General features: G+C 45.4%; 27 protein-coding genes, 135 non-coding genes and 4 pseudogenes across 163 annotated transcripts; 93 read left to right on the forward strand and 73 right to left on the reverse strand.

The window, feature by feature from the left end:
• Positions 1-6,780: 6,780 nt before the first annotated feature.
• Positions 6,781-6,862, reverse strand: trnas-uga (transfer RNA serine (anticodon UGA)). The gene has a single exon. It is a non-coding gene; the product is annotated as a tRNA-Ser (tRNA).
• Positions 6,863-9,009: 2,147 nt separating this feature from the next.
• Positions 9,010-9,092, reverse strand: trnas-uga (transfer RNA serine (anticodon UGA)). The gene has a single exon. It is a non-coding gene; the product is annotated as a tRNA-Ser (tRNA).
• Positions 9,093-9,412: 320 nt separating this feature from the next.
• On the reverse strand, positions 9,413-9,484 carry trnag-ucc (transfer RNA glycine (anticodon UCC)). The gene has a single exon. It is a non-coding gene; the product is annotated as a tRNA-Gly (tRNA).
• A 1,566-nt stretch (positions 9,485-11,050) lies between these two features.
• On the forward strand, positions 11,051-11,758 carry LOC145335882 (histone H1-like). Its single transcript, XM_080181613.1, has one exon. It carries the CDS (start codon positions 11,084-11,086, stop codon positions 11,756-11,758), a length of 675 nt encoding a protein of 224 aa, XP_080037739.1. The 5' UTR covers positions 11,051-11,083.
• A 577-nt stretch (positions 11,759-12,335) lies between these two features.
• Positions 12,336-12,418, reverse strand: trnal-cag (transfer RNA leucine (anticodon CAG)). Its single transcript has one exon. It is a non-coding gene; the product is annotated as a tRNA-Leu (tRNA).
• A 617-nt stretch (positions 12,419-13,035) lies between these two features.
• LOC145335923 (histone H4) lies at positions 13,036-13,347 on the forward strand. Its single transcript, XM_080181657.1, has one exon. It carries the CDS (start codon positions 13,036-13,038, stop codon positions 13,345-13,347), a length of 312 nt encoding a protein of 103 aa, XP_080037783.1.
• A 1,341-nt stretch (positions 13,348-14,688) lies between these two features.
• LOC145335863 (histone H3) lies at positions 14,689-15,099 on the forward strand. Its single transcript, XM_080181593.1, has one exon. It carries the CDS (start codon positions 14,689-14,691, stop codon positions 15,097-15,099), a length of 411 nt encoding a protein of 136 aa, XP_080037719.1.
• Positions 15,100-17,144: 2,045 nt separating this feature from the next.
• On the forward strand, positions 17,145-17,216 carry trnam-cau (transfer RNA methionine (anticodon CAU)). The gene has a single exon. It is a non-coding gene; the product is annotated as a tRNA-Met (tRNA).
• Positions 17,217-22,909: 5,693 nt separating this feature from the next.
• LOC145335800 (histone H2B pseudogene) lies at positions 22,910-23,441 on the reverse strand (annotated as a pseudogene).
• A 10,478-nt stretch (positions 23,442-33,919) lies between these two features.
• On the forward strand, positions 33,920-34,509 carry LOC145335799 (histone H2B type 1-M-like). The gene has a single exon (XM_080181530.1). It carries the CDS (start codon positions 34,053-34,055, stop codon positions 34,428-34,430), a length of 378 nt encoding a protein of 125 aa, XP_080037656.1. The 5' UTR covers positions 33,920-34,052; the 3' UTR covers positions 34,431-34,509.
• Positions 34,510-35,493: 984 nt separating this feature from the next.
• On the forward strand, positions 35,494-36,098 carry LOC145335830 (histone H2A.J). Its single transcript, XM_080181555.1, has one exon. The coding sequence runs from the start codon at positions 35,709-35,711 to the stop codon at positions 36,096-36,098; it is 390 nt and encodes a 129-aa protein (XP_080037681.1). The 5' UTR covers positions 35,494-35,708.
• A 1,773-nt stretch (positions 36,099-37,871) lies between these two features.
• On the forward strand, positions 37,872-37,954 carry trnal-uaa (transfer RNA leucine (anticodon UAA)). The gene has a single exon. It is a non-coding gene; the product is annotated as a tRNA-Leu (tRNA).
• A 2,937-nt stretch (positions 37,955-40,891) lies between these two features.
• trnam-cau (transfer RNA methionine (anticodon CAU)) lies at positions 40,892-40,963 on the reverse strand. The gene has a single exon. It is a non-coding gene; the product is annotated as a tRNA-Met (tRNA).
• Positions 40,964-53,979: 13,016 nt separating this feature from the next.
• On the forward strand, positions 53,980-54,554 carry LOC145335829 (histone H2A.J). Its single transcript, XM_080181554.1, has one exon. The coding sequence runs from the start codon at positions 54,082-54,084 to the stop codon at positions 54,469-54,471; it is 390 nt and encodes a 129-aa protein (XP_080037680.1). The 5' UTR covers positions 53,980-54,081; the 3' UTR covers positions 54,472-54,554.
• A 677-nt stretch (positions 54,555-55,231) lies between these two features.
• Positions 55,232-55,642, reverse strand: LOC145335862 (histone H3). Its single transcript, XM_080181592.1, has one exon. The coding sequence runs from the start codon at positions 55,640-55,642 to the stop codon at positions 55,232-55,234; it is 411 nt and encodes a 136-aa protein (XP_080037718.1).
• Positions 55,643-56,978: 1,336 nt separating this feature from the next.
• Positions 56,979-57,290, reverse strand: LOC145335922 (histone H4). Its single transcript, XM_080181656.1, has one exon. The coding sequence runs from the start codon at positions 57,288-57,290 to the stop codon at positions 56,979-56,981; it is 312 nt and encodes a 103-aa protein (XP_080037782.1).
• A 627-nt stretch (positions 57,291-57,917) lies between these two features.
• trnal-cag (transfer RNA leucine (anticodon CAG)) lies at positions 57,918-58,000 on the forward strand. The gene has a single exon. It is a non-coding gene; the product is annotated as a tRNA-Leu (tRNA).
• Positions 58,001-58,577: 577 nt separating this feature from the next.
• On the reverse strand, positions 58,578-59,285 carry LOC145335876 (histone H1-like). The gene has a single exon (XM_080181606.1). It carries the CDS (start codon positions 59,250-59,252, stop codon positions 58,578-58,580), a length of 675 nt encoding a protein of 224 aa, XP_080037732.1. The 5' UTR covers positions 59,253-59,285.
• A 1,566-nt stretch (positions 59,286-60,851) lies between these two features.
• On the forward strand, positions 60,852-60,923 carry trnag-ucc (transfer RNA glycine (anticodon UCC)). Its single transcript has one exon. It is a non-coding gene; the product is annotated as a tRNA-Gly (tRNA).
• Positions 60,924-61,260: 337 nt separating this feature from the next.
• On the forward strand, positions 61,261-61,343 carry trnas-uga (transfer RNA serine (anticodon UGA)). Its single transcript has one exon. It is a non-coding gene; the product is annotated as a tRNA-Ser (tRNA).
• Positions 61,344-62,691: 1,348 nt separating this feature from the next.
• Positions 62,692-62,763, forward strand: trnag-ucc (transfer RNA glycine (anticodon UCC)). The gene has a single exon. It is a non-coding gene; the product is annotated as a tRNA-Gly (tRNA).
• A 315-nt stretch (positions 62,764-63,078) lies between these two features.
• Positions 63,079-63,160, forward strand: trnas-uga (transfer RNA serine (anticodon UGA)). Its single transcript has one exon. It is a non-coding gene; the product is annotated as a tRNA-Ser (tRNA).
• A 12,168-nt stretch (positions 63,161-75,328) lies between these two features.
• trnar-ucu (transfer RNA arginine (anticodon UCU)) lies at positions 75,329-75,419 on the forward strand. The gene is given in 2 exon segments: positions 75,329-75,365; positions 75,384-75,419. It is a non-coding gene; the product is annotated as a tRNA-Arg (tRNA).
• A 1,851-nt stretch (positions 75,420-77,270) lies between these two features.
• On the reverse strand, positions 77,271-77,342 carry trnaw-cca (transfer RNA tryptophan (anticodon CCA)). The gene has a single exon. It is a non-coding gene; the product is annotated as a tRNA-Trp (tRNA).
• Positions 77,343-77,688: 346 nt separating this feature from the next.
• trnas-gcu (transfer RNA serine (anticodon GCU)) lies at positions 77,689-77,770 on the forward strand. Its single transcript has one exon. It is a non-coding gene; the product is annotated as a tRNA-Ser (tRNA).
• A 986-nt stretch (positions 77,771-78,756) lies between these two features.
• trnar-ucu (transfer RNA arginine (anticodon UCU)) lies at positions 78,757-78,845 on the forward strand. Its single transcript is given in 2 exon segments — positions 78,757-78,793; positions 78,810-78,845. It is a non-coding gene; the product is annotated as a tRNA-Arg (tRNA).
• A 2,742-nt stretch (positions 78,846-81,587) lies between these two features.
• trnam-cau (transfer RNA methionine (anticodon CAU)) lies at positions 81,588-81,659 on the forward strand. The gene has a single exon. It is a non-coding gene; the product is annotated as a tRNA-Met (tRNA).
• Positions 81,660-82,399: 740 nt separating this feature from the next.
• Positions 82,400-82,481, forward strand: trnas-gcu (transfer RNA serine (anticodon GCU)). Its single transcript has one exon. It is a non-coding gene; the product is annotated as a tRNA-Ser (tRNA).
• A 332-nt stretch (positions 82,482-82,813) lies between these two features.
• Positions 82,814-82,887, reverse strand: trnat-agu (transfer RNA threonine (anticodon AGU)). Its single transcript has one exon. It is a non-coding gene; the product is annotated as a tRNA-Thr (tRNA).
• A 3,854-nt stretch (positions 82,888-86,741) lies between these two features.
• On the forward strand, positions 86,742-86,833 carry trnar-ucg (transfer RNA arginine (anticodon UCG)). Its single transcript is given in 2 exon segments — positions 86,742-86,778; positions 86,798-86,833. It is a non-coding gene; the product is annotated as a tRNA-Arg (tRNA).
• Positions 86,834-88,639: 1,806 nt separating this feature from the next.
• trnai-aau (transfer RNA isoleucine (anticodon AAU)) lies at positions 88,640-88,713 on the forward strand. Its single transcript has one exon. It is a non-coding gene; the product is annotated as a tRNA-Ile (tRNA).
• A 5,415-nt stretch (positions 88,714-94,128) lies between these two features.
• Positions 94,129-94,211, forward strand: trnas-aga (transfer RNA serine (anticodon AGA)). Its single transcript has one exon. It is a non-coding gene; the product is annotated as a tRNA-Ser (tRNA).
• Positions 94,212-98,173: 3,962 nt separating this feature from the next.
• Positions 98,174-98,258, reverse strand: trnar-ucg (transfer RNA arginine (anticodon UCG)). Its single transcript is given in 2 exon segments — positions 98,174-98,209; positions 98,223-98,258. It is a non-coding gene; the product is annotated as a tRNA-Arg (tRNA).
• Positions 98,259-100,979: 2,721 nt separating this feature from the next.
• Positions 100,980-101,051, reverse strand: trnad-guc (transfer RNA aspartic acid (anticodon GUC)). Its single transcript has one exon. It is a non-coding gene; the product is annotated as a tRNA-Asp (tRNA).
• Positions 101,052-112,882: 11,831 nt separating this feature from the next.
• trnas-uga (transfer RNA serine (anticodon UGA)) lies at positions 112,883-112,964 on the reverse strand. Its single transcript has one exon. It is a non-coding gene; the product is annotated as a tRNA-Ser (tRNA).
• A 1,736-nt stretch (positions 112,965-114,700) lies between these two features.
• Positions 114,701-114,783, reverse strand: trnas-uga (transfer RNA serine (anticodon UGA)). Its single transcript has one exon. It is a non-coding gene; the product is annotated as a tRNA-Ser (tRNA).
• A 337-nt stretch (positions 114,784-115,120) lies between these two features.
• On the reverse strand, positions 115,121-115,192 carry trnag-ucc (transfer RNA glycine (anticodon UCC)). Its single transcript has one exon. It is a non-coding gene; the product is annotated as a tRNA-Gly (tRNA).
• A 1,599-nt stretch (positions 115,193-116,791) lies between these two features.
• Positions 116,792-117,466, forward strand: LOC145335891 (histone H1-like). The gene has a single exon (XM_080181624.1). It carries the CDS (start codon positions 116,792-116,794, stop codon positions 117,464-117,466), a length of 675 nt encoding a protein of 224 aa, XP_080037750.1.
• Positions 117,467-118,043: 577 nt separating this feature from the next.
• On the reverse strand, positions 118,044-118,126 carry trnal-cag (transfer RNA leucine (anticodon CAG)). Its single transcript has one exon. It is a non-coding gene; the product is annotated as a tRNA-Leu (tRNA).
• A 635-nt stretch (positions 118,127-118,761) lies between these two features.
• Positions 118,762-119,073, forward strand: LOC145335921 (histone H4). The gene has a single exon (XM_080181655.1). It carries the CDS (start codon positions 118,762-118,764, stop codon positions 119,071-119,073), a length of 312 nt encoding a protein of 103 aa, XP_080037781.1.
• A 1,335-nt stretch (positions 119,074-120,408) lies between these two features.
• On the forward strand, positions 120,409-120,819 carry LOC145335861 (histone H3). Its single transcript, XM_080181591.1, has one exon. The coding sequence runs from the start codon at positions 120,409-120,411 to the stop codon at positions 120,817-120,819; it is 411 nt and encodes a 136-aa protein (XP_080037717.1).
• Positions 120,820-122,067: 1,248 nt separating this feature from the next.
• On the forward strand, positions 122,068-122,139 carry trnam-cau (transfer RNA methionine (anticodon CAU)). Its single transcript has one exon. It is a non-coding gene; the product is annotated as a tRNA-Met (tRNA).
• A 5,770-nt stretch (positions 122,140-127,909) lies between these two features.
• LOC145335810 (histone H2B pseudogene) lies at positions 127,910-128,384 on the reverse strand (annotated as a pseudogene).
• Positions 128,385-139,549: 11,165 nt separating this feature from the next.
• Positions 139,550-140,082, forward strand: LOC145335821 (histone H2B type 1-M-like). Its single transcript, XM_080181547.1, has one exon. The coding sequence runs from the start codon at positions 139,683-139,685 to the stop codon at positions 140,058-140,060; it is 378 nt and encodes a 125-aa protein (XP_080037673.1). The 5' UTR covers positions 139,550-139,682; the 3' UTR covers positions 140,061-140,082.
• A 1,164-nt stretch (positions 140,083-141,246) lies between these two features.
• On the forward strand, positions 141,247-141,727 carry LOC145335956 (histone H2A.J). The gene has a single exon (XM_080181689.1). It carries the CDS (start codon positions 141,338-141,340, stop codon positions 141,725-141,727), a length of 390 nt encoding a protein of 129 aa, XP_080037815.1. The 5' UTR covers positions 141,247-141,337.
• Positions 141,728-143,357: 1,630 nt separating this feature from the next.
• trnal-uaa (transfer RNA leucine (anticodon UAA)) lies at positions 143,358-143,440 on the forward strand. The gene has a single exon. It is a non-coding gene; the product is annotated as a tRNA-Leu (tRNA).
• A 4,867-nt stretch (positions 143,441-148,307) lies between these two features.
• Positions 148,308-155,986, forward strand: LOC145335860 (uncharacterized). Of its 2 annotated transcripts, none has more exons than XM_080181588.1 (3): positions 148,308-148,413; positions 150,576-150,764; positions 154,762-155,986. In XM_080181588.1, the coding sequence occupies exon 3, from the start codon at positions 154,987-154,989 to the stop codon at positions 155,848-155,850; it is 864 nt and encodes a 287-aa protein (XP_080037714.1). In that variant the 5' UTR covers positions 148,308-148,413; positions 150,576-150,764; positions 154,762-154,986; the 3' UTR covers positions 155,851-155,986. The 2 variants fall into 2 exon arrangements, with proteins under 2 accessions (XP_080037714.1, XP_080037715.1); XM_080181589.1 differs by having other exon boundaries at positions 154,767-155,986.
• Positions 155,987-159,917: 3,931 nt separating this feature from the next.
• LOC145335957 (histone H2A.J) lies at positions 159,918-160,696 on the forward strand. The gene has a single exon (XM_080181690.1). It carries the CDS (start codon positions 160,225-160,227, stop codon positions 160,612-160,614), a length of 390 nt encoding a protein of 129 aa, XP_080037816.1. The 5' UTR covers positions 159,918-160,224; the 3' UTR covers positions 160,615-160,696.
• A 678-nt stretch (positions 160,697-161,374) lies between these two features.
• Positions 161,375-161,785, reverse strand: LOC145335875 (histone H3). Its single transcript, XM_080181605.1, has one exon. It carries the CDS (start codon positions 161,783-161,785, stop codon positions 161,375-161,377), a length of 411 nt encoding a protein of 136 aa, XP_080037731.1.
• A 1,335-nt stretch (positions 161,786-163,120) lies between these two features.
• Positions 163,121-163,432, reverse strand: LOC145335920 (histone H4). The gene has a single exon (XM_080181654.1). The coding sequence runs from the start codon at positions 163,430-163,432 to the stop codon at positions 163,121-163,123; it is 312 nt and encodes a 103-aa protein (XP_080037780.1).
• A 631-nt stretch (positions 163,433-164,063) lies between these two features.
• On the forward strand, positions 164,064-164,146 carry trnal-cag (transfer RNA leucine (anticodon CAG)). Its single transcript has one exon. It is a non-coding gene; the product is annotated as a tRNA-Leu (tRNA).
• Positions 164,147-164,723: 577 nt separating this feature from the next.
• Positions 164,724-165,398, reverse strand: LOC145335892 (histone H1-like). The gene has a single exon (XM_080181625.1). The coding sequence runs from the start codon at positions 165,396-165,398 to the stop codon at positions 164,724-164,726; it is 675 nt and encodes a 224-aa protein (XP_080037751.1).
• A 1,599-nt stretch (positions 165,399-166,997) lies between these two features.
• On the forward strand, positions 166,998-167,069 carry trnag-ucc (transfer RNA glycine (anticodon UCC)). Its single transcript has one exon. It is a non-coding gene; the product is annotated as a tRNA-Gly (tRNA).
• A 337-nt stretch (positions 167,070-167,406) lies between these two features.
• trnas-uga (transfer RNA serine (anticodon UGA)) lies at positions 167,407-167,490 on the forward strand. The gene has a single exon. It is a non-coding gene; the product is annotated as a tRNA-Ser (tRNA).
• A 1,734-nt stretch (positions 167,491-169,224) lies between these two features.
• On the forward strand, positions 169,225-169,306 carry trnas-uga (transfer RNA serine (anticodon UGA)). Its single transcript has one exon. It is a non-coding gene; the product is annotated as a tRNA-Ser (tRNA).
• Positions 169,307-182,810: 13,504 nt separating this feature from the next.
• On the forward strand, positions 182,811-182,901 carry trnar-ucu (transfer RNA arginine (anticodon UCU)). Its single transcript is given in 2 exon segments — positions 182,811-182,847; positions 182,866-182,901. It is a non-coding gene; the product is annotated as a tRNA-Arg (tRNA).
• Positions 182,902-184,085: 1,184 nt separating this feature from the next.
• trnas-uga (transfer RNA serine (anticodon UGA)) lies at positions 184,086-184,167 on the reverse strand. The gene has a single exon. It is a non-coding gene; the product is annotated as a tRNA-Ser (tRNA).
• A 600-nt stretch (positions 184,168-184,767) lies between these two features.
• On the reverse strand, positions 184,768-184,839 carry trnaw-cca (transfer RNA tryptophan (anticodon CCA)). The gene has a single exon. It is a non-coding gene; the product is annotated as a tRNA-Trp (tRNA).
• A 345-nt stretch (positions 184,840-185,184) lies between these two features.
• Positions 185,185-185,266, forward strand: trnas-gcu (transfer RNA serine (anticodon GCU)). The gene has a single exon. It is a non-coding gene; the product is annotated as a tRNA-Ser (tRNA).
• A 992-nt stretch (positions 185,267-186,258) lies between these two features.
• Positions 186,259-186,347, forward strand: trnar-ucu (transfer RNA arginine (anticodon UCU)). Its single transcript is given in 2 exon segments — positions 186,259-186,295; positions 186,312-186,347. It is a non-coding gene; the product is annotated as a tRNA-Arg (tRNA).
• Positions 186,348-189,095: 2,748 nt separating this feature from the next.
• On the forward strand, positions 189,096-189,167 carry trnam-cau (transfer RNA methionine (anticodon CAU)). Its single transcript has one exon. It is a non-coding gene; the product is annotated as a tRNA-Met (tRNA).
• A 740-nt stretch (positions 189,168-189,907) lies between these two features.
• trnas-gcu (transfer RNA serine (anticodon GCU)) lies at positions 189,908-189,989 on the forward strand. The gene has a single exon. It is a non-coding gene; the product is annotated as a tRNA-Ser (tRNA).
• A 1,676-nt stretch (positions 189,990-191,665) lies between these two features.
• trnas-aga (transfer RNA serine (anticodon AGA)) lies at positions 191,666-191,747 on the forward strand. Its single transcript has one exon. It is a non-coding gene; the product is annotated as a tRNA-Ser (tRNA).
• Positions 191,748-200,360: 8,613 nt separating this feature from the next.
• trnam-cau (transfer RNA methionine (anticodon CAU)) lies at positions 200,361-200,432 on the reverse strand. Its single transcript has one exon. It is a non-coding gene; the product is annotated as a tRNA-Met (tRNA).
• A 1,940-nt stretch (positions 200,433-202,372) lies between these two features.
• Positions 202,373-202,454, reverse strand: trnas-gcu (transfer RNA serine (anticodon GCU)). Its single transcript has one exon. It is a non-coding gene; the product is annotated as a tRNA-Ser (tRNA).
• Positions 202,455-202,663: 209 nt separating this feature from the next.
• Positions 202,664-202,735, forward strand: trnaw-cca (transfer RNA tryptophan (anticodon CCA)). The gene has a single exon. It is a non-coding gene; the product is annotated as a tRNA-Trp (tRNA).
• A 2,757-nt stretch (positions 202,736-205,492) lies between these two features.
• Positions 205,493-205,577, forward strand: trnap-ugg (transfer RNA proline (anticodon UGG)). Its single transcript is given in 2 exon segments — positions 205,493-205,528; positions 205,542-205,577. It is a non-coding gene; the product is annotated as a tRNA-Pro (tRNA).
• A 5,557-nt stretch (positions 205,578-211,134) lies between these two features.
• On the forward strand, positions 211,135-211,208 carry trnat-agu (transfer RNA threonine (anticodon AGU)). Its single transcript has one exon. It is a non-coding gene; the product is annotated as a tRNA-Thr (tRNA).
• Positions 211,209-218,914: 7,706 nt separating this feature from the next.
• On the forward strand, positions 218,915-218,997 carry trnas-aga (transfer RNA serine (anticodon AGA)). Its single transcript has one exon. It is a non-coding gene; the product is annotated as a tRNA-Ser (tRNA).
• An 8,638-nt stretch (positions 218,998-227,635) lies between these two features.
• trnar-ucg (transfer RNA arginine (anticodon UCG)) lies at positions 227,636-227,727 on the forward strand. The gene is given in 2 exon segments: positions 227,636-227,672; positions 227,692-227,727. It is a non-coding gene; the product is annotated as a tRNA-Arg (tRNA).
• A 558-nt stretch (positions 227,728-228,285) lies between these two features.
• trnap-ugg (transfer RNA proline (anticodon UGG)) lies at positions 228,286-228,370 on the reverse strand. The gene is given in 2 exon segments: positions 228,286-228,321; positions 228,335-228,370. It is a non-coding gene; the product is annotated as a tRNA-Pro (tRNA).
• Positions 228,371-231,092: 2,722 nt separating this feature from the next.
• trnad-guc (transfer RNA aspartic acid (anticodon GUC)) lies at positions 231,093-231,164 on the reverse strand. Its single transcript has one exon. It is a non-coding gene; the product is annotated as a tRNA-Asp (tRNA).
• Positions 231,165-231,799: 635 nt separating this feature from the next.
• On the reverse strand, positions 231,800-231,871 carry trnaw-cca (transfer RNA tryptophan (anticodon CCA)). The gene has a single exon. It is a non-coding gene; the product is annotated as a tRNA-Trp (tRNA).
• A 5,657-nt stretch (positions 231,872-237,528) lies between these two features.
• Positions 237,529-237,603, forward strand: trnai-aau (transfer RNA isoleucine (anticodon AAU)). Its single transcript has one exon. It is a non-coding gene; the product is annotated as a tRNA-Ile (tRNA).
• Positions 237,604-243,225: 5,622 nt separating this feature from the next.
• trnap-agg (transfer RNA proline (anticodon AGG)) lies at positions 243,226-243,311 on the forward strand. The gene is given in 2 exon segments: positions 243,226-243,261; positions 243,276-243,311. It is a non-coding gene; the product is annotated as a tRNA-Pro (tRNA).
• A 2,942-nt stretch (positions 243,312-246,253) lies between these two features.
• Positions 246,254-246,325, forward strand: trnad-guc (transfer RNA aspartic acid (anticodon GUC)). The gene has a single exon. It is a non-coding gene; the product is annotated as a tRNA-Asp (tRNA).
• Positions 246,326-256,029: 9,704 nt separating this feature from the next.
• Positions 256,030-256,111, reverse strand: trnas-aga (transfer RNA serine (anticodon AGA)). The gene has a single exon. It is a non-coding gene; the product is annotated as a tRNA-Ser (tRNA).
• A 6,835-nt stretch (positions 256,112-262,946) lies between these two features.
• Positions 262,947-263,028, reverse strand: trnas-gcu (transfer RNA serine (anticodon GCU)). Its single transcript has one exon. It is a non-coding gene; the product is annotated as a tRNA-Ser (tRNA).
• Positions 263,029-265,136: 2,108 nt separating this feature from the next.
• trnal-aag (transfer RNA leucine (anticodon AAG)) lies at positions 265,137-265,219 on the forward strand. The gene has a single exon. It is a non-coding gene; the product is annotated as a tRNA-Leu (tRNA).
• A 2,085-nt stretch (positions 265,220-267,304) lies between these two features.
• trnar-ucu (transfer RNA arginine (anticodon UCU)) lies at positions 267,305-267,395 on the reverse strand. Its single transcript is given in 2 exon segments — positions 267,305-267,340; positions 267,359-267,395. It is a non-coding gene; the product is annotated as a tRNA-Arg (tRNA).
• A 2,324-nt stretch (positions 267,396-269,719) lies between these two features.
• trnap-agg (transfer RNA proline (anticodon AGG)) lies at positions 269,720-269,805 on the reverse strand. The gene is given in 2 exon segments: positions 269,720-269,755; positions 269,770-269,805. It is a non-coding gene; the product is annotated as a tRNA-Pro (tRNA).
• A 9,887-nt stretch (positions 269,806-279,692) lies between these two features.
• Positions 279,693-279,775, forward strand: trnal-uag (transfer RNA leucine (anticodon UAG)). The gene has a single exon. It is a non-coding gene; the product is annotated as a tRNA-Leu (tRNA).
• Positions 279,776-282,125: 2,350 nt separating this feature from the next.
• On the forward strand, positions 282,126-282,200 carry trnat-agu (transfer RNA threonine (anticodon AGU)). The gene has a single exon. It is a non-coding gene; the product is annotated as a tRNA-Thr (tRNA).
• A 4,121-nt stretch (positions 282,201-286,321) lies between these two features.
• On the reverse strand, positions 286,322-286,402 carry trnas-aga (transfer RNA serine (anticodon AGA)). Its single transcript has one exon. It is a non-coding gene; the product is annotated as a tRNA-Ser (tRNA).
• A 2,338-nt stretch (positions 286,403-288,740) lies between these two features.
• On the reverse strand, positions 288,741-288,814 carry trnai-aau (transfer RNA isoleucine (anticodon AAU)). The gene has a single exon. It is a non-coding gene; the product is annotated as a tRNA-Ile (tRNA).
• A 5,485-nt stretch (positions 288,815-294,299) lies between these two features.
• trnat-agu (transfer RNA threonine (anticodon AGU)) lies at positions 294,300-294,373 on the reverse strand. The gene has a single exon. It is a non-coding gene; the product is annotated as a tRNA-Thr (tRNA).
• A 4,283-nt stretch (positions 294,374-298,656) lies between these two features.
• On the reverse strand, positions 298,657-298,738 carry trnas-cga (transfer RNA serine (anticodon CGA)). Its single transcript has one exon. It is a non-coding gene; the product is annotated as a tRNA-Ser (tRNA).
• Positions 298,739-303,602: 4,864 nt separating this feature from the next.
• On the reverse strand, positions 303,603-303,684 carry trnas-aga (transfer RNA serine (anticodon AGA)). Its single transcript has one exon. It is a non-coding gene; the product is annotated as a tRNA-Ser (tRNA).
• Positions 303,685-305,109: 1,425 nt separating this feature from the next.
• Positions 305,110-305,189, reverse strand: trnas-gcu (transfer RNA serine (anticodon GCU)). The gene has a single exon. It is a non-coding gene; the product is annotated as a tRNA-Ser (tRNA).
• Positions 305,190-308,739: 3,550 nt separating this feature from the next.
• trnar-ucu (transfer RNA arginine (anticodon UCU)) lies at positions 308,740-308,828 on the reverse strand. The gene is given in 2 exon segments: positions 308,740-308,775; positions 308,792-308,828. It is a non-coding gene; the product is annotated as a tRNA-Arg (tRNA).
• A 989-nt stretch (positions 308,829-309,817) lies between these two features.
• trnas-gcu (transfer RNA serine (anticodon GCU)) lies at positions 309,818-309,899 on the reverse strand. Its single transcript has one exon. It is a non-coding gene; the product is annotated as a tRNA-Ser (tRNA).
• A 345-nt stretch (positions 309,900-310,244) lies between these two features.
• Positions 310,245-310,316, forward strand: trnaw-cca (transfer RNA tryptophan (anticodon CCA)). The gene has a single exon. It is a non-coding gene; the product is annotated as a tRNA-Trp (tRNA).
• A 601-nt stretch (positions 310,317-310,917) lies between these two features.
• trnas-uga (transfer RNA serine (anticodon UGA)) lies at positions 310,918-310,999 on the forward strand. The gene has a single exon. It is a non-coding gene; the product is annotated as a tRNA-Ser (tRNA).
• A 1,185-nt stretch (positions 311,000-312,184) lies between these two features.
• On the reverse strand, positions 312,185-312,276 carry trnar-ucu (transfer RNA arginine (anticodon UCU)). Its single transcript is given in 2 exon segments — positions 312,185-312,220; positions 312,240-312,276. It is a non-coding gene; the product is annotated as a tRNA-Arg (tRNA).
• Positions 312,277-323,989: 11,713 nt separating this feature from the next.
• trnac-gca (transfer RNA cysteine (anticodon GCA)) lies at positions 323,990-324,061 on the reverse strand. Its single transcript has one exon. It is a non-coding gene; the product is annotated as a tRNA-Cys (tRNA).
• A 210-nt stretch (positions 324,062-324,271) lies between these two features.
• trnas-gcu (transfer RNA serine (anticodon GCU)) lies at positions 324,272-324,353 on the forward strand. The gene has a single exon. It is a non-coding gene; the product is annotated as a tRNA-Ser (tRNA).
• Positions 324,354-329,507: 5,154 nt separating this feature from the next.
• trnad-guc (transfer RNA aspartic acid (anticodon GUC)) lies at positions 329,508-329,579 on the forward strand. The gene has a single exon. It is a non-coding gene; the product is annotated as a tRNA-Asp (tRNA).
• Positions 329,580-332,056: 2,477 nt separating this feature from the next.
• trnai-aau (transfer RNA isoleucine (anticodon AAU)) lies at positions 332,057-332,130 on the reverse strand. The gene has a single exon. It is a non-coding gene; the product is annotated as a tRNA-Ile (tRNA).
• Positions 332,131-334,902: 2,772 nt separating this feature from the next.
• On the forward strand, positions 334,903-334,992 carry trnap-cgg (transfer RNA proline (anticodon CGG)). Its single transcript is given in 2 exon segments — positions 334,903-334,938; positions 334,957-334,992. It is a non-coding gene; the product is annotated as a tRNA-Pro (tRNA).
• Positions 334,993-338,154: 3,162 nt separating this feature from the next.
• Positions 338,155-338,237, forward strand: trnal-uag (transfer RNA leucine (anticodon UAG)). Its single transcript has one exon. It is a non-coding gene; the product is annotated as a tRNA-Leu (tRNA).
• Positions 338,238-340,656: 2,419 nt separating this feature from the next.
• trnat-agu (transfer RNA threonine (anticodon AGU)) lies at positions 340,657-340,730 on the forward strand. The gene has a single exon. It is a non-coding gene; the product is annotated as a tRNA-Thr (tRNA).
• A 2,622-nt stretch (positions 340,731-343,352) lies between these two features.
• On the reverse strand, positions 343,353-343,434 carry trnas-aga (transfer RNA serine (anticodon AGA)). The gene has a single exon. It is a non-coding gene; the product is annotated as a tRNA-Ser (tRNA).
• Positions 343,435-347,087: 3,653 nt separating this feature from the next.
• Positions 347,088-347,169, reverse strand: trnas-gcu (transfer RNA serine (anticodon GCU)). The gene has a single exon. It is a non-coding gene; the product is annotated as a tRNA-Ser (tRNA).
• A 3,633-nt stretch (positions 347,170-350,802) lies between these two features.
• trnal-cag (transfer RNA leucine (anticodon CAG)) lies at positions 350,803-350,885 on the forward strand. The gene has a single exon. It is a non-coding gene; the product is annotated as a tRNA-Leu (tRNA).
• A 5,999-nt stretch (positions 350,886-356,884) lies between these two features.
• On the reverse strand, positions 356,885-356,970 carry trnap-agg (transfer RNA proline (anticodon AGG)). The gene is given in 2 exon segments: positions 356,885-356,920; positions 356,935-356,970. It is a non-coding gene; the product is annotated as a tRNA-Pro (tRNA).
• A 3,194-nt stretch (positions 356,971-360,164) lies between these two features.
• trnad-guc (transfer RNA aspartic acid (anticodon GUC)) lies at positions 360,165-360,236 on the reverse strand. Its single transcript has one exon. It is a non-coding gene; the product is annotated as a tRNA-Asp (tRNA).
• A 4,063-nt stretch (positions 360,237-364,299) lies between these two features.
• trnai-aau (transfer RNA isoleucine (anticodon AAU)) lies at positions 364,300-364,374 on the forward strand. The gene has a single exon. It is a non-coding gene; the product is annotated as a tRNA-Ile (tRNA).
• Positions 364,375-365,131: 757 nt separating this feature from the next.
• trnat-agu (transfer RNA threonine (anticodon AGU)) lies at positions 365,132-365,205 on the reverse strand. Its single transcript has one exon. It is a non-coding gene; the product is annotated as a tRNA-Thr (tRNA).
• A 3,937-nt stretch (positions 365,206-369,142) lies between these two features.
• trnas-cga (transfer RNA serine (anticodon CGA)) lies at positions 369,143-369,224 on the reverse strand. The gene has a single exon. It is a non-coding gene; the product is annotated as a tRNA-Ser (tRNA).
• A 4,886-nt stretch (positions 369,225-374,110) lies between these two features.
• Positions 374,111-374,192, reverse strand: trnas-aga (transfer RNA serine (anticodon AGA)). The gene has a single exon. It is a non-coding gene; the product is annotated as a tRNA-Ser (tRNA).
• Positions 374,193-377,862: 3,670 nt separating this feature from the next.
• Positions 377,863-377,944, reverse strand: trnas-gcu (transfer RNA serine (anticodon GCU)). Its single transcript has one exon. It is a non-coding gene; the product is annotated as a tRNA-Ser (tRNA).
• A 5,761-nt stretch (positions 377,945-383,705) lies between these two features.
• Positions 383,706-383,796, reverse strand: trnar-ucu (transfer RNA arginine (anticodon UCU)). The gene is given in 2 exon segments: positions 383,706-383,741; positions 383,760-383,796. It is a non-coding gene; the product is annotated as a tRNA-Arg (tRNA).
• Positions 383,797-389,503: 5,707 nt separating this feature from the next.
• On the forward strand, positions 389,504-389,575 carry trnad-guc (transfer RNA aspartic acid (anticodon GUC)). Its single transcript has one exon. It is a non-coding gene; the product is annotated as a tRNA-Asp (tRNA).
• Positions 389,576-392,054: 2,479 nt separating this feature from the next.
• On the reverse strand, positions 392,055-392,128 carry trnai-aau (transfer RNA isoleucine (anticodon AAU)). Its single transcript has one exon. It is a non-coding gene; the product is annotated as a tRNA-Ile (tRNA).
• A 6,002-nt stretch (positions 392,129-398,130) lies between these two features.
• On the forward strand, positions 398,131-398,213 carry trnal-uag (transfer RNA leucine (anticodon UAG)). Its single transcript has one exon. It is a non-coding gene; the product is annotated as a tRNA-Leu (tRNA).
• A 2,215-nt stretch (positions 398,214-400,428) lies between these two features.
• trnat-agu (transfer RNA threonine (anticodon AGU)) lies at positions 400,429-400,503 on the forward strand. Its single transcript has one exon. It is a non-coding gene; the product is annotated as a tRNA-Thr (tRNA).
• Positions 400,504-403,618: 3,115 nt separating this feature from the next.
• trnas-aga (transfer RNA serine (anticodon AGA)) lies at positions 403,619-403,700 on the reverse strand. The gene has a single exon. It is a non-coding gene; the product is annotated as a tRNA-Ser (tRNA).
• A 1,694-nt stretch (positions 403,701-405,394) lies between these two features.
• trnas-gcu (transfer RNA serine (anticodon GCU)) lies at positions 405,395-405,476 on the reverse strand. Its single transcript has one exon. It is a non-coding gene; the product is annotated as a tRNA-Ser (tRNA).
• A 740-nt stretch (positions 405,477-406,216) lies between these two features.
• On the reverse strand, positions 406,217-406,288 carry trnai-aau (transfer RNA isoleucine (anticodon AAU)). The gene has a single exon. It is a non-coding gene; the product is annotated as a tRNA-Ile (tRNA).
• A 7,908-nt stretch (positions 406,289-414,196) lies between these two features.
• trnar-ucu (transfer RNA arginine (anticodon UCU)) lies at positions 414,197-414,285 on the reverse strand. The gene is given in 2 exon segments: positions 414,197-414,232; positions 414,249-414,285. It is a non-coding gene; the product is annotated as a tRNA-Arg (tRNA).
• Positions 414,286-415,277: 992 nt separating this feature from the next.
• Positions 415,278-415,359, reverse strand: trnas-gcu (transfer RNA serine (anticodon GCU)). The gene has a single exon. It is a non-coding gene; the product is annotated as a tRNA-Ser (tRNA).
• Positions 415,360-415,704: 345 nt separating this feature from the next.
• On the forward strand, positions 415,705-415,776 carry trnaw-cca (transfer RNA tryptophan (anticodon CCA)). The gene has a single exon. It is a non-coding gene; the product is annotated as a tRNA-Trp (tRNA).
• A 601-nt stretch (positions 415,777-416,377) lies between these two features.
• On the forward strand, positions 416,378-416,459 carry trnas-uga (transfer RNA serine (anticodon UGA)). Its single transcript has one exon. It is a non-coding gene; the product is annotated as a tRNA-Ser (tRNA).
• Positions 416,460-417,647: 1,188 nt separating this feature from the next.
• Positions 417,648-417,738, reverse strand: trnar-ucu (transfer RNA arginine (anticodon UCU)). The gene is given in 2 exon segments: positions 417,648-417,683; positions 417,702-417,738. It is a non-coding gene; the product is annotated as a tRNA-Arg (tRNA).
• Positions 417,739-432,206: 14,468 nt separating this feature from the next.
• trnas-uga (transfer RNA serine (anticodon UGA)) lies at positions 432,207-432,288 on the reverse strand. Its single transcript has one exon. It is a non-coding gene; the product is annotated as a tRNA-Ser (tRNA).
• A 1,735-nt stretch (positions 432,289-434,023) lies between these two features.
• On the reverse strand, positions 434,024-434,107 carry trnas-uga (transfer RNA serine (anticodon UGA)). Its single transcript has one exon. It is a non-coding gene; the product is annotated as a tRNA-Ser (tRNA).
• Positions 434,108-434,444: 337 nt separating this feature from the next.
• Positions 434,445-434,516, reverse strand: trnag-ucc (transfer RNA glycine (anticodon UCC)). The gene has a single exon. It is a non-coding gene; the product is annotated as a tRNA-Gly (tRNA).
• A 1,591-nt stretch (positions 434,517-436,107) lies between these two features.
• LOC145335888 (histone H1-like) lies at positions 436,108-436,790 on the forward strand. Its single transcript, XM_080181618.1, has one exon. It carries the CDS (start codon positions 436,116-436,118, stop codon positions 436,788-436,790), a length of 675 nt encoding a protein of 224 aa, XP_080037744.1. The 5' UTR covers positions 436,108-436,115.
• Positions 436,791-437,366: 576 nt separating this feature from the next.
• On the reverse strand, positions 437,367-437,449 carry trnal-cag (transfer RNA leucine (anticodon CAG)). Its single transcript has one exon. It is a non-coding gene; the product is annotated as a tRNA-Leu (tRNA).
• A 633-nt stretch (positions 437,450-438,082) lies between these two features.
• LOC145335919 (histone H4) lies at positions 438,083-438,394 on the forward strand. Its single transcript, XM_080181653.1, has one exon. It carries the CDS (start codon positions 438,083-438,085, stop codon positions 438,392-438,394), a length of 312 nt encoding a protein of 103 aa, XP_080037779.1.
• Positions 438,395-439,730: 1,336 nt separating this feature from the next.
• On the forward strand, positions 439,731-440,141 carry LOC145335873 (histone H3). The gene has a single exon (XM_080181603.1). It carries the CDS (start codon positions 439,731-439,733, stop codon positions 440,139-440,141), a length of 411 nt encoding a protein of 136 aa, XP_080037729.1.
• Positions 440,142-441,691: 1,550 nt separating this feature from the next.
• On the forward strand, positions 441,692-441,763 carry trnam-cau (transfer RNA methionine (anticodon CAU)). The gene has a single exon. It is a non-coding gene; the product is annotated as a tRNA-Met (tRNA).
• A 5,800-nt stretch (positions 441,764-447,563) lies between these two features.
• LOC145335803 (histone H2B pseudogene) lies at positions 447,564-448,014 on the reverse strand (annotated as a pseudogene).
• Positions 448,015-458,226: 10,212 nt separating this feature from the next.
• On the forward strand, positions 458,227-458,737 carry LOC145335913 (histone H2B type 1-M-like; annotated as a pseudogene).
• Positions 458,738-459,741: 1,004 nt separating this feature from the next.
• LOC145335857 (histone H2A.J) lies at positions 459,742-460,461 on the forward strand. The gene has a single exon (XM_080181586.1). It carries the CDS (start codon positions 460,012-460,014, stop codon positions 460,399-460,401), a length of 390 nt encoding a protein of 129 aa, XP_080037712.1. The 5' UTR covers positions 459,742-460,011; the 3' UTR covers positions 460,402-460,461.
• A 1,562-nt stretch (positions 460,462-462,023) lies between these two features.
• On the forward strand, positions 462,024-462,106 carry trnal-uaa (transfer RNA leucine (anticodon UAA)). The gene has a single exon. It is a non-coding gene; the product is annotated as a tRNA-Leu (tRNA).
• A 2,951-nt stretch (positions 462,107-465,057) lies between these two features.
• trnam-cau (transfer RNA methionine (anticodon CAU)) lies at positions 465,058-465,129 on the reverse strand. The gene has a single exon. It is a non-coding gene; the product is annotated as a tRNA-Met (tRNA).
• Positions 465,130-477,584: 12,455 nt separating this feature from the next.
• LOC145335856 (histone H2A.J) lies at positions 477,585-478,514 on the forward strand. Its single transcript, XM_080181585.1, has one exon. The coding sequence runs from the start codon at positions 478,042-478,044 to the stop codon at positions 478,429-478,431; it is 390 nt and encodes a 129-aa protein (XP_080037711.1). The 5' UTR covers positions 477,585-478,041; the 3' UTR covers positions 478,432-478,514.
• A 678-nt stretch (positions 478,515-479,192) lies between these two features.
• LOC145335874 (histone H3) lies at positions 479,193-479,603 on the reverse strand. Its single transcript, XM_080181604.1, has one exon. It carries the CDS (start codon positions 479,601-479,603, stop codon positions 479,193-479,195), a length of 411 nt encoding a protein of 136 aa, XP_080037730.1.
• A 1,336-nt stretch (positions 479,604-480,939) lies between these two features.
• Positions 480,940-481,251, reverse strand: LOC145335918 (histone H4). Its single transcript, XM_080181650.1, has one exon. It carries the CDS (start codon positions 481,249-481,251, stop codon positions 480,940-480,942), a length of 312 nt encoding a protein of 103 aa, XP_080037776.1.
• Positions 481,252-481,880: 629 nt separating this feature from the next.
• On the forward strand, positions 481,881-481,963 carry trnal-cag (transfer RNA leucine (anticodon CAG)). Its single transcript has one exon. It is a non-coding gene; the product is annotated as a tRNA-Leu (tRNA).
• A 577-nt stretch (positions 481,964-482,540) lies between these two features.
• LOC145335905 (histone H1.3-like) lies at positions 482,541-483,278 on the reverse strand. The gene has a single exon (XM_080181639.1). The coding sequence runs from the start codon at positions 483,243-483,245 to the stop codon at positions 482,541-482,543; it is 705 nt and encodes a 234-aa protein (XP_080037765.1). The 5' UTR covers positions 483,246-483,278.
• A 1,566-nt stretch (positions 483,279-484,844) lies between these two features.
• trnag-ucc (transfer RNA glycine (anticodon UCC)) lies at positions 484,845-484,916 on the forward strand. Its single transcript has one exon. It is a non-coding gene; the product is annotated as a tRNA-Gly (tRNA).
• A 335-nt stretch (positions 484,917-485,251) lies between these two features.
• trnas-uga (transfer RNA serine (anticodon UGA)) lies at positions 485,252-485,334 on the forward strand. The gene has a single exon. It is a non-coding gene; the product is annotated as a tRNA-Ser (tRNA).
• A 15,369-nt stretch (positions 485,335-500,703) lies between these two features.
• Positions 500,704-500,794, forward strand: trnak-uuu (transfer RNA lysine (anticodon UUU)). Its single transcript is given in 2 exon segments — positions 500,704-500,740; positions 500,759-500,794. It is a non-coding gene; the product is annotated as a tRNA-Lys (tRNA).
• Positions 500,795-501,982: 1,188 nt separating this feature from the next.
• Positions 501,983-502,064, reverse strand: trnal-uaa (transfer RNA leucine (anticodon UAA)). The gene has a single exon. It is a non-coding gene; the product is annotated as a tRNA-Leu (tRNA).
• A 600-nt stretch (positions 502,065-502,664) lies between these two features.
• Positions 502,665-502,736, reverse strand: trnaw-cca (transfer RNA tryptophan (anticodon CCA)). Its single transcript has one exon. It is a non-coding gene; the product is annotated as a tRNA-Trp (tRNA).
• Positions 502,737-503,081: 345 nt separating this feature from the next.
• trnas-gcu (transfer RNA serine (anticodon GCU)) lies at positions 503,082-503,163 on the forward strand. Its single transcript has one exon. It is a non-coding gene; the product is annotated as a tRNA-Ser (tRNA).
• Positions 503,164-507,792: 4,629 nt separating this feature from the next.
• On the forward strand, positions 507,793-507,874 carry trnas-gcu (transfer RNA serine (anticodon GCU)). The gene has a single exon. It is a non-coding gene; the product is annotated as a tRNA-Ser (tRNA).
• Positions 507,875-509,557: 1,683 nt separating this feature from the next.
• Positions 509,558-509,639, forward strand: trnas-aga (transfer RNA serine (anticodon AGA)). The gene has a single exon. It is a non-coding gene; the product is annotated as a tRNA-Ser (tRNA).
• Positions 509,640-514,503: 4,864 nt separating this feature from the next.
• Positions 514,504-514,585, forward strand: trnas-cga (transfer RNA serine (anticodon CGA)). The gene has a single exon. It is a non-coding gene; the product is annotated as a tRNA-Ser (tRNA).
• A 2,069-nt stretch (positions 514,586-516,654) lies between these two features.
• Positions 516,655-516,726, forward strand: trnam-cau (transfer RNA methionine (anticodon CAU)). Its single transcript has one exon. It is a non-coding gene; the product is annotated as a tRNA-Met (tRNA).
• Positions 516,727-518,515: 1,789 nt separating this feature from the next.
• On the forward strand, positions 518,516-518,590 carry trnat-agu (transfer RNA threonine (anticodon AGU)). The gene has a single exon. It is a non-coding gene; the product is annotated as a tRNA-Thr (tRNA).
• A 770-nt stretch (positions 518,591-519,360) lies between these two features.
• On the reverse strand, positions 519,361-519,434 carry trnat-agu (transfer RNA threonine (anticodon AGU)). The gene has a single exon. It is a non-coding gene; the product is annotated as a tRNA-Thr (tRNA).
• A 2,303-nt stretch (positions 519,435-521,737) lies between these two features.
• trnal-uag (transfer RNA leucine (anticodon UAG)) lies at positions 521,738-521,820 on the reverse strand. Its single transcript has one exon. It is a non-coding gene; the product is annotated as a tRNA-Leu (tRNA).
• A 6,146-nt stretch (positions 521,821-527,966) lies between these two features.
• On the forward strand, positions 527,967-528,040 carry trnai-aau (transfer RNA isoleucine (anticodon AAU)). The gene has a single exon. It is a non-coding gene; the product is annotated as a tRNA-Ile (tRNA).
• Positions 528,041-531,780: 3,740 nt separating this feature from the next.
• On the reverse strand, positions 531,781-531,852 carry trnad-guc (transfer RNA aspartic acid (anticodon GUC)). The gene has a single exon. It is a non-coding gene; the product is annotated as a tRNA-Asp (tRNA).
• Positions 531,853-534,927: 3,075 nt separating this feature from the next.
• trnap-agg (transfer RNA proline (anticodon AGG)) lies at positions 534,928-535,013 on the forward strand. The gene is given in 2 exon segments: positions 534,928-534,963; positions 534,978-535,013. It is a non-coding gene; the product is annotated as a tRNA-Pro (tRNA).
• A 9,290-nt stretch (positions 535,014-544,303) lies between these two features.
• trnaw-cca (transfer RNA tryptophan (anticodon CCA)) lies at positions 544,304-544,375 on the forward strand. The gene has a single exon. It is a non-coding gene; the product is annotated as a tRNA-Trp (tRNA).
• Positions 544,376-545,000: 625 nt separating this feature from the next.
• Positions 545,001-545,072, forward strand: trnad-guc (transfer RNA aspartic acid (anticodon GUC)). The gene has a single exon. It is a non-coding gene; the product is annotated as a tRNA-Asp (tRNA).
• A 2,187-nt stretch (positions 545,073-547,259) lies between these two features.
• trnap-ugg (transfer RNA proline (anticodon UGG)) lies at positions 547,260-547,345 on the forward strand. Its single transcript is given in 2 exon segments — positions 547,260-547,295; positions 547,310-547,345. It is a non-coding gene; the product is annotated as a tRNA-Pro (tRNA).
• Positions 547,346-554,392: 7,047 nt separating this feature from the next.
• trnam-cau (transfer RNA methionine (anticodon CAU)) lies at positions 554,393-554,464 on the forward strand. The gene has a single exon. It is a non-coding gene; the product is annotated as a tRNA-Met (tRNA).
• Positions 554,465-556,273: 1,809 nt separating this feature from the next.
• On the forward strand, positions 556,274-556,347 carry trnat-agu (transfer RNA threonine (anticodon AGU)). Its single transcript has one exon. It is a non-coding gene; the product is annotated as a tRNA-Thr (tRNA).
• A 3,396-nt stretch (positions 556,348-559,743) lies between these two features.
• On the forward strand, positions 559,744-559,844 carry trnaq-uug (transfer RNA glutamine (anticodon UUG)). Its single transcript has 2 exons — positions 559,744-559,780; positions 559,809-559,844. It is a non-coding gene; the product is annotated as a tRNA-Gln (tRNA).
• Positions 559,845-560,202: 358 nt separating this feature from the next.
• trnag-ucc (transfer RNA glycine (anticodon UCC)) lies at positions 560,203-560,273 on the forward strand. The gene has a single exon. It is a non-coding gene; the product is annotated as a tRNA-Gly (tRNA).
• Positions 560,274-562,192: 1,919 nt separating this feature from the next.
• trnas-aga (transfer RNA serine (anticodon AGA)) lies at positions 562,193-562,274 on the forward strand. The gene has a single exon. It is a non-coding gene; the product is annotated as a tRNA-Ser (tRNA).
• Positions 562,275-563,870: the final 1,596 nt, after the last annotated feature.

Consider the following 563,870-nt stretch of genomic DNA (forward strand, 5'->3'; position numbering starts at 1 on the left):
CATGACTTCAACATGATGTCCCAACTCCTATGTGAGGATAAATGGGCCAATACATTCCATTGCTATTCCTCCAGTTGTTAATGAAGTGAAAAAGTTGGTGTTTAATGAAATCTGCTGGAATGTAACAACACGGCAAAATCCTCAATTCTTGTTGTTTCAGCTCAACCAGCCCCTAGAAGCTTGGAAGATGGAAGTTCCTGATTGGTCTGAGGTTGGAGATGAAGAGGAGCCAATTCCCAACAACTTGCTGACAGACATCAACAGTCATCAGCTTTAGAGCGAGGAAATCCTGGAACAGGGCATTCCGAGTAACCAAGACCCTGGAACATCCCCGCTGCTGGAGAACAGAGAAGGTGTGAGGCAAGGCAGGATGTTCAAATGGTGGAAGATGGGACTGAATCATTGGTGGAGTCTCCTACTCTGGTTCTGACTCCTTCTGACATTGATGGACGGTTTGAAGTGGAGGAAATTAGTCAGGATGGAAGTGGTGACGAGATTCACAGTCACTCCCTCAGCTTAGAGACCATTTTTAAGGCGATCTGTGCAGCGACTCCACTCTGGGGTGGATGTCAGATCAGCTCACCAGACAGCAGGAGGATTAAAGCACAGATGAGGCCATTCAGCCCCAACACTTCCTTAAACGCTCCGCTGTGCAGTTCAAAAACTGAAGGCTGGGATTCGAGCCACGTTACACAGGCGACTGGGAAAAGCACCATCGGATTAATCAGACCACTGGCCCACACTGGAAAGACTAAAAGCCCCGCAGAGGGACATCAACATGAATTTTCACTTTTAATGTTTCTTCTTTACTCTAAACAATATATTGTGTTTGTATAATTATCTTAAATGTTTCACATTGAAACAAATACTGGGAATATTTAGCATTGCTGGAGAAGTGTAACCGGGAACGATGTCCTGTTCATTCAGTTTGGGGAACACTTCCTGACAGAGGAAGATTGGGACATGACAGCTTCTCCCTATCAGCTCCTTCCAATTCCCTCCACAATCCTGAACACCTCGATCAAATCTCCTCTCAACCTTCTCTTCACCAAAGACCCAAATTCTCCAATCTACCGATTAAACTGAACTTCCCCATCCCTGGACCCGTGCCCAGAGATTTATTGCACCCTCTCTAATGCCTTCACACCCTTTCTAAACACTGCTGTCCAGATCAGAGTGCGACACTCCAACTGAGGCCAAACCAGGGTTTTATACAGGTTCCCCATAACTTGTTTGCTCTTGTAAGCTCTGTCCCTACGTATAAAGCTCACAATCCCAAATACCTTAGTAACCACACTCTCAACCTGCCACCTAAACAGCAATTATTAGTGTCACATTTAACCACAGGTCCCTTGTTCCTGCATGCCTTTACAATTGTATCATTTCTTTCATATTGTCTCTCCCTTTTCTTCCCACTGAAATAAATCATTTAACACTTCTCTACTTTAAATTTGTCTTGTTTGACCAATCCACAAGCTGTCTCAGAAACTGTGAGTTTCAGCACTCCCCCCTCACAGTTCACAATGCTGCCATGTATTGTGTAATTCCCACAGTTTGAGTGTGTGCTCTGTACAGCATTGCCGATGTCTCTAATATGGATCAGGAAGAGCAGGATTCCGAACACCAACCCTCCTGGAATCCCACTTTAACCGAGCTCCATTCCAAATAAAAACATTTCCCACTGCTGTGTTTCCTGTCACTCAGTCAGCTTCCTATCCATGTTCTGCTGTCCCTTTTATTCTCTCAGCTCCAAATGTTCCCACAAGTTTGCTGTGTGGCCCTTTATTTATAAAATGCTTTTTGACAGTCCATGTTCACATTAACCACATTACCCTCATCAACCTTTTCTGTTAGCTAAATCTCGAGCAAATTCATTAAACATAATTCACCTTTATGAATTACATGAGTGGTTTCCTTAATTAATGCACATTAGCACAAGCGAGAGTTAATTTTATCTGCAGTTATTGTTTGGAGAATATTCCACATTGCTGAGGTTAAATTTATTGGACTTTTATTGGGTTCTCCTCACAGCCTTTTCTGAAGAAGAGTGTTTACCATTTGCAGTTCTCCGGTTCTTTGGCATCATGAGCTCGGATAGGGAAGTTTTGCCAAAAGCCCCTGCAATTTCCACCCATATTTCCCTCAGTATCCATGGATCTGTCTCCTCCAGTCACAAGAACACAGTAAATAAGAGCAGACATTGACCACGTGGCTCATCAATAATGTTCCCCCATTCAAGGGTGACACAGTGGTTAGCACTGCTCCTTCAGTGTCAGAGACCCGGGTTCAACTGCAGCCTCAGATCACTATCTGTGTGGAGTTTGCACATTCTCCCCTTGTCTGTGGAGATTAGGTTGATTGCCCAGACTAAATTGACTCTTAGCGTCAGGGGATTTGCAGGGTAAATATGTGGGGTTATGGGAATAGGGTTTGGTGGGCCAAATGGCCTCCTTCTGCACTGTAGGGATTGTATGATTAATACAATTATGATTTATGTATCTTCATTGTCATACAGTGCAAAGCACAGAGGCACAGCATTAAAACAGCAAAACAACAAAACACAGAACAGCAACAGCATCAGACAATACAAAGATAGAAATCACATTATATTTCTGACAAGTTTTCTGAAGGTCACTACATTTTCAGCATCAAAATCAGGTAAAACATTTGAAATATCAACAATTCTATGTGGGGAGAACAAATTGTGAATATCATCACATGAACCAGATTTCTGTACTTTGTACTGACACCCACCCAAAATACAATCGCTGTGAATAAAGCTTTTGAAGCTTAGGCAATAAGGCCATGTATCAATTTGATAATATTGAACTAAACCATAAATCAGCCTTCTCTACAGATTGCAATTCAAGAATCCTTAATCCCTCATAAGCTATTCCTCTCATGCCTTTCATTTTCCAGTTTTCATGTCTTTGCACTCTCTCTATGAGCTGAATATCTCTTTGAACGTATGGGTTCCAAAGTATGGGTGCAGTATTGAGATGTGGGCATACTCGCTTCTTATAGAGTTTCAGATCTTGGGTTGAACTCCAGTTTACTCATCACTCCTTCGATTCCCTAAGAATCCAAAATTTGTCTATCTCAGCCTTAACTGCAATAGAATCCCTCCAGTGCAGATGGAGGCCATTTGGTCCATTGAGTCTGAACCAACTCTCTGAGATACCATCCCACCTAGAACCTGTCTCAGTAACCCCACATATTTATCCTGCTAATCCCCTTAACTGATACATTTTGGAAACAAAAGGCACTGTGCAATACTCTGACAAGATACCACAAGGTAGGTTGTTGCATAAAGATTAAATCTCATGGGATCCAGGGTGAGGCATCTTAATGGATACAAAATTGACTTCTTGACAGAAGCCAGGGGATGGTTGTAGAGGATTGTTTTTCAAACTGGAATCCTGTTACCAGTGGTGTGCCTCAGGGATCAGTGCTGGTCCGCTGTTATTTGTCATTTGTATTAATGATTTGGAAGAGAATATAGGAGGCACAGTTAGTAAGTTTGCAGATGACACCAAGATTGGTGGCATAGTGGACAGTGAAGAAAGTTATCGCCAATTGCAATGGGATCTTGATCAATTGGGCCAGTGGGCCGATGAATGACAGATGGACTTTTATTTAAATAAATGTGAGGTGATGCATTTTGGTAGATTGAACCAGGGCAGGACTTACTCAGTTAATGGTAGGGCGTTGGGGAGAGTTACAGAACAAAGAGATCTAGGGGTACAGGTTCATAGCTCCTTGAAAGTGGAGTCACAGGTGGACAGAGTGGTGAAGAAGGCATTCGGCATGCTTGGTTTCATCGGTCAGAACATTGATTACAGGAGTTGGGACGTCTTGTTGAAGTCATGAAAAACATTGGCAAGGCCACACTTGGAATACTGTGTACAGTTCTGTTCACTCTATTACAGAAAGGCTATTACTAAAGTAGAAAGCGATAGAAAAGATTTACCAGGATGCCAGCAGGACTTGATGGTTTGAGTTATAGGGAGAGGCTGGATAGACTATTTTTTTTTCTCTGGAGGTAGGAGGCTGAGAGTTGGTCTTATAGAGATCTATAATATAGTGAGGGGCGCAGATCAGCTAGATAGTCAATATATTTTCACAAAGGTAGAGGAGTCTAAAGGTAGAGGGCACAGATTTAAGGTGAGAGGGGAGAGATAGAAAAGTGTCCAGAAGGGCATTTTTTTTCACAGAGTGGTGACTGTCTGGAACAAGCTGCCAGATGTGGTAGTAGAGGCGGGTACAATTTTGTCTTTTAAAATGCATTTCGACAGTTACATGGGTAAGATGGGTTTAGAGGGATATGGGCTAAATGTGGGCAATTGGGATTAGCTTAGTGGTTTAAAAAAAACAGGGCGGCATGGGCAAGTTGGGCCGAAGGGCCTGTTTCCATGTTGTAAACCTTTCTGACTCAGAGCCCATTCGGCCTAACTTGTCCATGCTAGCCCACGGACACACATGAGTTTCCAAGCTCACCTTCCCGCACCCGGCCTGGAGCCATGCAGCTGAAAGATTGATCGTGATCGAAATACTTCATACTGAAAGATAAGGTTTTTTTTGGTTGTCTGAAATATCGGAAGTAAACACTTCCTGATCATATAATGTGTTGGAAGGTAGGTCTGCTGAGGAGCAGTGGAGGATCTTTAAGGAGATCTTTCTTGGTGCTCAGCAGAAATTTATTCCGATGGTTAAAAAGGACAGTAGGAAGAGAGGTAATAAGCCGTGGATAACGAAGGAGGTGAAGGAAAGTGTTAAATTAAAAGCGGAGGAATTTAGAGTAGCTAAGAGCAGTGGGCGAGAAGAGGATTGGGAAAGGTTTAAATGTCAACAAAGATTGACAAAGAAGTTGATAAAGGAGGGTAGGAGAAGCTATGAGGCTGGGCTAGCACTTAATATAAAAAAGGATAGCAAGAGTTTTTATAAATATATAAAAAGGAAGAGGCTGGCTAGGGTGAACGTTGGTCCTTTAGAGGATGAGAAAGGGGAGCTAGTGGTAGGGGATGGGGATATGGCGAAGGTCTTGAATAACTTTTTTGTTTCTGTCTTCACGGAGGAGGACGTGAATAATTTGCCGGGTGTTAGCGATGGAAAGGTGGTAGGAATGGAGGGTCTTAATGACATTACTGTTACTAGAGAGGTGGTGCTCGACAGACTGGAGGGGCTGATTGTGGACAAGTCCCCAGGACCGGATGGAATGCATCCGAGGGTTCTGAAAGAAATGGCGGAGGTGATAGTGGATGCCTTGGTGGTTATTTTCCAGACGTCGCTGGATTCCGGGGAAGTGCCGGAAGATTGGAAAACGGCTAATGTTACGCCGTTGTTTAAGAAGGGTGCCAGGCAAAAGGCGGGGAATTATAGGCCGGTTAGTTTAACGTCTGTGGTAGGTAAAATGTTAGAATCCATCATTAAGCAGGAAATTGCGAGGCATCTTGAAGGGAATTGCTTGATAGGGCGGACGCAACACGGTTTCATTAAAGGGAAGTCGCGTCTGACAAATTTAATGGAGTTCTATGAGGATGTGTCTAGGGCAGTGGATAGAGGAGAGCCGGTGGATGTGGTCTTTCTGGATTTTCAGAAGGCGTTTGACAAGGTACCTCACAAGAGGTTATTGCAGAAGGTCAGGGGACATGGAGTTGGGGGTAGGGTGTTAGCGTGGATAGAGGATTGGTTGTCAAATAGGAGGCAGAGAGTGGGGGTCAATGGGTGCTATTCGGATTGGCGGATGGTGACTAGTGGGGTGCCCCAGGGGTCGGTGCTGGGGCCTCAGCTATTTACCATTTATATAGATGATCTGGAGGAGGGAACCGAGTGCAGGGTGTCGAAATTTGCTGATGACACCAAGATTGGGGGAACGGCAAATTGTGCGGAGGGTGTGGAGAGTCTGCGGAAGGATCTAGATAGTCTGGGCGAATGGGCCAGGAAATGGCAAATGGAATTTAATGTTGGCAAGTGTGAGGTGGTCCACTTTGGTAGGAAGAATGGTAGGAAGGACTATTACTTACGTGGCGAAAAACTGCAGCAGGCGACGGTGCAGAGGGACCTCGGGGTCCTTGTGCATGAATCGCAAAAACCCAGCTTGCAGGTGCAGCAGGTGGTCAGGAAGGCGAATGGGATGCTGGCCTTCATAGCGAGGGGGATTGAATATAAAAGTAGGGAGGTCTTGCTGCAGCTGTATAGGGCATTGGTGAGGCCGCAGCTGGAGTACTGTGTGCAGTTTTGGGCGCCGCACCTGCGCAAGGATATTTTGGCCCTGGAGGGAGTGCAGAGGAGGTTTACTAGGCTGATAGCGGAGTTGAGGGGATTGAGCTATGAGGAGAGGCTGAATAAACTAGGCTTGTACTCGTTAGAGTTTAGAAGAATGAGGGGAGATCTCATTGAGACGTATAAGATGATGAATGGGATGGATAGGATAGAGGTGGAGAGACTCTTCCCGCTCAAAAAAGACAGTAGGACTAGGGGGCACAGCCTCAAGATAAAGGGGAGGCGGTTTAGAACGGAGTTGAGGAGGAACTTCTTCACTCAAAGGGTGGTGAATCTCTGGAATTCTCTGCCCGTTGAAGTGGTGGAGGCTGCCTCGCTAAATATTTTTAAGAAGCGGGTTGATGGGTTTTTGATAAGGGAAGGGATTAAGGGTTATGGGGAGAGGGCGGGAAAGTGGAACTGAGCCACGACAGATCAGCCATGATCTTATTGAATGGCGGGGCAGGCTCGAAGGGCAAGATGGCCTACTCCTGCTCCTATTTCTTATGTTCTTATAACCGCTGCGAGCAGGGCTCGATCCTGCGCGGGGAAACCCCATTGGATTTCAAGTCCAACGCCTTAACCACTCGGCCATCGCAGCTGCACATTTATAATCTGAGTAATGTTGATATTAACTTCATCAGGCACCGGGATTGTGCAGAGCACAGTGTGTGAGCTGAAATGTGTTTCTCCACTTTTACTTTGTATCTTTGTCTCTGGCGGAGAACTCATTTATCAGGTCAGAGACTTGTTTTCCTATTTCAATATTCCTTCATTGGAAACGAATTACGTCCGAACAATAAATAATAACACCTCTATTTTATTTCTTAATTGTCAAATGTTGCGTTCCCTCTGTTCTTGTCCACTTGGTTTAAAACACAAGAGGCCGCGGATAAGAATCTAAATAAATTACCAATGCGACGGCCGGGAATCGGACCCGCATCAACTGCTTGGAAGGCAGCTCTGCTCACCACTATACCACCATCGCTCACACCCCTCAAACAGCAGCTATTTCAATCAGTTATAATTATGGAAGCAGATTAGTTGCTGATTTCATCACACACCAGATATATCCGCAGCACAGTTTGTAAACTGAACCTGTTTTGTATGTTTTTTTTCCGGACAGTTTAAACCACCTGTTTTATTATTGTTTCTGACTGGGAAATCATTGTTTAGTTTTGAGGCCTGTTCTTTCATTTAAACAACTAAAAGCAAATTGAAGCTGGATTTTCCATTAGAAACACGGTGATGATGAGAATCTTAGGTGAATTTTATTTTCGGAGTCGCATTTAATTAGCAATCGCATGTCACTTCTTACAATCTGTGATAACCAGGAGTTCCTAACGCCCAATAATGACCAGCTTGCAGCAATGTGTTTGAATGAACATGATGCCACATCATCTAAGCAGCATTTTGAAATTCTCATTCATTGTATTCTGATGAAATGTATTTGTTATGTTGCGTCTGTCATTCCATAAGAATCTTACTCTGACCTCAGACCTTGTTTTGTCCTGGTGCACCTGATGCCTGTTTGTTTCCATTCTGCGCACCCTCTGGTTTTCCTCATGGAACCACAGAAAGGACCAGAGAAGGGAACAGCACAGAAGGAAGCCATTCGGCCTGTCTTGTCTGTGCCAGCCCGAGGACACCCAGGTGTCATTTCCAAGCTGACCTTCCTGCACCCGGCTCGGGGCCATGCAGCTGAGAAAGGAATATGGTGATCCAAATACTTCATAGCAAAAAATTAGCACTTTTCTTTGGCTCTGTGGCTGCCTAAAGCAACCGTAACAAACACTTCATCATCAGGATTCAAACCTGCACAGATATGATGGAAATTGGATTTCAAGTCTAACGCCTTAACCACTTGCCATTGAACATAAGAACATAAGAAATAGGAGCAGGAGTAGGCCATCTAGCCCCTCGAGCCTGCCCCGCCATTCAATAAGATCATGGCTGATCTGTTGTGGCTCAGTTCCACATTCCCGCCCTCTCCCCATAACCCTTAATCCCCTCGCTTATCAAAAACCCATCAACCCGCGTCTTAAAAATATTTAGCGAGGCAGCCTCCACCACTTCAACGGGCAGAGAATTCCAGAGATTCACCACCCTTTGAGTGAAGAAGTTCCTCCTCAACTCCGTTCTAAATCGCACCTCCCCCCGCCCCCCCACTCCCCTTTATCCTGAGGCTGTGCCCTCTCGTCCTACTGCCCTTTCTGAGCGGGAAGAGCCTCTCCACCTCTATCCTATCCATCCCATTCAACATCTTATACGTCTCAGTTGTACATTTACCTGAGTAACATAACCATCTCAGTAACATTCATATTAACTTCATCGGGCACCGGGATTGTGCAGAGCGCAGTGTGTGAGCTGAAATTTGTTCCTCCACATTTATTTTGTATCTTCATCTCTGATTGTCTCTGATAACTCATTTATCAGGTCAGAGACTTGTTTTCCTATTTCAATAGTTTTTCATCAGAAACGAACTACGTCCGAATAAAAAAACACTCGAATTTGTTAGTGGCAAATTCGCCCTGTTTTACGAACTTGATTGAAACGTGGATACATTTTCTCAATAGGATGGCCAGGAATCGAGCCTGGTTCAACTGCTTGGAAGGCAGAAAGTTCTGCTCACCACTATTGCTCAAACAGTCATTATAATTAGTTATAATAACAGAATTATCTACGTTGCCGATTTTTCAGGCCTGTTGCTGCGTAAAGCAGCGGAAGTAAACACTTCATAACCACAACCGCTGCGAGCAGGGCTCGAACCAGCGCGGGGAAACCCCCATGGGATTTCAAGTCCAACGCCTTAACCACTCAGCCATCGCAGCTACGCACTCACCGCGCTAATGTGGCCACCTTAGGATGTTCATATTAACTTCATCAGGCACCGGGACAGTGCAGAGCACAGTGTGTGAGCTGAAATGTGTTCCTCGACTTTTACTTTGTATCTTTGTCTCTGAGGGAGAACTCATTAATCAGGTCAGAGACTTGTTTTCCTGTTTCAATATTTTTTTCATTAGAAACGAATTACGCCCGACCAATGAAAAAAGAGAAATCTCTATTTTATTTCATTCCTGGCAAATACTGTTTTTCTCCACTTGGGTTAAAACACAAGAGGCCGCGGATAAGAATCTAAATAAAACGTTAATGCGATAGCCGGGAATCGAACCCGGGTCAACTGCTTGGAAGGCAGCTACGCTCACCACTATACCACCATCGCACCGGCTGTTAAAATACACCTTATTTTTATCAATTATAATTACGAAAATACCTTATTTGTTGATTTCCTCAAGCTTGAGGTGTGTCCACAGCACAGTTTGGAAACTGAACCTGTCTTATCTCGTTTTTCTGGACAGTTTAAATCACCTGTTTTACTATTGTTTCTGACTGGGAAATCATTGTTTAGTTTTGGGGCCTGTTCTTTCATTTAAACAACTGAAAGCAAATTGAAGCTGGATTTTCCATTAGAAACACACTGTTGATGAGAATCTTTAGTGAATTTTATTTCAGGAATGTCCACCTACTGTTGGGACCTGCGATAACTAATTAAATAAATCACCACTCTGATGGTCAGGAACTGACCCTTGGTCAAATGCTCTCACAGTCACCACTCCATCACCATCGCTCACCTGGCTCTGTCACCCACTCTGTAAGAAAGTCCAGCTCTGACAGTGAATCTGGTTCCCTCCAGGTCCAATCGGAGGATGGTCAGAAACTGTCACTGTCAGAAACTCCATTATCAGCGAGTGTGGGATGGTTATTTAACTGGCTGTCACTGGTTGGTGAGGTTGTGATTTACTGTTACCTGTCAGTGCCGGAGAAACAAATAAAACAGGAAATCTAGACACTCCGAGAGCAGATAATTTGTATTTTCACCCTAAACAAACACAGTGATGTCTGTAATCACTATAATAACTGAAAATAAAAATAGAATTGGTTCTTGCCGCGGAATCTGGTTAACAGATGTGGTTCTTCACCACATGGACTGCAGCGGTTCCAGAAGGCAGCTCACCCCCACCTTCCCAAGGGTAATTAGGGATGGGTAATAAATGCTGACCCAGACAGAGACACCCACATTCCATGAATGAATTGAAAGACAATCTGCGGGGAGCGGCCCTCAGAGTCTTTAACAGTTACTGAGGTGAAAAACTCTAACTAACCCCCTGGAATCCGGAGCAAAGGCCGGAAGGAGGAGAAATTCCGTCCTGGGACCTTCCATTGGGTGAAAGTTTTGTCCTGTGAATGTGTCGATGTGAATATTGAGGAAGAGAGAGTGTATGAAAGGAGCGGGCGGGTCAGACTAATCCAACTGTGTTTGTGTGTCTGTTCTGATCATGAGATCTCCGAGTCTCTCTTGGGGAAAATAAAACCATTTTTCAATCAAAGATTCCCCCTAATCCCCCTGCTGAGCCCCAGAGTGAGATTTCAAGGCAATTGTTTCGCTAAATGGAAGATTTGAGTGGAAAAGTAGAGAACATGTCAGCTATCGCGTGTGAGAGCGGGATCAGTGCAGCAGGAAAACGGGTTTCAGTGGAAAACGGAGTCCTCAGTTCGAGTGAAACCTTTTCAACAGCAAACATTGGAGTGTCAGAGACATGAAGGGTGTGAGCTGGATGTGTGGAGAGGCGGAATTTGATTGGAATGGGAGAGTTTGTGAGGAGAGAGAAACACAGAGAGGCTGGAGGAGCCGGGAGCTGACAGCAGCTTGTCTCTGCTCCGTCCGCTCTCTGCCTTTAAGTTGCTCTGTGCCGCCACCACTGGTTTCATTCCGGATCCAGTTCTGACTCTCCTGGCCCAGATTTTCCAGCCACTCTCGGATATGACTGAAACTGCAGCCGCCCAAACGGCTCCTCCAGCCGCTCCCGCTCAGGTGAAGTCTCCCAGGAAGAAGAAGGCGGCTCCCCGATCTGCCGCTCCCAAGTTAGGCGAGCAGATCCTCAAGGTGGTGGCGGCTTGCAGCGATCGCAAGGGGATGTCCCTGGCCGCCATCAAGAAAGCTTTGGCCGGCAGCGGAGTGGATGTGGGGAAGCGCGGCTCCCAGATCAGGTTAACTATCAAGAGGAAGGTGGAGAAAGGCTCTCTGGTGCAGACAAAGGGACAGGGCGCCTCCGGCTCCTTCAAACTGGCTAAGAGGGAAAGGCCGGGCAAAATGGGAAAGAAGGTGAAGAAAGCCACAGGCAAGAAATCTTTCGTGAAGAAAACAGCGGCCAAGAAGGTGACAAGAAAGAAAGCCGCCGCCAAGAAACCCGCAGCCAAGAAAACTCCAGTGAAGAAAACTCCAGTGAAGAAAACTCCAGTGAAGAAAACTCCAGTGAAGAAAACAAGCAGCAAGAAGGCGGCAACTCCAAAAAAGGCGCTGAAGAAAGCAGCCCTGAAGAAAAAGTCTCCTGTGAAGAAGGTCACGGGCGGAAAGTCGGTCAAAAAAGTGACGAAAGCGAAGGCCAATCCCAAAGGGAAAGCAGCAAAAGCGAAGAAAGCCTCAGGAAAGAAGTGAAACAACCCGAGAGCAAATTGGAAACCTCTGAAACCCCCCAAAGGCTCTTCTCAGAGCCACCCACATCTCTCAGGAAAGAGCTGACCCCGCAAGAAAATGATTCCTGTCCCGCGGGGCCCGGCTCATTCTCAATAGAGATCATTTCAAATTCAGACTAAAGCAAAACAACTGCAGATGCTGAATTTCATTGAGAATTTCACATTTGTTCAATCGCCACTTTCTCTCAGAATAAAGCTGTCTGGTAGATTCAGTGTGAGACAGGAACACTGGCGGCGAAACACCGCATTCCCCACTCATTTTTAATCCAATCCCTGCAGGGAGGCCAATCGGCCCATCGAGTCTGCACCGACCCACAATCCGGATCCCCCATTCCCCTATTTATTGACCCTACTTCCCCCCTGACACTCCGGGACAATTTAGCATGGGCCAATCAACCTCACACACACCGGGGGGAAACCGGAGCACCCGGAGGGAGCCCAGGGAGAATGTGGAAACTCCACACAGACAGTGACCTCAGCAGGGAATCGAACCCAGGTTCCTGGCGCTGGGAGACGGCAGTTCTCAGCCCAAAAGTCAGTGTCAGGAGTGGGATTCGAACCCACGCCTCCAGAGGAGACTGCGACCTGAACGCAGCGCCTTAGACCGCTCGGCCATCCAGACGCCCTTCACTTTAACACAGGGAGATTTCCCCCAAACAGCTTCAATAAAGTGTTTGGAAACAGCTGGAAGCGGATGTGGGGGAGGATGTTACTGAGGGAGATTCTTGCTATAGAATAGTGTTTGGGTGGGAATATTACTGACTGGGAATTATAACAGGAGCAGGTTTAAAAACACAAAAGGACAAAGTCACCACCCGAAACCTTAACTCTGTCTCTCTCTCTCTCTTCACAAAAGCTGCCGGATTATTTGCAGCATTTTCTGTTTCGATTCCAGATTTCAAAGCTCCGGGTTTGTGGAAACTCTTGAGTGTGAAGGGCGGCTCTGGAAGGGTTTGTGTGGGGAGCTGGCTTTCGTTTCCATTCTTAATAAACGGGTTGAAATTGGCGGTTGCAGAAACTGGAGGTGGAGCTGAAAGATCAGGGGCCGTTCTGTGTGTGTGTGTGTGTCAGGCCGGCTCTCTCCTCCCTCCCGCTCTGGGTTGAATCTTCACTCTGTCTCCTCCCCCCTCTCTGCTCTCACTCCGCCTTTCTCAGTCAGGTCGGGGCGGCCTGTATAAAAGGAGCCTGAAAGAGTTCCTCTCTCTCAGATTGGGCAGTGATCGGAGTGAAGAATCCATCATGTCTGGCAGAGGGAAAGGAGGCAAAGGACTGGGGAAAGGCGGAGCCAAGCGGCACCGCAAAGTGCTCCGTGATAATATCCAGGGCATCACCAAACCAGCAATCCGCCGCCTGGCTCGCCGTGGCGGGGTCAAGCGGATCTCGGGCTTGATCTATGAGGAGACTCGCGGGGTGCTGAAGGTTTTCCTGGAGAATGTGATCAGGGATGCGGTCACCTACACTGAACACGCCAAGCGCAAGACGGTCACTGCCATGGATGTGGTGTACGCTCTGAAACGCCAGGGCCGCACTCTCTATGGATTCGGCGGCTGAACAACTCGACCCTTTTCCAGCCAACACACAACAAAGGCTCTTTTCAGAGCCACTCACCGCCTCACAGAGAGAGCAGTGACCTGGGGACGGGGGGGGAGCTGGGACAGGCTGCTCAGTGTTTGAGATGCAGCTTTGCTTTGTTTAGGTTCCGGTGCCGGGAAATCACCCAATTGAACATTTCATTTGGAGCAGGATTGTTGTTGAAATGTTTCAGTGGATTGTCTCAGCAGCCCCCAGTTGACATGTGCCCTGAGTGAAAGGCCACCTCACTCCCTGTCTAATCACTCAGTGTTTGGATAGAGTTTCTAAAAGCTTTCTCTGGAATAGCGGGAGTTTAGGAGCAGCAGCCGGTGAATCGTTCACTGGAACCAGTGCCAGTTGTGATGCTATTTGCCCCCCAGACGGTTGTTTCCTGCACTGAAGCTGACAGGCTTTGGGAAACTGCTGAGTTTCCGCTCAGTCATTCACAAAACCCGCAATTCCCGCAGTTTGAGCCGCTCCAACCCCCAGCCTGCTTCTGATTGGCCATCCTCTCCGCATCGGAACCAATCGCACAGCATCGAATGTGAACATTGAGCCAATCATTGGCTTCGACTCTCAACCGGCAGGAATTTTGAATGGGGGGAAATGGCGCCAATTTCAGCGCGGGAAAGGGAATGGAGACAAATTCTTAACTTCTCAACAAGAATAACATCTCTATTAATATTCTGCTGTAAGATTATTTTACAAAGAGCTTTCATTTGTGAACATTTGTCCGCGGCAAACGGCTCCATTCGGGAATGTCAAACGGGACAAATATGAATTCACTCTCTGTAACAAACAACAGACTCAATCCCTTTCACACCGGCTTCAGGGGGACACAGAGAAGACACAGATTTCTCATCCTTTCCCCTGAAAGCGGCACAAGCCACAGGCGGAGGGGAAATCTGAATGGGCTGGAGAGGGAAGGGACAGGGATCGAGTGGAACAGCGGGAGATTCTGGGAATGAACAGCCCAGAGAGCGGGGAAAGGGTCTCAAACACCAAGTGGAGGGAGATGGATTTCAAATCTTCAATGTTTCTGGTAATTAAGGACGGAATGAAGTCTTATTTGATACAAACGGTTATTTCCTGCACAGAAAATGGAGTAATTTCTGGAAGGGGCGGTGAAGAAAACAAGTGAGGCGATCAGAACCTGAGTTCCAGACATTCATTCCCTGCTCAGAGTTTGATTGAAACTTCCTGGGCCAATTCCCGCTGGGGGGGTGGGGCGGTTCCTCACAGAGTTTAAAAAGGCGGCTGCAGCGCAGACTCTGGGTTAACAGTCTGTGTGTCTCAGATTGTGCTGAATCCGCTCAGAAAATGGCCAGGACCAAGCAGACAGCGCGCAAATCGACCGGAGGGAAAGCTCCTCGCAAACAGCTGGCTACCAAAGCGGCCCGGAAGAGCGCTCCAGCCACGGGCGGAGTGAAGAAGCCTCATCGCTACAGACCCGGCACTGTGGCTCTGAGGGAGATCCGCCGCTACCAGAAATCCACCGAGCTGCTGATCCGCAAACTGCCCTTCCAGCGCCTGGTGCGAGAGATCGCTCAGGACTTCAAGACAGACCTGCGCTTCCAGAGCTCGGCCGTCATGGCCCTGCAGGAGGCCAGCGAGGCTTACCTGGTGGGGCTCTTTGAGGACACCAACCTGTGCGCCATCCACGCCAAGCGAGTCACCATCATGCCCAAAGACATCCAGCTGGCCCGCCGCATCCGCGGGGAACGCGCCTAAAACCCCGGCTTCAGCACCAAGAACAACAACGGCTCTTTTCAGAGCCACCAACTCGACACATGAAAGAGCTGCCATCTCCTGTTAACCAATCTAGTCTTTCAATTCCCGGCACAGAATCTTCCCAGGACTCTGAAACCTCTCCATCTTACAATTAACTCTCCGTTACATTGAGCTCTCTCCAATCCTTTGATGGTACAGTCAAAACCATCCCGTTAACAATTCTACCGCAATTTAATTTTAAAGTGGTTTTATTAAACCTGCCATCATTTCAGTTTCCGAGGAATAATTCCGCAAATCCACTTTCTCCGCACAGGTTTGGAGTGAGGATTGAGAATTGTGTCAGTCAGGGTCAGAATATGAACCATGTCTCAAACAGTAACCCCCTCACACCGATATCACCATTACAGAAACACTTGTACATTCGGACAGACAATAATTAACACTTTTCCAGATACAATGACTGGCTTTGAAAACTGTTGGGCTGCAGATGACTGTCCTCACAGACTGTCACACTTTAAACAATTATATTTGAAATCGGATCATTTCAGTTCACTGGGACGGTTCCCCCAATAAACAGCAGAAACATACTAAAGTATTTTGTCCACAGCAGGGATCACAGTTCCACAGCAGAGAGCACAGTTCCACAGCAGAGAGCACAGTTCCACAGCAGAGAGCACAGTTCCACAGCAGAGAGCTCAGTTCCACAGCAGGGAGCACAGTTCCACAGTAGAGAGCACAGTTCCACAGCAGAGAGCACAGTTCCACAGCAGAGAGCACAGTTCCACAGCAGAGAGCACAGTTCCACAGCAGGGAGCTCAGTTCCACAGCAGAGAGCACAGTTCCACAGCAGAGAGTACAGTTCCACAGCAGAGAGCTCAGTTCCACAGCAGGGATCACAGTTCCACAGCAGAGAGCACAGTTCCACAGCAGAGAGCACAGTTCCACAGCAGAGAGCACAGTTCCACAGCAGAGCACAGTTCCACAGCAGAGAGCTCAGTTCCACAGCAGGGAGCACAGTTCCACAGTAGAGAGCACAGTTCCACAGCAGAGATCACAGTTCCACAGCAGAGATCACAGTTCCACAGCAGGGAGCTCAGTTCCACAGCAGGGAGCACAGTTCCACAGCAGAGAGTACAGTTCCACAGCAGAGAGCTCAGTTCCACAGCAGGGATCACAGTTCCACAGCAGGGATCACAGTTCCACAGCAGAGAGCACAGTTCCACAGCAGAGAGCACAGTTCCACAGCAGGGATCACAGTTCCACAGCAGGGATCACAGTTCCACAGCAGGGATCACAGTTCCACAGCAGAGAGCACAGTTCCACAGCAGGGAGCACAGTTCCACAGCAGAGATCACAGTTCCACAGCAGGGATCACAGTTCCACAGCAGGGATCACAGTTCCACAGCAGGGATCACAGTTCCACAGCAGAGAGCACAGTTCCACAGCAGAGAGCACAGTTCCACAGCAGGGATCACAGTTCCACAGCAGGGATCACAGTTCCACAGCAGAGAGCACAGTTCCACAGCAGGGATCACAGTTCCACAGCAGGGAGCACAGTTCCACAGCAGAGATCACAGTTCCACAGCAGGGATCACAGTTCCACAGCAGGGATCACAGTTCCACAGCAGGGAGCACAGTTCCACAGCAGGGAGCACAGTTCCACAGCAGAGAGCACAGTTCCACAGCAGGGATCACAGTTCCACAGCAGGGAGCACAGTTCCACAGCAGAGATCACAGTTCCACAGCAGAGGATCTATTTCGAAACAAGGAAGGAAAATTAAACAAGAAGAAGTAGGTTAGAAACAGGAGATATCCTGGGATTGACATGAATGATCAGTCAGTCCATTCTCCTTTGCCTGTGTGCGATCTTGTGTATCCTGACTGTCTCTCGCTTCATCTCTCTGTCTTTCTGTGTGTTTTCTATTCTTGGTGACAGTGGAATTGTGGGGCCGGGGGAGCAGCCGAGCGCATGCGCTCCAATGATGAATGCGGAAGTGAATCTCTGTGACGCATTAATACCAGCTGGCAGGTGATTGGGATTGTGGAGCAGAGTGGCGCAGCGGAAGCGTGCTGGGCCCATAACCCAGAGGTCGATGGATCGAAACCATTCTCTGCTAGTAGCTTCTTAGCAACAGCAAAAATTATTCCTTAGCGGCTCCTTGAAAATGATTTGACATTTCTGTCCAGGGTGCAGTAATTTTCTTCCGCTTCTCGCTACTAGTTAACATTTGAATGAGTAACAGATCGCTGAAATGTCATTTACTCACAAACACACACAAGCTGTAAATGTTGCAAAGATACACAAGCCGAGGGCTTTCCCTTTCAGCCCGTTTCTCCCAAACAGCTGACACAGGCGTGATGATCCGAATGATCTTGAATTATTCACTATCACTCTCTGATTGTCCAAATTGAAAAAAAAATCTACTTTTTTAAAAACGAAAACAATCTAGTGAAGTTTAGACATATTAGCTGCACTATTTCTGATCTACAGGGCACCCGGCAGTCAGTCACCATGCTGAGATGGACAGCAGCGTCCTCCCTGTGACATCTACTATCGAGAAGGACCAGAATATCAGCACAGCAGAAACAGCATCAGGTTAAAGACATAATTAATCATTATTTGGACAGAAAACACTATTTTTTTTTCTAAATTACTGATTTAAAACATGAAATTCAGCTCCCACAATCACCATAAGCTGAGGAAGTGAAGTTTCAGGCTTGCATTAGACACACATTGTATGAAATACTTTTTTCAGTCTCCCTCTGATTGTTTCTTTGATTCGCCTGTTCATAGTTGAAGGATTTTAACGTGTTCAGTTTAGAACACATTTCATCTTTCTCGGCCTTACTTAAGGTTAAAACTGTAACCTGTGTGTGTCCTTTCTCCTCACACTGAGTGCCTGCCTCTAACATGTTGTGGTCACTCAGTACTTGATGTTCATTTACTGTCAGATTATTAATTAATCCTGCTCTCTCCTCATTACTGAAATTAGTGGAATCTTTTGTCTTGTGCTTTCCAAAGCAGGGTGGAGGGCAGGAGCGATTCAGTAATAAAAAATTTTTTGCTGCAAGGCTAAAGGGAGTGGGAAAGGATTAAGTAACAACACACAGAGATGTGTCTGAAGGAGGTGTGAATGGAAGAATGATAAAGAGCTGGCAGCTGAAAGCAAAATCAAGAGAAAATATAGATTAAAACCAAAAACCAAAACAAAATGGAATCAATTATGACAGTTACTGTCATATTAGAAATACGGAGAGGAGTCAGGCCATTCAGCCCCTCAGTCCTACACCATCGTTCAAGAAGGGGAGGCAATGGTCTAGTGGTATTATAGCTAGACTATTAATCTGGGAACTCAGCGAATGTTTTGGGAGCCCAGGTTTGAAACTCTCCACAGCAGGTGGTGGAATTTGATTTCAATAAAAAGTAATTTGAAAATAAGAATCCAGTTTTGATGATGGAACCATTGTTGGAAAACCCCATCTCATTCACGGATGTGCTTTAGGGAAGGAAATATGTTGAATTTACCGTGTGTGGCCTTCATGTGGCTCCAAAGCGACAACAATGTGTTGGCTCGATATGTGGATGGGCAATAAGTGCAGGCCAGTAATACCCATGTCCAACAAATGGGTTAAAAAGATCATAACTAAGGTAATTGTGGCTGCAATCCTACTTTTCAAACTTTTGCAGCAACCCTTGACTCCCTTGTACAATCTGTCTAATTCAGCCTAGAACATATTCAATGATCCAGCCTCAACTGTTGTCTGGGAAAGGGAATCCACTGACTAACGATCCTCTGAGGTGAGATGAGAGTGATTACCCTTGACATCAAAACAGGATTTGACTGAGTTAAACATCAAAGATCCTCAGCAAAAGGAAAGTCGATGGGAACCTTGGAAACCTCTCCACTGGTTGGAACTTTATCCAGCATAAAGCAAGATGGTTGTGGTGGTCAGTCATTTCATCCTCAGGAGATCATTTCCCCAGTTTGTCAAGTTACTGTCCCAGACCCTTCCACCATAAGGTCAGAACTGGAGATGCTGACTGATGACTGTGGAATGTTTAGCACCATTCAGGACTCTTCAGTTACTGAAGTCGCCCATTCCCAAATGCAGCAACAACTGGAGAGTATCCAGGCTTGGGCACGGAATGGCAAATAACAATCACACCACACATGTCCCGGACAAAGACCATTTCCAGCAAGAGAGAACCTAACCATTGTCCCTTGACATTAATTGAAAATATATCGCTGAATCATCAACTATCAATATCTTAGTGATTACCTTTAACCAGTAACTGAACTGGGCTAGCAATGTAATACAATGGCTACAAGGCAGCTCAGAGACACATGATCCCATGGTGAGTAACAAAGATCCTGACTGCCAAACACTGTTCACCATTTACCAGGCACAAATCAGGAGTGTGATGGATTAATCTCCACTTGCCAAGTGGTTTGACACCATCCCAGACAAAGCATCCCTCATGATTGACACCCCATCTGCAAACACACATGCCCTCGACCACTGACATACAGTGGCAGCTGTACTTACTAGCTCCAAGATGAGCTACTGGAACTCACAAAGGTTCCTTCGGTAGCACATTTCAAACAAACGAACACTACTGTCTAGAGAAAGACAAGAGCCATTGACTCAGAGGAACACCATTAAATGGACCTTCCCCTCCAAGACACTTACCATCTTCACTTGGAAATATATTGTTCTTGCTTCACTGTGACTGGATTCATTCTGTATCTGTCATTCTCTGGTGCAATATATCTGTATCATATACCATATGTATCTTACATTTTCTGCTGCAGGGTGTATGTTGTGTCTTTGTTTGAGCCTGTGTTTGGACAGGAGTTGAGGAAGGGATTTTGTCTATCAGTTACTTTCTGATATTGCAAGTGAATTTGGGACTCATTCAGAATCTCTTAAGAATAGTGTGTGTGAACATTCAAATTCTGAGCAGGAATAGACCACTCAAGTCTGCTCTGTGATTCTATAACATCATGGCTGATCTGATTTGAACATCAACTCCACACTCCTGTCTAACCTTAATACATTTTACCTCTTTGATTATCAACAATCTATCTCCAACAAATGGGTCCATTAAAGAGTCCATTTCAGTTACTGTGTGTGTGACTATCAGTCAGTGCTGTTGTATATGAATTTAAACACAATTCTGAATAGGAATATTTCTGGAATCACATGGGAGTGCAGTTCTCAGTATTCTCTGAAATGAGTTTGGCAGATATTCCGATCTGTCACAAAGATAGAATATTAGGGTAGGATTCATGTTTCTGTCTCTGGTACCATACACAATTTGGGGTTCATTCAGCACCTGATTATTTCTGCTGTTGTTTCTAAGGGTGCAAATGATGTGTATTGGTCAGACTGTCATAATGTGTGTGAGTATGGGATCATTCTGAATCTGTTACTGGTACTCAAAGTCTGGGATCCTGCTATGCAAGCGTGGTAATCAGATGTAACTTTCAGTGGTTGGTGCTGTATGTGCAGCATGACATTCATTCATCTAACACTGAGCGCGTGTTTGAAAATTATCGTGTATCTGTCAGACTCTATGACACAGTGTGAGTATAGGATTCATCATATGATCTTCATTTTATTTATAAGTTTGGATTCATTCCATATACATTTCCAGCAAAGCAACAACCCACTGATGTGTAAGTTTGAAGCAAACAATGTGAGTGAGTTTCTACCCAGCATTAAATCTCTGTCAGTGTGAACACAATTGTGAAAGATAATGTAGTCCTCAATCTGATACTGGATTGCTTTGCAAGTTGCACTCAGGTTATTCACATTGATTTTGTCTGTGACACTCAGTCTGATTCTGAGTAAGAATTTTGACATGAATGTGAAATGGAACTCAGTATATGAATTTCAGACTATCTTCCATCTAGCTCTGCATGAATGGGGAGTTCAGATTAGTTAATAACCTGAAGTTCAACTCATAGTTATCAAATTGATATTGTAGCTTTTAATTTCATAATCTGGGTGAACTTTCAACTGGAATCTGAATTTGTATCTCAGGTTATACTCGCTCTCATAATATCTCAATCTGAGAATGTATTTGAGATTAGGCTTTGTATCTAATGTATTTGAGAGTTCACAAACTGGGACTTAATACAGCCACTGTAAACCTCTGATGTGGATGGTATTTAACTTGAATCTCAGTACAATATTAAGGTGCATTGTGTAACTTTACCAAAAACCATTTGTGAGTTTTATCAGATATTTAATTTGGAGCAACAGCTGCCCTATTGTTGGACTGACACAGGGATGATCCAATAGTAGGTGAGAATTTGGACTGGGATTTTTGGATCCTCTTCTTAATGGTACTGAGTTTGATTTGATCTGTTGGGATACACTGAAAGGTATTGCTTCTTGCGTTGTAAAGATAAAGCATACCGTTCATACAGTACATAAGGGAGAAGGTACAGACTGTAAACGTTAAAAACCAATTCAGCAGCAGTGGGGTTTGAACTCGACTATCCGGGGTATTGATTCTTATGTCCATTGGATCTGGAGTCCAATATCTTCACCACTCGGCCATCCTGGTATGAAAACTGGTCATGGTTTCGGCACAACATCTGTCTGTCCTGCTGTCTGGGTGTGTGGAACTGATGAGCTGTCTGTGTCTCTGAGCTGTCAGTGACAATGTCCGGACTGTGTGTGAGAAGGAGTTGGCGACACTCTCCCCTGGAACTTGTGTGGAGGAAACATCACGTTTGTTTTGGGTCTGTCAGATATTTATCTGTGAAAACAAAGTCCATTGAATAACTCCAATCCAGACTGGGTCAGTTTCATCTCTATTAATAATCATTGGGAGCGGTTTGTGAGGCTGCAGCCAGACTCCAGCTCTGATTGGTCACTCTTGTTTCTATCCAATTCTTAACCAATCACAAAGCGAGGGAGTAGAAATGGGAGGTTTTGATTGGTTTACATTTTCAAATGGGAAAAACCCGCCAATTTCAGTGCAGGAAAAATACAAAATAACCGAACGCCTTAATGTTCAGGAAACTATTTCAATCTCACACTTTCATCTGTTTATTGTATTTTCCCCTCACTGAATCCTGCCGCTATTTTAGGAACAGTTTGAATTTCTCAATCTCTTATCTGGAACCGGCGGGAATCAGACCCCGCTCAGCAATTTAAAACCGAGCAAATCTCAGCTCAGTGGAAAAGCAGAAACAGAGAGATTCCCAACCAACCCCCTTCACACAGGCTTCACAGGGACAGAGAGAAACGGCTGATTTCTGATCCTCTCCCCTGAAAGCGGCCGGGAATGTTCCAATGGGAAGTGTGGAGAGAATCCCCGGCCCTATCCCGCCGGTGGGACAGGCAGCTTTGTGTCCGGAGAATAGGGAGGGCCCGGGGGGGAAGCGGATCTTAAAGCGCTGCAATGGACTCAGGTCCTGTGTGTGTACAAATCTCACTGATTCCGTCCTCTGGGAAAACTGTGGAATAAACAGATCAGCCCGAGAATAACCTCCTCATTCCCGCCTTTACTCTGTTCCCGGAGCGGCTCCCAGGTCACCCGAAATAACGATTAAACAATTTTATAATGAATTTAATTCCGCTGCTGCCAAACTGTGAATATAGTTATCAGTGAATCTAAAGAATTACCTTCCGATGTGGTGTTTCTCCTCATTGTCCGTGACAAATCCCAGACTGGGGTTTATAATCCGCTCTCAGTTCAGTTTGATTGTCCCTTCAATGTGAAAGTGTGTGTAAGGGGCGGGTATGAAGTCCCATTCACAGCATTCTGTAACGGGACAAATCTCTATCCTCCAGAAAGAGATTTCTCATTAACTCAATAAGGGAAAAGATGGTGCAGCTTTTTCACAGAGATTGTGGGTGGCTCTGAAAAGAGCCGTTGTGTTTTGGGGGGTTTCTCAGTCCATTGGGGAGTTTTACTTGGAGCTGGTGTACTTGGTCACCGCCTTTGTCCCTTCCGACACGGCGTGCTTGGCCAGTTCCCCGGGCAGCAGCAGGCGCACGGCGGTCTGGATCTCCCGGGAGCTGATGGTGCTGCGCTTGTTGTAATGGGCCAGGCGGGAAGCCTCACCCGCGATGCGCTCGAAAATATCGTTGACGAACGAGTTCATGATGCTCATGGCCTTGGAGGAGATGCCGGTGTCGGGGTGAACCTGCTTCATCACTTTGTAGATGTAGATGGAGTAACTCTCCTTCCGGGATCTTTTCCTCTTCTTGCCGCCCTTTGTTACCGGTTTCTTCATCACTTTCTTCGCTCCCTTCTTGGGAGCTGGTTTCGAGGTTGGTTTCTTCTCATCAGCCATCTTCAGTTTCACACAGAAATAAAGCAAACCCCTTCCGAGCGCTGATTAAATAGACAGTCCCACAGATCTATGTTAATGAGGAATTGGGAAAGCAATGATTGTGATTGGACATTTTAAAAGTTATTCCACTCACTTCTCAGGGGTTCATTTGAGTGGATACGGAAACAGACCAATCAGATTGAGGGGTTTCCGCCAATCACAAACCTCCTTACTACAATCAGGAAGTACATTTTCCAAAGAATCTCCAGGCCCAGTTTCTCAGTGTGGAAAGATCCACCGGGAAATGTCCCCTGGCTGTCGGTGTGAGGGACCCTTCTCCACAGAGGGACTGTGCGGGAGTGTGGGATTCCTTCAGGAACTGTGAATCTCTGGTAATGTGTGTGAGTGTGGGATTGACTCACTCTCTGATACAGTGTGTGAGTGTGGGATTTACTCACTCTCTGATACAGTGTGTGAGTGTGGGATTTACTCACTCTCTGATACAGTGTGTGACTGTGGGATTGACTCACTCTCTGATACAGTGTGTGAGTGTGGGATTTACTCACTCTCTGATACAGTGTGTGAGTGTGGGATTGACTCACTCTCTGATACAGTGTGTGAGTGTGGGATTGACTCACTCTCTGATACAGTGTGTGAGTGTGGGATTTACTCACTCTCTGATACAGTGTGTGAGTGTGCGATTTACTCACTCTCTGATACAGTGTGTGAGTGTGGGATTGACTCACTCTCTGATACAGTGTGTGAGTGTGGGATTGACTCACTCTCTGATACAGTGTGTGAGTGTGGGATTGACTCACTCTCTGATACAGTGTGTGAGTGTGGGATTTACTCACTCTCTGATACAGTGTGTGAGTGTGGGATTTACTTACGCTCTGATGCAGTGTGTGAGTGTGGGATTTACTCACTCTCTGCTACAGTGTGGGATTTACTCACTCTCTGATACAGTGTGTGAGTGTGGGATTTAATCACCATTTGTAAGGATCGACTACGTAATGTGAGTTTGGAAATCATGGATCTGATTTGATGCGACCATATCTGAGTGTTGGATTCATTCTGTATTTGAGTGTTGGACTCACTGTTTATCTGTTGGATGGTGAGGCATGTGAGTGAGTGTATTGATTCTTTCCCTGGGAATATAAGGCAGTGCTGATTTAACTGTGCATGTGTCACATACACCATGCTGGATTTATTCTGTACTTGTCACTTTCTGGAACTGTATGTAAAAGAGATTCATCCTGTCTCTGTCATTCTCTAACACTGTACATCAGTGTGAAATTGATTGTGTGGTTTCTTTCAGTCTGGGCTTCTTTGTCTGAGTGTGAACTTTTCATTCTCTGTCAGTGCCTGGTACTGTGTGGGAATGTGAGTTTAACTCTGTGCCTGTTAACATCTGCTGCTGTAAGGGTACACGGATCTCAATCTGTATCTGTCAGTCTCTGGTGCTAAATGGATGTGTGGAATTCATTCTGTATCTGTCAGTCTCTGGTGCTGAATGGATGTGTGGAATTCATTCTGTATCTGTCAGTCTCTGGTGCTGAATGGATGTGTGGAATTCATTCTGTATCTGTCAGTCTCTGGTAACCAAAAGAAAATATGTGGAAAATCTCAGCAGGTCTGGCAGCATCTGGAAAGAGAGAAAAGAGCTGATGTTTTGAGTTCAGGTGACTCTTTGTCAAAGCTTTGACCTGGAGAGAAGGCGGGGGGTGGGGGGGGGGGGGCGGCAGTGGTGGAGAGAAGTGGGGGAGGCGGACAGAAAGGAGAGGCAATATCAAAACCAGGTTCTTAACGGGGGAGGCAATTCATAGACAGGTTCTGAACAAGGCCAGGGGGACACAATGGCAAGAACTCATTATTCAACATCATTGCTGTTTTCACTCCCAAACCGCCGGGAAGGGGCCTCATTTAGTTCCTATCTCCAAGTGTTTGTTATTATTATTATAGAATGAACAGCAGAAATGTAACTGCACAATAACCATGAGAGCAGCTGTACAAACAAGATCTCCTGCGGGCAGCAGGTGGGGAGTGGGATGGAGAGGCTTTACACGGTGGCTGCTTGTTTATTTTTCGATATTTGGTTAAAGTGGGAGCTGGAAATAGATATCTGACCCGTGCAAAAGTTACTGCTGCTTCACACAGCTCAACTCAATCAGCAGTGCACGGATTGGGCTGTTTCTGAATGTCACAAAATTGTTTTAAACTCGCCCCAAACTCCCAGTGAGTAAAAGCAGTTTGGTATATTACTGAAATGATCTCAAATATTGTCTGTGCTGAAGGTTTATCCTTTTACCCTGGTTCCTAATAATTGTTATTTGTGAAGTTATATCAACAACTTTTGTATCTTTTATTTCATCTGTTCCTCAGTTTAGTTAGTTATTTTTCTTGTTACGGGCAGATATTTGAAAGATTCTGATGGTTCCTCAGAACAAGCACAATTTCATCAAGCCAGTTCCAACACAAAGCAGTTCCAGGATCATTCACAGAGCACAGAGATACTGCCAACTCATTGGGTTCACTGTCACAAAGAGAAGGATTCAGCCCCACACTGTTTGCAAAGTAAGAGACAACTTTTCAATCCAAGAGTTGAACAGGAAAAGAGGATTTATTTTTAATTTCCTTCCCTGCCAATGTGGGACATAGGATCAGGAGTGGGCCATTCAGCCCATTGAGCCTGTACTACCATTCAATCTGATTATGGCTGACCATCTCCTTCAATGCCCTTTCCCCACTCTATCCCCAATTTCCCTTTATGACAGTGAGATTTAGAAATCTGTCAATGTCTATATTAATGTTCACCCTGTGTGTGAACTTCTGTAGCCCTCTGAGCTACAGAATTCCAAAGGGTCACAAAGTTGAGTTAAAAAAGTGCAGATCTCAGTCCAAAGAGGATTTGCCCTTATTTTAAAATTGTATCTAGGCTCCCAACCAGGGGAAACATCTCACCTACATCTACCATGTTTACCCTTTTAAGTACTTTGTTGTTTTCAGTGAAATACAGGCCCTGTTTCCCCAGGTTTTCTTCATAAGACAGTCCTGCCGTTCCTGGAACAAATCTGCTGAATGGTCACTACACTCCCTCTGAGGCAATAATAACCCAAACTGCACACAGTATTCCAGACACAATCTAATAACACTGCTGTCCAGTTAAACCAAGGCTTCACTACTCCTGTACTCAGAACCTCCTACAATAAAGACCAACGTACCATGAACCTTCCAAATTACCAGCTTCATTTCCTTGTTCGCCTCCAGTGACTTCTGAATGAGAATAGTCATGTCCCCTAGTACATCAACACTTTCTAATCTCTTAGCATTGAATTAAACTCTGAATATCTGTTCCTTCTACGGAAATGGAAAATCTCACACTTTCTACATGATGTCCCATTCGCAATGTTCTGAGAAGTAATGAGAGGTTCAGAACATTGCAGCTGGAATATCATCCACCTGAAGCTGCTTTGTATCTTTCTCCCAACACACATTTACACTGAGCTTTGTGTCAAGTGCAAACTTCTCAATATTACATTTGACTGACAGGTAGATACATTAATCATAGAATTTTAACAAAACACACCCACTCACAGATATAAAACATGTTGGTCACAAATTGAATAAGAATTCATAACCAGAATAGACAAAAAATGTTGTTGTGAATCTAAAAAATTGCAATTAATTACCTCAGAATATAGCCATTGATACATTTTGTAAATCAATCCAAAAATCTCAGTGAGTCAAGCTGAAAGATGTAATGACAATTCTGTTACTACAAACTGCAGTAATTAATTCATAGGCTGTGTATCCAAATGTTACCATTCACAGAGCTCAAAATTGAATACCATTGCACAACTTACAAACAGCTACTGAATATAAACCATGACTGGGAAATGTACCCTAATCCATATGATAAATTAAATCAAATGACAAACAAATATCAATGCATTATAATTTAAATAAATGGTTTCTAATACAGTGCCTGAAATGCATGTAAATTTAATGCGGAGAAGTGTGAGGTAATTCACTTTGGTAGGAATAACAGATGTGTCGAGTATAGGGCTAACGGGAGGACTTTGAATAGTGTGGATGAGCAGAGGGATCTAGGTGTATGTGTACATAGATCCCTGAAAGTTGGGAATCAAGTAGATAAGGTTGTTAAGAAGGCATACGGTGTCTTGGCGTTTATTGGTAGGGGGATTGAATTTAGGAGTCGCCGCGTTATGTTGCAACTGTACACAACTCTGGTGCGGCCGCACTTGGAGTACTGTGTGCAGTTCTGGTCCCCACATTACAGGAAGGATGTAGAGGCTTTGGAGAGGGTGCAGAGGAGGTTTACCAGGATGTTGCCTGGTATGGAGGGGAGGTCCTATGAGGAGAGGCTGAGGGATTTGGGGTTGTTTTCGCTGGAAAGAAGGAGGCTAAGAGGGGATCTTATTGAAACATATAAGATGATTAGAGGTTTAGATAGGGTGGATAGTGATAGCCTTTTTCCTCTGATGGAGAAATCTAGCACGAGGGGGCATGGCTTTAAATTGAGGGGGGGTAGTTATAGGACGGATGTCAGGGGTAGGTTCTTTACCCAGAGGGTGGTGAGGGATTGGAATGCCCTGCCTGCTGCAGTTGTAAATGCGCCTAGTTTGGGGGCGTTTAAAAGATCCGTGGATAGGTTTATGGATGAAAAGGGATTGGTTTAGGTTAGTGGGTCATTGTTTTGTAACTGGTCGGTGCAACATCGTGGGCCGAAGGGCCTGTTCTGCGCTGTAATGTTCTATGTTCTATTTAAAGTGCAAAAGTATCCCACATTTCAATACGTCACAATGAACAACTGTATGAGGATTGATTCTTACACTCGCATAGATAACAAGAGAATCACAGATGTAAAATTAATCTGACATTCACAAACTCCCAAGAGACAGATGGGAAGAACAAGGAATTCCATAACATACTTGGGAATGACAACTACAGAATGATTCTTACACCCAAACATTCATCAGAGGAAAAGTGAAACAAATTGAACTCCACACTCACACAGTATCAGCAAGTAACATTTACAGAATGAGTCCTGTCGTCATACACAACACCACAAGGACAGAGATACAGAAGGAAAATAACTCTGAGCTGCTGTACCCGGGATGGATACAAACAGTATAAATCACACACTCATGTAGTTACTCAAATCCGAAGACTGCAAAACTGAAATCAAACTCATGTTGACTTCATGGCAAACTCAGGAACAGAATTAACCCCATATAAACATACAACAGTGGAGACTGACATCGTGCCTGAGTCACAAATTCATGTTCAACTAATCTCACACATGCAGACTGACAACAGACAGACAAATACATGATAAAAATGTCTTTTGTATACAGTGTCCAATACTTACAGGCACAAAATTAATCTCCTTGTTTACAAGAGATGGAGTGATGAGATTGAGTCCCACACTCAGCCTCACTGAGTAGTTGCAGTGTATCTCACAGATGGTACACATTGTGCTCCAGTGGCTGAGGGAGTAAATGCTGAAGCTGGTGTGCAAGTGAAACCCAAAATATTATTTTGTTTTTGAGATTCTTTTATGTTATTGGAGATGCATTTTCCCAGTGAGTGGAGAGTACTGCATCTCTGACCTGACATGTGGCTTTTCAATTGTGGAAAGTCTTTGAGGAAATAAGGGGTCAGTCACTGGCTGTGAACCTGCTCTGCTCTATTTTTAAAGCTCAGTAAGAAGTCTGACAACACCAGGTTAAAGTTCAACAGGATTATTTGGTGGTAAACACCGCTAGCTAGTGGCTTTGTTACCAAACAAACCTGTTGGACTTTAACCTGGTGTTGTCAGACTTCTTACTGTGTTTACCCCGGTCCAACGCTGGCATCTCCACATCACTGATCATTCCAAAGAATCACCCACTCAGTGAAATAATTCCTCCCCATCTCAGTCCTAATGAGCTGCCCCTTATTCTGAGTCTGTGTCCTTTGGTTCCAAACACACCAGCCAGGGAAAACGTACTTTCTGCTTCTACCCTATCGAGCCGTGTAAGATTGTTGTATGTTTGAATGTCAGCACCTCTCATTCTTTTAAATGCCAGGAAATAAACGCCTGGTGTTTCTTGTTTTTACTCAGCCAATAATCCCTCCACCCAAGGAATCCATTTAGTGAACCTTCATTCCACTTCCTCTATGGCAATCATGTTTTTCTTTGGGTCAGGAGAACAATACTGCACACAATAGTCCAGGTGCTGTCTCAGCAAGACTCTATATAATTACAGTAAAATATCTTTACCCCTGTATTCAAACATCTTGTAATAAAGGCAAACATTCCATTCCCCTTCTTAATTGCTTGCTCGAGCTGCAGATTAGTTTTCTGTAACTCATGAACAGGAACAGTCAAGTGTTTTTGAATTTTGACACTTTCAAGCCTCTCATCATTTAAGGAATATTCTGCACATTACATTCCATCTGTGAAATTGTTGCCCACTCTCTGAGCCACTTCAAATCCCCTTGAGGAGATTTTGTCTCTTCCTCACAACTCACACTTCCACCTTACTTTGTGCATTCTCCAAAGTTGCAACTGTTGTCTTCAATCACTGCATCCCAATGATTGATATAGGTTGTGAATGTTGGGGCCCGAGCACTGATCCTTGTTGTACCCTACTTGTCATTGTCTGCTAACTTGATATGACCTATTTATTCTTATTCTCTGTTTCCTTTCCTGTAACCAGTTCTCAATCCAGGCCAGTATTCCCCATGTGCTCTGATTGTGTTTATTGACCTCTTGTGTGGAAACTAATTTCTGAAATTGTAAATATACCACATCAGCTGGTTACTCTTGATCTCGTTGCTGAAAATGCTAATTGCATCTTCAGATTTCCAACAGGTTTGCTAATCCTCATTTCACTTTCATAAGACCATCAGGAATTGTTATAGTAGAATCATAGAAGATACAAGCAGCAGTAGATCATTTGGCCCTTGGAGCTGCTCCAGCATTCGTTTTGATTATGGCTGATCATCAGAATCAGTATTCTGATCCCTCCTTCCCCCGATATCCCTTGTCCCTCGAGTCCAAACAGCTAGATTGAATTTATTCTTGAACTTGCCTGAACTACTTTCTCTGGTAGTGAATTCCACAGATTGACCAAGCTCTCAGTGAAGAAGTTTCTCCTCGCATTTTGCCTCAACTCAGGTCATGTTTCCTGGATTTGTTGTCACCTAATATAGAAACAAAGAACCAAGAGGTAGGAAACAGAATACTGTATTTGCAATCTGCAGATTGACAAGAACAACATAAAACATTGCTACTCATAAAATACAACAGCTACAGAATACAATCCACATCTTCCTCACACTGACAGCAAAAAATAATACTCACATTGCAACAATTACCAGATTCTGCAATAAAGACACACAGACCTACCACACACACTGACAGCAGGAAACTGAAATCCTTCCATGCCAGAAACAGAGAGGGACAGAATAAAACCCTTTGTCGTAAAGCAGAAAATGACTGACATAGACTGAAATCCAGATTTATGTTTCAGGAACTTGATTGGAAAACGGCTAAGGTTACGCCGTTGTTTAAGAAGGGTGCCAGGCAAAAGGCAGGGAATTATAGGCCGGTTAGTTTAACGTCTGTTGTAGGTAATATGTTAGAATCTGTCATCAAGGAGGAAATAGCGAGCCATCTTGAGGGGAACTGCTTGATAGAGCAGACGCAGCACGGTTTCGTTAAAGGGAAGTCGTGTCTGACAAATTTACTGGCGTTCTATGAGGATGTGTCTAGGGCGGTGGATAGAGGAGAGCCGGTGGATGTGGTCTTTCTTGATTTTCAGAAGGCGTTTGACAAGGTACCTCACAAGAGGTTATTGCAGAAGGTCAGGGGACATGGAGTTGGGGGTAGGGTGTTAGTGTGGATAGAGGATTGGTTGTCAAATAGGAGGCAGAGAGTGGGGGTCAATGGGTGTTATTCGGATTGGCGGATGGTGACTAGTGGAGTGCCCCAGGGGTCGGTGCTGGGGCCTCAGCTATTTACCATTTATATAGATGATCTGGAGGAGGGAACCGAGTGTAGGGTGTCGAAATTTGCTGATGACACCAAGATTGGTGGAATGGCAAATTGTGCGGAGGGTGTGGAGAGTCTACAAAAGGATCTAGATATGGGCGAATGGGCCAGGAAATGGCAAATGGAATTTAATGTTGGCAAGTGTGAGGTGGTCCACTTTGGTAGGAATAATGGTAGGAAGGATTATTACTTCCGTGGCGAAAAACTGCAGCAGGTGACGGTGCAGAGGGACGTCGGGGTCCTTGTGCATGAGTCGTAAAAACCCAGCTTGCAGGTGCAGCAGGTGGTCAGGAAGGCGAATGGAATGCTGGCCTTCATAGCGAGGGGGATTGAATATAAAAGTAGGGAGGTCTTGCTGCAGCTGTATAGGGCATTGGTGAGGCCGCAGCTGGAGTACTGTGTGCAGTTTTGGGCGCCGTACTTACGCAAGGATATTTTGGCCTTGGAGGGAGTGCAGAGGAGGTTTACTAGGCTGATGCCGGAGTTGAGGGGGTTGAGCTATGAGGAGAGGCTGAATAAATTAGGCTTGTACTCGTTAGAGTTTAGAAGAATGAGGGGAGATCTCATTGAGACGTATAAGATGATGAATGGGATGGATAGGATAGAGGTGGAGAGACTCTTCCCGCTCAGAAAGGATAGTAGGACTAGGGGGCACAGCCTAAAGATAAAGCGGGGGGGGGCGGTTTAGAACGGAGTTGAGGAGGAACTTCTTCACTCAAAGGGTGGTGAATCTCTGGAATTCTCTGCCCGTTGAAGTGGTGGAGGCTGCCTCGCTAAATATTTTTAAGACGTGGGTTGATGGGTTTTTGATAAGAGAGGGGATTAAGGGTTATGGGGAGAGGGCGGGAATGTGGAACTGAGCCACGACAGATCAGCCATGATCTTATTGAATGGCGGGGCAGGCTCGAAGGGCTAGATGGCCTACTCCTGCTCCTATTTCTTATGTTCTTATGTTCTTATGAACTTATAAACAATCCACACATCACTAGCAGTGTGTACTAGATGTTGAATAACGAACATACACAAGTTAATAGTCATGATAGGTAGGCTGGTGTCTCATCTCTATTTAGTGTTTGAGTGACTAAGTGCCGTTCCATAGAATCCCTACAGTTCAGAAGGAGGCCATTCAGCCCATCGAGTCTGCATTGACCACAGTCCAAACCAGGCTCTTTCCCCGTAACCCTTCTAATCCCCTGACGCTCAGGGGCAAGTGTTGATTCGTTGGTTAGTGTCGAATTTAATTTGTTACAGTCCAAGTTGTGAACCTTTGTCATGTGATCCTTTAAGATGGTCACTGGGAAATATCAACCTCAATGGGAACTGTAACATCACAAATAACTGAGACCTTGAGAATTAGTGGGAAAGACACACTCCAAATAATAGAACAGCATGATGGGAAAATACCAACACCCTTATACCAAAGACTGATATACACAGATTAAAAACCTACCCACGTGTCAGAAATAAAAGTGTGCAGTGAAATCACACACACAAATCCCAAAACTGAAGCGCAGCTAGAAAAAACATCACAAGATTTTCCATTTCAGAAACCACCAGGTGCCAAATGAAATACAGAATAACATCCCAGGACCAACATACTGAAAAGCCCACACTCTCTAAAATACTGAATGTTAGAGAGAAAATAAAACACACGGGCATATATCAGAGATTGCAATTTCTGGATTAAATCTTAATATCACTGACCACAGACTGACAGAGATAGAAGCAACATTGAAATATCAGATACTAATTGACACAGCATGAATCCCACTCGCACAGGGCTGACAGAGAAGCATTTGGAAATAGAATGTGTGTATCCTGTTGTGGAGTCGCTCTCGCATTGTTCATTAACTGGCACCGATCCCTCAATGCTATCCCTCAATGCTATCCCCACCCCATCCCACCCCACCCCATCCCACCCCATCCCATTCCCAAGCACTCGAATTGTGTTGAACAGTAAATCACCCTCCGGGATTGTTTCTCTAATCCTCTCTGAACACCTTGTAGTCAGTAATGTCCAATTCTCATTCCACTCCTTCTCTCAGTCAGTTTTCTGTTTTAGCCACACTGTTAGTGTCACATGTGGGACTTGTGGCTGCTGCTCATCAAACTTATTCCCCTTTAACCCGCACAGTAACTCTCGCAATAACCCCTGTCTGAGCCCAGATACTCTGTCCTGCCAGCTCCCGGTGATGGGCGGGGAAGTAAAGCGGAGCAGTTGGTGCTGGTGAGGAAGGGGAAATGTATGAAGAGTATCAGCAGTCTGATAGAGTGATGTGGGATTAGCAGCAGAGAGAATGTGCTGGTGTGGCAGAGGGAGTGAGAGAGTCAGGGGGGTTTGGGTGGATGGGGCCGGACAAGGGGAAAGGACGGATTGAAAACTGAGAGAGTTTGTGGGTTTGAGCAGCAACCAATGTGATTGGGTATCTACACTAACCAATCAGAGACAGGATGACGAATTGCCATCAGTGTGAATGAACCAATGGGAACAGGGCTTGCAGCCATCCTTCATTAGCATAGGCCTGTGCTTTGGTCTATAAAAGAGGAGTTCCGGGCCCCATTCAGTGATTGTGTGTCTGAAATTCAGTGGGAGGATGGTGGATGAGAAGAAAGCGCCGGTTTCCAAGAAGGGAGCCAAGAAAGCGCAGAAAAAGCTGCCGGCAAAGGGCGGCAAGAAGAGGAAAAGATCCCGGAAGGAGAGTTACTCCATCTACATCTACAAAGTGATGAAGCAGGTTCACCCCGACACCGGCATCTCCTCCAAGGCCATGAGCATCATGAACTCGTTCGTCAACGATATTTTCGAGCGCATCGCGGGTGAGGCTTCCCGCCTGGCCCATTACAACAAGCGCAGCACCATCAGCTCCCGGGAGATCCAGACTGCCGTGCGCCTGCTGCTGCCCGGGGAACTGGCCAAGCACGCCGTGTCGGAAGGGACAAAGGCGGTGACCAAGTACACCAGCTCCAAGTAAAACTCCCCAATGGACTGAGAAACCCCCCAAAACACAACGGCTCTTTTCAGAGCCCCCCACAATCTCTGTGAAAAAGCTGTATCATTAATTTAGTTTCAATGATTACAACGCAGCGTCTTGCACAATAATAATTGTTATATTTTCCGATTATCAATGATAGACACGGAGTTATGTAAATCAAACGCCCGGTGGATCATTGGGTCTGAGTAATAATGTTTAAAATTAATTAACTGCTACCTGCCCTTCTCTGGGTTTAGATCTTAGACGCGTTGATATTCGATCCCTTTCTCCGGCTTTAGAGAGAGAGTTAATGGAACAAATGTGTCAGAATCATCGAATCCCTACAGTGCAGGAGGCCATTCGGCCCATCGAGTTTGTACCGACATCAATCCCTCACCCATCCTCATAACCCGACATATTTCCCCTGTTCATCCCTCTGATACTGGGGGGGGGCAAATCCAATCGACTCAAACCCGCATGTCTTTGGGCTGTGGGAAGAAAGCGGAGCGCCCGCAGGAAAACCCAGGCAGACACGGGGAGAATGTGCAGACTCCACTCAGTTTCCAGTTCTGTTTCAGTTTGGTCTCAATAATCGTCAGTTTATTCCCTATAAACCCCAGTTGTGCAGGAACTCTCAGTCTGGAGGAATATGGGGAACAGTCCGTCCGTTTGCAGAACGATGAAACTTCCTGGCGGCTGGTTGGAGAGTTTTAAAAAGGGCCGAGATGAACCCCGAATGGATCCCGGATTCTAAAAGCAACTCGGGATAAAATGGTGCAAACAGACTGATGTTTCAAAAAGGTTTGTTTTTAGTTAATTATTGATGGGATTTTGTATTTCTTGATTGAGAAATATATTTGCGAACTTTCCAAAAATAAATTTATTTTCGGCTCGTTTTCAGATAAACCCAGAGTGAAAATGAGAAACTGCCGGATCCAGGTTAACTCTAGACTGGGGAAGGAGAGAAAGGGAGATTCCCCATTCCCGATCAGAATAATTTCCCAAAGGGATTTGTTCTTTTCCCCTTTGGGGACTTTTCCAATTTGAAATGAAATCGGTGGGAAGCTGAGAATTTGGGCTTTTCCGCCCTCACTCCGTGGAGGCTCCGGATTGGTCAGTTCAGCAGATTTCTGATTGGTCATATGGACAAGATGCTGAGAGGTAGCAACAAAGTGACCAATCAGCAATGTGGGCCCTCCATTCCTCCCGGAGCTAGAAGAGAAGCGAAAGGGAGTGGATTTCAGCATTCTTTGTGAAAGGCTTTGGGAGATTGGGGAAATGTCTGGAAGAGGAAAGAGCAGCGGGAAAGTTCGGGCCAAGGCCAAGTCTCGCTCCTCCCGGGCTGGACTGCAGTTCCCGGTGGGCCGTGTTCACAGGCTCCTGAGAAAGGGCAACTATGCTGAGCGTGTGGGTGCCGGAGCCCCGGTCTATCTGGCTGCTGTGCTCGAGTATCTGACCGCTGAAATCCTGGAGCTGGCCGGGAACGCGGCCCGGGACAACAAGAAGACCCGCATCATCCCCAGACACCTGCAGCTGGCCGTCCGCAACGACGAGGAGCTCAACAAGCTGCTGGGAGGGGTGACCATCGCTCAGGGCGGGGTGCTGCCTAATATCCAGGCTGTGCTGCTGCCCAAGAAAACCTCCGCCGTCTCCAGCAAGAGCAAGTGAAGCGGCCATTCTTTCATCTGATAACCCAAAGGCTCTTTTCAGAGCCACTCACTTTATCTGGAAAAGGGCGGCCTGGTGTCTATCGGTCAGATTCTGCACTGCTATTCACAGTCCAGCTGTTTCCCGCTTTGTTTTATCAATCCCTGTACCCATTATTGATACAGGTGTTTTAATACATGTAAGTTTATGCTATTTATTGGAGAAACTTTTGCACATGTTGCAACACCATGTCGGAGGGAATTATTTAGAAACAAGTACACAATTACCCCAGAGTGAGAAACAGCATCAAGGATTGATGGCTGAAAAACACCCCAAACACAACGGCTCTTTTCAGAGCCCCCCACAATCTCTGTGAAAAAGCTGCGCCGTCTTTTCCCTTATTGAGTTAATGAGAAATCTCTTTCTGGAGGATAGAGATTTGTCCCGTTACAGAATGCTGTGAATGGGACTTCATACCCGCCCCTTACACACACTTTCACACTGAAGGGACAATCAAACTGAACTGAGAGCGGATTATAAACCCCAGTCTGGGATTTGTCACGGACAATGAGGAGAAACACCACATCGGAAGGTAATTCTTTAGATTCACTGATAACTATATTCACAGTTTGGCAGCAGCGGAATTAAATTCAATATAAAATTATTTGTTCGTTATTTCGGGTGATCTGGGAGCCGCTCCGGGAACAGAGTAAAGGCGGGAATGAAGAGGTTATTCTCGGGCTGATCTGTTTATTCCACAGTTTTCCCAGAGGACGGAATCAGTGAGATTTGTACACACACAGGACCTGAGTCCATTGCAGCGCTTTAAGATCCGCTTCCCCCCCGGGCCCTCCCTATTCTCCGGACACAAAGCTGCCTGTCCCACCGGCGGGATAGGGCCGGGGATTCTCTCCACACTTCCCATTGGAACATTCCCGGCCGCTTTCAGGGGAGAGGATCAGAAATCAGCCGTTTCTCTCTGTCCCTGTGAAGCCTGTGTGAAGGGGGTTGGTTGGGAATCTCTCTGTTTCTGCTTTTCCACTGAGCTGAGATTTGCTCGGTTTTAAATTGCTGAGCGGGGTCTGATTCCCGCCGGTTCCAGATAAGAGATTGAGACATTCAAACTGTTCCTAAAATAGCGGCAGGATTCAGTGAGGGGAAAATACAATAAACAGATGAGAAAGTGTGAGATTGAAATAGTTTCCTGAACATTAAGGCGTTCGGTTATTTTGTATTTTTCCTGCACTGAAATTGGCGGGTTTTTCCCATTTGAAAATGTAAACCAATCAAAACCTCCCATTTCTACTCCCTCGCTTTGTGATTGGTCACTCTTGTTTCTATCCAATTCTTAACCAATCAGAGCTGGAGTCTGGCTGCAGCCTCACAAACCGCTCCCAATGATTATTAATAGAGATGAAACTGCCCCAATCTGGATTGGAGTTATTCAATGGACTTTGTTTTCACAGAGAAATATTTGAAGAAATCAGATGTTTCCTCCACACAAGTTCCAGGGGAGAGTGTCGCCAGCTCCTTCTCACACACAGTCCGAGCTCAGAGACACAGACAGCTCATCAGTTCCACAGTCTCCGAGAACACAAGTTTCTCCAATAAATAGTATAAACTTACATGTATTAAAACACCTGTATCAATAATGGGTACAGGGATTGATAAAACAAAGCGGGAAACAGCTGGACTGTGAATAGCAGTGCAGAATCTGACCGATAGGCAACAGAGGCACATTTTCAATCCAACAGGAATGACAGCCGCTGTGTCCCGATCATGTCCAGTTCTCGTACCAGGGTGGCCGAGTGGTTAAGGCGTTGGACTTAAGATCCAATGGACGTATGTCCGCGTGGGTTCGAACCCCACTCCTGGTAGAAGGATTTTTACCACTGCATTCTGCACCCTCTCCCCTCCTTCTCCCCGAGATATTGTGTGAATGGGATGCTTGATCTGTACAGCACGCAGGAAACCAGAGTTTTCACAGCTTAATACTGCATGTCCCAATAAGAAATCAAATCAAAATCAGTACCGCTGATTGGGGGATCCATCAATCCCAGTCCAAACTATTATCAGATCATCACTGTGTCAATCCCACAATAGAACAGTTTTAACTCCAAATTAAATATCTGATGATTAATTACACAATTAACCTTCATAAGGAACTTTGAGATTCGAGTTAAATCCCAGTCATATCACCCACATCAGCGGTTTGGAAGTGGCTGTACTAATCCCCATAGTGTATTCTCACAAATACATTAGATACAAATGTGAAATACAATCTCAGATTGAGATATTCTGACAGTGAGTCTAACCTGAGATACAAACTCAGATTCCAGTTGAAAACTCACTCTGATTATGAAACTAAAAGTTACAATTTCAATTTGATGACTATGAAATGACCCATAAATTATAAACTAATCCTAACCCCTCACTCACACTGAGCCTGATGGAAGACACTGTACCAATTCCAGACTGAGTTCCATTTTACATTCATGTCAAAATTCTTACTCAGAATCAGACTGAGTGTCACAGACCAAATCAATGTGAATAACCTGAGTGAAACTTGTATAACAATCCAGTATCAGATTGAAGGATGCATTATCTTTCACAATTGTGTTCAGATTTAATGCTGGGCTGAAACTCACTCACATTGTTTGCTGAAAACATACTGCATCAGTGGCCTGTTTCTGTGTTGGAAAATGATTTGGAATTAATCCAAATTGATAACTTGTCCCAGAGATTGAAGGTTATTTAATTAATCCCATACTCACACTAAATCCCAAAGACAGATAAATAAGAGAATAGTTCTGAATCACATATTCAGCATCAACAGCTGAAAAATCCAGGTTGCTTCCTGCTCTCACTCACAGGAGCTGAGTCTGAGTGATATGAAATAAATCACACACACCAAATGTATCACTGAGAGATTTGGAAACAACCAAAGACTGACACAGACTAATGGATACAAATGGAAGATTAGATAGAGAGAGACGTGGGTGAAAAATCCCAAATGAAACTCGCAGTTTTAGCAGCATCATAGACTTATACACAGAATTAATTCCACTGATAGCTACAGCATGAAGCTGATGTTCTACAAACAGGGAAATTAAAGCACATGTTCCACAAACAGCCCCAGGGGATTTAATGTTACGGATGGTTCCCACAGTTACATAAAATGCTCACAGACAAAGAAGCCATTGGCAGATCTAGACTCATCCAACCCACACACTTTATAAGAGTCTGACAGATACATATAACTGACCCCCTCAGAAACAACACCAGACAAATTCAAATACAGAATGGAACCAGATACTTAAACGTGTGAATTGATTGCAAAACCAATTGTGTGTCTTGGACAGCCCAAAGCTACGGGGATGTGGTGAAACATGAGGACAAATCCTATCATATCCACCACCAGGCAGGTCGCAACTGCACAAATAATAGCAAATTACTGCAGATGCTGGAATCTGAAACTAAAAGAGAAAATGCTGGAAAATCTCAGCAGGTCTGGCAGCATCTGTAAGATGTCAAAGGACTTTGACAAAGGGTCATCTGGACTCGAAATGTCAGCTCTTTTCTCTCCTTATAGATGCTGCCAAACCTACAGAGATTTTCTCATTTTGTCGTTACTGCACAATGTGATTCTGCAATGGGGCAACACTTACTAAATAATCCTGATTCTGCTCAGAATTACATTGACAATATGATCAGAAGAGCAGAGTTTTTTTTTAAAGTGACCTCCTCTTTAAGACAGAGGTGAGGAGGAACCTTTTTGATCAGTTGATTTTTTTTTACTTTCTGCATTCATGGGATTAGGGCATCACAGGCTCGGCCGGGATTTATTGCCCGTCCATAATTGCCCTGGGATAGGCAGCGCTGAACTGCAATCTTCAACTGCTGTCACCAATGTCATGTAGGTACACACACAGTGCGGTTTGGAGGTGGTTGGGGGAGAGGAGGGGGGTGGTGGGGGGCTGTTGGGGAGTGAGAAGACCTACTGGCACTGAAGGAATGGCAATATATTTCCAAGTCCTGATGGTGAGTGGTTTCGAGGGAGATTTCTAATTGGTGTTGTTCTGATGTGTCTGCTGCCCTTTTCCTCGAGGCCACAGTCATGGTGGGTTTGGAAGATGTTGTCAAATGAGCCTTTGTGAATTCAGGCAATGCATTTTGTGGAAGGTACACACTGCTGCCCCTGTCTGTCAGTGGTAATATAAGCAGACTTGTGACTAATAAATATTCTTTAATTTTAACTTTTGGTGGAGGCAGCGACTCTTTGTGGATGGGAAGCGAATGAAATCAGATACTTTGTACTGGATGGTGTCAAACTTCTAGTGTTGTTGGAGCTGCATTCACCCAGGCAATTTACATCTGGAAAACAGGTACTCCGGGTTCCTTCCACAGTCCAAAGACGTGCAGGCCGGGCGGATTGGCCATGCTAGATTACCCTTTGTGTGGTTAAAAAAAAGTGAAGGTTAGGTAGATTAGCGGGGTGGGTGTGTGGGACTCTCACTATAGGGCATGGATGGGATGCTCTGTCGGAGATTCGGTGCAATTTAAATGGGCCGAATGGCCTCCTTCAGAATTGTAGGGGTTATGTGATTTTGGTCTTTTGACTGTGTCAGAACTGCCCTGATAATAAAAGGGGGAAAGACGTGTTTGTAGCCTTTACATCAGTGAGCTTTTGGCAGATTAGATTGTGTATTGTCAGCGTGAGTTGATGAAGATAACTGTGTCCTGGAAAAAAAATAGCAGAGTTACTTTTGGGGAACAGAGAAATGATCTTTTTAAACTGATCCTGAAAATGTAAATAGCAGAGAATGGTTTCGATCCATCGACCTCTGGGTTATGGGCCCAGCACGCTTCCGCTGCGCCACTCTGCTACAAGCTAATAAGTTCCTCGTTATTATTGTTGTGCAGTATCAGGACAAAATCTCACTGTCGTATTGCAGTTTAATGACGGCAAATATGCTCCGCCTGGCGGCACAATTCCACTGTCTAACACACAAAGAATGGAACACACACAAAAGCAGCGCCAGATTGTCAGGAGACAGAAGATCAGACACAGGCAAAGCAGAATGGACCGATTGCTCATTTGTGTAAACTGTTCATGAAAAGTTCAGGCATGATTTTATTGAATGGAGGAACAGGCTCGAGAGGACAAATGGCCGACTCCTGCTCCAAGCTTTTATGTTCTTAGATTCTTCTCTGGATCCAATACTATTTAATTTATTTTGTTACCCATGATTGGGCCACTTTTCCAGTTATGTTTACGTGCCAGAAAGGAATGTATAACTCTTTAATTGCAGACACCTCTGCCTTAAATATTAGCCATTTCTTATCCACCGTCATGCCATTGAATGGATCTATTAATCCATAATCTATTTTAGCAAACACACCTCTCATACCTTCCTAGTTTACTTTATTAAGATTTAGGATGTTATTTCAGGATTGGACTTGTGTCACGTTTATGGACTGATGGTAGCTGTTCCACAAAGCAGTCAGTTAATCCGTCACATTGTTAGTAGTGAAATTTTGCAAAAAATATAATGTTGAAAAAGCTATTTCTGCTGCTTGTAGACACTGAACTGTAAGGAGAGATAATGCAATATTCCATTCAAAAACTTATGATATTTCTTCCCTTTCCTTAGCCAATCCTCTCACTGTTCTGTGGCCAGCAGGACTCTCAAGTGTGTCGCTCCCCTGTCCCACACTTGGAACATTTTCAATCACTCCACAAGGATGAGTAATTTCTGATAAGAGTTTCTAGTCAGCTGCCATTTTCATTCTGCACCTTACTTTCACACGGATCATTCTGTCCTCGGTCTTTCCTGGTATTCAGAGCTCCTCTCCTCCATTCAGGTTTTTCTACCTTTATACATCTGGTAATTGTCCCTTTCAACTGTGTGACTAAATCTTATTATTTAATGCATGTGTGGTCCAATTGGTCACAGACATTCTATTTCCTTTGTTTTTTTTCACATGAGTCCCTCTCCTCTCCATTTGCCTATAATGCATTACATTTATAACTTCCACCATTCTGATGAAAAGATGTTGATCTGAAATCTTTGCCATTAACTTTGTTCGTCTCAGCAGCAGCTCACTTGTTACATAATTGCAGAACTTTGAAATTAAATTCACACTTCCTGCATTCATACTGTCTGAACTCGGGGATCAGGTTGAGAGGAGTTTGGAGAGAATGGATTAAAATCATGATTGGTTTCAATAGAGTAAATGTAAATAAAATGTTTCTATGAAACAACGGCACAAATTTGTTGCGAATGGGATAAAATAAGAAATAAGAACATCAGGGAACACATTTGTGGTTGGGCAGCAAAGTTGCTGTGATCCTGAACATGATGCCTGTAATCGAAGCCAATTGGGACAAAAAGTAAAAGTTAAAATACCATTGGACAAATAAGGATAGAAATACATTTTGAGGCTGTAATTTAGATAAGAGGAAGTATTGCAGTGAACGGAGGGGAAATCTCGTTCAGAGTTTAAACATATTTTATGTTCTGTTTTATTCAACGTAATGGAGGCCTGGAGGACCCAGGATTCAGCGCGCGAGGGAATACGGTCTATCTCATTCAGATTGGTCCGCACGGCGCAGGCGCCATTAGGCCGCGTCCCCGAGTCCCGTCTGTCCGCGCGGAGCATGCGCGGTGCGGCTCCCCAAAGCTGAACGGGGCTGCGCGCAGCCGCAGTAACACCGAGTCAGAGGCGCCCGGGGCCCGGCGGAGGTGCGGGGAGGGAGCCGGGGGAGCGGCACCATGAAGCGGATGGTGCAGCGAGGCCATCCTCACCGCCCCATATGGAACAGTGTGAGTGAGAGGAAACAGAGAGGAGTGGGTAATGGGTGTGTTTCAGACTGGAGGAAGGTTTCCAGTGGAGTTCCCCAGGGCTCGGTGTTAGGAGCCCTGCTCTTCCTGATATATATTAATGACACACACCTTGGTGTACAGGACACAAGCTCAACATTTCCACACGCCCCCAAACCTGGAGGCATTGGCAACTGTGAGGAGGAAAGTGGGAAACTCCCAAAGGACACAGGCAGCTTGGTGGAATGGGAGACAAGTGGCAGTGGGGAAAGTTCCAGCACCGATTGCCCCGCGGCTGCCCCTGGGGATCATGCCCACTCTCAGTGCCCGGGCAAGGCAGTGTGTTGGATAGAGCGCTTTCTGGGGCGCGGAGAATTGTTTTCATTCATGTGATATGTGTGTCACTGGCTTGGCCAACATTTATTACACTAATTACCCTTGAACTGAGTGCTTGTTAGGCCGTTTCAGAGGGGATTTAAGAGTCAAAAACATACTGTGGGTCTCGAGTCACAGGTAACGACAGTTAATGTGGGTGTATTTCCTTCCCTAAAGGGGTATCAGTAAACCAAATGGGTTTTTTACAACATTGCCATCATTAGATCTTTAACTCGAAAGCGCTTGATAGAGCAGAAACAGCACGGTTTTGTTAAAGGGAAGTCGTGTCTGACAAATTTACTGGAGTTCTATGAGGATGTGTCTAGGGCGGTGGATAGAGGAGAACCGGTGAATGTGGTCTTTCTTGATTTTCAGAAGGCGTTTGACAAGGTACCTCACAAGAGGTTATTACAGAGGGTCAGGGGACATGGAGTTGGGGGTAGGGTGTTAGCGTGGATAGAGGATTGGTTGTCAAATAGGAGGCAGAGAGTGGGGGTCAATAGGTGCTATTCGGATTGGCGGATGGTTACTAGTGGAGTGCCCCAGGGGTCGGTGCTGGGGCCTCAGCTATTTACCATTTATATAGATGATCTGGAGAAGGGAACCAAGTGTAGGGTGTCGAAAGTTGCTGATGACACCAAGATTGGTGGAATGGCAAATTGTGCAGAGGGTGTGGAGAGTCTGCAGAAGGATCTAGATAGGCTGGGCGAAGGGGCCAGGAAATGGCAAATGGAATTTAATGTTGGCAAGTGCGAGGTGGTCCACTTTGGTAGGAATAATGGTAGGAAGGGTTATTACTTAAGTGGCGAAAAACTGCAGCAGGCGACAGTGCAGAGGGACCTCGGGGTCCTTGTGCATGAGTCGCAAAAACCCAGCTTGCAGGTGCAGCAGGTGGTCAGGAAGGCGAATGGGATGCTGGCCTTCATAGCGAGGGGGATTGAATATAAAAGTAGGGAGGTCTTGCTGTGGCTGTATAGGGCATTGGTGAGGCCGCAGCTGGAGCACTGTGTGCAGTTTTGGGCGCCGTACTTACGCAAGGATATTTTGGCCTTGGAGGGAGTGCAGAGGAGGTTTACTAGGCTGATGCTGGAGTTGAGGGGGTTGAGCTATGAGGAGAGGCTGAACAAATTAGGCTTGTACTCGTTAGAGTTTAGAAGAATGAGGGGAGATCTCATTGAGACGTATAAGATGATGAATGGGATGGATAGGATAGAGGTGGAGAGACTCTTTCCGCTCAGAAAGGACAGTAGGATTAGGGGGCACAGCCTCAAGATAAAAGGGGGGGGGGGGGGGGGTGGCGGTTTAGAACAGAGTTGAGGAGGAACTTCTTCACTCAAAGGGTGGTGAATCTCTGGAATTCTCTGCTCGTTGAAGTGGTGGAGGCTGCCTCGCTAAATATTTTTAAGAGGCGGGTTGATGGGTTTTTGATAAGAGAGGGGATTAAGGGTTATGGGGAGAGGGCGGGAATGTGGAACTGAGCCACAACAGATCAGCCATGATCTTATTGAATGGTGGGGCAGGCTCGAAGGGCTAGATGGCCTACTCCTGCTCCTATTTCCTATTTCTTATGTTCTTATTCCAGATTTTAATTGATCTCAAATTACACTATCTGCTGTGATGATATTCAGGTCCCATTGAATTGCCCCTGGATCTCTGGGTCATTAGACCAGTGCCAATATCACTAGGACATTACCTCCTCACATGGGAACTGCAGCCGCCATTGACAGATATCAGCAAGTAGTTTATTGTGGGTTGATTGTCAGTGAGCTGAAACATGAACTCTGTTTCTCTCTCCACAGATGCTGCCTGACCTGTTGTATATTCCAGAATGTTCTCCTTGTTTCAGATGTCCAGTGTCCACATGATTTCCCCTGTGAATTATTGCAGCTGTTGCTCAGAAAACTGAGGCCTGATATAGACAAATTAAGAGCCATTTTGAATCAGGCTGGATGTTGGTTTTGGAATTCAGTCCCTCAGTTTCTGTGAAGGTAAGTTTTTTGTTTGGGTGACTTTGGTTTGTAGAAGCAGGAGAAATGGATGGCTTTAATTCTGGGTACATTTGAGAGCATCAGGTCCAAACACTTCTGATCAAAGATCATTAACTGTGATCATTCTGTATAATTACAGAAACATTGCAAACTTGCACACAATAAGTGCTAGACAGAGAATCAATTCCACATTCATATCCAGTATCAGACTGAATTAATTCCACACTGAAAAAACTGTAACAGAGACTGACAGAAAAAGGGTTAGTTCCACACACAATACCAGAATATAAGGAGAAGGAGCAGGAGAAGGCCATTCAGCCCATCAGGCCTGTTCTGCCATTCAGTAAGATCATGGCTGGTCTGATTGTGGCCTCAAGTCCACTTCAGTGCCTGTCCCCAAAACCCTTGATTCTCTTGTGTCTCAAAAATCTATCGAACTCTAGACTGAATCTATTGAATGACAACAATTAAGGGTCCCTTAAAAGAAGTAATTCCTCCTAATCGCCATCTTAAATTGGAGATGCTTTATCTTTAACCTGTGCCTCCAGTTCTAGTTTCCCCCTATAAATGGCAACATCCCCCTCAGCATCTACACTGTCAAGCCCCTGAGAATCTTATATGTTTTAGTACAATCCTCTCTCATTCTTCTCCACTGAAAATTGGCCAGACTTGTTTAATTTTTCCTCATAAAATAACTCCTTCATCTCAGGAATCAGGCTCCACTCGCTACTGTTTGCTAAGCTGATCGTGACCCACTTCCATACACTAACAGACCCTGACACAGTCATTATTCTCGGATGATTGAGTCAATTCCACACCTACATACGGTAACAGAGATTGACAGAGTTAATGTCACACTGCAGTAAAGGATAGAGAACACTTAATTTCAGTGTCACATACAAATCAGAGATGAACAGAGAGTTAATGCCCCATTCACACACAGTAATAGAGAATTACAGATACAGAAGTAAGTCTATATGCACACATACTAACAGAGATGGACAGAAAGGTAAAGGCTAAATTCAGCCCAGTCCCAGATGGCCATAGGCTGTTCTCCCCTTTCATGAATAACCCCAGCTGGTACAGGAATTGAACCCACGCTGTTGGAGTTACTCTGCGTCACTGTCCAGCCAACTGAGCCAATCAACCCCCAGAATAGGACAGAGAGGTAATTGCACATTGAAACACAGGAACAGAGACTGGCTAATCGAGTTAACTCCACACTCACTTGCACTAATAGAGGCTGACACATCAGAGAATTAATTCCATCCTCAAATAAACTGACAGGAAGAAATTTACTGTAATTCCAATGAAACACAGTAACAGAGGCTGACAGAGAGTGAATGGTGCTCTCGTACAGATTGACAGCAGGAATGAGTTAACTCCACATACAGTAACAGAGATGGACAGATACAGAGTTAATTTCACACACTCACACTATAACTCACACACACACTTGAAGAATTCTTCTGACCTGAATCATACGGCCTCTTCATTGTTTCATTATATTTTCTATCATCCTCATCATCCAAGGAGCCCGGGCTTTGGTTCCCCTCCCTTTCACCCTGATCAGAATGTACTGAGTCTATACCTGAAATATCTCCTGAAAGATCACCCATCACTGTTGCAGTTTTTCCTGTCAGATTTTGGCTCCATTTGACTCTGACTCAATCCCAGCTCCTCCCATTGAAGTTAGGCCTCTTCCAATTCAAAAGTGTTACTTTAGATTGTTCCTTGCTAATATCAAGCTTGTGTTACAATGATCACTGTTACTCAAGTGACCACCCACTAATACGTGGATCATGTGGCAACATTCCTGTCAGTCTGTGTGAAAATGCAGTTAATTCTATATCTGCAATGCATGATCTGCCTGCAGATTTGCTGCTCTATTTCTTTCTCACCACACCTCCCTTTTTCCTATGTGGCTATTTGTGCTTCTAACTCATCAACCTTATTCACCACACTGTCCCATGTGCCACCAAGGTTGCTGGCATAGTGGACAGTAAAGAAGGTTATCTAGGATTGCAACGGGGCTGATGAATGACAGATAGAGTTTAATTTAGATAAATGCGAGGCGATGTATTTTGGTAGATCAAACCAAGGCAGGACTTGGTCAGTTAATGGTAGGTACTGGGGAGAGTTATAGAACAGAGATTAAAGGGTACAGGTTCATAGTTCCTTGAAAGTGGAGTCACAGGTGGACTGAATGATGAAGAAGGCATTCAGCATGCCTGGTTTCATTGGTCAGAACATTGAATACAGGATTTGGGACGTCTTGTTGAAGTTGTTACAAAACGTTGATCAGGCCACACTTGGAATACTGTGTACAGTTTTGGTCACCCAATTATAGAAAGGGTATTATTAAACAAGACAGAGTCTAGAAAAGATTTACTGGGATGCTACTGGGACTGGATGGTTTGAGTTATAAGGAGAGATATACGGGGATATTTTTCTCTGGAAGGCTTAGGGGTGATGTTATAGAGGTCTATAAAATAATGAGGGGCATAGAGCAGCTGGATAGTCAATATATTTTCCCAAAGGTCGGGGAGTCTAAAACGAGAGGGCATAGGTTTAGGATGAGAGGGGAGAGATCCAAAAGGGTCTGGAGGAGCAATTTTTAATACAGTGTGGTGAGTGTCTGGAACAAGCTGCCAGAGGTAGTAGCAGAGGAGGTTGCCCATCCAGGCAAGTCGCTCTCCTTGGGTTGGCCTTTGAGAACGCTGCTCTGACATCTGCAATGGTGACCTTAGATACAAGTTCATCCGAGGCTTCCAGAGCGGAGGGCGTACTCTCACTGAGCTCTTTCTCAAAACGGGCACAGAATGCATTCAACTCAATTGCAATGCATTGAGCATTGAGCCGGTGATTTTATTTCCTTCTCTAGATATTCCCATAAGAACATAAGAAATAGGAGCAGGAGTAGGCCATCTAGCCCCTCGACCTGCCCCGCCATTCAATAAGATCATGGCTGATCTGTCGTGGCTCAGTTCCACATTCCCGCCCTCTCCCCATAACCCTTAATCCCCTCTCTTATCAAAAACCCATCAACCCGCGTCTTAAATATATTTAGCGAGGCAGCCTCCACCACTTCAACGGGCAGAGAATTCCAGAGATTCACCACCCTTTGAGTGAAGAAGTTCCTCCTCAACTCCAATCTAAACCCTTTATCTTGAGGCTGTGCCCCCTCGTCCTACTGTCCTTTCTGAGCGGGAAGAGTCTCTCCACCTCTATCCTATCCATCCCATTCATCATCTTATCCGTCTCAATGAGATCTCCCCTCATTCTTCTAAACTCGAACGAGTACAAGCCTAGTTTATTCAGCCTCTCGTAGTTCAACCCCCTCAACTCCGGCATCAGCCTAGTAAACCTCCTCTGCACTCCCTCCAAGGCCAAAATATCCTTGGGTAAGTGCGGCGCCCAAAACTGCACACAGTACTCCAGCTGCGGCCTCACCAGTGCCCTATACAGCTGCAGCAAGACCTCCCTACTTTTATATTCAACCCCCCTCGCTATGAAGGCCAGCATCCCATTCGCCTTCCTGACCACCTGCTGCACCTGCAGGCTGGGTTTTTGCGACTCATGCACAAGGACCCCGAGGTCCCTCTGCACCGTCGCCTGCTGCAGTTTTTCGCCCCGTAAGTAATAGTCCTTCCTACCATTATTCCTACCAAAGTGCACAACTTCACATTTGCCAACATTAAATTCCATTTGCCAGTTCCTGGCCCATTTGCCCAGCCTATCTAGAACCTTCTGCAGACTCTCCACACCCTCCCCTTTTCTACTTCTATATAGTGGTGCCCATCCCCCTGCCAGGTTAGTGCAGACCCTCCCCATCCACACGAGTGACCCTCCCCATGAGGACACAGGGGCATTGAGAACAGAATCATACAAGTTACACTGAGCCTTTAGAAAGCTCTGATTGGATCACAGCTGGAGTATTGAGTCCAGTTCTGCTCAGCACACTTGAGGAAACGTGTGAGGATCATTCAGTGGGTGCAGAGGAGATTGACCAGAATGGTTTCAGCAATGAAGGGTTTTAGCCACAAAGTTGTGTTGGAGAAGCTGGGGTTGATCTTTTTGGAGTAAAGCAGATTGAGGGGGAGATCTGATCGAGGTGGACAGGATTATGGCAGGTGTGGATCAGGTAGACAAAGAAAACTGATGCCATTCACTGATAGTACACGGACTAGGGGACACAGGGTGAAGGTTTTGGGAAGAGACAGAGAGAGGATGTGTGGGAGAACTTTTCATGCAGCGAATAACAACCTGGAAGTTGCTGCCTCTGAGGGTGGAAGCAGAGACAATGAATCATTTCAAAGAGGTATTTGGATGGACATTTGAGGGAAATAAACTTGTAGGGCTATGGGGATAGAGCAGGGGAATGGGACTGACTGGATTGTTGTATGGAGAAGCCAGCATGGACTGGATGTGGTGAACTGTCTCCTTGTGCACTGTAATGATTCTAGTTCCAGTCTCCCCTGGTTTGTTGTAATTGGACAGTGAAGATTGGAAACAGAGGCAGACAGTCAGGATGTGGGGAGTTAGACAAAGAGCAGCTCTCGCAGGGACCGGGTGTGAACGAGGATGGACACGTTTTAAACAGAGACTGTTTGGTTTTGATTACTATCTGGTTAATCACACCGGAGCAATGAATGGAAATTCGAACGTTAACCCATTCATGGAGCAGTGCGGGGTTTCAGTTCTATCTGAATGTCATTGAATTGTCATAGCGCCTACCACCACTGATCATACTTCTCATACAGACACTGAGGACTGCAGTCACACATTGACAATGTTTGTATCACTGGGTTTCCTTTGTGACTGTTCATTATGATTATGTACTGAGATTTATAAATTACTGAAACTGCTCTTTTAAATTTATTTGCGAGATTAGAGATCCTCTGACCTCGGAAGGAAGACCCTGACCTGCAGTGACCCGGAGAACCCGAACACGTGGACCCAGCCGTGACCCCAGAGACCCCGTCCGCCAACCGGCCTTCAACCTGTCCACACCGGAGTGTGGTGTGAACACCCTCCGAACTGGAACCGCAGCCCGACAGTGACCCGGAACTCCCCCCCACTCAGACCCGACTGCCGAGGCAGGACCCGTGACCATGGCAACAAATCCTCCACCCACACACCAACCAAAGCGCAAACAGGACCCAGCTACACCCTCGATACCACAGACTAAACACCGTCTGGCAGGCAGGACAGGGAGCAGCCACCCCAGGAAGCGGGGGAAACGCGCAGGCCTGCAGGTGAGACTCAAACAATGTGGTTCCAAGACCCCCCTCCCCAGCTCACTCCTGGCAAATGTTCAATCTCTGCAAAACAATCTCGATGAACTGAAAACCAGACTCACTTTTCAAAGGGAACTGAGAGACTGCTGTGTGCTGTGTTTCACAGAGACACAGATCACACCTGCTTCACCGGGCAGTGTCGTACAACCACAGGGCTTCTCCGTCCACCGAATGGACCTTACAGCAGCCTCAGATCAGGCTCGCGCAGGTAGCGTCTGCCTTCTAATCAACACCTCTTGGTGCTCCGATGTCACAACACTGGCGAGTTTCTGCTCCCCGGACCTAGAATATCTGACGCTGAAATGCTGCCCCGATAACCTTCCACAGGAGTTCACCTCTGTTATCCTGACAGCAGTTTACATTCCACCCCAGGCAGATGTGAAGGTCGCGCTGGATGAAATATCTACCGCCACAAACGGCCTTGAGACAAAATATCCCGAGGCCTTGTTCATCCAGGCCGGGGACTTCAACCAGACCAATCTCAAGAGTGTCCTACCAAAGTACTACCAACATGTCACCTGTCCCACCAGAGGCACAAACATCCTCGAGCACTGCTACACAAAAATCAAACATGCCGACCGTTCTATCGCCCGCCCAAACTTTGGCGAATCAGATCACAAGGCCGTGCTCCTGCTCCCAGCTTCCAGGGAAAAAACTGAAGCAGGAGAATCCGATTAAAGAAAGTCCGGCATTGTTGGTCTACGGAATGGGATGATCTCCTACATGACTGCTTCGAGTCAATGGCTGGTCAATATTTAAAAACTCAGCAAGCACCCTGAATGTTTACTTCACCACAATAACTGACTTCATTAGTATTGCATAGAAGACTGAGCCAAAGGAGCAAATCCATGTGTTTCCCGACCGGAAAGTGTGGATGAACAGGGATATTCACTGCTTCCTGAAGTCCAGCTCCAAAGCATTTCCAGTCAGGGGACCCTGAACTGGAACAAATCCAGATGTGATCTACAGAGAACCATCACAGCTGCCAAGTGCCAGTACCGGACCAAGCTCGAGTCCCAGGCTCGCCACATGGACTCCCACCGTTTGTGGGAAGGTCGGAAAGACACAACAGGTTACCAGATGAAGGCGTGTAGAATTGCCAGTGACGATGCCCCCCTCCCTGATGAGCTCAATGCATTCTATGCCTGTTTTGAGGATGCCCTCCACTCTGAAAGCCTTGGCTGAACCTGTATCCGAGGTCACCATCACAGACTTCAGATCAGCCGCATTGAAAGTCATCCTGCGGAAAGCGACTGGCCCGGATGGGGTACAGGGACAGGCACTCAGATCCTGCGTGGAGCAGCTGGCGGGGGTATTCACAGACATCTTTAACCTCTCCTCACACCAATCTGAGGTCCCTACAGGCTTCAAGAAGATGACCATCATCCCTGTAGCAAAGATAAGCCAGGCAGCGAGCCTCCATGACTATTGCCTGGTAACTCTGACATCCATCATTATGAGGTGATTCGAAAGGTTAGTCATGGCACGGATCAACTCCAGCCTCCCAGATTGCCTGGATCCACTACAGTTCACCTACTGCCGCAACAGATCCACAGTAGGTGCCGTCTCCCTGACCATATACTCAACCCTGGAACACCTGGATAACAAAGACACATGTCAGATTCCCATTTATTGATTCCAGCTCAGCCTTCAACACCATTATTCCTACAAACCCCATCTTCAAACTCCATGGCCGAGGGCTTGGCTCCTCCCTCTGTGACGGCATCCTAGATTTCCTAACCCACAGACCACAATGAGTAAAGATTGGCAACGACACCGCCTCCACGATTATCCTCAACACCAGTGCCTCACAAGGCTGTGTCCTCAACCCCTTACGATGCTCCTTATACACTTCTGACTGTGTGGCCAAATTCTGCTTCAACTCTATTTTCAAGTTTGCTGATGATACCACCATCGTGGATTGGATCTCAAAAAATGATGAGACGGACTACAGGAATGAGATAGAGAATCGGGTAAATTAGTGTGATGACAATAATCTCTCTCTCAATGTCACCCAAACAAAGGGGATTGTCATTAACTTCAGGAAGTACAGTGGGGGACTTGCCCCTGTCTACATCAATGGGGATGAAATGGAAATTGTTGAGAGCTTCAGGTTTCTATGTGTCGAGATCATCAATGACATATCCTGGTCCTTCCACGCTGACTCTATAGTTAAGTAAGACCGCTAAGTTCACAGGAGGCTAAGGAAATTCAGCATTTCTGCTGTTACTCTCACCAAGTTTTACAGATGCACTGTAGATAATACCCTTTCCAGATATATCACAGCTCGGTCTGGCTTCTGCTCTTACCAAGACCACCTTAAACTACAAACAGTTCTTATAGTAGCCCAGTCCATCACAGAAAGCAGCCTCCCATCCATTGCCTCTATCTGCACTTCCCATCACATCAGAAAAGCAGCAGCAGAATCAAAGCCCCCACACACACCCCGGACATTCTCTCTTCCACCTTCTTCCAACAGGAATAAGATACAAAAGTCTGAGATCATGTACCAACCAACTCAATCTTCTCTGCCGCCATCAGACTTTTGAATGGACCTACTTTATATTGATCTTTCACTACAGATGAGTTATGAATGTAACACTACATTCTGCACTCTGTCATTCCTCTCTCCCCATGTACTCTCTGAATGGTATGCTTTGCTTGTATAAGGCACAAGAAACAATACTTTTCACTGTATACCAATACATGTGACAACAGTAAATCAAATTGAAAACGGGCCTGTGTATTATTCCCTCACCTGTAATTGGGTTACAATGAGTCAATTATTCCTGACAGGCAAATCATTGAATCAATCCAGGTTAGTTTGAAGTTTCCTCCCCGAGTTACAATGAACAGTGAGCTCCTCACACACAGTATGTATGTTCTCTATCAGAGTGCATCAGTTTCACAGTCTCAGGCAGCAGAACTGGTGCTGAAACATTTTCAATCCCACAATCAGAGCAGAACAGACAGACTTTGTTTCCTTGTCACCCCCAACTCAGTCCCACTGACAGGAAGATGCATAAATCCCAGTCCAATTTCCCAGCCCCTATCTGGGACACACACTGATTATTATAAGGATCTGTAGAAATTGGTACAAACTGAGTCTGAGGGACTGGATCGGGCTCCCTGTTTCCAGTGAAGGACACTGGGTTCTGATTGAAGACTAAACGGGGAGTGTTTTCCTTCTGGGAATGCTGTGAACAGGGATGGATTCCCGCCCGGGACAGTTAGAAAGCGCTAGGAGGATGTGTTCTTTTCCCCTTTGGGGACTTTTCCAATTTGAAATGAAATCGGTGGGAAGCTGAGAATTTGGGCTTTTCCGCCCTCACTCCGTGGAGGCTCCGGATTGGTCAGTTCAGCAGATTTCTGATTGATCATATGGACAAGATGCTGAGAGGTAGCAACAAAGTGACCAATCAGCAATGTGGGCCCTCCATTCCTCCCGGAGCTAGAAGAGAAGCGAAAGGGAGTGGATTTCAGCATTCTTTGTGAAAGGCTTTGGGAGATTGGGGAAATGTCTGGAAGAGGAAAGAGCAGCGGGAAAGTTCGGGCCAAGGCCAAGTCTCGCTCCTCCCGGGCTGGACTGCAGTTCCCGGTGGGCCGTGTTCACAGGCTCCTGAGAAAGGGCAACTATGCTGAGCGTGTGGGTGCCGGAGCCCCGGTCTATCTGGCTGCTGTGCTCGAGTATCTGACCGCTGAAATCCTGGAGCTGGCCGGGAACGCGGCCCGGGACAACAAGAAGACCCGCATCATCCCCAGACACCTGCAGCTGGCCGTCCGCAACGACGAGGAGCTCAACAAGCTGCTGGGAGGGGTGACCATCGCTCAGGGCGGGGTGCTGCCTAATATCCAGGCCGTGCTGCTGCCCAAGAAAACCTCCGCCGTCTCCAGCAAGAGCAAGTGAAGCGGCCATTCTTTCATCTGATAACCCAAAGGCTCTTTTCAGAGCCACTCACTTTATCTGGAAAAGGGCGGCCTGGTGTCTATCGGTCAGATTCTGCACTGCTATGCACAGTCCAGCTGTTTCCCGCTTTGTTCTATCAATCCCTCCTATTGACACATAGAATATTTTAATACAAGTTTCTGCTGTTTATTGGGGGAACCGTCCCAGTGAACTGAAATGATCCGATTTCCAATAGAATTGTTGAAAGTGTGACAGTCTGTGAGGACAGTCATCTGCAGCCCATCAGTTTTCAAAGCCAGTCATTGTATCTGGAAAAGTGTTAATTATTGTCTGTCCGAATGTACAAGTGTTTCTGTAATGGTGATATCGGTGTGAGGGGGTTACTGTTTGAGACATGGTTCATATTCTGACCCTGACGGACACAATTCTCAATCCTCACTCCAAACATGTGCGGAGAAAGTGGATTTGCGGAATTATTCCTCGGAAACTGAAATGATGGCAGGTTTAATAAAACCACTTTAAAATTAAATTGCGGTAGAATTGTTAACGGGATGGTTTTGACTGTAACCATCAAAGGATTGGAGAGAGCTCAATGTAACGGAGAGTTAATTGTAAGATGGAGAGGTTTCAGAGTCCTGGGAAGATTCTGTGCCGGGAATTGAAAGACTAGATTGGTTAACAGGAGATGGCAGCTCTTTCATGTGTCGAGTTGGTGGCTCTGAAAAGAGCCGTTGTTGTTCTTGGTGCTGAAGCCGGGGTTTTAGGCGCGTTCCCCGCGGATGCGGCGGGCCAGCTGGATGTCTTTGGGCATGATGGTGACTCGCTTGGCGTGGATGGCGCACAGGTTGGTGTCCTCAAAGAGCCCCACCAGGTAAGCCTCGCTGGCCTCCTGCAGGGCCATGACGGCCGAGCTCTGGAAGCGCAGGTCTGTCTTGAAGTCCTGAGCGATCTCTCGCACCAGGCGCTGGAAGGGCAGTTTGCGGATCAGCAGCTCGGTGGATTTCTGGTAGCGGCGGATCTCCCTCAGAGCCACAGTGCCGGGTCTGTAGCGATGAGGCTTCTTCACTCCGCCCGTGGCTGGAGCGCTCTTCCGGGCCGCTTTGGTAGCCAGCTGTTTGCGAGGAGCTTTCCCTCCGGTCGATTTGCGCGCTGTCTGCTTGGTCCTGGCCATTTTCTGAGCGGATTCAGCACAATCTGAGACACACAGACTGTTAATCCAGAGTCTGCGCTGCAGCCGCCTTTTTAAACTCTGTGAGGAACCGCCCCCCCAGCGGGAATTGGCCCAGGAAGTTTCAATCAAACTCTGAGCAGGGAATGAATGTCTGGAACTCAGGTTCTGATCGCCTCACTTGTTTTCTTCACCGCCCCTTCCAGAAATTACTCCATTTTCTGTGCAGGAAATAACCGTTTGTATAAAATAAGACTTCATTCCGTCCTTAATTACCAGAAACATTGAAGATTTGAAATCCATCTCCCTCCACTTGGTGTTTGAGACCCTTTCCCCGCTCTCTGGGCTGTTCATTCCCAGAATCTCCCGCTGTTCCACTCGATCCCTGTCCCTTCCCTCTCCAGCCCATTCAGATTTCCCCTCCGCCTGTGGCTTGTGCCGCTTTCAGGGGAAAGGATGAGAAATCTGTGTCTTCTCTGTGTGCCCCTGAAGCCGGTGTGAAAGGGATTGAGTCTGTTGTTTGTTACAGAGAGTGAATTCATATTTGTCCCGTTTGACATTCCTGAATAGAGCCGTTTGCCGCGGACAAATGTTCACAAATGAAACCTCTTTGTAAAATAATCTTACAGCAGAATATTAATAGAGATGTTATTCTTGTTGAGAAGTTAAGAATTTGTCTCCATTCCCTTTCCCGCGCTGAAATTGGCGCCATTTCCCCCCATTCAAAATTCCTGCCGGTTGACAGTCGAAGCCAATGATTGGCTCAATGTTCACATTCGATGCTGTGCGATTGGTTCAGATGCGGAGAGGATGGCCAATCAGAAGCAGGCTGGGGGTTGGAGCGGCTCAAACTGCGGGAATTGCGGGTTTTGTGAATGACTGAGCGGAAACTCAGCAGTTTCCCAAAGCCTGTCAGCTTCAGTGCAGGAAACAACCGTCTGGGGGGCAAATAGCATCACAACTGGCACTGGTTCCAGTGAACGATTCACCGGCTGCTGCTCCTAAACTCCCGCTATTCCAGAGAAAGCTTTTAGAAACTCTATCCAAACACTGAGTGATTAGACAGGGAGTGAGGTGGCCTTTCACTCAGGGCACATGTCAACTGGGGGCTGCTGAGACAATCCACTGAAACATTTCAACAACAATCCTGCTCCAAATGAAATGTTCAATTGGGTGATTTCCCGGCACCGGAACCTAAACAAAGCAAAGCTGCATCTCAAACACTGAGCAGCCTGTCCCAGCTCCCCCCCCGTCCCCAGGTCACTGCTCTCTCTGTGAGGCGGTGAGTGGCTCTGAAAAGAGCCTTTGTTGTGTGTTGGCTGGAAAAGGGTCGAGTTGTTCAGCCGCCGAATCCATAGAGAGTGCGGCCCTGGCGTTTCAGAGCGTACACCACATCCATGGCAGTGACCGTCTTGCGCTTGGCGTGTTCAGTGTAGGTGACCGCATCCCTGATCACATTCTCCAGGAAAACCTTCAGCACCCCGCGAGTCTCCTCATAGATCAAGCCCGAGATCCGCTTGACCCCGCCACGGCGAGCCAGGCGGCGGATTGCTGGTTTGGTGATGCCCTGGATATTATCACGGAGCACTTTGCGGTGCCGCTTGGCTCCGCCTTTCCCCAGTCCTTTGCCTCCTTTCCCTCTGCCAGACATGATGGATTCTTCACTCCGATCACTGCCCAATCTGAGAGAGAGGAACTCTTTCAGGCTCCTTTTATACAGGCCGCCCCGACCTGACTGAGAAAGGCGGAGTGAGAGCAGAGAGGGGGGAGGAGACAGAGTGAAGATTCAACCCAGAGCGGGAGGGAGGAGAGAGCCGGCCTGACACACACACACACACACACACACAGAACGGCCCCTGATCTTTCAGCTCCACCTCCAGTTTCTGCAGCCGCCAATTTCAACCCGTTTATTAAGAATGGAAACGAAAGCCAGCTCCCCACACAAACCCTTCCAGAGCCGCCCTTCACACTCAAGAGTTTCCACAAACCCGGAGCTTTGAAATCTGGAATCGAAACAGAAAATGCTGCAAATAATCCGGCAGCTTTTGTGAAGAGAGAGAGAGACAGAGTTAAGGTTTCGGGTGGTGACTTTGTCCTTTTGTGTTTTTAAACCTGCTCCTGTTATAATTCCCAGTCAGTAATATTCCCACCGAAACACAGTCTATTCTATAGCAAGAATCTCCCTCAGTAACATCCTCCCCCACATCCGCTTCCAGCTGTTTCCAAACACTTTATTGAAGCTGTTTGGGGGAAATCTCCCTGTGCTACAGTGAAGGGCGTCAGGATGGCCGAGCGGCCTAAGGCGCTGCGTTCAGGTCGCAGTCTCCTCTGGAGGCGTGGGTTCGAATCCCACTCCTGACACTGACTTTTGGGCTGCGAACTGCCGTCTCCCAGCGCCAGGAACCTGGGTTCGATTCCCGGCTGAGGTCACTGTCTGTGTGGAGTTTCCACATTCTCCCTGGGCTCCCTCCGGGTGCTCCGGTTTCCCCCCGGTGTGTGTGAGGTTGATTGGCCCATGCTAAATTGTCCCGGAGTGTCAGGGGGGAAGTAGGGTCAATAAATAGGGGAATGGGGGATCCGGATTGTGGGTCAGTGCAGACTCGATGGGCCGATTGGCCTCCCTGCGGGGATTGGATTAAAAATGAGTGGGGAATGCGGTGTTTCGCCGCCAGTGTTCCTGTCTCACACTGAATCTACCAGACAGCTTTATTCTGAGAGAAAGTGGCGATTGAACAAATATGAAATTCTCAATGAAATTCAGCATCTGCAGTTGTTTTGCTTCAGTCTGAATTTGAAATGATCTCTATTGAGAATGAGCCGGGCCCCGCGGGACAGGAATCATTTTCTTGCGGGATCAGCTCTTTCCTGAGAGATGTGGGTGGCTCTGAGAAGAGCCTTTGGGGGGTTTCAGAGGTTTCCAATTTGCTCTCGGGTTGTTTCACTTCTTTCCTGAGGCTTTCTTCGCTTTTGCTGCTTTCCCTTTGGGATTGGCCTTCGCTTTAGTCACTTTTTTGACCGACTTTCCGCCCGTGACCTTCTTCACAGGAGATTTTTTCTTCAGGGCTGCTTTCTTCAGCGCCTTTTTTGGAGTTGCCGCCTTCTTGCTGCTTGTTTTCTTCACTGGAGTTTTCTTCACTGGAGTTTTCTTCACTGGAGTTTTCTTCACTGGAGTTTTCTTGGCGGCGGGTTTCTTGGCGGCGGCTTTCTTTCTTGTCACCTTCTTGGCCGCTGTTTTCTTCACTAAAGATTTCTTGCCTGTTGCTTTCTTCACCTTCTTTCCCATTTTGCCCGGCCTTTCCCTCTTAGCCAGTTTGAAGGAGCCGGAGGCGCCCTGTCCCTTTGTCTGCACCAGAGAGCCTTTCTCCACCTTCCTCTTGATAGTTAACCTGATCTGGGAGCCGCGCTTCCCCACATCCACTCCGCTGCCGGCCAAAGCTTTCTTGATGGCGGCCAGGGACATCCCCTTGCGATCGCTGCAAGCCGCCACCACCTTGAGGATCTGCTCGCCTAACTTGGGAGCGGCAGATCGGGGAGCCGCCTTCTTCTTCCTGGGAGACTTCACCTGAGCGGGAGCGGCTGGAGGAGCCGTTTGGGCGGCTGCAGTTTCAGTCATATCCGAGAGTGGCTGGAAAATCTGGGCCAGGAGAGTCAGAACTGGATCCGGAATGAAACCAGTGGTGGCGGCACAGAGCAACTTAAAGGCAGAGAGCGGACGGAGCAGAGACAAGCTGCTGTCAGCTCCCGGCTCCTCCAGCCTCTCTGTGTTTCTCTCTCCTCACAAACTCTCCCATTCCAATCAAATTCCGCCTCTCCACACATCCAGCTCACACCCTTCATGTCTCTGACACTCCAATGTTTGCTGTTGAAAAGGTTTCACTCGAACTGAGGACTCCGTTTTCCACTGAAACCCGTTTTCCTGCTGCACTGATCCCGCTCTCACACGCGATAGCTGACATGTTCTCTACTTTTCCACTCAAATCTTCCAATTAGCGAAACAATTGCCTTGAAATCTCACTCTGGGGCTCAGCAGGGGGATTAGGGGGAATCTTTGATTGAAAAATGGTTTTATTTTCCACAAGAGAGACTCGGAGATCTCATGGTCAGAACAGACACACAAACACAGTTGGATTAGTCTGACCCGCCCGCTCCTTTCATACACTCTCTCTTCCACAATATTCACATCGACACATTCACAGGACAAAACTTTCACCCAATGGAAGGTCCCAGGACGGAATTTCTCCTCCTTCCGGCCTTTGCTCCGGATTCCAGGGGTTTAGTTAGAGTTTTTCACCTCAGTAACTGTTAAACACACTGAGGGCCGCTCCCCGCAGATTGTCTTTCAATTCATTCATGGAATGTGGGTGTCTCTGTCTGGGTCAGCATTTATTACCCATCCCTAATTACCCTTGGGAAGGTGGGGGTGAGCTGCCTTCTGGAACCGCTGCAGTCCATGTGGTGAAGAACCACATCTGTGAACCAGATTCCGCGGCAAGAACCAATTCTATTTTTATTTTCAGTTATTATAGTGATTACAGACATCACTGTGTTTGTTTCGGGTGAAAATACAAATTATCTGCTCTCGGAGTCTCTAGATTTCCTGTTTTATTTGTTTCTCCGGCACTGACAGGTAACAGTAAATCACAACCTCACCAACCAGTGACAGCCAGTTAAATAACCATCCCACACTCGCTGATAATGGAGTTTCTGACAGTGACAGTTTCTGACCATCCTCCGATTGGACCTGGAGGGAACCAGATTCACTGTCAGAGCTGGACTTTCTTACAGAGTGGGTGACAGAGCCAGGTGAGCGATGGTGATGGAGTGGTGACTGTGAGAGCATTTGACCAAGGGTCAGTTCCTGACCATCAGAGTGGTGATTTATTTAATTAGTTATCGCAGGTCCCAACAGTAGGTGGACATTCCTGAAATAAAATTCACTAAAGATTCTCATCATCAGTGTGTTTCTAATGGAAAATCCAGCTTCAATTTGCTTTCAGTTATTTAAATGAAAGAACAGGCCTCTAAACTAAACAATGATTTCCCAGTCAGAAACAATAGTAAAACAGGTGGTTTAAACTGTCCAGAAAAACGAGATAAGACAGGTTCAGTTTACAAACTGTGCTGTGGATGTGTCTGGTGTGTGATGAAATCAGCAACTAATCTGTTTCCATAATTACAACTGATTTAAATAACTGCTGTTTAACCTGCGTCAGCGATGGTGGTATAGTGGTGAGCATAGCTGCCTTCCAAGCAGTTGACCCGGGTTCGATTCCCGGCCATCGCATTGATAATTTGTTTAGATTCTTTTCCGCGGCATCTTGTGTTTTAAACCAAGTGGACAAAAACAGGGCGAACGCAATATTCGACAGGAATGAAACAAAATAAAGATTTCTATTTTTTCATTTTTTTTGTTCGGACATAATTCGTTTCTAATGAAAAAAATATTGAAATAGGAGAACACGTCTCTGACCTGATAATTGAGTTCTCCGCCAGACACAAAGATACAAAGTAAAAGTAGAGGAACACATTTCAGCTCACACACTGTGCTCTGCACAATCCTAGTGCCTGATGAAGTTAATATGAACATCCTAAGGTGGCTACATTACAGTGTTAAGTGTGTAGCTGCCGTGGCCGAGTGGTGAAGGCGTTGGATTTGAAATTCAATGGGGGTTTTCCTGCGCAGGTTCGAGCCCTGCTCGCAGCGGATATGATTGTGGAGTGTTTACTTCCGCTGCATTAAGCAGCAACGTATATAGTTCTGCAATTCTAACTAATTGTAATGTCTGTTTGAGCGATACTGATGAGAAGAACTTTCCTGCCTTCCAAGCAGTTGAACCAGGTTCGATTCCCGGTATTCGTATTGAGAAATGTGTCCACGTTTCAATCAATTATCATAAAAAAGGGAGAATTTGCCAGTAATAAATTCGGGATTTTTTTTTATGCGGACGTAATTCGTTTGTAATGAAAAACTATTGAAATAGGAAAACAAGTCTCTGACCTGATAAATGAGTTATCATTTATCAGAGACAATCAGAGATAAAGATACAAAATAAAAGTAGAGGAACAAATTTCAGCTCACACACTGTGCTCTGCACAATCCCGGTGCCCGATGAAGTTAATATGAATGTTACTGAGATGGTTATATTACTCAGGTAAATACACAACTGCAATGGCAAGTGGTTAAGGCGTTCGACTTGAAATCCAATTTCCATCATATCTGTGCAGGTTTGAATCCTGATGATGAAGTGTTTGTTACGGTTGCTTTCGGCAGCCACAGAGCCAAAGAAAAGTGCTAATTTTTTGGTATGAAGTATTTGGATCACCATATTCCTTTCTCAGCTGCATGGCCCCGAGCCGGGTGCAGGAAGGTCAGCTTGGAAATGACACCTGGGTGTCCTCGGGCTGGCACAGACAAGACAGGCCGAATGGCTTCCTTCTGTGCTGTTCCCTTCTCTGGTTCTTTCTGTGGTTCCATGAGGAAAACCAGAGGGTGCGCAGAATGGAAACAAACAGGCATCAGGTGCACCAGGACAAAACAAGGTCTCAGGTCAGAGTAAGATTCTTATGGAATGACAGACGCAACATAACAAATACATTTCATCAGAATACAATAAATGAGAATTTCAAAATGCTGCTTCGATGATGTGACATCGTGTTCATTCAAACACATTGCTGCAAGCTGGTCATTATTGGGCGTTAGGAACTCCTGATTATCACAGATTGTAAGAAGTGACATGCGATAGCTAATTAAATGCGAATCCGAAAATAAAATTCACCAAAGATTCTCATCATCACCGTGTTTCTAATGGAAAATCCAGCTTCAATTTGCTTTCAGTCGTTTAACTGAAAGAACAGGCCTCAAAACTAAACAATGATTTCCCAGTCAGAAACAATAGTAAAACAGGTGGTTTAAACTGTCCAGAAAAAAACCAGACAAAACAGGTTCAGTTTACAAACTGTGCTGTGGATATAGCTGGTGTGTGATGAAATCAGCAACGAATCTGCTTCCATAATTACAACTGATTGAAATAGTTGCTGTTTGAGGGGTGTGAGCGATGGTGGTATAGTCGTGAGCATAGCTGCCTTCCAAGCAGTTGATCCGGGTTCGATTCCCGGCCGTCGCATTGATAATTTATTTAGATTCTTACCCGCAGCATCTTGTGTTTTAAACCAAGTGGACAAAAACAGAGGGAACGCAACATTTGACAATTAAGAAATAAAATAGAGGTGTTATTATTTATTGTTCGGACGTAATTCGTTTCTAATGAAGAAATATTGAATCAGGAAAACAAGTCTCTGACCTGATAAATGAGTTCTCCGCCAGAGACAAAGATACAAAGTAAAAGTCGAGAAACACATTTCAGCTCACACACTGTGCTCTGCACAATCCCGGTGCCTGATGAAGTTAATATCAACATTACTCAGGTTATAAATGTATGGCTGCGATGGCCGAGTGGTGAAGGCGTTGGACTTGAAATATACTGGGGTCTCCCCGCGCAGGTTCGAGCCCTGCTCGCAGCGGTTATGATCAGGAAGTGTTTACTTCCGATATTTCAGACAACCAAAAAACACACTCATCTTTCGGTATGAAGGATTTCGATCACGATCAATCTTTCAGCTGCATGACTCCAGGCCGGGTGCAGGAAGGTGAGCTTGGAAACACATGTGTGTCCGTGGGCTAGCATGGACAAGTTAGGCCGAATGGGTTCTGAGTCAGAAAGGTTTACAACATGGAAACAGGCCCTTCGGCCCAACTTGCCCATGCCGCCCTGTTTTTTTAAACCACTAAGCTAATCCCAATTGCCCACATTTGGCCCATATCCTTCTAAACCCATCTTACCCATGTAACTGTCGAAATGCATTTTAAAAGAGAAAATTGCACCCGCCTCTACTACCACATCTGGCAGCTTGTTCCAGATACTCACCACTCTGTGAAAAAAAATGCTCTTCTGAACACTTTTCTATCTCTCCCCTCTCACCTTAAATCTGTGCCCTCTACCTTTAGACTCCCCTACCTTTGGGAAAATATATTGACTATCTAGCTGATCTGCACCCCTCATTATTTTATAGATCTCTATAAGACCAACTCTCAGCCTCCTACCTCCAGAGACAAAAAAGAGACTATCCAGCCTCTCCCTATAACTCAAACCATCAAGTCCTGCTGGCATCCTGGTAAATCTTTTCTGCTCGCTTTCTAGTTTAATAATATCCTTTCTGTAATACAGGGAACAGAATTGTACACAGTATTCCAAGTGTGGCCTTACCAATGTTTTTCATGACTTCAACAAGACGTCCCAACTCCTGTATTCAATGTTCTGACCGATGAAACCAAGCATGCCGAATGCCTTCTTCACCACTCTGTCCACCTGTGAATTCACTTTCAAGGAGCTATGAACCTGTACCCCTAGATCTCTTTGTTCTGTAACTCTCCCCAACGCCCTACCATTAACTGAGCAAGTCCTGCCCTGGTTCAATCTACCAAAATGTATCACCTCACATTTATCTAAATAAAAGTCCATCTGTCATTCGTCAGCCCACTGGCCCAATCGATCAAGATCCCGTTGCAATTGGCGATAACTTTCTTCACTGTCCACTATGCCACCAATCTTGGTGTCATCTGCAAACTTACTAATTGTGCCTCCTCTTTTCTCTTCCAAGTCATTAATACAAATGACAAGTAACAGCGGACCAGCACTGATCCCTGAGGCACACCACTGGTCACAGGATTCCAGTTTGAAAAACAATCCTCCACAACCATCCCCTGGCTTCTGTCAAGAACCCAATTTTGTATCCATTAAGATGCCTCACCTGGATCCCATGAGATTTAATGTTTATGCAACAACCTACCTTGTGGTATCTTGTCAGAGTATTGCATGGTGCCTTTTGTTTCCAAAATGTATCAGTTAAGGGGATTAGCAGGATGAATATGTGGGGTTACTGAGACAGGTTCTGGGTGGGATGGTATCTCAGAGAGTTGGTTCAGACTCAATGGACCAAATGGCCTCCATCTGCACTGGAGGGATTCTATTGCAGTTAAGGCTGAGAGAGGCAAATTTTGGATTCTTAGGGAATCGAGGGAGTGAGGAGTAAACTGGAGTTCAACCCAAGATCTGAAACTCTATAAGAAGCGAGTATGCCCACATCTCAATACTGCACCCATACTTTGGAACCTATACGTTCAAAGAGATATTCAGCTCATAGAGAGAGTGCAAAGACATGAAAACTGGAAAATGAAAGGCATGAGAGAAATAGCTTATGAGGGATTAAGGATTCTTGAATTGCAATCTGTAGAGAGGGCTGATTTATGGTTTAGTTCAATATTATCAAATTGATACATGGCCTTATTGCCTAAGCTTCAAAAGCTTTATTCACAGCGATTGTATTTTGGTGGATGTCAGTACAAAGTACAGAAATCTGGTTCATGTGATGATATTCACAATTTGTTCTCCCCACATAGAATTGTTGATATTTCAAAAGTTTTACCTGATTTTGATGCTGAAAATGTAGTGACCTTTAGAAAACTTGTCAGAAATATCGTGTGATTTCTCTCTTTGTATTGTCTGATGCTGTTGCTGTTCTGTGTTTTGTTGTTCTGTTGTTTTAATGCTGTGCCTCTGTGCTTTGCACTGTATAAAGATACATAAATCATAATTGTATTAATCATACAATCCCTACAGTGCAGAAAGAGGCCATTTGGCCCACCAAACCCTACTCCCATAACCTCATATATTTACCCTGCAAATCCCCTGACACTAAGAGTCAATTTAGCATGGCCAATAAATCTAATCTCCACAGACAAGGGGAGAATGTGCAAACTCCACACAGATAGTGACCTGAGGCTGCAATTGAACCCGGGTCCCTGACACTGGAGGAGCAGTGCTAACCACTGTGTCACCCTTGAATGGGGGAACATTATCGATGAGCCACGTGGTCAATGTCTGCTCTTATTTACTGTGTTCTTGTGACTGGAGGAGACGGATCCATGGATACTGAGGGAAATATGGGTGGAAATTACAGAGGCTTTGGGCAAAACTTCCCTATCCGAGCTCATGATGCCAGAGAACCGGAGAACTGCAAATGGTAAACACTCTTCTTCAGAAAAAGCTGTGAGGAGAAGCCAATTAAAGTCCAATAAATTTAACTTCAGCAATGTGGAATATTCTCCAAACAATAACTGCAGATAAAATTAACTCTCGCTTGTGCTAATGTGCATTAATTAAGGAAACCACTCATGTAATTCATAAAGGTGAATTATGTTTAATGAATTTGCTCGAGATTTAGGTAACAGAAAAGGTTGATGTGGTTAATGTGAACATGGACTGTCAAAAAGCATTTTATAAATAAAGGGCCACACAGCAAACTTGTGGGAACATTTGGAGCTGAGAGAATAAAAGGGACAGCAGAACATGGATAGGAACCTGACTGAGTGACAGGAAACACAGCAGTGGGAAATGTTTTTATTTGGAATGGAGCTCGGTTAAAGTGGGATTCCAGGAGGGTTGGTGTTCGGAATCCTGCTCTTCCTGATCCATATTAGAGACATCGGCAATGCTGTACAGAGCACACACTCAAACTGTGGGAATTACACAATACATGGCAGCATTGTGAACTGTGAGGGGGGAGTGCTGAAACTCACAGTTTCTGAGACAGCTTGTGGATTGGTCAAACAAGACCAATTTAAAGTAGAGAAGTGTGAAATGATTTATTTCAGTGGGAAGAAAAGGGAGAGACAATATGAAAGAAATGATACAATTGTAAAGGCATGCGGGAACAAGGGACCTGTGGTTAAATGTGACACTAATAATTGCTGTTTAGGTGGCAGCTTGAGAGTGTGGTTACTAAGGTATTGGGATTGTGAGTTTTATACGTAGGGACAGAGCTTACAAGAGCAAACAAGTTATGGGAAACCTGTACAAAACCCTGGTTTGGCCTCAGTTGGAATATTACACTCTGATCTGGACAGCAGTGTTTAGAAAGGGTGTGAAGGCATTAGAGAGGGTGCAATAAATCTCTGGGCACGGGTCCAGGGATGGGGAAGTTCAGTTTAATTGGTAGATTGGAGAATTTGGGTCTTTGGTGAAGAGAAGGTTGAGAGGAGATTTGATCGAGGTGTTCAGGATTGTGGAGGGAATTGGAAGGAGCTGATAGGGAGAAGCTGTCATGTCCCAATCTTCCTCTGTCAGGAAGTGTTCCCCAAACTGAATGAACAGGACATCGTTCCCGGTTACACTTCTCCAGCAATGCTAAATATTCCCAGTATTTGTTTCAATGTGAAACATTTAAGATAATTATACAAACACAATATATTGTTTAGAGTAAAGAAGAAACATTAAAAGTGAAAATTCATGTTGATGTCCCTCTGCGGGGCTTTTAGTCTTTCCAGTGTGGGCCAGTGGTCTGATTAATCCGATGATGCTTTTCCCAGTCGCCTGTGTAACATGGCTCGAATCCCAGCCTTCAGTTTTTGAACAGCACAGCGGAGCGTTTAAGGAAGTGTTGGGGCTGAATGGCCTCATCTGTGCTTTAATCCTCCTGCTGTCTGGTGAGCTGATCTGACATCCACCCCAGAGTGGAGTCGCTGCACAGATCGCCTTAAAAATGCTCTCTAAGCTGAGGGAGTGACTGTGAATCTCGTCACCACTTCCATCCTGACTAATTTCCTCCACTTCAAACCGTCCATCAATGTCAGAAGGAGTCAGAACCAGAGTAGGAGACTCCACCAATGATTCAGTCCCATCTTCCACCATTTGAACATCCTGCCTTGCCTCACACCTTCTCTGTTCTCCAGCAGCGGGGATGTTCCAGGGTCTTGGTTACTCGGAATGCCCTGTTCGAGGATTTCCTCGCTCTAAAGCTGATGACTGTTGATGTCTGTCAGCAAGTTGTTGGGAATTGGCTCCTCTTCATCTCCAACCTCAGACCAATCAGGAACTTCCATCTTCCAAGCTTCTAGGGGCTGGTTGAGCTGAAACAACAAGAATTGAGGATTTTGCAGTGTTGTTACATTCCAGCAGATTTCATTAAACACCAACTTTTTCACTTCATTAACAACTGGAGGAATAGCAATGGAATGTATTGGCCCATTTATCCTCACATCGGAGTGGGAACATCATGTTGAAGTCATGTTAAGGCCCCACTAGGAATACTGTGTGCAGTTCTGGTCACCCTATTATAGAGAGAATATTATTAAACTAGAAAGAGTTCAGAAAAGATTTACTCGGATACGACTGGGACTTGATGGTTTAAGTTATAAGGAGAAACTGAATAGACTGGGATTTTTTTCCCTGGAGTGTAGGAGGCTTAGGGGTAATCTTATAGAGGTCTATAAAAGAATGAGGGCCATAGATGAGATAGATAGTCAACATCTTTTCCCAATTTCAGGGAGTCTGAAAGTGGAGGGTGTAGGTTTAAGGTGAGAGGAGAGAAACACAAAAGGGTCCAGAGGAGGTGAGTGTTTGGAACGAGCTGTCTGAGGTAGCAGTAGAGGCAGTTACAATATTGTCTTTTCAAAAGCATTTAGATAGTTACATTGGGTAAGATTGGTATAAGGGGTATTGGGGAAAACTGAGAATATGGAATTGAGATAGAGGATCAGCCATGATCACACTGAATGATGGAACAAGCACGATGGGCTGAGTGGCCTCCTCCTCTTCCGAGTTTCTATGTTTTCAGGTTCTGATAAAAGGTCACAGACCTGAAACACTAACTCTGTGCAGCATCTGTTTGCAGAGAGAAACAATCTGCTGAGCTTTCTTTTGTGTTTCATTTCTGATTTCCAGTGTCTGAACTGAACCCAGCCAGAGTCAGCACCTTCAGGAGAGAGAGAGAGGAACCAGTGAGTGTGGAACTGAACCCAGCCAGAGTCAGCACCTTCAGGAGAGAGAGGAACCAGTGAGTGTGGAACTGAACCCAGCCAGAGTCAGCACCTTCAGGAGAGAGAGAGAGGAACCAGTGAGTGTGGAACTGAACCCAGCCAGAGTCAGCACCTTCAGGAGAGAGAGGAACCAGTGAGTGTGGAACTGAACCCAGCCAGAGTCAGCACCTTCAGGAGAGAGAGAGAGGAACCAGTGAGTGTGGAACTGAACCCAGCCAGAGTCAGCACCTTCAGGAGAGAGAGGTAACTAATCTAAACCCTGTATCTAAAAACAGAGGTAGAGAGGAAAGAGGGAACCAATGAGCAGCGAGCCGAATGTCAGTCGTAGGGCAGTTGCTGGAGTCCATTATCAAGTATTTGGAAAGCAGTGTTATAATCAGATAAAGTCAGCATGGATTTACAAAAGGGAAATCATGCTTGAGAAAACTACTGGAATTCTTTGAGGATATAACTACTAGAGATGACCAGGGAGAACCTGTGGATATGTTTTTTGAGACTTTCAGAAGGCTTTCAACAAGATCTCACATAATGTTTTAAAGGTTAAAGTTTGATTATTAGTGTCACAAGTAGGTTTACATTAACACTGCAATGAAGTTATTGTGAAAATCCCCCAGTAGCCACACTCTGCCGCGTGTCCGGGTAGACTGAGGGAGAATTTAGTATGGCCAGTGCACCGAAGCAGCACATCTTTTCAGATTGTGGGAGGAAATCGGAGAGAAAACCCACGCAGACACGGGGGAATGTGCAGACTCCACACAGACAGTGACCCAAGCCGGGAATCGAACCCAGGTCCCCGGTGCTATGACAGAACAGTGATAACCAGTGTGCTGCCCTTCTACTCTGTAAAGTTAAAGTACATGGGATTGTGTGTAGCATCTTGAGATGGATAGAAAGCTGGTTAGCAGACAGGAAAGAAAGAGATGACATAAATGGGTCTTTTTCCAATTGGAAGGCAGTGATTAGTGGGGTACCACAGGGATCTGTGCTAGGACCCCAACTGTTCATATTATATATTAATGGTTTGGACACGGGAACTAAATGTTTAATCTCCCAATATGGAGATGATACAATATTGGGTGGGAGGGTGAGCTGTGAGGGGGATGCAGAGATCCTTCAGTCTGTTTTGGACAGGCTGAGTGTGTGGGATCTGCATGGCAGATGCAGTATAATGTGGATAAATATGCAGTGATCACTTCATTATCCACTTCAGTAGCAAAAATAGGAAGGCAGATTATTATTTGAATGGGTGTAAATTAAGAGAGCTGGATACTCAGCAAGATCTAGATGTTCTTGTGCATCAGTCAGTAAAATCATGTTGAAGCTGTATAAGACTTTGGTTAGGCTGCATTTGGAGTGTTGTGTATAATTCTGGGTGCCACACTTCCGGAAGGATGTTGATGCATTGGAAAGGGTGCAGAAGAGATTTTCCAGGATGTTGCCTGGTTTGGAGGATATGGACTAGAAAGAAAGGTTGAACAAATTTGGATTGTTTTCTTTGGAGCCTCGGAGGAGCAGGGGGGACCTGAGAGAGGTTTTCAAGATTATGACAGGCTTGGATAGAGCGGATTGTCACAGTCTTTTCCCGAGGGTCAAAGGATCAAATACTCGGGACAAAGGTGAGAGTGAGAGAGGGAAAGTTTAAAGGAGATGTAAGGGGTAAGTTTTTCAGACAGAGAGTGGGGAATGCCTGGAACGTACTGCCGGAGGAAATAGTGGAAGCAGATTCTGTAACAACGTTCAAGAGGCATCTGGATAGATCCATGAATCAGCAGGAACACAGGGATATGGACCACATCGAGGCAAGAAAATATTAGATTAGAGAGCTGTAATAAGTCTGCAGAGGGAGAAGTTCCTTCACCAAATGCCCTTTATTTACACCTCTAACAGCAGTACACAGAGTGCTAACAGTTTATCTCCGGGGGTGTCAGAGGAACTGGCACTCCCGATTCAGTACAAGGCAAAGACTCCCTGATTGGCCCATCAATTGGATCCTTAATCAGGGAGTTCCTGCTCCAATCGGCCAACCTCAATGGCCTGATTGAAGTTATTACAAGAGGCATCTGCGTCGGCACAGACTGGGTGGGAAGAGGGTCTGTTCCTAGGCTGTACTGTTCTTTGTTCAGTCCCTGAAAGTAAGTGCAGAGATACAGCAGACAAAAAGATGGCAAATGGTATGTTGGCCTTGGGAGCGAGAGGATTTCTGTCTAGGAATAGGGATGTTTTACTGCTGTTGTATAGGGCAATGATGAGGCCACACCTGGAGTATTGTGTGTAGTATTGGTGTCCTTATCTGAGGAAGGATGTCCTTGCTGCAGGGGGAGTGCAGTGAAGGTTCACCAGGTTAATTCCTGGGATGGCCAGTGTGTCGTATGAGGAAAGATGAAGTCAGTTAGGATTATGTTCACTGGAGTTTAGAAGATTGAGAGGGGGCTCATAGGAAGTTATAAAATTCTAACAGGACTGGAAAGGGGAGATTCAGGAAGAATGTTACTGATATCCTTTGTGTAAGGATAAGGGATGAATGTTTAGGACTGAGGTGAGGAGAAATTTCTTCACCAGAGAGGGGTGAATCTGTGGAAATCGCGAATGCAGAAAGAAGTTGAGGCCAAAATGTGTGATGTCATTGATTAGGGGAGGCAGTGGTGTCATGGGCTCGTAACCCAGAGACTCTGGTAATGCTCTAGGAACCTGGGTTCAAAACCCAACAGGGCAGATGATGAAATGTGAATTCAATATGAATCTGCAATGAAAAATCTATTTGTTGCTTGTGATAAAACCCTATCTGGTTTACTAATGCCCTTTAGGGAAGGAAATCTGCTGGGCAGGAGTGTGTTTGAATTGTCAAGTCTAGAGATAACAAAAGTGTGGATGAGGGTTTCAGGTACGGGTGAGTTGAGGTATTACAAACAATGTGTGATGTTACACAGCTGGAAATCGGTGATCTTGGTGAAGGAACAGATATGTGGTCAGAAACTCATTTCCGAGCCTGATGAGGTGCCAAGAATGAGGGTTTGTTTCAACCTCGGACAGTAACCAGTGGGAGAGATGGAGTCAGTGACTGGGAACAGAATTTGTGGTGGGAACATTGGTCTTCTAAATATTTAATTGGGGGAATTCTCTGCTGAACCAGTGTTAGAAGTTGGAGAAGGAGTTTAATAATTTAATAACAGGGGATTGGTTGTGAGAGGTGGGGTTGAGCTGGGTGTTATCAGCATACATGTGAGAACTAACACTGTGCTTTCAGATAATGTCACTGAGGGGTAAGGTGTAGATGAAAAATAGGAGGGAGCCAAAGATAGATCCCAGGGCAATTTGGGTGGTAACAGATCAGGAGTGGGAAGAGAAACCATTGCAGGTGATATTCTGTGTATGATCAGAAAGATAAGAATGGAACCAGGTGAGTGCAGTCTTACCCAGCTGAATGTCCACACCTTTGACATGGTTGACTGCACCATCCTGCTCCAATACCTTCCCACTGTCAGGTCAGTGTGCACAGCAGATGAAGATGTTAATGTACCTGACATCCGGGGAGAACTGATGATGAATAAAGGGCTGGGCCTCAGTAAATGAGTGTAGAGAAGGCTGGAATTCTCAATCATCTTCATCTCCAGCAGCAGCTCCTCCATCTCAATGTGTGTGGTGAGATCAGGCCATTCTGCTCAGTCAGGAACACCCAGACTGACTGTAAGAGAGAGAGAGGCTGTAATTAGAACCAAACCATAAGGGAGATCCACTTAGAGTAACCAAGGCCCACCCCCAAAAGACAGGAAGATCACAGCATCTAACCACAGCCTCTGCAAAGTGAGGTGCTGTAAAACCCGGTGTGACACTGAGCCCCACCCAAAGCACAGGAAGATCCCAGTTTCTGTGCTGATTTGGTCTGATTCCACCAGGTTTGCAGCAGGAAGACTGGGGAACTGCAGCAATACATGTTTACACAGGAAGCTGCCATTGGAAAGACTAAGCTGCGGATTTATAGAATCCACAGGGCAGAAGGCGATCATTCGGCCCATCGAGTCTGCACCAACCACAATCCCACCCAAGTCCTATCTCCATAATCCCATGCATTTACCCTGGCTGGTGCCGCTGGAAACGACAAGGGGCAATTTAGCCCGGCCAATCCACCCAACCCGCACATCTTTGGGCTGTGGGAGGATCCCGGAGGAAACCCACGGGGAGACCGTGCAAACTCCCCACAGTCAGTGACCCAAACCGGGAATCGAACCCGGCTCCCTGGCGCTGTGAGGCAGCGGTGAGAACCACTGTGCCACCGGGCCGCCCCATTTCCAGCCGGGCGGGACGGGATTCCCGCTCCCAAAACCCTTCCCCCATCCGGAGCCCCGCCGCGGGCTCAGGATCCGGGCCCGGGGACTGAAGCCACTGGCGGGACATTCGCTGCCGCTCCGCGCGGTGTCTGATTGGCCCAGGGGAAATCCCCGCCCACGGCCTGTGACCGGCAGCTGGGAAACCAATCGGGAATCGCCGCATCACCGTTATCCAATGGCCGCTCGGCGCATGTTGAGTGACAGCTACTTGATCCAATCCGAGAGCTCCAAAGTCTGAAGGGCGAGACCATTGAAAATGATGCTGCCAATTGTAACCAATCGCAGACCGCGTTGCTACACATGTGATTGACAATTTCTTCAGCCAATCGAAACGCACTGACCGTTCGGAATGCGCCGCGACTGCGCGACTGGCGCAGCGTCACTGCGCAGCGTCATTGCGTCATTCAATTCGATCCCGAGCTGAAACCAATGAGAAATCAAAGCGTTGGAGACGGGGGAATCCTTAAAGTGGAACCGCACAGATAATTATAGTTGTACAATTATAATTCGTTGATGGCAGTTAAAGCGGACAAAGGACTGCCGAAAGTCACAGAATGCAAAATGTGAAACCCGCGGCATAGGAATTAGGAATTAAATTAAGCGGACAGGCGACAAAAATGAACGAGAGGAAAGTAAGCTGGAATCAAGGGAGTTCAGAGAGTGAATTCCAGAGCTGAGACCCAGAGAGCTGAAAGAACTGTAATCACTGCTGGAGTGAACCAAATCAGAGATGCTCACGAAAGCAGAATCAGAGGAGCTCAGATATCTCAGAGAATTGTTAGGCTGGAGATGACGAAAGGCAGGAAGAGCTGAGGACATGGAGGGATTTGGAAACATGGATAAGAATATTAAAACTGAGGCATTGCTTAACCACGAGTCAGTGTTTGTCACTGAGCACAGGGTTGATGCATTAAGGGTATTTGGAGTGAACTCTGATTTAATGACGAGAAATGTATTAGCAGCTTCCTGGACACAGCAGCACAATAAATCGGATCAGAAGTGAACGACATGGCCCCTCAAGCCTGCTGCTTCATTCAATGGGATCATGCTTTCGATTCCCAAACCACAGAATCGTTACAATGCAGTAACAGTCCATTCGGCCCATCAGGTTTGCACTGCATTATTGAAGCTGCACGCTATCTAATCCCACTCTCCCGCCTCATCACCCCAGAGACCCGGGTTTGGTCCTGGCCATTGCTGACTGTGCTGATTTTGCACATTCTCCCCCAAATATTCCTCTAGTTGATCTGGTTTGTTTCCATGGTTCAAAGATGTGAAGGTTAGATGGATTGGCCATGTTAAATGTTCCTTTAGTTTCCAAAGATGTGTACAATAGGCACTGAATCGGTTCAATATCGGTTCAATTCACTGAATCGGTGGCGACTAGAATAACAATGCAGATTATCAATTTGAATTATTCAAAATCATAGAATGGAGCATCCATTGTGAATGAAAGGAAACTTTAAACTGTGCAGCTGTGCTGTGCTTCAGGAGCTGGTTTTACACAAATCTCCATTATTCAAAAATGTTGCCTCACCTGCTGAGCATTTCCAGCATTTTCTGTTTGTGTTTCAGGTTTGCAGCTTCCAGCTTTGTGTTGTGTTCTGTGCAAATGTTTTACAGGGAACAGGTTCTGATCAGCCCTGTGACAGATGGAGTACATAAGAACATAAGAAATAGGAGCAGGAGTAGGCCATCTAGCCCTTCGAGCCTGCCCCGCCATTCAATAAGATCATGGCTGATCTGTCGCTGCTCGGTTCCACTTTCCCGGCCTCTCCCCATAACCCTTAATCCCCTCTCTTATCAAAAACCCATCAACCCGCGTCTTAAAAATATTTACCGAGGCAGCCTCCACCACTTCAACGGGCAGAGAATTCCAGAGATTCACCACCCTTTGAGTAAAGAAGTTCCTCCTCAACTCCGTTCTAAACCGCCCCCCTTTTATCTTGAGGTTGTGCCCCCTAGTCCTACTGTCTTTTTTGAGTGGGAAGAGTCTCTCCACCTCTATCCTATCCATCCCATTCATCATCTTATACGTCTCAATGAGATCTCCCCTCATTCTTCTAAACTCTAACGAGTACAAGCCCAGTTTATTCAGCCTCTCCTCATAGCTCAACCCCCTCAACTCCGGTATCAGCCGAGTAAACCTCCTCTGCACTCCCTCCGAGGCCAAAATATCTTTGCGCAGGTGCGGCGCCCAAAGAATGTGTCTCCCGGCTTATCAAGCCTTTGAGATTTGACTCCAAGCTATACAGGAGAATGAGGAAGAGAGAGAGGGAGGGTCATTCTGTGATGGACACATTTCCTGTATAAAGGTGTGTATTTCCACAGCTCTCTCAACAGAAATAAGATGTTCCTACACGAGTTGCAATCAGTGAAGTTCTTCTTAACAGTTCTTGACGTTTAAACTATGAGATTGTTGAATTGACCAATAGTTTCTACATTGTCAAAAATCCATATATGGACAAGTAAAGAAAGTACCTAGCGCGTGTCTCTGTGGCGCAATGGAAAGCGCGTTGGACTTCTAAATAATGGCAAGTTAGCCATTCAAAGGTTGTGGGTTCGAGTCCCACCAGAGTCGGATTTTTGATCAGATTCGCAGCAAACAGTTTGCTGCTTCATTGATGTGATTCACCTTCGGCACCGACATTTCCTGCTCTGCCATCTCTCCATGCTGTTTCTGTTAACCCGGCTCCCAGGGAAACCACTGACTCGAGAATAAATCACAAACACCGGGAGCTTTCTTAAAGTTTGATACAACATTCACTGTTTGTGTTAGAAATAGTAACATCTTTCTCAATTCGATATTTCACTTCTTTTGGAAGATAAAAAAAGGTTAAGGAACATGCAACAGCAATTTATAAATCAATAAATAAATATCAGTGCCCTGAAATGTAGGGGTGTTATCCTGACGTGTCTGCTGCGCTTGTCCTTCCAGGCTGTCGTAGTCATGGGTTTGGAAGCTGCTGGAAAAGTAGCCTTGCTGAGTTGCTGCATCGTGTAGATGGTGCACACTGCTGTCATTGTGTGTCGGGAGGGGAGGGAGTGAATTTTTATGCGTGGGACGCGAATAAAGTGGGATGCTTTGTCCTGGATGGTGCTAACCTTCTATCGCTCTGTGTGTGTCCTGATCATCTCTTACTACTTTTCTGTGTGTTTTTCTCTGCCTGTTACATTCGAGCTGATGTTAAGTGTTACTGTCCAGCCAGGGTGAGCTTCCCAACACGTGGGTTTGGTTTGAAATAAAAATACAATGAATAGTTTCTTCTCTCCCGCGCAACAGGGATAGGCAGGAAGTGGTAACCTTGGGGGCAGAGTGGCGCAGCAGAAGCTGGACCCATAACCCAGAGGTCGATGGATCAAAACCATCATCTGTTACCATGTTCTCATAGAAATCCTATAGTACAGAAAGAGGCCATTCGGTTCATCGAGTCTGCACCGACCACAATCCCACCCAGGCCCTACCCCCATATCCCTACATATTTTACCCACTAATCCCTCTAACCTGCTCATCTCTGGACAATTTTTAGCATAGCCAATCAACCGAACCCGCGTGGGAGGAAACCCACGCAGACACGAGGAGAATGTGCATACTCCACACTGACAGTGACCCAAGCTGGGAATCAAGCCCAGGTCCCTGGAGCTGTGAAGCAGCAGTAATAACCACTGCGCTACCCCAAAACTAACAGTTACAATTTTTGTTTAGTGGTTCCCCCAGTAAACAAATTGCAACTTCTAAACGCACTACTCGCTGCGCGCAGGGTTCGAACCTGCGCGGAAAAACTCCATTAGGTTTCAAGTACCAACGCCTTAACCACTCGGCCATCGCAGCTGTTTAGTGCGGTCCCACTAAAATCAAATAGTAACATTCGGCTGCTGCCCAAAGGCAAGTCTGAGTTTTCTCGACAGTAAATTTGTTTCATCATCTTGATTTTCATTAACGGGGAACACAGCACATTTATCCCAGGTTCACAGTAAGTAATCTCACCAAAACAGGTTAAAGCCCAGCAGGTTTATTTGGCAGCATGAACTTTCGGAGAGTTCCCCTTTTATCAAATAAGTGTTTAGCTCAGTTGGCTGGGCAGTTTATTCAGCCAAAAGCTCGGGATTAATTCCTGTATCGTCTGAGGTTGTTTTTAGCCTTGTTCCTCTCCTGAGGTGTGAATTATCCTGTTAAATCACCACCAGTCAGCTCTCTCTCCTTTGATGACCCACAGAAACATCTGAGAGTGTGGGCCTTGCTTTAAATTTGCAAGAAATGAAAACCTCACAATTCTGACACATTGTTTCAGATATAAAACTGTGCAAAAATAACCTGAGCATGCGAACCGGAAGCATCCCTAAAATATCATTTCTACCATCGTTTTGAAATTTGTCATTTCGGGGACAATTAACTTTACCCAGATACAAAACCCGACCCAGAAAAGTTTCATGAGCCTGACGTGATTTGAACACGCAACCTTCTGATCTGGAGTCAGACGCGCTACCGTTGCGCCACAAGCTCCCACTGCTTCATGTTTTTTTACATCCGGGTTACGTTCGGCCAATTCAAAACCAGACAGGGCCCAGGGGATGGAACTGTGTCCCTCTTTACTTTCTGTGGTTAGACATGGAATGGAAGAGTAACAGCGAACCGAGATTAAGGAGTAAACAGCAACACAACATTATCCTGCGGGAGAAACATGTTGTTTGTTACGGGTGTTAAAGCACAAGAGCTGGTTTGGTGAGAAGTCAAATGAGAAAACGCTGGAAAATCTCAGCGGGTCTGGCAGCATCCGCAAGGAGAGAAAAGAGCTGACATTTCGAGTCCAGATGACCCTTTGTCAAAGTTTGGTGCCGAACTATTCCATGACGAGGTGGCCGAGTGGTTATGGCGATGGACTGCTAATCCATTGTGCTCTGCACGCGTGGGTTCAAATCCCATCCTCGTCGGTGATGTATTTACTCTGACCTTTAGACTGACGGCTTGTTTAAGTGTTTTAAGGTTCGCAGAACCGAGATGAAGTTTGGACACACAGGCTTGAGGGGTGAATGCTCCAGAACAATTCCACATTCCCAGAATTCTTATCCTCAGAGAAACTCGAATCAAGTCAGGTTCCCAGCTTTGGACAGGAGTTCACCGCCCTGCAAAAATGTGATTTCGGAATCTCCAAAGCAGACGCCAGTGGCAAGATTTTATCTTTCCAGAATCGGCAGGTCAGCCATGAAAATTAGTGCTGTATTAGCGGGATTGGCCATGCTAAATAGCCCCTTAGTGTCAGGGGGATTAGCATGGTAAACATGTGGGGTCACGGGGATACAGCCTGGATGGGATTGTTGTCGGTGCAGGCTTGATGGGCCGAATGTCGTCCTTTTACACTGAGGGCCCTCTCTGAAGTTCCAGGCGGCAGTTTTATTTCTCTGAGAAGATTGACACACCAGTTCCTAATTTCTTCACATTTTATCCCAAAAGCGGCTCAGATGAGATTCGGACCCACAACCTTTGACCATCTCACAAGACAATGACTTGCTGTCTAACATGCCAGTACCAACTGCCACAAAAGGTCCACAGCAGACACCATTTCCCTGGCCCTGCACTGAATCCTGGAACACCTAGATAACAAGGACACCTAAGTCAGACTCCTATTTATTGACTACAGCTCAGCCTTCAACACTATTATTCCCACAAAACTCCTCTCCAAACTCTGTGGCTTGGGCCTCGGCACCTCCCTCTGTGACTGGATCCTGAACATCTGAATTCACAGACTTACCTTGAATGGATTATCTTATGTTGATCTTTCTCTACGCGCTAGATATGTCTGTTACACCATATTCTTAACAGTTCTTGATGTTTAAACTATGAGATTGTTCAACTTACGAATAGTTTCTACATTGTCAAAAATCCATATATGGACAAGGAAAGTAAACTCCCAGCACCTGGCTCTGTGGCGCAACGGAAAGCGCGTTGGACTTCTAAATAATTAAATTAGCCATTCAAAGGTTGTGGGTTCAAATCCCACCAGAGTCGGATTTTGGATCAGATTCGTAGTAAACAGTTTGCTGCCTCATTGATGTGATTCACCTTCGGCACCGACATTTCCTGCTCTGCCATCTCTCCATGCTGTTTCTGTTAACCCGGCTCCCAGGGAAACCACTGACTCGAGAATAAATCACAAACCCCGGTTTAATACAACATTGACTGTTTGGGTTAGAAATAGTAACATCTTTTTCAACTCGAGATTTCACTCCTTTTGGAAGATAAAAAAAAGGTTAAAGAACACACACACAACAACAGCAATTTATAAATCAATAAATAAATATCAGTGCCCTGCAATGTAGGGGTGTTATTCTGATGTGTCTGCTGCGCTTGTCCTTCCAGGCTGTCGTAGTCATGGGTTTGGAAGGTGCTGGAAAAGTAGCCTTGCTAAGTTGCTGCATCGTGTAGATGGTGCACACTGCTGTCATTGTGTGGAGGAAGTGATTTTTTATGTGTGGGAAGCGAATGAAGTGGGATGCTTTGTCCTGGATAGTGCTAAACTTCTGCAGTTCTGTTCAGTCTATATTGATCCAGGCAAATTAACGCAGGAAACCAAGTGATCTGGTTTACTCCCACAGTCCAAAGATGAGCAAGTTGGGTGGATTGGCCATGCTGGATTGTCCCTTGGTCCCCAAGGTGTTTGTATAGGGAGATTACCGGGGTGGATGTGTGGCACCGCGGGGATAGGTCCAGTGTGCGATTCTCTGTTGAAGAGTCGGTACAAACTCGATGGGCAGAATGGTTTCCTTCAGCACTGTTGGGATTGTGTGACTCTAAGGCCATTCGACTGTGTTAGAAATTCCCTGAGGAAAAAAAATGGAAAGCTGTATTTATGAATTTACAGCATTAGATTTATTGCAGATTTTTTTTCTGCAAATGGTGAAAATACCCGGATCGTGTAAATAGTAGAGATATTTGTGGGGAGTCTCGAAATATATTTTATCTCTGTAGATCATCCACTGTAAAGGGAAAGCCGATACTGATTAGCAAGGATGGGATATTGTGACTTGTACAATTGCACTGATCACTTGAAAGGCCTCAAAGTTCTCGCTGGGATTTGAAATCGGGATCTCCTGTTTACTGGGTTTGTGCATTGCTCTGTTTGCTCAAGTCAACACAGACCCAATTCCCGCTCTACCTGTTCCTTACCCGAAGGTGCTAAGATTGAGAGATCTGAGCAATGTGAACACTGCAATTGAAGGGTTACATCCTGGCGATAGGGATATTTCTCCACAGCTGCTTTCGGAGCTGCTGAATATTTCCAGCATTTCCTCTTTCTGATTTTGTGCTTTCATTGCAGGAGTTCATTTACCGACAACCCAAAACTTGTCTCTCGGACGCAGCACCAGACAGAGCTTTTCTGTGATCTTCACACAGACAAGTTCACTTTTCACTTCCCTGCTTTAAAACCGTCTGTTTTCACACTGAGCACCCTGCGGCATTGCCTTCAAACCTCACCCCACCCTCCACCCGCATATCAGAGTCTCAGTGGTACAAGTGCAACTGAGGAATTCACAAAGACAAGGGATCACAGTGTTTATGAGGGAACATAAAGGACTAATTCATAATCAGTCAAACAGATTGATCTTGTGAGAGTCTCTCTCTCTCTCTCTCTCTCTCTCTCACACACACACACACACACCCCACCACCACCACCGCCATGGCAGATGGCGAAACTTGACATCAATAAAGACATTTGGAATTAAAAGTCCAATTCCCTCGCCCGTTAACTGAAATCCACTATTTCTTCCAAACAGCTTTCTCAGAATTACTTTCCTTGTAACTTTGTTCATTTAATTCTCACTTATCTCATTTTTTTCGCTCAGAACTGTTCCACAATGTATTTTTGATCTGGATAAATTGTTAATGTTCCAAACGAGGACAAAATGCTTTGCATCAATCGGCTAATTGAAATTCTGCGGCAGGAATTCTAATCTCCTCAGGAAGAGGTTTAATGCTGAGCTGAATGAACTGTTTTTGTTTACAGGGATGAAAGGTGATGTCACGGGGCTGGTAATCCAGAGGCCCGCGCTAATCTTTGGCGACACGGAGTAAATCCCACCACGGCAGCTGGTGAAATTCAAATTCACTGATTTAACCCATCGGCCCATGGATAGAAAACAGAAACGGGAGGAGGCCATTCTGCCCAAACAATGCTGGAATTGAAAGCAAGCCTCAGAAATGGCGGCCTTGAAATTTCCGTTGATTCTTTTCCACAGAAAACATCTTCACAGAACAACAGAGAACATTTCACTCAAAAGAAAAAAAAACTTCTGCTCATGACGGATGATATTTACAAACCGGGAACACATTTACACAACAGGGAAGAATTTGTCAGAACCACAGTGAAGATCTGTCAACGGGAGAGTCACAGTTCCAAACAGAGAGAACAGTTACACAGCAGAGAGCACAGTTACACAACACAACATACATTTCAAAACAGGGCCTATCTTTGTGTAACAGAAAATCCCTTTTCATACTCAATCAGTTTCTCCATCTCAGTGTCTTGCCGGTTTGCTCGAATATTTTCTGTCTCTCATTGTGAGTGTCTCCTAATAGTTTTTTACTGCTTTTCTGTGTGTTTGTTCTCTGTCTGTTACATTCGGGGTGATGTTAAGTGTTATTATCCAGCCAGGGTGAGCTTCCCAGGGTTTTGTTTGTAATGAAAAGAGACAGTGAATAGATTCCTGGCTCGCGGGCAGCAGTAATAAGCAGGGAGGGGCTGACTTTGAGAGCAGAGTGGCGCAGCGGAAGCGTGCTGGGCCCATAACCCAGAGGTCGATGGATCGAAACCATCCTCTGCTATCACCTACTCTCTCCATCAAATAGAAACAGTGATGGTCTTAGTTTTCATTAATGAGTAGCCCAGAGCATTTGTCTTCATTGACTGGACAGTTTATTCAGCCAACAGCGCGGGATCAATTCCCGGTTCAGTTGAGATTGATCATGAAGTCTCCGCCTTCTCAGTCTTGCTCCTCTCCTGAGGTGTGAATCCTCTGGTTAAATCACAGCCAGTCAGCTCTCCCCATTGATGGCTCCCAGAAACAACTTGGACTGTGAACCTTGCTCGAACTTTACCGACACTGGACAAATCATATTCCTCACACATTGTTCAAATAGAGAAGTTTATTAAAAATAACTAAGCATGAGAATCGGGTCATCCCTAAAATTTCATTTCTATCCCAGATTTGGAATTTGTCATTTCAGGAACAATCGCAAACAACCAAAATCCAAAGACCGACACAGAAAAGCTCCGTGATTGGGACACACAGCCCTCTACTGGGGGGTCAGACTCTCTCCTGTTGCTCCACGAACTCACAGCACTTGCTCTGTTTTACATCAGGGTCATGTTCGGTGAATTCAAAACCAAACCGGGAGCAGAGAGGTGAACTGTCTCTCTCTTTACTTTCTCTGGATTTACATCAAATGGAAAAGTAACAACGAATCAAGAGAAAGCAGAAAGGCAGCGTTATCCTGCGGGAGAAATGTGTTCTTTGTTACGGATGTTAAAACACAAGAGGTGGTTTGGGGAGCAGCTGCTGCATGACGAGGTGGCCGAGTGGTTAAGGCGATGGACTGCTAATCCATTGTGCCCTGCACGCGTGGGTTCGAATCCCACCCTCGTCGGTGGTGTATTTGTTCTGTCTCCTTATTGCCGGTGAACTGATGATTCGCTCAGTGTTTTGAGTTTCACGGAACCAAGATGAAGTTTGGACACACAGGCTTGAGGGGTGAATGTTCCAGAACAATTCCACATTCCCATATTTCTAATCCCATGAGAAACTGGAGCTGACGATCGATTTAAGTCAGGACCCCAGTTTTGGACAGGAGTTTGCCACCAGGTAAACATGTGGGGAATATCGAACTGTTTCCATCTTTGGAGATTATCCACTGTGAAGGGAAAGGCAAAAATGGATTTTGTCACTGGCACAATTGCAAACATCATTGGAAAAGAACCAAGGCTCCGCTGGGATTTGAACCCAGGATCTCCTGCTTACTAGGCAGGCGCTTTAACCAACTAAGCCACAGAGCCTGTCACTGCTGAGGGTGGGCTCAGCGGAATGCTGGAAATATGTTCCAGATCTGGTGGAATTTGTGAAAAAGGAGATACTGCCAGAATTGGAACGTACCTGTGAACTATCCGACTAAATATTGAACGGTTTAACGTGAGCTGGATCCACTTATTGTTTTCAGACACACATTTGGTGTAAAATTAGAGATGTGATTCACACACACAGTTTTCTGCTCTGAAGGCAGCTGTGCTCCTTCTGTCGCACGAAGTGATTTAAAAAAGAAAATACTTTGTTCATACGGGGTATGTGTGTCACTGGCCCGGGAAGCATTTATTGTCCAAATTAATTGTCTTTGAGTAATTGGCGATGAATTTATTCTGGAGACACTGCAGTCCATGTGATGTATGTACACATAGACTGCTGTTAGGGAGGGAGTTCCGGGATTGTGAGCCAGCCATGGGAACGGTGATATGTTTCCAAGTCCGGGTGATGTGTGTCTCGGAGTGGAACTTACAGGTGGTCATTGTTCCTCTGCATCTGCTGCCCTTGTGCTGAGAGATTTCCGGGGTTTGGATGGTGCCTCGCGAAGGGAAAAAAAAACAGTTTCTGAAGTGGGATTTGAGCCCAGGCCCCGAAAGAAGACTGCGACCTGAACACAGCACCTCAAACAGATCGGTTATCCTGACTATATCCGCCAAAGATTGACAAAGAAGTTGATAAAGGAGGGTAGGAGAAGCTATGAGGCTGGGCTAGCACTTAATATAAAAAAGGATAGCAAGAGTTTTTATAAATATATAAAAAGGAAGAGGCTGGCTAGGGTGAACGTTGGTCCTTTAGAGGATGAGAAAGGGGAGCTAGTGGTAGGGGATGGGGATATGGCGAAGGTCTTGAATAACTTTTTTGTTTCTGTCTTCACGGAGGAGGACGTGAATAATTTGCCGGGTGTTAGCGATGGAAAGGTGGTAGGAATGGAGGGTCTTAATGACATTACTGTTACTAGAGAGGTGGTGCTCGACAGACTGGAGGGGCTGATTGTGGACAAGTCCCCAGGACCGGATGGAATGCATCCGAGGGTTCTGAAAGAAATGGCGGAGGTGATAGTGGATGCCTTGGTGGTTATTTTCCAGACGTCGCTGGATTCCGGGGAAGTGCCGGAAGATTGGAAAACGGCTAATGTTACGCCGTTGTTTAAGAAGGGTGCCAGGCAAAAGGCAGGGAATTATAGGCCGGTTAGTTTAACGTTTGTGGTAGGTAAAATGTTAGAATCCATCATTAAGCAGGAAATTGCGAGGCATCTTGAAGGGAATTGCTTGATAGGGCGGACGCAACACGGTTTCATTAAAGGGAAGTCGTGTCTGACAAATTTACTGGAGTTCTATGAGGATGTGTCTAGGGCAGTGGATAGAGGAGAGCCGGTGGATGTGGTCTTTCTGGATTTTCAGAAGGCGTTTGACAAGGTACCTCACAAGAGGTTATTGCAGAAGGTCAGGGGACATGGAGTTGGGGGTAGGGTGTTAGCGTGGATAGAGGATTGGTTGTCAAATAGGAGGCAGAGAGTGGGGGTCAATGGGTGCTATTCGGATTGGCGGATGGTGACTAGTGGGGTGCCCCAGGGGTCGGTGCTGGGGCCTCAGCTATTTACCATTTATATAGATGATCTGGAGGAGGGAACCGAGTGCAGGGTGTCGAAATTTGCTGATGACACCAAGATTGGGGGAACGGCAAATTGTGCGGAGGGTGTGGAGAGTCTGCAGAAGGATCTAGATAGGCTGGGCGAATGGGCCAGGAAATGGCAAATGGAATTTAATGTTGGCAAGTGTGAGGTGGTCCACTTTGGTAGGAAGAATGGTAGGAAGGACTATTACTTACGTGGCGAAAAACTGCAGCAGGCGACGGTGCAGAGGGACCTCGGGGTCCTTGTGCATGAATCGCAAAAACCCAGCTTGCAGGTGCAGCAGGTGGTCAGGAAGGCGAATGGGATGCTGGCCTTCATAGCGAGGGGGATTGAATATAAAAGTAGGGAGGTCTTGCTGCAGCTGTATAGGGCATTGGTGAGGCCGCAGCTGGAGTACTGTGTGCAGTTTTGGGCGCCGCACCTGCGCAAGGATATTTTGGCCCTGGAGGGAGTGCAGAGGAGGTTTACTAGGCTGATACCGGAGTTGAGGGGATTGAGCTATGAGGAGAGGCTGAATAAACTAGGCTTGTACTCGTTAGAGTTTAGAAGAATGAGGGGAGATCTCATTGAGACGTATAAGATGATGAATGGGATGGATAGGATAGAGGTGGAGAGACTCTTCCCGCTCAAAAAAGACAGTAGGACTAGGGGGCACAGCCTCAAGATAAAGGGGAGGCGGTTTAGAACGGAGTTGAGGAGGAACTTCTTCACTCAAAGGGTGGTGAATCTCTGGAATTCTCTGCCCGTTGAAGTGGTGGAGGCTGCCTCGCTAAATATTTTTAAGAAGCGGGTTGATGGGTTTTTGATAAGAGAAGGGATTAAGGGTTATGGGGAGAGGGCGGGAAAGTGGAACTGAGCCACGACAGATCAGCCATGATCTTATTGAATGGCGGGGCAGGCTCGAAGGGCTAGATGGCCTACTCCTGCTCCTATTTCTTATGTTCTTATGTTCTTATGTTCTAAATCGAATTGAATTCCATTTTTGTGGCATTTACATTTCAAACTCGATACGTTTTTTATTCTATTTTGAACCCCAGCCAGAGGCCTGTATCTGAGTCCCATCCTTCCCCAAGCCGCCGGGGGGTGAGGAGCTTCTCATTGCTGCATTGCTCTGTTTGCTCAAATCAACAAAGACCCAATTCCCGCCCTTCCTGTTCCTTACAGGAAGGTGTTGAGAGTGTCAGATCTGAGCAATGTGAAGTATCCAATTGGAGAGTTACATCCTGGCCACAGGAATATCTCTCCACAGCTGCTTTCGGAGCTGCTGAATATTTCCAGCATTTCCTCTTTCTGATTTTGTGTCTTCATTACAGGAGTTCATTTACTGACAACCCAAAACTTGTCTCTCGGGCCCAGCTCCAGACACAGCCTTTCTGTGATCTTCAAACGGACAAGTTCACTCTTCACTTTCCTACACACATGCTTTAAAATCGGCTGGTCTCACACTCAGCACCCTGCGGCATCGCCTTCAAACCTCACCCCACCCTTCAACCGTCCACCAGGGCCTCAGAGGTACAAGTACTTCTTAGGAATTGACAAAGGCAAGATTACAGAGTTTGTGAGGGCATATAAAAGGTTAATCCATACTCACAAAGAGACTTTGAAAATCTCTCTCCCTCTCTATTTGATCAGCAGAAGATACAGATTGTCTGCAGTCAGTCATTATCCAACAATATTCCCCCTTCCTATACAGTTACTGAGTGGGGGTGGAGGGATAGACACCGATAGAGTGAGTGAGGGCGGTGATAATTTATCAGATAATGTATCAGTTACAGAAATCCTTGTAAATTCCGGCTTTATCCAGAAAGATTCTCTTGGAGAAACAGAAGCTGCAGTCTCAGCTCTCACTGATGTTGTACTAGAGACATATTATTAATCCCACACTCAGGAACAGTGCTGCATTTTGACAGAAGAGATGGAGAGAGGCAATAGAAACTGAATGGTCCAGTTCTAAACAGTGTGCAGGCTCAGAGGGAGCTGAAGTTCAGAGAGATCTTTGAAGGAGAGAGGCCATTTTGAGAGAGTTGTCAGGAAGGCGGATTGGATGTTTGGCTTCAAAACTGAAGATACTGAGTATAAGAACTGGGAAGTTCTGCTCAATCTTTATAAAGTGAAACATCCAAAAATAGAACTGAGAATAAATATAATCTCGGTAGGTATTCACATGGTTCTGACATTCCGGCGGAGTAAATATGTGTCGACCGCGTGGCCTAATGGATAAGGCGTCTGACTTCGGTCAATATGACAGTGATGGTATCAGAAGATTGCAGGTTCGAGTCCTGTCGCGGTCGTTTTATGCAGAAATCTGGCCGAAGTTTCAAAATAAACGAGATTTCCTTCTTCAGCGGAAAGCTCTGCATTTTCTTGCAAACATTGCAGGACTCTTTCTCAGAATGCATTTCCTTGTTGTTTTGTTCATTCAATTTTTTAATCTGATTATTTTATCCTCCGCCCAAGAAATCAATCTTATCTTTGAGATCTTAATAAATTGTTGATGCTCCCGAATGGAGCAACAGGCTTTGATGCAATCTGTTCAATAGAATTCTGTGGAGGGAATTCTAATCTCCTCAGGAAGAGGTTTAATAATGAGCTGAATGAACTGTTTCTGTTTTCAGGGATGAAAGGTGATGTCACTGGGCTGGTAATCCGGAGACCCGCACTAGTATTTGGGAACACGGAGTAAATCCCACTGCGGCAGCTGGTGGAATTTCAATTCATTGATGAAGTCAATCTGGAATTGAAAGCTAGTCTCAGTAATGGTGGCCTTGGAACTACTGTCAATTGGAGTAAAATATGATCTGGTTCATCGGTGCACATTAGATGAAGACGTTTGCCCTCCTTACCTGGTCTGGCTGACATCTGACTCCAGACCCAGAGCAATGAGGGTGACTCTTAACTGCCCTCTGAAATGGCCGAACAAGGCACTTTCATTTGAAGGGCAATTAGAGGAGGGCAACAAATGCTGGTCCTGCAGGCGACACCCACAGCCCATAAAAAAAGAACCATGAAGGAGAAAGAGAATGCTCTGCCGGTAACAAATGCTGACATTCGGTACCGTGTTTTGTTGCTCGACCGCCTGGCCTAATGGCTAAGGCGTTTAATTGTTCCCATGAGAGGTGGAGATAGTAACAGAAGATTGCAGGTTCGAGTCCTAGCATCTTTCTGCAGAAATCTGGTCGAAGTTCCAGAAAAACGAGATGGTCGAGTGACGGATGGAGAATCTGGAGCCTTTTCTCCAAAACAACGAGGCTGAGGGTGGCCTGATGTTGGGCTTTAAATTAATGAAAGATTTTGTCAAAAATCATTTCGACAAAATGGATCAGAGAAGGGGAGATAGGAAAGTACCTCACTCTCTCACACATGCCATTGATAGTTGATGGTTTTAGGACAATGATGTACATGTGACCAGTGTATCAGCGAATCCTCAGAGTGTGAGAGACATCCCATCAGTAATGTTTCCCCAACACCCTCCACATTGAAGGGAGGCAGCATTCATGCTGATGACTGGGAGAGTTTGTTCCAAATCGTTGAAGATGGCCAAAACCTGTCCCCCAATCGGCAGCAGGCTTTTATGAGGCAGAATGGAGGCAGAGAAGACAGTAACAGGGAAGAAAGCTCTGTGGGCTGAGAACGGGCCTGTTCACTCACATGAAGACCCATAGCAGAAACTCATGGCCCTGAATGGATGTCATCCTCGAATCGAGGGACCGACAACGATAACAAAAAACAAAGAACAAAGAACAACACAGCACAGGAAACGGGCCCTTCGGCCCTGCAAAAGCACGCGCCGCCCATTTTAACCTCAGTGAGTGCCTCATTCCAATCCTTCTTCTACCTTCGACCTTTGTCTACATCTCCTGGACTCCACAATAAAGGGGTGCAAATTTTGGGAATGATATGCGCGCTAGATTAAGGGAGATCCAATTTAGGGACGATTTATTAACACCAATCAGCCCAAAAGCACGTTTTTGGGGTGTGGGAAGAAACCGGAGCCCCCGGAGAAAACCCACGCAAACACGGGGATAATGTGTGCAAACTCCCACAGACATTGACCCAAGCCGCCCTGATAACTGTCCCTGGGCTGCGCGGACTTTCGTGGCCGGTTAGCTCAGCTGGTTAGAGCGTGGTGCTAATAACGCCAAGGTCGCGGGTTCGATCCCCGTACCGGCCAATTTGTTTTTTTCCCCCTCAAACTGCTGCTTCACATCTCCAGGGACATTGGCTCGATTCCCGGCTGAGGTCAATGTCTGTGTGGAGTTTGCACATTCTCCTCGTATCTGCGTGGGTTTCCTCCGGGTACTCCGGTTTCCTCCCATCGTCCAAAGATGTGCGGGTCAGTTGTGCACTCAGTCACTAAACAACATCCTGCCTTCATATCGAGTGGATCAGAGAGGGTAGAGGGATAGACAGAGATAGAGTGAGTCAGGACAGTGAGATACAGACGGCCAGATAATGTCTCAGTGATAAAAATCCTTATAAATTCCGGCTTTATCCAGAACTTTTCTCCTGGAGAACCAGAAGCTGCAGCCTTAGCTCTCACTGATATTGTAGCAGAGGCACATTATTAATCCCACACTCAGGAACAGTGCTGCATTCTGACAGCAAAGATGGGGAGAGGCAATAGAAACAGAATGGTCCCGTTCTATACAGTGTGCAGGCTCAGAGGGAACTGAGGTTCAGAGAGATATTTGAAGGTGAAGGGAAATTTTAAAAGAGTCGTTAGGAAAATGGATGGGATTCTTGGTTTCATAAATGGAGACACTGTGTATGCAGAGAATCCCTGCATTGCAGAAGGAAACCAGTCAGCCCAAGGAGTCTGAACCGATTCTCTGAAAGAACATATTTCGCGCAATTTTACCATGGCTAATCCCCCGAACCTCCACATCCTGGGAACCTAAGGACCAATTTAGCATGGCCAATGCACCTAGCCAGTCTTTGGAGTGAGGGAGGAAACTGGAGCACCCAGAGGAAACCCACGCAGACACGAGGAGGACGTGCAAACTCCATGCAGTCACCCAAGGCCCGAATCAAACATGGACAGCAGTGTGAATTACTGTACCACTTTACCGCGCTCTTTAATTTATCAAATCAGAGAAGATATGCTTCATTTCTATATTTTATCTTGCATTAATTACGAGTAGCGGATTCAGTGACATAAAGTGAGGATTGGAGGTAAGATATGCAGACACGGGGTAGCTGACATGTTCTCTAACTTCCAACTCAAATCTTGAATTTAATGAAACAGTGCCTTGAAATCTAACTTTGGGGCTCAGCAGGGGGATTAGTGGGAACTTTGTGATTGGAAAATCGTTTTATTTTACACGAGAGAGACTCGGAGATCTCACAGACACCAAACACAGTTGGATAAGTTTGACTCGGCACGGTAACACAGTGGTTAGCATTGCTGCTTCACAGCTCCAGAGACCTGGATTCGATTCGGGGCTTGGGTCACTGCCTGTGTGGAGTTTGCATGTTCTCCCAATGTTTGCATGGGTTTTCTCCCACAGTCCAAAGAACATCCTTCCTCAGATATGAAGACAAAACTGCAGCTGTGGCCTCACCAAGACCCTGCATAATTGCATCAAGACATCCCTGCTCCTGTACTCGAAGCCTCTCGCTATGAAGGCCACCATGCCGTTTGCATTTTTTACTGCCTGCTACAGCGGCATCTTTCCCTTCAGTGACTGGTGCATGAGGACACTCTGTTCTGGTTGCACATTCTCTTCTCCTAACTTATGACCATTCAGACCATAATCTGTCTTCCCGTGTTTGCTAACGAATTGGATCACTTCACATTTATTCAAAATATACTGCACCTGCCAATCATTGAGCCATTCGCTCAACTTGGCCAAATCAGGCTGCAGGATATGGTGTAAGGTGACTCTGAGATAAAGGGATGGCGAGAGAAACGAGGTGACTGCAGTCTGACTCTGACTCTTCAAACCAGTCATTGCGGCCTTGTTGAAAGTGAATGTGCCTGAGAACAGGAGGAAAGCAGATCATGGGCCAGGGATTTATTTTCTGTCAAAAGTAAAATAAACTTGTCATCAGCCAGTGTCTGGCTGAGAACTGGCGAGGGGAGGGGAGAGGGAGGGGAGGGGAGGGGGAGGGGAGGGGGTCTGCTTAAATAACATTCACATAAATATTTTCATGATCCATCTGTGTCTAATGGAAAATCTAGTTTGAAATTGTTGTCAGTGGAAAATTTGTTTAAATGAAAAAAAGGTGCCTGAAAACTAATCAATGAATTCTCAGTCAGAAACAATAGTAAAAAGGTGACTTCAAACTGTCCCGAAAAACGAGAGAAGCCAAGTTCAGTTTACAAACTGTCCGATGGACAGACCTGATGTCCGGTAACATCAGCAACGGAGGTAGTTCCGTAATTATAAGTGATTAAAATAACGGTTGTTGATCTTCCTGAGCGATGGTGGTATAGTGGTGAGTATAGCTACTTCCCAAGCAGTTGACCCGCGTTCTATTCCCAGCCATCGCATTGGTAATTTATTTATAACTTTATCCACTTCCTCCTGTGTTTTCAACCGAGTGGACAAAAACAGGGTGAACGCAACTTTTGACTATAATGAAAGACAATAGAGATTTTTCTTTTTCCTTTTTTTATAAAGAACAAAGAACAAAAACAACCCGGGAAACAGGCCCTTCGGCCCAACGAGCCCGCGCCGCCATCGCAACACCACCAGTCCCCCTCTCCACCCATGACCCTTCTCTATCGTTTTATGGCCATCCACCTTGAGGGAAACTAATTTAGGGACAATTTATTCCTGCCAATCAGCCTAACAGCACATCTTTGGGGTGTGGGAGGAAACCGGAGCACCCGGAGAAAACCCACGCAAGCACGGGGAGAATGCGCAAACTCCCACAGACACCACCCCAAATCCATGTATCTGCACAGCAATCAGTGATAGTCACTGAGATGTCGTCTTGCCCAGTTTCTGGTCCGGTTTAGGCACACACTAACGACATGAAGCACGAGGCCAATCTCGAACAACCAAGCAGCCCCAGTATGACCCATCGCGTGTATGCCCCTCGTTGGACACAAGGCGGACCGACTTAAAACCTGTGAATGAAAAGAAAAAAAAATGTTTTTGTACCATATCCATTTACCTTACCAGGGACGCCCCAATGCTAATGACCCTTGTTTAAAACAATCTCCTATATCCACCCATCTCCAACCCACTCATGTGCCTGTCTAAGTTACTCTTAAATGACTCTAGCGTGTTTGCCTCCACCACCTTACTTGGCAGAGCATTCCATACCCCCACTACCCTCTGTGTGAAAAACCTCCCTCTATTATCTGTGTTATACCTCTCCTCCCTCAATGGCCCCTGGTCCTATGTGTCTCTATTATAGGAAATAGCTTACCACTGTTTACTCTATCTATACCCTTCATAATCTTATATACCTCTATGAGATCCCCCCTCAGTTGGCGTCTTTCAAGGGAAAAGAGCCCCAATTTATTCAAACTTTCCTCATACCCCAGTCCTTCCATACCAGGCAACATCCTGGTAAACCTCCTCTGCACTCACTCCAGAGTATTCTGACGTGGAGACTCTCCACAGTCTCCACGTCCTTCCGGTAGTAAGGCGACCAGAACTGGACGCATTACTCTAAATGCGGCCTAACCAACGTTCCGTACAACTGCAACATTAGACTCCAGCTCTTATATTCTATACCCCTTCATATAAAGACTAACATACCATAGGCTTTCTTCACCACACTCTCCACTTGCACTGCCACCTTCAAAGACATGTGCACTTCCACCCCCAGGTCTCGTTGCGATTCTACACTCCTTACGGCCTTACCCTTTATCATATAACTCCCCCCTACATTATTCAGGCCAAAATGCATCACTTCACATTTACCTCGATTAAACTCCATGTATCTGCCCAATACACCAGCCTGTCAATATCCCGCTCCTCACTGCCCGCCAATCCAGCCATCTTGGTGTCATCAGCAAATTTGCTGATCACACCACCTCCTCCCTCTTCCAAATCATTTATACACACTACAAAGAGAAGAGGTCCCAGTACTGAGCCCTGCGACACACCACTAGTGACAGACCTCCAGCTAGAAAAGGACCCTTCCACTACTACTCTCTGACCCCTCTTTGCAAGCCAGTTCTCTAGCCATCTAGATACCTGGCCACGTCTCCCATGAGCTTTAATCTTCTCTACCAACCTACCATGAGGGACTTTGTCAAACGCCTTACTGAAATCCATCTCGACGACATCAACGGCTCGTCCTTTGTCGACCGTTTTTGTCATCTCCTCAAAAAATTCTACCAGATTTGTAAGGCAAGACTTCCCATTTACAAAGCCATGCTGCGTATCCCTAATCAGATCACAACGCTCTAAGTGCTCATACATCCTATCCCTAAGAATCCTTTCCATCAACTTGCCCACCACTGACGTTAAACTCACTGGCCTATAGTTACCCGGGCTATCCCTCCTACCCTTTTTAAACAACGGTACCACGTTCGCTATCCTCCAGTCCTCTGGGACCTCACCTGTGTCCAAAGAAGAGACAAAGATTCGCGTCAGAGGCCCAGCAATCTCATCCCTCGCCTCCCTAAGCAGCCTAGGATAAATGCAATCAGGCCCAGGAGATTTATCGGTTTTAATGCTACCTAAACACTTCTTCCCTCGTAATCGATAGATCTTTCAATTGGTCTACCTGTGAGGGATGGTAGCGGTAGTGTAATTTTTGAGTCAAGCCATCTGGGGCGGAAACCATGACAGAACCGTTAGTGTAACCTGAGGGGTTAAACGCTAAGACCAGCAGATGATGAAACACGCAGAAAAAGAAGAAAAAAAACATGAGACTGGCAGGCGCCCGGGGTCTTCAGCATAGCCTAAAAGAGATTTACACCATATAAAATAAATGTGTAAGCAATTTACGGGACAATGAAAAAGAGTTAGCTGAATTGATGAGAGGTAAAACGATTTAAGCCTTAAAAGGGGTGATTGGATTAGAGTTAATGGGATGTCAACAAGGGAGGAGATCACTCAGTAAAGAGATTAAGAAGTGGTAACCAATAAAGAAAGGAGGGCTGTCCTATTGTTATCTAGAAAAATGTATATAAACTATGATTGTGTAAAGCAAGGTGTGTGTACCCACGGGACGGCACCCTTTCTTGCAAGATCGAATAAACCGACAGTTAGCTGAACTCATCCGTGTATTTGATTCAAGGGGGGGAATCATAAAGTGAGTATCTGACCGTTTCTCACATACCGCTCCCTCGATGACCGGGCCAGACATCAATCCCCTCCCCTTCGTGAATACTGACGCAAAGTATTCATTCAGGATCTCCCCCATTCCCCCTGGCTCTCAGCACAATTCCCCTCATCTGTCCCTGAGGGGACCTATTCCCTAATTCGTTTCTAATGAAACATTACTGAGCTACAAAAACATGTCTTTGGCCTAGTAAGTGAGTTCTCCGTCAGAGACAAAGATACAAAAGTAGAGGAACAAATTTCAGCTCACACACTGAGCTCTGTACAATAACGGTGCCTGATGAAGTCAGTATGAACGCTACTGAGGTAATTCTATCAGCACAGCAAATTGCGGAGCTGCGGTGGCCGAGTGGTTAAGGCGTTGGATTAGAAAATCCAACGGGGTTTCCGCGCTCAGGTTCGAGTCCTGCTCGCGGCGATTATCTTGGAAACTGTTTGCTTCCGGCTGAGCCGGAGCTCCTTCTGGTATTTTGGTGCAAAGTATGTGGATCACCATCATGCTTTCAGCTCCATAGCCCCGGGCCGAGTGCAGGAAGGTGAGCTTGAAGAGGACACCTGGGTGCCCTCGGGCTGGCATGGACAAGATAAGCCGAATGATTCAGTGCTGTTCCCTTTCTCTGGTTCCATGAGGGAATCGATAGTAGTCATGATGTGGGTAAGCTTGCGAGTATATTATCAAATAAATAGGTTGGACTAAAACCTGGTGTTGTCAGACTTTTTACTGTTTTTCCATGAGGGAAATCAGAATGTGAGCAGATTGAAAAACAACAGCATCAGGAGCGCAAGGACAAAACAAGGTCTCATTTCAGAGGAAGATTCTTATGGAATGACACACAGAACATAAGAAATAAATTTCATCAGAATGCACTGAATGATCATTTCAAAATGCTGCTTGGATGATATGACATCGTGTTCATTCAAACACATTGCTGCAAGCTGGTCATTATTGGGCGTTAGGAACTCCTGGTTATAGCAGATTGGGAATGGAAGGAGCAGCTTCACATCTGCACATTGACAGGTCAAACTGTGTCTCAGATTGACAGCTCCCAGGACAGGTTTTCCTCTCCTCTCGCTCTGTGCTGTGGATTCTCGGGGATTAGTTGGAGTTTCCCAGCTCAGTAACTGTGAAAGCCTCTGAGGCCGGCGATGCTCACAGTGTCTGTTCCCCAGATTCAGGGGGCTGCAGCCAATCAGAGCCGTGCCTGGGTTAACCGAGAGCTGGTTGAAATGGTGATATTGTTCACAAGCTGAATTCTATTTGATCAGATGTAGATACAGATTGTGTGCACACAGTCACTAAACAACAAGATCCCGCCTTCATATAGAGTTGATGAGAGGGGATGGAGGGATAGAGTGAGTTAGAGCAGTGAGACACAGACCGCCAGATAATGTCTCAGTGACAGAAATCCTTGTAAATTCCGGCTTTATCCAGAGAGATTCTCTTGGAGAAACAGAAGCTGGAGTCTCAGTTCTCAGAAAAACATCAGGTAAGGCGATAAAGGAGCAGCGCTCCGAAAGCTACTGGTTTTGCTAACAAATATATCTGTTGGACTTTAACCTGGTGTTGTGAGACTTCTTATCACGAGGGCAGAATCAGTGGAGTTGAGATATCTCAGAGGATTGTTCGGCTGGAGATGACGAAAGGCAGGAAGAGCTGAGGACATGGAGGGATTTGGAAACACGGATAAGAATATTCAAACTGAGACATTGCTTAACCACGAGTCAGTGTTTGTCACTGAGCACAGGGTTGATGCATTTATATATTTGGAGTAAATTCTGTTTTAATGATGAGAAATCAGTTAGCAGCTTCCTGGACACAGCAGCAAAATAAATCGGATCAGAAGTGGATCACATGGTCCCTCAAGCCTGCTGCTCCATTCAATAGGGTTATACTATAGACTCATAAACCACAGAATCTTTACAATGCAGTAACAGCCCATTTGGTGTTACTGAAAGAACATTCTATCTAATCCCGCTCCCCCGCCTCACAGCCCCGAGACCTGACTTTGGTTCTGACTTTTGCTGATTTTGCACATTCTCCCCCGTGGGTTTCCTCTGGGTTCCCTGGTTTGCTCCCTGGTTGAAACATGTGCAGGTGAGGTGGATTGGCCATGTTAAATGTTGCTTTAGTTTCCAAAGATATGTACATTAGGCACTGAATCGCTGCAGTTTTGATACTTATCTTGAATATTTTCCCCTGGTTCTTGATGAACTCTTGACTGGAATATGAAAACCTCTATCTACCCTACAGTGCAGAATGTGGCCATTCGGCCCATTGCGTGTGCATTGATTCTCTGACCTATCCACACAACCTCACATATTTACCCTGTTAATCTTCCTAATCTAAACATACTGGGAGACATTCGGGGAAATTTAGCATGGTAAGTCCATCTCCCCTATCAATGGAGTGTGGGGGCAACCAGAGCACCCGGAGGAAAGCCAAGTGGGCGTAGAGAAAATGTGGAAAATACACACAGTCACTGAAGGCCAGAATTGAACCCGGCCCTTTTACTTTTCATTGTCTCTCTATAATCTTCCTACCAGAATGAATCACTTCACAATTCTCAGCTTTGAATTTCAGCTGCAACTTGTCCACTCATTCCGTCAACTTGTCTCTGTCCTTTTTACAGTTTTACACTATCCTCCTCAGAGTTCACAATGCTCCCAACTTTCACATCATCCACAAATTCTGAAATTGTGCCCTGCACACCATGATCTCGGTCACTAATATATCCTGGTGCATGTTCACAGTATCTACAGCTTGTGTGCAGATCAATGTGATTTACTGCAGTTTGAGGGTGAAAACAGAAAAGCGGAGCCAATGCAAATGCTTGTATATTCCACGGAAATGTTGCAGAATTGTTGTCAAGTCGTTTTGTTATCATCCTTAACAGAAAATAGCAGAGAATGGTTTCGATGCATCAACCTCTGAATGATCAGTCCAGCACAATTCCGCGGCGTCACTTTGCTCTGGTAAATCCAGCTCCCCGCTGCTGCCTATCAATGTAGCCATTCAGATATTCACTTCCACATTGTTGTTTAACTCCAGCACGAGTGTGAGGGAGCTTCAGTCTGGCCACACAATTCCACTGCAGAACACCAAGAATGCAATGGACAGAAAAGACACGCACAAAAGCAGCAAAAGCGACTGTTTGTAAATGAGTGACGACAGACAAAGGTTCCGGGAAACCAGCAGGACCCGGAATTGATCACTCACATGTTAAATTAGTTTCCTGTTGCAAATATATTCTTGTAAGCATATTTCCTGCTGTACAGCTGTCCTGCTTTGAACTATTTCCCAAAGATGTTCACTGTTGTTGTGTAAAGTGTTTCAGTGTTTGTAAATATATTTCCTGCTGTGCTTTATGATATAGAGGGTTACAGCATGGAAACAGGCCCTTCGGCCCAAAGTGTTCATGCTGCCCATTGTCTTTTTACCTCGGAGTTATTCCCAATTATCCGTGTTTTGCCAATATCTCTCCAGACCAATCTTACCCAGGTAACTGTCTCAAATGTTGGTGAGTGTTTTTTTTCTTTCTGCTGTTGTGAAATATGCTGCCCTGTTGTTGTGTTTCCGGCTCTGGAAATATTTTTTCTTCTTTTCTGTTCACATATCGCCTTCCCTTGCAAACGTGTTCCCTGTTGTGTAAAAAAGATTCTCCGTGAGGACTTCTTTTGTCTGTAAATTGTTGCATGTTGTGTTGAGATGTTCCCTCTTCTTGCGTAAGTTGACCGCGTGGCCTAATGGATAAGGCGTCTGACTTCAGTAATCCTGGTGATGATGGTATCAGAAGATTACAGGTTCGAGTCCTGTCGCGGTCGTTTTATGCAGAAATCTGGTAAAACTTCCGGCAAACTGAGATTTCCTTCTTCAGCTGAAAGGTCTGCATTTTCTTGCAAACATTGCGGGGCGCTTTCTCAGAATGTATTTCCTTGTTGTTTTGTCCATTACATTTTCTCACCTCATTATTTTAGCCTCCTCCGAGGAAATCTATCTTTTTTGCGTGATCTTAATAAATTATTGATGCCCCCGAATGGAGCAACAGGCTTTGTAGCAAATAGTTTAATAAAATTCTGTGGAGGAAGAGGTTTAATAACGAGCTGAGTGAAGTGTTTCTGATTACAGGGATGAAAGGTGATGTCACTGGGCTGGTGATCCAGAGGCCCGCGCTAATCTTTGGGGACACCGGAATTAAAGGAATACATGGAAAAATTAAAATCTGACTGGGATTCCCAGTCCTGTCAGACTGTATGGTTGCTTTCCGAGTTCTCAGAGATATTTTCTCTGCAATGAGTTCGCGGGAGGTAAACATTGCTTCGTCTTTCACTCGTTGTCGCCACCTTCATTGCAAAGAATTATCTTTAGGAAAAAAAAATGCAGGGCTCGTCCGGGATTTGAACCCGGGACCTCTCGCATTCTAATACAGCGCCGAAAGCGAGAATCATACCCCTAGACCAACGAGCCACCCACGGCAATACCTCCCCTGAACTTTTCAAAGTGTCCCAAAGTTAGGCAATTTTTTTGACCACTGAGAGATTTATTGAACAATGTTCCATTTCACTGTCTGTTTTGATGAAGTCATGATGTAGAGATGCCGGCGTTGGTTTGCGGTAAACACAGTAAGAAGTCTCACAACACCAGGTTAATGTCCAATCGGTTTATTTGATCGTAAACCCACAAGCTTTCGGGGTTTGCCCATTCATAAGAACATAAGAACATACGAAATCGGAGCAGGAGTAGGCCACCTAGCCCCTTGAGCCTGTCCCGCCATTCAATAAGATCATGGCTGACCTGTCGTGTCTCAGTTCCACATTCCCGCCCTCTCCACATAACCCTTAATCCCCTTGCCTATCAAAAACCTATCCACCCGCGTCTTAAATATATCTAGCGAGGCAGCCTCCACCACTTCAACGGGCAGAGAATTCCAGAGATTCACCACCCTTTGAGTGAAGAAGTTCCTCTTCAACTCCGTTCTAAACCGCCCCACTTTATCTTGAGGCTGTGGCCTTTAGTCTTACTGTCCTTTCTGAGCGGGAAGAGCCTCTCCACCTCTATTCTATCCATCCCATTCATCATCTTATACGTCTCAATGACATGTCCCCTCATTCTTCTAAACTCTAACGGGTACAAGCCTAGTTTATTCAGCCTCTCCTCATAGTTCAACCCCCTCAACTGCGGCATCAGCCTACTAAACCTCCTCTGCACTCCCTCCAAGGCTAAAATATCCTTGCGTCATCACCCGACAAAGGGGCAAACCCCGGAAGCATGTGAGTTTACGATCAAATAAATTGATTGGACTCTTACCTGGTGTTGTGAGACTTCTTACCGAGTCAAAGAAGGCAGAGGATCACACTGGAAGGATTTGTTTCTGAATAGAGGGCTGTGCCAAGTGGTGTTCCTCAGGGTTCAGTGCTGGGACCTTTGCTGTTTGTAATATATAAATTATTTGGCGGAAAATGTAACTGATTTGATTAGTAAGTTTGCAGACAACACAAACGATGGTGGATTTGTGGGTAGTGATGAGGGCCATCAGAGGATACAGCAGAATATAAATCAGTTGGAGACTTGGGCAGAGAGCTGGCCGATGGTATTTAATCCGGACAATGTGGGTTAATTCATTTTGGAATGTCTAATACAGATAGGAAATACATAGTAAATGACAGAACCCATAAGAGTATTGATAGCCAAAGGGATCTGAGTGGACAGGTCCACAGGTCTTTGAAATTGGCAATGCTGGTGGAGAAGGTAGTCAAGGAGGCACACGGCATTCTTGCATTCGTCGGCTGAGACATTGAGTTTAAAAATTGGCAAGTCATGTTGCTGCTTTATAGAACCTTACTGAGGCTGCACTTGGAATTTAGTGTTCAGTTCCGTCCGCCAAACTACCAGAAGAACGTGGAGGCTTTGGAGAGGGTGCAGAAAAGATTTACTAGGATGTTGCCTGCTAAGGATGGCATTAGCTATGAGGAGGGGTTCGAGAAACTTGTTTTGTCCTCACTGGAACGAAGGAGGTTGAGGGGCGACTTGCGAGAAGTCCACAAGATTACGAGAGGCATGGACAGAGTGGATAGTCAGAAGCTTTTTTTTTCCCCCTGGGTGAAAGAATCAGTCTCTAGGAGGCAAAGGTTTAAGGTGTGAGGGACAAGGTTTAAAGGAGATGTATGAGGGAAGGAGCGGTGGGTGCCTGGAACTCTTTGCCACGGATGTAGTGGAAATGGATACGGTAGTGACTTCTTAGCGGTGTATTGACAAATTCATGAATAAGATGGAAATAGAGGGATCTGGTCGCGGAATGGAAGGAGGGTTTAGATAAGTCGGGTAGCATGATCGATGCAGGCTTGGAAGGCCGAAGGGCCTGTTTCTGTGCTGTAATTTTCTTTGATCTTTGCTCACCCAGAGAAAATCTACGCAAACACGGGGAAACATGGAGACTCCACACAGACACTGAGTCAAACCGGGAATCAAACCCGGGTCCCTGGTGCTGTGAGGCAGCAGCAGCTTCCTATCCACCCTGTCCGTTTCTTATACACCTCAATCAGGTCTCCTCCCAGCCTTCACTGCTCTAAATAAAATAATCTGATCCAATCCAATCTCTCTTCATAGCTCAAATTCTCCATCCCAGTCTACGATCTGGTCCCTGGTAAATGGACACTGCACCCTCCACAGTGCAATCAAATCCTTACAGTAGTGATTTGACCAGAACTGCACACTGTCCTCCAGCGGTGGCCTCACCAAAATGTTGTCCAGCTCGAACTGAACCTTCCTGCTCTTACAATCATGCATTAATATTCCATTCCTCACGCTGCATGAATCTTCACAACTCACAAACTCAAAGGGATTTCCAATATTGGAAAACATTGGAGGTTTCCTTCGTATTTTCAGGGATTTGGAATCAGTGGATCATCCAAAAATAGAACTGAAAAATATGAAATCACAGCATTTATTGACATTGTGCTAATGTCAGGGTAATATTCAAGGTGTTGACTCCGTGGCGTCGCCACGTCAAAGGTGAGCCAAAATGCTGATGAATTGAACGAACGTTGATCTCGGGTCACGAAAAGTGTCGGTACAAATGTAAAGATTTCCATTTTCGAAAGTTTCAATTCTTGACAGTCTTTTATTTTTGCCGTTTTCAAAATGAGAGAACAACACAAGTACAATTTTACATAATAAAATTGCGATGAACTCCCCGTCGGGGAATTGAACCCCGGTCTCCCGCGTGACAGGCGGGGATACTAACCACTATACTAACGAGGAACTGACCCTGTAATTGACGAAACGAATTGTACACTTGCCATTTACACTTCCGGAACGACAACTCACTTCTGACGAGATCAGTTATTTTCCCCAATACGGAGAACCATTTAATGCAGCAAACAGCGGCTTCAACGCATTAATTAAGACTTTTGGATTAGCAGGAAAGAGAATGAGATGGATGCATGAAGAAAAAAAACACAAATCAGGTGGAGACAGAAAGGTGCGTTTCCCGTTCATATCAAACCGCATGTTCTTTTTAATTTTGGAGGAAAGACGGGGTGTCTTGAAGTCTGAACATTCTGGGCAATCTCAGCTGGTCTCTCGCCACAGATGATGTCAGACCTGCTGAGTTTTTCCAGCATTTTCATTTGTTGTTTCAGATTCCAGCATTGGCAGTATTTTGCTTTTATCTTGTCTCGAAATGTGTTTTTTTTCCCAAACGGCTGGAAGTTTCAAAGTGCTTTACAGCTGAGATACATTTCTTTCATTATATTGTCTTTTTATTGCCCGAGGTACAGGCGCAGATTGAGCAAATACATAAAGTACTGTATCTCTCATCGTTGTGAAATTCGTCATTTCAGGAACAATAAACTTTATCCACATCCAAGGACGGATGAATAATTGTTGCTTGAATCTGACGTGATTTGAACACAGAATCTTCTAATCTGGAGTCACAGGCCGTGGGCGGGGATTTCCCCTGGGCCAATCAGACACCGCGCGGAGCGGCAGCGAATGTCCCGCCAGTGGCTTCAGTCCCCGGGCCCGGATCCTGAGCCCGCGGCGGGGCTCCGGATGGGGGAAGGGTTTTGGGAGCGGGAATCCCGTCCCGCCCGGCTGGAAATGGGGCGGCCCGGTGGCACAGTGGTTCTCACCGCTGCCTCACAGCGCCAGGGAGCCGGGTTCGATTCCCGGTTTGGGTCACTGACTGTGGGGAGTTTGCACGGTCTCCCCGTGGGTTTCCTCCGGGATCCTCCCACAGCCCAAAGATGTGCGGGTTGGGTGGATTGGCCGGGCTAAATTGCCCCTTGTCGTTTCCAGGGGCACCAGCCAGGGTAAATGCATGGGATTATGGAGATAGGACTTGGGTGGGATTGTGGTTGGTGCAGACTCGATGGGCCGAATGATCGCCTTCTGCCCTGTGGATTCTATAAATCCGCAGCTTAGTCTTTCCAATGGCAGCTTCCTGTGTAAACATGTATTGCTGCAGTTCCCCAGTCTTTGTGCTGCAAACCTGGTGGAATCAGACCAAATCAGCACAGAAACTGGGATCTTCCTGTGCTTTGGGTGGGGCTCAGTGTCACACCGGGTTTTACAGCACCTCACTTTGCAGAGGCTGTGGTTAGATGCTGTGATCTTCCTGTCTTTTGGGGGTGGGCCTTGGTTACTCTAAGTGGATCTCCCTTATTGTTTGGTTCTAATTACAGCCTCTCTCTCTCTCACAGTCAGTCTGGGTGTTCCTGACTGAGCAGAATGGCCTGATCTCACCACACACATTGAGATGGAGGAGCTGCTGCTCGAGATGAAGATGATTGAGAATTCCAGCCTTCTCTACACTCATTTACTGAGGCCCAGCCCTTTATTCATCATCAGTTTTCCCCGGATGTCAGGGACATGAACATCTTCATCTGCTGTGTACACTGACCTGACAGTGGGAAGGTATTGGAGCAGGATGGTGCAGTCAACCATGTCAAAGGTGTGGACATTCAGCTGGGTAAGACTGCACTCACCTGGTTCCATTCTTATCTTTCTGATCATATACAGAATATCACCTGCAATGGTTTCTCTTCCCACTCCTGATCTGTTACCACCCAAATCGCCCTGGGATCTATCTTTGGCTCCCTCCTATTTTTCATCTACACCTTACCCTCAGTGACATTATCTGAAAGCACAGTGTTAGTTTTCACATGTATGCTGATAACACCCAGCTCAACCCCACCTCTCACAACCAATCCCCTGTTATTAAATTATTAAACTCCTTCTCCAACTTCTAACACTGGTTCAGCAGAGAATTCCCCCAATTAAAGATTTAGAAGACCAATGTTCCCTCAACAAATTCTGTTCCCAGTCACTGACTCCATCTCTCCCACTGGTTACTGTCCGAGGTTGAAACAAACCCTCATTCTTGGCACCTCATCAGACTCGGAAATGAGTTTCTGACCACATATCTGTTCCTTCACCAAGATCACCGATTTCCAGCTGTGTAACATCACACATTGTTTGTAATACCTCAACTCACCCGTACCTGAAACCCTCATCCACACTTTTGTTATCTCTAGACTTGACAATTCAAACACACTCCTGCCCAGCAGATTTCCTTCCCTAAAGGGCATTAGTAAACCAGATAGGGTTTTATCACAAGCAACAAATAGATTTTTCATTGCAGATTCATATTGAATTCACATTTCATCATCTGCCCTGTTGGGTTTTGAACCCAGGTTCCTAGAGCATTTCCAGAGTCTCTGGGTTACGAGCCCATGACACCACTGCCTCCCCTAATCAATGACATCACACATTTTGGCCTCAACTTCTTTCTGCATTCGCGATTTCCACAGATTCACCCCTCTCTGGTGAAGAAATTTCTCCTCACCTCAGTCCTAAACATTCATCCCTTATCCTTACACAAAGGATATCAGTAACATTCTTCCTGAATCTACCCTTTCCAGTCCTGTTAGAATTTTATAACTTCCTATGAGCCCCCTCTCAATCTTCTAAACTCCAGTGAACATAATCCTAACTGACTTCATCTTTCCTCATACGACACACTGGCCATCCCAGGAATTAACCTGGTGAACCTTCACTGCCCTCCCCCTGCAGCAAGGACATCCTTCCTCAGATAAGGACACCAATACTACACACAATACTCCAGGTGTGGCCTCATCATTGCCCTATACAACAGCAGTAAAACATCCCTATTCCTAGACAGAAATCCTCTCTCTCCCAAGGCCAACATACCATTTGCCATCTTTTTGTCTGCTGTATCTCTGCACTTACTTTCAGGGACTGAACAAAGAACAGTACAGCCCAGGAACAGACCCTCTTCCCACCCAGTCTGTGCTGACACAGATGCCTCTTGTAATGACTTCAATCAGGCCATTGAGGTTGGCCGATTGGAGCCGGAACTCCCTGATTAAGGATCCAATTGATGGCCCAATCAGGGAGTCTTTGCCTTGTACTTAATCGGGAGTGCCCGTTCCTCTGACACCCCCGGAGATAAACTGTTAGCGCTCTGTGTACTGCTGTTAGAGGTGTAAATAAAGGGGTTTTGGTGAAGGAACTTCTCCCTCTGCAGACTTATTACACCTCTCCAATCTAATATTTTCTTGCCTCGATGTGGTCCATATCCCTGGGTTCCTGCTGATTCATGGATCTATCCAGATGCCGCTTGAACGTTGTTACAGAATCTGCTCCCACTATTTCCTCCGGCAGTACGTTCCAGGCATTCCCCACTCTCTGTCTGAAAAACTTACCCCTTACATCTCCTTTAAACTTTCCCTCTCTCACTCTCACCTTTGTCCCGAGTATTTGATCCTTTGACCCTCGGGAAAAGACTCTGACAATCCGCTCTATCCAAGCCTGTCATAATCTTGTAAACCTCTCTCAGGTCCCCCCTGCTCCTCCGATGCTCCAAAGAAAACAATCCAAGTTTGTTCAACCTTTCTTTCTCGTCCATATCCTCCAAACCAGGCAACATCCTGGAAAATCTCTTCTGCACCCTTTCCAATGCATCAACATCCTTCTGGAAGTGTGGCACCCAGAATTATACACAACACTCCAAATGCACGCGAACCAAAGTCTTATACAGCTTCAACATGATTTTACTGACTGATGCACAAGAACATCTAGATCTTGCTGAGTATCCAGCTCTCTTAATTTACACCCATTCAAATAATAATCTGCCTTCCTATTTTTGCTACTGAAGTGGATAATGAAGTGATCACTGCATATTTATCCACATTATACTGCATCTGCCATGCAGATCCCACACACTCAGCCTGTCCAAATCAGACTGAAGGATCTCTGCATCCCCCTCACAGCTCACCCTCCCACCCAATATTGTATCATCTCCATATTTGGAGATTAAACATTTAGTTCCCGTGTCCAAACCATTAATATATAATATGAACAGTTGGGGTCCCAGCACAGATCCCTGTGGTACCCCACTAATCACTGCCTTCCAATTGGAAAAAGACCCATTTATGTCATCTCTTTCTTTCCTATCTGCTAACCAGCTTTCTATCCATCTCAAGATGCTACACACAATCCCATGTACTTTAACTTTACACAGTAGAAGGGCAGCACACTGGTTATCACTGCTGTGTCACAGCACCAGGGACCTGGGTTCGATTCCCGGCTTGGGTCACTGTCTGTGTGGAGCCTGCACATTCCCCCCGTGTCTGCATGGGTTTTCTCTCCGATTTCCTCCCACAATCTGAAAAGATGTGCTGCTTAGGTGCACTGGCCGTACTAAATTCTCCCTCAGTCTACCCGGACACACGGCAGAGTGTGGCTACTGGGGGATTTTCACAATAACTTCATTGCAGTGTTAATGTAAACCTACTTGTGACACTAATAATCAAACTTTAACCTTTAAAACATTATGTGAGATCCTGTCGAAAGCCTTCCGAAAGACTAAAAACAAATCCACAGGTTCTCCCTGGTCAACTCTAGTAGTTATATCCTCAAAGAATTCCAGTAGTTTTCTCAAGCATGATTTCCCTTTTGTAAATCCATGCTGACTTTATCTGATTATAACACTGCTTTCCAAACACTTGATAATGGACTCCAGCAACTGCCCTACGACTGACATTCGGCTCACTGCTCATTGGTTCCCTCTTTCCTCTCTACCTCTGTTTTTAGATACAGGGTTTAGATTAGTTACCTCTCTCTCCTGAAGGTGCTGACTCTGGCTGGGTTCAGTTCCACACTCACTGGTTCCTCTCTCTCTCTCCTGAAGGTGCTGACTCTGGCTGGGTTCAGTTCCACACTCACTGGTTCCTCTCTCTCTCTCCTGAAGGTGCTGACTCTGGCTGGGTTCAGTTCCACACTCACTGGTTCCTCACTCTCTCTCCTGAAGGTGCTGACTCTGGCTGGGTTCAGTTCCACACTCACTGGTTCCTCTCTCTCTCTCCTGAAGGTGCTGACTCTGGCTGGGTTCAGTTCCACACTCATTGGTTCCTCTCTCTCTCTCCTGAAGGTGCTGACTCTGGCTGGGTTCAGTTCCACACTCACTGGATCCTCTCTCTCCTGAAGGTGCTGACTCTGGCTGGGTTCAGTTCCACACTCACTGGTTCCTCTCTCTCTCTCTCCTGAAGGTGCTGACTCTGGCTGGGTTCAGTTCCACACTCACTGGTTCCTCTCTCTCTCTCTCTCCTGAAGGTGCTGACTCTGGCTGGGTTCAGTTCCACACTCACTGGTTCCTTTCTCTCTCTCCTGAAGGTGCTGACTCTGGCTGGGTTCAGTTCCACACTCACTGGTTCCTCTCTCTCTCTCCTGAAGGTGCTGACTCTGGCTGGGTTCAGTTCCACACTCACTGGTTCCTTTCCCTCTCTCCTGAAGGTGCTGACTCTGGCTGGGTTCAGTTCCACACTCACTGGTTCCTCTCTCTCTCCTGAAGGTGCTGACTCTGGCTGGGTTCAGTTCCACACTCACTGGTTCCTCTCTCTCTCTCCTGAAGGTGCTGACTCTGGCTGGGTTCAGTTCCACACTCACTGGTTCCTCTCTCTCTCTCTCCTGAAGGTGCTGACTCTGGCTGGGTTCAGTTCCACACTCACTGGTTCCTCTCCCTCTCTCCAGAAGGTGCTGACTCTGGCTGGGTTCAGTTCCACACTCACTGGTTCCTCTCTCTCTCTCCTGAAGGTGCTGACTCTGGCTGGGTTCAGTTCCACACTCACTGGTTCCTCTCTCTCTCCTGAAGGTGCTGACTCTGGCTGGGTTCAGTTCCACACTCACTGGTTCCTCTCTCTCTCCTGAAGGTGCTGACTCTGGCTGGGTTCAGTTCCACACTCACTGGTTCCTCTCTCTCTCTCCGGAAGGTGCTGACTCTGGCTGGGTTCAGTTCCACACTCACTGGTTCCTCTCTCTCTCTCCTGAAGGTGCTGACTCTGGCTGGGTTCAGTTCCACACTCACTGGTTCCTCTCTCTCTCCTGAAGGTGCTGACTCTGGCTGGGTTCAGTTCCACACTCACTGGTTCCTCTCTCTCTCCTGAAGGTGCTGACTCTGGCTGGGTTCAGTTCCACACTCACTGGTTCCCCTCTCTCTCCTGAAGGTGCTGACTCTGGCTGGGTTCAGTTCCACACTCACTGGTTCCTCTCTCTCTCCTGAAGGTGCTGACTCTGGCTGGGTTCAGTTCCACACTCACTGGTTCCCCTCTCTCTCCTGAAGGTGCTGACTCTGGCTGGGTTCAGTTCCACACTCACTGGTTCCTCTCTCTCTCTCCTGAAGGTGCTGACTCTGGCTGGGTTCAGTTCCACACTCACTGGTTCCTCTCTCTCTCCTGAAGGTGCTGACTCTGGCTGGGTTCAGTTCCACACTCACTGGTTCCTCTCTCTCTCTCCTGAAGGTGCTGACTCTGGCTGGGTTCAGTTCAGACACTGGAAATCAGAAATGAAACAGAAAAGAAAGCTCAGCAGATTGTTTCTCTCTGCAAACAGATGCTGCACAGAGTTAGTGTTTCAGGTCTGTGACCTTTCATCAGAACCTGAAAACATAGAAACTCGGAAGAGGAGGAGGCCACTCAGCCCATCGTGCTTGTTCCATCATTCAGTGTGATCATGGCTGATCCTCTATCTCAATTCCATATTCTCAGTTTTTCCCAATACCCCTTATACCAATCTTACCCAATGTAACTATCTAAATGCTTTTGAAAAGACAATATTGTAACCGCCTCTACTGCTACCTCAGACAGCTCGTTCCAAACACTCACCTCCTCTGGACCCTTTTGTGTTTCTCTCCTCTCACCTTAAACCTACACCCTCCACTTTAAGACTCCCTGAAATTGGGAAAAGATATTGACTATCTATCTCATCTATGGCCCTCATTCTTTTATAGACCTCTATAAGATTACCCCTAAGCCTCCTACACTCCAGGGAAAAAATCCCAGTCTATTCAGTTTCTCCTTATAACTTAAACCATCAAGTCCCAGTAGTATCCTAGTAAATCTTTTCTGAACTCTTTCTAGTTTAATAATATTCTGTCTATAATAGCGTGACCAGAACTGCACCAGGTATTCCTAGTGGGGCCTTAACATGACTTCAACATGATGTCCCAACTCCTATGTGAGGATAAATGGGCCAATACATTCCATTGCTATTCCTCCAGTTGTTAATGAAGTGAAAAAGTTGGTGTTTAATGAAATCTGCTGGAATGTAACAACACTGCAAAATCCTCAATTCTTGTTGTTTCAGCTCAACCAGCCCCTAGAAGCTTGGTAGATGGAAGTTCCTGATTGGTCTGAGGTTGGAGATGAAGAGGAGCCAATTCCCAACAACTTGCTGACAGACATCAACAGTCATCAGCTTTAGAGCGAGGAAATCCTGGAACAGGGCATTCCGAGTAACCAAGACCCTGGAACATCCCCGCTGCTGGAGAACAGAGAAGGTGTGAGGCAAGGCAGGATGTTCAAATGGTGGAAGATGGGACTGAATCATTGGTGGAGTCTCCTACTCTGGTTCTGACTCCTTCTGACATTGATGGACGGTTTGAAGTGGAGGAAATTAGTCAGGATGGAAGTGGTGACGAGATTCACAGTCACTCCCTCAGCTTAGAGAGCATTTTTAAGGCGATCTGTGCAGCGACTCCACTCTGGGGTGGATGTCAGATCAGCTCACCAGACAGCAGGAGGATTAAAGCACAGATGAGGCCATTCAGCCCCAACACTTCCTTAAACGCTCCGCTGTGCAGTTCAAAAACTGAAGGCTGGGATTCGAGCCACGTTACACAGGCGACTGGGAAAAGCACCATCGGATTAATCAGACCACTGGCCCACACTGGAAAGACTAAAAGCCCCGCAGAGGGACATCAACATGAATTTTCACTTTTAATGTTTCTTCTTTACTCTAAACAATATATTGTGTTTGTATAATTATCTTAAATGTTTCACATTAAAACAAATACTGGGAATATTTAGCATTGCTGGAGAAGTGTAACCGGGAACGATGTCCTGTTCATTCAGTTTGGGGAACACTTCCTGACAGAGGAAGATTGGGACATGACAGCTTCTCCCTATCAGCTCCTTCCAATTCCCTCCACAATCCTGAACACCTCGATCAAATCTCCTCTCAACCTTCTCTTCACCAAAGACCCAAATTCTCCAATCCACAGATTAAACTGAACTTCCCCATCCCTGCACCCGTGCCCAGAGATTTATTGCACCCTCTCTAATGCCTTCTCACACCTTCTAAACACTGCTGTCCAGATCAGAGTGCAATACTCCAACTGAGGCCAAACCAGGGTTTTATACAGGTTTCCCATAACTTGTTTGCTCTTGTAAGCTCTGTCACTACGTATAAAGCTCACAATCCCAAATACCTTAGTAACCACACTCTCAACCTGCCACCTAAACAGCAATTATTAGTGTCACATTTAACCACAGGTCCCTTGTTCCCGCATGCCTTTACAATTGTATCATTTCTTTCATATTGTCTCTCCCTTTTCTTCCCACTGAAATAAATCATTTCACACTTCTCTAAATTGGTCTTGTTTGACCAATCCACAAGCTGTCTCAGAAACTGTGAGTTTCAGCACTCCCCCCTCACAGTTCACAATGCTGCCATGTATTGTGTAATTCCCACAGTTTGAGTGTGTGCTCTGTACAGCATTGCCGATGTCTCTAATATGGATCAGGAAGAGCAGGATTCCGAACACCAACCCTCCTGGAATCCCACTTTAACCGAGCTCCATTCCAAATAAAAACATTTCCCACTGCTGTGTTTCCTGTCACTCAGTCAGCTTCCTATCCATGTTCTGCTGTCCCTTTTATTCTCTCAGCTCCAAATGTTCCCACAAGTTTGCTGTGTGTCCCTTTATTTATAAAATGCTTTTTGACAGTCCATGTTCACATTAACCACATTATCCTCATCAACCTTTTCTGTTACCTAAATCTCGAGCAAATTCATTAAACATAATTCACCTTTATGAATTACGAGTGGTTTCCTTAATTAATGCACATTAGCACAAGCGAGAGTTAATTTTATCTGCAGTTATTGTTTGGAGAATATTCCACATTGCTGAGGTTAAATTTATTGGACTTTAATTGGGTTCTCCTTTTCTGAAGAAGAGTGTTTACCATTTGCAGTTCTCCGGTTCTCTGGCATCATGAGCTCAGATAGGGAAGCCCCTGCAATTTCCACCCATATTTCCCTCAGTATCCATGGATCCGTCTCCTCCAGTCACAAGAACACAGTAAATAAGAGCAGACATTGACCACGAGGCTCATCAATAATATTCCCCCATTCAAGGGTGACACAGTGGTTAGCACTGCTCCTTCAGTGTCAGGGACCCGGGTTCAACTGCAGCCTCAGGTCACTATCTGTGTGGAGTTTGCACGTTCTCCCCTTGTCTGTGGAGATTAGATTTATTGGCCATGCTAAATTGACTCTTAGTGTCAGGGGATTTGCAGGGTAAATATGTGAGGTTATGGGAATAGGGCTTGGTGGGCCAAATGGCCTCTTTCTGCACTGTAGGGATTGTATGATTAATACAATTATGATTTATGTATCTTTATACAGTGCAAAGCACAGAGGCACAGCATTAAAACAACAGAACAACAAAACACAGAACAGCAACAGCATCAGACAATACAAAGAGAGAAATCACACAATATTTCTGACAAGTTTTCTAAAGGTCACTACATTTTCAGCATCAAAATCAGATAAAACATTTGAAATATCAACAATTCTATGTGGGGAGAACAAATTGTGAATATCATCACATGAACCAGATTTCTGTACTTTGTACTGACATCCACCAAAATACAATCGCTGTGAATAAAGCTTTTGAAGCTTAGGCAATAAGGCCATGTATCAATTTGATAATATTGAACTAAACCATAAATCAGCCTTCTCTACAGATTGCAATTCAAGAATCCTTAATCCCTCATAAGCTATTCCTCTCATGCCTTTCATTTTCCTGGTTACATATCTTTGCACTCTCTCTATGAGCTGAATATCTCTTTGAATGTATGGGTTCCAAAGTATGGGTGCAGTATTGAGATGTGGGCATACTCGCTTCTTATAGAGTTTCAGATCTTGGGTTGAACTCCAGTTTACTCCTCACTCCTTCGATTCCCTAAGAATCCAAAATTTGCCTATCTCAGCCTTAACTGCAATAGAATCCCTCCAGTGCAGATGGAGGCCATTTGGTCCATTGAGTCTGAACCAACTCTCTGAGATACCATCCCACCCAGAACCTGTCTCAGTAACCCCACATATTCATCCTGCTAATCCCCTTAACTGATACATTTTGGAAACAAAAGGCACCATGCAATACTCTGACAAGATACCACAAGGTAGGTTGTTGCATAAAGATTAAATCTCATGGGATCCAGGTGAGGCATCTTAATGGATACAAAATTGGGTTCTTGACAGAAGCCAGGGGATGGTTGTAGAGGATTGTTTTTCAAACTGGAATCCTGTGACCAGTGGTGTGCCTCAGGGATCAGTGCTGGTCCACTGTTATTTGTCATTTGTATTAATGATTTGGATGAGAATATAGGAGACATGGTTAGTAAGTTTGCAGATGACACCAAGGTTGGTGGCATAGTGGACAGTGAAGAAAGTTATCGCCAATTGCAACAGGATCTTGATCAATTGGGACAATGGGCTGATGAATGACAGATGGACTTTTATTTAAATAAATGTGAGGTGATGCATTTTGGTAGATTGAACCAGGGCAGGACTTACTCAGTTAATGGTAGGGCGTTGGGGAGAGTTACAGAACAAAGAGATCTAGGGGTACAGGTTCATAGCTCCTTGAAAGTGGAGTCACAGGTGGACAGAGTGGTGAAGAAGGCATTCGGCATGCTTGGTTTCATCGGTCAGAACATTGAATACAGGAGTTGGGACGTCTTGTTGAAGTCATGAAAAACATTGGTAAGGCCACACTTGGAATACTGTGTACAATTCTGTTCACTCTATTACAGAAAGGATATTATTAAACTAGAAAGCGAGCAGAAAAGATTTACCAGGATGCTACCAGGACTTGATGGTTTGAGTTATAGGGAGAGGCTGGATAGTCTCATTTTTGTCTCTGGAGGTAGGAGGCTGAGAGTTGGTCTTATAGAGATCTATAAAATAATGAGGGACGCAGATCAGCTAGATAGACAATATATTTTCCCAAAGGTAGGGGAGTCTAAAGGTAGAGGGCACAGATTTAAGGTGAGAGGGGAGAGAGAGAAAAGTGTCAGAAGGGCATTTTTTTTTCACGGAGTGGTGAGTGTCTGGAACAAGCTGCCAGATGTGGTAGTAGAGGCCGGTACAATTTTCTCTTTTAAAATGCATTTCGACAGTTACATGGGTAAGATGGGTTTAGAGGGATATGGGCCAAATGTGGGCAATTGGGATTAGCTTAGTGGTTTAAAAAGAAAGGGCGGCATGGACAAGTTGGGCCGAAGGGCCTGTTTCCATGTTGTAAACCTTTCTGACTCAGAGCCCATTCGGCCTAACTTGTCCATGCTAGCCCACGGACACACATGTGTTTCCAAGCTCACCTTCCTGCACCCGGCCTGGAGCCCTGCAGCTGAAAGATTGATCGTGATCGAAATACTTCATACCGGAAAATGAGTGTGTTTTTTGGTTGTCTGAAATATCGGAAGTAAACACTTCCTGATCATAACTGCTGCGAGCAGGGCTCGAACCTGCGCGGGAAAACCCCATTGGATTTCAAGTCCAACGCCTTAACCACTCGGCCATCGCAGCTGCACATTTATAAAACTGAGTAATGTTGATATTAACTTCATCAGGCACCGGGATTGTGCAGAGCACAGTGTGTGAGCTGAAATGTGTTTCTCTCCTTTTACTTTGTATCTTTGTCTCTGGCGGAGAACTCATTTATCAGGTCAGAGACTTGTTTTCCTGATTCAATATTTCTTCATTAGAAACGAATTACGTCCGAACAATAAATAATAACACGTCTATTTTATTTCTTAATTGTCAAATGTTGCGTTCCGTCTGTTTTTGTCCACTTGGTTTAAAACACAAGATGCTGCGGGTAAGAATCTAAATAAATTATCAATGCGACGGCCGGGAATCGAACACGGGTCAACTGCTTGGAAGGTAGCTATGCTCACCACTATACCACCATCGCTCACACCCCTCAAACAGCAACTATTTCAATCAGTTGTAATTATGGAAGCAGATTAGTTGTTGATTTCATCACACACCAGCTATATCCACAGCACAGTTTGTAAACTGAATCTGTTTTGTCTGTTTTTTTCTGGACAGTTTAAACCACCTGTTTTACTATTGTTTCTGACTGGGAAATCATTGTTTAGTTTTGAGGCCTGTTCTTTCAGTTAAACGACTGAAAGCAAATTGAAGCTGGATTTTCCATTAGAAACACGGTGATGATGAGAATCTTTGGTGAATTTTATTTTCGGATTCACATTTAATTAGCTATCGCATGTCACTTCTTACAATCTGTGATAATCAGGAGTTCCTAACGCCAAATAATGACCAGCTTGCAGCAGTGTGTTTGAATGAACACGATGTCACATCATCGAAGCAGCATTTTGAAATTCTCATTCATTGTATTCTGATGAAATGTATTTGTTATGTTGCGTCTGTCATTCCATAAGAATCTTACTCTGACCTCAGACCTTGTTTTGTCCTGGTGCACCTGATGCCTGTTTGTTTCCATTCTGCGCACCCTCTGGTTTTCCTCATGGAACCACAGAAAGGACCAGAGAAGGGAACAGCACAGAAGGAGCCCATTCGGCCTGTCTTGTCTGTGCCAGCCCGAGGACACCCAGGTGTCATTTCCAAGCTGACCTTCCTGCACCCGGCTCGGGGCCATGCAGCTGAGAAAGGAATATGGTGATCCAAATACTTCATAGCAAAAAATTAGCACTTTTCTTTGGCTCTGTGGCTGCCTAAAGCAACCGTAACAAACACTTCATCATCAGGATTCAAACCTGCACAGATATGATGGAAATTGGATTTCAAGTCTAACGCCTTAACCACTTGCCATTGCAGTTGTGTATTTACCTGAGTAATATAACCATCTCAGTAACATTCATATTAACTTCATCGGGCACCGGGATTGTGCAGAGCACAGTGTGTGAGCTGAAATTTGTTCCTCTACTTTTATTTTGTATCTTTATCTCTGATTGTCTCTGATAAATGATAACTCATTTATCAGGTCAGAGACTTGTTTTCCTATTTCAATAGTTTTTCATTACAAACGAATTACGTCCGAATAAAAAAAAATCCCGAATTTATTACTGGCAAATTCTCCCTGTTTTATGATAATTGATTGAAACGTGGACGCATTTCTCAATACGAATACCGGGAATCGAACCTGGTTCAACTGCTTGGAAGGCAGGAAAGTTCAACTCATCTATTATCGCTCAAACAGACATTACAATTAGTTAGAATTACAGAACTATATACGTTGCTGCTTAAGGCAGCGGAAGTAAACACTTCACAATCATATCGGCTGCGAGCAGGGCTCGAACCTGCGCAGGAAAATCCCCATTGAATTTCAAATCCAACGCCTTCACCACTCAGCCACAGCAGCTACACACTTATTACTGTAATGTAGCCACCTTAGGATGTTCATATTAATTTCATCAGGCACTAGGATTGTGCAGAGCACAGTGTGTGAGCTGAAATGTGTTTCTCTACTTTTACTTTGTACCTTTGTGTCTGGCGGAGAACTCATTTATCAGGTCAGAGACGTGTTCTCCTGTTTCAATATTTTTTTCATTAGAAACGAATTATGTCCGAACAAAGAAAATGAAAAAATAGAAATCTTTATTTTATTTCATTCCTGTCGAATATACCGTTCGCCCTGTTTTTGTCCACTTGGTTTAAAACACAAGATGCCGCGGAAAAGAATCTAAATAAATTATCAATGCGATGGCCGGGAATCGAACCCGGGTCAACTGCTTGGAAGGCAGCTATGCTCACCACTATACCACCATCGCTGACGCCAGCTAAACTGCAGTTATTTAAATCAGTTATAATTATGGAAACAGATTAGTTGCTGATTTCATCACACACCAGATATGCTCACAGCACAGTTAGTAAACTGAACCTGTCTTATCTCGTTTTTCTGGACGGTTTCAACCACCTGTTTTATTATTGTTTCTGACTGGGAAATCATTGTTTAGTTTTCAGGCCTGTTCTTTCATTTAAATAACTGAAAGCAAATTGAAGCTGGATTTCCCATTAGAAACACACTGATGATGAAAATCTTTAGTGAATTTTATTTCAGGAATGTCCACCTACTGTTGGGACCTGCGATAACTAATTAAATAAATCACCACTCTGATGGCCAGGAACTGACCCTTGGTCAAATGCTCTCACAGTCACCACTCCATCACCATCGCTCACCTGGCTCTGTCACCCACTCTGTAAGAAAGTCCAGCTCTGACAGTGAATCTGGTTCCCTCCAGGTCCAATCGGAGGATGGTCAGAAACTGTCGCTGTCAGAAACTCCATTATCAGCGAGTGTGGGATGGTTATTTAACTGGCTGTCACTGGTTGGTGAGGTTGAGATTTACTGTTACCTGTCAGTGCCGGAGAAACAAATAAAACAGGAAATCTAGACACTCCAAGAGCAGATAATTTGTATTTTCACCCTAAACAAACACAGTGATGTCTGGAATCACTATAATAACTGAAAATAAAAATAGAATTGGCTCTTGCCGCGGAATCTGGTTAACAGATGTGGTTCTTCACCACATGGACTGCAGCGGTTCCAGAAGGCAGCTCACCCCCACCTTCCCAAGGGTAATTAGGGATGGGTAATAAATGCTGACCCAGACAGAGACACCCACATTCCATGAATGAATTGAAAGACAATCTGCGGGGAGCGGCCCTCAGAGTGTTTAACAGTTACTGAGGTGAAAAACTCTAACTAACCCCCTGGAATCCGGAGCAAAGGCCGGAAGGAGGAGAAATTCCGTCCTGGGACCTTCTATTGGGTGAAAGTTTTGTACTGTGAATGTGTAGATGTGAATATTGTGGAAGAGAGAGTGTATGGAAGGAGCGGGCGGGTCAGACTAATCCAACTGTGTTTGTGTGTCTGTTCTGACCATGAGATCTCCGAGTCTCTCTTGTGGAAAATAAAACCGTTTTTCAATCAAAGATTCCCCCTAATCCCCCTGCTGAGCGCCAGAGTGAGATTTCAAGGCAATTATTTCGCTAAATGGAAGATTTGAGTGGAAAAGTAGAGAACATGTCAGCTATCGCGTGTGAGAGCGGGATCAGTGCAGCAGGAAAACGGGTTTCAGTGGAAAACGGAGTCCTCAGTTCGAGTGAAACCTTTTCAACAGCAAACATTGGAGTGTCAGAGACATGAAGGGTGTGAGCTGGATGTGTGGAGAGGCGGAATTTGATTGGAATGGGAGAGTTTGTGAGGAGAGAGAAACACAGAGAGGCTGGAGGAGCCGGGAGCTGACAGCAGCTTGTCTCTGCTCCGTCCGCTCTCTGCCTTTAAGTTGCTCTGTGCCGCCACCACTGGTTTCATTCCGGATCCAGTTCTGACTCTCCTGGCCCAGATTTTCCATCCACTCTCGGATATGACTGAAACTGCAGCCGCCCAAACGGCTCCTCCAGCCGCTCCCGCTCAGGTGAAGTCTCCCAGGAAGAAGAAGGCGGCTCCCCGATCTGCCGCTCCCAAGTTAGGCGAGCAGATCCTCAAGGTGGTGGCGGCTTGCAGCGATCGCAAGGGGATGTCCCTGGCCGCCATCAAGAAAGCTTTGGCCGGCAGCGGAGTGGATGTGGGGAAGCGCGGCTCCCAGATCAGGTTAACTATCAAGAGGAAGGTGGAGAAAGGCTCTCTGGTGCAGACAAAGGGACAGGGCGCCTCCGGCTCCTTCAAACTGGCTAAGAGGGAAAGGCCGGGCAAAATGGGAAAGAAGGTGAAGAAAGCCACAGGCAAGAAATCTTTCGTGAAGAAAACAGCGGCCAAGAAGGTGACAAGAAAGAAAGCCGCCGCCAAGAAACCCGCAGCCAAGAAAACTCCAGTGAAGAAAACTCCAGTGAAGAAAACTCCAGTGAAGAAAACTCCAGTGAACAAAACAAGCAGCAAGAAGGCGGCAACTCCAAAAAAGGCGCTGAAGAAAGCAGCCCTGAAGAAAAAGTCTCCTGTGAAGAAGGTCACGGGCGGAAAGTCGGCCAAAAAAGTGACTAAAGCGAAGGCCAATCCCAAAGGGAAAGCAGCAAAAGCGAAGAAAGCCTCAGGAAAGAAGTGAAACAACCCGAGAGCAAATTGGAAACCTCTGAAACCCCCCAAAGGCTCTTCTCAGAGCCACCCACATCTCTCAGGAAAGAGCTGATCCCGCAAGAAAATGATTCCTGTCCCGCGGGGCCCGGCTCATTCTCAATAGAGATCATTTCAAATTCAGACTAAAGCAAAACAACTGCAGATGCTGAATTTCATTGAGAATTTCACATTTGTTCAATCGCCACTTTCTCTCAGAATAAAGCTGTCTGGTAGATTCAGTGTGAGACAGGAACACTGGCGGCGAAACACCGCATTCCCCACTCATTTTTAATCCAATCCCTGCAGGGAGGCCAATCGGCCCATCGAGCCTGCACCGACCCACAATCCGGATCCCCCATTCCCCTATTTATTGACCCTACTTCCCCCCTGACACTCCGGGACAATTTAGCATGGGCCAATCAACCTCACACACACCGGGGAGAAACCGGAGCACCCGGAGGGAGCCCAGGGAGAATGTGGAAACTCCACACAGACAGTGACCTCAGCCGGGAATTGAACCCAGGTTCCTGGCGCTGGGAGACGGCAGTTCTCAGCCCAAAAGTCAGTGTCAGGAGTGGGATTCGAACCCACGCCTCCAGAGGAGACTGCGACCTGAACGCAGCGCCTTAGACCGCTCGGCCATCCTGACTCCCTTCACTTTAACACAGGGAGATTTCCCCCAAACAGCTTCAATAAAGTGTTTGGAAACAGCTGGAAGCGGATGTGGGGGAGGATGTTACTGAGGGAGATTCTTGCTATAGAATAGACTGTGTTTGGGTGGGAATATTACTGACTGGGAATTATAACAGGAGCAGGTTTAAAAACACAAAAGGACAAAGTCACCACCCGAAACCTTAACTCTGTCTCTCTCTCTCTTCACAAAAGCTGCCGGATTATTTGCAGCATTTTCTGTTTCGATTCCAGATTTCAAAGCTCCGGGTTTGTGGAAACTCTTGAGTGTGAAGGGCGGCTCTGGAAGGGTTTGTGTGGGGAGCTGGCTTTCGTTTCCATTCTTAATAAACGGGTTGAAATTGGCGGTTGCAGAAACTGGAGGTGGGGCTGAAAGATCAGGGGCCGTTCTGTGTGTGTGTGTGTGTGTGTGTGTGTGTGTGTCAGGCCGGCTCTCTCCTCCCTCCCGCTCTGGGTTGAATCTTCACTCTGTCTCCTCCCCCCTCTCTGCTCTCACTCCGCCTTTCTCAGTCAGGTCGGGGCCGCCTGTATAAAAGGAGGCTGAAAGAGTTCCTCTCTCTCAGATTGGGCAGTGATCGGAGTGAAGAATCCATCATGTCTGGCAGAGGGAAAGGAGGCAAAGGACTGGGGAAAGGCGGAGCCAAGCGGCACCGCAAAGTGCTCCGTGATAATATCCAGGGCATCACCAAACCAGCAATCCGCCGCCTGGCTCGCCGTGGCGGGGTCAAGCGGATCTCGGGCTTGATCTATGAGGAGACTCGCGGGGTGCTGAAGGTTTTCCTGGAGAATGTGATCAGGGATGCGGTCACCTACACTGAACACGCCAAGCGCAAGACGGTCACTGCCATGGATGTGGTGTACGCTCTGAAACGCCAGGGCCGCACTCTCTATGGATTCGGCGGCTGAACAACTCGACCCTTTTCCAGCCAACACACAACAAAGGCTCTTTTCAGAGCCACTCACCGCCTCACAGAGAGAGCAGTGACCTGGGGACGGGGGGGAGCTGGGACAGGCTGCTCAGTGTTTGAGATGCAGCTTTGCTTTGTTTAGGTTCCGGTTCCGGGAAATCACCCAATGGAACATTTCATTTGGAGCAGGATTGTTGTTGAAATGTTTCAGTGGATTGTCTCAGCAGCCCCCAGTTGACATGTGCCCTGAGTGAAAGGCCACCTCACTCCCTGTCTAATCACTCAGTGTTTGGATAGAGTTTCTAAAAGCTTTCTCTGGAATAGCGGGAGTTTAGGAGCAGCAGCCGGTGAATCGTTCACTGGAACCAGTGCCAGTTGTGATGCTATTTGCCCCCCAGACGGTTGTTTCCTGCACTGAAGCTGACAGGCTTTGGGAAACTGCTGAGTTTCCGCTCAGTCATTCACAAAACCCGCAATTCCCGCAGTTTGAGCCGCTCCAACCCCCAGCTTGCTTCTGATTGGCCATCCTCCCCGCATCGGAACCAATCGCACAGCATCGAATGTGAACATTGAGCCAATCATTGGCTTCGACTGTCAACCGGCAGGAATTTTGAATGGGGGGAAATGGCGCCAATTTCAGCGCGGGAAAGGGAATGGAGACAAATTCTTAACTTCTCAACAAGAATAACATCTCTATTAATATTCTGCTGTAAGATTATTTTACAAAGAGCTTTCATTTGTGAATATTTGTCCGCGGCAAACGGCTCTATTCAGGAATGTCAAACGGGACAAATATGAATTCACTCTCTGTAACAAACAACAGACTCAATCCCTTTCACACCGGCTTCAGGGGGACACAGAGAAGACACAGATTTCTCATCCTTTCCCCTGAAAGCGGCACAAGCCACAGGCGGAGGGGAAATCTGAATGGGCTGGAGAGGGAAGGGACAGGGATCGAGTGGAACAGCGGGAGATTCTGGGAATGAACAGCCCAGAGAGCGGGGAAAGGGTCTCAAACACCAAGTGGAGGGAGATGGATTTCAAATCTTCAATGTTTCTGGTAATTAAGGACGGAATGAAGTCTTATTTTATACAAACGGTTATTTCCTGCACAGAAAATGGAGTAATTTCTGGAAGGGGCGGTGAAGTAAACAAGTGAGGCGAACAGAACCTCAGTTCCAGACATTCATTCACTGCTCAGAGTTTGATTGAAACTTCCTGGGCCAATTCCCGCTGGGGGGGCGGTTCCTCACAGAGTTTAAAAAGGCGGCTGCAGCGCAGACTCTGGATTAACAGTCTGTGTGTCTCAGATTGTGCTGAATCCGCTCAGAAAATGGCCAGGACCAAGCAGACAGCGCGCAAATCGACCGGAGGGAAAGCTCCTCGCAAACAGCTGGCTACCAAAGCGGCCCGGAAGAGCGCTCCAGCCACGGGCGGAGTGAAGAAGCCTCATCGCTACAGACCCGGCACTGTGGCTCTGAGGGAGATCCGCCGCTACCAGAAATCCACCGAGCTGCTGATCCGCAAACTGCCCTTCCAGCGCCTGGTGCGAGAGATCGCTCAGGACTTCAAGACAGACCTGCGCTTCCAGAGCTCGGCCGTCATGGCCCTGCAGGAGGCCAGCGAGGCTTACCTGGTGGGGCTCTTTGAGGACACCAACCTGTGCGCCATCCACGCCAAGCGAGTCACCATCATGCCCAAAGACATCCAGCTGGCCCGCCGCATCCGCGGGGAACGCGCCTAAAACCCCGGCTTCAGCACCAAGAACAACAACGGCTCTTTTCAGAGCCACCAACTCGACACATGAAAGAGCTGCCATCTCCTGTTAACCAATCTAGTCTTTCAATTCCCGGCACAGAATCTTCCCAGGACTCTGGAACCTCTCCATCTTACAATTAACTCTCCGTTACATTGAGCTCTCTCCAATCCTTTGATGGTTACAGTCAAAACCATCCCGTTAACAATTCTACCGCAATTTAATTTTAAAGTGGTTTTATTAAACCTGCCATCATTTCAGTTTCCGAGGAATAATTCCGCAAATCCACCTTCTCCGCACATGTTTGGAGTGAGGATTGAGAATTGTGTCCGTCAGGGTCAGAATATGAACCATGTCTCAAACAGTAACCCCCTCACACCGATATCACCATTACAGAAACACTTGTACATTCGGACAGACAATAATTAACACTTTTCCAGATACAATGACTGGCTTTGAAAACTGATGGGCTGCAGATGACTGTCCTCACAGACTGTCACACTTTCAACAATTATATTGGAAATCGGATCATTTCAGTTCACTGGGACGGTTCCCACAATAAACAGCAGAAACATACTAAAGTATTTTGTCCACAGCAGAGATCACAGTTCCACAGCAGAGATCACAGTTCCACAGCAGGGATCACAGTTCCACAGCAGAGAGCACAGTTCCACAGCAGGGATCACAGTTCCACAGCAGAGAGCACAGTTCCACAGCAGAGAGCACAGTTCCACAGCAGGGAGCACAGTTCCACAGCAGAGAGCACAGTTCCACAGCAGGGCGCACAGTTCCACAGCAGGGCGCACAGTTCCACAGCAGAGAGCACAGTTCCACAGCAGGGAGCACAGTTCCACAGCAGGGAGCACAGTTCCACAGCAGGGCGCACAGTTCCACAGCAGGGAGCACAGTTCCACAGCAGAGAGCACAGTTCCACAGCAGAGGATCTATTTAGAAACAAGGAAGGAAAATTAAACAAGAAGAAGTAGGTTAGAAACAGGAGATATCCTGGGATTGACTTGAATGATCAGTCAGTCCATTCTCCTTTGCCTGTGTGTGATCTTGTGTATCCTGACTGTCTCTCGCTTCATCTCTCTGTCTTTCTGTGTGTTTTCTATTCTTGGTGACAGTGGAATTGTGGGGCCGGGGGAGCAGCCTAGCGCATGCGCTCCAATGATGAATGCGGAAGTGAATCTCTGTGACGCATTAATACCAGCTGGCAGGTGATTGGGATTGTGGAGCAGAGTGGCGCAGCGGAAGCGTGCTGGGCCCATAACCCAGAGGTCGATGGATCGAAACCATTCTCTGCTAGTAGCTTTTTAGCAAAAGCAAAAATTATTACTTAGCGGCTCCTTCAAAATGATTTGACATTCCCGTCCAGGGTGCAGTAATTTTCTTCCGCTTCTCGCTACTAGTTAACATTTGAATGAGTAACAGATCGCTGAAATGCCATTTACTCACAAACAGACACAAGCTGTAAATGTTGCAAAGATACACAAGCCGAGGGCTTTCCCTTTCAGCCCGTTTCTCCCAAAGAGCTGACACAGGCGTGATGATCCGAATGATCTTGAATTATTCACTATCACTCTCTGATTGTCCGAATTGAAAAAATAGCTACTTTTTTTAAAAATGAAAACAATCTAGTGAAGTTTAGACATATTAGCTGCACTATTTCTGATCTACAGGGCACCCTGCAGTCAGTCACCATGCTGAGATGGACAGCAGCGTCCTCCCTGTGACATGTACTATCGAGAAGGACCAGAATGTCAGCACAGCAGAAACAGCATTAGGTTAAAGACATGATTAATCATTATTTAGACAGAAATCACTATTTTTTTTTCTAAATTACTGATTTAAAACATGAAATTCAGCTCCCACAATCACCATAAGCTCAGGAAGTGAAGTTTCCTTTCTTTCGGCTTGCATTAGACACACATAGTATGAAATACTTTTTTCAGTCTCTGATTGTTTCCTTGATTCGCCTGTTCACAGCTGAACGGATTTTAACGTGTTCAGTTTAGAACACATTTCACCTTTCTCGGCCTTACTTAAGGTTAAAACTGTAACCTGTGAGTGTCCTTTCTCCTCACACTGAGTGCCTGCCTCTAACATGTTGTGGTCACTCAGTACTTGATGTTCATTTCCTGTCAGATTATTAATTAATCCTGCTCTCTCCTCATTACTGAAATTAGTGGAACCTTTTGTCTTGTGCTTTCCAAAGCAGGGTGGAGGGCAGGAGCGATTCAGTAATAAAAGAATTTTTGCTGCAAGGCTAAAGGGAGTGGGAAAGGATTAAGTAACAACACACAGAGATGTGTCTGAAGGAAGTGTGAATGGAAGAATGATGAAGAGCTGCCAGCTGAAAGCAAAATCAAGAGAAAATATAGATTAAAACCAAAAACCAAAACAAAATGGAATCAATTATGACAGTTACTGTCATATTAGAAATACGGAGAGGAGTCAGGCCATTCAGCCCCTCAGTCCTACACCATCGTTCAAGAAGGGGAGGCGATGGTCTAGTGGTATTATAGCTAGACTATTAATCTGGAAACTCAGCTAATGTTTTGGGGGCCCAGGTTTGAAACTCTCCACAGCAGGTGGTGGAATTTGATTTCAATAAAAAGTAATTTGAAAATAAGAATCCAGTTTTGATGATGGAACCATTGTTGGAAAACCCCATCTCATTCACGAATGTGCTTTAGGGAAGGACATCTGTTGAATTTACCGTGTGTGGCCTTCATGTGGCTCCAAAGCGACAACAATGTGTTGACTCGATATGTGGATGGGCAATAAGTGCAGGCCAGTGATGCCCATGTCCAACAAATGGGTTCAAAAAGATCATAACTAAGGTAATTGTGGCTGCAATTCTACTTTTCAACTTTCGCAGCAACCCTTGACTCCCTTGTATAATCTGTCTAATTCAGCCTAGAACATATTCAATGATCCAGCCTCAACTGTTGTCTGGGAAAGGGATTCGACTGACTAATGATCCTCTGAGGTGAGATGAGAGTGACTGCCCTTGACATCAGAACAGGATTTGACTGAGTTAAACATCAAAGATCCTCAGCAAAAGGAAAGTCGATGGGAACCATGGAAACCTCTCCACTGGTTGGAACTTTATCCAGCATAAAGCAAGATGGTTGTGGTGGTCAGTCATTACATCCTCAGGAGATCATTTCCCCAGTTTGTCAAGTTACTGTCCCAGACCCTTCCACCATAAGGTCAGAACTGGAGATGCTGACTGATGACTGTGGAATGTTTAGCACCATTCAGGACTCTTCAGTTACTGAAGTCGCCCATTCCCAAATGCAGCAACAACTGGAGAGTATCCAGGCTTGGGCACGGAATGGCAAATAACAATCACACCACACATGTCCCGGACAAAGACCGTTTCCAGCAAGAGAGAACCTAACCATTGTCCCTTGACATTAATTGAAAATATATCGCTGAATCATCAACTATCAATATCTTAGTGATTACCTTTAACCAGTAACTGAACTGGGCTAGCAATGTAATACAATGGCTACAAGGCAGCTCAGAGACACATGATCCCATGGTGAGTAACAAAGATCCTGACTGCCAAACACTGTTCACCATCTACCAGGCACAAATCAGGAGTGTGATGGATTAATCTCCACTTGTCTGGGTTAATGCAGCACCAGCAACAAGCAAGAGGTTTGACACCATCCCACACAAAGCATCCCTCATGATTGACACCCCATCTGCAAACACACATGCCCTCGACCACTGACACACAGTGGCAGCAGTACTTACTAGCTCCAAGATGAGCTACTGGAACTCACAAAGGTTCCTTCAGTAGCACATTCCAAACAAACGAACACTACTGTCTGGAGAAAGACAAGAGCAGTTGACTCAGAGGAACACCATTAAATGGACCTTCCCCTCCAAGACACTCACCATCCTCACTTGGAAATATATTGCTCTTCCTTCACTGTGACTGGATTCATTCTGTATCTGTCATTCTCTGGTGCAATATATCTGTATCATATACCATATGTATCTTACATTTTCTGCTGCAGGGTGTACGTTGTGTCTTTGTTTGAGCCTGTGTTTGGACAGGAGTTGAGGAAGGGATTTTGTCTATCAGTTACTTTCTGATACTGCAAGTGAATTTGGGACTTATTCAGAATCTCTTAAGAATAGTGTGTGTGAACATTCAAATTCTGAGCAGGAATAGACCACTCAAGTCTGCTCTGCGATTCTGTAACAACATGGCTGATCTGATTTGAACATCAACTCCACACTCCTGTCTAGCCTTAATACATTTTACCTCTTTGATTATCAACAATCTATCTCCCACTGCCTTAAAGACTCCATTTCAGTTACTGACTATCAGTCAGTGCTATTGGATATGAATTTAAACACAATTCTGAATAGGAATATTTCTGTTATCACATGGGAGTGCAGTTCTCAGTATTCTCTGAAATGAGTTTGGCAGATATTCTGATCTGTCACAAAGATAGAATATTCGGGTTGGATTCATGTTTCTGTCTCTGGTACCATACACAATTTGGGGTTCATTCAGCATCTGAGTATTTCTGCTGTTGTTTCTAAGGGTGCAAATGATGTGTTTCGGTCGGACTGTCATAATGTGTGTGAGTATGGGATCATTCTGAATCTGTTATTGGTACTCAAAGTCTGGGATCCTGCTATGTAAGTGTTTTAATCAGATGTAACTTTCAGTGGCTGGTGCTGTATGTGCAGCATGACATTCATTAATCTAACACTGAGCGTGTGTTTGAGAATTATCGTGTATCTGTCAGACTCTATGACACAGTGTGAGTCTCGGATTCATCGTATGATCTTCAATTTATTTATAAGTTTGAATTCATTCCATATACATTTCCAGCAAAGCAACAGGTGTGTAGGTTTGAAGCAAACAATGTGAGTGAGTTTCAGCCCAGCATTAAATCTCTGTCAGTGTGAACACAATTGTGAAAGATAATGTATCCTTCAATCTGATACTGGATTGTTTTGCAAGTTTCACTTAGGTTATTCACATTGATTTGATCGGTAACACTCAGTCTGATTCTGAGTAAGAATTTTGACATGAATGTAAACTGGAACTCGGTCTGAAATTCAGATACTATCTTCCATCTGGCTCTGCGTGAACGGGGTGTTTGGATTAGTTAATAATCTAAAGTTCAACTCAGTCATCAAATTGATATTGTAACTTTTAATTTCATAATCTGGGTGAACTTTCAACTGGAATCTGAATTTGTATCTCAGGTTATACTCGTTCTCATACTATCTCAATCTGAGAATGTATTTGAGATTAAGCTTTGCATCTAATGTATTTGTGAGTTCACAAACTGGGGCTTAATACAGCCACTGTAAACCCCTGATGTGGATGGTATGTAACTCGAATCTCAGAGTACAATATTAAGGTGCATTGTGTAACTTTTAACCAAAAAAAATTTGTGAGTTTTATCAGATATTTAATTTGGAGCAACAGCTGCCCTATTGTTGGACTGACACAGGCATGATCCAATAGTAGGTGAGAATTTGGACTGGGATTTTTGGATCCCCTTCTTAATGGTACTGAGTTTGATTTGATCTGTTGGGATACAGTGAAAGGTATTGCTTCTTGCGTTGCAAAGATAAAGAATACCGTTCATAGAGTACATAAGTGAGAAGGAAAGGAGAGGGTACAGACTGTAACGTTAAAAACCAATTCAGCAGCAGTGGGGTTTGAACTCGACTATCCGGGGTATTGATTCTTATGTCCATTGGATCTGGAGTCCAATATCTTCACCACTCGGCCATCCTGGTACGAAAACTGGTCATGGTTTCGGCACAACATCTGTCTGTCCTGCTGTCTGGGTGTGTGGAACTGATGAGCTGTCTGTGTCTCTGAGCTGTCAGTGACAATGTCCGGACTGTGTGTGAGAAGGAGTTGGCGACACTCTCCCCTGGAACTTGTGTGGAGGAAACATCGCGTTTGTTTTGGGTCTGTCAGATATTTCTCTGTGGAAATAAAGTCCATTGAATAACTCCAATCCAGATTGGGGCAGTTTCATCTCTATTAATAATCATTGGGAGCGGTTTGTGAGGCTGCAGCCAGACTCCAGCTCTGATTGGTCACTCTTGTTTCTATCCAATTCTTAACCAATCACAAAGCGAGGTAGTAGAAATGGGAGGTTTTGATTGGTTTACATTTTCAAATGGGAAAAACCCGCCAATTTCAGTGCAGGAAAAATACAAAATAACCGAACGCCTTAATGTTCAGGAAAGTATTTCAATCTCACACTTTCTCATCTGTTTATTGTATTTTCCCCTCACTGAATCCTGCCGCTATTTTAGGAACAGTTTGAATTTCTCAATCTCTTATCTGGAACCGGCGGGAATCAGACCCCGCTCAGCAATTTAAAACCGAGCAAATCTCAGCTCAGTGGAAAAGCAGAAACAGAGAGATTCCCAACCAACCCCCTTCACACAGGCTTCACAGGGACAGAGAGAAACGGCTGATTTCTGATCCTCTCCCCTGAAAGCGGCCGGGAATGTTCCAATGGGAAGTGTGGAGAGAATCCCCGGCCCTATCCCGCCGGTGGGACAGGCAGCTTTGTGTCCGGAGAATAGGGAGGGCCCGGGGGGGAAGCGGATCTTAAAGCGCTGCAATGGACTCAGGTCCTGTGTGTGTACAAATCTCACTGATTCCGTCCTCTGGGAAAACTGTGGAATAAACAGATCAGCCCGAGAATAACCTCTTCATTCCCGCCTTTACTCTGTTCCCGGAGCGGCTCCCAGATCACCCGAAATAACGAACAAATAATTTTCTAATGAATTTAATTCCGCTGCTGCCAAACTGTGAATATAGTTATCACTGAACCTAAAGAATTACCTTCCGATGTGGTGTTTCTCCTCATTGTCCGTGACAAATCCCAGACTGGGGTTTATAATCCGCTCTCAGTTCAGTTTGATTGTCCCTTCAATGTGAAAGTGTGTGTAAGGGGCGGGTATGAAGTCCCATTCACAGCATTCTGTAACGGGACAAATCTCTATCCTCCAGAAAGAGATTTCTCATTAACTCAATAAGGGAAAAGATGGTGCAGCTTTTTCAGAGATTGTGGGTGGCTCTGAAAAGAGCCGTTGTGTTTTGGGGGGTTTCTCAGTCCATTGGGGAGTTTTACTTGGAGCTGGTGTACTTGGTCACCGCCTTTGTCCCTTCCGACACGGCGTGCTTGGCCAGTTCCCCGGGCAGCAGCAGGCGCACGGCGGTCTGGATCTCCCGGGAGCTGATGGTGCTGCGCTTGTTGTAATGGGCCAGGCGGGAAGCCTCACCCGCGATGCGCTCGAAAATATCGTTGACGAACGAGTTCATGATGCTCATGGCCTTGGAGGAGATGCCGGTGTCGGGGTGAACCTGCTTCATCACTTTGTAGATGTAGATGGAGTAACTCTCCTTCCGGGATCTTTTCCTCTTCTTGCCGCCCTTTGTTACCGGTTTCTTCATCACTTTCTTCGCTCCCTTCTTGGGAGCTGGTTTCGAGGTTGGTTTCTTCTCATCAGCCATCTTCAGTTTCACATAGAAATAAAGCAAACCCCTTCCGAGCGCTGATTAAATAGACAGTCCCACAGATCTATGTTAATGAGGAATTGGGAAAGCAATGATTGTGATTGGACATTTTAAAAGTTATTCCACTCACTTCTCAGGGGTTTATTTGAGTGGATACGGAAACAGACCAATCAGATTGAGGGGTTTCCGCCAGTCACAAACCTCCTTACTACAATCAGGAAGTACATTTTCCAAAGAATCTCCAGGCCCAGTTTCTCAGTGTGGAAAGATCCACCGGGAAATGTCCCCTGGCTGTCGGTGTGAGGGACCCTTCTCCACAGAAGGACTGTGCGGGAGTGTGGGATTCCTTCAGGAACTGTGAATCTCTGGTAATGTGTGTGAGTGTGGGATTTACTCACTCTCTGATACAGTGTGTGAGTGTGGGATTTACTCACTCTCTGATACAGTGTGTGAGTGTGGGATTGACTCACTCTGATACAGTGTGTGAGTGTGGGATTTACTCACTCTCTGATACAGTGTGTGAGTGTGGGATTTACTCACTCTCTGATACAGTGTGTGAGTGTGGGATTGACTCACTCTCTGATACAGTGTGTGAGTGTGGGATTGACTCACTCTCTGATACAGTGTGTGAGTGTGGGATTTACTCACTCTCTGATACAGTGTGTGAGTGTGGGATTTACTCACTCTCTGATACAGTGTGTGAGTGTGGGATTGACTCACTCTCTGATACAGTGTGCGAGTGTGGGATTGACTCACTATTTGTAAGTATGGACTACATTATGTGAGTTTGGAAATCATGCATCTGATTTGATGCGACCATATCTGAGTGTTGGATTCATTCTATATTTGAGTGTTGGACTCACTGTTTATCTGTTGGATAGTGAGGTATGTGAGTGACTGTATTGATTCTTTCCCTGGGAATATAAGGCAGTGCTGATTTAACTGTGCATATGTCACATACACCATGCTGGATTTATTCTGTACTTGTCACTTCCTGGAACTGGATGTAAAAGAGATTCATCCTGTCACTGTCATTCTCTAACACTGTACATCAGTGTGAAATTGATTGTGTGGTGTCTTTCAGTCTGGGCTTCTTTGTCTGAGTGTGAACTTTTCATTCATTGTCAGTGCCTGGTACTGTGTGGGAATGTGAGTTTAACTCTGTACCTGTTAACATCTGCTGCTGTAAGGGTACACGGATCTCATTCTGTATCTGTCAGTCTCTGGTGCTGAATGGATGTGTGGAATTCATTCTGTATCTGTCAGTCTCTGGTAACCGAAAGGAAATATGTGGACAATTTCAGCAGGTCTGGCAGCATCTCTAAAGGGAGACAAGAGCTGATGTTTTGAGTCCAGGTGACCCTTTGTCAAAGCTTTGACCTGGAGAGAAGGCAGGGGGGGCAGTGGTGGAGAGAAGTGGGGGAGGCAGACAGAAAGGAGAGGCAATATCAAAACCAGGTTCTTAACGGAGAAGGCAATTCATAGACAGGTTGTGAACACGGCCAGGGGGACACAATGGCAAGAACTCATTATTCAACATCATTGCTATTTTCACTCCCAAACCGCTGGGAAGGGGCCTCATTTAGTTCCTATCTCCCAGTGTTTGTTATTATTATTATACAGTGAACAGCAGAAATATAACTGCACAATAACCATGAGAGCAGCTGTACAAACAAGATCTACTGCAGGCAACAGGTGGGGAGTGGGATGGAGAGGCTTTAAACAGTGGCTACTTGTTTATTTTTCGATATTTGGTTAAAGTGGGAGCTGGAAATAGATAACTGACCCGTGCAGAAGTTACTGCTGCTTCACACAGCTCAACTCAATCAGCAGTGCACGGATTGGGCTGTTTCTGAATGTCACACAATTGTTTTAAACTCGCCCCAAACTCCCAGTGAGTAAAAGCAGTTTGGTATATTACTGAAATGATCTCAAATATTGTCTGTGCTGAAGGTTTATCCTTTTACCCTGGTTCCTAATAATTGTTATTTGTGAAGTTATATCAACAACTTTTGTATCTTTTATTTCATCTGTTCCTCAGTTTAGTTAGTTATTTTTCTTGTTGCAGGCAGATATTTGAAGGATTCTGATGATTCCTCAGAACAAGCACAATTTCATCAAGCCAGTTCCAACACAAAGCAGTTCCAGGATCATTCACAGAGCATAGAGATACTGCCAACTCATTGGGTTCACTGTCACAAAGAGAAGGATTCAGCCCCACACTGTTTGCAAGGTAAGAGACAACTTTTCAATCCAAGAGTTGAACAGGAAAAGAGGATTTATTTTTAATTTCCTTCCCTGCCAATGTGGGACATAGGATCAGGAGTGGGCCATTCAGCCCATTGAGCCTGTACTACCATTCAATCTGATTATGGCTGACCATCTCCTTCCATGCCCTTTCCCCACTCTATCCCCAATTTCCCTTTATGACAGTGAGATTTAGAAATCTGTCAATGTCTATAAGGACATAAGAACATAAGAAATAGGAGCAGGAGTAGGCCAACTAGCCCTTCGAGCCTGCCCCGCCATTCAATAAGATCATGGCTGATCTGTCGTGGCTCAGTTCCACATTCCCACCCTCTCCCCATAACCCTTAATCCCCTCTCTTATCAAAAACCCATCAACCCGCGTCTTAAAAATATTTAGCGAGGCAGCCTCCACCACTTCAACGGGCAGAGAATTCCAGAGATTCACCACCCTTTGAGTGAAGAAGTTCGTCCTCAACTCCGTTCTAAACCGCCCCCCCCCTTTATCTTGAGGCTATGCCCCCTAATCCTACTGTCCTTTCTGAGCGGGAAGAGTCTCTCCACCTCTATCCTATCCCTCCCATTCATCACCTTATATGTCTCAATGAGATCTCCCCTCATTCTTCTAAACTCTAACGAGTACAAGCCAAGTTTATTCAGCCTCTCCTCATAGCTCAACCCCCTCAACTCCGGCATCAGCCTAGTAAACCTCCTCTGCACTCCCTCCAAGGCTAAAATATCCTTGCGTAAGTACGGCGCCCAAAACTGCACACAGTACTCCAGCTGCGGCCTCACCAATGCCCTATACAGCCGCAGCAAGACCTCCCTACTTTTATATTCAATCCCCCTCGCGATGAAGGCCAGCATCCCATTCGCCTTCCTGACCACCTGCTGCACCTGCAAGCTGGGTTTTTGCGACTCATGCACAAGGACCCCGAGGTCCCTCTGCACCGTCGCCTGCTGCAGTTTTTCTCCACGTAAGTAATAATCCTTCCTACCATTATTCCTACCAAAGCGGACCACCTCACACTTGCCAACATTAAATTCCATTTGCCATTTCCTGGCCCATTCGCCCAGCCTATCTAGATCCTTCTGTAGACTCTCCACACCCTCCGCACAATTTGCCTTTCCACCAATTTTGGTGTCATTAGCAAATTTTGACACCCTACACTCGGTTCCCTCCTTCAGATCATCTATATAAATGGTAAATAGCTGAGGCCCCAGCACCGATCCCTGGCGCACCCCACTAGTCACCAACCGCCAATCCGAATAGCACCCATTGAGCCCCACTCTCTGCCTCCTATTTGACAACCAGTCCTCTATCCAAGCTAACACCCTACCCCCAACTCCATGCCCCCTGACCTTCTGCAATAACCTCTTGTGAGGTACCTTGTCAAACGCCTTAAGAAAACCCAGAAAGACCACATCCACGGGCTCTCCTCTATCCACCGCCATAGACACATCCTCATAGAACTCCAGTAAATTTGTCAGACACAACTTCCCTTTAAGGAAACCGTGCTGCGTCTGCTCTATCAAGCAGCTCCCCTCAAGATGTCTCGCTATTTCCTCCTTGATGACGGATTCTAACATCTTACCTACAACAGACGTTAAACTAACAGGCCTATAATTCCCCGCCTTTTGCCTGGCACCCTTCTTAAACAACGGCCGTTTTAATCATTAGCCATTTTCCAATCTTCCGGCACTTCCCCGGAATCCAGTCTACATTAATGTTCACACTTTGTGTGAACTTCTGCAGCCCTCTGAGCTACAGAATTCCAAAGGTTCACAAAGTTAAGTCAAAAAAGTGCAGATCTCAGTCCAAAGAGGATCTACCCTTATTTTAAAATTGTATCTAGGCTCCCAACCAGGGGAAACATCTCGCCTACATCTACCATGTTTACCCTTTTAAGTACTTTGTTGTTTTCAGTGAAATACAGGCCCTGTTTCCTCAGGTTTTCTTCATAAGACAGTCCTGCCATTCCTGGGACAAATCTGCTGAATGGTCACTACACTCCCTCTGAGGCAATAATAACCCAAACTGCACACAGTATTCCAGATACAATCTAATAACACTGCTGTCCAGTCAACCCAAGGCTTCACTACTCCTGTACTCAGAACCTCCTACAATAAAAACTAACGTACCATGAACCTTCCAAATTACCAGCTTCATTTCCTTGTTAGCCTCCAGTGACTTACTAATGAGGATAGACATGTCCCCTAGTACATCAACACTTTCTAATCTCTTAGCATTGAATTAAACTCTGAATATCTGTTCCTTCTACGGAAATGGAAAATCTCACATTTTCTACGTGATGTCCCATCCACAATGTTCTGAGAGGTAATGAGAGGTTCAGAACATTGCAGCTGGAATATCATCCACCTGAAGCTGCTTTGTATCTTTCTCCCAACACACATTTACACTGAGCTTTGTGTCAAGTGCAAACTTCTCAATATTACATTTGACTGACAGGTAGATACATTAATCATAGAATTTGAACAAAACACACCCACTCACAGATATAAAACACGTTGGTCACAAATTGAATAAGAATTCATAACCAGAATAGACAAAAAATGTTGTTGTGAATCTAAAAAATTGCAATTAATTACCTCAGAATATAGCCATTGATACATTTTGTAAATCAATCCAAAAATCTCAGTGAGTCAAACTGAAAGATGTAATGACAATTCTGTTACTGCAAGCTGCAGTAATTAATTCCCAGGCTGTGTATCCAAATCTTACCATTCACAGAGCTCGAAATTGAATACCATTGCACAACTTACAAACAGCTACTGAATATAAACCATGACTGGGAAATGTACCCAAATCCATCTGATAAATTAAATCAAATGGCAAACAAATATCAATGCATTATAATTTAAATAAATAGTTTCTAATACAGTGCCTGAAATGCATGTAAATTTAAAGTGCAAAAGTATCCCACATTTCAATACATCACAATGAACAACTGTATGAGGATTGATTCTTACACTCGCATAGATAACAAGAGAATCACAGATGTAAAATTAATCCTATATTCACAAACTCCCAAGAGACAGATGGGAAGAACAAGGAATTCCATAACATACTTGGGAATGACAACTACAGAATGATTCTTACACCCAAACATTCATCAGAGGAAAAGTGAAACAAAATGAACTCCACACTCACACAGTATCAGCAAGTAACATTTACAGAATGAGTCCTGTCGTCATACACAGCACCACAAGGACAGAGATACAGAAGGAAAATAACTTTGAGCTGCTGTACCTGGGATGGATACAAACAGTATAAATCACACACTCATGTAGTTACTCAAAGTCTGAAGACTGCAAAACTGAAATCAAACTCATGTTGACTTCATGGCAAACTCAGGAACAGATTTAACCCCATATAAACATACAGCAGTGGAGACTGACATCGTGCCTGAGTCACAAATTCATGTTCAGCTAACCTCACACATGCAGACTGACAACAGACAGACAAATACATGATAAAAATGTCTTTTGTATACAGTGTCCAATACTTACAGGCACAAAATTAATCTCCTTCTCTACAAGAGATGGAGTGATGAGATTGAGTCCCACACTCAGCCTCACTGAGTAGTTGCAGTGTATCTCACAGATGGTACACATTGTGCTCCAGTGGCTGAGGGAGTAAATGCTGAAGCTGGTGTGCAAGTGAAACCCAAAATATTATTTTGTATTTGAGATTCTTTTATGTTATTGGAGATGGATTTTCCCAGTGAGTGGAGAGTAATGTATCTCTGACCTGACATGTGGCTTTTCAATTGTGGAAAGTCTTTGGGGAAATAAGGGGTCAGTCACTGGCTGTGAACCTGCTCTGCTCTATTTTTAAAGCTCAGTAAGAAGTCTTACAACACCAGGTTAAAGACCAACAGGTTTATTTGGTGGTAAACACTGCTAGCTAGTGGCTTTGTTACCAAATAAACCTGTTGGACTTTAACCTGGTGTTGTCAGACTTCTCACTGTGTTTACCCCGGTCCAACGCTGGTGTCTCCACATCATGACTATTTTTAAAGCCACAGTCACATTGTGACAGGATAAAGGAAGAACCTTGTGCTCATTTCTCATTAATTACAGTCACAAAATGATGACCATCCTGAAACATAATGAAAGATGTGAATTATGAGCAAGAGTCGGCCATTCAGCTCTTTGAGCCCATATCGTCACACAATGAGGTCATGGCTGATTTTCCATTTCAACACCATTTCCCTGCTCTATCCCCATATCCATTAATGTTACTAATATGTAGAAACTGATCCATCTCACTCATGAACTTAATCAACAAGTAAGACTCCACAGCCCATTGGACTGATCATTCCAAAGAATCACCCACTCAGTGAAATAATTCCTCCCCATCTCAGTCCTAATGAGCTGCCCCTTATTCTGAGTCTGTGTCCTTTGGTTCCAAACACACCAGCCAGGGAAAACATACTTCCTGCTTCTACCCTATCGAGCCGTGTAAGATTGTTGTATGTTTGAATGTCAGCACCTCTCATTCTTTTAAATGCCAGGAAATAAACGCCTGGTGTTTCTTGTTTTTACTCAGACAATAATCCCTCCACCCAAGGAATTCATTTAGTGAACCTTTATTCCACTTCCTCTATGGCAATCATGTTTTTCTTTGGGTCAGGAGAACAATACTGCACACAATAGTCCAGGTGCTGTCTCAGCAAGACTCTATACAATTACAGTAAAATATCTTTACCCCTGTATTCAAACATCTTGTAATAAAGGCAAACATTCCATTCTCCTTCTTAATTGCTTGCTCGAGCTGCAGATTAGTTTTCTGTAACTCATGAACAGGAACAGTCAAGTGCTTTTGAATTTCGACACTTTCAAGCCTCTCATCATTTAAGGAATATTCTGCACATTACATTCCATCTGTGAAATTGTTGCCCACTCTCTGAGCCACTTCAAATCCCCTTGAGGAGATTTTGTCTCTTCCTCACAACTCACACTTCCACCTTACTTTGTGCATTCTCCAAAGTTGCAACTGTTGTCTTCAATCACTGCATCCCAATGATTGATATAGGTTGTGAATGTTGGGGCCCGAGCACTGATCCTTGTTGTACCCTACTTGTCATTGTCTGTTAACTTGATATGACCTATTTATTCCTATTCTCTGTTTCCTTTCCTGTAACCAGTTCTCAATCCAGGCCAGTATTCCCCATGTGCTCTGATTATATTTATTGACCTCTTGTGTGGAAACTAATTTCTGAAAATGTAAATATACCACATCAGCTGGTTACTCTTGATCTCGTTGCTGAAAATGCTAGTTGCATCTTCAGATTTCCAACAGGTTTGCTAATCCTCATTTCACTTTCATAAGACCACCAGGAATTGTTATAGTAGAATCATAGAAGATACAAGCAGCAGTAGATCATTTGGCCCTTGGAGCTGCTCCAGCATTCGTTTTGATTATGGCTGATCATCAGAATCAATATTCTGATCCCTCCTTCCCCCGATATCCCTTATCCCTCGAGACCAAACAGCTATATTGAATTTATTCTTGAACTTGCCTGAACTACTTTCTCTGGTAGTGAATTCCACAGATTGACCAAGCTCTCAGTGAAGAAGTTTCTCCTCGTGTTTTGCCTCAACTCAGGTCATGTTTCCTGGATTTGTTGTCACCTAATATAGAAACAAAGAACCAAGAGGTAGGAAACAGAATACTGTATTTGCAATCTGCAGATTGACAAGAACAACATAAAACATTGCTACTCATAAAATACAACAGCTACAGAGTACAATCCACATCTTCCTCACACTGACAGCAAAAAATAATACTCACATTGCAACAATTAACAGATTCTGCAATAAAGACACACAGACCTACCACACACACTGACAGCAGGAAACATGCCAGAAACAGAGAGGGACAGAATAAAACCCTTTGTCGTAAAGCAGAAAATGACTGACATAGACTGAAATCCAGATTTATGTTTCAGGAACTTGATTGGAAAACGGCTAAGGTTACGCCGTTGTTTAAGAAGGATGCCAGGCAAAAGGCAGGGAATTATAGGCCGGTTAGTTTAACGTCTGCTGTAGGTAAAATGTTAGAATCTGTCATTAAGGAGGAAATTGCGAGGCATCTTGAGGGGAATTGCTTGATAGAGCAGACGCAGCACGGTTTCGTTAAAGGGAAGTCGTGTCTGACAAATTTACTGGAGTTCTATGAGGATGTGTCGAGGGCGGTGGATAGAGGAGAGCCGGTGGATGTGGTCTTTCTGGATTTTCAGAAGGCGTTTGACAAAGTACCTTACAAGAGGTTATTGCAGAAGGTCAGGGGACATGGAGTTGGGGGTAGGGTGTTAGCATGGATAGAGGACTGGTTGTCAAATAGGCAGAGAGTGGGGGTCAATGGGTGGTATTCGGATTGGCGGATGGTGACTAGTGGAGTGCCCCAGGGGTCGGTGCTGGGGCCTCAGCTATTTACCATTTATATAGATGATCTGGAGGAGGGAACCGAGTGTAGGGTGTCGAAATTTGCTGATGGCACCAAGATTGGTGGAATGGCAAATTGTGTGGAGAGTGTACAGAAGGATCTAGATAGGCTGGGCGAATGGGCCAGGAAATGGCAAATGGAATTTAATGTTGGCAAGTGTGAGGTGGTCCACTTTGGTAGGAATAATGGTAGGAAGGGTTATTACTTCCGTGGCGAAAAACTGCAGCAGGCGACGGTGCAGAGGGACCGCGTGGTCCTTGTGCATGAGTCGCAAAAACCCAGCTTGCAGGTGCAGCAGGTGGTCAGGAAGGCGAATGGGATGCTGGCCTTCATAGTGAGGGGGATTGAATATAAAAGTAGGGAGGTCTTCCTGCGGCTGTATAGGGCATTGGTGAGGCTGCAGCTGGAGTACTGTGTGCAGTTTTGGGCGCCGTACTTACGCAAAGATATTTTGGCCTTGGAGGGATTGCAGAGGAGGTTTACTAGGCTGATGCCGGAGTTGAGGGGGTTGAGCTATGAGGAGAGGCTGAATAAATTAGGCTTGTACTCATTAGAGTTTAGAAGAATGAGGGGCGATCTCATTGAGACGTATAAGATGATGAATGGGATGGATAGGATAGAGGTGGAGAGACTCTTCCCACTCAGGAAGGACAGTAGGACAAGGGGGCACAGCCTCAAGATAAAGGGCGGGGGTGGGTTTAGAATGGAGTTGCGGAGGAACTTCTTCACTCAAGGGGTGGTGAATCTCTGGAATTCTCTGCCCGTTGAAGTGGTGGAGGCTACCTCGCTAAATATTTTTAAGACGCGGGTTGATGGGTTTTTTGATAAGCAAGGGGATTAAGGGTTATGGGGAGAGGGCGGGAATGTGGAACTCAGCCACGACAGATCAGCCATGATCTTATTGAATGGCGGGGCAGGCTCGAAGGGCTAGATGGCCTACTCCTGCTCCTATTTCTTATGTTCTTATGAACTTATAAACAATCCACACATCACTAGCAGTGTGTACTAGATATTGAATAACGAACATGCACAAGTTAATAGTCATGATAGGTAGGCTGGTATCTCATCTCTATTCAGTGTTTGAGTGACTAAGTGACGTTTCATAGAATCCCTACGGTTCAGAAGGAGGCCATTCAGCCCATCGAGTCTGCATTGACCACAGTCCAAACCAGGCTCTTTCCCCGTAACCCTTCTAATCCCCTGACGCTCAGGGGCAAGTGTTGATTCGTTGGTTAGTGTTGACTTTAATTTGTTACAGTCCAAGTTGTGAACCTTTGTCATGTGATCCTTTAAGATGGTCACTGGGAAATATCAACCTCAATGGGAACTGTAATATCGCAAATAACTGAGACCTTGAGAATTAGTGGGAAAGACACACTCCAAATAATAGAACAGCATGATGGGAAAATACCAACACCCTTATACCAAAGACTGATATACACAGATTAAAAACCTACCCACGTGTCAGAAATAAAAGTGTGCAGTGAAATCACACACACAAATCCCAAAACTGAAGCGCAGCTAGAAAAAACATCACAAGATTTTCCATTTCAGAAACCATCAGGTGCCAAATGAAATACAGAATAACATCCCAGGACCAACATACTGAAAAGCCCACACTCTCTAAAATACTGAATGTTAGAGAGAAAATAAAACACACGGGCATATATCAGAGATTGCAATTTCTGGATTAAATCTTAATATCACTGACCACAGACTGACAGAGATAGAAGCAACATTGAAATATCAGATACTAATTGACACAGCATGAATCCCACTCGCACAGGGCTGACAGAGAAGCATTGGGAAATAGAATGTGTGTATCCTGTTGTGGAATCGCTCTCGCATTGTTCATTAACTGGCACCGATCCCTCAATGCCATCCCACCCCCACCCCCACCCCCACCCCCGTCCCCACCCCCACCCCCGCCCCATTCCCAAGCACTCGAATTGTGTTGAACAGTAAATCACCCTCCGGGATTGTTTCTCTAATCCTCTCTGAACACCTTGTAGTCAGTAATGTCCAATTCTTATTCCACTCCTTCTCTCAGTCAGTTTTCTGTTTTAGCCACACTGTTAGTGTCACATGTGGGACTTGTGGCTGCTGCTCATCAAACTTATTCCCCTTTAACCCGCCCAGTAACTCTCGCAATAACCCCTGTCTGAGCCCAGATACTCTGTCCTGCCAGCTCCCGGTGATGGGCGGGGAAGTAAAGCGGAGCAGTTGGTGCTGGTGAGGAAGGGGAAATGTATGAAGAGTATCAGCAGTCTGATAGAGTGATGTGGGATTAGCAGCAGACAGAATGTGCTGGTGTGGCAGAGGGAGTGAGAGAGTCAGGGGGGTTTGGGTGGATGGGGCCGGACAAGGGGAAAGGACGGATTGAAAACTGAGAGAGTTTGTGGGTTTGAGCAGCAACCAATGTGATTGGGTATCTACACTAACCAATCAGAGACAGGATGACGAATTGCCATCAGTGTGAATGAACCAATGGGAACAGGGCTTCCAGCCATCCTTCATTAGCATAGGCCTGTGCTTTGGTCTATAAAAGAGGAGTTCCGGGCCCCATTCAGTGATTGTGTGTCTGAAATTCAGTGGGAGGATGGTGGATGAGAAGAAAGCGCCGGTTTCCAAGAAGGGAGCCAAGAAAGCGCAGAAAAAGCTGCCGGCAAAGGGCGGCAAGAAGAGGAAAAGATCCCGGAAGGAGAGTTACTCCATCTACATCTACAAAGTGATGAAGCAGGTTCACCCCGACACCGGCATCTCATCCAAGGCCATGAGCATCATGAACTCGTTCGTCAACGATATTTTCGAGCGCATCGCGGGTGAGGCTTCCCGCCTGGCCCATTACAACAAGCGCAGCACCATCAGCTCCCGGGAGATCCAGACCGCCGTGCGCCTGCTGCTGCCCGGGGAACTGGCCAAGCACGCCGTGTCGGAAGGGACAAAGGCGGTGACCAAGTACACCAGCTCCAAGTAAAACTCCCCAATGGACTGAGAAACCCCCCCAAAACACAACGGCTCTTTTCAGAGCCCCCCACAATCTCTGTGAAAAAGCTGTATCATTAATTTAGTTTCAATGATTACAACGCAGCGTCTTGCACAATAATAATTGTTATATTTTCCGATTATCAATGATAGACACGGAGTTATGTAAATCAAACGCCCGGTGGATCATTGGGTCTGAGTAATAATGTTTAAAATTAATTAACTGCTACCTGCCCTTCTCTGGGTTTAGATCTTAGACGCGTTGATATTCGGTCCCTTTCTCCGGCTTTAGAGAGAGAGTTAATGGAACAAATGTGTCAGAATCATCGAATCCCTACAGTGCAGGAGGCCATTCGGCCCATCGAGTTTGTACCGACATCAATCCCTCACCCATCCTCATAACCCGACATATTTCCCCTGTTCATCCCTCTGATACTGGGGGGCAAATCCAATCGACTCAAACCCGCATGTCTTTGGGCTGTGGGAAGAAGGCGGAGCGCCCGCAGGAAAATCCAGGCAGACACGGGGAGAATGTGCAGACTCCACTCAGTTTCCAGTTCTGTTTCAGTTTGGTCTCAATAATCGATCAGTTTATTCCCTATAAACCCCAGTTGTGCAGGAATCCTCAGTCTGGAGGAATATGGGGAACAGTCCGTCCGTTTGCAGAACGATGAAACTTCCTGGCGGCTGGTTGGAGAGTTTTAAAAAGGGCCGAGATGAACCCCGAATGGATCCCGGATTCTAAAAGCAACTCGGGACAAAATGGTGCAAACAGACTGATGTTTCAAAAAGGTTTGTTTTTAGTTAATTATTGATGGGATTTTGTAGTTCTTGATGGAGAAATATATTTGCGAACTTTCCAAAAATAAATTTATTTTCGGCTTGTTTTCAGATAAACCCAGAGTGAAAATGAGAAACTGCCGGATCCAGGTTAACTCTAGACTGGGGAAGGAGAGAAAGGGAGATTCTCCATTCCCGATCAGAATAATTTCCCAAAGGGATTTGTTCTTTTCCCCTTTGGGGACTTTTCCAATTTGAAATGAAATCGGTGGGAAGCTGAGAATTTGGGCTTTTCCGCCCTCACTCCGTGGAGGCTCCGGATTGGTCAGTTCAGCAGATTTCTGATTGGTCATATGGACAAGATGCTGCGAGGTAGCAACAAAGTGACCAATCAGCAATGTGGGCCCTCCATTCCTCCCGGAGCTAGAAGAGAAGCGAAAGGGAGTGGATTTCAGCATTCTTTGTGAAAGGCTTTGGGAGATTGGGGAAATGTCTGGAAGAGGAAAGAGCAGCGGGAAAGTTCGGGCCAAGGCCAAGTCTCGCTCCTCCCGGGCTGGACTGCAGTTCCCGGTGGGCCGTGTTCACAGGCTCCTGAGAAAGGGCAACTATGCTGAGCGTGTGGGTGCCGGAGCCCCGGTCTATCTGGCTGCTGTGCTCGAGTATCTGACCGCTGAAATCCTGGAGCTGGCTGGGAACGCGGCCCGGGACAACAAGAAGACCCGCATCATCCCCAGACACCTGCAGCTGGCCGTCCGCAACGACGAGGAGCTCAACAAGCTGCTGGGAGGGGTGACCATCGCTCAGGGCGGGGTGCTGCCTAATATCCAGGCCGTGCTGCTGCCCAAGAAAACCTCTGCCGTCTCCAGCAAGAGCAAGTGAAGCGGCCATTCTTTCATCTGATAACCCAAAGGCTCTTTTCAGAGCCACTCACTTTATCTGGAAAAGGGCGGCCTGGTGCTTATCGGTCAGTTTCTGCACTGCTATTCACAGTCCAGCTGTTTCCCGCTTTGTTTTATCAATCCCTGTACCCATTATTGATACAGGTGTTTTAATGCATGTAAATGTATGCTATTTATTGGAAAAAACTTTTACACATGTTAGAAACATCATTTCCAGCACCATGTCTGAGGTAATTATTTAAATACAAGTACACAATTACCCCAGAGTGAGAAACAGCATCAAAGATTGTCTGAAAAACATCCCAAACACAACGGCTCTTTTCAGAGCCCCCCACAATCTCTGTGAAAAAGCTGCAGCATCTTTTCCCTTATTGAGTTAATGAGAAATCTCTTTCTGGAGGATAGAGATTTGTCCCGTTACAGAATGCTGTGAATGGGACTTCATACCCACCCCTCACACACACTTTCACACTGAAGGGACAATCAAACTGAACTGAGAGCGGATTATAAACCCCAGTCTGGGATTTGTCACGGACAATGAGGCGCAGAACAATATCAGGATGTAATTATTTACATTTAACGATAACTATCTTCAGTTTCAGAATGAGGTTCTTTTTTCACTCGAGTTACCTGGGTACCGCTCGGGAACAGAGTAAAGGCGGGAATGAAGAGGTTATTCTCGGGCTGATCTGTTTATTCCAGTTTTCCCAGAGGACGGAATCAGTGAGATTTGTACACACACAGGACCTGAGTCCATTGCAGCGCTTTTAGATCCGCTTCCCCCCGGGCCCTCCCTATTCTCCGGACACAAAGCTGCCTGTCCCACCGGCGGGATAGGGCCGGGGATTCTCTCCACACTTCCCCTTGGAACGTTCCCGGCCGCTTTCAGGGGAGAGGATCAGAAATCAGCCGTTTCTCTCTGTCCCTGTGAAGCCTGTGTGAAGGGGGTTGGTTGGGAATCTCTCTGTTTCTGCTTTTCCACTGAGCTGAGATTTGCTCGGTTTTAAATTGCTGAGCGGGGTCTGATTCCCGCCGGTTCCAGATAAGAGATTGAGAAATTCAAACTGTTCCTAAAATAGCGGCAGGATTCAGTGAGGGGAAAATACAATAAACAGATGAGAAAGTGTGAGATTGAAATAGTTTCCTGAACATTAAGGCGTTCGGTTATTTTGTATTTTTCCTGCACTGAAATTGGCGGGTTTTTCCCATTTGAAAATGTAAACCAATCAAAACCTCCCATTTCTACTCCCTCGCTTTGTGATTGGTTAAGAATTGGATAGAAACAAGAGTGACCAATCAGAGCTGGAGTCTGGCTGCAGCCTCACAAACCGCTCCCAATGATTATTAATAGAGATGAAACTGCCCCAATCTGGATTGGAGTTATTCAATGGACTTTGTTTCCACAGAGAAATATTTGAAGAAATCAGATGTTTCCTCCACACAAGTTCCAGGGGAGAGTGTCGCCAGCTCCTTCTCACACACAGTCCGAGCTCAGAGACACAGACAGCTCATCAGTTCCACAGTCTCCGAGAACACAAATCATTTCAGGGGCACATTTTCAATCCAACAGGAATGACAGCCGCTGTGTCCCGATCATGTCCAGTTCTCGTACCAGGGTGGCCGAGTGGTTAAGGCGTTGGATTTAAGATCCAATGGACATATGTCCGCGTGGGTTCGAACCCCACTCCTGGTAGAAGGATTTTTAACACTGCATTCTGCACCCTCTCCCCTCCTTCTCCCCTATATATTGTGTGAATGGTTTGCTTGGTCTGTATAGCACGCAAAAAAAACAGAGTTTTCACAGCTTAATACTGCATGTCACAGTAAGAAATCAAATCAAAATCAGTACCGCTGATCGGGGGATCCATCAATCTGAGTCCAAACTATTATCAGACCATCACTGTGTCAATCCCACAATAGAGCAGTTTTAACTCCAAATTAAATATCTGATGAAACGGAATTTCGGTTAAATGTTACACAATTAACCTTCATAAGGTACTTTGAGATTCGAGTTAAATCCCAGTCATATCAGCCACATCAGGGGTTTGGAAGTGGCTGTACTAATCCCCATAGTGTATTCTCACAAATACATTAGATACAAATGTGAAATACAATCTCAGATTGAGATATTCTGACAGTGAGTATAACCTGAGATACAAACTCAGATTCCAGTTGAAAACTCACTCTGATTATGAAACTAAAAGTTACAATTTCAATTTGATGACTATGAAATGACCCATAAATTATAAACTAATCCTAACCCCTCACTCACACTGAGTCAGATGAAAGACACTGTACTAATTCCAGACTGAGTTCCATTTTACATTCATGTCAAAATTCTTACTCAGAATCAGACTGAGTGTCACAGACCAAATCAATGTGAATAACCTGAGTGAAACTAGTATAACAATCCAGTATCAGGTTGAAGGATACATTATCTTTCACAATTGTGTTCACACTGACAGAGATTTAATGCTGGGCTGAAACTCACTCACATTGTTTGCTGAAAACATACTGCATCAGTGGCCTGTTTCTGTGTTGGAAAATGATTTGGAATTAATCCAAATTGATAACTTGTCCCTGAGATTGAAGGTTATTTAATTAATCCCATACTCACACTAAATCCCAAAGACAGATAAATAAGAGAATAGTTCTGAATCACATATTCAGCGTCAACAGCTGAAAAATCCAGGTTGCTTCCTGCTCTCACTCACAGGAGCTGAGTCTGAGTGATATGAAATAAATCACACACACCAAATGTATCACTGAGAGATTTGGAAACAACCAAAGTCTCACACAGACTAATGGATACAAATGGAAGATTAGATAGAGAGAGACGTGGGTGAAAAATCCCAAATGAAACTCGCAGTTTTAGCAGCATCATAGACTTATACACAAAATTAATTCCACTGATAGCTACAGCATGAAGCTGATGTTCTACAAACAGGGAAATTAAAGCACATGTTCCACAAACAGCCCCAGGGGATTTAATGTTACGGATGGTTCCCACAGTTACATAAAATGCTCACAGACAAAGAAGCCATTGGCAGATCTAGGCTCATCCAACCCACACACTTTATAAGAGTCTGACAGACACATATAACTGACCCCCTCAGAAACAATACCAGACAAATTCAAATACAGAATGGAAACAGATATTGCAACATGTGAATTGATTGCAAAACCAATTGTGTGTCTTGGACAGCCCATAGCTACGGGGATGTGGTGAAACATAAGGACAAATCCTATCATATCCACCACCAGGCAGGTCGCAACTGCACAAATAATAGCAAATTACTGCAGATGCTGGAATCTGAAACTAAAAGAGAGAATGCTGGAAAATCTCAGCAGGTGTGGCAGCATCTGTAAGATGTCAAAGGACTTTGACAAAGGGTCACCTGGACTCGAAATGTCAGCTCTTTTCTCTCCTTATAGATGCTGCCAAACCTACAGATTTTCTCATTTCATCGTTACTGCACAATGTGATTCTGCAATGGGGCAACACTTACTAAATAATCCTGATTGTGCTCAGAATTACACTGACAATATGATCAGAAGAGCAGAGGTTTTTTTTAAGGCGACCTCCTCTTTAAGACAGAGGTGAGGAGGAACCTTTTTCATCAGTTGATTTTTTTTACTTTCTTCATTCATGGGATTAGGGCATCACAGGCTCGGCCGGGATTTATTGCCCGTCCATAATTGCCCTGGGATAGGCAGCGCTGAACTGCAATCTTCAACTGCTGTCACCAATGTCATATGGGTACACACACAGTGCGGTTTGGAGGTGGTTGGGGGAGAGGAGGGGGGTGGTGGGTGGCTGTTGGGGAGTGAGAAGACCTACTGGCACTGAAGGAATGGCAATATATTTCCAAGTCCTGATGGTGAGTGGTTTGGAGGGAGATTTCTTATTGGTGTTGTTCTGATGTGTCTGCTGCCCTTTTCCTCTAGGCCACAGTCATGGTGGGTTTGGAAGATGTTGTCAAATGAGCCTTTGTGAATTCAGGCAATGCATTTTGTAGAAGGTACACACTGCTGCCCCTGTCTGTCAGTGGTAATATAAGCAGACTTGTGGCTAATAAATAATCTTTAATTTTAACTTTTGGTGGAGGGAGCGACTCTTTGTGGATAGGAAGCGAATGAAATCAGATACTTTGTACTGGATGGTGTCAAACTTCTAGTGTTGTTGGAGCTGCATTCACCCAGGCAAGTTACATCTGGAAAACAGGTACTCCGGATTCCTTCCACAGTCCAAAGACGTGCAGGCCGGGCGGATTGGCCATGCTAGATTACCCTTTGTGTGGTTAAAAAAAAAGTGAAGGTTAGGTAGATTAGCGGAGTGCGTGTGTGGGACTCTGACTATAGGGCATGGATGGGATGCTCTGTCGGATTTCGGTACAATTTAAATGGGCCGAATGGCCTCCTTCAAAATTGTAGGGGTTATGTGATTTTGGTCTTTTGACTGTGTCAGAACTGCCCTGATAATAAAAGGGGGAAAGACGTGTTTGTAGCCTTTACATCAGTGAGCTATTGGCAGATTAGATTGTCTATTGTCAGCGAGAGTTGATGAAGATAACTGTGTCCTGGAAAAAAATAGCAGAGTTACTTTTGGGGAACAGAGAAATGATTTTTTTAAACTGACCCTGAAAATGTAAATAGCAGAGAATGGTTTCGATCCATCGACCTCTGGGTTATGGGCCCAGCACGCTTCCGCTGCGCCACTCTACTACAAGCTAATAAACTCCTGTTTATTATTGTTGCGCAGTATCAGGACAAAATTTTACTGTCGTATTGCAGTTTAATGACGGCGAATATGCTCCGACTGGCGGCACAATTCCACTGTCTAACACACAAAGAATGGAACACACACAAAAGCAGCGCGGGTTTGTCAGGAGACAGAAGATCATACACAGGCAAAGCAGAATGGACCGATTGCTCATCTGTGTAAGCTGTTCATGAAAAGTTCAGGCGTGATTTTATTGAATGGAGGAACAGGCTCGAGAGGACAAATGGCCGACTCCTGCTCCAAGCTTTTATGCTCTTAGATTCTTCTCTGGATCCAATACTATTTAATTTATTTTGTTATCCATGATTGGGCCACTTTTCCAGTTATGTTTACGTGCCAGAAAAGAATGTATAACTCTTTAATTGCAGACACCTCTGCCTTAAATATTAGTCATTTCTTATCCACCGCCATGCCATTGAATGAATCTATTAATCCATAATCTATTTTTGCAAACACACCACTCATACCTTCCTAGTTTACTTTATTAAGATTTAGGATGCTATTTCAAGATTGGACTTGTTTCACGTTTATGGACTGATGGTAGCTGTTCCACAAAGCAGTCAGTTAATCAGTCACATTGTTAGTAGTGAAATTTTGCAAAAAATATAATGTTGAAAAAGCTATTTCTGCTGCTTGTAGACACTGAACTGTAAGGAGAGATAATGCAATATTCCATTCAAAAACTTATGATATTTCTTCCCTTTCCTTAGCCAATCCTCTCACTGTTCTGTGGCTGGCAGGGCTCTCAAGTGTGTCGCTCCCCTGTCCCACACTTGGAACATTTTCAATCACTCCACAAGGATGAGTAATTTCTGATAAGAGTTTCTAGTCACCTGCCATTTTCATTCTGCATCTTACTTTCACACGGATCATTCTGTCCTCGGTCTTTCCTGGTATTCAGAGGTCCTCTCCTCCATTCAGGTTTTTCTACCTTTATACATCTGGTAATTGTCCCTTTCAGCTGTGTGACTAAATCTTATTATTTAATGCATGTGTGGTCCAATTGGTCACAGACATTCTATTTCCTTTGTTTTTTTTTCACATGAGTCCCTCTCCTCTCCATTTGCCTATAATGCATTACATTTATAACTTCCACCATTCTGATGAAAAGATGTTGATCTGAAATCTTTGCCATTAACTTTGTTCGTCTCAGCAGCAGCTCACTTGTTACATAATTGCAGAACTTTGAAATTAAATTCATACTTCCTGCATTCATATTGTCTGAACTCGGGAATCAGGTTGAGAGGAGTTTGGAGAGAATGGATTAAAATCATGATTGGTTTCAATAGAGTAAATGTAAATAAAATGTTTCTGTGAAACAACGGCACAAGTTTGTTGTGAATGGTATAAAATAATTAATAAGAACATCAGGGAACACATTTGTCGTTGGGCAGCAAAGTTGTTGTGATCCTGAACATGATGCCTGTAATCGAAGCCAATTGGGACAAAAAGTAAAAGTTAAAATACCATTGGACAAATAAGGATAGAAATACATTTTGAGGCTGTAATTTAGATAAGAGGAAGTATTGCAGTGAACGGAGGGGAAATCTCGTTCAGAGTTTAAATATATTTTATGTTCTGTTTTATTCAATGTAATGGAGGCCTGGAGAACCCAGGATTCAGCGCGCGAGTGAATACGGTCTATCTCATTCAGATGGTCCGCACCGCGCAGGCGCCATTAGGCCGCGTCCCCGGGTCCCGTCTGTCAGCGCGGAGCATGCGCGGTGCGGCTCCCGAAAGCTGAACGGGGCCGCGCGCAGCCGCAGTAACACCGAGTCAGAGGCGCCCGGGGCCCGGCGGAGGTGCGGGGAGGGAGCCGGGGGAGCGGCACCATGAAGCGGATGGTGCAGCGAGGCCATCCTCACCGCCCCATATGGAACAGTGTGAGTGAGAGGAAACAGAGAGGAGTGGGTAATGGGTGTGTTTCAGACTGGAGGAAGGTTTCCAGTGGAGTGCCCCAGGGCTCGGTGTTAGGAGCCCTGCTCTTCCTGATATATATTAATGACACACACCTTGGTGTACAGGACACAAGCTCAACATTTCCACACGCCCCCAAACCTGGAGGCATTGGCAACTGTGAGGAGGAAAGTGGGAAACTCCCAAAGGACACAGGCAGCTTGGTGGAATGGGAGACAAGTGGCAGTGGGGAAAGTTCCAGCACCGATTGCCCTGCGGCTGCCCCTGGGGATCATGCCCACTCTCAGTGCCCGGGCAAGGCAGTGTGTTGGATAGAGCACTTTCTGGGGCGCGGAGAATTGTTTTCATTCATGTGATATGTGTGTCACTGGCTTGGCTAACATTTATTACACTAATTACCCTTGAACTGAGTGGCTTGTTAGGCCGTTTCAGAGGGGATTTAAGAGTCAAAAACATACTGTGGGTCTCGAGTCACAGGTAACGACAGTTAATGTGGGTGTATTTCCGTCCCTAAAGGGGTATCAGTAAACCAAATGGGTTTTTTACAACATTGCCATCATTAGATCTTTAATTCGAAAGTGCTTGATAGAGCAGACACAGCACGGTTTTGTTAAAGGGAAGTCGTGTCTGACAAATTTACTGGAGTTCTATGAGGATGTGTCGAGGGCGGTGGATAGAGGAGAGCCGGTGGATGTGGTCTTTCTTGATTTTCAGAAGGCGTTTGACAAGGTACCTCACAAGAGGTTATTACAGAAGGTCAGGGGACATGGACTTGGGGGTAGGGTGTTAGCGTGGATAGAGGAGTGGTTGTCAAATAGGAGGCAGAGACTGGGGGTCAATAGGTGCTATTCGGATTGGCGGATGGTGACTAGTGGAGTGCCCCAGGGGTCGGTGCTGGGGCCTCAGCTATTTACCATTTATATAGATGATCTGGAGAAGGGAACTGAGTGTCGGGTGTCGAAATTTGCTGATGACACCAAGATTGGTGGAACGGCAAATTGTGCGGAGGGTGTGGAGAGTCTGCAGAAGGATCTAGGTAGGCTGGGCGAATGGGCCAGGAAATGGCAAATGGAATTTAATGTTGGCAAATCGAGGTGGTCCACTGTGGTAGGAATATTGGTAGGAAGGGTTATTACTTAAGTGGCGAAAAACTGCAGCAGGCGACGGTGCAGAGGGACCTCGGGGTCCTTGTGCATGAGTCGCAAAAACCCAGCTTGCAGGTGCAGCAGGTGGTCAGGAAGGCGAATGGGATGCTGGCCTTCATAGCGAGGGGGATTGAATATAAAAGTAGGGAGGTCTTGCTGCGGCTGTATAGGGCATTGGTGAGGCCGCAGCTGGAGTACTGTGTGCAGTTTTGGGCGCCGTACTTACGCAAGAATATTTTGGCCTTGGAGGGAGTGCAGAGGAGGTTTACTAGGCTGATGCCGGAGTTGAGGGGGTTGAGCTATGAGGAGAGGCTGAATAAATTAGGCTTGTACTCGTTAGAGTTTAGAAGAATGAGGGGAGATCTCATTGAGACGTATAAGATGATGAATGGGATGGATAGCGTAGAGGTGGAGAGACTCTTCCCGCTCAGAAAGGATAGTAGGACTAGGGGGCACAGCCTCAAGATAAAGGGGGGGGGGGGCGGTTTAGAACAGAGTTGAGGAGGAACTTCTTCACTCAAAGGGTGGTGAATCTCTGGAATTCTCTGCCCGTTGAAGTGGTGGAGGCTACCTTGCTAAATATTTTCAAGACGCGGGTTGATGGGTTTTTGATAAGAGAGGGGATTAAGGGTTATGGGGAGAGGGCGGGAATGTGGAACTGAGCCACAACAGATCAGCCATGATCTTATTGAATGGCGGGGCAGGCTCGAAGGGCTAGATGGCCTACTCCTGCTCCTATTTCCTATTTCTTATGTTCTTATTCCAAATTTTAATTGAGCTCAAATTACACTATCTGCTGTGGTGATATTCAGGTCCCATTGAATTTCCCCTGGATCTCTGGGTCATTAGACCAGTGACAATATCACTAGGACATTACCTCCTCACATGGGAACTGCAGCCGCCATTGACAGATATCAGCAAGTAGTTTATTGTGGGTTGATTGTCAGTGAGCTGAAACATGAACTCTGTTTCTCTCTCCACAGATGCTGCCTGACCTGTTGTATATTCCAGAATGTTCTCCTTGTTTCAGATGTCCAGTGTCCACATGATTTCACCTGTGAATTATTGCAGCTGTTGCTCAGAAAACTGAGGCCTGATATAGACAAATTAAGAGCCATTTTGAATCAGGCTGGATGTTGGTTTTGGAATTCAGTCCCTCAGTTTCTGTGAAGGTAAGTTTTTTGTTTGGGTGACTTTGGTTTGTAGAAGCAGGAGAAATGGATGGCTTTAATTCTGGGTACATTTGAGAGCATCAGGTCCAAACACTTCTGATCAAAGATCATTAACTGTGATCATTCTGTACAATTACAGAAACATTGCAAACTTGCACACAGTAAGTGCTGGACAGAGAATCAATTCCACATTCATATCCAGTATCAGACTGAATTAATTCCACACTGAAAAAACTGTAACAGAGACTGACAGAAAAAGGGTTAGTTCCACACACACAATACCAGAATATAAGGAGAAGGAGCAGGAGAAGGCCATTCAGCCCATCAGGCCTGTTCTGCCATTCAGTAAGATCATGGCTGATCTGATTGTGGCCTCAACTCCACTTCAGTACCTGTCCCCGAAACCCTTGATTCTTTGTGTCTCAAAAATCTATCGAACTCTAGACTGAATCTATTGAATGACTAAAATTAAGGGTCCCTTTAGAGAAGTAATTCCTCCTAATCGCCATCTTAAATTGGAGATGCTTTATCTTTAACCTGTGCCTCCAGTTCTAGTTTCCCCCTATAAATGGCAACATCATCCTCAGCATCTACACTGTCAAGCCCCTGAGAATCTTATATGTTTTAGTACAATCCTCTCTCATTCTTCTCCACTGAAAATTGGCCAGACTTGTTTAATTTTGCCTCATAAAATAACTCCTTCATCTCAGGAATCAGGCTCCACTCGCTACTGTTTGCTAAGCTGATCGTGACCCACTTCCATACACTAACAGACCCTGACACAGTCATTATTCTCGGATGATTGAGTCAATTCCACACCTACATACGGTAACAGAGATTGACAGAGTTAATGTCACACTGCAGTAAAGGATAGAGAACACTTAATTTCAGTGTCACATACAAATCAGAGATGAATGGAGAGTTAATGCCCCATTCACACACAGTAATAGAGAATTACAGATACAGAAGTAAGTCTATATGCACACATACTAACAGAGATGGACAGAAAGGTAAAGGCTAAATTCAGCCCAGTCCCAGATGGCCATAGGCTGTTCTCCCCTTTCATGAATAACCCCAGCTGGTACAGGAATTGAACCCACACTGTTGGAGTTACTCTGCGTCACAGCCCCACTGTCCAGCCAACTGAGCCAATCAACCCCCAGAATAGGACAGAGAGGTAATTGCACATTGAAACACAGGAACAGAGACTGGCTAATCGAGTTAACTCCACACTCACTTGCACTAATAGAGGCTGAGACATCAGAGAATTAATTCCATCCTCAAATAAACTGACAGGAAGAAATTTACTGTAATTCCAATGAAACACAGTAACAGAGGCTGACAGAGAGTGGATGGTGCTCTCGTACAGATTGACAGCAGGAATGAGTTAACTCCACATACAGTAACAGAGATGGACAGATACAGAGTTAATTTCACACATTCACACTATAACTCACACACTCACTTGAAGAATTCTTCTGACCTGAATCATACGGCCTCTTCATTGTTTCATTATATTTTCTATCATCCTCATCATCCAAGGAGCCCGGGCTTTGGTTCCCCTCCCTTTCACCCTGATCAGAATGTACTGAGTCTATACCTGAAATATCTCCTGAAAGATCACGCATCACTGTTACAGTTTTTCCTGTCAGATTTTGGCTCCATTTGACCCTGGCTCAATCCCAGCTCCTCCCATTGAAGTTAGTCCTCTTCCAACTCAAAAGTGTTACTTTAGATTGTTCCTTGCTAATATCAAGCTTGTGTTACAATGATCACTGTTAGTCAAGTGACCACCCACTAATACGTGGATCATGTGGCAACATTCCTGTCAGTCTGTGTGAAAATGCAGTTAATTCTATATCTGCAATGCATGATCTGCCTGCAGATTTGCTGCTCTATTTCTTTCTCACCACACCTCCCTTTTTCCTATCTGGCTATTTGTGTTTCTAACTCATCAACCTTATTCACCACACTGTCCCATGTGCCACCAAGTTTGCTGGCATAGTGGACAGTAAAGAAGGTTATCTAGGATTGCAACAGGGCTGATGAATGACAGATAGAGTTTAATTTAGATAAATGCGAGGCGATGCATTTTGGTAGATCAAACCAAGGCAGGACTTGGTCAGTTAATGGTAGGTACTGGGGAGAGTTATAGAACAGAGATTAAAGGGTACAGGTTCATAGTTCCTTGAAAGTGGAGTCCCAGGTGGACAGAATGATGAAGAAGGCATTCAGCATGCCTGGTTTCATTGGTCAGAACATTGAATACAGGATTTGGGACGTCTTGTTGAAGTTGTTACAAAACGTTGATCAGGCTACACTTGGAATACTGTGTACAGTTTTGGTCACCCAATTATAGAAAGGGTATTATTAAACAAGACAGAGTCCAGAAAAGATTTACTGGGATGCTACTGGGACTTGATGGTTTGAGTTATAAGGAGAGATATAAGCGGACATTTTTCTCTGGAAGGCTTAGGGGTGATGTTATAGAGGTCTATAAAATAACGAGGGGCATAGAGCAGGTGGATAGTCAATATATTTTCCCAAAGGCAGAGGTTTAAGGTGAGAGGGGAGAGATCCAAAAGGGTCTAGAGGAGCAATTTTTTCACACAGTGTGGTGAGTGTCTGGAACAAGCTGCCAGAGGTAGTAGCAGAGGAGGTTGCCCATCCAGGCAAGTCGCTCTCCTTGGGTTGGCCTTTGAGAACGCTGCTCTGACATCTGCAATGGTGACCTTAGATACAAGTTCATCCGAGGCTTCCAGAGCAGAGGGCGTACTCTCGCTGAGCTCTTTCTCAAAATGGGCACAGAATGCATTGAGCTCAATTGCAATGCATTGAGCATTGAGCCGGTGATTTTATTTCCTTCTCTAGATATTCCCCTTTTCTACTTCTATATAGTGGTGCCCATCCCCCTGCCAGGTTAGTGCAGACCCTCCCCATCCACACGAGTGACCCTCCCCATGAGGACACAGGGGCATTGAGAACAGAATCATACAAGTTACACTGAGCCTTTAGAAAGCTCTGATTGGATCACAGCTGGAGGATTGAGTCCAGTTCTGCTCAGCACACTTGAGGAAACGTGTGAGGATCATTCAGTGGGTGCAGAGGAGATTGACCAGAATGGTTTCAGCAATGAGGGGGTTTTAGCCACAAAGTTGTGTTGGAGAAGCTGAGGTTGATCTTTTTTGGAGCAAAGCAGATTGAGGGGGAGATCTGATCGAGGTGGACAGGATTATGGCAGGTGTGGATCAGGTAGACAAAGAAAACTGATCCCATTCACTGATAGTACACGGACTAGGGGACACAGGGTGAAGGTTTTGGGAAGAGACAGAGAGAGGATGTGTGGGAGAACTTTTCATGCAGCGAGTAACAGCCTGGAAGTTGCTGCCTCTGAGGGTGGAAGCAGAGACAATGAATCATTTCAAAGAGGAATTTGGATGGACATTTGAGGGAAATAAACTTGTCAGGCTATGGGGATAGAGCAGGGGAATGGGACTGACTGGATTGTTGTATGGAGAAGCCAGCATGGACTGGATGTGGTGAACTGTCTCCTTGTGCACTGTAATGATTCTAGTTCCAGTCTCCCCTGGTTTGTTGTAATTGGACAGTGAAGATTGGAAACAGAGGCAGACAGTCAGGATGTGGGGAGTTATACAAAGAGCAGCTCTCGCAGGGACCGGGTGTGAACGAGGATGGACACATTTTAAACAGAGACTGTTTGGTTTTGATTACTATCTGGTTAATCACACCGGAGCAATAAATGGAAATTCAAACGTTATCCCATTCATGGAGCAGTGCAGGGTTTCAGTTCTATCTGAATGTCATTGAATTGTCATAGCGCCTACCACCACTGATCATACTTCTCGTACAGACACTGAGGACTGCAGTCACACATTGACAATGTTTGTATCACTGGGTTTCCTTTGTGACTGTTCATTATGATTATGTACTGAGATTTATAAATTACTGAAACTGCTCTTTTAAATTTATTTGCGAGATTAGAGATCCTCTGACCTCGGAAGGAAGACCCTGACCTGCAGTGACCCGGAGAACCCGAACACGTGGACCCAGCCGTGACCCCAGAGACCCCGTCCGCCAACCGGCCTTCAACCTGTCCACACCGGAGTGTGGTGTGAACACCCTCCGAACTGGAACCGGAGCCCGACAGTGACCCGGAACTCCCCCCCACTCAGACCCGACTGCCGAGGCAGGACCCGTGACCATGGCAACAAATCCTCCACCCACACACCAACCAAAGCGCAAACAGGACCCAGCTACACCCTCGATACCACAGACTAAACACCGTCTGGCAGGCAGGACAGGGAGCAGCCACCCCAGGAAGCGGGGGAAACGCGCAGGCCTGCAGGTGAGACTCAAACAATGTGGTTCCAAGACCCCCCTCCCCAGCTCACTCCTGGCAAATGTTCAATCTCTGCAAAACAATCTCGATGAACTGAAAACCAGACTCACTTTTCAAAGGGAACTGAGAGACTGCTGTGTGCTGTGTTTCACAGAGACACAGATCACACCTGCTTCACCGGGCAGTGTCGTACAACCACAGGGCTTCTCCGTCCACCGAATGGACCTTACAGCAGCCTCAGATCAGGGTCGCGCAGGTAGCGTCTGCCTTCTAATCAACACCTCTTGGTGCTCCGATGTCACAACACTGGCGAGTTTCTGCTCCCCGGACCTAGAATATCTGACGCTGAAATGCTGCCCCGATAACCTTCCGCAGGAGTTCACCTCTGTTATCCTGACAGCAGTTTACATTCCACCCCAGGCAGATGTGAAGGTCGCGCTGGATGAAATATCTACCGCCACAAACGGCCTTGAGACAAAATATCCCGAGGCCTTGTTCATCCAGGCCGGGGACTTCAACCAGACCAATCTCAAGAGTGTCCTACCAAAGTACTACCAACATGTCACCTGTCCCACCAGAGGCACAAACATCCTCGAGCACTGCTACACAAAAATCAAACATGCCGACCGTTCTATCGCCCGCCCAAACTTTGGCAAATCAGATCACAAGGCCGTGCTCCTGCTCCCAGCTTCCAGGCAAAAAACTGAAGCAGGAGAATCCGATTAAAGAAAGTCCGGCATTGTTGGTCTGCGGAATGGGATGATCTCCTACATGACTGCTTCGAGTCAATGGCTGGTCAATATTTAAAAACTCAGCAAGCACCCTGAATGTTTACTTCACCACAATAACTGACTTCATTAGTATTGCATACAAGACTAAGTCAAAGGAGCAAATCCATGTGTTTCCCGACCGGAAAGTGTGGATGAACAGGGATATTCACTGCTTCCTGAAGTCCAGCTCCAAAGCATTTCCAGTCAGGGGACCCTGAACTGGAACAAATCCAGATGTGATCTACAGAGAACCATCACAGCTGCCAAGTGCCAGTACCGGACCAAGCTCGAGTCCCAGGCTCGCCACATGGACTCCCACCGTTTGTGGGAAGGTCTGAAAGACACAACAGGTTAGCAGATGAAGGCGTGTAGAATTGCCAGTGACGATGCCCCCCTCCCTGATGAGCTCAATGCATTCTATGCCTGTTTTGAGGATGCCCTCCACTCTGAAAGCCTTGGCTGAACCTGTATCCGAGGTCACCATCACAGACTTCAGATCAGCCGCATTGAAAGTCATCCTGCGGAAAGCAACTGGCCCGGATGGGGTACAGGGACAGGCACTCAGATCCTGCGTGGAGCAGCTGGCGGGGGTATTCACAGACATCTTTAACCTCTCCTCACACCAATCTGAGGTCCCTACAGGCTTCAAGAAGATGGCCATCATCCCTGTAGCAAAGATAAGCCAGGCAGCGAGCCTCCATGACTATTGCCTGGTAGCTCTGACATCCATCATTATGAGGTGCTTCGAAAGGTTAGTCATGGCACGGATCAACTCCAGCCTCCCAGATTGCCTGGATCCACTACAGTTCACCTACTGCCGCAACAGATCCACAGTAGATGCCATCTCCCTGACCGTATACTCAACCCTGGAACACCTGGATAACAAAGACACACGTCAGATTCCCATTTATTGATTCCAGCTCAGCCTTCAACACCATTATTCCTACAAAACCCATCTTCAAACTCCATGGCCGAGGGCTTGGCTCCTCCCTCTGTGACGGCATCCTAGATTTCCTAACCCACAGACCACAATGAGTAAAGATTGGCAACGACACCGCCTCCACGATTATCCTCAACACCAGTGCCTCACAAGGCTGTGTCCTCAACCCCTTACGATGCTCCTTATACACTTCTGACTGTGTGGCCAAATTCTGCTTCAACTCTATTTTCAAGTTTGCTGATGATACATAAGAACATCAGAACATAAGAAATAGGAGCAGGAGTAGGCCATCTAGCCCTTCGAGCCTGCCCCGCCATTCAATAAGATCATGGCTGATCTGTTGTGGCTCAGTTCCACTTTCCCGCCCTCTCCCCATAACCCTTAATCCCCTCTCTTATCAAGAACCCATCAACCCGCTTCTTAAAAATATTTAGCGAGGCAGCCTCCACCACTTCAACGGGCAGAGAATTCCAGAGATTCACCACCCTTTGAGTGAAGAAGTTCCTCCTCAACTCCGTTCTAAACCGCCTCCCCTTTATCTTGAGGCTGTGCCCCCTAGTCCTACTGTCTTTTTTGAGCAGGAAGAGTCTCTCCACCTCTATCCTATCCATCCCATTCATCATCTTATACGTCTCAATGAGATCTCCCCTCATTCTTCTAAACTCTAACGAGTACAAGCCTAGTTTATTCAGCCTCTCCTCATAGCTCAATCCCCTCAACTCCGGTATCAGCCTAGTAAACCTCCTCTGCACTCCCTCCAGGGCCAAAATATCCTTGTGCAGGTGCGGCGCCCAAAACTGCACACAGTACTCCAGCTGCGGCCTCACCAATGCCCTATACAGCTGCAGCAAGACCTCCCTACTTTTATATTCAATCCCCCTCGCTATGAAGGCCAGCATCCCATTCGCCTTCCTGACCACCTGCTGCACCTGCAAGCTGGGTTTTTGCGACTCATGCACAAGGACCCCGAGGTCCCTCTGCACCGTCGCCTGCTGCAGTTTTTCGCCACGTAAGTAATAGTCCTTCCTACCATTCTTCCTACCAAAGTGGACCACCTCACACTTGCCAACATTAAATTCCATTTGCCATTTCCTGGCCCATTCGCCCAGCCTATCTAGATCCTTCTGCAGACTCTCCACACCCTCCGCACAATTTGCCTTTCCCTTGGTGTCATCAGCAAATTTCGACACCCTGCACTCGGTTCCCTCCTCCAGATCATCTATATAAATGGTAAATAGCTGAGGCCCCAGCACCGACCCCTGGGGCACCCCACTAGTCACCAACCGCCAATCCGAATAGCACCCATTGACCCCCACTCTCTGCCTCCTATTTGACAACCAATCCTCTATCCACGCTAACACCCTACCCCCAACTCCATGTCCCCTGACCTTCTGCAATAACCTCTTGTGAGGTACCTTGTCAAACGCCTTCTGAAAATCCAGAAAGACCACATCCACCGGCTCTCCTCTATCCACTGCCCTAGACACATCCTCATAGAACTCCAGTAAATTTGTCAGACACGACTTCCCTTTAATGAAACCGTGTTGCGTCCGCCCTATCAAGCAATTCCCTTCAAGATGCCTCGCAATTTCCTCCTTAATGACGGATTCTAACATTTTACCTACCACAGACGTTAAACTAACCGGCCTATAATTCCCCGCCTTTTGCCTGGCACCCTTCTTACCACCATCGTGGATTGGATCTCGACAAATGATGAGACGGACTACAGGAATGAGATAGAGAATCTGGTAAATTAGTGTGACGACAATAATCTCTCTCTCAATGTCACCCAAACAAAGGGGATTGTCATTAACTTCAGGAAGTACAGTGGAGGACTTGCCCCTGTCTACATCAATGGGGATGAAATGGAAATTGTTGAGAGCTTCAGGTTTCTATGTGTCGAGATCATCAATGACTTATCCTGGTCCTTCCACGCTGACTCTATAGTTAAGTAAGACTGCTAAGTTCACAGGAGGCTAAGGAAATTCAGCATTTCTGCTATGACTCACAAAGTTTTACAGATGCACTGTAGATAATACCCTTTCCAGATATATCACAGCTCGGTATGGCTCCTGCTCTTACCAAGACCACCTTAAACTACAAACAGTTCTTATAGTAGCCCAGTCCATCACAGAAAGCAGCCTCCCATCCATTGCCTCCATCTGCACTTCCCATCACATCAGAAAAGCAGCAGCAGCAGAATCAAAGCCCCCCACCGCCCCCCCCGCCTCCCCTCCCCTCCCCTCCCCCCCTCCCCTCCCCCCCTCCCCTCCTCCCCCCACACCCCTCCTCCCCCCACACCCCTCCTCCCCCCACACCCCGGACATTCTCTCTTCCACCTTCTTCCAACAGGAATAAGATACAAAAGTCTGAGATCATGTACCAACCAACTCAATCCTCTCTGCTGCCATCAGACTTTTGAATGGACCTACTTTATATTGATCTTTCACTACAGATGAGTTATGAATGTAACACTACATTCTGCACTCTGTCATTCCTCTCTCCCCATGTACTCTCTGAATGGTATGCTTTGCTTGTATAACGCACAAGAAACAATACTTTTCACTGTATACCAATACATGTGACAACAGTAAATCACATTGAAAACGGGCCTGTGTATTATTCCCTCACCTGTAATTGGGTTACAATGAGTCAATTATTCCTGACAGGCAAATCATTGAATCGATCCAGGTTAGTTTGAAGTTTCCTCCCCTGAGTTACAATGAACAGTGAGCTCCTCACACACAGTATGTATGTTCTCTATCAGAGTGCATCAGTTTCACAGTCTCAGGCAGCAGAACTGGTGCAGAAACATTTTCAATCCCACAATCAGAGCAGAACAGACAGACTTTGTTTCCTTGTCACTCCCAACTCAGTCCCACTGACAGGAAGATGCATAAATCCCAGTCCAATTTCCCAGCCCCTATCTGGGACACACACTGATTATTATAAGGATCTGTAGAAATTGGTACAAACTGAGTCTGAGGGACTGGATCGGGCTCCCTGTTTCCAGTGAAGGACACTGGGTTCTGATTGAAGACTAAACGGGAGTGTTTTGCTTCTGGGAATGCTGTGAACAGGGATGGATTCCCGCCCGGGACAGTTAGAAAGCGCTAGGAGGATTTGTTCTTTTCCCCTTTGGGGACTTTTCCAATTTGAAATGAAATCGGTGGGAAGCTGAGAATTTGGGCTTTTCCGCCCTCACTCCGTGGAGGCTCCGGATTGGTCAGTTCAGCAGATTTCTGATTGGTCATATGGACAAGATGCTGAGAGGTAGCAACAAAGTGACCAATCAGCAATGTGGGCCCTCCATTCCTCCCGGAGCTAGAAGAGAAGCGAAAGGGAGTGGATTTCAGCATTCTTTGTGAAAGGCTTTGGGAGATTGGGGAAATGTCTGGAAGAGGAAAGAGCAGCGGGAAAGTTCGGGCCAAGGCCAAGTCTCGCTCCTCCCGGGCTGGACTGCAGTTCCCGGTGGGCCGTGTTCACAGGCTCCTGAGAAAGGGCAACTATGCTGAGCGTGTGGGTGCCGGAGCCCCGGTCTATCTGGCTGCTGTGCTCGAGTATCTGACCGCTGAAATCCTGGAGCTGGCCGGGAACGCGGCCCGGGACAACAAGAAGACCCGCATCATCCCCAGACACCTGCAGCTGGCCGTCCGCAACGACGAGGAGCTCAACAAGCTGCTGGGAGGGGTGACCATCGCTCAGGGCGGGGTGCTGCCTAATATCCAGGCCGTGCTGCTGCCCAAGAAAACCTCCGCCGTCTCCAGCAAGAGCAAGTGAAGCGGCCATTCTTTCATCTGATAACCCAAAGGCTCTTTTCAGAGCCACTCACTTTATCTGGAAAAGGGCGGCCTGGTGTCTATCGGTCAGATTCTGCACTGCTGTTCACAGTCCAGCTGTTTCCCGCTTTGTTCTATCAATCCCTACTATTGACACATAGAATATTTTAATACAAGTTTCTGCTGTTAATTGGGGGAACCGTCCCAGTGAACTGAAATGATCCGATTTCCAATATAATTGTTGAAAGTGTGACAGTCTGTGAGGACAGTCATCTGCAGCCCATCAGTTTTCAAAGCCAGTCATTGTATCTGGAAAAGTGTTAATTATTGTCTGTCCGAATGTACAAGTGTTTCTGTAATGGTGATATCGGTGTGAGGGGGTTAGTGTTTGAGACATGGTTCATATTCTGACCCTGACTGACACAATTCTCAATCCTCACTCCAAACATGTGCGGAGAAAGTGGGTTTGCGGAATTATTCCTCGGAAACTGAAATGATGGCAGGTTTAATAAAAGCACTTTAAAATTAAATTGCGGTAGAATTGTTAACGGGATGGTTTTGACTGTAATCATCAAAGGATTGGAGAGAGCTCAATGTAACGGAGAGTTTATTGTAAGATGGAGAGGTTTCAGAGTCCTGGGAAGATTCTGTGCCGGGAATTGAAAGACTAGATTGGTTAACAGGAGATGGCAGCTCTTTCATTTGTCGAGTTGGTGGCTCCGAAAAGAGCCGTTGTTGTTCTTGGTGCTGAAGCCGGGGTTTTAGGCGCGTTCCCCGCGGATGCGGCGGGCCAGCTGGATGTCTTTGGGCATGATGGTGACTCGCTTGGCGTGGATGGCGCACAGGTTGGTGTCCTCAAAGAGCCCCACCAGGTAAGCCTCGCTGGCCTCCTGCAGGGCCATGACGGCCGAGCTCTGGAAGCGCAGGTCTGTCTTGAAGTCCTGAGCGATCTCTCGCACCAGGCGCTGGAAGGGCAGTTTGCGGATCAGCAGCTCGGTGGATTTCTGGTAGCGGCGGATCTCCCTCAGAGCCACAGTGCCGGGTCTGTAGCGATGAGGCTTCTTCACTCCGCCCGTGGCTGGAGCGCTCTTCCGGGCCGCTTTGGTAGCCAGCTGTTTGCGAGGAGCTTTCCCTCCGGTCGATTTGCGCGCTGTCTGCTTGGTCCTGGCCATTTTCTGAGCGGATTCAGCACAATCTGAGACACACAGACTCTTAATCCAGAGTCTGCGCTGCAGCCGCCTTTTTAAACTGTGTAAGGAACCGCCCCCCCAGCGGGAATTGGCCCAGGAAGTTTCAATCAAACTCTGAGCAGGGAATGAATGTCTGGAACTCAGGTTCTGATCGCCTCACTTGTTTTCTTCACCGCCCCTTCCAGAAATTACTCCATTTTCTGTGCAGGAAATAACGGTTTGTATAAAATAAGACTTCATTCCGTCCTTAATTACCAGAAACATTGAAGATTTGAAATCCATCTCCCTCCACTTGGTGTTTTAGACCCTTTCCCCGCTCTCTGGGCTGTTCATTCCCAGAATCTCCCGCTGTTCCACTCGATCCCTGTCCCTTCCCTCTCCAGCCCATTCAGATTTCCCCTCCGCCTGTGGCTTGTGCCGCTTTCAGGGGAAAGGATGCGAAATCTGTGTCTTCTCTGTGTCCCCCTGAAGCCGGTGTGAAAGGGATTGAGTCTGTTGTTTGTTACAGAGAGTGAATTCATATTTGTCCCGTTTGACATTCCTGAATGGAGCCGTTTGCCGCGGACAAATGTTCACAAATGAAAGCTCTTTGTAAAATAATCTTACAGCAGAATATTAATAGAGATGTTATTCTTGTTGAGAAGTTAAGAATTTGTCTCCATTCCCTTTCCCGCGCTGAAATTGGCGCCATTTCCCCCCATTCAAAATTCCTGCCGGTTGACAGTCGAAGCCAATGATTGGCTCAATGTTCACATTCGATGCTGTGCGATTGGTTCCGATGCGGAGAGGATGGCCAATCAGAAGCAGGCTGGGGGTTGGAGTGGCTCAAACTGCGGGAATTGCGGGTTTTGTGAATGACTGAGCGGAAACTCAGCAGTTTCCCAAAGCCTGTCAGCTTCAGTGCAGGAAACAACCGTCTGGGGGGCAAATAGCATCACAACTGGCACTGGTTCCAGTGAACGATTCACCGGCTACTGCTCCTAAACTCCCGCTATTCCAGAGAAAGCTTTTAGAAACTCTATCCAAACACTGAGTGATTAGACAGGGAGTGAGGTGGCCTTTCACTCAGGGTACATGTCAACTGGGGGCTGCTGAGACAATCCACTGAAACATTTCAACAACAATCCTGCTCCAAATGAAATGTTCAATTGGGTGATTTCCCGGCACCGGAACCCAAACAAAGCAAAGCTGCATCTCAAACACTGAGCAGCCTGTCCCAGCTCCCCCCCGTCCCCAGGTCACTGCTCTCTCTGTGAGGCGGTGAGTGGCTCTGAAAAGAGCCTTTGTTGTGTGTTGGCTGGAAAAGGGTCGAGTTGTTCAGCCGCCGAATCCATAGAGAGTGCGGCCCTGGCGTTTCAGAGCGTACACCACATCCATGGCAGTGACCGTCTTGCGCTTGGCGTGTTCAGTGTAGGTGACCGCATCCCTGATCACATTCTCCAGGAAAACCTTCAGCACCCCGCGAGTCTCCTCATAGATCAAGCCCGAGATCCGCTTGACCCCGCCACGGCGAGCCAGGCGGCGGATTGCTGGTTTGGTGATGCCCTGGATATTATCACGGAGCACTTTGCGGTGCCGCTTGGCTCCGCCTTTCCCCAGTCCTTTGCCTCCTTTCCCTCTGCCAGACATGATGGATTCTTCACTCCGATCACTGCCCAATCTGAGAGAGAGGAACTCTTTCAGGCTCCTTTTATACAGGCCGCCCCGACCTGACTGAGAAAGGCGGAGTGAGAGCAGAGAGGGGGGAGGAGACAGAGTGAAGATTCAACCCAGAGCGGGAGGGAGGAGAGAGCCGGCCTGACACACACACACACACACACACACACACAGAACGGCCCCTGATCTTTCAGCTCCACCTCCAGTTTCTGCAACCGCCAATTTCAACCCGTTTATTAAGAATGGAAACGAAAGCCAGCTCCCCACACAAACCCTTCCAGAGCCGCCCTTCACACTCAAGAGTTTCCACAAACCCGGAGCTTTGAAATCTGGAATCGAAACAGAAAATGCTGCAAATAATCCGGCAGCTTTTGTGAAGAGAGAGAGAGACAGAGTTAAGGTTTCGGGTGGTGACTTTGTCCTTTTGTGTTTTTAAACCTGCTCCTGTTATAATTCCCAGTCAGTAATATTCCCACCGAAACACAGTCTATTCTATAGCAAGAATCTCCCTCAGTAACATCCTCCCCCACATCCGCTTCCAGCTGTTTCCAAACACTTTATTGAAGGTGTTTGGGGGAAATCTCCCTGTGTTAAAGTGAAGGGAGTCAGGATGGCCGAGCGGTCTAAGGCGCTTCGTTCAGGTCGCAGTCTCCTCTGGAGGCGTGGGTTCGAATCCCACTCCTGACACTGACTTTTGGGCTGAGAACTGTCGTCTCCCAGCGCCAGGAACCTGGGTTCGATTCCCGGCTGAGGTCACTGTCTGTGTGGAGTTTCCACATTCTCCCTGGGCTCCCTCCGGGTGCTCCGGTTTCCTCCCGGTGTGTGTGAGGTTGATTGGCCCATGCTAAATTGTCCCGGAGTGTCAGGGGGGAAGTAGGGTCAATAAATAGGGGAATGGGGGATCCGGATTGTGGGTCGGTGCAGACTCGATGGGCCGATTGGCCTCCCTGCAGGGATTGGATTAAAAATGAGTGGGGAATGCGGTGTTTCGCCGCCAGTGTTCCTGTCTCACACTGAATCTACCAGACAGCTTTATTCTGAGAGAAAGTGGCGATTGAACAAATGTGAAATTCTCAATGAAATTCAGCATCTGCAGTTGTTTTGCTTTAGTCTGAATTTGAAATGATCTCTATTGAGAATGAGCCGGGCCCCGCGGGACAGGAATCATTTTCTTGCGGGATCAGCTCTTTCCTGAGAGATGTGGGTGGCTCTGAGAAGAGCCTTTGGGGGGTTTCAGAGGTTTCCAATTTGCTCTCGGGTTGTTTCACTTCTTTCCTGAGGCTTTCTTCGCTTTTGCTGCTTTCCCTTTGGGATTGGCCTTCGCTTTAGTCACTTTTTTGGCCGACTTTCCGCCCGTGACCTTCTTCACAGGAGACTTTTTCTTCAGGGCTGCTTTCTTCAGCGCCTTTTTTGGAGTTGCCGCCTTCTTGCTGCTTGTTTTCTTCACTGGAGTTTTCTTCACTGGAGTTTTCTTCACTGGAGTTTTCTTCACTGGAGTTTTCTTGGCTGCGGCTTTCTTGGCGGCGGCTTTCTTTCTTGTCACCTTCTTGGCCGCTGTTTTCTTCACTAAAGATTTCTTGCCTGTGGCTTTCTTCACCTTCTTTCCCATTTTGCCCGGCCTTTCCCTCTTAGCCAGTTTGAAGGAGCCGGAGGCGCCCTGTCCCTTTGTCTGCACCAGAGAGCCTTTCTCCACCTTCCTCTTGATAGTTAACCTGATCTGGGAGCCGCGCTTCCCCACATCCACTCCGCTGCCGGCCAAAGCTTTCTTGATGGCGGCCAGGGACATCCCCTTGCGATCGCTGCAAGCCGCCACCACCTTGAGGATCTGCTCGCCTAACTTGGGAGCGGCAGATCGGGGAGCCGCCTTCTTCTTCCTGGGAGACTTCACCTGAGCGGGAGCAGCTGGAGGAGCCGTTTGGGCGGCTGCAGTTTCAGTCATATCCGAGAGTGGCTGGAAAATCTGGGCCAGGAGAGTCAGAACTGGATCCGGAATGAAACCAGTGGTGGCGGCACAGAGCAACTTAAAGGCAGAGAGCGGACGGAGCAGAGACAAGCTGCTGTCAGCTCCCGGCTCCTCCAGCCTCTCTGTGTTTCTCTCTCCTCACAAACTCTCCCATTCCAATCAAATTCCGCCTCTCCACACATCCAGCTCACACCCTTCATGTCTCTGACACTCCAATGTTTGCTGTTGAAAAGGTTTCACTCGAACTGAGGACTCCGTTTTCCACTGAAACCCGTTTTCCTGCTGCACTGATTCCGCTCTCACACGCGATAGCTGACATGTTCTCTACTTTTCCACTCAAATCTTCCACTTAGCGAAACAATTGCCTTGAAATCTCCCTCTGGGGCTCAGCAAGGGGATTAGGGGGAATCTTTGATTGAAAAATGGTTTTATTTTCCACAAGAGAGACTCGGAGATCTCATGATCAGAACAGACACGCAAACACAGTTGGATTAGTCTGACCCGCCCGCTCCTTTCATACACTCTCTCTTCCACAATATTCACATCGACACATTCACAGGACAAAACTTTCACCCAATGGAAGGTCCCAGGAGGGAATTTCTCCTCCTTTCGGCCTTTGCTCCGGATTCCAGGGGGTTAGTTAGAGTTTTTCACCTCAGTAACTGTTAAACACTCTGAGGGCCGCTCCCCGCAGATTGTCTTTCAATTCATTCATGGAATGTGGGTGTCTCTGTCTGGGTCAGCATTTATTACCCATCCCTAATTACCCTTGGGAAGGTCGGGGTGAGCTGCCTTCTGGAACCGCTGCAGTCCATGTGGTGAAGAACCACATCTGTTAACCAGATTCCGCGGCAAGAACCAATTCTATTTTTATTTTCAGTTATTATAGTGATTACAGACATCACTGTGTTTGTTTAGGGTGAAAATACAAATTATCTGCTCTCGGAGTCTCTAGATTTCCTGTTTTATTTGTTTCTCCGGCACTGACAGGTAACAGTAAATCACAACCTCACCAACCAGTGACAGCCAGTTAAATAACCATCCCACACTCGCTGATAATGGAGTTTCTGACAGTGACAGTTTCTGACCATCCTCCGATTGGACCTGGAGGGAACCAGATTCACTGTCAGAGCTGGACTTTCTTACAGAGTGGGTGACAGAGCCAGGTGAGCGATGGTGATGGAGTGGTGACTGTGAGAGCATTTGACCCAGGGTCAGTTCCTGACCATCAGAGTGGTGATTTATTTAATTAGTTATCGCAGGTCCCAACAGTAGTTGGACATTCCTGAAATAAAATTCACTAAAGATTCTCATCATTAGTGTGTTTCTAATGGGAAATCCAGCTTCCATTTGCTTTCAGTTATTTAAATGAAAGAACAGGCCTGAAAACTAAACAATGATTTCCCAGTCAGAAACAATAATAAAACAGGTGGTTTAAACCGTCCAGAAAAACGAGATAAGACAGGTTCAGTTTACAAACTGTGCTGTGGATGTATCTGGTGTGTGATGAAATGAGCAACTAATCTGTTTCCATAATTATAACTGATTTAAATAACTGCTGTTTAACCAGCGTCAGCGATGGTGGTATAGTGGTGAGCATAGCTGCCTTCCAAGCAGTTGACCCGGGTTCGATTCCCGGCCATCGCATTGATAATTTGTTTAGATTCTTTTCCGCGGCATCTTGTGTTTTAAACCAAGAGGACAAAAACAGGGCGAACGCAATATTCGACAGGAATGAAATAAAATAAAGATTTCTATTTTTTCATTTTTTTTGTTCGGACATAATTCGTTTCTAATGAAAAAAATATTGAAATCGGAGAACACGTCTCTGACCTGATAAATGAGTTCTCCGCCAGACACAAAGATACAAAGTAAAAGTAGAGAAACACATTTCAGCTCACACACTGTGCTCTGCACAATCCTAGTGCCTGATGAAGTTAATATGAACATCCTAAGGTGGCTACATTACACTTATAAGTGTGTAGCTGCCGTGGCCGAGTGGTGAAGGCGTTGGATTTGAAATTTAATGGGGGGTTTTCCTGCGCAGGTTCGAGCCCTGCTCGCAGCGGTTGTGATTGTGAAGTGTTTACTTCCGCTGCCTTAAGCAGCAACGTGTATAGTTCTGTTTTTCTAACTAATTGTAATGTCTGTTTCAGCGATACTGATGAGTTGAACTTTCTGCCTTCCAAGCAGTTGAACCAGGTTCGATTCCCGGTCATCGTATTGAGAAATGTGTCCACGTTTCAATCAAGTATCATAAAACAGGGAGAATTTGCCAGTAATAAATTCGGGATTTTTTTTTTATTCGGACGTAATTCGTTTGTAATGAAAAACTATTGAAATAGGAAAACAAGTCTCTGACCTGATAAATGAGTTATCATTTATCAGAGACAATCAGAGATAAAGATACAAAATAAAAGTAGAGGAACAAATTTCAGCTCACACACTGCGCTCTGCACAATCCCGGTGCCCGATGAAGTTAATATGAATGTTACTGAGATGGTTATATTACTCAGGTAAATACACAACTGCAATGGCAAATGGTTAAGGCGTTAGACTTGAAATCCAATTTCCATCATATCTGTGCAGGTTTGAATCCTGATGATAAAGTGTTTGTTACGGTTGCTTTCGGCAGCGACAGAGCCAAAGAAAAGTGCTAATTTTTTGCTATGAAGTATTTGGATCACCATATTCCTTTCTCAGCTGCATTGCCCCGAGCCGGGTGCAGGAAGGTCAGCTTGGAAATGACACCTGGGTGTCCTCGGGCTGGCACAGACAAGACAGGCCGAATGGCTTCCTTCTGTGCTGTTCCCTTCTCTGGTCCTTTCTGTGGTTCCATGAGGAAAATCAGAGGGTGCGCAGAATGGAAACAAACAGGCATCAGGTGCACCAGGACAAAACAAGGTCTCAGGTCAGAGTAAGATTCTTATGGAATGACAGACGCAACATAACAAATACATTTCATCAGAATACAATGAATGAGAATTTCAAAATGCTGCTTAGATGATGTGGCATCATGTTCATTCAAACACATTGCTGCAAGCTGGTCATTATTGGGCGTTAGGAACTCCTGATTATCACAGATTGTAAGAAGAGACATGCGATAGCTAATTAAATGCGAATCCGAAAACAAAATTCACCAAAGATTCTCATCATCACCGTGTTTTTAATGGAAAATCCAGCTTCAATTTGCTTTCAGTCGTTTAACTGAAAGAACAGGCCTCAAAACTAAACAACGATTTCCCAGTCGGAAACAATAATAAAACAGGCGGTTTAAACTGTCCAGAAAAAAACAGACAAAACAGGTTCAGTTTACAAACTGTGCTGTGGATATATCTGGTGTGTGATGAAATCAGCAACTAATCTGCTTCCATAATTATAACTGATTGAAATAGTTGCTATTTGGGAGGTGTGAGTGATGGTGGTATAGTGGTGAGCAGAGCTGCCTTCCAAACAGTTGACGCGGGTTCGATTCCCGGCCATCGCATTGATAATTTACGTAGATTCTTATCCGCGGCCTCTTGTGTTTTAAACCAAGTGGACAAAAACAGAGGGAACGCAACATTTGACAATTAAGAAATAAAATAGAGGTGTTATTATTTATTGTTCGGACGTAATTCGTTTCCAATGAAGGAATATTGAAATAGGAAAACAAGTCTCTGACCTGATAAATGAGTTCTCCGCCAGAGACAAAGATACAAAGTAGAAGTAGAGGAACACATTTCAGCTCACACACTGTGCTCTGCGCAATCCCGGTGCCTGATGAAGTTAATATCAACATTACTCAGATTATAAATGTGCAGCTGCGATAGCCGAGTGGTTAAGGCGTTGGACTTGAAATCCAATGGGGTTTCCCCGCGCAGATTCGAGCCCTGCTCGCAGCGGTTATGATTAGGAAGTGTTTACTTCTGATATTTCAGGCCTCCAAAACAAAACTCATCTTTCGGTAAGAAGTACTTCGATCACGATCAATCTTTCAGCTGCAGGGCTCCAGGCCGGGTGCAGGAAGGTGAACTTGGAAACACATGTGTGTCCGTGGGCTAGCATGGACAAGTTAGGCTGAATGGGCTCTGAGTCAGAAAGGTTTACAATATGGAAACAGGCCCTTCGGCCCAACTTGCCCATGCCGCCCTGTTCTTTTAAACCACTAAGCTAATCCCAATTGCCCACATTTAGCCCATATCCCTCTGAACCCATCTTACCCATGTAACTGTCGAAATGCATTTTAAAAGACAAAATTGTACCCGCCTCTACTACCACATCTGGCAGCTTGTTCCAGACACTCACCACTCTGTGAAAAAAAATGCCCTTCTGACACTTTTCTATCTCTCCCCTCTCACCTTAAATCTGTGCCCTCTACCTTTAGACTCCCCTACCTTTGGGAAAATATATTGACTATCTAGCTGATCTGCGCTCCTCATTGTTTTATAGATCTCTATAAGACCAAATCTCAGCCCCCTACGTCCAGAGAAAAAAAATAGTCTATCCAGCCTCTCCCTATAACTCAAACCATCAAGTCCTGCTGGCATCCTGGTAAATCTTTTCTGCTCGCTTTCTAGTTTAGTAATAGCCTTTCTGTAATAGAGTGAACAGAACTATACACAGTATTCCAAGTGTGGCCTTACCAATGTTTTTCATGACTTCAACAAGACGTCCCAACTCCTGTATTCAATGTTCTGACCGATGAAACCAAGCATGCCGAATGCCTTCTTCACCACTCTGTCCACCTGTGACTTCACTTTCAAGGAGCTATGAACCTGTACCCCCAGATCTCTTTGTTCTGTAACTCTCCCCAACGCCCTACCATAAACTGAGTAAGTCCTGCCCTGGTTCAATCTACCAAAATGTATCACGTCACATTTATCCAAATAAAAGTCCATCTGTCATTCGTCAGCCCACTGGCCCAATTGATCAAGATCCCATTGCAATTGGCGATAACTTTCTTCACTGTCCACTATGCCACCAATCTTGGTGTCATCTGCAAACTTACTAACCATGTCTCCTATATTCTCATCCAAATCATTAATACAAATGACAAGTAACAGCGGACCAGCACTGATCCCTGAGGCACACCACTGGTCACAGGATTCCAGTTTGAAAAACAACCCTCTACAACCATCCCCTGGCTTCTGTCAAAAACCCAATTTTGTATCCATTAAGATGCCTCACCCTGGATCCCATGAGATTTAATCTTTATGCAACAACCTACCTTGTGGTATCTTGTCAGAGTATTGCATGGTGCCTTTTGTTTCCAAAATGTATCAGTAAAGGGGATTAGCAGGATGAATATGTGGGGTTACTGAGACAGGTTCTGGGTGGGATGGTATCTCAGAGAGTTGGTTCAGACTCAATGGACCAAGTGGCCTCCATCTGCACTGGAGGGATTCTATTGCAGTTAAGGCTGAGATAGGCAAATTTTGGATTCTTAGGGAATTGAGGGAGTGATGAGTAAACTGGAGTTCAATCCAAGATCTGAAACTCTATAAGAAGCGAGTATGCCCACATCTCAATACTGCACCCATACTTTGGAACCCATATGTTCAAAGAGATATTCAGCTCATAGAGAGAGTGCAAAGACATGAAAACTGGAAAATGAAAGGCATGAAAGGAATAGCTTATGAGGGATTAAGGATTCTTGAATTGCAATCTGTAGAGAAGGCTGATTTATGGTTTAGTTCAATATTATCAAATTGATACATGGCCGTATCTCCTAAGCTTCAAAAGCTTTATTCACAGCGATTGTATTTTGGTTGATGTCAGTACAAAGTACAGAAATCTGGTTCATGTGATGATAATCACAATTTGTTCTCCCCACATAGAATTCTTGATATTTCAAATGTTTTACCTGATTTTGATGCTGAAAATGTAGTGACCTTTAGAAAACTTGTCAGAAATATCGTGTGATTTCTCTCTTTGTATTGTCTGATGCTGTTGCTGTTCTGTGTTTTGTTGTTCTGTTGTTTTAATGCTGTGCCTCTGTGCTTTGCACTGTATAAAGACACATAAATCATAATTGTATTAATCATACAATCCCTACAGTGCAGAAAGAGGCCATTTGGCCCACCAAGCCCTATTCCCATAACCTCACATATTTACCCTGCAAATCCCCTGACACTAAGAGTCAATTTAGCATGGCCAATCAACCTAATCTCCACAGACAAGGGGAGAATGTGCAAACTCCACACAGATAGTGACCTGAGGCTGCAATTGAACCCGGGTCCCTGACACTGAAGGAGCAGTGCTAACCACTGTGTCACCCTTGAATGGGGGAATATTATCAATGAGCCACGTGGTCAATGTCTGCTCTTATTTACTGTGTTCTTGTGACTGGAGGAGACGGATCCATGGATACTGAGGGAAATATGGGTGGAAATTGCAGGGGCTTTGGGCAAAACTTCCCTATCCGAGCTCATGATGCCAGAGCACCGGAGAATTGCAAATGGTAAACACTCTTCTTCAGAAAAGGCTGTGAGGAGAACCCAATAAAAGTCCAATAAATTTAACCTCAGCAATGTGGAATATTCTCCAAACAATAACTGCAGATAAAATTAACTCTCGCTTGTGCTAATGTGCATTAATTAAGGAAACCACTCGTAATTCATAAAGGTGAATTATGTTTAATGAATTTGCTCGAGATTTAGGTAACAGAAAAGGTTGATGAGGGTAATGTGGTTAATGTGAACATGGACTGTCAAAAAGCATTTTATAAATAAAGGGCCGCACAGCAAACTTGTGGGAACATTTGGAGCTGAGAGAATAAAAGGGACAGCAGAACATGGATAGGAACCTGACTGAGTGACAGGAAACACAGCAGTGGGAAATGTTTTTATTTGGAATGGAGCTCGGTTAAAGTGGGATTCCAGGAGGGTTGGTGTTCGGAATCCTGCTCTTCCTGATCCATATTAGAGACATCGGCAATGCTGTACAGAGCACACACTCAAACTGTGGGAATTACACAATACATGGCAGCATTGTGAACTGTGAGGGGGGAGTGCTGAAACTCACAGTTTCTGAGACAGCTTGTGGATTGGTCAAACAAGACCAATTTAAAGTAGAGAAGTGTGAAATGATTTATTTCAGTGGGAAGAAAAGGGAGAGACAATATGAAAGAAATGGTACAATTGTAAAGGCATGCAGGAACAAGGGACCAGTGGTTAAATGTGACACTAATAATTGCTGTTTAGGTGGCAGGTTGAGAGTGTGGTTACTAAGGTATTTGGGATTGTGAGCTTTATACGTAGGGACAGAGCTTACAAGAGCAAACAAGTTATGGGAAACCTGTATAAAACCCTGGTTTGGCCTCAGTTGGAGTATTGCACTCTGATCTGGACAACAGTGTTTAGAAAGGGTGTGAAGGCATTAGAGAAGGTGCAATAAATCTCTGGGCATGGGTCCAGGGATGGGGAAGTTCAGTTTAATCGGTAGATTGGAGAATTTGGGTCTTTGGTGAAGAGAAGGTTGAGAGGAGATTTGATCGAGGTGTTCAGGATTGTGGAGGGAATTGGAAGGAGCTGATAGGGAGAAGCTGTCATGTCCCAATCTTCCTCTGTCAGGAAGTGTTCCCCAAACTGAATGAACAGGACATTGTTCCCGGTTACACTTCTCCAGCAATGCTAAATATTCCCAGCATTTGTTTCAATGTGAAACATTTAAGATAATTATACAAACACAATAAATTGTTTAGAGTAAAGAAGAAACATTAAAAGTGAAAATTCATGTTGATGTCCCTCTGCGGGGCTTTTAGTCTTTCCAGTGTGGGCCAGTGGTCTGATTAATCCGATGGTGCTTTTCCCAGTCGCCTGTGTAACGTGGCTCGAATCCCAGCCTTCAGTTTTTGAACTGCACAGCGGAGCGTTTAAGGAAGTGTTGGGGCTGAATGGCCTCATCTGTGCTTTAATCCTCCTGCTGTCTGGTGAGCTGATCTGACATCCACCCCAGAGTGGAGTCGCTGCACAGATCGCCTTAAAAATGGTCTCTAAGCTGAGGGAGTGACTGTGAATCTCGTCACCACTTCCATCCTGACTAATTTCCTCCACTTCAAACCGTCCATCAATGTCAGAAGGAGTCAGAACCAGAGTAGGAGGCTCCACCAATGATTCAGTCCCATCTTCCACCATTTGAACATCCTGCCTTGCCTCACACCTTCTCTGTTCTCCAGCAGCGGGGATGTTCCAGGGTCTTGGTTACTCGGAATGCCCTGTTCCAGGATTTCCTGGCTCTAAAGCTGATGACTGTTGATGTCTGTCAGCAAGTTGTTGGGAATTGGCTCCTCTTCATCTCCAACCTCAGACCAATCAGGAACTTCCATCTTCCAAGCTTCTAGGGGCTGGTTGAGCTGAAACAACAAGAATTGAGGATTTTGCAGTGTTGTTACATTCCAGCAGATTTCATTAAACACCAACTTTTTCACTTCATTAACAACTGGAGGAATAGCAATGGAATGTATTGGCCCATTTATCCTCACATAGGAGTTGGGACATCATGTTGAAGTCATGTTAAGGCCCCACTAGGAATACTGTGTACAGTTCTGGTCACCCTATTATAGACAGAATATTATTAAACTAGAAAGAGTTCAGAAAAGATTTACTAGGATACTACTGGGACTTGATGGTTTAAGCTATAAGGAGAAACTGAATAGACTGGGATTTTTTTCCTTGGAGTGTAGGAGGCTTAGGGGTAATCTTATAGGGGTCTATAAAAGAATGAGGGCCATAGATGAGATAGATAGTCAATATCTTTTCCCAAAGGTCAGGGAGTCTGAAAGTGGAGGGTGTAGGTTTAAGGTGAGAGGAGAGAAACACAAAAGGGTCCAGAGGAGGTGAGTGTTTGGAACGAGCTGTCTGAGGTAGCAGTAGAGGCAGTTACTATATTGTCTTTTCAAAAGCATTTAGATAGTTACATTGGGTAAGATTGGTATAAGGGGTATTGGGAAAAACTGAGAATATGGAATTGAGATAGAGGATCAGCCATGATCACACTGAATGATGGAACAAGCACGATGGGCTGAGTGGCCTCCTCCTCTTCCGAGTTTCTATGTTTTCAGGTTCTGATGAAAGGTCACAGACCTGAAACACTAACTCTGTGCAGCATCTGTTTGCAGAGAGAAACAATCTGCTGAGCTTTCTTTTCTGTTTCATTTCTGATTTCCAGTGTCTGAACTGAACCCAGCCAGAGTCAGCACCTTCAGGAGAGAGAGAGAGGAACCAGTGAGTGTGGAACTGAACCCAGCCAGAGTCAGCACCTTCAGGAGAGAGAGAGGAACCAGTGAGTGTGGAACTGAACCCAGCCAGAGTCAGCACCTTCAGGAGAGAGAGGTAACTAATCTAAACCCTGTGTCTAAAAACAGAGGTAGAGAGGAAAGAGGGAACCAATGAGCAGTGAGCCGAATGTCAGTCGTAGGGCAGTTGCTGGAGTCCATTATCAAGTATTTGGAAAGCAGTGTTATAATCAGATAAAGTCAGCATGGATTTACAAAAGGGAAATCATGCTTGAGAAAACTACTGGAATTCTTTGAGGATATAACTACTAGAGTTGACCAGGGGGAACCTGTGGATATGTTTTTTTTAGACTTTCAGAAGGCTTTCAACAAGATCTCACTTCGTGTTTTAAAGGTTAAAGTTTGATTATTAGTGTCACAAGTAGGTTTACATTAACACTGCAATGAAGTTATTGTGAAAATCCCCCAGTAGCCACACTCTGCCACGTGTCCGGGTAGACTGAGGGAGAATTTAGTACGGCCAGTGCACCTAAGCAGCACATCTTTTCAGACTGTGGGAGGAAATCGGAGAGAAAACCCACGCAGACACGGGGGGAATGTGCAGACTCCACACAGACAGTGACCCAAGCCGGGAATCGAACCCAGGTCCCTGGTGCTGTGACACAGCAGTGATAACCAGTGTGCTGCCCTTCTACTGTGTAAAGTTAAAGTACATGGGATTGTGTGTAGCATCTTGAGATGGATAGAAAGCTGGTTAGCAGACAGGAAAGAAAGAGATGACATAAATGGGTCTTTTTCCAATTGGAAGGCAGTGATTAGTGGGGTACCACAGGGATCTGTGCTAGGACCCCAACTGTTCCTATTATATATTAATGGTTTGGACACAGGAACTAAATGTTCAATCTCCAAATACGTAGATGATACAATATTGGGTGGGAGGGTGAGCTGTGAGGGGGATGCAGAGATCCTTCAGTCTGATTTGGACAGGCTGAGTGTGTGGGATCTGCATGGCAGATGCAGTATAATGTGGATAAATATGCAGTGATCACTTCATTATCCACTTCAGTAGCAAAAATAGGAAGGCAGATTATTATTTGAATGGGTGTAAATTAAGAGAGCTGGATACTCAGCAAGATCTAGATGTTCTTGTGCATCAGTCAGTAAAATCATGTTGAAGCTGTATAACACTTTGGTTAGGCTGCATTTGGAGTGTTGTGTATAATTCTGGGTGCCACACTTCTGGAAGGATGTTGATGCATTGGAAAGGGTGCAGAAGAGATTTTCCAGGATGTTGCCTGGTTTGGAGGATATGGACGAGAAAGAAAGGTTGAACAAACTTGGATTGTTTTCTTTGGAGCCTCGGAGGAGCAGGAGGGACCTGAGAGAGGTTTACAAGATTATGACAGGCTTGGATAGAGTGGATTGTCCGAGTCTTTCCCTGAGGGTCAAAGGATCAAATACTCGGGACAAAGGTGAGAGTGAGAGAGGGAAAGTTTAAAGGAGATGTAAGGGGTAAGTTTTTCAGACAGAGAGTGGGGAATGCCTGGAACGTTCTGCCGGAGGAAATAGTGGAAGCAGATTCTGTAACAACGTTCAAGAGGCATCTGGATAGATCCATGAATCAGCAGGAACACAGGGATATGGACCACATCGAGGCAAGAAAATATTAGATTAGAGAGGCGTAATAAGTCTGCAGAGGGAGAAGTTCCTTCACCAAAACCCCTTTATTTACACCTCTAACAGCAGTACACAGAGCACTAACAGTTTATCTCCGGGGGTGTCAGAGGAACTGGCACTCCCAATTAAGTACAAGGCAAAGACTCCCTGATTGGCCCATCAATTGGATCCTTAATCAGGGAGTTCCTGCTCCAATAGGCCAACCTCAATGGCCTGATTGAAGTCATTACAAGAGGCATCTGCGTCGGCACAGACTGGGTGGGAAGAGGGTCTGTTCCTGGGCTGTACTGTTCTTTGTTCAGTCCCTGAAAGTAAGTGTGGAGATACAGCAGACAAAAAGATGGCAAATGGTATGTTGGCCTTGGGAGCGAGAGGATTTCTGTCTAGGAATAGGGATGTTTTACTGCTGTTGTATAGGGCAATGATGAGGCCACACCTGGAGTATTGTGTGTAGTATTGGTGTCCTTATCTGAGGAAGGATGTCCTTGCTGCAGGGGGAGTGCAGTGAAGGTTCACCAGGTTAATTCCTGGGATGGCCAGTGTGTCGTATGAGGAAAGATGAAGTCAGTTAGGATTATGTTCACTGGAGTTTAGAAGATTGAGAGGGGGCTCATAGGAAGTTATAAAATTCTAACAGGACTGGAAAGGGGAGATTCAGGAAGAATGTTACTGATATCCTTTGTGTAAGGATAAGGGATGAATGTTTAGGACTGAGGTGAGGAGAAATTTCTTCACCAGAGAGGGGTGAATCTGTGGAAATCGCGAATGCAGAAAGAAGTTGAGGCCAAAATGTGTGATGTCATTGATTAGGGGAGGCAGTGGTGTCATGGGCTCATAACCCAGAGACTCTGGTAATGCTCTAGGAACCTGGGTTCAAAACCCAACAGGGCAGATGATGAAATGTGAATTCAATATGAATCTGCAATGAAAAATCTATTTGTTGCTTGTGATAAAACCCTATCTGGTTTACTAATGCCCTTTAGGGAAGGAAATCTGCTGGGCAGGAGTGTGTTTGAATTGTCAAGTCTAGAGGTGACAAAAGTGTGGATGAGGGTTTCAGGTACGGGTGAGTTGAGGTATTACAAACAATGTGTGATGTTACACAGCTGGAAATCGGTGATCTTGGTGAAGGAACAGATATGTGGTCAGAAACTCATTTCCGAGTCTGATGAGGTGCCAAGAATGAGGGTTTGTTTCAACCTTGGACAGTAACCAGTGGGAGAGATGGAGTCAGTGACTGGGAACAGAATTTGTGGTGGGAACATTGGTCTTCTAAATATTTAATTGGGGGAATTCTCTGCTTAACCAGTGTTAGAAGTTGGAGAAGGAGTCTAATAATTTAATGACAGTGGAGAGAGTGCAGAGGAGGTTTACTAGGCTGATGCCGGAGTTGAGGGGGTTGAACTATGAGGAGAGGCTGAATAAACTAGGCTTGTACTCGTTAGAGTTTATAAGAATGAGGGGAGATCTCATTGAGACGTATAAGATGATGAATGGGATGGATCGGATTGAGGTGGAGAGACTCTTCCCGCTCAGAAAGGACAGTAGGACTAGGGGGCACAGCCTCAAGATAAAGAGGGGGGGGGGGGGGGGCGCAGTTTAGAATGGAGTTGAGGAGGAACTTCTTCATTCAAAGGGTGGTGAACCTCTGGAATTCTCTGCCCGTAGAAGTGTTGGAGGCTGCCTCGCTAAATATTTTTAAGACGCGGGTTGATGGGTTTTTGATAAGCGAAGGGATTAAGGGTCATGGGGAGAGGGCAGGAATGTGGAACTGAGCCACGACAGATCAGCCATGATCTTATTGAATGGCGGGGCAGGCTCGAAGGGCTAGGTGGCCTACTCCTGCTCCTATTTCTTATGTTCTTATGATTGGTTGTGAGAGATGGGGTGGAGCTGGGTGTTATCATAGAACATAGAACATAGAACATTACAGCGCGGAACAGGCCCTTCGGCCCACAATGTTGCGCCGACCAGTCTTATTTTTAAAAAAAAACATTGACCCACTAATCTAAACCACTCCTTTTTCGTCCATAAACCTATCCACCAATCTCTTAAACGCCCCCAAACTAGGCGCATTTACAACTGCAGCAGGCAGGGCATTCCAGTCCCTCACCACCCTCTGGGTAAAGAACCTGCCCCTGACATCCGTCCTATAACTACCCCCCCTTAATTTAAAGCCATGCCCCCTCGTGCTAGATTTCTCCATCCGAGGAAACAGGCTATCACCATCCACCCTATCTAAACCTCTAATCATCTTATATGTTTCTATAAGATCCCCTCTTAGCCGCCTTCTTTCCAGTGAAAACAACCCCAAATCCCTCAGTCTCTCCTCATAGGACCTCCCCTGCATACCAGGCAACATCCTGGTAAACCTCCTCTGCACCCTCTCCAAAGCCTCCACATCCTTCCTGTAATGTGGGGACCAGAACTGCACACAGTACTCCAAGTGCGGCCGCACCAGAGTTGTGTACAGTTGCAACATGATGCTGCGACTCCTAAATTCAATCCCCCTACCAATAAACGCCAAGACACCGTATGCCTTCTTAACAACCTTATCTACTTGATTCCCAACTTTCAGGGATCTATGTACACATACACCTAGATCCCTCTGCTCCTCCACTCTATTCAAAGTCCTCCCGTTAGCCCTATACTCAACACATCTGTTATTCCTACCGAAATGGATTACCTCACACTTCTCCGCATTAAACTCCATCCGCCACCTCGCGGCCCAGCTCTGCAACCTGTCCAAGTCACCCTGCAAACTTCGACACCCTTCCTCACAATCTACCACACCTCCGACTTTGGTGTCATCAGCAAACTTACTAATCCACCCAACTATACCCTCATCCAGATCATTAATAAAGATTACGAACAGCAGTTATCAGCATACATGTGAAAACTAACACTGTGCTTTCAGATACTGTCACTGAGGGGTAAGGTGTAGATGAAAAATAGGAGGGAGCCAAAGATAGATCCCAGGGCGATTTGGGTGGTAACAGATCAGGAGTGGGAAGAGAAACCATTGCAGGTGATATTCTGTATATGATCAGAAAGATAAGAATGGAACCAGGTGAGTGCAGTCTTACCCAGCTGAATGTCCACGCCTTTGACATGGTTGACTGCACCATCCTGCTCCAATACCTTCCCACTGTCAGGTCAGTGTGCACAGCAGATGAAGATGTTAATGTACCTGACATCCGGGGAAAACTGATGATGAATAAAGGGCTGGGCCTCAGTAAATGAGTGTAGAGAAGGCTGGAATTCTCAATCATCTTCATCTCCAGCAGCAGCTCCTCCATCTCAATGTGTGTGGTGAGATCAGGCCATTCTGCTCAGTCAGGAACACCCAGACTGACTGTAAGAGAGAGAGAGGCTGGAATTAGAACCAAACCATAAGGGAGATCCACTTAGAGTAACCAAGGCCCACCCCCAAAAGACAGGAAGATCACAATATCTAACCACAGCCTCTGCAAAGTGAGGTGCTGTAAAACCCGGTGTGACACTGAGCCCCACCCAAAGCACAGGAAGATCCCAGTTTCTGGGCTGATTTGGTCTGATTCCACCAGGTTTGCAGCACAAAGACTGGGGAACTGCAGCAATACATGTTTACACAGGAAGCTGCCATTGGAAAGACTAAGCTGCGGATTTATAGAATCCACAGGGCAGAAGGCGATCATTCGGCCCATCGAGTCTGCACCAACCACAATCCCACCCAAGTCCTATCTCCATAATCCCATGCATTTACCCTGGCTGGTGCCCCTGGAAACGACAAGGGGCAATTTAGCCCGGCCAATCCACCCAACCCGCACATCTTTGGGCTGTGGGAGGATCCCGGAGGAAACCCACGGGGAGACCGTGCAAACTCCCCACAGTCAGTGACCCAAACCGGGAATCGAACCCGGCTCCCTGGCGCTGTGAGGCAGCGGTGAGAACCATTGTGCCACCGGGCCGCCCCATTTCCAGCCGGGCGGGACGGGATTCCCGCTCCCAAAACCCTTCCCCCATCCGGAGCCCCGCCGCGGGCTCAGGATCCGGGCCCGGGGACTGAAGCCACTGGCGGGACATTCGCTGCCGCTCCGCGCGTGTCTGATTGGCCCAGGGGAAATCCCCGCCCATGACCGGCAGCTGGGAAACCAATCGGGAATCGCCGCATCACCGTTATCCAATGGCCGCTCGGCGCAGGTTGAGTGACAGCTACTTCACCCAATCCGAGAGCTCCATAGTCTGAAGGGCGAGACCATTGAAAATGACGCTGCCAATTGTAACCAATCGCAGACCGTGTTGCTACACACGCCCTCTAAGTGATTGACATCTTCTTTAGCCAATCGAAACGCACTGACCATTTGGAATGTGCCGCGACTGCGCGACTGGCGCAACGTCACTCCCAGCCCAGCGTCATTTCGTCATTCAATTCGATCCGGAGCTGGAACCAATGAGAAATCCAAGCGCTGGAGACGGAAAGAATCCTTAAAGTGGAACCGCACAGATAATTATAATTGTACAATTATAATTCGTTGATGGCAGTTAAAGCGGACAAAGGACTGCCGAAAGGATATTTTAGCCTTGGAGGGAGTGCAGAGGAGGTTTACTAGGCTGATGCCAGAGGTGAGGGGGTTGAGCTATGAGGAGAGGCTGAATAGATTAGGCTTGTACTCGTTCGAGTTTAGAAGAATGAGGGGAGATCTCATTGAGACTTGTAAGATGATGAATGGGATGGATAGGATAGCGGTGGAGAGACTCTTCCCGCTCAGAAAGGATAGTAGGACTAGGGGGCACAGCCTCAAGATAAAGGGGAGGGGGGGGGCGGTTTAGAACGGAGTTGAGGAGGAACTTCTTCACTCAAAGGGTGGTGAATCTCTGGAATTCTCTGCCCGTTGAAGTGGTGGAGGCTGCCTCGCTAAATATTTTTAAGACGCGGGTTGATGGGTTTTTGATGAGAGAGGGGATTAAGGGTTATGGGGAGAGGGCGGGAAAGTGGAACTGAGCCACGACAGATCAGCCATGATCTTATTGAATGGCGGGGCAGGCTCGAAGGGCTAGTTGGCCTACTCCTGCTCCTATTTCTTATGTTCTTATGTTCTTATGAAAGTCACAGAATTCAAAATGTGAAACCCGCGGGATAGGAATTAGGAATTAATTTAAGCGGACAGGCAACAAAAATGAACGAGAGGAAAGTAAGCTGGAATCAGGGGAGATTAGAGAGGGAATTCCAGAGCTGAGACCCAGAGAGCTGAAAGAACTATAATCACTGCTGGAGTGAACCAAATCAGAGATGCTCACGAAGGCAGAATCAGAGGAGCTCAGATATCTCAGAGAATTGTTAGGCTGGAGATGACGAAAGGCAGGAAGAGCTGAGGACATGGAGGGATTTGGAAACACGGATAAGAATATTAAAATTGAGAAATTGCTTAACCACGAGTCAGTGTTTGTCACTGACAATGCATTAAGTTGATGCATTAAGTGTATTTGGAGTGAATTCTGATTTAATGACGAGAAATCAATTAGCAGCTTCCTGGACACAGCAGCACAATAAATCTGATCAGAACTGAACTACATGGCCCCTCAAGCCTGCTGCTCCATTCAATGCGATCATGCTTTCGATTCCCAAACCACAGAATCGTTAAAATGCAGTAACAGTCCATTCGGCCCATCAGCTTTGCACTGCACGATTGAAGCTGCACGCTATCTAATCCCACTCTCCCGCCTCATCACCCCAGAGACCCGGGTTTGGTCCTGGCCTTTGCTGACTGTGCAGATTTTGCATATTCTCCCCCAGAGGTTCCTCTAGTTGCCCTGGTTTGTTTCCATGGTTCAAAGGTGTGAAGGTTAGGTGGATTGGCCATGTTAAATATTCCTTCAGTTTCCAAAGATGTGTACAATAGACACTGAATCGGTTCAATATCGGTTCAATTCACTGAATCGGTGGCGACTAGAATAACAATGCAGATTATCAACTTGAATTATTCAAAATCATAGAATGGAGCATCCATTGTGAATGAAAGGAAACTTTAAACTGTGCAGCTGTGCTGTGTTTCAGGAGCTGGTTTTACAGAAATCTCCATTCTTCAAAAATGTTGCCTCACCTGCTGAGCATTTCCAGCATTTTCTGTTTGTGTTTCAGGTTTGCAGCTTCCAGCTTTGTGTTGTGTTCTGTGCAAATGTTTTACAGGGAACAGGTTCTGATCAGCCCTGTGACAGATGGAGTAGAATGTGTCTCCCGGCTTATCAAACCTTTGAGATTTGACTCCAAGCTGTACAGAAGAATGAGGAAGAGAGGGAGGGAGGGTCATTCTGTGATGGACACATTTCCTGTATAAAGGTGTGTATTTCCACAGCTCACTCAACAGAAATAAGATGTTCCAACACGAGTTGCAATCAGTGAAGTTCTTCTTAACAGTTCTTGACGTTTAAACTATGAGATTGTTGAACTTACCAATAGTTTCTACAGTGTCAAAAATCCATATATGGACAAGTAAAGTACATACTTTCCGCGTGGCTCTGTGGCGCAATGGAAAGCGCGTTGGACTTCTAAATAATAACAAATTAGCTATTCAAAGGTTGTGGGTTCGAGTCCCACCAGAGTCGGATTTTTGATCAGATTCGTCGCAGTTTGCTGCTTCATTGATGTGATTCAGCTTCGGCACCGACATTTCCTGCTCTGCCATCTCTCCATGCTGTTTCTGTTAACCCGGCTCCCAGGGAAACCACTGACTCGAGAATAAATGGCCAACCCCGGGGGCTATCTTAAAGTTTGATACAACATTCACTGTTTGTGTTAGAAACAGTAACATCTTTCTCAATTCGATATTTCACTTCTTTTGGAAGATAAAAAAAGGTTAAAGAACATGCAACAGCAATTTATAAATCAATAAATAAATATCAGTGCCCTGCAATGTAGGGGTGTTATTCTGATGTGTCTGCTGCGCTTGTCCTTCCAGGCTGTCGTAGTCATGGGTTTGGAAGCTGCTGGAAAAGGAGCCTTGCTGAGTTGCTGCATCGTGTAGATGGTGCACACTGCTGTCATTGTGTGTCGGGAGGGGAGGGAGTGAATTTTTATGCGTGGGACGCGAATGAAGTGGGATGCTTTGTCCTGGATGGTGCTACCCTTCTATCGCTCTGTGTGTGTCCTGATCATCTCTTACTACTTTTCTGTGTGTTTTTCTCTGCCTGTTACATTCGGGTTGCTGTTAAGTGTTACTGTCCAGCCAGGGTGCGCTTCCCAACACGTGGGTTTGGTTTGAAATAAAAATACAATGAATAGTTTCTTCTCTCCCGCGCAGCAGGGATAGGCAGGAAGTGGTAACGTTCGGGGCAGAGTGGCGCAGCAGAAGCTGGACCCATAACCCAGAGGTCGATGGATCAAAACCATCATCGGTTACCATGTTCTCTTAGAAATCCTATAGTACAGAAAGAGGCCATTCGGTCCATCGAGTCTGCACCGACCACAATCCCACCCAGGCCCTACCCCCATATTCCTACATATTTTACCCACTAATCCCTCTAACCTACTCATCTCAGGACAATTTTTAGCACAGCCAATCAACCGAACCCGCGCATCTTTGGACTGTGGGAGGAAACTCACGCAGACACGAGGAGAATGTGCAAGCTCCACACAGACAGTGACCCAAGCCGGGAATCGAGCCCAGGTCGCTGGAGCTGTGACACAGCAGTAATAACCACTGCGCTACCCGAAAATTAACAGTTACAATTTTTGTTTAGCGGTTCCCCCAGTAAACAAATTGCAACTTCTAAACACTGCACATCAGACTCGCTGCGAGCAGGGCTCGAACCTGCGCGGGGAAACCCCATTGGATTTCAAGTCCAACGCCTTAACCACTCGGCCATCGCAGCTGCTTGGGGTGGTTTCACTAACATTAAATAGTAACATTCGGCTGCTGCCCAAAGGCAACTCTGAGTTTTCTCGACAGTAAATTTGTTTCATCGTCTTGATTTTCATTAACGGGGAACACAGCACATTTATCCCAGGCTCACAGTAAGTAATCTCACTAAAACAGGTTAAAGCCCAGCAGGTTTATTTGGCAGCATGAACTTTCGGAGAGTTCCCCTTTTATCAAATAAGTGTTTAGCTCAGTTGGCTGGGCAGTTTATTCAGCCAGAAGCTCGGGATTAATTCCTGTATCGTCTGAGATTGTTTTTATCCTTGCTCCTCTCCTGAGGTGTGAATTATCCTGTTAAATCACCACCGGTCAGCTCTCTCTCCTTTGATGACCCACAGAAACATCTGAGAGTGTGGACCTTGCTTTAACTTTGCAAGAAATGAACACCTCACAATTCTGACACATTGTTTCAGATATAAAACTGTGCAATAATAATCTGAGCATGCGAAGCGGAAGTATCCCTAAAATATCATTTCTACCATCGTTTTGAAATCTGTCATTTCGGGGACAATTAACTTTACCCAGATACAAAATCCGACCCAGAAAAGTTTCATGAGCCTGACGTGATTTGAACACGCAACCTTCTAATCTGGAGTCAGACGCGCTACCGTTGCGCCACAGGCTCCCACTGCTTCCTGCTTTTAACATCCGGGTTACGTTCGGCCAATTCAAAACCAGACAGGGCCCAGGGAATGGAACTGTCTCCCTCTTTACTTTCTGTGGTTAGACATGGAATGGAAGAGTAACAGCGAACCGAGATTAAGGAGTAAACAGCAACACAACATTATCCTGCGGGAGAAACATGTTGTTTGTTACGGGTGTTAAAACACAAGAGCTGGTTTGGTGAGAAGTCAAAAGAGAAAACGCTGGAAAATCTCAGCGGGTCTGGCAGCATCCGCAAGGAGAGAAAAGAGCTGACATTTCGAGTCCAGATGACCCTTTGTCAAAGTTTGGTGCCAAATTATTCCATGACGAGGTGGCCGAGTGGTTAAGGCGATGGACTGCTAATCCATTGTGCTCTGCACGCGTGGGTTCAAATCCCATCCTCGTCGGTGATGTATTTACTCTGACCCTTAAACTGATGGCTTGTTTAAGTGTTTTAAGGTTCGCAGAACCGAGATGAAGTTTGGACACACAGGCTTGAGGGGTGAATGCTCCAGAACAATTCCACATTCTCAGAATTCTCATCCTCGGAGAAACTCGAATCAAGTCAGGTTACCAGCTTTGGACAGGAGTTCACCACCCTGCAAAAACGTGGTTTCGGAATCTCCAAAGCAGACGCCAGTGGCAAGATTTTATCTTTCCAGAATCGGCAGGTCAGCCCTGAAAATTAGTGCTGTATTAGCGGGATTGGCCATGCTAAATAGCCCCTTAGTGTCAGGGGGATTAGCATGGTAAACATGTGGGGTCACGGGGATACAGCCTGGATGGGATTGTTGTCGGTGCAGGTTTGATGGGCCGAATGCCGTCCTTTTACACTGAGGGCCCTCTCTGAAGTTCCAGGCGGCAGTTTTATTTCTCTGAGAAGATTGACACACCAGTTCCTAATTTCTTCACATTTTATCCCAAAAGCGGACTCAGATGAGATTCGGACCCACAACCTTTGACCATCTCACAAGACAATGACTTGCTGTCTAACAGGCCAGTACCAACTGCCACAAAAGGTCCACAGCAGACACCATTTCCCTGGCCTTGCACTGAATCCTGGAACACCTAGATAACAAGGACACCTAAGTCAGACTCCTATTTATTGACTACAGCTCAGCCTTCAACACTACTATTCCCACAAAACTCCTCTCCAAACTCTGTGGCCTGGGCCTCGGCACCTCCCTCTGTGACTGGATCCTGAACATCTGAATTCACAGACTTACCTTGAATGGATTATCTCGCATTAAGTTGATCTTTCTCTACGCCCTAGTTATGTCTGTTACACCATATTCTTAACAGTTCTTGATGTTTAAACTATGAGATTGTTCAACTTACGAATAGTTTCTACATTGTCAAAAATCCATATATGGACAAGGAAAGTAAACTCCCAGCACGTGGCTCTGTGGCGCAACGGAAAGCGCATTGGACTTCTAAATAATTAAATTAACCATTCAAAGGTTGTGGGTTCGAATCCCACCAGAGTCGGATTTTGGATCAGATTCGTAGTAAACAGTTTGCTGCCTCATTGATGTGATTCACCTTCAGCACCGACATTTCCTGCTCTGCCATCTCTCCATGCTGTTTCTGTTAACCCGGCTCCCAGGGAAACCACTGACTCGAGAATAAATCACAAACCCCGGTTTAATACAACATTGACTGTTTGGGTTAGAAATAGTAACATCATTTTCAATTCGAGATTTCACTCCTTTTGGAAGATAAAAAAAGGTTTAAGAACACACACACAACAACAGCAATTTATAAATCAATAAATAAATATCAGTGCCCTGCAATGTAGGGGTGTTATTCTGATGTGTCTGCTGCGCTTGTCCTTCCAGGCTGTCGTAGTCATGGGTTTGGAAGCTGCTGGAAAAGTAGCCTTGCTGAGTTGCTGCATCGTGTAGATGGTGCACACTGCTGTCATTGTGTGGAGGAAGTGATTTTTTATGTGTGGGAAGCGAATGAAGTGGGGTGCTTTGTCCTGGATGGTGCTAACCTTCTGCAGTTCTGTTCAATCTATACTGATCCAGGCAAATTAACGCAGGAAACCAAGTGATCTGGTTTACTCCCACAGTCCAAAGATGAGCAAGTTGGGTGGATTGGCCATGCTGGATTGTCCCTTGGTCCCCAAGGTGTTTGTATAGGGAGATTACCGGGGTGGATGTGTGGCACCGCGGGGATAGGTCCAGTGTGCGATTCTCTGTTGGAGAGTCGGTACAAACTCGATGGTCAGAATGGTTTCCTTCAGCACTGTTGGGATTGTGTGACTCTAAGGCCATTCGACTGTGTTAGAAATTCCCTGAGGAAAAAAATGGAAAGCTGTATTTATGCATTTACAGCATTAGATTTATTGCAGATTTTGTTTTTTTCTGCAAATGGTGAAAATACCCGGATCGTGTAAATAGTAGAGATATTTGTGGGGAGTCTCGAAATATATTTTATCTCTGTAGATCATCCACTGTAAAGGGAAAGCCAATACTGATTAGCAAGGATGGGATATTGTGACTTGTACAATTGCACTGATCACTTGAAAGGCCTCAAAGTTCTCGCTTGGATTTGAAACCGGGATCTCCTGTTTACTGCGTTTGTGCATTGCTCGGTTTGCTCAAGTCAACACAGACCCAATTCCCGCTCTACCTGTTCCTTACCCGAAGGTGCTAAGATTGAGAGATCTGAGAAATGTGAACTCTGCAATTGAAGAGTTACATCCTGGCGATAGGGATATTTCTCCACAGCTGCTTTCGGAGCTGCTGAATATTTCCAGCATTTCCACTTTCTGATTTTGTGCTTTCATTGCAGGAGTTCATTTACCGACAAACCAAAACTTGTCTCTTGGACGCAGCACCAGACAGAGCTTTTCTGTGATCTTCACACAGACAAGTTCACTTTTCACTTCCCGGCTTTAAAACCGTCTGTTTTCACACTGAGCACCCTGCGGCATCGCCTTCAAACCTCACCCCACCCTCCACCCCCACACCAGAGTCTCAGTGGTACAAGTGTATCTGAGGAATTCACAAAGACAAGGGATCACAGTGTTTATGAGGGAACATGAAGGACTAATTCATAATCAGTCAAACAGATTGATCATGTGAGAGTCTCTCTCTCTCTCTCTCTCTCACACACACACACACACACACACACCACCACCACCACCACCACCAAGGCAGATGGCGAAATTTGACATCAATAAAGACATTTGGAATTAAAAGTCCAATTCCCTCGCCCGTTAACTGAAATCCACTATTTCTTCCAAACAGCTTTCTCAGAATTACTTTCCTTGTAACTTTGTTCATTTAATTCTCACTTATCTCATTTTTTTTCGGTCAGAACTGTTCCACAATGTATGTTTGATCTGGATAAATTGTTAATGTTCCAAACGAGGACAAAATGCTTTGCATCAATCGGCTAATTGAAATTCTGTGGCAGGAATTCTAATCTCCTCAGGAAGAGGTTTAATGCTGAGCTGAATGAACTGTTTTTGTTTACAGGGATGAAAGGTGATGTCACTGGGCTGGTAATCCAGAGGCCCGCGCTAATCTTTGGGGACACGGAGTAAATCCCACCACGGCAGCTGGTGAAATTCAAATTCACTGATTTAACACATAGGCACATGGATAGAAAACAGAAACAGGAGGAGGCCATTCGGCCCAAACAATGCTGGAATTGAAAGCAAGCCTCAGAAATGGCGGCCTTCAAATTTCCGTCGATTTTTTCCCACAGAAAACATCTTCACAGAACAACAGGGAACATTTCACACAAAAAAAGTAAAAACTTCTGCTCAAGACGGATGATATTTACAAACCGGGAACACATTTACACAACAGGGAAGAATTTGTCAGAACCACAGTGAAGATCTGTCAACGGGAGAGTCACAGTTCCAAACAGAGAGAACAGTTACACAGCAGAGAGCACAGTTACACAACAGAACATACATTTCAAAACAGGGCCTATCTTTGTGGAACAGAAAATCCCTTTTCATACTTAATCAGTTTCTCCATCTCAGTGTTTTGCCGGTTTGCTCGAATATTTTCTGTCTCTCATTGTGAGTGTCTCCTAATAGTTTTTTTTATTGTTTTTCTGTGTGTTTGTTCTCTGTCTGTTACATTCGGAGTGATGTTAAGTGTTATTATCCAGCCAGGGTGAGCTTCCCAGGGTTTTGTTTGTAATAAAAAGAGACAGTGAATAGATTCCTGGCTCGCGAGCAGCAGTAATAAGCAGGGAGGGGTTGACTTTGGGAGCAGAGTGGCGCAGCGGAAGCGTGCTGGGCCCATAACCCAGAGATCGATGGATCGAAACCATCCTCTGCTATCACCTACTCACTCCATCAAATAGAAACAGTGATGGTCTTAGTTTTCATTAATGAGTAGCCCAGAGCATTTGTCTCGATTGACTGGACAGTTTATTCAGCCAACAGCGCGGGATCAGTTCCCGGTTCAGTTGAGATTGATCATGAAGGCTCCGCCTTCTCAGTCTTGCTCCTCTCCTGAGGTGTGAATCCTCTGGTTAAATCACAGCCAGTCAGCTCTCCCCATTGATGGCTCCCAGAAACAACTGGGACTGTGAACCTTGCTCGAACTTTCCCGACACTGGACAAATCATATCCCTCACACATTGTTCAAATAGAGAAGTTTATTAAAAATAACTAAGCATGAGAATCGGATCATCCCTAAAATTTCATTTCTATCCCAGATTTGGAATTTGTCATTTCAGGAACAATCGCAAACAACCAAAATCCAAAGACCGACACAGAAAAGCTCCGTGATTCGGACACACAGCCCTCTACTGGGAGGTCAGACTCTCTCCTGTTGCTCCACAAACTCACAGCACTTGCTCTGTTTTACATCAGGGTCATGTTCGGTGAATTCAAAACCGAACCGGGAGCAGAGAGGTGAACTGTCTCTCTCTTTACTTTCTCTGGATTTACATCAAATGGAAAAGTAACAACGAATCAAGAGAAAGCAGAAAGGCAGCGTTATCCTGCGGGAGAAATGTGTTCTTTGTTACGGATGTTAAAACACAAGAGGTGGTTTGGGGAGCAGCTGCTGCATGACGAGGTGGCCGAGTGGTTAAGGCGATGGATTGCTAATCCATTGTGCTCTGCACGCGTGGGTTCGAATCCCACTCTCGTCGGTGGTGTATTTGTTCTGTCTCCTTATTGCCGGAGAACTGATGATTCGCTCAGTGTTTTGAGTTTCACGGAACCAAGATGAAGTTTGGACACACAGGCTGGAGGGGTGAATGTTCCAGAACAATTCCACATTCCCATATTTCTAATCCCATGAGAAACTGGAGCTGACGATCGATTCAAGTCAGGACCCCAGTTTTGGACAGGAGTTTGCCACCAGGTAAACATGTGGTTTCACAAGATCCAAAGCAGACTCCAGCTTCATTTGCGGCCCGAATGGCACATTTTGTCTTTCCAGAATCGGCAGCTCAGCCATGAAAATTAGTGCCGTATTAGCGGGATTGGCCACGCTAAATAGTCCCTCAGTGTCAGGGGGATTAGCACGGTAAATATGTGGGGTTATGAGGATACAGGCTGGGTGGGATTGTTATCGGTGCAGGACCGACGGAAGTTCCGTAATTAAAACCAATGCAAATAACGATTATTTACTCAGAGCGGGCGATGGTGGTATTGTGGTGAGTGTACCTGCCTTCTAAACTGTTGACTCGGGCTCGATTCCCGGCTATTGCATTGATAATTTATTTAGAACCTGATCGCGGCCTCTCGGACTTTAAACGGAGTGAACAAAAAACAGAGGCAGGCGCGCTGGAGTTGGTTCAGAGTAACTGAGACAGGCACATGAGTGGGTTGGAGATGGGAGGATATAGGAAATTGTTTTAAATAAGGTTCATTAGCATTGGGGCGTCCCTGGTAATGGAAAAGGATATGGGATGATAATAATGTTTTTTCTCTTTTCATTCACAGGTTTACGTCGGTCCGCCTCGTGTCCAACGAGGGGCATACACGCGATGGGTCGTACTGGGGCTGCTCTTGGTTGTTCGAGATTGGCCTAGTGCTTCATGTCGTTAGTGTGTGCCTAAACTGGACCAGATACTGGGCAAGACGACAGCTCAGTGACTATCACTGATTGCTGTGCAGACACATGGATTTGGGCCGGTGTCTGTGGGAGTTTCCACATTCTCCCCGTGCTTGAGTGGGTTTTCTCCGGGTGCTCCGGTTTCCTCCCAGACCCCAAAGATGTGCTGTTAGGCTGATTGGAGGTAATAAATTCTCCCTAAGTTAGTTTCCCTCAATGTGGATGGCCATAAAAACAATAGATAAGGGTCATGGGTAGAGGGGGGAACTGGTAGTATTAAAATGGCGGCGCGGGCTCGTTGGGCCGAAGGGCCTGTTTCCGGGGCTGTTTTTGTTCTTAAAATAAGGGTAGCTGTCGTGTTGTGAGCGATGGTGGTATAGTGGTGAGTATAGCTGCCTTCCAAGCAGTTGACCCGGATTCGATTCCCAGCCGTCGCATTGATAATTTACTTACAACTTTATCCACTTCCTCCTGTGTTTTCAACCGAATGGACAAAACCAGGGCGAGCGCAACAGTTTACGATAATGAAACACAATAGAGATTTGTCTTTTTCTTTTTATTCGGAACTAATTTGTTTGTAATGAAAAATGACTGAGATACAAAAACAAGTCTCTGACCCAGTAAGTGAGTTCTCCGTCAGAGACAAAGATACAAAAGTAGAGGAACAACTTTCAGCTCACACACTGAGCTTTGTACAATAACGGTGCCTGATGAAGTTAGTATGAACGCTACTGAGGTGATTATATTAGCAGAATCACCCGTGGAGCTGCGATGGCCGAGTGGTTAAGGCGTTGGATTAGAAATCCAATGGGGTTTCCCCACGCAGGTTCGAGTCCTGCTCGCAGCGATTATCACTGAAAGTGTTTGATTCCGGCAGCCCCAGAGCCGGAACTCCTACTCCATTTTTTGGTGCCAAGTATGTGGATCACCATCATGCTTTCAGCTCCATGGCTCCGGGCCGAGTACAGGAAGGTGAGCTTGAAGAGGACACCTGGGTGCCCTCGGGCTGGCATGGACAAGATAAGCCGAATGATTCAGTGCTGTTCCCTTTCTCTGGTTCCAGGAGGGAAATCAGAATGTGAGCAGATTGAAAAACAACAGCATCAGGAGCGCAAGGACAAAACAAGGTCTCATTTCAGGGGAAGATTCTTATGGAATGACACACAGAACATAAGAAATAAATTTCATCAGAACACACTGAATGATCATTTCAAAATGCTGCTTGGATGATATGACATCGTGTTCATTCAAACACATTGCTGCAAGCTGGTCATTATTGGGCGTTAGGAACTCCTGGTTATAGCAGATTGGGAATGGAAGGAGCAGCTTCACATCTGCACATTGACAGGTCAAACTGTGTCTCAGATTGACAGCTCCCAGGACAGGTTTTCCTCTCCTCTCGCTCTGTGCTGTGGATTCTCGGGGATGAGTTGGAGTTTCCCAGCTCAGTAACTGTGAAAGCCTCTGAGGCCGGCGATGCTCACAGTGTCTGTTCCCCAGATTCAGGGGGCTGCAGCCAATCAGAGCTGTGCCTGGGTTAACCCAGAACTGGTTGAAACGATGATATTGTTCACAAGCTGAATTCTATTTAATCAGATGTAGATACAGATTGTGTGCACTCAGTCACTAAACAACAAGATCCCACCTTCATATAGAGTTGATGAGAGGGGATGGAGGGATAGAGTGAGTTAGAGCAGTGAGACACAGACCGCCAGACAATGCCCCAGTGACAGAAATCCTTGTAAATTCCGGCTTTATCCAGAGAGATTCTCTTGGAGAAACAGAAGCTGCAGTCTCAGCTCTCAGAAGAACATAAGAACTAGGAGCAGGAATAGGGTCCCCCTTCAAAACTATCATGGCTGATCTTTTTGTGGTCTCAGTTCCATTTACCCACCCGCTCACCCTTAATTCCGTTTTTGTTCAAAAATTTATCTATTCTTGCCTTAAAAACATTTAGTGAGGTAGCCTCAACTGCTTCACTGGATACAGAATTCCTCAGATTCACAACCCTTTGTGTAAAGAAGTTCCTCCTCAGCTCAGTCCTAAATCCACTTCCCCTTATTTTGAGGCTACCCTGCACCACCTCCCCCCTCCTTCACCGCCCCCACCCGCCCAGTTCTAGTTTCACCCGCCAATGGAAACAACTTCCCTGCTTCTATCTTATGTATTCCCTTCATAATTTTATATGGTTCGATAAGATTTCCCCTCATTCTTCTGAACTCCATTGAGTATACCGCCAGTCTATTCAGTTTCTCCTCATACGCCAACACTCTCATCTATGGAATCAACCTTGTGAGTCCCCTCTGCACTCCCTCCAGTGCAAGTATATCCTTTCTCAAGTACACGTTACCCCACAGCACCTGCAAACCAACTCCTTGAGATTCCTGCACAAGGACACCCAGGTCCCTTTGCAGAGCAGCATGCTGCAATGTTTTCCTATTTAAATAATAGTCCATTTTGCTGTTATTCCTACCAAAATGGATGATATCAGATTTACCAACATCGTACTCCATGTGCCAGACCCTTGCCCACTCACTTAGATTATCTATATCTCTTTGCAGACTTTCAGCATCCTCTGCACACTTTGCTCTTCCACCCATCTTAGTGTCATCTGTGAATTTTGACACATTCACAGTACTCCGACTCATATTGTAGCAGAGACACATTATTAATCCCACACTCAGAAACAATGCTGCATTTTGACAGAAGAGATGGGGAGAGGCAAGAAAAAAAAATGGTCCAGTTCTAAACAGTGTGCAAGCTCAGAGGGGCCTGAGGTTCAGCGAGATTTTTGAGAGTGAGATGACATTTTGAACATGTCGTTCGGAAAGCGGATTGGATCCTTGGCTTCATAAGTGGAGGCGATGTTTATGCATAGAATCTCTGCATTGGAAAAGGAAGCCATTTGGCCCATCGAGTCTGCAATAACTTTCTGAAAGAACATCTTTGGTACAATTTTACCTGGCTAATCCCCAGAACCTATACATCCTGGGACACTGAGGGACAATTTAACATGGCCAGTGCACCTAACCAGCATGCGATTGGAATGTGGGAGGAAACTGGAGCACCCAGAGGAAACACATGTAGGCACAAGGAGAACGGGCAAACTCCACACACCCAAGGCCCGAATCAAACACGGGCACCAGTGCTAACCACTGTGCCGCTTTGCCACCCTATTTGATAAAAATATGCTTCATTGTTTTATATTTTGTTTTGCCTTAATTGCTCGTGGCTGGATTCAGGGACAGATCTTGAGGATTTGAGGTAAGATGTGGAGGCACGCGATCGCTGACAGACTTTCCGACTGAAATCTTGTATTTAAAGAAACCGTTATCTTGAAATCTAACTTTGGGACTCAGCAGGGGAATTGGGTGTGTTCTTTGATTGAAAAATCGTTTCATTTTATACAAGAGAGACTCGGAGATCTCATGATCAGAACAGACACACAAACACAGTTGGATTAGTCTGACCCGCCCGCTCCTTTCATACACTCTCTCTTCCACAATATTCACATCTACACATTCACAGCACAAAACTTTCACCAAATGGAAGGTCCGAGGACGGAAATTGTCCTTCTCCCGGCCTTTGCTCCGGATTCCAGGGGGTTAGTTAGAGTTTTTCAGCTCAGTAACTGTTAAACACTCCGAGGGCCTCTCCCCGCAGATTGTCTTTCAATTCATTCATGGAATGTGGGTGTCTCTGTCTGGGTCAGCATTTATTACCCATCCCTAATTACCCTTGGGAAGGTTGTGGTGAGCTGCCTTTTTGAACTGCTGAAGTATATGTGATGTAGGATCACACCTGTTAACCAGATTCTGTGGCAATTGGACAGTGAGCCACAGATGCTGCATCCAGGGGCTGTTGGTCAGATTCCGTGGCAAGACCCAATCATGTCTGTCCACCACCGCATCCCCCCCCCCCCCACCTTCCCCCCAACCGCCCTCCAATTATTATAGTGATTGCAAATATCATTGTGTTTCTTTAGGGTCAATATACAAAGTATTTGTCCTCAGAATCTCTAAATTCTCCAAAACCAACATGCTTAGCAAATCAAAAACATAAAGTAACTTGGGAGTCCTTGTTCAAGATTCTCTTAAGGTTAACGAGCAAATTCAGTCGGCAGTTAGGAAGGCAAATACAATGTTAGCATTCATGTCGAGAGGGCTCGAACACAAGAGCGGGGATGTACTTCTGAGGCTGGATAAGGGTCTGGTCAGACCCCACCTGCAGTTTGTTTGAAGTTTTTGGCCACATATCTAAGGAAGGATCTGCTGGCATTGAAAAGGATGCAGAGGAGGTTCACGAGAATGATCCCTGGAATAAAGAAACTGTCGTATGAGGAACGGTTGAGGACTCTGTGTCTGCACTAGTTGGAGTTTAGAAGCATGGGGAGGGGGGTGGGTTGGAGTGGGAGATCTTATTGAAACGTACAGGATACTGCGAGGCCTGGATAGAGTAGACACGGAGAGGATGTTTCCACTAGTAGGAGATACCAGAACCAGAGAGGGCACAACCTCAGGCTAAAGGGACGATACTTTCAAACAGGGATGAGGAGGAATTTTTTCAGCCAGAGAGTTGTTCATCTGTGGAACTGTTTGCCACTGAAGGCTGTGGAGGCCAGGTCACTGAGTGTCATTAAGACAGAGACAGATCAGTTTTTGATTAATAAAGAGATCAGGGTTAATGAGAAAAGGAGAATGGGGATGAGAAAACTATCAGCATGATTGAATGGCGGAGCAGACTCAATGGACCGAGTGGGATAATTCTGATCCTGCGTCTTATGGTCTTATGGTGATTCACTCAACTTTTCCAAATCACTCTGTCGGATATGGTGTAAGGTGGCACTGAGAGAATGGGATGGAGAGAGAATGCGGTGACTGCAGTTTGACTCTGATTCTTCAAACCAGTTAGTGCCCCCTTGTAGAAAGTGAATGTGTCTGAGAACAGGAGAAAAGCAGGTCGTGAGACAGGGATTTATTTTCTATAAAAAGTAAAACAAACTTCGAACCTGTCAGTGTCTGTCTGAGAACTGGAGGGGAGGGGAGGGGGTCTGCTCAAATAAAATTCACATCAATATTCTCATCATCCAAGTGTGTCTGACGGAAAATCTAGTTTAAAATTGCTGTCCGTGGAAACTTTGTTCATATTTTTTCTAAAAGTTCTCAAAACTAATCAATGAATTCTCAGTCAGAAACAGTGGTAAAGAGGAAGCTGAACCTCTCCAGACAAGCCAAGTTCAGTTTACAAACTGCGTTATGGACACATCACGTGTCTGGTGAAATCAGCAACTAAGTTAGTTCCGCAATTATAACGAATGAAAATAACGACTCTTTAAACCAAGCGAGTGTTGGTGATATCGCGGTGGGCAGAACTGCCTTTCAAGCAGCTGGCACGGGTTCAATTCCCGGCGTCGCAATGGGAATTTATTGAGAAACTTATCCTCCTGTGTCTCGAAACAAATGGACATAAAGTTCAAACGCAACATTTGATGGTAATGAAATGAAAATAAATGTTTTATATATTTCCCCTAAAATTCGGAATCTATTTGCTTTTAATGAACATTTTTTCGAAACACAGAAACAAGTCTCTGAACTAATAAATGAGTTCTCATTCAGAGAGAAAGATACAAAATAAAAGATGAACAAATTCAGCTCACACGCTGCTCTCTGCATCATTGCTGTGTCTGATAAAGTTAGTAGAAATGTTTCTGAGCGGGAGTGAATAAGTAGCTGCGATGGCCGAGTGGTTAAGTCGTTGGACTCGAAACCCCATGGGGTTTTCACCACGCCGGTTCGAATCCTGCTCGCAGTGAGTCTGGTATGAAATGTTTAAAAGTTACAATTTGTTTACAGGGACAACCGCTAAAAAAAATGTAAATTTCTGAGTTCCTCTTTTCAAGAAGTGGATTTGTTCTGTGGGCCGGGATGTACTCAGCTGGCGAACTGGGCCGAGTGTGCTGGAAATTCCATGAGAAAGATCATGACGAGAGAAGAAAGAGAAATAAAGCAGCATCAGGGGAACAAGTACATAAACGAGGTCTCAGATCAGAGGAAGATTCTTATGTAATTACTCACAGAACATAAAGATCATATTTCACCAGAATACAGTGAATGAATGAGAACTTCAAAATGCTGCTTCGATGATTGTGTTCATTCAAACACATTGCAAAAGCTGCTCATTACTGGGCGTAAGATATTCCTGGTTGTAACAGCTTGAGAAAGGAGATTTCAGGTGGGAAAATAGGGAGGGACAATCGTTTTGGAAAACTAGGAAACAAGGACTATATAGAATCATAAGAAATCAGTGAAAATTTCCTGTTTAGAATCGTGTTAACAATCTTGGTGCTATATTTCATTTCTTCCTGAAATCACACACAATTTTTGGCTTCAACTACTTCCTGTGGCAGTGAATTCCACACATTCTGGAGGACGCTTAGTTCTGGAGTCCCCCATCATCGGGAACATTCTTTCTGAATCTACCTTGTCTAATCCTGACAAAATTTTATCAGTTTCCATGAGATCCCCTCTCACTCTTCTAAACTCCAATGAACACATTTCTAGTCGAGTGGCCGTTCTAGGAGATTCTATAATTAGGGCATTGATAACATCCTTTGTATCGAGAGTCCCACACAGTATGTTGCCTGCTCGGTGCCATGGTGAGGGACATCTCTGATTGGCTTGAAAGGATATTGAAGTAGGAGTGGGGGCGGGATCCAGTTGTTGTGATCCATATTGTGATAAGCAACCTTATCTCTGTGAAATCGATTCTAAACATGAAATGTTCACTGATTTCTCATGATTATTTAGAGTCCTTTTTGAGTAACGGTGGAAGACCGGGTAAAAGGACCTGTTTGGGGTTCATCAGCAACGAGGAAATACATTAAAGAACAGGTCCTCAGGGGTTACAATCTCTGGATTATTACCCGAGCCACATACAAATTGGCATTGGGGTGATTGACATAATGTAACGTTCACTAGACTGAAGTCTGGAGCTGGGAGTGAAGTTACGAGGAGTGATTAGAAAAATGAGGGCCTTTTTCTCTGGGGTTTAATTACATTTTTCAGGATGTGATGGTGGGGGTAAAGAGAGCCGAATGATTTCTGCTGGCGGAGGCTGGGGGAACCCTGAGACCTGGTTTCGGGGGGAGGATGGGTAGAGAGAAAGAGGGACAGAGTTTAACTCCCAGGAGAGAAGCTGAGTAACACTTGAGGCCCCTCCTAGTTTTGGAATCTTGCCCTCACCCAAAAGGGAATCAGTGAATTGTTAACCCGGGATCGATATCTTCTTGTTAACAGTGGTTATTAAGGGTGACGGGGTAAAGGGGTGAAGGTGGAGATTGGAAACAAAGCCGCCTTCACCTTCCCGAATAACAGGGCAGGCTCGAGGGACTGAATGGACTCGTCCTACTCCCACACCCTGTGAGCAGATATCTCAGAGCATTTTAGTGATTGCAGAAGGTTACAGAGATAGGGAGGGTTGTAGTGGCTGGTGGTGGTAGGAGAGGGAAAATAGTTGTAATTGCTGGAGGAGGTTACAGGGAGAGGGAGGGGTGTAGGAGCCGGAGGTAATTATAGAGATAAGTAGGGTTGTAGTGAGTGGAAGGCTTTACAGAGATAGGGAGATCCGTAGATGCTGGAGGAGGCTACACAGATAGGGAGGGGCATAGGAACCGGGGGTGGTTACAGATACAGGGTGGGATGTTGGGGACTGAAGGAAATTTCCGTAATAGGAAGGGTGTAGGAGCTGGAGGAGGTTCCCCAGATAGGGAGGGTGAAGAATGTGGAGGAGGTTACACAGATCGTGAGAGCTGTCGGCAGCTGGAGGAACTAAAAAAAGTGAATTGCTCTAACCCGGTGTGGCACTGAGCCCCACACACACAGCACAAGATGATTCCAATTTCTGTGCTGATTGGCCTGACTCCAGAGAGTTTGCAACACCACCATTGCTGAGACTGGGGAACTGCTGCTTGACAGGAAGGTGGCCATTCGGCCCATTGAGTGTGCACTGATCCTCTGATTTACCCACACAACCTCACATATTTACCCTGTTAATCCTCCTAATTTAAACATACTGGGGGACATTCGGGGAAATTTAGCATGGTAAGTCCATTTCCCCTATCAATGGAGTGTGGAGGCAACCAGAGCACCCGGAGGAAAGCCAAGTGGGCACAGAGAAAATGTGGAAAATACACACAGTCACTGAAGGCCAGAATTGAACCCGGCCCTTTTACTTTTCATTGCCTCTCTATAATCTTCCTACCTGAATGAATCACCTCACAATTCTCAGCTTTGAATTTCAGCTGTAACTTGTCCACTCATTCCGTCAACTTGTCTCTGTCCTTTTTGCAGTTTTACACTATCCTCCTCAGAGTTCACAATGCTTCCAACTTTCACATCATCCACAAATTCTGAAATTGTGCCCTGCACACCATGACCTGGGTCACTAATATATCCTGGTGCATGTTCACAGTATCTGCAGCTTGTGTGCAGATCAATGTGATTTACTGCAGTTTGAGGGTGAAAACAGAAAAGCGGAGCCAATGGAAATGTTTGCATATTCCATGGAAATGTTGCAGAATTGTTGTCAAGTAGTTTTGTTATCATCGTTATCTTCCACATTGTTGTTTAACTCCAGCACGAGTGTGAGGGAGCTTCAGTCTGGCCACACAATTCCACTGCAAAACACCAAGAATGCAATGGACGGAAAAGACACGCACAAAAGCAGCAAAAGAGACTGTTTGTAAATGAGTGACGACAGACAAAGGTTCCGAGAAACCGGCAGGACCCGGAATTGATCACTCACATGTTAAATTAGTTTTCTGTTGTAAACATATTCTTGTAAGCATATTTCCTGCTGTACAGCTGTCCTGCTTTGAACTATTGCTCAAAGATGTTCACTGTTGTTGTGTAAAGTGTTTCACTGTTTGTAAATATATTTCATGCTGTGCTCTATGATATAGAGGGTTACAGCATGGAAACAGGCCCTTCGGCCCAAAGTGTTCATGCTGCCAATTGTCTTTTTCCCTCGGAGTTATTTCCAATTATCCGTGTTTTGCCAATATCTCTCCAGACCAATCTTACCCAGGGAACTGTCTCAAATGTTGGTGAGTGTTTTTTTTTCTTTCTGCTGTTGTGAAATATGCTGCCCTGTTGTTGTGTTTCTGGCTCTGGAAATATTTTTTCTTCTTTTCTGTTCACATATCGCCTTCCCTTGCAAACGTGTTCCCTGTTGTGTAAAAAAGATTCTCCGTGAGGACTTTTCTTGTCTGTAAATTGTTGCATGTTGTGTTAAGATGTTCCCTCTTCTTGTGTAAGGCTCTGGTTGCAGAAAAAGCCATTTACTACAGATCGAGGTTTTTCGGGGAAAAAGGAAGCCAAATAACAGTTTGTGTTCTCCACGGAAAAGTCACGACTGCTTCACAGTTACCATTAAGGTGTTTTATTATCACTGTGAACAGGAATAGCAGAGGATGGTTTCGATCCATCGACCTCTGGGTTATGGGCCCAGCACGCTTCCGCTGCGCCACTCTGCTACGATGAAAGTTCCACTCTGCTGCCCATCAATGTCGTCAGACAAATGGTCACTCCTCTATCGTTGAATAGGAACACCAGTGTGAGGAGGCATCACTGCATCACACCGAGAATACAATAGACAGAGAAAAACACACAATAGCAGCATGAGAGACTGCTTGGACACATGGAACGACGGACAGAGTGTTGGGAAACCGGCAAGACACGGAACTGGAGAATCCATCACTATTTTAAAAGGAATTTTCTGTTGCATTACATGTTTGTAAATATATTTCCTGCTGTGTAACTGTGCTCTCTGTTGTTGAGAAATGTTTTCTGCTGTTGTGTAAAATGCCTCCCTGATGCTGTGAATGTGTTTCCGGCTGTGTAAATATGATCCATCTTGTATCAATATTTTTATAATATTCTGTTAATAAATGCCCTGCCCTGTAAACGTGTTCCCTGTTGTGTCAAAATATTCCCCGTGAAGATGTTTTCTGTTCAGCTAATGACTCGTGGTGTGCCACAGGGGTCAGTGCTGGGTCCATTGTTATTTGTCATCTAGATCAATGATCTGGATGATAATGAGGTAAATTGGATCAATAAATTTCCTGATGATACAAAGATTGGAGGAGCAGTGGACAATGAGGAACATTTTCAAAGCTTGCAGAGGGATTTTGACCAGCCAGAAAAATGGGCTGAAAAATGGCAGATGGAGTTTAATGCAGACAGGTGTGAGGTACTGCACTTTGGAAGGACAAACCAAGGTAGAACGTACAAGGTTAATGGCAGGACACTGAAGAGTGTAAATAGAACAGAAGGACCTGGGAATACAGATACATAATTCCCTAAAAGTGGCGTCACAGGTCGATAGCGTCGTAAAGAGTACTTTTGAACATTGGCCTTTATAAATCAAAGTATTGAGTCCAAGAGTTGGAATGTTATGGTGAAGTTGTACAAGGCATTGCTGAGGCCGAATTTAGAGAATTGTGTGCAGTTTTAGAAAATACAACAGCGCAGTACAGGCCCTTCGGCTTTCGATGTTGCTCCAACCAGTGGAACCAATCTAATGACCCTCTAACCTAAACTATTCCAATGTTATCCATATGCCTATCCACTGACCATTTGAACGCCCTTTTGGTCACCTAATTACAGGAAGGATATTAATAAGGTTGAGAGAGTGCAGAGAAGGTTTACAAGGATGTTGCCGGGACTTGAGAAACAGAATACAGAGAAAGGTTGAATAGGTTCGGACTTGATTCCCTGGAAGGGAGAAAAATGAGGGGAGATTTGATAGAGGTGTATAAAATCATGATGGGTATAGATGGAGTGAATGCAAGCACACTTTTCCAACTGAGGCTCGGGGAGAAACAAAAATAGAGGACATGGGTTAAGGGTGAAGGAGGAAAAGTTAAAAGGAAATAATAGGTGGGGCTTCTTCACACAGAGAGTGGTGGGAGTGTGGAATGAGCTGCCGGATGAAGTGGTAAATGCGGGCTCATTTTTAACATTGAAGAAAAGCTTGGACAGGTACATGGATGAGAGGGGTGTGGAAGGATATGGTTCAGGTACAGGTAAGTGGGACTCGGTAGAAAAATGGTTCGGCGCAGCCAGGGAAGGCCAAAAGGCCTGTTTCTGTGCTGTAATGTTCTATAGGATAGGGAATAAATGCTGTAGCTGCGGCGCAAAGAATGACATGTTGGACTTCTCATCGTTGTTTGGTGAGATATTCAAAGATTGTGGTCAGGAACTCATCAGAGTCGGCTTTTTAGGTCAGGAACTGGTGTATCGATGCTTTTAGAGAAGTGAAACGGCCGCCGCGAAATTCATAGAATCCCCACAGTACAGAAGAAGAACATTCGGCCCATCGAGCCTGCACTAACAGCAGTCCGACCCAGGCCGCATCCCCAGAACCTCATGTATTGAGTCCACCCTCAATAACGAGGCGGAAAAGACGCATTCCCGACGAGGATGGGATTCGAACCCACACGTCCAGAGCACAATGGATTAGCAATCCATCACCTGAACCACTCGGCCACCTCGTCACACAATGGCGGCCTTTCTAATCACCTCTTGAACAAAGAACACATTTCTCCTGTAGGATAATGTTGTGTTTCTACTTCCTCGTTAATTTTGGTTCGCTGTGACTCTTCCATTCGATTTAAATCCCGAGAAGGTAAAGAGGGAGACAATTCCCTGTTTGAGTTTTGAATTCACCAAACATAACACAGACGTAAAAATAAGCAAGCAGTGTGAGCTTGTGGCGCAACGGTAGCGCGTCTGACTCCAGATCAGAAGGCTGCGTGTTCAAATCACGTCAGGCTCAAAGAACAGTTGCCCCTCGGTGTTTGGATTTTGTATCTGGATAAAGTTGATTGTTCCCGAAACAACAAATCTCCAAACATTGATAGATGCAATATTTTAACATCCTTTATGTATTTGCTCAATCTACGCCTGTACCTCGGGCAAGTAAAAGACAATATAATGAAAGAAATGAATCTCAGCTGTAAAGCACTTTGAAACTTCCAGCCGTTTGAAAAAAAAAACACATTGCGAGACAAGCTATAAGCAAAATACTGCCGATGCCGGAATCTGGAACAACAAATGAAAATGCTGGAAAAACTCAGCAGGTCTGACATCATCTGTGGAGAGAGACCAGCTGAGATTGTCCAGAATGTTCAGACTTCAAGACACCCCGTCTTTCCTCCAAAATTAAAAAGAACATGCGGTTTGATATGTACGGCAAACGCACCTTTCTGTCTCCACCTGATTTGTGTTTTTTCTTCATGCACCCATCTCATTCTCTTTCCTGCTAATCCAAAAGTCTTAATAAGTTAGTTAAAGCCGCTGTTTGCTGCATTAAATGGTTCTCCGTATTGGGGAAAATAACTGATCTCGTCAGAACTGAGTTGTCGCTCCGGAAGTGTAAGTGGCAAGTGTACAATGTGTATTGCCGCTTCAAGTGCCCGTTCCTCGTTAGTATAGTGGTTCGTATCCCCGCTTGTCACGCGGGAGACCGGGATTCAATTCCCCGACGGGGAGTTCGTCGTATTCTTATTACTTCAAATTAAACTTGTGCTGTTCTCGAACTTTTAAAACAGAAACAAAGACTATCAAGGAATGATACTTTCAAAAATGCAAATCTTTACATTTGTACCGACACTTTTCGTGACCTGAGATCAACGTTCGTTCAATTCATCAGCATTTTGGCTCACCTTTGATGTGGCGACGCCACGTAGTCAACACGTCGACTATTACCCTGATAATAGCACAATGTCAATAAATGCTGTGATTTCATATTTTTCAGTTCTATTTTTGGATGATCCACTGACTCCCAGATCCCCGAAAATACAAAGGAAACCTCCAATGTTTTTCAATATTGGAAATCCCTTTGAGTCTGTGAGTTGTGAAGATTCATGTAGCGTGAGGAATGGAAAATTAATGCATGATTGTAAGAGCAGAAAGGTTCAGATTCGGATTGGACAAAAGTTTGGTGAAGCCACCGCTGGAGGACAGTGTGCAGTTCCAGTCAAATTACTACAGTAAGGATATGATTCCACTGGAGAGGGTGCAGTGTCCAATTACCAGTGACCAGATCGTAGACTGGGATGGAGAATTTGAGCTATGAAGAGAGATTGGATTGGATCAGGTTGTTTTATTTAGAGCAGTGAAGGCTGAGAGGAGACCTGATTGAGGTGTAGAAGAAATGGACAGGATGGATCGGAAGCTGCTGCTGCCTCACAGCACCAGGGACCCGGGTTTGATTCCCGGCTTGGGTCACTGTCTGTGTGGAGTGTCCATGTTTCCCCCCATTTGCATGGATTTTCTCTGGGTGAACAAAGAAAATTACAGCACAGAAACAGGCCCTTCGGCCCTCCAAGCCTGCATCGACCATGCTGCCCGACTGAACGAACATCCCGCCCACCGTTCCGGGCAACATATCCCTCTATTTCCATCTTATTCATGTATTTGTCAAGACGCCTCTGAGAAGTCAATGCCGTATCCCCGGCAAAGAGTTCCAGGCACCCACCACTCTCTGCCTCATACATCTCTTTTAAACCTTGCCCCTCACACCTCAAACCTTTGCCTCCGAGAAAAAGACTCTTTCACCCAGGGAAATAAAGCTTCTGACTATCCATTCTGTCCGTGCCTCTTGTAATCTTGTGGATGTCAGCAAGTCGCCCCTCAAACTCCGTCGTTCCAGTGAGAACAAATCAAGTTCCTCCACTTCTCCTCATAGCTAATGCTCTCCTTACCAGGCAACATCCTGGTAAATCTTTCCTGTACCCTCTCCAAAGCCTCCACATCCTTCTGGTAGTTTGGCGGTCAGAATTGAACACTAAATTCCAAGTGCAGCCTATGTAAGGTTTTATAAAACTGCAACATCACTTGCCAATTTTTAAACTCAGTGCCCCAGCCGATGAAGGCAAGTACGCCGTGTGCCTTCTTAACTACCTTCTCCACCTGCATTGCCACTTTCAGTGACCTGTGTACTTGTCCACTCAGATCCCTTTGGCTATCAATACGCTTGTGGGTTCTGTCATTTACTGTATATTTCCTATCTGTATTAGACCTTCCAAAATGCATTAACCCACATTTGTCCGGATTAAATACCATCGGCCATCTCTCTGCCCAAGTCGCCAACTCATCGATATTCTGCTGTATCCCCTGATGGCCCTCATCGTTATCCGCAAATCCACCATCGTTTGTGTTGTCTGCTAACTTACTAATCAAATCAGTTACATTTTCCTCCAAGTAATTTATATATTACAAACAGCAAAGGTCCCAGCACTGATCCCTGAGGAACACCACTTGCCCCAGCCCTCTATTCATCACCCGTCAAAGGGGAAAACCCCGAAAGCCTGTGGGTGCTACTGTCAAATAAACTGGCTGTACTTTAACCTGGTGTTGTGAGACTTCTTACTGTGTTTACCCCAATCCAACGCCGGCATCTCCACATCATGACTTCATCAAAACAGACAGTGAAATGGAACATTGTTCAATAAATCGCTGATGAGTTGTCAAAAAAAGTTGCCTAACTTTGAGATACTTTGAAAGGTTCAGGGGTCAGTGAACAGTGGGTGGCTCGTTGGTCTAGGGGTATGATTCTCGCTTTGGGCGTAGCGTTAGAATGCGAGAGGTCCCGGGTTCAAATCCCGGACGAGCCCTGCATCTTTTTTTCTAAAGAAAATTCTTTGCAATGAAGGTGGCGACAATGAGTGAAAGCCGAAGCAGTGTTTACCTCCCGAGAACTCCCGAGACAGATAGGTTCTTGATTAATAAGGGGATCGGGGTGAATGAGAAAAGGCAGGAGAATGGGTATGAGAAAACTATCAGCATGATTGAATGGCGGAGCAGACTCAATGGACCGAGTGGGATAATTCTGATCCTGCGTCTTATGGTCTTATGGTGATTCACTCAACTTTTCCAAATCACTCTGTCGGATATGGTGTAAGGTGGCACTGAGAGAATGGGATGGAGAGAGAATGCGGTGACTGCAGTCTGACTCTGATTCTTCAAACCAGTTAGTGCCCCCTTGTAGAAAGTGAATGTGTCTGAGAACAGGAGAAAAGCAGGTCGTGAGACAGGGATTTATTTTCTATAAAAAGTAAAACAAACTTCGAACCAGTCAGTGTCTGTCTGAGAACTGGAGGGGAGGGGAGGGGGTCTGCTCAAATAAAATTCACATCAATATTCTCATCATCCATGTGTGTCTGACGGAAAATCTAGTTTAAAATTGCTGTCCGTGGAAACTATGTTCATTTTTAAAAAATAACGTCCTCAAAACTATTCAATGAATTCTCAGTCAGAAACAGTGGTAAAGAGGAAGCTGAACCTGTCCAGACAAGCCAAGTTCAGTTTACAAACTGCGTTATGGACACATCTCGTGTCTGATGAAATCAGCAACTAAGTTAGTTCCGTAATTATAACGAATGAAAATAACGACCCTTTAAACCAAGCGAGTGTTGGTGATATCGCGGTGGGCAGAACTGCCTTTCAAGCAGCTGGCACGGGTTCAATTCCCGGCGTCGCAATGAGAATTTATTTAGAAACTTCTCCTCTTGTGTCTCGAAACAAATGGACACAAAGTTCAAACGCAACATTTGATGGGAATGAAATAAAAATAAATGTTTTATATTTTTCCCTAAATTTCGGAATCTATTTGCTTTTAATGAACATTTTTTTCGAAGCATAGAAACAAGCCTCTGAACTAATAAATGAGTTCTCATTCAGAGAGAAAGGCACAAAATAAAAGATGAACAAAATCAGCTCACACACTGCTCTCTGCAGCATTGCTGTGTCTCATAAAGTTAGTGGAAATGTTACTGAGCTCCGGCTCATAAACAGCTGCGATGGCTGAGTGGTTGGGGCGTTAGACTCGAAGCCCCATGGGGTTTCCCCGCGCGGGTTCGAGCCCTGCTCGCGGCGATTCTGATATAAAATGTTTAAAAGTCACAATTTGTTTAGTGGAGCAACCGCGTAAAAAAAAAACTTCCGGTGTTCCTCTTTTCAAGAAGTGGATTTGTGCTGTGGGCCGGGATGTACTCAGCTGGCGAACTGGGCCGAGTGTGCTGGAAATTCCATGAGAAAGATCATGACGTGAAAAGAGAGAGAAATAAAGCAGCATCAGGGCAACAAGGACAAAACGGCGTCTCATATCAAAGGAAGATTCTTATGTAATTACTCACAGAAGATAAAGATCACATTTCACCAGAATACAGTGAATGAATGAGAACTTCAAAATGCTGCTCTGATGATATGAAATTGTGTTCATTCAAACACATTGCAAAAGCTGCTCATTACTGGGCGTAAGACATTCCTGGTTATAACAGCTTGAGAAAGGAGGTTTCAGGTGGGAAAACAGGGAGGGAGAATCGTTTTGGAAAACTAGGAAAGGAGGTTTATATGTAATCATAAGAAATAAGTGAAAATTTCCTGTTTAGAAACGTGTTAACAATCTTGTTGCTTCATTTCATTTCTTCCTGAAATCACACAATTTTTGGCTTCAACTACTTCCTGTGGCAGTGAATTCCACACATTCTGGAGGACGTTTAGTTCTGGAGTCCCCCATCATCGGGAACATTCTTTCTGAATCTACTTTGTCTAATCCTGTCAGAATTTTATCAGTTTCCATGAGATCCCCTCTCACTCTTCTAAACTCCAATGAACACATTTCTAGTCGAGTGGCCGTTCTAGGGGATTCTATAATTAGGGGATTGATAACATCCTTTGTATCGAGAGTCCCACACAGTATGTTGCCTGTTCAGTGCCATGGTGAGGGACATCTCTGATTGGCTTGAAAGGATATTGAAGTAGGAGTAGGGGTGGGATCCAGTTGTTGTGATCCATAATGTGATAAACAACCTTATCTCTGTGAAATCGATTCTAAACATGAAATGTTCACTGATTTCTCATGATTATTTACAGTCCTTTTTGAGTAACGGTGGAAGACCGTGTAAAAGGACCTGTTTGGGGTTCATCAGCAACGAGGAAATACATTAAAGAACAGGTCCTCAGGGGTTACAATCTCTGGATTATTACCCGAGCCACATACAAATTGGCATTGGGGTGATTGACATAATGTAAAGTTCACTAGACTGAAGTCTGGAGCTGGGACTGAAGTTACGAGGAGTGATTAGAAAAATGAGGGCCTTTTTCTCTGGGGTTTAATTACATTTTTCAGGATGTGATGGTGGGGGTAAAGAGAGCCGAATGATTTCTGCTGGTGGAGGCTGGGGGAACCCTGAGACCTGGTTTCGGGGGAGGATGGGTAGAGAGAAAGAGGGACAGAGTTTAACTCCCAGGAGAGAAGCTGAGTAACACTTGAGGCCACTCCAAGTTTTGGAATCTTGCCCTCACCCAAAAGGGAATCAGTGAATTGTTAACCCGGGATCGATATCTTCTTGTTAACAGTGGTTATTAAGGGTGACGGGGTAAAGGGGTGAAGGTGGAGATTGGAAACAAAGCCGCCTTCACCTTCCCGAATAACAGAGCAGGCTCGAGGGACTGAATGGACTCGTCCTACTCCCACGCCCTGTGAGCAGATATCTCAGAGCATTTTAGTGAGTGCAGAAGTTTACAGAGATAGGGAGGGTTGTAGTGGCTGGTGGTGGTAGGAGAGGGAAAATAGTTGTAATTGCTGGAGGAGGTTACAGGGAGAGGGAGGGGTGTAGGAGCTGGAGATAATTATAGAGATAAGTAGGGTTGTAGTGAGTGGAAGGCTTTACAGAGATAGGGAGGTCCGTAGATGCTGGAGGAGGCTACTGACCTATATGTGGGTGTACAGGTTTCAATATCAAAATTTGCCAAAGGTGCAAAACTTGAAAATATTCTGAACTTTAATAAGAAGGATATTGATAATCTTCAAGAAGATGTAGACAGCCTGGTGGAATGGACAGACACGTGACAGATACAACTTAATTAACGTAAGGAAGTGTGAAGTGAGACATTTTGGTCCGAAGATCAAGGAGAGACGATACAAAATAAAGCGTACACCTTTACCCTTCCTAATCCCCATTGCACCTTTACTGCGCTGAGATGCCACAGTCTCTTCACCCATCTCAGAACTCATGAATATCCAACCTGAAGTCTGCATTTCACCGTCTACTTGTACAGTGATCATAAAACATTTGGCACTCCAACTTTCGTTGGCATCTTCTGACACGATTTCCGGCTCCGTCTGACAACTCAGTCAATGTCTCATCTGCACTTAGTGCCCTGTCCATGGTAGGATTATCCTGCCCGGTCCCCATAGTGTTTCACCTTGCTCAGTTGTATTGCCCAGATTGCATCGTTCCAACTTTTCGATTCTCCATTAATAAAAAATGAATAACGGTCTTTTCCGTAGTAGAGTGGCGCAGCGGAAGCGTGCTGGGCCCATAACCCAGAGGTCGATGGATCGAAGCCATTCTCTGCTATTTCGCTTTTTGCAACAGCAAAAATAATTCCATGGCGGCTCCTTCAAAATGATTTGACATTTCCGTCCAGGGTGCAGTAACTTTCTCCCGCTTCTCGTTACTAGTTAACATTTGAATGAGTAACAGATCGCTGAAATGTCATTTACTCACAGACACAAGCTGTAAATGTTGCAAAGATACACAAGCCGAGGTCTTTTTTTCCCTTGGAGCATAACTATAAGGTTCATGGTGGGAGATACGGGAGGGATGTCCGAGGTAGATTCTTCACTCAGAGAGTGGTTGGGGTGTGGAATACACTGCTGCTGTGATAGTGGAGTCCGACACTTCAGGAACTTTCAAGCGGTTATTGGATAGGCACATGGAGCACTCCAGAATGATAGGGAGTGGGAGAGCTTGATCTTGGGTTTGAACATAACTCGGCACAACATTGAGGGCCGAAGGGCCTGTACTGTTCTATGTTCTATGTTCAAGAATCATCCCTTGAATAAACACTGCCACCTTTCAATGTTTAGCGGGTGAGTTTCATGAAGAGCTGACTGTGATTCCCGCCTTTCTGCTTCTGTACAAGTTTAGTCAAAGGAAAATTACACAAATATATCTTCAATTCTCCTCGTCTTTCACAAAGAACTGAGTGTGTGTTGGGTACAGTTTCAACAGTAGCTTTAAAAAGATAGAGAATGGATTTACAAATTTAAAATCCAAGGGTGACATCAATGCCTGAAGTGGTTTTCAGGCTGTGGCGACTAGAATAACAATGCACATTCTCAATTTGAATTGTTCAAAATCATAGAATGGAGCATCCATTGTGGATGAAAGGAAACTTTAAACTGTGCCGCTGTGCTGTGCTTCAGGAGCTGGTTTTACACAAATCTCCGTTAATGAGATGTTGTCTCACCTGCTGAGCATTTCCAGCATTTTTTGTTTTTTTTTTGTTAGATTTCCAGCTCCCAGCTTTGCGTTGTGTTCTGTGCAGGTGTTTAACTGGAACAGGGAACAGGTTCTGATCAGTCCCGTGACAGATAGAGTAGAATGTATCTCCCAACTATCAGGCCTGCGAGATGAGACTTCAAGCTGTACAGGGGAGTGAGGAAGAAAGATAAGGGAGCATCATTCTGTGAGGGACAGATTTCCTGTATAGAGGAGGAACAGGTCTGTATTTCCACAACTGTTTTAACAGACATCAGATGTCCCAACATGACTTGCGATCAATGAAGTCTTTCTGAACAGTCCTTAGCCTTTTAACTATGAGATTATTGAATTTATCAATAGTTTCCACATTGTCAAAAATCCATCTAAGGATAAGTAAAGTGAAGTTTCAGCCTGTGTCTCTGTGGCGCGTTGGTCTTCCAAATGATGGTAATTCAGTCACTTAAAGGTTGTGAGTTTGAGTCCCACCACAATCGGATTATGGATCAGGTTAGTAACAAACCAGTTGCTGCTTCATTGATGTGATTCACGTTCGGCACCGACATTTCCTGCTCTGCCATCTCTCCATGCTGTTTCTGTTAACCCGGCTCCCAGGGAAACCACTGACTCGAGAATAAATCACAAACCTTTTTTAAAGTTTGACACAACGTTCGCTGGATGGGTGAGAAATAGTAACATTTTTTTTCAATTAGATATTTCATTTCTTTTGGAAGATAAATAAGATTAAGGAACGGACACACGCAACAACAACTTATAAATAACTACAATCAATAAATAAATATCAGTGTCCGACAGCCTGGCAGTATCTCCTTTTTCACAAATACCACCAGATCTGGAACGTATTTCCAGCATTCCGCTGACCCCACCCACAGTCCTGACAGGCTCTGTGGCTTAGTTGGTTAAAGCGCCTGCCTAGTAAGTAGGAGATCCTGGGTTCAAATCCCAGCGCACCCTGGTCTCTTTTTCAATGTTATTCTGATGTTTCTGCTGCGCTTGTCCTTCTCGGTCCCAATGGTCGTGGGTTTGGAAGGTGCTGCCAAAGGAGCTTTACTGAGTTGCGGCAGTGCATCGTGTGGATGGTGCACACTGCTGTCATTGTGTGTCGGTAGTGGAGGGAGTGAATTTTTATACATAGGAAGCGAATGGAGCGGGATGCTCTGTCCTGGATGGTGCCAAACTTTTGCCGTTCTGTTCAAGTTGAATTCACCCAGACAAATGATCTTAGGAAATAAGGTGATTCGATTTCCTCCCACATTCCAAAGGTGAGCAGGTTGAATGGATTTGGCCATGTTAGATTGTCCCTTCGTCCCCAAGGTATTTCTATCAGTAGATTAGCGGAGCGGGTGTGTGGCACTGCGGGGATAGATCCTATGTGCAACCTCTGTCGGAGAGTCGGTACAGATTCGACGGGCAGAATGGTCTCCTTCAGCACTGTCGGGATTGTGTGGTTCTCAGGCCATTTGACTGTGTTCGGAATTCCCTGAGAAAATAATGGAAATCTGTGCTGGTAGAAGATTGAGTATATTTAGATGATTTTTTTACTGCAAGATGATGAAAATACATGGATCTTCTCAACAAATAGTCGAGATAGTTGTGGAGAATCTCGAAATGTTTCAATCGTTGGAGATTATCCACTGTGAAGGGAAAGACAAAGCTGACAAGCAAAATGGATTTTGTGACTGGCATAACTGCAAAAATCATTGGAAAAAGAATCAAGGGTTTGAACGCAGGATTATCCTGCTTACTAAGCGGGCGCTTTAACCAACTAAGCCACAGAGCCTGTCGCTGCTATGGGTGGGTTCAGCGGAATGCTGGAAATACGTTCCAGATCTGGTGGTATTTGTGAAAAAGAAACTGCCAGAATTGGAAGGTACCTGTGAACTATCCGACTAAATATTGAACGGTTTAACGTGAGTTGGTTCCACTTACTGTTTTCAGACACACATTTGGAATAAAAATAGAGATGTGATTCACACACACAGTTTTCGGCTCTGAAGGCAGCTGTGTTCCTTCTGTCGCACGAATTGATTTAAAAAAGAAAATACTTTATTCATACGGGGTATGTGTGTCACTGGCCCGGGAAGCATTTATGGTCCAAATTAATTGTCTTTGAGTAATAGGCGATGAATTCATTCTGGAGACACTGCAGTCCATGTGGTGTATGTACCCATAGACTGCTGTTAGGGAGGGAGTTCCGGGATTGTGAGCCAGCCATGGGAACGGTGATATGTTTCCAAGTCCGGATGATGTGTGTCTCGGAGTGGAACTTACAGGTGGTCATTGTTCCTCTGCATCTGCTGCCCTTGTGCTGAGAGATTTCCGGGGTTTGGATGGTGCCTCGCGAAGGAGAAAAAAAACAGTGTCTGAAGTGGGATTTGAGCCCAGGCCCCGAAAGAAGACTGCGACCTGAACACAGCATCTTCAACAGATCGGTTATCCTGACGACATTAGCCAAGGTTCAAAATGTGTGCACAAATCGAATTGAATTCCATCTTTGTAGCATTTACATTTCAAACTCGATGCGTTTTTTCCCCAATTCTTGAACCCCAGCCAGAGGCCTGTATCTGAGTGCCATCCTCCCCCAAGCCGCCGGGGGGTGAGGAGCTTCTCATTGCTGCATTGCTCTGTTTGCTCAAATCAACAAAGACCCAATTCCCGCCCTTCCTGTTCCTTACAGGAAGGTGTTGAGAGTGTCAGATCTGAGCAATGTGAAGTATCCAATTGGAGAGTTACATCCTGGCGACAGGAATATCTCTCCGCAGCTGCTTTCGGAGCTGCTGAATATTTCCAGCATTTCCTCTTTCTGATTTTGTGTCTTCATTACAGGAGTTCATTTACTGACAACACAAAACTTGTCTCTCGGGCCCAGCTCCAGACACAGCTTTTCTGTGATCTTCAAACGGACAAGTTCACTCTTCACTTTCCTACACACATGCTTTAAAATCGGCTGGTCTCACACTCAGCACCCTGCGGCATCGCCTTCAAACCTCACTCCACCCTTCAACCGCCCACAGGGCCTCAGAGGTGCAAGTACTTCTTAGGAATTGACAAAAGCAAGAAGATTACAGTGTTTGTGAGGGCACATAAAAGGTTAATCCACACTCACAAAGAGACTGTGAGAATCTCTCTCCCTCTCTATTTGATCAGCAGAAGATACAGATTGTCTGCAGTCAGTCATTGTCCAACAATATTCCCCCTTCCTATACAGTTACTGAGTGGGGGTGGAGGGATAGACACCGATAGAGTGAGTGAGGGCGGTGATAATTTATCAGATAATATATCAGTAACAGAAATCCTTGTAAATTCCGGCTTTATCCAGAAAGATTCTCTTGGAGAAACAGAAGCTGCAGTTTCAGCTCTCACTGATATTGTAGTAGAGACATATTATTAATCCCACACTCAGGAACAGTGCTGCATTTGGACAGAAGAGATGGGGAGAGGCAACAGAAACTGAATGGTCCAGTTCTAAACAGTGTGCAGGCTCAGAGGGAGCTGAGGTTCAGAGAGATCTTTAAAGGAGAGAGGCGATTTTAAGAGAGTCGTCAGTAAGGCGGATTGGATGCTTGGCTTCAGAACTGGAGATACTGAATATAAAAACTGGGAAGTTCTGCTCAATCTTTATTAAGCTCTGATTATCTGCGGCTGTTTTAGGATTGTACCCAGACCCCGTAATCACACTTTAGAAAGTGTGGGACAGTCCTGACGTGGGTGAAGATGAGATTTACTGCTTTGGATCGGTCGATGATGGATTTTAGCTCAAAGGTTTGACTGGATAATTCGGATTTTCACTCTTTACAGCTAACGGGATTGAGTGGTGATGTAAGAGAGGTGTAAAATAAAATAACATATTGAACTAAGGTACACAGGGGGAAGTTGCTGCATTAGCTGCTGGCAGAAGGATTCAGGGACCGGCATTGAAGATTGAAGACAGGATGTGTAGGAGGCAGAGGATCCCCACAGTGCGGAATGAGGCCGCACCGACCATTCTGCACCAACTCTCCGACAGAGAATCCCTCTCTGTAACCCCACCTAATTACCCTACTAATCCCCCTGACAATAAGGGGGAATTTAGCCTGGCTAATCCGCCTATTCTGCACTTCATTAAAGATGGGAGGAAACCGGAACACCCGATGTAAACATACATACACACGGGGGGACCGTGCAAACTCCACACAGACAGGCAGCCAAGAATGTTGGAAATGATCTTCAGTTTTCTGCCGGTTACAAACACTGGGGATTCCCCTTCAGTTTGTGGCATCTGGGAATCAGGGAAACATCCAAAAATAGAACTGACAATTAATATAACCACGGCAGATATTCACACGGTACTGACATTCGGTAGGCAGTAATGTGTATCGACCACGTGGCCTAATGGATAAGGAGTCTGACTTCGGTTAATATGACAGTGATGGTATCAGAAGATTGCAGGTTCGAGTCCTGTCGCGGTTGTTTTATGCAGAAATCTGGTCGTAGTTCCAAAACAAAACGGGATGTCCTTCTACAGCTGAAAGCTCTGCATTTCCTTGCTAACATTGCAGGGATCTTTCTCAGAACGTATTTCCTTGTTGTTTTGTTCATTCAATTTTCTAATCTCATTATTTTAATCTCGTCCCAAGAAATCAATCTTTTCTTTGCGATCTTAATAAATTGTTGATGCTCCCGAATGGAGCAACAGGCTTTGATGCAATCTGTTCAATAGAATTCTGTGGAGGGAATTCTAATCTCCTCAGGAAGGGGTTTAATAATGAGCTGAATGAACTGTTTCTGTTTTCAGGGATGAAAGGTGATGTCACTGGGCTGGTAATCCGGAGACCCGCACTAGTATTTGGGAACACGGAGTAAATCCCACTGCGGCAGCTGGTGGAATTTCAATTCATTGATGAAGTCAATCTGGAATTGAAAGCTAGTCTCAGTAATGGTGGCCTTGGAACTACTGTCAATTGGAGTAAAATACGATCTGGTTCATCGGTGCACATTAGATGAAGACGTTTGCCCTCCTTACCTGGTCTGGCTGACATCTGACACCAGACCCAGAGCAATGAGGGTGACTCTTAACTGCCCTCTGAAATGGCCGAACAAGGCACTTTCATTTGAAGGGCAATTAGAGGAGGGCAACAAATGCTGGTCCTGCAGGCGACACCCACAGCCCATAAAAAAGAACCATGAAGGAGAAAGAGAATGCTCTGCCGGTAACAAATGCTGACATTCGGTACCGTGTTTTATCGTTTGACCGCCTGGCCTCATGCCTAAGGCGTCCGGCTACTCTAATAGTCGTGGAAATAGTATCAGAAGATTGCAGGTCCGAGTCCGATCGTTTTTCTGTAGAAATTTGGTCGAAGCTCCAGAAAAACGAGATGGCCTAGTGACGGATTGAGAATCTGGATCCTTTTCTCCAAAAACAACAAGGCTGAGGGTGGCCTGATGTTGGGCTTTCAATTAATGAAAGATTTTGTGAAAAATCATTTCGATAAACTGGATCAGAGAAGGGCGGATAGGAATGTATCTCACTCTTTCATACATGCCATTGATAGTTGATGGTTTTAGCACAATGATGTAGATGTGACCAGTGTATCAGCGAATCCTCAGAGTGTGAGAAACATCCTATCAGTAATGTTTCCCCAACACCCTCCAGATTGAAGGGAGGCAGCATTCATGCTGATGACTGGGAGAGTTTGTTACAAATCGTTGAAGATGGTCAAAACCTGTCCCCCAATCGGCAGCAGGCTTTTATGAGGCAGAATGGAGGCAGAGAAGACAGTAACAGAGAAGAAAGCTCTGTGGGCTGAGAATGGTCCTGTTCACTCAAATGAAGACCCATAGCAGAAACTAATGGTCCTGAATGGATGTCATCCTCGAATCGAGGGACCGACAACAAAAAACAAAGAACAAGGAACAACACAGCACCGGAAACAGGCCCTTCGGCCCTGCAAAAGCCCGCGCCGCCCATTTTAACACTCAGTGAGTGCCTCATTCCAATCCTTCTTCTACCTACGACTTTTGTCTACATCTCCTGGACTCCACAATAAAGGGGTGCAAATTTTGGGAATGATATGTGCGCCAGATTAAGGGAGATCCAATTTAGGGACGATTTATTAACACCAATCAGCCAAAAAGCACGTTTTTGGGGTGTGGGAGGAAACCGGAGCCCCCGGAGAAAACCCACGCAAACACGGGGATAATGTGCAAACTCTCACAGACATTGACCCAAGCCGCCCTGATAACTGTCCCTGGCCAACAAACTGGTATATTGTAGACGGCGCGGTTGCACAGTGATTCGCACTGCTGCTTCATATCTCCAGGGACATTGGCTCGATTCCCGGCTGAGGTCAATGTCTGTGTGGAGTTTGCACATTCTCCTCGTATCTGCGTGGGTTTCCTCCGGGTACTCCGGTTTCGTCCCATAGTCCAAAGATGTGCGGGTTAGGTGTGCACTCAGTCACTAAACAACATCCTGCCTTCATGTCGAGTGGATCAGAGAGGGTAGAGGGACAGATAGAGACAGAGTGAGTCAGGACAGTGAGATACAGACGGCCAGATAATGTCTCCGTGATAAAAATCCTTATAAGTTCCGGCTTTATCCCGAACGTTCCTCCTGGAGAAACAGAAGCTGCAGCCTTAGCTCTCACTGATATTGTAGCAGAGACACATTATTAATCCCACACTCAGGAACAGTGCTGAATTCTGACAGCAAAGATGGGGAGAGGCAATAGAAACAGAATGGTCCAGTTCTAAACAGTGTGCAGGCTCAGAGGGAACTGAGGTTCAGAGAGATATTTGAATGTGGGAGGAAATTTTGAAAGAGTCGTTAGGGAAACGGACGGGATTCTTGATTTCATAAATGGAGACACTGTGTATGCAGAGAATCCCTGCATTGCAGAAGGACACCAGTCAGCCCAAGGAGTCTGAACCGATTCTCTGAAAGAACATATTTCGCGCAATTTTACCATGGCTAATCCCCCGAACCTCCACATCCTGGGAACCTAAGGACCAATTTAGCATGGCCAATGCACCTAGCCAGTCTTTGGAGTGAGGGAGGAAACTGGAGCACCCCGAGGAAACCCACGCAGACACGAGGAGGACGTGTAAACTCCATGCAGTCACCCAAGACCCGAATCAAACATGGGCAGCAGTGCGAATTACTGTACCACTTTACCGCGCTCTTTAATATATCAAATCAGAGAAGATATGCTTCATTTCTATATTTTATCTTGCATTAATTACTAGTAGCGGATTCAGTGACATAAAGTGAGGATTGGAGGTAAGATATGCAGGCACGGGGTAGCTGACATGTTCTCTAACTTCCAACTCAAATCTTGAATTTAATGAAACAGTGCCTTGAAATCTAACTTTGGGGCTCAGCAGGGGGATTAGTGGGAACTTCGTGATTGGATAATCGTTTTATTTTACACGAGAGAGACTCGGAGATCTCACAGACACCAAACGCAGTTGGATAAGTTTGACTCGGCATGGTAACACAATGGTTAGCATTGCTGCTTCACAGCTCCAGAGACCTGGATTCGATTCGGGGCTTGGGTCACTGCCTGTGTGGAGTTTGCATGTTCTCCCAATGTTTGCATGGGTTTTCTCCCACAGTCCAAAGAACATCCTTCCTCAGATAAGAAGACAAAACTGCAGCTGTGGCCTCACCAAGACCCTGTATAATTGCATCAAGACATCCCTGCTCCTGTACTCGAAGCCTCTCGCTATGAAGGCCACCATGCCATTTGCATTTTTTACTGCCTGCTACAGCGGCATGTTTCCCTTCAGTGACTGGTGCATGAGGACACTCTGTTCTGGTTGCACATTCTCTTCTCCTAATTTATGACCAAACAGAACATTATCTGTCTTCCCGTGTTTGCTAACAAATTGGACCACTTCACATTTATTCAAAATATGCTGCATCTGCCAATCATTGAGCCATTCGCTCAACTTGGCCAAATCAGGCTGCAGGATATGGTGTAAGGTGACTCTGAGATAAAGGGATGGAGAGAGAAACGAGGTGACTGCAGTCTGACTCTGACTCTTCAAACCAGTTATTGCGCCCTTGTTGAAAGTGAATGTGCCTGAGAACAGGAGAAAAGCAGATCATGGGCCAGGGATTTATTTTCTGTAAAAAGTAAAATAAACTTGTAACCAGTCAGTGTCTGGCTGAGAACTGGCGAGGGGAGGGGGAGGGGAGGGGGGAGGGGAGGGGAGGGGAGGGGGTGGTTGGGGGGAGGGGAGGGGCGTGGAGGAGGGGAAGGGGAGGGGAGGGGAGGGGAGGGGGCCTGCTTAAAGAACATTCACATAAATATTTTCTTGATCCATCTGTGTCTAATGGAAAATCGAGTTTGAAATTGTTGTCAGTGGAAAATTTGTTTAAATGAAAAAAAGGGCCTGAAAACGAATCAATGAATTCTCAGTCAGAAACAATAGTATAATGAAATACAATTGAGGGTTTTCTTTTTTTTAATTCGGAACTAATTCGTTTCTCATGAAAAATTACTGAGATACAAAAACATGTCTTTGACCTAGTAAATGACTTCTCCGTCAGAGACAAAGATACAAAAGTAGAGGAACAAATTTCAGCTCACACACTGAGCTTTGGACAATAACGGTGCCTGATGAAGTTAGTGTGAACGCTACTGAGGTGATTATATGAGGGGGAGGCGAACGGTGGTGCTGCGATGGCCGAGTGGTGAAGGTGTTGGATTAGAAATCCAATGGGGTTTCCTCGCTGCAGGTTCGAGTCCTGCTTGCAGCGACTATCGCTGAAAGCGTTTGCTTCCGGCAGCCCCAGAGCCGGACCTTTTTCTGGTGCCAAGTATGTGGATCACCATCATGCTTTCAGCTCCATGGCTCCGGGCCGAGTGCAGGAAGGTGAGCTTGAAGAGGACACCTGGGTGCCCTCGGGCTGGCATGGACAAGATAAGCCGAATGATTCAGTGCTGTTCCCTTTCTCTGGTTCCATGAGGGAAATCAGAATGTGAGCAGATTGAAAAACAACAGCATCAGGAGCGCAAGGACAAAACAAGGTCTCATGTCAGAGGAAGATTCTTATGGAATGACACACAGAACATAAGAAATACATTTCATCAGAATACACTGAATGATCATTTCAAAATGCTGCTTGGATGATATGACATCGTGTTCATTCAAACACATTGCTGCAAGCTGGTCATTATTGGGCGTTAGGAACTCCTGGTTATAGCAGATTGGGAATGGAAGGAGCAGCTTCACATCTGCACATTGACAGGTCAAACTGTGTCTCAGATTGACAGCTCCCAGGACAGGTTTTCCTCTCCTCTCGCTCTGTGCTGTGGATTCTCGGGGATGAGTTGGAGTTTCCCAGCTCAGTAACTGTGAAAGCCTCTGAGGCCGGCGATGCTCACAGTGTCTGTTCCCCAGATTCAGGGGGCTGCAGCCAATCAGAGCTGTGCCTAGGTTAACCCAGAGCTGGTTCAAATGGTGATATTGTTCACAAGCTGAATTCTATTCGATCAGATGTAGATACAGATTGTGTGCACTCAGTCACTAAACAACAAGATCCCGCCTTCATATAGAGTTGATGAGAGGGGATGGAGGGATAGAGTGAGTTGGAGCAGTGAGACACAGACCGCCAGACATTGCCTCAGTGACAGAAATCCCTGTAAATTCCGGCTTTATCCAGAGAGATTCTCTTGGAGAAACAGAAGCTGTAGTCTCAGTTCTCAGAAAAAAACATCAGGTAAGGCGATAAAGGAGTAGCGCTCCGAAAGCTAGTGGTTTTGCTAACAAATATATCTGTTGGACTTTAACCTGGTGTTGTGAGACTTCTTATCACGAGGGCAGAATCAGTGGCGTTCAGATATCTCAGAGGATTGTTCGGCTGGAGATGACGAAAGGCAGGAAGAGCTGAGGACATGGAGGGATTTGGAAACACGGATAAGAATATTAAAACTGAGACATTGCTTAACCACGAACATAGAACATAGAACAATACAGCGCAGAACAGGCCCTTCGGCCCACGATGTTGTGCCGAGCAGTTACAAAACAATGACCCACTAACCTAAACCAATCCCTTCTCGTCCATAAACCTATCCACGGATCTCTTAAGCGCCCCCAAACTAGGCGCATTTACAACTGCAGCAGGCAGGGCATTCCAATCCCTCACCACCCTCTGGGTAAAGAACCTACCCCTGACATCCGTCCTATAACTACCACCCCTTAATTTAAAGCCATGCCCCCTCCTGCTAGATTTCTCCATCAGAGGAAAAAGGCTATTACTATCCACCCTATCTAAACCTCTAATCATCTTATATGTTTCAATAAGATCCCCTCTTAGCCGCCTTCTTTCCAGTGAAAACAACCCCAAATCCCTCAGCCTCTCCTCATAGGACCTCCCCTCCATACCAGGCAACATCCTGGTAAACCTCCTCTGCACCCTCTCCAAAGCCTCCACATCCTTCCTGTAATGTGGGGACCAGAACTGCACACAGTACTCCAAGTGCGGCCGCACCAGAGTTGTGTACAGTTGCAACATGACGCTGCGACTCCTAAATTCAATCCCCCTACCAATAAACGCCAAGACACCGTATGCCTTCTTAACAACCTTATCTACTTGACTCCCAACTTTCAGGGATCTATGTACACATACACCTAGATCCCTCTGCTCATCCACACTATTCAAAGTCCTCCCGTTAGCCCGATACTCGACACATCTGTTATTCCTACCAAAGTGAATTACCTCAAACTTCTCCGCATTAAACTCCATCCGCCACCTCTCGGCCCAGCTCTGCAACCTGTCTAAGTCTTCCTGCAAACTATGACACCCTTCATCACTATCTACCACACCTCCGACTTTGGTGTCATCAGCAAACTTACTAATCCACCCAACTATACCCTCATCCAGATCATTAATAAAAATTACAAACAGCAGTGGCCCCAAAACAGATCCCTGAGGCACACCACTCGAAACCGAACTCCATGATGAATATTTACCATCAACCACCACCCTCTGTCTCCTATCCGCTAGCCAATTCCTGATCCAATTCCCTAGATCACCCCCAATCCCATACATCTGCATTTTCTGCAGAAGCCTACCATGGTGAACCTTATCAAACGCCTTACTAAAATCCATATACACCACGTCCACTGCCTTACCCCCATCCACCTCTTTGGTCACTTTCTCAAAAAACTCAATAAGGTTAGTAAGGCACGACCTACCCGCCACAAAACCATGCTGACTATCTCCAATCAATTCTTTACACTCCAAATAACTATAAATCCTATCCCGAATAATTTTTTCCAAAACCTTGCCCACAACAGAAGTGAGACTCACCGGTCTATAATTCCCGGGGAAGTCTCTGTTCCCCTTCTTAAACAATGGGACAACATTCGCTAACCTCCAATCCTCCGGCACTACACCAGAGGCCAACGACGACCTGAAGATCAGAGCCAGAGGCTCCGCAATCACTTCTCTTGCCTCCCAGAGAATCCTGGGGTAAATCCCATCCGGACCAGGGGACTTATCTATTTTCAGGCCCTCCAGAATATCTAGCACATCCTCCTTATCAACTGCAACACTGTCAATTCTACTCCCCTGCAATCCAGTGTCCTCCTCAGCTATATCCATGTCCCCTTGCGTGAACACCGAAGAGAAATATTGGTTCAATGCCTCTCCAATCTCCTCCGGTTCCACACATAACTTCCCTCTGCTGTCCATAACTGGCCCTAATCTTGCCCTAACCAACCTTCTGTTCTTGCCATACCTATAGAACGCCTTAGGATTCTCCTTAATCCTATCAGCCAAAGTCTTCTCATGTCCTCTTTTAGCCCTTCTTAGCTCACTCTTCAACTCCCTCCTAGCCAATCTAAAGTTTTCTAGTGCACTACCCGAGCCCTCACGTCTCATCCGAACATAAGCCTCCTTTTTCCTCTTAACCAACGAAGAAACTTTTTTAGTGCACCACGGTTCCCTAGCCCTACCAATTCCTCCTTGCCTGACAGGGACATACCTATCACGGACTCGCAGTAGCTGCTCCTTGAAAAAAACTCCACATTTCAGACGTTCCCAGTCCCTGTAATCTCCTAGTCCAACCTATGCTTCCTAATTCTCTCCTAATAGCCTCATAATTACCCTTCCCCCAGCTAAAACCACTAGCCCGAGGTTCATTCCTATCCCTTTCCATCATTAAGGTGAACGTAACCGAATTGTGGTCACTATCACCAAAATGCACACCAACTTCCAAGTCTAGCACCTGGTCTGGCTCATTACCCAGCACCAAATCCAATATAGCCTCACCTTTAGTTGGCCTATCTACATACTGAGTCAAAAAACCTTCCTGCACGCTTTGAACAAAAACTGACCCCTCTAACGAGCTAGAGCTATAACAATTGCAATCAATACTAGTAAAGTTAAAATCCCCCATAACAATTACCCTATTACTTTCACTCCTAACCAGGATCGTCTCCGCAATCCTTTCCTCAACCTCTCTAGAACTTTTAGGAGGTCTATAAAAGACTCCCAACAGGGTGACCTCTCCTCTCCTATTTCTAATCTCCGCCCATACTACCTCAACAGACAAGTCCTCATCAAACTTCCTCTCTGACACTGTGATACAATCCCTGACCAATAAAGCTACCCCTCCCCCCCTCCTACCTCCTTCTCTACTCCGACTAAAACATTTGAACCCCGGGACCTGCAGCAACCATTCCTGCCCCTGCTCTATCCATGTCTCTGAAATGGCCACAACATCGAAGTCCCAGGTACTGATCCACGAGTCAGTGTTTGTCACTGAGCACAGGGTTGCTACATTTATATATTTGGAGTAAATTCTGATTTAATGATGAGAAATCAATTAGCAGCTTCCTGGACACAGCAGCACAATAAATCGGATCAGAAGTGGATCACATGGTCCCTCAAGCCTGCTGCTCCATTCAGTAGGATTATATTGTAGATTCACAAACCACAGAATCTTTACAATGCAGTAACAACCCATTTGGTGTTATTGAAACAACATTCTATCTAATCCCGCTCCCCCGCCTCACAGCCCCGAGACCTGACTTTGGTTCTGACCTTTGCTGATTTTGCACATTCTCCCCCGTGGGTTTCCTCTGGGTGCTCTGGTTTGCTCCCTGGTTGAAAGATGTGCAGGTGAGGTGGATTGGCCATGTTAAATGTTGCTTTAGTTTCCAAAGATATGCACATTAGGCACTGAATCGCTGCAGTTTTGATACTTATCTTGAATATTTTTCCCTGGTTCTTGATGAACTCTTGACTGGAATATGACAACTTCTATCATTGAATCCCTACAGTGCAGAATGTGGCCATTCGGCCCATTGCGTGTGCACTGATTTTCTGACCTATCCACTCAACCTCACATATTTACCCTGTTAGTTCTCCTAATCTAAACATACTGGGGGACATTCGGGGAAATTTAGCATGGTAAGTCCATTTCCCCTATCAGTGGAGTGTGGGGGCAACCAGAGCACCCGGAGGAAAGCCAAGTGGGCACAGAGAAAATGTGGAAAATACACACAGTCACTGAAGGCCAGAATTGAACCCGGCCCTTTTACTTTTCATTGTGTCTCTATAATCTTCCTACCAGAATGAATCACTTCACAATTCTCAGCTTTGAATTTCAGCTGTAACTTGTCCACTCATTCCGTCAACTTGTCTCTGTCCTTTTTACAGTTTTACACTATCCTCCTCAGAGTTCAGAATGCTCCCAACTTTCACATCATCCACAAATTCTGAAATTGTGCCCTGCGCACCATGACCTCGGTCACTAATATATCCTGGTGCATCTTCACAGTATCTACAGTTTATGTGCAGATCAAAGTGATTTACTGCAGTTTGAGGATGAAAACAGAAAAGCGGAGCCAATGCAAATGCTTGCATATTCCACGGAAAGATTGCAGAATTGTTGTCAAGTAGTTTTGTTCTCATCGTTAACAGGAAATAGCAGAGAATGGTTTCGACGCATCAACCTCTGAATGATCAGTCCAGCACACTTCCGCTGCGTCACTTTGCTCTGGTAAATCCAGCTCCCCCTGCTGCCTATCAATGTAGCCATTCAGATATTCACTTCCACATTGTTGTTTAACTCCAGCACGAGTGTGAGGGAGCTTCAGTCTGGCCACGCAATTCCACTGCAGAACACCAAGAATGCAACGGACAGAGAAAGACACGCACAAAAACAGCAGAAGAGAATGTTTGTAAATGAGTGACGAAAGACAAAGGTTCCGGGAAACCGGCAGGACCCGGAATTGATCACTCACATGTTAAATTAGTTTCCTGTTGCAAATATATTCTTGTAAGCATATTTCCTGCTGTACAGCTGTCCTGCTTTGAACTATTGCTCAAAGGTGTTCACTGTTGTTGTGTAAAGTGTTTCACTGTTTGTAAATATATTTCCTGCTGTGCTCTATGATATAGAGGGTTACAGCATGGAAACAGGCCCTTCGGCCCAAAGTGTTCATGCTGCCCATTGTCTTTTTCCCTCGGAGTTATTCCCAATTATCCGTGTTTTGCCAATATTTCTCCAGACCAATCTTACCCAGGTAACTGTCTCAAATGTTGGTGAGTGTTTTTTTCTTTCTGCTGTTGTGAAATATGCTGCCCTGTTGTTGTGTTTCCGGCTCTGGAAATATTTTTTCTTCTTTTCTGTTCACAAATCGCCTTCCCTTGCAAACGTGTTCCCTGTTGTGTAAAAAAGATTCTCCGTGAGGACCTTTTTTGTCTGTAAATTGTTGCATGTTGTGTTAAGATGTTCCCTCTTCTTGTGTCAGGCTCTGGTTGCAGAAAAAGCCATTTAGTCCAGATCGAGGTTTTTCGGGGAAAAGGGAAGCCAAATAACAGTTGGTGTTCTCCAGGTAAAAGCCACAACTGCTTCACAGTTACCGTTAAGTTGTTTTATCATCAGTATGAGCAGGAATAGCAGAGGATGGTTTCGATCCATCGACCTCTGGGTTATGGGCACAGCACGCTTCCGCTGCGCCACTCTGCTACGGCAAAAATCTTACCCTGCTGCCCATCAATGTAGTCAGACAGATGGTCACTTCTCCATCGTTTAATAGGAACACCAGTGTGAGGAGACATCACTGCATCTCACCGAGAATACAATAGACAGAGAAAAACACACAATAGCAGCATGAGAGACTGCTTGGACACATGGAACGACAGACAAAGTGTTGGGAAACCGGCAAGATACGGAATTGGAGAGTCGATCACTATTTTAAAAGGAATGTTCTGTTGCAAATAGGTGTTTATAAATATATTTCCTGCTGTGTAACTGTGCTCTCTGTTGTTGAGAAATGTTTTCTGCTGTTGTCTAAAATGCCTTCCCGGCTGTGTAAATATGATCCATCTTGTGTCAATATTTTAAAAATACTCTCTTAATATATGCCCTGTCCTGTAAACGTGTTCCCTGTTACACAAGAACATAAGAAATAGGAGCAGGAGTAGGCCATCTCGCCCTTCGAGCCTGCCCCGCCATTCAATAAGATCATAGCTGATCTGATAGTGGATCAGTTCCACTTTCCCGCTTTCTCCCCATAACCCTTAATTCCCTTGTCTATCAAAAACCTATCTACCCGTGACTTAAATATATTTAGCGAGGGAGCCTCCACCACTTCAATGGGCAGTGAATTCCAGAGATTCACCTCCCTTTGAGTGAAGAAGTTCCTCCTCAAATCCGATCTAAACTGCCCCCCACCCCTTATCTTGAGGCTGTGTCCTCTAGTCTTGCTATCCTTTCTGAGCGGGAAGAATCTCTCTACCTCTATCCTATCTATCATCTTCATTATCTTATATGTCTCTCTAAGATCCCCCTGTCATCCTTCTAAACTCCAACGAGTAGAGACCCAGTCTATCCAGTCTCTCTTCATAGGCTAACCTCCTCATCTCAGGTCTCAGCCCAGTGAACCTCCTCTGAACTGCTCTGTTGTGTCAAAATATTCTCCGTGAAGATGTTTTCCGTTTTGCTAATGTTAATTATCTGATCTCATGATGTTCCATGATGGGTTAAAAGGTTGTCTGTTGTGTTAAGACCTTCTCTGTTCTTGTATAAAACTCTGGTTAAACTGGAAGTGGATAACGATCGCTCAATTTCGACTGCCTTTTACCCTCTGTTCGGGAATGTGATTGGGTGATTCATATTGTATCCAACACATGCATGTGAGTGAGATTTGTTCTGTGTCTCTCCGTCTCCAGTTGGAGTTGCGAGTTTTTATTTGTTTTATTCATTTCGAGACGTGGGTACCACTGACTAGGCCAACGTTCATTGCCAATCCCTAACCGGCCTTAAGTAGGTGGTGGTTTGCTGCTTTCTTAAACTGCTGCTGTCCCTGAGGTGAGGGAACAACCACGGTGCTGTCAGCCTAACAGTGGAGAAACAGAAGCTGCAGTCTCAACTCTCACTGATTTTGTAGCAGAGACAAATTAATAATCCCACACTCAGGAACAGTGCTGCATTTTGACAGAAGAGATGGGGAGAGGCAATAGAAACTGAATGGTCCGGTTCTGAGCAGTGTGCAGGCTCAGGGGGACCTGAGGGTCAGAGAGATCTTTGAAGGAGAGAGACGATTTTAAGAGAGTCGTCAGGAAGGCGGATTGGATGTTTGGCTTCATAACTGGAGATACTGAGTATAAAAACTGGGAAGTTCTGCTCAATCTTTATGAAGCCCTGATTAACTGTAGCTGTTTTAGGATTGCCCCCAGACCCGGTAACCAGACTTTACAAAGTGTGTGAGAGTCCTTATGAAGGGGGAAAGGAGATTTACTGTTTTGGATCCAGCAGTGAGGGATTTTAGCTCCAAGGTATGGCTGGATAACTCGGAGTTTCTCTCTGTGCAGCAAAAGGGATTGAGTGGCGCTGGAAGAGAGGTGTAAAAGAGGAGAACATATTGAACTAAGGTTCACAGGGGGAATTTCCTGCATTAGCTGCTAGCAGAAGGATTTGAGGACAGGCATTGAAGATTGAAGACAGGAAGTGCAAGAGGCAAAGCATCCCGACAGTGCGGAAGGAGGCCATTCGGCCCAGATATTCTGCACCGACTCTCCGACAGTGAATCCCTCCCTGTCACTCTACGTAATTAATCTGCTAATCCGCCTAACAGTAAGGGTCAATTTAGCCTGGCCAATCTACCAAATTTGCTCGTCGTTGGAGATGGGAGGAAACCGGAGCATCCGAAGGAAACCCACGCAGAGACGGGGAGAGCGTGCAATCTCCACACAGACAGGCACCAAAAGAATGTTAGAAGTGGACGTTAGATTTCTGCTGTTGACAAACTCTGGGGATTCCACTTAATTTTTTTGGCATCTGGGAATCAGAGAAGTAACTAAAAACAAAACTGAAAATAAATATGATCACGGCAGTTATTCACATGGCGCTAACATTTGGGGATGACTTACATCTGTTGACCGCGTGGCCTAATGGATAAGGCGTCTGACTTCGGTAATCCTGGTGATGATGGTATCAGAAGATTACAGGTTCGAGTCCTGTCGCGGTCGTTTTACGCAGAAATCTGGTAAAACTTCCGGCAAACTGAGATTTCCTTCTTCAGCTGAAAGCTCTGCATTTTCTTGCAAACATTGCGGGGCGCTTTCTCAGAATGTATTTCCTTGTTGTTTTGGCCATTACATTTTCTCACCTCATTATTTTAGCCTCCTCCGAAGAAATCTATCTTTTTTGCGTGATCTTAATAAATTATTGATGCCCCCGAATGGAGCAACAGGCTTTGTAGCAAATAGTTTAATAAAATTCTGTGGAGGAAGAGGTTTAATAACGAGCTGAGTGAAGTGTTTCTGATTACAGGGATGAAAGGTGATGTCACTGGGCTGGTAATCCAGAGGCCCGCGCTAATCTTTGGGGACACCGGAATTAAAGGAAAACATGGAAAAATTAAAATCTGACTGGGATTCCCAGTCCTGTCAGACTGTATGGTTGCTTTCCGAGTTCTGCAGAGATATTTTCTCTGCAATGAGTTCCCGGGAGGTAAACACTGCTTCGTCTTTCATTCGTTGTCGCCACCTTCATTGCAAAGAATTATCTTTAGGAAAAAAATTTCAGGGCTCGTCCGGGATTTGAACCCGGGACCTCTCGCACTCTAATACTGAGCCCAAAGCGAGAATCATACCCCTAGACCAACGAGCCACCCACGACAACCTATCCCCTAAACTTTTCAAAGTGTCCCAAAGTTAGGCAATTTTTTTTGACCACTGAGAGATTTATTGAACAATGTTCCATTTCACTGTCTGTTTTGATGAAGTCATGATGTAGAGATGCCGGCGTTGGTTTGGGGTAAACACAGTAAGAAGTCTCACAACACCAGGTTAATGTCCAATCGGTTTATTTGATCGTAAACCCACAAGCTTTCGGGGTTTGCCCATTCATAAGAACATAAGAACATACGAAATCGGAGCAGGAGTAGGCCACCTAGCCCTTTGAGCCTGCCCCGCCATTCAACAAGATCATGGCTGACCTGTCGTGTCTCAGTTCCACATTCCCGCCCTCTCCACATAACCCTTAATCCCCTTGCCTATCAAAAACCTATCCACCCGCGTCTTAAATATATCTAGCGAGGCAGCCTCCACCACTTCAACGGGCAGAGAATTCCAGAGATTCACCACCCTTTGAGTGAAGAAGTTCCTCTTCAACTCCGTTCTAAACCGCCCCACTTTATCTTGAGGCTGTGGCCTTTAGTCTTACTGTCCTTTCTGAGCGGGAAGAGCCTCTCCACCTCTATCCAATCCATCCCATTCATCATCTTATACGTCTCAATGAGATGTCCCCTCATTCTTCGAAACTCTAACGGGTACAAGCCTAGTTTATTCAGCCTCTCCTCATAGTTCAACCCCCTCAACTGCGGCATCAGCCTACTAAACCTCCTCTGCACTCCCTCCAAGGCTAAAATATCCTTGCGTCATCACCCGACAAAGGGGCAAACCCCGGAAGCATGTGAGTTTACGATCAAATAAATTGATTGGACTCTTACCTGGTGTTGTGAGACTTCTTACCGAGTCAAAGAAGGCAGAGGATCACAATGGAAGGATTTGTTTCTGAATAGAGGGCTGTGCCAAGTGGTGTTCCTCAGGGTTCAGTGCTGGGACCTTTGCTGTTTGTAATATATAAATTATTTGGCGGAAAATGTAACTGATTTGATTAGTAAGTTTGCAGACAACACAAACGATGGTGGATTTGTGGGTAGTGATGAGGGCCATCAGAGGATACAGCAGAATATAGATCAGTTGGAGACTTGGGCAGAGAGATGGCCGATGGAATTTAATCCGGACAATGTGGGTTAATTCATTTTGGAAGGTCTAATACAGATAGGAAATATACAGTAAATGGCAGAACCCATAAGAGTATTGATAGCCAAAGGGATCTGAGTGGACAGGTCCACAGGTCTTTGAAATTGGCAATGCTGGTGGAGAAGGTAGTCAAGGAGGCATATAGGATTCTTGCATTCGTCGGCTGAGACATTGAGTTTAAAAATTGGCAAGTCATGTTGCTGCTTTATAGAACCTTACTGAGGCTGCACTTGGAATTTAGTGTTCAGTTCCGTCCGCCAAACTACCAGAAGAACGTGGAGGCTTTGGAGAGGGTGCAGAAAAGATTTACTAGGATGTTGCCTGCTAAGGATGGCATTAGCTATGAGGAGGGGTTCGAGAAACTTGTTTTGTCCTCACTGGAACGAAGGAGGTTGAGGGGCGACTTGCGAGAAGTCCACAAGATTACGAGAGGCATGGACAGAGTGGATAGTCAGAAGCTTTTTTTTTGCCCCCTGGGTGAAAGAATCAGTCTCTCGGAGGCAAAGGTTTAAGGTGTGAGGGACAAGGTTTAAAGGAGATGTATGAGGGAAGGAGTGGTGGGTGCCTGGAACTCTTTGCCACGGATGTAGTGGAAATGGATACGGTAGTGACTTCTTAGCGGTGTATTGACAAATTCATGAATAAGATGGAAATAGAGGGATCTGGTCGCGGAATGGAAGGAGGGTTTTCATAAGTCGGGTAGCATGATCGATGCAGGCTTGGAAGGCCGAAGGGCCTGTTTCTGTGCTGTAATTTTCTTTGATCTTTGCTCACCCAGAGAAAATCTACGCAAACACGGGGAAACATGGAGACTCCACACAGACACTGAGTCAAACCGGGAATCAAACCCGGGTCCCTGGTGCTGTGAGGCAGCAGCAGCTTCCTATCCACCCTGTCCGTTTCTTATACACCTCAATCAGGTTTCCTCCCAGCCTTCACTGCTCTAAATAAAATAATCTGATCCAATCCAATCTCTCTTCATAGCTCAAATTCTCCAATCCAGTCTACGATCTGGTCCCTGGTAAATGGACACTGCACCCTCCCCAGTGCAATCAAATCCTTACTGTAGTGATTACCAGAACTGCGCACTGTCCTCCAGCGGTGGCCTCACCAAAATGTTGTCCAGCTCGAACTGAACCTTCCTGCTCTTACAATCATGCATTAATATTCCATTCCTCACGCTGCATGAATCTTCACAACTCACAAACTCAAAGGGATTTCCAATATTGGAAAACATTGGAGGTTTCCTTTGGATTTTCAGGGATTTGGGAATCAGTGGATCATCCAAAAATAGAACTGAAAAATATGAAATCACAGCATTTATTGACATTGTGCTAATGTCAGGGTAATATTCGACGTGTTGACTACGTGGCGTCGCCGCGTCAAAGGTGAGCCAAAATGCTGATGAATTGAACGAACGTTGATCTCGGGTCACGAAAAGTTTCCGTACAAATGTAAAGATTTCCATTTTCGAAAGTTTCAATTCTTGACAGTCTTTTATTTTTGCCGTTTTCAAAATTAGAGAACAACACACGTACAATTTTACATAATAAAATTGCGATGAACTCCCCGTCGGGGAATTGAACCCCGGTCTCCCGCGTGACAGGCGGGGATACTAACCACTATACTAACGAGGAACTGACCCAGTAATTGACGAAACGCATTGTACACTTGCCATTTACACTTCCGGAACGACAACTCACTTCTGACGAGATCAGTTCTTTTCCCCAATACGGAGAACCATTTAATGCAGCAAACAGCGGCTTCAACGCATTAATTAAGACTTTTGGATTAGCAGGAAAGAGAATGAGATGGATGCATGAAGAAAAAACACAGATCAGGTGGAGACAGAAAGGTGCGTTTGCCGTTCATATCAAACCGCGTGTTCTTTTTAATTTTGGAGGAAAGACGGGGTGTCTTCAAGTCTGAACATGCTGGACAATCTCAGCTGGTCTCTCGCCACAGATGATGTCAGACCTGCTGAGTTTTTCCAGCATTTTCATTTGTTGTTTCAGATTCCAGCATTGGCAGTATTTTGCTTTTATCTTGTCTCGAAATGTGTTTTTTTTTCCCAAACGGCTGGAAGTTTCAAAGTGCTTTACAGCTGAGATACATTTCTTTCATTATATTGTCTTTTTATTGCCCGAGGTACAGGCGCAGATTGAGCAAATACATAAAGTACTGTATCTCTCATCGTTTTGAAATTCGTCATTTCAGGAACAATAAACTTTATCCAGATCCAAAATCCGAGGACGGATGAATAATCGTTCCTTGAATCTGACGTGATTTGAACACACAACCTTCTGATCTGGAGTCAGACGCGCTACCGTTGCGCCACAAGGTCACAGATCTGCGCACCTTTTTACATCTGTGTTGTGTTTGGTGAATTCAAAAACCAAACAGGGAATTGTCTCCCTCTTTATTTTCTCGGGATTTAAATAGATTGGAAGGGTAACAACGAAGCAAAATTAACGAGAAAGTAGAAACACAACATTATCCTACAGGAGGAATGTGTTCTTTGTTCAAGAGGTGATTAGAAAGGGCATTTTTGTATGACGAGGTGGCCCAGTGGTGAAGGCGATGGATTGCTACTTCATTGCGTTCTACACATTTGGGTTTGCATCCCATCCTCGTCGGAAATACGTCTTCACTGCCCCTTTATTGGGGGTAAACTCAGTATGTGGGGATGCGGCCTGGGTCGGATTGCTGTTGGTGTAGACTCGATGGGCCGAATGCCCTTCTTCTGCACTGTGGGGATTGTTTGACTTTCGGGGCGGCAGTTTCACTTCTCTGAAAGCATTGATCCACCAGTTCCTTATCTAAAAAGCCGACTCAAATGAGTTCCTGACCACAATCTTTGAATATCTCACCAGATAACGATGAAAAGTCCAACATGTCATTCTTTGCGCCGCAGCTGCAGCATTTATTCCCCATTCCCATAGAACATTACAGCACAGAAACAGGCCTTTTGGCCTTCCCTGGCTGTGCCGAACCATTTTTCTACCTAGTCCCACTTACCTGCACCTGAACCATATCCTTCCGCACCCCTCTCATCCATGTACCTGTCCAAGCTTTTCTTCAATGTTAAAAATGAGCCCGCATTTACCACTTCATCCGGCAGCTCATTCCACACTCCCACCGCTCTCTGTGTGAAGAAGCCCTCCCCCCCCCCCCCCAATATTCCCTTTAACCTTTCCCCTTCACCCTTAACCCATGTCCTCTACTTTTTTTTCCTCCCCTCGCCTCCGTTGAAAAAGTCTATTTGCATTCACTCTATCTATACCCATTATAATTTTGTACGCCTCTATCAAATCTCCCCCCATTCTTCTAAGATCCAGGGAATAAAGTCCTAACCTATTCAACCTTTCTCTGTAACTCAGTTTCTCAAATCCCGGCAACATCCTTGTAAACCTTCTCTGCACTCTTTCAACCTTATTAATATCCTTCTTGTAATTAGGTGACCAAAACTGCATGCAGTACTCTAAATTCGGCCTCACCAATGTCTTATACAGCCTCACCATAACATTCCAACTCTTATACTCAATACTTTGATTTATAAAGGCCAATTTTCAAAAGCACTCTTTACGACCCTATCTACCTGTGACGCCACTTTTAGGGAATTCTGTATCTGTATTCCCAGATCCTTCTGTTCTACTGCACTCTTCAGTGTCCTACCGTTAACTTTGTATGTTCTAGCTTGGTTTGCCCTTCCAAAGTGCAACACCTCACACTTGCCTGCATTAAACTCCATCTGCCATTTTTCTGCCCATTTTTCTAGCTGACTCAAATCCCTCTGTAAGCTTTGAAAACCTTCCTCACTGTCCACTACTCCTCCAATCTTTATATCGTCAGCAAATTTACTGAACCAATTTACCACATTATCATCCAGATCATTGATGAGCTTTTGGGGTTTGCCCTTCGTCAGGTGAATGGAGAGTTCTGGCCTCAGACAGAGCATATAACAGCATAGACAGTTTACAGATTACTGATTAGAATGCGAATCTTTACACCTAACCTGCAATTCAAGTCTTAAAGATGACGAAAATGTGAGTGGAAAGAGCATTATGCATAGGTTAAAGAGATGTGTATTGTCTCCAGACAGTACAGTAATTGAGGGTTTGCAAACCCAGACAAGTCACGGGGGGTTACAGATAGGGCGACATGAACCCAAGATCCCGGTTGAGACCCTTCCACATGTGTGCGGAACTTGGCTATCAGTCTCTGCTCAGCGACTCTGCGCTGTCGTGTGTCGTGAAGGCCGCCTTGGAGAACGCTTACCCGAAGGTCAGAGGTCGAATGCCCGTGCTATAAGGCAGCAGCAGCTTCCGATCCACCCTGTCCATTCCTTATATACCGCAATCAGGTCTCCTCTCAGCCTTCACTGCTCGAAATAAAACAGTCTGATCCAATCCAGTCTCTCTTCACAGCTCAAATTCTCCATCCCAGACAACGATCTGGTCACTGGTAAATGGATCATGTTCTGCAGTAATATATTCTCTGCAATGATTTCTCGGGAACTCTAATCTGCTCCTGATTTTAATCATTTTCGGAATCTACTTTGGAAAAAAATAAAAATAATTCCCGGGCTCGTCCGGGACTTGAACCCGGGACCTCTCGCATTTTAATACCGTAACCCTAAGCGAGAATCATACCCCTAGACCAATCAGCCAACCGCCAAAGCCGGTTAAATGGACATATTTTTTCAATATCTCCCACAGATTATTAACCATTTCTTTCGTAACAACATTGTAAAATCAGGAATGTTCCCGAACAATGTTCCATTTCACTGTCTGTTCTGGTGAAGATCAGAAGCAGTGATATCTGTTTTCACCACTCGCCAAGTCGACCTGTGGTTGTAACTCGCCAGTCGCGTCGGTAATCTCATTCTGACAGCCGGATTTGATTGGATTTGATTTGATTTATTTTTGTCACATGAAATAGTATACAGTGAAAGGTATGGTTTCTTGCAGACAAAGCATACCGCACATAGAGAAGGAAGGGAAAAAGTGCTGGATGTAATACCACCTCATCTTTCCCCAAATAAGGGGACCAAAACTGGACACAATATTCCAGTTGTGACTTCATCAACACATTGAAACAATATTTCTCTACTTTCTTACTCCAGTTTTTTTGCAATATATGCTTACATTCAAATTCCCTTTTAAATTATACATTTTACCCGCATACTGACTTTACTGACCGGATACCACTAGACCAACGAGCCTTCGGCGCACTATTTTTTTTTCAGCGAATAAACTTCTGTTAACTAGCTATCCTTTCAGGCTGTCATTCGAATGGAACATTGAAGAAAAACACAGCAGATTCAGGGGGAAATGCGATCCTCTTTGTCTTAGACCCTGACTATTCAACAGGATGTTCAGTGTTGGGATTGTAGCTTCTCTCAGCGAAAGAAATTCCCATCACATCAGTTCAAGGATTGTTGTGAAGAATAGATTGAGCAAAGTGTAGAAGATCAATGCGGAAAAGTGTGAGGTGATTCACTTTGGTAAGAGGAACAGGAGTACAGAATATAGGGCTAATGGAAGGACTCTTGGTCGTGTCGACGAGCAGAGAGATCTCGCTGTACGTGTGCATAGATCCCTGAAAGTTGGCATCCAGGTTGATAAGGTTGTTAAGAAGGCGTACGGTGTGTTCGCTTTTATTAGTAGAGGTATTGAATTTCGGAGCCGTGAGGTCATGTTACAAGTGTACAAAACTCTGGTGCGGCCGCACTTGGAGTATTGCGTACAGCTCTGGTCGCCGCATTATAAGAAAGATGTGGAAGCATTGGAAAGGGTGCAGAGGAGATTTACCAGGATGTTGCCTGGTATGGTGAGAAGGCCTTATGAGGAAAGGCTGTGGGACTTGACGTTGTTTTCGTTGGAGAGAAGAAGGTTAAGAGGTGACCTAATTGAGGCACACAAGATGATCAGAGGATTGCATAGGGTGGACAGTGAGAGCCCTTTTCCCTCGGATGGTGATGGCTAATACGAGGGGACAAGGCTTTAAATTGAGGGGTGAGGATTGTAGAACAGATGTCAGAGGTAGGTTCTTTACTCAGAGGGTAGTAAGGGTGTGGAATGCCCTGCCTGCAGCAGCTGTGGACTCGCCAACTTTAAGGGCGTTCAAATGGTCAGTGGATAGGCATATGGATAATATTGGAAGAGTTTAGGTTAGAGGGTCATTAGATTGGTTCCACCGGTCGGCACACCATCGAGGGCCGAAGGGCCTGTACTGCGCTGTAATGTTCTATACTCTATGGTTTTCCAGCTGGGGAAGACTGCACTGGCCTCGTTCCATTCTTACCTTTCTGGTCAGTGGCACAATATCACCCGCAATGGTCACTCTTCTCCCTCCTGTGTTGTTACCTCCCGAATCTTTGAAGGATTTATCCTTGGCTCCCTCCTATTTCTAGACCTCACCTCTCGGTCTCATAATCTTAAGATCAGTGTTAGTTTTCACACGTAAGCTGATAATACCCAGTTCCAGCTCACCATCAGCTCTCAGAACCAATCCCTCTTATTAAATTATTAGATTGCTTATCCAGCAGCTTGTACTCGATAAGCAGATAATTCCCCATGAAACATCTGGAGGGCCAAAGGTCCCACCACAAATTCCATTCCCAGTCAATGACTCCATCACTCTCCCTGGTCACTGTCGAGGCCGAAACAAACTCATATAACCTTGGCACATCATTCCACCTGGAAATGAGATTCTGACCACACATCTGTTCCTGCACCAAGGCCACCTGTTTCCAGCTGTGTAACTTCACACATTGTTGATAATACCTGATCTCAACTGTACCTGAAACCCTCATCCATGTTTTTGTTAACTCTGGACTTGTTGATTCAAATACCCTCCTCCTACAGATTTTGTTCCCTGAAGGACATTAGTAAACTGCATGGGGTTTTATAAAAATGGATAATTAATTCCAGGTTTGTCTTGTATTAAAATTTCACCATCTGTCCTTCTGGGATTTGAACCCAGCTTCCCAGAGTATTACCCAGGATCTCTGGATTACTTGTCCACTGCCTCCCCCAAACACTGCCGGGAATGGGATTTGAATCCTCGCCTTTTCCATTACCCTCATGAACATCTCGATCAAGTTCATTAACTATGGGATTACTGAGGGGCTTTCCTTAATTATTGTGCATCAGCACAGGTGGGATTTTTTTTTGTCCTCCGGTTATTATTTGGAGAATATTACACATTGAACAACAAAGAAGAACACAGCAAAGGAAACAGGCCCTTCGGCCTAACAATTAAACCGATATTAAACTGATTGGACTGATTCTTACAGCCATTTCTGAAGAGGTGTCTACCGTTTGCAATTCTCCACTCATTTGGCACCGCCCATATAACGAGCTGGGTTAGAAATTGCTTCCATTACCACTGCAATTTCTACCCTTATTTCCCTCAGTATCCATCGTTCCGTCTCTTCCAGTCACTAGAACACAGCAATTAAGAACAGACATTGCACATGGCACGTTGACTCTGTTCTACCATTCAATTCGATCATGAGACATTTATTTATTTGTCTTCATTGCCAGTCAGTGAAAACACAGTCCCAGTATGAATAAAAACAAGAACAGCAACAACAACATCAGGCAACACACATATAGAAATCACACTATGTTTCTGATAAGTGTTTTTCTTTAACCCTACAGTGCAGAAAGAGGCCCTTCAGCCCATCCAGTCTGCACCGACCACAATCCTACCCAGGTCCTACCCCCATATCCCTACATTTTTTACCCGCTAATTCCTCGAACCTTCGCATCTCAGGACACTGAGGGCAAATTTTAGCACAGCCAATCAACCTAACCCACACGTCTTTGGACTGTTGGAGGAAACCGGCGAATCCGGAGGAAACCCACACAGAGACGTGGAGAATGTGCAAACTCCTCTAATTGAAGCCAGGTCCCTGAAGCTGTGCAGCAGCTGTGCTCACCATTATGCTACCGTGCTGCCGCGATAACCGTCCGTGGACAGCAATCGGTACGTGGCCGGTCAGCTCAGTTGGTTAGAGCGTGGTGCTAATAACGCCAAGGCTCGCGGGTTCGATCCCCGTACGGGCCAGTTTACCTCTTCCCTCAAACTGAACGGTATTGGGTGGCACGGTAGTCCATGCTGAAATTGTCTCTGAATGTCCTGAGATGAGGGGCAAATACGGAGGGATATAGGGGTAGGGCTTGTGTGGAATTGTGGTCGGTGCGGACTCGATGGGCCAAATGGCATCTTTCTGCACTGTAGGGTTTCTATAATTCGATGAAGTGTTCTAAAAGTCGCTACATTTTCAGCATTCACAACAAATTCAGACAAAGTGTTTGAAATATCAACAATTCTATGCGGGGAAAACAAACTGTGAGTTTTAAGACATGAACCAAATTTCTGCAGTTTATACTGACACCCACCCAAAATACATTATCTGTGAATACATAATTTTCCAAGCTTAGGTTGTAAGGCCATGTATCAGAGAATAGGATAGTGTAGAAGAGGCCCTTTGGCCCATCGAATCTACAGTGATGCATGAAATGCCCTGGCCTGCCCAACTAATTCCACTTGCCAACACTCGGCCCATTGAGCAGAAAGCAGGCTCAGTGCCACAGACTGAAAGGAGGTTTTAGTTCACATGGGCAGCATGGTCGGCGGAGGCTCAGAGGGCTGAAGGGCTGCTCCTGTGCTGTAATTTTCTCTCTTCTCTGATATTTAAAGAGTACACATTGATTTACACAGCCAGAGACTGACAATTAGAGGATGAATCCCACAGGCAGGTGCAGAGACTGATTGGTAAAAGTAAACCCAGTCCCCCTCATATAGTGACCGAGAAGGACAGTTACAACATTAATCCCAAAATGACAGAGCATCGCAGGGAGGGAATGAACCCCGCAGTCACTCTCAGCTCCCACTAACTGGCAAATACACATTGAGTCCCCAACAGTACCACGGACAGAGTGACTCCATCAGTCACATAGAACACCAGGCAATTACTATTCAATACAATGTGAACAGAAGTGATAGAGAAGGAAAAAGGGAAGTGTGGTGAGGAAGAGATAGAGGAGCAAATCTGTCTGCAGATCATGGATGACAGATACAGTATTAATTCCATTCTCTCACAGACAGACGCGGAGTTGCTGACGTTGGACTGGGGGAGGCACATTAAGTAGCAGCAGGACACCAGGTTAAAGTCCAACAGATTTATTTGGTAAGATGAGCTTTTGGAGCGTCGCTCCTTAACCTGATGTGGAAGATGAAAAATATAATGAAACAATTGACTAAGTGGTCACAAAAATACACTGGCCAGCAGGATTAAGGAAAATCCCAGGGCTGTTTATACATACATAATGAGCAAGAGGGTAGCCAGGGAGAGGGTTGGCCCACTCAAGGGCGAGGGAGAGAATCTATGCGTGGAGCTAGAGTAAATGGGTGAAGTATTAAATGAGAACTTTGCGTCATGTTGACCGAAAATGACGTGTATGATGATGAGTCTGGGGAAGGATGTGCAGGTGGTTTGAGTCATGTTGAGATCAACACGGAGAAGGTATTGGTGCCCTGAAGAAATATTAGGGTCGACAAGATAGGTCTGATGGGATATACCCCAAATACTGAGAGAGACAAGGAGGAAATTGTTGGAGCCTTGAGAGGAATCTTTGTATTCTGACTGGCTGCAGAGGAGGTCCCAGATGATCGGAGAATCGCCTATGTTGTTCCTTTGTTGAAGAAGGGTAACACCAACAATCCAGGTAATTACAGGCCGGTGAGCCCGACATCAATGGTCGGGGAATTATTGGAGAGGATTCTTCGAGACAGGATATTTTCCCACTTGGACATGAGTGGACATATTAGTGAGAAACAACATGTTTTTGTAAAGGGGAGCTCTTGTCTCACGAACATGATCGAGTGTTTCAAGGAAGTGACGAAGATGGTTGATGAGAATAGGACCGTGAATGGTGTCTGCACGGACTCTCTTCATAGCTCAAATTCTCCACCCCAGGCAACGATCTGGTCCCTGGTAAATGGACACTGCACCCTCTCCAGTGGAATCATATCCTTACAGTAGTGATTTGACCGGAACTGCACACTGTCCTCCAGCGGTGGCTTCACCAAAATATTTTCCAGCTCGAAATGAACCTTCCTGCTCTTACAATCATGCATTAATATTCCATTCCTCACACTGCATGAATCTTCACAACTCACAGACTCAAAGGGATTTCCAATATTGGAAAACATTGGAGGTTTCCTTTGTATTTTCAGGGATCTGGGAATCAGTGGATCATCCAAAAATAGAACTGAAAAATATGGAATCACAGCATTTATTGGCATTGTGCTAATATCAGGGTAATATTCAACGTGTTGGCTCCGTGGCACCGCCACATCAAAGGTGAGCGAAAATGCTGATGAATTGAACGAACGTTGATCTCGGGTTACCAAAAGTGTCCGTACAAATGTAAAGATTTTAACTTTCGAAAGTTTCAATTCTTCACAGTCTTTTATTTTTGCCGTTTTCAAAGTTGCAGAACGACACAAGTACAATTTGACATAATAAAGTTATAATAAACTCCCCAGCGGCGAATTGAATCCCGGTCTCCCGCGTGACAGGCGGGGATACTAACCACTATACTAACGAGGAGCTGCCTCACGAAACGACGAAACGCATTCTACACTTGCCACTTACGCTTCCGGAGCGATAACTCAGTTCTGACGAGATCAGTTATTTTCCCCAATACGGAGAACCATTTCATGCAGCAAACAGCTAATTAAGACTTTTGGATTAGCAGGAAAGAGAATGAGATGGATGCATGAAGAAAAAGCACAAATCAGGCGGAGACAGAAAGGTGCGTTTGCCGTTCATATCAAACTGCATGTTCTTTTTAGTTTTGGAGGAAAGGCGGGGTCTTGAAGTCTGAACATGCTGGACAATCTCAGCTGCTCTCTCTCCACAGATGATGTCAGACACACATCTGGTATAAAGTATCCGCCTTCAGGATTTAATTGACACCCATAGTTTTCTAATCTGAAGTCAAATGTTCCCCGACTCCGACACAGATGATTTTTCAAAATGTTATTTTCACGGGATGTTGCTGTCGCGGACTGGGCCAGCATTCCTTATCTAGTATTAATTGGGTGGTAAGTTCTATCTTGAGCCACTGCAGTCCATATGGTGTATGTACACACACTGTGCTGTTTGGGAGGGTGTTCCAGGATTGTGAGACAGCCACAGAAACGGCGATATATTTCCAAGTCAGGATGGTGTGTGTCTCTCGGAGTGGAACTTGCAGGTGGTCCTTGTTTCTCTGCATCTGCTGCCCTTGTGCTTCCAGCTGAAAGATTTCGCGGGTTTGGATGGTGCCTCGATACGGAAAAATCACCGTCAGGATTGGGATTTCAGAGAAATGTGATGCCTGAAAACAGCGTCTTAAACTTTCCGGCCATTCTGATCCACTCACTCAACGAATACCCGGCCTGCGCAAATCGATTTGAATTCCATCTCCATCCTCATTATATTTAAAACGTGTCTCTATCCATTTTCCAACCGCAGCTAGAGTCCTGAACCTGAGTCCCATCCTACAACCCCAGAGCTGGACAAATACAGACAGAATTCCAAACTCAGAGACAGTTCTGACAACGGCCGAGTTTCCCTACCCTTGTGTTCTTGATAAAAGGCAGAAAGCAAGTGTGTGCAGAGCAGAGTGGCGCAGCAGAAGCGTGCTGGGCCCATAACCCCGAAGATGATGGATCAAAGCCACCCTTTGCTATGATATTCGCATTCACATCCAAGTGGGGCACTTGGCTGCTGCCCCAGGGGTTATCCTGGTTTTGTTGGCACTAAATTTGCACCCTTCTTGTTGATTTGTGTCACCTTGGGCGGCAGGTTTCTCTCAGTTGGTCGGGCATCTTATTCAGCACGGGTTTCATTCCCGTCTTAGGACGGAGATGAGGAGACATTTCTTCACGCAAAGAGCCTGTGGAGTTCATTCGCACAGGAAGTAGTTGATGCCAAAACATTGAATGGATTCAAGAAGCGGTTAGATTTAGCACTTGTGACGAATGGGGTCAAAGGATATGGGGAGAAAGCAGGATTAGACTGCTGATTGGACGATCAGCCATGATTGTGATGAATAGCAGAGAAGGATCGAAGGGCCAAATGGCCTCCTCCCGCTCCTGTCTTCTATGTTTCTATGCAATATCGCGGTTATTTATGAAGGCCGCGTTCTCAGCCTTGCTCCTGGCCTGAGGTGTGAATCCTCGGTTAAATCACCGCCAGTCAGTTCTCCTCTTTGATGACATCGAGATTTATCTGGGACTGTGGGGTTTGCTTTGATTTTATAAGCAATGGACACATCACATCCCTGACACATTGCTCCGATATAAAACTGTGTAAAGAAATATAAACTGAGCTTGTAAACCGGGAGTATTCCTAAAATATCATTTCAATCTTAGTTTTGACATTGATCATTTCGGGAACATTATCCAGAAATAAAATCCAGGAACCAACTGCACAAAGGCTCCAGACGCTTGACGTGATTTGAACACGAAACTTTCATAATATGGGAGTAAGTCCCGCTATAGTTACCTCAGAAGCACATGCCGTGTCGCTGCTATACAGACCTGATTTTCCCCATTAAACTGAATCATTGCAGTTCATTCTTTTTGGGGCTGTTTCTGGAGGTGTTACTGAGTCAGGAATGTAGGAACTGGGCCGTAGTTTTTTTTTGTAGGTAACAGCAGTTAGAGTTTTCCCATGAAATGTTCTGGTGCCTGGGAGTCAGCGGAGAGAACTGGATTGGATTGAGGATTGGCTGACTGACAGGGAGCAGAGGGTCGGGATAAATGGGGGAAAAATGGATCCTTCTTAGGCTGGCGAACTGTAACAAGCGGGGTGCCACAGGGGCCAGTCCTCGGATCTCAACTCTTTCCAATCTATATAAATGATCTGCAAGCAGGGTCAGAGTGTAACAGGGCAACATTTGTGAATAATACACAATTTGTGGGAAAGCAGGCGGTGAAGAGGATGTAAAAATATTCCAGATGGATCTAGATATACTCGGAGAATTGGATAGCTTTTGGCAGATGGAGTTCAATGTGGATAAATGCGAAAGGCAAATTATTATCCTTCTGGAAAGCAGTTTCAAAATCTGTCTGGGCAGAGGGATCTGGCTGTCTCTGTCCAGAATCACAGAAAGTCAGTATGCGGGTAAAATGTATAATTTAAAAGGCAATTTGAATGTAAGCATATATTGCAAAAGAACTGGAGTAAGAAAGTAGAGAAATATTGTTTCAATTGTGTTGATGAAGCCACAACTGGAATATTGTGTCCAGTTTTGGTCCCCTTATTTGTAGAAAGATGAGGTGGTATTACATCCAGCACTTTTTCCCTTCCTTCTCTATGTGCGGTATGCTTTGTCTGCAAGAAACCATACCTTTCACTGTGTACTATTTCATGTGACAAAAATAAATCAAATCCAATCAAACCCGGCTGTCAGAATGAGATTACCGACGCGACTGACGAGTTACAACCACAGGTCGACTTGGCGAGTGGTGAAAACTGATATCACTGCTTCTGATCTTCACCAGAACAGACAGTGAAATGGAACATTGTTCGGGAACGTTCCTGATTTTACAATGTTGTTACGAAAGAAATGGTTAATAATCTGTGGGAGATATTGAAAAAATATGTCCGTTTGACCGGCTTTGGTGGTTGGCTCGTTGGTCTAGGGGTATGATTCTCGCTTAGGGTTACGGTATTAAAATGCGAGAGGTCCCGGGTTCAAATCCCGGACGAGCCCCGGAATTATTTTTATTTTTTTTCCAAAGTAGATTCCGAAAATGATTAAAATCAGGAGCAGATTCAAGTTCCCGAGAAATCATTGCAGAGAATATAATACTGCAGAACATGGTCCATTTACCAGTAACCAGATCGTTGTCTGGGATGGAGAATTTGAGCTGTGAAGAGAGACTGGATTGGATCAGACTGTTTTCTTCAGAGCAGTGAAGGCTGAGAGGAGACCTGATTGCGGCATATAAGGAATGGACAGGGTGGATCGGAAGCTGCTGCTGCCTTATAGCACGGGCATTCGACCTCTGACCTTCGGGTAAGCGTTCTCCAAGGCGGCCTTCACGACACACGACAGCGCAGAGTCGCTGAGCAGAGACTGATAGCCAAGTTCCGCACACATGTGGAAGGGTCTCAACCGGGATCTTGGGTTCATGTCGCCCTATCTGTAACCTCCCGTGACTTGTCTGGGTTTGCAAACCCTCAATTACTGTACTGTCTGGAGACAATACACATCTCTTTAACCTATGCATAATGCTCTTTCCACTCACATTTTCGTCATTTTTAAGACTTGAATTGCAGGTTAGGTGTAAAGATTCGCATTCTAATCAGTAATCTGTAAACTGTCTATGCTGTTATATGCTCTGTCTGAGGCCAGAACTCTCCATTCACCTGGCGAAGGGCAAACCCTAAAAGCTCGTCAATGATCTGGATGATAATGTGGTAAATTGGTTCAGTAAATTTGCTGACGATATAAAGATGGAAGGAGTAGTGGACAGTGAGGAAGGTTTTCAAAGGTTACAGAGGGATTTGAGTCAGCTAGAAAAATGGGCAGAAGAATGGCAGATGGAGTTTAATGCAGGCAAGTGTGAGGTGTTGCACTTTGGAAGGACAAACCAAGCTAGAACATACAAAGTTAACGGTAGGACACTGAAGAGTGCAGTAGAACAGAAGGATCTGGGAATACAGATACAGAATTCCCTAAAAGTGGCGTCACAGGTAGACAGGGTCGTAAAGAGTGCTTTTGAAAATTGGCCTTTATAAATCAAAGTATTGAGTATAAGAGTTGGAATGTTATGGTGAGGCTGTATAAGACATTGGTGAGGCCGAATTTAGAGTACTGCATGCAGTTTTGGTCACCTAATTACAAGAAGGATATTAATAAGGTTGAAAGAGTGCAGAGAAGGTTTACAAGGATGTTGCCGGGATTTGAGAAACTGAGTTACAGAGAAAGGTTGAATAGGTTAGGACTTTATTCCCTGGATCTTAGAAGAATGGGGGGAGATTTGATAGACGCGTACAAAATTATAATGGGTATAGATAGAGTGAATGCAAATAGACTTTTTCAACGGAGGCGAGGGGAGGAAAAAAAAGTAGAGGACATGGGTTAAGGGTGAAGGGGAAAGGTTAACGGGAATATTGGGGGGGGGAGGGCTTCTTCACACAGAGAGCGGTGGGAGTGTGGAATGAGCTGCCGGATGAAGTGGTAAATGCGGGCTCATTTTTAACATTGAAGAAAAGCTTGGACAGGTACATGGATGAGAGGGGTGCGGAAGGGTAAGGTTCAAGTGCAGGTAAGTGGGACTAGGTAGAAAAATGGTTCGGCACAGCCAGGGAAGGCTAAAAGGCCTGTTTCTGTGCTGTAATGTTCTATGGGAATGGGGAATAAATGCTGCAGCTGCGGCGGAAAGAATGACATGTTGGACTTTTCATCGTTGTCTGGTGAGATATTCAAAGATTGTGGTCAGGAACTCATTGGAGTCGGATTTTTAGATAAGGAACTGGTGGATCAATGCTTTCAGAGAAGTGAAACTGCCGCCCCGAAAGTCAAACAATCCCCACAGTGCAGAAGAAGGGGATTCGGCCCATCGAGACTACACCAACAGCAATCCGACCCAGGCCGCATCCCCACACACTGAGTTTACCCCCAATAAAGGGCAGTGAAGACGTATTTCCGACGAGGATGGGATGCAAACCCAAATGTGTAGAACGCAATGAAGTAGCAATCCATCGCCTTCACCACTGGGCCACCTCGTCATACAAAAATGCCCTTTCTAATCATCTCTTGAACAAAGAACACATTTCTCCTGTAGGATAATGTTGTGTTTCTACTTTCTCGTTAATTTTGCTTCGTTGTTACCCTTCCATTCTATTTAAATCCCGAGAAAATAAAGAGGGAGACAATTCCCTGTTTGGTTTTTGAATTCACCAAACACAACACAGATGTAAAAGGCCCGAAAGGTCTGTGAGCTTGTGGTGCAACGGTAGCGCCTCTGACTCCAGATCAGAAGAATGTGTGTTCAAATCACGTCAGATTCACGGAACAATTATTCATCCGTCCTCGGATTTTGGATCTGGATAAAGTTTATTGCTCCTGAAATGACGAATTTCAAAACGATGAGAGATACAGGACTTTATGTATTTGCTCAATCTGCGCCTGTACCTCGGGCAATAAAAAGACAATATAATGAAAGAAATGTATCTCAGCTGTAAAGCACTTTGAAACTTCCAGCCGTTTAGGAAAAAAAACACATTTCGAGACACGATAAAAGCAAAATCCTGCCGATGCTGGAATCTGAAACAACAAATGAAAATGCTGGAAAAACTCAGCAGGCCTGACATCATCTGTGGAGAGAGCCCAGCTGAGATTGTCCAGCATGTTCAGACTTCAAGACACCCCGTCTTTCCTCCAAAATTAAAAAGAACATGCGGTTTGATATGAACGGGAAACGCACCTTTCTGTCTCCACCTGATTTGTGTTTTTTTTCTTCATGCACCCATCTCATTCTCTTTCCTGCTAATCCAAAAGTCTTAATTAATGCGTTGAAGCCGCTGTTTGCTGCATTAAATGGTTCTCCGTATTGGGGAAAATAACTGATCTCGTCAGAAGTGAGTTGTCGTTCCGGAAGTGTAAATGGCAAGTGTACAATGCGTTTCGTCAACCGCAGAGTCAGTTCCTCGTTAGTATAGTGGTTAGTATCCCCGCCTGTCACGCGGGAGACTGGGGTTCAATTCCCCGACGGGGAGTTTATCGCAATTTTATTACGTAAAATTGTACTTGTGTTGTTCTCTAATTTTGAAAACGGCAAAAATAAAAGACTGTCAAGAATTGAAACTTTCGAAAATGGAAATCTTTACATTTGTACGGAAACTTTTCGTGACCCGAGATCAACGTTCGTTCAATTCATCAGCATTTTGACTCACCTTTGACGTGGCGACGCCACGGAGTCAACACCTTGAATATTACCCTGACATTAGCACAATGTCAATAAATGCTGTGATTTCATATTTTTCAGTTCTATTTTTGGATGATCCACTGATTCCAAATCCCTGAAAATGCAAAGGAAACCTCCAATGTTTTCCAATATTGGAAATCCCTTTGAGTTTGTGAGTTGTGAAGATTCATGCAGCGTGAGGAATGGAATATTAATGCATGATTGTAAGAGCAGGAAGGTTCACTTCGAGCTGGACAACATTTTGGTGAGGCCACCGCTGGAGGACAGTGTGCAGTTCCGGTCAAATCACGACAGTAGGGATTTGATTGCACTGGGGAGGGTGCAGTGTCCATTTACCAGGGACCAGGTCGTAGACTGGGATGGAGAATTTGAGCTATGAAGAGAGATTGGATTGGATCAGATTATTTTATTTAGAGCAGTGAAGGCTGAGAGGAGACCTGATTGAGGTGTATAAGAAACGGACAGGGTGGATAGGAAGCTGCTGCTGCCTCACAGCACCAGGGACCCGGGTTTGATTCCCGGTTTGACTCAGTGTCTGTGTGGAGTCTCCATGTTTCCCCGTGTTTGCGTAGATTTTCTCTGGGTGAGCAAAGATCAAAGAAAATTACAGCACAGAAACAGGCCCTTCGGCCTTCCAAGCCTGCATCGATCATGCTACCCGACTTATCTAAACCCTCCTTCCATTCCGCGACCAGATCCCTCTATTTCCATCTTATTCATGAATTTGTCAATACACCTCTAAGAAGTCATTACCGTATCCATTTCCACTACATCCGTGGCAAAGAGTTCCAGGCACCCACCGCTCCTTCCCTCATACATCTCCTTTAAACCTTGTCCCTCACACCTTAAACCTTTGCCTCCGAGAGACTGATTCTTTCACCCAGGGGAAAAAAAAAACCTTCTGACTGTCCACTCTGTCCACGCCTCTCGTAATCTTGTGGACTTCTCGCAAGTCGCCCCTCAACCTCCTTCGTTCTAGTGAGGACAAAACAAGTTTCTCGAACCTCTCCTCATAGCTAATGCCATCCTTAGCAGGCAACATCCTAGTAAATCTTTTCTGCACCCTCTCCAAAGCCTCCACATTCTTCTGGTAGTTTGGCGGTCGGAACTGAACACTAAATTCCAAGTGCAGCCTCAGTAAGACAGTAGGACTAGGGGGCACAGCCTCAAGATAAAGGGGAGGCGGTTTAGAACGGAGTTGAGGAGGAACTTCTTCACTCAAAGGGTGGTGAATCTCTGGAATTCTCTGCCCGTTGAAGTGGTGGAGGCTGCCTCGCTAAATATTTTTAAGAAGCAGGTTGATGGGTTCTTGATAAGAGAGGGGATTAAGGGTTATGGGGAGAGGGCGGGAAAGTGGAACTGAGCCACGACAGATCAGCCATGATCTTATTGAATGGCGGGGCAGGCTCGAAGGGCTAGATGGCCTACTCCTGCTCCTATTTCTTATGTTCTTATGTTCTTATGTAAGGTTCTATAAAGCAGCAACATGACTTGCCAATTTTTAAACTCAAGGTCTCAGCCGACGAATGCAAGAATGTTATGTGCCTCCTTGACTACCTTCTCCACCAGCATTGCCAATTTCAAAGACCTGTGGACCTGTCCACTCAGATCCCTTTGGCTATCAATACTCTTATGGGTTCTGCCATTTACTGTATATTTCCTATCTGTATTAGACCTTCCAAAATGAATGAACCCACATTTGTCCGGATTAAATACCATCGGCCATCTCTCTGCCCAAGTCTCCAATTGATCTATATTCTGCTGTATCCTCTGATGGCCCTCATCACTACCCAGAAATCCACCATTGTTTGTGTTGTCTGCAAACTTACTAATCAAATCAGTTACATTTTCCGCCAAATAATTTATATGTTACAAACAGCAAAGGTCCCAGCACTGAACCCTGAGGAACACCACTTGCCACAGCCCTCTATTCAGAAACAAATCCTTCCACTGTGATCCTCTGCCTTCTTTGACTGGGTAAGAAGTCTCACAACACCAGGTAAGAGTCCAATCAATTTATTTGATCGTAAACTCACATGCTTCCGGGGTTTGCCCCTTTGTCGGGTGATGACGCAAGGATATTTTGGCCTTGGAGGGAGTGCAGAGGAGGTTTACTAGGCTGATGCCGCAGTTGAGGGGGTTGAACTATGAGGAGAGGCTGAATAAACTAGGCTTGTACCCGTTAGAGTTTAGAAGAATGAGGGGAGATCTCATTGAGACGTATAAGATGATGAATGGGATGGATAGGATAGAGGCGGAGAGGCTCTTCCCGCTCAGAAAGGACAGTAAGACTAAAGGCCACAGACTCAAGATAAAGTGGGGCGGTTTAGAACGGAGTTGAAGAGGAACTTCTTCACTCAAAGGGTGGTGAATCTCTGGAATTCTCTGCCCGTTGAAGTGGTGGAGGCTGCCTCGCTAAATATATTTAAGACGCGGGTGGATAGGTTTTTGATAGGCAAGGGGATTAAGGGTTATGTGGAGAGGGCGGGAATGTGGAACTGAGACACGACAGGTCAGCCATGATCTTATTGAATGGCGGGGCAGGCTCAAGGGGCTAGGTGGCCTACTCCTGCTCCGATTTCTTATGTTCTTATGAATGGGCAAACCCCGAAAGCTTGTGGGTTTACGATCAAATAAACCGATTGGACATTAACCTGGTGTTGTGAGACTTCTTACTCTGTTTACCCCAAACCAACGCCGGCATCTCTACATCATGACTTCATCAAAACAGACAGTGAAATGGAACATTGTTCAATAAATCTCTCAGTGGTCAAAAAAAATTGTCTAACTTTGGGACACTTTGAAAAGTTCAGGGGATAGATTGCCGTGGGTGGCTCGTTGGTCTAGGGGTATGATTCTCATTTTGGGCACAGTATTAGAATGCGAGAGGTCCCGGGTTCACAATCCCGGACGAGCCCTGCAATTTTTTTTTTCTAAAGATAATTCTTTGCAATGAAGGTGGAGACAACGAGTGAAAGACGAAGCAGTGTTTACCTCCCGGGAACTCATTGCAGAGAAAATATCTCTGCAGAACTCGGAAAGCAACCATACAGTCTGACAGGACTGGGAATCCCAGTCAGATTTTAATTGTTCCATGTTTTCCTTTAATTCCGGTGTCCCCAAAGATTAGCGCGGGCCTCTGGATTACCAGCCCAGTGACATCACCTTTCATCCCTGTAATCAGAAACACTTCACTCAGCTCGTTATTAAACCCCTTCCTCCACAGAATTTTATGAAACTATTTGCTACAAAGCCTGTTGCTCCATTCGGGGGCATCAATAATTTATTAAGATCACGCAAAAAAGATAGATTTCCTCGGAGGAGGCTAAAATAATGAGGTGAGAAAATGTAATGGACAAAACAACAAGGAAATACATTCTGAGAAAGCGCCCCGCAATGTTTGCAAGAAAATGCAGAGCTTTCAGCTGAAGAAGGAAATCTCAGTTTGCCGGAAGTTTTACCAGATTTCTGCATAAAACAACCGCAACAGGACTCGAACCTGCAAACGTCTGATACCATCATCACCAGGATTATCGAATTCAGGCGCCTTATCCATTAGGTCACGCGGTCAACAGATGGAAGCCATCCCCAAATGTTAGCGCCATGTGAATAACTGCCGTGATCATATTTATTTTCAGTTTTGTTTTTAGTTACTTCTCTGATTCCCAGATGCCAAAAAAATTAAGTGGAATCCCCAGAGTTTGTCAACAGCAGAAACCTAACGTCCACTTCTAACATTCTTTTGGTGCCTGTCTGTGTGGAGATTGCACGCTCTCCCCGTGTCTGCGTGGGTTTCCTTCGGATGCTCCGGTTTCCTCCCATCTCCAACGACGAGCAAATTTGGTGGATTGGCCAGGCTAAATTGACCCTTACTGTTAGGCGGATTAGCAGAGTAATTACGTGGGGTGACAGGGAGGGATTCACTGTCGGAGAGTCGGTGCAGAATATCTAGGCCGAATGGCCTCCTTCCGCACTGTCGGGATGCTTTGCCTCCTGCACTTCCTGTCTTCAATCTTCAATGCCTGTCCCCGAATCCTTCTGCTAGCAGCTAATGCAGCAACTTCCCCCTGTGTACCTTAGTTCAATATGTTCTACTCTTTTACACCTCTCTTCCAGCGCCACTCAATCCCTTTTGCTGCACAGAGAGAAACTCCGAGTTATCCAGCCATACCTTGGAGCTAAAATCCCTCACCGCTGGATCCAAAACAGTAAATCCCCTTTCCCCCTTCATAAGGACTCTCACACACTTTGTAAAGTCTGGTTACCGGATCTGGGGGCAATCCTAAAACAGCTACAGTTAATCAGGGCTTCATAAAGATTGAGCAGAACTTCCCAGTTTTTATACTCAGTATCTCCAGTTATGAAGCCAAACATCCAATCCGCCTTCCTGACAACTCTCTTAAAATCGTCTCTCTCCTTCAAAGATCTCTCTGACCCTCAGGTCCCCCTGAGCCTGCACACTGCTCAGAACTGGACCATTCAGTTTCTATTGCCTTTCCCCATCTCTTCTGTCAAAATGCAACACTGTTCCTGAGTGTGGGATTATTAATTTGTCTCTGCTACAAAATCAGTGAGAGTTGAGACTGCAGCTTCTGTTTCTCCACTGTTAGGCTGACAGCACCGTGGTTGTTCCCTCACCTCAGGGACAGCAGCAGTTTAAGAAAGCAGCAAACCACCACATACTTAAGGCCGGTTAGGGATTGGCAATGAACGTTGGCCTAGTCAGTGGTACCCACCTCTCGAAATGAATAAAACAAATAAAAACTGGCAACTCCAACCGGAGACGGAGAGACACAGAATAAATCTCACTCACATGCATGTGTTGGATACAATATGAATCACCCAATCACATTCCCGAACAGAGGGTAAAAGGCAGTCGAAATTGAGCGATCGTAATCCACTTCCAGTTTAACCAGAGTTTTATACAAGAACAGAGAAGATCTTAACACAACAGACAACATTTTAACCCAACATGGAACATCATGAGATCAGATAATTAACATTAGCAAAACGGAAAACATCTTCACGGAGAGTATTTTGACACAACAGAGCAGTGCAGAGGAGGTTCACTGGGCTGAGACCTGAGATGAGGAGGTTAGCCTATGAAGAGAGACTGGATAGACTGGGTCTGTACTCGTTGGAGTTTAGAAGGATGACGGGGGGATCTTAGAGAGACATATAAGATAATGAAGATGATAGATAGGATAGAGGTAGAGAGATTCTTCCCGCTCAGAAAGGATAGCAAGACTAGAGGACACAGCCTCAAGATAAGGGGTGGGGGGTAGTTTAGATCGGATTTGAGGAGGAACTTCTTCACTCAAAGGGAGGTGAATCTCTGGAATTCACTGCCCATTGAAGTGGTGGAGGCTCCCTCGCTAAATATATTTAAGTCACGGGTAGATAGGTTTTTGATAGATAAAGGAATTAAGGGTTATGGGGAGAAAGCGGGAAAGTGGAACTGATCCACTATCAGATCAGCTATGATCTTATTGAATGGCGGGGCAGGCTCGAAGGGCGAGATGGCCTACTCCTGCTCCTATTTCTTATGTTCTTGTGTAACAGGGAACACGTTTACAGGACAGGGCATATATTAAGAGAGTATTTTTAAAATATTGACACAAGATGGATCATATTTACACAGCCGGGAAGGCATTTTAGACAACAGCAGAAAACATTTCTCAACAACAGAGAGCACAGTTACACAGCAGGAAATATATTTATAAACACCTATTTGCAACAGAACATTCCTTTTAAAATAGTGATCGACTCTCCAATTCCGTATCTTGCCGGTTTCCCAACACTTTGTCTGTCGTTCCATGTGTCCAAACAGTCTCTCATGCTGCTATTGTATTCTCGGTGAGATGCAGTGATGTCTCCTCACACTGGTGTTCCTATTAAACGATGGAGAAGTGACCATCTGTCTGACTACATTGATGGGCAGCAGGGTAAGATTTTTGCCGTAGCAGAGTGGCGCAGCGGAAGCGTGCTGGGCCCATAACCCAGAAGTCGATGGATCGAAACCATCCTCTGCTATTCCTGCTCATACTGATGATGAAACAACTTAACGGTAACTGTGAAGCAGTTGTGCCTTTTACCTGGAGAACACCAACTGTTATTTGGCTTCCCTTTTCCCCGAAAAACCTCGATCTGGAGTAAATGGCTTTTTCTGCAACCAGAGCCTGACACAAGAAGAGGGAACATCTTAACACAACATGCAACAATTTACAGACAAAAAAAGTCCTCACGGAGAATCTTTTTTACACAACAGGGAACACGTTTGCAAGGGAAGGCGATATGTGAACAGAAAAGAAGAAAAAATATTTACAGAGCCGGAAACACAACAACAGGGCAGCATATTTCACAACAGCAGAAAGAAAAAAAACACTCACCAACATTTGAGACAGTTACCTGGGTAAGATTGGTCTGGAGAGATATTGGCAAAACACGGATAATTGGGAATAACTCCGAGGGAAAAAGACAATGGGCAGCATGAACACTTTGGGCCGAAGGGCCTGTTTCCATGCTGTAACCCTCTATATCATAGAGCACAGCAGGAAATATATTTACAAACAGTGAAACACTTTACACAACAACAGTGAACATCTTTGAGCAATAGTTCAAAGCAGGACAGCTGTATAGCAGGAAATATGCTGACAAGAATATATTTACAACAGGAAACTAATTTAACATGTGAGTGATCAATTCCGGGTCCTGCCGGTTTCCCGGAACCTTTGTCTTTCGTCACTCATTTACAAACAGTCTCTTTTGCTGCTTTTGTGCGTGTCTTTTCCGTCCATTGCATTCTTGGTGTTCTGCAGTGGAATTGTGTGGCCAGACTGAAGCTCCCTCACACTCGTGCTGGAGTTAAGCAACAATGTGGAAGTGAATATCTGAATGGCTGCATTGATAGGCAGCAGGGGGGAGCTGGATTTACCAGAGCAAAGTGACGCAGCGGAAGTGTGCTGGACTGATCATTCAGAGGTTGATGCATCGAAACCATTCTCAGTTATTTTCTGTTAACGATGATAACAAAACGACTTGACAACAATTCTGCAACATTTCCGTGGAATATGCAAGCATTTGCATTGGCTCCGCTTTTCTGTTTTCACCCTCAAACTGCAGTCAATCACATTGATCTGCACACAAGCTGTAGATACTGTGAACATGCACCAGGATATATTAGTGACCGAGGTCATGGTGTGCAGGGCACAATTTCAGAATTTGTGGATGATGTGAAAGTTGGGAGCATTGTGAACTCTGAGGAGGATAGTGTAAAACTGTAAAAAGGACAGAGACAAGTTAACGGAATGAGTGGACAAGTTACAGCTGAAATTCAAAGCTGAGAATTGTGAAGTGATTCACTCTGGTAGGAAGATTATAGAGAGACAATGAAAAGTAAATGGGCCGGGTTCAATTCTGGCCTTCAGTGACTGTGTGTATTTTCCACATTTTCTCTGTGCCCACTTGGCTTTCCCCCGGGTGCTCTGGTTGCCCCCACACTCCATTGATAGGGGAAATGGACTTACCATGCTAAATTTCCCCGAATGTCTCCCAGTATGTTTAGATTAGGAGGATTAACAGGGTAAATATGTGAGGTTGTGTGGATAGGTCAGAGAATCAATGCACACGCAATGGGCCGAATGGCCACATTCTGCACTGTAGGGTAGATAGAGGTTTTCATATTCCAGTCAAGAGTTCATCAAGAACCAGGGGAAAATATTCAAGGTAAGTATCAAAACTGCAGCGATTCAGTGCCTAATGTACATATCTTTGGAAACTAAAGCAACATTTAACATGGCCAATCCACCTCACCTGCACATGTTTCAACCAGGGAGCAAACCAGAGAACCCAGAGGAAACCCACGGGGGAGAATGTGCAAAATCAGCAAAAGTCAGAACCAAAGTCAGGTCTCGGGGCTGTGAGGCGGGGGAGCGGGATTAGATAGAATGTAGTTTCAATAACACCAAATGGGCTGTTACTGCATTGTAAAGATTCTGTGGTTTGTGAATCTATAATATAATCCTATTGAATGGAGCAGCAGGCTTGAGGGACCATGTGATCCACTTCTGATCCGATTTATTGTGCTGCTGTGTCCAGGAAGCTGCTAACTGATTTCTCATCATTAAAACAGAATTTACTCCAAATATATAAATGCATCAACCCTGTGCTCAGTGACAAACACTGACTCGTGGTTAAGCAATGTCTCAGTTTTAATATTCTTATCCGTGTTTCCAAATCCTTCCATGTCCTCAGTTCTTCCTGCCTTTCGTCATCTCCAGCCCAACAATCCTCTGAGATATCTGAACTCCACTGATTCTGCCCTCGTGATAAGAAGTCTCACAACACCAGGTTAAAGTCCAACAGATATATTTGTTAGCAAAACCAATAGCTTTCGGAGCGCTGCTCCTTTATCGCCTTACCCGATGTTTTTCTGAGAGCTGAGACTGCAGCTTCTGTTTCTCCAAGAGAATCTCTCTGGATAAAGCCGGAATTTACAAGGATTTCTGTCACTGAGGCATTGCCTGGCGGTCTGTGTCTCACTGCTCTAACTCACTCTATCCCTCCATCCCCTCTCATCAACTCTATATGAAGGTGGGATCTTGTTGTTTAGTGACTGAGTGCACACAATCTGTATCTACATCTGATTAAATAGAATTCAGCTTCTGAACAATATCATCATTTCAACCAGCTCTGGGTTAACCCAGGCACAGCTCTGATTGGCTGCAGCCCCCTGAATCTGGGGAACAGACACTGTGAGCATCGCCGGCCTCAGAGGCTTTCACAGTTACTGAGCTGGGAAACTCCAACTAATCCCCGAGAATCCACAGCACAGAGCGAGAGGAGAGGAAAACCTGTCCTGGGAGCTGTCAATCTGAGACACAGTTTGACCTGTCATTGTGCAGATGTGAAGCTGCTCCTTCCATTCCCAATCTGCTATAACCAGGAGTTCCTAACGCCCAATAATGACCAGCTTGCAGCAATGTGTTTGAATGAACACGATGTCATATCATCCAAGCAGCATTTTGAAAAGATCATTCAGTGCATTCTGATGAAATTTATTTCTTATGTTCTGTGTGTCATTCCATAAGAATCTTCATCTGAAATGAGACCTTGTTTTGTCCTTGCGCTCCTGATGCTGTTGTTTTTCAATCTGCTCACATTCTGATTTCCCTCATGGAAAAACAGTAAAAAGTCTGACAACACCAGGTTTTAGTCCAGCCTATTTATTTGATAATATACTCGCAAGCTTACCCACATCATGACTACTATCGATTCCCTCATGGAACCAGAGAAAGGGAACAGCACTGAATCATTCGGCTTATCTTGTCCATGCCAGCCCGAGGGCACCCAGGTGTCCTCTTCAAGCTCACCTTCCTGCACTCGGCCCGGAGCCATGGAGCTGAAAGCATGATGGTGATCCACATACTTGGCACCAAAATACCAGGAGGAGTTCCGGCTCTCGGGCTGCCGGAAGCAAACACTTTCACTGATAATCGCTGCGAGCAGGATTCGAACCTGCGTGGGGAAACCCCATTGGATTTCTAATCCAACGCCTTAACCACTCGGCCATCGCAGCTCTGCAACTTGCTGTGCTGATAGAATTACCTCAGTAGCGTTCATACTGACTTCATCAGGCACCGTTATTGTACAGAGCTCAGTGTGTGAGCTGAAATTTGTTCCTCTACTTTTGTATCTTTGTCTCTGACGGAGAACTCACTTACTAGGCCAAAGACATGTTTTGTAGCTCAGTAATGTTTCATTAGAAACGAATTAGGGAATAGGTCCCCTCAGGGACAGACGAGGGGAATTGTGCTGAGAGCCAGGGGGAATGGGGGAGATCCTGAATGAATACTTTGCGTCAGTATTCACGAAGGGGAGGGGGTTGATGTCTGGCCCGGTCATCGAGGGAGCGGTAGACCAATTGAAAGATCTATCGATTACGAGGGAAGAAGTGTTTAGGTAGCATTAAAACCGATAAATCTCCTGGGCCTGATTGCATTTATCCTAGGCTGCTTAGGGAGGCGAGGGATGAGATTGCTGGGCCTCTGACGCGAATCTTTGTCTCTTCTTTGGACACAGGTGAGGTCCCTGAGGACTGGAGGATAGCGAACGTGGTACCGTTGTTTAAAAAGGGTAGGAGGGATAGCCCGGGTAACTATAGGCCAGTGAGTTTAACGTCAGTGGTGGGCAAGTTGATGGAAAGGATTCTTAGGGATAGGATGTATGAGCACTTAGAGCGTTGTGATCTGATTAGGGATACGCAGCATGGCTTTGTAAAGGGGAAGTCTTGCCTTACAAATCTGGTAGAATTTTTTGAGGAGGTGACAAAAACGGTCGACAAAGGACGAGCCGTTGATGTCGTCGAGAAGGATTTCAGTAAGGCGTTTGACAAAGTCCCTCATGGTAGGTTGGTAGAGAAGATTAAAGCTCATGGGAGACGTGGCCAGGTATCTAGATGGGTAGAGAACTGGCTTGCAAAGAGGAGTCAGAGAGTAGTAGTGGAAGGGTCCTTTTCTAGCTGGAGGTCTGTCACTAGTGGTGTGTCGCAGGGCTCAGTACTGGGACCTCTTCTCTTTGTAGTGTGTATAAATGATTTGGAAGAGGGAGGAGGTGGTGTGATCAGCAAATTTGCTGATGACACCAAGATGGCTGGATTGGCGGGCAGTGAGGAGCGGGATATTGACAGGCTGGTGTATCGGGCAGATACATGGAGTTTAATCCAGATAAATGTGAAGTGATGCATTTTGGCCAGAATAATGTAGGGGGGAGTTATATGATAAAGGGTAAGCCCGTAAGGAGTGTAGAATCGCAACGAGGCCTGGGGGTGGAAGTGCACAAGTCTTTGAAGGTGGCAGTGCAAGTGGAGAGTGTGGTGAAGAAAGCCTATGGTATGTTAGTCTTTATATGAAGGGGTATAGAATATAAGAGCTGGAGTCTAATGTTGCAGTTGTACGGAACGTTGGTTAGGCCGCATTTAGAGTAATGCGTCCAGTTCTGGTCGCCTTACTACCGGAAGGACGTGGAGACTGTGGAGAGTCTCCACGTCAGAATACTCTGGAGTGAGTGCAGAGGAGGTTTACCAGGATGTTGCCTGGTATGGAAGGACTGGGGTATAAGGAAAGTTTGAATAAATTGGGGCTCTTTTCCCTTGAAAGACGCCAACTGAGGGGGGATCTCATAGAGGTATATAAGATTATGAAGGGTATAGATAGAGTAAACAGTGGTAAGCTATTTCCTATGATCGAGACACTTAGGACAAGGGGCCATTGAGGGGGGAGAGGTATAACACAGATATTAGAGGGAGGTTTTTCACACAGAGTGTAGTGGGGGTATGGAATGCTCTGCCAAGTAAGGTGGTGGAGGTAAACACGCTAGAGTCATTTTAGAGTAACTTAGACAGGCACATGAGTGGGTTGGAGATGGGTGGATATAGGAGATTGTTTTAAATAAGGGTCATTAGCATTGGGGCGTCCCTGGTAGGGTAAATGGATATGGTACAATAACATTTTTTTTTCTTTTCATTCACAGGTTTTAAGTTGGTCCACCTTGAGTCCAACGAGGGGCAGACACGCGATGGGTCATACTGGGGCTGCTCTTGGTTGTTCGAGATTGGCCTAGTGCTTCATGTCGTTAGTGTGTGCCTAAACTGGACCAGATACTGGGCAAGACGACAGATCAGTGACTATCACTGTTTGCTGTGCAGACACATGGATTTGGGCCGGTGTCTGTGGGAGTTTGCGCATTCTCCCCGTGCTTGCGTGGGTTTTCTCCGGGTGCTCCGGTTTCCTCCCACACCCCAAAGATGTGCTGTTAGGCTGATTGGCAGTAATCAATTGCCCCTAAATTAGTTTCCCTCAATGTGGATGGCCATAAAACATTAGACAAAGGTCATGGGTGGAGAGGGGGACTGGTGGTGTTGAGATGGCGGCGCGGGCTCGTTGGGCCGAAGGGCCTGTTTCCCGGGCTGATTTTGTTCTTTGTTCTTTATAAAAAAAAGAAAAAATAAAAATCTCTATTGTCTTTCATTACAGTCAAATGTTGCGTTCACCCTGGTTTTGTCCACTCTGTTGAAAACACAGGAGGAAGTGGATAAAGTTATAAATAAATTATCAGTGCGATGGCCGGGAATCGAACATGGGTCAACTGCTTGGGAAGTAGCTATACTCACCACTATACCCCCATCGCTCAGGTAGCTCAACATCCGTTATTTTAATCACTTATAATTACGGAACTACCTCCGTTACTGATGTTACCGGACATCAGGTTTGTCCATCGGACAGTTTGGAAACTGAACTTGGCTTCTCTCGTTTTTCGGGACAGTTTGAAGCCACCTTTTCACTATTGTTTCTGACTGAGAATTCATTGATTAGTTTTCAGGCCCTTTTTTTTTCATTTCAGCAGATTTTCCACTGACAACAATTTCAAACTAGATTTTCCATTAGACACAGATGGATCATGAAAATATTTATGTGAATGTTATTTAAGCAGACCTCTCCCTCCCCTCCCCTCCCCTCCCCTCCCCTCCACGCCCCTCCCCTCGCCAGTTCTCAGCCAGACACTGACTGGTTACAAGTTTATTTTACTTTTTACAGAAAATAAACCCCTGGCCCATGATCTGCTTTTCTCCTGTTCTCAGGCACATTCACTTTCAACAAGGGCGCAATAACTGGTTTGAAGAGTCAGAGTCAGACTGCAGTCACCTCGTTTCTCTCTCCATCCCTTTATCTCAGAGTCACCTTACGCCATATCCTGCAGCCTGATTTGGCCAAGTTGAGCGAATGGGTCAATGACCCAAGGTAGGTTGAGGGAGCTGGGACTCTTTTCCCTGGAGAGACGAAGGTTGAGAGGCGACCTGATCGAAGTTTATAAAATGTTGAGTGGAATGGATAGGGTGGATTCTCGGAGGCTATTTCCCCGGGTTGAAATGGTCGCTACAAGAGGGCACAGATTGAAGGTGCGGGGAGGCAAGTACAGAAGTGATGTTAGGGGTAAGTTTTTCACTCAGAGGGTGGTGAGTGAATGGAATCGGCTGCCGTCAGTGGTGGTGGAGGCGAACTCGCTGGGGTCTTTTAAAAGACTTCTGGATGAGTGTATGGAATTTAATGGGATTGGGGGTTATAGACAGGTCTATTGATTGGTAGGTGTTGATGTGATCGGCGCAACTTGTGGGCCGAAGGGCCTGTTTGTGCTGTAGTGTTCTATGTTCTATGTTCAATGATTGGCAGATGCAGTATATTTCGAATAAATGTGAAGTGATCTAATTTGTTAGCAAACACGGGAAGACAGATTATGTTCTGTTTGGTCATAAATTAGGAGAAGAGAATGTGCAACCAGAACAGAGTGTCCTCATGCACCAGTCACTGAAGGGAAACATGCCGCTGTAGCAGGCAGTAAAAAATGCAAATGGCATGGTGGCCTTCATAGCGAGAGGCTTCGAGTACAGGAGCAGGGATGTCTTGATGCAATTATGCAGGGTCTTGGTGAGGCCACAGCTGCAGTTTTGTCTTCATATCTGAGGAAGGATGTTCTTTGGACTGTGGGAGAAAACCCATGCAAACACTGGGAGAATATGCAAACTCCACACAGGCAGTGACCCAAGCCCCGAATCGAATCCAGGTGCCAGGAGCTGTGAAGCAGCAATGCTAACCATTGTGTTACCGTGCCGAGTCAAACTTGTCCAACTGTGTTCGGTGTCTGTGAGACCTCCGAGTCTCTCTCGTGTAAAATAAAACGATTTTCCAATCACAAAGTTCCCACTAATCCCCCTGCTGAGCCCCAAAGTTAGATTTCAAGGCACTGTTTCATTAAATTCAAGATTTGAGTTGAAAGTTAGAGAACATGTCAGCTACCCCGTGTCTGCATATCTTACCTCCAATCGTCACTTTATGTCACTGAATCCGCTACTAGTAATTAATGCAAGATAAAATATAGAAATGAAGCATATCTTCTCTGATTTGATGCATTAAAGAGCGCGGTAAAGTGGTACAGTAATTCGCACTGCTGCCTATGTTTGATTCGGGCCTTGGGTGACTGCATGGAGTTTGCACGTCCTCCTCGTGTCTGCGTGAGTTTCCTCTGGGTGCTCCAGTTTCCTCCCTCACTCCAAAGACTGGCTAGGTGCATTGGCCATGCTAAATTGGTCCTTAGGTTCCCAGGATGTGGAGGCTCGGGGGATTAGCCATGGTAACATTGCGCGAAATATGTTCTTTCAGACTCCTTGGGCTGACTGGTTTCCTTCTGCAATGCAGGGATTCTCTGCATACACAGTGTCTCCATTTATGAAATCAAGAATCCCGTCCGTTTTCCTAACAACTCTTTTAAAATTTCCCCTCACCTTCAACTATCTGTCTGAACCTCACTTCCCTCTGAGCCTGCACACTGTTTAGAACTGGACCATTCTGTTTCTATTGCCTCTCCCCATCTTTGCTGTCAAAATGCAGCACTGTTCCTGAGTGTGGGATTAATAATGTGTCTCTGCTACAATATCAGTGAGAGCTAAGGCTGCAGCTTCTGTTTCTCCAGGAGAATCGTTCTGGATAAAGCCGGAATTTATAAGGATTTTTATCACTGAGGCATTATCTGGCCATCTGTGTCTCACTGACTTCACTCACTCTGTCTCTGTCTATCCCTCTACCCTCACTGATCCACTCTATATGAAAGCAGGATGTTAAGAACATAAGAACATAATAAGAACATAAGAACATAAGAAATAGGAGCAGGAGTAGGCCATCTAGCCCTTCGAGCCTGCCCCGCCATTCAATAAGATCATGGCTGATCTGTCGTGGCTCAGTTCCACTTTCCCACCCTCTCCCCATAACCCTTAATCCCCTCTCTTATCAAGAACCCATCAACCCGCTTCTTAAAAATATTTAGCGAGGCAGCCTCCACCACTTCAACGGGCAGAGAATTCCAGAGATTCACCACCTTTGAGTGAAGAAGTTCCTCCTCAACTCCGTTCTAAACCGCCTCCCCTTTATCTTGAGGCTGTGCCCCCTAGTCCTACTGTCTTTTTTGAGCGGGAAGAGTCTCTCCACCTCTATCCTATCCATCCCATTCATCATCTTATACGTCTCAATAGGATCTCCCCTCATTCTTCTAAACTCTAACGAGTACAAGCCTAGTTTATTCAGCCTCTCCTCATAGCTCAATCCCCTCAACTCCGGTATCAGCCTAGTAAACCTCCTCTGCACTCCCTCCAGGGCTAAAATATCCTTGCGCAGGTGCGGCGCCCAAAACTGCACACAGTACTCCAGCTGCGGCCTCACCAATGCCCTATACAGCTGCAGCAAGACCTCCCTACTTTTTTATTCAATCCCCCTCGCTATGAAGGCCAGCATCCCATTCGCCTTCCTGACCACCTGCTGCACCTGCAAGCTGGGTTTTTGCGACTCATGCACAAGGACCCCGAGGTCCCTCTGCACCGTCGCCTGCTGCAGTTTTTAGTGACTGAGTGCACACAATCTGTATCTTCAACTCATTCAATAGAATTCAGCTTGTGAACAATATCATTATTTCAACCAGCTCTGGGTTAACCCAGGCACAGCTCTGATTGGCTGCAACCCCCTGAATCTGTGAAAGAAACTGCGAGAATCTCCGGCCGCAGAGGCTTTAACAGTTACTGAGCTGGGAAACTCCAACTAATCCCCGAGATTCCAGAGCACAGAGCGAGAGGAGAGGAAAACCTCTCTTGGGAGCTGTCAATCTGAGACACAGTTTGACCTGACAATGTGCAGATGTGAACCTGTTCCTTCCATTCCCAATCCGTTATTGCCAGGAACACCTAACGCCCAGTAATGACCAGCTTGTAGCAATGTGTTTGAATGAACACGATGACATCTCATCTAAGCAGCATTTTGAAATTCTCATCCATTCAATGTATTCTGATGAAATGTATTTCTTATGCTCTGTGTGTCATTACATAAGAATCTTCCTCTGACATCAGACCTTGTTTTGTCCTTGTGATCCTGATGCTGATTTTTTCCTTCTGCTCACGTTACGATTTTGCTCATGGAACCATCGAAAGAACCGAAGTGACAGTCCCGAAGGAAGCCATTCGGCCCATCTTGTCCATACCAACCCGACGATACCCAGGTGTCCTTTCCAAACTCAGCTGCCTGGATCCTCATAACCCCACATATTTACCGTGCTAATCCCCCTGACACTGAGGGACTATTTAGCATGGCCAATCCCGCTAATACGGCGCTAATTTTCATGGCTGAGCTGCCGAATCTGGAAAGACAAAATCTGCCATTCGGGCCGCAAATGAAGCTGGAGTCTGCTTTGGATCTTCTGAAACCACATGTTTACCTGGTGGCAAACTCCTGTCCAAAACTGGGGTCCTGACTTGAACCTCAAAACACTGAGTGAATCATCAGCTCTCCAGCAATAAGGAGACAGAACAAACACACCACCGACGAGAATGGGATTCGAACCCACGCGTGCAGAGCACCATAGATTAGCAGTCCATCGCCTTAACCACTCGGCCACCGCATCATGCGGCGTCAGCTCCCCAAACCACCTCTTGTGCTTTAACATCCGTAACAAAGAACACCTTTCTCCCGCAGGATAACGCTGCTTTTCTGCTTTCTCTTGATTCGTTGTTACTTTTCCATTTGATGTAAATCCAGAGAAAGTAAAGAGAGAGACAGTTCACCTCTCTGCTCCCGGTTTGGTTTTGAATTCACCGAACATGACCCTGATGTAAAACAGAGCAAGTGCGGTGAGTTTGTGGAGAAACAGGAGAGAGTCTGACGTCCCAGTAGAGGGCTGTGTGTCCCAATCACGGAGCTTTTCTGTGTCGCTCTTTGGATTTTGGTTGTTTGCGATTGTTCCTGAAATGACAAATTCCAAAACTGGGATAGAAATGAAATTTTAGGGATGATCCGATTCTCATGCTTAGTTATTTTTTTATAAACTTATTTATTTGAACAATGTGTGAGGAATATGATTTGTCCATTGTCGGTAAAGTTAGAGGAAGGTTCACAGTCCCAGTTGTTTCTGGGAGTCATCAATGGGGAGAGCTGACTGGCTGTGATTTAACCAGAGGATTCACACCTCAGGAGAGGAGCAAGACTGAGAAGGCGGAGCCTTCATGATCAATCTCAACTGAACCGGGAATTGATCCCGCGCTGTTAGCTGAATAAACTGTCCAACCAATGGAAACAAATGCTCTGGGCTACTCATTAATGAAAACTGCGACCATCATTGTTTCTATTTGATGGAGTGAGTAGGTGATAGCAGAGGATGGTTTCAGATCCATCGATCTCTGGGTTATGGGCCCAGCACGCTCCCGCTGAGCCACTCTGCTCTCAAAGTCAAACATTCCCGGCTTATTACTGCTGCCCGCGAGCCAGGAATCTATTCACTGTCGCTTTTTATTACAAACAAAACCCTGGGAAGCTCACCCTGGCTGGATAATAACACGTAACATCACCCCGAATGTAACAGACAGAGAAAAAACACACAGAAAACCAGTAAAAGACTATTAGGACACACTCACAATGAGAGGCAGAAAATATTCGAACAAATCAGCAAGATACTGAGATGGAGAAACTGATTAAGAATGAAAAGGGATTTTCTGTTCGACAAAGATAGGCCCTGTTTTGAAATGCATGTTGTGTTGTGGAACTGTGCTCTCTGCTGTGTAACTGTTCTCTCTGTTTGGAACTGTGACTCTCCCGTTGACAGATCTTCACTGTGGTTCTGACAAATTCTTCCCTGTTGTGTAAATGTGTTCCCCGTTTGTAAATGTCATCTGTCTTGAGCAGAAGTTTTTTTTGTGTGAAATGTACTCTGTTGTTCTGTGAAAGTATTTTTCAGTGGAAAAGAATCAATGGAAATTTGAAGGCCGCCATTTCTGAGGCTTGCTTTCAATTCCAGCATTGTTTGGGCCGAATGGCCTCCTCCTGTTTCTGTTTTCTATCCATGTGCCTATGTGTTAAATCGGTGAATTTGAATTTCACCAGCTGCCGTGGTGGGATTTACTCCGTGTCCCCAAAGATTAGCGCGGGCCTCTGGATTACCAGCCCAGTGACATCACCTTTCATCCCTGTAAACAAAAACAGTTCATTCAGCTCAGCATTAAACCTCTTCCTGAGGAGATTAGAATTCCTGCCACAGAATTTCAATTAGCCGATTGATACAAAGCATTTTGTTCTAGTTTGGAATGTTAACAATTTATCCACATGAAACATACATTGTGGAATATCTGATCTAAAAACACTAAGACGAGTGAGAATTAAATGAATAAAGTTACAAGGAATGTAATTCTGAAAAAGCTGTTTGGAACTAACGGTGGATATCAGTTAAGAGGCGAGAGCTCAGTTTTCAGGAGATTCCACCAGATTTCAATAGACATTTATAAATTTATAAGGGACCGGACTCGAACCTAATTTGGATGAAGAATATGGAAAGGTGTTGGACTATTCACCCCTCAAACCTGTGGAACTCTGAGTCTTACCTTCACCTTGGTCCGTGAACCTCGAAATAAGCGATCAGTTCACCCTCAATCAGTCAATGCGGAGACAGAGTTTGAAATGGAATAACAAGAAAGATGGAACTCTAATCGATTTGTGCAGAGGTTTTAGACTGTGTCGCCGGCAGTCAGGATGGCCGAGCGGTCTAAGGCGCTGCGTTAAGGCCGCAGTCTCCTCTGGAGGCGTGGGTTCAAATCCCCTTCCTGATATTGATTATATTTTCCTTCGCGCGGCTCCATCCAAACGCAAGAAATCTCTCACCTGGCACCACAAGGGCAGCAGATGCAGAGAAACAACGACCATCTCTACGTTCCACTCCGAGACACACATCATCCTGACTTGGAAACATATTCCCGTTCCGATGGTTCACAATCCTGGAAATTCCTCCCGAATGGCAGTGTGTGTGTGCACAGACACCACATGAACTGCACTGGCTCCAGAATGAATTCATCGCCAATTACTCAAAGATAATTAATTTGGAGAATACAGGCTTCCCGGGTCAGTGACACACACTTCCCGGATGAATCAATTTTTTTAAAAAATCTCGCGCCACAGAAGGGGCGCGCCTGCCTTCAAAGCAGGAAACTGTGTGTATGAATCACACCCTGAACACAGCTACTTTTATACCAGATTTGAGTCTGAAAACAGTAAATGGAACCAACTCACGATAAACCTTTCATCGTTTAACGGAAGAGTTTCACTGAGTGATGTGTGTGATTCCCTCTGATGTTTTTGTTCAATATCGGGGGAAAGGGGGATTTGAAATCGGTGCAGTCATAGCCCACTGTCAGATCCAATTATTTTTCTTTCATGAATCTATCCGGGATCCCATTGCATCTGTGGAGAGAGAAACAGTCGTTCCAGTGTAAGGTCTGCATCTGAAATGTGAACTATCTCTATTTTCACAGATCCTTTCCAGTACTGGTCGCAAATCTGTTTTCACAAACACGACCAGATCTGGAACGTATTTCCAGCATTCCGCTGTACCAAAGTTAGCAATGTCAGGCTCTGTGGCTAATTTGGTTAAAGTGCCTGTGTAACGGCAGGCATATCCTTGTTTCCAATCAGTGTGCACGGACACTGTTAGTATCACTTATTTCCACAAATACGCAATATCCGGAACGACTTTCCAGCATTCGACCGTACAGAAAGTCTGTGTGGTTTAGTTGTTGAAATCGCCTTTCTGGTAAACAGGTGATGTGGGGTTTGAATCTCAGTCCAGCCTGGATTCCTTTCACGTGATCTTTGCAATTGTGCAAGTCACAATGTCCCTTCCTTGCTAGTCAATATTATCTATCCCTTCACAATTGATCATCTACAAAGATGAAACAAAAACACATTTCGAGACTCCCCACGAATATTCCGACTGTTTATTTACACGATCGAGGTATTTTCATCACCTTGCATTGAAGAAAACATTTAATTTGCAACAAACCCAACGGTGTAAGTTCTACAAACAGAGTTTTTTTTTCCCCCCTCAGGGAATTTCTAACCCTGTCAAATGACCTTAGAATCATACAATCCGGACAGTGCTGAAGGAGACCATTCTGCCCATCGAGTCTGTAGCGACTCTCCGACAGAGAATCGCACATAGACCCTATGCCCGCTAATCTACCTGTACAAACACCTTGGGGACCGAGGGGCAATCGAGCATGGCCAATCCGCCCAAACTGCTCATCTTTGTGGGAGGAAACCGGAACACCTGGTTTCCTGGGATAACTTGCCTGGGTGAATGCAAACTGAACAGCTCTACAAACATTTCCCACCATCCAGGAGAAAGCATCCCACTTCATTCTCTTCTCATGTATAAAAGTTCACTCCCTCCACTACAGACACACAATGGCAGCAGTGTGCACCATCTACAAGATGCACTGCAGCAACACAGCAAGACTCCCTTTCCAGCACCTTCCAAACCCATGGCCACTACAGCCTAGAAGGACAAGCGCAGCAGATACATCAGGATAACACCACCGCGCTGCAGGGCACTGATATTTATTGATTGATTTTTAGTTGTTTATAAGTTGTTGTTGTTGCGTGTGAGTTTTTACTCTTCTTTATCTTCCAAAAGAAGCAGAAGAATTATTGAAAAATATGTTCCTACTTCCAACGCAATCAGCGAACGCAATATCAAACGTTAAGAAAGCCACTGGCGTTTGCGTTTTCTTCTGTGGTTTCCCTGAGAACCGAGTAAACAAACACAGCGTGGAAAGATGGCAGAGCAGGAAATATCTGTGTCAAAGCTGAATCGCGTCAATGAAGCAGCAAACCGTTTGCTACTAATCTAATCCAAAACCCAACTCTGATGGGATTTGAACCCACAGCCTTTGAATGGCTAACCTGCCTGTAATTAGAAGTCCAACGCGCTATCCATTGCGCCACACAGTCACACACCCAATGCTTCCTTTACAGGGTCTTATATGGATTCTTGACAATGTAACAGCTGCTGGTAAGTTCAACAATCTTGTATTTAAAACGTCGGGAACTTCATTGATTGCAAGCCATGTTGAACATCTTATGCCTGTTAAAACAGCGTTGGAAAGGCAAACCTTTATGTCCTTTTTATTGGAAATCTGTCCAGAATGATCCTCCCTCTCCTCCTCCTCATTCTCTTGCACAACTTGGAGTCTAATCTGGCAGGCTTCATAGTCGGGAGATATATTCTACTCCCTCTGTCACAGGGCGGATCAGTTGCAGTAAAACCCCTGAACAGAACACAACACAAAGCTGGAAGCTGGAAATCTGAAACAAAACAGGAAATGCTCAGCAGGAGAGGCGACACTTTGATGAATGGAGATTTGTGTAAAACCAGCTCCTGAAGCACAGCACAGCTGCACAGTTTAAAGTTTCCTTTAAATTAAAATTAAAATTAAATATTAAAAATTAAAATAAAAAAATTAAAAATAAATTAAAATTAAAATTAAAATTAAATTAAATAGGGATTGGAATGCCCTGCCTGCTGCAGTTGTAAATACGCCTAGTTTGGGGGCGTTTAAGAGATCCGTAGATAGGTTTATGAGTGGAAAGGGATTGGTTTAGGTTAGAGGGCCATTGCTTTTTAATTGGTCGGCTGTCCTGCGCTTTAATGTTCTGTGTTCTATATATCCACAATGGATCCTCCATCCTATGATTTTGAACAATTCAAATTGAGAATGTGCATTGTTATTCTAGTCGCCACAGCCTGAAAACCACTTCAGGCATTGATGTCACCCTTGGATTTTAAATTTGTAAATCCATTCTCTATCTGTTTGAAGCGAATATTGAAACATTATCCATCACCCGCTCAGTTCTTTTTGAACGAGAAGGAGAATTGAGGATATATTTGGATAACTCTCTTTGACGAAATTTGTACAGAAGCATAAAGGCGAGAATCACACACAGCGCTTCATTAAACTCATCCGCTAAACATTGAAAGGTGACAGTTATTCATCAAGGGGTGGAAATCCATTTATTCGTTTATTCTTTGTGGAGAATAGGAAAGTTGGAACAGTATGCAATCTGGACAATATAACTGAGCAGAGTGAAACACAATGGGGACTGGGTAAGATGAGCCGACCATGAGCAGTGAACAAAGTGGAGGTGCAATGTTGTCAGGCGGAGCAGGGAGTCGTTGCAGAGTGAAGGTACACCGGAACGTGGGAGTGTTAAATGTTTAATGATCTCTGTACAAGTAGACGGTGAAATACAGACCTAAGGCTGGATATTCAATGTGTTCTGAGATGGGTGAATAGACTGTGGCATCTTGGCATGGTAAAGGTGCAATGGGGACGAGGAACACTAAAGGTATACACTTTAATTTATATCACCTCTCCTAGAGCTTCGGACCGAAATATAACACTTCACACTTTCTTACATTAATTAAATTGCATCTTTCGCATGTCTGCCCATTCCACCAGCCGGTCTGTATCTTCTTGAAGATGTTCAATATCCTTCTCACTAAAGTTTCTCGCTATTTTCAAGTTTTGTACTGCTGGTAAATTTTGAGTTTGAAACCTGTACACCCAGATATCGATCAGTAATATATGTGGAGAAAAGCACGTTTCTCTCTATATACCAACCCCAACCGGAAATAGGTAATTTTTTGTGTAATATATGCTTTAATATGTTTGTACCAATAATTAAACTATTGCATAGTGAAATTCTGACTATTCTAAACAACAATGATTCAACATGCCACTTGGTTCAAAAGGAAATACATACCGGTACTAACACACTTACTTAAAAAGCATAGCCTTGCTGATTTACCTGTATTTATATGATGAATAAACTCAGCACAACATGGGTAGGCGGGCCGAATGGAGTACTTCTGCTCTTATTCCCTATCTTCGTGTGTCTGTATCCTGGTTGTTAATTTCCCCTCAACTGGATTGCTGAAACACACGGTTCACTGGGAATACCAGAATAAAACTAAAATATGAGAGAAAAATCAAACTGTGGGATTCTCAGCTCTGTCAGACTGTCTGGTCTTCAGACAAGATGACAACTGACGGCATTCAGCCAGTTTCCTGAATCCACAGCACGCGGTTATTTATCCGGTGTATCGGATCCCAGAGACCCACAACACGGTTAAATGACCTTAAATCGAGTGATTGTGTTTTTTTCTCGTGTTCTGCACTAATATATTCTCTGCAATGACTTCTCGGGAACACGAAACTGCACCTGATTTCACTCATTCTCAGAATCTACTCTGGAGAAAAATGAAAGCAAACCCCGGGCTCGTCCGGGATTTGAACCCGGGACCTCTCGCATTTTCGTGTCGTGACCCTAAGCGAGAATCATACCCCTAGACCAACGAGCCAACTGCCAAACGCTGTGCGATGGAAGCATCTTTTCAATGTCTCCTTTAGCTTTTTAACCATCTTTTCGGAACAACATTGTAAAATCAGGAATGTTCCCGAACAATGTTCCATTTCACTGTCTGTTCTGGTGAAGATCAGAAGCAGTGATATCAGTTTTCACCACTCGCCAAGTCGACCTGTGGTTGTAACTCGCCAGTCGCGCCGGTAATCTCATTCTGACAGCCGGATTTGATTGGATTTGATTTATTTTTGTCACATGAAATAGTACACAGTGAAAGGTATGGTTTCTTGCAGACAAAGCATACCGCACATAGAGAAGGAAGGGAAAAAGTGCTGGATGTAATACCACCTCATCTTTCCACAAATAAGGGGACCAAAACTGGACACAATATTCCAGTTGTGGCTTCATCAACACAATTGAAACAGTATTTCTCTACTTTCTTACTCCAGTTTTTTTGCAATATATGCTTACATTCAAATTGCCATTTTAAAATTATACATTTTACCCGCATAGTGACTTTCTGTGATTCTGGACAGAGACAGCCAGATCCCTCTGCCCAGACAGATTTTGAAACTGCTTCCCAGAAGGATAATAATTTGCCTCTCGCATTTATCCACATTGAACTCCATCTGCCAAAAGCTATCCAATTCTCCGAGTATATCGAGATCCATCTGTAATATTTTTACATCTTTTTCCCCGCCTGCTTTCCCACAAATTGTGTATTATTCGCAAATTTTGTCCTGTTACACTCGACAAAAGAAAAACAACGTATTTCTTGACAAGATAAAAGTAAAATCCTGCCGATGCTGGAATCTGAAACAACAAATGAAAATGCTGGAAAAAATCAACAGGTCTGATCTCATCTGTGGAGAGAGACCAGCTGAGATTGTCCAGCATGTTCAGACTTCAACACACCCCGTCTTTCCTCCAAAATTAAAAAAAGAACATGCGGTTTGATATGAACGGCAAACGCACCTTTCTGTCTCCACCTGATTTGTGTTTTTTCTTCATGCATCCATCCCATTCTCTTTCCTGCTAATCCAAAAGTCGTACTGAGTTAGTTAAAGCCGCTGTTTGCTGCATTGAATGGTTCTCCGTATTGGGGAAAATAACTGATCTCGTCAGAACTGAGTTGTCGCTCCGGAAGTGTAAGTGACAAGTGTGTAATGCGTGTGGTCACTTCATGAGTCAGTTCCTCGTTTGTATAGTGATCAGTATCCCCGCCTGTCACGCGGGAGACCGGGGTTCAATTCCCCGATGGGGCGGTCATCGCAACTTTATTACTTCAAATTGTACTTGTGTTGTTCTCGAACTTTCAAAATAGAAACGAAAAACACTGTCAAGAAATGAAACTTTCAAAAATGCAAATCTTTACATTTGCACCGACACTTTTCGTGACCTGAGATCGACGTTCGTTTAATTCATCAGCATTTTGGCTCACCTGTGATCTGGCGATGTCACGTAGTCAACACGTCGAATATTTCCCTGATATTAGCACAATGTCAATAAATGCTGTGATTTCATATTTTTCAGTTCTATTTTTGGATAATCCACTGATTCCCAAATCCCTGAAAATAGAAAGGAATCCTCCAATGTTTTTCAACATTGGAAATCCCTTTGAGTCTGTGAGTTGTGAAGATTCATGCAGCGTGAGGAATGGAATATTAATGCATGATTGTCAGAGCAGGAAGGTTCAGTTCGAGCTGGACAAAATTTTGATGAGGCCACCGCTGGAGGACAGTGCGCAGTTCCGGTCAAATCACTACAGTTAAGATTTCATTCCGTTGGAGAGTGTGCAGTTTCCATTTACCAGGGACCAGATCGTTGCCTGGGATGGAGAATTTGAGCAATGAAGAGAGTCCATGTAGACATCATTCACTGTCCGATTCTCATCAACCACATTTGTCACTTCCTTGAAACACTCCGTGATGTTCGTGAGACACGGCCTCCCCTTTACAAAACCATATTGTTTCTCACTAATATGTCCACTCATTTCCAAGTGGGAAAAGATCCTATCTCGAAGAATCCTCTCCAATAATTCCCCGGCCATTGATGTAAGGCTCACCGGCCTGTAATTACCTGGATTGTTGCTGTTATCCTTCTTCAACAAAGGAACAACATAGGCGATTCTCCAATCATCTGGGACCTCCTCTGTCGCCAGTCAGAATACAAAGATTTCTCTCAAGGCTCCAACAATTTCCTCCCTTGTCTCTCTCAGTATTTGGGGTATATTCCATCGGACCTATCTTGTCGACCTTAATATTTCTCAAAGGCACCAATACCTTCTCCGTTTTGATCTCAACATGACTCAAACCACCTGCACATCCTTCCCCAGACTCATAGTCATACACGTCGTTTTCGGTCAACATGACGCAAAGTGCTCATTTAATACTTCGCCCATTTACTCTAGCTCCACGCATAGATTCTCTCCCTTGCCCTTGAGTGGGCCAACCCTCTCCCTGGCTACCCTCTTGCTCGGTATGTATGTATAAACAGCCTTGGGATTTTCCTTAATCCTGCTGGCCAGTGTATTTTTCGTGGCCACTTTTAGTCAATTGTTTCATTATATTTTTCATCTTCCTCATCAGGTTAAGGAGCGACACTCCAAAAGCTCATCTTACCAAATAAATCTGTTGGACTTTAACCTGGTGTCCTGCTGCTACTTAATGTGCCTCCCCCAGTCCAACATCAGCAACTCCGCGTCTGTCTGTGAGAGAATGGAATTAATACTGTATCTGTTATCCATGATCTGCATACAGATTTGCTCCTCTATCTCTTTCTCACCACACTTCCCTTTTTCCTTCTCTATCACTTCTGTTCACTTTGTATTGAATAGTAATTGCCTGGTGTTCTATGTGACTGATGGAGTCACTCTGTCCGTGGTACTGTTGGGGACTCAATGTGTATTTGCCAGTTAGTGGGAGCTGAGAGTGACTGCGGGGTTCATTCCCTCCCTGCGATGCTCTGCCATTTTGGGATTAATGTTGTAACTGTCCTTCTCGTTCACTATATGAGGGACTGGGTTTACTTTTACCTATCAGTCTCTGCAACTGCCTGTGGGATTCATCCTCTAATTGTCAGTCTCTGGCTGTGTAAATCAATGTGTACTCTTTAAATCTCAGAGAAGAGAGAAAATTACAGCACAGGAGCAGCCCTTCAGCCCTCTGAGCCTCCGCCGACCATGCTGCCCATGTGAACTAAAACCTCCTTTCAGTCTGTGGCACTGAGCCTGCTTTCTGCTCAATGGGCCGACTGTTGGCGAGTGGGATTAGTTGGGCAGGCCAGGGCATTTCATACATCACTGTAGATTCGATGGGCCAAAGGGCCTCTTCTACACTATCCTATTCTCTGATACATGACCTTACAACCCAAGCTTGGAAAATTATGTATTCATAGATAATGTATTTTGGGTGGGTGTCAGTATAAACTGCAGAAATTTGGTTCATGTCTTAAAACTCACAGTTTGTTTTCCCCGTTTAGAATTGTTGATATTTCAAACACTTTGTCTGAATTTGTTGTGAATGCTGAAAATGTAGCGACTTTTCGAACACTTCATCGAATCGTAGAAACCCGACAGTGCATAAAGAGGCCATTTGGCCCATCGAGTCCGCACTGACCACAATTCCACCCAAGCCCTACCCCTATACCCCTACGTATTTGTCCCTCATCCCACGACATCTCAGGACATTCAGAGACAATTTCAGCATGGACTACCGTGCCTCCCAATATCGTTCAGTTTGAGGGAAAAGGTAAACTGGCCCGTACGGGGATCGAACCCGCGACCATGGCGTTATGGGCACCACACTCTAATCAACTGACCTTACCGACCACATGCAACTGGACGTCCACGGACGGTTATCGGGGCAGCACGCTAGCATAATGGTCAGCACTGCTGCCGCACAGCTTCAGGGACCTGGCTTCAATTAGAGGAGTTTGCACATTCTCCACGTGTCTGCGTGGGTTTCCTACGGATTCTCCGGTTTCCTCCAACAGTCCAAAGATGTGTGGGTTAGGTTGATTGGCTGTGCTAAAATTTCCCCATAGTGGCCTGAGATGCGAAGGCTCGAGGGATTAGCGGGTAAAAAATGTAGGGATATGGGGGTAGGACCTGGGTAGGATTGTGGTCGGTGCAGACTGGATGGGCTGAAGGGCCTCTTTCTGCACTGTAGGGTTAAAGAAAAACACTTATCAGAAACATAGTGTGATTTCTATATGTGTGTTGCTTGATGTTGTTGTTGCTGTTCTTGTTTTTTTTCACTGTGACTGTGTTTTCACTGTCTGGCAATGAAGATAAATAAATAAATGCCTCATGATCGAATTGAATGGTGGAACAGAGTCAACGTGCCATGCGCAATGTCTGTTCTTAATTGCTGTGTTCTGGTGACTGGAAGAGACGGATCGATGGATACTGAGGGAAATAAGGGTGGAAATTGCAGTGGCAATGGAGGCAATTTCTAACCCAGCTCGTTATATGGGTGGTGCCCAATGAGTGGAGAATTGTAAGCGGTAAAGACACCTCTTCAGAAATGGCTGTAAGAATGAGTCCAATGAGTTTAATATCAGTTTAATTGTTGGGCCGAAGAGCCTGTTTCCTCTGCTGTGTTCTTCTTTGTTGTTCAATATGTAATATTCTCCAAATAATTACCCGAGGGGGAAAAAAAAACACCCACCTGTGCTGATGCACAACAATTAAGGAAAGGCCCTCAGTAATCCCATAGTTAATCAACTTGATCGAGATTTTCATGAGGGTAATGGAAAAGGCAAAGATTCAAATCCCATTCCTGGCAGTGTTTGGGGGAGGCAGTGGCAGTGGACAAGTAATCCAGAGATCCTGGGTAATACTCTGGGAAGCTGGGTTCAAAACCCAAAAGGACAGATGGTGAAATTTTAATTCAAGACAAACCCTGAATTAATTATCCATTTTTATAAAACCACATGCAGTTTACTAATGTCCTTCAGGGAACAAAATCTGCAGGAGGAGGGTATTTGAATCAGCAAGTCCAGAGGTAACAAAAACATGGATGAGGGTTTCAGGTACAGTTGAGATCAGGTATTATCAACAATGTGTGAAGTTACACAGCTGGAAACAGGTGGCCTTGGTGCAGGAACAGATGTGTGGTCAGAATCTCATTTCCAGGTGGAATGATGTGCCAAGGTTATATGAGTTTTTTTCGGCATCGACAGTGACCAGGGAGAGTGATGGAGTCATTGACTGGGAATGGAATTTGTGGTGGGACCTTTGGCCTTCCAGATGTTTAATGGGGAATTATCTGCTTATCGAGTACAAGCTGCTGGATAAGCAATCTAATAATTTAATAAGAGGGATTGGTTCTGAGAGCTGACGGTGAGCTGGAACTGGGTATTATCAGCTTACGTGTGAAAACTAACACTTCTTCAGATTATAACACCGAGAGGTGAGGTCTAGAAATAGGAGGGGGCCAAGGTTAGATCTTTCAAAGGTTCGGGAGGTAACAACACAGGAGGGAGAAGAGTGACCATTGCGGGAGATATTGTGCCACTGACCAGAAAGGTAAGAATGGAACGAGGCGAGTGCAGTCTTCCCCAGCTGGACAACCATAGAACATAGAACATTACAGGGCAATACAGGCCCTTCGGCCCTCGATGTTGTGCCGACCGGTGGAACTAATCTAATGACCCTCTAACCTAAACTATTCCAATATTATCCATATGCCTATCCAACTGACCATTTGAACGCCCTTAAAGTTGGCGAGTCCACAACTGCTGCAGGCAGGGCATTCCACGCCCTTACTACCCTCTGAGTAAAGAACCTACCTCTGACATCCGTCCTATAATTATCACCCCTCAATTTAAAGCTATGTCCCCTCGTGTTAGCCACCACCATCCGAGGAAAAAGGCTCTCACATGTCCACCCTATCTAACCCTCTGATCATCTTGTATGTCTCAATTACGTCACCTCTTAACCTTCTTCTCTCTAAGGAAAACAACCTCAAGTCCCTCAGCCTTTCCTCATAAGACCTTCCCACCATACCAGGCAAAATCGTGGTCAACCCCCTCTGCAGCCTTTCCAATGCTTCCACATCTTTCTTATAATGCGGCGACAAAAACTGTACGCAATACTCCAAGTGCGGCTGCAACAGAGTTTTGTACAGTTGTAACATGACCTCACGGCTCCGAAATTCAATCCCTCTACCAGTAAAAGCTAACACACCGTACGGCTTCTTAACAACCTTTTCAACCTGGGTGCCAAATTTCAGGGATCTATGCACACGTACAGCGAGATCTCTCTGCTCGTCGACACTACCAAGAGTCCTTCCATTCGCCCTATATTCTGTACTCCTGTTCCTCTTACCAAAGTGAATCACCTCACACTTTTCCGCATTGGTCTTCTACACTTTGCTCAATCTGTTCTTCACAACAATCCTTGAACTGATGTGATGGGAATTTCTTTCGCTGAGAGAAGCTACAATCCCAACATTGAACATCCTGTTGAATATTCAGGGTCTAAGACAAAGAGGATCGCATTTCCCCCTGAATCTGCTGTGTTTTTCTTCAATGTTCCATTCTAATGACAGTCTGAAAGGATAGCTAGTTAACAGAAGTTTATCCGCTAAATTATTCGAACGCCGATGGCTCGTTAGTCTAGTGGTATGATTCTCGCTTCGGGGATTTCGCTGTCTGAATTTGTGGAAGGTCCCGGGTTCAAATCCCGGACGAGCCCTCAGCTGTTGCCAGTTTTGTTTCCAAATGTTGGTTGTTTATTTCGAAAAAAAAACACGTTTCGTTTTCGATGGCGGGATTTACATGTCTCCAGATCAGGTTTGAAATCCAGCAACACATCGCGACAATTTTCTCAATGCTGCAAACCAAAAGTTTTCAAGAATGTTCACCCACGGAACCAGACTGTAAACTTATCCCAATGAATCAATCAGGGCTGTCCATTGCTTGTCGCGTCAGGGATTCTTGCATCGTGCATTCAGTTGTATTTTGGTCAGAAAGAAATTGCAGTCTGACAATGCTGTGGCGGGGGGGGGGGGGGGGGGGGGGGGGGGCAGGCGGGGGATGTTGGGTGCGGTGGGGGGGGGCGGGAGGCGGGCAGGAGGGGGAGGGGGGGTCACAGTTTGGTTTTGAATTGATTATATTTTCACTATGTCTCGGGCGTTTCACTGAGCAGGAAGTGAATCTTTGTGAAACTGTTCGGTATTCCACTCCAGAGGTAATTAACTCAATGAAGAGGAGGTTTGAAGAGTCTGTCCATATTTGATTAGACACGAGCACCGGGTGATATGCATCTGAGGATACTGAAAGACATGATCAGTGTAATTGCGAAGAGACTGGAAATAACTTTCCAACTTCCGAGTTATTAAGGTAACAATGTTTCTTGAACTGTTTTGAGTATTTTGAAATTGTAACCGAGAGTGTTGGCGAAGGTAATACTGTTCATGCGGTTTACATAAACATCCAAAAGCACGGACATTTTTAATAAGGCAGATGAAAGTAAACGCATCAAAATGTGAATTGATTCGTTTTGAAGGAAGAACCCAGATTCAGAACATAAACTACATGGTACAGTTCTAAAGAGGCAAATATGTACATATATCTTCCAAGTTGACAGGGATGATCCTAGAGGTTTCCAGCATGAAAAAAGGCCCTTCAGCCCAACTTGTCCTTTTTTACCCACCAAGCTAGTCCCAATTGCCCGCGTTTGGTCCATATCCCTCGGTAGTCATCTTACTCATGTAACTGTCCAAACGCTTTGAAAAAATAAAGTTATACTCACTTCTACTACTACCTCTGGCAGCTTGTTCCAGACATTCACCATCCGTAAAAAACAAAAATGTCCCTCTGCACCCTTTTGTATCTCTCCCCTCTCAGCTTAAACGTATGCCCTCCAGTTTTAGACTCCCCTACAATTTCGAGAAGATATGGACTATCTCGCTGATCAATGACCCTTATTATTTTGTAGACCTCAGGAAGGTCACCCCCAACCCCAGAGACAAAAGGCCCAGCCTATCCAGTCTCTTCTTGTAACTCAAACCATCAAGTCTTGGTAGCATTCTAGACAATCTTTTCTGCACTCTTTCTAGTTTAATAATATCCTTTCTCTAATAGGGTGACCAGAACTGTACACAGGATGGTGAGGAGAGTGATCATAATAAATCAAACAGTGCCCTGTGTGTTTTTTTAATCAATGGGGTACTGAGTACAAAAGAACAGAAGCTATGTTAAACCTGCATTTAAATTGGGTTCAGTTTCAAGTGGAAATTGGTTCCATTTTCTACAGAGCAATTTATAAGAACATTATAAAAGATTTCAGAAGGTGGCAGAAATGTTTCACCAGAATAGTTCAATTGATGAAGAATTTTATTTATTGAGAATGGTTTGACACACTGCGACTGATCTACTTGGAGCAGAGAAGGTTCTGAGGAACAAAGAACAAAGGACAACACAGCACGGAAAACAGGCCCTTCGGCCCAACGAGCCCGCGCCACCATTTTAACATTATGAGTCTCCTCTCCACCCATGACCCTTGTATTGGAGGTAATCGCTAAAAGAAGCAACAGCAGCATAAAGGAAATGCTGCCTCAGAGAGGGGTCACGGCAGGTTCACTTGAATTTGATTATTATTCCAAAAATAAAATATGCAGGTTAATACGCAATCATATAATTTTTTGTATTCATTTATGGGCGTCACTGGCTGGCCAGCATTTATTGCCCAATCATAGTTGCCCGAGTGCAGTTTAGAGTCAACCACATTGCTATTACTCTGGAGTCACACGGAGGCCAAACCGGAAAGGACGTCAAATTTCGTTCCACAAAGGGCTTGGGTGAACCAGATGGTTATGCCGGTAATTGACAATGGATGAAAGCATAAATAGGATCTTCACTCCACATATTTTGTATTGAATTCAAACCCCACCAGCTGCTGTGTTGGGATTCGAACAAGAGTCCCCAGAGACCCGGACTTTGAGGGCATCTCAGAATCAAACACATTGCTGTTGATCCGGAATAACATCCAGAACAGACAGGGTAAGAATTCCCTCCGCAAAATAAATCAGTTAATCGGCTGTTTCTTTTTTCTCCGACAATTGACTCAAGATCATTAATTCCAGGCATTTTTATTGATCCCGAATTTCAGCATCTGCTGTGTGGTGGGTGTGTGAGGATGCATGTGAGAGTGTGTGTAAGAGAGAGATTAAGTCATTTTCAGTCTGTTTGTGATTGTGAATTAATCCCTTCTATTCCCTCACAAACACAGTGATCCCCTTGCACCTCTGAACTCTAATTGAAAAAAAATACTTGTACCCCTGTGACCCTGGGAGTAGGGCGGGGGGAGGGGGGGAGGTGCAGTAATGGGTGGGTGATGATTGAAGCCAATGCCTCAGGATGCTGAGTGTGAAAAAGTCGATTTTAAACAATGCGTGTCGGAAACTGAAGAGTGAACTTGTCTGTGAGAAGATCACAGAAAAGCTGTGTCTGGCGCTGCGCACTGGAGACAAGTTTTGGGTTGTCAGTAAATGAACTCCTGTAATGAAGGAGCACAATCAGAAACAGAAAATCCTGCAAATATTCAGCAGCTCCGGAAGCAGCTGTGGAGAGATATTCCTGTCGCCAGGATGTAACTCTCCAATTGGATACTTCACATTGCTCAGATCTGACACTCTCAACACCTTCCTGTAAGGAACAGGAAGGGCGGGAATTGGGTCTTTGTTGATTTGAGCGAACAGAGCAATGCAGCAATGAGAAGCTCCTCACCCCCCGGCGGCTTGGGGAAGGATGGGTCAGAGAGACAGGACTCCAGGTTGGGTTCAAAAATGGGGGAAAGAGCACATCGAGTTTTTATTGTAATGACAATGAAGATGGAATTCAAATCGACTTGTGCGGATTCATACACTGCTGCAGGTCGTTGGGATGGTCGAGCGGTCTAAGGTGCTGCGTTTAGGTCGCAGTCTTCTCTGGAGGCGTGGGTTCAAGTCCCACTCCTGACATTGTTTTTTTTCCCCTCCCTGTTCCAGACACAATCCAAACCCGCGAAATATCTCCCCCGGAATGACAATGGTTGCAGGGGCTCAGGAACAGCGACCTCCGGCAAGTTCCATTCCGAGACACATCCCATCCTGTCTTTGAAATATATCGCCGTTTCTGCGGCTGGCTGACAATCCTGGAACTCCTTCCCGAAAAGCAGTGTATCAGTACAGACACCACATGGACTGCAGTGGCTCAAGAATGAATTCCCTGAAAAAGTTCTCGGAAATAATTAATTTTGGGCAACAAATGCTTTCCGGGCCAGCGACACGCAGGAATTCTTTCTCGGGTGCATCTGTCTGTATTCAGACTGTGTTTTGCATTATCTGCCGTTCAATAAGAATTGGGACCTTTCTGATTCTATCAGTTAAACTGTGCCTGTACAAGTTAACTTCCGGAACTAAAACATCGTTTCAAAATTCATCCTGTATCTGACAATCTTTGGAAATGCAACTGACTTTCTATATCCCCTCATTTGAAATCTCCGATTAATTTCTTCATTCATTCCTGAGATGTGGGTGTCGCTGGCTGAGCCCGCAATTATTGTCCATCCTAAATTGCCCTTGAACTGAGCGGATGACAGGTCACGTCAGGGGGCAGCTTAGAGTCACCAAAGTTGCTGTGTGTCGGGGGCCACATTTAGATCCAGACCAGGGAAAAAATCACTCCTTAAAGGACATTAGTGAACCAGCTGTGTTATTTTAAGACACTCGATTCATGGTCATTAGACTTTTAATTCCAGATTTTTTGTTTTATTGATGAGACGTTTCACCATTTACCATGGTGGTGGCTGTGTGTGTGTGTGTGTGTGTGTGTGTGTGTGTGTGTGTGTGTGTGTGTGTGTGTGTGTGTGTGTGTGTGTGTGTGTGTGTGTGTGTGTGTGTGTGTGTGTGTGTGTGAGAGAGAGAGAGAGAGAGAGAGAGAGAGAGAGAAAAAGAGACAGATAGAGGGAGAAAGAGATTCTCACATTATCAGTCTCTTTGTGAGTGTGGATTAACCTTTTATATGCCCTCACAAACATAGTAATCCCTTTGCCTTTGTCAATTCCTAAGTAGTACTTGTACCTCTGAGACCCTGGTGGATGGTTGAAGGGTGGGGTGAGGTTTGAAGGCGATGCCGCAGGGTGCTGAGTGTGAGACCAGCCGATTTTAAAGCATATGTGTCGGAAAGTGAAGAGTGAACTTGTCCGTTTGAAGATCACAGAAAAGCTGTGTCTGGAGCTGGGCCCGAGAGACAAGTTTTGTGTTGTCAGTAAATGAACACCTGTAATGAAGACAGAAAATCAGAAAGAGGAAATGCTGGAAATATTCAGCAGCTCCGAAAGCAGCTGTGGAGAGATATTCCTGTGGCCAGGATGTAACTCTCCAATTGGATACTTCACATTGCTCAGATCTGACACTCTCAACACCTTCCTGTAAGGAACAGGTAGGGCGGAAATTGGGTCTTTGTTGATTTGAGCAAACAGAGCAATGCAGCAATGAGAAGCTCCTCACCCCCCGGCGGCTTGGGGAAGGATGGGACTCAGATACAGGCCTCTGGCTGGGGTTCAAAAATGGGGAAAAAACGTATCGAGTTTGAAATGTAAATGTTACAAAAATGGAATTCAATTCGATTCGTACACAGATTTTGCAGTTTGGGTCAAGTAGTCAGGATCACTGATCTGCCTGAGGTGCTCTGTTTCGGTCACAGTCTTCTCGTGAGCCCTCGGTTCAAACCCCAATTCTGATGCTGATTTTTTTTTCTCCTTCGCGAGGAACCATCCAAACCCAAGAAATCTCTCAGCACAAGGGCAGCAGATGCAGAGGAACAATGACCACCTGTAAGTTCCACTCCGAGACACACATCATCCTGACTTGGAAACATATCACCGTTCCCATGGCTGGCTCACAATCCCGGAACTCCCTCCCTAACTGCAGCCTATGTGTACATACATCACATGGACTGCAGTGTCTCCAGAATGAATTCATCGCCAATTACTCAAAGAAAATTAATTTGGACAATAAATGCTTCCCGGGCCAGTGACACACATATCCCGTATGAATAAAGTATTTTCCTTTTTAAATCACTTCGTGCGACAGAAGGAACACAGCTGCCTTCAGAGCAGAAAACTGTGTGTGTGAATCACATCTCTATTTTTACACCAAATGTGTGTCTGAAAACAGTAAGTGGACCCAGCTCACGTTAAACCGTTCAATATTTAGTCGGATAGTTCACAGGTACGTTCCAATTCTGGCAGTATCTCCTTTTTCACAAATGCCACCAGATCTGGAACATATTTCCAGCATTCCGCTGAGGCCATACACAGCAGTGACAGGCTCTGTGGCTTAGTTGGTTAAAGCGCCTGCCTAGTAAGCAGGAGATCCTGGGTTCATAATCCCAGCGGAGCCTTGGTTCTTTTCCAATGATGTCTGCGATTGTGCCAGTCACGTAATCCGTTTTTGCCTTTCCCTTCACAGTGGATGATCTCCAAAGATGGAAACATTTCGAGACTCCCCACAAATGTCTCGACTATTTGTTGAGAAAACCCAGGTATTTTCATCATCTTGCAGTTAAAAAAAAATCATCTGTAATAAACCCAATGCTGTAAGTTCATCAAACACAGATTTCCATTATTTTCTCAGGGAATTCCGAACACAGTCAAATGGCTTAAATCGTTCCATGTGTCCAAGCAGTCTCTCAAAAAAAAAACAAAACAAAGAACAAAATCAGCCCGGGAAACAGGCCTTTCGGCCCAACGAGCCCGCGCCGCCATCTCAACACCACCAGTCCCCCTCTCTACCCATGACCCCTATCTAATGATTTATGGCCATCCAGATCCCACTGCCATCTGTGCGAAATACCGCCCTCTAATATCTGTGTTGTACCGCTCCCCCCTCACCTTAATTCCATGGCCCCTGGTCCTACGTGTCTCTATTATAGGAAATAGCTTACCTCTGTTTACTCTATCTATACCCTTCATAATCTTATATACCTCTATTAGATCCCCCCTCAGTCGGCGTCTTTCAAGGGAAAAGAGCCCCAATTTCTTCAATCTTTCCTCATACCCCAGTCCTTCCATACCAGGCAACATCCTGGTAAACCTCCTTTGCGCTCTCTCCAGAGTCTCCACGTCCTTCCGGTAGTAAGGCGACCAGAACTGTACGCAGTACTCCAAATGCGGCCGAACCAACTCTCGTGCTGCTATTGTGTGTTTTTCTCTGTCTATTGTAATCTCGGTGTGAGGCAGTGATACCTCCTCACACTGATGTTCCGATTAAACGATACAGGAGTGAAAATCTGCCTGACTACATTCATTGGGAGCAGGCAGGTCCTTTGCCGTAGCAGACTGGTGCAGCAGAAGCGTGCTGGGCCCATAACCCAGAAATCGATGGATCGAAAGCGTTCTCTACTACTCCTGTTCACAGTGATGATGAAACAACTAAACGGTAACTATGAAGCAGTTGTGACTTTTACCTGGACTACACAAACTGTTATTTGGCTTCCCTTTTCCCCCAAAAACTGTTCTCGGACCCTTGCTGTTTGTCATTTTCATAAATGACCTGGATGAGGAAGTGGAGGGATGGGTTAGTAAGTTCGCCGACGATACGAAGGCTGGTGGTGTTGTGGACAGTCTGGAGGGATGTCAGAAGTTGCAGCGAGACATAGATAGGATGCAAGACTGGGCGGAGAAGTGGCAGATGGACTTCAACGCGGATAAATATGTAGTGGTCCATTTTGGCAGGACCAATGGGATGCAGGAGTACAATATCAATAGTAAATAATAAATAATAAATACAATAGTACAATGTTGCCTGGTATGCAGGGGAGGTCCTATGAGGAGAGACTGAGGGATTTGGGGTTGTTTTCACTGGAAAGAAGGCGGCTAAGAGGGGATCTTATAGAAACATATAAGATGATTAGAGGTTTAGATAGGGTGGATGGTGATAGCCTGTTTCCTCGGATGGAGAAATCTAGCACGAGGGGGCATGGCTTTAAATTAAGGGGGGGTAGTTATAGGACGGATGTCAGGGGCAGGTTCTTTACCCAGAGGGTGGTGAGGGACTGGAATGCCCTGCCTGCTGCAGTTGTAAATGCGCCTAGTTTGGGGGCGTTTAAGAGATTGGTGGATAGGTTTATGGACGAAAAAGGAGTGGTTTAGATTAGTGGGTCAATGTTTTTTTTAAAAAATAAGACTGGTCGGCGCAACATTGTGGGCCGAAGGGCCTGTTCCGCGCTGTAATGTTCTATGTTCTATGTTCTATGTTCTATAAGATGATTAGAGGTTTAGATAGGGTGGATAGTAATAGCCTTTTTCCTCTGATGGAGAAATCTAGCACGAGGGGGCATGGCTTTAAATTAAGGGGTGGTAGTTATAGGACGGATGTCAGGGGTAGGTTCTTTACCCAGAGGGTGGTGAGGGATTGGAATGCCCTGCCTGCTGCAGTTGTAAATGCGCCTAGTTTGGGGGCGTTTAAGAGATCCGTGGATAGGTTTATGGATGAGAAGGGATTGGTTTAGGTTAGTGGGTCATTGTTTTGTAACTGGTCGGCGCAACATCGTGGGCCGAAGGGCCTGTTCTGCGCTGTAATGTTCTATGTTCTATGTTCTATGTTCTATCAAGGGTAGGAGTCTTAGCTGAGTTGAAGAGCAGAAGGATCTTGTGGTCCGGGTCCATAGGACTCTTAAATCGGCCTGGCAGGTGGAGGATGTGGTTAAGAAGGTGTATGGTGCACTGGCCTTCATCAATCGAGGAATTGAGTTTAGGAGTCTGGAGATAATGCTGCAACTTGACAGACCCCACTTGGAGTACTGGGCGCAGTTCTGGTCCCCACATTACAGGAAGGATGTGGAGGCTTTGGAGAGGGTGCAGAGGAGGTTTACCAGGATGTTGCCTGGTATGGAGGGGAGGTCCTATGAGGAGAGGCTGAGGGATTTGGGGTTGTTTTCGCTGGAAAGAAGGCGGCTAAGAGGGGATCTTATTGAAACATATAAGATGATTAGAGGTTTAGATAGGGTGGATAGTAATAGCCTTTTTCCTCTGATGGAGAAATCTAGCAGGAGGGGGCATGGCTTTAAATTAAGGGGTGGTAGTTATAGGACGGATGTCAGGGGTAGGTTCTTTACCCAGAGGGTGGTGAGGGATTGGAATGCCCTGCCTGCTGCAGTTGTAAATGCGCCTAGTTTGGGGGCGTTTAAGAGATCCGTGGATAGGTTTATGGACGAGAAGGGATTGGTTTAGGTTAGTGGGTCATTGTTTTGTAACTGCTCGGCACAACATCGTGGGCCGAAGGGCCTGTTCTGCGCTGTATTGTTCTATGTTCTATGTTCTATGTTCGTGGTTAAGCAATGTCTCAGTTTTAATATTCTTATCCGTGTTTCCAAATCCCTCCATGTCCTCAGCTCTTCCTGCCTTTCGTCATCTCCAGCCGAACAATCCTCTGAGATATCTGAACGCCACTGATTCTGCCCTCGTGATAAGAAGTCTCACGACACCAGGTTAAAGTCCAACAGATATATTTGTTAGCAAAACCACTAGCTTTCGGAGCGCTGCTCCTTTATCGCCTTACCTGATGTTTTTTTCTGAGAACTGAGACTGCAGCTTCTGTTTCTCCAAGAGAATCTCTCTGGATAAAGCCGGAATTTACAGGGATTTCTGTCACTGAGGCAATGTCTGGCGGTCTGTGTCTCACTGCTCCAACTCACTCTATCCCTCCATCCCCTCTCATCAACTCTATATGAAGGCGGGATCTTGTTGTTTAGTGACTGAGTGCACACAATCTGTATCTACATCTGATCAAATAGAATTCAGCTTGTGAACAATATCACCATTTGAACCAGCTCTGGGTTAACCTAGGCACAGCTCTGATTGGCTGCAGCCCCCTGAATCTGGGGAACAGACACTGTGAGCATCGCCGGCCTCAGAGGCTTTCACAGTTACTGAGCTGGGAAACTCCAACTCATCCCCGAGAATCCACAGCACAGAGCGAGAGGAGAGGAAAACCTGTCCTGGGAGCTGTCAATCTGAGACACAGTTTGACCTGTCAATGTGCAGATGTGAAGCTGCTCCTTCCATTCCCAATCTGCTATAACCAGGAGTTCCTAACGCCCAATAATGACCAGCTTGCAGCAATGTGTTTGAATGAACACGATGTCATATCATCCAAGCAGCATTTTGAAATGATCATTCAGTGTATTCTGATGAAATGTATTTCTTATGTTCTGTGCGTCATTCCATAAGAATCTTCCTCTGAAATGAGACCTTGTTTTTGTCTTGCGCTCCTGATGCTGTTGTTTTTCAATCTGCTCACATTCTGATTTCCCTCATGGAACCAGAGAAAGGGAACAGCACAGAATCATTCGGCTTATCTTGTCCATGCCAGCCCGAGGGCACCCAGGTGTCCTCTTCAAGCTCACCTTCCTGCACTCGGCCTGGAGCCATGGAGCTAAAAGCATGATGGTGATCCACATACTTAGCACCAGAAAAAGGTCCGGCTCTGGGGCTGCTGAAAGCAAACGCTTTCAGTGTTAATCGCTGCGAGCAGGACTCGAACCTGCGCGGGAAATCCCATTGGATTTCTAATCCAACGCCTTAACCACTCGGCCATCGCAGCACCGCCGTTCACCACCCCCTCATATAATCACCTCAGTAGCGTTCACACTAACTTCATCAGGCACCGTTATTGTACAGAGCTCAGTGTGTGAGCTGAAATTTGTTCCTCTACTTTTGTATCTTTGTCTCTGACGGAGAAGTCATTTACTAGGTCAAAGACATGTTTTTATATCTCAGTAATTTTTCATGAGAAACGAATTAGTTCCGAATAAAAAAAAAAGAAAAACCTCAATTGTATTTCATTATACTATTGTTCTTGACTGAGAATTCATTGATTAGTTTTCAGGCCTCTTTTTAATTTAAGCAAATTTTCCACTGACAACAATTTCAAACTCGATTTTCCATTAGACACAGATGGATCATGAAAATATTTATGTGAATGTTCTTTAAGCAGGCCCCCTCCCCTCCCCTCCCCCCTCCCCTCCCCCTCCCCTCGCCAGTTCTCAGCCAGACACTGACTGGTTACAAGTTTATTTTACTTTTTACAGAAAATAAATCCCTGGCCCATGATCTGCTTTTCTCCTGTTCTCAGGCACATTCACTTTCAACAAGGGCGCAATAACTGGCTTGAAGAGTCAGAGTCAGACTGCAGTCACCTCGTTTCTCTCTCCATCCCTTTATCTCAGAGTCACCTTACACCATATCCTGCAGCCTGATTTGGCCAAGTTGAGCGAATGGCTCAATGATTGGCAGATGCAGTATATTTTGAATAAATGTGAAGTGGTCCAATTTGTTAGCAAACACGAGAAGACAGATAATGTTCTGTTTGGTCATAAATTAGGAGAAGAGAATGTGCAACCAGAACAGAGTGTCCTCATGCACCAATCACTGAAGGGAAACATGCCGCTGTAGCAGGCAGTAAAAAATGCAAATGGCATGGTGGCCTTCATAGCGAGAGGCTTCGAGTACAGGAGCGGGGATGTCTTGATGCAATTATGCAGGGTCTTGGTGAGGCCACAGCTGCAGTTTTGTCTTCTTATCTGAGGAAGGATGTTCTTTGGACTGTGGGAGAAAACCCATGCAAACATTGGGAGAACATGCAAACTCCACACAGGCAGTGACCCAAGCCCCGAATCGAATCCAGGTGCCAGGAGCTGTGAAGCAGCAATGCTAACCACTGTGTTACCGTGCCGAGTCAATCTTATCCAACTGTGTTTGGTGTCTGTGAGATCTCCGAGTCTCTCTCGTGTAAAATAAAACGATTTTCCAATCACAAAGTTCCCACTAATCCCCCTGCTGAGCCCCAAAGTTAGATTTCAAGGCACTGTTTCATTAAATTCAAGATTTGAGTTGGAAGTTAGAGAACATGTCAGCTACCCCGTGTCTGCACATCTTACCTCCAATCCTCACTTTATGTCACTGAATCCGCTACTCGTAATTAATGCAAGATAAAATATAGAAATGAAGCATATCTTCTCTGATTTGATATATTAAAGAGCGCGATAAAGTGGTACAGTAATTCGCACTGCTGCCCATGTTTGATTCGGGCCTTGGGTGACTGCATGGAGTTTGCACGTCCTCCTTGTGTCTGCGTGGGTTTCCTCTGGGTGCTCCAGTTTCCTCCCTCACTCCAAAGACTGGCTAGGTGCATTGGCCATGATAAATTGACCCTTAGTGTCCCAGGATGTGGAGGTTCGGGGGATTAGCCATGGTAAAATTGCGCGAAATATGTTCTTTCAGAGAATCTGTTCAGACTCCTTGGGCTGACTGGTTTCCTTCTGCAATGCAGGGATTCTCTGCATACACAGTGTCTCCATTTCTGAAACCAAGAATCCCGTCCGTTTTCCTAACAACACTTTTAAAATTTCCTCCCACCTTCAAATATCTCTCTGAACCTCAGCTCCCTCTGAGCCTGCACACTGTTTAGAACTGGACCATTCTGTTTCTATTGCCTCTCCCCATCTTTGCTGTCAGAATGCAGCACTGTTCCTGAGTGTGGGATTAATAATGTGTCTCTGCTACAATATCAGTGAGAGCTAAGGCTGCAGCTTCTGTTTCTCCAGGAGGAAAGTTCTGGATAAAGCCGGAATTTATAAGGATTTTTATCACTGAGACATTATCTGGCCGTCTGTATCTCACCGTCCTGACTCAGTCTGTCTCTGTCTATCCCTCTACCCTCTCTGATCCACTCGATATGAAGGCAGGATGTTGTTTAGTGACTGAGTGCACAACTGACCCGCACATCTTTGGACTATGGGAGGAAACCGGAGTACCCGGAGGAAACCCACGCAGATACGAGGAGAATGTGCAAACTCCACACAGACATTGACCTCAGCCGGGAATCGAGCCAATGTCCCTGGAGATGTGAAGCAGCAGTTTGAGGGGGAAAAAAAACAAATTGGGCGGTACGGGGATCGAACCCGCGACCTTGGCGTTATTAGCACCACGCTCTAACCAGCTGAGCTAACCGGCCACAAAGCTCCGCGCCGCCCAGGGACAGTTATCAGGGCGGCTTGGGTCAATGTCTGTGGGAGTTTGCACATTATCCCCATGTTTGCGTGGGTTTTCTCCGGGGGCTCCGGTTTCCTCCCACACCCCAAAAACGTGCTTTTTGGCTGATTGGTGTTAATAAATCGTCCCTAAATTGGATCTCCCTTAATCTGGCGCGCATATCATTCCCAAAATTTGCACCCCTTTATTGTGGAGTCCAGGAGATGCAGACAAAAGTCGTAGGTAGAAGAAGGATTGGAATGATGCACTCACTGAGGTTAAAATGGGCGGCGCGGGCTTTTGCAGGGCCGAAGGGCCCGTTTCCTGTGCTGTGTTGTTCTTTGTTCTTTGTATTTTGTTATCGTTGTCGGTCCCTCGATTCGAGGATGACATCCATTCAGGGCCATGAGTTTCTGCTATGGGTCTTCATGTGAGTGAACAGGCCCATTCTCGGCCCACAGAGCTTTCTCCTCTGTTACTGTCTTCTCTGCCTCCATTCTGCCTCATAAAAGCCTGCTGCCGATTGGGGGACAGGTTTTGACCATCTTCAACGATTTGTAACAAACTCTCCCAGTCATCAGCGTGAATGCTGCCTCCCTTCAATCTGGAGGATGTTGGGGAAACATTACTGATAGGATGTCTCTCACACTCTGAGGATTCGCTGATACACCGGTCACATGTACATCATTGTGCTAAAACCATCAACTATCAATGGCATGTATGAGCGAGTGAGATACATTCCTATCCGCCCTTCTCTGGTCCATTTTGTCGAAATGATTTTTGAGAAAACCTTTCGTTAATTTAAAGCCCAACATCAGGCCACCCTCAGCCTTGTTGTTTTTGGAGAAAAGGCTCCAGATTCTCAATCCGTCACTCGACCATCTCGTTTTTCTGGAACTTCGACCAGATTTCTGCAGAAAAGTAATAGGACTCGAACCTGCAATCTTCTGATACTATCCCCACTTATCATGGGAGCAATTAGACGCCTTAGCCATTAGGCCAGGCGGTCGAACAACAAAACACAGTACCGAATGTCAGCATTTGTTACCGGCAGAGCATTCTCTTTCTCCTTCATGGTTCTTTTTATGGGCTGTGGGTGTCGCCTGCAGGACCAGCATTTGTTGCCCTCCTCTAATTGCCCTTCAAATGAAAGTGCCTTGTTCGGCCATTTCAGAGGGCAGTTAAGAGTCACCCTCATTGCTCTGGGTCTGGAGTCAGATGTCAGCCAGACCAGGTAAGGAGGGCAAACGGCTTCATCTAATGTGCACCGATGAACCAGATCATATTTTACTCCAATTGACAGTGGTTCCAAGGCCACCATTACTGAGACTAGCTTTCAATTCCAGATTGACTTCATCAATGAATTGAAATTCCACCAGCTGCCGCAGTGGGATTTACTCCGTGTTCCCAAACACTAGTGCGGGTCTCCGGATTACCAGCCCAGTGACATCACCTTTCATCCCTGAAAACAGAAACAGTTCATTCAGCTCATTATTAAACCCCTTCCTGAGGAGATTAGAATTCCCTCCACAGAATTCTATTGAACAGATTGTATCAAAGCCTGTTGCTCCATTCGGGAGCATCAACAATTTATTAAGATATCAAAGATAAGATTGATTTCTGGGGCGGAGGATAAAATAATGAGATTCAAAAATTGAATGAACAAAACAACAAGGAAATACATTCTGAGAAAGAGCCCTGCAATGTTTGCAAGAAAATGCAGAGCTTTCAGCTGAAGAAGGGCATCTCTTTTTTTTTGGAACTTCGACCAGATTTCTGCATAAAACGACCACGACAGGACTCGAACCTACAATCTTCTGATACCATCACTGTCATATTGACCAAAGCCAGACGCCTTATCCATTACACCACACGGTCGACACATAACGACTCCGATCGAATGTCAGTACCATGTGAATACCTACCGAGGTTATATTTATTGTCAGTTCTATTTTTGGATGCTTCGCTGATTCCCAGATGCCACAAACTGAAGGGGAATCCCCAGTGTTTGTAACCGGCAGAAAACTGAAGATCATTTCCTACATTCTTGTCTGTCTGTCTGTGTGGAGTTTGCACGGTCCCCCCCCGTGTGTGTGTTTACTTCGAGTGTTCCGGTTTCCTCCCACCTGTAACGAAGTGCAGATTAGGCGGATTGGCCAGGCTAAATTCCCCCTTATTGTCAGGGGGATTAGTAGGGTAATTAGGTGGGGTTACAGAGAGGGATTCTCTGTCGGAGATTTGGTGCAGAATGGTCGGTGCGGCCTCATTCCGCACTGTGGGGATCCTCTGCCTCCTACACATCCTCTCTTCAATCTTCAATGCCTGTTCCTGAGTACTTCTGCCAGCAGCTAATGCAGCAACTTTCCCCTGTGTACCTTGGTTCAATATGTTATTTATTTTACACGTCTCTTACATCACCACTCAATCCCGTTAGCTGTAAAGAGTTAAAATCCGAATTATCCAGTCAAACCTTTGAGCGAAAATCCATCATCGATGGATCCAAAGCAGTAAATCCCATCTTCACCCTCGTCAGGACTCTCATACACGTTCTAAAGTGTGATTACCGGATCTGGGTACAATCCTAAAACATACGCAGTTAATCAGAGCTTCAAAAATATTGAGCAGAACTTCCCAGTTTTTATACTCAGTATCTCCAGTTATGAAGCCAAACACCCAATCCGCCTTCCTGACAACTCTCTCAAAATGGCCTCTCTCCTTCAAAGATCTCTCTGAACCTTAGCTCCCTCTGAGCCTGCACACTGGTTAGAACTGAACCATTCCGTTTTTATTCCCTTTCCCCATCTCTCCTGTCCAAATGCAGCACTGTTCCTGAGTGTGGGATTAATAATATGTCTCTACTACAATATCTGTGAGAGCTGAGACTGCAGCTTCTGTTTCTCCAAGAGAATCTTTCTGGTTAAAGCCGGAATTTACAAGGATTTCTGTAACTGATATATTATCTGATAAATTATCACCGCCCTCACTCACTCTATCGGTGTCTATCCCTCCACCCCCACTCAGTAACTGTATAGGAAGGGGGAATATTGTTGGATAATGACTGACTGCAGACAATCTGTATCTTCTTTTGATCAAATAGAGAGGGAGAGAGATTCTCACAGTCTCTTTGTGAGTATGGATTAACCTTTTATATGCCCTCACAAACACTGTAATCTTCTTGCTTTTGTCAATTCCTAAGAAGTACTTGCACCTCTGAGACCCCGGTGGGCGGTTGAAGGGTGGAGTGAGGTTTGAAGGCGATGCCGCAGGGTGCTGAGTGTGAGACCAGCCGATTTTAAAGCATGTGTGTAGGAAAGTGAAGAGTGAACTTGTCTGTGTGAAGATCACAGAAAAGCTGTGTCTGGAGCTGGGCCCGAGAGACAAGTTTTGTGTTGTCAGTAAATGAACTCCTGTAATGAAGACACAAAATCAGAAAGAGGAAATGCTGGAAATATTCAGCAGCTCCGAAAGCAGCTGTGGAGAGATATTCCTGTCGCCAGGATGTAACTCTCCAATTGGATACTTCACATTGCTCAGATCTGACACTCTCAACACCTTCCTGTAAGGAACAGGAAGGGCGGGAATTGGGTCTTTGTTGATTTGAGCAAACAGAGCAATGCAGCAATGAGAAGCTCCTCACCCCCCGGCGGCTTGGGGAAGGATGGGACTCACATAGAACATAGAACATTACAGCGCAGAACAGGCCCTTCGGCCCACGATGTTGCGCCGACCAGTTAAAAAACAGTGACCCTCTAACCTAAACCAAACCCTTTCCATCCATAAACCTATCCACACATCTCTTAAACGCCCCCAAACTAGGCGCATCCACAACTGCAGCAGGCAGGGCATTCCAAGCCCTCACCACAGGCCTCTGGCTGGGGTTCAAAAATTGGGGGAAAAAAATGTATCGAGTTTGAAACGTAAATGCTGCAAAGATGGAATTCAATTCGATTTGTGCACAGATTTTGAACCTTGGCGGATGTGGTCAGGATAACCGATCTGCTTAAGGTGCTGTGTTCAGGTCGCAATTTTCTTTAGGGGCCTGGGCTCAAATCCCACTTCAGACACTTTTTTTTGCCTTCGCAAGGCACCTTCCAAACCCAGGAAATCTCTCAGCACAAGGACAGCAGATGCAGAGGGACAATGACCACCGGTTAGTTCTACTCTGAGACACACATCATCCTGACTTGGAAACATATCACCGTTCCCATGGCTGGCTCACAATCCCGGAACTCCCTCCCTAACAGCAGCCTATGTGTACATACACCACATGGACTGCAGTGTCTCCAGAATGAATTCATCGCCAATTACTCAAAGAAAATTAATTTGGACAATAAATGCTTCCCGGGCCAGTGACACACATACCCCGTATGAATAAAGTATTTTCTTTTTTAAATCAATTCGTGCGACAGAAGGAGCACAGCTGCCTTCAGGGCAGAAAACTGTGTGTGTGAAGCACATCTCTAATTTTACACCAAATGTGTGTCTGAAAACAGTAAGTGGACCCAGCTCACGTTAAACCGTTCAATATTTAGTCGGATAGTTCACAGGTACCTTCCAATTCTGGCAGTTTCTCGGTTTTTCACAATTACCACCAGATCTGGAACGTATTTCCAGCATTCCACTGAACCCACCCGCAGGTGAGACAGGCTGTGTGGCTTAGTTGGTTAAAGCGCCTGTCTCGTAAGCAGGTGAGTCTCGGTTCAAATCCTCTGCGCAGCCTTGGTTCTTTTCCACTGATGTTTGCAGTTGTGCCAGTCAAATTTCAGTTTTGTCTTTCCCTTCACAGTGGATAATCTCCAACGATGGACAAATTTCGAGACTCCCCACAAATATCTCGACTATTTGTTTGAGATGATCCAGGTATTTTCATCATCTTGCAGTAAAAAAAATCTAAATATACTCAATGTTCTCCCAACACAGGTTTTCATTATTTTCTCAGGGAATTCCGAACACTGTCAAATGGCCTGAGAAACACACAAACCCTCCAGTGCTGAAGGAGACCATTCTGCCCATCGAGTCTGTACCGACCCTCCGACAGAGAATTGCACTTAGGATCTATCCCCGCAGTGCCACACACCCACTCCGCTAATCTACTGATACAAATACCTTGGCGATGAAGGGACAATCTAACATGGCCAAATCCATTCAACCTGCTCATCTTTGGAATGTGGGAGGACATCGGAATCACCTTGTTTCCTGAGATAATTTGTCTGGGTGAATTCAACTTGAACAGAACGACAGAAGTTTGGCACCATCCAGGACAGAGCATCCCGCTTCATTCGCTTCCCATGTATAAAAACCTCACTCCCTCCACTACCGACACACAATGGCAGCAGTGTGCACCATCCACACGATGCACGACAGCAACTCAGTAAAGCTCCTTTGCCAGCACCTTCCAAACCCACGACCATTGGGATCGAGAAGGACAAGCGCAGCAGAAACATAAGAACAACATTGAAATAGAACCAAGGCTCCGCTGGGATTTGAATTCAGGATCTCCTATTTACTAAACAGGTGCTTTAACCAACTAAGCCACAGAGCCCCTGACTGTGGTGGGAGGGTTCAGCGGAATGCTGGAAATACGTTCCAGATCTGGTGGTATTTGTGAAAAAGAAGACACTGCCAGGTTGTCGGACACTGATATTTATTTATTGATTGTAGTTATTTATAAGTTGTTGTTGCGTGTTTGCGTTCCTTAATCTTATTTATCTTCCAAAATAAATGAAATATATAATGGATAAAGATGTTACTATTTCTCACCCAACCAGCGAACGTTGTGTCAAACTTTAAGAAAGGTTTCGTGATTTATTCTCGAGTCAGTGGTTTCCCTGGGAGCCGGGCTAACAGAAACAGCATGGAGAGATGGCAGAGCAGGAAATGTCGGTGCCGAAAGTGAATCACATCAATGAAGCAGCAACTGGTTTGTTACTAACCTGATCCATAATCCGATTGTGGTGGGACTCAAACTCACAACCTTTAAGTGACTGAATTATCATCATTTGGAAGTCCAACGCGACACAGAGACACATGCTGAAATTTTACTTTACTTGTCCTTAGATGGATTTTTGACAATGTGGAAACTATTGATAAGTTCAATAATCTCATAGTTAAAAGGTTAAGAGGGATTTCATTGATCGCAAGTCATGTTGGGACATCTGATGTCTGTTAAAACAGTGGTGGAAATACAGACCTGTTCCTCCTCTATAAAGGAAATCTGTCCCTCACAGAATGATGCTCCCTTATCTTTCTTCCTCACTCCCCTGTACAGCTTGAAGTCTCATCTCGCAGGCCTGATATTTGGGAGATACATTCTACTCTATATGTCACGGGGCTGATCAGAACCTGTTTCCTGTTCCAGTTAAACACCTGCACAGAACACAACGCAAAGCTGGAAGCTGGAAATCTGACAAAAAAAAAACCAAAAAATGCCAGAAATGCTCAGCAGGTGAGGCAACATCTCATTAACGGAGATTTGTGTAAAACCAGCTCCTGAAGCACAGCACAGCGGCACAGTTTAAAGTTTCCTTTCATCCACAATGGATGCCCCATTCTATGATTTTGAACAATTCAAATTGAGGCATTGATGCCAAGGGTGACATCAATGCCTGAATTCACTTCAGGCATTGATGTCACCCTTGGATTTTAAATTTGTAAATCCATTCTCTATCTTTTTAAAGCTACTGTTGAAACTGTATCCAACACACGCTCAGTTCTTTGTGAAAGACAAGGAGAATTGAAGATATATTTGTGTAATTTTCCTTTGACTAAATTTGTACAGAAGCAGAAAAGCGGGAATCAGACTCAGCTCTTCATGAAACTCACCCGCTAAACATTGAAAGGTGGCAGTGTTTATTCAAGGGATGATTCTTGAACATAGAACATAGAACAGTACAGGCCCTTCGGCCCTCAATGTTGTGCCGAGTTATGTTCAAACCCAAGATCAAGCTATCCCACTCCCTATCATTCTGGAGTGCTCCATGTGCCTATCCAATAACCGCTTGAAAGTTCCTATAGTGTCCGACTCCACTATCACAGCAGCAGTGTATTCCACACCCCAACCACTCTCTGAGTGAAGAATCTACCTCGGACATCCCTCCCGTATCTCCCACCATGAACCTTATAGTTATGCTCCAAGGGAAAAAAAAACCTCGGCTTGTGTATCTTTGCAACATTTACAGCTTGTGTCTGTGAGTAAATGACATTTCAGCGATCTGTTACTCATTCAAATGTTAACTAGTAACGAGAAGCGGAAGAAAGTTACTGCACCCTGGACGGAAATATCAAATCATTTTGAAGGAGCCGCCATGGAATTATTTTTGCTGTTGCAAAAAGCGAAATAGCAGAGAATGGTTTCCATCCATCGACCTCTGGGGTATGGGCCCAGTACGCTTCCGCTGCGCCACTCTGCTACGGAAAGTCCCGTTATTTATTTTTTATTAATGGAGAATCGAAAAGTTGGAACAGTATGCAATCTGGGCAATACAATTGAGCAAGGTGAAACACTATGGGGACTGGACAGGATAATCCTACCATGGGCAGGGCACTAAGTGAAGATGCGACATTGACTGAGTTGTCAGACGGAGCAGGGAATCGTTTCAGAAGATGCCAAGGAAAGTTGGAGTGCCAAATGTTTAATGATCACTGTTCAAGTAGACGGTGAAATGCAGACTTCAGGCTGGATATTCATGAGTTCTGAGATGGGTGAAGAGACTGTGGCATCTCAGCGTAGTAAAGGTGCAATAGGGATTAGGAAGGGTAAAGGTGTACGCTTTATTTTATATCGTCTTCCTTGATCTTCGGACCAAAATGTCTCACTTCACACTTCCTTACGTTAATTAAGTTGTATCTGTCAAGTGTCTGTCCATTCCACCAGCCTGTCTACATCTTCTTGAAGATTATCAATATCCTTCTTATTAAAGTTCAGAATATTTTCAAGTTTTGCACCTTTGGCAAATTTTGAGATTGAAACCTGTCCACCCAGATATAGGTCAGTCGCCTCCTCCAGCATCTACGGACCTCCCTATCTCTGTAAAGCCTTCCACTCACTACAACCCTACTTATCTCTATAATTATCTCCGGCTCCTACACCCCTCCCTCTCCCTGTAACCTCCTCCAGCAATTACAACTATTTTCCTTCTCCTACCACCACCAGCCACTACAACCCTCCCTATCTCTGTAACCTTCTGCACTCACTAAAATGCTCGGAGATATCTGCTCACAGGGGGTGGGAGTAGGACGAGTCCATTCAGTCCCTCGAGCCTGCCCTGTTATTCGGGAAGGTGAAGGCGGCTTTGTTTCCAATCTCCACCTTCACCCCTTTACCCCGTCACCCTTAATAACCACTGTTAACAAGAAGATATCGATCCCGGGTTAACAATTCACTGATTCCCTTTTGGGTGAGGGCAAGATTCCAAAACTTGGAGTGGCTTCAAGTGTTACTCAGCTTCTCTCCTGGGAGTTAAACTCTGTCCCTCTTTCTCTCTACCCATCCTCCCCCGAAACCAGGTCTCAGGGTTCCCCCAGCCTCCACCAGCAGAAATGATTCGGCTCTCTTTACCCCCACCATCACATCCTGAAAACTGTAAATAAACCCCAGAGAAAAAGGCCCTCATTTTTCTAATCACTCCTCGTAACTTCACTCCCAGCTCCAGACTTCAGTCTAGTGAACTTTACATTATGTCAATCACCCCAATGCCAATTTGTATGTGGCTCGGGTAATAATCCAGAGATTGTAACCCCTGAGGATCTGTTCTTTAATATATTTCCTCGTTGCTGATGAACCCCAAACAGGTCCTTTTACCCGGTCTTCCACCGTTACTCAAAAAGGACTCTAAATAACCATGAGAAATCAGTGAACATTTCATGTTTAGAATCCATTTCACAGAGATAAGGTTGTTTATCACAATATGGATCACAACAACTGGATCCCACCCCCACTCCTACTTCAATATCCTTTCAAGCCAATCAGAGATGTCCCTCACCATGGCACCGAGCAGGCAACATACTGTGTGGGACTCTCGATACAAAGGATGTTATCAATCCCCTAATTATAGAATCTCCTAGAACGGCCACTCGACCAGAAATGTGTTCATTGGTGTTTAGAAGAGTGAGAGGGATCTCATGGAAACGGATAAAATTCTGACAGGATTAGACAAGGTAGATTCAGAAAGAATGTTCCCGATGATGGGGGACTCCAGAACTAGGCGTTCTCCAGAGAATGGTGAAGGTGTGGAATTCACTGCCACAGGAAGTAGTTGAGGCCAAAACCTGTGTTTGATTTCAGGAAGTAATGAAATATAGCAACAAGATTGTTAACACGATTCTAAACAGGAATTTTTCACTGATTTCTTAAAATTATGTATGATCCTCGTTTCCTAGCTTTCCAAAACGATTCTCCCTCCCTATTTTCCTACCTGAAATCTCCTTTCTCAAGCTGTTATAACCAGGAATGTCTTACGCTTGAGCAATGTGTTTGAATGAACACAATTTCATATCATCAGAGCAGCATTTTGAAGTTCTCATTCATTCATTGTATTCTGGTGAAATATGATCTTTATCTTCTGTGAGTAATTACATAAGAATCTTCCTCTGATCAGAGACCTCGTTTTGTCCTTGTTCCCCTGATGCTGCTTTATTTCTCTTTCTTCTCTCGTCATGATCTTTCTCATGGAATTTCCAGCACACTCGGCCCAGTTCGCCAGCTGAGTACATCCCGGCCCACAGAACAAATCCACTTCTTGAAAAGAGAAACACCGAAAGTTACATTTTAATTTAGCAGCTGCCCCTCTGGGCAAATTGTAACTATTAAACATTTTATACCAGAAACGCTGCGAGTAGGGTTCGAACCTGCGCGGGGAAACCCCATTGGATTTCGAGTCCAACGCCTTAACCACTCGGCCATCGCAGCTACGGCTACGGTTAAATTCAGTAACATTTCTACTAACTTTATCAGACACAGCAATGATGCAGAGAGCAGTGTGTGAACTGAATGTGTTTATCTTTTATTTTGTATCTTTCTCTCTGAATGAGAACTCAAATATTTGTTCAGAGACTTGTTTTTATGTTTCCAAAAAATGTACGTTAAAAGCAAATAGATTCCGAATTTTAGGGGAATAATATAAAACATTTATTTTCATTTCATTACCATCAAATGTTGCGTTTGAACTTTATGTCCATTTGTTTCGAGACACAAGAGGATAAGTTTCTAAACAAATTCCCATTGCGACGCCGGGAACTGAACCCGTGCCAGCTGCTTGAAAGGCAGTTATGCCCACCGCGATATCACCAACACTCGCTTGGTTTAAAGGGTCGTTATTTTCATTCGTTATAATTACGGAACTAACTTAGTTGCTGATTTCACCAGACACGAGATGTGTCCATAACGCAGTTTGTAAACTGAACTTGGCTTGTCTGGACAGGTTCAGCTTCCTCTTTACCACTGTTTCTGACTGAGAATTCATTGATTAGTTTTGAGAACTTTTAAAAAAAAAATGAACAAAGTTTCCACGGACAGCAATTTTAAACTAGATTTTCCGTCAGACACACATGGATGATGAGAATATTGATGAGAATTTTATTTGAGCAGACCCCCTCCCCTCCCCTCCAGTTCTCAGACAGACACTGACTGGTTCGAAGTTTGTTTTACTTTTTATGGAAAATAAATCCCTGTCTCACGACCTGCTTTTCTCCTGTTCTCAGACACATTCACTTTCTACAAGGGGGCACTAACTGGTTTGAAGAATCAGAGTCAGACTGCAGTCACCGCATTCTCTCTCCATCCCATTCTCTCAGTGCCACCTTACACCATATCAGACAGAGTGATTTGGAAAAGTTGAGTGAATCACCATAAGACCATAAGACGCAGGATCAGAATTATCCCACTCGGTCCATTGAGTCTGCTCCGCCATTCAATCATGCTGATAGTTTTCTCATCCCCATTCTCCTTTTCTCATTAACCCTGATCTCTTTATTAATCAAAAACTGATCTGTCTCTGTCTTAATGACACTCAGTGACCTGGCCTCCACAGCCTTCAGTGGCAAACAGTTCCACAGATGAACAACTCTCTGGCTGAAGAAATTCCTCCTCATCCCTGTTTGAAAGTATCGTCCCTTTAGCCTGAGGTTGTGCCCTCTCTGGTTCTGGTATCTCCTACTAGTGGAAACATCCTCTCCGTGTCTACTCTATCCAGGCCTCGCAGTATCCTGTACGTTTCAATAAGATCCCCCACTCCAACCCACCCCCCTCCCCATGCTTCTAAACTCCAACTAGTGCAGACACAGAGTCCTCAACCGTTCCTCATACGACAGTTTCTTTATTCCAGGGATCATTCTCGTGAACCTCCTCTGCATCCTTTTCAATGCCAGCAGATCCTTCCTTAGATATGTGGCCAACAACTTCAAACAAACTGCAGGTGGGTTCTGACCAGGCCCTTATCCAGCCTCAGAAGTACATCCCCGCTCTTGTATTCGAGCCCTCTCGACATGAATACTAACATTGTATTTGCCTTCCTAACTGCCGACTGAATCTGCTCGTTAACCTTAAGAGAATCTTGAACAAGGACTCCCAAGTTCCTTTATGTTTTTGATTTGCTAAGCATGTTGGTTTTGGAGAATTTAGAGATTCTGAGAACAAATACTTTGTATATTGACCCTAAAGAAACACAATGATATTTGCAATCACTATAATAATTGGAGGGCGGTTGGGGGGAAGAGCGGGGGGGGGGGGGGGATGCGGAGGTGGGCAGACATGATTGGGTCTTGCCACGGAATCTGTCCAACAACCCCTGAATGCAGCATCTGTGGCTCACTGTCCAATTGCCACAGAATCTGGTTAACAGGTGTGATCCTACATCACATATACTTCAGCATTTCAAAAAGGCAGCTCACCACAATCTTCCAAAGGGTAATTAGGGATGGGTAATAAATGCTGACCCAGACAGAGACACCCACATTCCATGAAAATTGAAAGACAATCTGCAGGGAGCGGCCCTCAGAGTGTTTAACAGTTACTGAGCTGAAAAACTCTAACTAACCCCCTGGAATCCGGAGCAAAGGCCGGGAGAAGGACAATTTCCGTCCTCGGACCTTCCATTTGGTGAAAGTTTTGTCCTGTGAATGTGTAGATGTGAATATTGTGGAAGAGAGAGTGTATGAAAGGAGCGGGCGGGTCAGACTAATCCAACTGTGTTTGTGTGTCTGTTCTGATCATGAGATCTCCGAGTCTCTCTTGTATAAAATGAAACGATTTTTCAATCAAAGAACACACCCAATTCCCCTGCTGAGTCCCAAAGTTAGATTTCAAGATAACGGTTTCTTTAAATACAAGATTTCAGTCGGAAAGTCTGTCAGCGATCGCGTGCCTCCACATCTTACCTCAAATCCTCAATATCTGTCCCTGAATCCAGCCACGAGCAATTAAGGCAAAACAAAATATAAGACAATGAAGCATATTTTTATCAAATAGGGTGGCAAAGCGGCACAGTGGTTAGCACTGGTGCCCGTGTTTGATTCGGGCCTTGGATGTGTGGAGTTTGCCCGTTCTCCTTGTGCCTACATGTGTTTCCTCTGGGTGCTCCAGTTTCCTCCCACATTCCAATCGCATGCTGGTTAGGTGCATTGGCCATGTTAAATTGTCCCTCAGTGTCCCAGGATGTATAGGTTCTGGGGATTAGCCAGGTAAAATTGTACCAAAGATGTTCTTTCAGAAAGTTATTGCAGACTCGATGGACCAAATGGCTTCCTTTTCCAATGCAGAGATTCTATGCATAAACATCGCCTCCACTTATGAAGCCAAGGATCCAATCCGCTTTCCGAACGACATGTTCAAAATGTCATCTCACTCTCAAAGATCTCTCTGAACCTCAGGTCCCTCTGAGCTTGCACACTGTTTAGAACTCGACCTTTTTTTTTCTTGCCTCTCCCCATCTCTTCTGCCAAAATGCAGCATTATTTCTGAGTGTGGGATTAATAATGTGTCGCTGCTACAATGTGAGTCGGAGTAATGTGAATATGTCAAAATTCACAGATGACACTAAGATGGGTGGAAGAGCAAAGTGTGCAGAGGATGCTGAAAGTCTGCAAAGAGATATAGATAATCTAAGTGAGTGGGCAAGGGTCTGGCAGATGGAGTACGATGTTGGTAAATCTGATATCATCCATTTTGGTAGGAATAACAGCAAAATGGACTATTATTTAAATAGGAAAACACCGCAGCATGCTGCTCCGCAAAGGGACCTGGGTGTCCTTGTGCAGGAATCTCAAGGAGTTGGTTTGCAGGTGCTGTGGGGTAACGTGTACTTGAGAAAGGATATACTTGCACTGGAGGGAGTGCAGAGGAGACTCAGTAGGTTGATTCCATAGATGAGAGTGTTGGCATATGAGGAGAAACTGAATAGACTGGAGGTATACTCATTGGAGTTCAGAAGAATGAGGGGAAATCTTATCGAACCACATAAAATTATGAAGGGGATAGATAAGATAGAAGCAGGGAAGTTGTTTCCATTGGCGGATGAAACTAGAACTGGGCCGGCGGGGGCGGTGGAGAAGGGGGGAGGTGGTGCAGGGTAGCCTCAAAATAAGGGGAAGCAGAGGAGGAACTTCTTTACACAAAGGGTTGTGAATCTGAGGAATTCTGTATCCAGTGAAGCAGTTGAGGCTACCTCAAAAAATGTTTTTAAGGCAAGAATAGATAAATTTTTGAACAAAAACGGAATTAAGGGTGAGCGGGTGGGTAAATGGAGCTGAGTCCACAAAAAGATCAGCCATGATTGTTTTGAAGGGGGAGCCTATTCCTGCTCCTAGTTCTTATGTTCTTATCAGAGCTGAGACTGCAGCTTCTGTTTCTCCAAGAGAATCTCCCTGGATAAAGCCGGAATTTACAAGGATTTCTGTCACTGAGGCATTGTCTGGCGGTCTGTGTCTCACTGCTCCAACTCACTCTATCCCCCCATCCCCTCTCATCAACTCTATATGAAGGCGGGATCTTGTTGTTTAGTGACTGAGTGCACACAATCTGTATCTACATCTGATCAAATAGAATTCAGCTTGTGAACAATATCATCGTTTCAACCAGCTCTGGGTTAACCCAGGCACAGCTCTGATTGGCTGCAGCCCTCTGAATCTGGGGAACAGACACTGTGAGCATCGCCGGCCTCAGAGGCTTTCACAGTTACTGAGCTGGGAAACTCCAACTCATCCCCGAGAATCCACAGCACAGAGCGAGAGGAGAGGAAAACCTGTCCTGGGAGCTGTCAATCTGAGACACAGTTTGACCTGTCAATGTGCAGATGTGAAGCTGCTCCTTCCATTCCCAATCTGCTATAACCAGGAGTTCCTAACGCCCAATAATGACCAGCTTGCAGCAATGTGTTTGAATGAACACGATGTCATATCATCCAAGCAGCATTTTGAAATGATCATTCAGTGTATTCTGATGAAATTTATTTCTCATGTTCTGTGTGTCATTCCATAAGAATCTTCCTCTGAAATGAGACCTTGTTTTGTCCTTGCGCTCCTGATGCTGTTGTTTTTCAATCTGCTCACATTCTGATTTCCCTCATGGAACCAGAGAAAGGGAACAGCACTGAATCATTCGGCTTATCTTGTCCATGCCAGCCCGAGGGCATCCAGGTGTCCTCTTCAAGCTCACCTTCCTGCACTCGGCCCGGAGCCATGGAGCTGAAAGCATGATGGTGATCCACATACTTGGCACCAAAATACCAGAAGGAGTTCCGGCTCTGGGGCTGCCGGAAGCAAACACTTCCAGTGATAATCGCTGCGAGCAGGACTCGAACCTGCGCGGGGAAACCCCATTGGATTTCTAATCCAACGCCTTGACCACTCGGCCATCGCAGCTCCACGGGGTGGTCAGCTAATATAATCACCTCAGTAGCGTTCATACTAACTCCATCAGGCACCGTTATTGTACAAAGTGCAGTGTGTGAGCTGAAATTTGTTCCTTTACTTTTGTATCTTTGTCTCTGACGGAGAACTCACTTACTGGGGCAGAGACTTGTTTTTGTATCACAGTAATTTTTCATTACAAACAAATTAGTTCCGAATAAAAAGAAAAAGACACATCTCGATTGTATTTCATTATCGTAAACTGTTGCGCTCGCCCTGGTTTTGTCCACTCGGCTGAAAACACAGGAGGGAGTGGATAAAGTTGTAAATAAATTATCAATGCGATGACCGGGAATATGAACCTGGGTCAACTGCTTGGAAGGCAGCTATACTCACCACTATACCACCATCGCTCGCAACGCTTAAGCAGGTCTTATTTTAAGAACAAAGAACAAAAACAGCCCCGGAAACAGGCCCTTCGGCCCAACGAGCCCGCGCCGCCATTTTAATACTACCAGCCCACCTCTCTACCCATGACCCTTATCTATTGTTTTTATGCCCATCCACATTGAGGGAAACTAATTTAGGGATAATTTATTACTGCCAATCAGCCTAACAGCACATCTTTGGGGTGTGGGAGGAAACCGGAGCACCCGGAGAAAACCCACGCAAGCACGGGGAGAATGTGCAAACTCCCACAGACACCGGCCCAAATCCATGTGTCTGCCCAGCAATCAGCGATAGTCACTGAGCTGTCGTCTTGCCCAGTATCTTGTCCAGTTTAGGCACACCCGAACAACATGAAGCACTAGGCCAATCTCGAACAACCAAGAGCAGCCCCAGTACGACCCATCGCGTGTATGCCCCTCGTTGGACACAAGGCGGACCGACTTAAACCTGTGAATGAAAAGAGAAAAAACATTATTATCATCCCATATCCTTTTCCATTACCAGGGTCGTCCCAGTGCTAATGAACCTTATTTAAAACAATTTCCTATATCCTCCCATCTCCAACCCACTCATGTGCCTGTCTCAGTTACTCTGAAACAACTCCAGTGCGCCTGCCTCTGTTTTTTGTTCACTCCGTTTAAAGTCCGAGAGGCCGAGATCAGGTTCTAAATAAATTATCAATGCAATAGCCGGGAATCGAACCCGAGTCAACAGTTTGGAAGGCAGGTAAACTCACCACAATACCACCATCGCCCGCTCTGAGTAAGTAATCGTTATTTGCATTGGTTTTAATTACGGAACTTCCGTCGGTCCTGCACCGACAACAATCCCACCCAGCCTGTATCCTCATAACCCCACATATTTACCGTGCTAATCCCCCTGACACTGAGGGACTATTTAGCATGGCCAATCCCGCTAATACGGCGTTAGTTTTCATGGCTGAGCTGCCGATTCTGGAAAGATAAAATCTGCCATTCGGGCCGCAAATGAAGCTGGGTGGGATTCGAACCCACGCGTGCAGAGTACAATGGATTAGCAATCCATCGCCTTAACCACTCAGCCACCTCGTCATGCAGCAGCTGCTCCCCAAACCACCTCTTGTGTTTTAACATCCGTAACAAAGAACACATTTCTCCCGCAGGATAACGTTGCCTTTCTGCTTTCTCTTGATTCGTTGTTACTTTTCCATTTGATGTAAATCCAGAGAAAGTAAAGAGAGAGACAGTTCACCTCTCTGCTCCCGGTTCGGTTTTGAATTCACCGAACATGACCCTGATGTAAAACAGAGCAAGTGCTGTGAGTTTGTGGAGCAACAGGAGAGAGTCTGACCTCCCAGTAGAGGGCTGTGTGTCCCAACCACGGAGCTTTTCTGTGTCGCTCTTTGGATTTTGGTTGTTTGCGATTGTTCCTGAAATGACAAATTCCAAATCTGGGATAGAAATGAAATTTTAGGGATGATCCGATTCGCATGTTTAGTTATTTTTAATAAACTTCTCTATTTGAACAATGTGTGAGGAATATGATTTGTCCAGTGTCGGTAAAGTTCGAGCAAGGTTCACAGTCCCAGTTGTTTCTGGGAGCCATCAATGGGGAGAGCTGACTGGCTGTGATTTAACCAGAGGATTCACACCTCAGGAGAGGAGCAAAACTGAGAATGCGGAGCCTTCATGATCAATCTCAACTGAACCGGGAATTGATCCCGCGCTGTTGGCTGAATAAACTGTCCAGCCAATGGAGACAAATGTTCTGGGCTACTCATTAATGAAAACTAAGAACATCGCTGTTTCTATTTGATAGAGTGAGTAGGTGATAGGAGAAGATGGTTTCGATCCATCGATCTCTGGGTTATGGGCCCAGCACGCTTCCGCTGCGCCACTCTGCTCCCAGAGTCCACCCCTCCCTGCTTATTCCTGCTGCCCGCGAGCCAGGAATCTATTCACTGTCTCTTTTTGTTACAAACAAAACCCTGGGAAGCTCACCCTGGCTGGATAATAACACTTAACATCACCCCGAATGTAACAGACAGAGAAAAAACACACAGAAAAGCAGTAAAAAACTATTAGGAGACACTCACAATAAGAGACAGAAAATATTCGAGCAAACCGGCATGACACTGAGATGGAGATACTGATTAAGTATGAAAAGGGATTTTCTGTTACACAAAGATAGGCCCTGTTTTGAAATGTATGTTCTGTTGTGTAACTGTGCTCTCTGCTGTGTAACTGTTCTCTCTGTTTGGAACTGTGACTCTCCCGTTGACAGATCTTCACTGTGGTTCTGACAAATTCTTCCCTGTTGTGTAAATGTGTTCCCGGTTTGTAAATATCATCCGTCATGAGCAGAAGTTTTTTTTTTCTTTTGTGTGAAATGTTCTCTGTTGTTCTGTGAAGATGTTTTCTGTGGAAAAGAATCAACGGAAATTTCAAGGCCGCCATTTCTGAGGCTTGCTTTCAATTCCAGCATTGTTTGGGCCGAACGGCCTCCTCCTGTTTCTGTTTGCTATCCATGTGTCTATGTGTTAAATCAGTGAATTTGAATTTCACCAGCTGCCGTGGTGGGATTTACTCCGTGTCCCCAAAGATTAGCGCGGGCCTCTGGATTACCAGCCCAGTGACATCACCTTTCATCCCTGTAAACAAAAACAGTTCATTCAGCTCAGCATTAAACCTCTTCCTGAGGAGATTAGAATTCCTGCCACAGAATTTCAATTAGCCGATTGATGCAAAGCATTTTGTCCTCGTTTGGAACATTAACAATTTATCCAGATCAAACATACATTGTGGAACAGTTCCGACCGAAAAAAATGAGGTAAGTGAGAATTAAATGAACAAAGTTACAAGGAAAGTAATTCTGAGAAAGCTGTTTGGAAGAAATAGTGGATTTCAGTTAACGGGCGAGGGAATTGGACTTTTAATTCCAAATGTCTTTATTGATGTCAAATTTCGCCATCTGCCATGGCGGTGGTGGTGGTGGTGGGGTGTGTGTGTGTGTGTGAGAGAGAGAGAGAGACACTCTCACATGATCAATCTGTTTGACTGATCATGAATTAGTCCTTTATGTTCCCTCATAAACACTGTGATCCCTTGTCTTTGTGAATTCCTCAGATACACTTGTACCACTGAGACTCTGGTGTGGGGGTGGAGGGTGGGGTGAGGTTTGAAGGCGATGCCGCAGGGTGCTCAGTGTGAAAACAGACGGTTTTAAAGCCGGGAAGTGAAAAGTGAACTTGTCCGTGTGAAGATCACAGAAAAGCTCTGTCTGGTGCTGCGTCCAAGAGACAAGTTTTGGGTTGTCGGCAAATGAACTCCTGTAATGAAAGCACACAATCAGAAAGTGGAAATGCTGGAAATATTCAGCAGCTCCGAAAGCAGCTGTGGAGAAATATCCCTATCGCCAGGATGTAACCCTTCAATTGCAGAGTTCACATTGCTCAGATCTCTCAATCTTAGCACCTTCGGGTAAGGAACAGGTAGAGCGGGAATTGGGTCTGTGTTGACTTGAGCAAACAGAGCACTGCACAAACCCAGTAAACAGGAGATCCCGATTTCAAATCCCAGCGAGAACTTTGAGGCCTTTCAAGTGATCAGTGCAATTGTACAAGTCACAATATCCCATCCTTGCTAATCAGTATTGGCTTTCCCTTTACAGTGGATGATCTACAGAGATAAAATATATTTCGAGACTCCCCACAAATATGTCTACTATTTACACGATCCGGGTATTTTCACCATTTGCAGGGAAAAAAATCTGCAATAAATCTAATGCTGTAAATTCATAAATACAGCTTTCCGTTTTTTTTCCTCAGGGAATTTCTAACACAGTCGAACGGCCTTAGAGTCACACAACCCCAACAGTGCTGAAGGAAACCATTCTGCCCATCGAGTTTGTACCGACTCTTCAACAGAGAATCGCACACTGGACCTGTCCCCGCGGCGCCACACATCCACCCCGGTAATCTCCCTATACAAACACCTTGGGGAACCAAGGGACAATCCAGCATGGCCAATCCACCCAACTTGCTCATCTTTGGACTGTGGGAGTAAACCAGATCACTTGGTTTCCTGAGTTAATTTGCCTGGATCAATATAGATTGAACAGAACTGCAGAAGGTTAGCACCATCCAGGACAAAGCATCCCACTTCATTCGCTTCCCACACATAAAAAATCACTCCCTCCACACAATGACAGCAGTGTGCACCATCTACACGATGCAGCAACTCAGCAAGGCTACTTTTCCAGCAGCTTCCAAACCCATGACTACGACAGCCTGGAAGGACAAGCGCAGCAGACACATCAGAATAACACCCCTACATTGCAGGGCACTGATATTTATTTATTGATTTATAAATTGCTGTTGTTGTGTTTGTGTTCTTTAACCTTTTTTTATCTTCCAAAAGGAATGAAATCTCGAATTGAAAATGATGTTACTATTTCTAACCCAAACAGTCAATGTTGTATTAAACCGGGGTTTGTGATTTATTCTCGAGTCAGTGGTTTCCCTGGGAGCCGGGTTAACAGAAACAGCATGGAGAGATGGCAGAGCAGGAAATGTCGGTGCCGAAGGTGAATCACATCAATGAGGCATCAAACTGTTTACTACGAATCTGATCCAAAATCCGACTCTGGTGGGATTCGAACCCACACCCTTTGAATGGCTAATTTAATTATTTAGAAGTCCAACGCGATTTCCGTTGCACCACAGAGCCACGTGCCGAGAGTTTACTTTCCTTGTCCATCTATGGATTTCTAACAATGTGGAAACTATTCGTAAGTTGAACAATCTCATAGTTTAAACATCAAGAACTGTTAAGAATATGGTGTAACAGACATAACTAGGGCGTAGAGAAATATCAACTTAATGCGAGATAATCCATTCAAGGTAAGTCTGTGAATTCAGATGTTCAGGATCCAGTCACAGAGGGAGGTGCCGAGGCCCAGGCCACAGAGTTTGGAGAGGAGTTTTGTGGGAATAGTAGTGTTGAAGGCTGAGCTGTAGTCAATAAATAGGAGTCTGACTTAGGTGTCCTTGTTATCTAGGTGTTCCAGGATTCAGTGCAAGGCCAGGGAAATGGTGTCTGCTGTGGCCCTTTTGTGGCAATTGGTACTGCATGTTAGACAGCAAGTCATTGTCTTGTGAGATGGTCAAAGGTTGTGGGTCCGAATCTCATCTGAGTCCGCTTTTGGGATAAAATGTGAAGAAATTAGGAACTGGTGTGTCAATCTTCTCAGAGAAATAAAACTGCCGCCTGGAACTTCAGAGAGGGCCCTCAGTGTAAAAGGACGACATTCGGCCCATCAAACCTGCACCGACAACAATCCCATCCAGGCTGTATCCCCGTGACCCCACATGTTTACCATGCTAATCCCCCTGACACTAAGGGGCTATTTAGCATGGCCAATCCCGCTAATACAGCACTAATTTTCATGGCTGACCTGCCGATTCTGGAAAGATAAAATCTTGCCACTGGCGTCTGCTTTGGAGATTCCGAAACCACATTTTTGCCGGGTGGTGAACTCCTGTCCAAAGCTGGTAACCTGACTTGATTCGAGTTTCTCCGAGGATGAGAATTCTGGGAATGTGGAATTGTTCTGGAGCATTCACCCCTCAAGCCTGTGTCCAAACTTCATCTCGGTTCTGCGAACCTTAAAATGTTTAAACAAGCTATCAGTTGGGGGGTCAGAGTAAATACATCATCGACGAGGGTGGGATTCGAACCCACGCGTGCAGAGCACAATGGATTAGCAGTCCATCGCCTTAACCACTCGGCCACCTCGTCATGGAATAATTAGGCACCAAACTTTGACAAAGGGTCATCTGGACTCGAAATGTCAGCTCTTTTCTCTCCTTGCGGATGCTGCCAGACCCGCTGAGATTTTCCAGCGTTTTCTCATTTGACTTCTCACCAAACCAGCTCTTGTGTTTTAACACCCGTAACAAACAACATGTTTCTCCCGCAGGATAATGTTGTGTTGCTGTTTACTCCTTAATCTCGGTTCGCTGTTTCTCTTCCATTCCATGTCTAACCACAGAAAGTAAAGAGGGAGACAGTTCCATTCCCTGGGCCCTGTCTGGTTTTGAATTGACCGAACGTAACCCGGATGTAAAAAGCAGAAAGCACTGGGAGCCTGTGGCGCAACGGTAGCGCGTCTGACTCCAGATCAGAAGGTTGCGTGTTCAAATCACGTCAGGCTCATGAAACTTTTCTGGGTCGGATTTTGTTTCTGGGTAAAGTTAATTGTCCCCGAAATGACACATTTCAAAACGATGGTAGAAATGATATTTTAGGGATGCTTCCGGTTCGCATGCTCAGATTATTTTGGCACAGTTTTATATCTGAAACAATGTGTCAGAATTGTGAGGTGTTCATTTCTTGCAAAGTTAAAGCAAGGTCCACAGACTCAGGTGTTTCTGTGGGTCATCAAAGGAGAGAGAGCTGACTGGTGGTGATTTAACAGGATAATTCACACCTCAGGAGAGGAGCAAGGCTAAAAACAATCTCAGACGATACAGGAATTAATCCCGAGCTTCTGGCTGAATAAACTGCCCAGCCAACTGAGCTAAACACTTATTTGATAAAAGGGGAACTCTCCAAAAGTTCATGCTGCCAAATAAACCTGCTGGGCTTTAACCTGTTTTAGTGAGATTACTTACTGTGAACCTGGGGATAAATGTGCTGTGTTCCCCGTTAATGAAAATCAAGATGATGAAACAAATTTACTGTCGAGAAAACTCAGAGTTGCCTTTCGGCAGCAGCCGAATGTTACTATTTGATGTTAGTGAGAGCTCCCCAAGCAGCTGCGATGGCCGAGTGGTTAAGGTGTTGGACTTGAAATCCAATGGGGTTTCCCCGCGCAGGTTCGAACCCTGCTCGCAGCGAGTCTGATGTGCAGTGTTTAGAGGTTCCAATTTGTTTCGTCGGGGAACCGCTAAACAAAAATTGTAACTGTCAGTTTTGGGGTAGCGCAGTGGTTATTACTGCTGCTTCACAGCTTCAGGGACCTGGGCTCGATTCCCGGCTTGGGTCACTGTCTGTGTGGATTTTGCACATTCTCCTCGTGTCTGCGTGAGTTTCCTCCCACAGTCCAAAGATGCGCGGGTTCGGTTGATTGGCTGTGCTAAAAATTGTCCTGAGATGAGTAGGTTGGAGGGATTAGTGGGTAAAATATGTAGGGATATGGGGGTAGGGCCTGGGTGGGATTGTGGTCGGTGCAGACTCGATGGACCGAATGGCCTCTTTCTGTACTATAGGATTTCTATGAGAACATGATAACAGATGATGGTTTTGATCCATCGACCTCTGGGTTATGGGTCCAGCTTCTGCTGCGTCACTCTGCCCCGAACGTTACCACTTCCTGCCTATCCCTGTTGCGCGGGAGAGAAGAAACTATTCATTGTATTTTTATTTCAAACCAAACCCACGAGTTGGGAAGCGCACCCTGGCTGGACCGTAACACTTAACATCAACCCGAATGTAACAGGCAGAGAAAAACACACAGAAAAGCAGTAAGAGATGATCAGGACACACACAGGGCGATAGAAGGGTAACACCATCCAGGACAAAGCATCCCACTTCATTCGCGTCCCACGCATAAAAATTCACTCCCTCCACTCCCGACACACAATGACAGCAGTGTGCACCATCTACACGATGCAGCAACTCAGCAAGGCTCCTTCTCCAGCACCTTCCAAACCCATGACTACGACAGCCTGGAAGGACAAGCGCAGCAGACACATCAGAATAACACCCCTACATTGCAGGGCACTGATATTTATTTATTGATTTATAAATTGCTGTTGCATGTTCTTTAACCTTTTTTTTATCTTCCAAAAGAAGGGAAATATCGAATTGAGAAAGATGTTACTGTTTCTCACCCAAACAGTGAATGTTGTATCAAACTTTAAGAAAGCCCCCGGGGTTTGCGATTTATTCTCGAGTCAGTGGTTTCCCTGGGAGCCGGGTTAACAGAAACAGCATGGAGAGATGGCAGAGCAGGAAATGTCGGTGCCGAAGCTGAATCACATCAATGAAGCAGCAAACTGCTTCGAATCTGATCAAAAATCCGACTCTGGTGGGACTCGAACCCACAACCTTTGAATGGCTAATTTGCCATTGATGTAGAAGTCCAACGCGCTTTCCATTGCGCCACAGAGCCACGCCCACGGTACGTACTTTACTTGTCCATATATGGATTTTTGACAATGCAGAAACTTTTGGTAAGTTCAACAATCTCATAGTTTAAACGTCAAGAACTGTAAAGAAGAACTTCATTGATTGCAACTCGTGTTGGAACATCTTATTTCTGTTGAGTGAGCTGTGGAAATACACACCTTTATACAGGAAATGTGTCCATCACAGAATGACCCTCCCTCCCTTCCCCCCGCCCCCCTCTCTCTCTCTCTCTCTCTCTTCCTCATTCTCCTGTATCGCTTGGAGTCAAATCTCAAAGGCTTGATAAGCCGGGAGACACATTCTACTCCATCTGTCACAGGGCTGATCAGAACCTGTTCCCTGTAAGACATTTGCACAGAACACAACACAAAGCTGGAAGCTGCAAACCTGAAACACAAACAGAAAATGCTGGAAATGCTCAGCTGGTGAGGCAACATTTTTGAAGAATGGAGATTTGTGTAAAACCAGCTCCTGAAGCACAGCACAGCTGCACAGTTTAAAGTTTCCTTTCATTCACAATGGATGCTCCATTCTATGATTTTGAATAATTCAAATTGATACTCTGCATTGTTATTCTAGTCGCCAACGATTCAGTGAATTGAATCGATATTGAACCGATTCAGTGCCTATTGTACACATCTTTGAAACTGAAGGAACATTTAACAAGGCCAATCCATCTAACCTTCACATCTTTGAACCATGGAAACAAACCAGAGCAACTAGAGGAACCTCTGGGGGAGAATGTGCAAAATCTGCACAGTCAGCAAAGGCCAGGACCAAACCCGGGTCTCTGGGGTGATGAGGCGGGAGATTGGGATTAGATAGCGTGCAGCTTCAATAATGCAGTGCAAACCTGATGGGCCGAATGGACTGTTACTGCATTGTAACGATTCTGTGGTTTGGGAATCGAAAGCATGATCCCATTGAATGGAGCAGCAGGCTTGAGGGGCCATGTAGTTCACTTCTGATCCGATTTATTGTGCTGCTGTGTCCAGGAAGCTGCTAATTGATTTCTCGTCATTAAATCAGAATTCAGTCCAAATACACTTAATGCATCAACCCTGTGCTCAGTGACAAACACTGACTCGTGGTTAAGCAATTTCTCAATTTTAATATTCTTATCCGTGTTTCCAAATCCCTCCATGTCCTCAGCTCATCCTGCCTTTCGTCATCTCCAGCCTAACAATTCTCTGAGATATCTGAGCTCCTCTGATTCTGCCTTCGTGAGCATCTCTGATTTGGTTCACTCCAGCAGTGATTATAGTTCTTTCAGCTCTCTGGGTCTCAGCTCTGGAATTCCCTCTCTGAACTCCCCTGATTCCAGCTTACTTTCCTCTCGTTCATTTTTGTTGCCTGTCTGCTAAAATTAATTCCTAATTCCTATCCCGCGGGTTTCACATTTTGCATTCTGTGACTTTCATAAGAACATAAGAAATAGGAGCAGGAGTAGGCCAACTAGCCCTTCGAGCCTGCCCCGCCATTCAATAAGATCATGGCTGATCTGTCTTGGCTCAGTTCCACATTCCCGCCCTCTCCCCATAACCCTTAATCCCCTCGCTTATCAAAAACCCATCAACCCGCGTCTTAAATATATTTAGCGAGGCAGCCTCCGCCACTTCAACGGGCAGAGAATTCCAGAGATTCACCACCCTTTGAGTGAAGAAGTTCCTCCTCAACTCCGTTCTAAACCGCCCCCCGCCCTTTATCTTGAGGCTATGCCCCCTAGTCCTACTGTCCTTTCTGAGCGGGAAGAGTCTCTCCACCTCTATCCTATCCATCCCATTCATCATCTTATACGTCTCAATGAGATCTCCCCTCATTCTTCTAAACTCGAACGAGTACAAGCCTAATCTATTCAGCCTCTCCTCATAGCTCAACCCCCTCAACTCTGGCATCAGCCTAGTAAACCTCCTCTGCACTCCCCCCAAGGCCAAAATATCCTTTCGGCAGTCCTTTGTCCGCTTTAACTGCCATCAAGGAATTATAATTGTGCAATTATAATTATCTGTGCGGTTCCGCTTTAAGGATTCTTTCCGTCCCCAGTGGTTTGATTTCTCATTGGTTTCAGCTCCGGATCGAATTGAATGACGCAATGACGCTGGGCTGGGAGAGACGCTGCGCGAGTCGCGCAGTCGCGGCGCATTCCGAATGGTCAGTGCGTTTCGATTGGCTAAAGAAGATGCCAATCACTTAGAGGGCGTGTGTAGCAACGCGGTCTGCGATTGGTTACGATTGGCAGCATCAGTTTCAATGGTCTCGCCCTTCAGACTATGGAGCTCTCGGATTGGATCAAGTAGTTGTCACTCAACCTGAGCAGAGCGGCCATTGGATAACGGTGATGCGGCGATTCCCGATTGGTTTCCCAGCTGCCGGTCACAGGCCGTGGGCGGGGATTTCCCCTGGGCCAATCAGACACCGCGCGGAGCGGCAGCGAATGTCCCGCCAGTGGCTTCAGTCCCTGGGCCCGGATCCTGAGCCCGCGGCGGGGCTCCGGATGGGGGAAGGGTTTTGGGAGCGGGAATCCCGTCCCGCCCGGCTGGAAATGGGGCGGCCCGGTGGCACAGTGGTTCTCACCGCTGCCTCACAGCGCCAGGGAGCCGGGTTCGATTCCCGGTTTGGGTCACTGACTGTGGGGAGTTTGCACGGTCTCCCCGTGGGTTTCCTCCGGGATCCTCCCAGAGCCCAAAGATGTGCGGGTTGGGTGGATTGGCCGGGCTAAATTGCCCCTTGTCGTTTCCAGGGGCACCAGCCAGGGTAAATGCATGGGATTATGGAGATTGGACTTGGGTGGGATTGTGGTTGGTGCAGACTCGATGGGCCGAATGATCGCCTTCTGCCCTGTGGATTCTATAAATCCGCAGCTTAGTCTTTCCAATGGCAGCTTCCTGTGTAAACATGTATTGCTGCAGTTCCCCAGTCTTCATGCTGCAAACCTGGTGGAATCAGACCAAATCAGCCCAGAAACTGGGATCTTCCTGTGCTTTGGGTGGGGCTCAGTGTCACGCCGGGTTTTACAGCACCTCACTTTGCAGAGGCTGTGGTTAGATGCTGTGATCTTCCTGTCTTTTGTGGGTGGGCCTTGGTTACTCTAAGTGGATCTCCCTTATTGTTTGGTTCTAATTACAGCCTCTCTCTCTCTCTCTTACAGTCAGTCTGGGTGTTCCTGACTGAGCAGAATGGCCTGATCTCACCACACACATTGAGATGGAGGAGCTGCTGCTCGAGATGAAGATGATTGAGAATTCCGGCCTTCTCGACACTCATTTACTGAGGCCCAGCCCTTTATTCATCATCAGTTTTCCCCGGATGTCAGGTACATTAACATCTTCATCTGCTGTGCACACTGACCTGACAGTGGGAAGGTATTGGAGCAGGATGGTGCAGTCAACCATGTCAAAGGTGTGGACATTCAGCTGGGTAAGACTGCACTCACCTGGTTCCATTCTTATCTTTCTGATCATATACAGAATATCACCTGCAATGGTTTCTCTTCCCACTCCTGATCTGTTACCACCCAAATCGCCCTGGGATCATTCTTTGGCTCCCTCCTATTTTTCATCTACACCTTACCCCTCAGTGACATTATCTGAAAGCACAGTGTTAGTTTTCACATGTATGCTGATAACACCCAGCTCAACCCCACCTCTCACAACCAATCCCCTGTTATTAAATTATTAAACTCCTTCTCCAACTTCTAACACTGGTTCAGCAGAGAATTCCCCCAATTAAATATTTAGAAGACCAATGTTCCCACCACAAATTCTGTTCCCAGTCACTGACTCCATCTCTCCCACTGGTTACTGTCCAAGGTTGAAACAAACCCTCATTCTTGGCACCTCATCAGACTCAGAAATGAGTTTCTGACCACATATCTGTTCCTTCACCAAGATCACCGATTTCCAGCTGTGTAACATCACACATTGTTTGTAATACCTCAACTCACCCGTACCTGAAACCCTCATCCACACTTTTGTTATCTCTAGACTTGACAATTCAAACACACTCCTGCCCAGCAGATTTCCTTCCCTAAAGGACATTAGTAAACCAGATAGGGTTTTATCACAAGCAACAAATAGATTTTTCATTGCAGATTCATATTGAATTCACATTTCATCATCTGCCCTGTTGGGTTTTGAACCCAGGTTCCTAGAGCATTTCCAGAGTCTCTGGGTTACGAGCCCATGACACCACTGCCTCCCCTAATCAATGACATCACACATTTTGGCCTCAACTTCTTTCTGCATTCGCGATTTCCACAGATTCACCCCTCTCTGGTGAAGAAATTTCTCCTCACCTCAGTCCTAAACATTCATCCCTTATCCTTACACAAAGGATATCAGTAACATTCTTCCTGAATCTACCCTTTCCAGTCCTGTTAGAATTTTATAACTTCCTATGAGCCCCCTCTCAATCTTCTAAACTCCAGTGAACATAATCCTAACTGACTTCATCTTTCCTCATACGACACACTGGCCATCCCAGGAATTAACCTGGTGAACCTTCACTGCCCTCCCCCTGCAGCAAGGACATCCTTCCTCAGATAAGGACACCAATACTACACACAATACTCCAGGTGTGGCCTCATCATTGCCCTATACAACAGCAGTAAAACATCCCTATTCCGAGACAGAAATCCTCTCGCTCCCAAGGCCAACATACCATTTCCCATCTTTTTGTCAGCTGTATCTCTGCACTTACTTTCAGGGACTGAACAAAGAACAGTACAGCCCAGGAACAGACCCTCTTCCCACCCAGTCTGTGCCGACGCAGATGGCTCTTGTAATGACTTCAATCAGGCCATTGAGGTTGGCCGATTGGAGCCGAAACTCCCTGATTCAGGATCCAATTGATGGGCCAATCAGGGAGTCTTTGCCTTGTACTTAATCGGGAGTGCCCGTTCCTCTGACACCCCCGGAGATAAACTGTTAGCGCTCTGTGTACTGCTGTTAGAGGTGTAAATAAAGGGGTTTTGGTGAAGGAACTTCTCCCTCTGCAGACTTATTACACCTCTCTAATCTAATATTTTCTTGCCTCGATGTGGTCCATATCCCTGTGTTCCTGCTGATTCATGGATCTATCCAGATGCCGCTTGAACGTTGTTACAGAATCTGCTTCCACTATTTCCTCCGGCAGTACGTTCCAGGCATTCCCCACTCTCTGTCTGAAAAACTTACCCCTTACATCTCTTTTAAACTTTCCCTCTCTCACTCTCACCTTTGTCCCGAGTATTTGATCCTTTGACCCTCGGGAAAAGACTCGGACAATCCACTCTATCCAAGGCTGTCATAATCTTGTAAACCTCTCTCAGGTCCCCCCTGCTCCTCCGATGCTCCAAAGAAAACAATCCAAGTTTGTTCAACCTTTCTTTCTAGTCCATATCCTCCAAACCAGGCAACATCCTGGAAAATCTCTTCTGCACCCTTTCCAATGCATCAACATTCTTCCGGAAGTGTGGCACCCAGAATTATACACAACACTCCAAATGCAGCCTAACCAAAGTCTTATACAGCTTCAACATGATTTTACTGACTGATGCACAAGAACATCTAGATCTTGCTGAGTATCCAGCTCTCTTAATTTACACCCATTCAAATAATAATCTGCCTTCCTATTTTTGCTACTGAAGTGGATAATGAAGTGATCACTGCATATTTATCCACATTAGACTGCATCTGCCATGCAGATCCCACACACTCAGCCTGTCCAAAACAGACTGAAGGATCTCTGCATCTCCCTCACAGCTCACCCTCCCACCCAATATTGTATCATCTCCATATTTGGAGATTAAACATTTAGTTCCCGTGTCCAAACCATTAATATATAATATGAACAGTTGGGGTCCCAGCACAGATCCCTGTGGTACCCCACTAATCACTGCCTTCCAATTGGAAAAAGACCCATTTATGTCATCTCTTTCTTTCCTATCTGCTAACCAGCTTTCTATCCATCTCAAGATGCTACACACAATCCCATGTACTTTAACTTTACACAGTAGAAGGGCAGCACACTGGTTATCACTGCTGTGTCACAGCACCAGGGACCTGGGTTCGATTCCCGGCTTGGGTCACTGTCTGTGTGGAGTCTGCACATTCCCCCCGTGTCTGCGTGGGTTTTCTCTCCGATTTCCTCCCACAATCTGAAAAGATGTGCTGCTTAGGTGCACTGGCCGTACTAAATTCTCCCTCAGTCTACCCGGACACGCGGCAGAGTGTGGCTACTGGGGGATTTTCACAATAACTTCATTGCAGTGTTAATGTAAACCTACTTGTGACACAAATAATCAAACTTTAACCTTTAAAACATTACGTGAGATCCTGTCGAAAGCCTTCCGAAAGACTGAAAACAAATCCACAGGTTCTCCCTCGTCAACTCTAGTAGTTATATCCTCAACGAATTCCAGTAGTTTTCTCAAGCATGATTTCCCTTTTGTAAATCCATGCTGACTTTATCTGATTATAACACTGCTTTCCAAATACTTGATAATGGAATCCAGCAACTGCCCTACGACTGACATTCGGCTCACTGCTCATTGGTTCCCTCTTTCCTCTCTGCCTCTGTTTTTAGACACAGGGTTTAGATTATTTACCTCTCTCTCCTGAAGGTGCTGACTCTGGCTGGGTTCAGTTCCACACTCACTGGTTCCTCTCTCTCTCTCTCCTGAAGGTGCTGACTCTGGCTGGGTTCAGTTCCACACTCACTGGTTCCTCTCTCTCTCTCCTGAAGGTGCTGACTCTGGCTGGGTTCAGTTCCACACTCACTGGTTCCTCTCTCTCTCTCCTGAAGGTGCTGACTCTGGCTGGGTTCAGTTCCACACTCACTGGTTCCTCTCTCTCTCTCCTGAAGGTGCTGACTCTGGCTGGGTTCAGTTCCACACTCACTGGTTCCTCTCTCTCTCTCCTGAAGGTGCTGACTCTGGCTGGGTTCAGTTCAGACACTGGAAATCAGAAATGAAACAGAAAAGAAAGCTCAGCAGATTGTTTCTCTCTGCAAACAGATGCTGCACAGAGTTAGTGTTTCAGGTCTGTGACCTTTCATCAGAACCTGAAAACATAGAAACTCGGAAGAGGAGGAGGCCACTCAGCCCATCATGCTTGTTCCATCATTCAGTGTGATCATGGCTGATCCTCTATCTCAATTCCATATTCTCAGTTTTTCCCAATACCCCTTATACCAATCTTACCCAATGTAACTATCTAAATGCTTTTGAAAAGACAATATTGTAACCGCCTCTACTGCTACCTCAGACAGCTCGTTCCAAACACTCACCTCCTCTGGACCCTTTTGTGTTTCTCTCCTCTCACCTTAAACCTACACCCTCCACTTTAAGACTCCCTGAAATTGGGAAAAGATATTGACTATCTATCTCATCTATGGCCCTCATTCTTTTATAGACCTCTATAAGATTACCCCTAAGCCTCCTACACTCCAGGGAAAAAAATCCCAGTCTATTCAGTTTCTCCTAATAACTTAAACCATCAAGTCCCAGTAGTATCTGAGTAAATCTTTTCTGAACTCTTTCTAGTTTAATAATATTCTCTCTATAACAGGGTGACCAGAACTGCACCAGGTATTCCTAGTGGGGCCTTAACATGACTTCAACATGATGTCCCAACTCCTATGTGAGGATAAATGGGCCAATACATTCCATTGCTATTCCTCCAGTTGTTAATGAAGTGAAAAAGTTGGTGTTTAATGAAATCTGCTGGAATGTAACAACACGGCAAAATCCTCAATTCTTGTTGTTTCAGCTCAACCAGCCCCTAGAAGCTTGGAAGATGGAAGTTCCTGATTGGTCTGAGGTTAGAGATGAAGAGGAGCCAATTCCCAACAACTTGCTGACAGACATCAACAGTCATCAGCTTTAGAGCGAGGAAATCCTCGAACAGGGCATTCCGAGTAACCAAGACCCTGGAACATCCCCGCTGCTGGAGAACAGAGAAGGTGTGAGGCAAGGCAGGATGTTCAAATGGTGGAAGATGGGACTGAATCATTGGTGGAGTCTCCTACTCTGGTTCTGACTCCTTCTGACATTGATGGACGGTTTGAAGTGGAGGAAATTAGTCAGGATGGAAGTGGTGACGAGATTCACAGTCACTCCCTCAGCTTAGAGACCATTTTTAAGACGATCTGTGCAGCGACTCCACTCTGGGGTGGATGTCAGATCAGCTCACCAGACAGCAGGAGGATTAAAGCACAGATGAGGCCATTCAGCCCCAACACTTCCTTCAACGCTCCGCTGTGCAGTTCAAAAACTGAAGGCTGGGATTCGAGCCACGTTACACAGGCGACTGGGAAAAGCACCATCGGATTAATCAGACCACTGGCCCACACTGGAAAGACTAAAAGCCCCGCAGAGGGACATCAACATGAATTTTCACTTTTAATGTTTCTTCTTTACTCTAAACAATATATTGTGTTTGTATAATTATCTTAAATGTTTCACATTCAAACAAATACTGGGAATATTTAGCATTGCTGGAGAAGTGTAACCGGGAACGATGTCCTGTTCATTCAGTTTGGGGAACACTTCCTGACAGAGGAAGATTGGGACATGACAGCTTCTCCCTATCAGCTCCTTCCAATTCCCTCCACAATCCTGAACACCTCGATCAAATCTCCTCTCAACCTTCTCTTCACCAAAGACCCAAATTCTCCAATCTACCGATGTAACTGAACCTCCTCATCCCTGGACCCATGCCCAGAGATTTATTGCACCCTCTCTAATGCCTTCACACCCTTTCTAAACACTGCTGTCCAGATCAGAGTGCAATACTCCAACTGAGGCCAAACCAGGGTTTTAAACAGGTTTCCCATAACTTGTTTGCTCTTGTAAGCTCTGTCCTTACGTATAAAGCTCACAATCCCAAATACCTTAGTAACCACACTCTCAAGCTGCCACCTAAACAGCAATTATTAGTGTCACATTTAACCACAGGTCCCTTGTTCCCGCATGCCTTTACAATTGTATCATTTCTTTCATATTGTCTCTCCCTTTTCTTCCCACTGAAATAAATCATTTCACACTTCTCTACTTTAAATTGGTCTTGTTTGACCAATCCACAAGCTGTCTCAGAAACTGTGAGTTTCAGCACTCCCCCCTCACAGTTCACAATGCTGCCATGTATTGTGTAATTCCCACAGTTTGAGTGTGTGCTCTGTACAGCATTGCCGATGTCTCTAATATGGATCAGGAAGAGCAGGATTCCGAACACCAACCCTCCTGGAATCCCACTTTAACCGAGCTCCATTCCAAATAAAAACATTTCCCACTGCTGTGTTTCCTGTCACTCAGTCAGCTTCCTATCCATGTTCTGCTGTCCCTTTTATTCTCTCAGCTCCAAATGTTCCCACAAGTTTGCTGTGTGGCCCTTTATTTATAAAATGCTTTTTGACAGTCCATGTTCACATTAACCACATCAACCTTTTCTGTTCCCTAAATCTCGAGCAAATTCATTAAACATAATTCACCTTTATGAATTACAAGTGGTTTCCTTAATTAATGCACATTAGCACAAGGGAGAGTTAATGTTATCTGCAGTTATTGTTTGGAGAATATTCCACATTGCTGAAGTTAAATTTATTGGACTTTTATTGGGTTCTCCTCACAGCCTTTTCTGAAGAAGAGTGTTTACCATTTGCAGTTCTCCGGTTCTCTGGCACCATGAGCTCGGATAGGGAAGTTTTGGCCAAAGCCCCTGCAATTTCCACCCATATTTCCCTCAGTATCCATGGATCTGTCTCCTCCAGTCACAAGAACACAGTAAATAAGAGCAGACATTGACCACGTGGCTCATCAATAATGTTCCCCCATTCAAGGGTGACACAGTGGTTAGCACTGCTCCTTCAGTGTCAGGGACCTGGGTTCCACTGCAGCCTCAGGTCACTATCTGTGTGGAGTTTGCACATTCTCCCCTTGTCTGTGGAGATTAGGTTTATTGGCCAGACTAAATTGACTCTGAGTGTCAGGGGATTGGCAGGGTAAATATGTGAGGTTATGGGAATAGGGTTTGGTGGGCCAAATGGCCTCTTTCTGTACTGTAGGGATTGTATGATTAATACAATTATGATTTATGTATCTTTATACAGTGCAAAGCACAGAGGCACAGCATTAAAACAACAGAACAACAAAACTCAGAACAGCAACAGCATCAGACAATACAAAGAGAGAAATCACACGGTATTTCTGACAAGTTTTTTAAAGGTCACTACATTTTCAGTATCAAAATCAGGTAAAACTTTTGAAATATCAACAATTCTATGTGGGGAGAACAAATTGTGAATATCATCACATGAACCAGATTTCTGTACTTTGTACTGACATCCACCAAAATACATTCGCTGTGAATAAAGCTTTTGAAGCTTAGGCAATAAGACCATGTATCAATTTGATAATATTGAACTAAACCATAAATCAGCCTTCTCTACAGATTGCAATTCAAGAATCCTTAATCGCTCATAAGCTATTCCCCTCATGCCTTTCATTTTCCAGGTTTCATGTCTTTGCACTCTCTCTATGAGCTGAATATCTCTTTGAATGTATGGGTTCCAAAGTATGGCTGCAGTATTGAGATGTGGGCATACTCGCTTCTTATACAGTTTCAGATCTTGGGTTGAACTCCAGTTTACTCATCACTCCCTCAATTCCCCAAGAATCCAAAATTTGCCTATCTCAGCCTTAACTGCAATAGAATCCCTCCAGTGCAGATGGAGGCCACTTGGTCCATTGAGTCTGAACCAACTCTCTGAGATACCATCCCACCCAGAACCTGTCTCAGTAACCCCACATATTCATCCTGCTAATCCCCTTAACTGATACATTTTGGAAACGAAAGGCACCGTGCAATACTCTGACAAGATACCACAAGGTAGGTTGTTGCATAAAGATTAAATCTCATGGGATCCAGGGTGAGGCATCTTAATGGATACAAAATTGGGTTCTTGACAGAAGCCAGGGGATGGTTGTAGAGGATTGTTTTTCAAACTGGAATCCTGTGACCAGTGGTGTGCCTCAGGGATCAGTGCTGGTCCGCTGTTACTTGTCATTTGTATTAATGATTTGGAAGAGAATATAGGAGGCACAGTTAGTAAGTTTGCAGATGACACCAAGATTGGTGGCATAGTGGACAGTGAAGAAAGTTTAATGCAGCAAACAGCGGCTTTAACTGACGAATTAAGACTTTTGGATTAGCGGGAAAGAGAATGAGATGGATGCATGAAGGAAAAACACAAATCAGGTGGAGACAGAAAGGTGCGTTTGCCGTTCATATCAAACTACATGTTCTTTTTAATTTTGTAGGAAAGACTTGAAGTCTGAACATGCTGGGCAATCTCAGCTGGTCTCTCTCCACAGATCATGTCAGACCTGCTGAGTTTTTCCAGTATTTTGATTTGTTGTTTCAGATTCCAGCTTCGGCAGGATTTTGCTTTTATCTTGTCTCGAAATGTGTTTTTTTTTTCCAAACGGCTGGAAGTTTCAAAGTGCTTTACAGCTGAGATGCTTTTTTTTAATTATATTGTCTTTTTATTGCCCGAGGTACAGGCGTAGATTGAGCAAATATATAAAGTATTGTATCTCTCATCGTTTTGAGATTCGTCATGAACTTTATCCAGATACAAAATCTGGATAAAGATTTGGATTCATGAACAATGAACTTTGACCAGATACAAAATCCGAGGACGGGTGAATAATTATTCTTTGAGCCTGACGTGATTTGAACACGCAACCTTCTAATGTGCAGTCAGACGCGCTACCGTTGCGCCACAAGCTCACAACTGTAAACTAATTTTTACGCCTGTGTTATGTTTGGTGAATTCAAAACTCAAACAGGGAATTGTTTCCCTCTTTCCCTTCTCGGGATTTAAATCGAATGGAAGAGTAACAGCGAACCAAAATTAACCAGAAAGTGGAAACACAACATTATCCTACAGGAGAAATGTGTTCTTTGTTCAAGAGGTGATTAGAAAGGGCATTTTTGTATGACGAGGTGGCCTAGTGGTGAAGGCGATGGATTGCTACTTCATTGTGTTCTACACGTGTGGGTTTACATCCCATCCTCGTCGGAAATACGTCTTCACTGCCCCTTTATTGGGGGTAAACTCAGCATGTGGGGATGCGGCCTGGGTCGGATTGCTGTTGGTGTAGTCTCGATGGGCCGAATGCCCTTCTTCTGCACTGTGGGGATTGTTTGATTTTCGGGGTGGCAGTTTCACCTCTCTGAAAGCATTAATCCACCAGTTCCTTATCTAAAAAGACGACTCCAATGAGTTCCTGACCACAATCTTTGAATATCTCACCAGATAACGATGAAAAGTCCAATATGTCATTCTTTGCGCAGCAGCTTTACATTACAGCACAGAAACAGGCCTTTTGGCCTTCCCTGGCTGTGCCAAACCATTTTTCTACCTAGTCCCACTTACCTGTACCTGAACCATATCCTTCCGCACCCCTCTCATCCATGTACCTGTCCAAGCTTTTCTTAAATGTTAAAAATGAGCCCGCATTTACCATTTCATCCGGCAGCTCATTCCACACTCCCACCACTCTCTGTGTGAAGAAGCCCTCCCCCCCAATATTCCCTTTAACCTTTCCCCTTCACCCTTAACCCATGTCCTCTACTTTTTTTCCCTCCCCTCGCCTCCGTTGAAAAAGTCTATTTGCATTCACTCTATCTATACCCATCATAATTTTATACACCTGTATCAAATCTCCCCTAATTCTTCTAAGATCCAGGGAATAAAGTCCTAACCTATTCAACCTTTCTCTGTAACTCTGTTCCTCAAATCCCTGCAACATCCTTGTAAACCTTCTCTGCACTCTTTCAACCTTATTAATATCCTTCCTGTAATTAGGTGACCAAAACTGCACACGATACTCTAAGTTCGGCCTCACCAATGTCTTATACAACCTCACCATAACATTCCAACTCTTATACTCAATACTTTGATTTATAAAGGCCAATGTTCAAAAGCGCTCTTTACGACCCTATCTACCTGTGAAGTCACTTTTAGGGAATTATGTATCTGTATTCCCAGGTCCTTCTGTTCTACTGCACTCTTCAGTGTCCTACCATTAACTTTGTATGTTCTAGCTTGGTTTGTCCTTCCAAAGTGCAACACCTCACACTTGTCTGCATTAAACTCCATCTGCCATTTTTCAGCCCATTTTTCTAGCTGACTCAAATCCCTCTGCAAGCTTTGAAAACCTTCCTCACTGTCCACTACACCTCCAATTTGGTATCATCAGCACATTTACTGATCCAATTTACCACATTATCATCCAGATCATTGATATAGATGACAATCAATAATGGACCCAGCACTGATCCCTTGGCACACCACTAGTAAGAAGTCTCACAACACCAGGTTAAAGTCCAACCGATTTATTTGATAGTAAACTCACAAGCTTTCGGGGTTTGCCCCTCCGTCAGGTGAATGGAGAGTTCTGACCTCAGACAGAGAATACGACAGCGCACAGTTTACAGATTACTAATTAGAATGCGAGTCTTTCCAACAAAGCTGCTATTCAAGTCTTTAAGATGCAGACAATCTAAGTGGAAGCAGCGTTAGGCACAAGTTAAAGAGATGTGTATTGTCTCCAGACAGTACAGTAAGTGAGGGTTTGCAAACCCAGGCAAGTCATGGGGGTTACAGATAGGGCGACATGAACCCAAGATCCCGGTTGAGACCCTTCCACATGTGTGCGGAACTTGGCTATCAGTCTCTGCTCAGCGACTCTGCGCTGTCGTGTGTCGTGAAGGCCGCCTTGGAGAACGCTTACCCGAAGGTCAGAGGTCGAATGCCCGTGCTATAAGGCAGCAGCAGCTTCCGATCCACCCTGTCCATTCCTTATATGCCTCAATCAGGTCTCCTCTCAGTCTTCACTGCTCTAAATAAAACAGTCTGATCCAATCCAGTCTCTCTTCACAGCTCAAATTCTCCATCCCAGAGAACGATCTGGTTACTGGTAAATGGACCATGTTCTGCAGTAATATATTCTCTGCAATGATTTCTCGGGAACTTGAATCTGCTCCTGACTTTAATCACTTTCGGAATCTACTTTGGAAAAAAATAAAAATAATTCCGGGGCTCGTCCGGGATCTCTCGCATTTTAATGCCGCAACCCTAAGCGAGAATCATACCCCTAGACCAACGAGCCAACCGCCAAAGCCTGTCAAATGGACATATTTTTTCAATATCTCCCACAGATTATTAACCATTTCTTTCGTAACAACATTGTAAAATCAGGAATGTTCCCGAACAATGTTCCATTTCACTGTCTGTTCTGGTGAAGATCAGAAGCAGTGATATCAGTTTTCACCACTCGCCAAGTCGACCTGTGGTTGTAACTCGCCAGTCGCGTCGGTAATCTCATTCTGACAGCCGGATTTGATTGGATTTGAATTGATTTATTTTTGTCACATGAAATAGTATACAGTGAAAGGTATGGTTTCTTGCAGACAAAGCATACCGCACATAGAGAAGGAAAGGAAAAAGTGCTGGATGTAATACCACCTCATCTTTCCACAAATAAGGGGACCAAAACTGGACACAACATTCCAGTTGTGACTTCATCCATACAATTGAAACAATATTTCTCTACTTTCTTACTCCAGTTTTTTTGCAATATATGCTTACATTCAAATTGCCTTTTAAATTATACATTTTAACCGCATACTGACTTTCTGTGATTCTGGAGAGAGACAGCCAGATCCCTCTGTCCAGACAGATTTGAAACTGCTTTCCAGAAGGATAATAATTTGCCTTTCGCATTTATCCACATTGAACTCCATCTGCCAAAAGCTATCCAATTCTCCGAGTATATCTAGATCCATCTGGAATATTTTTACATCCTCTTCACCGCCTGCTTTCCCACAAATTGTGTATTATTCACAAATTTTGTCGTGTTACACTCTGTCCCTGCTTGCAGATCATTGATATAGATTGGAAAGAGTTGAGATCCGAGGCCTGGCCCCTGTGGCACCCCGCTTGTTACAGTTCGCCAGCCTAAGAAGCATCATTTTTCCCCCATTTACCCCGACCCTCTGCTCCCTGTCAGTCAGCCAATCCTCAATCCAATCCAGTTCTCTCCGCTGACTCACAGACACCAGAACATTTCATGGGAAAACTCGAACTGCTGTTACCTAAAAAAAAACTACGGTCCAGTTCCTACATTCCTGACTCAGTAACACCTCCAGAAACAGCCCCAAAAAGAATGAACTGAAATGATTCAGTTTAATGGGCAAAATCAGGTCTGTATAGCAGCGACACGGCATGTGCTTGTGGGGTAACGATAGCAGGACTTACTCCCATATTATGAAAGTTTCCTGTTCAAATCACGTCAAGCGTCTGGAGCCTTTGTGCAGTTGGTTCCTGGATTTTATTTCTGGATAATATTCCCGAAATGATCAATTTCAAAAGCATGATTTAAATGATATTTTAGGAATACTCCCGGTTTACAGGCTCAGTTTATATTTCTTTCCACAGTTTTATATCGGAGCAATGTGTCAGGGATGTGATGTGTCCATTGCTTATAAAATCAAAGCAAAGTCCACAGTTTTAGATAAATCTCGGTGTCATCAAAGAGGAGAACTGACTGGTGGTGATTTAACCGAGGATTCACACCTCAGGCCAGGAGCAAGGCTGAGAACGCGGCCTTCATAAATAACCTCGATATTACATAGAAACATAGAAGACAGGAGCGGGAGGAGGCCATTTGGCCCTTCGAACCTTCTCTGCTATTCATCACGGTCATGGCTGATCGTCCAATCAGCAGTCTAATCCTGCTTTCTCCCCATATCCTTCGACCCCATTCGTCACAAGTGCTAAATCTAACCGCTTCCTGAATACATTCAATGTTCTGGCATCAACTACTTCCTGTGCGAATGAACTCCACAGGCTCTTTGGGTGAAGAAATGTCTCCTCATCTCCGTCCAAAGACGGGAATGAAACCCGTGCTGAATAAGATGCCCGACCAACTGAGAGAAACCTGCCGCCCAAGGTGACACAAATCAACAAGAGGGTACAAATTTACTGCCAACGAAACCAGGATAACCCCTGGGGCAGCAGCCAAGTGCCCCACTTGGATGTGAATGCGAATATCAGAGCAAAGGGTGGCTTTGATACATCATCTTCGGGGTTATGGGCCCAGCACGCTTCTGCTGCGCCACTCTGCTCTGCACACACTTGCTTTCTGCCTTTTATCAAGAACACAAGGGTAGGGAAACTCGGCCGTTGTCAGAACTGTCTCTGAGTTTGGAATTCTGTCTGTATTTGTCCAGCTCTGGGGTTGTAGGATGGGACTCAGGTCCAGCACTCTGGCTGCGGTTGAAAAATGGGTAGAGACACGTTTTAAATATAATGAGGATGAAGATGGAATTCAGATCGATTTGCGCAGGGCGGGTGTTCGTTGAGTGAGTGGATCAAAATGGCCGGAAAGTTTAAGACGCTGTTTTCAGGCATCACATTTCTCTGAAATCCCAATCCTGACGGTGATTTTTCCGTATCGAGGCACCATCCAAACCCGCGAAATCTTTCAGCTGGAAGCACAAGGGCAGCAGATGCAGAGAAACAAGGACCACCTGCAAGTTCCACTCCGAGAGACACACACCATCCTGACTTGGAAATATATCGCCGTTTCTGTGGCTGTCTCACAATCCTGGAACACCCTCCCTAACAGCACAGTGTGTGTACATACACCATATGGACTGCAGTGGCTCAAGAAAGAACTTAACACCAAATTAATACTAGATAAGGAATGCTGGCCCAGTCCGCGACAGCAACATCCCGTGAAAATAACATTTTGAAAAATCATCTGTGTCGGAGTCGGGGAACATCTGACTTCAGGTTAGAAAACTATGGGTGTCAATTAAATCCTGAAGGCGGATACTTTATACCAGATGTGTGTCTGACACCATCTGTGGAGAGAGACCAGCTGAGATTGTCCAGCATGTTCAGATTTCAAGACCCCGCCTTTCCTCCAAAATTAAAAAGAACATGCGGTTTCTCTATCACTTTCTGTCTCCACCTGATTTGTGTTTTTTCTTCATGCATCCATCTCATTCTCTTTCCTGCTAATCCAAAAGTCTTAATTAGCTGTTTGCTGCATGAAATGGTTCTTCGTATTGGGGAAAATAACTGATCTCGTCACTACTGAGTTATCGCTCTGGAAGTGTAAATTGCAAGTGTACAATGCGTTTCGTCGTTTCGTGGGGGAGCTCCTCGTTAGTATAGTGGTTAGTATCCCCGCCTGTCACGCGGGAGACCGGGGTTCAATTCCCCGACGGGGAGTTCATTATAATTTTATTATGTCAAATTGTACTTGTGTCGTTCTGCAACTTTGAAAACGGCAAAAATAAAAGACTGTGAAGAATTGAAACTTTCGAAAATGGAAATCTTTACATTTGTACGGAAACTTTTGGTAACCTGAGATCAACGTTCGTTCAATTCATCAGCATTTTCGCTCACCTTTGATGTGGCGATGCCACGGAGCCAACACGTTGAATATTACCCTGATATTAGCACAATGCCAATAAATGCTGTGATTTCATATTTTTCAGTTCTATTTTTGGATGATCCACTGATTCCCAGATCCCTGAAAATACAAAGGAAACCTCCAATGTTTTCAATATTGGAAATCCCTTTGAGTCTGTGAGTTGTGAAGATTCATGCAGCGTGAGGAATGGAATATTAATGCATGATTGTAAGAGCAGGAAGGTTCATTTCCAGTTGGAAAAAAATTTTGTTGAAGCCACCGCTGGAGGACAGTGCGCAGTTCCGGTCAAATCACTACAGTAAGGATATGATTCCACGGGAGAGGGTGCAGTGTCCATTTACCAGGGACCACATCGTTGCCTGGGATGGAGAATTTGAGCTATGAAGAGAGTCCATGAAGACACCATTCACTGTCCTATTCTCATCAACCATCTTCGTCACTTCCTTGAAACACTCGATCATGTTCGTGAGACAAAAGCTCCCCTTTACAAAACCATGTTGTTTCTCACTGATATGTCCACTCATTTCCAAGTGGGAAATACCCTGTCTCGACGAATTCTCTCCAATAATTCCCCGACCATTGATGGAAGGCTCACCGGCCCGTAATTACCTGGATTGTTGGTGTTATCCTTCTTCAACAAAGGAATAACATAGGCGATTCTCCAATCATCTGGGACCTCCTCTGTACCCAGGCAGATTGCAATGATTTCTCTCAGGCTCCAACAATTCCTCCCTTGTCTCTCTCAGTTTTTGGGGTATATCCCATCAGACCTATCTTACCGACCTTAATATTTCTCAAGGGCACCAATACCTTCTCCGTGTTGATCTCAACATGACTCAAACCACCTGCACATCCTTCCCCAGACTCATCATCATACACGTCATTTTCAGTCAACACTGACGCAAAGTTCTCATTTAATACTTCACCCATTTACTCTAGCTCCACGCATAGATTCTCTTCGTTGCCTTTGAGTGGGCCAACCCTCTCCCTGGCTGCCCTCTTGCTCGTTATGTATGTACAATCAGCCCTGGGATTTTCCTTAATCCTGCTGGCCAGTGTATTTTTCGTGGCCACTTTTAGCCTATTGTTTCATTATGTTTTCATCTTCCTCATCAGGTTAAGGAGCGGCGCTCCAAAAGCTCATCTTACCAAATAAATCTGTTGGACTTTAACCTGGTGTCCTGCTGCTACTTAATGTGCCTCCCCCAGTCCCACGTCGGCAACTCCACATCTGTCTGTGAGAGAATGGAATTAATACTGTATCTGTCATCCATGATCTGCATACAGATTTGCTCCTCTATCTCTTTCTCACCACACTTCCCTTTTTCCTTCTCTATCACTTCTGTTCACGTTCTATGGAATAGTAATTGCCTGGTGTTCTATGTGACTGATGGAGTCACTCTGTCCGTGGTACTGTTGGGCACTCGATGTGTATTTGCCAGTTAGTGGGAGCTGAGAGTGACTGCGGGGTTCATTCCCTCCCTGCGATGCTCTGTCATTTTGGGATTAATGTTGTAACTGTCCTTCTCGGTCACTACATGAGGGGGACTGGGTTTACTTTTACCAATCAGTCTCTGCAACTGCCTGTGGGATTCATCCTCTAATTGTCAGTCTCTGGCTGTGTAAATCAATGTGTACTCTTTAAATATCAGAGAAGAGAGAAAATTACAGCATAGGAGCAGCCCTTCAGCCCTCTGAGCCTCCGCCGACCATGCTGCCCATGTGAACTAAAACCTCCTTTCAGTCTGTGGCACTGCTTTCTGCTCAATGGGCCGAGTGTTGGCGAGTGGAATTAGTTGGGCAGGCCAGGGCATTTCATGCATCACTGTAGATTCGTTGGGCCAAAGGGCCTCTTCTACACTATCCTATTCTCTGATACAGGGCCTTACGACCCAAGCTTGGAAAATTATGTATTCATAGATAATGTATTTTGGGTGGATGTCAGTATAAACTGCAGAAATTTGGTTCATGTCTTAAAACTCACAGTTTGTTTTCCCCGCATAGAATTGTTGATATTTCAAACATTTGAATTTGTTGTGAATGCTGAAAATGTAGTGACTTTTAGAACACTTCATAGAATCATAGAAAACCTACAGTGCATAAAAAGGCCATTTGGCCCATCGAGTCCGCACTGACCACAATTCCACCCAAGCCCTACCCCCATATCCCTACGTATTTGCCCCTAATCAAAAAATCTCAGGACATTCAGAGGCAATTTCAGCATCGACTGCCGTGCCGCCTAATATCGTTCAGTTTGAGGGAAAAGGTAAACTGGCCCGTACGGGGATCGAACCCGCGACCTTGGCGTTATTAGCACCACGCTCTAACCAACTGAGCTAACCGGCAACATCCAAACATGCCTCCACGGATGGTTATCGGGGCAGCACGGTAGCATAATGGTCAGCACTGCTGCTGCACAGCTCCAGGGACCTGGCTTCAATTAGAGAAGTTTGCACATTCTCCACGTGTCTGCGTGGGTTTCCTTCGGATGCTCCAGTTTCCTCCCACAGACCAAAGACGTGTGGGTTAGGTTGATTGGCTGTGCTAAAATTTGCCCTTAGTGTCCTGAGATGCGAAGGTTCGAGGAATTAGCGTGTAAAAAAATGTAGGAATCAGGGGGTCGGGCCTGGATAGGATTGTGGTCCGTGCAGACTCGATGGGCTGAAGGGCCTCTTTCTGCACTGTAGGGTTAAAGAAAAACACTTACCAGAAACATAGTGTGATTTCTATATGTGTGTTGCCTGATGTTGTTGTTGCTGCTCTTGTTTTTTTTTACTGTGACTGTGTTTTCACTGTCTGGCAATGAAGACAAATAAATAAATGTCTCATGATCGATTGGAATGGTAGAACAGAGTCAAAGTGCCATGTGCAATGTCTGTTCTTAATTGCTGTGTTCTGGTGACTGGAAGAGACGGATCGATGGATACTGAGGGAAATAAGGGTGGAAATTGCAGTGGCAATGGAGGCAATTTCTAACCCAGCTCGTTATATGGGTGGTGCCAAATGAGTGGAGAATTGCAAAGGGTAAAGACACCTCTTCAGAAATAGCTGTAAGAATGAGTCCAATCAGTTTCATATCAGTTTAATTGTTGGGCCGAAGGGCCTGTTTCCTGTGCTGTGTTCTTCTTTGTTGTTCAATATGTAATATTCTCCAAATAATAACCGGAGAGGTAAAAAAATAACACCCACCTGTGCTGATGCACAATAATTAAGGAAAGCCCCTCAGTAATCCCATAGTTAATGAACTTGATCGAGATTTTCATGAGGGTAATGGAAAAGGCGAGGATTCAAATCCCAGTCCTGATCATGCTTGGGGGAGGCAGTGGCAGTGGACAAGTAATCCAGAGATCCTGGGTAATACTCTGGGAAGCTGGGTTCAAAACCCAAAAGGGCAGATGGTGAAATTTTAATTCAAGACAAACCCTGAATTAATTGTCCATTTTTATAAAACCTCATACCGTTTACTAATGTCCTTCAGGGAACAAAATCTGCAGGAGGAGTGTATTTGAGTCAGCAAGTCCAGAGGTAACAAAAACATGGATGAGGGTTTCAGGTACAGTTGAGATCAGGTATTATCCACAATGTGTGAAGTTACACAGCTGGAAACAGGTGGCCTTGGTGCAGGAACAGATGTGTGGTCACAATCTCATTTCCAGGTGTAATGATGTGCCCAGGTTATATGAGTTTATTTCGGCCTCGACAGTGACCACGGAGAGTGATGGAGTCATTGACTGGGAATGGAATTTGTGGTGGGACCTTTGGCCTTCCAGATGTTTAATGGGGAATTATCTGCTTATCGAGTACAAGCTGCTGGATAAGCAATCTAATAATTTAATAAGAGGGATTGGTTCTGAGAGCTGATGGTGAGCTGGAACTGGGTATTATCAGCTTACGTGTGAAAACTAACACTGTTCTTCAGATTATAACACCGAGAGGTGAGGTCTAGAAATAGAAGGGAGCCAAGGTTAGATCCTTCAAAGATTCGGGAGGTAACAACACAGGAGGGAGAAGAGTGACCATTGCGGGTGATATTGTGCCACTGACCAGAAGGGTAAGAATGGAACGAGGCGAGTGCAGTCTTCCCCAGCTGGACAACCATAGAGTGTAGAACATTACAGCGCAGTACAGGCCCTTCGGCCCTCGATGTTGTGCCGACCGGGGGAACGAATCTAATGACCCTCCAACCTAAACTATTCCAATATTATCCATATGCCTATCCAACTGACCATTTGAACGCCCTTAAAGTTGAAGAGTCCACAACTGCTGCAGGCAGGGCATTCCACGCCCTTACTACCCTCTGAGTAAAGAACCTACCTCTGACATCTGCCCTATAATTATCACCCCTCAATTTAAAGCTATGTCCCCTCATATTAGCCATCACCATCCGAGGAAAAAGGCTCTCACTGTCCACTCTATCCAATCCTCTGATCATCTTGTATGCCTCAATCAGGTCACCTCTTAACCTTCTTTTCTCTAACGAAAACAACCTCAAGTCCCTCAGCCTTTCCGCATAAGACCTTCCCACCATACCAGGCAACATCCTGGTAAACCTCCTCTGCACCTTTTCCAATGCCTCCGCATCCTTCTTATAATGCGGCGACCAGAACTGTACGCAATACTCCAAGTGCGGCTGCAACAGAGTTTTGTACAGTTGCAACATGACCTCACGGCTCCGAAATTCAATCCCTCTACCAATAAAAGCTAACACACCGTACGCCTTCTTAACAACCATGTCAACCTGGGTGCCAACTTTCAGGGATCTATGCACATGTACACCGAGATCTCTCTGCTTGTCGACACTTCCATTAGCCCTATCTTCTGTAGTCCTGTTACTCTTACCAACGTGAATCACCTCACACTTTTCCGCATTGGTCTTCTACACTTTGCTCAATCTGTTCTTCACAACAATCCTTGAACTGATGTGATGGGAATTTCTTTCGCTGAGAGAAGCTACAATCCCAACATTGAACATCCTGTTGAATATTCAGGGTCTAAGACAAAGAGGATCGCATTTCCCCCTGAATCTGCTGTGTTTTTCTTCAATGTTCCTTTCAAATGACAGCCTGAAAGGATAGCTAGTTAATAGAAGTTTATTCGCTGAACAATTAGCGCGCCGACGGCTCGTTGGTCTAGTGGTATGATTCTCGCTTCGGGGGTTGCCCTGTATGGAATTGCGAGATGTCCCGGGTTCAAATCCCGGACGAGCCCTCACTTGTTGCCAGTTTTGGTTCCAAATGTTGGTTGTTTATTTGGAAAAAAAAACAGGTTGCGTTTTCGATGGCGGTATATACATGCCTCCAGATCAGGTTTGAAATCCAGCAACACATCCCGACAATTTTCTTAATGCTGCAAATCAAAAGTTTTCAAGAATGTTCACCCACGGAACCAGAAAGTAAACTTATCCCAATGAATCAATCAGGGCTGTCCATTGCTTGTTGCGTCAGGGATTCTTGCATCGTGTGTTCAGTTGTGTTTTGGTCAGAAAGAAATTGAGGTCTGACAATGCTGTGGGTGGGGGGGGGGGGGGGGGGGGGGGGGGGTGGTGGTGGAGGAGGTGCGGGGGCGGTGGGGGAGGTGGGCGGGAGGGGGAGGAGGGGTCACAGTTTGGTTTTGAATTGATTATATTTTCACTATGTCTCGGGCGTTCCACTGAGCAGGAAGTGAATCTTTGTGAAGCTGTTCGGTATTCCACTCCAGAGGTAATTAACTCAATGAAGAGGAGGTATGGAGAGGCTACCCGTGTTTGATTCCACGCTAGGACTGGGTGCCATGCATCTAAGGATACTGAAAGACATGATCAGTGTAATTGCGAAGAGACTGGAAATAACTTTCCAACTTCCGATTTATTAAGGTAACAATGTTTTTTGAACTGTCTTGGGTATTTTGAAATTGTAACCGAGAGTGTTGATAAAGATAATACTGTTCATGCGGTTTACATAAACTTCCAAAAGCACGGAAATTTTTAATCAGGCAGGTTAAAGTAAATGCATCAAAATGTGAATTGATTCGTTTTGAAGGAAGAACCCAGATTCAAAACATAAACTACATGGTACAGTTCTAAAGAGGCAAATATGTACATATCTCTTCCAAGTTGACAGGGATGATCATAGAGGTTTACAGCATGAAAAAAGGCCCTTCAGCCCAACTTGTCCTTTTTTACCCACTGAGCTAGTCCCAATTTCCCGCGTTTGGCCCATATCCCTCGATAGCCATCTTACACATGTAACTGTCCAAACGCTTTTAAAAAATAAAGTCATACTCACTTCTACTGCTACCTCTGACAGCTTGTTCCAGACAATCACCATCCGTAAAAAATAAAAATGCCCCTCTGCACCCTTTTGTATCTCTCCCCTCTCAGCTTAAACGTATGCCCTCCAGTTTCAGACTCCCCAACAATTTCGAAAAGATATGGACTATCTCGCTGATCAATGACCCTTATTATTTTGTAGGCCTCAAGAAGATCACCCCTAAGTCCAGAGAAAAATTCCTTGCCTTTCCAGTCTCTTCTTGTAACTCAAACCATCTCGTCAATTTTTTCTGCGCTCTTTCTAGTTGAATAATATCCTTTCTCTAATAGGGTGACCAGAACTGTACACAGGACGGTGAGGAGAGTGATCATAACAAATCAGACGGCGCTCTGCGTCTTTTTTTTTAATCAATGGGGTACTGAGGACAAAATAACAGAAGCTGTGTTAAACCTGCATTTAAATTGGGTTCAGTTTCAAGTGGATACTGTTTCCATTTTCTACAGAGCAATTTATAAGAATATTATAAAAGAATTCAGAAGGTGGCAGAAATGTTTCACCAGAATGGTTCGATTGATGAAGAATTTTATTTATTGAGAATGGTTTGACACACTGCGACTGATCTACTTGGAGCAGAGAAGGTTCTGAGGAACAAAGAACAAAGGACAACACAGCACGGGAAACAGGCCCTTCGGCCCAACGAGCCCGCGCCGCCATTTTAACATTATGAGTCCCCTCTCCACCCATGACCCTTGTATTGGAGATAATCGCTAAAAGAAGCAACAGCAGCATAAAGGAAATGCTGCCTCAGAGAGGGGTCACGGCAGGTTCACTTGAATTCGATTATTATTCCAAAAATAAAATATGCAGGTTAATACGCAATTATATAATTTTTGTATTCATTTATGGGCGTCACTGGCTGGCCAGCATTTATTGCCCAATCATAGTGGCCCGAGTGCAGTTGAGAGTCAACCACATTGCTATTACTCTGGAGTCACACGTAGGCCAAACCGGAAAGGACGTCAAATTTCGTTCCACAAAGGGCTTTGGTGAACCAGATGGTTATGCCGGTAATTGACAATGGATGAAAACATAAATAGGATCTTCATTCCACATACTTTGTATTGAATTCAAACCCCACCAGCTGCTGTGTTGGGACTCGAACAAGAGTCCCCAGAGACCCGTGCTTTGAGGGTAGCTCAGAATCAAACACATTGCTGTTGATCCGGAACAACATCCAGGCCAGACAGGGTAAGAATTCCGTCCGCAAAAAAAAACAGTTATTCAGCTGTTTCTTTTTTCTCCGACAATCGACTCAAGATCATTAATTCCAGGCATTTTTATTGATCCCGAATTTCAGCATCTGCCGTGTGGTGGATGTGTGAGGATGCATGTGAGTGTGTGTGTAAGAGAGAGATGAAGTCACTTTCAGTCTGTTTGTGATTGTGGATTAATCCCTTCTATTCCCTCACAAGCACAGTGAGCCCCTTGCACCTCTGAACTCTAATTGAAAAACCCTTGTACCCCTGTGACCCTGGGAGTGGGGGGGGGGGGTGGGGGGTTTGCGCAGTAATGGGTGGGTGATGTTTGAAGCCAATGCCTCAGGATGCTGAGTGTGAAACAGTCGATTTTAAAGAATGCGTGTCGGAAACTGAAGAGTGAACTTGTCTGTGAGAAGATCACAGAAAAGCTGTGTCTGGCGCTGCGCACTGGAGACAAGTTTTGGGTTGTCAGTAAATGAACTCCTGTAATGAAGGAATAAAATCAGAAACAGAAAATCCTGCAAATATTCAGCAGCCCCGAAAGCAGCTGTGGAGAGATATTCCTGTCGCCAGGATGTAACTCTCCAATTGGATACTTCACATTGCTCAGATCTGACACTCTCAACACCTTCCTGTAAGGAACAGGTAGGGCGGGAATTGGGTCTTTGTTGATTTGAGCAAACAGAGCAATGCAGCAATGAGAAGCTCCTCACCCCCCGGCGGCTTGGGGAAGGATGGGTCAGAGAGTCAGGACTCCAGGTTGGGTTCAAAAATGGGGGAAAGAGCACATCGAGTTTTTATTGCAATGACAATGAAGATGGAATTCAAATCGACTTGTGCCGATTCATACCACTTCTCCGGTCGTCAGGGTGGCCGAGCGGTCTAAGGCGCTGCGTTTAGGTCGCAGTCTCCTCTGGAAGCGTGGGTTCAAATCCCCCTCCTGACATTGTTTTTTTTTCCCTCCCTGTTCCAGACACCATCCACACCCGCGAAATATCTCCCCCGGAATGACAATGGTTGCAGGGGCTCAGGAACAGCGACCTCCGGCAAGTTCCATTCCGAGACACATCCCATCCTGTCTCTGAAATATATCCTGGAACTCATTCCCGAAAAGCAATGTATCAGTACAGACACCACATGGACTGCAGTGGCTCAAGAATGAATTCCCTGAAAAAAATCTCGAAAATAATTAGTTTTGGGCAACAAATGCTTTCCGGGCCAGCGACACACAGGAATCCTTTCTCGGGTGCATCTGTCTGTATTCAGACTGTGTTTTGCATTATCTGCCCTTCAATAAGAATTGGGATCTTTCTGATTCGATCAGTTAAACTGTGCCTGTACAAGTCAACTTCCGGAACTAAAACATAGGTTCAAAATTCATTCTGTATCTGACAATCTTTGGAAATGCAACTGACTTTCTATATCCCCTCATTTGAAACCTCCGATTAATTTCTTCATTCATTCCTGAGATGTGGGTGTCGCTGGCTGGGCCCGCAATTTTTGTCCATCCTAAATTGCCCTTGAACTGAGCGGATGACAGGTCACCTCAGAGAGCAGCTTAGAGTCACCAAAGTTGCTGTGTGTCGGGGGTCACATTTAGATCCAGACCAGGGAAAAAATCATTCCTTAAAGGATATTAGTGAACCAGCTGTGTTATTTTAAGACACTCGATTCATGGTCATTAGACTTTTAATTCAAGATATCTTTTTTTATTGATGAGACATTTCACCATTTACCATGGTGGTGGTGGTATGTGTGTGTGTGTGTGTGTGTGTGTGTGTGTGTGTGTGTCTGTGTCTGTGTGGGTGTGTGTGTGGGTGTGTGTCTGTGTGTGTGTCTGTGTCTGTGTCTGTGTGGGTGTGTGTGTGTGTGTGTGTGTCTCTGTGTCTGTGTGGGTGTGTGTGTGTGTGTGTGTGTCTGTGTCTGTGTGTGTGTGTGTGTGTGTGGGTGTGTGTGTGTCTGTGTGTGTGTGTGGGTGAGAGAGAGAGAGAAAAAAGAGAGATAGAGGGAGAGAGAGATTCTCACAGTCTCTTTGTGAGTGTGGATTAACCTTTTATCTGCCCTCACAAACACAGTAATCCCCTTGCTTTTGTCAATTCCTAAGAAGTACTTGCACCTCTGAGACCCTGGTGGGCGGTTGAAGGGTGGGGTGAGGTTTGAAGGCGATGCCGCAGGGTGCTGAGTGTGAGACCAGCCGATTTTAAAGCATGTGTGTAGGAAAGTGAAGAGTGAACTTGTCCGTTTGAAGGTCACAGAAAAGCTGTGCCTGGAGGTGGGCCCGAGAGACAAGTTTTGGGTTGTCAGTAAATGAACTCCTGTAATGAAGACACAAAATCAGAAAGAGGAAATGCTGGAAATATTCAGCAGCTCCGAAAGCAGCTGTGGAGAGATATTCCTGTGGCCAGGATGTAACTCTCCAATTGGATACTTCACATTGCTCAGATCTGACACTCTCAACACCTTCCTGTAAGGAACAGGAAGGGCGGGAATTGGGTCTTTGTTGATTTGAGCAAACAGAGCAATGCAGCAATGAGAAGCTCCTCACCCCCCGGCGGCTTGGGGAAGGATGGGACTCAGATACAGGCCTCTGGCTGGGGTTCAAAAATGGGGAAAAAACGCATCGAGTTTGAAATGTAAATGCCACAAAAATGGAATTCAATTCGATTTGTGCACAGATTTTGCACTTTGGGTCAAGTAGTTAGGATCACTGATCTGTCTGAGGCGCTTTGTTTCGGTCACAGTCTTCTCTCGAGCCCTCAGTTCAAATTCCAATTCTGATGCTGATTTTTTTTTCTCCTTCGCGAGGCACCATCCAAACCCAAGAAATCTCTCAGCACAAGGGCAGCAGATGCAGAGGAACAATGACCACCTGTAAGTTCCACCCGGAGACACACATCAACCTGACTTGGAACCATATCACCGTTCCCATGGCTGGCTCACAATCCCGGAACTCCCTCCCTAACAGCAGTCTATGTGTACATACACCACATGGACTGCAGTGTCTCCAGAATGAATTCATCGCTAATTACCCAAAGACAATTAATTTGGACAATAAATGCTTCCCGGGCCAGTGACACACATACCCCGTATGAATAAAGTATTTTCTTTTTTAAATCACTTCGTCCGACAGAAGGAACACAGCTGCCTTCAGAGCAGAAAACTGTGTGTGTGAATCACATCTCTATTTTTACACCAAATGTGTGTCTGAAAACAGTAAGTGGACCCAGGTCACGTTAAACCGTTCAATATTTAGTCGCATAGTTCACAGGTACCTTCCAATTCTGGCAGTATCTCCTTTTTCACAAATACCACCAGATCTGGAACGTATTTCCAGCATTTCGCTGAGCCCACCTTCCGTAGGTATAGGCTCTGTGGCTTAGTTGGTTAAAGCGCTTGTCTAGTAAACAGGAGATCCTGGGTTCAATTCCCAGCGGAGTCTTGGTTCTTTTCCACTGGTGTTTGCAATTGTGCCCGTCGCAAGATCCAGTTTTGCCTTTCCCTTCACAGTGGATAATCTCCAAAGATGGAAACATTTCGAGACTCCCCACAAATATCTCGACTATTTGTTGAGATGATCCAGGTATTTTCATCATCGTGCAGTTAAAGAAAAAACATCTGTAATAAACCCAATGCTGTAATTTCATCAAACACAGATTTCCATTATTTTCTCAGGGAATTCCGAACACAGTCAAATGGCTTAAATCGTTCCATGTGTCCAAGCAGTCTCTCACGCTGCTATTGTGTGTTTTTCTCTGTCTATTGTAATCTCGGTGTGATGCAGTGATACCTCCTCACACTGATGTTCCGATTAAACCATACAGGAGTGAAAATCTGCCTGACTACATTCATTGGGAGCAAGTCGAACATTTGCCGTAGCAGACTGGTGCAGCAGAAGCATGCTGGGCCTATAACCCAGAGATCGATGGATCGAAAGCGTTCTTTGCTACTCCTGTTCACAGTGATGATAAAACAACTAAACGGTAACTATGAAGCAGTTGTGACTTTTACCTGGAGTACACAAACTGTGATTTGGCTTCCCTTTTCCCCCAAAAACTGTTCTAGGACCCTTGCTGTTTGTCATTTTCATAAATGACATGGATGAGGAAGTGGAGGGATGGGTTAGTAAGTTCGCCGACGATACAAAGGTTGGTGGTGTTGTGGATAGTCTGGAGGGATGTCAGAAGTTGCAGCGGGACATAGATAGGATGCAGGACTGGGCGGAGAAATGGCAGATGGACTTCAACACGGATAAATATGTAGTGGTCCATTTTGGCAAGACCAATGGGATGCAGGAGTACAATATCAAGGGTAGGAGTCTTGGCTGAGTTGAAGAGCAGAAGGATCTTGGGGTCCGGGTCCACAGGACTCTTAAATCGACCTCGCAGGTGGAGGATGTGGTCAAGAAGGCGTATGGTGTACTGGCCTTCATCAATCGAGGGATTGAGTTTAGGACTCGGGAGGTAATGCTGCAAATTTATAAAACCCTAGTCAGACCCCACTTGGAGTACTGTGCGCAGTTCGGGTCGCCTCACTACAGGAAGGATGTGCAAGCTATTGAGAGGGTGCAGAGGAGATTTACAAGGATGTTGCCTGGATTGGGAGGCATGCCTTATGAAGATAGGTTGAGGGAGCTAGGTCTCTTCTCCCTGGAGGGACAAAGGTTGAGAGGCGACCTGATAGACGTTTATAAAATGCTGAGAGGAATAGATTGGGTGGATTCTCGTGGGCTATTTCCCAGGGCTGAAATGGTCGCTACGAGCGGACACAGGTTTAAGGTGCTGGGAAGCAAATACAGAGGAGATGCTGGGGGAAAGTTTTTCACTCAGAGGGTGGAGAGTGAGTGGAATCGGCTGCCGGCGGCGGTGGTAGAGGCGAACTCCCTGGGGTCTTTTAAATGACTTCTAGATGAGTATACGGTATCTAATGTGTTTGGAAGTTACAGAAAGTTCTATGGCTTGGTAGATGTAGATGTGATTTGCGCAACTTGTGGGCCGAAGGGCCTGTTTGTGCTGCAGTGTTCTACGTTCTAGGTATAAAACCTCGATCTGTACTAAATGGATTTTGTATGCAACCGGAGTATTACACCAGAAGAGGGAACATCTTAACACAACATGCAAAAATTTACAGACAAAAAAAAATCCTCACGGAGAATCTCTTCTACACAACAGGGAACAAGTTTGCAACAGAAAGGGGCATATTAATAGAACAGATCTGTGTCTCACTGCTCTAACTCACTCTATCCCTCCATCCCCTCTCATCAACTCTATATGAAGGTGGGATCTTGTTGTTCAGTGACTGAGTGCACACAATCTGTATCTATATCTGATCGAAAAGAATTCAGCTTGTGAACAATATCATCGTTTCAACCAGCTCTGGGTTAACCCAGGCACAGCTCTGATTGGCTGCAGCCCCCTGAATCTGGGGAACAGACACTGTGAGCATCGCCGGCCTCAGAGGCTTTCACAGTTACTGAGCTGGGAAACTCCAACTCATCCCCGAGAATCCACAGCACAGAGCGAGAGGAGAGGAAAACCTGTCCTGGGAGCTGTCAATCTGAGACACAGTTTGACCTGTCAATGTGCAGATGTGAAGCTGCTCCTTCCATTCCCAATCTGCTATAACCAGGAGTTCCTAACGCCCACTAATGACCAGCTTGCAGCAATGTGTTTGAATGAACACGATGTCATATCATCCAAGCAGCATTTTGAAATTATCGTTCAGTGTATTCTGATGAAATTTATTTCTTATGTTCTGTGTGTCATTCCATAAGAATCTTCCTCTGAAATGAGACCTTTTTTGTCCTTGCGCTCATGATGCTTTTGTTTTCAATCTGCTCACATTATGATTTCCCTCATGGAACCAGAGAAAGGGAACAGCACTGAATCATTCGGCTTATCTTGTCCATGTCAGCCCGAGGGGCACCCAGGTGTCCTCTTCAAGCTCACCTTCCTGCACTCGGCCCGGAGCCATGGAGCTGAAAGCATGTTGGTGATCCACATACTCGGCACCAAAATAAGTTCCGGCTCTGGGGCTGCCAGAAGCAAACACTTTCAGTGATAATCGCTGCGAGCAGGACTCGAACCTGCGCGGGGAAACCCCATTGGATTTCTAATCCAACACCTTAACCACTCGGCCACCGCAGCTCCACGACATTGCTGCCTAATAATCACCTCAGTAGCGTTCATGCTAACTTCATCAGGCACCGTTATTGTACAGAGCTCAGTGTGTGAGCTGAAATTTGTTCCTCTACTTTTGTATCTTTGTCTCTGACGGAGAACTCACTTACCAGGTCAGAGACTTGTTTTTGTATCTCAGTAATTTTTCATTACAAACAAATTAGGTCCGAATAAAAAGAAAAAGAGAAATCTCTATTGTATTTCATTATCATAAAATGTTGCGCTCGCCCTGGTTTTGTCCACTCGGTTGAAAACACAGGAGGAAGTGGATAAAGTTCGCAGCAAATTGCGACTGCGATGGCTGGGAATCAAACGCGGAGTTAGCTGCTTGGAAGGCAGCTATACTCACCACTATACCACCATCCCTCACTGCGCTTAAGCAGCCCTTATTTTAAGAACAAAGAACAAAAACAGCCCCGGAAACAGGCCCTTCGGCCCAACGAGCCCGCGCCGCCATTTTAATACTACCAGTTCCCCCCTCCACCCATGACCCCTATCTATTGTTTTTATAGCCATCCACATTGAGGGAAACTAACTTAGGGACAATTTATTACTTCTAATCAGCCTAACAGCACATTTTTCGGGTGTGGGAGGAAACCGGAGCACCCGGAGAAAACCCACTCAAGCACGGGGAGAATCTGCAAACTCCCACAGACACCGTCCCAAATCCATGTGTCTGCACAGCAATCAGCGATAGTCACTGAGCTGTCGTCTTGCCCAGTATCTGGTCCAGTTTAAGCACACACTAACGACATGAAGCACTGGGCCAATCTCGAACATTCAAGAGCAGCTCAAGTACAACCCATCGCGTGTATGCCCCTCGTTAGACAACAAGGCGGACCGACTTAAACCTGTGAATGAAAAGAGAAAAAACATTATTATCATACCATATCCTTTTACATTACCAGGGACGTCCCAATGCTAATGAACCTTATTTAATACAATCTCCTACACCCCCCCATTTCCAACCCACTGCTGTGCCTGTCTCAGTTACTCTTAAACAACTCCAGCGTGCCTGCCTCCACCTTACTTGGCAGAGCATTCCATATCCCCACTACCCTCTGTGTGAAAAACCTCCCTCTAATATCCGTGGAATCAGTTATAATTACGGAACTACCTCCGTTGCTGATTTCATCAGACACCAGGTCTGTCCATCGGACTGTTTGCAAACTGAACTTGGCTCGTCTTGTTTTTCTGGACAGTTTAAGGCCACCTTTTTACAATTCTTTCTAACTGAGAATTCAATGATTTGTTTTTGCTCATGGAACACGTTATGATTTTGCTGATGGAACCATCGAAAGAACCAAAGTGACAGCACCGAAGGAAGCCATTCGGCCCATCTTGTCCATACCAACCCGAGGATACCCAGGTGTCCTTTCCAAACTCAGCTGCCTGCACCTGGCCCAGAACCATGCAGCTGAATGCATGATGGAGATCCAAATACTTCATAGCAAAAACTCCCCAGGATGGCTGCCCGAAGCAAACATTTCTAACCATAAGCGCTATGAGCAGTGTTGGAATCTGTGTGGGGAAACCCCACTGGATTTCAAATCCAGCGCCTCAACCGCTCAGCCATCGCAGCTGCTTATTTACCAGAATAATGTAACCACCTCAGTAATGTGCATATATTAACTTCATCAGGAACCAGGATTGTGCAGAGCACAGAGTGTGAGCTGAAATTTGTTCCTCAACTTATATTTTGTATCTCTGTCTCTGAATTCATTTATTAGGTCGGAGACTTGTTTTTCTATTTAAATATTTTTCCATTGAAATCTAATTACGTCGGAAGAGAAAAAAAAAACCTCCATTACTGTCGAATATTGTGTTCACCCTGTGTTTGTTCACTCTGTTTCAAGTCGCAGAGGCCGCGGATAAGATTCTAAATAAATTATCAATGCGATGCCCGGGAATCGAACCCGGGTCAATAGCTTGGAAGGCAGCTATGCTCACCACTATACCACCATCACTCACGCTACACACACCCTTGATATTTGTGTTAGTTTTAATTACGGAACTTCCTCAGTTGCTGATTTTATCAGGCACCAGGAGAGCCCGGAGACCAGTTTGGAAACTAAACTTGGCTTGTCTGGTTGAAGCCACCTTTTTACAATTGTTCCTTACTGGGAACTCATTGATCAATTCTGAGGCCTGTTCTTTCATTTCACAAAGTTTCCACTCAAAGCAAATTGAAGCTGAATTTTCCATTAGAAAGATCGTGATGGTGAGGATTTTTACTGAATTTCATTTTAAGAGTGTCCACCTACTGTTGTGATGTGCGATAACTAATTAAATAAATCAGAACAGTGATGGTCAGAAACTGACCCTTGGTCAAATGCTCTCACAGTCACCACTCCATCACCATCGCTCACCTGGCTCTGTCACCCACTCTGTAAGAAAGTCCAGCTCTGACAGTGAATCTGGTTCCCTCCAGGTCCAATCGGAGGATGGTCAGAAACTGTCACTGTCAGAAACTCCATTATCAGCGAGTGTGGGATGGTTATTTAACTGGCTGTCACTGGTTGGTGAGGTTGTGATTTACTGTTACCTGTCAGTGCAAGAGCAACAAATAAAACTATACAAACACTTAGTTGGGGAAAGAGTTTCTCCTGAGGCACTGGGAGTATTTGCATAATAGATATCTGCTTCTGTTCAGTTTGACGGCTGTCACGTCTGATACACTTTGATTCTTGTATTTTTCCCCCACCATACCCTTTCCCTATCGCGATGTGTCATTTTTAGATGTTCGTTTGCATAAATGTTGAACGGAAACCAATTGGAATTGGCCGATTATTTCACCAAGATGCCCTTTCTGCTCTGAACACTTTTTGTTGCAGTGTGAGAGCTGCAGCTGGGGATCTGCGGCACAAAGAATGACATGTAGGACTTCTCATCATTGTTTTATTTCATTTGAATTGATTTATTATTGTCACATGTACTAGCATGCAGTGAAAGGTTTTATTTCTTGTGTGCTTTGGAGACAAAGCATACCCTTCATAGAGAAGGAAAGGAGACACTGCAGAATGTAGTGTCACAATCATAGCTAGGGTGTTGAGAAAAGCCAACTCAATGTAAGGAAGGTTCATTCAGAGGTCTGATGGCAGCAGGGCAGAAACTGTTCTTGAGTCGGTTGGTAGGTGACCCCAGACTGTTGTATACATTCTTCCCGATGGAAGAAGATGGAAGAGAGAAGATTGTCTGGTGAAACATTCAAACTTTGCCTGTATCCTCATAACCCCACATATTTACCGTGCTAGTCCCCCTGACACTGAGGGACTATTTAGCATGGCTGTTCCCCCGTTACTACGGCGCTAATTTTCATGGCTAAGCTGCCGATTCTGGAAAGACAAAATCTGCCATTCGGGCCGCAAATGAAGCTGGAGTCTGCTTTGGATCTTCTGAAACCACATGTTTACCTGGTGGCAAACTCCTGTCCAAAACTGGGGTGCTGATTTCAATCGATAGTCAGCTCGAGTTCCTCATGGGATTCGAGATATGGAATTGTTCTGGAACATTCACCCCTCAATCCTGTGTGTCCAAACTTCATCTTGGTTCCGTGAACCTCAAAACACTGAGCGAATCATCAGTTCCCCGGCAATAAGGAGACAGAATAAATACACCACCGACGAGGATGGGACTCGAACCCACGCATGCACAGCACAATGGATTAGCAGCCCATCGCCTTAACCACTCGGCCACCTCGTCATGCAGCAGCTGCTCCCCAAACCACCTCTTGTGTTTTAACATCCGTAACAAAGAACACATTTCTCCCGCAGGATAACGCTGCCTTTCTGCTTTCTCTTGATTCGTTGTTATTTTTCCATTTGATGTAAATCCAGAGAAAGTAAAGAGAGAGACAGTTCACCTCTCTGCTCCCGGTTTGGTTTTGAATTCACCGAACATGACCCTGATGTAAAACAGAGCAAGTGCTGTGAGCTTGTGGAGCAACAGGAGAGAGTCTGACCTCCCAGTAGAGGGCTGTGTGTCCCAATCACGGAGCTTTTCTGTGTCGCTCTTTGGATTTTGGTTGTTCCTGAAATGACAAATTCAAAAACTGGGATAGAAATGAAATTTTAGGGATGATCCGATTCTCATGTTTAGTTAATTTTTTATGCACTTTTATATTTGAACAATGTGTGAGGAATATGATTTGTCCATTGTCGGTAAAGTTAAAGCAAGGTTCACAGTCCCAGTTGTTTCCGGGAGCCATCAATGGGGAGAGCTGACTGGCTGTGATTGAACCAGAGGATTCACACCTCAGGAGAGGAGCAAGACTGAGAAGGCGGAGCCTTCATGATCAATCTCAAGTGAACCGGGAATTGATCCCGCGCTGTTGGCTGAATAAACTGTCCAGCCAATGGCGACAAATGCTCTGGGCTACTCATTAATGAAAACTAAGACCATCACTGTTTCTATTTGATGGAGTGAGTAGGTGATAGCAGAGGATGGTTTCAATCCATCGATCTCTGGGTTGTGGGGCCAGCACGCTTCCGCTGCGCCACTCTGCTCCCAAAGTCAGCCCCTCCCTGCTTATTACTGCTGCCCGCGAGCCAGGAATCTATTCACTGTCTCTTTTCATTACAAACAAGGTCCTGGGAAGCTCACCCTGGCTGTATAATAACACGTAACATCATCCCGAATGTAACAGAGTAAAACAAACAGAAAACCAGTAAAAAACTATTAGGTCACACTCACAATGAGAGACAGAAAATATTCGAACAAATCAGCAAGATACTGAGATGGAAAAACTGATTAAGTATGAAAAGGGATTTTCTGTTACACAAAGATAGGCCTTGTTTTGAAATGTATGTTCTGTTGTGTAACTGTGCTCTCTGCTGTGTAACTGTTCTCTCTGTTTGGAACTGTGACTCTCCCGTTGACAGATCTTCACTGTGGTTCTGACAAATTCTTCCCTGTTGTGTAAATGTGTTCCCGGTTTGTAAATATCATCCGTCTTGAGCAGAAGTTTTTTCTTCTTTTGTGTGAAATGTTCCCTGTTGTTCTGTGAAGGTGTTTTCTGTGGAAAAGAATCGATGGAAATTTCAAGGCCGCCATTTCTGAGGCTTGCTTTCAATTCCAGCGTTGTTTGGGCCGAATGGCCTCCTCCTGTTTCTGTTTTCTATCCATGTGCCTATGTGTTAAATCAGTGAATTTGAATTTCACCAGCTGCCGTGGTGGAATTTACTCCGTGTTCCCAAAGATTAGCGCGGGCCTCTGGATTACCAGCCCAGTGACATCACCTTTCATCCCTGTAAACGAAAACAGTTCATTCAGCTCAGCATTAACCCTCTTCCTGAGGAGATTAGAATTCCTGCCACAGAATTTCAATTAGCCGATTGATGCAAAGCATTTTGTTCTAGTTTTGGAACATTAACAATTTATCCTGATCAATCATACATTGTGGAATATCTGATCTAAAAACACTCAGACGAGTGAGAATTAAATGAACAAAGCTACAAGGAATTTAATTCTGAGAAAGTTGTTTGGAAATAACGGTGGATGTCAGTTAACGGGCGAGAGCTCGGTTTTCAGGAGGTTCCACCAGATTTCTGTAGAAAGAGACCAGACTCGAACCTGTAATCGTTAGAGAGCAGCATGGAAAGAAGCGAAATTAAACGTTTCACCCACTAGGCTCTGTTAGGCTGCCTGTTTGTGGAATATTCCTTGTTCAATCCTGTTCCCTCTCTGCGCCACCAGCCCCCACCCCCACCCCGCCCCCGCCCCAGCCCCAGCCCCATCACACACACACACACACACACACACACACACACACACACACACACACACACACACACACACACACACACACACACACACACACACACACACATTTTTTTTTGCTGCATCGCTGACTGTATCGGTGCCGCGTCCTGTTCTCTTCTGCACCTGGACAAAAAAATAGCTACTTTCCTTCCAATTTCCACTCTCGCACCTTCACATGGTCCATCTCTGATACTTCCCTATCCTTCCTTGACCTCTCTGTCTCCAATTCTACACAGACTGACCACCTGTAATTAAAACCCCACCGACTCACAAATCGAGTACAGATCCTCATTCCCCACTCCCTTTAAGGGCGCCATCCCCATTCTCCGAGCTTCTGCACCTCAGTCGAACTGCTCCCCTGTTGCCTCTTTCCAAGATGTAGAAATACCGGCTTTGGACTGAGGTAAACACAGTAAGAAGTCTCACAACACCAGGTTAAAGTCCAACAGGTTTATTTGTTAACAAACGCCACTAGCTTACGGAGAGCTGCTCCTTTGTCAGGTGAGTGGGAGTTCTGATCACAAACAGGGCAGATAAAGACTCAGTTTACAGAATACTGATCAGAATGCGAGTCTTTACAGCTAATCAAGTCTTAAAGGCGCAGACAATATGAGTGGAGATAGCATTAAGCATAGGTTAAAGAGATGTGTATTGTCTCCAGACAGGACAGTAAGTGAGATGAATACACAAGCGGTATGCGCCGTGGCGCCTTTTTTATGTGTTCGCCCTCTCTAACTTTAGAACCTGGCTCCGCCCCTGCAAACTGACCAACTGCAGCCGCTCCAAATAGATTCACAAAATTAATGAACAAACGAAAAACAAGGGCAACTGATCTTTTAAGAAACTGTGACAGTCTCTGAAAGGATTATATTAACATCTCTTCAAGAACCAATTTGCTGGAACTAATTCAATATGAACCGTTTCAGTGTCAGCTCTATTCATGGCCAGTTCTCAAACAGACATTGACTGGTTAGAAGTTTTACTGTTATCAGGGAACAGTCATCAATATTCTCAGGGAAGTGAAACTGCCGCCCCGAACTTCATAGAATCCCGACAGTAACAAGGAGGCCATTCGGCCCATCGAGCCTGTGCCAACAACAACCACACACAGGCCCTATCCTAATCACCCCACGTATTTAACACGCTAATACTCCTAAGGGGAAATTTTACGTGACCAATCCACCTAACCCGGCATTAATTTTCATGGCGGAACGGCCGATTCTGGAAAGACAATATCTGCCATTAGTGCTGCAAATGAAACTGAGGCCTGTTTTGGAGCTTCTGAAACCACATGTCTTCATGGTGGCAAACCTCTGCCCAAAGCTGGTGTCCTGATTTGAATCGATTGCCAGCTGGAGTTTCTCATTTGGATGAAGAATATGGAATGGTGCTGGACTATTCACCCCTCAAACCGGTGGAACTCTGAGCCTTACCTTCACCTTGGTCCGTGAACCTCAAAATAAGTGATCAGTTCACCCTCAATCAGTCAATGCGGAGACAGAGTTTGAAATGGAATCACAAGGAAGATGGAACTCTAATCGATTTGGGCAGAGGTTTTACACTGTACGGCAGGTAGTCAAGATGGCCGAGCGGTCTAAGGCGCTGCGTTCAGGTCGCAGTCTCTTCTAGAGGCGTGGGTTCAAATCCCACTCCTGACATTAGTTACATTTTCCTTCGCGCGGCACCATCCAAACCCAATAAATCTCTCACGTGACACCACAAGGGCAGCAGATGCAGAGAAACAACGACCATCTCTGAGTTCCACTCCGAGACACACACCATCCTGACTTGGAAACATATTCCCGTTCCGATGGTTCACAATCCTGGAAATTCCTCCCGAATGGCAGTGTGTGTGTGTGGACAGACACCACATGAACTGCACTGGCTCCAGAATGAATTCATCGCCAATTACTCAAAGATAATTAATTTGGAGAATACAGGCTTCCCGGGTCAGTGACACACATTTCCCGGATGAATGAATCATTAAAAAAAAATCTCGCGCCACAGAAGGGACACGCCTGCCTTCAGAGCAGAAAACTGTGTGTATGAATCACACCCTGAACACAGCTACTTTTATACCAGATTTGTGTCTGAAAACAGTAAATGGAACCAACTCACGATAAACCGCTCAATGTTGAACAGAAGAGTTTCACTGAGTGATGTGCCTGATGTTTTTGTTCAATATCGGGGGAAAGGGGGATTTGAAATCGGTGCAGTCATGGGGGAAAGGGGGATTTGAATTCGGTGCAGTCATAGCCCACTGTAGGATCCAATTATTTTTCTTTCATGAATGTATCCGGGATCCCATAGCATCTGTGGAGAGAGAAACAGTCGTTCCAGTGTAAGGTCTGCATCTGAAATGTGAACTATCTCTATTTTCACAGATCCTTTCCAGTACTGATCGGAACTTTTTTTTTCACAAACACTACCAGATCTGGAACGTATTTCCAGCATTCCGCTGTACCAAAGTTAGCAATGTCAGGCTCTGTGGCTAATTTGGTTAAAGTGCCTGTGTAACAGCAGGCATATCCTTCTTTCCAATCAGTGTGCACGGACACTGTTAGTATCACTTATTTCCACAAATACACAATATCCGGAACGACTTTCCAGCATTCGACCTTACAGAAAGTCTGTGTGGTTTAGTTGTTGAAATCGCCTTTCTGGTAAACAGGTGATGTGGGGTTTGAATCTCAGTCCAACCTGGATTCCTATCACGTGATCTTTGCAATTGTGCAAGTCACAATGTCCCTTCCTTGCTAGTCAATATTATCTATCCCTTCACAGTTGATCATCTACAAAGATGAAACAAAAATACATTTCGAGACTCCCCACGATTATTCCGACTGTTTATTTACGCGATCGAGGTATTTTCATCATCTTGATGTGAAAAAAAACATTTAATTTGCAACAAATCCAACGGTGTAAGTTCTACAAACACAGTTTTCTTTTTTTTGTCCCCTCAGGGAATTTCTAACACTGTCAAATGACCTTAGAATCATACAATCCGGACAGTGCTGCAGGAGACCATTCTGCCCATCGAGTCTGTAGCGACTCTCCGACAGAGAATCGCACATAGGCCCTATGCCCGCTAATCTACCTGTACAAACACTTTGGGGACCGAGGGGCAATCGAGTATGGCCAATCCGCCCAAACTGCTCATCTTTGTGGGAGGAAACCGGAGCACCTGGTTTCCTGGGATAACTTGCCTGGGTGAATGCAAACTGAACAGCGCTACAAACATTTCTCACCATCCAGGAGAAAGCATCCCATTTCATTCTCTTCTCATGCATAAAAGTTCACTCCCTCCACTACAGACACACAATGGCAGCAGTGTGCACCATCTACAAGATGCACTGCAGCAACTCAGCAAGACTCCTTTTCCAGCACCTTCCAAACCCACGGCCACTACAGCCTAGAAGGACAAGCGCAGCAGATACATCAGGATAACACCACCACGCTGCAGGGCACTGATATTTATTTATTGATTTTTAGTTATTTATAAGTTGTTGTTGTTGCGTGTGAGTTTTTAATCTTCTTTATCTTCCAAAAGAAGCAGAAGAATTCTTGAAAAATATGTTCCTACTTCCAACGCAATCAGCGAACGCAGTATCAAACGTTAAGAAAGCCACTGGCGTTTGTGTTTTCTCTGAGAACCGAGTAAACAAACACAGAGTGGAAAGATGGCAGAGCAGGAAATATCTGTGTCAAAGCTGAATCGCGTCAATGAAGCAGCAAACCGTTTGCTGCTAATCTAATCCAAAACACAACTCTGATGGGATTTGAACCCACAACCTTTGAATGGCTAACCTGCCTGTAATTAGAAGTCCAACGCGCTATCCATTGCACCACATAGTCACATGCCCAATGCTTCCTTTACAGGGTCTTATATGGATTCTTGACAATGTAACAGCTGCTGGTAAGTTCAACAATCTTGTATTTAAAACGGCGGAAACTTCATTGATTGCAAACCATGTTGAACATCTTATGTCTGTTAAAACAGCGTTGGAAATGCAGACCTTTATGTCCTTTTTATAGGAAATCTGTCCAGAATGATCCTCCCTCTCCTCCTCCTCATTCGCTTGCACAACTTGGAGTCTAATCTGGCAGGCTTCATAGTCGGGAGACACTTTCTACTCCCTCTGTCACAGGGCGGATCAGTTGCAGTAAAACCCCTAAACAGAACACAACACAAAGCTGGAAGCTGGAAATCTGAAACAAAACAGGAAATGCTCAGCAGGAGAGGCGACACTTTGATGAATGGAGATTTGTGTAAAACCAGCTCCTGAAGCACAGCACAGCTGCACAGTTTAAAGTTTCCTTTAAATTTAAATTAAAATTAAAGATTAAAAATTAAAATAAAAAAAATAAATTAAAATTAAAACAAAATTAAATAGGGATTGGAATGCCCTGCCTGCTGCAGTTGTAAATGCGCCTAGTTTGGGGGCGTTTAAGAGATCCGTAGATAGGTTTATGGATGGAAAGGGATTGGTTTAGGTTAGAGGGTCATTGCTTTTTAATTGGTCGGCTGTTCTGCGCTGTAATGTTCTGTGTTCTATATATCCACAATGGATGCTCCATTCTATAATTTTGAACAATTCAAATTGAGAATGTGCATTGTTATTCTAGTCGCCACAGCCTGAAAACCACTTCAGGCATTGATGTCACCCTTGGATTTTAAATTTGTAAATCCATTCTCTATCTTTTTGAAGCGAATATTGAAACATTATCCATCACCCGCTCAGTTCTTTTTGAACGAGAAGGAGAATTGAGGATATATTTGGATAACTTTCTTTGACGAAATTTGTACAGAAGCATAAAGGCGAGAATCACACACAGCGCTTCATTAAACTCACCCGCTAAACATTGAAAGGTGACAGTTATTCATCAAGGGATGGAAATCCATTTATTCGTTTATTTTCCAGACGTCGCTGGATTCCGGGGAAGTGCCGGATGATTGGAAAACGGCTAATGTTACGCCGTTGTTTAAGAAGGGTGCCAGGCAAAAGGCGGGGAATTATAGGCCGGTTAGTTTAACGTCTGTGGTAGGTAAAATGTTAGAATCTGTCATTAAGGAGGAAATTGCGAGGCATCTTGAAGGGAATTGCTTGATAGAGCAGACGCAGCACGGTTTCGTTAAAGGGAAGTCGTGTCCGATAAATTTACTGGAGTTCTATGAGGATGTGTCTAGGGCGGTGGATAGAGGAGAGCCGGTGGATGTGGTCTTTCTAGATTTTCAGAAGGCGTTTGACAAAGTACCTCACAAGAGGTTATTGCAGAAGGTCGAGGGACATGGAGTTGGGGGTAGGGTGTTAGCGTGGATAGAGGATTGGTTGTCAAATAGGAGGCAGAGAGTGGGGGTCAATGGGTGCTATTCGGATTGGCGGATGGTGACTAGTGGAGTGCCCCAGGGGTCGGTGCTGGGGCCTCAGCTATTTACCATTTATATAGATGATCTGGAGGAGGGAACCGAGTGTAGGGTGTCGAAATTTGCTGATGACACCAAGATTGGGGGAACGGCAAATTGTGCGGAGGGTGTGGAGAGTCTGCAGAAGGATCTAGATAGGCTGGGCGAATGGGCCAGGAAATGGCAAATGGAATTTAATGTTGGCGAGTGTGAGGTGGTCCACTTTGGTAGGAAGAATGGTAGGAAGGACTATTACTTACGGGGCGAAAAACTGCAGCAGGCAACGGTGCAGAGGGACCTCGGGGTCCTTGTGCATGAGTCGCAAAAACTCAGCTTGCAGGTGCAGCAGGTGGTCAGGAAGGCAAATGGGATGCTGGCCTTCATAGCGAGGGGGATTGAATATAAAAGTAGGGAGGTCTTGCTGCAGCTGTATAGGGCATTGGTGAGGCCGCAGCTGGAGTGCTGTGTGCTGTTTTGGGCGCCGCACCTGCGCAAAGATATTTTGGCCTTGGAGGGAGCGCAGAGGAGGTTTACTAGGCTGATACCGGAGTTGAGGGGGTTGAGCTATGAGGAGAGGCTCAATAAACTGGGCTTGTACTCGTTAGAGTTTAGAAGAATGAGGGGGGATTTCATTGAGACGTACAAGATGATGAATGGGATGGATAGGATAGAGGTGGAGAGACTCTTCCCGCTCAAAAAAGACAGTAGGACTAGGGGGCACAGCCTCAAGATAAAAGGGAGGCGGTTTAGAACGGAGTTGAGGAGGAGCTTCTTCACTCAAAGAGTGGTGAATCTCTGGAATTCTCTGCCCGTTGAAGTGGTTGAGGCTGCCTCGCGAAATATTTTTAAGACGCGGGTTGATGGGTTTTTGATAAGAGAGGGGATTAAGGGTTATGGGGAGAAAGCGGGAAAGTGGAACTGAGCAGCGACAGATCAGCCATGATCTTATTGAATGGCGGGGCAGGCTCGAAGGGCTAGACGGCCTACTCCTGCTCCTATTTCTTATGTTCTTATGACAATAGGAAAGTTGGAACAGTATGCAATCTGGACAATATAACTGAGCAGAGTGTAACACAGTGGGGTCTGGGTAAGATGAGCCGACCATGGGCAGTGAACAAAGTGGAGGTGCAATGTTGTCAGACGGAGCAGGGAGTCGTTGCAGAGTGAAGGTACATCGGAACGTGGGAGTGTTAAATGTTTAATGATCTCTGTACAAGTAGACGGTGAAATACAGACCTATGGCTGGATATTCAATGTGTTCTGAGATGGGTGAATAGACTGTGGCATCTTGGCATGGTAAAGGTGCAATAGGGACGAAGAACACTAAAGGTATACACTTTAATTTATATCACCTCTCCTCGAGCTTCGGACCGAAATATAACACTTCACACTTTCTTACATTAATTAAATTGCATCTTTCGCATGTCTGCCCATTCCACCAGCCGGTCTGTATCTTCTTGAAGATGTTCAGTATCCTTCTCACTAAAGTTTCTCACTATTTTCAAGTTTTGTACTGCTGGTAAATTTTGAGTTTGAAACCTGTACACCCAGGTATCGATCAGTAATATACGTGGAGAAAAGCACGTTTCTCTCTATATACCATCCCCAATCAGAAATAGGTAAATTTTTGTGTAATATATGCTTTAATATGTTTGTACCAATAATTAAACTATTGCATAGTGAAATTCTGACTATTCTAAACAACAATGATTCAACATGCCACTTGGTTCAAAAGGAAATACATACCAGTACTAACACCTTTACTTAAAAAGCATAGCCTTGCTGATTTACCTGTATTTATATGATGAATAAACTCAGCACAACATGGGCAGGCGGGCCGAATGGAGTACTTCTGCTCTTATTCCCTATCTTCGTGTGTCTGTATCCTGGTTGTTAATTTCCCCTCAACTGGATTGCTGAAACACACAGTTCACTGGGAATACCAGAATAAAACTAAAATATGAGAGAAAAATCAAACTGGGATTCTCAGCTCTGTCAGACTGTCTGATCTTCAGACAAGATGACAACTGATGGCATTCAGCCAGTTTCCTGAATCCACAGCATGCGGTTATTTATCCGGTGTATCCGATCCCAGATACCCACAACACGGTTAAATGACCTTAAATCGAGTGATTTTTTTTTCCCGTGTTCTGCAGTAATATATTCTCTACAATGACTTCTCGGGAACACGAAACTGCTCCTGATTTCACTCATTCTCAGAATCTACTCTGGAGAAAAATGAAAGCCAACCCTGGGCTCGTCCGGGATTTGAACCCGGGACTTCTCGCATTTTCATGTCGTGACCCTAAGCGAGAATCATACCCCTAGACCAACGAGCCAACTGCCAAACACTGTGCAATGAAAGCATCTTTTCAATGTTTCCTTTAGCTTTTTAACCATCTTTTCGGAACAACATTGTAAAATCAGGAATGTTCCCGAACAATGTTCCATTTCACTGTCTGTTCTGGTGAAGATCAGAAGCAGTGATATCAGTTTTCACCACTCGCCAAGTCGACCTGTGGTTGCAACTCGCCAGTCGCGCCGGTAATCTCATTCTGACAGCCGGATTTGATTTGATTTGATTTGATTTATTTTTCTCACATGAAATAGTATACAGTGAAAGGTATGGTTTCTTGCAGACAAAGCATACCGCACATAGAGAAGGAAGGGAAAAAGTGCTGGATGTAATGCCACCTCATCTTTCCACAAATAAGGGGACGAAAACTGGACACAATATTCCAGTTGTGACTTCATCAACACAATTGAAACAATATTTCTCTACTTTCTTACTCCAGTTCTTTTGCAATATATGCTTACATTCAACTTGCCTTTTTAAAATTAGACATTTTACCCGCATACTGACTTTCTGTGATTCTGGACAGAGACAGCCAGATCCCTCTGCCCAGACAGATTTTGAAACTGCTTTCCAGAAGGATAATAATTTGCCTTTCGCATTTATCCACATTGAACTCCATCTGCCAAAAGCTATCCAATTCTCCGAGTATATCTGGATCCATCTGTAATATTTTTACATCCTCTTCACCGCCTGCTTTCCCACAAATTGTGCATTATTCGCAAATTTTGTCCTGTTACACTCGACAAAAGAAAAACAACGCATTTCTTGACAAGATAAAAGTAAAATCCTGCCGATGCTGGAATCTGAAACAACAAATGAAAATGCTGGAAAAAATCAACAGTTCCGACCTCATCTGTGGAGAGAGACCAGCTGAGATTGTCCAGCATGTTCAGACTTCAATACGCCCCGTCTTTCCTCCAAAATTAAAAAAAAAGAACATGCGGTTTGATATGAACGGCAAACGCACCTTTCTGTCTCCACCTGATTTGTGTTTTTTCTTCATGCATCCATCTCATTCTCTTTCCTGCTAATTCAAAAGTCTTAATTAGTTAGTTAAAGCCGCTGTTTGCTGCATTAAATGGTTCTCCGTATTGGGGAAAATAACTGATCTCGTCAGAACTGAGTTGTCGCTCCGGAAGTGTAAGTGACAAGTGTACAATGCGTATGGTCTCTTCATATACCAGTTCCTCGTTAGTATAGTGGTCAGTATCCCCACCTGTCACGCGGGAGACCGGGTTTCAATTCCCAGACGGGGAGGTCACCGCAATTTTATTACTTCAAATTGTACTTGTGTTGTTCTCTCACTTTCAAAATAGAAACGAAAAAGACTGTCAAGAAATGAAACTTTCAAGAATGCAAATCTTTACATTTGCACCGACACTTTTTCTGACCTGAGATCAACGTTCGTTCAATTCATCAGCATTTTGGCTCACCTTTGATCTGGCGATGTCACGTAGTCAACACGTCGAATATTACCCTGATATTAGCACAATGTCAATAAATGCTGTGATTTCATATTTTTCAGTTCTATTTTTGGATGATCCACTGACTCCCAGATCTTTGTTATTGTTTGTTGTTCGTCCATCGTCATTGATTTCCATTAGTCATTTCGAAGCTGGTTGCGGTGTGTCCGAAGGTGACTGGTCAGGGCCAATTCGGGCACGGAATGTCCTGACACATATTGGACAGACTTGTGTAGACACTGTAGTTGTTGCGCTGGTGGCTCTGGACTTGCGCAGCTCGCGCTTAAATTGTGCTTCAGTAATACACCTTGCTTCGTGAGCTTGACAGCCTTTGTGGGTGAGGCAGTGCCAGTTAGGGCGGTTTTGTGCCAGCCTTTCCCAGGTTGTTGTGTCAATGTCAAGCGACTTTAGGAAAGCTTTGATTGTGTCTTTGGAAGGTTTCTTCTGTCCTCCATGCGAGCGCCTTCCAGCAGAGAGTTCCCCGAAAAGGAGCTGCTTGAGTTTGCGCTCGTCTGACATACGGATGGCATGACCTGCCCACCGGGTCTGCGCTCTCATCAGCAGTGTGTGGACTGATGGTAGCCTTGCCCTAGAGAGAACTTCAGTGTCGGGTACTTTGTCTTGCCATCGGACGCGTAATATTCTGCAAAGACAAGTCATGTGGAAATGATTGAGCTGTCTTGCATGCCTTCGATACACAGTCCACGTTTCACAGGCATACAGGAGGGTAGTGAGTACCACGGCGCTGTAGACCTTCAGTTTTGTTGCTGGGCTGATTCCTCGACGTTCCCATACAGTGGAGCGCAGTCTACCGAAAGCAGAACTTGCCTTTGCTATTCTGCAGTTAACTTCTGTATCAATAGTCACTGCTTGGGAGAGGGAGCTGCCAAGATAAGTGAACTGGTCCACTGCCTGTAGTTTCTGTCCTTTGATTGTGATTATGGGTTCTGCGTACGGTGCATGAGGAGCAGGCTGGTGCCTGACTTCAGTCTTTTTAATGTTGATGGTGAGTCCAAAGTTGTCACAAGCCGTGGAAAATGTGTCCCCACTGACTTGAATCTCTGGCTCTGAGCCAGCGTACAGGGCGCAGTCATCGGCAAAGAGGAAATCTCTCAGAACAGTCTCCTTCACTTTGGTAATAGCTTGAAGTCTCCTCAGGTTGAAAAGCTTCCCATCCACTCTGTACTTGAGGCTGATTCCAGCAACACTGTCCTGGAAGGCATCATTCAGCATGGCAGTAAACATCATGCTGAACAGTCTGGGTGAGAGCACACAGCCCTGTTTGACTCCACTGGTGACTGGGAATGCCTCACAGGATTCTCCGCCATCCAGTACTCTGGCCATCGTGGGACTGGCGTACCATCTGAATGCATTCGGGGGGCAGCCGAACTTTGACATGATCCTCCACAGGCCTTGTCGGCTGACAGTATCGAAGGCTTTCGCGAGGTCAACAAAGTTTGTGTCGAGCTCGCGATTCTGCTCCTGACACTTCTCAGGGTAATATTCCACGTGTTGACTGCGTGGCATCGCCAGATCAAAGGTGAGCCAAAATGCTGATGAATTGAACGAACGTTGACCTCAGATCAGGAAAATTGTCGGTACAAATGTAAAGATTTGCATTTTTGAAAGTTTCATTTCTTGACAGTCGTTTTTTTCTGTTTTCGAAGTTGAAAAACAACATAAGTACAATTTAGCATAATGGCATTCTGATAAACTCCCCGTCGGGGAACTGAACCCCGGTCTCCCGCGTGACAGGCGGGGATACTAACCACTATACTAACGAGGAGCTGACACGTGAAACGGCCATACACATTGTACACTTGTCACTTTCACTTCCGGAGCGACAACTCGGTTCTGACGAGATCAGTTATTTTCCCCAATACGGAGAACCATTTAATGCCGCAAACAGCGGCTTTAACTAACTCATGAAGACTTTCGGATTAGCAGGAAAGAGAATGAGATGGAAGAAAAAACAGAAATCAGGTGGGGACAGAAAAGTGTGTTTGCCGTTCACATCAAACCGCATGTTCTTTTTAATTTTGGAGGAAAGACGGGGTCTTCAAGTCTGAACATGCTGGACAATCTCAGCTGGTCTCTCTCCACAGATGATGTCAGACCTGCTGAGTTTTTCCAGTATTTTTATTTGTTGTTTCAGATTCCAGCATCGGCAGGATTTTGCTTTTAACTTTTCAAGAAATGTGTTTTTTTTTTCTCCAAACCGCTGGAAGTTTCAAAGTGCTTTACAGCGGAGATGCTTTTCTTTAATTATATTGTCTTTTTATTGCCTGAGGTACAGGTCCTGATTCAGCAACAAACAGTATCTCTCATAGTTTGGAGATTTGCCATTTCGGGAACAATCAACTTTATCCAGATACAAAATCCGAGAATGGATGAATAATTATTCCTTGAGCCTGGCGTGATTTGAACACGCAACCTTCTGATCTAGAGTCAGACGCGCTACTGTTGCGCCACAAGCTCACAGCTCTTTTACATCTGTGTTATGTTCGGTAAATTCAAAACTCAAACAGGGAATTCTCTCCCTCTTTACTTTCTCGGGATTTAAATCGAATGGAAGAATAACAACGCACCAAAATTAACGAGAAAGTAGAAACACAACATTATCCTGCAGGAGAAATGTGTTTTGTTCAAGAGGTGATTAGAAAGACATACATTGCATGACGAGGTGGCCGAGTGGTTAAGGCGATGGATTGCTAAAATATTGTGTTTTGCACGCGTGGGTTTGAATGCCATCCTCGTCGGTGTTGCGTCTTCTGTGCCTCTTTAGTAAGGTTGAACTCAATATGTGAGATATGTGAAAAGTGTGAGGTAATCCACTTTGTTAGGAATAACAGATGTGTTGAGTGTAGGGCTAACGGGAGGACTTTGAATAGTGTGGATGAACAGAGGGATCTAGGTGTATGTGTACATAGATCCCTGAAAGTTGGGAATCAAGTAGATAGGGTTGTTAAGAAGGCATACGGTGTCTTGGCGTTTATTGGTAGGGGGATTGAATTTAGGAGTCGCAGCGTCATGTTGCAACTGTACACAACTCTGGTGCGGCCGCACTTGGAGTACTGCGTGCAGTTCTGGTCCCCACATTACAGGAAGGATGTGGAGGCTTTGGAGAGGGTGCAGAGGAGGTTTACCAGGATGTTGTCTGGTATGGAGGGGAGGTCCTATGAGGAGAGACTGAGGGATTTGGGGTTGTTTTCGCTGGAAAGAAGGCGGCTAAGAGGGGATCTTATTGAAACATATAAGATGATTAGAGGTTTAGATAGGGTGAACAGTGATAGCCTTTTTCCTCGGATGGAGAAAGATAGCACGAGGGGGCATGGCTTTGAATTAAGGGGGGGGGGGGGTAGTTATAGGACGGATGTCAGGGGTAGGTTCTTTACCCAGAGGGTGGTGAGGGTTTGGAATGCCCTGCCTGCTGCGGTTGTAAATGCGCCTAGTTTGGGGGCATTTAAGAGATCCGTGGATAGGTTTATGGACGAAAAGGGATTGGTTTAGGTTAGTGGGTCATTGTTTTTTAACTGGTCGGCGCAACATCGTGGGCCGAAGGGCCTGTTCTGTGCTGTAATGTTCTATGTTCTGTGTTCTATTCCGGGAATGTGGCCTGGGTCGGATTGCCCTTAGTGCAGGCTCGATGGGTCGAATATCTTTCTTCTGCCCTGTGGGGATTCTATGATTTCCGGAACGGCAGTTTCACTTCTCTGAGAGTATTGATACACCAGTTCCTTATCTAAAAAGCCGACTCCGATGAGTTCGGAACCACAATCTTTGAATACCTCACCAGACAATGATGAGAAGTCCAACATGTCATTCTTTGCGCCGCAGAGCCGCAGCTGCAGCATTTATTCCCCATTCCTACATGGGAATTTCTGACTTGGTCGAACAGGCAGATGAAAAGTTGAGCAATTGGACAGTGATTACATTTCAAAAATATTTCATTCTCATTAAAATATTTTGGGGCGTCCTGTGGTTGTGAAAAGAGCTACAGAAATTTCAGTAGAACTCCGATAGGACACAGACAGTTTGGTCCAATGGGAGGACAGGTGGCAGATGAAGAATGAAGTGATTCCTTTTGGTGGGAAGAACACAGAGAGACAATATAAAATCCAGGGTATAATTACAAACCGGGGCACAGGAACCGCGGGAAATGGGTGGGCATTGGTAGAAATCATTGAAAAAACCACGTGCTGGGTGATCTGGCGAGATCAGCGAAGGGAATGACTTGTCTGCCTAAAAAGCAGGAGAGCGGATGGGCTGCGAACCGGATAAATAACAACCCCGCAGGCGACTCTGTAACCGCTCTCTGTGAAAAATTCAAATAGCTAGGTTACATAATAACTAACTGGAAAGAGTTAGTAATAAGATCAGTCTTGACCCAAACGGAAGACATGATCTTGAGACTGAACCAAACCGCTGGGCTCTATTGGGTGGTAGACTCGGGTCCCAGGCCAGAGGAAATTATCACCCCCAATATGCCAATATGGGCAGACAAACAGCCCGCTGTAGAAGAGCCGGTCTGGACGGCCCATCCAGCCGAGGAGGTAGAGATAACTACTTATCCCTTCTACAACAAGGCATACCCAGCCCAGAATATGGGAACGGGAACTATGGCAAACATCGGCAATCCCGCAAACGATGCGGGTGCCCATGATGAGGGTACCTTCATCGAGACTGTCTGGGATGACTCTAGATAGCTGGTTATACCATCTCTAGCTCGGACATCAGCTCACGTTCCTCAATCAATATCAGAGGGCCCTTGACTGTGGTTCCACTCGAGATCGTCAGAACCGTCGACGAGCGACGTAAAGACTCGAACAAGGCACTCAATGAGTGTGTTAAAATAGCAGGACAGGTTGGAAGTGCCATAAATAAAACATACAGTATCCCGGGCTTTATAACCGAAAGTAAGGATCTGGTACAACCTTACTGCAATGGAAATGCTGATGAGCGAATTAGAAAGCACTTTAGATATTCTCAGCCTTGCCCCTCGGCTGAGGTGTGGTAATCCTTAGACTAAATCATCACCAGTAAACCCTCCCTGATAAGATGGGGATCAGTGGATGGTCATTTGGGAATATGCAAACTTCGCCTTGAGATATATTCAAACTGTGTTTCTTTTTTTCATTATCTGCTGCAGTGTGAGAATTGGGATCTTTCTGATTCTGTCTGTGGAACTGTGCGTACAAAAGCGATTTGTTCTGACAGTCAGCTCCCGGAACTGTAAATTAGCTTGGAATCCATTCTGTATTTGCGATCTCTGGGATTGTAAACGAGTTGATGGATTTCCTCATTTTGAATCTCCAATGGACTTTTTTCAGCGTCGCTGACTGGGCCATTGGACAGTGATTACATTTCAAAAAGACTTCATTGTCATTAACATATTTTGGGACGTCCTGTGGTTTTGAAAGAGCGACAGAAATTTCAGTAGAACTCCAATAGGACACAGACACTTTCTTATTCATTCATGGAGCCTGGGTGTCACTGGCTGGGCAGCATTTATTGCCCAAACCTCGCAGCCCGAGGGCAGCTGAGAGTCAACTACATTGCTGTGGATCTGGAGTCACATGTGGGCCAGACCGGGCAAGGACGGTAGGTTTTGTCCCCTAAAGGACATCAGTTTACCATATAAGTTTTTCCGATGATGGTGAGGAATTTCATGGTCAGCAGTAGATTATTGATTACAGACTTCTTTTTATTAAATTCAAATTTCACCAACTGAAATGGCAAGATTCGAGATCTAGAGTATTAGCTGAGTTTCTGGATTCATATTCCAGCGAGAATACCACAAAGCCATCGCCTCCAACTTTCGCTGAAGCCGAATGACCTGCTAGGTGACAGGCTCTGTGACTCAGTTGGTTAAAGCGCCTGCCCAATAAGCAGGAGATTCTTGGGTTCAAATCCCAGTGGAGCCTTGTTTCTTTTCCAATGATATTTGCAGTTGTGCCAGTCACAAATTTGCTTGTCAGATTTGTCTTTCCCTTCACAGTGGATAATCTCCAACAATGGAAAAATCTCGAGAACCCCCACAAATATCTCGACTATTTGTTGAGATGATCCAGGTGTTTTCATCATCTTGCAGTAAAAAAAAATCTTCTAAATATACTCAATGTTCCACCAACACAGATTTCCATTATTTTCTCAGGGAATTCCGAACACAGTCAAATGGCCTGAGAAACACACAAACCCTACAGTGCTGAAGGAGACCATTCTGCCCATCGAGCCTGTACCGACCCTCCGACAGCGGATTGCACATAGGATCTATCTTCGCAGTGCCGCACACCCACTCCGCTAATCTACTGATACAAATACCTTGGGGACGAAGGGACAATCTAACATGGCCAAATCCATTCAACCTGCTCATCTTTGGAATGTGAGAGGAAATCGAATCACCTTGTTTCCTGAGATCATTTGTCTGGGTGAATTCAACTTGAACAGAACGACAGAAGTTTGGCACCATCCAAGACAGAGCATCCCGCTTCATTCGCTTCCCATGTATAAAAACTCACTCCCTCCACTACCGACACACAATGACAGCAGTGTGCACCATCCACACGATGCACTGCAGCAACTCAGTAAAGCTTCTTTGGCAGCACCTTCCAAACCCACACCCATTGGGACCAAGAAGGACAAGCGCAGCAGAAAGATCAGAATAACATTGAAAAAGAGGCAAGGCTCTGCTGGGATTTGAACCCAGGATCTCCTACTTACTAGGCAGGCGCTTTAACCAACTAAGCCACAGAGCCTGTCGCTGTTGCGGGTGGGTTCAGCGGAATGCTGGAAATACGTTGCAGATCTGGTGGTATTTGTGAAAAAGGAGACACTGCCAGGTTGTAGGACACTGGTATTTATTCATTGATTGTAGTTATTTATAAGTTGTTGTTGCGTGTCTGCGTTCCTTAATCTTATTTATCTTCCAAAAGAAATGAAATATCTAATTGATGAAGATGTTAATATTTCTCACCCAACCAGTGAACTTTGTGTCAAACTTTAAGAAAGGTTTGTGATTTATTCTCGAGTCAGTGGTTTCCCTGGGAGCCGGGTTAACAGAAACAGCATGGAGAGATGGCAGAGCAGGAAATGTCGGTGCCGAAGGTGAATCACATCAATGAAGCAGCAACTGGTTTGTTACTAACCTGATCCATAATCCGATTGTGGTGGGACTCAAACTCACAACCTTTAAGTGACTGAATTACCATCATTTGGAAGACCAACGCGACACAGAGACACAGGCTGAAACTTTACATTCCTTGTCCTCAGATGGATTTTTGACAACGTGGAAACTATTGATAAATTCAATAATCTCATAGTTAAAAGGTCAAGAAGGACTTCATTGATCGCAAGTCATGTTGGGACATCTGATGCCTGTTAAAACAGTTGTGAAAAAACAAGCCTGTTCCTCCTCTATACAGGAAATCTGTCCCTCACAGAATGATGCTCCCTCTCTCTCTTCCTCACTCCCCTGTACAGCTTGAAGTCTCATCTCGGAGGCCTGATAGTTGGGAGATACTTTCTACTCTATCTGTCACGGGGCTGATCAGAACCTGTTCCCTGTTCCAGTTAAACACCTGCACAGAACACAACGCAAAGCTGGAAGCTGGAAATCTGACAAAAAAAAACAAAAAGTGCTGGAAATGCTCAGCAGGTGAGGCAACATCTCATTAACGGAGATTTGTGTAAAACCAGCTCCTGAAGCACAGCACAGCGGCACAGTTTAAAGTTTCCTTTCATCCACAATGGATGCTCCATTCTATGATTTTGAACAATTCAAATTGAGAATGTGCATTGTTATTCTAGTCGCCACAGCCTGAAAACCACTTCAGGCATTGATGTCACCCTTGGATTTTAAATTTGTAAATCCATTCTCTATCTTTTTAAAGCTACTGTTGAAACTGTATCCAACACACGCTCAGTTCTTTGTGAAAGACAAGGAGAATTGAAGATATATTTGTATAATTTCCCTTTGACTAAACTTGTACAGAAGCAGAAAGGCGGGAATCACACTCAGCTCTTCATGAAACTCACCCGCTAAACATTGAAAGGTGGCAGTGTTTATTCAAGGGATGATTCTTGAACATAGAACATAGAACAGTACAGGCCCTTCGGCCCTCAATGTTGTGTCGAGTTATGTTCAAACCCAAGATCAAGCTATCCCACTCCCTATCATTCTGGAGTGCTCCATGTGCCTATCAATAACCGCTTGAATGTTCCTAAAGTGTCCGACTCCACTATCACAGCAGCAGTGTATTCCACACCCCAACCACTCTCTGAGTGAAGAATCTACCTCGGACATCCCTCCTATATCTCCCACCATGAACCTTATAGTTATGCTCCAAGGGTAAGAAAACCTCGGCTTGTGTGTCTTTGCAACATTTACAGCTTGTGTCTGTTTGTGAGTAAATGGCATTTCAGCGATCTGTTACTCATTCAAATGCTAACCAGTAACGAGAAGCGGAAGAAAGTTACTGCACCCTGGACGGAAATGTCAAATCATTTTGAAGGAGCCGCCATGGAATTATTTTTGCTGTTGCTAAAAGCGAAATAGCAGAGAATGGTTTCGACCCATCGACTGCTGGGTTATGAGCCCAGCACGCTTCCGCTGCGCCACTCAGTTACGGAAAGTTTCGCTATTCATTTTTTATTAATGGAGAATCGAAAAGTTGGAACGATGCAATCTGGGCAATACAACTGAGCAAGGTGAAACACTTTGGGGACTGGACAGGATAATCCTACCATGGACAGGGCACTAAGTGAAGATGCGACATTGACTGAGTTGTCAGACGGAGCAGGAAATCGTGTCAGAAGATGCCAAGGAAAGTTGGAGTGCCAAATGTTTAATGATCACTGTACAAGTAGATGGTGAAATGCAGACTTCAGGCTGGATATTCATGAGTTCTGAGATGGGTGAAGAGACTGTGGCATCTCAGCGCAGTAAAGGTGCAATGGGGATTAGGAAGGGTAAAGGTGTACGCTTTATTTTATATCGTCTTCCTTGATCTTCGGACCAAAATGTCTCACTTCACACTTCCTTACGTTAATTAAGTTGTATCTGTCACGTGTCTGTCCATTCCACCAGCCTGTCTACATCTTCTTGAAGATTATCAATATCCTTCTTATTAAAGTTCAGAATATTTTCAAGTTTTGCACCTTTGGCAAAGTTTGAGATTGAAACCTGTCCACCCAGATATAGGTCAGTAGCCTCCTCCAGCATCTACAGACCTCCCTATCTCTGTAAAGCCTTCCACTCACTACAACCCTACTTATCTCTATAATTACCTCCAGCTCCTACACCCCTCCCTCTCCCTGTAACCTCCTCCAGCAATTACAACTATTTTCCCTCTCCTGCCACCACCAGCCACTACAACCCTCCCTATCTCTGTAACCTTCTGCAATCACTAAAATGCTCTGAGAAATCTGCTCACAGGGCGTGGGAGTAGGACGAGTCCATTCAGTCCCTCGAGCCTGCCCTGTTATTCGGGAAGGTGAAGGCGGCTTTGTTTCCAATCTCCACCTTCACCCCTTTACCCCGTCACCCTTAATAACCACTGTTAACAAGAAGATATCGATCCCGGGTTAGCAATTCACTGATTCCCTTTTGGGTGAGGGCAAGATTCCAAAACTTGGAGTGGCCTCAAGTGTTACTCAGCTTCATTCCTGGGAGTTAAACTCTGTCCCTCTTTCTCTCTACCCATCCTCCCCAAAACCAGGTCTCAGGGTTCCCACAGCCTCCGCCAGCAGAAATCATTCGGCTTTCTTTACCCCCACCATCACATCCTGAAAAATGTAATTAAACCCCAGAGAAAAAGGCCCTCATTTTTCTAATCACTCCTCGTAACTTCACTCCCAGCTCCAGACTTCAGTCTAGTGAACTTTACATTCTGTCAATCACCCCAATGCCCATTTGTATGTGGCTCGGGTAATAATCCAGAGATTGTAACCCCTGAGGACCTGTTCTTTAATGTATTTCCTCGTTGCTGATGAACCCCAAACAGGTCCTTTTACCCGGTCTTCCACCGTTACTCAAAAAGGACTCTAAATAATCAGGAGAAATCAGTGAACATTTCATGTTTAGAATCGATTTCACAGAGATAAGGTTGTTTATCACAATATGGATCACAACAACTGGATCCCGTCCCCACTCCGACTTCAAAGCAACAAGAATGTTAACGCGGTTCTAAACAGGAATTTTTCCTGCTTCCTTATGATTACACATAAACCTCCTTTCCCAAAACGATTATCCCTCCCTATTTTCCCACCTGAAATCTCCTTTCTCAAGCTGTTATAACCAGGAATGTCTTACGCCCAGTAATGAGCAGCTTTTGCAATGTGTTTGAATGAACACCATTTCATATCATCGAAGCAGCATTTTGAAGTTCTCATTCATTCACTGTATTCTGGTGAAATATGATCTTTATGTTCTGTGAGTAATTACATAAGAATCTTCCTCTGATATGAGACCTCCTTTTGCCCTTGTTCCCCTGATGCTGCTTTATTTCTCTTTCTTCTCTCGTCATGATCTTTCTCATGGAATTTCCAGCACACTCGGCCCAGTTCGCCAGCTGAGTACATCCCGGCCCTCAGCACAAATCCACTTCTTGAAAAGAGAAACACCGACAGTTACATTTTATTTTAGCGGCTGCCCCTCTAGATAAATTGTGACTATTAAACATTTTATACCAGATTCGCCGCGAGCAGGGTTCCAACCTGCGCGGGGAAACCCCATTGAATTTCGAGTCCAACGCCTTAACCACTCGGCCACCGCAGCTACTTATTTACCCCAGCTCGGTAACATTTCTACTAACTTTATCAGACATAGCAATGATGCAGAGAGCAGTGTGTGAGCTGAATTTGTTCATCTTTTATTTTGTATCTTTCTCTCTGAATGAGAACTCATTTATTAGTTCAGAGACTTGTTTCTATGTTTCGAAAAAATGTTCATTAAAAGCAAATAGATTCCGAAATTTAGGGAAAAAATAAAAGATTTATTTTTATTTCATTCCCATCAAATGTTGCGTTTGAACTTTATGTCCATTTGTTTCGAGACACAAGAGGATAAGTTTCTAAATAAATTCCCATTGCGACGCCGGGAATTGAACCCGTGCCAGCTGCTTGAAAGGCAGTTCTGCCCACCGCGATATCACCAACACTCGCTTGGTTTAAAAGGTCGTTATTTTCATTAGTTATAATTACGGAACTAACTTAGTTGCTGATTTCATCAGACACGAGATGTGTCCATAACGCAGTTTGTAAACTGAACTTGGCTTGTCTGGACAGGTACAGCTTCCTCTTTACCACTGTTTCTGACTGAGAATTCATTGATTAGTTTCGAGGGCTTTAAAAAAATCTCAACAACGTTTCCACTTTAAACTAGATTTTCCGTCAGACACACATGGATGATGAGAATATTGATGTGAATTTTATTTGAGCAGACCCCCTCCCCTCCCCTCCAGTTCTCAGACAGACACTGACTGGTTCGAAGTTTGTTTTACTTTTTATAGAAAATAAATCCCTGTCTCACGACCTGCTTTTCTCCTGTTCTCAGACACATTCACTTTCTACAAGGGGGCACTAACTGGTTTGAAGAATCAGAGTCAGACTGCAGTCACCGCATTCTCTCCCCATCCCATTCTCTCAGTGCCACCTTACACCATATCCGGCAGAGTGATTTGGAAAAGTTGAGTGAATCACCATAAGACCATAAGACGCAGGATCAGAATTATCCCACTCGGTCCATTGAGTCTGCTCCGCCATTCAATCATGCTGATAGTTTTCTCATCCCCATTCTCCTGCCTTTTCTCATTCACCCCTGAATCCTTTATTAATAAAGGACTATCTGCCTCTCTCTTAAAGACACTCAATAACCTGCCGCCCAAAGTCTTCTGTGGCAAATAGTTCCACAGATGAATCAATCTCTGGCTGAAGAAATTCCTCCTCATCTCTGTTTGAAAGGACCGTCCCGTTAGCCTGAGGTTGTTCCCTCTGGTTCTAGTTTCTCTTACTAGTGGAAACATCCTCTCCACGTTCACTCTATCCAGGCCTCGCCTGTATCCTGTAGGTTTCAATAAGATAGCCCACTCCACCGCACCGCCGCCCCCACCCGCCCCCATGCTTCTAAACTCCAACGAGTACAGGCCCAGTATCCTGAACCGTTCCTCGTGCAACAGGCTCTTTATTCCAGGAATCATTCTCGTGAACCTCCTCTGGATCCTTTCCAATGCCAGCACATCCTTCCTTAAATATGTGGCCAAAAAGTGCTCACAAACTGCAGATGGCGTTTGACCAGACCCTTATCCAGCCTCAGAAGTACATCCCCGCTCTTGTATTCGAGCTCTCTCGACATGAATGTTAACATTGTATTTGCCTTCCTAACTGCCGACTGAACCTGCTCGTTAACCTTAAGAGAATCTTGAACAAGGACTGCTAAGTCCCTTTGTGTTTTTCATTTGCTAAGCATGTTGGTTTTGGAGAATTTAGAGATTCTGAGAGAAAATAATTTGTATATTGACCCTAAAGAAACACAATGATATTTGCAATCACTATAATAATTGGAGGGCGGTTGGGGGGAAGGGGGGGGGGGGTGGATGCGGTGGTGGACAGACATGATTGGGTCTTGCCACGGAATCTGATCAACAGCCCCTGAATGCAGCATCTGTGGCTCACTGTCCAATTGCCACAGAATCTGGTTAACAGGTGTGATCCTACATCACATATACTTCAGCAGTTCAAAAAGGCAGCTCACCACAACCTTCCCAAGGGTAATTAGGGCTGGGTAATAAATGCTGACCCAGACAGGGACACCCACATTCCATGAATGAATTGAAAGACAATCTGCGGGGAGCGGCCCTCAGAGTGTTTAACAGTTACTGAGGTGAAAAACTCTAACTAACCCCCTGGAATCCGGAGCAAAGGCCGGAAGGAGGAGAAATTCCGTCCTGGGACCTTCCATTGGGTGAAAGTTTTGTCCTGTGAATGTGTCGATGTGAGTATTGTGGAAGAGAGAGTGTCTGAAAGGAGCGGGCGGGTCAGACGAATCCAACTGTGTTTGTGTGTCTGTTCTGATCATGAGATCTCCGTCTCTCCTGTGTAAAATAAAACGATTTTCAATCAAAGATTCCCCCTAATACCCCTGCTGAGCCCCAGAGTGAGATTTCAATACAACGGTCTTTTTTCAAACACAAAATTTTCGTCGTAAAGTTAATAATATGTCAGCGATCGCGCGCCTCCACATCTTACCTCAAATCCTCAATATCTGTCCCGTCATTAGCAATTAAGGCAAAACAAAATGTAAAACAATGAAGCATATTTTCCCTGTTTTGAAAAAGGCGGCAAACCGGCACAGTGGTTAGCCCTGGTGTCCGTGTTTGAATCGGGCCTTGGGTGTGTGGAGTTTGCACGTTCTCCTTGTGCCGACATGTGTTTCTTCTGGGTGCTCCAGTTTCCTCCCACATTCCAAACACATGCTGGTTAGGTACATTGGCCATGTTAAATTGTCCCTCAGTGTCCCAGGATGTATAGGTTCTGGGGATTCGCCAGGTAAAAATTGTGTAAAAGACGTTCTTTCAGAAAGTTGTTGTAGACTCAATGGGCCAAATCGCTTCCTTTTCCAATGCAGAGATTCTATGCAGAAACATTGCCTCCACTTATGAAGCCAAGGTTCCAATCCGCTTTCCGAATGACATGTTCAAAATTTCCTCTCACTCTCAAAGATCTCTCTGAATCTCAGGTCCCTCTGAGCTTGCACACAGTTTAGAACTGGACCAATTTTTTTTTTCTTTCCTTTCCCCATCTCGTCTGTCAAAATGCAGAACTGTTTCTGGGTGTGGGATTAATAATGTGTCTCTGCTACAATATGATTGAGAGCTATATGAATATGTCGAAATTCACAGATGACACTCAGATGGATGGAAGAGCGAAATGTGCAGAGGATGCTGAAAGTCTGCAAAGAGATATAGATAATCTAAGTGAGTGGGCAAGGGTCTGGCAGATGGAGTACAATGTTGGTAAATCTGATATCATCCATTTTGGTAGAAATAACAGCAAAATAGACTATTATTTAAATAGGAAAACATTGCAGCATGCTGCTCTGCAAAGGGACCTGGGTATCCTTGTGCAGGAATCTCAAGGAGTTGGTTTGCAGGTGCTATGGGGTAACGTGTACTTGAGAAAGGATATACTTGCACTGGAGGGAGTGCAGAGGAGACTCACTAGGTTGATTCCATAGATGAGAGTGTTGGTGTATGAGGAGAGGCTGAGTAGACTGGAGTTATACTCATTGGAGTTCAGAAGAATGAGGGGAAATCTTATCGAACCATATAAAATTATGAAGGGAATAGATAAGATAGAAGCAGGGAAGTTGTTTCCATTGGCTGGTGAAACTAGAACTGGGCGGGTGGGGCCGGTGGAGGAGGGGGGAGGTGGTGCAGGGTAGCCTCAAAATAAGGGGAAGCGGATTTAGGACTGAGCAGAGGAGGAACTTCTTTACACAAAGGGCTTTGAATCTGAGGAATTCTGTATCCAGTGAAGCAGTTGAGGCTACCTCACTAAATGTTTTTAAGGCAAGAATAGATAAATTTTTGAACAAAAACGGAATTAAGGGTGAGCGGGTGGGTAAATGGAACTGAGACCACAAAAAGATCAGCCATGATGGTTTTGAAGGGGGAGCCTATTCCTGCTCCTAGTTCTTATGTTCTTATGAGAGCTGAGACTGAAGCTTCTGTTTCTCCAAGAGAATCTCTCTGGATAAAGCCGGAATTTACAAGGATTTCTGTCACTGAGGCACTGTCTGGCGGTCTGTGTCTCACTGCTCTAACTCACTCTATCCCTCCAAACCCCTTCACATCAACTCTATATGAAGGTGGGATCTTGTTGTTTAGTGACTGAGTGCACACAATCTGTATCTACATCTGATCAAATAGAATTCAGCTTGTGAACAATATCACCATTTGAGCCAGTTCTGGGTTAACCGAGGCACAGCTCTGATTGGCTGCAGCCCCCTGAATCTGGGGAACAGACACTGTGACATTCGCCGGCATCAGAGGCTTTCACAGTTACTGAGCTGGGAAACTCCAACTAATCCCCGAGAATCCACAGCACAGAGCGAGAGGAGAGGAAAACCTCTCCTGGGAGCTGTCAATCTGAGACACAGTTTGACCTGTCAATGTGCAGATGTGAAGCTGCTCCTTCCATTCCCAATCTGCTATAACCAGGAGTTCCTAACGCCCAATAATGACCAGCTTGCAGCAATGTGTTTGAATGAACACGATGTCACATCATCCAAGCAGCATTTTGAAATGATCATTCAGTGCATTCTGATGAAATGTATTTCTTATGTTCTGTGTGTCATTCCATAAGAATCTTCCTCTGAAATGAGACCTTGTTTTGTCCTTGCGCTCCTGATGCTGTTGTTTTTCAATCTGCTCACATTATAATTTCCCTCATGGAACCAGAGAAAGGGAACAGCACTGAATCATTCGGCTTATCTTGTCCATGTCAGCCCGAGGGCACCCAGGTGTCCTCTTCAAGCTCACCTTCCTGCACTCGGCCCGGAGCCATGGAGCTGAAAGCATGATGGTGATCCACATACTTGGCACCAAAATACCAGAAGGAGTTCCGGCTCTGGGGCTGCCGGAAGCAAACACTTTCAATGATAATCGCTGCGAGCAGGACTCGAACCTGCGCGGGGAAACGCCATGGGATTTCTAATCCAACGCCTTAACCACTCGGCCATCGTAGCTCCACGGGCTGTTCAGCTAATATAATCACCTCAGTAGCGTTCATACGAACTTCATCAGGCACCGTTATTGTACAGAGCTCAGTGTGTGAGCTGAAATTTGTTCCTCTACTTTTGTATCTTTGTCTCTGACGGAGAACTCACTTACTGGGTCAGAGACTTGTTTTTTGTATCTCAGTAATTTTTCATTACAAACAAATTAGTTCCGAATAAAAAGAAAAAGACAAATCTCTATTGTATTTCATTACCGTAAAATGTTGCGCTCGCCCTGGTTTTGTCCACTCGGTTGAAAACACAGGAGGAAGTGGATAAAGTTGTAAGTAAATCATCAATGCGATGGCCGGGAGTCCAACGCAGATCAACTGCGTGGAAGGCAGCTATGCTCACCACTATACCACCATCCCTCACAACACAACAGCCACCCTTATTTTAAGAACAAAGAACAAAAACAGCCCCGGAAACAGGCCCTTCGGCCCAACGAGCCCGCGCCGCCATTTTAATACTACCAGCCCACCTCTCTACCCATGACCCCTATCTATTGTTTTTATGGCCATCCACATTGAGGCAAACTAATTTAGGGACAATTTATTACTTCCAATCAGCCTAACAGCACATCTTTGGGGTGTGGGAGGAAACCGGAGCACCCGGAGAAAACCCACGCAAGCACGGGGAGAATGCGCAAACTCCCACAGACACCGGCCCAAATCCATGTATCTGCACAGCAATCAGTGATAGTCACTGAGCTGTCGTGTGGCCAGTATCTGGTCCAGTTTAAGCACACACTAACGACATGAAGCACTCGGCCAATCTCGAACATTCAAGAGCAGCCCAAGTACGACCCATCGCGTGTATGCCCCTCGTTGGACACAAGGCGGACTGACTTAAACTTGTGAATGAAAAGAGAAAAAACATTATTTTCAGACCATATCCATTTACATTACCAGGGACGTCCCAATGCTAATGAACCTTATTTAAAACAATCTCCTATATCCACCCATCTCCAACCCACTCATGTGCCTGTCTCAGTTACTCTTAAACAACTCCAGCGTGCCTGCCTCCACCACCTTACTTGGCAGAGCATTCCATACCCCCACTACCCTCTGTATGAAAAACCTCCCTCTAATATCCGTGGAATCAGGTATAATTACGGAACTACCTCCGTTGCTGATTTCATCAGACACCAGGTCTGTCCATCGGACAGTTTGTAAACTGAACTTGACTCGTCTCGTTTTTCTGGACAGTTTGAAGCCACCTTTTTACTATTCTTTCTAACTGAAAATTCATTGATTTGTTTTTGCTCATGGAACACGTTATGATTTTGCTGATGGAACCATCGAAAGAACCAAAGTGACAGTCCCGAAGGAAGCCATTCGGCCCATCTTGTCCATACCAACCCGAGGATACCCAGGTGTCCTTTCCAAACTCAGCTGCCTGCACCTGGCCCAGAACCATGCAGCTGAATGCATGATGGAGATCCAAATACTTCATATCAAAAACTCCCCAGGATGGCTGCCTGAAGCAAACATTTCCAACCATAAGCGCTATGAGCAGTGTTGGAATCTACGCGGGGAAACCCCATTGGATTTCAAATCCAGCGCCTCAACCACTCAGCTATCGCAGCTGCTTATTTACCAGAATAATGTAACCACCTCAGTAATGTGCACATATTAACTTCATCAGGAACCAGGATTGTGCAGAGCACAGAGTGTGAGCTGAAATTTGTTCCTCACCTTATACTTTGTATCTCTGTCTCTGAATTCATTTATTAGGTCGGAGACTTGTTTTTCTATTTAAATATTTTTCCATTGAAATCTAATTACGTCGGAAGAGAAAATGAAAATAAAACCTCCATTACTGCCGAATTTTGTGTTCACCCTGTGTTTGTTCACTCTGTTTAAAGTCCAAGAGGCCGCGGATAAGATTCTAAATAAATTATCAATAAGATGGCTGGGAATCGAACGCGGGTCAACTGCTTGGAAAGCAGCTATGCTCACCACTATAATACCATCGCTCACGCCGCTCACGCCGCACACGCCCTTGATATTTGTGTTCGTTTCAATTACGGAGCTTCCTCAGTTGCTGATTTTATCAGGCACCAGGAGACCCCGGAGCGCAGTTTGGAAACTGAACTTGGCTTGTCTGGTTGAAGCCACCTTTTTACAATTGTTCCTTACTGGGAACTCATTGATCAATTCTGAGGCCTGTTCTTTCATTTCACAAAGTTTCCACTCAAAGCAAATTGAAGCTGAATTTTCCATTAGAAAGATCGTGATGGTGAGGATTTTTAGTGAATTTCATTTTAAGAGTGTCCACCTACTGTTATGACCTGCGATCACTAATTAAATAAATCAGAACAGTGATGGTCAGGAACTGACCCTTGGTCAAATGCTCTCACAGTCACCACTCCATCACCATCTCTCACCTGGCTCTGTCACCCACTCTGTAAGAAAGTCCAGCTCTGACAGTGAATCTGGTTCCCTCCAGGTCCAATCGGAGGATGGTCAGAAACTGTCACTGTCAGAAACTCCATTATCAGCGAGTGTGGGATGGTTATTTAACTGGCTGTCACTGGTTGGTGAGGTTGTGATTTATTGTTACCTGTCAATGCAAGAGCAACAAATAAAACTGTACAAACACTTAGTTGGGGAAAGGGTTTCTCTTGAGGCTCTGGGAGTATTTGCATAATGGATATCTGCTTCTGTTCAGTTTGACGGCTGTCACGTCTGACACACTTTGATTCGTGTATTTTTTCCCCACGATACCCTTTCCCTATCGCGATGTGTCATTCTTAGATGTTCGTTTGCTTAAATGTTGAACGGAAACCAATTGGAATTGGCCGATTATTTCACCAAGATGCACTTTCTGCTCTGAACACTTTTTGTTGCAGTGTGAGCGCTGCAGCTGGGGGTCTGTGGCACAAAGAATGACATGTAGGACTTCTCATCATTGTTTTATTTCATTTGAATTGATTTATTATTGTCACATGTACTAGTATGCAGTGAAAGGTTTTATTTCTTGTGTGCCTTGGAGACAAAGCATACCCTTCATAGAGAAGGAAAGGAGATACTGCAGAACGTAGTGTCACAATCATAGCTAGGGTGTTGAGAAATGCCAACTCAATGTAAGGAAGGTTCATTCAGAGGTCTGATGGCAGCAGGGCAGAAACTGTTCTTGAGTCGGTTGGTAGGTGACCCCAGACTGTTGTATACATTCTTCCCGATGGAAGAAGATGGAAGAGAGAAGATTGTCTGGTGAAACATTCAAACTTTGCCTGTATCCTCATAACCCCACATCTTTACCGTGCTAGTCCCCCTGACACTGAGGGACTATTTAGCATGGCCGATCCCCCGTTACTCCGGCGCTAATTTTCATGGCTAAGCTGCCGATTCTGGAAAGACAAAATCTGCCATTCGGGCCGCAAATGAAGCTGGAGTCTGCTTTGGATCTTCTGAAACCACATGTTTACCTGGTGGCAAACTCCTGTCCAAAACTGGGGTGCTGATTTCAATCGATAGTCAGCTCGAGTTCCTCATGGGATTCGAGATATGGAATTGTTCTGGAACATTCACCCCTCAATCCTGTGTGTCCAAACTTCATCTTGGTTCCGTGAACCTCAAAACACTGAGCGAATCATCAGTTCAGCGGCAGTAAGGAGACAGAACAAGTACACCACCGACGCGGATAGGATTCGAAGCCACGCATGCACAGCACAATGGATTAGCAGTCCATCGCCTTAACCACTCGGCCACCTCGTCATGCAGGGACTGCTCCCCAAACCACCTCTTGTGTTTTAACATCCGTAACAAAGAACACATTTCTCCCGCAGGATAACGCTGCCTTCCTGCTTTCTCTTGATTCGTTGTTACTTTTCCATTTGATGTAAATCCAGAGAAAGTAAAGAGAGAGACAGTTCACCTCTCTGCTCCCGGTTTGGTTTTGAATTCACCGAACATGACCTTGATGTAAAACAGAGCAAGTGCTGTGAGTTTGTGGAGCAACAGGAGAGAGTCTGACCTCCCAGTAGAGGGCTGTGTGTCCCAATCACGGAGCTTTTCTGTGTCGGTCTTTGGATTTTGGTTGTTCCTGAAATGACAAATTCAAAAACTGGGATAGAAATGAAATTTTAGGGATGATCCGATTCTCATGTTTAGTTAATTTTTTATGCACTTTTATATTTGAACAATGTGTGAGGAATATGATTTGTCCAGTGTCGGTAAAGTTAAAGCAAGGTTCACAGTCCCAGTTGTTTCTGGGAGCCATCAATGGGGAGAGCTGACTGGCTGTGATTTAACCAGAGGATTCACACCTCAGGAGAGGAGCAAGACTGAGAAGGCGGAGCCTTCATGATCAATCTCAACTGAACCGGGAATTGATCCCGCGCTGTTGGCTGAATAAACTGTCCAGCCAATGGCGACAAGTGCTCTGGGCTACTCATTAATGAAAACTAAGACCATCACTGTTTATATTTGATGGAGTGAGTAGGTGATAGCAGAGGATGGTTTCAATCCATCGATCTCTGGGTTGTGGGGCCAGCACGCTTCCGCTGCGCCACTCTGCTCCCAAAGTCAGCCCCTCCCTGCTTATTACTGCTGCCCGCGAGCCAGGAATCTATTCACTGTCTCTTTTCATTACAAACGAGGCCCTGGGAAGCTCACCCTGGCTGTATAATAACACGTAACATCATCCCGAATGTAACAGACAGAGTAAAACAAACAGAAAACCAGTAAAAAACTATTAGGTCACACTCACAATGAGAGACAGAAAATATTCGAACAAATCAGCAAGATACTGAGATGGAAAAACTGATTAAGTATGAAAAGGGATTTTCTGTTACACAAAGATAGGCCTTGTTTTGAAATGTATGTTCTGTTGTGTAACTGTGCTCTCTGCTGTGTAACTGTTCTCTCTGTTTGGAACTGTGACTCTCCCGTTGACAGATCTTCACTGTGGTTCTGACAAATTCTTCCCTGTTGTGTAGATGTGTTCCCGGTTTGTAAATATCATCCGTCTTGAGCAGAAGTTTTTTCTTCTTTTGTGTGAAATGTTCCCTGTTGTTCTGTGAAGGTGTTTTCTGTGGAAAAGAATCGATGGAAATTTCAAGGCCGCCATTTCTGAGGCTTGCTTTCAATTCCAGCGTTGTTTGGGCCGAATGGCCTCCTCCTGTTTCTGTTTTCTATCCATGTGCCTATGTGTTAAATCAGTGAATTTGAATTTCACCAGCTGCCGTGGTGGGATTTACTCCGTGTCCCCAAAGATTAGCGCGGGCCCCTGGATTACCAGCCCATTGACATCACCTTTCATCCCTGTAAACAAAAACAGTTCATTCAGCTCAGCATTAACCCTCTTCCTGAGGAGATTAGATTTCCTGCCACAGAATTTCAATTAGCCGATTGATGCAAAGCATTTTGTTCTAGTTTTGGAACATTAACAATTTATCCTGATCAAACATACATTGTGGAATATCTGATCTAAAAACATTCAGACGAGTGAGAATTAAATGAACAAAGTTACAAGGAATTTAATTCTGAGAAAGTTGTTTGGGAATAACGGTGGATGTCAGTTAACGGGCGAGAGCTCGGTTTTCAGGAGGTTCCACCAGATTTCTGTAGAAAGAGACCGGACTCGAACCTGTAATCGTTAGATAGCAGCATGGAAAGAAGCAAAGTTAATCGTTTCACCCACTAGGCTCTGTTAAACTGCCGGTTTGTGGAATGTTCCTTGTTCAATCCTGTTCCATCTCTGCGCCACCAGCCCCCACCCCCACCCCGCCCCATAACACACACACACACACACACACACACACACACACACACACACACACACACACACACACACACACACACACACAATTTTTTTTGCTGCATCGCTGACTGTATCGGTGCCGCGTCTTGCTCTCTTCTGCACCTGGACAAAAAAAAGCTACTTTCCTTCCACTTTTCACTCTCGCACCTTCACATGGTCCATCTCTGATACTGCCCTATCCTTCCTTGACCTCTCTGTCTCCAATTCTACACAGACTGACCACCTGTAATTAAAACCCCACCGACTCACAAGTCGAGTACAGATCCTCATTCCCCACTCCCTTTAAGGACGCCATCCTCATTCTCCGAGCTTCTGCACCTCAGTCGAACTGCTCCCCTGTTGCCTCTTTCCAAGGTGTAGAAATACCGGCTTTGGACTGAGGTAAACACAGTAAGAAGTCTCACAACACCAGGTTAAAGTCCAACAGGTTTATTTGTTAACAAACGCCACTAGCTTACGGAGAGCTGCTCCTTTGTCAGGTGAGTGGGAGTTCTGATCACAAACAGGGCAGATAAAGACTCAGTTTACAGAATACTGATCAGAATGCGAGTCTTTACAGCTAATCAAATCTTAAAGGCGCAGACAATATGAGTGGAGATAGCATTAAGCATAGGTTAAAGAGATGTGTATTGTCTCCAGACAGGACAGTAAGTGAGATGAATACACAAGCGGTATGCGCCGTGGCGCCTTTTTTATGTGTTCGCCCTCTCTAACTTTAGAACCTGGCTCCGCCCCTGCAAACTGACCAACTGCAGCCGCTTCAAATAGATTCACAAAATTAATGAACAAACGAAAAACAAGCGCAACTGATCCTTTAAGAAGCTGTGACATTCTCTGAAAGCATTATATTAACACCGCTTCAAGAACCAATTTGCTGGAACTAATTCAATATGAACCGTTTCAGTGTCAGCTCTATTCATGGCCAGTTCTCAAACAGACATTGACTGGTTAGAAGTTTTAATGTTATCAGAGAACAGTCATCAATATTCTCCGGGAAGTGAAACTGCCGCCCCGAACTTCATAGAATCTCGACAGTAAGAAGGAGGCCATTCGGCCCACCGAGCCTGTGCCAACAACAACCTCACACAGGCCCTATCCTAATCACCCCACGTATTTAACACGCTAATACTCCTAAGGGGAAATTTAACGTGACCATTCCACCTAACCCGGCATTAATTTTCATGGCGGAACGGCCGATTCTGGAAAGACAATATCTGCCATTAGTGCTGCAAATGAAACTGATGCCTGTTTTGGAGCTTCTGAAACCACCTGTCTTCATGGTGGCAAACCTCTACCTAAAGCTGGTGTCCTGATTTGAATCGATTGCCAGCTGGAGTTTCTCATTTGGATGAAGAATATGGAATGGTGCTGGACTATTCACCCCTCAAACCTGTGGGACTCTGAGTCTTACCTTCACCTTGGTCCGTGAACCTCAAAATAAGTGATCAGTTCACCCTCAATCAGTCAATGCGGAGACAGTGTTTGAAATGGAATAACAAGAAAGATGGAACTCTAATCGATTTGGGCAGAGGTTTTACCCTTTCCGGCAGGCAGTCAGGGTGGTCGTGCGGTCTAAGGCGCTGCGTTCAGGTTGTAGTCTCCTCTGGAGGCGTGGGTTCAAATCCCACTCCTGACATTAATTACATTTTCCTTCGCGCGGCACCATCCAAACCCAAGAAATCTCTCACCTGGCACCACAAGGGCAGCAGATGCAGAGAAACAACGACCATCTCTGAGTTCCACTCCGAGACACATCATCCTGACTTGGAAACATATTCCCGTTCCGATGGTTCACAATCCTGGAAATTCCTCCCGAACGGCAGTGTGTGTGTGCACAGACACCACATGAACTGCACTGGCTCCAGAATGAATTCATCGCCAATTACTCAAAGATAATTAATTTGGAGAATACAGGCTTCCCGGGTCAGTGACACACATTTCCCGGATGAATGAATCATTAAAAAAAATCTCGCGCCACACAAGGGGCACGCCTGCCTTCAGAGCAGAAAACTGTGTGTATGAATCACACCCTGAACACAGCTACTTTTATACCAGATTTGTGTCTGAAAACAGTATTTGCAACCAACTCACGATAAACCGCTCAATGTTGAACGGAAGAGTTTCACTGAGTGATGTGCCTGATGTTTTTGTTCAACATCGGGGGAAAGGGGGATTTGAAATCGGTGCAGTCATAGCCCACTGTAGGATCCAATTATTTTTCTTTCATGAATCTATCCGGGATCCCATAGCATCTGTGGAGAGAGAAACAGTCGTTCCAGTGTAAGGTCTGCATCTGAAATGTGAACTATCTCTATTTTCACAGATCCTTTCCAGTACTGATCGTAAATCTGTTTTCACAAACACGACCAGATCTGGAACGTATTTCCAGCATTCCGCTGTACCAAAGTTAGCAATGTCAGGCTCTGTGGCTAATTTGGTTAAAGTGCCTGTGTAACAGCAGGCATATCCTTGTTTCCAATCAGTGTGCACGGACACTGTTAGTATCACTTATTTCCACAAATACACAGTATCCGGAACGACTTTCCAGCATTCGACCCCACAGGAAGTCTGTGTGGTTTAGTTGTTGAAATCGCCTTTCTGGTAAACAGGTGATGTGGGGTTTGAATCTCAGTCCAGCCTGGATTCCTATCAAGTGATCTTTGCAATTGTGCAAGTCACAATGTCCCTTCCTTGCTAGTCAATATTATCTATCCCTTCACAGTTGATCATCTACAAAGATGAAACAAAAATACATTTCGAGACTCCCCACGATTATTCCGACTGTTTATTTACACGATCGAGGTATTTTCATCATCTTGATGTGAAAAAAAACATTTAATTTGCAACAAACCCAACGGTGTAAGTTCTACAAACACAGTTTTCTTTTTTTTGTCCCCTCAGGGAATTTCTAACACTGTCAAATGACCTTAGAATCATACAATCCGGACAGTGCTGAAGGAGACCATTCTGCCCATCGAGTCTGTAGCGACTCTCCGTCAGAGAATCGCACATAGGCCCTATGCCCGCTAATCTACCTGTACAAACACTTTGGGGACCGAGGGGCAATCGAGCATGGCCAATCCGCCCAAACTGCTCATCTTTGTGGGAGGAAACCGGAACACCTGTTTTCCTGGGATAACTTGCCTGGTTGAATGCAACCTGAACAGCTCTACAAACATTTCCCACCATCCAGGAGAAAGCATCCCACTTCATTCTCTTCTCATGTATAAAAGTTCACTCCCTCCACTACAGACACACAATGGCAGCAGTGTGCACCATCTACAGGATGCACTGCAGCAACACAGCAAGACTCCTTTTCCAGCACCTTCCAAACCCACGGCCACTACAGCCTAGAAGGACAAGTGCAGCAGATACATCAGGATAACACCACCGCGCTGCAGGGCACTGATATTTATTGACTGATTTTTAGTTATTTATAAGTTGTTGTTGTTGCGTGTGAGTTTTTAATCTTCTTTATCTTCCAAAAGAAGCAGAAGAATTATTGAAAAATAAGTTCCTACTTCCAACGCAATCAGCGAACGCAATATCAAACGTTAAGAAAGCCACTGGGGTTTGTGTTTTCTTCTGTGGTTTCCCTGAGAACCGAGTAAACAAACACAGCGTGGAAAGATGGCAGAGCAGGAAATATCTATGTCAAAGCTGAATCGCGTCAATGAAGCAGCAAACCGTTTGCTACTAATCTGATCCAAAACACAACTCTGATGTGATTTGAACCCACAACCTTTGAATGGCTAACCGATCTGTATTTAGAAGTCCAACGCGCTATCCATTGCGCCACAGAGTCACATGTCCAATGTACCCTTTACAGGGTCTTATATGGATTCTTGACAATGTTAACAGCTGCTGGTAAGTTCAACAATCTTGTATTTAAAACGTCGGGAACTTCACTGATTGCAAACCATGTTGAACATCTTATGCCTGTTAAAACAGCGTTGGAATTGCAGACCTTTATGTCCTTTTTATAGGAAATCTGTCCAGAATGATCCTCCCTCTCTTTCCTCCTCATTCTCTTGCACATCTTGGAGTCTAATCTGGCAGGCTTCATCGTCGGGAGACACATTCTACTCCCTCTGTCACAGGGCGGATCAGTTGCAGTAAAACCCCTGAACAGAACACAACACAAAGCTGGAAGCTGGAAATCTGAAACAAAAACAGGAAATGCTCAGCAGGAGAGGCAACACTTTGATGAATGGAGATTTGTGTAAAACCAGCTCCTGAAGCACAGCACAGCTGCACAGTTTAAAGTTTCCTTTAAATTTAAATTGAAATTAAATATTAAAAATTAAAATAAAAAAAATAAATTAAAATTAAAACAAAATTAAATAGGGATTGGAATGCCCTGCCTGCTGCAGTTGTAAATGCGCCTAATTTGGGGGCGTTTAAGAGATCCGTGGACAGGTTTATGGGTGGAAAGGGATTGGTTTAGGTTAGAGGGTCATTGCTTTTTAATCGGTCGGCTGTTCTGCGCTGTAATGTTCTATGTTCTATATATCCACAATGGATGCTCCATTCTATGATTTTGAACAATTCAAATTGAGAATGTGCATTGTTATTCTAGTCGCCACAGCCTGAAAACCACTTCAGGCATTGATGTCACCCTTGGATTTTAAATTTGTAAATCCATTCTCTATCTTTTTGAAGCGAATATTGAAACATTATCCATCACCCGCTCAGTTCTTTTTGAACGAGAAGGAGAATTGAGGATATATTTGGATAACTTTCTTTGACGAAATTTGTACAGAAGCATAAAGGCGAGAATCACACACAGCGCTTCATTAAACTCACCCGCTAAACATTGAAAGGTGACAGTTATTAATCAAGGGATGGAAATGCATTTATTCGTTTATTTTCCAGACGTCGCTGGATTCCGGGGAAGTGCCGGATGATTGGAAAACGGCTAATGTTACGCCGTTGTTTAAGAAGGGTGCCAGGCAAAAGGCGGGGAATTATAGGCCGGTTAGTTTAACGTCTGTGGTAGGTAAAATGTTAGAATCTGTCATTAAGGAGGAAATTGCGAGGCATCTTGAAGGGAATTGCTTGATAGAGCAGAAGCGGCACGGTTTCATTAAAGGGAAGTCGTGTCTGATAAATTTACTGGAGTTCTATGAGGATGTGTCTAGGGCGGTGGATAGAGGAGAGCCGGTGGATGTGGTCTTTCCAGATTTTCAGAAGGCGTTTGACAAAGTACCTCACAAGAGGTTATTGCAGAAGGTCGAGGGACATGGAGTTGGGGGTAGGGTGTTAGCGTGGATAGAGGATTGGTTGTCAAATAGGAGGCAGAGAGTGGGGGTCAATGGGTGCTATTCGGATTGGCGGATGGTGACTAGTGGAGTGCCCCAAGGGTCGGTGCTGGGGCCTCAGCTTTTTACCATTTATATAGATGATCTGGAGGAGGGAACCGAGTGTAGGGTGTCGAAATTTGCTGATGACACCAAGATTGGGGGAACGGCAAATTGTGCGGAGGGTGTGGAGAGTGTGCAGAAGGATCTAGATAGGCTGGGCGAATGGGCCAGGAAATGGCAAATGGAATTTAATGTTGGCAAGTGTGAGGTGGTCCACTTTGGTGGGAAGAATGGTAGGAAGGACAATTACTTACGGGGCGAAAAACTGCAGCAGGCGACGGTGCAGAGGGACCTCGGGGTCCTTGTGCATGAGTCGCAAAAACCCAGCTTGCAGGTGCAGCAGGTGGTCAGGAAGGCAAATGGGATGCTGGCCTTCATAGCGAGGGGGATTCAATATAAAAGTAGGGAGGTCTTGCTGCGGCTGTATAGGGCATTGGTGAGGCCGCAGCTGGAGTACTGTGCGCAGTTTTGGGCGCCGCACCTGCGCAAAGATATTTTGGCCTTGGAGGGAGTGCAGAGGAGGTTTACATAAGAACATAAGAACATAAGAACATAAGAAATAGGAGCAGGAGTAGGCCATCTGGCCCTTCGAGCCTGCCCCGCCATTCAATAAGATCATGGCTGATCTGTCGTGGCTCAGTTCCACTTTCCCGCCCTCTCCCCATAACCCTTAATCCCCTCTCTTATCAAAAACCCATCAACCCGCTTCTTAAAAATATTTAGCGAGGCAGCCTCCACCACTTCAACGGGCAGAGAATTCCAGAGATTCACCACCCTTTGAGTGAAGAAGTTCCTCCTCAACTCCGTTCTGAACCGCCCCCCCTTTATCTTGAGGCTGTGCCCCCTAGTCCTACTGTCTTTTTTGAGCGGGAAGAGTCTTTCCACCTCTATCCTATCCATCCCATTCATCATCTTATACGTCTCAATGAGATCTCCCCTCATTCTTCTAAACTCTAACGAGTACAAGCCTAGTTTATTCAGCCTCTCCTCATAGCTCAACCCCCTCAACTCCGGTATCAGCCTAGTAAACCTCCTCTGCACTCCCTCCAAGGCCAAAATATCCTTGCGCAGGTGCGGCGCCCAAAACTGCACACAGTACTCCAGCTGCGGCCTCACCAATGCCCTATACAGCTGTTTACTAGGCTGATACCAGAGTTGAGGGGGTTGAGCTATGAGGAGAGGCTGAATAAACTGGGCTTGTACTCGTTGGGGTTTAGAAGAATGAGGGGAGATTTCATTGAGACGTATAAGATGATGAATGGGATGGATAGGATAGAGGTGGAAAGACTCTTCCCGCTCAAAAAAGACAGTAGGATTAGGGGGCACAGCCTCAAGATAAAAGGGAGGCGGTTCAGAACGGAGTTGAGGAGGAACTTCTTCACTCAAAGGGTGGTGAATATGTGGAATTCTCTGCCCGTTGAAGTGGTGGAGGCTGCCTCGCTAAATATTTTTAAGACGCGGGTTGATGGGTTTTTGATAAGAGAGGGGATTAAGGATTATGGGGAGAGGGCGGGAAAGTGGAACTAAGCCACGACAGATCAGCCATGATCTTATTGAATGGCGGGGCAGGCTCGAAGGGCTAGACGGCCTACTCCTGCTCCTATTTCTTATGTTCTTATGTTCTTATGACAATAGGAAAGTTGGAACAGTATGCAATCTGGACAATATACCTGAGCAGAGTGTAACACAGTGGAGACTGGGTAAGATGAGCCGACCATGGGCAGTGAACAAAGTGGAGGTGCAATGTTGTCAGACGGAGCAGGGAGTCGTTGCAGAGTTAAGGAACATCGGAACGTGGGAGTGTTAAATGTTTAATAATCACTGTACAAGTAGACGGTGAAATACAGACCTAAGGCTGGATATTCAATGTGTTCTGAGATGGGTGAATAGACTGTGGCATCTTGGCATGGTAAAGGTGCAATAGGGACGAGGAACACTAAAGGTATACACTTTAATTTATATCACCTCTCCTCGAGCTTCGGACCGAAATATAACACTTCACACTTTCTTACATTAATTAAGTTGCATCTTTCGCATGTCTGCCCATTCCACCAGCCGGTCTGTATCTTCTTGAAGATGTTCAATATCCTTCTCACTAAAGTTTCTCACTATTTTCAAGTTTTGTACTGCTGGTAAATTTTGAGTTTGAAACCTGTACACCCAGGTATCGATCAGTAATATACGTGGAGAAAAGCACATTTCTCTCTATATACCATCCCCAATCAGAAATAGGTAAATTTTTGTGTAATATATGCTTTAATATGTTTGTACCAATAATTAAACTATTGCATAGTGAAATTCTGACTATTCTAAACAACAATGATTCAACATGCCACTTGGTTCAAAAGGAAATACATACCGGTACGAACACCCTTACTTAAAAAGCATAGCCTTGCTGATTTATCTGTATTTATATGATGAATAAACTCAGCACAACATGGGCAGGTGGGTCGAATGGAGTACTTCTGCTCTTATTCCCTATCTTCGTGTGTCTGTATCCTGGTTGTTAAATTCCCCTCAACTGGATTGCTGAAACACACGGTTCACTGGGAATACCAGAATAAAACTAAAATATGAGAGAAAAATCAAACTGTGGGATTCTCAGCTCTGTCAGACTGTCTGGTCTTCAGACAAGATGACAACTGACGGCATTCAGCCAGTTTCCTGAATCCACAGCATGCGGTTATTTATCCGATGTATCCGATCCCAGAGACCCACAACACGGTTAAATGACCTTAAATCGAGTGATTTTTTTTTCCCGTGTTCTGCAGTAAATTATTCTCTACAATGACTTCTCGGGATCACGAAACTGCTCCTGATTTCACTCATTCTCAGAATCTACTCTGGAGAAAAATGTAAGCAAACCCCGGGCTCATCCGGGATTTGAACTCGGGATCTCTCGCATTTTCATGTCGCGACCGTAAGCGAGAAACATACCCCTAGACCAACGAGCCAACTGCCAAACGCTGTGTGATGGAAGCATCTTTTCAATGTCTCCTTTAGCTTTTCAACCATCTTTTCGGAACAACATTGTAAAGTCAGGAATGTTCCCGAACAATGTTCCATTTCACTGTCTGTTCTGGTGAAGATCAGAAGCAGTGATATCAGTTTTCACCACTCGCCATGTCGACCTGTGGTTGTAACTCGCCAGTCGCGCCGGTAATCTCATTCTGACAGCCGGATTTGATTGGATTTGATTTATTTTTGTCACATGAAATAGTATACAGTGAAAGGTATGGTTTCTTGCAGACAAAGCATACCGCACATAGAGAAGGAAAGGAAAAAGTGCTGGATGTAATACCACCTCATCTTTCCACAAGTAAGGGGACCAAAACTGGACACAATATTCTAGTTGTGACTTCATCCACACAATTGAAACAATATTTCTCTACTTTCTTGCTCCAGTTCTTTTGCAATATATGCTTACATTCAACTTGCCTTTTTAAAATTATACATTTTACCCGCATACTGACTTTCTGTGATTCTGGACAGAGACATCCAGATCCCTCTGCCCAGACAGATTTTGAAACTGCTTTCCAGAAGGATAATACTTTGCCTTTCGCATTTATCCACATTGAACTCCATCTGCCAAAAGCTATCCAATTCTCCGACTATATCTAGATCCATCTGGAATATTTTTACATCCTCTTCACCGCCTGCTTTCCCACAAATTGTGCATTATTCGCAAATTTTGTCCTGTTACACTCGACAAAAGAAAAACAAATTATTTCTTGACAAGATAAAAGTAAAATCCTGCCGATGCTGGAATCTGAAACAACAAATGAAAATGCTGGAAAAACTCAGCAGGTCTGAACTCATCTGTGGAGAGAGACCGGCTGAGATTGTCCAGCATGTTCAGACTTCAATACACCCCGTCTTTCCTCCAAAATTAAAAAAAGAACATGCGGTTTGATATGAACGGCAATCGCACCTTTCTGTCTCCAACTGATTTGTGTTTTTTCTTCATGCATCCATCTCATTCTCTTTCCTGCTAATCCAAAAGTCTTAATTAGTTAGTTAAATCCGCTGTTTGCTGCATTAAATGGTTCTCCGTATTGGGGGAAATAACTGATCTCGTCAGAACTGAGTTGTCGCTCCGGAAGTGCAAGTGACAAGTGTGCAATGCGTATGATCACTTCATGTGTCAGCTCCTCGTTAGTATAGTGGTTAGTATCCCCGCCTGTCACGCGGGAGACCGGGGTTCAATTCCCCGACGGGGAGTTTATCGCAATTTTACTACTTCAAATTGTACTTGTGTTGTTCTCTCACTTTCAAAATAGAAACGAAAAAGACTGTCAAGAAATGAAACTTTCAAAAATGCAAATCTTAACATTTGTACCGACACTTTTCGTGACCTGAGATCAACGTTCCTTCAATTCATCAGCATTTTGGCTCACCTTTGATTTGGCGATGTCACGTCGTCAACACGTGGAATATTAGCCTGATATCAGCACAATGTCAATAAATGTTGTGATTTCATGTTTTTCTGTTCTATTTTTGGATGATCCACTGATTCCCAAATCCCTGAAAATAGAAAGGAAACCTCCAATGTTTTTCAAAATTGGAAATCCCTTTGAGTCTGTGAATTGTGAAGTTTCATGCAGCGTGAGGAATGGAATATTAATGCATGATTGTAAGAGCAGAAAGGTTCAGTTCGAGCTGGACAAAATTTTGCTGAGGCCACCGCTGGAGGACAGTGCGCAGTTCCGGTCAAATCACTACAGTTAGGATTTCATTCCGTTGGAGAGTGTGCAGTTTCCATTTACCAGGGACCAGATCGTTGCCTGGGATGGAGAATTTGAGCGATGAAGAGAGTCCATGTACACAACATTCACTGTCCTATTCTCATCAACCACATTTGTCTCTTCCTTGAAACACTCCGTCATGTTCGTGAGACACGACCTCCCCTTTACAAAACCATATTGTTTCTCACAAATATGTCCACTCATTTCCAAGTGGGAAAAGATCCTATCTCGAAGAATCCTCTCCAATAATTCCCCGGCCATTGATGTAAGGCTCACCGGCCTGTAATTACCTGGATTGTTGCTGTTATCCTTCTTCAACAAAGGAACAACATAGGCGATTCACCAATCATCTGGGACCTCCTCTGTCGCCAGTCAGAATACAAAGATTTCTCTCAGGCTGCAACAATTTCCTCCTTGTCTCTCTCAGTATTTGGGGTATATTCCATCAGACCTATCTTGTCGACCTTAATATTTCTCAAAGGCACCAATACCTTCTCCGTTTTGATCTCAACATGACTCAAACCACCTGCACATCCTTCCCCAGACTCATCATCATACACGCCGTTTCCGGTCAACACTGACGCAGAGTAATCATTTAATACTTCACCCATTTACTCTAGCTCCACGCATAGATTCTCCCCCTTGCCCTTGAGTGGGCCAACCCTCTCCCTGGCTACCCTCTTGCTCGTTATGTATGTATAAACAGCCTTGGGATTTACCTTAATCCTGCTGGCCAGTGTATTTTTCGTGGCCACTTTTAGTCTATTGTTTCATTATATTTTTCATCTTCCTCATCAGGTTAAGGAGCGACACTCCAAAAGCTCGTGTTACCAAATAAATCTGTTGGACTTTAACCTGGTGTCCTGCTGCTACTTAATGTGCCGACCCCAGTCCAACGTCAGCAACTCCGCGTCTGTCTGTGAGAGAATGGAATTAATACTGTATCTGTCATCCATGATCTGCATACAGATTTGTTCCTCTATCTCTTTCTCACTACACTTCCCTTTTTCCTTCTCGATCACTTCTGTTCACATTGTATTGAATAGTAATTGCCTGGTGTTCTATGTGACTGATGGAGTCACTCTGTCCGTGGTACTGTTGGGGACTCAATGTGTATTTGCCAGTTAGTGGGAGCTGAGAGTGACTGCGGGGTTCATTCCCTCCCTGCGATGCTCTGCCATTTTGGGATTAATGTTGTAACTGTCCTTCTCAGTCACTATATGAGGGGACTGGGTTTACTTTTACCTATCAGTCTCTGCAACTGCCTGTGGGATTCATCCTCTAATTGTCAGTCTCTGGCTGTGTAAATCAATGTGTACTCTTTAAATATCAGGGAAGAGAGAAAATTACAGCACAGGAGCTGCCCTTCAGCTCTCTGAGCCTCCGCCGACCATGCTGCCCATGTGAACTAAAACCTCCTTTCAGTCTGTGGCACTGAGCCTGCTTTCTGCTCAATGGGCCGAGTGTTGGCAAGTGGAATTAGTTGGGCAGGCCAGGGCATTTCATGCATCACTGTAGATTCGATGGGCCAAAGGGCCTCTTCTACACTATCCTATTATCTGATACATGGCCTTACAACCCAAGCTTGGAAAATGATGTATTCGTAGATAATGTATTTTGGGTGGATGTCAGTATAAACTGCAGAAATTTGGGTCATGTCTTAAAACTCACAGTTTGTTTCCCCGCATAGAATTGTTGATATTTCAAACACTTTGTCTGAATTTGTTCTGAATGCTGAAAATGTAGTGACTTTTGGAACACTTCATAGAATCAGAGAAACCCGACAGTGAATAAAGAGGCCATTTGGCCCATCGAGTCCGCAGTGACCACAATTCCACCCAAGCCCAACCCCAACATCCCTACGTATTTACCCCTCATCCCACGACATTCAGAGACAATTTCAGCATGGACTCGCGTGCTGCCCAATCCCGTTCAGTTTGAGGGAAAAGAAAAACTGGCCCGTACGGGGATCGAACCCGCGACCTTGGCGTTATTAGCACCACGCTCTAACCAACTGAGATAACCGGCCACGTGCAAGTAGGCGGCCACGGACGTTTATCAGGGCAGCACGGTAGCATAATGGTCAGCACTGCTGCTGCACAGCTTCAGGGACCTGGGTTCCATTAGAGGAGTTTGCACATTCTCCACGTGTCTGCGTGGGTTTCCTCCGGATTCGTCGGTTTCCTGCAACAGTCCAAAGATGTGTGGGTTAGGTTGATTGGCTGTGCTAAAATTTCCCATAGTGTCCTGAGATGCGAAGGTTCGATGGATTAGCGGGTAAAAAAATGTAGGGATATGGGGGTAGGACCTGGGTAGGATTGTGGTCGGTGCAGACTGGATGGGCTGAAGGGTCTCTTTCTGCACTGTAGGGTTAAAGAAAAACACTTATCAGAAACATAGTGTGATTTCTATATGTGTGTTGCCTGATGTTGTTGTTGCTGTTCTTGTTTTTTTTTTCATATTGTGACTGTGTTTTCACTGACTGGCAATGAAGACAAATAAATAAATGTCTCATGATCGAATTGAATGGTAGAACAGAGTCAACGTGCCATGTGCAATGTCTGTTCTTAATTGCTGTGTTCTGGTGACTGGAAGAGACGGATCGATGGATACTGAGGGAAATAAGGGTGGAAATTGCAGTGGCAATGGAGGCAATTTCTAACCCAGCTCGTTATATGGGTGGTGCCCAATGAGTGGAGAATTGCAAACGGTAAAGACACCTCTTCAGAAACGGCTGTAAGAATGAGTCCAATCAGTTTAATATCAGTTTAATTGTTGGGCCGAAGGGCCTGTTTCCTGTGCTGTGTTGTTCTTTGCTGTTCAATGTGTAATATTCTCCAAATAATTACCCGAGGGGAAAAAAATAACACCCACCTGTGCTAATGCACAATAATTAAGGAAAGCCCCTCAGTAATCCCATAGTTAATGAACTTGATCGAGATCTTCATGACGGTAATGGAAAAGGCAAGTATTCAAATCCCAGTTCTGAAAGTGTTTGGGGGAGGCAGTGGCAATGGACAAGTAATCCAGAGATCCTGGGTAATACTCTGGTGAAGCTGGGTTCAAAACCCAAAAGGGCAAATGGTGAAATTTTAATTCAAGACAAACCTGGAATTAATTGTCCATTTTTATAAAACCTCATGCAGTTTACTAATGTCCTTCAGGGAACAAAATCTGCAGGAGGAGGGTATTTGAATCAGCAAGTCGAGAGGTAACAAAAACATGGATGAGGGTTTCAGGTACAGTTGAGATCAGGTATTATCAACAATGTGTGAAGTCACACAGCTGGAAACAGGTGGCCTTGGTGCAGAAACAGATGTGTGGTCAGAATCTCATTTCCAGGTGCAATGGTGTGCCAAGGTTACATGAGTTTGTTTCGGCCTCGACAGTGACCAGGGAGAGTGATGGAGTCATTGACTGGGAATGGAATTTGTGGTGGGACCTTTGGCCTTCCAGATGTTTAATGGGGAATTATCTGCTTATCGAGTACAAGCTGCTGGATAAGCAATCTAATAATTTAATAAGAGGGATTGGTTCTGAGAGCTGATGGTGAGCTGGAACTGGGTATTATCAGCTTACGTGTGAAAACTAACACTGTTCTTCAGATTATGACACCGAGAGGTGAGGTCTAGAAATAGGAGGGAGCCAAGGATAAATCCTTCAAAGATTCGGGAAGTAACAACACAGGAGGGAGAAGAGAAACCATTGCGGGTGATATTGTGCCACTGACCAGAAAGGTAAGAATGGAACGAGGCGAGTGCAGTCTTCCCCAGCTGGACAACCAGAGAATATAGAACATTACAGCGCAGTACAGGCCCTTCGGCCCTCGATGTTGTGCCGACCAGTGGAACGAATCTCATGACCCTCCAACCTAAACTATTCCAATATTATCCATATGCCTATCCAACTGACCATTTGAACGCCCTTAAAGTTGAAGAGTCCACAACTGCTGCAGGCAGGGCATTCCATGCCCTTACTACCCTCTGAGCAATGAACCTACCTCTGACATCTGTCCTATAATTATCACCCCTCAATTTAAAGCTATGTCCCCTTGTGTTAGCCATCACCATCCGAGGAAAAAGGCTCTCACTGTCCACCCTATCCAATCCTCTGATCATCTTGTATGCCTCAATCAGGTCACCTCTTAACCTTCTTCCCTCTAACGAAAACAACCTCAAGTCCCTCAGCCTTTCCGCATAAGACCTTCCCACCATACCAGGCAACATCCTGGTAAACTTCCTCTGCACCTTTTCCAATGCTTCCACATCTTTCTTATAATGCGGCGACCAGAACTGTACGCAATACTCCTAGTGCGGCCGCACCAGAGTTTTGTACAGTTGCAACATGACCTCACGGCTCCGAAATTCAATCCCTCTACCAATAAAAGCTAACACACCGTACGCCTTCTTAACAACCATGTCAACCTGGGTGCCAACATTCAGGGATCTATGCACATGTACATCGAGACCTCTCTGCTTGTCGACACTTCCATTAGCCCTATATTCTGTACTCCTGTTACTCTTACCAACGTGAATCACCTCACACTTTTCCGCATTGGTCTTCTATACTTTGCTCAATCTGTTCTTCACAACAATCCTTGAACTGATGTGATGGGAATTTCTTTCGCTGAGAGAAGCGACAATCCCAACAGTGAACAGCCTGTTGAATATTCAGGGTCTAAGACAAAAAGGATCGCATTTCCCCCTGAATCTGCTGTGTTTTTCTTCAATGTTCCTTTCAAATGACAGCCTGAAAGGATAGCTAGCTAATAAAAGTTTATTCGCTGAAGAATTTACGCACCGATGGCTCGTTAGTCTAGTGGTATGATTCTCGCTTCGGCGGTTGCACTGCTTGGAATTGCGAGAGGTCCCAGGTTCAAATCCCAGACGGAGCCCTCACTTGTTGCCAGTTCTGGTTCCAAATGTTGGTTGTTTATTTGGGAAAAAAAACAGGTTGCGTTTTCGATGGCGGTATATGCATGTCTTCAGATCAGGTTTGAAATCCAGCAACACATCCCGACAATTTTCTTAATGCTGCAAATCAAAAGTTTTCAAGAATGTTCACCCACGGAACCAGACTGGAAACTTATCCCAATGAATCAATCAGGGCTGTCCATTGCTTGTTGCGTCAGGGATTCTTGCATCGTGTGTTCAGTTGTGTTTTGGTCAGAAAGAAATTGAGGTCTGACAATGCTGTGGGGGGAGGAGGTGCGGGGGCGGTGGGGGAGGTGGGCGGGAGGGGGAGGAGGGGTCACAGTTTGGTTTTGAATTGATTATATTTTCACTATGTCTCGGGCGTTCCACTGAGCAGGAAGTGAATCTTTGTGAAACTGTTCGTTATTCCACTCCAGAGGTAATTAACTCAATGAAGAGGAGGTATGGAGAGGCTACCCGTGTTTGATTCCACGCTAGGACTGGGTCCCATGCATCTGAGGATACTGAAAGACATGATCAGTGTAATTGCGAAGAGACTGGAAATAACTTTCCAACTTCCGATTTATTAAGGTAACAATGTTTTTTGAACTGTCTTGGGTATTTTGAAATTGTAACCGAGAGTGTTGATAAAGATAATACTGTTCATGCGGTTTACACAAACTTCCAAAAGCACGGAAATTTTTAATCAGGCAGATTAAAGTAAATGCATCAAAATGTGAATTGATTCGTTTTGAAGGAAGAACCCAGATTCAAAACATAAACAACATGGTACAGTTCTAAAGAGGCAAATATGTACATATATCTTCCAAGTTGGCAGGGATGATCATAGAGGTTTACAGCATGAAAAAAGGCCCTTCAGCCCAACTCGTCCTTTTTCACCCACTAAGCTAGTCCCAATTGTCCGCGTTTGGCCCATATCCCTCGATAGTCATCTTGCACATGTAACTGTCCAAACGCTTTTAAAAACTAAAGTTATACTCACTTCTACTACTACCTCTGGCAGCTTGTTCCAGACAATCACCACCCGTAAAAAATAAAAATGTCCCTCTACACCCTTTTGTATCTCACCCCTCTCAGCTTAAACGTATGCCCTCCAGTTTTAGACTCCCCTACAATTTCGAAAACATATGGACTACCTCGCTGATCAATGACCCTTATTATTTTGTAGACCTCAAGAAGATCACCCCTAAGTCCAGAGAAAAATTCCTTGCCTTTCCAGTCTCTTCTTGTAACTCAAACCATCAAGTCTTGGTAGCATTCTCGTCAATTTTTTCTGCGCTCTTTCCAGTTGAATAATATCCTTTCTCTAATAGGGTGACCAGAACTGTACACAGGGCGGTGAGGAGAGTGATCATAATAAATCAGACGGCGCTCTGCGTCTTTTTATTTAATCAATGGGGTACTGAGGACAAAATAACAGAAGCTATGTTAAACCTGCATTTAAATTGGGTTCAGTTTCAAGTGGATACTCTTTCCATTTTCTACAGAGCAATTTATAAGAATATTATAAAAGAATTCAGAAGGTGGCAGAAATGTTTCACCAGAATGGTTCAATTGATGAAGAATTTTATTTATTGAGAATGGTTTGACACACTGCGACTGATCTACTTGGAGCAGAGAAGGTTCTGAGGAACAAAGAACAAAGGACAACACAGCACGGGAAACAGGCTCTTCGGCCCAACGAGCCCGCGCCGCCATTTTAACATTATGAGTCTCCTCTCCACCCATGACCCTTGTATTGGAGGTAATCGCTAAAAGAAGCAACAGCAGTATAAAGGAAATGCTGCCTCAGAGAGGGGTCACGGCAGGTTCACTTGAATTCGATTATTATTCCAAAAATAAAATATGCAGGTTAATCCGCAATTATATAATTTTTTGTATTCATTTATGGGCGTCACTGGCTGGCCAGAATTTATTGCCCAATCACAGTGGCCCGAGTGCAGTTGAGAGTCAACCACATTGCTATTGCTCTTGAGTCACACGGAGGCCAAACCGGAAAGGACGTCAAATTTCGTTGCACAAAGGGCTTTGGTGAACCAGATGGTTATGCCGGTAATTGACAATGGATGAAAGCATAAATAGGATCTTCATTCCACATATTTTGTATTGAATTCAAACTCCACCAGCTGCTGTGTTGGGATTCGAACAAGAGTCCCCAGAGACCCGTGCTTTGAGGGCAGCTCGGAGTCAAACACATTGCTGTTGATCCGGAACAACATCCAGGCCAGACTGGGTAAGAATTCCGTCCGCAAAAAAAATCAGTTAATCAGCTGTTTCTTTTTTCTCCGACAATCGACTCAAGATCATTAATTCCAGGCATTCTTATTGATCCCGAATTTCAGCATCTGCCGTGTGGTGGATGTGTGAGGATGCATGTGAGTGTGTGTGTAAGAGAGAGATGAAGTCATTTTCAGTCTGTTTGTGATTGTGGATTAATCCCTTCTATTCCCTCACAAACACTATGATCCCCTCACACTTCTGAACTCTAATTAAAAAACACTTGTACCCCTGTGACCCTGGGAGTGCCGGGGGGGAGGTGCAGTAATGGGTGGGTGATGATTGAAGCCAATGCCTCAGGATGCTGAGTGTGAAAAAGTCGATTTTAAACAATGCGTGTCGGAAACTGAAGAGTGAACTTGTCTGTGAGAAGGTCACAGAAAAGCTGTGTCTGGCGCTGCGCACTGGAGACAAGTTTTGGGTTGTCAGTAAATGAACTCCTGTAATGAAGGAGCACAATCAGAAACAGAAAATCCTGCAAATATTCAGCAGCTCCGGAAGCAGCTGTGGAGAGATATTCCTGTCGCCAGGATGTAACTCTCCAATTGGATACTTCACATTGCTCAGATCTGACACTCTCAACACCTTCCTGTAAGGAACAGGAAGGGCGGGAATTGGGTCTTTGTTGATTTGAGCAAACAGAGCAATGCAGCAATGAGAAGCTCCTCACCCCCCGGCGGCTTGGGGAAGGATGGGTCAGAGAGACAGGACTCCAGGTTGGGTTCAAAAATGGGGGAAAGAGCACATCGAGTTTTTATTGTAATGACAATGAAGATGGAATTCAAATCGACTTGTGCGGATTCATACACGGATGCAGGTCGTTGGGATGGTCGAGCGGTCTAAGGTGCTGCGTTTAGGTTGCAGTCTCCTTTGGAGGCGTGGGTTCAAATCCCACTCCTGACTTTGTTTTTTTTTTCCTTCCCTGTTCCAGACACAATCCAAACCCGCGAAATATCTCCCCCGGAATGACAATGGTTGCAGGGGCTCAGGAACAGCGACCTCCGGCAAGTTCCATTCCGAGACACATCCCATCCTGTCTCTGAAATATATCACCGTTTCTGCGGCTGGCTGACAATCCTGGAACTCCTTCCCGAAAAGCAATACATCAGTACAGACACCACATGGACTGCAGTGGCTCAAGAATGAATTCCCTGAAAAAAATTCTCGAAAAATAATTAATTTTGGGCAACAAATGCTTTCCGGGCCAGCGACACACAGGAATTCTTTCTCGGGTGCATCTGTCTGTATTCAGACTGTGTTTTGCATTATCTGCCGTTCAATAAGAATTGGGATCTTTCTGATTCTATCAGTTAAACTGTGCCTGTACAAGTCAACTTCCGGAACTAAAACATAGTTTCAAAATTCATTCCGTATCTGACAATCTTTGGAAATGCAACTGACTTTCTATATCCCCTCATTTGAAATCTCCGATTAATTTCTTCATTCATTCCTGAGATGTGGGTGTCGCTAGCTGGGCCCGCAATTATTGCCCATCCTAAATTGTCCTTGGACTGAGCGGATGACACGTCACCTCAGTGGGAAGCTTAGAGTCACCAAAGTTGCAGTGTGTCGGGGGTCACATTTAGATCCAGACCAGGGAAAAAATCATTCCTTAAAGGACATTAGTGAACCAGCTGTGTTATTTTAAGACACTCGATTCATGGTCATTAGACTTTTAATTCCAGATATCTTTTTTTATTGATGAGACATTTCACCATTTACCGTGGTGGTGGTGGTGGTGGTGGTGGTGGTGGGTGTGCGAGAGAGAGAGATTCTCACAGTCTCTTTGTGAGTATGGATTAACCTTTTAAATGCCCTCACAAACACAGTAATCCCCTTGTCTTTGTCAATTCCTAAGAAGTACTTGCACCTCTGAGGCCCTGGTGGGCGGTTGAAGGGTGGGGTGAGGTTTGAAGGCGATGCCGCAGGCTGCTGAGTGTGAGACCAGCCGATTTTAAAGCATGTGTGTAGGAAAGTGAAGAGTGAACTTGTCCGTTTGGAGATCACAGAAAAGCTGTGTCTGGAGCTGGGCCCGAGAGACAAGTTTTGTGTTGTCAGTAAATGAACTCCTGCAATGAAGACACAAAATCAGAAAGAGGAAATGCTGGAAATATTCAGCAGCTCCGAAAGCAGCTGTGGAGAGATATTCCTGTCGCCAGGATGTAACTCTCCAATTGGATACTTCACATTGCTCACATCTGACACTCTCAACACCTTCCTGTAAGGAACAGGAAGGGTGGGAATTGGGTCTTTGTTGATTTGAGCAAACAGAGCAATGCAGCAATGAGAAGCTCCTCACCCCCCGGCGGCTTGGGGACGGATAGGACTCAGATACAGGCCTCTGGCTGAGGTTCAAAAATTGGGGAAAAAAACGCATCGAGTTTGAAATATAAATGCTGCAAAGATGGAATTCAATTCGATTTGTGCACAGATTTTGAACCTTGGCTAATGTCGTCAGGATAACCGATCTGTTTAAGGTGCTGTGTTCCGGTCGCAGTTTTCTTTCGGGGCCTGGGCTCAAATCCCACTTCAGACACTGTTTTTATTTCCTTCGCGAGGAACCATCCAAACCCAAGAAATCCCTCAGCACAAGGGCAGCAGATGCAGAGGAACAATGACCACCTGTAAGTTCCACTCCGAGACACACATCATCCGGACTTGGAAACATATCACCGTTCCCATGGCGGGCTCACAATCCCGGAACTCCCTCCCTAACAGCAGTCTATGTGTACATACATCACATGGACTGCAGTGTCTCCAGAATGAATTCATCGCCAATTACTCAAAGACAATTAATTTGGACAATAAATGCTTCCCGGGCCAGTGACACACATATCCCGTATGAATAAAGTATTTTCTTTTTTAAATCACTTCGTGCGACAGAAGGAACACAGCTGCCTTCAGAGCAGAAAACTGTGTGTGTGAATCACATCTCTAATTTTACACCAAATGTGTATCTGAAAACAGTAAGTGGACCCAGCTCACGTTAAACCGTTCAATATTTAGTCGGATAGTTCACAGGTACGTTCCAATTCTGGCAGTTTCTCCTTTTTCACAAATGCCACCAGATCTGGAACATATTTCCAGCATTCCGCTGATCCCACCCACAGCAATGACAGGCTCTGTGGCTTAGTTGGTTAAAGCGCCTGCCTAGTAAGCAGGAGTTCCTGGGTTCATAATCCCAGCGGAGCCTTGGTTCTTTTCCAATGATGTCTGCGATTGTGCCAGTCACCTAATCCATTTTTGCCTTTCCCTTCACAGTGGATAATCTCCAAAGATGGAAACATTTCGAGACTCCCCACAAATATCTCGACTATTTGTTGAGAAAACCTAGGTATTTTCATCATCTTGCAGTTAGAAAAAAAATCATCTGTAATAAACCCAATGCAGTAAGTTCATCAAACACAGATTTCCATTATTTTCTTAGGGAATTCCGAACACAGTCAAATGGCTTAAATCGTTCCATGTGTCCAAGCAGTCTCTCAAAAAAAAACAAAACAAAGAACAAAATCAGCCCGGGAAACAGGTCTTTCGGCCCAACGAGCCCGCGCCGCCATCTCAACACCACCAGTCCACCTCTCTACCCATGACCCCTATCTAATGATTTATGGTCATCCAGATCCCACTACCATCTGTGCGAAAAACCGCCCTCTAATATCTGTGTTGTACCGCTCCCCCCTCACCTTAAGTCCATGGCCCCTGGACCTACGTGTCTCTATTATAGGAAATAGCTTACCTCTGTTTACTCTATCTATACCCTTCATAATCTTATATACCACTATTAGATCCCCCCTCAGTCGGCGTCTTTCAAGGGAAAAGAGCCCCAATTTCTTCAATCTTTCCTCATACCCCAGTCCTTCCATACCAGGCAACATCCTGGTAAACCTCCTCTGCGCTCTCTCCAGAGTCTCCACGTCCTTCTGGTAGTAAGGCGACCAGAACTGTACGCAGTACTCCAAATGCGGCCGAACCAACTCTCGTGCTGCTATTGTGTGTTTTTCTCTGTCTATTGTAATCTCGGTGTGATGCAGTGATACCTCCTCACACTGATGTTCCGATTAAACGTTACAGGAGTGAAAATCTGCCTGACTACATTCATTGGGAGCAGGCAGGTCCTTTACCGCAGCAGACTGGTGCAGCAGAAGCGTGCTGGGCCCATAACCCAGAAATCGATGGATCGAAAGCGTTCTCTGCTACTCCTGTTCACAGTGATGATGAAACAACTAAACGGGAGCTGTGAAGCAGTTGTGACTTTTACCTGGACTACACAAACTGTTATTTGGCTTCCCTTTTCCCCCAAAAACTGTTCTCGGACCCTTGCTGTTTGTCATTTTCATAAATGACATGGATGAGGAAGTGGAGGGATGGCTTAGTAAGTTCGCCGACGATACGAAGGCTGGTGGTGTTGTCGATGGTCTGGAGGGATGTCAGAAGTTGCAGCGGGACATAGATAGGATGCAAGACAGGGCGGAGAAGTGGCAGATGGACTTCAACGCGGATAAATATGTAGTGGTCCATTCTGGTAGGACCAACGGGATGCAGGAGTACAATATCAAGGGTAGGAGTCTTAGCTGAGTTGAAGAGCAGAAGGATCTTGTGGTCCGGGTCCATAGGACTCTTAAATCGGCCTGGCAGGTGGAGGATGTGGTCAAGTAGGCGTATGGTGCACTGGCCTTCATCAATCGAGGAACTGAGTTTAGGAGTCGGGAGATAATGCTGCAACTTGACAGACCCCACTTGGAGTACTGGGCGCAGTTCTGGTCGCCTCACTACAGGAAGGATGTGGAAGCTATTGAGAGGGTGCAGAGGAGATTTACAAGGATGTTGCCTGGATTGGGAGGCATGCCTTATGAAGATAGGCTGAGGGAGCTAGGTCTCTTCTCCCTGGAGAGACGAAGGTTGAGAGGCGACCTGATAGACGTTTATAAAATGCTGAGAGGAATAGATAGGGTGGATTCTCGGGGGCTATTTCCCAGGGCTGAAATGGTCGCTACGAGCGAACACAGGCTTAAGGTGCTGGGAAGCAAGTACAGAGGAGATGCTAGGGGAAAGTTTTTCACTCAGAGGGTGGAGAGTGAGTGGAATCGGCTGCCGTCGGTGGTGGCAGAGGCGAACTCACTGGGGTCTTTTAAAAGACTTCTGGATCAGTATACGGGGTCGAACGGGATTGGAAGTTACAGATAGTTCTATGGCTTGGTCGATGTAGGTGTGATTTGCGCAACTTCTGGGCCAAAGGGCCTGTTTGTGCTGCAGAGTTCTATGTTCTAGGTATAAAACCTCGATCTGTACTAAATGGATTTTAATTGCAACCGGAGAATGACACCAGAAGAGGGAACATCTTAACACAACATGTAACAATTTACAGACCAAAAAAAATCCTCACGGAGAATCTCTTTTACACAAAAGGGAACAAGTTTGCAACAGAAAGGGACATATTAACAGAACAGATCTGTGTCTCACTGCTCTAACTCACTCTATCCCTCCATCCCCTCTCATCAACTCTATATGAAGGCGGGATCTTGTTGTTTAGTGACTGAGTGCACACAATCTGTATCTACATCTGATCAAATAGAATTCAGCTTGTGAACAATATCATCGTTTCAACCAGTTCTGGGTTAACCCAGGCACAGCTCTGATTGGCTGCAGCTCCCTGAATCTGGGGAACAGACACTGTGAGCATCGCCGGCCTCAGAGGCTTTCACAGTTACTGAGCTGGGAAACTCCAACTAATCCCCGAGAATCCACAGCACAGAGCGAGAGGAGAGGAAAACCTGTCCTGGGAGCTGTCAATCTGAGACACAGTTTGACCTGTCAATGTGCAGATGTGAAGCTGCTCCTTCCATTCCCAATCTGCTATAACCAGGAGTTCCTAACGCCCAATAATGACCAGCTTGCAGCAATGTGTTTGAATGAACACGATGTCATATCATCCAAGCAGCATTTTGAAATGATCATTCAGTGTATTCTGATGAAATTTATTTCTTATGTTCTGTGTGTCATTCCATAAGAATCTTTCTCTGAAATGAGACCTTGTTTTGTCCTTGTGCTCCTGATGCTGTTGTTTTTCAATCTGCTCACATTATGATTTCCCTCCTGGAACCAGAGAAAGGGAACAGCACTGAATCATTCGGCTTATCTTGTCCATGCCAGCCCGAGGGCACCCAGGTGTCCTCTTGAAGCTCACCTTCCTGCACTCGGCCCGGAGTCATGGAGCTGAAAGCATGATGGTGATCCACATACTTGGCACCAAAAACCCGACAGGAGTCCCGGCTCTGGGGCTGCCGGAAGCAAACACTTTCACTGATAATCGCTGCGAGCAGGACTCGAACCTGCGCGGGGAAACCCCATTGGATTTCTAATCCAACGCCTTAACCACTCGGCCATCACAGCTCCACGGGTTATTGGGCTAATATAATCACCTCAGTAGCGTTCATACTAACTTCATCAGGCACCGTTATTGTACAGAGCTCAGTCATTGTACAGTGTGTGAGCTGAAATTTGTTCCTTTACTTTTGTATCTTTGTCTCTGACGGAGAACTCACTTACTGGGTCAGAGACTTGTTTTTGTATCTCAGTAATTTTTCATTACAAACAAATTAGTTCCGAATAAAAAGAAAAAAACAAATCTCTATTGTATTTCATTGTCGTAAACTGTTGCGCTCGCCCTGGTTTTGTCCACTCGGTTGAAAACACAGGAGGAAGTGGATAAAGTTGTAAATAAATTATCAATGCGATGGCTGGGAATCAAACCCGGGTCAACTGCTTGGAAGGCAGCTATACTCAACACTATACCACCATCGCTCACAACACTACAGCCACCCTTATTTTAAGAACAAAGAACAAAAACAGCCCCGGAAACAGGCCCTTCGGCCCAACGAGTCCGCGCCGCCATTTGAATACTACCAGCCCACCTCTCCACCCATGACCCTTATCTATTGTTTTTATGGCCATCCACATTGAGGGAAACTAATTTAGGGATAGTTTATTACTGCCAATCAGCCTAACAGCACATCTTTGGGGTGTGGGAGGAAACCGGAGCACCCGGAGAAAACCCACGCAAGCACGGGGAGAATGTGCAAACTCCCACAGACACCGGCCCAAATCCATGTGTCTGCACAGCAAACAGCGATAGTCACTGAGCTGCCGTCTTGCCCAGTATCTTGTCCAGTTTAGGCACACACTAACGACATGAAGCACTGGGCCAATCTGGAACAACCAAGAGCAGCCCCAGTACGACCCATCGCGTGTATGTCCCTCGTTGGACACAAGGCGGACCGACTTAAACCTGTGAATGAAAAGAGAAAAAACATTATTATCATCCCCTATCCTTTTCCATTACCAGGGACGTCCCAATGCTAATGAACCTTATTTAAAACAATTTCCTATATCCTCCCATCTCCAACCCACTCATGTGCCTGTCTCAGTTACTCTGAAACAACTCCAGCGCGTCTGCCTCTGTTTTTTGTTCACTCCGTTTAAAGTCCAAGAGGCCGCGATCAGGTTCTAAATAAATTATCAGTGCAACAGCCGGGAATCGAACCCGAGTCAACAGTTTAGAAGGCAGGTACACTCACCACAACACCACCATCGCCCGCTCTGAATAAGTAATCGTTATTTGCGTTAGTTTTAATTACGGAACTTCCGTTGGTCCTGCACCGACAACAATCCCACCCAGCCTGTATCCTCATAACCCCACATATTTACCGTGCTAATCCCCCTGACACTGAGGGACTATTTAGCATGGCCAATCCCGCTAATACGGCGCTAATTTTCATGGCTGAGCTGCCGATTCTGGAAAGACAAAATCTGCCATTCGGGCCGCAAATGAAGCTGGAGTCTGCTTTGGATCTTCTGAAACCACATGTTTACCTGGTGGCAAACTCCTGTCCAAAACTGGGGTCCTGACTTGAATCGATCGTCAGCTCCAGTTTCTCATGGGATTAGAAATATGGGAATGTGGAATTGTTCTGGAACATTCACCCCTCCAGCCTGTGTGTCCAAACTTCATCTTGGTTCTGTGAAACTGAAAACACTGAGCGAATCATCAGTTCCCCTGTAATAAGAGGACAGAACAAACACACCACCGACGAGGATGGGATTCGAACCCACGCGTGCAGAGCACAATGGATTAGCAGTCCATCGCCTTAACCACTCGGCCACCTCATCATGCAGCCACAACTCCCTAAACCACTTCTTGTGTTTTAACATCCGTAACAAAGAACACATTTCTCCCGCAGGATAACGCTGCCTTTCTGCTTTCTCTTGATTCGTTGTTACTTTTCCATTTGATGTAAATCCAGAGAAAGTAAAGAGAGAGACAGTTCACCTCTCTGCTCCCGGTTTGGTTTTGAATTCTCCGAACATGACCCTGATGTAAAACACAGCAAGTGCTGTGAGTTTGTGGAGCAACAGGAGAGAGTCTGACCTCCCAGTAGAGGGCTGTGTGTCCCAATCACGGAGCTTTTCTGTGTCGCTCTTTGGATTTTGGTTGTTTGCGATTGTTCCTGAAATGACAAATTCCAAATCTGGGATAGAAATGAAATTTTAGGGATGACCCGATTCTCATGCTGAGTTATTTTTAATAAACTTCTCTATTTGAACAATGTGTGAGGGATATGATTTGTCCATTGTCGGTACAGTTAGAGCAAGGTTCGCAGTCCCAGTTGTTTCTGGGAGCCATCAATGGGGAGAGCTGACTGGCTGTGATTTAACCAGAGGATTCACACCTCAGGAGAGGAGCAAGACTGAGAAGGCGGAGACTTCATGATCAATCTCAACTGAACCGGGAATTGATCCCGCGCTGTTGGCTGAATAAACTGTCCAGCCAATGGAGACAAATGCTCTGGGCTACTCATTAATGAAAACTAAGACCATCACTGTTTCTATTTGATGGAGTGAGTAAGTGATAGCAGAGGATGGTTTCGATCCATCGACCTCTGGGTTATTGGCCCAGCACGCTTCCGCTGCGCCACTCTGCTTCCCAAAGGCAAAGCCTCCCTGCTTATGACTGCTGCCCGCGAGCCAGAAATCTATTCACTGTCTCTTTTTGTTACAAATAAAACCCTGGGAAGCTCACCCTGGCTGGATAATAACACTTAACATCACCCCGAATGTAACAGACAGAGAAAAAACACACAGAAGAGCAGTAAAAAAACTATTAGGAGACACTCACAATGAGAGACAGAAAATATTCGAGCAAACCGGCAAGACACTGAGATGGAGAAACTGATTAAGTATGAAAAGGGATTTTCTGTTCCACGAAGATAGGCCCTGTTTTGAAATGTATGTTGTGTTGTGTAACTGTGCTCTCTGCTGTGTAACTGTTCTCTCTGTTTGGAACTGTGACTCTCCAGTTGACAGATCTTCATTGTGGTTCTGACAAATTCTTCCCTGTTGTGTAAATGTGTTCCCGGTTTGTAAATATCAACCGTCTTGAGCAGAAGTTTTTTCTTCTTTTGTGTGAAATGTTCTCTGTTGTTCTGTGAAGAAGTTTTCTGTGGGAAAAAAATCGACGGAAATTTGAAGGCCGCCATTTCTGAGGCTTGCTTTCAATTCCAGCATTGTTTGGGCCGAATGGCCTCCTCCTGTTTCTGTTTTCTATCCATGGGCCTATGTGTTAAATCAGTGAATTTGAATTTCACCAGCTGCCGTGGTGGGATTTACTCCGTGTCCCCAAAGATTAGCGCGGGCCTCTGGATTACCAGCCCAGTGACATCACCTTTCATCCCTGTAAACAAAAACAGTTCATTCAGCTCAGCATTAACCCTCTTCCTGAGGAGATTAGAATTCCTGCTGCAGGATTTCAATTAGCCGATTGATGCAAAGCATTTTGTCCTCGTTTGGAACATTAACAATTTATCCAGATCAAACATACATTGTGGAACAGTTCTGACCGAAAAAAATGAGATAAGTGAGAATTAAATGAACAAAGTTACAAGGAAAGTAATTCTGAGAAAGCTGTTTGGAAGAAATAGTGGATTTCAGTTAACGGGCGAGGGAATTGGACTTTTAATTCCAAATGTCTTTATTGATGTCAAATTTCGCCACCTGCCTTGGTGGTGGTGGTCGTGGTGGTGTGTGTGTGTGTGTGTGTGTGTGTGAGAGAGAGACTCTCACATGATCAATCTGTTTGACTGATTATGAATTAGTCCTTTATGTTCCCTCATAAACACTGTGATCCCTTGTCTTTGTGAATTCCTCAGATACACTTGTACCACTGAGACTCTGGCGTGGGGGTGGAGGGTGGGGTGAGGTTTGAAGGCGATGCCGCAGGGTGCTCAGTGTGAAAACAGACGGTTTTAAAGCCGGGAAGTGAAAAGTGAACTTGTCTGTGTGAAGATCACAGAAAAGCTCTGTCTGGTGCTGCGTCCAAGAGGCAAGTTTTGGGTTGTCGGTAAATGAACTCCTGTAATGAAAGCACAAAATCAGAAAGAAGAAATGCTGGAAATATTCAGCAGCTCCGAAAGCAGCTGTGAGAAATATCCCTATCGCCAGGATGTAACCCTTCAATTGCAGAGTTCACATTGCTCACTTCTCTCAATCTCAGCACCTTCGGGCAAGGAACAGGTAGAGCGGGAATTGGGCCTGTGTTGACTTGAGCAAACCGAGCAATGCACAAACCCAGTAAACAGGAGATCCCGATTTCAAATCCCAGCGAGAACTTTGAGGCCTTTCAAGTGATCAGTGCAATTGTACAAGTCACAATATCCCATCCTTGCTAATCAGTATTGGCTTTCCCTTTACAGTGGATGATCTACAGAGATAAAATATATTTCGAGACTCCCCACAAATATCTCTACTATTTACACGATCCGGGTATTTTCACCATTTGCAGGGAAAAAAAGAATCTGCAAAAAAACTAATGCTGTAAATGCATAAATACAGCTTTCCATTTTTTTCCTCAGGGAATTTCTAACACAGTCGAATGGTCTTAGAGTCACACAATCCCAACAGTGCTGAAGGAGACCATTCTGCCCATCGAGTTTGTACCGACTCTCCAACAGAGAATCGCACACTGGACCTATCCCCGCGGCGCCACACATCCACCCCGGTAATCTCCCTATACAAACACCTTGGGGAACCAAGGGGCAATCCAGCATGGCCAATCCACCCAACTTGCTCATCTTTGGACTGTGGGAGTAAACCAGATCACTTGGTTGCTGAAGCAGAGAGAAAGAGCTAAGATTTTACCTGTTAAAAACCTGTTTAAAATAAGTTTAAAGCACTTTACTCTTTGTAGAACTGTTTAAAGCATTTATTTATTGTATTTACTGCTTTAAGAATTCTGAAGGAGTGGTTAAAAGGCATTTGTGGACCAGCCTGCTTTAAATCAGCGCCAGGTTTAAAAGGAGGCCTGGTGTAGACAGCGGGCAGCGTCTGAGCGGGCAGCGGAGTGAGTGGGAAGCAGAGTGAGTTAATAGGGCTTAATATCAAAAAGGGCTTGGAGGAAAAAAGGCCAGGTGAGTTTGTTTGAAAAAACAAGGAAAAAAAATTTTTTTTCAAAACTACTACAGCAGGAAACAAGGAAAAAAAAAATTTTCCCCATAAAAAATTACAGTGAATAATGGAGGGGCATGTGATGTGTGGTTTCTGTATGATGTGGGAACTGGTGGACCCCAGGGTCCTTCCCAGTGACCATGTCTGTAGTAAGTGCAGGTTGCTGGAGGAGCTCCAGCTCAAGGTGGATGAGCTGGCCTCTGAGCTACAGACACTGAGGCTCATCAGGGGGAGAGAGGGTGCCATTGTCAATGGGGTGCAAGTGACATCCACCCCTGCTAGACTGGCTAAATCTAAGGGTCAGGGACAAAAGGGGGCTGCTGGGAGGAGGAAGGGGGGTGAGGAGCGGAGGCCTCAGCCTCTTAATCTGCATAACAGGTTTGAGGTTCTTGCTTCCAGTCTGGAAGAGGACGAGGCAGGTGAGGTTGGTGAGCAAACTGCACACGGTACAGTGATGCAGCAGGACATAGGCAAAGAGAAGGTGAAAAGGAACGTAGTAGTGATTGGAGATAGTGGGGTGAAGGGTATTGACACTGTCCTTTGTCACAATGACAAAGTGCACAGAAGGGTGTGTTGTCTGCCTGGTGCTCGGGTACAGGATGTCGCAGCTGGGCTGCAGAGGAATCTGGAGTGGAAGGGTGAGAACCCGGTCGTTGTAGTACATGTGGGTGCCGGCGACGTAGGCAAAGTGCGGACTGAGGATCTGGGGAGGGAGTATGAAAAGCTGGGAATGGAATTAAAAAGTAGAACCGACAAGGTGGTCGTCTCTGGGCTACTGCCTGAACTGAGTGCAGACGGGCGTAGGGTTGACAGGATTAAGGAAGTGAATGGGTGGCTCAGGGATTGGTGTGGGAGGAATGGGTTCGAATTTATGGGGCATTGGCACCAGTATTGGGGTAGGTGGGACTTGTTCGGGCGGGATGGGGTGGGTCTGAACCGTGCTGGGACCAGAGTGTTGGCGAATCGAGTAAAGAGGACTGTAGACAGGGCTTTAAACTAATTAGGGGGGGGGGGGGGAGGGTGCGAGGGTAGGTGACGCTACGAGGTCTAAAGTTAAGGATAGGGTACAGGTAAGGGAAGAGGCCGAGGATGTCCCAATTGGTGGCGTTACGGCAAATAGGGTCCAGGTGAAGGCTGGGATGAAAGCGCTTTATCTGAATGCACGAAGCATTCGGAATAAAGTGGATGAGCTGGTGGCGCAGATCGACACAAATGGATACGATCTGGTGGCCATTACAGAGACGTGGCTGCAAGGTGACAGGGACTGGGAGATGAATGTACAGGGCTATCAAGTGTTTAGGAAGGATAGGCAGGAGGAAAGAGGGGGTGGCGTAGCTCTGCTGATTAAGGATAGTATCAAGGTGGTAGCAAGGGATGATATCGGAGCCAAAGAGCAGAACGTGGAATCGTTGTGGGTGGAGATTAGGAACAGCAAAGGGAGGAAGACGCTGCTGGGTGTCGTCTATAGGCCCCCAAATAATGATCTGGAGGTGGGGCGGGCTGTTAACGCGCAAATAAGTGCGGCGTGCAGGAATGGGACGGCAGTAGTTATGGGAGATTTCAATCTGCATATTGATTGGTCGACCCATGTTGGACACGGTGGGCTCGAGGAGGAGTTCTTGGAATGCTGCCGGGATAGTTTCCTGGAACAGTGTGTGTTGGAGCCGACGAGGGAGCGAGCTATCTTGGATCTGGTGTTATGTAATGAGGCGGGTAGAATTAGGGACCTTGTGGTGAAGGATCCTCTTGGAGAGAGTGATCATTGTATGGTGGAGTTTCTGGTGCAGATGGAGGAGGAGAAAGTGAGTTCCCGGACGCGTGTCCTTTGTTTGAATAGAGGGGAGTATGGTAGGATGAGAGAAGAATTGGCGAATGTGGACTGGGGGAGCGCGTTGGAAGGTAGGTCTGCTGAGGAGCAGTGGAGGATCTTTAAGGAGATCTTTCTTGGTGCTCAGCAGAAATTTATTCCGATGGTCAAAAAGGACAGTAGGAGGAGAGGTAATAAGCCGTGGATAACGAAGGAGGTGAAGGAAAGTGTTAAATTAAAAGCGGAGGAATTTAGAGTAGCTAAGAGTAGTGGGCGAGAAGAGGATTGGGAAAGGTTTAAATGTCAACAAAGATTGACAAAGAAGTTGATAAAGGAGGGTAGGAGAAGCTATGAAGCTGGGCTAGCGCTTAATATAAAAAAGGATAGCAAGAGTTTTTATAAATATATAAAAAGGAAGAGGCTGGCTAGGGTGAACGTTGGTCCTTTAGAGGATGAGAAAGGGGACCTAGTGGTAGGGGATGGGGATATGGCTAAGGTATTGAATAACTTTTTTGTTTCTGTCTTCACGGAGGAGGACGTGAATAATTTGCCGGGTGTTAGCGATGGAAAGGTGGTAGGACTGGAGGGTCTTAATGACATTACTGTTACTAGAGAGGTGGTGCTCGACAGACTGGAGGGGCTGATTGTGGACAAGTCCCCAGGACCGGATGGAATGCATCCGAGGGTTCTGAAAGAAATGGCGGAGGTTATAGTGGATGCCTTGGTGGTTATTTTCCAGACGTCGCTGGATTCCGGGGAAGTGCCGGAAGATTGGAAAACGGCTAATGATACGCCGTTGTTTAAGAAGGGTGCCAGGCAAAAGGCGGGGAATTATAGGCCGGTTAGTTTAACGTCTGTGGTAGGTAAAATGTTGGAATCCGTCATTAAGGAGGAAATTGCGAGGCATCTTGAAGGGAATTGCTTGATAGGGCAGACGCAGCACGGTTTCATTAAAGGGAAGTCGTGTCTGACAAATTTACTGAAGTTCTATGAGGATGTGTCTAGGGCAGTGGATAGAGGAGAGCCGGTGGATGTGGTCTTTCTGGATTTTCAGAAGGCGTTTGACAAGGTACCTCACAAGAGGTTATTGCAGAAGGTCAGGGGACATGGAGTTGGGGGTAGGGTGTTAGCGTGGATAGAGGATTGGTTGTCAAATAGGAGGCAGAGAGTGGGGGTCAATGGGTGCTATTCGGTTTGGCGGTTGGTGACTAGTGGGGTGCCCCAGGGGTCGGTGCTGGGGCCTCAGCTATTTACCATTTATATAGATGATCTGGAGGAGGGAACCGAGTGCAGGGTGTCGAAATTTGCTGATGACACCAAGATTGGGGGAAAGGCAAATTGTGCGGAGGGTGTGGAGAGTCTGCAGAAGGATCTAGATAGGCTGGGCGAATGGGCCAGGAAATGGCAAATGGAATTTAATGTTGGCAAGTGTGAGGTGGTCCACTTTGGTAGGAAGAATGGTAGGAAAGACTATTACTTACGTGGCGAAAAACTGCAGCAGGCGACGGTGCAGAGGGACCTCGGGGTCCTTGTGCATGAGTCGCAAAAACCCAGCTTGCAGGTGCAGCAGGTGGTCAGGAAGGCGAATGGGATGCTGGCCTTCATAGCGAGGGGGATTGAATATAAAAGTAGGGAGGTCTTGCTGCAGCTGTATAGGGCATTGGTGAGGCCGCAGCTGGAGTACTGTGTGCAATTTTGGGCGCCGCACCTGCGCAAGGATATTTTGGCCCTGGAGGGAGTGCAGAGGAGGTTTACTAGGCTGATACCGGAGTTGAGGGGATTGAGCTATGAGGAGAGGCTGAATAAACTAGGCTTGTACTCGTTAGAGTTTAGAAGAATGAGGGGAGATCTCATTGAGACGTATAAGATGATGAATGGGATGGATAGGATAGAGGTGGAGAGACTCTTCCCGCTCAAAAAAGACAGTAGGACTAGGGGGCACAGCCTCAAGATAAAGGGGAGGCGGTTTAGAACGGAGTTGAGGAGGAACTTCTTCACTCAAAGGGTGGTGAATCTCTGGAATTCTCTGCCCGTTGAAGTGGTGGAGGCTGCCTCGCTAAATATTTTTAAGAAGCGGGTTGATGGGTTCTTGATAAGAGAGGGGATTAAGGGTTATGGGGAGACGGCGGGAAAGTGGAACTGAGCCACGACAGATCAGCCATGATCTTATTGAATGGCGGGGCAGGCTCGAAGGGCTAGATGGCCTACTCCTGCTCCTATTTCTTATGTTCTTATGTTCTTATGTTCTTGGTTTCCTGAGTTAATTTGCCTGGATCAATATAGATTGAACAGAACTGCAGAAGGTTAGCACCATCCAGGACAAAGCATCCCACTTCATTCGCTTCCCACACATAAAAAATCACTTCCTCCACAGAATGACAGCAGTGTGCACCATCTACACGATGCAGCAACTCAGCAAGGCAACTTTTCCAGCACCTTCCAAACCCATGACTACGACAGCCTGGAAGGACAAGCGCAGCAGACACATCAGAATAACACCCCTCCATTGCAGGGCACTGATATTTATTTATTGATTTATAAATTGCTGTTGTTGTGTTTGTGTTTTTTAACCTTTTTTTATAAGAACATAAGAACATAAGAAATAGGAGCAGGAGTAGGCCATCTAGCCCTTCGAGCCTGCCCCGCCATTCAATAAGATCATGGCTGATCTGTCGTGGCTCAGTTCCACTTTCCCGCCCTCTCCCCATAACCCTTAATCCCCTCTCTTATCAAGAACCCATCAACCCGCTTCTTAAAAATATTTAGCGAGGCAGCCTCCACCACTTCAACAGGCAGAGAATCCATAGATTCACCACCCTTTGAGTGAAGAAGTTCCTCCTCAACTCCGTTCTAAACCGCCTCCCCCTTATCTTGAGGCTGTGCCCCCTAGTCCTACTGTCTTTTTTGAGCGGGAAGAGTCTCTCCACCTCTATCCTATCCATCCCATTCATCATCTTATACGTCTCAATGAGATCTCCCCTCATTCTTCTAAACTCTAACGAGTACAAGCCTAGTTTATTCAGCCTCTCCTCATAGCTCAACCCCCTCAACTCCGGTATCAGCCTAGTAAACCTCCTCTGCACTCCCTCCAGGGCCAAAATATCCTTGCGCAGGTGCGGCGCCCAAAACTGCACACAGTACTCCAGCTGCGGCCTCACCAATGCCCTATACAGCTGCAGCAAGACCTCCCTACTTTTATATTCAATCCCCCTCGCTATGAAGGCCAGCATCCCATTCGCCTTCCTGACCACCTGCTGCACCTGCAAGCTGGGTTTTTGCGACTCATGCACAAGGACCCCGAGGTCCCTCTGCACCGTCGCCTGCTGCAGTTTTTCGCCACGTAAGTAATAGATCTTCCAAAAGGAGTGAAATCTCGAATTGAAAAAGATGTTACGATTTCTAACCCAAACAGTCAATGTTGTATTAAACCGGGGTTTGTGATTTATTCCCGAGTCAGCGGTTTCCCTGGGAGCCGGGTTAACAGAAACAGCATGGAGAGATGGCAGAGCAGGAAATGTCGGTGCCGAAGGTGAATCACATCAATGAAGCAGCAAACTGTTTACTACGAATCTGATTCAAAATCCGACTCTGGTGGGATTCGAACCCACAACCTTTGAATGGCTAATTTAATTATTTAGAAGTCCAACGCGCTTTCCGTTGCGCCACAGAGCCACGTGCTGGGAATTTACTTTCCTTGTCCATATATGGATTTTTGACACTGTAGAAACTATTCGTAAGTTGAACAATCTCATAGTTTATACATCAAGAACTGTTAAGAATATGGTGTAACAGACATAACTAGGGCGTAGAGAAAGATCAACTTAATGCGAGATAATCCATTCAAGGTAAGTCTGTGAATTCAGATGTTCAGGATCCAGTCACAGAGGGAGGTGCCGAGGCCCAGGCCACAGAGTTTGGAGAGGAGTTTTGTGGGAATAATAGTGTTGAAGGCTGAGCTGTAGTCAATAAATAGGAGTCTGACTTAGGTGTCCTTGTTATCTAGGTGTTCCAGGATTCAGTGCAGGGCCAGGGAAATGGTGTCTGCTGTGGACCTTTTGTGGCAGTTGGTACTGGCATGTTAGACAGCAAGTCATTGTCTTGTGAGATGTTCAAAGGTTGTGGGTCCGAATCTCATCTGAGTCCGCTTTTGGGATAAAATGTGAAGAAATTAGGAACTGGTGTGTCAATCTTCTCAGAGAAATAAAACTGCCGCCTGGAACTTCAGAGAGGGCCCTCAGTGTAAAAGGACGGCATTCGGCCCATCAAGCCTGCACCGACAACAATCCCATCCAGGCTGTATCCCCGTGACCCCACATGTTTACCATGTTAATCCCCCTGACACTAAGGGGCTATTTAGCATGGCCAATCCCGCTAATACAGCACTAATTTTCATGGCTGACCTGCCGATTCTGGAAAGATAAAATCTTGCCACTGGCGTCTGCTTTGGAGATTCCGAAACCACATTTTTGCAGGGTGGTGAACTCCTGTCCAAAGCTGGTAACCTGACTTGATTCAAGTCTCTCCGAGGATGAGAATTCTGGGAATGTGGAATTGTTCTGGAGCATTCACCCCTCAAGACTGTGTGTCCAAACTTCATCTCGGTTCTGCGAACCTTAAAACACTTAAACAAGCCATCAGTTGGGGGGTCAGAATAAACGCATCACCGACGAGGATGGGATTCGTACCCACGCGTGCAGAGCACAATGGATTAGCAGTCCATCGCCTTAACCACTCGGCCACCTCGTCACGGAATAATTTAGCACCAAACTTTGACAAAGGGTCATCTGGACTCGAAGTGTCAGCTCTTTTCTCTCCTTGCGGATGCTGCCAGACCCGCTGAGATTTTCCAGCGTTTTCTCATTTGACTTCTCACCAAACCAGCTCTTGTGTTTTAACACCCGTAACAAACAACATGTTTCTCCCGCAGGATAATGTCGTGTTGCTGTTTACTCCTTAATCTCGGTTCGCTGTTACTCTTCCATTCCATGTCTAACCACAGAAAGTAAAGAGGGAGACAGTTCCATTCCCTGGGCGCTGTCTGGTTTTGAATTGGCCGAACGTAACCCGGATGTAAAAAGCAGGAAGCAGTGGGAGCCTGTGGCGCAACGGTAGCGCGTCTGACTCCAGATCAGAAGGTTGCGTGTTCAAATCACGTCAGGCTCATGAAGCTTTTCTGGGTCGGATTTTGTATCTGGGTAAAGTTAATTGTCCCCGAAATGACAGATTTCAAAACGATGGTAGAAATGATATTTTAGGGATGCTTCCGGTTCGCATGCTCAGATTATTATTGCACAGTTTTATATCTGAAACAATATGTCAGAATTGTGAGGTGTTCATTTCTTGCAAAGTTAAAGCAAGGCCCACACTCTCAGATGTTTCTGTGGGTCATTAAAGGAGAGAGAGCTGACTGGTGGTGATTTAACAGGATAGTTCATACCTTAGGAGAGGAGCAAGGATAAAAACAATCTCAGACGATACAGGAATTAATCCCGAGCTTCTGGCTGAATAAACAGCCCAGCCAACTGAGCTAAACACTTATTTGATAAAAGGGGAACTCTCCGAAAGTTCATGCTGCCAAATAAACCTGCTGGACTTTAACCTGTTTTGGTGAGATTACTTACTGTGAACCTGGGATAAATGTGCTGTGTTCCCCGTTAATGAAAATCAAGATGATGAAACAAATTTACTGTCGAGAAAACTCAGAGTTGCCTTTCGGCAGCAGCCGAATGTTACTATTTGATGTTAGTGAGACCTCCCCCAAGCAGCTGCGATGGCCGAGTGGTTAAGGTGTTGGACTTGAAATCCAATGGGGTTTCCCCGCGCAGGTTCGAGCCCTGCTCGTAGCGGGTCTGGTATACAGTCTTTAGAAGTTCCAATTTGTTTCGTCGGGGAACCGCTAAACAAAAATTGTAACTGTTAGTTTTGGGGTAGCGCAGTGGTTATTACTGCTGCTTCACAGCTTCAGGGACCTGGGCTCGATTCCCGGCTTGGGTCACTGTCTGTGTGGAGTTTGCACATTCTCCTCGTGTCTGCGTGAGTTTCCTCCCACAGTCCAAAGATGTGCGGGTTCGGTTGATTGGCTGTGCTAAAAATTGTCCTGAGATGAGTAGGTTGGAGGGATTAGTGGGTAAAATATGTAAGGATATGGGGGTAGGGCCTGGGTGGGATTGTGGTCGGTGCAGACTCGATGGACCGAATGGCCTCTTTCTGTACTATAGGATTTCTATGAGAACATGATAACAGATGATGGTTTTGATCCATCGACCTCTGGGTTATGGGTCCAGCTTCTGCTGCGTCACTCTGCCCCGAACGTTACCACTTCCTGCCTATCCCTGTTGCGCGGGAGAGAAGAAACTATTCATTGTATTTTTATTTCAAACCAAACCCACGAGTTGGGAAGCGCACCCTGGCTGGACAGTAACACTTAACATCAACCCGAACGTAACAGGCAGAGAAAAACACACAGAAAAGCAGTAAGAGATGATCAGGACACACACAGGGCGATAGAAGGGTAACACCATCCAGGACAAAACATCCCAATTCATTCGCGCCCCACGCATAAAAATTCACTCCCTCCCCTCCCGACACACAATGACAGCAGTGTGCACCATCTACACGATGCAGCAACTCAGCAAGGCTCCTTCTCCAGCACCTTCCAAACCCATGACTACGACAGCCTGGAAGGACAAGCGCAGCAGACACATCAGAATAACACCCCTACATTGCAGGGCACTGATATTTATTTATTGATTTATAATTTGCTGTTGCATGTTCTTTAACCTTTTTTTATCTTCCAAAAGAAGTGAAATATCGAATTGAGAAAGATGTTACTGTTTCTCACCCAAACAGTGAATGTTGTATCAAACTTTAAGAAAGCCCCCGGGGTTTGCGATTTATTCTCGAGTCAGTGGTTTCCCTGGGAGCCGGGTTAACAGAAACAGCATGGAGAGATGGCAGAGCAGGAAATGTCGGTGCCGAAGCTGAATCACATCAATGAAGCAGCGAACTGTTTGCTCCGAATCTGATCGAAAATCCAACTGTGGTGGGACTCGAACCCACAACCTTTGAATGGCTAATTTGCCATTATTTAGAAGTCCAACGCGCTTTCCATTGCGCCACAGAGCCACGCCCAAGGTACGTACTTTACTTGTCCATATATGGATTTTTGACAATGCAGAAACTATTGGTAAGTTCAACAATCTCATAGTTTAAACGTCAAGAACTGTTAAGAAGAACTTCATTGATTGCAACTCGTGTTGGAACATCTTATTTTTGTTGAGTGAGCTGTGGAAATACACACCTTTATACAGGAAATGTGTCCATCACAGACTGATCCTCCCTCTCTCTCTTCCTCATTCTCCTGTGTAGCTTGGAGTCAAATCTCAAAGGCTTGATAAGCCGGGAGATACATTCTACTCCATCTGTCACAGGGCTGATCAGAACCTGTTCCCTGTAAAACATTTGCACAGAACACAACACAAAGCTGGAAGCTGCAAACCTGAAACACAAACAGAAAATACTGGAAATGCTCAGCAGGTGAGGCAACATTTTTGAAGAATGGAGATTTCTGTAAAACCAGCTCCTGAAGCACAGCACAGCTGCACAGTTTAAAGTTTCCTTTCATTCACAATGGATGCTCCATTCTATGATTTTGAATAATTCAAATTGATAATCTGCATTGTTATTCTAGTCGCCAACGATTCAGTGAATTGAATCGATATTGAACCGATTCAGTGCCTATTGTACACATCTTTGAAACTGAAGGAACATTTATCATGGCCAATCCACCTAACCTTCACATCTTTCAACCATGGAAACAAACCAGAGCAACTAGAGGAACCTCTGGGAGAGAATGTGCAAAATCAGCACAGTCAGCAAAGGCCAGGACCAAACCCGGGTCTCTGGGGTGATGAGGCGGGAGAGTGGGATTAGATAGCGTGCAGCTTCAATAATGCAGTGCAAACCTGATGGGCCGAATGGACTGTTACTGCATTGTAACGATTCTGTGGTTTGGGAATCGAAAGCATGATCCCATTGAATGGAGCAGCAGGCTTGAGGGGCCATGTAGTTCACTTCTGATCCGATTTATTGTGTTGCTGCGTCCAGGAAGCTGCTAATTGATTTCTAATCATTAAATCAGAGCTCACTCCAAATACCCTTAATGCATCAACCCTGTGCTCAGTGACAAACACTGACTCGTGGTTAATTAATGTCTCAATTTTAATATTCACATACATGATTCCAAATCCCTCCATGTCCTCAGCTCTTCCTGCCTTTCGTCATCTCCAGCCTAACAATTCTCTGAGATATCTGAATTCCTCTGATTCTGCCTTCGTGAGCATCTCTGATTTGGTTCACTTCAGCAGCGATTATAGTTCCTTCAGCTCTCTGGGTCTCAGCTCTGGAATTCCCTCTCTAATCTCCCCTGATTCCAGCTTACTTTCCCCTCTGTCATTTTTGTCGCCTGTCCGCTTAATTTAATTCCTAATTCCCATCCCGCGGGTTTCACATTTTGCATTCTGTGACTTTCGGCAGTCCTTTTTCCGCTTTAACTGCCATCAACGAATTATAATTGTACAATTATAATTATCTGTGCGGTTCCACTTTAAGGATTCTGTGCGTCTCCAGCGCTTTGATTTCTCATTGGTTTCAGCTCCGGATCGAATTGAATGACGCAATGACGCTGGGCTGGGAGTGACGCTGCGCCAGTCGCGCAGTCGCGGCCCATTCAGAATGGTCACTGCGTTCCGATTGGCTAAAGAAGATGTCAATCACATAGAGGGCGTGTGTAGCAACGCGGTCTGCGATTGGTTACAATTGGCAGCATCATTTTCAATGGTCTCGCACTTTCGACTATGGAGCTCTCGGATTGGGTCAAGTTGCTGTCACTCAACGTGCGCAGAGCGGCCATTGGATAACGGTGATGCGGCGATTCCCGATTGGTTTCCCAGCTGCCGGTCACAGGCCGTGGGCGGGGATTTCCCCTGGGCCAATCAGACACCGCGCGGAGCGGCAGCGAATGTCCCGCCAGTGGCTTCAGTCCCCGGGCCCGGATCCTGAGCCCGCGGCGGGGCTCCGGATGGGGGAAGGGTTTTGGGAGCGGGAATCCCGTCCCGCCCGGCTGGAAATGGGGCGGCCCGGTGGCACAGTGGTTCTCACCGCTGCCTCACAGCGCCAGGGAGCCGGGTTCGATTCCCGGTTTGGGTCACTGACTGTGGGGAGTTTGCACGGTCTCCCCGTGGGTTTCCTCCGGGATCCTCCCACAGCCCAAAGATGTGCGGGTTGGGTGGATTGGCCGGGCTAAATTGCCCCTTGTCGTTTCCAGGGGCACCAGCCAGGGTAAATGCATGGGATTATGGAGATAGGACTTGGGTGGGATTGTGGTTGGTGCAGACTCGATGGGCCGAATGATCGCCTTCTGCCCTGTGGATTCTATAAATCCGCAGCTTAGTCTTTCCAATGGCAGCTTCCTGTGTAAACATGTATTGCTGCAGTTCCCCAGTCTTCATGCTGCAAACCTGGTGGAATCAGACCAAATCAGCCCAGAAACTGGGATCTTCCTGTGCTTTGGGTGGGGCTCAGTGTCACACCGGGTTTTACAGCACCTCACTTTGCAGAGGCCATGGTTAGATGGTGTGATCTTCCTGTCTTTTGGGGGTGGGCCTTGGTAACTCTAAGTGGATCTCCCTTATGGTTTGGTTCTAATTACAGCCTCTCTCTCTCTTACAGTCAGTCTGGGTGTTCCTGACTGAGCAGAATGGCCTGATCTCACCACACACATTGAGATGGAGGAGCTGCTGCTCGAGATGAAGATGATTGAGAATTCCAGCCTTCTCTACACTCATTTACTGAGGCCCAGCCCTTTATGCATCATCAGTTTTCCCCGGATGTCAGGTACATTAACATCTTCATCTGCTGTGCACACTGACCTGACAGTGGGAAGGTATTGGAGCAGGATGGTGCAGTCAACCATGTCAAAGGTGTGGACATTCAGCTGGGTAAGACTGCACTCACCTGGTTCCATTCTTATCTTTCTGATCATATACAGAATATCACCTGCAATGGTTTCTCTTCCCACTCCTGATCTGTTACCACCCAAATCGCCCTGGGATCTATCTTTGGCTCCCTCCTATTTTTCATCTACACCTTACCCCTCAGTGACATTATCTGAAAGCACAGTGTTAGTTTTCACATGTATGCTGATAACACCCAGCTCCACCCCATCTCTCACAACCAATCATAAGAACACAAGAAATAGGAGCAGGAGTAGGCCACCTAGCCCTTCGAGCCTGCCCCGCCATTCAATAAGATCATGGCTGATCTGTTGTGGCTCAGTTCCACATTCCTGCCCTCTCCCCATGACCCTTAATCCCTTCGCTTATCAAAAACCCATCAACCCGCGTCTTAAAAATATTTAGCGAGGCAGCCTCCAACACTTCTACAGGCAGAGAATTCCAGAGGTTCACCACCCTTTGAATGAAGAAGTTCCTCCTCAACTCCATTCTAAACTGCGCCCCCCCCCCCCTTTATCTTGAGGCTGTGCCCCCTAGTCCTACTGTCCTTTCTGAGCGGGAAGAGTCTCTCCACCTCTATCCGATCCATCCCATTCATCATCTTATACGTCTCAATGAGATCTCCCCTCATTCTTATAAACTCAAACGAGTACAAGCCTAGTTTATTCAGCCTCTCCTCATAGTTCAACCCCCTCAACTCCGGCATCAGCCTAGTAAACCTCCTCTGCACTCTCTCCACTGTCATTAAATTATTAGACTCCTTCTCCAACTTCTAACACTGGTTAAGCAGAGAATTCCCCCAGTTAAATATTTAGAAGACCAATGTTCCCACCACAAATTCTGTTCCCAGTCACTGACTCCATCTCTCCCACTGGTTACTGTCCAAGGTTGAAACAAACCCTCATTCTTGGCACCTCATCAGACTCGGAAATGAGTTTCTGACCACATATCTGTTCCTTCACCAAGATCACCGATTTCCAGCTGTGTAACATCACACATTGTTTGTAATACCTCAACTCACCCGTACCTGAAACCCTCACCCACACTTTTGTTATCTCTAGACTTGACAATTCAAACACACTCCTGCCCAGCAGATTTCCTTCCCTAAAGGGCATTAGTAAACCAGATAGGGTTTTATCACAAGCAACAAATAGATTTTTCATTGCAGATTCATATTGAATTCACATTTCATCATCTGCCCTGTTGGGTTTTGAACCCAGGTTCCTAGAGCATTTCCAGAGTCTCTGGGTTACGAGCCCGGGACACCACTGCCTCCCCTAATCAATGACATCACACATTTTGGCCTCAACTTCTTTCTGCATTCGCGATTTCCACAGATTCACCCCTCTCTGGTGAAGAAATTTCTCCTCACCTCAGTCCTAAACATTCATCCCTTATCCTTACAAAAAGGATATCAGTAACATTCTTCCTGAATCTCCCCTTTCCAGTCCTGTTAGAATTTTATAACTTCCTATGAGCCCCCTCTCAATCTTCTAAACTCCAGTGAACATAATCCTAACTGACTTCATCTTTCCTCATACGACACACTGGCCATCCCAGGAATTAACCTGGTGAACCTTCACTGCACTCACCCTGCAGCAAGGACATCCTTCCTCAGATAAGGACACCAATACTACACACAATACTCCAGGTGTGGCCTCATCATTGCCCTATGCAACAGCAGTAAAACATCCCTATTGCTGGACAGAAATCCTCTCGCTCCCAAGGCCAACATACCATTTGCCATCTTTTTGTCTGCTGTATCTCTGCACTTACTTTCAGGGACTGAACAAAGAACAGTACAGCCCAGGAACAGACCCTCTTCCCACCCAGTCTGTGCCGACGCAGATGCCTCTTGTAATAACTTCAATCAGGCCATTGAGGTTGGCGATTGGAGCAGGAACTCCCTGATTAAGGATCCAATTGATGGGCCAATCAGGGAGTCTTTGCCTTGTACTTAATCGGGAGTGCCCGTTCCTCTGACACCCCCGGAGATAAACTGTTAGCACTCTGTGTACTGCTGTTAGAGGTGTAAATAAAGGGGTTTTGGTGAAGGAACTCCTCCCTCTGCAGACTTATTACACCTCTCTAATCTAATATTTTCTTGCCTCGATGTGGTCCATATCCCTGTGTTCCTGCTGATTCATGGATCTATCCAGATGCCTCTTGAACGTTGTTACAGAATCTGCTTCCACTATTTCCTCCGGCAGTACGTTCCAGGCATTCCCCACTCTCTGTCTGAAAAACTAACCCCTTACATCTCTTTTAAACTTTCCCTCTCTCACTCTCACCTTTGTCCCGAGTATTTGATCCTTTGACCCTCGGGAAAAGACTGTGACAATCCACTCTATCCAAACCTGTCATAATCTTGTAAACTCTCTCAGGTCCCCCCTGCTCTTCCGATGCTCCAAAGAAAACAATCCAAGTTTGTTCAACCTTTCTTTCTAGTCCATATCCTCCAAACGTTGGAAAGAAGGCGGCTAAGAGGAGACCTTATTGAAACATATAAGATGATTAGAGGTTTAGATAGGGTGGACAGTGATAGCCTTTTTCCTCGGATGGAGAAAGCTAGCACGAGGGAACACAGCTTTAAATTAAGGGGTGGTAGTTATAGGACGGATGTCAGAGGTAGGTTCTTTACCCAGAGGGTGGTGAGGGATTGGAATGCCCTGCCTGCTGCAGTTGTAGATGCGCCAAGTTTGGGGGCGTTTTAGAGCTCTGTGGATAGGTTTATGGATGGAAAGGGATTGGTTTAGGTTAGAGGGTCATTGTTTTTTTCTTAATTGGTCGGCGCAACATCGTGGGCCGAAGGGCCTGTTCTGCGCTGTAATGTTCTATGTTCTAAACCAGGCAACATCCTGGAAAATCTCTTCTGCACCCTTTCCAATGCATCAACATCCTTCCGGAAGTGTGGCACCCAGAATTATACACAACACTCCAAATGCAGCCTAACCAAAGTCTTATACAGCTTCAACATGATTTTACTGACTGATGCACAAGAACATCTAGATCTTGCTGAGTATCCAGCTCTCTTAATTTACACCCATTCAAATAATAATCTGCCTTCCTATTTTTGCTACTGAAGTGGATAATGAAGTGATCACTGCATATTTATCCACATTATACTGCATCTGCCATGCAGATCCCACACACTCAGCCTGTCCAAATCAGACTGAAGGATCTCTGCATCCCCCTCACAGCTCACCCTCCCACCCAGTATTGTATCGTCTACATATTTGGAGATTAAACATTTAGTTCCCGTGTCCAAACCATTAATATATAATATGAACAGTTGGGGTCCCAGCACAGATCCCTGTGGTACCCCACTAATCACTGCCTTCCAATTGGAAAAAGACCCATTTATGTCATCTCTTTCTTTCCTGTCTGCTAACCAGCTTTCTATCCATCTCAAGATGCTACACACAATCCCATGTACTTTAACTTTACACAGTAGAAGGGCAGCACACTGGTTATCACTGCTGTGTCACAGCACCAGGGACCTCGGTTCGATTCCCGGCTTGGGTCACTGTCTGTGTGGAGTCTGTACATTTCCCCCGTGTCTGCGTGGGTTTTCTCTCCGATTTCCTCCCACAATCTGAAAAGATGTGCTGCTTCGGTGCACTGGCCGTACTAAATTCTCCCTCAATCTACCCGGACACGCGGCAGAGTGTGGCTACTGGGGGATTTTCACAATAACTTCATTGCAGTGTTAATGTAAACCTACTTGTGACACTAATAATCAAACTTTAACCTTTAAAACATTATGTGAGATCTTGTTGAAAGCCTTCTGAAAGTCTCAAAAAACATATCCACAGGTTCTCCCTGGTCAACTCTAGTAGTTATATCCTCAAAGAATTCCAGTAATTTTCTCAAGCATGATTTCCCTTTTGTAAATCCATGCTGACTTTATCTGATTATAACACTGCTTTCCAAATACTTGATAATGGACTCCAGCAACTGCCCTACGACTGACATTCGGCTCACTGCTCATTGGTTCCCTCTTTCCTCTCTACCTCTGTTTTTAGACACAGGGTTTAGATTAGTTACCTCTCTCTCCTGAAGGTGCTGACTCTGGCTGGGTTCAGTTCCACACTCACTGGTTCCTCTCTCTCTCCTGAAGGTGCTGACTCTGGCTGGGTTCAGTTCCACACTCACTGGTTCCTCTCTCTCTCTCCTGAAGGTGCTGACTCTGGCTGGGTTCAGTTCCACACTCACTGGTTCCTCTCTCTCTCTCCTGAAGGTGCTGACTCTGGCTGGGTTCAGTTCCACACTCACTGGTTCCTCTCTCTCTCTCCTGAAGGTGCTGACTCTGGCTGGGTTCAGTTCCACACTCACTGGTTCCTCTCTCTCTCTCTCCTGAAGGTGCTGACTCTGGCTGGGTTCAGTTCCACACTCACTGGTTCCTCTCTCTCCTGAAGGTGCTGACTCTGGCTGGGTTCAGTTCCACACTCACTGGCTCCTCTCTCTCTCTCCTGAAGGTGCTGACTCTGGCTGGGTTCAGTTCCACACTCACTGGTTCCTCTCTCTCTCTCCTGAAGGTGCTGACTCTGGCTGGGTTCAGTTCAGACACTGGAAATCAGAAATGAAACAGAAAAGAAAGCTCAGCAGATTGTGCAGCATCTGTTTGCAGAGAGAAACAGAGTTAGTGTTTCAGGTCTGTGACCTTTCATCAGAACCTGAAAACATAGAAACTCGGAAGAGGAGGAGGCCACTCAGCCCATCGTGCTTGTTCCATCATTCAGTGTGATCATGGCTGATCCTCTATCTCAATTCCATATTCTCAGTTTTTCCCAATACCCCTTATACCAATCTTACCCAATGTAACTATCTAAATGCTTTTGAAAAGACAATATTGTAACCGCCTCTACTGCTACCTCAGACAGCTCGTTCCAAACACTCACCTCCTCTGGACCCTTTTGTGTTTCTATCCTCTCACCTTAAACCTACACCCTCCACTTCCACACTCCCTGAAATTGGGAAAAGATGTTGACTATCTATCTCATCTATGGCCCTCATTCTTTTATAGACCTCAATAAGATTACCCCTAAGCTTCCTACACTCCAGGGAAAAAATCCCAATCTATTCAGTTTCTCCTTATAACTTAAACCATCAAGTCCCAGTAGTATCCAAGTAAATCTTTTCTGCACTCTTTCTAGTTTAATAATATTGTCTCTATAATAGGGTGACCAGAACTGCACACAGTATTCCTAGTGGGGCCTTAACATGACTTCAACATGATGTCCCAACTCCGATGTGAGGATAAATGGGCCAATACATTCCATTGCTATTCCTCCAGTTGTTAATGAAGTGAAAAAGTTGGTGTTTAATGAAATCTGCTGGAATGTAACAACACTGCAAAATCCTCAATTCTTGTTGTTTCAGCTCAACCAGCCCCTAGAAGCTTGGAAGATGGAAGTTCCTGATTGGTCTGAAGTTGGAGATGAAGAGGAGCCAATTCCCAACAACTTGCTGACAGACATCAACAGTCATCAGCTTTAGAGCGAGGAAATCCTCAAACAGGGCATTCCGAGTAACCAAGACCCTGGAACATCCCCGCTGCTGGAGAACAGAGAAGGTGTGAGGCAAGGCAGGATGTTCAAATGGTGGAAGATGGGACTGAATCATTGGTGGAGTCTCCTACTCTGGTTCTGACTCCTTCTGACATTGATGGACGGTTTGAAGTGGAGGAAATTAGTCAGGATGGAAGTGGTGACGAGATTCACAGTCACTCCCTCAGCTTAGAGACCATTTTTAAGGCGATCTGTGCAGCGACTCCACTCTGGGGTGGATGTCAGATCAGCTCACCAGACAGCAGGAGGATTAAAGCACAGATGAGGCCATTCAGCCCCAACACTTCCTTAAACGCTGCGCTGTGCAGTTCAAAAACTGAAGGCTGGGATTCGAGCCACGTTACACAGGCGACTGGGAAAAGCACCATCGGATTAATCAGACCACTGGCCCACACTGGAAAGACTAAAAGCCCCGCAGAGGGACATCAACATGAATTTTCACTTTTAATGTTTCTTCTTTACTCTAAACAATATATTGTGTTTGTATAATTATCTTAAATGTTTCACATTAAAACAAATACTGGGAATATTTAGCATTGCTGGAGAAGTGTAACCGGGAACGATGCCCTGTTCATTCAGTTTGGGGAACACTTCCTGACAGAGGAAGATTGGGACATGACAGCTTCTCCCTATCAGCTCCTTCCAATTCCCTCCACAATCCTGAACACCTCTACCAAATCTCCTCTCAACCTTCTCTTCACCAAAGACCCAAATTCTCCAATCTACCGATGTAACTGAACTTCCCCATCCCTGCACCCGTGCCCAGAGATTTATTGCACCCTCTCTAATGCCTTCACACCCTTTCTAAACACTGCTGTCCTGATCAGAGTGCAATACTCCAACTGAGGCCAAACCAGGGTTTTATACAGGTTTCCCATAACTTGTTTGCTCTTGTAAACTCTGTCCCTACGTATAAAGCTCACAATCCCAAATACCTTAGTAACCACACTCTCAACCTGCCACCTAAACAGCAATTATTAGTGTCACATTTAACCACAGGTCCCTTGTTCCCGCATGCCTTTACAATTGTATCATTTCTTTCATATTGTCTCTCCCTTTTCTTCCCACTGAATTAAATCATTTCACACTTCTCTAAATTGGTCTTGTTTGACCAATCCACAAGCTGTCTCAGAAACTGTGAGTTTCAGCACTCCCCCCTCACAGTTCACAATGCTGCCATGTATTGTGTAATTCCCACAGTTTGAGTGTGTGCTCTGTACAGCATTGCCGATGTCTCTAATATGGATCAGGAAGAGCAGGATTCCGAACACCAACCCTCCTGGAATCCCACTTCAACCGAGCTCCATTCCAAATAAAAACATTTCCCACTGCTGTGTTTCCTGTCACTCAGTCAGGTTCCTATCCATGTTCTGCTGTCCCTTTTATTCTCTCAGCTCCAAATGTTCCCACAAGTTTGCTGTGTGTCCCTTTATTTATAAAATGCTTTTTGACAGTCCATGTTCACATTAACCACATTATCCTCATCAACCTTTTCTGTTACCTAAATCTCGAGCAAATTCATTAAACATAATTCACCTTTATGAATTACGAGTGGTTTCCTTAATTAATGCACGTTAGTACAAGCGAGAGTTAATTTTATCTGCAGTTATTGTTTGGAGAATATTCCACATTGCTGAGGTTAAATTTATTGGACTTTAATTGGCTTCTCCTCACAGCCTTTTCTGAAGAAGAGTGTCTACCATTTGCAATTCTCCGGTTCTCTGGCATCATGAGCTCGGATCGGGAAGTTTTGGCCAAAGCCTCTGCAATTTCCACCCATATTTCCCTCAGTATCCATGGATCCGTCTCCTCCAGTCACAAGAACACAGTAAGTAAGAGCAGACATTGACCACGTGGCTCATCGATAATGTTCCCCCATTCAAGGGTGACACAGTGGTTAGCACTGCTCCTTCAGTGTCAGGGACCTGGGTTCAACTGCAGCCTCAGGTCACTATCTGTGTGGAGTTTGCACATTCTCCCCTTGTCTGTGGAGATTAGATTTATTGGCCATGCTAAATTGACTCTTAGTGTCAGGGGATTTGCAGGGTAAATATGTAGGGTTATGGGAGTAGGGTTTGGTGGGCCAAATGGCCTCTTTCTGCACTGTAGGGATTGTATGATTAATACAATTATGATTTATGTGTCTTTATACAGTGCAAAGCACAGAGGCACAGCATTAAAACAACAGAACAACAAAACACAGAACAGCAACAGCATCAGACAATACAAAGAGAGAAATCACACGATATTTCTGACAAGTTTTCTAAAGGTCACGACATTTTCAGCATCAAAATCAGGTAAAACTTTTGAAATATCAACAATTCTATGTGGGGAGAACAAATTGTGAATATCATCACATGAACCAGATTTCTGTACTTTGTACTGACATCCACCAAAATACAATCGCTGTGAATAAAGCTTTTGAAGCTTAGGCAATAAGGCCATGTATCAATTTGATAATATTGAACTGAACCATAAATCAGCCTTCTCTACAGATTGCAATTCAAGAATCCTTAATCCCTCATAAGCTATTCCTCTCATGCCTTTCATTTTCCAGTTTTCATGTCTTTGCACTCTCTCTATGAGCTGAATATCTCTTTGAACGTATGGGTTCCAAAGTATGGGTGCAGTATTGAGATGTGGGCATACTCGCTTCTTATAGAGTTTCAGATCTTGGGTTGAACTCCAGTTTACTCCTCACTCCCTCGATTCCCTAAGAATCCAAAATTTGCCTCTCTCAGCCTTAACTGCAATAGAATCCCTCCAGTGCAGATGGAGGCCATTTGGTCCATTGAGTCTGAACCAACTCTCTGAGATACCATCCCACCCAGAACCTGTCTCAGTAACCCCACATATTCATCCTGCTAATCCCCTTAACTGATACATTTTGGAAACAAAAGGCACCGTGCAATACTCTGACAAGATACCACAAGGTAGGTTGTTGCATAAAGATTACATCTCATGGGATCCAGGGTGAGGCATCTTAATGGATACAAAATTGGGTTCTTGACAGAAGCCAGGGGATGGTTGTAGAGGATTGTTTTTCAAACTGGAATCCTGTGACCAGTGGTGTGCCTCAGGGATCAGTGCTGGTCCGCTGTTATTTGTCATTTGTATTAATGATTTGGATGAGAATATAGGAGGCATGGTTAGTAAGTTTGCAGATGACACCAAGGTTGGTGGCATAGTGGACAGTGAAGAAAGTTATCGCCAATTGCAACGGGATCTTGATCAATTGGGACAGTGGGCTGATGAATGACAGATGGACTTTTATTTAAATAAATGTGAGTTGATGCATTTTGGTAGAATGAACCAGGGCAGGACTTACTCAGTTAATGGTAGGGCGTTGGGGAGAGTTACAGAGCAAAGAGATCTAGGGGTACAGGTTCATAGCTCCTTGAAAGTGAAGTCACAGGTGGACAGAGTGGTGAAGAAGGCATTCGGCATGCTTGGTTTCATCAGTCAGAACATTGAATACAGGAGTTGGGACGTCTTGTTGAAGTCATGAAAAACATTGGCAAGGCCACACTTGGAATACTGTGTACAATTCTGTTCACTCTATTACAGAAAGGATATTATTAAACTAGAAAGCGAGCAGAAAAGATTTACCAGGATGCCAGCAGGACTTGATGGTTTGAGTTATAGGGAGAGGCTGGATAGTCTCTTTTTTGTCTCTGGAGGTGGGAGGCTGAGAGTTGGTCTTATAGAGCTCTATAAAATAATGAGGGGCGCAGATCAGCTAGATAGAACATAGAACATAGAACATTACAGCGCAGTACAGGCCCTTCGGCCCTCGATGTTGCGCTGACCAGTGGAACCAATCTAATGACCCTCTAACCTAAACTATTCCAAAGTTATCCATATGCCTATCCACTGACCATTTGAACACCCTTAAAATTGGCGAGTCTACAACTGCTGCAGACAGGGCATTCCACACCCTTACTACCCTCTGAGTAAAGAACCTACCTCTGACATCCCTTAATTTAAAGCTATGTCGCCTCGTGTTAGCCATCACCATCCGAGGTAAAAGGCTCTCACTGTCCACCCTATCCAATCCTCTGATCATCTTGTATGCCTCAATCAGGTCACCTCGTAACCTTCTCTCTAATGAAAATAACCTCAAGTCCCTCAGCCTTTCCTCATAAGACCTTCCCACCATACCAGGCAACATTATGGTAAACCTCCTCTGCACCCTTTCCAATGCCTCCACATCTTTCTTATAATGCGGCGACCAGAACTGTACGCAATACTCCAAGTGCGGCTGCACCAGAGTTTTGTACAGTTGTAACATGACCTCACGGCTCCGAAATTCAATCCCTCTACCAATAAAAGCTGGAACAGAAAACTAGTGGGGTGTGAAAACCTGAGTTTTTTTCTTTCTCTAGACTGCAAAGTGTAAGGTTTGATACAAGACTGAACATCCACTGCGACCCTGACTGATGTCACCGGTGATCACATGAATTATAAAGGGACACTGTCCCGATATAATGCACACCAACTATAATCGATAACAGAGACAGCATATAGGAAAATAATCCTGATAATAATTAGCCACAAACTATAAGCTGTACCGAACACAAGAGGAAAAAAAATCCTTTCTAGTATCATACATAATCAGATGTTTCTGTTGGGAGAGTGAAATATCCTTTTTTTAAATTTTTGTAGGGAGCCCTTATTCACTGAAGAATGTGACATTCACTGATTATGCCAACATTTACTGCCCATGCCCATTTGCCATGAAAATCTGCATTCTCAAACTGCTGTAGTTTTATCAGAGAATCACAGATTTATTACAGGTTCAGAATGAGGCCAATCGGCCCATCATGTCTGCAGCTGCTCTGAAATGAACATTATTACTTTGTGCCATTCTCCCACACTTTCTCTGTGACCATTGGACATTATTTACCTCTCGACTTCCTCAACTGAACATGCCTCTGTTTTGTTTGGAACAAAGGAAATGGCTTCTCAATGAAAATATCCGCTATGAGACCAAACAAACAGTTACCTCAACTCCTGACACTTGTGCAGAACGGGTCCCAGCCGCTGGATCCCTTCACACTGAATGGAGCATTGCTCCAGATCGAGGTGTTTTATTGTATCACAGAGTCCAATGACATGAGACAGGACTGCACATTCAATCGGGGTCAGTCGCAATCCACTAAATGAAAGTGTTTTCACAGATCCCACTGTGTTCTGAGCCAGTGCTTTATTCTGAAACTCAAACAGGTAGTGGAATGTGTTCAGGAGGTTCCTTTTCCCAGTTTCAGTCTGTGTGACTCCAATCTGTCCTTCAACCTTCTCCTTCACCCAGTCAATCACTCGGCAGGTTGTCTGATGAAGAAATGGACCCAGAAACTCCTCCAGGGGTCGAGCTGACTGTGAGGAGGAGAGACCAGCAACAAAACGGAGAAATATCTCAAATCGCCCATCTTTCTCGCTGTGGGCTTCACTGAGGAGTTTCCCAATCTCCCTGGGATCTGGAGTCAGGAATTGTGTGAGTGCAGCTGTCAATATATTTTCCCAAAGGTAGGGGAGTCTAAAGGTAGAGGGCACAGATTTAAGGTGAGAGGGGAGAGAGAGAAAAGTGTCAGAAGGGCATTTTTTTTCACAGAGTGGTGAGTGTCTGGAACAAGCTGCCAGATGTGGTAGTAGAGGCGGGTGCAATTTTCTGTTTTAAAATGCATTTCGACAGTTACATGGGTAAGATGGGTTTAAAGGGATATGGGCTAAATGTGGGCAATTGGGATTAGCTTAGTGGTTTAAAAAAACAGGGCGGCATGGGAAAGTTCGGCCTGTTTCCAAGTTGTAAACCTTTCTGACTCAGAGCCCATTCGGCCTAACTTGTCCATGCTAGCCCACGGACACACATGTGTTTCCAAGCTCACCTTCCTACACCCGGCCTGGAGTCATGCAGCTGAAAGATTGATCGTGATCGAAATACTTCATACCGAAAGATGAGTTTTGTTTTGGATGCCTGAAATATCGGAAGTAAACGCTTCCTAATCATAACCGCTGCGAGCAGGGCTCGAACCTGCGCGGGGAAACCCCATTGGATTTCAAGTCCAACGCCTTAACCACTCGGCCATCGCAGCTGCACATTTATAATTTGAGTAATATTGATCTTAACTTCATCAGGCACCGGGATTGTGCAGAGCACAGTGTGTGAGCTGAAATGTGTTTCTCTAATTTTACTTTGTATCTTTGTCTCTGGCGGAGAACTCATTTATCAGGTCAGAGACTTGTTTTCCTGATTCAATATTTCTTCATTAGAAACGAAATACGTCCGAACAATAAATAATAACACCTTTATTTTATTTCTTAGTTGTCAAATGTTGCGTTCCGTCTGTTTTTGTCCACTAGGTTTAAAACACAAGATGCTGCGGGTAAGAATCTAAATGAATTATCAATGCGACGGCTGGGAATCGAACCTGAGTCAACTGCTTGGAAGGCAGCTACGCTCACCACTATACCACCATCGCTCACACCCCTCAAACAGCAACTATTTCAATCAGTTGTAATTATGGAAGCAGATTAGTTGCTGATTTCATCACACACCAGATACATCCACAGCACAGTTTGTAAACTGAACCTGTTTTGTCTGGTTTTTTTCTGGACAGTTTAAACCACCTGTTTTATTATTGTTTCTGACTGGGAAATCATTGTTTAGTTTTGAGGACTGTTCTTTCAGTTAAACGACTGAAAGCAAATTGAAGCTGGATTTTCCATTAGAAACACGGTGATGATGAGAATCTTTGGTGAATTTTATTTTCGGATTCGCATTTAATTAGCAATCGCATGTCACATCTTACAATCTGTGATAATCAGGAGTTCCTAACGCCCAATAATGACCAGCTTGCAGCAATGTGTTTGAATGAACACGATGTCACATCATCGAAGCAGCATTTTGAAATTCTCATTCATTGTATTCTGATGAAATGTATTTGTTATGTTGCGTCTGTCATTCCATAAGAATCTTACTCTGACCTGAGACCTTGTTTTGTCCTGGTGCACCTGATGCCTGTTTGTTTCCATTCTGCGCACCCTCTGATTTTCCTCATGGAACCACAGAAAGGACCAGAGAAGGGAACAGCACAGAAGGAACCCATTCGGCCTGTCTTGTCTGTGCCAGCCCGAGGACACCCAGGTGTCATTTCCAAGCTGACCTTCCTGCACCCGGCTCGGGGCCATGCAGCTGAGAAAGGAATATGGTGATCCAAATACTTCATACCAAAAAATTAACACTTTTCTTTGGCTCTGTGGCTGCCGAAAGCAACCGTAACAAACACTTCATCATCAGGATTCAAACCTGCACAGATATGATGGAAATTGGATTTCAAGTCTAACGCCTTAACCACTTGCCATTGCAGTTGTGTATTTACCTGAGTAATATAACCATCTCAGTAACATTCATATTAACTTCATCGGGCACCGGGATTGTGCAGAGCACAGTGTGTGATCTGAAATTTGTTCCTCTACTTTTATTTTGTATCTTTATCTCTGATTGTCTCTGATAAATGATAATTCATTTATCAGGTCAGAGACTTGTTTTCCTATTTCAATAGTTTTTCATTGCAAACGAATTACGTCCGAATTAAAAAAAAATCCCGAATTTATTACTGGCAAATTCTGCCTGTTTTATGATACTTGATTGAAACGTGGACACATTTCTCAATATGATGACCGGGAATCGAACCTGGTTCAACTGCTTGCAAGGCAGAAAGTTCTACTCATCAGTGTCGCTCAAACAGACATTACAATTAGTTAGAATTACAGAACTATATACGTTGCTGCTTACGGCAGCGGAAGTAAACACTCCACAATCACATCCGCTAGCGAGCAGGGCTCGAACCTGCGCAGGAAAACCCCCATTGAATTTCAAATCCAACGCCTTCACCACTCGGCCACGGCACCTACACACTTATTATTGTAATGTAGCCACTTTAGGATGTTCATATTAACTTCATCAGGCACTAGGATTGTGCAGAGCACAGTGTGTGAGCTGAAATGTGTTTCTCCACTTTTACTTTGTACCTTTGTGTCTGACGGAGAACTCATTTATCAGGTCAGAGACGTGTTCTCCTGTTTCAATATTTTTTTCATTAGAAACGAATTATGTCCGAACAAAAAAAATGAAAAAATAGAAATCTTTATTTTATTTCATTCCTGTCGAATATTGCGTTCGCCCTGTTTTTGTCCTCTTGGTTTAAAACACAAGATGCCGCGGAAAAGAATCTAAACAAATTATCAATGCGATGGCCGGGAATCGAACCCGGGTCAACTGCTTGGAAGGCAGCTATGCTCACCACTATACCACCATCGCTGACGCTGGACAAACCGCAGTTATTTAAATCAGTTATAATTATGGAAACAGATTAGTTGCTGATTTCATCACACACCAGATATGCTCACAGCACAGTTTGGAAACTGAACCTGTCTTATCTCGTTTTTCTGGACGGTTTAAACCACCTGTTTTACTATTGTTTCTGACTGGGAAATCATTGTTTAGTTTTGGGGCCTGTTCTTTCATTTAAACAACTGAAAGCAAATTCAAACTGGATTTTCCATTAGAAACACACTGTTGATGAGAATCTTTAGTAAATTTTATTTCAGGAATGTCCACCTACTGTTGGGACCTGCGATAACTAATTAAATAAATCACCACTCTGATGGTCAGGAACTGACCCTTGGTCAAATGCTCTCACAGACACCACTCCATCACCATCGCTCACCTGGCTCTGTCACCCACTCTGTAAGAAAGTCCAGCTCTGACAGTGAATCTGGTTCCCTCCAGGTCCAATCGGAGGATGGTCAGAAACTGTCACTGTCAGAAACTCCATTATCAGCGAGTGTGGGATGGTTATTTAACTGGCTGTCACTGGTTGGTGAGGTTGTGATTTACTGTTACCTGTCAGTGCCGGAGCAACAAACAAAACAGGAAATCTAGAGACTCCGAGAGCAGATAATTTGTATTTTCACCCGAAACAAACACAGTGATGTCTGTAATCACTATAATAACTGAAAATAAAAATAGAATTGGTTCTTGCCGCGGAATCTGGTTAACAGATGTGGTTCTTCACCACATGGACTGCAGCGGTTCCAGAAGGCAGCTCACCCCCACCTTCCCAAGGGTAATTAGGGATGGGTAATAAATGCTGACCCAGACAGAGACACCCACATTCCATGAATGAATTGAAAGACAATCTGCGGGGAGCGGCCCTCAGAGTGTTTAACAGTTACTGAGGTGAAAAACTCTAACTAAACCCCTGGAATCCGGAGCAAAGGCCGGAAGGAGGAGAAATTCCGTCCTGGGACCTTCCATTGGGTGAAAGTTTTGTCCTGTGAATGTGTCGATGTGAATATTGTGGAAGAGAGAGTGTATGAAAGGAGCGGGCGGGTCAGACTAATCCACCTGTGTTTGTGTGTCTGTTCTGATCATGAGATCTCCGAGTCTCTCTTGGGGAAAATAAAACCATTTTTCAATCAAAGATTCCCCCTAATCCCCCTGCTGAGCCCCAGAGTGAGATTTCAAGGCAATTGTTTCGCTAAATGGAAGATTTGAGTGGAAAAGTAGAGAACATGTCAGCTATCGCGTGTGAGAGCGGGATCAGTGCAGCAGGAAAACGGGTTTCAGTGGAAAACGGAGTCCTCAGTTCGAGTGAAACCTTTTCAACAGCAAACACTGGAGTGTCAGAGACATGAAGGGTGTGAGCTGGATGTGTGGAGAGGCGGAATTTGATTGGAATGGGAGAATTTGTGAGGAGAGAGAAACACAGAGAGGCTGGAGGAGCCGGGAGCTGACAGCAGCTTGTCTCTGCTCCGTCCGCTCTCTGCCTTTAAGTTGCTCTGTGCCGCCACCACTGGATTCATTCCGGATCCAGTTCTGACTCTCCTGGCCCAGATTTTCCAGCCACTCTCGGATATGACTGAAACTGCAGCCGCCCAAACGGCTCCTCCAGCCGCTCCCGCTCAGGTGAAGTCTCCCAGGAAGAAGAAGGCGGCTCCCCGATCTGCCGCTCCCAAGTTAGGCGAGCAGATCCTCAAGGTGGTGGCGGCTTGCAGCGATCGCAAGGGGATGTCCCTGGCCGCCATCAAGAAAGCTTTGGCCGGCAGCGGAGTGGATGTGGGGAAGCGCGGCTCCCAGATCAGGTTAACTATCAAGAGGAAGGTGGAGAAAGGCTCTCTGGTGCAGACAAAGGGACAGGGCGCCTCCGGCTCCTTCAAACTGGCTAAGAGGGAAAGGCCGGGCAAAATGGGAAAGAAGGTGAAGAAAGCCACAGGCAAGAAATCTTTCGTGAAGAAAACAGCGGCCAAGAAGGTGACAAGAAAGAAAGCCGCCGCCAAGAAACCCGCAGCCAAGAAAACTCCAGTGAAGAAAACTCCAGTGAAGAAAACTCCAGTGAAGAAAACTCCAGTGAAGAAAACAAGCAGCAAGAAGGCGGCAACTCCAAAAAAGGCGCTGAAGAAAGCAGCCCTGAAGAAAAAGTCTCCTGTGAAGAAGGTCACGGGCGGAAAGTCGGTCAAAAAAGTGACTAAAGCGAAGGCCAATCCCAAAGGGAAAGCAGCAAAAGCGAAGAAAGCCTCAGGAAAGAAGTGAAACAACCCGAGAGCAAATTGGAAACCTCTGAAACCCCCCAAAGGCTCTTCTCAGAGCCACCCACATCTCTCAGGAAAGAGCTGATCCCGCAAGAAAATGATTCCTGTCCCGCGGGGCTCGGCTCATTCTCAATAGAGATCATTTCAAATTCAGACTAAAGCAAAACAACTGCAGATGCTGAATTTCATTGAGAATTTCACATTTGTTCAATCGCCACTTTCTCTCAGAATAAAGCTGTCTGGTAGATTCAGTGTGAGACAGGAACACTGGCGGCGAAACACCGCATTCCCCACTCATTTTTAATCCAATCCCTGCAGGGAGGCCAATCGGCCCATCGAGTCTGCACCGACCCACAATCCGGATCCCCATTCCCCTATTTATTGACCCTACTTCCCCCCTGACACTCCGGCACAATTTAACATGGGCCAATCAACCTCACACACACCGGGGGGAAACCGGAGCACCCGGAGGGAGCCCAGGGAGAATGTGGAAACTCCACCCAGACAGTGACCTCAGCCGGGAATCGAACCCAGGTTCCTGGCGCTGGGAGACGGCAGTTCTCAGCCCAAAAGTCAGTGTCAGGAGTGGGATTCGAACCCACGCCTCCAGATGAGACTGCGACCTGAACGCAGCGCCTTAGACCGCTCGGCCATCCTGACTCCCTTCACTTTAACACAGCGAGATTTCCCCCAAACACCTTCAATAAAGTGTTTGGAAACAGCTGGAAGCGGATGTGGGGGAGGATGTTACTGAGGGAGATTCTTGCTATAGAATAGACTGTGTTTCGGTGGGAATATTACTGACTGGCAATTATAACAGGAGCAGGTTTAAAAACACAAAAGGACAAACTCACCACCCGAAACCTTAACTCTGTCTCTCTCTCTCTTCACAAAAGCTGCCGGATTATTTGCAGCATTTTCTGTTTCGATTCCAGATTTCAAAGCTCCGGGTTTGTGGAAACTCTTGAGTGTGAAGGGCGGCTCTGGAAGGGTTTGTGTGGGGAGCTGGCTTTCGTTTCCATTCTTAATAAACGGGTTGAAATTGGCGGTTGCAGAAACTGGAGGTGGAGTTGAAAGATCAGGGGCCGTTCTGTGTGTGTGTGTGTGTGTGTGTGTGTGTGTCAGGCCGGCTCTCTCCTCCCTCCCGCTCTGGGTTGAATCTTCACTCTGTCTCCTCCCCCCTCTCTGCTCTCACTCCGCCTTTCTCAGTCAGGTCGGGGCGGCCTGTATAAAAGGAGCCTGAAAGAGTTCCTCTCTCTCAGATTGGGCAGTGATCGGAGTGAAGAATCCATCATGTCTGGCAGAGGGAAAGGAGGCAAAGGACTGGGGAAAGGCGGAGCCAAGCGGCACCGCAAAGTGCTCCGTGATAATATCCAGGGCATCACCAAACCAGCAATCCGCCGCCTGGCTCGCCGTGGCGGGGTCAAGCGGATCTCGGGCTTGATCTATGAGGAGACTCGCGGGGTGCTGAAGGTTTTCCTGGAGAATGTGATCAGGGATGCGGTCACCTACACTGAACACGCCAAGCGCAAGACGGTCACTGCCATGGATGTGGTGTACGCTCTGAAACGCCAGGGCCGCACTCTCTATGGATTCGGCGGCTGAACAACTCGACCCTTTTCCAGCCAACACACAACAAAGGCTCTTTTCAGAGCCACTCACCGCCTCACAGAGAGAGCAGTGACCTGGGGACGGGGGGGAGCTGGGACAGGCTGCTCAGTGTTTGAGATGCAGCTTTGCTTTGTTTCGGTTCCGGTGCCGGGAAATCACCCAATTGAACATTTCATTTGGAGCAGGATTGTTGTTGAAATGTTTCAGTGGATTGTCTCAGCAGCCCCCAGTTGACATGTGCCCTGAGTGAAAGGCCACCTCACTCCCTGTCTAATCACTCAGTGTTTGGATCGAGTTTCTAAAAGCTTTCTCTGGAATAGCGGGAGTTTAGGAGCAGCAGCCGGTGAGTCGTTCACTGCAACCAGTGCCAGTTGTGATGCTATTTGCCCCCCAGACGGTTGTTTCCTGCACTGAAGCTGACAGGCTTTGGGAAACTGCTGAGTTTCCGCTCAGTCATTCACAAAACCCGCAATTCCCGCAGTTTGAGCCGCTCCAACCCCCAGCCTGCTTCTGATTGGCCATCCTCTCCGCATCGGAACCAATCGCAAAGCATCGAAATTGACCATTGAGCCAATCATTGGCTTCGACTGTCAACCGGCAGGAATTTTGAATGGGGGGAAATGGCGCCAATTTCAGCGCGGGAAAGGGAATGGAGACAAATTCTTAACTTCTCAACAAGAATAACATCTCTATTAATATTCTGCTGTAAGATTATTTTACAAAGAGCTTTCACTTGTGAACATTTGTCCGCGGCAAACGGCTCTATTCAGGAATGTCAAACGGGACAAATATGAATTCACTCTCTGTAACAAACAACAGACTCAATCCCTTTCACACCGGCTTCAGGGGGACACAGAGAAGACACAGATTTCTCATCCGTTCCCCTGAAAGCGGCACAAGCCACAGGCGGAGGGGAAATCTGAATGGGCTGGAGAGGAAAGGGACAGGGATCGAGTGGAACAGCGGGAGATTCTGGGAATGAACAGCCCAGAGAGCGGGGAAAGGGTCTCAAACACCAAGTGGAGGGAGATGGATTTCAAATCTTCAATGTTTCTGGTAATTAAGGACGGAATGAAGTCTTATTTTATACAAACGGTTATTTCCTGCACAGAAAATGGAGTAATTTCTGGAAGGGGCGGTGAAGAAAACAAGTGAGGCGATCAGAACCTGAGTTCCAGACATTCATTCCCTGCTCAGAGTTTGATTGAAACTTCCTGGGCCAATTCCCGCTGGGGGGGGCGGTTCCTCACAGAGTTTAAAAAGGCGGCTGCAGCGCAGACTCTGGATTAACAGTCTGTGTGTCTCAGATTGTGCTGAATCCGCTCAGAAAATGGCCAGGACCAAGCAGACAGCGCGCAAATCGACCGGAGGGAAAGCTCCTCGCAAACAGCTGGCTACCAAAGCGGCCCGGAAGAGCGCTCCAGCCACGGGCGGAGTGAAGAAGCCTCATCGCTACAGACCCGGCACTGTGGCTCTGAGGGAGATCCGCCGCTACCAGAAATCCACCGAGCTGCTGATCCGCAAACTGCCCTTCCAGCGCCTGGTGCGAGAGATCGCTCAGGACTTCAAGACAGACCTGCGCTTCCAGAGCTCGGCCGTCATGGCCCTGCAGGAGGCCAGCGAGGCTTACCTGGTGGGGCTCTTTGAGGACACCAACCTGTGCGCCATCCACGCCAAGCGAGTCACCATCATGCCCAAAGACATCCAGCTGGCCCGCCGCATCCGCGGGGAACGCGCCTAAAACCCCGGCTTCAGCACCAAGAACAACAACGGCTCTTTTCAGAGCCACCAACTCGACATGAAAGAGCTGCCATCTCCTGTTAACCAATCTAGTCTTTCAATCCCCGGCACAGAATCTCCCCAGGACTCTGAAACCTCTCCATCTTACAATTAACTCTCCGTCACATTGAGCTCTCTCCAATCCTTTGATGGTTAGACTCAAAACCATCCCGTTAACAATTCTACCGCAATTTAATTTTAAAGTGGTTTTATTAAACCTGCCATCATTTCAGTTTCCGAGGAATAATTCCGCAAATCCACTTTCTCCGCACAGGTTTGGAGTGAGGATTGAGAATTGTGTCAGTCAGGGTCAGAATATGAACCATGTCTCAAACAGTAACCCCCTCACACCGATATCACCATTACAGAAACACTTGTACATTCGGACAGACAATAATTAACACTTTTCCAGATACAATGACTGGCTTTGAAAACTGATGGGCTGCAGATGACTGTCCTCACAGACTGTCACACTTTCAACAATTATATTGGAAATCGGATCATTTCAGTTCACTGGGACGGTTCCCCCAATAAACAGCAGAAACATATATTAAAATATTCTATGTCCACAGGGGAGAAAAGAGTTCAGCAGCAGAGATCACAGTTCCACAGCAGAGAGCACAGTTCCAGAGCAGAGATCACAGTTCCACAGCAGAGAGCACAGTTCCAGAGCAGAGATCACAGTTCCACAGCAGAGAGCACAGTTCCACAGCAGAGATCACAGTTCCACAGCAGAGAGCACAGTTCCACAGCAGAGAGCACAGTTCCACAGCAGAGATCACAGTTCCACAGCAGAGAGCACAGTTCCACAGCAGAGAGCACAGTTCCACAGCAGAGAGCACAGTTCCACAGCAGAGAGCACAGTTCCACAGCAGAGAGCACAGTTCCACAGCAGGGATCACAGTTCCAGAGCAGAGAGCACAGTTCCACAGCAGGGATCACAGTTCCACAGCAGAGAGCACAGTTCCACAGCAGGGATCACAGTTCCAGAGCAGAGATCACAGTTCCACAGCAGAGAGCACAGTTCCACAGCAGGGAGCACAGTTCCACAGCAGAGAGCTCAGTTCCACAGCAGAGAGCACAGTTCCACAGCAGAGAGCACAGTTCCACAGCAGGGAGCACAGTTCCACAGCAGAGAGCTCAGTTCCACAGCAGAGAGCACAGTTCCACAGCAGAGAGCACAGTTCCACAGCAGAGATCACAGTTCCACAGCAGAGAATCTATTTAGAAACAAGGAAACCGAATTAACCAGGAAGAAGTAGGTTAGAAACAGGAGATATCCTGGGATTGACATGAATGATCAGTCAGTCCATTCTCCTTTGCCTGTGTGTGATCTTGTGTATCCTGACTGTCTCTCGCTTCATCTCTCTGTCTTTCTGTGTGTTTTCTATTCTTGGTGACAGTGGAATTGTGGCGCCGGGGGAGCAGCCGAGCGCATGCGCTCCAATGATGAATGCGGAAGTGAATCTCTGTGACGCATTAATACCAGCTGGCAGGTGATGGGGATTGTGGAGCAGAGTGGCGCAGCGGAAGCGTGCTGGGCCCATAACCCAGAGGTCGATGGATCGAAACCATTCTCTGCTAGTAGCTTTTTAGCAACAGCAAAAATTATTCCTTAGCGGCTCCTTCAAAATGATTTGACATTCCCGTCCAGGGTGCAGTAATTTTCTTCCGCTTCTCGTTACTAGTTAACATTTGAATGAGTAACAGATCGCTGAAATGTCATTTACTCACAAACAGACACAAGCTGTAAATGTTGCAAAGATACACAAGCCGAGGGCTTTCCCTTTCAGCCCGTTTCTCCCAAACAGCTGACACAGGCGTGATGATCCGAATGATCTTGAATTATTCACTATCACTCTCTGATTGTCCGAATTGAAAAATAGCTACTTTTTTTAAAAAATGAAAACAATCTAGTGAAGTTTAGACATATTAGCTGCACTATTTCTGATCTACAGGGCACCCTGCAGTCAGTCACCATGCTGAGATGGACAGCAGCGTCCTCCCTGTGACATGTACTATCGAGAAGGACCAGAATATCAGCACAGCGTAAACAGCATCAGGTTAAAGACATAATTAATCATTATTTAGACAGAAATCACTATTTTTTTTTCTAAATTACTGATTTAAAACATGAAATTCAGCTCCCACAATCACCATCAGCTCAGGAAGTGAAGTTTCCTTTCTTTCGGCTTGCATTAGACACACATTGTATGAAATGCTTTTTTCAGTCTCTGATTGTTTCCTTGATTCGCCTGTTCACAGCTGAACGGATTTTAACGTGTTCAGTTTAGAACACATTTCATCTTTCTCGGCCTTACTTAAGGTTAAAACTGTAACCTGTGAGTGTCCTTTCTCCTCACACTGAGTGCCTGCCTCTAACATATTGTGGTCACTCAGTACTTGATGTTCATTTACTGTCAGATTATTAATTAATCCTGCTCTCTCCTCATTACTGAAATTAGTGGAACCTTTTGTCTTGTGCTTTCCAAAGCAGGGTGGAGGGCAGGAGTGATTCAGTAATAAAAGAATTTTTGCTGCAAGGCTAAAGGGAGTGGGAAAGGATTAAGTAACAACACACAGAGATGTGTCCGAAGGAGGTGTGAATGGAAGAATGATGAAGAGCTGCCAGCTGAAAGCAAAATCAAGAGAAAATATAGATTAAAACCAAAAACCAAAATAAAATGGAATCAATTATGACAGTTACTGTCATATTAGAAATACGGAGAGGAGTCAGGCCATTCAGCCCCTCAGTCCTACACCATCGTTCAAGAAGGGGAGGCGATGGTCTAGTGGTATTATAGCTAGACTATTAATCTGGGAACTCAGCTAATGTTTTGGGGGCCCAGGTTTGAAACTCTCCACAGCAGGTGGTGGAATTTGATTTCAATTAAAAGTAATTTGAAAATAAGAATCCAGTTTTGATGATGGAACCATTGTTGGAAAACCCCATCTCATTCACGGATGTGCTTTAGGGAAGGAAATCTGTTGAATTTACCGTGTGTGGCCTTCATGTGACTCCAAAGTGACAACAATGTGTTGACTCGATATGTGGATGGGCAATAAGTGCAGGCCAGTGATGCCCATGTCCAACAAATGGGTTCAAAAAGATCATAACTAAGGTAATTGTGGCCGCAATCCTACTTTTCAAACTTTTGCAGCAACCCTTGACTCCCTTGTATAATCTGTCTAATTCAGCCTAGAACATATTCAATGATCCAGCCTCAACTGTTGTCTGTGAAATGGAATTCCACTGACTAACGAACCTCTGAGATGAGATGAGAGTGACTACCCTTGACATCAAAACAGGATTTGACTGAGTTAAACATCAAAGATCCTCAGGAAAAGGAAAGTCGATGGGAACCATGGAAACCTCTCCACTGGTTGGAACTTTATCCAGCATAAAGCAAGATGGTTGTGGTGGTCAGTCATTTCATCCTCAGGGGATCATTTCCCCAGTTTGTCAAGTTACTGTCCCAGACCCTTCCACCATAAGGTCAGAACTGGAGATGCTGACTGATGACTGTGGAATGTTTCGCACCATTCAGGACTCTTCAGTTACTGAAGTCGCCCATTCCCAAATGCAGCAACAACTGGAGAGTATCCAGGCTTGGGCACGGAATGGCAAATAACAATCACACCACACATGTCCAGGACAAAGACCATTTCCAGCAAGAGAGAACCTAACCATTGTCCCTTGACATTAATTGAAAATGTATCACTGAATCATCAACTATCAATATCTTAGTGATTACCTTTAACCAGTAACTGAACTGGGCTAGCAATGTAATACAATGGCTACAAGGCAGCTCAGAGACACATGATCCCATGGTGAGTAACAAAGATCCTGACTGCCAAACACTGTTCACCATCTACCAAGCACAAATCAGGAGTGTGATGGATTAATCTCCACTTGCCAAGTGGTTTGACACCATCCCAGACAAAGCATCCCTCATGATTGACACCCCATCTGCAAACACACATGCCCTCGACCACGGACACACAGTGGCAGCAGTACTTACTACCTTCAAGATGAGCTACTGGAACTCACAAAGGTTCCTTCAGTAGCACATTCCAAACAAACGAACACTACTGTCTAGAGAAAGACAAGAGCCGTTGACTCAGAGGAACACCATTAAATGGACCTTCCCCTCCAAGACATTTACCATCCTCACTTGGAAATATATTGCTCTTCCTTCACTGTGACTGGATTCATTCTGTATCTGTCATTCTCTGGTGCAATATATCTGTATCATATACCATATGTATCTTACATTTTCTGCTGCAGGGTGTATGTTGTGTCTTTGTTTGAGCCTGTGTTTGGACAGGAGTTGAGGAAGGGATTTTGTCTATCAGTTACTTTCTGATACTGCAAGTGAATTTGGGACTCATTCAGAATCTCTTAAGAATAGTGTGTGTGAACATTCAAATTCTGAGCAGGAATAGACCACTCAAGTCTGCTCTGCGATTCTATAACATCATGGCTGATCTGATTTGAACATCAACTCCATACTCCTGTCTAACCTTAATACATTTTACCTCTTTGATTATCAACAATCTATCTCCAACAAATGGGTCCATTAAAGAGTCCATTTCAGTTACTGTGTGTGTGACTATCAGTCAGTGCTGTTGTATATGAATTTAAACACAATTCTGAATAGGAATATTTCTGGAATCACATGGGAGTGCAGTTCTCAGTATTCTCTGAAATGAGTTTGGCAGACATTCTGATCTGTCACAAAGATAGAATATTAGGGTAGGATTCATGTTTCTGTCTCTGGTACCATACACAATTTGGGGTTCATTCAGCACCTGATTATTTCTGCTGTTGTTTCTAAGGGTGCAAATGATGTGTATTGGTCAGACTGTCATAATGTGTGTGAGTATGGGATCATTCTGAATCTGTTACTGGTACTCAAAGTCTGGGATCCTGCTATGTAAGTGTGGTAATCAGATGTAACTTTCAGTGGTTAGTGCTGTATGTGCAGCATGACATTCATTCATCTAACACTGAGCGTGTGTTTGAGAATTATCGTGTATCTGTCAGACTCTATGACACAGTGTGAGTATAGGATTCATCATATGATCTTCATTTTATTTATAAGTTTGGATTCATTCCATATACATTTCCAGCAAAGCAACAGCCCACTGATGTGTAGGTTTGAAGCAAACAATGTGAGTGAGCTTCTACCCAGCATTAAATCTCTGTCAGTGTGAACACAATTGTGAAAGATAATGTAGTCTTCAATCTGATACTGGATTGCTTTGCAAGTTGCACTCAGGTTATTCACATTGATTTTGTCTGTGACACTCAGTCTGATTCTGAGTAAGAATTTTGACATGAATGTAGAATGGAACTCAGTCTGAAATTCATATACTATCTTCCATCTAGCTCTGCATGAATGGGGAGTTCAGATTAGTTAATAACCTAAAGTTCAACTCAAAGTTATCAAATTGATATTGTAACTTTTAATTTCATAATCTGGGTGAACTTTCAACTGGAATCTGAATTTGTATCTCAGGTTATACTCGCTCTCATGATATCTCAATCTGAGAATGTATTTGAGATTAGGCTTTGTATCTAATGTATTTGAGAGTTCACAAACTGGGGCTTAATACAGCCACTGTAAACCTCTGATGTGGATGGTATTTAACTCGAATCTCACAGTACAATATTAAGGTGCATTGTGTAACTTTTAACCAAAAACCATTTGTGAGTTTTATCAGATATTTAATTTGGAGCAAAAGCTGCCCTATTGTTGGACTGACACAGGGATGATCCAATAGTAGGTGAGAATTTGGACTGGGATTTTTGGATCCCCTTCTTAATGGTACTGAGTTTGATTTGATCTGTTGGGATACAGTGAAAGGTATTGCTTCTTGCGTTGTAAAGATAAAGCATACCGTTCATAGAGTACATAAGGGAGAAGGAAAGGAGAGAGTACAGACTGTAACGTTAAAAAAACAATTCAGCAGCAGTGGGGTTTGAACTCGACTATCCGGGGTATTGATTCTTATGTCCATTGGATCTGGAGTCCAATATCTTAACCACTCGGCCATCCTGGTACGAAAACTGGTCATGGTTTCGGCACAACATCTGTCTGTCCTGCTGTCTGGGTGTTTGGAACTGATGAGCTGTCTGTGTCTCTGAGCTGTCAGTGACAATGTCCGGACTGTGTGTGAGAAGGAGTTGGCGACACTCTCCCCTGGAACTTGTGTGGAGGAAACATCACGTTTGTTTTGGGTCTGTCAGATATTTCTCTGTGGAAACAAAGTCCATTGAATAACTCCAATCCAGATTGGGGCAGTTTCATCTCTATTAATAATCATTGGGAGCGGTTTGTGAGGCTGCAGCAAGACTCCAGCTCTGATTGGTTAAGAATTGCATAGAAACAAGAGTGACCAATCACAAAGCGAGGTAGTAGAAATGGGAGGTTTTGATTGGTTTACATTTTCAAATGGGAAAAACCCGCCAATTTCAGTGCAGGAAAAATACAAAATAACCGAACGCCTTAATGTTCAGGAAACTATTTCAATCTCACACTTTCTCATCTGTTTATTGTATTTTCCCCTCACTGAATCCTGCCGCTATTTTAGGAACAGTTTGAATTTCTCAATCTCTTATCTGGAACCGGCGGGAATCAGACCCCGCTCAGCAATTTAAAACCGAGCAAATCTCAGCTCAGTGGAAAAGCAGAAACAGAGAGATTCCCAACCAACCCCCTTCACACAGGCTTCACAGGGACAGAGAGAAACGGCTGATTTCTGATCCTCTCCCCTGAAAGCGGCCGGGAATGTTCCAATGGGAAGTGTGGAGAGAATCCCCGGCCCTATCCCGCCGGTGGGACAGGCAGCTTTGTGTCCGGAGAATAGGGAGGGCCCGGGGGGGGAAGCGGATCTTAAAGCGCTGCAATGGACTCAGGTCCTGTGTGTGTACAAATCTCACTGATTCCGTCCTCTGGGAAAACTGTGGAATAAACAGATCAGTCCGAGAATAATCTCTTCATTCCCGCCTTTACTCTGTTCCCGGAGCGGCTCCCAGATCACCCGAAATAACAATTAAATAATTTTATTATGAATTTAATTCCGCTGCTGCCAAACTGTGAATATAGTTATCAATGAATCTAAAGAATTACCTTCCGATGTGGTGTTTCTCCTCATTGTCCGTGACAAATCCCAGACTGGGGTTTATAATCCGCTCTCAGTTCAGTTTGATTGTCCCTTCAATGTGAAAGTGTGTGTAAGGGGCGGGTATGAAGTCCCATTCACAGTATTCTGTAACGGGACAAATCTCTATCCTCCAGAAAGAGATTTCTCATTAACTCAATAAGGGAAAAGATGGCGCAGCTTTTTCACAGAGAATGTGGGTGGCTCTGAAAAGAGCCGTTGTGTTTTGGGGGGTTTCTCAGTCCATTGGGGAGTTTTACTTGGAGCTGGTGTACTTGGTCACCGCCTTTGTCCCTTCCGACACGGCGTGCTTGGCCAGTTCCCCGGGCAGCAGCAGGCGCACGGCGGTCTGGATCTCCCGGGAGCTGATGGTGCTGCGCTTGTTGTAATGGGCCAGGCGGGAAGCCTCACCCGCGATGCGCTCGAAAATATCGTTGACGAACGAGTTCATGATGCTCATGGCCTTGGAGGAGATGCCGGTGTCGGGGTGAACCTGCTTCATCACTTTGTAGATGTAGATGGAGTAACTCTCCTTCCGGGATCTTTTCCTCTTCTTGCCGCCCTTTGTTACCGGTTTCTTCATCACTTTCTTCGCTCCCTTCTTGGGAGCTGGTTTCGAGGTTGGTTTCTTCTCATCAGCCATCTTCAGTTTCACACAGAAATAAAGCAAACCCCTTCCGAGCGCTGATTAAATGGACAGTCCCACAGATCTATGTTAATGAGGAATTGGGAAAGCAATGATTGTGATTGGACATTTTAAAAGTTATTCCACTCACTTCTCAGGGGTTCATTTGAGTGGATACGGAAACAGACCAATCAGATTGAGGGGTTTCCGCCAATCACAAACCTCCTTACTACAATCAGGAAGTACATTTTCCAAAGAATCTCCAGGCCCAGTTTCTCAGTGTGGAAAGATCCACCGGGAAATGTCCCCTGGCTGTCGGTGTGAGGGACCCTTCTCCACAGAGGGACTGTGCGGGAGTGTGGGATTCCTTCAGGAACTGTGAATCTCTGGTAATGTGTGTGAGTGTGGGATTGACTCACTCTCTGATACAGTGTGTGAGTGTGGGATTTACTCACTCTCTGATACAGTGTGTGAGTGTGGGATTTACTCACTCTCTGATACAGTGTGTGAGTGTGGGATTTACTCACTCTCTGATACAGTGTGTGAGTGTGCGATTTACTCACCCTCTGATACAGTGTGTGAGTGTGGGATTGACTCACTCTCTGATACAGTGTGTGAGTGTGGGATTTACTCACTCTCTGATACAGTGTGTGAGTGTGGGATTTACTCACTCTCTGATACAGTGTGTGAGTGTGGGATTCACTCACTCTCTGATACAGTGTGTGAGTGTGGGATTTACTCACTCTCTGATACAGTGTGTGAGTGTGGGATTTACTCACTCTCTGATACAGTGTGTGAGTGTGGGATTTACTCACTCTCTGATACAGTGTGTGAGTGTGGGATTTACTCACTCTCTGATACAGTGTGTGAGTGTGGGATTTACTCACTCTCTGATACAGTGTGTGAGTGTGGGATTTACTCACTCTCTGATACAGTGTGTGAGTGTGGGATTTACTCACTCTCTGATACAGTGTGTGAGTGTGGGATTTATTCACTCTCTGATACAGTGTGTGAGTGTGGGATTTACTCACTCTCTGATACAGTGTGTGAGTGGGATTTACTCACTCTCTGATACAGTGTGTGAGTGTGGGATTTACTCACTCTCTGATACAGTGTGTGAGTGTGGGATTGACTCACTCTCTGATACAGTGTGTGAGTGTGGGATTTACTCACTCTCTGATACAGTGTGTGAGTGTGGGATTGACTCACTCTCTGATACAGTGTGTGAGTGTGGGATTGACTCACTCTCTGATACAGTGTGAGTGTGGGATTTACTCACTCTCTGATACAGTGTGTGAGTGCGGGATTGACTCACTATTTGTAAGTATGGACTACATTATGTGAGTTTGGAAATCATGCATCTGATTTGATGCGACCATATCTGAGTGTTGGATTCATTCTATATTTGAGTGTTGGACTCACTGTTTATCTGTTGGATAGTGAGGTATGTGAGTGACTGTATTGATTCTTTCCCTGGGAATATAAGGCAGTGCTGATTTAACTGTGCATATGTCACATACACCATGCTGGATTTATTCTGTACTTGTCACTTCCTGGAACTGGATGTAAAAGAGATTCATCCTGTCACTGTCATTCTCTAACACTGTACATCAGTGTGAAATTGATTGTGTGGTTTCTTTCAGTCTGGGCTTCTTTGTCTGAGTGTGAACTTTTCATTCACTGTCAGTGCCTGGTACTGTGTGGGAATGTGAGTTTAACTCTGTACCTGTTAACATCTGCTGCTGTAAGGTTACACGGATCTCAATCTGTATCTGTCAGTCTCTGGTGCTGAATGAATGTGTGGAATTCATTCTGTATCTGTCAGTCTCTGGTAACCAAAAGGAAATATGTGGAAAATCTCAGCAGGTCTGGCAGCATCTCTAAAGGGAGACAAGAGCTGATGTTTTGAGTCCAGGTGACCCTTTGTCAAAGCTTTGACCTGGAGAGAAGGCAGGGGGTGCAGTCGTGGAGAGAAGTGGGGGAGGCAGACAGAAAGGAGAGGCAATATCAAAACCAGGTTCTTAACAGGGGAGGCAATTCATAGACAGGTTGTGAACACGGCCAGGGTGACACAATGGCAAGAACTCATTGTTCAACATCATTGCTGTTTTCACTCCCAAACCGCTGGGAAGGGGCCTCATTTAGTTCCTATCTCCCAGTGTTTGTTATTATTATTATAGAATGAACAGCAGAAATGTAACTGCACAATAACCATGAGAGCAGCTGTACAAACAAGATCTACTGCAGGCAGCAGGTGGGGAGTGGGAAGGAGAGGCTTTAAACAGTGGCTGCTTGTTTATTTTTCGATATTTGGTTAAAGTGGGAGCTGGAAATAGATATCTGACCCGTGCAAAAGTTCCTGCTGCTTCACACAGCTCAACTCAATCAGCAGTGCACGGATTGGGCTGTTTCTGAATGTCACAAAATTGTTTTAAACTCTCCCCAAACTCCCAGTGAGTAAAAGCAGTTTGGTGTATTACTGAAATGATCTCAAATATTGTCTGTGCTGAAGGTATATCCTTTTTACCCTGGTTCCTAATAATTGTTATTTGTGAAGTTATATCAACAACTTTTATATCTTTTATTTCATCTGTTCCTCAGTTTAGTTAGTTATTTTTCTTGTTGCAGGCAGATATTTGAAGGATTCTGATGATTCCTCAGAACAAGCACATTTTCATCAAGCCAGTTCCAACACAAAGCAGTTCCAGGATCATTCACAGAGCACAGAGATACTGCCAACTCATCGGGTTCACTGCCACAAAGAGAAGGATTCAGCCCCACACTGTTTGCAAGGTAAGAGACAACTTTTCAATCCCAGAGTTGAACAGGAAAAGAGGATTTAGTTTTAATTTCCTTCCCTGCCAATGTGGGACATAGGATCAGGAGTGGGCCATTCAGCCCATTGAGCCTGTACTACCATTCAATCTGATTGTGGCTGACCATCTCCTTCAATGCCCTTTCCCCACTCTATCCCCAATTTCCCTGTATAAGAACATAAGAAATAGGAGCAGGAGTCGGCCAACTAGCCTTCGAGCCTGCCCCGCCATTCAATAAGATCATGGCTGATCTGTCGTGGCTCAGTTCCACATTCCCACCCTCTCCCCATAACCCTTAATCCCCTCTCTTATCAAAAACCCATCAACCCGCGTCTTAAAAATATTTAGTGAGGCAGCCTCCACCACTTCAACGGGCAGAGAATTCCAGAGATTCACCACCCTTTGAGTGAAGAAGTTCGTCCTCAACTCCGTTCTAAACCGCCCCCCCTTTATCTTGAGGCTATGCCCCCTAGTCCTACTGTCCTTTCTGAGCGGGAAGAGTCTCTCCACCTCTATCCTATCCCTCCCATTCATCACCTTATATGTCTCAATGAGATCTCCCCTCATTCTTCTAAACTCTAATGAGTAAAAGCCAAGTTTATTCAGCCTCTCCTCATAGCTCAACCCCCTCAACTCCGGCATCAGCCTAGTAAACCTCCTCTGCACTCCCTCCAAGGCTAAAATATCCTTGCGTAAGTGCGGCGCCCAAAACTGCACACAGTACTCCAGCTGCGGCCTCGCCAATGCCCTATACAGCCGCAGCAAGACCTCCCTACTTTTATATTCAATCCCCCTCGCGATGAAGGCCAGCATCCCATTCGCCTTCCTGACTACCTTCTGCACCTGCAAGCTGGGTTTTTGCGACTCATGCACAAGGACCCCGAGGTCCCTCTGCACCGTCGCCTGCTGCAGTTTTTCTCCACGTAAGTAATAATCCTTCCTACCATTATTCCTACCAAAGCGGACCACCTCGCACTTGCCAACATTAAATTCCATTTGCCATTTCCTGGCCCATTCGCCCAGCCTATCTAGATCCTTCTGTAGACTCTCCACACCCTCCGCACAATTTGCCTTTCCACCAATTTTGGTGTCATTAGCAAATTTTGACACCCTACACTCGGTTCCCTCCTTCAGATCATCTATATAAATGGTAAATAGCTGAGGCCCCAGCACCGATCCCTGGGGCACCCCACTAGTCACCAACCGCCAATCCGAATAGCACCCATTGAGCCCCACTCTCTGCCTCCTATTTGACAACCAGTCCTCTATCCAAGCTAACACCCTACCCCCAACTCCATGCCCCCTGACCTTCTGCAATAACCTCTTGTGAGGTACCTTGTCAAACGCCTTAAGAAAACCCAGAAAGACCACATCCACCGGCTCTCCTCTATCCACCGCCATAGACACATCCTCATAGAACTCCAGTAAATTTGTCAGACACAACTTCCCTTTAAGGAAACCGTGCTGCGTCTGCTCTATCAAGCAGCTCCCCTCAAGATGTCTCGCTATTTCCTCCTTGATGACGGATTCTAACATCTTACCTACAACAGACGTTAAACTAACAGGCCTATAATTCCCCGCCTTTTGCCTGGCACCCTTCTTAAACAACGGCCGTTTTAATCATTAGCCATTTTCCAATCTTCTGGCACTTCCCCGGAATCCAGTCTATATTAATGTTCACACTTTGTGTGAACTTCTGCAGCCCTCTGAGCTACAGAATTCCAAAGGTTCACAAAGTTAAGTCAAAAAAGTGCAGATCTCAGTCCAAAGAGGATCTACCCTTATTTTAAAATTGTATCTAGGCTCCCAACCAGGGGAAACATCTCGCCTACATCTACCATGTTTACCCTTTTAAGTACTTTGTTGTTTTCAGTGAAATACAGGCCCTGTTTCCTCAGGTTTTCTTCATAAGACAGTCCTGCCATTCCTGGGACAAATCTGCTGAATGGTCACTACACTCCCTCTGAGGCAATAATAACCCAAACTGCACACAGTATTCCAGATACAATCTAATAACACTGCTGTCCAGTCAACCCAAGGCTTCACTACTCCTGTACTCAGAACCTCCTACAATAAAAACTAACGTAACATGAATCTTCCAAATTACCAGCTTCATTTCCTTGTTAGCCTCCAGTGACTTATTAATGAGGATAGTCATGTCCCCTAGTACATCAACACTTTCTAATCTCTTAGCATTGAATTAAACTCTGAATATCTGTTCCTTCTACAGAAATGGAAAATCTCACATTTTCTACGTGATGTCCCATCCACAATGTTCTGAGAGGTAATGAGAGGTTCAGAACATTGCAGCTGGAATATCATCCACCTGAAGCTGCTTTGTATCTTTCTCCCAACACACATTTACACTGAGCTTTGTGTCAAGTGCAAACTTCTCAATATTACATTTGACTGACAGGTAGATACATTAATCATAGAATTTGAACAAAACACACCCACTCACAGATATAAAACACGTTGGTCACAAATTGAATAAGAATTCATAACCAGAATAGACAAAAAATGTTGTTGTGAATCTAAAAAATTGCAATTAATTACCTCAGAATATAGCCATTGATACATTTTGTAAATCAATCCAAAAATCTCAGTGAGTCAAACTGAAAGATGTAATGACAATTCTGTTACTGCAAACTGCAGTAATTAATTCCCAGGCTGTGTATCCAAATCTTACCATTCACAGAGCTCGAAATTGAATACCATTGCACAACTTACAAACAGCTACTGAATATAAACCATGACTGGGAAATGTACCCAAATCCATCTGATAAATTAAATCAAATGGCAAACAAATATCAATGCATTATAATTTAAATAAATAGTTTCTAATACAGTGCCTGAAATGCATGTAAATTTAAAGTGCAAAAGTATCCCACATTTCAATACATCACAATGAACAACTGTATGAGGATTGATTCTTACACTCGCATAGATAACAAGAGAATCACAGATGTAAAATTAATCCTATATTCACAAACTCCCAAGAGACAGATGGGAAGAACAAGGAATTCCATAACATACTTGGGAATGACAACTACAGAATGGTTCTTACACCCAAACATTCATCAGAGGAAAAGTGAAACAAAATGAACTCCACACTCACACAGTATCAGCAAGTAACATTTACAGAATGAGTCCTGTCGTCATACACAGCACCACAAGGACTGAGATACAGAAGGAAAATAACTTTGAGCTGCTGTACCTGGGATGGATACAAACAGTATAAATCACACACTCATGTAGTTACTCAAAGTCTGAAGACTGCAAAACTGAAATCAAACTCATGTTGGCTTCATGGCAAACTCAGGAACAGATTTAACCCCATATAAACATACAGCAGTGGAGACTGACATCGTGCCTGAGTCACAAATTCATGTTCAGCTAACCTCACACATGCAGACTGACAACAGACAAACAAATACATGATAAAAATGTCTTTTGTATACAGTGTCCAATACTTACAGGCACAAAATTAATCACCTTCTCTACAAGAGATGGAGTGATGAGATTGAGTCCCACACTCAGCCTCACTGAGTAGTTGCAGTGTATCTCACATATGGTACACATTGTGCTCCAGTGGCTGAGGGAGGAAATGCTGAAGCTGGTGTGCAGGTGAAACCCAAAATATTATTTTGTAATTCAGATTCTTTTATGTTATTGGAGATGCATTTTCCCAGTGAGTGGAGAGTACTGCATCTCTGACCTGACATGTGGCTTTTCAATTGTGGAAAGTCTTTGGGGAAATAAGGGGTCAGTCACTGGCTGTGAACCTGCTCTGCTCTATTTTTAAAGCTCAGTAAGAAGTCTTACAACACCAGGTTAAAGTCCAACAGGTTTATTTGGTGGCAAACACCGCTAGCTAGTGGCTTTGTTACCAAACAAACCTGTTGGACTTTAACCTGGTGTTGTCAGGCTTCTCACTGTGTTTACCCCAGTCCAACGCTGGCGTCTCCACATCATGACTATTTTTAAAGCCACAGTCACATTGTGACAGGATACAGGAAGAACCTTGTGCTCATTTCTCATTAATTACAGTCACAAAATGATGACCATCCTGAAACATAATGAAAGATGTGAATTATGAGCAAGAGTCGGCCGTTCAGCTCTTTGAGCCCATATCGTCACACAATGAGGTCATGGCTGATTTTCCATTTCAACACCATTTCCCTGCTCTATCCCCATATCCATTAGTGTTACTAATATGTAGAAACTGATCCATCTCACTCATGAACTTAATCAACAAGTAAGACTCCACAGCCCGTTGGACTTATCATTCCAAAGAATCACCCACTCAGTGAAATAATTCCTCCCCATCTCAGTCCTAATGAGCTGCCCCTTATTCTGAGTCTGTGTCCTTTGGTTCCAAACACACCAGCCAGGGAAAACATTCTTCCTGCTTCTACCCTATCGAGCCGTGTAAGATTGTTGTATGTTTGAATGTCAGCACCTCTCATTCTTTTAAATGCCAGAAAATAAACGCCTGGTGTTTCTTGTTTTTACTCAGACAATAATCCCTCCACCCAAGGAATCCATTTAGTGAACCTTCATTCCACTTCCTCTGTGGCAATCATGTTTTTCTTTAGGTCAGGAGAACAATACTGCACACAATAGTCCAGGTGCTGTCTCAGCAAGACTCGATATAATTACAGTAAAATATCTTTACCCCTGTATTCAAACATCTTGTAATAAAGGCAAACATTCCATTCTCCTTCTTAATTGCTTGCTCGAGCTGCAGATTAGTTTTCTGTAACTCATGAACAGGAACAGTCAAGTGCTTTTGAATTTTGACACTTTCAAGCCTCTCATCATTTAAGGAATATTCTGCACATTACATTCCATCTGTGTAATTGTTGCCCACTCTCTGAGCCACTTCAAATCCCCTTGAGGAGGTTTTGCCTCCTCCTCACAACTCACACTTCCACCTTATTTTGTGTATTCTCCAAAGTTGCAACTGTTGTCTTTAATCACTGCATCCCAATGATTGATATAGGTTGTGAATGTTGGGGCCTGAGCACTGATCCTTGTTGTACTCTACTTGTCATTGTCTACTAACTTGATATGACCTATTTTTCCTATTCTCTGTTTCCTTTCCTGTAACCAGTTCTCAATCCAGGCCAGTATTCCCCATGTGCTCTGATTGTGTTTATTGACCTCTTGTGTGGAAACTAATCAAAGGATTTCTGAAAATGTAAATATACCACATCAGCTGGTTACTCTTGATCTCGTTGCTGAAAATGCTAGTTGCATCTTCAGATCTCCAACAGGTTTGCTAATCCTGATTTCACCTTCATAAGACCACCAGGAATTGTTATAGTAGAATCATAGAAGATACAAGCAGCAGTAGATCATTTGGCCCTTGGAGCTGCTCCAGCATTCGTTTTGATCGTGGTTGATCATCAGAATCAATATTCTGATCCCTCCTTCCCCCGATATCCCTTATCCCTCGAGTCCAAAGAGCTAGATTGAATTTATTCTTGAACTCGCCTGAACTACTTTCTCTGGTAGTGAATTCCACAGATTGACCAAGCTCTCAGTGAAGAAGTTTCTCCTCACGTTTTGCCTGAACTCAGGTCATGTTTCCTGGATTTGTTGTCACCTAATATAGAAACAAAGAACCAAGAGGTAGGAAACAGAATACTGTATTTGCAATCTGCAGATTGACAAGAACAGCATAAAACATTGCTACTCATAAAATACAACAGCTATAGAGTACAATCCACATCTTCCTCACACTGACAGCAAAAAATAATACTCACATTGCAACAATTACCAGATTCTGCAATAAAGACACACAGACCTACCACACACACTGACAGCAGGAAACTGAAATCCCTCCATGTCAGAAACAGAGAGGGACAGAATAAAACCCTTTGTCGTAAAGCAGAAAATGACTGACATGGACTGAAATCCAGATTTATGTTTCAGGAACTTATAAACAATCCACACGTCACTAGCAGTGTGTGCTAGATGTTGAATAACGAACATGCACAAGTTAATAGTCATGATAGTTAGGCTGGTGTCTCATCTCTATTTAGTGTTTGAGTGACTAAGTGACGTTTCATAGAATCCCTACAGTTCAGAAGGATACCATTCAGCTCATCGAGTCTGCATTGACCACAGTCCAAACCAGGCTCTTTCCCCGTAACCCTTCTAATCCCCTGACGCTCAGGGGCAAGTGTTGATTCGTTGGTTAGTGTCGAATTTAATTTGTTACAGTCCAAGTTGTGAACCTTTGTCATGTGATCCTTTAAGATGGTCGCTGGGAAATATCAACCTCAATGGGAACTGTAATATCGCAAATAACTGAGACCTTGAGAATTAGTGGTAAAGACACACTCCAAGTAATAGAACAGCATGATGGGAAAATACCAACACCCTTATACCAAAGACTGATATACACAGATTAAAAACCTACCCACGTGTCAGAAATAAAAGTGTGCAGTGAAATCACACACACAAATCCCAAAACTGAAGCGCAGTTAGAAAAAACATCACACGATTTTCCATTTCAGAAACCACCAGGTGCCAAATGAAATACAGAATAACATCCCAGGACCAACATACTGAAAAGCCCACACTCTCTTAAATACTGAATGTTAGAGAGAAAATAAAACACACGGGCATATATCAGAGATTGCAATTTCTGGATGAAATCTTAATATCACTGACCACAGACTGGCAGAGATAGAAACAACATTGAAATATCAGATACTAATAGACACAGCATGAATCCCACTCGCACAGGGCTGACAGAGAAGCATTTGGAAATAGAATGTGTGTATCCTGTTGTGGAATCGCTCTCGCATTGTTCATTAACTGGCACCAAATAGATTTTGTTTCTGATCCCTCAATGCCATCCCACCCCACCCCACCCCACCCCACCCCACCCCGCTCCCAAGAACTCGAATTGTGTTGAACAGTAAATCACCCTCCGGGATTGTTTCTCTAATCCTCTCTGAACACCTTGTAGTCAGTAATGTCCAATTCTCATTCCACTCCTTCTCTCAGTCAGTTTTCTGTTTTAGCCACACTGTTAGTGTCACATGTGGGACTTGTGGCTGCTGCTCATCAAACTTATTCCCCTTTAACCCGCCCAGTAACTCTCGCAATAACCCCTGTCTGAGCCCAGATACTCTGTCCTGCCAGCTCCCGGTGATGGGCGGGGAAGTAAAGCGGAGCAGTTGGTGCTGGTGAGGAAGGGGAAATGTATGAAGAGTATCAGCAGTCTGATAGAGTGATGTGGGATTAGCAGCAGAGAGAATGTGCTGGTGTGGCAGAGGGAGTGAGAGAGTCAGGGGGGTTTGGGTGGATGGGGCCGGACAAGGGGAAAGGACGGATTGAAAACTGAGAGAGTTTGTGGGTTTGAGCAGCAACCAATGTGATTGGGTATCTACACTAACCAATCAGAGACAGGATGACGAATTGCCATCAGTGTGAATGAACCAATGGGAACAGGGCTTCCAGCCATCCTTCATTAGCATAGGCCTGTGCTTTGGTCTATAAAAGAGGAGTTCCGGGCCCCATTCAGTGATTGTGTGTCTGAAATTCAGTGGGAGGATGGTGGATGAGAAGAAAGCGCCGGTTTCCAAGAAGGGAGCCAAGAAAGCGCAGAAAAAGCTGCCGGCAAAGGGCGGCAAGAAGAGGAAAAGATCCCGGAAGGAGAGTTACTCCATCTACATCTACAAAGTGATGAAGCAGGTTCACCCCGACACCGGCATCTCATCCAAGGCCATGAGCATCATGAACTCGTTCGTCAACGATATTTTCGAGCGCATCGCGGGTGAGGCTTCCCGCCTGGCCCATTACAACTAGTGCAGCACCATCAGCTCCCGGGAGATCCAGACCGCCGTGCGCCTGCTGCTGCCCGGGGAACTGGCCAAGCACGCCGTGTCGGAAGGGACAAAGGCGGTGACCAAGTACACCAGCTCCAAGTAAAACTCCCCAATGGACTGAGAAACCCCCCAAAACACAACGGCTCTTTTCAGAGCCCCCCACAATGTCTGTGAAAAGGCTGTATCATTAATTTAGCTTCAATGATTCCAACGCAGCGTCTTGTACAATAATAATTGTTATATTTCCCGATTATCAATGATAGACACGGAGTAATGTAAATCAAACGCCCGGTGGATCATTGGGTCTGAGTAATAATGTTTAAAATTAATTAACTGCTACCTGCCCTTCTCTGGGTTTAGATCTCAGACGCGTTGATGTTCGGTCCCTTTCTCCGGCTTTAGAGAGAGATTTAATGGAACAAATGTGTCAGAATCATCGAATCCCTACAGTGCAGGAGGCCATTCGGCCCATCGCGTTTGTACCGACTTCAATCCCTCACCCATCCTCATAACCCGACATATTTCCCCTGTTCATCCCTCTGATACTGGGGGCAAATCCAATCGACTCAAACCCGCATGTCTTTAGGCTGTGGGAAGAAAGTGGAGCGCCCGCAGGAAAACCCAGGCAGACACGGGGAGAATGTGCAGACTCCACTCAGTTTCCAGTTCTGTTTGTTTGGTCTCAATAATCGATCAGTTTATTCCCTATAAACCCCAGTTGTGCAGGAATCCTCAGTCTGGAGGAATATGGGGAACAGTCCGTCCGTTTGCAGAACGATGAAACTTCCTGGCGGCTGGTTGGAGAGTTTTAAAAAGGGCCGAGATGAACCCCGAATGGATCCCGGATTCTAAAAGCAACTCGGGACAAAATGGTGCAAACAGACTGATGTTTCAAAAAGGTTTGTTTTTTAGTTAATTATTGATGGGATTTTGTATTTCTTGATTGAGAAATATATTTGCGAACTTTCCAGAAATAAATTTATTTTCGGCTTGTTTTCAGATAAACCCAGAGTGAAAATGAGAAAGTGCCGGATCCAGGTTAACTCTAGACTGGGGAAGGAGAGAAAGGGAGATTCTCCATTCCCGATCAGAATAATTTCCCAAAGGGATTTGTTCTTTTCCCCTTTGGGGACTTTTCCAATTTGAAATGAAATCGGTGGGAAGCTGAGAATTTGGGCTTTTCCGCCCTCACTCCGTGGAGGCTCCGGATTGGTCAGTTCAGCAGATTTCTGATTGGTCATATGGACAAGATGCTGAGAGGTAGCAACAAAGTGACCAATCAGCAATGTGGGCCCTCCATTCCTCCCGGAGCTAGAAGAGAAGCGAAAGGGAGTGGATTTCAGCATTCTTTGTGAAAGGCTTTGGGAGATTGGGGAAATGTCTGGAAGAGGAAAGAGCAGCGGGAAAGTTCGGGCCAAGGCCAAGTCTCGCTCCTCCCGGGCTGGACTGCAGTTCCCGGTGGGCCGTGTTCACAGGCTCCTGAGAAAGGGCAACTATGCTGAGCGTGTGGGTGCCGGAGCCCCGGTCTATCTGGCTGCTGTGCTCGAGTATCTGACCGCTGAAATCCTGGAGCTGGCCGGGAACGCGGCCCGGGACAACAAGAAGACCCGCATCATCCCCAGACACCTGCAACTGGCCGTCCGCAACGACGAGGAGCTCAACAAGCTGCTGGGAGGGGTGACCATCGCTCAGGGCGGGGTGCTGCCTAATATCCAGGCCGTGCTGCTGCCCAAGAAAACCTCCGCCGTCTCCAGCAAGAGCAAGTGAAGCGGCCATTCTTTCATCTGATAACCCAAAGGCTCTTTTCAGAGCCACTCACTTTATCTGGAAAAGGGCGGCCTGATGTCTATCGGTCAGATTCTGCACTGCTATTCACAGTCCAACTGTTTCCCGCTTTGTTTTATCAATCCCTGTACCCATTATTGATACAGGTGTTTTAATACATGTAAATTTATGCTATTTATTGGAGAAACTTTTACACGTTAGAAACATCATTTCCAGCACCATGTCTGAGGTAATTATTTAAATACAAGTACACAATTACCCCAGAGTGAGAAACAGCATCAAAGATTGTCTGAAAAACACCCCAAACATAACGGCTCTTTTAAGAGCCACTCACAATCTCTGTGAAAAGGCGGCGCCATCTTTTCCCTTATTGAGTTAATGAGAAATCTCTTTCTGGAGGATAGAGATTTGTCCCGTTACAGAATGCTGTGAATGGGACTTCATACCCGCCCCTTTCACACTGAAGGGACAATCAAACTGAACTGAGAGCGGATTATAAATCCCAGTTTGGGATTTGTCACGGACAATGAGGCGCAGAACAATATCAGGATGTAATTATTTACATTTAACGATAACTATCTTCAGTTTCAGAATAAGGTTCTTTTTTCACTCTCGAGTTACCTAGGCACCGCTCCGGGAACAGAGTAAAGGCGGGAATGAAGAGTTTATTCTCGGGCTGATCTGTTTATTCCACAGTTTTCCCAGAGGATGGAATCAGTGAGATTTGTACACACACAGGACCTGAGTCCATTGCAGCGCTTTAAGATCCGCTTCCCCCCCGGGCCCTCCCTATTCTCCGGACACAAAGCTGCCTGTCCCACCGGCGGGATAGGGCCGGGGATTCTCTCCACACTTCCCATTGGAACATTCCCGGCCGCTTTCAGGGGAGAGGATCAGAAATTAGCCGTTTCTCTCTGTCCCTGTGAAGCCTGTGTGAAGGGGGTTGGTTGGGAATCTCTCTGTTTCTGCTTTTCCACTGAGCTGAGATTTGCTCGGTTTTAAATTGCTGAGCGGGGTCTGATTCCCGCCGGTTCCAGATAAGAGATTGAGACATTCAAACTGTTCCTAAAATAGCGGCAGGATTCAGTGAGGGGAAAATACAATAAACAGATGAGAAAGTGTGAGATTGAAATACTTTCCTGAACATTAAGGCGTTCGGTTATTTTGTATTTTTCCTGCACTGAAATTGGCGGGTTTTTCCCATTTGAAAATGTAAACCAATCAAAACCTCCCATTTCTACTACCTCGCTTTGTGATTGGTCACTCCGTTTCTATGCAATTCTTAACCAATCAGAGCTGGAGTCTGGCTGCAGCCTCACAAACCGCTCCCAATGATTATTAATAGAGATGAAACTGCCCCAATCTGGATTGGAGTTATTCAATGGACTTTGTTTCCACAGAGAAATATTTGAAGAAATCAGATATTTCCTCCACACAAGTTCCAGGGGAGAGTGTCGCCAGCTCCTTCTCACACACAGTCCGAGCTCAGAGACACAGACAGTTCATCAGTTCCACAGTCTCCGAGAACACGAATCATTTCAGAGGCACATTTTCAATCCAACAGGAATGACAGCCGCTGTGTCCCGATCATGTCCAGTTCTCGTACCAGGGTGGCCGAGTGGTTAAGGCGTTGGACTTAAGATCCAATGGACATATGTCCGCGTGGGTTCGAACCCCACTCCTGGTAGAAGGATTTTTAACACTGCATTCTGCACCCTCTCCCCTCCTTCTCCCCTATATATTGTGTGATTGGTTTGCTTGGTCTGTATAGCACGCAAAAAAACAGAGTTTTCACAGCTTAATACTGCATGTCACAGTAAGAAATCAAATGAAAGTTAGTACCGCTGATCGGGGGATCCATCAATCTCAGTCCAAACTATTATCAGACCATCACTGTGTCAATCCCACAATAGAGCAGTTTTAACTCCAAATTAAATATCTGATGAAACGGAATTTCGGTTAAATGTTACACAATTAACTTTCATAAGGTACTTTGAGATTCGAGTTAAATCCCAGTCATGTCACCCACATCAGGGGTTTGGAAGTGGCTGTACTAATCCCCATAGTGTATTCTCACAAATACATTAGATACAAATGTGAAACACAATCTCAGATTGAGATATTCTGACAGTGAGTCTAGCCTGAGATACAAACTCAGATTCCAGTTGAAAACTCACCCTGATTATGAAACTAAAAGTTACAATTTCAATTTGATGACTATGAAAAGACCCATAAATTATAAACTAATCCTAACCCCTCACTCACACTGAGTCAGATGAAAGACACTGTACTAATTCCAGACTGAGTTCCATTTTACATTCATGTCAAAATTCTTACTCAGAATCAGACTGAGTGTCACAGACCAAATCAATGTGAATAACCTGAGTGAAACTTGTATAACAATCCAGTATCAGATTGAAGGATACATTATCTTTCACAATTGTGTTCAGATTTAATGCTGGGCTGAAACTCACTCACATTGTTTGCTGAAAACATACTGCATCAGTGGCCTGTTTCTGTGTTGGAAAATGATTTGGAATTAATCCAAATTGATAACTTGTCCCAGAGATTGAAAGTTATTTAATTAATCCCATACTCACACGAAATCCCAAAGACAGATAAATAAGAGAATAGTTCTGAATCGCATATTCAGCGTCAACAGCTGAAAAATCCAGGTTGCTTCCTGCTCTCACTCACAGGAGCTGAGTCTGAGTGATATGAAATAAATCACACACACCAAATGTATCACTGAGAGATTTGGAAACAACCAAAGGCTCACACAGACTAATGGATACAAATGGGAGATTAGATAGAGAGAGACGTGGGTGAAAAATCCCAAATGAAACTCGCAGTTTTAGCAGCATCATAGACTTATACACAGAGTTAATTCCACTGATAGCTACAGCAGGAAGCTGATGTTCTACAAACAGGGAAATCAAAGCACATGTTCCACAAACAGCCCCAGGGGATTTAATGTTACGGATGGTTCCCACATTTACTTAAAATGCTCACAGACAAAGAAGCCATTGACAGATTTAGACTCATCCAACACATACACTTTATAAGAGTCTGACAGACACACATAACTGACCCCCTCAGAAACAACACCAGACACATTCAAATACAGAATGGAAACAGATATTGAAACATGTGAATTGATTGTAAAACCAATTGTGTGTCTTGGACAGCCCATAGCTACGGGGATGTGGTGAAACATGAGGACAAATCCTATCATATCCACCACCAGGCAGGTCGCAACTGCACAAATAATAGCAAATTACTGCAGATGCTGGAATCTGAAACTAAAAGAGAAAATGCTGGAAAATCTCAGCAGGTCTGGCAGCATCTGTAAGATGTCAAAGGGTCACCTGGACTCGAAATGTCAGATCTTTTCTCTCCTTATTGATGCTGCCAAACCTACAGAGATTTTCCCGTATTTTCTCATTTTGTCGTTCCTGCACAATGTGATTCTGCAATGGGGCAACACTTACTAAATAATCCTGATTGTGCTCAGAATTACACTGACAATATGATCAGAAGAGCAGAGGTTTTTTTTTAAAGCGACCTCCTCTTTAAGACAGAGGTGAGGAGGAACCTTTTTGATCAGTTGATCTTCTTTTTACTTCCGTCATTCTTGGGATTAGGGCATCACAGGCTCGGCCGGGATTTATTGCCCGTCCATAATTGCCCTGGGATAGGCAGCGCTGAACTGCAATCTTCAACTGCTGTCACCAATGTCATGTAGGTACACACACAGTGCGGTTTGGAGGTGGTTGGGGGAGAGGAGGGGGGTGGTGGGAGCTGTTGGGGAGTGAGAAGACCTACTGGCACTGAAGGAATGGCAATATATTTCCAAGTCCTGATGGTGAGTGGTTTGGAGGGAGATTTCCATGTGGCGTTGTCCTGATGTGTCTGCTGCCCTTTTCCTCTAGGCCACAGTCATGGTGGGTTTGGAAGATGTTGTCAAATGAGCCTTTGTGAATTCAGGCAATGCATTTTGTAGAAGGTACACATTGCTGCCCCTGTCTGTCAGTGGTAATATAAACAGACTTGTGACTAATAAATACTCTTTAAATTTAACTTTTGGTGGAGGGAGCGACTCTTTGTGGATGGGAAGCGAATGAAATCAGATACTTTGTACTGGGTGGTGTCAAACTTCTAGTGTTGTTGGAGCTGCATTCACCCAGGCAAATTACATCTGGAAAACAGGTACTCCGGGTTCCTTCCACAGTCCAAAGACGTGCAGGCTGGGCAGATTGGCCATGCTAGATTACCCTTTGTGTGGTAAAAAAAAAGTGAAGGTTAGGTAGATTAGCGGGGTGGGTGTGTGGGACTCTGACTGTAGGGCATGGATGGGATGCCCTGTCGGAGATTCGGTGCAATTTAAATGGGCCGAATGGCCTCCTTCACAATTGTAGGGGTTATGTGACTTTTGGTCTTTTGACTGTGTCAGAACTGCCCTGATAATAAAAGGGGGAAAGACGTGTTTGTAGCCTTTACATCAGTGAGCTTGTGGCAGATTAGATTGTCTATTGTCAGCGAGAGTTGATGAAGATAACTGTGTCCTGGAAAAAAATAGCAGAGTTACTTTTGGGGAGCAGAGAAATGATCTTTTTAAACTGATCCTGAAAATCTAAATAGCAGAGAATGGTTTCGATCCATCGACCTCTGGGTTATGGGCCCAGCACGCTTCCGCTGCGCCACTCTGCTACAAGATAATAAGTTCCTGTTTATTATTGTTGTGCAGTATCAGGACAAAATTTTACTGTCGTATTGCAGTTTAATGACGGCAAATATGCTCCGACTGGCGGCACAATTCCACTGTCTAACACACAAATAATGGAACACACACAAAAGCAGCGCCAGATTGTCAGGAGACAGAAGATCAGACACAGGCAAAGCAGAATGGACCGATTGCTCATTTGTGTAAACTGTTCATGAAAAGATCAGGCGTGATTTTATTGAATGGAGGAACAGGCTCGAGAGGACAAATGGCCGACTCCTACTCCAAGCTTTTATGTTCTTAGATTCTTCTTTGGATCCAATACTATTTAATTTATTTTGTTATCCATGATTGGGCCACTTTTCCAGTTATGTTTACGTGCCAGAAAGGAATGTATAACTCTTTAATTGCAGACACCTCTGCCTTAAAAAAATAGCCATTTCTTATCCACCGTCATGCCATTGAATGGATCTATTAATCCATAATCTATTTTAGCAAACACACCACTCATACCTTCCTAGTTTACTTTATTAAGATTTAGGATGCTATTTCAGGATTGGACTTGTTTCACGTTTATGGACTGATGGTAGCTGTTCCACAAAGCAGCCAGTTAATCAGTCACATTGTTAGTAGTGAAATTTTGCAAAAAATATAATGTTGAAAAAGTTATTTCTGCTGCGTGTAGACACTGAACTATAAGGAGAGATAATACAATATTCCATTCAAAAACTTATGATATTTCTTCCCTTTCCTCAGCCAATCCTCTCACTGTTCTGTGGCTGGCAGGGCTCTCAAGTGTGTCGCTCCCCTGTCCCACACTTGGAACATTTTCAATCACTCCACAAGGATGAGTAATTTCTGATAAGAGTTTCTAGTCACCTGCCATTTTCATTCTGCATCTTACTTTCATACAGATCATTCTGTCCTCGGTCTTTCCTGGTATTCAGACCTCCTCTCCTCCATTCAGGTTTTTCTACCTTTATACATCTGGTAATTGTCCCTTTCAACTGTGTGACTAAATCTTATTATTTAATGCATGTGTGGTTCAATTGATCACAGACATTCTATTTGCTTTTTTTTCACATGAGCCCCTCTGCTCTCCATTTGCCTATAATGCATTACATTTATAACTTCCACCATTCTGATGAAAAGATGTTGATCTGAAATCTTTGCCATTAACTTTGTTCGTCTCAGCAGCAGCTCACTTGTTACATAATTGCAGAACTTTGAAATTAAATTCATACTTCCTGCATTCATACTGTCTGAACTCGGGAATCAGGTTGAGAGAAGTTTGGAGAGAATGGATTAAAATCATGATTGGTTTCAATAGAGTAAATGTAAATAAAATGTTTCCATGAAACAACGGCACAAGTTTGTTGTGAATGGTATAAAATAAGAAATAAGAACGTCAGGGAACACATTTGTCGTTGGGCAGTAAAGTTGCTGTGATCCTGAACATGATGCCTGTAATCGAAGCCAATTGGGATGAAAAGTAAAAGTTAAAATACCATTGGACAAATAAGGATAGAAATACATTTTGAGGCTGTAATTTAGATAAGAGGAAGTATTGCACTGAACGGAGAGGAAATCTCGTTCAGAGTTTAAATATATTTTATGTTCTGTTTTATTCAATGTAATGGAGGCCTGGAGAACCCAGGATTCAGCGCGCGAGTGAATACGGTCTATCTCATTCAGATTGGTCCGCACGGCGCAGGCGCCATTAGGCCGCGTCCCCGGGTCCCGTCTGTCAGTGCGGAGCATGCGCGGTGCGGCTCCCCAAAGCTGAACGGGGCTGCGCGCAGCCGCAGTAACACCGAGTCAGAGGCGCCCGGGGCCCGGCGGAGGTGCGGGGAGGGAGCCGGGGGAGCGGCACCATGAAGCGGATGGTGCAGCGAGGCCATCCTCACCGCCCCATATGGAACAGTGTGAGTGAGAGGAAACAGAGAGGAGTGGGTAATGGGTGTGTTTCAGACTGGAGGAAGGTTTCCAGTGGAGTTCCCCAGGGCTCGGTGTTAGGAGCCCTGCTCTTCCTGATATATATTAATGACACACACCTTGGTGTACAGGACACAAGCTCAACATTTCCACACGCCCCCAAACCTGGAGGCATTGGCAACTGTGAGGAGGAAAGTGGGAAACTCCCAAAGGACACAGGCAGCTTGGTGGAATGGGAGACAAGTGGCAGTGGGGAAAGTTCCAGCACCGATTGCCCCGCGGCTGCCCCTGGGGATCATGCCCACCCTCAGTGCCCGGGCAAGGCAGTGTGTTGGATAGAGCACTTTCTGGGGCGCGGAGAATTGTTTTCATTCATGTGATATGTGTGTGTCACTGGCTTGGCCAACATTTATTACACTAATTACCCTTGAACTGAGTGGCTTGTTGGGCCGTTTCAGAGGGGATTTAAGAGTCAAAAACATACTGTGGGTCCAGAGTCACAGGTAACAACAGTTAATGTGGGTGTATTTCCTTCCCTAAAGGGGTATCAGTAAACCAAATGGGTTTTTTACAACATTGCCATCATTAGATCTTTAATTCGAAAGTGCTTGATAGAGCAGACACAGCACGGTTTTGTTAAAGGGAAGTCGTGTCTGACAAATTTACTGGAATTCTATGAGGATGTGTCTAGGGCGGTGGATAGAGGAGAGCCTGTGGGTGTGGTCTTTCTTGATTTTCAGAAGGCGTTTGACAAGGTACCTCACAAGAAGTTATTACAGAAGGTCAGGGGACATGGAGTTGGGGGTAGGGTGTTAGCGTGGATAGAGGATTGGTTGTCAAATAGGAGGCAGAGAGTGGGGGTCAATAGGTGCTATTTGGATTGGCGGATGGTTACTAGTGGAGTGCCCCAGGGGTCGGTGCTGGGGCCTCAGCTATTTACCATTTATATAGATGATATGGAGAAGGGAACCGAGTGTAGGGTGTCGAAATTTGCGGATGACACCAAGATTGGTGGAATGGCAAATTGTGCGGAGGGTGTGGAGAGTCTGCAGAAGGATCTAGGTAGGCTGGGCGAATGGGCCAGGAAATGGCAAATGGAATTTAATGTTGGCAAATGCGAGGTGGTCCACTGTGGTAGGAATATTGGTAGGAAGGGTTATTACTTAAGTGGAGAAAAACTGCAGCAGGCGACCGTGCAGAGGGACCTCGGGGTCCTTGTGCATGAGTCGCAAAAACCCAGCTTGCAGGTGCAGCAGGTGGTCAGGAAGGCGAATGGGATGCTGGCCTTCATAGCGAGGGGGATTGAATATAAAAGTAGGGAGGTCTTGCTGCGGCTGTATAGGGCATTGGTGAGGCCGCAGCTGGAGTACTGTGTGCAGTTTTGGGCACCGTACTTATGCAAGGATATTTTGGCCTAGGAGGGAGTGCAGAGGAGGTTTACTAGGCTGATGCCGGAGTTGAGGGGGTTGAGCTATGAGGAGAGGCTGAATAAATTAGGCTTGTACTCGTTAGAGTTTAGAAGAATGAGGGGAGATCTCATTGAGACGTATAAGATGATGAATGGGATGGATAGGATAGAGGTGGAGAGACTCTTCGCTCAGAAAGGACAGTAGGACTAGGGGGCACAGCCTCAAGATAAAGGGGGGGGTGCGGTTTAGAACAGAGTTGAAGAGGAACTTCTTCACTCAAAGGGTGGTGAATCTCTGGAATTCTCTGCCCGTTGAAGTGGTGGAGGCTACCTCGCTAAATATTTTGAAGACGCGGGTTGATGGGTTTTTGATAAGAGAGGGGATTAAGGGTTATGGGGAGAGGACGGGAATGTGGAACTGAGCCACAACAGATCAGCCATGATCTTATTGAATGGCGGGGCAGGCTCGAAGGGCTAGATGGCCTACTCCTGCTCCTATTTCTTATTTCTTATGTTCTTATTCCAGATTTTAATTGAGCTCAAATTACACTATCTGCTGTGGTGATATTCAGGTCCCATTGAATTGCCCCTGGATCTCTGGGTCATTAGACCAGTGACAATATCACTAGGACATTACCTCCTCACATGGGAACTGCAGCCGCCATTGACAGATATCAGCAAGTAGTTTATTGTGGGTTGATTGTCAGTGAGCTGAAACATGAACTCTGTTTCTCTCTCCACAGATGCTGCCTGACCTGTTGTGTATTCCAGAATGTTCTCCTTGTTTCAGATGTCCAGTGTCCACATGATTTCACCTGTGAATTATTGCAGCTTTTGCTCAGAAAACTGAGGCCTGATATAGACAAATTAAGAGCCATTTTGAATCAGGCTGGATGTTGGTTTTGGAATTCAGTCCCTCAGTTTCGATGAAGGTAAGTTTTTTGTTTGGGTGACTTTGGTTTGTAGAAGCAGGAGAAATGGATGGCTTTAATTCTGGGTACATTTGAGAGCATCAGGTCCAAACACTTCTGATCAAAGATTATTAACTGTGATCATTCTGTACAATTACAGAAACATTGCAAACTTGCACACAGTAAGTGCTGGACAGAGAATCAATTCCACATTCATATCCAGTATCAGACTGAATTAATTCCACACTGAAAAAACTGTAACAGAGACTGACAGAAAAAGGGTTAGTTCCACACACACAATACCAGAATATAAGGAGAAGGAGCAGGAGAAGGCCATTCAGCCCATCAGGCCTGTTCTGCCATTCAGTAAGATCATGGCTGATCTGATTGTGGCCTCAACTCCACTTCAGTGCCTGTCCCCAAAACCCTTGATTCTCTAGTGTCTCAAAAATCTATCTAACTCTAGACTGAATCTATTGAATGACAACAATTAAGGGTCCCTTAAAAGTAGTAATTCCTCCTAATCACCATCTTAAATTGGAGATGTTTTATCTTTAACCTGTGCCTCCAGTTCTAGTTTCCCCCTATAAATGGCAACATCCCCCTCAGCATCTACACTGTCAAGCCCCTGAGAATCTTATATGTTTTAGTACAATCCTCTCTCATTCTTCTCCACTGAAAATTGACCAGACTTGTTTAATTTTTCCTCATAAAATAACTCCTTCATCTCAGGAATCAGGCTGCACTCGCTACTGTTTGCTAAGCTGATCGTGACCCACTTCCATACACTAACAGACCCTGACACAGTCATTATTCTCGGATGATTGAGTCAATTCCACACCTACATACGGTAACAGAGATTGACAGAGTTAATATCACACTGCAGTAAAGGATAGAGAACACTTAATTTCAGTGTCACATACAAATCAGAGATGAACAGAGAGTTAATGCCCCATTCACACACAGTAATAGAGAATTACAGATACAGAAGTAAGTCTATATGCACACATACTAACAGAGATGGACAGAAAGGTAAAGGCTAAATTCAGCCCAGTCCCAGATGGCCATAGGCTGTTCTCCCCTTTCATGAATAACCCCAGCTGGTACAGGAATTGAACCCACACTGTTGGAGTTACTCTGCATCACAGCCCCACTGTCCAGCCAACTGAGCCAATCAACCCCCAGAATAGGACAGAGAGGTAATTGCACATTGAAACACAGGAACAGAGACTGGCTAATCGAGTTAACTCCACACTCACTTGCACTAATAGAGGCTGAGACATCAGAGAATTAATTCCATCCTCAAATAAACTGACAGGAAGAAATTTACTGTAATTCCAATGAAACACAGTAACAGATGCTGACAGAGAGTGAATGGTGCTCTCGTACAGGTTGACAGCAGGAATGAGTTAACTCCACATACAGTAACAGAGATGGACAGATACAGAGTTAATTTCACACACTCACACTATAACTCACACACACACTTGAAGAATTCTTCTGACCTGAATCATACGGCCTCTTCATTGTTTCGTTATATTTTCTATCATCCTCATCATCCAAGGAGCCCGGGCTTTGGTTCCCCTCCCTTTCACCCTGATCAGAATGTACTGAGTCTATACCTGAAATATCTCCTGAAAGATCACCCATCACTGTTACAGTTTTTCCTGTCAGATTTTGGCTCCATTTGACTCTGGCTCAATCCCAGCTCCTCCCATTGAAGTTAGGCCTCTTCCAGTTCAAAAGTGTTACTTTAGATTGTTCCTTGCTAATATCAAGCTTGTGTTACAATGATCACTGTTACTCAAGTGACCACCCACTAATACGTGGATCATGTGGCAACATTCCTGTCAGTCTGTGTGAAAATGCAGTTAATTCTATATCTGCAATGCATGATCTGCCTGCAGATTTGCTGCTCTATTTCTTTCTCACCACACCTCCCTTTTTCCTATGTGACTATTTGTGCTTCTAACTCATCAACCTTATTCACCACACTGTCCCATGTGCCACCAAGGTTGCTGGCATAGTGGACAGTAAAGAAGGTTATCTAGGATTGCAACAGGGCTGATGAATGACAGATAGAGTTTAATTTAGATAAATGCAAGGCGATGTATTTTGGTAGATCAAACCATGGCAGGACTTGGTCAGTTAATGGTAGGTACTGGGGAGAGTTATAGAACAGAGATTAAAGGGTACAGGTTCATAGTTCCTTGAAAGTGGAGTCACAGGTGGACAGAATGATGAAGAAGGCATTCAGCAGGCCTGGTTTCATTGGTCAGAACATTGAATACAGGATTTGGGACGTCTTGTTGAAGTTGTTACAAACGTTGATCAGGCCACACTTGGAATACTGTGTACAGTTCTGGTCACCCAATTATAGAAAGGGTATTATTAAACAAGACAGAGTCCAGAAAAGATTTACTGGGATGCTGCTGGGACTTGATGGTTTGAGTTATAAGGAGAGATATAAGCGGACATTTTTCTCTGGAAGGCTTAGGGGTGATGTTATAGAGGTCTATAAAATAATGAGGGGCATAGAGCAGGTGGATAGTCAATATATTTTCCCAAAGGCAGAGGTTTAAGGTGAGAGGGGAGAGATCCAAAAGGGTCTAGAGGAGCAATTTTTTCACACAGTGTGGTGAGTGTCTGGAACAAGCTGCCAGAGGTAGTAGCAGAGGAGGTTGCCCATCCAGGCAAGTCGCTCTCCTTGGGTTGGCCTTTGAGAATGCTGCTCTGACATCTGCAATGGTGACCTTAGATACAAGTTCATCCGAGGCTTCCAGAGCGGAGGGTGTACTCTCACTGAGCTCTTTCTCAAAATGGGCACAGAATGCATTGAGCTCAATTGCAATGCATTGAGCATTGAGCCGGTGATTTTATTTCCTTCTCTAGATATTCCCCTTTTCTACTTCTATTTAGTGGTGCCCATCCCCCTGCCAGGTTAGTGCAGACCCTCCCCATCCACACGAGTGACCCTCCCCATGAGGACACAGGGGCATTGAGAACAGAATCATACAAGTTACACTGAGCCTTTAGAAAGCTCTGATTGGATCACAGCTGGAGTATTGAGTCCAGTTCTGCTCAGCACACTTGAGGAAACGTGTGAGGATCATTCAGTGGGTGCAGAGGAGATTGACCAGAATGGTTTCAGCAATGAGGGGGTTTTAGCCACAAAGTTGTGTTGGCGAAGCTGGGGTTGATCTTTTTGGAGTAAAGCAGATTGAGGGGGAGATCTGATCGAGGTGGACAGGATTATGGCAGGTGTGGATCCGGTAGACAAAGAAAACTGATGCCATTCACTGATAGTACACGGACTAGGGGACACAGGGTGAAGGTTTTGGGAAGAGACAGAGAGAGGATGTGTGGGAGAACTTTTCATGCAGCGAATAACAACCTGGAAGTTGCTGCCTCTGAGGGTGGAAGCAGAGACAATGAATCATTTCAAAGAGGAATTTGGATGGACATTTGAGGGAAATAAACTTGTCGGGCTATGGGGATAGAGCAGGGGAATGGGACTGACTGGATTGTTGTATGGAGAAGCCAGCATGGACTGGATGTGGTGAACTGTCTCCTTGTGCACTGAAATGATTCTAGTTCCAGTCTCCCCTGGTTTGTTGTAATTGGACAGTGAAGATTGGAAACAGAGGCAGACAGTCAGAATGTGGGGAGTTAGACAAAGAGCAGCTCTCGCAGGGACCGGGTGTGAACGAGGATGGACACGTTTTAAACAGAGACTGTTCGGTTTTGATTACTATCTGGTTAATCACACCGGAGCAATGAATGGAAATTCGAACGTTATCCCATTCATGGAGCAGGGCAGGGTTTCAGTTCTATCTGAATGTCATTGAATTGTCATAGCGCCTACCTCCACTGATCATACTTCTCATACAGACACTGAGGACTGCAGTCACACATTGACAATGTTTGTACCCAGCTTGCAGGTGCAGCAGGTGGTCAGGAAGGCGAATGGGATGCTGGCCTTCATAGCGAGGGGGATTGAATATAAAAGTAGGGAGGTCTTGCTGCAGCTGTATAGGGCATTGGTGAGGCCGCAGCTGGAGTACTGTGTGCAGTTTTGGGCGCCGCACTTACGCAAGGATATTTTGGCCTTGTAGGGAGTGCAGAGGAGGTTTACTAGGCTGATACCGGAGTTGAGGGGATTGAGCTATGAGGAGAGGCTGAATAAACTAGGCTTGTACTCGTTAGAGTTTAGAAGAATGAGGGGAGATCTCATTGAGACGTATAAGATGATGAATGGGATGGATAGGATAGAGGTGGAGAGGCTCTTCCCGCTCAGAAAGGACAGTAGGACTAGGGGGCACAGCCTCAAGATAAAGGGGGGGCGGTTTAGAACGGAGTTGAGGAGGAACTTCTTCACTCAAAGGGTGGTGAATCTCTGGAATTCTCTGCCCGTTGAAGTGGTGGAGGCTGCCTCGCTAAATATTTTTAAGACGCGGGTTGATGGGTTTTTGATAAGAGAGGAGATTAAGGGTTATGGGGAGAGGGCGGGAATGTGGAACTGAGCCACGACAGATCAGCCATGATCTTATTGAATGGCGGGGCAGGCTTGAAGGGCTAGATGGCCTACTCCTGCTCCTATTTCTTATGTTCTTATGTTATGTTCTTATGTATCACTGGGTTTCCTTTGTGACTGTTCATTATGATTATGTACTGAGATTTATAAATTACTGAAACTGCTCTTTTAAATTTATTTGCGAGATTAGAGATCCTCTGACCTCGGAAGGAAGACCCTGACCTGCAGTGACCCGGAGAACCCGAACACGTGGACCCAGCCGTGACCCCAGAGACCCCGTCCGCCAACCGGCCTTCAACCTGTCCACACCGGAGTGTGGTGTGAACACCCCCCGAACTGGAACCGCAGCCCGACAGTGACCCGGAACTCCCCACCACTCAGACCCGACTGCCGAGGCAGGACCCGTGACCATGGCAACAAATCCTCCACCCACACACCAACCAAAGCGCAAACAGGACCCAGCTACACCCTCGATACCACAGACTAAACACCGTCTGGCAGGCAGGACAGGGAGCAGCCACCCCAGGAAGCGGGGGAAACGCGCAGGCCTGCAGGTGAGACTCAAACAGTGTGGTTCCAAGACCCCCCTCCCCAGCTCACTCCTGGCAAATGTTCAATCTCTGCAAAACAATCTCGATGAACTGAAAACCAGACTCACTTTTCAAAGGGAACTGAGAGACTGCTGTGTGCTGTGTTTCACAGAGACACAGATCACACCTGCTTCACCGGGCAGTGTCGTACAACCACAGGGCTTCTCCGTCCACCGAATGGACCTTACAGCAGCCTCAGATCAGGCTCGCGCAGGTAGCGTCTGCCTTCTAATCAACACCTCTTGGTGCTCCGATGTCACAACATTGGCGAGTTTCTGCTCCCCGGACCTAGAATATCTGACGCTGAAATGCTGCCCCGATAACCTTCCGCAGGAGTTCACCTCTGTTATCCTGACAGCAGTTTACATTCCACCCCAGGCAGACGTGAAGGTCGCGCTGGATGAAATATCTACCGCCACAAACGGCCTTGAGACAAAATATCCCGAGGCCTTGTTCATCCAGGCCGGGGACTTCAACCAGACCAATCTCAAGAGTGTCCTACCAAAGTACTACCAACATGTCACCTGTCCCACCAGAGGCACAAACATCCTCGAGCACTGCTACACAAAAATCAAACATGCCGACCGTTCTATCGCCTGCCCAAACTTTGGCAAATCAGATCACAAGGCCGTGCTCCTGCTCAAAGCTTCCAGGCAAAAAACTGAAGCAGGAGAATCCGATTAAAGAAAGTCCGGCATTGTTGGTCTGCGGAATGGGATGATCTCCTACATGACTGCTTCGAGTCAATGGCTGGTCAATATTTAAAAACTCAGCAAGCACCCTGAATGTTTACTTCACCACAATAACTGACTTCATTAGTATTGCATAGAAGACTGAGCCAAAGGAGCAAATCCATGTGTTTCCCGACCGGAAAGTGTGGATGAACAGGGATATTCACTGCTTCCTGAAGTCCAGCTCCAAAGCATTTCCAGTCAGGGGACCCTGAACTGGAACAAATCCAGATGTGATCTACAGAGAACCATCACAGCTGCCAAGTGCCAGTACCGGACCAAGCTCGAGTCCCAGGCTCGCCACATGGACTCGCACCGTTTGTGGGAAGGTCTGAAAGACACAACAGGTTCCCAGATGAAGGCGTGTAGAATTGCCAGTGACGATGCCCCCCTCCCTGATGAGCTCAATGCATTCTATGCCTGTTTTGAGGATGCCCTCCACTCTGAAAGCCTTGGCTGAACCTGTATCCGAGGTCACCATCACAGACTTCAGATCAGCCGCATTGAAAGTCATCCTGCGGAAAGCGACTGGCCCGGATGGGGTACAGGGACAGGCACTCAGATCCTGCGTGGAGCAGCTGGCGGGGGTATTCACAGACATCTTTAACCTCTCCTCACACCAATCTGAGGTCCCTACAGGCTTCAAGAAGATGACCATCATCCCTGTAGCAAAGATAAGCCAGGCAGTGAGGCTCCATGACTATTGCCTGGTAGCTCTGACATCCATCATTATGAGGTGCTTCGAAAGGTTAGTCATGGCACGGATCAACTCCAGCCTCCCAGATTGCCTGGATCCACTACAGTTCACCTACTGCCGCAACAGATCCACAGTAGATGCCATCTCCCTGACCGTATACTCAACCCTGGAACACCTGGATAACAAAGACACATGTCAGATTCCCATTTATTGATTACAGCTCAGCCTTCAACACTGTTATTCCTACAAACCCCATCTTCAAACTCCATGGCCGAGGGCTTGGCTCCTCCCTCTGTGACGGCATCCTAGATTTCCTAACCCACAGACCACAATGAGTAAAGATTGGCAACGACACCACCTCCACGATTATCCTCAACACCAGTGCCTCACAAGGCTGTGTCCTCAACCCCTTACGATGCTCCTTATACACTTATGACTGTGTGGCCAAATTCTGCTTCAACTCTATTTTCAAGTTTGCTGATGATACCACCATCATGGATGGGATGTCAAAAAATGATGAGACGGACTACAGGAATGAGATAGAGAATCTGGTAAATTAGTGTGACGACAATAATCTCTCTCTCAATGTCACCCAAACAAAGGGGATTGTCATTAACTTCAGGAAGTACAGTGGAGGACATGCCCCTGTCTACAGCAATGGGGATGAAATGGAACTTGTTGAGAGCTTCAGGTTTCTATGTGTCGAGATCATCAATGACTTATCCTGGTCCTTCCGCGCTGACTCTATAGTTAAGTAAGACCGCTAAGTTCACAGGAGGCTAAGGAAATTCAGCATTTCTGCTATGACTCTCACCAAGTTTTACAGATGCACTGTAGATAATACCCTTTCCAGATATATCACAGCTCGGTATGGCTCCTGCTTTTACCAAGACCACCTTAAACTACAAACAGTTCTTATAGTAGCCCAGTGCATCACAGAAAGCAGCCTCCCATCCATTGCCTCTATCTGCACTTCCCATCACATCAGAAAAGCAGCAGCATAATCAAAGCCCCCACACACCCCGGACATTCTCTCTTCCACCTTCTTCCAACAGGAATAAGATACAAAAGTCTGAGATCATGTACCAACCAACTCAATCTTCTCTGCTGCTATCAGACTTTTGAATGGACCTACTTTATATTGATCTTTCACTACAGATGAGTTATGAATGTAACACTACATTGTGCACTCTGTCATTCCTCTCTCCCCATGTACTCTCTGAATGGTATGCTTTGCTTGTATAACGCACAAGAAACAATACTTTTCACTGTATACCAATACATGTGACAACAGTAAATCACATTGAAAAAGGGCCTGTGTATTATTCCCTCACCTGTAATTGGGTTACAATGAGTCAATTATTCCTGACAGGCAAATCATTGAATCAATCCAGGTTAGTTTGAAGTTTCCTCCCCTGAGTTACAATGAACAGTGAGCTCCTCACACACAGTATGTATGTTCTCTATCAGAGTGCATCAGTTTCACAGTCTCAGGCAGCAGAACTGGTGCAGAAACATTTTCAATCCCACAATCAGAGCAGAACAGACAAACTTTGTTTCCGTGTCACCCCCAAATCAGTCCCACTGACAGAAAGATGCATAAATCCCAGTCCAATTTCCCAGCCCCTATCTGGGACACACACTGATTATTATAAGGATCTGTAGAAATTGGTACAAACTGAGTCTGAGGGACTGGATCGGGCTCCCTGTTTCCAGTGAAGGACACTGGGTTCTGATTGAAGACTAAACGGGAGTGTTTTCCTTCTGGGAATGCTGTGAACAGGGATGGATTCCCGCCCGGGACAGTTAGAAAGCGCTAGGAGGATTTGTTCTTTTCCCCTTTGGGGACTTTTCCAATTTGAAATGAAATCGGTGGGAAGCTGAGAATTTGGGCTTTTCCGCCCTCACTCCGTGGAGGCTCCGGATTGGTCAGTTCAGCAGATTTCTGATTGGTCATATGGACAAGATGCTGAGAGGTAGCAACAAAGTGACCAATCAGCAATGTGGGCCCTCCATTCCTCCCGGAGCTAGAAGAGAAGCGAAAGGGAGTGGATTTCAGCATTCTTTGTGAAAGGCTTTGGGAGATTGGGGAAATGTCTGGAAGAGGAAAGAGCAGCGGGAAAGTTCGGGCCAAGGCCAAGTCTCGCTCCTCCCGGGCTGGACTGCAGTTCCCGGTGGGCCGTGTTCACAGGCTCCTGAGAAAGGGCAACTATGCTGAGCGTGTGGGTGCCGGAGCCCCGGTCTATCTGGCTGCTGTGCTCGAGTATCTGACCGCTGAAATCCTGGAGCTGGCCGGGAACGCGGCCCGGGACAACAAGAAGACCCGCATCATCCCCAGACACCTGCAGCTGGCCGTCCGCAACGACGAGGAGCTCAACAAGCTGCTGGGAGGGGTGACCATCGCTCAGGGCGGGGTGCTGCCTAATATCCAGGCCGTGCTGCTGCCCAAGAAAACCTCCGCCGTCTCCAGCAAGAGCAAGTGAAGCGGCCATTCTTTCATCTGATAACCCAAAGGCTCTTTTCAGAGCCACTCACTTTATCTGGAAAAGGGCGGCCTGGTGTCTATCGGTCAGATTCTGCACTGCTATTCACAGTCCAGCTGTTTCCCGCTTTGTTCTATCAATCCCTACTATTGACACATAGAATATTTTATTACAAGTTTCTGCTGTTTATTGGGGGAACCGTCCCAGTGAACTGAAATGATCCGATTTCCAATATAATTGTTTAAAGTGTGACAGTCTGTGAGGACAGTCATCTGCAGCCCATCAGTTTTCAAAGCCAGTCATTGTATCTGGAAAAGTGTTAATTATTGTCTGTCCGAATGTACAAGTGTTTCTGTAATGGTGATATCGGTGTGAGGGGGTTACTGTTTGAGACATGGTTCATATTCTGAACCCTGACTGACACAATTCTCAATCCTCACTCCAAACATGTGCGGAGAAAGTGGATTTGCGGAATTATTCCTCGGAAACTGAAATGATGGCAGGTTTAATAAAACCACTTTAAAATTAAATTGCGGTAGAATTGTTAACGGGATGGTTTTGACTGTAACCATCAAAGGATTGGAGAGAGCTCAATGTAACGGAGAGTTAATTGTAAGATGGAGAGGTTTCAGAGTCCTGGGAAGATTCTGTGCCGGGAATTGAAAGACTAGATTGGTTAACAGGAGATGGCAGCTCTTTCATGTGTCGAGTTGGTGGCTCTGAAAAGAGCCGTTGTTGTTCTTGGTGCTGAAGCCGGGGTTTTAGGCGCGTTCCCCGCGGATGCGGCGGGCCAGCTGGATGTCTTTGGGCATGATGGTGACTCGCTTGGCGTGGATGGCGCACAGGTTGGTGTCCTCAAAGAGCCCCACCAGGTAAGCCTCGCTGGCCTCCTGCAGGGCCATGACGGCCGAGCTCTGGAAGCGCAGGTCTGTCTTGAAGTCCTGAGCGATCTCTCGCACCAGGCGCTGGAAGGGCAGTTTGCGGATCAGCAGCTCGGTGGATTTCTGGTAGCGGCGGATCTCCCTCAGAGCCACAGTGCCGGGTCTGTAGCGATGAGGCTTCTTCACTCCGCCCGTGGCTGGAGCGCTCTTCCGGGCCGCTTTGGTAGCCAGCTGTTTGCGAGGAGCTTTCCCTCCGGTCGATTTGCGCGCTGTCTGCTTGGTCCTGGCCATTTTCTGAGCGGATTCAGCACAATCTGAGACACACAGACTGTTAATCCAGAGTCTGCGCTGCAGCCGCCTTTTTAAACTCTATGAGGAACCGCCCCCCCCAGCGGGAATTGGCCCAGGAAGTTTCAATCAAACTCTGAGCAGGGAATGAATGTCTGGAACTCTGGTTCTGATCGCCTCACTTGTTTTCTTCACCGCCCCTTCCAGAAATTACTCCATTTTCTGTGCAGGAAATAACCGTTTGTATAAAATAAGACTTCATTCCGTCCTTAATTACCAGAAACATTGAAGATTTGAAATCCATCTCCCTCCACTTGGTGTTTTAGACCCTTTCCCCGCTCTCTGGGCTGTTCATTCCCAGAATCTCCTGCAGTTCCACTCGATCCCTGTCCCTTCCCTCTCCAGCCCATTCAGATTTCCCCTCCGCCTGTGGCTTGTTCCGCTTTCAGGGGAAAGGATGAGAAATCTGTGTCTTCTCTGTGTCCCCCTGAAGCCGGTGTGAAAGGGATTGAGTCTGTTGTTTGTTACAGAGAGTGAATTCATATTTGTCCCGTTTGACATTCCTGAATAGAGCCGTTTGCCGCGGACAAATGTTCACAAATGAAAGCTCTTTGTAAAATAATCTTACAGCAGAATATTAATAGAGATGTTATTCTTGTTGAGAAGTTAAGAATTTGTCTCCATTCCCTTTCCCGCGCTGAAATTGGCGCCATTTCCCCCCATTCAAAATTCCTGCCGGTTGACAGTCGAAGCCAATGATTGGCTCAATGTTCACATTCGATGCTGTGCGATTGGTTCAGATGCGGAGAGGATGGCCAATCAGAAGCAGGCTGGGGGTTGGAGCGGCTCAAACTGCGGGAATTGCGGGTTTTGTGAATGACTGAGCGGAAACTCAGCAGTTTCCCAAAGCCTGTCAGCTTCAGTGCAGGAAACAACCGTCTGGGGGGCAAATAGCATCACAACTGGCACTGGTTCCAGTGAACGATTCACCGGCTGCTGCTCCTAAACTCCCGCTATTCCAGAGAAAGCTTTTAGAAACTCTATCCAAACACTGAGTGATTAGACAGGGAGTGAGGTGGCCTTTCACTCAGGGCACGTGTCAACTGGGGGCTGCTGAGACAATCCACTGAAACATTTCAACAACAATCCTGCTCCAAATGAAATGTTCAATTGGGTGATTTCCCGGCACCGGAACCTAAACAAAGCAAAGCTGCATCTCAAACCCTGAGCAGCCTGTCCCAGCTCCCCCCCGTCCCCAGGTCACTGCTCTCTCTGTGAGGCGGTGAGTGGCTCTGAAAAGAGCCTTTGTTGTGTGTTGGCTGGAAAAGGGTCGAGTTGTTCAGCCGCCGAATCCATAGAGAGTGCGGCCCTGGCGTTTCAGAGCGTACACCACATCCATGGCAGTGACCGTCTTGCGCTTGGCGTGTTCAGTGTAGGTGACCGCATCCCTGATCACATTCTCCAGGAAAACCTTCAGCACCCCGCGAGTCTCCTCATAGATCAAGCCCGAGATCCGCTTGACCCCGCCACGGCGAGCCAGGCGGCGGATTGCTGGTTTGGTGATGCCCTGGATATTATCACGGAGCACTTTGCGGTGCCGCTTGGCTCCGCCTTTCCCCAGTCCTTTGCCTCCTTTCCCTCTGCCAGACATGATGGATTCTTCACTCCGATCACTGCCCAATCTGAGAGAGAGGAACTCTTTCAGGCTCCTTTTATACAGGCCGCCCCGACCTGACTGAGAAAGGCGGAGTGAGAGCAGAGAGGGGGGAGGAGACAGAGTGAAGATTCAACCCAGAGCGGGAGGGAGGAGAGAGCCGGCCTGACACACACACACACACACACACACAGAACGGCCCCTGATCTTTCAGCTCCACCTCCAGTTTCTGCAACCGCCAATTTCAACCCGTTTATTAAGAATGGAAACGAAAGCCAGCTCCCCACACAAACCCTTCCAGAGCCGCCCTTCACACTCAAGAGTTTCCACAAACCCGGAGCTTTGAAATCTGGAATCGAAACAGAAAATGCTGCAAATAATCCGGCAGCTTTTGTGAAGAGAGAGAGAGAGACAGAGTTAAGGTTTCGGGTGGTGACTTTGTCCTTTTGTGTTTTTAAACCTGCTCCTGTTATAATTGCCAGTCAGTAATATTCCCACCCAAACACAGTCTATTCTATAGCAAGAATCTCCCTCAGTAACATCCTCCCCAACATCCGCTTCCAGCTGTTTCCAAACACTTTATTGAAGCTGTTTGGGGGAAATCTCCCTGTGCTAAAGTGAAGGGAGTCAGGGTGGCCGAGCGGTCTAAGGCGCTGCGTTCAGGTCGCAGTCTCCTCTGGAGGCGTGGGTTCGAATCCCACTCCTGACACTGACTTTTGGGCTGAGAACTGCCGTCTCCCAGCGCCAGGAACCTGGGTTCGATTCCCGGCTGAGGTCACTGTCTGGGTGTAGTTTCCACATTCTCCCTGGGCTCCCTCCGGGTGCTCCGGTTTCCCCCCGGTGTGTGTGAGGTTGATTGGCCCATGCTAAATTGTCCCGGAGTGTCAGGGGGGAAGTAGGGTCAATAAATAGGGGAATGGGGGATCCGGATTGTGGGTCAGTGCAGGCTCGATGGGCCGATTGGCCTCCCTGCAGGGATTGGATTAAAAATGAGTGGGGAATGCGGTGTTTCGCCGCCAGTGTTCCTGTCTCACACTGAATCTACCAGACAGCTTTATTCTGAGAGAAAGTGGCGATTGAACAAATATGAAATTCTCAATGAAATTCAGCATCTGCAGTTGTTTTGCTTTAGTCTGAATTTGAAATGATCTCTATTGAGAATGAGCCGGGCCCCGCGGGACAGGAATCATTTTCTTGCGGGATCAGCTCTTTCCTGAGAGATGTGGGTGGCTCTGAGAAGAGCCTTTGGGAGGTTTCAGAGGTTTCCAATTTGCTCTCGGGTTGTTTCACTTCTTTCCTGAGGCTTTCTTCGCTTTTGCTGCTTTCCCTTTGGGATTGGCCTTCGCTTTAGTCACTTTTTTGACCGACTTTCCGCCCGTGACCTTCTTCACAGGAGACTTTTTCTTCAGGGCTGCTTTCTTCAGCGCCTTTTTTGGAGTTGCCGCCTTCTTGCTGCTTGTTTTCTTCACTGGAGTTTTCTTCACTGGAGTTTTCTTCACTGGAGTTTTCTTCACTGGAGTTTTCTTCACTGGAGTTTTCTTCACTGGAGTTTTCTTGGCTGCGGGTTTCTTGGCGGCGGCTTTCTTTCTTGTCACCTTCTTGGCCGCTGTTTTCTTCACGAAAGATTTCTTGCCTGTGGCTTTCTTCACCTTCTTTCCCATTTTGCCCGGCCTTTCCCTCTTAGCCAGTTTGAAGGAGCCGGAGGCGCCCTGTCCCTTTGTCTGCACCAGAGAGCCTTTCTCCACCTTCCTCTTGATAGTTAACCTGATCTGGGAGCCGCGCTTCCCCACATCCACTCCGCTGCCGGCCAAAGCTTTCTTGATGGCGGCCAGGGACATCCCCTTGCGATCGCTGCAAGCCGCCACCACCTTGAGGATCTGCTCGCCTAACTTGGGAGCGGCAGATCGGGGAGCCGCCTTCTTCTTCCTGGGAGACTTCACCTGAGCGGGAGCGGCTGGAGGAGCCGTTTGGGCGGCTGCAGTTTCAGTCATATCCGAGAGTGGCTGGAAAATCTGGGCCAGGAGAGTCAGAACTGGATCCGGAATGAAACCAGTGGTGGCGGCACAGAGCAACTTAAAGGCAGAGAGCGGACGGAGCAGAGACAAGCTGCTGTCAGCTCCCGGCTCCTCCAGCCTCTCTGTGTTTCTCTCTCCTCACAAACTCTCCCATTCCAATCAAATTCCGCCTCTCCACACATCCAGCTCACACCCTTCATGTCTCTGACACTCCAATGTTTGCTGTTGAAAAGGTTTCACTCGAACTGAGGACTCCGTTTTCCACTGAAACCCGTTTTCCTGCTGCACTGATCCCGCTCTCACACGCGATAGCTGACATGTTCTCTACTTTTCCACTCAAATCTTCCATTTAGCGAAACAATTGCCTTGAAATCTCCCTCTGGGGCTCAGCAAGGGGATTAGGGGGAATCTTTGATTGAAAAATGGTTTTATTTTCCCCAAGAGAGACTCGGAGATCTCATGGTCAGAACAGACACACAAACACAGTTGGATTAGTCTGACCCGCCCGCTCCTTTCAGACACTCTCTCTTCCACAATATTCACATCGACACATTCACAGGACAAAACTTTCACCCAATGGAAGGTCCCAGGACGGAATTTCTCCTCCTTCCGGCCTTTGCTCCGGATTCCAGGGGGTTAGTTAGAGTTTTTCACCTCAGTAACTGTTAAACACTCTGAGGGCCGCTCCCCGCAGATTGTCTTTCAATTCATTCATGGAATGTGGGTGTCTCTGTCTGGGTCAGCATTTATTACCCATCCCTAATTACCCTTGGGAAGGTGGGGGTGAGCTGCCTTCTGGAACCGCTGCAGTCCATGTGGTGAAGAACCACATCTGTTAACCAGATTCCGCGGCAAGAACCAATTCTATTTTTATTTTCAGTTATTATAGTGATTACAGACATCACTGTGTTTGTTTAGGGTGAAAATACAAATTATCTGCTCTGGGAGTCTCTAGATTTCCTGTTTTATTTGTTTCTCCGGCACTGACAGGTAACAGTAAATCACAACCTCACCAACCAGTGACAGCCAGTTAAATAACCATCCCACACTCGCTGATAATGGAGTTTCTGACAGTGACAGTTTCTGACCATCCTCCGATTGGACCTGGAGGGAACCAGATTCACTGTCAGAGCTGGACTTTCTTACAGAGTGGGTGACAGAGCCAGGTGAGCGATGGTGATGGAGTGGTGACTGTGAGAGCATTTGACCAAGGGTCAGTTCCTGACCATCAGAGTGGTGATTTATTTAATTAGTTATCGCAGGTCCCAACAGTAGGTGGGCATTCCTGAAATAAAATTCACTAAAGATTCTCATCATCAGTGTGTTTCTAATGGAAAATCCAGTTTCAATTTGCTTTCAGTTGTTTAAATGAAAGAACAGGCCCCATAACTAAACAATGATTTCCCAGTCAGAAACAATAGTAAAACAGGTGGTTTAAACTGTCCAGAAAAACGAGATAAGACAGGTTCAGTTTACAAACTGTGCTGTGGACACACCTCGAGCCTGATGAAATCAACAAATAAGTTAGTTCTGTAATTATAATTGATGAAAATAAGGTCGGTTTTAGCAGCTGGTGCGATGGTGGTATAGTGGTGAGCATAGCTGCCTTCCAAGCAGTTGACCCGGGTTCGATTCCCGGCCATCGCATTGATAAATTATTTTGAACCTGATCCACAGCCTCTTGTGTTTTAATCCAAGTGGATAAAAACAAAGCGAACGCAATATTTGACAGGAATGAAATAAATTAAAGATTTCTCTTTTTCATTTCTTTTTGTTCGGACATAATTCGTTTCTAATGAAAAAAATATTGAAATTGGAAAACAAGTCTCTGACCTGATAAATGAGTTCTCCGTCAGAGACAAAAATACAAAGTAAAAGTAGAGGAACATATTTCAGCTCACACACTGCTCTGCACAATCCTGGTTCCTGATGAAGTTAATATGAACATCCTATGGTGGCTACATTAGTAAAGTAAATGCGTGGCTGCGATGGCCGAGTGGTTAAGGCGTTGGACTTGAAATCCCATGGGGGTTTCCCCACGCAGGTTCGAACCCTGCTCGCAGCGGTTGTGATTGTGAAGTGTTTACTTTCGCCGTTTTAGCCACAGAGCCGAAAAATCAGCAACGTAGATAATTCTGTAATTATAACTAGTGAGTATAATGGCTGTTGAAGCGGCGTGAGCGACAGTGGAACAGTGGTGAGCATCACAAGCTGCTTTCCAAGCAGTTAAACCAGGTTCGATTCCTGACCATCGTATTGAGAAATGTATCCACGTTTCAATCAAGTTCATAAAACAGGGCGAATTTGCCAATCATAAGTTAGAGGGTTTTTTTAATTCGGACGTAATTCGTTTCTAATGAAAAACTATTAAAATAGGAAAACAATTTTCTGACTTGATAAATGAGTTATCATTGATCAGAGACAATCAGAGACAAAGATACAAAATAAATGTCAGGTGCCTGATGAAGTTAATATGAACGTTACAGAGGTGGTTAGATTACTCAGGTAAATGCACAACTGGTACATAAATGGAAGCACTGAGTATCCATCGGATCCACAGAAACTCCACAGTCCAGAAGGAAGTCAGTCAGCCCACCCTGTCTGCACTGAGTCTCAGAAAAAATATCTTTCACACATTTGTACCATGGCTAACCTTCTTAACCTTCACATCCAGAGACACTAAGGGACAATCTACCATGTCTAATCTTTTTAATCTGCACATCTTTGGACTTTGGGAGGAAACTGGAGCGCCCAGAGAAAACCCATGCAGACACAGGGAGAAAGTACATAATCCACACAATCACCCCTGGTGGGATTGAGCATGGGTCCCTGGTGCTGTGAAGCAGCAGTGCTAACCACTGTACCACCGTGCCAGTGTAAATTTAACAATCCAATTCCTTTCTGAATGCCTCACTTGAAGCTGCGTCACCACATTGTCAGACAATGTATCCCAGAGCTGAACTACTCACTGTGGGAATGGGTTTTCTCATTATGTTTCAATCACTCACAAAGGGGCAGTAAATTAGTCCATGGGATGAGAGGGTTTCATATGATGTGAGTCTGAGTAAACTGGCGATTTTGAAATGTGGGAGGTGAAACGTTAAAACATACAAGATTCTTGATTTTGTGGACATTGGGAGATTGCTTAAGCTGGCTCAGTGTAAGGAACAGATCATTTAGGACTGACATGAGAATACATTTCTGAACTCATTGTGTTGTGATCCTTTGACATGCTCCGTTTTTGAATACACGATGGGTAGCACAGTGGTTAGCATTGCTGCCTCAAAGCAGCAGGGACCCTGGTTCAATTCCACTTTGGGTGATTGTCTCTGTGGTGTTTGCACACCCTCCCTGTGTTTGTGTTTCCTCCCACACCCTAAACATTAGGTGGATTGACCATGCTAAATTTCCCGTTTCCCAAATGTAGTCAAGGGGATTAGCAGGATAAATATGTGGGGTTACTGAGACAGGTTCTGGGTGGGATGGTACATCAGAGTCTGTGCAGACTCAATGGGCCAAATGGCCTCCATCTGCACTGGAGGGACGTTATTACAGTTAAGGCTGAGATAGACACATTTTGGTTTCTCAGAGAATCGAGGGAGTGGGGAGTGAAGTGAAGGTGAAACCCAAGATCTGAAACTGAAAAAGAAGCTGGTACGTCCACATCTGGAGTCTGTACCCACAGTTTGGAACCCACACTTTCAAAGATATATATAGTTTATAGAGAGAGTGCAATGATGTGTAATCAGGAAAATGGAAAGCATGAGGGGAATACCTTATGAGGAATTAAAGATTCTTGAATTGCAATCTTTAGAGAAGATTAATTCATGGTTCAGTTCATGTTTATAAATTGATACATGGTGCTACTACCTAAGCTTCAAAAGATCTTTATTCACAGCTACTGTATTTTAGCTGGGCATCAGTATAAAGTTCACAAATTTGGTTCATGCGAAGATATTCATAAATTGTTTTCCCTGTATAGAATTGTTGATATTTCAAATGTTTTGCCTGATTTTGATGCTGAAAATGTAGTGACTTTTACAAAACGTGTCAGAAATATAGTGTGATTTCTTCTTATGTATTTTCCAATGTTGTTGCTGCTCTTGTTTTAATGCTGTGCCTCTGTGCTTTGCACTGTATGGCATAAATCACAATTGTATTGATTGATACAATCCCTACAATGCAGAAGGAGGCCATTCTGCCCATCAAGCCCTATTCCCATAACCCCACATATTTACTTTGCCAATCCCCTGAAACTAAGGGTCAATTTAGCATGGCCAATCAACCTAACTCACGCAGACCAGGGAAGAATGTGTAAACTCCACACAGATAGTGACCTGAGGCTGCAGTTGAACCCAGGTCTCTGACACTGAAGGAGCAGTGCTAACCACTGTGTCACCCTTGAATGGGGGAACATTATCGATGAGCCACGTGGTCAATGTCTGCTCTTATTGACTGTGTTCTTGTGACTGGAGGAGACGGATCCATGGATACTGAGGGAAATATGGGTGGAAATTGCAGAGGCTTTGGCCAAAAGTTTCCTCTCCTGGCTAGTTGTATGGGTGGTGCCAGAGGACTGGAGAATTACAAATGGTGAACACAATTCTTCAGAAAAGGCTGTGAGGAGAAGCCAACTAAATCCAATCAGCCTAACCTCAGCAATGTGGAATATTCTCTAGCAATAACTGCGGATAAAATTAACACTCACTTGAGCTAATGTGCACTAAGTAAGGAAAACACAGAGGTAATTATTAAAGGGGAATCAAATTTAACTTGCTTATGATTTTAGTGAGAGTAACAGAAAAGGTTGATGAGGATAATGTGGTTAATGTGAACATGGACTGTCAAAAAGCATTTTATAAACAAAGGGTCACACAGCAAACTTGTGGGAACATTTGGAGCTGAGAGAATAAAAGGGACAGCAGAACATGGATAGGAACCTGACTGAGTGACAGGAAACACAGCAGTGGGAAATGTTTTTATTTGGAATGGAGCTCGGTGAAAGTGGGATTCCAGGAGGGTTGGTGTTCGGAATCCTGCTCTTCCTGATCCATATTAGAGACATCGGCAATGCTGTACAGAGCACACACTCAAACTGTGGGAATTACACAATACATGGCAGCATTGTGAACTGTGAGGGGGGAGTGCTGAAACTCACAGTTTCTGAGACAGCTTGTGGATTGGTCAAACAAGACCAATTTAAAGTAGAGAAGTGTGAAATGATTTATTTCAGTGGGAAGAAAAGGGAGAGACAATATGAAAGAAATGATACAATTGTAAAGGCATGCGGGAACAAGGGACCTGTGGTTAAATGTGACACTAATAATTGCTGTTTAGGTGGCAGGTTGAGAGTGTGGTTACTAAGGTATTTGGGATTGTGAGCTTTATACGTAGGGACAGAGCTTACAAGAGCAAACAAGTTATGGGAAACCTGTATAAAACCCTGGTTTGGCCTCAGTTGGAGTATTGCACTCTGATCTGGACAGCAATGTTTAGAAAGGGTGTGAAGGCATTAGAGAGGGTGCAATAAATCTCTGGGCACGGGTCCAGGGATGGGGAAGTTCAGTTTAATCGGTAGATTGGAGAATTTGGGTCTTTGGTGAAGAGAAGGTTGAGAGGAGATTTGATCGAGGTGTTCAGGATTGTGGAGGGAATTGGAAGGAGCTGATAGGGAGAAGCTGTCATGTCTCAATCTTCCTCTGTCAGGAAGTGTTCCCCAAACTGAATGAACAGGGCATCGTTCCCGGTTACACTTCTCCAGCAATGCTAAATATTCCCAGTATTTGTTTCAATGTGAAACATTTAAGATAATTATACAAACACAATATATTGTTTAGAGTAAAGAAGAAACATTAAAAGTGAAAATTCATGTTGATGTCCCTCTGCGGGGCTTTTAGTCTTTCCAGTGTGGGCCAGTGGTCTGATTAATCCGATGGTGCTTTTCCCAGTCGCCTGTGTAACGTGGCTCGAATCCCAGCCTTCAGTTTTTGAACTGCACAGTGGAGCGTTGAAGGCAGTGTTGGGGCTGAATGGCCTCATCTGTGCTTTAATCCTCCTGCTGTCTGGTGAGCTGATCTGACATCCACCCCAGAGTGGAGTCGCTGCACAGATCGCCTTAAAAATGGTCTCTAAGCTGAGGGAGTGACTGTGAATCTCGTCACCACTTCCATCCTGACTAATTTCCTCCACTTCAAACCGTCCATCAATGTCAGAAGGAGTCAGAACCAGAGTAGGAGACTCCACCAATGATTCAGTCCCATCTTCCACCATTTGAACATCCTGCCTTGCCTCACACCTTCTCTGTTCTCCAGCAGCGGGGATGTTCCAGGGTCTTGGTTACTCGGAATGCCCTGTTCCAGGATTTCCTCGCTCTAAAGCTGATGACTGTTGATGTCTGTCAGCAAGTTGTTGGGAATTGGCTCCTCTTCATCTCCAACCTCAGACCAATCAGGAACTTCCATCTTCCAAGCTTCTAGGGGCTGGTTGAGCTGAAACAACAAGAATTGAGGATTTTGCAGTGTTGTTACATTCCAGCAGATTTCATTAAACACCAACTTTTTCACTTCATTAACAACTGGAGGAATAGCAATGGAATGTATTGGCCCATTTATCCTCACATAGGAGTTGGGACATCATGTTGAAGTCATGTTAAGGCCCCACTAGGAATACTGTGTGCAGTTCTGGTCACCCTATTATAGACAGAATATTATTAAACTAGAAAGAGTTCAGAAAAGATTTACTCGGATACTACTGGGACTTGATGGTTTAAGTTATAAGGAGAAACTGAATAGACTGGGATTTTTTTCCCTGGAGTGTAGGAGGCTTAGGGGTAATCTTATAGAGGTCAATAAAAGAATGAGGGCCATAGATGAGATAGATAGTCAATATCTTTTCCCAATTTCAGGGAGTCTTAAAGTGGAGGGTGTAGGTTTAAGGTGAGAGGAGAGAAACACAAAAGGGTCCAGAGGAGGTGAGTGTTTGGAACGAGCTGTCTGAGGTAGCAGTAGAGGCAGTTACAATATTGTCTTTTCAAAAGCATTTAGATAGTTACATTGGGTAAGATTGGTATAAGGGGTATTGGGAAAAAACTGAGAATATGGAATAGAGATAGAGGATCAGCCATGATCACACTGAATGATGGAACAAGCACGATGGGCTGAATGGCCTCCTCCTCTTCCGAGTTTCTATGTTTTCAGGTTCTGATGAAAGGTCACAGACCTGAAACACTAACTCTGTGCAGCATCTGTTTGCAGAGAGAAACAATCTGCTGAGCTTTCTTTTCTGTTTCATTTCTGATTTCCAGTGTCTGAACTGAACCGAGCCAGAGTCAGCACCTTCAGGAGAGAGAGAGAGAGGAACCAGTGAGTGTGGAACTGAACCCAGCCAGAGTCAGCACCTTCAGGAGAGAGAGAGAGAGGAACCAGTGAGTGTGGAACTGAACCCAGCCAGAGTCAGCACCTTCAGGAGAGAGAGAGAGGAACCAGTGAGTGTGGAACTGAACCCAGCCAGAGTCAGCACCTTCAGGAGAGAGAGAGAGGAACCAGTGAGTGTGGAACTGAACCCAGCCAGAGTCAGCACCTTCAGGAGAGAGAGAGAGGAACCAGTGAGTGTGGAACTGAACCCAGCCAGAGTCAGCACCTTCAGGAGAGAGAGAGAGGAACCAGTGAGTGTGGAACTGAACCCAGCCAGAGTCAGCACCTTCAGGAGAGAGAGAGAGGAACCAGTGAGTGTGGAACTGAACCCAGCCAGAGTCAGCACCTTCAGGAGAGAGAGAGAGGAACCAGTGAGTGTGGAACTGAACCCAGCCAGAGTCAGCACCTTCAGGAGAGAGAGAGAGAGGAACCAGTGAGTGTGGAACTGAACCCAGCCAGAGTCAGCACCTTCAGGAGAGAGAGGTAACTAATCTAAACCCTGTATCTAAAAACAGAGGTAGAGAGGAAAGAGGGAACCAATGAGCAGTGAGCCGAATGTCAGTCGTAGGGCAGTTGCTGGAGTCCATTATCAAGTATTTGGAAAGCAGTGTTATAATCAGATAAAGTCAGCATGGATTTACAAAAGGGAAATCATGCTTGAGAAAACTACTGGAATTCTTTGAGGATATAACTACTAGAGTTGACCAGGGAGAACCTGTGGATATGTTTTTTGAGACTTTCAGAAGGCTTTCAACAAGATCTCACATAATGTTTTAAAGGTTAAAGTTTGATTATTAGTGTCAGAAGTAGGTTTACATTAACACTGCAATGAAGTTATTGTGAAAATCCCCTAGTCGCCACACTCTGCCGCGTGTCCGGGTAGACTGAGGGAGAATTTAGTACGGCCAGTGCACCTAAGCAGCACATCTTTTCAGATTGTGGGAGGAAATCGGAGAGAAAACCCACGCAGACACGGGGGGAATGTGCAGACTCCACACAGACAGTGACCCAAGCCGGGAATCGAACCCAGGTCCCCGGTGCTGTGACACAGCAGTGATAACCAGTGTGCTGCCCTTCTACTGTGTAAAGTTAAAGTACATGGGATTGTGTGTAGCATCTTGAGATGCATAGAAAGCTGGTTAGCAGACAGGAAAGAAAGAGATGACATAAATGGGTCTTTTTCCAATTGGAAGGCAGTGATTAGTGGGGTACCACAGGGATCTGTGCTGGGACCCCAACTGTTCATATTATATATTAATGGTTTGGACACGGGAACTAAATGTTTAATCTCCCAATATGTAGATGATACAATATTGGGTGGGAGGGTGAGCTGTGAGGGGGATGCAGAGATCCTTCAGTCTGATTTGGACAGGCTGAGTGTGTGGGATCTGCATGGCAGATGCAGTATAATGTGGATAAATATGCAGTGATCACTTCATTATCCACTTCAGTAGCAAAAATAGGAAGGCAGATTATTATTTGAATGGGTGTAAATTAAGAGAGCTGGATACTCAGGAAGATCTAGATGTTCTTGTGCAGTCAGTCAGTAAAATCATGTTGAAGCTGTATAAGACTTTGGTTAGGCTGCATTTGGAGTGTTGTGTATAATTCTGGGTGCCACACTTCCAGAAGGATGTTGATGCATTGGAAAGGGTGCAGAAGAGATTTTCCAGGATGTTGCCTGGTTTGGAGGATATTAGAACATAGAACATAGAACATTACAGCGCAGAACAGGCCCTTCGGCCCACGATGTTGCGCCGACCAGTTACAAAAACAATGACCCACTAGCCTATACCAATCCCTTTTCGTCCATAAACCTATCCAGAGATCTCTTAAACGCCCCCAAACTAGACGCATTTACAACTGCAGCAGGCAGGGCATTCCAATCCCTCACCACCCGCTGGGTAAAGAACCTACCCCTGACATCCGTCCTGTAGCTACCCCCCCTTAATTTAAAGCCATGCCCCCTCGTGCTAGCTTTCTCCATCCGAGGAAAAAGGCTATCACTATCCACCCTATCTAAACCTCTAATCATCTTATATGTTTCAATAAGATCCCCTCTTAGCCGCCTTCTTTCCAACGAAAACAACCCTAAATCCCTCAGTCTCTCCTCATAGGACCTCCCCACCATACCAGGCAACATCCTAGTAAACCTCCTCTGCACCCTCTCCAACGCCTCCACATCCTTCTTGTAATGCGGGGACCAGAACTGCACACAGTACTCCAAGTGCGGCCGCACTAGAGTAGTGTACAGTTGCAACATTACACTGCGACTCCTAAATTCAATCCCCCTACCAATAAACGCCAAGACACCGTACGCCTTCTTAACAACCTTATCTACTTGATTCCCAACTTTCAGGGATCTATGTACACACACACCTAGATCCCTCTGTTCATCCACACTATTCAAAGTCCTCCCGTTAGCCCAATACTCGACACATCTGTTGTTCCTACCAAAGTGAATTACCTCACACTTCTCCGCATTAAATTCCATCCGCCACCTCTCGGCCCAGCTCTGCAACCTATCTAAGTCTCCCTGCAGACTATGACACCCTTCCTCACAATCTACCACACCTCCAACTTTGGTGTCATCAGCAAATTTACTAATCCACCCAACTATACCCTCATCCAGATCATTAATAAAAATTACAAACAACAGTGGCCCCAAAACAGATCCCTGAGGCACACCACTCGTAACTGTACTCCATGATGAATATTTACCATCCACCACCACCCTCTGTCTCCTATCTGATAGCCAATTCCTGATCCAACTTCCTAGATTACCCACAATCCCATACATCTGCATTTTCTGCAGAAGCCTACCATGGTGAACCTTATCGAACGCCTTACTAAAATCCATGTATACCACGTCAACTGCCTTGCCCCCATCCACCTCTTTGGTCACCTTCTCAAAAAACTCAATAAGGTTAGTAAGGCACGACCTACCCGCTACAAAACCATGCTGACTATTTCTAATCAATTCATTACACTCCAAATAACTATAAATCCTATCCCTAATAATTTTTTCTAAAAATGGACTAGAAAGAAAGATTGAACAAACTTGGATTGTTTTCTTTGGAACATCGGAGGAGCAGGGGGGACCTGAGAGAGTTTACAAGATTATGACAGGCTTGGATAGAGCAGATTGCCACAGTCTTTTCCCGAGGGTCAAAGGATCAAATACTCGGGACAAAGGTGAGAGTGAGAGAAGGAAAGTTTAAAAGAGATGTAAGGGGTAAGTTTTTCAGACAGAGAGTGGGGAATGCCTGGAACGTACTGCCGGAGGAAATAGTGGAAGCAGATTCTGTAACAACGTTCAAGCGGCATCTGGATAGATCCATGAATCAGCAGGAACACAGGGATATGGACCACATCGAGGCAAGAAAATATTAGATTAGAGAGGTGTAATAAGTCTGCAGAGGGAGAAGTTCCTTCACCAAATCCCCTTTATTTACACCTCTAACAGCAGTACACAGAGCGCTAACAGTTTATCTCCGGGGGTGTCAGAGGAACGGGCACTCCCGATTAAGTACAAGGCAAAGACTCCCTGATTGGCCCATCAATTGGATCCTTAATCAGGGAGTTCCTGCTCCAATAGGCCAACCTCAATGGCCTGATTGAAGTCATTACAAGAGGCATCTGCGTCGGCACAGACTGGGTGGGAAGAGGGTCTGTTCCTGGGCTGTACTGTTCTTTGTTCAGTCCCTGAAAGTAAGTGCAGAGATACAGCAGACAAAAAGATGGGAAATGGTATGTTGGCCTTGGGAGCGAGAGGATTTCTGTCCAGGAATAGGGATGTTTTACTGCTGTTGTATAGGGCAATGATGAGGCCACACCTGGAGTATTGTGTGTAGTATTGGTGTCCTTATCTGAGGAAGGATGTCCTTGCTGCAGGGTGAGTGCAGTGAAGGTTCACCAGGTTAATTCCTGGGATGGCCAGTGTGTCGTATGAGGAAAGATGAAGTCAGTTAGGATTCTGTTCACTGGAGTTTAGAAGATTGAGAGGGGGCTCATAGGAACTTATAAAATTCTAACATAAGAACATAAGAAATAGGAGCAGGAGTAGGCCATCTGGCCCTTCGAGCCTGCCCCGCCATTCAGTAAGATCATGGCTGATCTGTCGTGGCTCAGTTCCACTTTCCCGCCCTCTCCCCATAACCCTTAATGCCCTCTCTTATCAAAAACCCATCAACCCTCGTCTTAAAAATATTTAGCGAGGCAGCCTCCACCACTTCAACGGGCAGAGAATTCCAGAGATTCACCACCCTTTGAGTGAAGAAGTTCCTCCTCAACTCCGTTCTAAACCGCCCCCCCTTTATCTTGAGGCTGTGCCCCCTAGTCCTACTGTCTTTTTTGAGCGGGAAGAGTCTCTCCACCTCTATCCTATCCATCCCATTCATCATCTTATACGTCTCAATGAGATCTCCCCTCATTCTTCTAAACTCTAACGAGTACAAGCCTAGTTTATTCAGCCTCTCCTCATAGCACAAACCCCTCAACTCCGGTATCAGCCTAGTAAACCTCCTCTGCACTCCCTCCAAGGCCAAAATATCTTTGCGCAGGTGCGGCGCCCAAAACTGCACACAGTACTCCAGCTGCGGCCTCACCAATGCCCTATACAGCTGCAGCAAGACCTCCCTACTTTTATATTCAATCCCCCTCGCGATGAAGGCCAGCATTCCATTTGCCTTCCTGACCACCTGCTGTACCTGCAAGCTGGGTTTTTGCGACTCATGCACAAGGACCCCGAGGTCCCTCTGCACCGTCGCCTGCTGCAGTTTTTCGCCACGTAAGTAATAGTCCTTCCTACCATTCTTCCTTCCAAAGTGGACCACCTCACACTTGCCAACAATAAATTCCATTTGCCATTTCCTGGCCCATTCGCCCAGCCTATCTAGATCCTTCTGCAGACTCTCCACACCCTCCGCACAATTTGCCGTTCCCCCAATCTTGGTGTCATCAGCAAATTTCGACACCCTACACTCGGTTCCCTCCTCCAGATCATCTATATAAATGGTAAAAAGCTGATGCCCCAGCACCGACCCCTGGGGCACTCCACTAGTCACCATCCACCAATCCGAATAGCACCCGTTGACCCCCACTCTCTGCCTCCGATTTGACAACCAATCCTCTATCCACGCTAACACCCTACCCCCAACTCCATGTCCCTTGACCTTCTGCAGTAACCTCTTGTGAGGTACTTTGTCAAACGCCTTCTGAAAATCCAGAAAGACCACATCCACCGGCTCTCCTCTATCCACCGCCCTAGACACATCCTCATAGAACTCCAGTAAATTTGTCAGACACGACTTCCCCTTAACGAAACCGTGCTGCGTCTGCTCTATCAAGCAATTCCCTTCAAGATGCCTCGCAATTTCCTCCGTAATGACGGATTCTAACATTTTACCTACCACAGACGTTAAACTAACCAGCCTATAATTCCCCGCCTTTTGCCTGGCACCCTTCTTAAACAACGGCGTAACATTAGCCGCTTTCCAATCTTCCGGCACTTCCCCGGAATCCAGCGACGTCTGGAAAATAACCACCAAGGCATCCACTATCACCTCCGCCATTTCTTTCAGAACCCTCGGATGCATTCCATCCGGTCCTGGGGACTTGTCCACAATCAGCCCCTCCAGTCTGTCGAGCACCACCTCTCTAGTAACAGTAATGTCATAACTGGAAAGGGGAGATTCAGGAAGAATGTTACTGATATCCTTTGTGTAAGGATAAGGGATGAATGTTTAGGACTGAGGTGAGGAGAAATTTCTTCACCAGAGAGGGGTGAATCTGTGGAAATCGCGAATGCAGAAAGAAGTTGAGGCCAAAATGTGTGATGTCATTGATTAGGGGAGGCAGTGGTGTCATGGGCTCGTAACCCAGAGACTCTGGTAATGCTCTAGGAACCTGGGTTCAAAACCCAACAGGGCAGATGATGAAATGTGAATTCAATATGAATCTGCAATGAAAAATCTATTTGTTGCTTGTGATAAAACCCTATCTGGTTTACTAATGCCCTTTAGGGAAGGAAATCTGCTGGGCAGGAGTGTGTTTGAATTGTCAAGTCTAGAGGTAACAAAAGTGTGGATGAGGGTTTCAGGTACGGGTGAGTTGAGGTATTACAAACAATGTGTGATGTTACACAGCTGGAAATCGGTGATCTTGGTGAAGGAACAGATATGTGGTCAGAAACTCATTTCCGAGTCTGATGAGGTGCCAAGAATGAGGGTTTGTTTCAACCTTGGACAGTAACCAGTGGGAGAGATGGAGTCAGTGACTGGGAACAGAATTTGTGGAGGGAACATTGGTCTTCTAAATATTTAATTGGGGGAATTCTCTGCTTAACCAGTGTTAGAAGTTGGAGAAGGAGTTTAATAATTTAATAACAGGGGATTGGTTGTGAGAGGTGGGGTGGAGCTGGGTGTTATCAGCATACATGTGAAAACTAACACTGTGCTTTCAGATAATGTCACTGAGGGGTAAGGTGTAGATGAAAAATAGGAGGGAGCCAAAGATAGATCCCAGGGCGATTTGGGTGGGAACAGATCAGGAGTGGGAAGAGAAACCATTGCAGGTGATATTCTGTGTATGATCAGAAAGATAAGAATGGAACCAGGTGAGTGCAGTCTTACCCAGCTGAATGTCCACACCTTTGACATGGTTGACTGCACCATCCTGCTCCAATACCTTCCCACTGTCAGGTCAGTGTGCACAGCAGATGAAGATGTTAATGTACCTGACATCCGGGGAAAACTGATGATGAATAAAGGGCTGGGCCTCAGTAAATGAGTGTAGAGAAGGCTGGAATTCTCAATCATCTTCATCTCGAGCAGCAGCTCCTCCATCTCAATGTGTGTGGTGAGATCAGGCCATTCTGCTCAGTCAGGAACACCCAGACTGACTGTAAGAGAGAGAGAGGCTGTAATTAGAACCAAACAATAAGGGAGATCCACTTAGAGTAACCAAGGCCCACCCCCAAAAGACAGGAAGATCACAGCATCTAACCACAGCCTCTGCAAAGTGAGGTGCTGTAAAACCCAGTGTGACACTGAGCCCCACCCAAAGCACAGGAAGATCCCAGTTTCTGGGCTGATTCCACCAGGATTGCAGCAGGAAGACTGGGGAACTGCAGCAATACATGTTTACACAGGAAGCTGCCATTGGAAAGACTAAGCTGCGGATTTATAGAATCCACAGGGCAGAAGGCGATCATTCGGCCCATCGAGTCTGCACCAACCACAATCCCACCCAAGTCCTATCTCCATAATCCCATGCATTTACCCTGGCTGGTGCCCCTGGAAACGACAAGGGGCAATTTAGCCCGGCCAATCCACCCAACCCGCACATCTTTGGGCTGTGGGAGGATCCCGGAGGAAACCCACGGGGAGACCGTGCAAACTCCCCACAGTCAGTGACCCAAACCGGGAATCGAACCCGGCTCCCTGGCGCTGTGAGGCAGCGGTGAGAACCACTGTGCCACCGGGCCGCCCCATTTCCAGCCGGGCGGGACGGGATTCCCGCTCCCAAAACCCTTCCCCCATCCGGAGCCCCGCCGCGGGCTCAGGATCCGGGCCCGGGGACTGAAGCCACTGGCGGGACATTCGCTGCCGCTCCGCGCGGTGTCTGATTGGCCCAGGGGAAATCCCCGCCCACGGCCTGTGACCGGCAGCTGGGAAACCAATCGGGAATCGCCGCATCACCGTTATCCAATGGCCGCTCTGCTCAGCTTGAGTGACAGCTACGTGATCCAATCCGAGAGCTCCATAGTCTGAAGGGCGAGACCATTGAATATGATGCTGCCAATTGTAACCAATCGCAGACCGCGTTGCTACACACGCCCTCTAAGTGATTGACATCTTCTTTAGCCAATCGGAACGCACTGACCATTCGGAATGCGCCGCGACTGCGCGACTCGCGCAGCGTCTCTCCCAGCCCAGCGTCATTGCGTCATTCAATTCGATCCCGAGCTGAAACCAATGAGAAATCAAACCACTGGGGACGGAAAGAATCCTTAAAGCGGAACCGCACAGATAATTATAATTGTGCAATTATAATTCGTTGATGGCAGTTAAAGCGGACAAAGGACTGCCGAAAGGATATTTTAGCCTTGGGGGGAGTGCCGAGGAGGTTTACTAGGCTGATGCCGGAGTTGAGGGTGTTGAGCTATGAGGAGAGGCTGAATAGATTAGGCTTATACTCGTTCGAGTTTAGAAGAATGAGGGGAGATCTCATTGAGACGTATAAGATGATGAATGGGATGGATAGGATAGAGGTGGAGAGACTTTTCCCGCTCAGAAAGGACAGTAGGACTAGGGGGCACAGCCTCAAGATAAAGGAGGGGGGGGCGCTTTAGAACGGAGTTGAGGAGGAACTTCTTCACTCAAAGGGTGGTGAATCTCTGGAATTCTCTGCCCGTTGAAGTGGTGGAGGCTGCCTCGCTAAATATATTTAAGACGCGGGTTGATGGGTTTTTGATGAGAGAGGGGATTGAGGGTTATGGGGAGAGGGCGGGAATGTGGAACTGAGCCAAGACAGATCAGCCATGATCTTATTGAATGGCGGGGCAGGCTGGAAGGGCTAGTTGGCCTACTCCTGCTCCTATTTCTTATGTTCTTATGAAAGTCACAGAATGCAAAATGTGAAACCCGCGGGATAGGAATTAGGAATTAAATTAAGCGGACAGGCAACAAAAATGAACGAGAGGAAAGTAAGCTGGAATCAGGGGAGTTTAGAGAGGGAATTCCAGAGCTGAGACCCAGAGAGCTGAAAGAACTATAATCACTGCTGGAGTGAACCAAATCAGAGATGCTCACGAAGGCAGAATCAGAGGAGCTCAGATATCTCAGAGAATTGTTTGGCTGGAGATGACGAAAGGCAGGATGAGCTGAGGACATGGAGGGATTTGGAAACACGGATAAGAATATTAAAATTGAGAAATTGCTTAACCACGAGTCAGTGTTTGTCACTGAGCACAGGGTTGATGCATTAAGTGTATTTGGAGTGAATTCTGATTTAATGACGAGAAATCAATTAGCAGCTTCCTGGACACAGCAGCACAATAAATCGGATCAGAAGTGAACTACATGGCCCCTCAAGCCTGCTGCTCCATTCAATGGGATCATGCTTTCGATTCCCAAACCACAGAATCGTTACAATGCAGTAACAGTCCATTCGGCCCATCAGGTTTGCACTGCATTATTGAAGCTGCACGTTATCTAATCCCACTCTCCCGCCTCATCACCCCAGAGACCCGGGTTTGGTCCTGGCCTTTGCTGACTGTGCAGATTTTGCACATTCTCTCCCAGAGGTTCCTCTAGTTGCTCTGGTTTGTTTCCATGGTTCAAAGATGTGAAGGTTAGATGGATTGGCCTTGTTAAATGTTCCTTCAGTTTCGAAGATGTGTACAATAGGCACTGAATCGGTTCAATATCGGTTCAATTCACTGAATCGTTGGCGACTAGAATAACAATGCAGATTATCAATTTGAATTATTCAAAATCATAGAATGGAGCATCCGTTGTGAATGAAAGGAAACTTTAAACTGTGCAGCTGTGCTGTGTTTCAGGAGCTGGTTTTACAGAAATCTCCATTCTTCAAAAATGTTGCCTCACCTGCTGAGCATTTCCAGCATTTCCTGTTTGTGTTTCAGGTTTGCAGCTTCCAGCTTTGTGTTGTGTTCTGTGCAAATGTTTTACAGGGAACAGGTTCTGATCAGCCCTGTGACAGATGGAGTAGAATGTGTCTCCCGGCTTATCAAGCCTTTGAGATTTGACTCCAAGCGATACAGGAGAATGAGGAAGAGAGAGAGGGAGGGTCATTCTGTGATGGACACATTTCCTGTATAAAGGTGTGTATTTCCACAGCTCACTCAACAGAAATAAGATGTTCCAACACGAGTTGCAATCAGTGAAGTTCTTCTTAACAGTTCTTGACGTTTAAACTATGAGATTGTTGAACTTACCAATAGTTTCTGCATTGTCAAAAATCCATATATGGACAAGTGAAGTACGTGCTTTGTGCGTGGCTCTGTGGCGCAATGGAAAGCGCGTTGGACTTTTAAATAATGGCAAGTTAGCCATACAAAGGTTGTGGGTTCGAGTCCCACCAGAGTCGGATTTTTGACCAGATTCGTAGCAAACAGTTTGCTGCTTCATTGATGTGATTCAGCTTCGGCACCGACATTTCCTGCTCTGCCATCTCTCCATGCTGTTTCTGTTAACCCGGCTCCCAGGGAAACCACTGACTCGAGAATAAATGGCCAACCCCCGGGGCTTTCTTAAAGTTTGATACAACACTCACTGTTTGGGTGAGAAACAGTAACATCTTTCTCAATTCGATGTTTCACTTCTTTTGGAAGATAAAAAAAGCTTAAAGAACATGCAACAGCAATTTATAAATCAATAAATAAATATCAGTGCCCTGCAATGTAGGGGTGTTATTCTGATGTGTCTGCTGCGCTTGTCCTTCCAGGCTGTCGTAGTCATGGGTTTGGAAGCTGCTGGAAAAGGAGCCTTGCTGAGTTGCTGCATCGTGTAGATGGTGCACACTGCTGTCATTGTGTGTCGGGAGTGGAGGGAGTGAATTTTTATGCGTGGGACGCGAATGAAGTGGGATGCTTTGTCCTGGATGGTGCTAACCTTCTATCGCTCTGTGTGTGTCCTGATCATCTCTTACTACTTTTCTGTGTGTTTTTCTCTGCCTGTTACATTCGGGTTGATGTTAAGTGTTACTGTCCAGCCAGGGTGCGCTTCCCAACTCGTGGGTTTGGTTTGAAATAAAAATGCAATGAATAGTTTCTTCTCTCCCACGCAACAGGGATAGGCAGGAAGTGGTAACATTCGGGGCAGAGTGGCGCAGCAGAAGCTGGACCCATAACCCAGAGGTCGATGGGTCAAAACCATCATCGGTTACCATGTTCTCATAGAAATCCTATAGTACAGAAAGAGGCCATTCGGTCCATCGAGTCTGCACCGACCACAATCCCACCCAGGCCCTACCCCCATATCCCTCCATATTTTACCCACTAACCCCCCTAACCTACTCATCTCAGGACAATTTTTAGCACAGCCAATCAACCGAACCCGCGCATCTTTGGACTGTGGGAGGAAACCCACGCAGACACGAGGAGAATGTGCAAACTCCACACAGACAGTGACCCAAGCCGGGAATCGAGCCCAGGTCGCTGGAGCTGTGAAGCAGCAGTAATAACCACTGCGCTACCCCAAAACTAACAGTTACAATTTTTGTTTAGCGGTTCCCCGACGAAACAAATTGCAACTTCTAAACACTACATTCCAGACTCGCTGTGAGCAGGGCTCGAACCTGCGTGGGGAAACCTCATTGGATTTTAAGTCCAACGCCTTAACCACTCGGCCATCGCAGCTGTTTGGGGCGGTCTTATTAACATCAAATAGTAACATTCGGCTGCTGCCCAAAGGCAAGTCTGAGTTTTTTCGACAGTAAATTTGCTTCATCATCTTGATTTTCATTAACGGGGAACACAGCACATTTATCCCAGGTTCACAGTAAGTAATCTCACTAAAACAGGTTAAAGCCCAGCAGGTTTATTTGGCAGCATGAACTTTCGGAGAGTTCCCCTTTTATCAAATAAGTGTTCAGCTCAGTTGGCTGGGCAGTTCATTCAGCCAAAAGCTCGGGATTAATTCCTGTATCGTCTGAGATTGTTTTTAGCCTTGCTCCTCTCCTGAGGTATGAATTAACCTGTTAAATCACCACCAGTCAGCTCTCTTTCCTTTGATGACCCACAGAAACATCTGAGAGTGTGGGCCTTGCTTTAACTTTGCAAGAAATGAACACCTCACAATTCTGACACATTGTTTCAGATATAAAACTGTGCAAAAATAATCTGAGCATGCGAAGCGGAAGCATCCCTAAAATATCATTTCTACCATCGTTTTGAAATTTGTCATTTCGGGGACAATTAACTTTACCCAGATACAAAATCCGACCCAGAAAAGTTTCATGAGCCTGACGTGATTTGAACACGCAACCTTCTGATCTGGAGTCAGACGCGCTACCGTTGCGCCACAGGCTCACACTGCTTCCTGCTTTTTACATCCGGGTTACGTTCGGTCAATTCAAAACCAGACAGGGCCCAGGGAATGGAACTGTCTCCCTCTTTACTTTCTGTGGTTAGACATGGAATGGAAGAGTAACAGCGAACCGAGATTAAGGAGTAAACAGCAACACAACATTATCCTGCGGGAGAAACATGTTGTTTGTTACGGGTGTTAAAACACAAGAGCTGGTTTGGTGAGAAGTCAAAAGAGAAAACGCTGGAAAATCTCAGCGGGTCTGGCAGCATCCGCAAGGAGAGAAAAGAGCTGACATTTCGAGTCCAGATGACCCTTTGTCAATGTTTGGTGCCAAATTATTCCATGAGGAGGTGGCCGAGTGGTTAAGGCGATGGACTGCTAATCTATTGTGCTCTGCACGCGTGGGTTCGAATCCCATCCTCGTCGGTGATGTATTTACTTTGACCCTTAAACTGATGGCTTGTTTAAGTGTTTTAAGGTTCGCAGAACCGAGATGAAGTTTGGACACACAGGCTTGAGGGGTGAATGTTCCAGAACAATTCCACATTCCCAGAATTCTCATCCTCGGAGAAACTCGAATCAAGTCAGGTTACCAGCTTTGGACAGGAGTTCACCACCCGGCAAAAATGTGGTTTCGGAATCTCCAAAGCAGACGCCAGTGGCAAGATTTTATCTTTCCAGAATCGGCAGGTCAGCCCTGAAAATTAGTGCTGTATTAGCGGGATTGGCCATGGTAAATAGCCCCTTAGTGTCAGGGGGATTAGCATGGTAAACATGTGGGGTCACGGGGATACAGCCTGGATGGGATTGTTGTCGGTGCAGGCTTGATGGGCCGAATGTCGTCCTTTCACACTGAGGGCCCTCTCTGAAGTTCCAGGCGGCAGTTTTATTTCTCTGAGAAGATTGACACACCAGTTCCTAATTTCTTCACATTTTATCCCAAAAGCGGACTCAGATGAGATTCGGACCCACAACCTTCGACCATCTCACAAGACAATGACTTGCTGTCTAACATGCCAGTACCAACTGCCACAAAAGGTCCACAGCAGACACCATTTCCCTGGCCTTGCACTGAATCCTGGAACACCTAGATAACAAGGACACCTAAGTCAGACTCCTATTTATTGACTACAGCTCAGCCTTCAACACTACTATTCCCACAAAACTCCTCTCCAAACTCTGTGGCCTGGGCCTCGGCACCTCCCTCTGTGACTGGATCCTGAACATCTGAATTCACAGACTTACCTTGAATGGATTATCTCGCATTAAGTTGATCTTTCTCTACGCCTTAGTTATGTCTGTTACACCATATTCTTAACAGTTCTTGATGTTTAAACTATGAGATTGTTCAACTTACGAATAGTTTCTACATTGTCAAAAATCCATAGATGGACAAGGAAAGTACACTTCCAGCACGTGGCTCTGTGGCGCAACGGAAAGCGCGTTAGACTTCTAAATAATTAAAGTAGCCATTCAAAGATTGTGGGCTCGAGTCCCACCAGAGTCGGATTTTGGATCAGATTCGTAGTAAACAGTTTGCTGCCTCATTGATGTGATTCACCTTCGGCACCGACATGTCCTGCTCTGCCATCTCTCCATGCTGTTTCTGTTAACCCGGCTCCCAGGGAAACCACTGACTCGAGAATAAATCACAAACCCCGGTTTAATACAACATTGACTGTTTGCGTTAGAAATAGTAACATCATTTTCAATTCGAGATTTCACTCCTTTTGGAAGGTTAAAAAAAGGTTAAAGAACACACACACAACAACAGCAATTTATAAATCAATAAATAAATATCAGTGCCCTGCAATGTAGGGGTGTTACTCTGATGTGTCTGCTGCGCTTGTCCTTCCAGGCTGTCGTAGTCATGGGTTTGGAAGGTGCTGGAAAAGGAGCCTTGCTGAGTTGCTGCATCGTGTAGATGGTGCACACTGCTGTCATTGTGTGGAGGAAGTGATTTTTTATGTGTGGGAAGCGAATGAAGTGGGATGCTTTGTCCTGGATGGTGCTAACCTTCTGCAGTTCTGTTCAACCTATATTGATCCAGGCAAATTAACTCAGGAAACCAAGTGATCTGGTTTACTCCCACAGTCCAAAGATGAGCAAGTTGGGTGGATTGGCCAGACAGGATTGTCCCTTGGTTCCAAGGTGTTTGTATAGGGAGATTAGGTCCAGTGTGCGGGGATAGATCCAGTGTGTGATTCTCTGTTGGAGAGTCGGTACAAACTCGATGGGCAGAATGGTTTCCTTCAGCACTGTTGGGATTGTGTGACTCTAAGGCCATTCGACTGTGTTAGAAATTCCCTGAGGAAAAAAATGGAAAGCTGTTTTTATGCATTTACAGCATTAGATTTATTGCAGATTTTTTTTCTGCAAATAGTGAAAATACCCGAATCGTGTAAATAAATAGTAGAGATATTTGTGGGGAGTCTCGAAATATATTTTATCTCTGTAGATCATCCACTGTAAAGGGAAACCCAATACTGATTAGCAAGGATGGGATATTGTGACTTGTACAATTGCACTGATCACTTGAAAGGCCTCAAAGTTCTCGCTGGGATTTGAAATCGGGATCTCCTGTTTACTGGGTTTGTGCATTGCTCTGTTTGCTCAAGTCAACACAGACCCAATTCCCGCTCTACCTGTTCCTTGCCCGAAGGTGCTAAGATTGAGAGATCTGAGCAATGTGAACTCTGCAATTGAAGGTTTACATCCTGGCGATAGGGATATTTCTCCACAGCTGCTTTCGGAGCTGCTGAATATTTCCAGCATTTCATCTTCCTGATTTTGTGCTTTCATTACAGGAGTTCATTTACCGACAACCCAAAACTTGTCTCTTGGACGCAGCACCAGACAGAGCTTTTCTGTGATCTTCACACAGACAAGTTCACTTTTCACTTCCCGGCTTTAAAACCGTCTGTTTTCACACTGAGCACCCTGCGGCATCGCCTTCAAACCTCACCCCACCCTCCACCCCCACACCAGAGTCTCAGTGGTACAAGTGTATCTGAGGAATTCACAAAGACAAGGGATCACAGTGTTTATGAGGGAACATAAAGGACTAATTCATGATCAGTCAAACAGATTGATCATGTGAGAGTCTCTCTAGCTCTCTCTCTCACACACACACACACACACACACCACCACCACCACCACCACCACCATGGCAGATGGCGAAATTTGACATCAATAAAGACATTTGGAATTAAAAGTCCAATTCCCTCGCCCGTTAACTGAAATCCACTATTTGTTCCAAACAGCTTTCTCAGAATTACTTTCCTTGTAACTTTGTTCATTTAATTCTCACTTATCTCATTTTTTTCGGTCAGAACTGTTCCACAATGTATGTTTGATCTGGATAAATTGTTAATGTTCCAAACGAGGACAAAATGCTTTGCATCAATCGGCTAATTGAAATTCTGTGACAGGAATTCTAATCTCCTCAGGAAGAGGGTTAATGCTGAGCTGAATGAACTGTTTTTGTTTACAGGGATGAAAGGTGATGTCACTGGGCTGGTAATCCAGAGGCCCGCGCTAATCTTTGGGAACACGGAGTAAATCCCACCACGGCAGCTGGTGAAATTCAAATTCACTGATTTAACACATAGGCACATGGATAGAAAACAGAAACAGGAGGAGGCCATTCTGCCCAAACAATGCTGGAATTGAAAGCAAGCCTCAGAAATGGCGGCCTTGAAATTTCCGTTGATTCTTTTCCACAGAAAACATCTTCACAGAACAACAGAGAACATTTCACACAAAAGAAAAAAAAAACTTCTGCTCATGACGGATGATATTTACAAACCGGGAACACATTTACGCAACAGGGAAGAATTTGTCAGAACCACAGTGAAGATCTGTCAACGGGAGAGTCACAGTTCCAAACAGAGAGAACAGTTACACAGCAGAGAGCACAGTTACACAACACAACATACACTTCAAAACAGGGCCTATCTTTGTGTAACAGAAAGTCCCTTTTCATACTCAATCAGTTTCTCCATCTCAGTGTCTTGCCGGTTTGCTCGAATATTTTCTGTCTCTCATTGTGAGTGTCTCCTAATAGTTTTTTACTGCTTTTCTGTGTGTTTTTTCTCTGTCTGTTACATTCGGGGTGATGTTAAGTGTTATTATCCAGCCAGGGTGAGCTTCCCAGGGTTTTGTTTGTCATCAAAAGAGACAGTGAATAGATTCCTGGCTCGCGGGCAGCAGTAATAAGCAGGGAGGGGTAGACTGTGGGAGCAGAGTGGCGCAGCGGAAGCGTGCTGGGCCCATAACCCAGAAATCGATGGATCGAAACCATCATCTGCTATCACCTACTCACTCCATCAAATAGAAACAGTGATGGTCTTAGTTTTCATTAATGAGTAGCCCAGAGCATTTGTCGCCATTGGTTGGACAGTTTATTCAGCCAACAGCGCGGGATCAATTCCCGGTTCAGTTGAGATTGACCATGAAGGCTCCGCCTTCTCAGTCTTGCTCCTCTCCTGAGGTGTGAATCCTCTGGTTTAAATCACAGCCAGTCAGCTCTCCCCATTGCTGAACTCCCAGAAACAACTGGGACTGTGAACCTTGCTCTAACTGTACCGACAATGGACAAATCATATCCCTCACACATTGTTCAAATAGATAAGTTTATTAAAAATAACTAAGCATGAGAATCGGATCATCCCTAAAATTTCATTTGTATCCCAGATTTGGAATTTGTCATTTCAGGAAAAATCGCAAACAACCAAAATCCAAAGAGCGACACAGAAAAGCTCCGTGATTGGGACACACAGCCCTCTACTGGGAGGCCAGACTCTCTCCTGTTGCTCCACAAACTCACAGCACTTGCTCTGTTTTACATCAGGGTCATGTTCGGTGAATTCAAAACCAAACCGGGAGCAGAGAGGTGAACTGTCTCTCTCTTTACTTTCTCTGGATTTACATCAAATGGAAAAGTAACAACGAATCAAGAGAAAACAGAAAGGCAGCGTTATCCTGCGGGAGAAATGTGTTCTTTCTTACGGATGTTAAAACACAAGAGGTGGTTTGGGGGGCAGCTGCTGCATGACGAGGTGGCCGAGTGGTTAAGGCGATGGACTGCTAATCCATTGTGCTCTGCACGCGTGGGTTCGAATCCCATCCTCGTCGGTGGTGTATTTGTTTCGCCTCCTTATTGCCGGTGAACTGATGATTCGCTCAGTGTTTTGAGTTTCACGGAACCAAGATGAAGTTTGGACACACAGGATTGAGGGGTGAATGTTCCAGAACAATTCCACATTCCCATATTTCTAATCCCATGAGAAACTGGAGCTGACGATCGATTCAAGTCAGGACCCCAGTTTTGGACAGGAGTTTGCCACCAGGTAAACATGTGGTTTCAGAAGATCCAAAGCAGACTCCAGCTTCATTTGCGGCCCGAATGGCAGATTTTATCTTTCCAGAATCGGCAGCTCAGCCATGAAAATTAGTGCCGTATTAGCGGGATTGGCCATGCTAAATAGTCCCTCAGTGTCAGGGGGATTAGCACGGTAAATATGTGGGGTTATGAGGATACAGGCTGGGTGGGATTGTTGTCGGTGCAGGACCGACGGAAGTTCCGTAATTAAAACCAATGCAAATAACGATTACTTACTCAGAGCGGGAGATGGTGGTATTGTGGTGAGTGTACCTGCCTTCTAAACTGTTGACTCGGGTTCGATTCCCGGCTATTGCATTGATAATTTATTTAGAACCTGATCGCGGCCTCTTGGACTTTAAACGGAGTGAACAAAAAACAGAGGCAGGCGCGCTGGAGTTGTTTCAGAGTAACTGAGACAGGCACATGAGTGGGTTGGAGATGGGAGGATATCGGAAATTGTTTTAAATAAGGTTCATTAGCATTGGGGCGTCCCTGGTAATGGAAAAGGATATGGGAAGATAATAATGTTTTTTCTCTTTTCATTCACAGGTTTACGTCGGTCCGCCTTGTGTCCAACGAGGGGCATACACGCGATGGGTCGTACTGGGGCTGCTCTTGGTTGTTCGAGATTGGCCTAGTGCTTCATGTCGTTAGTGTGTGCCTAAACTGGACCAGATACTGGGCAAGATGACAGCTCAGTGACTATCACTGATTGCTGTGCAGACACATGGATTTGGGCCGGTGTCTGTGGGAGTTTGCACATTCTCCCCGTGCTTGCGTGGGTTTTCTCCGGGTGCTCCGGTTTCCTCCCACACCCCAAAGATGTGCTGTTAGGCTGATTGGCAGGAATAAATTCTCCCTAAGTTAGTTTCCCTCAATGTGGATGGCCATAAAAACAATAGATAAGGGTCATGGGTGGAGGGGGAACTGGTGGTATTAAAATGGCGGCGCGGACTCGTTGGGCCGAAGGGCCTGTTTCCGGGGCTGTTTTTGTTCTTTGTTCTTAAAATAAGGGCTGCTTAAGCGTTGTGAGCGATGGTGGTATAGTGGTGAGCATAGCTGCCTTCCAAGCAGTTGACCCAGGTTCATATTCCCGACCATCGCATTGATACTTTACTTACAACTTTTTCCACTTCCTCCTGTGTTTTCAACCGAGTGGACAAAACCAGGGCGAGCGCAACAGTTTCCGATAATGAAATACAATAGAGATTTGTCTTTTCCTTTTTACTCGGAACTAATTTGTTTGTAATGAAAAATTACTGAGATACAAAAACAAGTCTCTGACCCAGTAAGTGAGTTCTCCGTCAGAGACAAAGATACAAAAGTAGAGGAACAATTTTCAGCTCACACACTGAGCTCTGTCCAATAACGGTGCCTGATGAAGTTAGTATGAACGCTACTGAGGTGATTATATTAGCTGAACAATCCGTGGAGCTGCGATGGCCGAGTGGTTAAGGCGTTGGATTAGAAATCCAATGGGGTTTCCCCGCGCAGGTTCGAGTCCTGCTCGCAGCGATTATCACTGAAAGTGTTTTCTTCCGGCAGCCCCAGAGCCGGAACTCCTTCTGGTATTTTGGTGCCAAGTATGTGGATCACCATCATGCTTTCAGCTCCATGGCTCCGGGCCGAGTGCAGGAAGGTGAGCTTGAAGAGGACACCTGGGTGCCCTCGGGCTGGCATGGACAAGATAAGCCGAATGATTCAGTACTGTTCCCTTTCTCTGGTTCCATGAGGGAAATCATAATGTGAGCAGATTGAAAAACAACAGCATCAGGAGCGCAAGGACAAAACAAGGTCTCATTTCAGAGGAAGATTCTTATGGAATGACAAACAGAACATAAGAAATACATTTCATCAGAATACACTGAATGATCATTTCAAAATGCTGCTTGGATGATATGACATCGTGTTCATTCAAACACATTGCTGCAAGCTGGTCATTATTGGGCGTTAGGAACTCCTGGTTATAGCAGATTGGGAATGGAAGGAGCAGCTTCACATCTGCACATTGACAGGTCAAACTGTGTCTCAGATTGACAGCTCCCAGGACAGGTTTTCCTCTCCTCTCGCTCTGTGCTGTGGATTCTCGGGGATTAGTTGGAGTTTCCCAGCTCAGTAACTGTGAAAGCCTCTGAGGCCGGCGATGCTCACAGTGTCTGTTCCCCAGATTCAGGGGGCTGCAGCCAATCAGAGCTGTGCCTGGGTTAACCCAGAACTGGTTCAAATGATGATATTGTTCACAAACTGAATTCTATTTGATCAGATGTAGGTACAGATTGTGTGCACTCAGTCACTAAACAACAAGATCCCACCTTCATATAGAGTTGATGAGAGGGGATGGAGGGATAGAGTGAGTTAGAGCAGTGAGACACAGACCGCCAGACAATGCCTCAGTGACAGAAATCCTTGTAAATTCCGGCTTTATCCAGAGAGATTCTCCTGGAGAAACAGAAGCTGCAGTCTCAGTTCTCATAAGAACATAAGAACTAGGAGCAGGAATAGGGTCCCCCTTCAAAACAATCATGGCTGATCTTTTTGTGGACTCAGCTCCATTTACCCACCCGCTCACCCTTAATTCCGTTTTTGTTCAAAAATTTATCTATTCTTGCCTTAAAAACATTTAGTGAGGTAGCCTCAACTGCTTCACTGGATACAGAATTCCTCAGATTCACAACCCTTTGTGTAAAGAAGTTCCTCCTCTGCTTCCCCTTATTTTGAGGCTATCCCGCACCACCTCCCCCCTCCTCCACTGCCCCCGCCCGCCCAGTTCTAGTTTCATCCGCCAATGGAAACAACTTCCCTGCTTCTATCTTATCTATCCCCTTCATAATTTTATATGGTTCGATAAGATTTCCCCTCATTCTTCTGAACTCCAATGAGTATACCTCCAGTCTATTCAGTTTCTCCTCATATGCCAACACTCTCATCTATGGAATCAACCTAGTGAGTCTCCTCTGCACTCCCTCCAGTGCAAGTATATCCTTTCTCAAGTACACGTTACCCCACAGCACCTGCAAACCAACTCCTTGAGATTCCTGCACAAGGATACCCAGGTCCCTTTGCAGAGCAGCATGCTGCAATGTTTTCCTATTTAAATAATAGCCCATTTTGCTGTTATTCCTACCAAAATGGATGATATCAGATTTACCAACATCGTACTCAATCTGCCAGACCCTTGCCCACTCAGATAGATTATCTATATCTCTTTGCAGACTTTCAGCATCCTCTGCACACTTTGCTCTTCCACCCATCTTAGTGTCATCTGTGAATTTTGACATATTCACAGTACTCCGACTCATATTGTAGCAGAGACACATTATTAATCCCACACTCAGAAATAATGCTGCATTTTGGCAGAAGAGATGGGGAGAGGCAAGAAAAAACAAGGTCCAGTTCTAAATAGTGTGTACGCTCAGAGGGACCTGAGGTTCAGAGAGATCTTTGAGAGTGAGATGACATTTTGAAAATGTCGTTCGGAAAGCGGATTGGATCCTTGGCTTCATAAGTGGAGGCGATGTTTATGCATAGAATCTCTGCATTGGAAAAGGAAGCCATTTGGCCCATCGAGTCTGCAATAACTTTCTGAAAGAACATCTTTGGTACAATTTTACCTGGCTAATCCCCAGAACCTGTACATCCTGGGACACTGAGGGACAATTTAACATGGCCAGTGCACCTAACCAGCATGCGATTGGAATGTGGGAGGAAACTGGAGCACCCAGAGGAAACACATGTAGGCACAAGGAGAACGGGCAAACTCCACACACCCAAGGCCCGAATCAAACACGGGCACCAGTGCTAACCACTGTGCCGCTTTGCCACCCTATCTGATAAAAATATGCTTCATTGTTTTATATTTTGTTTTGCCTTAATTGCTCGTGGCTGGATTCAGGGACAGATATTGAGGATTTGAGGTAAGATGTGGAGGCACGCGATCGCTGACAGACATTCCGACTGAAATCTTGTATTTAAAGAAACCGTTATCTTGAAATCTAACTTTGGGACTCAGCAGGGGAATTGGGTGTGGTCTTTGATTGAAAAATCGTTTCATTTTATACAAGAGAGACTCGGAGATCTCATGATCAGAACAGACACACGAAGACAGTTGGATTAGTCTGACCCTCCCGCTCCTTTCATACACTCTCTCTTCCACAATATTCACATTTACACATTCACAGGACAAAACTTTCACCAAATGGAAGGTCCCAGGACGGAAATTGTCCTTCTCCCGGCCTTTGCTCCGGATTCCAGGGGGTTAGTTAGAGTTTTTCACCTCAGTAACTGTTAAACACTCTGAGGGCCGCTCCCCGCAGATTGTCTTTCAATTCATTCATGGAATGTGGGTGTCTCTGTCTGGGTCAGCATTTATTACCCATCCCTAATTACCCTTGGGAAGGTTGTGGTGAGCTGCCTTTTTGAACTGCTGAAGTACATGTGATGTAGGATCACACCTGTTAACCAGATTCTGTGGCAATTGGACAGTGAGCCACAGATGCTGCATCCAGGTGCTGTTGGTCAGATTCCGTGGCAAGACCCAATCATGTCTGTCCACCACCGCATCCAACCCCCCCCCCCCCCCCCCCGCCCCCACCTTCCCCCCAACCGCCCTCCAATTATTATAGTGATTGCAAATATCATTGTGTTTCTTTAGGGTCAATATACAAATTATTTGCTCTCAGAATCTCTAAATTTTCCAAAACCAACATGCTTAGCAACTCAAAAACATAAAGGAACTTGGAGTCCTTGTTCAAGATCCTCTTAAGGTTAACGAGCAGATTCAGTCGGCAGTTAGGAAGGCAAATGCAATGTTAGCATTAATGTCGAGAGGGCTCGAATACAAGAGCGGGGATGTACTTCTGAGGCTGGATAAGGGTCTGGTCAGACCCCACCTGCAGTTTGTTTGAAGTTTTTGGCCACATATCTAAGGAAGGATCTGCTGGCATTGAAAAGGATGCAGAGGAGGTTCACGAGAATGATCCCTGGAATAAAGAAACTGTCGTATGAGGAACGGTTGAGGACTCTGTGTCTGCACTAGTTGGAGTTTAGAAGCATGGGGAGGGGGGTGGGTTGGAGTGGGGAATCTACTTGAAACGTACAGGATACTGCGAGGCCTGGATAGAGTAGACACGGAGAGGATGTTTCCACTAGTAGGAGATACCAGAACCAGAGAGGGCACAACCTCAGGCTAAAGGGACGATACTTTCAAACAGGGATGAGGAGGAATTTTTTCAGCCAGAGAGTTGTTCACCTGTGGAACTGTTTGCCACTGAAGGCTGTGGAGGCCAGGTCACTGAGTGTCATTAAGACAGAGACAGATCAGTTTTTGATTAATAAAGAGATCAGGGTTAATGAGAAAAGCAGAATGGGAATGAGAAAACTATCAGCATGATTGAATGGCGGAGCAGTCTCAATGGACCGAGTGGGATAATTCTGATCCTGCGTCTTATGGTCTTATGGTGATTCACTCAACTTTTCCAAATCACTCTGTCGGATATGGTGTAAGGTGGCACTGAGAGAATGGGATGGAGAGAGAATGCGGTGACTGCAGTCTGACTCTGATTCTTCAAACCAGTTAGTGCCCCCTTGTAGAAAGTGAATGTGTCTGAGAACAGGAGAAAAGCAGGTCGTGAGACAGGGATTTATTTTCCATAAAAACTAAAACAAACTTCGAACCAGTCAGTGTCAGTCTGAGAACTGGAGGGGAGGGGAGGGGGTCTGCTCAAATAAAATTCGCATAAATATTCTCATCATCCATGTGTGTCTGACGGAAAATCTAGTTTAAAGTGGAAACGTTGTTGAGATTCTTTTAAAGCCCTCGAAACTAATCAATGATTTCTCAGTCAGAAATAGTGGTAAAGAGGAAGCTGAACCTGTCCAGACAAGCCAAGTTCAGTTTACAAACTGCGTTATGGACACATCTCGTGTCTGATGAAATCAGCAACTAAGTTAGTTCCGTAATTATAACGAATGAAAATAACGACTCTTTAAACCAAGCGAGTGTTGGTGATATCGCGGTGGGCAGAACTGCCTTTCAAGCAGCTGGCACGGGTTCTATTCCCGGCGTCGCAATGGGAATTTATTTAGAAACTTATCCTCTTGTGTCTCCAAACAAATGGACATAAATTTCAAACGCAACATTTGATGGGAATGAAATAAAAATAAATCTTTTATTTTTTCCCTAAATTTCGGAATCTATTTGCTTTTAATGAACATTTTTTCGAAACAGAGAAACAAGTCTCTGAACTAATAAATGAGTTCTCATTCAGAGAGAAACATACAAAATAAAAGATGAACAAATTCAGCTCGCACACTGCTCTCTGCATCATTGCTGTGTCTGATAAAGTTAGTAGAAATGTTACTGAGCTGGGGCAGACAAGTAGCTGCGGTGGCCGAGTAGTTAAGGCGTTGGACTCGAAATCCAATAGGGTTGCCCCGCGCAGGTTCGAACCGTGCTCGCAGCGATTCTGGTCTAAAATGTTTAAAAGTCACAATTTGTCTAGAGGGGCCGCCGCTAAAATAAAATGTAACTTTCGGTGCTTCTCTTTCCAAGAAGTGGATTTGTGCTGTGGGCCGGGATGTACTCAGCTGGCGAACTGGGCCGAGTGTGCTGGAAATTCCATGAGAGAGATCATGACGAGAGAAGGAAGAGAAATAAAGCAGCATCAGGGGAACAAGGACAAAACGAGGTCTCATATCAGAGGAAGATTCTTATGTAATTACTCACAGAATATAAAGATATATTTCACCAGAATACAGTGAATGAATGAGAACTTCAAAATGCTGTTTAGATGATATGAAATTGTGTTCATTCAAACACATTGCAAAAGCTGCTCATTACTGGGCGTAAGACCTTCCTGGTTATAACAGCTTGAGAAAGGAGATTTCAGGTGGGAAAATAGGGAGGGATAATCGTTTTGGGAAACGAGGTTTATTTGTAATCATAAGGAAGCAGGAAAAATTCCTGTTTAGAACCGCGTTAACATTCTTGTTGCTTTGAAGTCGGAGTGGGGATGGGATCCAGTTGCTGTGATCCATATTGTGATAAACAACCTTATCTCTGTGAAAAGGATTCTAAACATGAAATGTTCACTGATTTATCATGATTATTTAGAGTCCTTTTTGAGTAACGGTGGAAGACCGGGTAAAAGGACCTGTTTGGGGTTCATCAGCAACGAGGAAATACATTAAAGAACAGGTCCTCAGGGGTTACAATCTCTGGATTATTACCCGAGCCACATACAAATTGGCATTGGGGTGATTGACATAATGTAAAGTTCACTAGACTGAAGTCTGGAGCTGGGAGTGAAGTTACGAGGAGTGATGAGAAAAATGAGGGCCTTTTTCTCTGGGGTTTAATTACATTTTTCAGGATGTGATGGTGGGGGTAAAGAGAGCCGAATGATTTCTGCTGGTGGAGGCTGGGGGAACCCTGAGACCTGGTTTCGGGGGAGGATGGGTAGAGAGAAAGAGGGACAGAGTTTAACTCCCAGGGGAGAAGCTGAGTAACACTTGAGGCCACTCCTAGTTTTGGAATCTTGCCCTCACCCAAAAGGGAATCAGCGAATTGTTAACCCGGGATCGATATCTTCTTGTTAACAGTGGTTATTAAGGGTGACGGGGTAAAGGGGTGAAGGTGGAGATTGGAAACAAAGCCGCCTTCACCTTCCCGAATAACAGAGCAGGCTCGAGGGACTGAATGGACTCGTCCTACTCCCACGCCCTGTGAGCAGGTATCTCAGAGCATTTTAGTGATTGCAGAAGGTTACAGAGATAGGGAGGGTTGTAGTGGCTGGTGGTGGTAGGAGAGGGAAAATGGTTGTAATTGCTGGAGGAGGTTACAGGGAGAGGGAGGGGTGTAGGAGCCGGAGGTAATTATAGAGATAAGTAGGGTTGTAGTGAGTGGAAGGCTTTACAGAGATAGGGAGGTCCGTAGATGCTGGAGGAGGCTACTGACCTATATCTGGGTGGACAGGTTTCAATCTCAAACTTTGCCAAAGGTGCAAAACTTGAAAATATTCTGAACTTTAATAAGAAGGATATTGATAATCTTCAAGAAGATGTAGACAGGCTGGTGGAATGGACAGACACGTGACAGATACAACTTAATTAACGTAAGGAAGTGTGAAGTGAGACATTTTGGTCCGAAGATCAAGGAAGACGATATAAAATAAAGCGTACACCTTTACCCTTCCTAATCCCCATTGCACCTTTACTACGCTGAGATGCCACAGTCTCTTCACCCATCTCAGAACTCATGAATATCCAACCTGAAGTCTGCATTTCACCGTCTACTTGTACAGTGATCATAAAACATTTGGCACTCCAACTTTCCTTGGCATCTTCTGAAACGATTCCCTGCTCCGTCTGACAACTCAGTCAATGTCGCATCTTCACTTAGTGCCCTGCCCATGGTAGGATTATCCTGTCCAGTCCCCATAGTGTTTCACCTTGCTCAGTTGTATTGCCCAGATTGCATCGTTCCAACTTTTCGATTCTCCATTAATAAAAAATGAATAACAGGGCTTTACGTAGCAGAGTGGCGCAGCGGAAGCGTGCTGGGCCCATAACCCAGAGGTCGATGGATCGAAACCATTCTCTGCTATTTCGCTTTTTGCAACAGCAAAAATAATTCCATGGCGGCTCCTTCAAAATGATTTGATATTTCCGTCCAGGGTGCAGTAACTTTCTTCCGCTTCTCGTTACTAGTTAACATTTGAATGAGTAACAGATCGCTGAAATGTCATTTACTCACAGACACAAGCTGTAAATGTTGCAAAGATACACAAACGGAGGTTTTTTTTTCCCTTGGAGCATAACTATAAGGTTCATGGTGGGAGATATAGGAGGGATATCCGAGGTAGATTCTTCACTCAGAGAGTGGTTGGGGTGTGGAATACACTGCTGCTGTGATAGTGGAGTCGGACACTTTAGGAACTTTCAAGCTGTTATTGGATAGGCACATGGAGCACTCCAGAATGACAGGGAGTGGGATAGCTTGATCTTGGGTTTGAACATAACTCGGCACAACATTGAGGGCCGAAGGGCCTGTACTGTTCTATGTTCTATGTTCAAGAATCATCCCTTGAATGAACACTGCTACCTTTCAATGTTTAGCGGGTGAGTTTCATGAAGAGCTGACTGTGATACCCGCCTTTCTGCTTCTGTACAAATTTAGTCAAAGGAAAATTATACAAATATATCTTCAATTCTCCTTGTCTTTCACAAAGAACTGAGCGTGTGTTGGATACAGTTTCAACAGTAGCTTTAAAAAGATAGAGAATGGATTTACAAATTTAAAACCCAAGGGTGACATCAATGCCTGAAGTGGTTTTCAGGCTGTGGCGACTAGAATAACAATGCACATTCTCAATTTGAATTGTTCAAAATCATAGAATGGAGCATCCATTGTGGATGAAAGGAAACTTTAAACTGTGCCGCTGTGCTGTGCTTCAGGAGCTGGTTTTACACAAATCTCCGTTAATGAGATGTTGCCTCACCTGCTGAGCATTTCCAGCATTTTTTTTTTGTCAGATTTCCAGCTTCCAGCTTTGCGTTGTGTTCTGTGCAGGTGTTTAACTGGAACAGGGAACAGGTTCTGATCAGCCCCGTGACAGATAGAGTAGAATGTATCTCCCAACTGTCAGGCCTGCGAGATGAGACTTCAAGCTCTACAGGGGAGTGAGGAAGAGAGATAAGGGAGCATCATTCTGTGAGGGACAGATTTCCTGTATAGAGGAGGAACAGGTCTATATTTCCACAACTGTTTTAACAGACATCAGATGTCCCAACATGACTTGCGATCAATGAAATCCCTCTTAACCTTTTAACTATGAGATTATTGAATTTATCAATAGTTTCCACATTGTCAAAAATCCATCTAAGGACAAGTAAAGTAAAGTTTCAGCATGTGTCTCTGTGTCGCGTTGGACTTCCAAATGATGGTAATTCAGTCACTTAAAGGTTGTGAGTTTGAGTCCCATCACAATCGGATTATGGATCAGGTTAGTAACAAAGCAGTTGCTGCTTCATTGATGTCATTCACCTTCGGCACCGACATTTCCTGCCCTGCCATCTCTCCATGCTGTTTCTGTTAACCCGGCTCCCAGGGAAACCACTGACTCGAGAATAAATCACAAACCTTTCTTAAAGTTTGACGCAACGTTCGCTGGTTGGGTGAGAAATTGTAATATCTTTTTCAATTAGATATTTCATTTCTTTTGGAAGATAAGTAAGATTAAGGAGCGCAGACACGCAACAACAACTTATAAATAACTACAATCAATGAATAAAGTCCAGTGTCCTACAACCTGGCAGTGTCTCCTTTTTCACAAATACCACCAGATCTGGAACGTATTTCCAGCATTCCACTGAACCCACCCGCAGCAGCGACAGGCTCTGTGGCTTAGTTGGTTAAAGCGCCTGCCTAGTAAGCAGGATAATCCTGGGTTCAAATCCCAGCGGAGCCTCGCCTCTCTTTCAATGTTATTCTGATCTTTCTGCTGCGCTTGTCCTTCTGGGTCCCAATGGGCGTGGGTTTGGAAGGTGCTGCCAAAGAAGCTTCACTGAGTTGCTGCAGTGCATCGTGTGGATGGTGCACACTGCTGTCATTGTGTGTCGGTAGTGGAGGGAGTGAGTTTTTCTACATGGGAAGCAAATGAAGCGGGATGCTCTGTCCTGGATGGTGCCAAATTTCCGTCGTTCTGTTCAAGTTGAATTCACCCAGACAAATGATCTCAGGAAACAAGGTGATTGGATTTCCTCCCACATTCCAAAGATGAGCAGGTTGAATGGATTTGGCCATGTTAGATTGTCCCTTCGTCCCCAAGGTATTTCCATCAGTAGATTCGCGGAGTGGGTGTGCGGCACTGCGGGGATAGATCCTATGTGCAATTCTCTGTCGGAGGGTCGGTGGAGGGTCGGTACAGGCTCGAAGGGCAGAATGGTCTCCTTCAGCACTGTCGGGATTGTGTGTTTCTCAGGCCATTTGACTGTGTTCGGAATTCCCTGAGAAAATAATGGAAATCTGTGTTGGTAGAACATTGAGTATATTTAGATGATTGTTTTACTGCAAAATGATGAAAATACCTGGATCATCTCAACAAATAGTCGAGATACTTGTGGGGAGTCTCGAAATTTTAACAACGTTGCAGATTATCCACTGTGAAGGGAAAGGCAAAACTGACAAGCAAAATGGATTTTGTGACTGGCACAATTGCAAACATCATTGGAAAAAAAAAGGCTCCGCTGGGATTTGAACCCAGGATCTCCTGCTTACTAGGCAGGCGCTTCAACCAACTAAGCCACAGAGCCTGGCACTGCTGCGGATGGGTTCAGCGGAATGCTGGAAATATGTTCCAAATCTGGTGGTATTTGTGAAAAGCCGAGAAACTGCCAGAATTGGAATGTACCTGTGAACTATCCGACTAAATATTGAACGGTTTAACGTGAGCTGGGTCCACTTATTGTTTTCAGACACACATTTGGTGTAAAAATAGAGATGTGATTCACACACACAGTTTTCGGCTCTGAAGGCAGCTGTGCTCCTTCTGTCGCACGAAGTGATTTAAAAAAGAAAATACTTTATTCATACGGGGTATGTGTGTCACTGGCCCGGGAAGCATTTATTGTCCAAATTAATTGTCTTTGAGTAATTGGCGATGAATTCATTCTGGAGACACTGCAGTCCATGTGATGTATGTACACATAGACTGCTGTTAGGGAGGGAGTTCCGGGATTGTGAGCCAGCCATGGGAACGGTGATGTGTTTCCAAGTCCGGATGATGTGTGTCTCGGAGTGGAACTTACAGGTGGTCATTGTTCCTCTGCATCTGCTGCCCTTGTGCTGAGAGATTTCCTGGGTTTGGATGGTGCCTCGCGAAGGAGAAAAAAAATCAGCATCAGAATTGGGATTTGAACCGAGGGCTCTAGAGAAGACTGTGACCGAAACAGAGCACCTCAGGCAGATCAGTGATCCTGACTACTTGACCCAAAGTGCAAAATCTGTGCACGAATCGAATTGAATTCCATTTTTGTAACATTTACATTTCAAACTCGATACGTTTTTTCCCCATTTTTGAACCCCAGCCAGAGGCCTGTATCTGAGTCCCATCCTTCCCCAAGCCGCCGGGGGGTGAGGAGCTTCTCATTGCTGCATTGCTCTGTTTGCTCAAATCAACAAAGACCCAATTCCCGCCCTTCCTGTTCCTTACAGGAAGGTGTTGAGAGTGTCAGATCTGAGCAATGTGAAGTATCCAATTGGAGAGTTACATCCTGGCGACAGGAATATCTCTCCACAGCTGCTTTCGGAGCTGCTGAATATTTCCAGCATTTCCTCTTTCTGATTTTGTGTCTTCATTGCAGGAGTTCATTTACTGACAACCCAAAACTTGTCTCTCGGGCCCAGCTCCAGACATAGCTTTTCTGTGATCTTCAAACGGACAAGTTCACTCTTCACTTTCCTACACACATGCTTTAAAATCGGCTGGTCTCACACTCAGCACCCTGCGGCATCGCCTTCAAACCTCACCCCACCCTTCAACCGCCCACCAGGGTCTCAGAGGTGCAAGTACTTCTTAGGAATTGACAAAGGCAAGGGGATTACTGTGTTTGTGAGGGCATATAAAAGGTTAATCCATACTCACAAAGAGACTGTGAGAATCTCTCTCTCCCTCTATCTCTCTCTCTCACTCACTCACTCACTCACACACAGACACACACACACACACACACACACACACACACACACACACACACACACACACACACACACACACACACACACCACCACCACCACCACGGCAAATGGTGAAACGTCTCATCCATAAAAAAAAATCTGGAATTAAAAGTCTAATGACCATGAATCGAGTGTCTTAAAATAACACAGCTGGTTCACTAATGTCCCTTAAGGAATGATTTTTTCCCTGGTCTGGACCTACATGTGACCCCCGACACACAGCAACTTTGGTGACTCTAAGCTGCCCTCTGAGGTGACCTGTCATCCGCTCAGTTCAAGGACAATTTAGGATGGACAATAATTGCGGGCCCAGCCAGCGACACCCACATCTCAGGAATGAATGAAGAAATTAATCGGAGATTTCAAATGAGGGGATATAGAAAGTCAGTTGCATTTCCAAAGATTGTCAGATACAGAATGAATTTTGAACCTATGTTTTAGTTCCGGAAGTTGACTTGTACAGGCACAGTTTAACTGATAGAATCAGAAAGATCCCAATTCTTATTGAACGGCAGATGATGCAAAACACAGTCTGAATACAGACAGATGCACCCGAGAAAGAATTCCTGTGTGTCGCTGGCCCGGGAAGCATTTGTTGCCCAAAATTAATTATTTTCGAGATATTTTTTCAGGGAATTCATTCCTGAGCCACTGCAGTCCATGTGGTGTCTGTACTGATACATTGCTTTTCGGGAAGGAGTTCCAGGATTGTCAGCCAGCCGCAGAAACGGTGATATATTTCAGAGACAGGATGGGATGTGTCTCGGAATGGAACTTGCCGGAGGTCGCTGTTCCTGAGCCCCTGCAACCATTGTCATTCCGGGGGAGATATTTCGCGGGTGTGGATGGGGTCTGGAACAGGGAGGGGAAAAAAAAGCAATGTCAGGAGTGGGATTTGAACCCACGCCTCCAGAGGAGACTGCGACCTAAACGCAGCGCCTTAGACCGCTCGGCCATCCTGACGACCTGAGGCAGAGTATGAATCCGCACAAGTCGATTTGAATTCCATTTTCATTGTCATTACAACAAAAACTCGATGTGCTCTTTCCCCCATTTTTGAACCCAACTTGGAGTCCTGTCTCTCTGACCCATCCTTCCCCAAGCCGCCGGGGGGTGAGGAGCTTCTCATTGCTGCATTGCTCTGTTTGCTCAAATCAACAAAGACTCAATTCCCGACCTACCTGTTCCTTACAGGAAGATGGTGAGAGTGTCAGATCTGAGCAACGTGAAGTATCCAGTTGGAGAGTTACATCCTGGCGACAGGAATATCTTTCCGCAGCTGCTTTCGGGGCTGCTGAATATTTGCAGGATTTTCTGTTTCTGATTTTGTGTCTTCATTACAGGAGTTCATTTACTGACAACCCAAAACTTGTCTCTCGGGCCCAGCTCCAGGCACAGCTTTTCTGCGATCTTCTCACAGACAAGTTCACTCTTCAGTTTCCGACACACATTCTTTAAAATCGACTGTTTCACACTCAGCATCCTGAGGCATTGGCTTCAAACATCACCCACCCATTACTGCACCCCCCCCCCCCCCCCACCCCCGACTCCCCCACCCCCCACTCCCAGGGTCACAGGGGTACAAGGGTTTTTCAATTAGAGTTCAGAGGTGCAAGGGGATCACTGTGCTTGTGAGGGAATAGAAGGGATTAATCCACAATCACAAACAGACTGAAAATGACTTCATCTCTCTCTTACACACACTCTCACATACATCCTCACACATCCACCACACAGCAGATGCTGAAATTCGGGATCAATAAAAATGCCTGGAATTAATGATCTTGAGTCGACTGTGGGAGAAAAGAAAACAGCTGATTAACTGTTTTTTTTTGCGGACGGAATTCTTACCCTGTCTGGCCTGGATGTTGTTCCGGATCAACAGCAGTGTGTTTGACTCCGAGCTGCCCTCAAAGCACGGGTCTCTAGGGACTCTTGTTCGAATCCCAACACGGCAGCTGGGGGAATTTGAATTCAATACAAAATATCAGGAATGAAGAACAGATTTATGCTTTCATCCATTGTCAATTACCGGCATAACCATCTGGTTCACCAAAGCCCTTTGTGGAACGAAATTTGACGTCCTTTCCGGTTTGGCCTCCGTGTGACTCCAGAGCAATATCAATGTGGTTGACTCTCAACTACACTCGGGCCACTGTGATTGGGCAATAAATGCTGGCCAGCCAGTGACGCCCAGAATTGAATACAAAATATTGTATAATTGCGTATTAACCTGCATATTTTATTTTTGGAATAATAATCAAATTCAAGTGAACCTGCCGTGACCCCTCTCTGAGGCAGCATTTCCTTTATGCTGCTGTTGCTTCTTTTAGCGATTACCTCCAATACAAGGGTCATGGGTGGAGAGGGGACTCATAATGTTAAAATGGCGGCGCGGGCTCGTTGGGCCGAAGGGCCTGTTTCCCGTGCTGTGTTGTTCTTTGTAGTATCTGCCCTCTGCTTCTCGATCCTGCCAACAATGAGAACAAATTTCTATCAATCATGTGACCAGACAGACCATGAGGATTTGCATATTTTTTGCCAAATCTCCTCAGAACCTTCTCTTCTCCAAGTAGATCAGTCGCAGTGTGTCAAACCATTCTCAATAAATAAAATTCTTCATCAATTGAACTATTCTGGTGAAACATTTCTGCCACCTTCTGAAATCTTTTATAATGTTCTTATAATTTGCTCTGCACAAAATGGAACCAATATCCATTTGAAACCGAACCCAATTCAAATGTAGGTTTAACATAGCTTCTGTTCTTTAGTACTCAGTACCCCATTGATTAAAAAAAGACACAGGGCACTGTCTGATTTATTATGATCACTCTCCTCACTGTCCTGTGTACAGTTCTGGTCACCCTATCATAGAAAAGATGTTACTAAACTAGAAAGAGTGCAGAAAAGATTGACTAGAATGCTACCAAGACTTGATGGTTTGAGTTACAATAAGAGACTGGATAGGCTGGGACTTTTGTCTCTGGGGCTGGGGGTGATCTTCCTGAGGTCTACAAAATAATAACGGTCATTGATCAGCGAGACAGTCCATATCTTTTCCCAATTGTAGGGGAGTCTAAAACTGGAGGGCATATGTTTAAGCTGAGAGGGGAGAGATACAAAAGGGTGCAGAGGGACATTTTTATTTTTTACGGATGGTGATTGTCTGGAACAAGCCGCCAGAGGTAGTAGTAGAAGTGAATATGACTTTATTTTTTAAAAGCGTTTGGGCAGTTACATGAGTAAGATGACTATCGAGGGATATGGGCCAAACGCGGGCAATTGGGACTAGCTTAGTGGATAAAAAGGGCAAGTTGGGCTGAAGGGCCTTTTTTCATGCTGTAAACCTCTATGATCATCCCTGTCAACTTGGAAGATATATGTACATATTTGCCTCTTTAGAACTGTACCATGTAGTTTATGTTTTGAATCTGGGTTCTTCCTTCACAACGAATCAATTCACATTTTGATGCATTTACTTTCATCTGCCTTATTAAAAATTTCCGTGCTTTTGGAAGTTTATGTAAACCGCATGAACAGTATTACCTTTGCCAACACTCTCGGTTATAATTTCAAAATACTCAAAACACTTCAAAAAACATTGTTACCTTAATAACTCGGAAGTTGGAAAGTTATTTCCAGTCTCTTCGCAATTACACTGATCATGTCTTTCAGTATCCTTAGATGCATATCACCCGGTGCTCGTGTCTAATCAAATATGGACAGACTCTTCAAACCTCCTCTTCATTGTGTTAATTACCTCTGGAGTGGAATACCGAACAGTTTCACAAAGATTCACTTCCTGCTCAGTGAAACGCCTGGGACATCGTTAAAATATAATCGATTCAAAACCAAACTGTGACCCCCACCCCCCCCCCCGCCTCCCGACCACTCCCCCCCCCGGCCCCCCGCCTCCCGCCCCCCCCACCCCCACCCCCCCCAGCATTGTCAGACTGCAATTTCTTTCTGACCAAAATACAACTGAACGCACGATGCAAGAATCCCTGACGCGACAAGCAATAGACAACCCTGATTGATTCATTGGGATAAGTTTCCAGTCTGGTTCCGTGGGTGAACATTCTTGAAAACTTTTGCTTTGCAGCATAGAGAAAATTGTCGCGATGTGTTGCTGGATTTCAAACCTGATCTGGAGACATGTAAATCCCGCCATCTAAAACGCAACCTGTTTTTTTTTTCGAAATAAACAACCAACATTTGGAAACAAAACTGGCAACAAGTGAGGGCTCGTCCGGGATTTCAACGCGGGACCTCTCGCAAATTCATGCAGCGAAATCCCCGAAGCGAGAATCATACCACTAGACCAACGAGCCGTCGGTGTTCTAACTATTTAGCGGATAAACTTCTGTTAACTAGCTATCCTTTCAGACTGTCATTAGAATGGAACATTGAAGAAAAACGCAGCAGATTCAGGGGGAAATGAGATCCTCTTTGTCTTAGACCCTGAATATTCAACAGGATGTTCAATGTTGGGATTGTAGCTTCTCTCAGCGAAAGAAATTCCCATCACATCAGTTCAAGGATTGTTCTGAAGAACAGATTGAGCAAAGTGTAGAAGACCAATGCGGAAAAGTGTGAGGTGATTCACTTTGGTAAGAGTAACAGGAGTACAGAATATAGGGCGAATGGAAGGACTCTTGGTCGTGTCGACAAGCAGAGAGATCTCTCTGTACATGTGCATAGATCCCTGAAAGTTGGCACCCAGGTTGATTAAGTTGTTAAGAAGGCGTACGGTGTGTTAGCTTTTATTGGTAGAGGGATTGAATTTCGGAGCCGTGAGGCCATGTTGCAACTGTACAAAACTCTGGTGCGGCCGCACTTGGAGTATTGCGTACAGTTCTGGTCGCCGTATTATAAGAAAGATGTGGAGGCATTGGAAAGGGTGCAGAGGAGATTTACCAGGATGTTGCCTGGTATGGTGGGAAGGACTTATGAGGAAAGGCTGAGGGACTTGAGGTTGTTTTCGTTAGAGAGAAGAAGGTTAAGAGGTGACCTAATTGAGGCATACAAGATGATCAGAGGGTTAGATAGGGTGGACAGTGAGAGTCTTTTTCCTCGGATGGTGATGGCTAACACGAGGGGACATAGCTTTAAATTGAGGGGTGATAATTATAGGACGGATGTCAGAGGTAGGTTCTTTGCTCAGAGGATAGTAAGGGCGTGGAATGCCCTGCCTGCAGCAGTTGTGGACTCGCCAACTTTCAGGGCGTTCAAATGGTCAGTTGGATAGGCATATGGATAACATTGGAATAGTTTAGGTTCGAGGGTCACTAGATTTGTTCCAGCGGTCGGCCCAACATCGAGGGCCAATGGGCATGTACTGCGACGCAATTTTCGAAGATCTGCGGTTGTCCAGCTGGGGAAGACTGCACTCGCCTCGTTCCATTCTTACCTTTTTGGTCAGTGGCACAATATCACCCGCAATGGTCACTCTTCTCCCTCCTGTGTTGTTACCTCCCGAATCTTTGAAGGATCTAACCTTGGTTCCCTCCTATTGGTAGACCTCACCTCTCGGTGTTATAATCTGAAGAACAGTGTTAGTTTTCACACGTAAGCTGATAATACCCATTTCCAGCTCACCATCAGCTCTCAGAACCAATCCCTCTTATTAAATTATTAGATTGCTTATCCAGCAGCTTGTACTCGATAAGCAGATAATTCCCCGTTAAACATCTGGAAGGCCAAAGGTCCCACCACAAATTCCATTCCCAGTCAATGACTCCATCACTCTCCCTGGTCACTGTCGAGGCCGAAACAAACTCATATAACCTTGGCACATCATTGCACCTGGAAATGAGATTCTGACCACACATCTGTTCCTGCACCAAGGCCACCTGTTTCCAGCTGTGTAACTTCACACATTGTTGATAATACCTGATCTCAACTGTACCTGAAACCCTCATCCATGTTTTTGTTACCTCTGAACTTGCTGATTCAAATACCCTCCTCCTGCAGATTTTGTTCCCTGAAGGACATTCGTAAACTGCATGGGGTTTTATAAAAATGGACAATTAATTCAGGGTTTGTCTTGAATTAAAATTTCACCATCTGCCCTTCTGGGTTTTGAACCCAGCTTCCCAGAGTATTACCCAGGATCTCTGGATTACTTGTCCACTGCCTCCCCCAAACACTGCCAGGAATGGGATTTGAATACTTGCCTTTTCCATTACCCTCATGAAAATCTCGATCAAGTTCATTACCTATGGGATTACTGAGGGGCTTTCCTTAATTATTGTGTATCAGCACAGGTGGGTGTTTTTTTTTCCCCCTCGGGTAATTATTTGGAGAATATTACATATTGAACAACAAAGAACAACACAGCACAGGAAACAGGCCCTTCGGCCCAACAATTAAACTGATATTAAACTGATTGGACTGATTCTTACAGCCATTTCTGAAGACGTGTCTTTACCCTTTGCAATTCTCCACTCATTTGGCACCACCCATATAACGAGCTGGGTTAGAAATTGCCTCCATTGCCACTGCAATTTCCACCCTTATTTCCCTCAGTATCCATCGATCCGTCTCTTCCAGTCACCAGAATGCAGCAATTAAGAACAGACATTGCACATGGCACGTTGACTCTGTTCTACCATTCAATTCGATCATGAGACATTTATTTATTTGTCTTCATTGCCAGTCAGTGAAAACACAGTCACAGCATGAAAAAAAAACAAGAACAGCAACAACAACATCAGGCAACACACATATAGAAATCACACTATGTTTCTGATAAGTGTTTTTCTTTAACTCTACAGTGCAGAAAGAGGCCCTTCAGCCCATCCAGTCTGCTCCGACCACAATCCTATCCAGGCCCTACCCCCATATCCCTACATTTTTACCCGCTAATCCCTCGAACCTTCGCATCTCAGGGCACTAAGGGGAAATTTTAGCACAGCCAATCAACCTAACCCACACATCTTTGGACTGTTGGAGGAAACCGGAGAATCCGGACGAAACCCACGCAGACACGTGGAGAATGTGCAAACTCCTCTAATTGAAGCCAGGTCCCTGAAGCTGGGCAGCAGCAGTGCTGACCATTATGCTACCCTGCTGCCCCGATAACCGTCCGTGGACGGCAGTGCGCATGTGGCCGGTTAGCTCAGTTGGTTAGAGCGTGGTGCTAATAACGCCAAGGGCGCGGGTTCGATCCCCGTACGGGCCAGTTTTCCTTTTCCCTCAAATTGGACGGCACGGTCGTCCATGCTGAAATTGTCTCTGAATGTCCTGAGATGTCGCGGGATGAGAGGCAAATACGTCGGGATATAGGGGTACGGCTTGGGTGCAATTGTGGTCAGTGCGGACTCGATGGGCCACATGGCCTCTTCATGCACTGCAGGGTTTCTATGATTCGATGAAGTGCTCTAAAAGTCACTACATTTTCAGCATTCACAACAAATTCAGACAAAGTGTTTGAAATATCAACAATTCTATGCGGGGAAAACAAACTGTGAGTTTTAAGACATGACCCAAATTTCTGCAGTTTATACTGACACCCACCCAAAATACATTGTGTATGAATACATCATTTTCCAAGCTTGGGTTGTAAGGCCATGTATCACAGAATAGGATAATGTAGAAGAGGCCCTTTGGGCCATCGAATCTACAGTGATGCATGAAATGCCCTGGCCTGCCCAACTAATTCCACTTGCCAACACTCGGCCCATTGAGCAGAAAGCAGGCTCAGTGCCACAGACTGAAATAGAACATAACATAAGAACATAAGAAATAGGAGCAGGAGTAGGCCATCTAGCCCTTCGAGCCTGCCCCGCCATTCAATAAGATCATGGCTGATCTGTCGTGGCTCAGTTCCACTTTCCCGCCCTCTCCCCATAACCCTTAATCCCCTGTCTTATCAAAAACCCATCAACCCGCGTCTTAAATATATTTAGCGAGGCAGCCTCCACCACTTCAACGGGCAGAGAATTCCAGAGATTCACCACCCTTTGAGTGAAGAAGTTCCTCCTCAACTCCGTTCTAAACCGTCCCCCCCCCCACTTTATCTTGAGGCTGTGCCCCCTAGTCCTACTGTCCTTTCTGAGCGGGAAGAGTCTCTCCACCTCTATCCTATTCATCCCATTCATCATCTTATACGTCTCAATGAGATCTCCCCTCATTCTTCTAAACTCTAACGAGTACAAGCCTACTTTATTCAGCCTCTCCTCATAGCTCAACCCCCTCAACTCCGGAATCAGCCTAGTAAACCTCCTCTGCACTCCCTCCAAGGCCAAAATATCCTTGCGTAAGTACGGCGCCCAAAACTGCACACAGTAATCCAGCTGCGGCCTCACCAATGCCCTATACAACCGCAGCAAGACCTCCCTACTTTTATATTCAATGCCCCTCGCTATGAAGGCCAGCATCCCATTCGCCTTCCTGACCACCTGCTGCACCTGCAAGCTGGGTTTTTGCGACTCATGCACAAGGACCCCGAGGTCCCTCTGCACCGTCGCCTGCTGCAGTTTTTCGCCACGTAAGTAATAATCCTTCCTACCATTATTCCTACCAAAGTGGACCACCTCGCATTTGCCAACATTAAACTCCAATTGCCAGTCCCTGGCCCATTCGCCCAGCCTATCTAGATCCTTCTGCAGACTCTCCACACCCTCCGCAGAATTTGCCGTTCCACCAATCTTGGTGTCATCAGCAAATTTCGACACCCTACACTCGGTTCCCTCCTCCAGATCATCTAAATAAATGGTAAGTAGCTGAGGCCCCAGCACCGATCCCTGGGGCACTCCACGAGTCACCAACCGCCAATCCGAATAGCACCCATTGACCCCCACTCTCTGCCTCCTATTTGACAACCAATCCTCTCTCCACGCTAACACCCTACCCTCAACTCCATGTCCCCTGACCTTCTGCAACAAGCTCTTATGAGGTACCTTGTCAAACGCCTTCTGAAAATCAAGAAAGAGCACATCCACCGGCTCTCCTCTATCCACCGCCCTAGACACATCCTCATAGAACTCCAATAAATTCGTCAGACGGTTTTCGTTCACATGGGCAGCATGGTCGGCGGAGGCTCAGAGGGCTGAAGGGCTGCTCCTGTGCTGTAATTTTCTCTCTTCTCTGATATTTAAAGAGTACACATTGATTTACTCAGCCAGAGACTGACAATTAGAGGATGAATCCCACAGGCGGTTGCAGAGACTGACAGGTAAAAGTAAACCCAGTCCCCTCATATAGTGACCGAGAAGGACAGTTACAACATTAATCCCAAAATGGCAGAGCATCGCAGGGAGGGAATGAACCCCGCAGTCACTCTCGGCCCCCACTAACTGGCAAATACACACTGAGTCCCCAACAGTACCACGGACAGAGTGACTCCATCAGTCACATAGAACACCAGGCAATTACTATTCAATACAATGTGAACAGAAGTGATAGAGAAGGAAAAAGGGAAGTGTGGTGAGAAAGAGATAGAGGAGCAAATCTGTATGCAGATCATGGATGACAGATACAGTATTAATTCCATTCTCTCACAGACAGACGCGGAGTTGCTGACGTTGGACTGGGGTGGGCACATTAAGTAGCAGCAGGACACCAGGTTAAAGTCCAACAGATTTATTTGGTAAGACGAGCTTTTGGAGCGCCGCTCCTTAATCTGATGAGGAAGATGAAAAATATAATGAAACAATTGACTAAGTGGTCACAAAAAAACACTGGCCAGCAGGATTAAGGAAAATCCCAAGGCTGTTTATACATACATAACGAGCAAGAGGGTAGCCAGGGAGAGGGTTGGCCCACTCAAGGGCGAGGGAGAGAATCTATGCGTGGGGCTAGAGTAAATGGGCGAAGTATTAAATGAGCACTTTGCGTCATGTTGACCGAAAATGACGTGTATGATGGTGAGTCTGGGGAAGGATGTGCAGGTGGTTTGAGTCATGTTGAGATCAAAACGGAGAAGGTATTGGTGCCCTTGAGAAATATTAAGGTCGACAAGATAGGTCTGATGGGATATACCCCAAATACTGAGAGAGACAAGGGTGGAAATTGTTGGAGCCTTGAGAGAAATCTTTGTATTCTGACTGGCTGCAGAGGAGGTCCCAGATGATCGGAGAATCGCCTATGTTGTTCCTTTGTTTAAGAAGGATAACACCATCAATCCAGGTAATTACAGGCCGGTGAGCCCTACATCAATGGTCGGGGAATGATTGGGGAGGATTCTTCGAGACAGGATATTTTCCCACTTGGACATGAGTGGACATATTAGTAAGAAAGAACATGGTTTTGTAAAGGGGAGATCGTGTCTCACGAACATGATCGAGTGTTTGAAGGAAGTGACGAAGATGGTTGATGAGAATAGGACAGTGGATGTTGTCTACATGGACTCTCTTCATAGCTCAAATTCTCCACCCCAGGCAACGATCTGGTCCCTGGGAAATGGACACTGCACCCTCTCCAGTGCATTCAAATCCTTACTGTAGTGATTTGACCAGAACTGCACACTGTCCTCCAGCGGTGGCCTCACCAAAATATTGTCCAGCTCGAACTGAACCTTCCTGCTCCTACAATCATGCATTAATATTCCATTCCTCACGCTGCATGAATCTTCACAACTCACAGACTCAAAGGAATTTCCAATATTGAAACACTTTGGAGGTTTCCTTTGTATTTTCGGGAATCTGGGAATCAGTGGATCATCCAAAAATAGAACTCAAAAATATGAGATCACTGCATTTATTGACATTGTGCTAATATCAGGGAAATATTCGACATGTTGACTACATGGAATCGCCAGACCAAAGGTGAGCCAAAATGCTGATGAATTGAACGAACGTTGATCTCAGGTCACGAAAAGTGTCGGTACAAATGTAAAGATTTGCATTTTTGAAAGTTTCATTTCTTGACAGCCTTTGTTTCTGTTTTCAAAGTTAGAGAACAACATAAAAGAGCGATAATCTCCCCGTCGGGGAATTGAACCCCGGTCTCCCGCGTGACAGGCGGGGATACTAACCACTATACTAACGAGGATTTGCCACTGCACCCGGCGAAACGCATTGTACACTTGCCACTTACACTTCCGGAACGACAATTTAGTTCTGATGAGATCAGTTATTTTCCCCAATACGGAGAACCATTTAATGCAGCAAACAGCGGCTTTAACTAACTCAGTAAGACTTTTGGATTAGCAGGAAAGAGAATGAGATGGATGCATGAAGAAAAAGCACAATTCAGGTGGAGACAGAAAGGTGCGTTTGCCGTTCATATCAAACCGCATGTTCTTTTTCATTTTGGAGGAAAGGCGGGGTCTTGAAGTCTGAACATGCTGGACAATCTCAGCTGGTCTCTCTCCACAGATGATGTCAGACACACATCTGGTATAAAGTTTCCGCCTTCAGGATTTAATTGACATACATAGTTTTCTAATCTGAAGTCAGATGTTCCCCGACTCCGACACAGATGATTTTTCAAAATGTTATTTTCACGGGATGTTGCTGTCGCGGACTGGGCCAGCATTCCTTATCTAGTATTAATTTGGTGGTAAGTTCTTTCTTGAGCCACTGCAGTCCATATGGTGTATGTACACACACTGTGCTGTTAGGGAGGGTGTTCCAGGATTGTGAGACAGCCACAGAAACGGCGATATATTTCCAAGTCAGGATGGTGTGTGTCTCTCGGAGTGGAACTTGCAGGTGGTCCTTGTTTCTCTGCATCTGCTGCCCTTGTGCTTCCAGCTGAAAGATTTCGCGGGATTGGATGGTGCCTCGATACGGAAAAATCACCGTCAGGATTGGGATTTCAGAGAAATGTGATGCCTGAAAACAGCGTCTTAAACTTTCCGGCCATTCTGATCCACTCACTCAACGAACACCCGCCCTGCGGAAATCGATTTGAATTCCATCTTCATCCTCATTATATTTAAAACGTGTCTCTATGAATTTTTCAACCGCAGCCAGAGTGCTGGACCTGAGTCCCATCCTACAGCCCCAAAGCTGGACAAATACAGACAGAATTCCAAACTCAGAGACAGTTCTGACAACGGCCGAGTTTCCCTACCCTTGTGTTCTTGATAAAAGGCAGAAAGCAAGTGTGTGCAGAGCAGAGTGGCGCAGCAGAAGCGTGCTGGGCCCATAACCCAGAAGATGATGGATCAAAGCCACCCTTTGCTATGATATTCGCATTCACATCCAAGTGGGGCACTTGGCTGCCGCCCCAGGGGTTATCCTGGTTTCGTTGGCAGTAAATTTGTACCCTCTTGTTGATTTGTGTCACCTTGGGCGGCAGGTTTCTCTCAGTTGGTCGAGCATCTTATTCAGCACGGGTTTCATTCCCGTCTTAGGACGGAGATGAGGAGACTTTTCTTCACCCAAAGAGCCTGAGGAGTTCATTCGCACAGGAAGTAGCTGATGCCAAAACATTGAATGTATTCAAGAAGCGGTTAGATTTCGCACTTGTGACGAATGGGGTCGAAGGATATGGGGAGAAAGCAGGATTAGACTGTTGATTGGATGATCAGCCATGATCGTGATGAATAGCAGAGGAGGATCGAAGGGCCAAATGGCCGCCTCCCGCTCCTATCTTCTATGTTTCTATGTAATATCGAGGTTATTTATGAAGGCCGCGTTCTCAGCCTTGCTCCTGGCCTGAGGTGTGAATCCTCCTTTAAATCACCGCCAGTCAGTTCTCCTCTTTGATGATACCGAGATTCATCTGGGACTGTAGGGTTTGCTTTGATTTTATAAGCAATGGACACATCACATCCCGGAAACATCGCTCCGATATAAAAATGTGGAAAGAAATATAAACTGAGGCTGTAAACATGGAATATTCCTAAAATATTTAAATCATGCTTTTGAAATTGATTATTTCGGGAATATTATCCAGAAATAAAATCCAGGAACCAACTGCACAAAGGCTCCAGAAGCTTGACGTGATTTGAGCACGAAACTTTCATAATATGGGAGTAAGTCCCGCTATCGTTACCCCACAAGCACATGCCGTGTCGCTGCTATACAGACCTGATTTTCCCCATTAAACTGTATCATTTCAGTTCATTCTTTTTGGAGCTGTTTCTGGAGGTGTTACTGAGTCAGGAATGTAGGAACTGGACCGTAGTTTTTTTTTGTAGGTAACAGCAGTTAGAGTTTTCCCATGAAATGTTCTGGTGTCTGGGAGTCAGAGGAGAGAACTGGATTGGATTGAGGATTGGCTGACTGACAGGGAGCAGAGGGTCGGGATAAATGGGGAAAAATGGATTCTTCTTAGGCTGGCGAACTGTAACAAGCGGGGTGCCACAGGGGCCAGTCCTCGGATCTCAACTCTTTCCAATCTATATCAATGATCTGCAAGCAGGGACAGAGTGGAACACGACAAAATTTGTGAATAATACACAATTTGTGGGAAAGCAGGCGGTGAAGAGGATGTAAAAATATTCCAGATGGATCTAGATATACTCGGAGAATTGGATAGCTTTTGGCAGATGGAGTTCAATGTGGATAAATGCGAAAGGCAAATTATTATCCTTCTGGAAAGCAGTTTCAAAATCTGTCTGGGCAGAGGGATCTGGCTGTCTCTGTCCAGAATCACAGAAAGTCACTATGCGGGTAAAATGTATAATTTAAAAGGGAATTTGAATGTCAGCATATATTGCAAAAGAACTGGAGTAAGAAAGTAGAGAAATATTGTTTCAATCGTGTGGATGAAGCCACAACTGGAATATTGTGTCCAGTTTTGGTCTTATTTGTGGAAAGATGAGGTGGTATTACATCCAGCACTTTTTCCCTTCCTTCTCTATGTGCGGTATGCTTTGTCTGCAAGAAACCATACCTTTCACTGTGTACTATTTCATGTGACAAAAATAAATCAAATCCAATCAAATCCGGCTGTCAGAATGAGATTACCGACGCGACTGGCGAGTTACAACCACAGGTCGACTTGGCGAGTGGTGAAAACTGATATCACTGCTTCTGATCTTCACCAGAACAGACAGTGAAATGGAACATTGTTCGGGAACATTCCTGATTTTACAATGTTGTTACGAAAAAATGGTTAATAATCTGTGGGAGATATTGAAAAAATATTTGCATTTGATAGACTTTGGCGGTTGGCTCGTTGGTCTAGGGGTATGATTCTCGCTTAGGGTTACGGTATTAAAGTGCGAGAGGTCCTGGGTTCAAATCCCGGACGAGCCCAGTGTTAATTTTTATTTTTTTCCAAAGTAGATTCCGAAAATGATTAAAATCAGGAGCAGATTCGTGTTCCCGAGAAATCATTGCAGAGAATATATTACTGCAGAACATGGTCCATTTACCAGTGACCAGATCGTTGTCTGGGATGGAGAATTTGAGCTGTGAAGAGAGACTGGATGGGATCAGACTGTTTTATTTAGAGCAGTGAAGACTGAGAGGAGACCTGATTGAGGTATATAAGGAATGGACAGGGTGGATAGGAAGCTGCTGCTGCCTTATAGCACGGGCATTTGACCTCTGACCTTCGGGTAAGCATTCTCCAAGGCGGCCTTCACGACACACGACAGCGCAGAATCGCTGAGCAGAGACTGATAGCCAAGTTCCGCACACATGTGGAAGGGTCTCAACCGGGATCTTGGGTTCATGTCGCCCTGTCTGTAACCCCCTGTGACTTGTCTGGGTTTGCAAACCTTCAATTACTGTGCTGTCTGGAGACAATACACATCTCTTTAACCTATGCATAATGCTCTTTCCACTCACATTTTCGTCATATTTAAGACTTGAATTGCAGGTTAGGTGTAAAGATTCGCATTCTAATCAGTAATCTGTAAACTGTCTGTGCTGTTATATGCTCCGTCTGAGGCCAGAACTCTCCATTCACCTGACGAAGGGGCAAACCCCAAAAGCTCATCAATGATCTGGATGATAATGTGGTAAATTTGTTCAGTAAATTTGCTGACGATATAAAGATTGGAGGAGTAGTGGACAGTGAGGAAGGTTTTCAAAGCTTACAGAGGGATTTGAGTCAGCTAGAAAAATGGGCAGAAAAATGGCAGATGGAGTTTAATGCAGACAAGTGCGAGGTGTTGCACTTTGGAAGGACAAACCAAGCTAGAACATACAAGGTTAATGATCGGACACTGAAGAGTGCAGTAGAACAGAAGGATCTGGGCGTACGGATACAGAATTCCCTAAAAGTGACGTCACAGGTAGATAGGGTCGTAAAGAGTGCTTTTGAACATTGGCCTTTATAAATCAAAGTATTGAGAAGAAGAGTTGGAATGTTATGGTGAGGTTGTATAAGGCATCGCTGAGGCCGAACTTAGAGTATCGTGTGCAGTTGTGGTCACCTAATTACAGGAAGGATATTAATAAGGTTGAAAGAGTGCAGAGAAGGTTTACAAGGATGTTGCCGGGATTTGTGAAACTGAGTTACAGAGAAAGGTTGAATAGGTTAGGACTTTATTCACTGGATCTTAGAAGAATGGGGGGAGATTTGATAGAGGTGTATAAAATTATGATGGGTATGGATAGAGTGAATGCAAATAGACTTTTTCAACGGAGGCGAGGGGAGGTAAAAAAAGTAGAGGACATGGGTTAAGGGTGAAGGGGAAATGTTAAAGGGAATACTGGGGGGGGGGGGGGGGGGCCTCTTCACACAGAGAGTGGTGGGAGTGTGGAATGAGCTGCCGGATGAAGGGTGGCTCATTTCTGAGCCCGGATGAGCCCGGATGCGGATTCATTTTTAACATTGAGGAAAAGCTTGGACAGGTACATGGATGAGAGAGGTGCGGAAGGATATGGTTCAAGTGCAGGTACATAAGAACATAAGAACATAAGAAATAGGAGCAGGAGTAGGCCATCTAGCCCTTCGAGCCTGCCCCGCCATTCAATAAGATCATGGCTGATCTGTCGTGGCTCAGTTCCACATTCCCGCCCTCTCCCCATAACCCTTAATCCCCTCTCTTATCAAAAACCCATCAACCCGCGTCTTAAAAATATTTAGCGAAGTAGCCTCCACCACTTCAACGGGCAGAGAATTCCAGAGATTCACCACCCTTTGAGTGAAGAAGTTCCTCCTCAACTCCGTTCTAAACCGCGCCCCCCCCCCCTTTATCTTGAGGCTGTGCCCCCTAGTCCTATTATCCTTTCTGAGCGGGAAGAGTCTCTCCACCACCATCCTATCCATCCCATTCATCATCTTATACGTCTCAATGAGATCTCCCCTCATTCTTCTAAACTCTAACGAGTACAAGCCTAGTTTATTCAGCCTCTCCTCATAGTTCAACCCCCTCAACTCCGGCATCAGCCTAGTAAACCTCCTCTGCACTCCCTCCAAGGCCAAAATATCCTTGCCTAAGTACGGCGCCCAAAACTGCACACAGTACTCCAGCTGCGGCCTCACCAATGCCCTGTACAGCCGCAGCAAAACCTCCCTACTTTTACACTCAATCCCCCTCGCTATGAAGGCCAGCATCCCATTCGCCTTCCTGACCACCTGCTGCACCTGCAGGCTGGGTTTTTGCGACTCATGTACAAGGACCCCGAGGTCCCTCTGCACCGTCGCCTGCTGCAGGTTTTCGCCACGTAAGTAATAATCCTTCATAGAACGTAGAACATAGAACATTACAGCGCAGAACAGGCCCTTCGGCCCACGATGTTGCGCCGACCAGTTAAAAAACAATGACCCACTAACCTAAACCAATCCCTTTTTGTCCATAAACCTATCCACGGATCTCTTAAACGCCCCCAAACTAGGCGCATTTACAACCGCAGCAGGCAGAGCATTCCAATCCCTCACCACCCTCTCGGTAAAGAACCTACCCCTGACATCCGTCCTATAACTACGCCCCCCCCTTAATTTAAAGCCATGCCCCCTCGTGCTAGCTTTCTCCATCCGAGGAAAAATGCTATCACTGTCCACCCTATCTAAACCCCTACTCATCTTATATGTTTCAATAAGATCCCCTCTTAGCCGCCTTCTTTCCAGCGAAAACAACCCCAAATCCCTCAGTCTCTCCTCATAGGACCTCCCCTGCATACCAGGCAACATCCTGGTAAACCTCCTCTGCACCCTCTCCAAAGCCTCCACATCCTTCCTGTAATGTGGGGACCAGAACTGCACACAGTACTCCAAGTGCGGTCGCACCAGAGTTGTGTACAGTTGCAACATGACGCTGCGACTCCTAAATTCAATCCCCCTACCAATAAACGCCAAGACACCGTATGCCTTCTTAACAACCCTATCTACTTGATTCCCAACTTTCAGGGATCTATGTACACATACACCTAGATCCCTCTGTTCATCCACACTATTCAAAATCCTCCCGTTAGCCCTATACTCAACACATCTGTTATTCCTACCAAAGTGAATTACATAAGAACATAAGAACATAAGAAATAGGAGCAGGAGTAGGCCATCTAGCCCTTCGAGCCTGCCCCGCCATTCAATAAGATCATGGCTGATCTGTCGTGGCTCAGTTCCACTTTCCCGCCCTCTCCCCATAACCCTTAATCCCTTCTCTTATCAAAAACCCATCAACCCGCTTCTTAAAAATATTTAGCGAGGCAGCCTCCACCACTTCAACGGGCAGAGAATTCCAGAGATTCACCACCCTTTGAGTGAAGAAGTTCCTCCTCAACTCCGTTCTAAACCGCCTCCCCTTTATCTTGAGGCTGTGCCCCCTAGTCCTACTGTCTTTTTTGAGCGGGAAGAGTCTCTCCACCTCTATCCTATCCATCCCATTCATCATCTTATACGTCTCAATGAGATCTCCCCTCATTCTTCTAAACTCTAACGAGTACAAGCCTAGTTTATTCAGCCTCTCCTCATAGCTCAATCCCCTCAACTCCGGTATCAGCCTAGTAAACCTCCTCTGCACTCCCTCCAGGGCCAAAATATCCTTGCGCAGGTGCGGCGCCCAAAACTGCACACAGTACTCCAGCTGCGGCCTCACCAATGCCCTATACAGCTGCAGCAAGACCTCCCTACTTTTATATTCAATCCCCCTCGCTATGAAGGCCAGCATCCCATTCGCCTTCCTGACCACCTGCTGCACCTGCAAGCTGTTGTTTTTGCGATTCATGCACAAGGACCCCGAGGTCCCTCTGCACCGTCGCCTGCTGCAGTTTTTCGCCACGTAAGTAATAGTCCTTCCTACCATTCTTCCTACCAAAGTGGACCACCTCACACTTGCCAACATTAAATTCCATTTGCCATTTCCTGGCCCATTCGCCCAGCCTATCTAGATCCTTCTATACCTCACACTTCTCCGCATTAAACTCCATCCGCCACCTCTCGGCCCAGCTCTGCAACCTGTCCAAGTCTTCCTGCAAACTATGACACCCTTCCTCACAATCTACCACACCTCCGACTTTGGTGTCATCAGCAAATTTACTAATCCATCCAACTATACCCTCATCCAGATCATTAATAAAAATTACAAACAGCAGTGGCCCCAAAACAGATCCCTGAGGCACACCACTCGTAACCGAACTCCATGACGAATATTTACCATCAACCACCACCCTCTGTCTCCTATCTGCTAGCCAATTCCTGATCCAATTTCCTAGATTACCCTCAATCCCAAACATCTGCATTTTCTGCAGAAGCCTACCATGGTGAACCTTATCAAATGCCTTACTAAAATCCATATATACCACGTCAACTGCTTTACCCCCATCCACCTCTTTGGTCACTTTTTCAAAAAACTCAATAAGGTTAGTAAGGCACGACCTTCCCGCTACAAAACCATGCTGACTATTTCCAATCAATTCATTACTCTCCAAATAACTATAAATCCTATCCCTAATAATTTTTTCTAAAACCTTGCCCACAACAGAAGTGAGACTCACCGGTCTATAATTATTATCCTACCATTATTCCTACCAAAGTGGACCACGTCGCACTTGCCAACATTAAATTCCATTTGCCAGTTCCTGGCCCATTCGCCCAGCCTATCTAGCTCCTTCTGTAGACTCTCCACACCCTCCGCACAATTTGCCTTTCCTCCAATCTTGGTGTCATCAGCAAATTTCGACACCCTACACTCGGTTCCCTCCTCCAGATCATCTATATAAATGGTAAATAGCTGAGGCCCCAGCACCGACCCCTGAGGCACTCCACTAGTCACCATCCGCCAATCCGAATAGCACCCATTGACCCCCACTCTCTGCCTCCTATTTGACAACCAATCCTCTATCCACGCGAACACCCTACCCCCAACTTCCTGTCCCCTGACCTTCTGCAATAACCTCCTGTGAGGTACCTTGTCAAACGCCTTCTGAAAATCCAGAAAGACCACATCCACGGCTCTCCTCTATCCACCGCCCTAGACACATCCTCACAGAACTCCAGTAAATTCGTCAGACACGACTTCCCCTTAACGAAACCGTGCTGCGTCTGCTCTATCAAGCAATTCCTCTCAAGATGCCTCGCTATTTCCTCCTTGATGACGGATTCTAACATTTTACCTACAACAGACGTTAAACTAACCGGCCTATAATTCCCTGCCTTTTGCCTGGCACCCTTCTTAAACAACGGCGTAACATTAGCCGCTTTCCAATCTTCCGGCACTTCCCCGGAATCCAGCGACGTCTGGAAAATAACCACCAAGGCATCCACTATCACCTCCGCCATTTCTTTCAGAACCCTCGGATGCATTCCATCCGGTCCTGGCGACTTGTCCACAATCAGTCCCTCCAGTCTATCGAGCACCTCCTCTCTAGTAACAGTAACATCATTAACACCCTCCAGTCCTATCACCTTTCCATCTCTAACACCCGGCAAATTATTCACGTCCTCCTCCGTGAAGACAGAAACAAAAAAGTTATTCAGGACCTCAGCCATATCCCCATCCCCTACCACTAAGTCCCCTTTCTCATCCTCTAAGGGACCAACGTTCACCCTAGCCAGCCTCTTCCTTTTTATATATTTATAAAAACTCTTACTATCCTTTTTTTATATTAAGCGCAAGCCCAGCTTCATAGTTTCTCCTACCCTTCTTTATCAACTTCTTTGCCAATCTTTGTAGACATTTAAACCTCTCCCAATCCTCTTCTCGCCCACTACTCTTAGCTACTCTAAATTCCTCCGCTTTTAATTTAACACTTTCCTTCACCTCCTTCGTTATCCACTGCTTATTACCTCTCCTCCTACTGTCCTTTTTGACCATCGGAATAAATTTCCGCTGAGCACCAAGAAAGATCTCCTTAAAGATCCTCCACTGCTCCTCAGCAGACCTACCTTCCAACGCGCTCCCCCAGTCCACATTCGCCAATTCTTCTCTCATCCTACCGTACTCCCCTCTGTTCGAACAAAGGACGCGCGTCCGGGAACCCACTTTCTCCTCCTCCATCTGCACCAGAAACTCCACCATACAATGATCACTCTCCCCAAGAGGATCCTTCACCGCAAGGTCCCTAATTCTACCCGCCTCATTACATAGCACCAGATCCAAGATAGCTCGCTCCCTCGTCGTCTCCAACACACACTGTTCGAGGAAACTACCCCGGCAGCATTCCAAGAACTCCTCCTCGAGCCCACCGCGTCCAACATGGGTCGACCAATCAATATGTAGATTGAAATCCCCCATAACTACGGCCGTCCCATTCCTGCACGCCGCACTTATTTGCGCGTTAACAGCCCGCCCCACCTCCAGATCATTATTCGGGGGCCTGTAGACGACACCCACCAGCGTCTTCCTCCCTTTGCTGTTCCTAATCTCCACCCACAACGATTCCGCTTTCTGCTCCTTGGCTCCAATATCATCCCTTGCTACCACCCTGATGCTATCCTTAATCAGCAGAGCTACACCCTCCCCCCCTTTTTCCTCCCGCCTATCATTCCTAAACACTTGATAGCCCTGTACATTCAGCTCCCAGTCCCTGTCACCTTGCAGCCATGTCTCTGTAATGGCCGCCAGATCATATCCATTTGTGCTGATCTGCGCCACCAGCTCATCCATTTTATTCCGAATGCTTCGTGCATTCAGATAAAGCGCTTTCATCCCAGCCTTCACCTGGACCCTATTTGCTGTAACGCCACCAACCATACTCACGCCCCCTACTCCCTCTATTATTGGGACATCCTCGGCCTCTACCCTTACCTGTACCGTCTCCTCAATTTTAGCCCCCGTAACGTCACCTACCCTCGCACCCTCCCCCCCCCCCCTAATTAGTTTAAAGCCCTGTCTACAGTCCTCTTTACTCTATTGGCCAGCACTCTGGTCCCAGCACGGTTCAGACCCACCCCATCCTGCCCAAACAGGTCCCACCTACCCCAATACTGATGCCAGTGCCCCATAAATTCAAACCCATTCCTCCCACACCAATCCCTGAGCCACCCATTCACTTCCTTAATCCTATCAACCCTACGCCCGTCTGCACTCGGTTCAGGCAGTAGCCCAGAGATGACCACCTTGTCGGTTCTACTCTTTAATTCCATTCCCAGCTTCTCATCATCCCTCCCCAGATCCTCAGTTCGCATTTTGCCTACATCGTTGGCACCCACATGAACCACAACGACCGGATTCTCACCCTTCCACTCCAGGTTCCTCTGCAGCCCAGATGCGACATCCCGGACCCGAGCACCAGGCAGACAACACACCCTTCTGTGCTCTTTGTCACTGTGACAAAGGACAGTGTCAATACCCTTCACCCCACTATCCCCAATCACTACTACGTTCCTTTTCACCTTCTCCTTGCCAATGTCCTGCTGCATCACTGTACCGTGTGCAGTTTGCTCACCAACCTCACCTCCCTCGTCCTCTTCCAGACTGGAAGCAAAAGCCTCAAACCTGTTATGCAGATTGAGAGGCTGAGGCCTCCTCTCCCCACCCTCCTTCCTCCTCTCCCCACCCTCCTTCCTCCTCTCCCCAACCTCCTTCCTCCTCTCCCCAACCTCCTCCCGCCTCTCCCCACCCTCCTTCCTCCTCTCCCCAACCTCCTTCCTCCTCTCCCCACCCTCCTCTTGTTCCTGACTCTTAGGATTAGCCAGTCTGGGGGGGGGGGGGGGGGGGGTGGATGTCACTTGCACCCCATTGACAATGGCACCCTCTCTCCCCCTGATGAGCCTCAGTGTCTGTAGCTCAGAGGCCAGCTCATCCACCTTGAGCTGGAGCTCCTCCAGCAACCTGCACTTACTGCAGACATGGTCGCTGGGAAGGACCCTGGGGTCCACCAGTTCCCACATCATACAGAAACCACACATCACATGCCCCTCCATTACTCACTGTAGTCGTATTGAAAATTTCAACACTAACTTACCTGGCCCTCTTTCTCCCCAGCCCTTTGCTCCTAAGCCCTAATAGCTCACTCTGCTTCCCCCTCACTCCGCTGCCCGCTCCGACGCTGCCCGCTGTCTACACCAGGCCTCTTTTTAAACCTCGTGCTGATTTAAAGCTTGCTCCCCCACAACTCCCTTTTAACCACTCCCTCAGAATTCTTAAAGAGGTAAATACAAAAAGCCCGCAAAAATGCTTTTAAATGATTTAAACAGTTCTACAAGGAACAAAGTGCTTTAAACTTAAATTTAAACAGGTTTTTAACAGGTAAATTCTTATCTCTCTCTCCCTGCTCCTTCACTCCTCTGCTCCAGCGAACAATGGTAAGGTAAGTGGGACCAGGTAGAAAAATGGTTCGGCACAGCCAGGGAAGGCCAAAAGGCCTGTTTCTGTGCTGCAATGTTCTATGGGAATGGGGAATAAATGCTGCAGCTGCGGCGCAAAGAATGCCATGTTGGAGTTTTCATCGTTATCTGGTGAGATATTTAAAGATTGTGGTCAGTAACTCATTGGAGTCGGCTTTTTAGATAAGGAACTGGTGGATCAATGCTTTCAGAGAAGTGAAACTGCCGCCCCGAAAACCAAACAATCCCCACGGTGCAGAAGAAGGGCATTCGGCCCATCGAGACTACACCAACAGCAATCCGACCCAGGCCGCATCCCCACACACTGAGTTTACCCCCAATAAAGAACATAAGAACATAAGAAATAGGAGCAGGAGTAGGCCATCTAGCCCTTCGAGCCTGCCCCGCCATTCAATAAGATCATGGCTGATCTGTCATGGCTCAGTTCCACATTCCCGCCCTCTCCCCATAACCCTTAATCCCCTCGCTTATCAAAAACCTATCAACCCGCGTCTTAAAAATATTTAGCGAGGCAGCCTCCACCACTTCAACGGGCAGAGAATTCCAAAGATTCAGGGGCAGTAAAGACGTATTTCCGACGAGGATGGGATGCAAACCCACACGTGTAGAATGCAATGAAGTAGCAATCCATCGCCTTCACCATTCTGCCACCTCGTCATACAAAAATGCCCTTTCTAATCACCTCTTGAACAAAGAACACATTTCTCCTGTAGGATAATGTTGTGTTTCTACTTTCTCGTTAATTTTGCTTCGTTGTTACCCTTCCATTCTATTTAAATCCCGAGAAAGTAAAGAGGGAGACAATTCCCTGTTTGAGTTTTGAATTCACCAAACATAACAGATGTAAAAGGGCAGTAAGACCTGTGAGCTTGTGGCGCAACGGTAGCGCGTCTGACTCCAGAACAGAAGGTTGTGTGTTCAAATCACGTCAGGCTCAAGGAACAATTATTCATCCGTCCTTGGATCTGGATAAAGTTTATTGTTCCTGAAATGACGAATTTCAAAACGATGAGAGATACAGTACTTTATGTATTTGCTCAATCTGCGCCTGTACCTCGGGCAATAAAAAGACAATATAATGAAAGAAATGTATCTCAGCTGTAAAGCACTTTGAAACTTCCAGCCGTTTGGAAAAAGAAACACATTTCGAGACAAGATAAAAGCAAAATACTGCCGATGCTGGAATCTGAAACAACAAATCAAAATACTGGAAAAACTCAGCAGGTCGGACATCGTGTGGAGAGAGACCAGCTGAGATTGTCCAGCATGTTCAGACTTCAACACACCCCGTCTTTCCTCCAAAATTAAAAAGAACATGCGGTTTGATATGAACGGCAAACGCACCGTTCTGTCTCCACCTGATTTGTGTTTTTGCTTCATGCATCCATCTCATTCTCTTTCCTGCTAATCCAAAAGTCTTAATTAATTAGTTAAAGCCGCCATTTGCTGCATTAAATGGTTCTCCGTATTGGGGAAAATAACTGATCTCGTCAGAACCGAGTTGTCGTTCCGGAAGTGTAAGTGGCAAGTGTACAATGCGTTTCATTAGCTACAGGGGCAGTTCCTCGTTAGTATAGTGGTTAGTATCCCCGCCTGTCACGCGGGAGACCGGGATTCAATTCCCCGACGGGGAGCTTGACGCAATTTTATTATGTAAAATTGTACTTGTGCCGTTCTTTAACTGAAAACGGCAAAAATAAAAGGCTGTCAAGAATTGAAACTTTCGAAAATGGAAATCTTTACATTTGTACCGACACTTTTCGTGACCTGAGATCAACGTTCGTTCAATTCAACAGCATTTTGGCTCACCTTTGACGTGGCGACGCCACGTAGTCAACACGTTGAATATTACCCTGACATTAGCACAATGTCAATAAATGCTGTGATTTCATATTTTTCAGTTCTATTTTTGGATGATCCACTGATTCCAAATCCCTGAAAATACAAAGGAAAGCTCCACTGTTTTCCAATATTGGAAATCCCTTTGAGTTTGTGAGTTGTGAAGATTCATGCAGCGTGAGGAATGGAATATTAATGCATGATTGTAAGAGCAGGAAGGTTCAGTTCGAGCTGGACAACATTTTGGTGAGGCCACCGCTGGAGGACAGTATGCATTTCCGGTCAAATCACTACAGTAAGGATTTGATTGCACTGGGGAGGGTGCAGTGTCCATTTACCAGGGACCAGATCGTAGACTGGGATGGAGAATTTGAGCGATGAAGAGAGATTGGATTGGATCAGATTGTTTTACTTCGAGCAGTGAAGGCTGAGAGGAGGCCTGATTGAGGTGTATAAGAAACGGACAGGGTGGATAGGAAGCTGCTGCTGCCTCACAGCACCAAGCACCCGGGCTTGATTCCCAGCTTGGGTCACTGTCTGTGTGGAGTCTCCATGTTTCCCCATGTTTACGTGGATGTTCTCTGGGTGAACAAAGAACAAAGAAAATTACAGCACATTAAGCAGGCCGTTCGGCCTTCCAAGCCTGCATCGATCATGCTACCCGACTTATCTAAACCCTCCTTCCATTCCGGGGACCAGATCCCTCCATTTCCATCTTATTCATGAATTTGTCAATACACCTCTAAGAAGTCACTACCGTATCCATTTCCACTACATCCGTGGCAAAGAGCTCCAGGCACCCACCGCCCTTTGCCTCATACATCTCGTTTAAACCTTGTCCCTCACACCTTAAACCTTTGCCTCCTAGAGACTGATTCTTTCACCCAGGGAGAACAGAAAGCTCCTGACTATCCACTCTGTCCATGTCTCTCGTAATCTTGTGGACTTCTAGTAAGTCGGCCCTCAACCTCCTTCGTTCTAGTGAGGACAAACCAAGTTTCTCGAACCTCTCCTCATAGCTAATGCCATCCTTAGCAGGCAACATCCTAGTAAATCTTTTCTGCACCCTCTCCAAAGCCTCCAGATTCTTCTGGTAGTTTGGCGGTCGGAACTGAACACTAAATTCCAAGTGCAGCCTAAGTAAGGTTCTATAAAGCAGCAACATGACTTGCCAATTTTTAAACTCAATGTCTCAGCCGATGAATGCAAGAATGCTATATGCCTCCTTGACTACCTTCTGCACCAGCATTGCCAATTTCAAAGATCTGTGGACCTGTCCACTCAGATCCCTTTGGCTATCAATACTCTTATGGGTTCTGTCATTTACTGTATATTTCCTATCTGTATTAGACCTTCCAAAATGAATTAACCCACATTTGTCCGGATTAAATTCCATCGGCCATCTCTCTGCCCAAGTCTCCAACTGATCTATATTCTGCTGTATCCTCTGATGGCCCTCATCACTACCCACAAATCCACCATCGTTTGTGTTGTCTGACAACTTACTAATCAAATCAGTCACATTTTCCTCCAAATAATTTATATGTTACAAATAGCAAAGGTCCCAGCACTGATCCCTGAGGAACACCACTTGCCACAGCCCTCTATTCAGAAACAAATCCTTCCACTGTGATCCTCTGTCTTCTTTGACTGAGTAAGAAGTCTTACAACACCAGGTAAGAGTCCAATCAATTTATTTGATCGTAAACTCACATGCTTTCGGGATTTGCCCCTTCGTCGGGTGATGAATGGGCAAACCCCGAAAGCTTGTGGGTTTACTATCAAATAAACTGATTGCACGTTAATCTGGTGTTGTGAGAATTCTTACTGTGTTTACCCCAATCCAACGCCGGCATCTCCACATCATGATTTCATCAAAACAGACAGTGAAATGGAACATTGTTCAATAAATCTGAGTTGTCAAAAAAAATTGCCTAACTTTGGAATACTTTGAAAAGTTCAGGGGGCAGTCTACTATGGGTGGCTCGTTGGTCTAGGGGTATGATTCTCGTTTTGGGCGTAATATGAAGAATGCGAGAGGTCCCGGGTTCAAATCCCGGACGAGCCCTGCATTTTTTCCGAAAGATACTTCTTTGCAATGAAGGTGGCGACAATGAGTGAAAGCCGAAGCAGTGTTTACCTCCCGGGAACTCATTGCAGAGAAAATATCTTTGCAGAAGTCGGAAAACAACCATACAGGCTGACAGGACTGGGAATCCCAGTCAGATTTTAATTTTTCCATGTTTTAGTTTAATTCCGGTGTTCCGAGTGAACCGTGAGTGTCGGTGAGTTTCAGCAGTCCTGTTGAGGGGAAATTTACAATCAGGAGAAGGACACCCGAACAGAGGAAATAAGGGCAGAAGAAGGCCATTCGGCCCCACAAGTCTGCCCCGCCATTGGCTGATCTGTTTGTGTTTCGATTTCCACATTTCCATCTGTTCCCGATAACCTTTGATTCTGTTGCCAAATAGGAATCTATCCACCTCCGGAATAAAAGTGTTCAATATCCCCGCCTCCACCGCCTTCTGAGGCAGAGTTCCAATGCTCCGAGAGAACAGAATTCACCGACCCCAAAAGAGGAAGCTCAGTTTTCTTTAAGTGTCCGTTGTTCTGCATTCACTCACAAGAAGAGACATCATTTCCACGCGCAACTTGTGAAGACCATTCAAGATCTGATGTGCTTTGAACAAGGTACCTCCCACTCGGAGTATCTCCGGTGCAGAGATTCCCAGCCAGTCTGTGGAACCTTTCCTCTTCTCAATCTGGTAAATCTCCTCTGCACTGTCCAACTATTCAAGTTATCAAACTGACAATCTCTTCTGGACCGATTACAGCGCATTTACATCCTTCATTAAATATGGATACCGAAAGTTCAGACAATATTCGAGATACTTCACTAATGACCTAAACAACTGAAACATAACATTATTTTCTTACATGGTCAAATGTCTGTAACAAAGCAGACATTCCATTAACCTTTTTTAATACTTGTTGTACCTGCATACTAAATATTTGTGACTCGAACACAACGAGATCCCTTTGCATCTGGGGAAGTTTGCAGCCCTTCTAGAATTGAGAAATAATCTGGTTTTGCTCTCTTCCTGCCAAAATGAATAAGTTCGCATTATATTCCAGTTGCCAGGTTTCTACCCATGCACAAAACCTTTCTATAACTATCTCCAAGCTCCTTACGTCCTCTCCACAATTTACTTTGCGACATATATTATGTCTTCTGCAAATTTTGCTGCCGTGTTTTCAGCTGTGGACTGCGATAGCTGAGCTTCTATAGAGATGACAACTCCCAGACACAAAGTGCCCGATGATCTTTTCCTGTGCTGTAACTATTCTGTGTGTATGGATGTGAAAACCATTCTGTATCACCTGGTGTGTGATGCAGGAATTGAGTGTGGAATTCATTGTCTATCTGTCAGTCTCTATGGGTGTATATGAGTGAATGATTCATTCTGGATCACTCTGTCTTTTGTTCACACTGTGATTGCGGATTGATTGTTTGTCTCCCAGTCTCTGAGCCACTTTGTAGATCTGGGACAATTCAATAAATAATTTACCTAAATGAAATCGGGTCTTTTTTTTCTAATTAATAAACTGCTCGACACGATCGCCCACCCAAACTATTTCATGTAACATTATCTTTTTGTCTCTGAAATCCATTCACCCTCCAACACTTCCCCAGCTTTCCATTAAATACAGCTGTGCTAATCGTCTCCAATCATAGAATCCCTACCGTGCAGAAGAAGGCCATTTGGCCCATCAAGTCTGCACCGACCACATTCCCACCCAGGCCGTGGTGCTGTAACCCGCATTTACCTTGATGATCCCCCTGACACGAGGGTCAACGTAACATGGCCAATCAACCTAGCCCGCACATCTTTGGGTTACGGGAGGAAACCCACGCAGACATGGGGAGAATGTGCAAACCGCACAGAGTGAACCGAGGCAGGAACTGAACCTGAGACTCTGGCGCTGTGGGGTAGGAGTGCTAACCATTGTGCCTCCCTGCCGCCCAAAATTCTTTCCCGTTTCTTCGCAAATTTCCCGTCTCGTATTCTTGGATGGTCAACTGAAATTTAAATCTAGTGATCGTTTCTTCTTGTATTCTGCAGTGATATATTCACTGCAGGGAATTCTCGAGAGCTCAAACCTGCTCCCGATTTAATAAACGGTGGCAGGGCTTGTCCGGGATTATGAACCCGGGACCTCGAGCACGATAATTCTACCCCAAGTGAGAATCAAACCCCAAGACCAACAAGACAACTGCCAACTGCCAACGCTTTAGCCAATAGCAAATTGCAAATGCTGCCAACTCAATGATGATTTTAGAGTAATTTGTCTAGTGGAATTTGTGATTAAATTACGAGGTCTATTTTATCACAGCCCAGCATTAATTCTTCATATTGACCGATTCCTGCATTCCTGATGTGAATGTCTTCCCTCTGTTGAAGTTCTGGGTTGCGGCCGGTAGATGTCAGCACACTCAGATAGAGCGAAGATCACAGACCAGAGAGGGGCAAACAAACAAGAATTGTTCAAATTATATGGGGGAATGGGAAAATTGAACAATATTAATTTTTAAATGATATTTACTTTGCAACAAGCAGTTGTTATCGTTGTCTGCCCTTCGATTCGAGGGTGACATCCATTCAGGGCCGTGGGTTTCTGCTATGGATCTTCATGTGAGTGAACAGGCCCATTCTCGGCCCACAGAGCTTTCTTCCCCGTTACTGTATTCTCTGCCGCCATTTTGCCTGGTAAAAAAGTATGCTGCAGATTGGGGGACAGGTTTTGCCCATTTTCAAGCTCCTCTCAGTCTTCAGCATGAATGCTGCCTCGCTTCAATCTGGAGGATGTCGGGGAAGCGTTACTGATGGAATTTCCCTCACAATCTTAGGATGCGCTGATACACTGGTCACATGTACATCATTGCGCGAAAACCACCAACCATCAATGGCATGTATGAGTGAGATATATTCTTATCTGCCCATCTCTGGTCACGTTTTATCGAAATGACATTTTCTGAAAATCTTTCACTAATTTAAAGCCCAGGATCAGCCCATCCCTCAGCCTTATTATTCCAGGAGAAGAAGGATCCAGTTTCTCAGTCCGTTACCAGTCCTCTTTCTACTCAATGATTCTTCTTTTTATGGCCTGTTGGTGTCGCCTGCAGGACCAGCATTTGTTGCCCCTCCCTAATTGCCCTTCAGCTGAGAGTGGCTTGTTTGACCATTTCAGAGGTCAAGTAAGAGTCACCCTCTTACTCTGGGTCCGGATTCACATGTAGGCCAGACCAGTTCAGGAGGCCAGACTTATTTATCTAAAGTGCACCGGTGAACCAGATTATAGTGAACAACAATCGCCGGTAGTTTCAAGGCCGCCATTACTGAGAGGAGCTTTCAATTCCAGATTGATGAAATAGTGAATTTAAATTTCATCAGCTGTCGTGGTGGGATTTACTCCGTTTCCCCAAAGATTAGTGCGGGCCTCTGGATTACCAGCCCAGTGACATCACCTTTCATCCCTGTAATCAGAAACACTTCACTCAGCTCGTTATCAAACCTCTTCCTGAGGAGATTATTATTATTATTATTATTGTGATTATTATTGTGCGGAGGGTGTGGAGAGTCTGCAGAAGGATCTAGAAAGGCTGGGCGAATGGGCCAGGAAATGGCAAATGGAATTTAATGTTGGCAAGTGTGAGGTGGTCCACTTTGGTAGGAAGAATGGCAGGAAGGACTATTACTTACGGGGCGAAAAACTGCAGCAGGCGACGGTGCAGAGGGACCTCGGGGTCCTTGTGCATGAGTCGCAAAAACCCAGCTTGCAGGTGCAACAGGTGGTCAGGAAGGCGAATGGGATGCTGGCCTTCATAGCGAAGGGGATTGAATATAAAAGTAGGGAGGTCTTGCTGCAGCTGTATAGGGCATTGGTGAGGCCGCAACTGGCGTAATGTGTGCATTTTTGGGCGCCGCACCTGCGCAAAGATATTTTGGCCTTGGAAGGAGTGCAGAGGAGGTTTACTAGGCTGATACCGGAGTTGAGGGGGTTGAGCTATGAGGAGAGGCTGAATAAACTGGGCTTGTACTCGTTAGAGTTTAGAAGAATGAGAGGAGATCTCATTGAGACGTATAAGATGATGAATGGGATGGATAGGATAGAGGTGGAGAGACTCTTCCCGCTCAAAAAAGACAGTAGGACTAGGGGGCACAGCCTCAAGATAAAAGGGGGGCGGTTTAGAACGGAGTTGAGGAGGAACTTCTTCACTCAAACTTCTTCACTCTTGTGTCGTTTAATAGGAACAGGAGTGTGAGGAGACATCACTGCATCACACCGAGAATACAATAGACAGAGAAAAATACACAATAGCAGCACGAGAGACTGCTTGGACACATGGAACGACAGACAAAGTGTTGGGAAACCGGCAAGACACGGAATTGGAGAATCCATCACTTTTTTAAAAGGAATTTTCTGTTGCAAATACATGTCTGTAAATATATTTCCTGCTGTGTAACTGTGCTGTCTGTTGTTGAGAAGTGTTTTCTGTTGTTATGTAAAATGCCTCCCTGAAGCTGTAAATGTTTCCCGCTGTGTAAATATGATCCATCTTGTGTCAATATTTTTAAAATATTCTGTTAATAAATGCCCTGCTCTGTAAACATGTTCCCTGTTGTGTCAAAATATCCTCCGTGAAGGTGTTTTCCGTTTTGCTAATGTTAATTATCTGATCTCATGATGTTCCATGTTGGGTAAAAATGTTGTATGTTGTGTTAAGATCTTCTCTGTTCTTGTACAAAACTCTGGTTAAACTGCAAGTGGATCACGATCGCCCAATTTCGACTGCCTTTTACCCTCTATTAGGGAACGTGATTGGGTGATTCATATTATATCCAACACATGCGTGTGAGTGAGATTTGTTCTGTAACTGTCCGTCTCAGATTGTAGTTGTGTTTTTATTTGTTTTATTCATTTCGAAAGGTGGGGATCACTGACTAGGCCAGCATTCATTGTCAATCCCTAACTGGCCTTAGTTAGGTGCTCGTTTGCTGCTTTCTTAAACTGCTGCAGTCCCTGAGGTGAGGGAACAGCCACGGTGCTGTCAGCCTCACAGTGTTTCAGGATTTTGCCGCTGCGACAGTGAAGACGCCGTGATGTATTTCCAAGTCGGGGCGGTGAGTGGGTTCGAGCCCGGGTGGGTGGGAGGGGTGGGGTGCGTGCAGCTTGCAGCGCTGGTGCTCCCATGTATCTGCTGCCATTGCCCTTCGAGATGGTAGAGGTGATGGCTTAGTGGGTGCAGTCGAAGAAGAGTAGATGAAGAAATATTGTTCCCATTGCAGAAGAGAGACGGATGGACTTTAATGCGCTGAGTGTTTCGGACCTGGAATGCACTGCCTGAGGGTGTGGCAGAGGCAGCATCAAATCAGGACTGACAAGGAGGAATGGGATCAAAACCTGAAGTGAAGCGAATTGCAGGTTATGAGACAAGAACTGGGAGAGGAGTGAGCCGAGTTGGTCTTGTACAGAATCGCATCCGGACTAAGGGCCCAATGGTCTCCCTCTCTTTGCTGTACCATTCTCAGACTCTAGATGTCAGTCTGTTGGACACATTCTGTATCGCTCTGTCTCTGGTGTGACGTATGTTTGCAATATTCATTATAAATCTATCTGAGGGACTTTGCAAATCTGTGCACATTCTGCCCGGAAGATACCTAATTGAACCTGGTCTTTTGTTCTAATTAGTGCATGATTCCACGCGATCCTCTACTCAAAATCTTCAATGTAACATCATCTGCTTATCTCTGAATTTCATTCTCCATCGTCTCATTACCTAGATTTTTCTTTAGTACATCGATGCTAGTTGACTCAACTGTTCCAGTTAATAGCAAATTCCAAGTTATATTGACTACATGGGAAACTACATTAATATTGAATTCTCCATGGGATTTAATGCTGACATCCAATCATTAATTCCTGTTTGATCTGGCTCTGCAACACCGACAGTTCACATGGATATTCTTCTGCTCTGTTGCAGTTCTGGGTTACGGCCAGTAGATGTCAGGACGCTCTGATAGACTAAAGTTTAGACATCAGGGAGAGGCATAACAGAGAGTCAATGTTCACATTATATTGAAGCTGGGGCGGAGAAATTTCGAAATACTAAATGTGGTGGCCATATCAATTCGAAATCCACCAGGAAGCTGCTTTCCTCTGTATTCATCATTTAACAGTCTGACTTTTTACTGTGTTTACGCCAATCCAACGCCGGCATGCCCACTTCATCATTTAAACACAGATAAATCATCAAGGCTATGCTTTTTAACTTCAAGTATCAGCAACAGTAGGTATTTTGTTTTGAACCAATTAACATTTAAAATCATTGTTGTTTAGTATAGTTAGACTTTCCTTATGCAACAGTTTGATTATTAGTACAAACCGATTAAAACATAAATTACACAGGGTTTTACTTACTTCTAATTGGGAAAGGTAAATAGAGATAAACTTGCTTTTCTTGATTATATATTACTGACCTATATCTGGGTGCACAGGTTTCAATCTCAAACTTGCCAGTCGTGCAAAACTTGAAAATATTCTAAACTTTAATAAGAAGGATATTGATAATCTTCAAGAAGATGTAGACAGGCTGGTGGAATGGACAGACACGTGACAGATACAACTTAATTAATGTAAGGAAGTGTGAAGTGAGACATTTTGGTCCGAAGATCAACGAGAGACGATATAAAATAAAGGGTAACCTTTACCCTTCCTAATCCCCATTGCACCTTTAATATGCAGAGATGCCACAGTCTCTTCACCCATCTCAGAACTCATGAATATTCAGCCTGAAGTCTGCATTTCACCGTCTACTTGTACAGTGATCATTAAAAATTTGGCACTCCAACTTTCCTTGGCATCTTCTGAAACGATTCCCTGCTCCGTCTGACAACTCAGTCAATGTCGCATCTTCACTTAGTGCCCTGCCCATGGTAGGATTATCCTGTCCAGTCCCCATAGTGTTTCACCTTGCTCAGTTGTATTGCCCAGATTGCATCGTTCCAACTTTTCGATTCTCCATTAATAATAAATGAACAACTCGTCTTTGTGTAGCAGAGTGGCGCAGCGGAAGCGTGCTGGGCCCATAACCCAGAGGTCGATGGATCGAAACCATTCTCTGCTATTTCGCTTTTAGCAACAGAAAAAAAGAATTACATGGCGGCTCCTACAAAATGATTTGTCATTTCCGTCCAGGGTGCAGTAATTTTCTTCCGCTTCTCGTTACTACTTAACATTTGAATGAGTAACAGATCGCTGAAATGTCATTTACTCACAAACAGACACAAGCTGTAAATGTTGCAAAGATACACAAGCCGAGTTTTTTTTTTCCCTTGGAGCATAACTATAAGGTTCATGGTGGGAGATACAGGAGGGATGTGCGAGGTAGATTCTTCACTCAGAGAGTGGTTGGGGTGTGGAATACACTGCTGCTGTGATAGTGGAGTCGGACACTTTAGGAACTTTCAAGCGGTTATTGGATAGGCACATGGAGCACTCCAGAATGACAGGGAGTGGGATAGCTTGATCTTGGGTTTGAACATAACTCGGCACAACATTGAGGGTCGAAGGGCCTCTACTGTTCTATGTTCGATGTTCAAGAATTATCCCTTGAATAAACACTGCCACCTTTCAATGTTTAGCGGGTGAGTTTCATGAAGAGCTGAGTGTGATTCCCGCCTTTCTGCTTCTGTACAAATTTAGTCAAAGGAAAATTATACAGATATATCTTCAATTCTCCTTGTCTTTCACAAAGAACTGAGCGTGTGTTGGATACAGTTTCAACAGTAGCTTTAAAAAGATAGAGAATGGATTTACAAATTTAAAATCCAAGGGTGACATCAATGCCTGAAGTGGTTTTCAGGCTGTGGCGACTAGAATAACAATGCACATTCTCAATTTGAATTGTTCAAAATCATAGAATGGAGCATCCATTGTGGATGAAAGGAAACTTTAAACTGTGCCGCTGTGCTGTGCTTCAGGAGCTGGTTTTACACAAATCTCCGTTAATGAGATGTTGCCTCACCTGCTGAGCATTTCCAGCATTTTTTGTTTTTTTTTGTCAGATTTCCAGCTTCCAGCTTTGCGTTGTGTTCTGTGCAGGTGTTTAACTGAAACAGGGAACAGTTTCTGATCAGCCCCGTGACAGATAGAGTAGAATGTATCTCCCAAATATCAGGCCTGCGAGATGAGACTTCAAGCTGTACAGGGGAGTGAGGAAGAGAGAGAGGGAGCATCATTCTGTGAGGGACAGATTTCCTTTATAGAGGAGGAACAGGTCTGTATTTCCACAACTGTTTTAACAGACATCAGATGTCCCAACATGACTTGCGATCAATGAAGTCCTTCTTAACAGTCCTTAACCTTTTAACTCTGAGATTATTGAATTTATCAATAGTTTCCACATCGTCATAAATCCATCTAAGGACAAGTAAAGTAAAATTTCAGCCTGTGTCTCTGTGTCGCGTAGGTCTTCCAAATGATGGTAATTCAGTCACTTAAAGGTTGTGAGTTTGAGTCCCACCACAATCGGATTATGGATCAGGTTAGTAACAAACCAGTTGCTGCTTCATTGATGTGATTCACCTTCGGCACCGACATTTCCTGCTCTGCCATCTCTCCATGCTGTTTCTGTTAACCCGGCTCCCAGGGAAACCACTGACTCGAGAATAAATCACAAACCTTTCTTAAAGTTTGACACAACGTTCGCTGGTTGGGTGAGAAATTGTAATATCTTTTTCAATTAGATATTTCATTTCTTTTGGAAGATAAATAAGATTAAGGAACGCAGACACGCAACAACAACTTATAAATAACGACAATCAATGAATAAATACCAGTGTCCTACAACCTGGCAGTGTCTCCTTTTTCACAAATACCACCAGATCTGGAACGTATTTCCAGCATTCCGCTGAACCCACGCGCCGCAGCGACAGGCTCTGTGGCTTAGTTGGTTAAAGCGCCTGCCTAGTAAGCAGGAAATCCTGGGTTCAAATCCCAGCGGAGCCTTGCCTCTTTTTCAATGTTATTCTGATCTTTCTGCTGCGCTTGTCCTTCTGGGTCCCAATGGGCGTGGGTTTGGAAGGTGCTGCCAAAGAAGCTTCACTGAGTTGCAGCAGTGCATCGTGTGGATGGTGCACACTGCTGTCATTGTGTGTCGGTTGTGGAGGGAGTGAGTTTTTATACATGGGAAGCAAATGAAGCGGGATGCTCTGTCCTGGATGGTGCCAAATTTCTGTTGTTCTGTTCAAGTTGAATTCACCCAGACAAATGATCTCAGGAAACAAGGTGATTGGATTTCCTCCCACATTCCAAAGATGAGCAGGTTGAATGGATTTGGCCATGTTAGATTGTCCCTTCGTCCCCAAGGTATTTCTATCAGTAGATTAGCGGAGTGGGTGTGTGGCACTGCGGGGAAAGATCCTATGTGCAATCCTCTGTCGGAGGGTCAGTACAGCCTCGATGGTCAGAATGGTCTCCTTCAGCACCGTCGGGATTGTATGTTTCTCAGGCCATTTCACAGTGTTCGGAATTCCCTGAGAAAATAATGGAAATCTGTGTTGGGAGAACATTGAGTATGTTCAGGTGATTTTTTTACTGCAAGATGATAAAAGTACCTGGATCATCTCAACAAATAGTCGAGATATATGTGGGGAGTCTCGAAATGTTTCAATCGTTGGAGATGATCCACTTTGAAGGGAAAGGCAAAAATGGATTTAGTGATTGGCATAACTGCAAATATTATTGGAAAATAACACAGGCACCGCTGGGGTTTGAACTCAGGATCTCTTACATACTAGGCAGGCGCTTTAACCAACTAAGCCACAGAGCCTGCCTCAGCTCCAGGGAGGTTCAGCGGAATACTGGAAATACGTTCCAGATCTGGTGGTATTTGTGAAAAAGGAGATACTGCCAGAATTGGAACGTACCTGTGAACTATCCGACTAAATATTGAACGGTTTAACGTGAGCTGGGTCCACTTACTGTTTTCAGACACACATTTGGTGTAAAATTAGAGATGTGATTCACACACACGGTTTTCTGCTCTGAAGGCAGTTGTGTTCCTTCTGTCGCACGAAGTGATTTAAAAAAGAAAATACTTTATTCATACGGGATATGTGTGTCACTGGCCCGGGAAGCATTTATTGTCCAAATTAATTTTCTTTGAGTAATTGGCGATGAATTCATTCTGGAGACACTGCAGTCCATGTGATGTATGTACACATAGGCTGCTGCTAGGGAGGGAGTTCCGGGATTGTGAGCCAGCCATGAGAACGGTGATATGTTTCCATGTCCGGATGATGTGTGTCTCGGAGTGGAACTTCCAGGTGGTCATTGTTCCTCTGCATCTGCTGCCCTTGTGCTGAGGGATTTCCGGGGTTTGGATGGTTCCTCGCGAAGGAAAAAAAAACAGTCTCTGAAGTGGGATTTGAGCCCAGGCCCCGAAAGAAGACTGCAACCTGAACACAGCACCTTAAACAGATCGGTTATCCTGACTACATCCGCCAAAGTTCAAAATCTGTGCACAAATCGAATTGAATTCCATTTTTGTGGCATTTACATTTCAAACTCGATACGTTTTTTATTCCATTTTGAACCCCAGCCAGAGGCCTGTCTCTGAGTCCCATCCTTCCCCAAGCCGCCGGGGGGTGAGGAGCTTCTCATTGCTGCATTGCTCTGTTTGCTCAGATCAACAAAGACCCAATTCCCGCCCTTCCTGTTCCTTACAGGAAGGTGTTGAGAGTGTCAGATCTGAGCAATGTGAAGTATCCAATTGGAGAGTTACATCCTGGCGACAGGAATATCTCTCCACAGCTGCTTTCGGAGCTGCTGAATATTTCCAGCATTTCCTCTTTCTGATTTTGTGTCTTCATTACAGGAGTTCATTTACTGACAACCCAAAACTTGTCTCTCGGGCCCAGCTCCAGACACAGCTTTTCTGTGATCTTCAAACGGACAAGTTCACTCTTCACTTTCCTACACACATGCTTTAAAATCGGCTGGTCTCACACTCAGCACCCTGCGGCATCGCCTTCAAACCTCACCCCACCCTTCAACTGCCCACCAGGGCCTCAGAGGTACAAGTAGTTCTTAGGAATTGACAAAGGCAAGGGGATTACTGTGTTTGTGAGGGCATATAAAAGGTTAATCCACACTCACAAAGAGACTGTGAGAATGTCGCTCCCTCTATTTGATCAAAGGAAGATACAGATTGTCTGCAGTCAGTCATTATCCAACAATATTCCCCCTTCCTATACAGTTACTGAGTGGGGGTGGAGGGATAGACACCGATAGAGTGAGTGAGGGCGGTGATAATTTATCAGATAATATATCAGTTACACAAATCCTTGTAAATTCCGGCTTTATCCAGAAAGATTCTCTTGGAGAAACAGGAGCTGCAGTCTCAGCTCTCACTGATATTATAGTCGAAACATATTATTAATCCCACACTCAGGAACAGTGCTGCATTTGGACAGGAGATATGGGGAAAAGGAATAGAAACTGAATGGTCCAGTTCTGAGCAGTGTGCAGGCTCAGAGGGAGCTGAGGGTCAGAGAGACCTTTAAAGGAGAGAGGCGATTTTAAGAGAGTCGTCAGTAAGGCGGATTGGATGCTTGGCTTCAGAACCGGAGATACTGAGTATAAAAACTGGAAAGTTCTGCTCAATCTTTATAAAGCTCTGATTATCTGCGGCTGTTTTAGGATTGTACCCAGACCCAGTAATCACACTTTAGAAAGTGTGGGAGAGTCCTGACGAGGGTGAAGATGAGATTTACTGCTTTGGATCGGTCGATGATGGATTTTAGCTCAAAGGTTTGACTGGATAATTCGGATTTTAACTCTTTACAGCTAACGGGATTGAGTGGTGATGTAAGAGACGTGTAAAATAAAATAACACATTGAACCAAGGTACACAGGGGGAAGTTGCTGCATTAGCTGCTGGCAGAAGGATTCAGGGACAGGCATTGAAGATTGAAGACAGGATGTGTAGGAGGCAGAGGATCCCCACAGTGCGGAATGAGGCCGCACCGACCATTCTGCACCAACTCTCCGACAGAGAATCCCTCTCTGTAACCCCACCTAATTACCCTACTAATCCCCCTGACAATAAGGGGGAATTTAGCCTGGCCAATCCGCCTAATCTGCGCTTCGTTAGAGGTGGGAGGAAACCGGAACACCCGAAGTAAACACACACACGGGGGCAACGTGCAAACTTCACACAGGCAGGCAGCCAAGAATGTTGGAAATCATCTCCAGTTTTCTACCGGTTACAAACACTGGGGATTCCCCTTCAGTTTGTGGCATCTGGGAATCAGTAAAACATCCAAAAATAGAACTGAGAATAAATATAACCTCGGTAGGTATTCACATGGTACTGACATTCGGACGGTGTACTCATGTGTCGACCGCGTGGCCTAATGGATAAGGCGTCTGACTTTGGATAGTGAAGGTATCAGAAAGGTGAAGGTATCAGAAAGTTGCAGGTTCGAGTCCTGTCGCGGTCGTTTTATGCAGAAATCTGGTTGAAGTTCCCAAAAAAACGAAATGTCCTTCTTCAGTTGAAAGCTCTGCGTTTTCTTGCAAACATTGCAGGGCTCTTTCTCAGAATGTATTTCCTTGTTGTTTTGTTCATTCAATTTTCTAATCTCATTATTTTATCCTCCGCCCCAGAAATCAATCTTATCTTTGAGATCTTAATAAATTGTTGATGCTCCCGAATGGAGCAACAGGCTTTGATACAATCTATTCAATAGAATTCTGTCCAAACTGCGCTCTGGGCTTTCCTGGTGCCTGATAAAATCAGCAACTGAGGAAGCTCCGTAATTAAAACTAACACAAATATCAAGGCCATGTGCCGCGTGAGCGATGGTGGTATAGTGGTGAGCATAGCTGCCTTCCAAGCAGTTGACCCGGGTTCGAACCCGGCCATCGCATTAATAATTAATTTAGAATCTTATCCGCGGCCTCTTGGACTTTAAACGGGGTGAACACAATATTCGACAGTAATAGAGGTTTTTTTCCCCATTTTCTCTTCCGACGTAATTAGATTTCAATGGAAAAATATTTAATAAAAAAAAAGTCTCCGACTTAATAAATGAATTCAGAGACAGAGATACAAAATATAAGGTGAGGAACAAATTTCAGCTCACACTCTGTGCTCTGCACAATCCTGGTTCCTGATGAAGTTAATATCTGCACATTACTGAGGTGGTTACATTATTCTGGTAAATAAGCAGCTGCGATGGCTGAGTGGTTGAGGCGCTGGATTTGAAATCCAATGGGGTTTCCCCACGCAGATTGCAACACTGCTCATAGCGCTTATGGTTGGAAATGTTTGCTTCAGGCAGCCATCCTGGGGAGTTTTTGCTATGAAGTATTTGGATCTCCATCATGCATTCAGCTGCATGGTTCTGGGCCAGGTGCAGGCAGCTGAGTTTGGAAAGGACAGCTGGGTATCCTCGGGTTGGTATGGACAAGATGGGCCGAACGGCTTCCTTCGGGACTGTCACTTTGGTTCTTTCGATGGTTCCATGAGCAAAATCATAACGTGTTCCATGAGCAAAAACAAATCAATGAATTCTCAGTTAGAAAGAATAGTAAAAAGGTGGCCTTAAACTGTCCAGAAAAACGAGACAAGCCAAGTTCAGTTTGCAAACAGTCCCATGGACAGACCTGGTGTCTGATGAAATCAGCAACGGAGGTAGTTCCGTAATTATAACTGATTCCACGGATATTAGAGGGAGGTTTTTCACACAGAGGGTAGTGGGGATATGGAATGCTCTGCCAAGTAAGGTAGTGGAGGCAGGCACGCTGGAGTTGTTTAAGAGTAACTGAGACAGGCACAGCAGTGGGTTGGAAATGGGAGGGTGTAGGAGATTGTTTTAAATAAGGTTCATTAGCATTGGGACGTCCCTGGTAATGTAAAAGGATATGGTCTGAAAATAATGTTTTTTCTCTTTTCATTCACAGGTTTAAGTCGGTCCGCCTTGTTGTCCAACGAGGGGCATACACGTGATGGGTTGTACTTGAGCTGATCTTGAATGTTCGAGATTGGCCCAGTGCTTCATGTCGTTAGTGTGTGCTTAAACTGGACCAGATACTGGGCAAGACGACAGCTCAGTGACTATCACTGATTGCTGTGCAGACACATGGATTTGGGCCGGTGTCTGCGGGAGTTTGCGCATTCTCCCCGTGCTTGCGTGGGTTTTCTCCGGGTGCTCCGGTTTCCTCCCACACCCGAAAAATGTGCTGTTAGGCTGATTGGAAGTAATAAATTGTCCCTAAATTAGTTTCCCTCAATGTGGATGGCCATAAAAACAATAGATAAGGGTCATGGGTGGAGGGGGGTTGGTAGTATTAAAATGGCGGCGCGGGCTCGTTGGGCCGAAGGGCCTGTTTCCGGGGCTGTTTTTGTTCTTTGTTCTTCAAATAAGGGCTGCTTAAGCGTAGTGAGGGATGGTGGTATAGTGGTGAGTATAGCTGCCTTCCAAGCACCTAACTCCGAGTTTGATTCCCGGCCATCGCAGTAGCAATTTGCTGCGAACTTTATCCACTTCCTCCTGTGTTTTCAACCGAGTGGACAAAACCAGGGCGAGCGCAACATTTTACGATAATGAAATACAATAGAGATTTCTCTTTTTCTTTTTTATTCGGAACTAATTTGTTTGTAATGAAAAATTACTGAGATACAAAAACAAGTCTCTGACCCAGTAAGTGAGTTCTCCGTCAGAGACAAAGATACAAAAGTAGAGGAACAAATTTCAGCTCACACACTGAGCTCTGTACAATAACGGTGCCTGATGAAGTTAGTATGAACGCTACTGAGGTGATTATTAGGCAGCAATGTCGTGGAGCTGCGATGGCCGAGTTGTTAAGGCGTTGGATTAGAAATCCAATGGGGTTTCCCCGCGCAGGTTCGAGTCCTGCTCGCAGCGATTATCACTGAAAGTGTTTGCTTCCGGCAGCCCCAGAGCCGGAACTTGTTTTGGTGCCAAGTATGTGGATCACCATCATGCTTTCAGCTCCATGGCTCCGGGCCGAGTGCAGGAAGGTGAGCTTGAAGAGGACACCTGGGTGCCCCTCGGGCTGGCATGGACAAGATAAGCCGAATGATTCAGTGCTGTTCCCTTTCTCTGGTTCCATGAGGGAAATCATAATGTGAGCAGATTGAAAACAAAAGCATCATGAGCACAAGGACAAAAAAGGTCTCATTTCAGAGGAAGATTCTTATGGAATGACACACAGAACATAAGAAATAAATTTCATCAGAATACATTGAACGATAATTTCAAAATGCTGCTTGGATGATATGACATCGTGTTCATTCTAACACATTGCTGCAAGCTGGTCATTATTGGGCGTTAGGAACTCCTGGTTATAGCAGATTGGGAATTGAAGGAGCAGCTTCACATCTGCACATTGACAGGTCAAACTGTGTCTCAGATTGACAGCTCCCAGGACAGGTTTTCCTCTCCTCTCGCTCTGTGCTGTGGATTCTCGGGGATGAGTTGGAGTTTCCCAGCTCAGTAACTGTGAAAGCCTCTGAGGCCGGCGATGCTCACAGTGTCTGCTCCCCAGATTCAGGGGGCTGCAGCCAATCAGAGCTGTGCCTGGGTTAACCCAGAGCTGGTTGAAACGATGATATTGTTCACAAGCTGAATTCTATTCGATCAGATATAGATACAGATTGTGTGCACTCAGTCACTAAACAACAAGATCCCGCCTTCATATAGAGTTGATGAGAGGGGATGGAGGGATAGAGTGAGTTAGAGCAGTGAGACACAGATCTGTTCTATTAATATGCCCCTTTCTGTTGCAAACTTGTTCCCTGTTGTGTAGAAGAGATTCTCCGTGAGGATTTTTTTTTGTCTGTAAATTTTTGCATGTTGTGTTAAGATGTTCCCTCTTCTGGTGTAATACTCCGGTTGCATACAAAATCCATTTAGTACAGATCGAGGTTTTATATATAGAACATAGAACACTGCAGCACAAACAGGCCCTTCGGCCCACAAGTTGCGCAAATCACATCTACATCTACCAAGCCATAGAACTTTCTGTAACTTCCAAACACATTAGATACCGTATACTCATCTAGAAGTCATTTAAAAGACCCCAGCGAGTTCGCCTCTACCACCGCCGCCGGCAGCCGATTCCACTCACTCTCCACCCTCTGAGTGAAAAACTTTCCCCCAGCATCTCCTCTGTATTTGCTTCCCAGCACCTTAAACCTGTGTCCGCTCGTAGCGACCATTTCAGCCCTGGGAAATAGCCCACGAGAATCCACCCTATCTATTCCTCTCAGCATTTTATAAACGTCTATCAGGTCGCCTCGCAACCTTTGTCTCTCCAGGGAGAAGAGACCTTGCTCCCTCAACCTATCTTCATAAGGCATGCCTCCCAATCCAGGCAACATCCTTGTAAATATCCTCTGCACCCTCTCAATAGCTTCCACATCCTTCCTGTAGTGAGGCGACCAGAACTGCGCACAGTTCTCCAAGTGGGGTCTGACTAGGGTTTTATAAAGTTGCAGC

The sequence above is a fragment of the Carcharhinus amblyrhynchos genome, unplaced genomic scaffold (assembly GCF_965287045.1).
Source record: "Carcharhinus amblyrhynchos unplaced genomic scaffold, sCarAmb.v2.hapA scaffold_42, whole genome shotgun sequence".
Taxonomy (NCBI): Eukaryota; Metazoa; Chordata; class Chondrichthyes; order Carcharhiniformes; family Carcharhinidae; genus Carcharhinus; species Carcharhinus amblyrhynchos.

Coding starts and splice junctions, on each gene's coding strand:
- LOC145335873 (XM_080181603.1), top strand. CDS start 439,731: ATGGCCAGGACCAAGCAGACAGCGCGCAAATCGACCGGAGGGAAAGCT.
- LOC145335891 (XM_080181624.1), top strand. CDS start 116,792: ATGACTGAAACTGCAGCCGCCCAAACGGCTCCTCCAGCCGCTCCCGCT.
- LOC145335856 (XM_080181585.1), top strand. CDS start 478,042: ATGTCTGGAAGAGGAAAGAGCAGCGGGAAAGTTCGGGCCAAGGCCAAG.
- LOC145335821 (XM_080181547.1), top strand. CDS start 139,683: ATGGTGGATGAGAAGAAAGCGCCGGTTTCCAAGAAGGGAGCCAAGAAA.
- LOC145335799 (XM_080181530.1), top strand. CDS start 34,053: ATGGTGGATGAGAAGAAAGCGCCGGTTTCCAAGAAGGGAGCCAAGAAA.
- LOC145335923 (XM_080181657.1), top strand. CDS start 13,036: ATGTCTGGCAGAGGGAAAGGAGGCAAAGGACTGGGGAAAGGCGGAGCC.
- LOC145335882 (XM_080181613.1), top strand. CDS start 11,084: ATGACTGAAACTGCAGCCGCCCAAACGGCTCCTCCAGCCGCTCCCGCT.
- LOC145335862 (XM_080181592.1), bottom strand. CDS start 55,642: ATGGCCAGGACCAAGCAGACAGCGCGCAAATCGACCGGAGGGAAAGCT.
- LOC145335863 (XM_080181593.1), top strand. CDS start 14,689: ATGGCCAGGACCAAGCAGACAGCGCGCAAATCGACCGGAGGGAAAGCT.
- LOC145335956 (XM_080181689.1), top strand. CDS start 141,338: ATGTCTGGAAGAGGAAAGAGCAGCGGGAAAGTTCGGGCCAAGGCCAAG.
- LOC145335861 (XM_080181591.1), top strand. CDS start 120,409: ATGGCCAGGACCAAGCAGACAGCGCGCAAATCGACCGGAGGGAAAGCT.
- LOC145335888 (XM_080181618.1), top strand. CDS start 436,116: ATGACTGAAACTGCAGCCGCCCAAACGGCTCCTCCAGCCGCTCCCGCT.
- LOC145335857 (XM_080181586.1), top strand. CDS start 460,012: ATGTCTGGAAGAGGAAAGAGCAGCGGGAAAGTTCGGGCCAAGGCCAAG.
- LOC145335860 (XM_080181588.1), top strand. CDS start 154,987: ATGGCAACAAATCCTCCACCCACACACCAACCAAAGCGCAAACAGGAC.
- LOC145335921 (XM_080181655.1), top strand. CDS start 118,762: ATGTCTGGCAGAGGGAAAGGAGGCAAAGGACTGGGGAAAGGCGGAGCC.
- LOC145335875 (XM_080181605.1), bottom strand. CDS start 161,785: ATGGCCAGGACCAAGCAGACAGCGCGCAAATCGACCGGAGGGAAAGCT.
- LOC145335830 (XM_080181555.1), top strand. CDS start 35,709: ATGTCTGGAAGAGGAAAGAGCAGCGGGAAAGTTCGGGCCAAGGCCAAG.
- LOC145335892 (XM_080181625.1), bottom strand. CDS start 165,398: ATGACTGAAACTGCAGCCGCCCAAACGGCTCCTCCAGCTGCTCCCGCT.
- LOC145335957 (XM_080181690.1), top strand. CDS start 160,225: ATGTCTGGAAGAGGAAAGAGCAGCGGGAAAGTTCGGGCCAAGGCCAAG.
- LOC145335920 (XM_080181654.1), bottom strand. CDS start 163,432: ATGTCTGGCAGAGGGAAAGGAGGCAAAGGACTGGGGAAAGGCGGAGCC.
- LOC145335918 (XM_080181650.1), bottom strand. CDS start 481,251: ATGTCTGGCAGAGGGAAAGGAGGCAAAGGACTGGGGAAAGGCGGAGCC.
- LOC145335905 (XM_080181639.1), bottom strand. CDS start 483,245: ATGACTGAAACTGCAGCCGCCCAAACGGCTCCTCCAGCCGCTCCCGCT.
- LOC145335922 (XM_080181656.1), bottom strand. CDS start 57,290: ATGTCTGGCAGAGGGAAAGGAGGCAAAGGACTGGGGAAAGGCGGAGCC.
- LOC145335919 (XM_080181653.1), top strand. CDS start 438,083: ATGTCTGGCAGAGGGAAAGGAGGCAAAGGACTGGGGAAAGGCGGAGCC.
- LOC145335876 (XM_080181606.1), bottom strand. CDS start 59,252: ATGACTGAAACTGCAGCCGCCCAAACGGCTCCTCCAGCCGCTCCCGCT.
- LOC145335874 (XM_080181604.1), bottom strand. CDS start 479,603: ATGGCCAGGACCAAGCAGACAGCGCGCAAATCGACCGGAGGGAAAGCT.
- LOC145335829 (XM_080181554.1), top strand. CDS start 54,082: ATGTCTGGAAGAGGAAAGAGCAGCGGGAAAGTTCGGGCCAAGGCCAAG.